The following is a 576,716-nucleotide window of genomic DNA, read 5'->3' on the forward strand; positions in this document are numbered from 1 at the left end:
TCGTGACCATAGTTAATCCATTAATGACGGAACATGAATGGCAAGGACTGGTGAAGATATGTGCTATGTTTAGTGATTAACATTTCATATAACATCCGGGTACCATGGTGGACAATAGGATAGTTCCATGAGAAAATTACACACAACCGCAAAGGTCCAAGGCATAGTGGCCAGCGCGGAGTACCTGGTTTCGTAAACACGAAGTGTTTGGAGTATAGGGTAACCCTATCCAGGGTTATGGTTTAAGTTTTAAGTTCAATAAACTTTGTTACTGTCAAAACTGTCCATTTAAATAACGTGATTATAGGAAAACAAATGTTGTTGTTCTCGTGCGTACAAACAGTAAATTTAAACGAATACCGAGAGCGATCTACATGACCGGCTTAAGGATTCGCTATCTTAGCGTCGTTACAGATCCACTTATAACAGTTGACAGACCGAATTCTGAAATCGTAACAGTTGATTGCTCCAGTCACCGAATTCAGGATCAGCGGTAAAAACAACGTTGAAACAAAACTCATGTGATAATATTTTTTGATTTATTTGATTGGTGCTTTAGGCTGTACTCAAGAATATTTCACATGAGCTTACGACGGCGGTCAGCATTATGGTGGGAGGAAATCGGGCAGAGCCCGGGGGAAACCCACGACCATCTGCAGGCTACTAGAAGACATTCCAACGTACGGCCGGAGAGGAAGCCAGCACGAGCAGACGCTGTGCTAGCGCGCAAACCAACTCAGCCACGGAGGCCCCCATATGATAATATTATTGAAAAGAGTAAAAGAAGCGTGAAAATTGTCTTCTGCGTTGTGTAAAAGCATTCAGTAGTTTTCAGTCAGTCGTGTCAGGAACTGATATGTAATCGAATGGGGTACCCTTTTCCGCTCAATAGCGTCTCGGGTCCAAGTTGTATTAACCATTGCTCCCTTGAAATGCATGAGTCATACGTTACGAGTTTGCCACATAATGTCATCTACAACAGTTGACTACACAGTTCGAACAACTGTAGACGGGATACTCTGTGGGTCACTATACAAACCACAATATAGTGTGATGTCGCTGATACTCGGTGGGTCACTATACAAACCACCATAGAGTGTGATGTCACTGATACTCTGTGGGTCACTATACAAACCACCATAGAGTGTGATGTCACTGATACTCTGTGGGTCACTATACAAACCACCATAGAGTGTGATGTCACTGATACTCTGTGGGTCACTATACAAACCACCATAGAGCGTGATGTCACTGATACTCTGTGGGTCACTATACAAAACCACCATGGAGTGTGATGTCGCTAATACTCTGTGGGTCACTATACAAATTTTTTTTTTTTGATTGGTGTTTTACGCCGTACTCAAGAATATTTCACTTATACGACGGCGGCCAGCATTATGGTGGGCGGAAACCGGGTAGAGCCCGGGGGAAACCCACGACCATCCGCAGGTTGTTGACAGACCTTCTCACATACGGCCGGAGAGGAAGCCAGCATGAGCTGGACTTGAACTCACAGCGACCGCATTGGTGAGAGACTCCTGGGTCATTACGCTGCGCTAGCGCGCTAACCAACTGAGCCACGGAGGCCCCGGGTCACTATACAAACCACCATAGAGCATCATTGTCGAAAGGTGGTTGAGGAAACTAGCAATAACCGCTACAGTGTTTATAAATGTGCCGACATTTCTGGTGAGAATTTCTTATTTATTACTTACTATTTCACTCACTTGAAAATAAATCTTCTTCCATGATAATGGGCATAACTCTAGCTAAACGGTCGCCACGCTATCATATGCTGCCGAGGTGACGTAAAAAGCCATAAGCACTGATTCTAGTGATTATCAAGGTAAATAATCCTTCCTCAGGTTTGTCATTCAAACACGGAGTGAGCCGCCGAGTTCCTTAATGAGGAAGCTCTAATTATATTGGGAATATACAGATTGCTCTTTTTGCCCCATTCTGCAATTTTCCCCTTCACTGTCTTGTTCAGTTCTCTTTTATGCTTCTATCTTGGCAAACCCTCTGGCTTCTTAGAAAATGTAAGTTAGGAATTACCCGACCGTGAAGGATGTTTAATCTGCTCAGTACAACGCCTGTGTGGTGAGCTTTTGAGCTACTTTATATCCCTCACTTTCATTTAATCTGCCTCGCGCTGGATAACGACCGCACGTGGTTGTCTGCGTCCACTTATCGTTGCAGAATTCAGTACACATGCAAAATGAACATGTGGGGAACGGGCTGTTCAGTGAACCGTGCACTGCCGATAATTGGCCGCAGGGTGCATATGTCACTTAAATTTGGCATCTCGGTCAATAACGTTATCATTAATGGAGGAAGTTCTTATTTCTTGACTGATTTCAATCAATGCTGGTGTCACTTTAGTCGGTTTCCGAAAGCACTATTGTTATAGTGCTGTCAACGAGGGGTCAGTAAGCTGGGCCTGCATATGGAATGGATTTGACTATGTAGTTCCTGTACCTGCTGCTAGCCCCTGCATATAGCCGGCTCCAGCACAAGCATTGCATCTGTATAAGTTTTGTCTACTGTTTTCGAGCACTTCTCTTGGAATAGCATAAGGGAATAATGTAAACCAATAGGCGCGTGTTTTAAAACGATTCCCGAAAGGCAAATGAATTATGTACTTTGATTACTGTTTTCCAGGTTTTATAAATTATTCACACATTCGCATCTGTTGTGACAGTTTACAATCCAACCCCACAACCATCACAGATATGACTAAATGTCTTATAATATGTCAAAATGTTGGACAAGGACATGACATCTTGGCAAGAGGATGCTTTCGTTGACAATGTATTTATTAACCTGTCCTGTCGATTTCTCCATCCATAAACCTGATCTGTGTCGTTTTCAAATGACATAATTAAAAAAAAACAGGCGTAAAAGATCATTTCATATAAATAAATGAATGATATGGAACATAAAAATGACATTTTACTGGTATAAGTTCGCATGCTCTAGATTATACAGTGAGATCAATATGGATGAAAATCACATAACCGGCTGCAATGCGATTTGTTGTATGCTTTTATTTTATTTCTTTTTTATTTATAGTTACGGAGAGAACTGAAATGGTAATGCGCATGCTTCAAAGCTGGGAAAGATTGTAGAATGTAATACGCCTATACGTGTTTGTGAATGTATGGGAGTGGAGGGGTCGAGGGGGAGGGGGCTAGCGGTTGATTACGGGCTTTTCACAATAGCATAGATTACCAAAAACAAAATAACAGCATCGTTTATTTATTTATTTATTTATTTGTCGTGGGTTTAAGCCATACTCTAGAATATTTCACTTAAAAACTGGGCAAAACTGGGCAGAGCCCGGGGAAATCCACGATCATCCGCAAGGTGGTTGGCAGGCCTTAACACGGAGAGGAAGGTAACATCATGGAATGTGGTGTGTTTTTAACTGGCGATATTTGACAATGAACAATGAACGAGAGGCCTCCCACGAAAAGTTATCTCTTCTTCAACATCCAGATGCGTGTTCTCATCTTTCTTACGTTATGTAAATATTCTTGTCTGTCTCTACTAACAGTAGTATCGTGTTAGTAAATATTCTTGTCTGTCCCCCCTAACTTTACCACGTTAGCAGATATTCTTGTCTGTATCCACTAGCTTTATCATGTTAGGTAAATATTCCTATCTGTATGAACTAAATTCATCATGTTAGGTCAATATTCTTGTCTGTTTAAACTAATTTTATCATGTTAGGTCAATATTCTTGTCTGTATCCACTAGCTTCATCATGTTAGGTCAATATTCTTGTCTGTATTCGCTAGCTTCATCATGTTAGGTCAATATTCTTGTCTGTATTCACTAGCTTCATCATGTTAGGTCAATATTCTTGTCTGTATCCACTAGCTTCATCATGTTAGGTCAATATGTTTGTCTGTATCCACTAGCTTCATCATGTTAGGTCAATATTCTTGTCCGTATCCACTAACTTCATGTTAGGTCAATATTCTTGTCTGTATTCGCTAGCTTCATCATATTAGGTCAATATTCTTGTCTGTATTCGCTAGCTTCATCATGTTAGGTCAATATTCTTGTCTGTATTCGCTAGCTTCATCATGTTAGGTCAATATCTTGTCTGTATTCACTAGCTTCATCATGTTAGGTCAATATTCTTGTCTGTATTCGCTAGCTTCATCATGTTAGGTCAATATTCTTGTCTGTATTCACTAGCTTCATCATGTTAGGTCAATATTCTTGTCTGTATCCACTAGCTTCATCATGTTAGGTCAATATTCTTGTCTGTATCACTAGCTTCATCATGTTAGGTCAATATTCTTGTCTGTATCCACTAACTTCATCATGTTAGGTCAATATTCTTGTCTGTATTCACTAGCTTCATCATGTTAGGTCAATATTCTTGTCTGTATCCACTAGCTTCATCATGTTAGGTCAATATTCTTGTCTGTATCCACTAGCTTCATCACGTTAGGTCAATATTCTTGTCTGTATCCACTAGCTTCATCATGTTAGGTCAATATTCTTGTCTGTATTCGCTAGCTTCATCATGTTAGGTCAATATTCTTGTCTGTATTCACTAGCTTCATCATGTTAGGTCAATATTATTGTCTGAATTCGCTAGCTTCATCATATTAGGTCAATATGTTTGTCTGCATCCACTAGCTTCATCATGTTAGGTAAATATTCTTGTCTGTATCCACTAGCTTTATCACGTTAGATCAATATTCTTGTCTGTATCTACTAGCTTCATCATGTTAGGTCAATATTCTTGTCTGCATCCACTAGCTTCATCATGTTAGATAAGTATTCTTTGTACATCAACTAACTTTCGTTATAGTCCTGTATGACGACTTACGACTGATCACCAGAGAAGAAGGCGACATAAAAATGAGGCACCATGTGGACTGTTATCACAAATCCATGAAATTTTCCTCTTCATTCATGCATTTATTTATTAGTTTATCACTTATATTTTTTGCACAACATATGGAGGTTGATTAGGTTTTCTTTAGTGTTTTTAATATTCCGTGTGTAACACGAAACCTTTATTTTTCTAACATCCTTCGACCTAAAAACATATGCTGATAATTGCTTACCCCAACAGAACATATGCTGACAATTGCTTACCCAACAGAACATATGCTGACACATGCTTACCCAATCATATGCTGACATATGCTTACGCCAGACATATGCTTACTCTAAACTTCTGCTTACTCCAAACATAAGCTGACATATGCTTACCCCCAGTTAACAAGAAAGAAAGCAAAAACACTGGCAATGTTACACTGAGATTATAGCCCTACATTTGGAAACCTAAACTGGCCAAACCATTCACAATTGATTCCTACTCTTTCCTGTAAATGTCGTCAAGGTAAGCGGAAAATTACCCGTCTGAATGAAGTCCATTAAAGCGATGTCCTTTTTATTCTCTTCGATATACGTCACTGTTTCTGTTTTGTTGTACTCGTAAAACAAATAAGTAGTACACAGTAACGTAACCGAGAGAACGGTGTGTTTTGAACAGCAGGGTGGAAGGCCGTTAGTTGGACTACGACCTGCCGCGAACTGGCCTGTCACGTACAAGTATGTGGTATTACATAGTGTGCGTGGATATCACATGTTTTCAGCAATGGCGGTGGTTTACTCATGTCACTTATCACACCCATAACAATTGGCCACCCTAATGTAAGTGAAGAAATCTGAATTTGTAATATTACTACTTAAAGGGCAGTTAAAAGACATACTCTTGTAACATTAGCATTGGTTCATAAAGGCTCTGAGAAAACACATTTGTAACATGGGTGCAGAGTAGTAATGATAAAAACATTTGTAGCATTTGTTATCAAAATGTAGTTCGAAAAAAAAATTTTAACACAAACGTGACATTCTGAGGGTAATGGGAAAACTTGCTCTTATAACTTTAACATTGCTGCATGCATAAGAGTCGTGAGAAAACAAACGCCTTTAACATTAATATTCCTTCATACAGGTAATGAGAAAACAGACTTCTATTAAACTTTAACATGGCAGCATGAGGGTAGTGAGAAAACAGATTTGTAACATAAACATGGCAGCATAAAGGCAGTGAGAAAACACATTTGTAACATAAACATGGCAACATAGCGGCAGTGAGAAAACACATTTACAACATAAACATGGCAACATAGCGGCAGTGAGAAAAACACATTGCAACATAAACATGGCAACATAGCGGCAGTGAAAAAATATCGCAACATTAACATTCTTACAGTAATTAGCAATCCCGATCTACACAGTATGTAACTGCCTGGTGCTGGAAGACGTTACCTTTGGAGAAGTCGTAAATTACGAACAAAAACAAAGTACGCCAGTGGGCTCAAGGCATTGCAATATATTGTTGATTCTTGGCATAAACAGCTATTTTTCGTTAAATTGGGTTGTCCCTTTGCTGGTCGTGCGGGTTCACGTATCAGGCTCAGAGAACTACCGGTACGGAACGTAGTAAAATTTACACATGGAATTAGCACTATACAGAAACACTTGGGCTCGTGAGAAACTCTAGTCGTCAGTTTATTCCGTATATTCCGGGTTTGCTTTCAACCTAATATAAATCCAATGCCAAATTAGTCAGTCGTCAATACGCTGTGTGCAAAAAATAAGCCTAAAAATAAAAAACAATTAATGGAGAATTGTACTGTTTATGCGTGGACAATTAACGTTCTCAAATGATGGTTTCATACTTAACGATGGCACTTGCTCTTTGCTAAGACGTTTTGCCTTCACGTACATAAGACGGCGTACATCTGCCATTATTACTGATAAGCCGATATATAGTAATTAAATGCCCAGGAGTGTTCCAACATTCAAGCAACATCCAGAATTAGATCATGCCCTTAGAACACATTGTATAATTAGCAAACTTATTAACATTATGACTTTATTGTCGATGGCCATATCAATGACCTTCCGTCATGCTCAGCGATCAAAGGTGCGGAGTAAGCAAGTTTGCTCGAGCGACCTATATGAACCACCATGTGGACAGGTACCGATTAACCCTGACTAATACAATCGTTTTATTATTCGCTATAATTGCTCAGTCACGAGTGGTCAATAGAAATACAATGCTGAACAGAAACAACAGATGAGCCTGCCAGGCGAGCAACTTTTACAGCAAAGTCGCAATCGTAAATCGCACCTACCTGCTAGGATACCAAGAACTAATCCAAATACCAAATTCTTCAGTGCCAGTTTCAAAACAGCTGTTTTGTACTTGATTTTATATTTTTTTACAATATATACACTCGGATGATTTACTAATATTCAAAACGCTTGGCGTTATCCCAATCCGACAAAGTCTTAAAACTTATTCAAATGGCCATTTTAAGACAACATCTGCAACCACAAATCCAGAACCGGCTCTCGATTTCTTAATGTCGAAGATCATTTCCATTTTCGACTGAGTCTTTTCTAACAATCGTTCAGGGGCAACGTTTACTTTGCATTAAGATAATCCATTTTCTGTTACTGTCATGCTTTTATTCTCAGCATACCATATCTGGAAACAACGCCTAAGGGATGGCGCATTGCGGAAGACGGGCAGTTAAAAAGATGCAAGTTTGATCACATGAGCCTTGTGTATTCCCCAGAGTCGGATCAATGCCTGCAGACATATTGACCCAGTGAAGAGCAAACTCACATCCGGGTGATCATGCAGGCGCGTGCTGGACTCTGTCGTGCCACTGCAGGTACCCAAGAAGTGGATCAATACAAGCACGGTCGACCAGTCAGCATGAAGAAAGCTACAATAAGCAATAACTCTGCGCCGATTCAGAACCCAAATGATGCCTACCAGAAGCCTCATTACCTGTGTATCTGTTTTCCTTTAAGTAGAATTCTATAGTTTATGTATCGATTGTGCCTGTAAAGCATTTGTTTACTTTGCTCCGTGCACTTTCTCCGCGGACAATAAAATTTATGGCCGTGGATATTGTAAGAAGAGATAAGATGTCTCCAAGTGACTGAAAACTGATGGCTCTGAGCGTACAGCTGTTCTTGAACAGTAAATACACAAGGTATTTTTACATGTAAAAACTAAGGACAATAAACAGGATATCTGTGAAAATCCGACTGAGCACAGGTACGCAAAATACACAGGCCACATGCCTGGGCTCTGGATGTGACATGACATCGCACCACTAATGTCGTGAGTCACGGTATTTGGCCAGTGCCTTCAGTCACGGTATGAAAAGAACATTTGATCTATCTCCTTAGTTACTGTTTATTTATTTATTTATTTATTTATTTATTTGAATGGTGTTTTACGTCGTACTCAAGAATATTTCACTTATACGACCTCGGCCTACATTACAGTGGAAGGAAACTGGGCAGAGCCCGGAGAAAACTACTTGATCATTGCTCCGCGCTGGCACGCTAACCAAATTGGCCATGGAGGCCCACAGTTACGGTTCTGGGTAACTGCCAAGAGGGGAAGTGTCGTGCTGAGTCTCAAGCGAGGAAATGTCATGCCGAAGGTCAAACGAGGAAATGTCATGCCGAGTGTCAAACGAGGAAATGTCATGCCGAGTGTCAAACGAGGAAATGTCATGCCGAGTGTCAAACGAGGAAATGTCATGCCGAGTGTCAAACGAGGAAATGTCATGCCGAGTGTCAAACGAGAAAGTGTTATACTTAGTGCCAGTTGAGGAATTGCGGTGCCGAGTGTCAAACGAGGAAGTGTCAGGCTGAGTGTGAAGCCACGAAGTGTTGTTCTGAGAGTCAAGGGAGGATGTATCGTGCCGAGTGTCAAAGTGTCGTGCAGAGTGACAAGCGAGAGAGTGTCGTGGTGAGTGTCACAAGAGAAAGTGTCGTGCTGAGTGTCAAAAGATAAAGTATCGTGCTGGGTGTCAAAATATGAAGTGTCGTGCTGAGTGTCAGGTTAGGAAGTGTCATGCTGAGTGACAAACGAGAAAGTATGCTGAGCGACAAGCGAGAAAGTGTCATACCGAGTGTCAAACGAGAAAGTGTGGTGCTGTGTGCTAAGTGAGAATGTGTCATGCTGAGTGTCAAGCGAGAAGAGATAAGATAGTATAATGTCTCAGTTTTCTTCATGTGACATTTGATGACTATCGCTCCATCTCGCATCGAACGATTGTTTTTGAATACTTCAAGAATGTTATCTCGTTTTCAGATATCTCAGACCTGAATTTGAATAGTGGGTGGGTGTTCGCATGAAGAGAAATTTAGCATTCCACTGTAGGGCCCAATTAAATGAATGAAGCCGTCGTCTCTAAAACATGTATGTGTTATGATGGAGATATTATGATTATGTAACACTATGAGTCAAATATTGTGGCTGTATGAAACACCCGTAACCTGATGGTATGTCTTGTTTTGAAATTTAAACTCATACCTCGTATTAGATGACTGGTTTAAATTTCAAGCGGTATATTAAATATGAAATTAAAACTGAGATTAGTGTGTATAATGATGTGATATCGTATGTGACCAGTGAAACATAGAGCATAGTGTCAGCTATATATATGTAAATTGTCTTTTTAAAATAGGTAGTCTTGGTACTTTTCAGTCTTTGCAGAGCATGGTTTGCAATTGGATATGATTTGGCTTCCTACTGTTATATTATTCGAAACATTGCCAGAGTCTACTGTGTCTTAAGTTGTTTACAATTAGTCACTTTGTGAAATTCAAATGTCAGGTCTAGTGTTGACGTATTTTTCTTCATTCGTTGGTCGTGAAGATACTCTAGAGTTATTTTTTATCGAATATTTGTAACACCATTTAACTCTTTTTGGTGAGTGCATGAATTGTATGTTTATGTATCTTTGACTTCATAATTCATAATATCGTATCGATTTATAATAACCATAGAATATAATCATTTTTGTCAGCCAATATTCAGTTCGGTTTTGTCCACAACGCAATCTCATAAGTTGGTCTAATTTATCTCCTTATTGTGACGTCATGCAGCAATAGCCTCGTTTTCATAACACAAATGTGCGTATTTCGCACAGAGTGCTTTGGTTGTTCGGTAAGCTCGAACATCTATACACCTGTCAGTCATTGCTGGCGACCACCTTGTGGGCTTTATAGGACAACACGTACGTTATTAACCTGGAAAACACATTTTGCTGACATAAATCCTTTAACTTAAGCTGTTGATATATTTTTAGATAGAATAGCTTATAACACAACTACATGTATATTAAAGGGTTATTGCTGATCAAACTTATAAGATATAGATATCCTCAGTTAGACGATGTTGTCAGTTACCAAGGTAACAAGATGTGAGTAAGACACACACCTGCGTAAATCGCCAAAGGGCTGCGTCTGTCACATGTTATGCACAGCCGGTACGGCATAGTACAAGTCAACAGATGGACAAATACATACTAAGCTGAATAGTATTAGACTGAATGAACTCCTGGGCTGAACAAATATTATCAAAATAAACAAATAACATACAGGTGTGGATAACTTCGTTATAACGAATGCCTCAATATACACAGCACATGCGTATACGTCCAGGCAGACAGCGCACGCGTATTCGTACATGATGACTCCCTGACGGCTCATTTGACACGTATAAGTGAGAAATTCGACTCCATTTTAGCTACACACTCAAATGGCACATGTAAGTAAAAAATCCGACTCCCTGTAGTTACACAGTCATTTGAGAATTCCGACTCACTATACCTACACAATCATGTGACCAGTCCCTGTAACTATACAGTCATTTGACCAATCCCTGTACCTACACAATCTTGTGACCGATCCCTAAAGGTAGACAATTATTTGACACATGTAAGTCAGAAATCCGACTCTTTTTTTTTCTTGCCTTAGTTTTACCCTGCCTGGTTTGATAGAAGTATTTTTCAGGCAACTTATCAATGTATTAGTTTAACACGTGAAGATTGTGTAGTACAGATTATTTGAATATGTACAATCAATACACTATCCTGTACCACGATGGGATGCAGTATATACATGTACGTAAGCTTTACGTCGTACTTAACAATTATTCAGTCATATAACGAACTGTGTTTTCTTGTGGAAGGGCGAGTACATGTCGCCAGTGCTGCCGCCACTAAAATATCATGCCGAAGACATGATAAGACACACCAGCTAGTCACATTACACCGACTCCGGGCCAACCAGTTTTGTGTTCTTGCTCTAACATCTCAGCGCTGAGGGCCAAGCGAGGCAGCAACAAATACCATTTTTAAAGTCTTTGGTACAACCCGACCCAGGTTTGATCTCAGATCTCCCGACTTCGAGGCTGAGGCTCTAAACATTAGGCTACGGAAACAAATGGGGTGCAAAATGTACATAATTATACCCAGAGATCTGAAAAAAGGATGAAAACTATTAACTGATGGGATGACGGGTTACCGTGTAGGACACTGGGATGTGGCATGTTATCGTGAGCGGTACAGGGATGCAATGTATGGAGTTATTATCGTGTAGGACACTGGAAAGCGACATGTTATCATGAGCGGTATAGGAATGCAATGTATGGAGTTATTACCATGTTGGACAATGAGATGCGACATGTTATCATGAGCGGTATAGGAATGCAATGTATGGAGTTATTACCGTGTTGGACAATGAGATGCGACATGTTATCATGAGCGGTATAGGAATGCAATGTATGGAGTTATTACCGTGTTGGACAATGAGATGCGACATGTTATCATGAGCGGTATAGGAATGCAATGTATGGATTTATTATCAGGTACGACACTGGGATGCAGTGCACGTTATAATCCTTTGTGATGCTGGGATGTTATTATCAAGTTATTATCCTGTTGGTCATCTGGATGCCGTATAACACGGTATTATCGGGTAGGACATTGGGATGCGATATATCAAGGTATTATCGTTTTGGACATTGGGGTGCGGTATATCAATGTGTTATCGTGTAGGACATTGGGGTGCGGTATTTCAAGGTATTATCGTGTGGGACATTGAGATGCAGCATATTAAGGTATTATCATGTATCACACTGAGATACAGTGCACGTTATAATCCTTTGTGACACTAGAATGTTATAATCAAGTTATTATCCTGTTCGCCATCGGGATACGGTATTATCATTGGAATGCGATATATCCAGGTATTATCATTGAGATACGGCATGTCAAGGTGTTGTCCTGTAGGACATTGAGATGTGGCATATCAAGGTATTATCCTGTAGGACATTGGGATGTGACATATCAAGGTATTATCCTGTAGGACATTGGGATGTGACATATCAAGGTATTATCCTGTAGAACATTGGGATGCGGCATATCAAGGTATTATCCTGTAGGACATTGGGATGTGACATGTCAAAGTATTTTCCTGTAGGATTTTGGTATGAGGCATATCAAGGTATTTTCCTGTAAAATATTGGGATGCAGCATATCAAGGTATTATCCTGTAGGACATTGGGATGTGACATATCAAGGTATTATCCTGTAGGACATTGGGATGCGGCATATCAAGGTATTATCCTGTAGGACATTGGGATGCGGCATATCAAGGTATTATCCTGTAGGACACTGGGATGTGACATATCAAGGTATTATCCTGTAGGACATTGGGATGTGACATATCAAGGCATTATCCTGTAGGACATTGGGATGTGATATATCAAGGTATTATCCTGTAGGACATTGGGATGTGACATATCAAGGTATTATCCTGTAGGACATTGGGATGTGACATATCAAGGTATTATCCTGTAGGACATTGGGATGCGGCATATCAAGGTATTATCCTGTAGGACATTGGGATGTGACATATCAAGGTATTATCCTGTAGGACATTGGGATGTGACATATCAAGGTGTTATCCTGTAGGACATTGGGATGTGACATATCAAGGTATTATCCTGTAGGACATTGGGATGCGGCATATCAAGGTATTATCCTGTAGGACATTGGGATGTGACATATCAAGGTATTATCCTGTAGGACACTGGGATGTGACATATCAAGGTATTATCCTGTAGAATATTGGGATGTGACATATCAAGGTATTATCCTGTAGGACATTGGGATGCGGCATATCAAGGTATTATTCTGTAGAACATTGGGATGCGGCATATCAAGGTATTATTCTGTAGAATAATGGCATGTGACATATCAAGGTATTATCCTGTAGAATATTGGGATGTGACATATCAGGGTATTATCCTGTGGGACACTGGGATGCGGCATATCAAGGTATTATCCTGTAGGACATTGGGATGCGGCATATCAAGGTATTATCCCGTAGGACATTGGGATGCGGCATATCAAGGTATTATCCTGAAGGACATTGGGATGTGACATATCAAGGTATTATCCTGTAGGGCACTGGGATGCGGCATATCAAGGTATTATCCTGTAGGACATTGGGATGTGACATATCAAGGTATTATCCTGTAGGACATTGGGATGCGGCATGTCAATGTATTATTCTGTAGGACATTGGGGTGGGGCATATCAAGGTGTTATTCTGCAGAGGATTGGCATTCCGATCAGAATTTTAAACATGTTGATACACTTTAAAAGGTAATCTCTCAAGTTTATCACAATATCATGTCTTTGAGCGGTGGTAGAATAAATCATCTTAGGGCAACATTATATCATGTTTTGGACAACTCATCATCAAAAGTAAAAATAAAAGAACATGTCTTTCATGTATAACCTAATAATCTGCCATCACTCAGAAAACATGGTATTATGCCATTTTAACAGACTGGGGCCACTTTCATAAAGCAGCCTACGACATTTAATTATCATACATTTGTCGTACGATATTTTGTACTTCACTATTAACGTACCATTGTCCTACATGATATCCCACGAGTATGACATCTTTGTGAAAGTTGCCCCAGGTTGCTACAGTGTGAGACTTTTCCCCTCAATCAGTGACACAGAAAGTATCGAATGTGAAGTAAGAGGTCAATAAAATAGCATGAACACATCATCTGCGTCCCAGTTTTTACAACGAGTCCCTTTAAAGGTGTTTCATTTTTAGAGCAACAAATACGTGTAAGGTCTTCGGTATTATGAATAGGCAGTGTTTGATTTTGTTTGAGTACCTGTGTTCTAAAGCACACATACAGAAAGAACAACCAGATTATCCGCGATATCATCACAGTGATCGACAAAGCACTTGCTTATATGTATACATTTCTATATGGAACTGTCTACCTGTCTGGACCCATGGTGACATTACGTCATTCTACCTGTAATTGATTTATTCATGGATAATTAGATGCTGAGGGCCTAGAAACGGCGGTTTGTTATCGTGAACAGAATGGAAGATATAATTAGTCTGTCTTGTGTTTAAATACGCGGGAAACCCGTAATGTTAACCGCCATCTCCTAAAGTTCTTACGATCCCATGGCAAAATTTTCAGTGAGTAACGAGCAAATTTTGTCGTCGTCGGCGATACCCCCGGTATGGACCCTCTTCCATGGTTCCTTCGTTGTATACTTGGGTTAGTTCAGTATACCGAGTACTTGGCCTCCAAGACAATATCACGTGTCTTATACAGGCAGTGAATGGATTGTTATAAAGATCTGGCTCTGTTGATCCCAAGTCGATCATTCAGTCAGTAAATGGTTAACAAACCCCATGACAACCCTTGTGGTCTTTTCTACCAGCAGACATGTTCTGTTGCCGCACACCTATTACGAGTGTGCAGACCAACTTTTGCAAAGTTACTGGTGTTTTACGACAGTCCGTATATATACGATCAGGTTACTGGTACCTTTGCCAGACACAACTGTGTGAGATTACAAATGTTCCGTGTGCGTAGCAAAGGTGAAACGTCTTAACGGTCACCAAAGTGGCAAGTAAAATCGTCAAAAATTAATGTTTACCAATCCTTATTACAGCCGTATCCAATGATCGTTTGGTGGTTAGCTGGTGTCCACTAAAATTTTCATGGTTACCCAGTTTTGCATTTTAAAGATTACCGCAGTTCATCGCCGTTGTGAGGTTTGCAGTACCCACACTAGGGTTCTTATTCCCGCGGTATCTTGTCATTTGATTCCTAACTCACTGGGTCTGCCGCTGTACACGCTCTTGTGACTGGTATAATGGGTGCCATTAACAGGTGTCTGTCACTGGTGTCCGTCATATGTGCCTGTCAGGTGTGTCTGTCACTGGTGTCCTTCACTGGGTTTGTCACTGGTGTCCGTCACGTGTGTCAGTTATTGGTGTCCGTCGCGTGTGTCCGTCGCGTGTGTCTGTCGCGTGTGTCTTTCGCGTGTGTTTGTCACTGGTGTCCATCACAAGTGTCTGTAACTGGTGTCCATCACGAGTGTCTTGTCATGTGTGTCTCTCACTGGTAATCGTCATGTGTGTCTGTCACGTGTCTCTGACACTGATGTCCGTCTCGTGTATCTATTATTGGCGTCCGTCACGGATAACCATCACAGCCACGGGCAGCTGAATTTGGCTGCAGACTTTCAGTGAAGCTTGTGACTGATGTTGATTGAGGACCCTTACCTGTATGTTTGGTGTAAATGAATGCAGGCATGGCCGCCTGTCACTATTATAAGTACCGGTAAATTAAATATAAGTAAGATCGGTTAATTATACAGTAGTTACCATGCCATGTAAATCATCCCCGAATGTAACTAAACTGGTGACCACTCCTATGAATATTTGACTATCGATGATACCATGATCGGCAGTTTATACAGTAGTTACGATATCATGTAAATCATCCCCGAATGTAACTAAGCCGGTGTGAACATCTATGAATATCTGACTACCGATGATACCATGATGGGCAGTTTATACACTAGTTACGATATCATGTGAATCATCCCCGAATGAAACCATGCAAGTGTCCATGCCTATAAATATCATATTAAAATGTTGAAAAAGTATGGCGACTGAATGACGTTTGTGACTGAATGAATAGCATAACATATTAACATACATATTTATGTAGTAAACGTGCACTAGTTTGTTTATTTGTTTATTTTGTGCGTCCCCCCAAATAAAAATTCTCTGCTAAAACGCGTATGTTGCTTAATGAATAGCATAACAAGTTAACTCACCTGCATATGTATGCTGCACGAGCACGATAGCCATTGCTTAATGCGTGCGGAGTTTTACGCTTTAGTTTAAACACATTCAGCACCAGTAAATTTCGCCTCCAAGTAGAGAAAGAACATGAGACAACGAAGCATCAACATATTTCCAGTTCTTGGGCTGTTCACTTAAAATGGCGCCACCCGTTACATTAACGAATGGCTGGTATTAATATACTGGATCACAGCATCCTGCCATTACGTATATAGGAAGTGGGTGTGGGAGGCATAAAAAAAGTAGAGTGTGGACTTCTCTATTCAGTGCTGTTTAGATTTCAAACCTATTGCGATCTACCCCACGGTGCATTTAGCCAGCTCGTGCCCATGTCACAGTGTGATTGCTCCGCCCGGGCACCTGTTCTATATCAATCCCCATACCTCATAGTCTCGTAGTACCTGACACACTTCAGATAGTGGGTCAGGTACTACCAGACTACAGGCCTCACTGCTGCAATCGCGGTTTCTCGATACCCCATTAGCTCCCACAATATAATCTCCATGTAAGGCAAAATCTCCCGCTTTAAGGGTTGACTTGAAACCGCCTCGGCACGCGAATGTATAAACACCATCACAGAGGCGGCCCGTTAACGTGAATATTGGAAAACGATTTACAGTGAGAGAATGCTATGCGTAAAGTAGCAAAGGCGCATTACTGAGTATTGCAGTCGAGTGGCGGGTTATGGAAGCAAGGTCTAGGGCATGCTTTACACCAACAACCAAATACAGCGTGGACGGGCCTGATTTGCCTGCTGAGGAGAAATTTCTATTTGTCCTTGAGATAAGCAATGTACCACAGAATAATATCTGTATAGGCCAGTTGTCAAACGTTAAGAAAACCCTTCCTTACACGTGCCAAAACAGAGAGCCAAGGAGAGCCAAGGAAACCAGAGGAAGCTTGGTCTAACACAGGAGGCCATCTAGTCCATGACCATCTGTGCCTGGCATAGTGCAAAGCCAAGAGAAACCCTCTTGTCCTATATGGCTGGAGAACCACATCATGTCCAGAGGTGGCCTTTAGAAGCAACGAGCTCCAGAGGCAGTGTCTAAGAGGAGAGCGCAACAACACTACTCCATCGTCATGTAGAGCGAAGGACTCCACAGCTTTTGGAGATGCACTACATCTTGTTTTCTATTAGCTTCTTTTTATTCCCACAACCAACGGAATATCAGTGTTTGGATACCGAGTGTTGTTTGTGATTCATATATACGACATATGACTTATGCGTGTGTTAAAACTTGGATGCCAGTCATGTCGTCCCGGTGTGGTTCTACAGCCTGGCATTGAGAACCCTGAATCCAAGGTTCCTTGACCATGTCCGAGATCTGGGAACCCCTGCTTTACGAAGCAGCGCTCAACCCGATGCCATCTCGCTAGCTGAGTAACCTGGTTTTACGCTAGTCCCATTGTTGAATGCTCGTACCATTTCTCTGGAATGCCTTGTTTGTATACATGTTTGCCCATCCTTTCGTCAACTCATCGATGTCAATGTGGAAATAATCACTGAGTCGACCTAATTATTTACAAGTAGTTAATGACTTGCTAATTGGGGCTTTGTTTCATGCTTCCGCTTTTTGACGATTAAGCGTTTGTCCTGGATTTGCCCGATATATGAACGCCCATTATAAAATAATAAGCAGATTGTTTGGAATATGCCATCCTAACTCGCTATACTCTCCCGTTAACATTGTATTAGTGCCGGCTGGGATTCGCAGACTGCAGCTGTAATCTGGTCTTTGGAGCTTCATATCTTGACCATGTATTTTTGGAACATACCCTCGGCACCCTCCTTAATTGGCACATGTTTCATCCTGTCAACGTTTTTTGGTAAGTGGATTTTATTGTCTTTCAAAGGCCGTTTTTCCGATGTTGTCTTTACATTGGCTAATCAGGCAATGCGAGATTGGGTGTTAGTCCACGCACGGAGATGCTGGGCCAGTGAGTGGGCTTAGAGTAAGTGAGTAGCCAGGCCATAGCTCCGTCCGCGGTCTCCAGTAATTAACAGCACTGCCAAGCAGAGACCAGAAAAAGCGGGATAACCCAGTTACACTCAGCCATATCGATGTAAACACTCTTCGATCCGTAGTCATGGCAACCCTGTTTCAGTTAAAGCATATTTGTTATTATTGAACTCGATGTCATTGCCGAATGAGGTAGAGTTGTGTGTGGCTCTATTTTTAAGCCGAACTTTTTTCTCTTTCTTTTCAACCACAGAACGGAAACGGAATTGCCAATTCACTCAATGGACCACCCGTTGGGTGTTTCTGATTAACCTGATTGTCGCCATTTTCATTCCGTGATCCTCGTACATAAATTAGTATATATGAGTATAATAGCTCTGACATTCTATTCTCGTACTTTATACTTACACCCAATACTTTTGTTTCTTTGATGTATCCATCCTGTAAAGTCTTCAATGCCTCACAGACTGATTGACTGAACGAGTCACTGATAAATCTCCTACACATAATTGTGATGCTCAAATGTAAGTTAAACATATCTACGTGATACCCTTGACATTTATTAATAACACAAAATGTAATATCGTCTTTGTGTTGCTTATTGATTCATCATGTCGTTATGCCGTCAAATAACTGAAATATTACTTGATACGCTGTAAACACAAGTCAAGAAAACATTTTAAAGTATCGATTAGTTATGCATTTAGTGTTTCTTTCTAGTACGTGTGTGCAACGTAGATTAATTGAGTAAGTAACGATCTTACTTAATGAGTGATCTCGATGATTACTTCTGTGCCATTGGACTCTTGCACCAAATATCGGCTACACCTATCTTGTGTCTTTTTCTTGCGCCGATTGACAACTAAATGTACTGTTTTCTTTTACCAAATGACGACTGCATATAATTTTTCTTGGGCCATATGACGACTACGTGTACATTTTCTCAAGTTGCGTGGGAAATGAATTTAGTACTTAAATTTCCAGTGCATGTAAGAGCGCATACTGCACAGTGGCAAATGAACTAGGTTAGATTAAAGAATTAATTTCACTAACGATCTTTCAGTCTCAGTTTGGTTTGTCAGAACTGTACAGAGACGTGGTGGACCGGTCAGAAGTCATTGGACATAAAGTGATGGTTGATCTAACAAACACCCCTTCGTTCAGATTTACTGAGATTTAGCAATGCATGAATGCACATAGAATGGTACAATGCATATATGCAGTCAATCAATCAATCAGCTCTGACCACCCAGGTTTAGCGCGTGACGAATGCCTCAGCCTGTGGTTAGTGTCAACACACCGTATGTTTACAGCCTGTGCACATTACCTTTGACCATTAATTGTCACTGGGATACATCTATCATTTATACTGCGAAATAGTTTGCCTCTGCTATAATGGCAGCATTTGCAGCGCACTGTGTATTGAACCCCTGTAAACTGTATACATCTGCTCGTGTCGTATTGCGGCTCACTTTATACATTAACCCCAGACAGGTGACCCTCTGTGGTGTCAATATGGTTTTCGGGGGCAACGTACGGTGTTCCGTATTGCCCCGTGTACAGATGGTCCGGATTTTACAAGACATAAGGCTGCTAGGTACGCTTTATTAAAGTTTACTTTATTTTGCATAAAATCGATGGAGCCCTAACAATGTGCCTGTTTTCCCTTGAGGCAAACTACCCTGGTGTAGGCTGGTATGGTCCCGGGACTCTCAATACGCTGTTGACTGACCCGCCACAGTTGGTCGCTATGAATGGACAGCCAGGTTATCTCAATATCACGATATAATTTCCCCGGTGTTAAGCTCGTCTCTGTATGTACAGACGATATGCTGAGGCTGATAGAGATTGAACGGATTGTGGTTTATAATGGAAAAAAAAACACTTCCCCACCATATACATTTTCAGGATATTCAATGCGTTATGCCTGCATGGGATAAGCTGTACGCTACCCCACAGTAGAGCACATCGTTAAAGAAAGTTTGTTAGGTACATCATCTCAATAACTCTGACAACGTTACTTATTGATGCATGGTTGAGCAAGGAGCGCAAATTTGAGATTTCCTGGGAACGTTTGGAAATTTTATGTTAAAATATATATGGGTTTTCAAATTTGATTTTTAAAAAAACGTTTGTGACATGAATTAGATGTATGCGTTTGTATTGTTCTTAAATACAAGATATTTTACCAGGCATTAGCAAAGTGGGTTAGCAACTTGATGTTAACGCCCTGGATAAGGCGTTAAGCCTTAGTCAGATGAATAAATAAATTAAAAGTGATTAAGTACACGCGAAAGATCCGCTTTTAACTACACAGTAAACATGAGTACATCCATAATATTTGATAGTAAATTTTTGATTGAAATATAACCCTAAGGAATTCTAAGGGAAGCTGACTTATTTTGAGGCCATATTGAAAGAAGTCATATCTTTTAATTGAAATGACAAACGTGTGATTGTGGTTGTAGTCTTGGGAATTCCATTAATTTACTCATAAACTAATCGGCCCCAGACCAATTTTCTGTAGTGTTACTGAGTGCGTGTGGGCACCGGGTGTTGTGTAACAGTCAATGATGTCATTGTCACAGCGCTACACTTCACGCGGGAACATAGGCTTGGCATAATTTCAGGGGGCAGCTCTGGAATGTCACCTATACCATAACGCTATTCATCATTAAAGATAAACGATACCACAGTTTATTAGTGATGAAACAGGAGGTTCTAGCACGACTGAGGTCAACGAGTACGATTGCCTAAATATCGACCCAGAGAATCTACCGCTAAAAGCATCTAAAAGCACATCAATTGTACAAGAGGCTAAGGTTGTTAAGTAATACTCTTGAGGGGCGTAATGGGCAAACATAGGAGGGAAGTTAATGGTAAATATGGGACCTGTGATTTAATACTCATGATGAGTGGGAAGTTAATGGCAAATATGGGACCTGTGATTTAATACTCATGATGAGTGGGAAGTTAATGGTAAATATGGGACCTGTGATTTAATACTCATGATGAGTGGGAAGTTAATGGTAAATATGGGACCTGTGATTTAATACTCATGATGAGTGGGAAGTTAATGGTAAATATGGGACGTGTGATTTTAATACTCATGATGAGTGGGAAGTTAATGTAAATATGGACCTGTGATTTAATACTCATGATGAGTGGAAAGTTAATGGTAAATATGGGACCTGTGATTTAATACTCATGATGAGTGGGAAGTTAATGGTAAATATGGGACCTGTGATTTAATACTCATGGTGAGTGGGAAGTTAATGGCAAATATGGGACCTGTGATTTAATGCTCATGATGAGTGGGAAGTTAATGGTAAATATGGGACCTGTGATTTAATACTCATGATGAGTGGAAAGTTAATGGTAAATATGGGACCTGTGATTTAATTACTCATGATGAGTGGAAAGTTAATGGTAAATATGGGACCTGGGATTTAATACTCATGATGAGTGGGAAGTTAATGGTAAACATAGGACTGAGTTGTACCCACAGACTGACGGTATTGTATGTTAGCATGAGCACGAACAGTTGTAAACATGAGATTGCAGGGTTAGTACCAAGAACGGATGGGACTTGAGCAGTGAACATGCCGGTACTATACCTACCACCAACTTACCACCAAACACCATGGCGAACATGCCGGTACTATATCTACCACCAAGTTACTACCACATACCATGTGAACATGCCTGTACGGTACTATACCGATCAACAACTCACCGCCAAATACCGTACCATATCTACCACCAACTTAAAGCCAAATACCATGCTGAACATGCCAGTAATACACTTATCACAAACTAACCACCAAATACCATGGTGAACATGCCGGTACTATAACCTACCACCAGCTTTACACCAAATACCATGGTGAACATGCCGGTACTATACCTACCACCAGCTTTACACCAAATACCATGGTGAACATGCCGGTACTATACCTACCACCAACTTACCACCAAATACCATGGTGAACATGCCGGGACTATACCTACCACCAGCTTTACACCAAATACCATGGTGAACATGCCGGTACTATACCTACCACCAGCTTTACACCAAATACCATGGTGAACATGCCGGTACTATACCTACCACCAGCTTTACACCAAATACCATGGTGAACATGCCGGTACTATACCTACCACCAGCTTTACACCAAATACATGGTGAACATGCCGGTACTATACCTACCACCAACTTACCACCAAATACCATGGTGAACATGCCGGTACTATACCTACCAAAAACTTACCGTCAAATACCGTGCTGAACATACCGGTACTATACCTACCACCAACTTACCACTAAATACTGTGGTGAACATGCCCGTAATATACCTACCACCAACTTTCCAAATACCATAGTGAACATGGCCGGCACTATACCTACCACCAGCTCACCCCAATTACCATGGTGAACATGCCGGTACTATACTACCACCAACTTACCACCAAATACCGTGGTGAACATGCCGGTACTATACCTACCACCAACTTACCACCAAATACCGTGGTGAACATGCCGGTACTATACCTACCACCAACTTACCACCAAATACCGTGGTGAACATGCCGGTACTATAAATACCACTAACTTACCACCAAATACCGTGGTGAACATACCGGTACTATACCTACCACCAACTTACCACCAAATACCATGGTGAACATGCCGGTACTATACCTACCACCAACTTACCCGCCAAATACCGTGGTGAGCATGCCGGTACTATACCTACCACCAGCTTACCACCAAATACCTTGGTGAACATGCCGGTACTATACCTACCACCAACTTTACACCAAATACCATGGTGAACATGCCGGTACTATACCTACACCAACTTACCACCAAATACCATGGTGAACATGCCGGTACTATACCTACCACCAACTTACCACCAAATACCATGGTGAACATACCGGTACTATACCTAACCACCAACTTACCACCAAATACCGTGGTGAACATGCCGGTACTATACCTACCACCAACTTACCACCAAATACCATGGTGAACATGCCGGTACTATACCTACCACCAACTTACCACCAAATACCGTGGTGAACATGCCGGTACTATAAATACCACCCAACTTACCACCAAAATACCGTGGTGAACATGCCCGTACTATAAATACCACCAACTTACCACCAAATACCGTGGTGAACATACCGGTACTATACCTACCACCAACTTACCACCAAATACCATGGTGAACATGCCGGTACTGTGGCTACCACTTACTTACCGCCAAATACCATGGTGAACATGCCGGTACTATAAATACCACTAACTTACCACCAAATACCTTGGTGAACATGACAGGCAGGCCTACTTGTGGGGACAGGGGCTGAGTAACAGTATATGCATACGTTTTAGGAATATCACACAAGGTTGAGTGGAATCAATAGAATATATGACATTAGCTAGGCTATTAAACAATGCAAGAGGCGATTGAATGTGATATTCACGGGATTAAGGGCGGAATGTATTGGTATACCTGGGATTTACAAAGGTTATTATGGGATAGGAGTGGAGTGTAAAAGTTAACATGGTGCTTTGTGGCTTTGATATAATAGGGGGCGGAATGTAAAATTTAACATGGTGTTTCGTGGCTATGATACAACAGGGGGCGGAATGTAAAAGTTAACATGGTGTTTCGCGGCTATGATACAGTATTGGACTGAATGTAAAAGTTAACGTGGTGTTTCGTGGCTATGACACACACTGGTGGGAGGGGGGGGGGGCAAATATAAAAGTTAATATGGTGTTTCGTGGCTATGATACAGTAGGGGGTGGAATGTAAAAGTAACATGGTGTTTCGTGGTTATAATACAATAATGTGCGGAATGTAAAAGCTAACATGGTGTGTTTTGGATGTGATACCATTAAGGGACGGAATGTGAGAATTAACAATGTTTTTCGTGGCTAGGTACAATAGGGGGCGGAATACAAAGTTAACATGGTGTTTCGTGGCTATGATACAACAGGGGACGGAATGTAAAAGTTAACATGGTGTTTTGTGGCTATGATACATTAGGGGACGGAAATGTAAGAGATAACAATAGTGCTTTGTGGCTATGATACAATAGGGGGGCGGAATGTCAAAGCTAACATGGTGTTTCACGGCTATGATACAATAGGATACCGAATGTAAAAGTTAACATGGTGTTTTGTGACTTTGATACAATAGGAGACGGAATGAAAAAGTTAACAATGGTGTTTCGTGGCTATGATACCATAGGGGCGGAATGTAAAGTTAACATGGTGTTTCGTGGCTATGATACAATAGGGAGGGAATATTAGAGTTAACTTCGTGTTTTGTTGCTATGAAACAATAGGGGATGGAATGTAAAAGTTAACATGATGCTTCGTGACTATGATGCAATAATGGGCCGGAATGTAAGAGTTCACAATGGTCGTACTTAGAGGGGGTGAAATGTAATAGTATGGGGGCCTCCGTGGCTCATTTGGTTAGCACGCTAGTGCTGTGTAATGACCCAGGAGCCTTTCACCAATGCGGTCACTGTGAGTTCAGTCCTCAGGCTGGCTTCCTCTCCAGCCGTAGGTCTTCTAGCAACCTGCGAATGGTTCTGGGTTTCCCCCCGGCACTGCCCATTTTCCGCCCACCATAATGCTGGCCGCCTTCGTATAAGTGAAATATTCTTGAGTATGGCGTAAAACACCAATCAAATAAATAAATAAATGTAATAGTATTACATTGTATTGTGGGGTTATAACACAAGAGCGGGTGGAATTTAAAATTATGCACTTTTTTAGGATATCATACGAGAGGGAATGGAAGTTATAGTATGCATTGTATTTTACGCTTGTAATATAAAATGGGCGGGAATGTAAAAGTGTACATTGAGAGTTATAATACAGTTGATGCAATTTATAATTGAGGCTTCGAAATGTATGTAAGGAACTCTATAGTGCTATAATATATAAGGTGTACATTCATGTAATCCCATGTAATCGTATACATGAGATTAGGATATCATAGAAAAAATATATCTTATGACACGTGAACGTGTGTGCAAACTGTTTGGCTATAGGCAATGAAAGGTGTAAACTATAGACACTTCTCAGAAAAAAATCAGCCATCCGTCAAAACACCGAGATTAAAAATATATTGTTTTAAACAGGCATGATTGAGAATGAAAAGAAAGAATTAATGTTTTCAAGAAGCAGGCCTTGTATAATGGGCGATTAGAGTTGCAGTAGTAAACATACGCTCAGTGTGTTTGCTAACATGTGAATAAACAGCAGACCTATGTAACAATGACGTGGACACAGACAAAGAGGGCAAATCGTTACGCAACCGGTGACCTTTACAGAGTACGTGCCCGTTATCTTCGTTCTTATATAGTCAGATACACGTGTTGACCCTCTCCAGTTTGTATAAGTACATACAGTATACACAGCCTCTTGTCAGGATGATTGATTGACAGGATTAGAGAGCAACATCTGCACAACACAAATAGGTGGCGGTTGAACAGTCGCAACCTGGCATGCATGATCTGCGAGAGGGCGGGACGCTTTAATGCCTTTGTCCCGCCTCCTGACACAATTAGCTGGATTTGGCGCACTTGCACCTGCGCTTATTTTCTGCATAGTCTATAGTGAAGATCAAATCTAGGCGCTTAAACCTCGGCGGAAACTAAACATATTATATCGTTTAATCAAGAAATGACTTATCCTTCGGAAAAACCGGGTCGTGTGTAGACATTAGTAATTGAATACAACAGATGTTCCTTTACCGAGTAAACAAGGCCGACAATAACATTGAATGTGAAGTACAACAGATCAATACTGTGTGCAGGATCTCAACCTCTCATACAGTGTAGAAAAATACAATATTTATTCAGACTTTTCTATAACCTGAAGATATATTCATATGTCAAACGCGACTCTTTGCAGATGTTTATATAATTCTTATTGGGGACTTATTGATACCACACAGGCTTTTGTCTCGCGTCCATAATTTATTACTTATCTTATGATTTACATATTGCGTAGAAGAAAAAAATCCAGCACATATGTGATCCCTGTAAACTCAATGTTTTGGTAGCCAATTAGAGAACTTTGGTGTCCTGGTACGAATAAAGACTAATAAATCAGTGCAAGTCTACCGCAAAGGTGTAAGGTTGCATTTTGATGCTCAGGTGTGTACGTGGAGGAAACCAGATTGTCGGAATAAACCGCAATCCTTCGCCCACAAACCTTCTGTCTTAACTACAGACAGAACTGGATTCTAACCTGCTTCTTTTAAAACATATATATATATATATATATATATATATATATATATATATATATATATATGAGAAAAAAAACAGCCTCTCTTTGGGGCCCCTTATAACGTGTGTTTTAATATTAAAAGCATTATACCGCTGATGTATAATAATGTATATACATACTGACAGAACTTTCGAACTCCCATGTTTGTGACGTTAATTTATGACAGGCATTTTGGCTTTCACTGTTGTTTTGTTATCTGTGACATTTACGAGGTCCATGTTTTTTTTTCCTTTTGCACATGTATCCGATCTTGTGATAATATATATAGGGCTCTATCATGTCAAGGTAATTATGCGTTCTTGGTACAATATGTGATGCCAAGGTGCGCCTGTATTTACGCAGAAATCAATCCCATTTTACAGGGGCTTTAGAAACGGACGACAAGACTTTACTCTAATACCTGGCCCCTAAATTACACCCCCAACCCGATATGCTTTTATAAAATGTGTTTTTTTTTGTGTTTTATGATAATATCTCTCCCGGCTATTTATTTCACATCAAGATTTAATCTGTCTACTGGTGAATTACCTATTTGATCAATAATACGCGCAGGACTAATCGTTTGAAGAACGTTCTCCTAAATGATACTGGACTGTTCCTGATTCATAACATAATAGTATCACTGAGCGTGGCATTTGCGGAAACATGCGTCGGATTACAATGTCCAACCTATAAAAACATGTATATGTGTATGATCACAGCTGGCCGAAGTCATTGCGAAGGCATCCGAAACTACCGATGTTTCCCGATCGCTGGCTTGTTTGATGCGGAGGGTTGCGTGAAGTGCCTGGAAGATTGTTGTAGTTGAATGAGATGGCTGTAGCTTATGATCGATTCACCTTCATCAAACTCCGACCAGACCTAGGCCGACCCTACTCGCTGAGGCGGACCTACCCGCAGGCCAATGCGGGGGAAGCCGATCTGCTGAAAGAAATTATTTTGACATTTTTCCATACATGCTATAACCTGCCTGTCCAAGGTGCAGCGAGGTAACGTATAAAATATAGTCAATAAACCCATATTACGAGCGTGTTTTTTGAGATTCTGCTTCTTTTATCCAACTGTGGTGCTGTTGTAGTAACTGTGTGATCGTGGGCCCTTGTGAACAGAGCACGATGCAAATGACGATGAATCCTGACTCGTGATGGCAATGTTAGTGACAACGCCATGGTGAACGAAACTCAAATATATTTGTTCCATTTTACAAAATTATTTAAAAACTGCTTTGCCGATTATGCATATCAGGATAGAAAAAAGAGATGTGGTATTCAGTATGAGCTGCAGGTTAAAACGTATGATATGTCCCCCACCCCCACCCCCTTCCTAGGAGGACTGAGCTGATATCACTGCCTGATATGTCTGCTGTTGGAGTGATGAATATGTCCAGTAATGCAGCACTACTGTACTGGTCAGAGCGGTAATATTACCTGCCACCTCTCAGCTATACATATACATATATAACGTTTAAATGGATAGTGTCAGTCTAACAAACCGTAAGCCAAACTATACTCAGCAGATATTGATGGAGTGCAAAATGATAACCGACATTTACTGTAAAGAAAAATGATTGCTTCGATTTTTTATGACTAAGAATTCTCATGGTTTGTCCGATCTGAATTCTATTAGCAGTGACTGTAATTTCTTTTTTGCTGACCTGTTTTGACATTAGGTTATTACACGAGTGTGTGGCGTCAGACTGGTTACATTCTGATCATACAGGTTGGAAGCTCCCACGGCAAATTGTTGATGCCTAGTTGCCATTCGAGTGAAAAAAGTTCAACACTACAGTTACTTGGGTTTTTGGTCTTTACGGGGATTAGCTGCTGTTGTGATATGTACTTTTATTTGACTGGATATTAACACCGTATTTTTGCTCTAATACTCTGCGGTTAGGTGTGTGCGTGGAGGAAACCAGATTGTCGGAATAAACCACTATCCTTCGCTCGACAAACCTCCTGTCTTAACTGCAGACAGAACTAGATTCTAACCTGAGTCTTTCAAAAAACATATATATATACATGAAAAAAATAAACAGCCTCTCTTTGGGGCCCCTTATAACGTGTGGGTGAGAAGGCTGCAAATGTTTTAATATTAAAAGCATTATACCGGTGATCTATAATAATGTATATACATACTGACAGAACTTTCGAACTTCACTGTTTGTGACGTTAATTTATGACAGGCATCTTGGCTTTCAATGTTGTTTTGTTATCTGTGACATTTACGAGGTCCATGTTTTTTTCCTTTTGTACATGTGTCTGATCTTGTGATATATGTAGGGCTCTATCTTGTCAAGGTGATTACGCGTTCCTGGTACAATACTGGGATCGCTTTGAATCCAAGGGCATTCTGAAATAGAATAATTTAAATGATTAATATGGAGCCACTCAAATTTGACATGGTCATCTGCTGTCCCTATTTACGGGTTCCCGAAAGAGTCACGTCATATGCTCAAAGGTTTGACATTCGAATCGCAAGAACCTTCATCTTATTGGTCAGGTCTGAAAAACTCAGATAGATTATCCACTGAAACACGCTGCATTTTCCGTGATCGTGGATTTTAATTTTTCTACAGCATGTTCAAATGAAGCTTTTCATGAATTTCTTGTCTAAGAATTTAAAAAAAAAGCCTACCTGCATAGGTTAAAGGGCCCTGGCGTTCCTACCACCATAACCGTGTGGAAACCTCACCAAAACAGTTTAGCTAAGCTATGCCTCGAAATGACCCAAAACCAGGCACATGGGTCGGAAATGAATGGAAGGATTTTATGAATACGTCACAATAATAAGCATGCGAAGCGAAACATTTACAGAACAAATTATAATTGTTCATAATCTGACCCTGCTATGTACCGCCAAATGCATTAACTTTCATACTGTTTTTTACTCAAAATGTTCTCACATGAAATGAAAAGGTACATGTAGACCTAAAACAGTTTGTTTCATTATTGTTTCATGTAAATTGAATTTACATTTTTCTGTCATGTTTATCTACAAAGACCTTGATTTGATGAAATGAGATATGATTATCTACATGGGTTATTATTTCTTTGCGGGCAAGCGTTGTGGAAATATATGACTTTATTAACGGCTGTAAAGTGTGAGAATATTCCCTGATATAAAGAATTCATATAAATCAACACATCCATCATGTAAACTGATTGCGCTGAAGATGACATGGATTTATGTATCGTATAAATTATGCATGTTTCTCATCTAGTTAAGATATATGTACCCAAGCGCGTGCGCTTCATCACAGTGGCGATTTTAGCGCGAACCTAACACGCTGGATCACCCAGCGCTGGTTTTCACAACTGTACCTCTGATATGTTTCGATCTGGTACAAGGCTTAATACGGAGCCCGTACCTCAGTACCGGCTGTAGCTGTGTTTGTACATTACCTGTCAGTCCGACTCGTCACTGGTCATGACGTAAGCCTGTCATCTTTATGATTCCGTTATTACAGCCCACACCGAGATTTATGACATGCCGCCTTGATGACATAACTCGCTGTGATAATCTCTACAGCTCTTGTCACTGTCGGGGCACGTAAATTGGTTTATTTGTCCATTAACTATATTTTTCTCCGTGACAAACCTGTAAAATTTCATTTACGGTCTCTCGGCGAGAATCAATAAGAAGTGACCTCATTTCAGCGATCAATACCCATATGATATAGTAGAAAAGCGACCACATAGGCTGGAATCTTGGCACTGAGCACAGCTTCCGGAGCGCGGGGCTCTACAATCTAAAACACAAATGCCGAAACTAGGCATTAGAAGCCAGATATATTCTTACTGATCGCGTGAATGTTAACTGCACATTAGACCTAGTATTAAAGCAGAATGTGTGATTTGTTCGGCGACATTCTATAGGCATTGGTGTTTAATTTAGGTTGGCCTACATTATGTTCTATCTGTCGGTGCAGAAACCATGGACCGGAAACCGGCTGAATTGGTGAATTGATCTTCCTTCTGCCTTGTCATTTCTTCGACTAATCCATTAGTATCCTCTGTCCAGGGTGCTCATGTTCCTCCGGTTGGTTTCCATGCCTGCGTTTCACTTTTGTCGTTACAGGTGTCAAAGATCAAAGCCGTGGTCAAACGGTCACTGATCACTTATTGGTGACCATTTTGTCCGCAGATGTTGAGCTCAGCGCAGCTCTTTCTGTCACATTCCGATTCCACGCCTCAGCCACTGGTGATGGCCATAAGAAGGACGTGTGAACATACACGTTTAGGCCAGGCCAGCATTCCTGGAGCACAATGCATTCATGTATAGATACTCATATGCACGTTCGCATTAACTGGACTTCGATTTGTTGTCACTTAGCCCGCGCGGAGATGTTACCATGGAAACGTAGTCGTAAAGGCATGAGCACGGCGTAGCTGGAGTGTCCAGAGAGAGAGAAAGGGAGAGAGAGAGGGGGGAGGGGCGGGGGGCAGCCATGTTTGGTAGACCACTTGCTCATTTTCTCCGCTGCCTGAATGCATCATTCTTTGGAAGAGCACAGAAATCTGGGATAGAAGCCCTACCCAACTACAGCCCAAAGAGACCACATCAATCACTTCACCTCTCCACCGGTCCTTCCCATCAGTTGATTAAACTTTCCCCCAAACCCATGTTTTTGTGGAGAGTCAAAAGGAAGGGTTCAAAAGATGCAAACTACAAGGATCATTTCAACGAGTGTAACGTCTGTGCAAATAGGATAGATGATTAAAACAAGATACAATCATGACGGTCATGGAGAGGTTTTGCTTTTCTCTGATATTGAATTGTACACAAAGACGATAGCTTTATCGACCAGTACAAACCTGGTGTAGTCACAAGCCCCGATAGCATCGTATGTGCTCCGCATGTGTAAGAGTTCTCAGATTGCCCTCGTGCTGTTGTGTGATATATTTTGGTCGTGATTGGTTTTGTTCCATTGTCATGTTTCCTTGGCTCTTAATTTTGATTTATTTATCTACGGCTTGTTTGACACGGTGCTGATTTTACAGATTGCTTAAATAAAATCCTGGCTGATTGTCGATGTTTATACTAACTTATACTGTTTTCACACTACACTGACTTTACAGATTGTTTGACACAATGCTGATTGTTTAAGCAAGTATTTTCAGATGGATAAATCTCCGGTAGTAAGTGGGAAGGTCTGCCAGCAACCTGCGGATGGTCGTGGGTTTCCCCCGGGCTGTGCCCGGTTTCCTCCCACCATAATGCTGGCTGTCGTCGTATAAGTGAAATATTCTTGAGTACGACGTGAAACACCAATCAAATAAAATAAATAAATCAAATGGATAAATGGCACAAATGTCCAAACTCTTCAGACGGACACGATATTCTGGAAGGCACTGGGATTTTTTTCAAGTAGTAGCTAGTATGTCTCACCGCATGTAAATTGATTGTTTTAGGTTTCCACAGGATCCGAATAGATGTTGTCGATTGCTTATAGCTCTTAACTGACTATGGAAAGTCTCTCACGTGTTTATCTCACGTTATATATATATACATATATATATATATATATATATATATATATATATATATATATATATATATATATATATATATATATATATATATATATATATATATATATTATTAAAATACATATGTATATGAATATATATGTAATGAATTTCAGTCAGGCTGTAACCAAACACAGCAACCTCACGCACAGTCACCACATAACTCTTTCTCTCGTCATGTCCCCTGTTACTCAGAGAGTGTATGTTAAATATTTATTGAACATAAATCGCTTTCCACGGGGTTATAATCTTCTTGGCTTCAGCGTAAATGACTGACCCCGCTGATTGGTTTGCTTTTCGAAATGCCACACACTAGCGATTGTTGCGCTGTACCAATTCTCAGCGGTACAACGGATTTTGCTCCATCCGCGATAACAATTAGTGTGGCGCAGAACTCTGCATTACATGCGTATGGAAAGTGTAGTGTGACGGACAAACTAGAATAAATTGACTTAAATTCATCATCAATTAAAGCACTGTGCAGCTTTATTCATCAACTGGTTGAGGTAATGTACTAGAAGATGCGATAGAACGAGTGATGTTCTTATTGTACGTATTTATTTATTTGATTGGTGTTTTATGCCGTACTCAAGAATATTTCACCTGTACGACGGCGGCCAGCATTATGGTGGGAGGAAACCGGGCACAGCCCGGGGGAAACCCACAACCATTCGCAGGTTGCTGGGGGACCTTCCCACTTACGGCCGGAGAGAAAGCCAGCATAAGCCGGACTTCAACTCACAGTGACATAGTAAGTCGCTTACATGTTTCCAGATTTAAATTCCACTTGTATATGTCTTCAAGCCTTGAGTTTTTTGTTTTGTTTTTGACGTATCACAAAGTTTTAACTTTGATTTGGTTAATAATTACATCTGATATTTAGTCTTTACACAGTTTTTTTAACACCTTCGTCTAACTACATTGTATTAAGCAGAAATGATACCTTGTTATATTTCATTAAAGTCCTGTAGAGTTTACACTCGCGGATAAGGCGAGAGCAGTTTCAGCCGCAAGACCAGAAACACTTTCGTGAGGAACCTGCGTGACAAACACCATGACCTAGATTCGAACCTTCGACCTCAGTTGAAATAAAACAAAACCAAGGCTTTAGTCAATTTGTGTACAGAATCGACATGTTCATATGTATTGAACTGAGTACTAACAACTGTGTATGTACATGTATATTAGGATCTGTTGAAGTAGAAATGGCGTGTATGTTAATATTTATGTTATGCAGTGCGCGAAATGGCTATATACTGTGCGCATCTATTCGACATATATGTAATCCCGTGCTGGCGTGTATATTATCTCTTCCCGCCATGGAGAGGCGTAGTACTCACATCCTGCAATTGTATGTCTGAATATCGACTGACGGGAAACCCTGCCATCCAATTGATAAAAATAGAATCCCAGTTGAAGAATGTTTTTTGTCAAGCCCAGTAATTGTATTGTCCACTAGATGAGAAGTCTACACACGAAACCCACGAGCATACTCTTGCTGTCATTTCTAGTCGACATTGGCAGTTCCGACATTTTTGACTTGGTATTGTTTTATGCCATTTTATTTTATTTTTATTTATTTGCTGAGGTTGCCGCAGGCTACATTTCTTGTTTCCACCATCTACATTAGACTCAAAGGTCATATCGTTGTGAACGATATAATATTTTTTTAGTTTCCTAGTGATCATGTAAAGGAGAGAAACCACCTATTCCCATGATGATAAAGTATTCCAATACCGAAGATAAGTTATTAATTTAATTGTATCCCCTTATTTCACTGGTATTCGACGTTGTATAATATTCTAGACAGAAAAAAGGTTAGTTGGCACTGGTATAGTTTCTGCTTTAGGGATTCAGCTTATTTTGACCTTCTCGTCAATAACTAATTTTTATGGCCACAGTGTTTTTGGTTCTCTGTTTCTTGAATTGTTCAGTACGACGTTAAACCCCAAGCACTCACTCACTCACTCTTGAATTGTTAAGTACGACGTTAAACCCCAAGCACTCACTCACTCACTCACTGTTTCTTAAAAGTTCAGATGATTAGTGTCGGCCTATTACTGTGTTTATCGTTTATGTTTTCGTTGGTTTAAGAAATTTCAGAACTACTATGCATCGTGCTATCGTGATTGTGACTTTTGCTTAACGCCATTCCCAAGAATTTTCGACGGTGGTAATTTTTATGGGTGGAGGAAACCGCATTGACCAAGGAAAAACGACCGACCCTTTGGCAAGTTACTGACGAACTATTCCGCATGTGACCTACAGGTACACACACAATATTGCTAGAAGATAGTCTTCAATTAGGGTTAGACTGGGCAAACGGGCACACGAGGGTCGAAGTCCGCTTGTAGTCTCCAAGGCCCCACGAACAATAAGGGCGGGATAATCTATACGTCCCTTGTCCATTTAAGACAGTGTTTGAACCAACATCTCGAATCTGCAAGGCAAGCGCTTTAACCACTATGCCAGTTCCATTCATCCTCGTATATATTTAACTTCAGAGTTGTTCCACAGAAACTTTGGTTTTAATTTATTTTACATATTTGACTGGTCTTTGATTCCCCTTTCTCAGGAGACATTACTTGTGTGTGTATATATATATATATATATATATATATATATATAGATATATATATATATATATATATATATATATATATATATATATATATATATATATATATATATTACCCTGATCAAGCTTGTGAGTGGAAGGAGCCGGACATTCAGAGCCCAGTGCGCATGACAAACCTTGGGACGTTATTGCCGCAATGTGTTCCAGCGTGGGTACAGTTAGGACGTGCCAGATTATTACCAGGGCTTTAAGGCGAGGGACGTCTTATATCATTGAGCCAACGAGAACCATAAAACCTTTTGACAATACAAGACTGATTACTGTTTATAAATACTTGGTGCTAACGGGCGATATGAAATATGGGAGCTGTGTGAAATTACCGCGAACAGCGTATCCAAACCTACAATATTCCATTACCCAGTAGATGTTGAAAATGATGGGAAATGTGGCTGTACAGAATCATGTGCTGGTGGATTAAAATAATATGACGAGAGGCCTGCGGCTAGGGCTTGTGTGTGTGTGTGTGGGGGGGGGGGGGGGGGGCGGGCGGTATCTTGATTTATTACCTGTCTTGATATGTATGTCTGTATACGAACGCATCCGTATTATGCCAACCTTAACATTTACTGCTATCTAACTGATACGAGCTTTTCCTGTTCAACATTTGATGGAGATTGATCACGGAGACATAAGCACTTGTACACGAGCAACTCAGATAATTTTTCGGTGTGCTTTGAATTCCTCGAAGTCTATGATAGAAAAATAAATGTGTCAGAGATTGCCATGTTTATGAGAGGTACAAACACTTGACCTGGTGCTGAATGTCGCTGACGGACACTCAGTCATAGCGAATGGTTGATATGACGGCTTTTTCAAACACAAGCTGTCATCCACAAGCCGCTTGTCAGGAAGTTAACCCTCGATAGCCATCATGCGTCGGTAGGAAACCGACTTTGGAAGCTTGGCATTGTACTGAAGCCTAGTTCGAGCATTTGTAAAGAGCAGACGACATCTAGAATGACTCGTCGACAAGTGGCTCCTATTGGCGCACGTGACGTTAACCACGCTGTCAGTACAAAATCACAATGCCAAGTTTGACCATTTCTCCTCGGCTTTGTACATTCACAAGGGCTCTGGATTGAATTCTTATGTTAGTGGAAGAAATGCGCCGCTAGCTGTTTGTTATTTGCTAACAAATCATTATCTCAGAACTTTGTATTGTAAATATTCCGCATGTATTACCCAACTGTATGTATAGACCTCTGTGTGCCTAGATGACATACACACTTTTGGATCAGTCGAATCTACATTATTTATTTGCTTAGAAACATTTTCCCTCACATGAACTGTTATACACGACTTTGGCTATTTACTATAAGTGTTGCTTATAGTTGCATAGTGGCCTTTCGGGGCTCAAGAACCATGTATAACGTACACATGTTCTAAGTTTCCAGATGTAAGCGGAATACTCCGAAGTTAATTATCAAGGCTGGTATGCCGTTCACTACCACCTGGTGTCAACGATTTAGTCTCTGTAACTAGATGCAAGATGTGTACTTCTGAGTCATTTAATTATGTAGATCTACATATTGGTTTTTGGTTGTCATTGTAAGTGACTATATACTCTTTTGACTCATTTAGTGTGAGGGAAAACAGTATGGAAAGTAGAACTAAAGCAACAGTAGCAGGTGAAACCCGGTCTCTTTTCTATATACCGTTAATATTGTTTAATCTATAATTGTTCATGTAAATGTTTCAATGATAGGAACTGCGCCACCCTACTATAGCACCATGACTAAAATCAGAATCAAATTAAAAACCTAAGAATTAGATAAAAAATGTAGTAGATTAATCGTAATATTACTGGTTTGACTTCCCGAATACTGTGATTTCCTCACTATCACTGAACAGTAACTTGAATACAATATTACTAGTCTAAAACTCCAAATGGTGTGGTTTCCTCGCATTTAATGAATAGTAACTTGAACACAATATTACTGGTCTAGAACTATTCAAATAGTGCGGTTTCCTCACATTTAATGGACAGTATCTTGAACAAAATATTATTGGTCTAGAACTACTCAAATAGTGTGGTTTCCTCACATTTAATGGACAGTATCCTGAACAGATAATATTACTGCTCTAGAACTACTCAAATACTATGGTTTCCTCGCATTTATTGAACAGGTATCGTGAAAACAATATTACTTGTCTAGAACTACTCAAATACCATGGTTTCCTCGCATTTATTGAACAGTATCGTGAACACAATATTACTGTCTAGAACTACTCAAATACTATGGTTCCTCGCATTTATTGAACAGTATCGTGAACACAATATTACTTGTCTAGAACTACTCAAATACCATGGTTTCCTCACATTTAATGAACAGTAACTTGAACACAATATTACTGGTCTAGAACTACTCAAATACCGTAGTTTCCTCACTTTTAATTAACTTGAACACAATATTACCGGTCTAGGTCTACTCAAATACCGCGTTTTCCTCAAATTTAATGAACAATAACGTGAACATAATATTACTCGTCTAGAACTACTCAAAGGCTGTGGTTTCCTCACATTTAATGAACACTAACATGAAACACAAAGTAAAGGGCCCAGGTCTCGGGGACTCATGGTCAGCCTGAATATTCTGATTGGCCCTTGCTTCGAAGAGCCGGGCAAACAGCCCTTGATGGTTACAGGCCTTCCAGTTGTTGATGAGTGAGTCTGGTTGTAAATGTGCTAAGTTTTAGGTAAGTGTAGTCTTGGTTGTTAATGTGCTAAGTTTTAGGTAAGTGAGTCTGGGTGTAAATTGTGCTAAGTTTTAGGTAAGGTGAGTCTGGGTTGTAAATGTGCTAAGACGAGGCGGAAGACCTTAATAAGTCTCACAAAGATGTGTCTTTTAGGCCTACGTGTAGTCATTGGGAGTAACATACGGAATATCCTTTTTGTTACCTAATTCTGCCTAAGCCATGATGCTTACTAGTGGGGTGGGGAGGAGGGGGTGTAAATTTGCTACTATTTAAGCATTTTACATGAACAGTTAGAAAAAATTTAGCTGAGGTAAACTGATAGTTACGTGTGATCATTTACAAACTACCACGCTGTTCTGGTCGTATTCTCAATACTGTAAGTGTTTTATACCCCTTAGGTTGTAGGTTGTACAATTACTTTGCCCAGTTTTTTCATCACTAAAAGGGCTCCTGTTTTGATCATGGTATTTATGAAGATGAAAAAACCGATGACCACAGACTATTGAGGTAATGGGTTCGAATCCAGGCTATGTTGGTCAGTTAGAAACCTGTTTAGGTACGGCGTCCCTTATGCTCTCCAACCAGAATGTTTATTCATTTTTTGGTTTGATTGGTGTTTTACGCTGTACTCAAGAATAGTTCACTTGTACCACGACCGCCAGCATGGGAGGAAACCGGGCAGAAAACCCGAGGCCTACGACCATCCGTAGGTAGCTGACAACTCTTCCAACATACGGCCGGAGAAGTCAAACCAGATTACACTTAATACGTAAAATATTCTTGCCTACGTCGTAGGGCTTAAAGCAGAAATCAAATAAATAAAATTCCAAGGTACATAAAAATAAGTGAACTAGTTCCTGTTTACAGCTCTGTTAAAGTATTCCAAAATCATCTCTGCTTTGTGACTGCATGTGGCTGATTGTACATTAATATTGATCAAACATATGGACGTTTTCCTGCAAATTATTAACATGGGAAGTGCGCGATCACCACTCCCGGAGGTATTTTCATATCCTGTTGAAACTTACATAATACCCCAAAGACTTGCACAAAACGCAAGCTCCGTGCCTTTGTGAATCAATGAATATTCTAGGCTATTGGGATTGGATCTTACACTGGTGGTATACAAAGATTTCTTGGTACAGTTCAGTACATCGAACTATTCCTTAGAGTAGTGGTTGAATAAGACAGATCAGCATTAATCTCACAGCTTGTCGACCCTGTTAGGGTACAGGAGAACATCAAATCAGGTTATTCCACAGTTTTTATTTTGTGTTTATGTTGGTTGAAAAGTCAGTTTCCATGGCAGTGACCGGTAATTGTGATGCCCTTTTTGCCGCGCGGAGAGTGGTTGAGGACACGAAAGCCTCATGCAGATTGCGGGCCAAAACGAATGTGCGTAGCTTACCATAAATAATTAATGAACAGAGGGTTAGGCACTTCCATCGATTCGCCAGTTTCATGTGCTGGCCTTTATCCTACACACAGAGCTGGGATCTGGCTGACCAGACCTTCCCATTCTGTGATAATTCCATTGCGTAAATCTACAGCTGACCTTTGTTTTCTTGCATCCCTTCTTCGCAAAGCCGATGCCTGCTCTAGACAGTACGTATAATAACTGATAGTGTTATAGTTCTTCAGTCGTGTTCGTGTTCTTGAACCATGGGCTTTTGATTGATAGGCGAAAACATGGATTCCGTGCCGGAAGTTTGTCATGTGCTGTATATATCCTCATTTTTTTTTTTTTGCGCGGCGACATGCCATACCACCATGTACATTCAGCTGGGACTTGAGCTCTACAACATGCCAAAAATAAACCCAGCATAACTGCTATTTTTGAGCTGCTGTGACTGGAAGTAAAGTTATTTTATCACCTTGGTAACCACCAAGGGAGTGGGTAGTAACCCGGGACAAAACTTTTTTACATGTAGTTCAGAAAATGTGGACAAAATTCTGATATATTTCAGGTGATATTGTGTTTTTTGGATATGTATTAACAACCTCTCATGCGTGTGTGACAGTTTTTTCATATCAAATCAGTGACCCAGCACTATTCAGGCCTGGAGGAAATCTTGGACCTCATTGCGTGAATTGCTCATTACAACATTAATGTGTCTTGTCTTGCCTTGAAATGTCTGTCCGAACGTCATAGTTCATTATAACATCATGCACACAGGTGAACGATTCCTTGTACGTATTCGTCAGGATATATTCAGTTAAAACTTTTTATGAGCATTTGTGGAATGCTGCATGGGAAGAGTATTGATTACAAACGCATTACCACTACAAAAGTTACAAACGAAATGCCATGTAGTATAACGGTTAGAGGCGTATCGCTAGTATAACAGACACAAACGTATTGCCAGTATAACAGTTACAGATGTATTACCAGTGTAGCTGTTAAAAACGCATTACTAGTATAACAGTCACAAATGTAAACTTACTCAAACGTATCACTTACCAGTACAACTGGATACAAATGTATCATCAGTATTACGTACAGTTACAAACGTATTACCAGTGACAATTACAAACGTATTACAAGTGACGGTTACAAATGTTTTACCAGTAACAATTACAAACGTATTTCCAGTATAACAGTTACAAACTTGTACACGTGGTCATAAAGCGATTACAGTCGCATTGTAGATCATGAATTCAGTGGGCCAGATGGTCAGGCCTTTCGCATTTGGAACGCGATATACACGGACAACCTCATTGAGAAAACTAAGGATCTGCCTATCAGACTTCATTAATGTTGTAGGAAGTACAGGCAGACAAGGTGTTATGTTGAATGATGGCAGTGTAATTACCCGGTTTGGATCACATGCGCAGTGTCTTGTATCCGGGGCATTCTCTGGCATCACTCTGACTCACACTGCCTAGACGAAAGTTTTAAGGAACAGACATCAGCTTCCTGAGTTCATGTTCACTCTCTAGTTCAGAGCTTAGCTGTATTTGATTGAGTTGTACACTGTACTAAGCAGTTTTTAAAGCGGTTGTAGCAGGTTGATGGGTGGAGGAAATCAGACAGACCTATACAAAGCCACCGCGCCCTGCTATACATCTGATATGTCTCCTGACTTAAGGTCACAAACCAAACCATCGACTGTTGGAACACTCGACCTCTTTTGGAAATAACAATAATAATTACGTTCTTGAATGGGTTTGGCAGTCAACTGTTGCTAAAATAATGACTTCCTGTCGATGGCTTTATGTAAACACTAAAAGAGACATGTTAAAAAATAGTCCTATACCATGTTGTAAAACGGCGACGTTATCTTGCGCTTGTTTTTTCTACTGATCTGAAATGTTACGGTCCATAGCCAAGGCCCCCAAATAATTTGCAGCAAACTTAAAAAATGGCGAACTTCACAATTAACGGCGTAGTGCTACACTGTTTCACAACTTAAGGATATTATGAAGAAAACAAACCACTCTTCGCATATGCCTACGTTGGTATGGCCAAAGTTACTTTACGCAAAATTTAGAGAAGGTAAGTGACATTCACTTTATGTCACTTGTCTTATGTGGCCAAATTAATTGGTAGGCCTATACTTACTTAGGCAGAAACTGCACTGAAATTCCACTGGAGTGAAAACAACAACACCGAAGGCTATACAAGGGGCTTTAGATCGAGTATTTATTAAACTTTTATGATTGCAAAAATACATCAACCTGTCATGAAACCAGATAGCATTCTTGCCACAGAGCCATTTTATTTGGCATTACGTATAGATGTTAGGAGAATCAGATCGTCAAACAATAAAACATTTGCAGTCAAAATTGGACCGTCCCAATCGTAATGTAGTGATTGTGCAGATCCGAGTGTTTTTAGAACAGCCTCTCAGCTGCTTACGTCACGTCATTTTCTCCGGCGTTAAATGGTGCGCGTTATGATTTGCCGTGACCACTGGCGTTATCACTCTCATGGGAGCTAGGCCATTGGCAGCAGCGCTGAATAAAACGGAACAACTGTGATTGTGTCATCAACGTGGAAATAATGGGACCCGTGACCCTGTGCTTACGGCACTCCTGGGAGTGAGTAAGATAGAGGGAAGGCACGGAATGCTGCCCAGAGATTTACCTAACACTATACGTATCGATCCATTACAATTGAGAACTAGACAGATTCCGAGATTTCACAAACATCAACTCAAATAAACATTTCCTTTCCTCGTTCTCTCCTTATACCTGAGATGCACAGATATTTCTTGCTGGTATCTGATCTGAGTTAGAAATCATAGGCTACACAAGTTGTTTTGGTGGCCTCATGCAGGGTCCGAGAAGTAAATATTTAGGCGAAGGTCGCCCGAGTTGAATCAAACAAATTTTACCTAACCTAAATTACCAAGGTGCAATAACCAATTGATTTCCAGTCTATCACAGCAGATTTATTTCACATACAAGAGACGTGATTTTGCTGTGCATGTGGCTGTGTAATGACTGCGCATAACCCGTTCATTCTTAATATTGTTCCACAAATCAATCTCATTAAAATCCCAACACTGTCGCTTATTGAACGCTATGGATTTTCTTGCATTTATACATTGTTCAGTATACCTGTGTATAAAATCTGACAAACATTGTTATTTTTCTTTTAATAGCATCTGCACTTTTGTGGTGTTTGCCCACACCATATCGGTCATTCACATGAATTATAAATTTGTCTGGGAAAAAACCCCTCAGCGATGTGTCTGAAGATTTGTTACCATGGTAACAGTTTTATGATTTATTTGACGATCAAGCTGTTTCATTTATGATAATCGTGATCTAGTGAATATTAAAACTGGTGACATATGTGTGACTACATGTACTTTCAGATTTCTGTATTTATACGACCAGTGGAATTGTGCAAATTTTACCGTATCTCTTTATATCTTTATCTTTATATCACACTTTTTACGTTCTATGATATAAGCACATTATTCCTTTCCTCAAACATGGCAACGCAGATGCGAGTTCTTTTGTCCTGATGCAGCATTATTCAAAGCGTTTCCTATGTCAGGAAATTAAAAATACGAATGCAACCTACTGTAATTTTTTAAAATTAATTTTGGTGTTAGGCCTACACATAGCCAAGCCAACCTTTTCTCAGAAATAAGTAATTTAATAGTGCAAAACAGAAAAGCAACTGGAATTTCCCATGGTACTGATTTAAAATTTTTCTCTTTGAACAAGCGTATTAAATGTATAAATATCTGTCTTTTGTTTTAGCTTCTACTTCGTGTTACCGGAGGGGAAGTGACCCCGAGGGTCCAGTTTTCGTGTACGAACCCCGCAGTTCTGTCATTTTTTCCAATTCCTCTGGCACGGCCATCTCGTGCACTGCGCATGGGCGCCCCGCTCCAATCATGGACTGGGTAAAGGATGACGGAACGCCAATACAGGAAGTTGACGACATACTCCATATCCTCCCCAATAACACATTGTATTTCCCGCCTTTTCCCGGGGACCGTTTTTCCAAGGACGTCCATACAGCCAAGTACAGGTGCACGGCTCAGAATACGGCGGGAAAGATCATCAGTCGATTGGTTCATGTATCAGCAGGTAAGTACTGTTTCCATTAGCCCTCGGCCAAAGCAGGTTTCATTATTCTCTTAACGATCAATGGTCGTGGACTCCAGGAATGTACTGTCACATGCCAAATGACATCCAGTGAGATTCAAATGGAAGTGCAATTTGCCTTTTACCTCATTCCATTAGGAGCTCTGTTATGTAGATAATAGACGCTTTCAACACTTTTATACTATTATATCATATTATATTAAAATGTTAATCATGCTTATTGTTATGTTTGATAGGTTTGGTAGAAAACTGACAGTTGTAACGATAAAAGACACTCATTAATTTTTATTTTAACGGAAATGGTACATGTAGCTCACATGAGCTAATTTTCCATTACCGTACATTTTGATGAAGTCCATTTTATGCATTTTATTGATGAATGTATGTTTAGCCCCTGAGAAACCCCTTGTCGAGCCCGACGGTAAAATGCCAGCGATTATACGGTTGTGTGTGGGTCCACAGCTAATAAATCAAAGAGACCGTTTGGTGTAATGCACGCTGTCTATTAACATTGGACATAGGTGACCCACAGGAACTGACAACTAGAAAACAGATGCTGTAACTCTGTGCACAATTGTACCAATGACGAATCATCTGTGCCACGCTACAGGCACGTATTTTGGTTGATCACCAGCGTGTCTCAATCTGGACTCTGCTTGTAGCGTCCGTGAAACCTGTTGAGTAACTTACAAGTGGTATTGATGAGGAAGTCGGGAGAACTTGACGAGTCTTTCCCTGGTCTCCCTCCTTAGAATCTGATGACTAGGTTGTTGATGCTAAATAGAACCGTAATGACACGGCTTGTTTAGGATTCCATTGATCTCAGACTAGTTCCAAGGCCTCTCAACTCTTTTCGTCCTGATCGAAGAAAAACTGCTTACGCATTCTAACTATTCATCTTTTTTATAAACTTTAACTGCGACTGATGAATAAATATAAAGAAATGACATAATTGCCCTGTAATAAGTCGCGATCCTTTTGGGAAAAAATGTCGATTAAAGAGAGGCAAGAGAATATGTCAGATACGACTGGAATGCATTGGTTGCGTAGATAATAAAGCTGCAGTGTTAGTGGGCTTTAATTGAAAGGCAAGAGCTCTTGTGGAATTCCTTATCTGTCAACTGAGCGGCTTCATTCACGTGATTATCACATGCACAGAACATTTCACTTTCAGACGGTTTACAGGATATTTAGAGAGGATTTCAGCTGGTTTAATTCCGGAGTCCTTCGGCGTATTTATTCTTCATCCATACCCCATGAGGTTGTAGGTGTTGGCGGTAGATCCAGGCTCAATTCTTGGTCGAGCCACACCTAAGACTTTAAAAGAGGAAGTTATAACTTCCTCGCTTGGCGTTCAGCATGAAAGGAATAGTGCAACGACTGGATGGCCGGTATCAGTATAATGGTTCGGGCGGTGCGCTTACTTTCCTTAGGTAAGTCGTCTCATTGAAGCAACACTAGATAAAAGAGCGGTGAAAATCCGTCCTGAAACAAGGAGGCACATTACATACCCCCTAAGGATTCCTTCATCGTCATATGACTGAAAAATTGTTGAGTACGACGTTAAACAGCAAGCACTCACTCACTCACTTACTTACATGTCGGACAGAATTATGATTACCTGTCCTTACCTGTTGGCAAAATATGTCGTTCTAAAGCAGAGTGTGTCCACTTGGTCTAAAACTCATTTAAATATCATCGATTCACGATGAAAAATATTTCGCTAAGTTTTCCATAATGTGAGATTTCAAAAGAACATGTCCTAGTCGCGGACTACTGATTTATTAAGCCTAGACAAAACACAGGAGGGCAACCATGAGCAAATGATCATTGCACCCTGCATCCGTTCTTTATTGATCCATGGCACCGAGTCTGTGCCAGAGATGACAATGTCGCTCGTTCTGTCTTTAGTTCAAAGATATTCTTTGCTGCTGGTGAAATCAGTGCATAGATAAGATCAGAAGACATTTTCTACGTTTAATAATTCCAATCAATAATTTCTAGAAAAAAAATTGTTTTTTTTTTTCTAAGCTCAGTCAATACCCTCTTTTACATAACTATCAATATGCTTGATTTATGTGGTGCACAGACAGCTTTTCTTGCTAAAGTAGTTCAGGTCCCTTCCCCTGAATCACAGCCTGTGAGCGCAGCACACAGGCCGCCATTCCCCTCACATCCGGACCACAAATCATTTTAATAGGCCACTGAAATGAGAAGTTCGGCGCCTAACTCCCGCTTACTTCTCCCCTGTGTATTTGTCCTCTTATTATGACGCACATCGCTTCCAGGTCATTTCTTAGTCCGATTTTCCAGTGAAATCCAGAGACTTTTAGTTGCACAAACGTCACCTGAGGAACAGTTTTATTAATGTTTTGGGGATTTAAGGCATTCGCGGCATTAGCCTTGGGCTGTCGCTGTTTTTGTATGGAAATGTGACAGCTTTGTATGGCGCGTTTGTAGATCACCCGTTCTCAGAAACAATGATTTTTTTAAATAACTGCTAAAATTGAAAACATTTAAAACAGTTCCTCCGATCCAATTCTTGTAAGGCTAGTTCTATATAAATAGAAAAATTACGATATTGCGAAGTTTTGCTTAGTTTTTGTTATATATTCTATAAGGGTTTTTGAAAATATTATGATAATTTTGTAATTATTGTTAAGAAACAAATTCCTAGATTAAGAAGAAAAGGCTTAGTATGTCCTAAATAACTCCGATTCATTCATCCCAGTCGAACGAAAACTACTAATCATGTTTAAACGGCTACCATAATCTCATTCATTTAAAACGCCCCCGACTTTAGATATCGGAGTGCATGGTTGGATGGAGTAAAGTCACCATAACAGTGAGCAAATAGTAGGCGATTGACTGCCAGTATCACGTTTCCACCGAATTTTAAAAGCCTAAGCTGTGTCTTAAGGACTCAAGGTTTCTGTGGTAGATTTATACACCTCTGTACATTGCGCTTATATGCATGAAAACACAATGTTCGGTCTACATACAAAATTTATTTACCGTTATTAGTAGAATATTCACATTAATTACATTTACATTAATTTATTGCATTTAACCACTATTCAAGTGTAAAAGGTTTGCAATTTGTCGTCTAATTTGTAAACTTTTTTGTGTTTACTTTTTGCCATCCTTCAGTGCTTTACTGAGGATTTCCCATATCAGATGTACTTTTCTGCCTAGTCATCTGTACTTAAGTGTCAGAAGTGTTCCTGCATGACAAAATGTCCAATTCCCAAGTCAAGGTCTGATTTGTAGCATTGCACGTTCATATATTCGTATAAGCACTATCTATTCAGTGAAGTTCCATAGAAAGAAGATATAGATGTTTCGCTGGGTCGGGTCGTTCCAAAGACAATAAAAATGGTACTTGTTGCTGCCTCGCTTGGTGTTCAGCACTGAGAAGTTAAGAGATAGAAAACAGGGCTGGTTGGCCCGGGTTCAGTATAATGTGACTGGGTGGGGTGTCATGTTTGGTGTCTTCGGCATGATATTTCAGTGGCGGCAGCACATTGACGGCTTGGACTCGCCCTGCCACAGGAAAACCTAGTATATGTGCACACACTTAATGACTCTTCGTCGTCACATGATTTTGTTAAATGAGACGTAAAACGCCAAATATACATTCATAAATATATAGATATTCCGGGATCTAAATTACAGCTTTAGGAGCTGAATTTTTCACGGACATTTACGAGCCCGTAAAGCCTATCATGGTAAAGATGAACCATGGTGAGAAAAAGTTGTTTTTTAGTTTGCTTTTGAATGTATATGTTTAAGAAAAATGTAAAGAAACCATTCTATTTCTTTATAGTATTATCAGTTCATGATTTATCTATCTATGTGCAGTTTTCTGAAATGGGATTTAAGATTCTTGATACTCGTCAATGAATTTGTGACCCGGGGAATGTTCAAGAGCGGAACATTAGCCCAGATTTATTATTTGTCTGATTCATTCTTAGTGGCTCTGTTAAGACATACCTTTGGGTGATCAGTACTCCGACAGTAAACGACACCAATTACATTGCCCATACTGTTGTAGCTATAATAAAGCCTCAGAGTACTTCTCCGGCATTGGAACCCACGGACTTCTTTAAATCCGGTCTAATTTAACAGTGGAATGGGGCCATAAAACATGTCATAAAGCATTGGAATGAAGGAATAATAGCATGGTGGTGATCCCAAACTCAGGCAACATCACTCCAATGATGCGATCAGTCTTCAAGCATTTTCAGGCGATCTAGACCCCATGTAGAAGGGCTGACAGGGTTGATGTGTTTATGGCTTGGTTATAGGCGGAATCTTTAGGCCAGGACGTATTACAAGGACTTGCTGACGTGCGGTTATGTCCGTGTAAAACCTCAATGTTAAATCAATGATTCAGTGGCTAGTACCATATGGTCAGCCAAGCTTTCCTTGGTTCTCTTCCCTACCCACTGGCAATACTTCTCTGAGCCGCACAAGATGGACTGTCCAATGTACCAGTCAGGCTTTCTCGGCGTCATAGATATCTCGTATCCCACTGCAGTTTTGCCTGTAAACTAGTATCATTTGACGTCACTTAATCAAACCTTTATCAATGTGCAAAGTCAGTTCAAACCGTACTAAAACGCTGCGATTGATAGTAAAGCAATATGTGATGAATTGAAATATGTTAAATTCTCATGCGCTTGTGCTTGTGGAACACAAACTGTTGCTGTATATTTACGACCCTGGAATTGGAGTTTCTGCCATCTCCCTCAAAACATCAATCAAAAGATCTAGCCCACTTATACATACTGACCACGATTACTAATTCAGTCGACCGCTGATCATAGTTTTCTTCCAGTTGTAACGTACTGGGAGCCGGCAGATGAGAAGCTACAATCTCCCGCCAGCCCTCTCCCAACGTTCCTGTTTAGCTTGTATTATCCTCCCGGGAGGAAAAAAATCGATTTCATCCGTTGCCGTGGTTTCGCGTGCATGTGGAGACAGCTTTGGAACTATTCTGACATAAAAATTGGTATTTTTGTGCTGAATTTAGAACGCTTCAAAAGAGAGATAGCACACATTTGACAAAGTTACCCATTCCATGCTGTGGATCGTAGCGTTGAGAGCTGCGATCTTTATCTCTCGGTTCTGATTAATATTGACGTTATATGATTTAGCTATTTATCCATACGCGAACTCTGATGACCCAGTTTAATACACTCACTGCACTATAAATAGCAGAATCTTCGTTTAAGAGTGTTGTATGGAGCAGATGCGTGCTCCCAAGATACTGATCTTTTTCCACAGTTGTCGATGTGACCGTTTGAGCCGGTCGATCTCTCCTCACGACTAGCCATTAGTGGAATATGGCCCTCTGAACGCCAGTGTCATCAATCGGAAGGAGTGCCTCTGCCAGCTCATCTAAAAATACGGTTTCAAAAGAAAACAATTGGATTCCAACAGAAAAGGTACATTGTGGCCAAATTGGATTGACTGGAAAAACGATGTGAACCAAACTAGGCGAACGAGAGAGTAATTCATTCCATCTTTGACATAAATCTTTGGTCATTTTTTTCCTGATTGCACAGTTAGATCAATGTTGATTGGATTTGAAATGTCTGAATCAATTGAAGTTGTCCAAGGAACTGTTGTGTACAAAGCTGAAGGAAGATCTTCCACAGAGCGGAAGTGACGACTCTTCCAAAACTGGGGATTCCAAGATAGCTTAATATGGACTCAAATTGCCGGTGTCATGTCCTTCACAGAAGCTGTGGGGTTATCTGTTGACTTCATTAAGAACTCTTTAGAACCGAGGATAAGAAGTCGGGTTGGCTTAGCCATAGAAAGATAAGACTTAGCCGTGAGCACACGTATGTATCAAATAAAGGCAGCTCCTCTGTTTCCAAAACTAATCAATTTCGCCCCATTTCCTTATTAGAAGTCAGCCCACAGGAGGCAGTGCAGTACGAGTCAGTGCGAGAGCGGTCCACAGCTATGTCAATGGTCTCTCTAGATTCGCCTCAAGTGGGAATCAGAAATAATTGCCAATGCCAAAATAACAATTGACTGTTGCACGGCGTACTTTCTTATCTGGATGCCGCGAGTTCACAAGTTTGTGTATGTGTGAAGAATGAGCGATGCGCTCCATGATGCATTATTTATATGACTCCTAGGCCCTCGTAAACAGAAATCGATCAGTGTTTTGAGGTTTTCTCCACTACTGTGTTATCACTACAGTACATCTTACGCTTTTTTCAGTGAATCTAGCTTTCACACAACGAGGAATAGTGTGGGTGCGGATGTGAAGACGGTCTTCCACCAAACAGATATATCATTTCCTCGTAATTTATGGTCTGTGGTTGGAAAAACAATAATAGGCTTAGACTACCAGCTCCTCGTGCTTGGATTGGCCATGTCAATTCCCTGGAGTAGCAATGCTGTGCTATAGCCTTTGACACATCAAACGCCATCCTGTGCATACAGCTCAGTTGTCTTAACATGCTAAACGATCCAACTTCGTCGTGTATACATTATAAATGCTCTAGCTGTCTATAAATAACAAGGCTGGCTAAATTGCTTGCTTTCCGCATTCCAATACAGACATTTCACACTGCGTTCTGCATAAATATGCATGTTTAGCCCCTTCCGTGGGAAGATCTGTAAGTAACCTGCAGATGATCGTGGGTTTCCCCCGGGTTCTGCCAGGTTTCCTCCCACCATAATGCTAGTTGCCGTCGTATAAGTGAAATATTCTTGAGTACGACGTAAAACGCCAATCAAATAAATAGATAAATTCAGCCCCTTTAACTGAAAAGACCAGGCACACACCACTTTCCCAATGAACCAGATGTTTAAATGTTTCTTGAAGCTAGGTGGGGGTAGTAAAACATACCTACAAAAAGAGTCAGTTCTTGCTAAATTCGTCAATCATTCCCTTGCTGACCTATATATATATATATATATATATATAATATATATATATATATATATATATATATATATATATATATATATACATGATATCTGGCTTATATATATATATACATGATATCTGGCTTATATCATGTATTAATGACATCTGATCGCCGAGAAGGAAAGTAATGGCGGTAACACTTGATCGTAAATTAGATACCATAATGCATGACCGAATGATAGGGACAAATATCAAGGAATCAAAGGGAAATGACATGTTACCTAAAGATGATAGGCTCGGTAAATCTGTTTTAAAGAAGTAGAATAGATGCCTCTTGTGAACCAATACACTGATTCTACGTCCCTGTTTTCTTGCTTGAAACAGCTTGTGTAAGCATATTCAAGGCTACCTTAATTGTTACTTCCAGATTCTCGTTCCTTCCGCAAGCCATTGAATTTGCCTATGCCACATATATAACGAGCAGTTTACTCATGGCCCGTAAACATAGCTAAAAGTATCTCAGTGTAAGTCATCAGACACTCTGAGAAAAAATTCAGAAATAGGTTAGGCTGTTTTTGTGTTGCACCCTATGCAGAAAGCTAAAATAGCTCGGTTCTCTGAGGACAACGTTTAATCTAGTTTTTGCCCGTGACAGAATGGAAATGACTCATCGCTTGCAACAAGACTCCGTGTAAATCAGTCGGCTCACGCCATCTTGAGAAGAAGGCAACATGCGCAGTGCGGGGATGCCACTACCAGCACGGAACACATGCTTATCTCACATATTCCAAAGGTCAAACCTTCAGTGTTAATTACTGTAAATAGACGATTCTCTGATTTATTTTACAGAATCACTGAACTACCATGTGGTTTCAAAATATATTATACAACGTCAGAAAAGATCTTTCCCCAAAACACTTTTCCTAAATTCACGAGTAATTCTTGACTTGTAGAATTGTGTTTGCTAACACGACTGACTATGTGGCAGCTGGATTTGACATGCATGCATTGTCTGAGTGAGGTAGAATAGGGGTCATACAGGCGAGAGAGTGATGTTTCCCTGAATGACTTTTACTGCATATGAAACCAAACCAAAACAGGTTGTTCATTATATTCATTGTGTTGAGAAAAAGTGGCTGTGAATAGAGTGTTGAACGATGAATAAAGGGTGGATATTTGGCCAGAAAATGTGGACTAGTTGGTGCGTCTAGTGAATATGTTGACAGAGACAGGAATGGAAAGGAACATAAACAACATCTTACAGAATGTGAGTTTGCACAACTTTGGGACAAGGATTTTGAAACTGTGAATATCAATTACCGGTACATTTGTTTTACAATAAAGCAAACAATATTGTAAGCAACACAATTAGTGGTTTTGGTTTTATGATTAATATATTCAGTCTATGTATGAGGAGGGTTCGTGGAGCTCATTAGCTGTTCAACGTGTTGTGGAGCTCATTAGCTGTTCAACGTGTTGTGGAGCTCATTAGCTGTTCAACGTGTTGTGGAGCTCATTAGCTGTTCAACGTGTTGTGGAGCCCATTAGCTGTTCTACGAGTTGTAACTAATGGATAATGGTAAGTCTCTAGACATTGTAGTCTGTTCATACTTGGAATATATTTATTTCACTTATACGACAGAGGCCAGCATTATGGTGGGAGGAAACTGGGCAGAGCGCGGGGAAAACCCACGATCATTCGCAGGTTGCTGGAAGACCTCCCCACGTACGGCCCGATAGGAAGCCAGCATGAGCTGGACTTGAACTCACATCGACCGCATTGGTGGGAGGCTCCTCGGTCATTGCGCTGTGCTGAGGTGCTAATTTCTTCGTCTACATTGCCCCCTTTGCCCTCCCCCTGGAATGTATATTTATGGACTATTGACAATGATGTCTGGTGGTACTGATTATGTTTTGTCTTCCAGCACTTTTCGGCCTTTCCATGTAAGAAATATCATTCCTCGTTTTTGTCTTTCAGTGCTCTCGGACCAGTCAAACTCGTACAGTGTTATCTTGAACGATGTATACGTGATGAGAGGCGGCACTGCCGTGTTCCGATGCGACATTTACCCCACCTACATCCGCTCGTACATCCGGGTGGTGCGGTGGACAAAGGGAACTAAATCTGTCAGCTCAGGTAAGGCTTAATGAGGAACGCATCGATAATTATGCGCAAAATAATTGTAATAAAATCCTGTGCAAACGTGGAACAATGTTGCTCGATCACATGGCTTTGTCGTTAAAAATAATGATCTTATTATAGACAATAGCATAATGCTCACATGACGTTCCATGGGTTGGATTGAGCTGTCATTGGCTGACACAGTTCGGGACTTATTACCATTCTGCAGCTTTGTGATTGAAACATTCCACGGAAATCGAACAATTTTCATCCTCATCAGGAGTCGATTTCGCCTGACCTGAGATATCTATTTATGGACTACTGACAGAATCGTGTCACAAATGTTAAATTTAGCCAATTGCAATGCAATAAATGTAACACGGAGCTAGTGATGAGTGTTAATACATGGCCCTCATCTGTCACACCCACCTACCCATCATTCAGAAGCCTCATTAGAACCTTGCTCTTCTAGGGCTTTAGCTTTGTGTATCTTCTCAACCTACCACAGTCCTGTGTTGAAGTAACAAAGCCTTTATAGAAAAACAGCACTTAAAAAGCAAGCCCCCATGCTCTTTTGTGTGGTTTTGTTAAGCCTATCACACGTTCGTAGTATACATGTGACAGCTGCACCAGAAATTAACTAGACCTCAGGAATTCCAATCTACCGTGCCACTTAGCAGTGTGTATTGAGCTTTTTTATGTGATGTAATAAGAGACAATGCTGTGAAACTGATCCACATCATCCTATATATATTTGCATGATCTTTATATTTGTTCCGAGATGTTTAACTTGTCAAATAACTGACCTTTCTATAATTTTTCTTGCTAAAACCTTCCTGTTAAATAAAGAGGAAGTTTTTATACCTAAAAGAATCCTTAACCACAATCTTCAGATGAAGGATGATGCGAAATTTTAGATGATGTTCCAGTCTGTTAAATTTGATATATTTTTAAACAACCGACCTTCTCTGACTATATAATAATTATAAAATAGTACGTTTCAGTGACCGAGGGGTGGGGGGGGGGGGGGGTTGGGGTAGCACGCCAGTGCAAAGCAATGACCCTGGAGCCTCTCACCAATGCGGTCGCTGTGAGTTCAAAGACAGCTTATGCTGGTGTCCTCTCCGGCCATACATGGGAAAGTCTGCCAGCACCCGGTTTCCTCCCATCACAATGTTGGCCGCCGTGGTATAATTGAAATATTCTTGAGTACGGCGTGAAACACCAATAAAATAAGTAAATAAATAAATAGTACGTTTCAGAAGATATTTCCCTATCATTTTTTTATCAGGAGGCCGATTCAGTATTTTGCAAAACGGAGAGTTTCACTTGCGAGATGTCCGAGATCTTGATGGCGACATGGGAACTTCCGGTGAATACGCCGCCTACCGGTGTGTCACAAGAAACATTCTGACCGGAGACGAGAGAACCAGCAAGTTTGCATACCTCCATGTTCATGGTAAGCTTCGACCATTAAATACATTTGTATACATCCTTGTTCATGATAAGATACTACTATTAAATGTGTTTAATTGTAAATTGTATACATCCATGTTCATGGTAATCTACTACATGTACTAGTTGTGTACCTCCCTTTTTCTGTTAAGTTACTTTAGTTAATGGGCCAGAAAAATATAAAGAACCGAGTGTCATTAGAAAAATATGTGTGTAATTTTTTTAGATTTGTTTTTACTGAGAGAAGTACAGCTACCATGATTATAAAGTGGGCTTTATTAGCCACATTTTGTTTTAAGATGTGAAGGCACTTTTGCACCCGAAATAACCTTTTACTGAAATCTGTTTACATAATTGTAATGTCTTGTACAGAAAACTTGAGACCTGTGAAACAGCTAATCTGGTATATACTATACACCGACACACAAAATAATCACAGTTTCAGGAAATATGACCGATAATTATCTGAACTTTTGACATGACTTTTGTCCGTCAAGAATTGTTTGGTTATTTCAACATACAGTTTTTCACGGTCTTCCCGATGAAGCTTTTTCATTGTTTTGTTTGTTCCTCTGTTAAATGCGTTACTGTGCCTATATATGTAAGATAGGTTCCTACACATTAATGCGATTGTATGCCTCCGTGTTCATGATAAGCTACTGTGGAAAAATACGTTCATGTAACCCCATGGTTATCGTTCGTTACTATCGTCCAGTAAACACCTTTGCATATCTTCATAGCGTATATCGGGTCCTCAGTTGCCGAGGTGGTTTAGCGTGCCAATGAGGCGCAATGACCCAAAAACCTCTCACCAATGCGGTCGCTGTTAGTGCAATTCCAGGTCATACTGGCTTTCTCTCCGACCATACGTAGAAAGGCCTGCAGCAACCTGCGGATTGTCGGGAGTTTCCCCCGTGCTCTGCCCGGTTTTCTCCAACCATAATGCTGGCCGACATCATAGACATGAGCACCTTAATCACTGGTTCTAATTCCTTAAACAATCAAGATAAGTTGTGGAAAGATCTCCAACATCAGTTCTAATTTGCCATGACAGATCCGCCGGCCGGAGGTTCCGCACCTGTTATCCAATCATCAGACAAGACAAGAAAAATTGAAGTCAGAGAACTGGAAACCAGTGAACTTCCCTGCGTGGCAGATGGCTATCCCTTCCCGACATACAACTGGAAAAAAGATGGCAGGCCTATCGTGATAGACAACTTCCGGTTGAGCCAAAATGGCGGCAATCTGATTATAAACCACACTGGAGTGAGCGATAGTGGACTGTATATTTGTACTGCCACAAACGACCACGGAAAAGTCAGCGCTTCCACAAATGTCACTGTCACAGGTTGGTTTTTGTCTCACTAATTTTAATATTTGTTGGAAAAATGGGGAATTTTCACTTAAGTTCACGCTGTAATCCGGAAGACGTGGGACTTTGCGACATCATGAGTTAATCCGTTGGGTTGTTAGTTTACTTTGACCCAGCTCTGAAGTTGTCTGGAATAAGTTTAAATTCTGAGATTATCATATTGCCAAATAAAAAAAATTTTATGAAGAATGCTAGCAAGAAATCTGCTGCATTACTTATCGTGATTGGTTTGTCTTACAGCTACACTTGCTGCCTCAATCCAACCCGATTTCCAAGTGGTGGACGCCGGTCACATCGCGGTCTTCAACTGTTCTGTGTTTGGTAACCCCGTCCAGGAAGTGAAATGGTATCACAATGGAGAATTGCTGGAACACAGCTCTAGGATATCCATCAAATCGGACGCTGTGTTACAAATAGGGGAAGTTAGCGGACCGGACGAGGGAATGTACCAATGTGAGGTTTCTAATGAGAAAGAAAGCGCTCAAGGCACATCTCAGCTGCTATTGGGAGGTAAGAGGTGCTTGTGTTGTACTACATTTGCTGAGAGTATAACCCCTTACTATAAGGATGCATTATCTAACATTTGAACAAGTGCTCCGGTTGTACTTTAGAAGGACTTGCAGCAAACTGCGGATGATCGTTGGCTTCCCCTGGGCTCTGTCCGTTTTCTTCCCACATAATGCTGGCCGCTGTCGTATAAGTGAAATATTGTTGAGTATGGTGTAAAACACCAATGAAATAAATTTATTTATCTCAACCTATGTAAATAAATAAATAGATAAACTTTGAGAAACTCTGGCCTATTTTAGAATCTTCTTTAAAGTTTGCCATTCTTTTCTTATGGATTGTATGGCGAGAGGGAGAGAGAGAGGGAGCATGGACACACAACCAGTTGTCAAAATAGATTTTCTCCATATTTTCTGTTCTGATTTAATTCAAGTCGCCAAACCATCCCTGTTGGAGACTTTCGACGATGTACGACTTCAACCCGGAAGTTTCGTGTCCATGAAATGTGTGGCATCTGGAAACCCTAAACCAGAAATCACGTGGTCACGTGACGGAGAAATCGTGATGAGCAGCGCGAGGTTATCGTTAAGCATTGACTACACAGGGGATGGGAATATCGTGAGTTACGTGAATGTAACGAATATCCGAGTCCAAGATGGCGGCGAATACCGATGTTCAGCAACTAACAGCGTAGGAGAAGCGGTTCACACAGGCCGCGTTGATGTGTTCGGTAAGTCGAAATAATGTGGACTACGAACTATCCTTTGTGTTCTTGTCGATTGTTTTGTTCTCGTCTCTTATGAGAAAGGTTCTCATCATATGTTCCCCCAGGAAGTTCAAATGTTGATCAGGTACGCAAAAACAACGTGATGCAATATGGCATTCTGAGTAAAGCCATGAAATTATATCTTATTACATTGGAAGGAGCACCTGGTGCATATTCCTTCTGACAGTCATTTATGTATTGAAAGAAAACTGGCCTGTGTGGAATGAATTGAACTGATATCGCTCGTGTGTCAAAGAAGAACTTGTTGCAGTTGATGAATCCGTGTAAAATGGCAATTGGAAATGTTACCAATAATCTTTGACATTAAATATGTTTTGATGAACATATAATCCAACACTTCTGGTAGGAGACTGCAGTTGTATTTACCATCCACATAAGTCTCGCATTTCCTTTGTTGTATTCGAATCTTGCAGTCAATACGGCATTATTCATTTTCAACCTTTACAGGGGCGCCTTTTATTCGACCAATGACGAATGTGACAGCTACAGCGAGTCGAAGTTTGACAATCAGGTGCTATGTGACTGGTTATCCAATACAATCTCTTATTTGGCTCAGAGGTGGGTAATAGAACGTCTGATTATCTCTGTGGTATCAGTGTGATATCCACAAAGTGCAAATTTCGATCGACTGTCTTACCAGGCTCATCTGTAAAATGAAATAAATATCATCTCAATTTCTTTTGTACATTTCCAGAATTACGTTTTCAATTGAATTTTTTTAGAACCTCATCTAATAGGCCAGTGTCATGCATTTTGTCTGAGATTATTTCCCATGTGGCGTGCGTATTTCTTATTTCAGAGGGAAGTGTGTTACCAATAAACCACAGACAGCAGGTGAAGAACGGAGAGCTAATTGTTCACAATGTCCAAAAGTGGGATGATAACGGGAAGTACACATGTCAGGCGCGGAACGCCGAGGGCAAATCCTACTCCAGGAGCGTCTTTGTCTATGTCATGGGTCAGTATAGCTTTGAACAGACTAATCAACACAAATGTGTAAAACCGTGTGAGATTATTCAAACTTCTTTTGAAGAAATACAGAAAGCAATTGACAACCAATTATGCAAAACGCCTTCTTAAAGCATTATGAGAATATGTATATTTGTAATGCACGCATACTAACAATAAACATACTGGAAATCTGCGCATAGTGACAATCTATAAATACTGGAAAACTATACATGTACATACTGGAAATCTTTGCATAATGACAATCTATATATGCATGTACATGAGACCTATACATAATGCAAACGGACAATACATGCATAAAGACAATATATACATACTTGATACCTATACATACTGAAAGTCCATGCCTTATGGTAGTCTATTCGTAATGGTATTTATTGTTTTGCTAATCTGGTAAGCTTTCAGAGTTCTAATTTCCATTTTGGAATTTGAAGGCGTTTTGCAGGGCACTTAAGATATTTTGCGTAAAAGTCGTGAGAATATCTGAATTTTCTGAACTACTTTGTGATTATCTGTGTTTAGAGTTTAGAAAGAAACCTGTATAATGGGACAAGATAGAAATGTTTGTTATACTGACTCACACCTGTGATCTGTTCTCAGAACCACCTGTCATAGATTCGTTCCACTTCTCCAAGCGGAAACAGGGCGATCGAGTGGTGGTGTCATGCGTAGTAAGCACCGGCGATCTACCCATTGAAATAACCTGGAAGAAAGACGGCAAGAGCATCCGGCAAGGGGAATCAGGCATCCGCATACAGGTATAGTCAAAGCACTTTACCTCGGTCCTTGGCCTCCCAACTGTGTTTTTTACTTCTTTTTTCTAGTGATGTCGTCTTTTGCTATCAAGAAGCCACACGATTCCAGGTAAGCTGCATTTTTCCGGCTTCCTCACACAAACAACTGTATTTCTTTGTTTTCTCAGAAAACGGGCCCCTATTCCAGTCAGCTGTCTATTAACGATGCCAGCCCAAGACACGATGGTAACTACACTTGTTACGCCAGTAACGATGCTGCCTCCAGTAACTATACGGCCAGCTTTCACGTGGATGGTAGGCTTCAACTTTATTTGAACTCGACCGTGAACATTTTTATATTGCTATATCACTAATGCCCAGAAAGATTTGACACATTCGATGATACTATATCAGTTTAGTTGATTTTTCAAAGTAATAAAAGTATTGCATTATATTGTTGATTGGGTGTTTACTCCACACATTTCCTTCTACATGTATTTCAAGTTGTCTTGAAGGCAGAGCGTTTCTTGGCTGATTCAACAAACGCACCGCTCTGAGACTGGCTATATCTAATACCACTGACAAATGGGGTCAGGTGGCAGAATCCCTGTCCCGCTAGTTTGAAGGTGAAGGGCGGTATTGTCACTAACGTTTGATTGTTTTTCTCCGTCCATAGAACATAACGACTTTGCTTTAGTTGAATAGTTTAAAAGTACAGCGGTAAATCCCAGTCAAATAAATAAAATAAATACAATGCATCTTGTCATCAGTACCACCCCGTTGCGCTCTGAAACCCGGAATTCCTTCACTGTCAGTTTGTTTGTGAATACAATGTCTCTTGCCCACAGTACCTCCCCGCTGGGTTCTGGAACCCCAGGACTCCTTTGTTGTCCTGGGAGATGCAGTGAAGATCGACTGTCAGACCACGGGAAAACCCGACCCTATGGAGGAATGGAAAAAAGCTACAGGTAATCAAGGACTTTCAACTAATGAGGACATATTCTCAGAGCTGTATATGTGTTAAGAAGAGCCATTTCATGTAGCTTGGCCCAGGATCGATCACACTTTCCATGTCTTTGGCTCAGCGACAACTTTTGTGTGGGCGGCATGCACGGTTTTGTAATTCAAAAGGGACCTGTCTGTTAAGGGGAAACTGTCGGCGTGAAACGATTTTCCGAAAGATCTGAAGCTTCGTAACGCATAACTTGTTCCGTTATTACGTGCTTGATTCACTTTCAAAGATGTTATCTAAATATCACAATATAATTTGATAATGATGGTTACTGTGGTTACCGGTTAAAGTGAGATTGTTAATTAATGTTTGTCTCATTTCCGATAACAATTAATTCTGTAAAGAGTAACGGCGAACAGACAAGGCCAGTGGAAGTCTGAACACAGACTGTCTAATGTTAATAAATGTTTGTCTCATTTCCGATAACAATTAATTCTGTAAAGAGTAAGGGCGAACAGACAAGGCCAGTGGAAGTCTGAACACAGACTGTCTAATGTTAATAAATGTTTGTCTCATTTCCGATAACAATTAATTCTGTAAAGAGTAAGGGCGAACAGACAAGGCCAGTGGAAGTCTGAACACAGACTGTCTGTTATCTGTACCAAGGTCTATGTAGACCTCGGTACTTAAATCTTGAAAACATTAAGGTACGATTGGTGCAGAATGCGCAGTTACGGCATACCACATGGAAACACTTGCACCAAGTACACAAGTGATGTGGGGTTGTAGATGCACTTCCTTCTAACGACATGCTTATGCTATAAACTGAAAGGTCACATTACCAGTGCATGCACTATGGACTTTGTTGTTGATTATAGTGCATATAGAATGGACCTGGCGCAAGCAAATTTACTGATCACCAAAGTTTAGCTTAAGCATAACTTGACGTTTTGTGTTTACAGGCAAAGAGCCAGGGAACTATCGCCCACTGAAATTTGACGAGGAAATCAGCCGAGGAGTTAAACGGGTGGAACAGTTCCCTAATGGCACTTTGGCAATCCGTCGAGCTAGAGAGCAGGATCATGGCTACTATTTGTGTCACTCCAGCAATCGAATTGGGGCTGGTCTCAGCAAAGTCATCTTCCTGAAAGTACACAGTAAGTGGTCTGCTCAATATTCTGTGAATCCAACGTTGAAGTTTTATATTTGTTACTAATCGTAGATTTTCCCCTCCCTTCTTCCCGTGTATAACACACAAGTCTCTGATATGTGGATAGGCTTACTGCATGCGATTGTACACTGATATCATATATATGTACATGAAATTCCATTAAGCTTGTGCTTTTTTGACCCACACTTATTTTAAACCCGGGTCATACTTTTATTATGTGTCAATGTTTGGAAGTATGTAGTTTAATGAATTTGTTCTGTTGTTATTTACTAGTTCCGGCTCATTTTGAAAACACAACCTTGAACCATACAGTTAAAAAAGGCAGCAATTTCACCATAGAGTGCAATGCAATCGGAGACAAGCCAATATCCATAGCCTGGAAGTTTGACGAGAAAGAGATTGACTTTGAATCTCACAGGTAGTAAATTAATTTAATAATTCACCTGTACTGTAGAAACCATAACTCTATCAGTATACAAGTTTCTGAAAACCCAGTAACATTGCTTTAATGTATTAACATTTATTCCTGGTTCACTTTATAGTCATGACGTATGTAAATGCTAGATTTCGTGGGACCCATACAAAAACAAACATGCTTAATTATTGTGTATTAAATCAGTAGCCGACAGATGTTTTATTAGCATAAAAGTGTAACCTTTGAAAGGACACGAAACCCTGCGTATTAAAACACAGAGTTTCATGTGCGAATGTATTTTGATGCTAGACTTCTTTTTGGGTTTGTGCGTGTTTAGGAAATCCTTGTCCCAGAGTAGTACAGACAGAGGGAAGGTTTCCAGACTGAACATATTCCCAGTGAGACGCTTTGATTCCGGTTTCTACGTCTGTAGTACCAAGAACCTGTTCGGCAACGGAGTCCTCACAATTCAGTTGTTTGTCATAGGTACCTGTTTCTGTTATTTATGTGTCTGGTTCATATATCTAGTGGATGTGATGACGAAATATGCATCTTAATTTCTGTTCTCATCCGGTACGAACTTGTTTCAAGTGGCAACCAGGATATTTGACATCACATACTCCATAACGTATTACTCCAGACAGTTGATATAGCTGTTCAGAGAGCTAAAAGGTAATGAAAATGACAATCTGAATAAAACCATAAAGCGAGTTGTTATTGCGTTGACAGAACCACCTGATGCACCGTTTGACATCCGCCTGGACAGGACGGGAAGCCGCAGTATCTCACTGGCTTGGAAGAAGCCTTACGACGGCAACAGTGAGATAACGAATTACCTGATCCAATATAAAAATACTACAGGTACAGTAAAACCTAACTGCTGATCAAACTGTCTTCACAGTGTCTCTCATGTTACATGTGCTAAAACTTCACTAGACTATCGGTTTATTACGCCATATAGTAACCTGTAATCTCCCTTCTCAGAGGAAATCAGTATAAAGAACGGTAAATAATTAGGTTCCGTCCACATAAAATATGCATTAAGTCATCCCCAGCCGACACAAATGGGACCTGGTCGAATGGCAGTTGTGAAGAAATGAAACGATGTTACATACACTTTAATGATTGGTAAATACTGTGTAATTTTCAAACTCAGTGCTGGTTTTCAAACGCCATTAAATACTGTGTAATTTTCAAACTCGATGCTGGTTTTCAAACTCCAGTACATACTGTGTAATTTTCAAACTCGATGCTGGTTTTCAAACTCCAGTACATACTGTGTAATTTTCAAACTCAATGCTGGTTTTCAAACTCCAGTAAATACTGTATAATTTTCAAACTCAATGCTGGTTTTCAAACTCCAGTAAATACTGTATAATTTTCAAACTCAATGCTGGTTTTCAAACTCCAGTAAATACTGTATAATTTTCAAACTCAATGCTGGTTTTCAAACTCCAGTAAATGCTATGTAAGTTTCATACTCCATGCTGGTTTCAGATTCGGATAACTGGCCGGAGGATTGCGCCAGTGTGATGGTTCCAGCAGACGATCTCTCAAGCACGATACCAGGCCTTCATCCGGACTTCTCCTATACTCTCCGGATCCGGGCTAACAACTCTGTAGGACTGAGTGAGCCCAGCGCTAAAATCATTGTCAACACTGATGAGGAAGGTAATCCTCTCAGCATAGGCCATCATTACAGAATTTGAACTTCACGTTGCTAAGTTATCACCACATTTATCACCACATATCAGTCAGTGACCTGAGTTTGTGGATTTTAACTGTGAAACCTAGAATATTTTACTGACATTTGTCTATAAACCGCTTGATTTACATTCGAGACCACATTGCACGGTTGACTTGGATAAAGACTGATAGGCATAAGGTTACCACGGCCTTATAGGCCTACCAGCACTCCAAGGTCCAATCTGCTACCGGGTTTTCCTATCCGTATCTCTGCCAGCTGGTGTCAGCAACAAATCTGTGGTACTATTGAAACGCTCGTAAATTGCCAGATAAGTCCCATTTGTCAACTAGAGACTTCGTATAAACGGAGATTTAAAGGGATTAGTTTGTTCAGATGACTACAGAAACGTTTACTTTATTGATTGAATGATTCCTTTTGCAGCACCTACTGGCCCGCCAACAAATGTGACTGTGGAAGCCATTGATTCCCAGGCTCTGAACATCTCGTGGCAGGTAAACCATTTTTGCACGTACCAAATTATGAGTACAGCACATTTAACCCTTGATTGTGAGTCTAATTTACCTGTGTTTACTGCCATCTCTACGTCATCTATACCAGACTGTCTCCATCTCTTGAGTTGACTTCAGTTCGACCTATAACACTAACACATATCTGTTACCTGTTATGTCCAAATCGATATCACTCAGACAACCAGATGTCGCATGTACAAAAGAAATAAAGTCACAGATTGTAGGATTTTAGTTTACGTCATTTCCACAGGTAACCTAGTCTTTGCTTTGTTATTTTATTTTAATTTTTTTTTTTACAACACCCTGGTCCAACTCATAAAGTTTCAACATGCTAAGTAAATCTAGCAGTCATGTGTCTTTTCTTCCATTGTGTGACAGATGCCTGCTCTGGGATACAGGAATGGCGATATTAAAGGTTACGTCATTGGTATAAAACAATTCAATACTTCCACGCCTTACAAAGAAATCAAGCGCAAAGTGGACACACACTTTAAGCCTGTCTACATTATCAGCGGGCTGGAGAAATTTACCAAATATTTGGTAAACATCCGGGCATACAACTCGAGGGGCGCTGGACCGACGTCAGAGGACGTCAGCGTCTTGACACTGGAGGACGGTAAGTCAGATTTGATTTCAATAGCACTGGTAATGATTCCACTGTCGAGTCTGCGGTGATCGCATAACCCTTAAGGCTGCTGTTTGTGATGACGTAACCTCGTGCCGTTCAGGTTGCTGTCGTTTTCTTTTCAATGTTGACGTAACCTCGTGCCGTTCAGGTTACTGTCGCTTTTTTTTTTCAATGTTGACGTAACCTCGTGCCGTTCAGGTTGCTGTCGTTTTTTTTTTTCAATGTTGACGTAACCTCGTGCCGTTCAGGTTGCTGTCGTTTTTTTTTTTGTCAATGTTGACGTAACCTCGTGCCGTTCAGGTTGCTGTCGTTTTTTTTTATGTAATATGTAACAACGTATTGCTTGAATATAAAGTCGCCAAGCTATAATCATGCGTGGGTAACATCACATGACACCCACGTATGACATATCTCACAATGTCACGTAATCAAGTTAGTGCGTGCGCACTTACAGTATTGTGTTTGTTTACAATAATCCTTCATGCATTCGTGTTTATGTCCCGGACGATAGTTCTGACAGACCTGAGTTGTTCCCCTTACAGTGCCCAGTCAACCTCCACAGAACGTCGTCGCAGAACCATCCAGTTCTCAGAGCATCACAGTGGTCTGGTCGCCTCCACCATTGTACACTTTGCATGGCATCCTCCAGGGTTACAAGATCCTCTACAAACCTGTCCGTCTGGACGAAGGTAAGCTTCATACTGAATCGCGATGGTTGGTTTCTGGGTACAGCAATCACCCAAAACCTCCACAAGCCTCTTTCATATTCGGTCATAAATCACTCCCGACCGCTGTATTCCTTGTCTCCGACATATGTAAATGAGATACCTTACTCAAACCTGTTTCCTGTCCCTATAGATGAGAGTGATGCGCAGTTCAAGGAAGTGATCGGCTTGGAGGTGACTATACACGGTCTGCAGAAGTACACGAACTACAGCATCCAGGTGCTAGCCTTCACACGGATGGGGGAGGGAGTACGCTGTGCCCCCATCTACGTCAGAACTAAGGAAGATGGTAAGGCACAGAATTCAGAAATTGCAGCCGTATAACGTCGTTTTATGTGCTTAGCAGATACCGTTAAGCTATGATTTTTTCCCGTTTTTTATTTTATAAAATACTCCTTTTGTCAATAGCTTATTTTAGACACTGTACAATTGATTGCACAGGACGAATGACATAAAAAGGAAGATGACAAAATGAAAAGAGAAAATTGTAATTGTAAAAGCTGAATTAAATCCGGATGTTCTCGACTTTCAGAAAATGGCAAGTACGGTAGGGTGCTATTGTATTCTAAAGCTAAATAAAACAAACAAGCCTGGGCACTCATCGGTTCTTGTAAAAGAGTTGAAAATGGTTGCCATTTTGTTCTTGCCTGTCCGTTCTATGAAGGTTATCACAAGACGCATATTCCAAAATATCTTTGGCAATGTCTAAGCCATGTTAACATCATCACTTTTCTAAGAAGTGAATCTCTCCTAATAATAAAGAATTTGTCAGTATATTTTTAAGAAGTCAGTGAAATTGCACAATGAAATACTGTTTAATTAGGCTTGAAATGAGTTCTGTTTCCACAAAATCCATTTCACCAACACTGGGAATCGTCTGGTTTGCTCATGAACCAAGTGTGTTTTTATTTTGTAAATAAAGTTATCATGATTCACATATGACTATATAATGGTAAATTTGGGTGTTACACAGTTCCCAGTAAGCCTGGAGAGTTGAAAGCCTTTCCGGAAAGTCGTACATCCGTGGCTGTGGCCTGGAGACAGCCAGTCCCTACCAACGGGAAGCTCACCAAGTACACAGTCTACTACAGGAAGCTTGGAGTCAGGGTGAGTCAACGCATGGACCATTCGAATCAGCGTGCGAAAAATAAATCATTTTCTGGATCACTTTACACATGATAACAGTTATGTCAGGTTTGATGAATTTGTAAAAGAATCAAAATTACTTTTTGAGTGGATCTTGATTTTACAAACCCATACTGGTGCCGTACACCTAGCAAATCTACTGGTGCTATATAGCTGTCTAACAAATATGCTAGTGTTATATACTAGTCTAACAAATCCGGTAGTGTTATATACCGGACTAACAAATCTGCTAATGTTATATATCTGTCTCGCATATCTACCAGTGCTCTCTGCCTGTCCAGCAAATCTACCAGTGATATTTACCTGTCTAGGAAATCTACCAGTGCTATATACCTAACAAGTCTACTGTCGCTATAGGCCTGTCTAACAAATCTACTAGTTCTATATGCCTGTCTAACAAATTTACCAGTGTTATATACCTGTCTTACAAATCTACCAGTGTTATATGCCTGTCTAATAAGTCTACTGGTGCTATATGCCTATATAACAATCTACTGACGGTATATGCCTATCTAACAAGTCTACTGGTGCTATGTGCCTGTATAACAATCTACTGGCGCTATATACCTGTATAGCAATCTACTGGTGCTATATGCCTGTCTAACAAACCTACTGGTGCTGTATGCCTGTCTAACAAATGTACTGGTGCTATATACCTGTCTAACAAATGTACTGGTGCTATATACCTGTCTAACAAATCTACTGGTGCGAAATGCCTGTATAATAATCTGCTGGCGCTATATGACTGTCTAACAAATCTACTGTTGCTACATCCCTATCTAACAAGTCTACTGGCGCTATTTGCCTGTGTAATAAGTCCACTGGTGCTGTATGCCTGTCTATCTCTTCTGTAGCAGCACGATACTCTACATGTGGATGTTCCTCCGACAAAGAACAGCTACATTTTATCTGGTCTGCACACAAACTACGAGTATGCATTTGCTGTCTCGGGGAGTACGAGTGTTGGCGAGGGAAACAGGACCGGGGAAGTGACAGCCTCACCAGACGGAACAGGTTCGCACCGATAACTACGATATTTACGCCTTTGTATATGTGACCGGGCTTGCCAGTCGGGGATTTGAATCAGCGACCTCTGGGTGTCCAGTTAACTCTTTTACCACGTCTAAATAGAAATTTTGGCTCGCCTGAACATAGAAAGTTCATTTTTACCCTTTCATATGCCTCGTATGTATCACGTCTGACCCTATATCTTGCACCATAGCACCGTAATGTTTTGACAACATGAAATATGCATGCCTTTAATCGTTAATATTACAGCCACTGCGTGTAGTAGCTTTTCTAACAGCCATCTTTTATTATTTTACATCAGCGCCAGCAAGAATTACAAATTTCCCTGTGGTCATGATTGTACCGTGGAAGCAGACAGTTCTCCTTCCCTGTGACACCGTGGGCAATATACCGATAAAGAGGAGTTGGAAATTTCGGTAAGAGGAAATGTCTTCACTACTACGTGCTAAATGTGAGATTTTTTATTTTGACCGTCTTGTTTATAGCTGCAACTGAATAACTCTTTAAATCCATGTGTCTGTCTCTGTCGGTCACATTTTAACATCCTGCCTTCAATAAGATCTTTCGTTCGCGTAATGAGAGGCCTGTGTGTAACACGACACGAAACCCCATATGGGGATGCCACGGCTGTTACGAATTTGTGCCTGTGGGAGTTTTAATAGAAAAAGGTATTACTGCCATCATTCTGGTGAATTTTACCTAGTTTGTGTCAGGATGTACAGAAATTAATCCGTGATTCTATCCTTGGTTTACAGCGATCACAGCGTGAGAGGGTCAGCTCGGGTGAGTGAGTTGCGCAATGGGTCGCTGTTAATTGACAGCGTGGAGGATAGTGATGACGGGAACTACACCTGCCGTGCGGAAAATAGATACGGTTCCGACGAGGTCGTGGTGGCTCTCAGAGTCAGAGGTCAGTCAAGGTCATATTCATTTACACTAATGATAAATAGATGCTTGACAGTTTGTATATGTGGGATTTCTCTTCCTGTAGAATACAATATTTATATTTTAATTCTGAACCATCGATCACCTTCGCTGTTAAATCGTGTATGTTATCCAGATGTTATTCGCGAACTGATTTCGGTGTTTTTGTATTCTCATATGATATTTTGTGATAAACCACAAATTACCATTTTATCAATGAATTCATATTAGTTTCTTATGTTTTCTTTCACAGTTCGTGCAGATATTCCAAGTAAGTTGAATTATTCTGTACTTTTAGATACATTTGTGAGATATATTTGTGAGAAGTGGCATTCTTCTGTTAAAACCTGATTCCATACTATAACTTCAATAGGCAAAATTTAAAAAAAAAAAAATTCTTCACAGTGTTGAGTTTGGTTTACATTCTACTAACTTCGGGGACATTTTTGTCTTTATATAATTGCGGCTCTTTAACTGTATATAGGCAGGATTGGTCTCTTTTTTTTTAATCAATTCCTTTCTACTGATATTATCACGCGCGAGAAATAGTTGGATATATCAATCGTGTAATGTCATTGTTTCTCCACTACAGCTGCACCGAAGTCTCCAGCCCTAACCCTAGCCGCTACCACATCGTCCACTGTCCAGGTGAACTGGCTGTCTGGCAGTAATGGCGGCAGCCCGATTAAAGGTAAAACGTTGGAGTTTGTATAAGCCATATAACTGCATGTTTCAAATAGCGCTTATACAGACTCATAGTGGGATAAACAAAAGCACATGGCCATTTATACTACAAAGTTTCTTGTTTGACAAGAGACACGGGTTCGGCAGCGTTTTCGACTTGGCGCTATGCTCGAGCCCATGTGCATGAAGTCGCAGGTTTCACAAGTGCTCACATGAAATGCACAAAATTTGCAGAATTGTGTTATACTGTCGAGGGCTACAAGGCTTTATCATAGCAATGGGGTTTTTTGTGTCTCAGAGACGAACTACGAGCGAGAGAAGGATAAAAGTGTACAATTTCTGCAAGCTGAAAATGAGGCGCAGTAAAGGAAGAATCGCACCCCCTTGGAAACCAGTGTTAACCAGTCATGCCGCTAACTATACCTTTGGCGGTTATTTCCAGGTTTCCTTCTCAGCTATCGAGGTGAACACTTCAACTGGGTCACCCAGAGACTGGGCTCTACGAACAGAACGTACACGGCCACCAGCTTACTGTGTGGAACAACTTACTGGTTCTATGTGGAGGCGTTCAACCATATCGGCACAAGCCAGAAGAGCAATTACATCAAGACTAAGACGAGAGGAGAGCGTGAGTATATCTTCCAGTGTTATCCTCTTAACAGACATGAGAGTTCTTCATCCTCTTAACACACACGAGCAATTATCAGATTCTTAACAGGCATGAGCACATATCAACCTCTTAACAGGCATAAGCGAGTGGCATCCTCTTAACAGACATGAGTGAGGACTGGCACCATCCTTGTACAGACATGAACGAGTTTTAGATTCTTAACAGACATGAAATAGTTTAAGAAACTGAACAGGCATGAGCTATTACCATCCTCTTAACAGACATGAGCGAGTACCATCCTCTTAACAGACACGAACGAATATTAGTTTCTTAATACATTCTAACAGTCCCCGTAACAAAGTGTGCCAACCTCTTAACTGGCATGTAATGAGCAAGTGGCACTGTCTAAGCAGATATACACAAGAACCATCTTCTTTTCAGCCGCGAGCGAGTATCATCATTTAATCAGACGTGTTCAAACCATTTTGATTCCTTACTTAATGAATCTTGTGTTGATCCGGCAATACATGCCAACATTTGACTCAAATTATGTTTTAGGTCCATCGGAGCCTCCAGAGAGCGCCTTGCTGGCCCACATCAATATTACCTTCATTGACCTCAATATGAAAGCCTGGTTAACCGGTGGCTGTTCCATCAACTACTTCGCTGTAAAATACCAGGTGTGGCGGGATGACAAATGGGTACAAGTATCTAACCACATTGAACCATCGACGGTGAGTAGCCAGCTGCACCTGGCTTATTGGAACATTTACAACTTATTTTAATTTACTGAACAGTAAATATCACCATCATGGAAGCGAAATTTGAGTGAGTGAGTGAGTGCTTGGGGTTTAACGTCGTACTCAACAATTTTTCAGTCATATGACGACGAAGGAATCATTAGGGTGCATGCACGTGTAATGTGCCTCCTTGTTGCAGGACGGATTTCCACCGCTCTTTTATTTAGTACTGCATCACTGAGACGACTTACCGAAGGCAAGTAAGCCGCCCCGCCCGAGCCATTATACTGATACGGGTCAACCAGTCGTTGCACTATCCCCTTCATGCTGAACGCCAAGCGAGGAAGTTACAACTTCCTCTTTTAAGCGAAACTTGAGTAATGAGAATGCACTGTACCTTATTAAATGGTTCTGACGTTTATTGTTTTTAGATGTGACGTTTGATATTCATTTGCTTTTATCATTGTAGGAAATGTACCGGGTTTATGACCTTCAACCTTCCACCTCGTACACAATGGAGGTCACAGCACACACTGATGCTGGATCAACAGCTAGTGTCCTCAGATTTGCTACATTAACATACACTGGAAGTAAGTTTGATAGATATTTAATCATTTAATAAGCCAGATCTTGTGTTGATATTCGGGCTCAAATTTACTACTTGTATTTTCAATGGATTTATGTATTTCCTGGTCCTAACATTCTAAGACTCAATGTGAGTATTGAATTTTAAAAGATACAGTTCTCATGTTATGATAAATAAAAAGGCCTACACTGACTTTCTCGAGTGTGTGCGCTTTGTTTAGGTACCATCCAACCATTTAACGTAGTGAGCGGGAAACCTCAGCCATTTTACCAGAAGATAAAAGTCATGGTTCCGCTGACGATCGGTGTGATCATCTTTTCTCTACTTTCCGTCATCTTTGTTCTATACTGCCGTGGCCGGCGGGAGAGGAAGCAATACAAAGGTAAGTGAATAATTACAATTAGACGAACACAGTATTTTGCATGGTCTCCAGATAAATTAGACTGACTGTTCTCATCTTTGTCATGACGACAGTCTCGGTGTTGTGGCTGCCCTCCGATTTCTGATCCGCTAGTTCGGACCTTATCTTTCAGTCTCGGTTTCAGACAACTCTTCTAACCTACGCCGTGACTTAACTGTAGAGACATCACTCATGAACGACCTGGACAAACGGAACGTGGACCTGGACGCCTTTGACGACAGCCCTGAGACGGTGACAAAGAGGAACGTGAACCTGCTCGTGTCCCTCCAGTCAGATGAGAGCATCCCGGACAACAGCCAATCGTGGCTCATACACGACACCAGCAAAACCACCAGTGATAACAGCGTAACAAGCCGCTCAGGTACGTGACCTTTAACCTTGCAATGAATTATCATGGCTTAACGGCATCGTATTTGCTATATCGTGACGACCTTTATATTTGGACACAATCTCTTCCGAATATCCAGGTCTTGAATGTTAAATATGATTGTAAAGCTTATTTTGGGCCCTATAAATTAAAATATTTATCACTTTGTCGAGATTATCTAAGGACAAATGTATCAAAATTTCAACTTCCAGTACGAAAAACTAAGCTTTAAATGTTGAATTAAGGTAGAAATGGCTTGTGGAATTCAGAAGTTCTGAACTTATGTTACATTATCATTTAAAAAAGAAGAGTTTTTAATTTTTACTATGTGTGATCAGCCGCTTCAGATCTCTGTAGACTTTGGGCAAATTATCTTTTGCTTCATTACTTCCATATATGGTAACAATATTCTGACAATGACCTTCAGACGAGGAGTCGAACCTACACCCGTATGCCAGCTATAACCTGGCCAATGAACTGGTCGAAGTCTTCAGCAATAACAACCCAGTGCAGACCCTGCCCAATCAGAATGATCCTAACCAACCAAACAATGAACAACAACAACAACAGCAACAACAGCAGCAACAACACGACGACTCTCCAGAAGAGGACATTGTAGCCATCGAGAAAGAACAAGCTCACAGAGAGGTGAGAAAGCAGAATTTACGTAATTTACGGTAATCGCTTGTACACAGTGGTTTGTTACATGTATCTTTTGGACGTTTTTTAAATACAAATGGATAAATATGTCCCATTTTTTCCACCAAAACGTGTAAGAATGTCTCCTTAGTAAACCAGTCGTCTGTAAATCCATGGTTTGTATCTATTGAAAACACTTCATCGTTCACCACACTTCAAGTAAAGAGTGGTACATATCCTGCTTCAAATAGTGACTTTTTGGGAGCATTGTATCTCTGCAAACTGGTAGAGCCAGTTCCATTAATATAATGCTGTTTTACCTCAGATGGTGATTGAGTCTCCTGCAGTTTACGGTCAAATCGTTTTCCCCAAACGAAATGATGACTACGTACAGATGCCGCTAATGCCGCCAGTCCCCACAAGACTGCCACCCCTGACGGAAGGGGAACCGTTACCCCCTAAACCTTTGTCCGACGGCAAGGAGGGCTATGAAAATCCATGTAAGACATCTTTATATGCACGTACTGCATGGCACCTATTCTGCGGAATGGGTTATACCGTTTCTCATTTTGACTTAATGTGTAAGGGTTGTGCTCCTATGTTTAAGCTTTTCTTACAAATAAATCAATACAAAAGACTACAGCATAGAGACTAAAACAGTGCAGTGATGACAGCCTGATGGTTGGCAAACGGGTATTACTGGTGAAATCTAGCATTTTGTCAATTTACCTTGGTCAGGGTTCTAGTTGCGATTAAGAGAGCAACGATTGCAAGTCAGATCACAATGTTACACCTGAGAAACGCCAGAGTTCAGATTTATATAAGCTACCCTAATTCTCATTTTGTCTTTGATTTAGCTGTCATCCTGAGCCCTAGGAAGTATGCCAGCGTTGATCAGATCCACGCTTTATTTACCACAAACCCCGCCCGTCCCCACAGCGCCTACAGCCGGGCCACCACCTGTAAATCGGCGTCCCGTGCCAGCGGTTCCAGTGACAAAGGTACATCAGGTACGAGCTTAGACTCGCCATTTTAGCTTCTCTTTTATTCATCCATGTGCATCCACTACGAATAGCTTCTGGCACCAGATTCACACAGGTCGTAAGGGACATATGCCGCTTTTAATTTTCACGACGGTTTCGATGTCAAACACTGGGATGACTTTGTAACTTTGTAACTTTGTACTTTGTCGTTCCATTTGAAAATTAAAAAAAAAACAATTTCTTATTGGAATTCCTTGCGAAAATTGCCAAGTAAACTGATTGGGTCCTTATCAGGACAAAAACGTCATATTTATATGTATAAGGATGATTCTCATCACGTCTCTCAATTTCCTTATTTAACACCTTAGCTGACTGCTGGTCTCTTTCTTCTTTCATCAGGTGGGACTGGTAGTCATGGACGTCACAGCGCCCTGTCCAGCGTGACAACGGTCTCCTCGAGCCGGGATGAGCTCCTGCAAGCCTATGAAAACGCCAAGATTCTGGCACAGCCTCCGAGCTCTGGCTCTCCGCTGCCTTACGAGGCCCTTCCCAGCTCTGGCAACTCCCAAGCCACTGATAACTCGGGAGCCACTGAGCCAGGGATTCGCAAATTTACCCAAAGTCCTCCACAGCCGAACGAACAGAGAGAGGCTGCCTGTGAAATTCCTGTCTATGAACGTATGTATACTGATGTGCACAACTGTGGGATTGTAGAGCATTGTGCGCGAAACCGTGCAAACCCACACCTGCCACAACATGCAACAACACATCAGTGCCGCTTTGTACTCGGTTCACACAACAATGCCGCTTTGTACATCTGTTCCAATTAAATTACCCCATCAACTTACTTTTCAAATATGATTACGTAAGTTTCATGATCTAAGTATTGTTTGTACTGATTTGTGCTTTGGAACGTCTTGTTATGTTGTACAGATAACAGACTTGTGTGGTTCAACTTGCCCCAAGGTGGGCTAATACCATTGCTGCTATTATTGCAGAAGTGTCATGGTGAATGAATTCTCAAGCTTAAAATCTTTGTGATTTCAGAGAAGAGACGTCACGAGATAGACGATGGGGAGAGTGACACGACAGAGTGTGAGTGGCGAGTCACTCAGCCTCGCTCTCCACCCAGACGATCTCGCGGTAAGCGCGGGAAACAGCGAGGTCACGTGAGCGGAAAGCGGCAGCTGTCACAGCAGACATATTCCAGGTAAGGCACAAAGAACAAGCTTTGTTATTCATCAACCACTGTTTGGAGTTTCACGCTGTGCCAGCAATAATTTCGCTTATAAATAAGCAATAGCTCACAAAATGATTTGAAATATTCTTCTATATTCGAAGAATATATTCTTCGAATATTTTTGTCACAAATGGTATTTGTTTTCAAACGACTGTTTTGAGAATGTCTCGTTAGTAAGGCTTGTTGCACGTTCTATCCAAATTGGCCACACTTAAGGCGGCTTACAATTTTTGGCACAGAGCTCCAAGTCGGACGAGTACGACCAGCTCGACAAGTGAAGAGGTGACGTACACATTCGGGGGCCGTCAGTCACCAAACCGCTGCACTAGCCCCTCTGAGGGTTATCTTTCTTATCCACACGACAGCCATGTTTTCACAGATTCAGACTTCGATGCTGTCGCTAATCATCCAACTGTGGTCAAGAAAAAAGGTAGCGTACTCTTCTTGAAAACATGTTTGTTTAAAGAGTAGCAGCATTGTTTGGTCAGACTAACTATTTGTAGCAAGGATATATATTCTTTGTAGTCATTTAGCTGTAAGTTTGAAAACTGCAACTGACATTCCCAACCTGTACGATGTATCAAGTCAATAGAAGATTGAGCTCACATAAAATATATTGATACCAGTTAATTTTTTATGGTATCAAGAACTACATATATGCAGAATCAGATATTTCAGTTCCCTTTTTTTCCATTCGGTTGTTACCTAGAGAAAATAATAGTTTGAAGTATGATGGAGGAGCAAGTGGGAAGGTCTGATAGCAACCTGCGGATTGTCGTGGGTTTCCCCTGGGCTCTGCCCGGTTTCCTCCCACCATAATGCTGGCCGCCGTCGTATAAGTGAAATATTCTTCACTTATAAAACACCAATCAAATAAATAAATAAATGATGGAGGAAGGGAAAAATAAATTATCATTTTGACAAAAGTTGAATCATGCAGTCATACATCTACATTTTTCGCCTTCTTCAGCCCGACGTTCGCCACGCTCTCCCCCGCAGTATGATATACTGTTACCCACAACTCCGGGGGCGGCCGCGGAGGAGGGCAAACCGTTAGTTGCCAGTGTTATTCAGCCTGGGATCAACAGCCCTCATCACATGGAGGAGGAAACGTCCGTTAGCCTTCTGGACAGGTGAGTGACGGCAAATGGCATCTGGCAAACATTTGAAAGCCGCAGTATATACGCGCTGAAATGTTGTGATTTAATTGGATTATATTCTGACAAAAGAAAGTACTTTCCAAAAGCACCCTGCTTTGACAAAGAACTGTATGGTTTAAATGTCAAAATTTACATGTATTTACGACTTGTTGTGGTCATATGTTTCACACCTGTGGTTTTATGCTCCTCATATTTACAGTTGGTGGGTTGATGTGTTTTGCAGATATTACAGGACAGTTCCACCAGAGACGGATGCTCAGTCAAAGCTTGGAGAACGGGACGAGGACAAAGGCTATTCCGACGACTACACGGTTGTTTAATTTGTGCCATAACACCGCAGTCTGACCACAAGCCTCCGACTGCAGAGGACACTGTAAATAGGAATAAATGTTTGTTGTGCGAGCCGTGGTTTGAAACAGTCCCAGGGCAAATTGATGTGGCGCGTCTCTTCAGTGGACTAGAGTGTTTCCGAGATACCATAGATACTGCGACAGGGAATCTAATTCGATGTTACGTGTGCGAAAAATGAGCGGTTGGAGCTTTCCTACAGATTGCATCAGTCGTTATTATTCTGATTTCTCACCCTTACCATACCATCCGCAGATCATTGTCGTACCACGAAATTGGGCGCATAGCTCTGCAGGGACATGGCTTCCACTTTCAGACGGTTCTTCTTCGCGGTTGAACCCAGATTTGCGTCACCCTCTCACATTTTCTGTCTTAGAAGATTTCATTGCTTCACGCTCTTGTCATGTGAGGAATTAATGGCAAGTGTTTGCCGGGACGGAACAAATGTATCTGGCTTGTAGAGTCTCTTAAAAGGGTGGGAGTGACTCTAAAGAAGTGCTTTATGAAGGGCAGCTAGGCTAAGTTTTCTATGTGCTTTTTGTTGTTTATACCACTGGTTTCAATCGTGATGAATCTCCCTGCTTGTTCAGACTACTGCTGTGTATGAGAGAGTCGTTGTCTGTCCAGACGTTGGTTTCCGAAGATTCAGACTGCAAATCTCGCGGGAACACGACAGACCTCAATGTTTGGTTTACGCATGCGTGAACCTTCGAACTAACGTCTTATTAGTGTGGAGAGCCCTTCCAAAGCCATGTTGGAATTGTTTCTGGTTATTTCAGGAGTTGTACTTTGTGGCCTATTCTCATTATGGAATTGACCGTTGTTAAAGGCTTGGATTTCGCTGTTTACGGTGTGTTGCGACGCAAAAAATGTCTGCCGCAAGCCGCGAATCTAGGATCTAGATCCTGTTGTTGCCGGTACATGGCCCAAAACTCTTGTTCAGTGTACGCCCTTGACGTTAAAGGGACACAACCTTGTGCTACTTGGAGAAATGCCTGTAACCTGTGTCGACGGTTTTTCATTTTCACCTACGGTACAACCTTACATGAAAAGTATACATTGACCGACAGTTATAGTATGTGCTTTTTTCACACGGCTAAACTTGCGCGATCAAGCTAATATGGACAACCTGGCTTTGGAGTGGTGACATACGTACAATATGCCAAATAATGCTTTTCACAAGGGTGACCGCCTCGATTTGCCAAAATGGACTGGTCTTTAGTATTAGCTCTCACCCTGACCGTGCCATCAGCTCAGCCCTTGGTGAAGAAGTGTATTTAGAACAAATCAAATCCAGAAGAACAAACAGTTATTCCACTTATTTGCCTTTCTTCAAGAAAACTCATGCATTGTTTTGATACAAAGGTTTTTGATAGGTATGAAGTAAACTGATGATTTTGTTGGAGAACAAAGACAGGAGAATTACAACCAGTTTTATGAATGGGGAGACTCAACACTGTAAGAAACGCCATCTACGATTGTCGAGACGTATAAAACGCTACGATTAATCAGTGCAATTATTGTACAGTGTATTGTCATCGTATCGTTTGTGCTAGGGTGTAGTGTGAATGTGTGACAATGTGTAGTAGTGTATTCTTACAATTGACAATGAGCTAGGCTCCAGACGTCAGCAAAGCTGTCACTCTTCACCATCATCCCTGCTTTTATTCGCTATTTGGGTAGGAAATTTCAGCCAAGCTGACCGGAAGTATTCTGCTTTTGTGCGCATGCTCACTTCCATCCCCAGTGTTTCTGGCGGGCGTCAGCTAGTATAGACTTGTTCACTAGTGTTACTGGTCGTTTTTTTCATAAACATTCCATAAAGGGAAACAAACGCAGGATATCTTCGGCAGCATCACAGTACAACACGCAGAACAGAGGAGTCGTTCTCTATGTCCTATAAAATGTAAATTTATATTATCCAATCCATAATAAAAGTCCAAGAATTTTTTATTTGTAATTTATTTATTTTAAAATGAAATCGTACATTTGAAGCATAACAATATGAAACGTGTTCTTTGTGCAATAACTGTGACGTTGATTATGTTGTTTTGAAATGGCTCGAGTGTGAGTAGTGTTCACAAAATCATATGGCTTGTATTACGGTATCATTCCCTAGACACATCATCGGCATACTGTTGTGAACCCTTCATTTATCCCCACTGTACATATGAGCACGCAGACGATCTGTGTTAAGCAGGATGTGAGACCCACATACTGCTTGAGAACTCGTTCATTGCCAACCAATGCAATGCCTTCTGAACACACCGAGTCGGCGTTATCATGCACATCGCCACTTTGGCTTGAAAAACTTACAGACATTTACATTACATTAACATTAGCCGTTCGGCGAATCTTTCTAGTAAGTGTTGACCATGCCGTCACATTGCGTCTTGTTTGATCATCTCACTCAACAGACTAACGATATCGCTATTGCCAATGATCTGGAAGTGCAGATCACGGGAGCACAGTTCATACCACAATAGGTAGCAGAAGAGTACATTCCGTGATTGTAATCAATTGTGATTAACGCATAGAGATGGTGTTGTTGTTGCATGAAGGTTTTATAGAGTCGGTTCAGTCCGAATCAAGTTACAACTCTATGGGAGTTTTTACTTTCATTTCGGTAACTTAATACTTTTGATTGAGTTCAATGATTTTAATACTATTCATTTGGAGAGAATACCACTTACGCTGTTTTGTTTTTTGTTTTTTTGTCGTTTTTTTCTTCTGTTTTCTTTTTTTTACACTTTTTTTAGTTATTTATTGAATTGTTCTATGCGCTAGGGCAGTGATGTGGACATAATGTCATGAAAGCAGAGGCGGGTAAACATTCCATCTGGCGGCTTATAAAAGTGTATTTCTCGGCTTCACAATCATAGCAGTGGAAACTTTTTATACAAATCTTCGAATTAATATTCATCTGACTGATTGAATGGTGCCAAAGCTTTCTTTTGCTTTGACAGGCATGAGTAATGGGGACATGCTCCATGTCTGAACATGGTGACAGATGTCCATTTGCATATCTCTAAGGTTGTGACTGTACGTCTGTATTATATATACACACGACCATTCCTGTATGTACTTGCTTCTGAGTTTACATAACATTTATCCATAATCGTCAAAGCTTTTTGGGTGTGAATTCAGCAGAGGCCTAAAGCACTCGTGTAGCAACATTCCAGTGACCGAGACTCATGTACATAGCGTTATATTCAGCCAAGGCCCCATGTAGTCTCCGCGCACATGGACATACTTGACATAAACGCCGCTTTCTTTAGTGCCAAATTCCAGAAGCACAAAAGCTCGCACTAGTCTTGAATGTTGAATAAAATAGCAAAGGCCTAACCCGCCCTTGAACCCTCTGAACATCTGTTCTGTTCAGATATCGGCCTTTCTACATGAGCTACCCTAATGCACGCACATCCAAAGCGACATCTGGTACATAATGACACTGTGTAAGTCACTTGCCTTACTTGTGCCGCCAGTGATAAACCATGTTCAGATGGGCCTATTTAAAAAGGCATCTGTCCAACCTTGGCCCAGACTTTTTTCGTCCGATATTTAGCCATAAGTTCTCTGTTATTGGATGTTAAAAGTTTGATCTTCACATAAAATGTTTCTAAGGTCATAGAAATCGTTACACAAAACCTAGCACACGTATCAAATTATAAAGTAAGGCCTACTTTCCCTTGGTGTAGTTCTTTCTGAACAAGAGTTTAGCAATAGAAAATTTAGTAACGTTCATAGTCGACTTGTGTTTCCTGGTGCAGTATTTGAAGCAGTTAAATTTAGTTCAGCAATCGTACGGCGATGAAATTTGTAAATATATGTTGAATGAACTGCATAACGTTGTTAGCTGATGAATTATCGGTAGGCTTACGTAGACATTGTTGTTTCTGTATTTTGTAGCAAATTTGTCAATGATATATCCAGTCAACCAATGAATTTGTTTGTTATTTTAGCGTTGTTGTTGCATTAGTTATGATGTGGACTGTTGTTGACAGGGAGGATCTCGTGCTATTGCCTCCTGATCGTGATCTGACGTCAAGACAGCCAGATATTTACGCTGGATTGTTCACATCATAGTTGCGCTTGTTATCTTCTTGTTATCTGTTTGTTGCGAATCTTGGTCTATGAGACTTGGACCTTGGTCCATCAAAACCTTTTGTCATTTCTGTCGCATCCTTTTCTACAATAAACTCAGTGTGAGCCAAGGAGCAGCATAGGACCTATTTTAAGACAAAATTGTCTTGTATAAAGAGCTTAATTAACCATCATATATACAAATTTAATTACAAAGCCCACATATTCATTACCTAGGGACATACGCATATATCCAGCATACATACACGCATGTGGGTAGTGGGACCCATACATATTACACACATAAACGCACTGACACACCAACTTGGGCGTCTAGAAACATTCATACATACATGTACATGATCAGCGAATCCTTCGGTGGAATATATGTTGCAGAAATCTGTCACTTGGCAAACACAAGTAGTGCTTTAAACTAGTGACACTTTATATGCCATAACCAAATACTGTGTTAAACAGGGTTGCCCAGATGCGTTGTCTCCCTTTCCTGTGATCCCAGGCGAAGAAGAATACCACAAAGTTTGAAGCTATTGTATGCGCCGTGTCAGCAACATAGCACAAAAGGACACCTATGACAATGTGACATAGCTCATGTTAAGACAATGTAGGATAATTGTTTTATAACACGAGGAAAAACAACACGCACGGAGTAAAGCGTCAGTTGTGTAAGGAAAACCGCGGGAGAGATCGCACGTATAGTTGATCTAGATAGGCTTATATAGTGGTTCTTTCATTATTGGTACCGGTAGCATTATACGCGAAGATTTATAAAGTGCCGTCAACGATGCTATGGCTTTGTTCCTAAGATTAGCTGCACTTGATAAGTTCCTTAAATACTTGGCAAATGATGTAAAGGCTCACATCAGCAAAGCTGATCCTGTTTTACTTTCTAGTACATTATTGCTCTGTTCTTGTTATATATTGGCATGACGTCGCGTTTTTGTATATTCGTACGAGATATTGTTAATATATTTGCTCAATTTACAAGTGGATATCTCTTTCTTTTATTTTGTCTGAGTAATATTCTGTTTTTCTTTTCTGTTTGTCTATGTATAGCTCTGTTTTATTGGTCACAGGATATGTCTGTGTAGTTTGTAACGACCATAGCCATTGGTTTACTATTGCGATGGGTTGACCTTTTGCTGTATATTCAAACTCTATTGGCTGAAACTGTATGTCACGTGGTTTTAGTCGATTACGTATCTTGTCATTGGTTCCATCATATCAGTGTCATTATCATCTAATAAAATATTACACAACATATCATCTGTGGTGTTTGTTTTCTGTCTGATAATATCATTGAAGATCATGTATGTAGATAGAGCAAGCAAATCAAAACACTCTATTCTAGATGTATTGTATTTATTTATTTGATTTGTACTGAAACTGGTCATCACGACATTATCTGATAGCGCGCTAATGTAACGGAGCGATGGGACGGGGACATGAAGCATCTCTATCGCTTTGTTCCAGCGTTCCATTGGATCATATCTTCGCCCGATAGCATCGTGACATCGTACCTGTAATAATGATGGAGGGTCAGTGATCGATAAACAAAGCTTGAGACTGTTGGCCATTACTGCAAGAACAGCTGTATTCTTGTGACGTCATGTGACGCCTTGTGATGTTACATCACTATGACATAGCCTATGTCAGACTAATAGAAATGACAACAGTATAACGTTACACCCGGAATGCTTACTGATGAAACTCTTTAAGGCAAAGAATATGTATTACTGTATCTTTACTCGTATGAATTACAGTCCACACATCCATATAAGTCACACTGAAAAGTCACGAAATCCCCTTGGGCGGCGAACAGGTCTCCCAGCAGCTGTGTGGTAGGTGTTGCCAGTATTGGACAATACGCTCATATTGGTTCATGCTCTGGTGCAGATGGTTCAACGTCATCATCAAGGTGTGGACCAATGATAGCTGGTGGGGGTTCCGATGTTTTCAATAGATCTCGCCGATTTCTCCTGTAGTTTCCTCTTTCTGGGATAGAAATAATGTATGATCTTGGAGTGTTGTGGGATGGAGTTACGACTGCAGGTTCCCACCGTTTTCCCACTCTAATTCTCGCGGTTTCATTGGACTGTAACGGAGGCAAATCGGTAGCGTGTCGGTCAAAATTGAACTTCAGGGTATCCTGTCTGGATCGGAGCTGGATCGGACATCCTTCTGCGTTTTAGGTTGTAGAAGTTTAGAGGTGACTGGCAACTTGTGACTTGGATTCAGGCATTCCAGAGATTGGAGTCTTACGGTAATCCAGTAAGGGGAAGAACGGATCATTTCCATCTTCTGTGGCTTTGCAAAGCTCTTCACAGTCTAAATGTGTCCCTCTGACATACTGTTGGACTGTGCGTTTATCGGGCTGGAAGTCGTAAACTTAAATCCACAGTCTGTAGCGAACTGTTAGAGTTCTCCGGAAGCAAATGGGACGTTGTCGGCTATGAGGTCGTCTGGTATAATACCAGGACGTTAGAACATAGATTTCAGATGGGTGATAACTGCTGAAGCTGTTTTGTTGTTCAGTAGGGCGATTTCAGGATATTTGCTGACGTAATCAGCAACTAGAAGATCTCTAGTTGGTTAAGGGTAAAAATGTCAGCACCAAGTCTACACCATGGGCGATCTGAGACAGGGTAAGGCATGAGAGGTTCTTCGGTGTTCTTAGGTTGGTAAGTCGCACATGTAGAACATTTGCATAGACATCTTGTCAGTTATTTCTATACACATACCTGACCAATAAAGGACTGTCCCGGCTTTCGTCTTGTATATAGACTGTAGTCTATTACAGTACCATCAGATGGTATCTTCTCCCCAACTTCGTGGCGACGTCTCATCTGGTCGTATCACAAACTTAAAAGCTCTTAGAAGGCATGGTTTTGAGTTGCATTTCTAAAATTTCTGTATGCATAGTCACACTGTCAGCATTAAAGTTTGAGATCAGAACCTTTAATGTTTTTCTAGATACGGCCCTGGGTATAATCACCATACTAATCAATGTTATACGCCGCCTTGATATCTGTGACACAAGTAAATCAGGGGAATATGGCACCTGGGTGACATCACTTCCCCATACACGGGCACGTTTTAACAGTAGAACGAATATACCATTATAGCCTAGTATGTCTTTGACGGCACAAGCAAGTATTTCTACATGTCATGATCTGAAAACTGAAGACTTTCAGTCTGTCTAGTATAGCTGGGCTTTGCAGTTCAATACTTGATATTGAACATATTTATTTATTTGATTTATTTATTTGATTGGTGTTTTACGCTCAAGAATATGTCACTTATACAGCAGCGGCCAGCATTATAGTGGGTGGAAACCGGGCAGAACCCGGGGGAAAACCACAACCATTCGCAGGTTGCTGGCAGACCTTCCCACGTACGGCCGTTGAACACATTCAAGAGGCGTTATTGACAAAAATTGCAACAAATGATGGTTACATTTTGTTATATTTTATTATTTTATTTTAAGGGAAGTGTGAAACTTAAAAGCTAATGCTATAATAGACTAAAAAAACATACGGGGATGGTCCTTTTATATGCACAGTCAAGCAAAATGTCTGTACATGATCTGCCATGGAAAAAAGTGTGAATGGTAAAATGATACTGATGACCGGCTACCAAACTGGCATCCCGACAAGCCCTATACAATGTCTGTGAACTGGCATCCCGACAAGCCCTATACAATGTCTGTGAACTGGTATCCCGACAAGCCCTATACAATGTCTGTGAACTGGTATCCCGACAAGCCCTATACAATGTCTGTGAACTGGTATCCCGACAAGCCCTATACAATATCTGTGAACCGGAATCCCAATAAGCCCTATACAATGTCTGTGAACTGGTATCCCGACAAGCCCTATACAATGTCTGTGAACTGGTATCCCGACAAGCCCTATGCAATGTCTGTGAACTGGTATCCCGACAAGCCCTATACAATGTCTGTGAACTGGTATCCCGACAAGCCCTATACAATATCTGTGAACCGGAATCCCAATAAGCCCTATACAATGTCTGTGAACTGGCATCCCGACAAGCCCTATACAATGTCTGTGAACTGGTATCCCGACAAGCCCTATACAATGTCTGTGAACTGGTATCCCGACAAGCCCTATACAATGTCTGTGAACTGGTATCCCGACAAGCCCTATACAATGTCTGTGAACTGGTATCCCGACAAGCCCTATACAATATCTGTGAACCGGAATCCCAATAAGCCCTATACAATGTCTGTGAACTGGCATCCCAACAAGCCCTATACAATGTCTGTGAACTGGTATCCCGACAAGCCCTATACAATGTCTGTGAACTGGTATCCCGACAAGCCCTATACAATGTCTGTGAACTGGTATCCCGACAAGCCCTATACAATATCTGTGAACCGGAATCCCAATAAGCCCTATGCAATGTCTGTGAACTGGCATCCCGACAAGCCCTATACAATGTCTGTGAACTGGTATCCCGACAAGCCCTATACAATGTCTGTGAACTGGTATCCCGACAAGCCCTATACAATGTCTGTGAACTGGTATCCCGACAAGCCCTATACAATATCTGTGAACCGGAATCCCAATAAGCCCTATACAATGTCTGTGAACTGGCATCCCGACAAGCCCTATACAATGTCTGTGAACTGGTATCCCGACAAGCCCTATACAATGTCTGTGAACTGGTATCCCGACAAGCCCTATACAATATCTGTGAACCGGAATCCCAATAAGCCCTATACTATACTTATAACCTGAATAACCTGAATAGTTGTTTGTTACTGCCTGTATTTATTTTAGTTATCTGATGGGTATTTTACGCCGTACTCAAAAATATTTCACTTATACGACGGCGGCCAGCATTCTGGTGGGTGGAAACCGGGCACAGCCCGGGGGAAACCCACGACCATCCGCAGGTTGCTGGCAGACCTTCCCACGTCCTGCCGGAGAGGAAGCCAGCATGAGCTGGACTTAAACTCACAGCGACCGCATTGGTGAGAGACTCCTGGGTCATTACGCTGCGCTAGCGCGCTAACCAACTGAGCCACGGAGGCCCCTACTCAATACTTAATTATTCATCCCTTTGTGGAGGTAAAATAAGAGTAAATAAGAGATAATCAACAATATGTCCAGAGCATAGATATGCATTCATTGGTGGTTTGGGCGAAAACTCAGTACAGTTTAAAGAAAGGAAAACAGATGGTACAACCAGAGTTATTTAGAGACGTGAAAATAGACCTATACACCACATGCTTGGTGCTTGGTAACTCTATACATTAAGTTTTAATTAGGAATTGATACGAGGCCATGGTGTGCGTCAAGATTACCTGAACAAGCTGAAAATATGGCACATTACTCGTAAGGAATCAGTCCCCTATTAGCACCATACTTCTTACAGCTCGTGCGTTCTCTACGTTCGCTTTACATTACTGTCACCACCAGTAAATTTTGTACAGAAATCTTGATCAACGCCGAGGTCAAACGGGTCGCTGTAATGAGGCAGTAAGTGATGCTGGAAAACACAAACAACCCGACTTGTGTCTAATAATACTTTATATACAGGAATTCTCTTTGTCTAAGTAAAAGCTGAAACAATTTTAGTGCTGAATGCTGATCAAACAGTTCCGTTCGAGGACGCAAATGGTGAGGCTAAGCCGAAACAAGCCTCTCACAAGCCCCTAAGGTCATGCTTATCTGGCGATGATGTAAAGCGAGCTTATAGAGCGCCACATGCGCCTAAGGAGTATGTTTTAGCACTTTCGTTTTTCAGAAATTATGAATGCAAGTCTGTGTATTTTAGTGTGCAAAGTCTTTTTCGCCGCCAGCCAGTCATTATTTGAGCATGCTTGGTATCAAAATAATGGAAATTGTCTGTGGATGCTGGATAACCATTCATCGTACCATTGTATCATCGGCGATGGCACGAAGCGATAGCAGGATGATGCCAAGCATTTTACCATCACTTCATGCCATCGTGTCATCGCTTCGTGCCAACATGCCATCGCTTCGTGCCAACGAGCCGTCGCTTCGTGCCATCGCCAACAATACTCACGTGACAAGAGCAGTGAACTGTTTTCTGTTTCCGACACTTGTCCAAAATTTTGCTAGATGGGTGGTATTGGAGATGGGAACCACTCTTCTATCCGTTTAAATTTTTACTCATAAAAGTTGTTTTCTTATTCTATGTTCAATTTGAAAACCGGATTAGGCCATAAGCGTGAACCGTCGTCCCTACGATGGCACAAAGCAATGGCACGATGATGCGAAGCGATCGCACGATGGCACGAAGTGATGGCACGATGGCACGAATCGATTACTCCATTGCAAGAAGCGATGAGACGATGTTACCATCAAACCACTGCTTCGTGCCATCTTGTCATTGCTTCGTATCATAGCTTCGCATCATCGTGCCATTGCTTTGTGCCATCGCCGGGAGATGGAACGATGGTACGGTGGTATAATGATGGCCTTATACCTTCCAGAGATATGAGTTTTAATGATGAAAGTATGGAATTCGGAGCGAGAGGACTCCAGATGTTGAAGGTTTCGAGTGACGTCCCCTTGGCGTTGCTAGGCACCCTCCTAGCTGCTGACATAAAAAAGGTCCAGATTTTGAGGGTCAACCTACGTCAAGATTTTTATGCCTGCCTCCTCACAGGCAGGGCAAATATGCACCAATGCTCATTGGAAATTAATAGGGATCTACGGCCGTAACTCACGCACATATGATTAAAAGGCAAAACAGGGTTCAGGTGACGTAAGCCGAAACAGCGGTGTCCTCGGCTTACAGTAATAACTCTGTGCTGATTGGTTAATTGATAACATGGCGGCGTTTTTGATTTTCTCAATGTGCGCGATTTTGCTTACTTTGGACTGCGATATATCGGTTAGTCAAAATCACAAAAATAAAATGATATGCTTTTGTAGCTTATTTAGTTGAATACTGTATCGATGCATTTGTAGATCTGGTCTAGGGTTGGCTTTCAACTTAGAGCAGTTTAGCAACTTCAATAAATAACACAAGCCGATACATGATTCAATGTTTTGGTCATAAACCATTTTTTAAACGGAAATATTCAATCATGTACCACCTTGCGTCATATGCTGCAGTGGACACAGTAATCTACACTGCAGGCCTTCTCAGTGGAAATGAAAACATCTCCTTTATCGATATTTGTAAAAATAACTTTGTCTAATCTGGAACTACTTTATGTTATAATAATGGGGATATAGAGATAGCCCACATCACAAAACGACAGCCAAGCGGATCAGCTTCATAATACACACCGTTTTGCAATAAACAATTCTTGCCAACGTCGGCTTCTTTGGCTGGGAAAATTTCGACATATAATGCATATCCCTATATAGGTGCCTGGATTCATGTCCGAGTGGTCATCTACGCATTAACACAATGACTGATGAGTCAATCACTGATGCGATCGCTGTGAGTTCAAAGCTTGAGTACAGCGTAAAGAACCAATCAAATAAATAAATAAATAAATATCCCTATATATGATAGGCCTCGGTGAGAATGTTTATATATTTATTTGATTGGTGTTTTACGCCGTACTCAAGAATATTTCACTTACACGACGGGGGCCAGCATTACGGTGGGAGGAAACAGGACAGAGCCGGAGGAAACCCACGACCATCCGCTGGATGCTGACAGACCTTCCCACTTACGGCCGGAGAGAAAGCCAGCATGAGCTGAACTCACAGCGACCACATTGGCGAGAGGCTCCTGGGTCATTACGCTGCGCTAGCGCGCTAACCAACTGATCTCGGTGCGAATAAGACGAAATATTATAACTAAGCTGCAAACTTCAGGGGGTTTTTTAACGTTTTAAAATGCTGTTAATCTCTGGTGGTTCGCTTCAGCCGGGGTTAGGGGCGGTATCTGAACAGTATAGCAATCAAAGCAACGGAGAAGGATATATTTTGTTAAACGACAACGTATAAACGTTGAGTATTGTGCGTTATTTGGATGCTAATATTTTCACCTGGGTAATCCCTTATCTTTCACAGCATCAGTGAAAGAAGTGCTTCCCTTTCTTAATGGATAACCATACGTCGTTATTTGGTACAGTTGTGTTAAAAATTTCTCAGGAAATTGGTCTTGCCAATATTGACTCGGAATGGTCATTGTTTATTAATTTGACTGCGTCTAGTTTAACGCCACACTCAAGAATTTTCCACTTATGCGACGTCAGTGAGTTTTATGGGTGGAGGAAAAAGGAGGCCGCGGCATAAACCACCTTTAACATCTAACTGACACACTCCCCACATGAGTCCTACAGATATGCGCATATTGATGGAAGACAAGTGATATTAACGAAGGTTACAAGCTGTGCGAAAGGCCACAACACATAATGGCCCAAGAGTTTGAGCGGGAAAATCTACAAATTACCCATTCAAAGCTGGCTTGTGAAGTTTGTGTGTCCTAGATTGAAACTTAGACAAAGCACCTGACCATTGGTATACGAATGTCTCACTTTCCCACTTTGCCCACTTTCTTGACATTCGTTCACAGACGAGATTACATGGTCAGAATCATGTTTTTACAACAGACGTAATATTTCGTCTGGTTAACACAATCATGCATGTGTTCATTTAACAAGTTCAATGTGCCGCGTCCAAACTCTGAGCCAAATGTATGAAGGTTTCCATTGGAGACAACCTGTTTATTGTTCCCTTTGATACTTATGGGGACTTGGGTTCGAGTCTGAGTGATCTCTTGTAACACATGAGTGTTACCTTACCAGTCTGCGCGCAGGACCTCACCTTAAACGCATGGATGAACAATACTGAGACTAGAGAGCATGAACTCTAATTACACAGGGCGGGAAAGATTAAGAAAACTACGTTTGAAAACAACCGACAAAGACATGGACAAAGGAATTGTTTCACAGTCAGTTTTTATTGTTGACGCGTGGTCACGTGATGATGTAAGTGACGTACTGTACAAAGATAGCCAACAACACGAGTCATTTAGCGAGGCTATAAGGAATGGTGGGCCATCTGAGAGAGGGAAGCGGCTAGGTGGTGCCGAGATCGCCCTGTGACACACTGCAAAGTGACAGTCACCTGGCAGCACAGCCTCTAACACACAATCCGCACCTAACAGTCCAGTAAGAAATGACGGCATGCGTATCTAATACAAATGTATGTAAAATGCTATAAAACCAGATGACAGCCTGGGTGATTGTGCACAGAAATGTAAACCTTAAACACATTCGCTCTTGGTTCTCTACTTATACTCAATAACTGTGATGATGGTTGTTGGGGTGCGATCTATTCTATCTGGCACAATGCAGTTCAGTTATAACGCACTTGAACGGCTTCTGGGGCAAAACAGAAATCGTTTGGTCTCTAGTTTAATAGCACCTTGTTTACGTCTAGATGGGAATAGCTGAAATCCTTCGCGATGCTCATTTAGTCAAATCAGACGAAAATTGCTGAACAACACGAAGTAAATAATATTAAACGCAAGTTTCTACAGCCAAAAACAAAGTGTAACAGATAAAAGCCATAAGAGGGTAACAATTAAGTCTTCTCTACGGTGCAATGCCATGGCTGTTGGAGGATGTTAGATCTATCAACAGAAATTCATCAGAAAGTAATATTTATTACTTAACAGAAATGTGACAAAACCGACATCTAGTCTTACTAAAAAGTTTTGAAACATGTGCGGAAGACAGAGACAATGCTAAAAATAAACTCTTGTGTCTAGCCACTGAGGACAGCAGTCACCTACTGGCAGACAGGAGTTACCAGCTGTTATATTTATGGCACTAAATACTGTTAAATACAAAGAACACAATACAAATGTCAAGTTAATTTCTTCTGCTATTTTGAACTTAAATGCCTTCTACTGGAACAGGTGAACTATGCAAACCCATTAAAAAAAAAACACACTTATAGGGACCCAATGCTTAGATTTTCATTGACTTAGACCTCGGACCAATAAGATGGTTTTGTGCCTCTTAATACAACCTATGAAAATATACAACTGACTATTCTGAAGACTGAGATCGCCCCTACAGGCCCAAATGGATTTGGTTGGTCTATATACATATGTTACTTTCAAATGAAACTAGGCCATAATGGACAATGCAAGCTGCTAAGAACTCTATCCAATGAAAATGATGAATCCACGACCCGAAATCTCACCTCCGAACATTCTAGCCCTATTTTTGTCACAAATAACTCTGCCTGATTCTAACCAAGACAATGCCAATTATGAGTAATGAAAAAAACAGATTTACATAAGTTTTGTAAATGAGGCTAAAAAAGCCTTGGTAGGTTGAACATGCAGATAAATGTAGCCTCTTTCAGAAAGCAAAGGGCTCTTATGAGACTGATCGACTGTAGTGGGGTGCTCAGTCACCTTATATACAGCTTACCACCAGCATTAAGTATTGCTTTCCCCGAGCTCCCACAAGGAGTGACTGTTGGGGGTTAAAGGTCGAGGTAGGGTATAGTGACCTAAGTGGTTTGTCCTGAACAGCTACACTGCAATTCGCCCATAAACTGGACATCTATCAAATTGGTCAACTAGATAAAAAGGAGATGTATGTTTGTCATTTATTACAAAGGTTTACTTTCGTTTGTACAAAAAAAGCCTGTAGTGGATAGGTAATATTAGGGCTGGATTTTTCCATTACCACCTTAGGTTCCATATGAGCAACACATCAGATCACCCTATCCATGACAGGGCACATAGGGTAACACAAAGCAGTTGATCAGCACAATTTGACAATATCATCACCATGGAAAATCAGTACAGACTTACTTCTCAGTTATTAAGGAATCTCTTGGCAACTGTAAGTCATTAGTCAACATAATAAATAGGAACACATAAAAAGCTTAAATCGATATTAGGTTGAATTTATACACACACGTACACTTATATGTACATTTTGAGAATGGCATAAATAATACTTCATGAGAACACACAAATAATATATATCCAGACCACTTGTAGAAGCTATCACTATGTACAGTAATATAATCTTGTAAGTCATACAATACAGTTCCAAGAATTGGGCTAAATTTATAGATATCTCTATATACATTATAGACACATGTTTCAGTCAACTGACTGGTCTCCAATAATGAAAATAATGGAGACCACATTCTGAATACAGAGTATCTGTCTGCACTACATCAAAACAAATCCACCAATAATATCTTATGTTCTTCAACATACATTGCAGTGTACACATTCAGAACATTCATCGGTTCCGGATAATCTCACAACTGGTCGCACAGTAGCACAAATGTCAATATACGATTAAGTCTGTTTATTTATGAAAGCAAACTGTTCGATGAACCAACTCATTCTTAATAAAGATGGATACTTGTGTTGTTTGTTGAAGAGAGTCTGCAGTTCCTAAATGCCTTGAAATGTCATCTAGGATATGATGGCCCTCTTCTCTGTGACAAGTGAAAACCAAGAATTGGTACAAATTGAGAATCAGTTTGGCCCAAATTGAACGCTAAAGTGAAACACATTTGTCTGCCGGGAATGAATACAGCCAACATAAAACAAGACACCACTGAACAACTGTAGCCGAACCGCAGCTGACTGGCCAGTAAGCTGTTATCACCTGGTAGTCCCTCAGCCAGTGCTAAGACAGAACTACATATATTTACGTTGTCCTTGTTTCTGTACACTGGAGACAAAAATGACTGTCTGTGTCAGGAATATGTATCAACTGTAGAAAACATAACGACAGCAAAGATATTGCAATGGGCAGAAAAAAGCTACTCAACTGACACACCTCTCATAGAGAATAGGTGAATAGCTGGGGAGAGACAGCAGGCCAGTCCACTGAACAGTGATCTTTGGTACCATCACGGTGTAGATCAAGAAATAAGCTTCACCTGCTACCAAACACTAGGCTGGCTAGTATATATATATATATATATGAGGAAAAAAAACAGTGATATGCTTTAGTCCAGTATACACTGTCGTGGCAGAGAACTGTCTCTGACAGCATTGATCGCCAGTCACTTTGTACAGGTAATATAGTGGTCCTCATAGATACATGTACATGTACTGTACATGTCAGCATATTTACACATGAAGAGATGAGCAGAGTAGTCACTGAGTCCTCGCACTTTGGAAATTCGTCAGATGAGTAATTCCCTTGTACAGTCCCTTGGGACACTAAACTGTCCAATGGGTCAGCTGTGAGGTTTGTCCTCAGTTCTTGCTTGTGTGCTAGACTGGATACAGACTGAACTCAGAGGTTGGGTAATGGCAAGCAGATATGGCAATCAGAATAACCAGTCAGCAATACTTCAGTTTCCTCCAGTATATGATTCCAGAGAATGGTTTCTTGTGCCTTCCACTGTTTCCTTGGACTATACATGTATTTCTACAGATTAGTTTCTCTCTCCTGGGGTTCCTTGGAGCTGTGTCCATGCCACCGTTTCACAGAGCAGTTTCTCCAATTTGGGGTTCCTCAAAGCTGTGACACACATGCAGTCCATCCAGACTATGGCTCTACAGAATGGTTTCTGTTTCCCAAGACTCCTTTGAGCTGTGTCCAACCTACGGTTCCACAGACCAGTCTTTCTAGGTCAAGGTTCTTTAAAGCTGATAACTTAAATGTAGCCATCCAGACTATGGTTCCACGGAATGGCTTCTCCAGCATTTGGTTCATTCAGAAACACTACACATAAGTACACATAAGTACAAGTATTCCCTTCAAACTGACAGAGTTCCAACTGTAACTTCATTCATGTACAGCCCTCTTTGTGGAGAATAAACAAACCTTCTCAAGAGGCAATGTGCCCAAGCATTTACACAGAGACTATGCTTGATGCAGTTGGAACCAAGGGCTGTAAGTCTATTTCCTCTTTCCTTCTGTGGATGTCTGTTTCGCTCCAGTGGTCCATCTGTGATTGGAAATCCATAACAAGTACCACCTCTATTTGGTGCTTACACTGCTGGGCTCTGAAAACACACAGAACAACAATCTTTAGATAGTAATTAACACCTTCAAACCACTTACCAGTAAGCATTTCCACAATTCTGATAAACGACATTTTTGAAAGTAAGGAAACTGACAAATTTTCCTTAGGTTCTTCCATACACCCAGTAGTTTTTCAATGTAAAGCATTGTATAATATACACCCAGTAGTTTTTCAATGTAAAGCATTGTATACTATACGCCCAGTAGTTTTTCAACGTAAAGCATTGTATAATCTACAAACTGCTGTCACCTCCAGAAACACCACACACACAGCAACTATCTACACGTCTGCACAATGCCATGTACTTAGCTGCATATTTGTGAATATCATAATTATTATTCTAATACCCTGCACAAAAGCAATGATTCATCATGCAAATTATCACAAGCATGCAGCTGTCTGCTTTCTCCACAACATCCAATACATCATGTATCATGGAAACCTGTTTACTAGCAGTGTGTTTGTTATCAGCCCATCAGGATGTAATACATGTCTGGCTGGCATCCCTTCTTCTGGATTAGTACTTACATGATTTTCCATTGTAAATGCTAGCGGATTAGCACAAATTTGAGCATCCATTTGTGGGAGGGTGTGAGCTCCATTAAGCAGTGAGGAGGAACACGGACTGAGGCCGCATTGTTTGCCTGTTGTGTTGGACATACCAGTCAAGCAGGATGAAGGCTGGTAGGGGGAAGGGAAATTGGGACGATGGTATGTGGGCAAGTCAGCAACTGTAAGTGAAGCAAGTATTAAAGCCATAAGCATGACACAAGCAAAGCATCAATGTACAGCATACTGCACAAAAAAAGCAAACAAGCAAAATAAAAAAGCAACACCATTTTGTTTAACATATTTTCTCAAAAGCACCTACTGTCAAACACTTAACAAACAGCATGGGTATGTATAATATTTAACAACATCACTTTGATTGGGAGACATCTGACGTTTTCTTTTGGTAAATCTCTATCCATGCAATATTATGTTGTGAAAATGAATTAGTTTTTTTTGTAAAGTTAACATGTACAAAAGAGACAAACCTATTCACTGTGGTGATGTACATGTATGCCTGTGTGTTTTGCCATGGACTGTGGATGTCACATGAGATCTGATACTGATCTGCTGAAGAACTGTGAACTAACATGCAGAGTTACTGCCCTTGGCTGAGCCTCACCTGTTGATGGCAGGAGTGTTGTTGGCTGTGACTGTGACTGAGAAGCTTGTGAATGAGCTTGCTGAGCACCTGCCTGGGGACGATGACTGCCTGACTGACGCCGGTTACCTGTTCAATAATGTGTTAACAGGTCTGTCAACTTGGGCACTTTACGCTGACTTTTTACACGCTAATAATAACTACAGAATCATATATGATATAATTTTTTTCCAAATTTTCATCTAGCAGAGAAGAGATTTGATGACTACCAATAATTAAAACCATTCAAAAAGAGAAAAATCACCTAATAAATGATCAGGGGGGAGCTGCAAGTAGCGCATTTACTGCTAAGTAGACTTTAGATAAGTGCACTTCATCTCTCACTACACACTGTCGTGGTTGTTGACATGACCCTGAGAAGATTCACTGAAATCATTCATACGCTATTTCAGTTGAATCTATATCGCTGAAAGTTAAAGCCTACCTTGTTCGAGCAACTGCTTTTTTCGTTGTGACTTTGGGTAAGGTTTATGTACCACAGCGCTGAAGTTACTATCGGTGCTGTATGGACTAGTGGGTCTGGGTGCCCTGTGACGCCGGTGATGGTGCCGTTTACCTGCATAACGAGGTGACAATCCAGGTACATCAAGGTAATCACACACCATTACATATTATCACAGAACAAAGATCATTTTGAAAACTGCAGACACAGGTACAAAAACCAGAAATTACTACATATGATTTGGTGTAGTTAACATAATTTTAGCATTGAGCAATGTAAAAGCTATTTTCTCTAGATGTGGAGAGAACTAGAGATTTGCTCATGAAAGCACTACAACAAGCAAGGGAAGCAACAGCCACAGAAATAACACAAATTAAATGATATGGCTTATGGAGACTCTGTAACTTGTTTTACCGACAAAGTTGGGATCATGCAGAGTTTATGAGACACCAAGATAACAAATGTATGAAGATGGGATCTGATTTGTATAACGGTAATCATTAGAGTGTTATATAAAACAGTACATCCGTGGCACCATGCTTGGAGAAGTGAATCAGCTGAAGAAATGGAGCCAAACCGAGACTGATATGGGAGTTCAAACAGAGTTGTGTCCCTTCACCCACCTGCTTTAGGATCAGACACAGTTGAGCCAACCACCGTCAAGCCAGACAACTCTGCTGCCTTAGCGACAGCACTAGCAAAGTCCGCCTCTGTGAGAAAAGAGCCATCACTTGAGCATGCACTGGAACGGACACTACTGCAGCTAGTGTTGCTGTTATCAGTGACACTGGCCCAGGTGGCTAACATAGAGCCTGCAATGGGATGACGAGAATGGTATGACATAGACGATGCAACAGTCAGTTCGTTCAGTCAGGAATGGAGGCAGAAACCTGGTGACTTAGTGACAATAAGGTTAATCATGCTGGTTAGTGCTGGTGCAGTAGGTGATTAATGAGTCAGATTTAAGAACGGTGAGGAAGTACATGTAGATTATTAAAAGTGTGTCAGTGAAAGCCATTACAACTGAGGTTGTCAGCAGTGGGAGTAAAATTGGTTATGTGGTCAGGGAGAGTCAGGTAACTGGTGAGCGGAGAGTGACAATGAAGTGACAGTTGAGTGACAGTGTGGTGAGTGGTAAGTGACAAGTGAGTGACAGTCTGGCAAGTGGTGAGTGACAATCTGGCGAGTGATGAGTGACAGTCTAGTGAGTGGTGAGTGACAAGCAGGTGAATGGTGACTTACAATCAGGTGACTGGTGGAGAGTTACAGTGAGGTGACTTGTGAGTGGAGTGACAATGAAGTGAGTGGTGAGTGACAGTCTGGTGACTGGTGAGTGACAAGCAGGGGATGGTGAGTGACAAGCAGATGAATGGTGAGTGACAAGCAGGTGAGTGGTGAGTGAGGCTATTGGTCATGCTGTTAGAGAGTGACTAAGTTCTACAATGTAATGGGTGAATGAGGCTATATGTAGGTGAGTCACACAATTAGTCAAGTGAGGACATCATAGTGACAGGTTAGTGAAGGAAGAGAATTAAGCCATGAAGAATGATAGTGATGACCTCAATAGTCTGGTTAGTCATTGACAGAAACCAAGTTATTTGAGAATTACTTTTAATACCAACCAATCTCCTTGATCCATGCAGCAATGGTCACGGTGCAAATCAATGGGAGATAGGATTTCAGGGGACAAAGACATATGTGACTGGCTGTAGGGGATATGATGGGGTGATAGCAGTAAGCAAGGCATGTGTCAAGTGCTGACGTTTAAATACTGGTCAGAACACAGTTACAAATGTAGAGAGAGAAGACGTTTAAGTTGGAAGTAATTCAGGGGACAGATGAGATATCAATTTAGACCTAGAGGACTTGGAATGACCCTGTTATAAGTAAGCTGGCCATTTTCCAAAGGAGTCTACATGTATTTGTATATGTCCGTCACATACATGTGATCACATGAATGATATTTAGTCATACAGTGAATTGTTAAATGCTTATATCCCTGGTCTCTTAAACAATTTCTAATAATATAAAATGTATTTACATTTCTTTTCCACACCAGCATCAGTTCACTTTAATAAAGCATACCACTTTACCATGTTTGTGGGGAAAGTTAAAAACGAGCTTGACAGTGAGGGAACTTTCCTGCCTGCCGTTATTAGGGTCCAAGCTGTCCAGTCTACTGTTCATTCCTGACTTTGCAATAATTTTTTACGGGCAAACTGGTAACTTAGTTATTATTCATGTAATACAATGGTCAATGGTCTGCTCAGATTGGACCTGAGTAGACATTGTACAGGGGAAGTCACAGTACTTGTGGCATATATAGTGTTATGTATGATAAGGTGTGACGAAATGATGACATCCTGTATCATGCTAATGCATTCTGGGCTGTACACTCACAGCAACAACAACACATGCTTTACTGTTTCACAGTTTACTTTTTGGATTGAGAACACAACAGACCCTGTATTAAGACATGATGGTCTCAGCTACATAAACACCACAAATACATTACATATGGAGCATGTCATGAATACTTCAAATATAATTCAAATCACATTTTTAACCAGATTAAACATATGATGATAAATATATTAAAAACAATTTAATTTAGACAATTTGTCTAGACATTTATACAATTGCATGTATAGACAATAAAGCTGGCACAGGCCACAGGCACCATTTTCAGGAAGCACAAAATAGCAGTACAAAGCACTCTCTAGGTCTCTCCATAAGCACCCCATCACCATTTCTCTGTTCCATATGCCATGCATATTCTCATTCACCATCTACATTTGTGTTGGTTCATAATGTATTACATTAATCAAATTTTACCAAGGGAGACAACTCTGTTAGCTGTGTTGCCCTATAGAGAATAACAGAATAATGTCCCTTCATAGACGGAAATGACATAAACTGCATACTACACCAAGAAGATTCAAAGAAATAAGGGATCCAAATACATTCTTGTTTTAAAATTTTAGTTTTATTTTACGTGTACTTTAGATTATTCAAGCTCATCTGAAAATCTTGACGGTTTAGTTTTGACATGAAGCAGCCATGATACTGATAGTCTACATAACCAGGTACGCATGGAGCAAATTGTTGTAGCAAACCCTGATCAAGCCACATGTTTTAGTGATTCTCCCAGAACCTGTATCTCCGTACATGTGCATGCACATCTTGATTATTTGTACCAGATTTCAATGATACAACTGCAAGTCTAACTCATCAGATGTCATCATCTTGGATAACACTGGTTTCAGAACAGAGAAATGGCTGCCAGCAAAACTCAGTCTACTATATGAAGAGTGGCATATGATCATGCTATGTTGGCTGAGCGAAAACAGTTTACCTGTGGCACTGCCCATCTCTCCTGGGGCGTCACTGCCGGACTCACCCGTGTAATCAGGTCCACATTCCGAGACAGGTGAGTCTGGACCCCGTGAGTAGTGGTCAAAGTCCACACTGAGCTGAGGACCCACTGACGTCATCTCTATCCTACAACATCAACAGTCATCATATAAACCTTACATTACATAACCTGTATCTTTTTTCACTTTTTCAACATACATTACCTTGAATACAGTTTCAAAAGAAACCTGGATGCCTAAAAACTTTAGATAACATTTTAACCAGAGAACAGTACATGTTCATGTTGAATAAAAATATTTTCTTTAAGACAGCAGCAAGACACATATAGGCATTTCCTTAGTTTAAATTAAAGAACAGCACTGAAAAATATATTAACTAAGTATCATTTATCCAAGAAATTCAAATCTTTTTTACGTGTATTAAGTGGGACAAGTGTGGAGTCAGGAGAGCAATTGGCCGAGCATAACAAATGCAATATTACAGCTTCTAATGCAGAGATAGTCTACAACATTTTAATCAAAAGATCCTTCATGATCACAGGCTTCTAGGAGCCAAAACAACAAATACATAAACAATCACCTTGGGTGACAGAATAAAAAACAAAAACAAAGGGAAGGAAAAGAACTTAAGAGGAATGCAGAAGAACAGAACAAAGAGAGACAGATGTGTCTGGAAACATACAGGCAGGCATTGCTCATCATACTGAGCGGTAAAAAGAGAATGATTCCAAATGCACAAAACAGTCAAATGTTCAAGAAACAATAAACACTTGTGGGTGGCAGGTCATAACGTGGAACAACTGTGAACCTACAGAAACTGTCTCTAGATATATGGATACAGTGTAGCCAACATCCACCTGAGAAACTAAAACAAGATTCCTCCAAGGTGAGACAAAATAAGGCAATTCCTTAACACAAAAGCCCAAGTGGGCAGGTGAGAACTGATAGGTGACAGGAACATGACAGGCAGATGAGGCAAATAAAAATATCTCATTCACATCTCGCTCGCTCTTTCTCTCTGGACAACGGGAGGCCACAGACTGAACAAAGGGACAACATCAAGCCTACCTAGCGGGTAAACAGGAGGAGTGGACGGTCTCCCCTGCCAAACTGGGTAGGGAGGACTGACAGGCACGGTCCATGAGAGGGCCGTCCTGAGAGCCTACCATACTGGAGCACTGTGACCTGATTGGGGGCGTCGGACCCCGCTCCGTGTCACTCATGTATCTATACTCTCCCTCAGGGAGTCCAAACTTAGTGCCCCTCATGGGCGGGGCAGGCCCTATCTGCCCCGGGTCACCCGGATAAAAGGCAGGGTAGCCCCGGTAATCCACACCTGGTCTTTGAGCTTGAGAATAGATAGCCTCCATAGCTTTGGGATTGAAGCCCCTCATATCCGGGCTGGGACGTAAAGGAGTCCTTCGGTCACATTGTAAAGTTTTGGGTGAAAAAGGTCGGGGGTCTTGAAAGCCCGGAGAGTAAGGGCGATACTCTGAATCCGAGTACGACATAGTCCTGGGCTGTATTTGCGACCAATCAACCATTTGTGGATAAGAGTGGAGAGATGATTTGGACACAGGAGACAGTGGACTGCGATTCATCACAGGTCGGTTCACACTTTGGCTGCGGGGTGACACACACCTCATCTGATGGCTAGGCGAGTCAGGGGGAGTTCCCATTTCACTTGGGGGCGGAGGATGCTCTGGGGGAGGGGGAAGAAGCTCCGCCCAATTCACAACTGGCTGTTTTAGACTCTGCTGCTTCATCCCTCGATGCATTTTTCTCCTTATAGGCATGCCATTTTCATCTGCAAAACAATTGTGTGGAATTGTAAAACATTTTCAAACAAATGTACTGCTACATGTGACTGACTTGTATTTATGTTGGTTTACTTTTTAACAGAATTTACAACTTTTCAAAAGCCATAAAAACCTCAGCTGGATATGTATGTAGTGATATAGTCATAGGTTTTTACTGTTAGCAGTAGAATAATAGATCACTACATGGAATGTTCAGACAGAGACATGTATAATTTGCTTATATTTGAGAGAGTTGAGGCCAAAGAGGAGTGAGTGAATGAAGATAGAGAAGAGAGGACAACACGTACACCCACTAGTACCTGTAGTATAGCCACTGCTGTCTCCTGCAGGGCTATGACACCCATCTGGACCCTCAACGGGGTACTCCGCTGAAACAAGACAGTCACATAATGAGTACATGCATGCTAAAAATACCATTCAACCATATAAATGTGATATCTGTAAATCCCTTTTCTGTAGTAGCAGTGAGTGTTAGTGACTAATGGGTCGGTATGGTTTCCTGACCCATGCAACTACACCATTATTTCATGCTGAAACTAAATGCATATGATTTAATGATATGGAAAGCAGAAAGAGCCAGCTACTTCACTCCACTTAAGTAGTATTAATCTGGATTGCTGAAACTATTGAAAAGAGGGTTACCTATTCATTGTATTATATCTGATAGCTGGTATACATGTTGCTATCAACACAAACTGGCACCTTTACCATTGCTGACACAATTTGTTTTTTTTTTTTACAGAAATTAAAATTTTCTATGGAACATTCTTTAACAGGCAAACACAATTGTATTTTGATATCCATCTGAAAAAGAACTTAGATGGTAACCTATTAAAACCAATAAAAGAAAATACAATAAAAAAATCTCAAAAGAGACTTAAGCCAAAAGGTTTATCTGTCTACAGGTGCTGTTCTACAGAGAGTATGAGAGAAAGTTAGTAAATGCCATGATGGTGACATGTTATGGCTTACCCAGGGAGTATATGGTGGTAATACCTGTGTTGGGTCGACTGTTGTCAGTGTTTGACCCACTACTGTTAATATCTGGCTTAATACAACTGTCACTGGAGCCACTGCCCTGGTGAATATAGCCCTGGTTGATTGGTCGGAATACGCTCTCACCCTAAAACAAACAGCAAATAGGAATGCTCAATCTGTGACAGTGACAGTTTGTTCTGAGTGACCAAACCCTTATGACCTTGAATATTCAATGTCAGAGTCCGTAAAATTTTTTGTATGAGATTAGTACTTTAGATTCTGTACAATTAGAGAAAACCAGAAAAAGGATGACATCATTTCTTTCTAGACATTCCCACGAAGTCCTTTCACAATGTTTGCTCAACCCGAGTTCATACTATTTTTTGAAGAAAAAAAACCTGTGGAAAAACAACAGATAGACGCACAAGCGAGTTTCTTAGTTATCAACTGAAATGATGCTAAATCTTGACAAATCTTTTAAAAGAGCCACAAAATTTTCTTGCTTTGTTTTTTGATCCATGTCTAATCCAGTCCCCGAGTTAAATACTCACAGGCAGTGGTTTTGGAAACTGTCCCCCAGTGTTGATAATTGTAGTGCTGGCATAAGGAGCCACAGGTATGGGAACTGTGTTAGGTTTGTTGTAGAATGTTTTCATATGAGGTAACAGGCCTGCTGTGTTGTAAACATTTTCCTCTTGAGCATCTTTGTCTAACAAGTTAGTAAGGTCAGGTGGCATAGAACCTACAACCAGAATCAATATATATCCATAACAAACATATTCACAACACCCATGAACAAATATTCATCAGTTGATAAACCATCAACACATATATGTTATGGCACCCCTCATTCACACATATTCATCAGTTGATAAACCATCAACACATATATGTTATGGCACCCCTCATTCACACATATTCATCAGTTGATAAACCATCAACACATATATATTATGGCACCACTCAATCCACACATATTCACCCCACATATCTTTATCTGAGGATTTCACCACTTTCTCACCCAAACATATTCATTACAAAATAACCGATCTATTCATTATAAAACAATCCAGTTATTCACTACAAGGTTCCCACTAGATTCATTGAAGGATAACCCACATATTCATTACTGGATCACTCGTATATTCATTACAGTAATCCCCAATATACATACCAGAATCACCCACATCTTCATTACAGGATCACACAATACTGTAGAGAAAAGTACTCATTAAATGATCCTTTATTGAAAAGATGTCCTTATTCCTCATATGTGTATGTAAGTTTAAGTTATACTACCTTGGAAATGGCCATCTTTTCTGTCATGGTAACCACTACTGGACATGCTGTTATCATTTCTGTGAAAAGAACAAATAATCTTCCTTTCAACAAAATGAGGTAGATTAGAAAAAACGATGTATACGCTGTTACAGCCTAGCACATCTGATTTTTTTTTAGTGTATTTTAATACAACTACATGTTTAAAACCATTTGATTCACAAAAAACTTGCAAACAACTTTGCAGACAATCGGTGATTGGAGGTGACCTAATAATTCCATAATTACATCATTGTTAGAGTGCTGCTATAACAGTGCTGCTATAACAGTGCTGCTATATCACTGTACCTGATATGCTCCTCTGGAGGTTTGTGGACTGGCACTGCAAGAAACAATACATACTCATTACACCACAGCTAAGAGAGGGGAAGAGAGAGAGTGACAGGCTTTTGTACACTTTCTACACAGGCATGCACATGTGCATGTATATAATTACAGTTTCTATAAAAGTAGCATGACAGACTTTCTTTTTCAAACTGGCTATATTTTCAGAGAAAACCATGTTGTTTAGAGTCAACTGTCCTGTGCAGCTAACCATTCTATAACAATCCAGCCTATCCCTGGACAGCCATCAAAGAAGTGGATTTATTGATCCATTCAACTCCTAAGAATGACAGCTTCTTCAGGAAATGTCAGCCATCTCTCTTTAAGTAGTCTCTGAATCAATTTTAGTATTTTCTGCAATCCATTTATTTCCAAGGAAAATCAAAGTGATACGAAAAAACCTATTGATTTTAACTCAGCCATTTATACAACACTTTTATGTCTCTTTTGAACACTTCTAGCTTTCCCGCATTCTGGTTACAAAAAAAAAAATGGAAATACGAACACAGAAGAATCTTAGCATGCTTGCAATGTAAGTGTTCCGAGTGGAACTGAATAAAGCATTAACCAAACAGCACAAATACGGGCAGGTTACAGCTAGGTTTGGATACAATACTCACCATTATACATGCTGTTTTGTACCAACTTCTTACGACTTTTGCGCTTTCTGCACAGCCAGATGCTGAAGATACACAGGGCCAGCCACAAGGTGCCCCCAATTGTGCCTATGAGCATGCCGATAAACCAAGGCTCCCTCATTATGCCTACTGCCTCTGGTTCTGTGGAGAAACAAACATGTACTCTACACTTGTAGGTCTTAATTTTCTACAGTCACATAAAATACATACACGAGTAACAGCAGGTACTTCTTGTGCTTGCTTTGAAAAGCTGATTACAGTATCCAAAGTTCATACACATCATGCATCAAAAAAGTAACTTAGTTTTGGAGAAAGAATGGTTTTGTCTACTTCAGCATTAATTCTGACTGGCCAAAACTTTCACCTGTTCTGAAGAAATTGAAAAACTATTCAACAAAATGAAATAAATACACTATCAAACTGTGAAAACCTGAAAAATACAAAGCACATCAGTAACAATGCCACCTATCAAGCAAAAATCACTTGAAGTTACCAGCAGCTAATAATAGTAATGTTAATATTAATATAAGCCTTCCAGCATTTTATAACATGTGTATGGTGATGCTTGCTGGAAGATATAAACTCAAATAAAACACCAACATAAAAAAGCACCAAATTTAAGCCTTCAAAAACTTTTCAAGACAACTGAAGATATCCCCTGGCAGATTCCTGAAAAGTAGTCTTAGTCACAGAGAGTTGTCACAGCCTGCATACAAGTCAGCTCACCCTTAGTCCCTCAGGCAATGTGCAGTCTGCCTCACAGCACAGCAGGCTTGCAGATGAAATTATCAAGTTTAACAGGCAAATACTGACTGGACTCAGACAAACAAAAGATTGAATGAAGGGCTATCAGAATTAGACAAGACACAGCAGTATGCAAGTGAGTCACCTGGGAGGCATGGTTCATTTTGATCATCCAGGCTGGGGGAGATGGGCAGGGAGGTGGGCAAGAAGAAAGGCAATCAATAATCAACAACATTTTCTTATTCTTGTACCTTATGGACTTCTGAATATGTCTTTCGAGTTGTGCTTATTGTATGTGCTGTCCGTGAATGCTTTACCAAAATCTGAGCACTTTTTAGCACTTCTGCTAATACCACCCACCCCTGGATGGTGCCTTTGCCAAGAGCCAGATTCCGTAAGACGATAACCAGCACAGCTGGGACAGAAGCATATTCCCAAGGGGACTCCACACCAGTATCACAGCTTCCTCCATGACAACACTCTCCCATGAATTTTCTATTTGATTTCCTGCAGTGGTAGTTAATATGTGCTAATCCTGGTCTTGTAGCGACCATCCAGTCTGTACAAAGGCTGCATTCTTCAAGCACCCCACCAATTCCATTGCAATCTTCAATTCAATGGTGTTCATGACTTGATGGGAGTGCAGCCAGAGACAGACAAAAGGTTAGATTGTGTCAAGCTTCATGATGCGTAAACTGTAATGGGAATCTTGTTGAAGAGTTGATACAAGAAGCCCCTTGTACAGATGTACATCCAGAAGACTTAATGTGCCTGTGTTAGCCAATGGGTCATAAAGCACTAAAGCCACAGTCAAGCATTATCAAATTATCTAAGAAAAGACAAACATAACTGATTAGTCACAGCCACCATTTTGAGCTGCTGAATATGTTCTTGAGTTGAATTCAATGTTCTATCACAAGGAATGATTGAAAACACTGAATGTCAGTCAAGCACTCTGTGATTGTTTGGAAGAAAATGGGGTGATTATTTTGCTAACATTTTAATATTAATTTGCTGATTATTATGCATTTGCATTTTAGTGTAAAGATATTCAATGATTTATTAATTTGGACCAATGAAACCAATACTTGCTTATATTTTTTAGATTTTATTGGTTTTTTCATCATTTTAAAAATTAACATATTGAATAAAATTCAAATTGAAAGGAACTTGTTCGAGAACAGAGCAAGATGCATGTAAGTCAAGCATTAGGGTATTTTAAAGCATCACAATCATATCTTCTCTATGAATAACAGTCACCACATGTGTCTCATGAAGTTGGAATCAGATAGGAGTAGTGTTATGTGATGTGAATTTCATTGTTACAGAGGCAAACTCTATGTGTTACCGGTGGTTTTAACTTGATTTGGTGACATTTTAGTTTGGGGGCTGCATCGATACGAGACAATACAAACAGCTTAGGGTGAGAGGAAAGCAGTGAGCCTGGGGAGGTGTGAAGTCAACAATAGCGGACCGTGGCAGTAATGGGCCTAGGACTTGGACCGTGGCTAATACAGATTTGATTACGACTATGACAGACAATTTCCAGGAGGACCCTGGAGAGGCGCTAGCGCAGAAATACCACCTTTAGATGCCAGGCGCCTCACTCTCATCAGACACGCTGTCGCCAGTGCCAGTAAGGCGAGTCATTCCATAGCATGAGTAACACCTCCGACAAGCATTCCCTTACACACGCCATTCCGCTTAGCTTGGGCTTGACACAGCAAAAACAGGTCTATCGCTCCAGCGTAAATCTCTGGACAATCAACCGACAGTCCAAATCACCATGGCGACAGCCTCAATTTGATATGCACATGCGATTATTCCCATGTCACCACAGCCATCAATATTCTTGTAGCAGTGTATCACTGCTCAGCGCTATCAATTCCGTCAACCTGCATGCATCCAGCACAGTGCCTTACACGAGCTAACCCTGATGCATGCAAGTATTGCAAAAACTGGGCCGTGTATTTAAATCTGACAATATTCAAACTTCATTTTCTCTGCATCTAAAAATTTGCCTTAATTGCCCAAGCTTTACATGAACAATACAAAGGTTAATTCCCAACATTGCTTAGATTTGTTGTGAGCATAAAAAAGTTGGTAGGACAGTAACAAGCACAGGAGTGGGTCTGATCTCCCATTAGCTGTCAGCTGAAGGAAAATGGAGTTGATTACCAGAAGATGAAAGCAGATCAGGGTAGCAAAGTGTCAGGCGGATATTTGAGGAATCTCAGGACCACGTATCGCTTGCGCCAGAATGGCGACAGCACAGGAAGCCCAGTATCCACTAGGAAAGGAAACTGTTCAGCTAAGTAGATCTATCATGCAAGCCTTGTGAACAGGGTAACCATAACAAATGAGAGGTGGGGACCCAAAGCTCCCTGCAGTCTGGTCAGGGTGAAGTAAACAGCTTTATGGTCTCCTTTAAGAAGATATCCCAACTATAAACCCATCACCGACTAAAATGCTCCTGGAACCATCATACACGTAACACCCCATAATGACTGTACATGTTGAAGTAAAATTCTGGTCACAGACGTTACAGTTCTGTATATCATACAACAAACTACAATCATGGGACAAATAAACTTTCACACCAAGACAGTGAGGAGCACCTCAGTCATTCTGATCTGCGGAGTTAATTGTAGGTTATGACGTTAGATAAGTCACAAATGCCAAGACTAGAGACAGAGCTGTTCTACCAGCACCTGGTAGCTATAACCTTCAGTGTCAGAGAGGATGTGGCTGATACAGTGGCAAGGGACACTATAGGAGAGAGCAGATATAAACACTATAGAACAGGGAGTCCAGAAACTGTCAACGACCACCCAGTCATAAACCATGGACAAATACCACAAATCTGCCTTCCTCAGAAACCCAGGAATTCGGAAGACCATGGCATGCCAAGGTAAACACGTCCACTGTCTCCAGGATGAATATAGCAAGGAGATCAAGTGCTTATATGTATAACACTGTTGATAACATAACCCTAATATCCAAACCCAAGTAGCCTACATGTAGAACACAAACAGGTCAACATGCAGATTAAGAAACAAACAGTGGACATGCAATAAAACAAAATATCACAAGCTGTGTATATTTTCCACAATGTTCCATGTGCAATGTACCTTATCTACGAACACAAAATCCCTCAAACCTAACACGACATGGTTTCGTTATGTTTACGAATAACAGACCACTTAACATGAAATGGTCTTGAAAACATCATGTCACATTTTTTCACCAAAAATATGTCAGCAGATTAGACTTACCAGCTCTGTAAAGTTTACTGGATACACCCAGGCCTATCTTTGTAAAAGCAGCCATCTTTATACTGTAATGCACCCCAGGATGGAGTTTGTCAATGTCCATTTCAAATGTTGTAGCATTGGTTGTTATATTTTGGTCATATTTACTCTCGTTTCCAAACAATGAAATCTGAAAATAAAGAAATAAGGATTTTTAGCTGAAAACTCTTCTTAATACAAGGCCTCATTAACAATGTTAAACAATCTACATTAATGAAAGTGAACTATGTAACACTGAAATTGATCCAAACCCTTCATACTGTTTATCTTTTTGCCATATTACTTCAAATGCTGAACTCATTTGTCTCTCGTATTCACTTAACAATGGTGAATAAAATATTTACACAAAAATATATAAATGATTTGATAAATGATGGAAAAATATATGTATGTACATGCCATGGAAAATATTACACTCTAATAATAATAATGACCAGGTAATAAGATATAAATGATCCGAAAAAATTAATATATATAAAATTAATACATACCATAAAATAAAATATTATTCTCCAATAATAATACTGACCAGGTATCCTGTGATGATGCCATTCTGGTCCTCGCGTAATGGTGGAGACCAGCGAACATGAATACGACTGTCACCATCTTTATGTACCAGGATATTACGTGGCGGTGCAGATGGAGCTAAAACGCAGAGACAAGTCATCGTAAGTCTACAATATTCCACTGCTGAAATGAGCTCTGATCCATATATCTGAAGAAACCAATCTGCATGTGCAGAATTTAGAATGACTGTAATCTTGATGTAAATTATAACATTTTTGCTAACAAAATCACACAAAATGTTCCCTGTAGAATTTAGTGAAATGTTTGCTGTGACATTACACAAATCTAGAAGAAACATACCAGTCTGTAAAATATTAGCATTTAGGAGTAAGATCAACCAAAAACTCAATATAAGTTTGGCATATAAACAAAACTTCAAACTGGCCTCTGATACCTACATGAACTACTTATTTATTCATTTATTCAGTCTGGAGTTGTCTCCCCTTCATTGTAATCAAAATGACATCTTGATCCAAGGCAAGAATGATTAGAACAAATCCAAAGTAATGTTTTCTAGTTTACAGACTCTATTTAGTATTTAACTCAAATGAGTGTGTTAAGACTAAGTCTGCAGTGCACAAGATAGCGTACAACAGTGTACAATGGCAAAGAATGACAATATGAGAAACAAAATAAGATCAATTCAGGAAAGTCATGGTACATAATGTGCTGAAGTATAAAAATGTCTCTTACTTCCTTCATAGGTCTGCACCCTGATTGGTTCGCTGAAGCGGGAGTTGACTGGTCCCGCAAATGCCTGGATGCGGATCTCGTACCAGGCGTAACTCTTCAGGTTCTTCAACACATGGAAGTTGACAGCTGGGTTGTTTACTTTGTCCACATTTGTCTTGCCATACTCAGGTAAGTTAGGGTTAATCACATAGGTATACCTGATATTAAAACCCTGGATGACATCATGGCCTTTCACAACCTGTAGGAAAGGACAACACCATGAAATGCAATCAGCTACTACCATCGGCAAAATCAGTTTGAATCATGCAAACGTACAATTAGAACAATTACCAATTAACAATCAACAATTAAGAATAATTGACTGAAATAGCAGCCTACACATGACACACTGTCTGACACCAATGGTATCCTATGCTCATTCACAATTAAGTATATATTATGCTAGTAGCAGGCTGTTCTTACAGTCTACAATTTCTTTCTAAACTAGGGGCCTCCGTGGCTCAGTCGGTTAGCGCGCTAGCGCAGCGCAGTGACCCAGAAGTCTCTCACCAATGCGGTCACTATGAGTTCAAGTCCAGCTCATGCTGGCTTCCTCTCCGGCCGTACGTGGGAAGGTCTCCCAGCAACCTGCGGATGGTCGTGGGTTTCCCTCAAGCTGTGCCCGGTTTCCTCCCACCATAATGCTGGCCGCCGTCGTATAAGTGAAATATTCTTGAGTACGGCGTAAAACACCAATCAAATAAATAAAATAAATCTTTCTAAACTAAAAAGTTCTGTCAATCCACTTCAAAATGTGTGCGCAGTCAACAGTATATTTGATACAAGTATCTTCACCATTACAGTAAATAACTCTACTCGTGTAATGGGACAGCAAAACCAGGGGAGATAATTACCCTCCATTGTATTCCGATCTCTGAGGAGTTCCTTGGGTCAGCTTTCGTCACCTCCACCACAGTTCCACTGAGTCGCTTCTCCAACTCTGGCCGACTCATCCCTTTGATGTTAGGTTTGGAGGCAATCCTGGTGTGGTCATAGCCATGACGGGAGTCTGGAATCACATATCATACATACACAGTCACAATCCACAGGTTGCAATGAAGCAGTGGCAAGGTGAAACGAGAACAGATTTGGGGTAAAACTGCTCCTAACCATATTTCTTAAATATAACTTCAAAGTACAAAAATGTCTAAAAACGACAAATGTCAGACTTACAGAAAAATTTGCTAACAGTAGGAATTTCGCCATTTCGTGCATTTTAGTCAAGAACTCACCTTTAGTGCGGATTTTGGCAGAGGGCTGTGAGGGTGGTCCCATCCCATGAGAGTTGATTGCACGCACCACAAATATGTAACTGGTGTCCGGTCGGAGGTGACGAACTATGAAGTTATCTCGTGTGATCATCCCAGGTATCACCAACCAGCCCTAAACACAGTGACACAAACAGGTACACGTCAACTTATGGAATGTCAGGTGGTCAATATTGCACGAGTCATATTCACTCAGATATTACCTGATATGGTTTCCAAAACTCTACATAGTGCTCAGTACCGTGTCCATTAAAGAGGAAATGAAACAGGAATAACATTCTAAAACGTTTTACTCCAAACATATATCACAAGTGTAACTAATCCATTTGAGTGTTCATGTAATAGCTAAACACAACATGGTAATGCCCATTACACTGTGGTAAAAGCTGCTGCTTACATTACAAAATACAGTAAAGCATGCTGGTGGTCTAGATGTTACTGGATGGTTATACCCCAGCACATGACTTACCTCCCCTGTTTCTGGACTGAAATACTCAATACGATAGCCCTTTATGGACGAGGCCCCCTCCCTACTGCTGCGTCTCCAGCTCAAGTGAACTGACCGCTCCGTCTGGTCATCTGCCATCGGTTTGGACGGAGCATTGGGAAATGAGCCAGGGTCGGGGATCCGATGGAACATTGTGGATGGGTTGGAGGGAACTGTGAATGTGAATGTAAATGTATGTTCATCATGTCAAAAATCAAAAGTGAAAAATTATGTCTTTCACATGGAATATTTCACTTTTACCTTGAGAGTAAACACATGGTCATGTTGGCAAAATAAAGGTTTTATTCACTTAATCATTCCCCTCATTGATTGCCATTTAAACCTAACACTTGAGGTAGATAAATAGCTCTCAAACTAACCAGCAACAACGAGAGATGCCTTCTGTAGAGCCTCTCCAGTCTCACTCATAGCTTTACAAGCATAAATCCCAGAGTCAGAAATTCTCAGATCTGTAAAGACAAAAATTAAAATAACCTGTATTATGTACTGATAATAAACATATTAACACATAAAATTAATCTGTTTTGAATTTATATGAATAAATACTAGTGTCTTGTACAAATAATAAAAAAGAAAATAACAGCAAATATTGTTCAATCTTGTTTTTATTTCAATAAAACACAGGTCAACGGTTTTATTTTAATAGAAGAAATTACTAGTAATTTGAATGAATAAAACTTCAAATATTTAAGAATTTCCTGTTTCATACCAGATATCTGAAGAGAGCCAGAGTCTAAAATAGTGATGCGAGGGTCAGTCAGTGCGATTGGTCGGCTGTCCTTGTACCAGCGTATGATTGGCTGAGGGTCTCCGCTGGCCTGGCATGGAATGAGAGCCAGGCTGTTAACTGGCAAAGTCTGGTTCTGAGGCCCATACTGTATCAGAGGTGGTGGGCGAGGATCGTGATCTGGAATTGAGGCAACCGAGTCTGCAAACGGAATGTCCGCGGAGGACAAAGGGAGAGAAGCCATGTCAATAAGCAGGCAGCATGCGTGGGGTGCCGCAATGATACAGGCAAATCAAGGTAACTACATGTACATGAGCAGACCTGGGGGTGGTGGGGGGAAACAAATAGGTGATGTATACGGTTACCAGTCACAGGGGTGGGGGGTGGGGTGGCAGCTTCAGACAGTACAGTCTACAGCTACATGTAGGCAATGGTACATTCAACTATAATAGGAAATAAACAGGGCCATTCCAAAATATATAACAGTCACATCTGAAACCAGAAAATCTGATACCAATGCACTGTATATTTATGGTTGTGCTTGATTTTCATTGATACTAAAATTGAATACCTTAATCGTATGTTTAATACTTTCTTCCATGATTGAAAACAATAAAATAAAATAACACCAAAATTGCATTAAATCATCCCACAATCCAAATAATTCTATACCTATCCCATAAGGATTTAAAAGATCTTTCTAGAAGAATGATAAATGTTAAACTGAAGACTTGCAGTAAAAAAAAAAAAACTGTCCAAAAGATGTCTTCATACAGATCACAGCATGCTTGATGTATGTTGAGGAACCATGCAGCCAGTTTAGGTTGCTGACGAAGTAAGTTAAAAATCAAGAGTTTGCTGACCCCCAACAAAACATGATGTAATGGCTAGACTAGTATATAGATTAGCTACAACTCAATGGATTGGAAAATAATATTGCCACATGCTGTCAGAGAAAATGCGCAAATCTAATGACAGGCTAAATGTTATTGGTGGCATGTCATGAGTTCACCCCTAGCACAGCAGTGGCAAGCTTTTGGAATTAGACGACTGCTCTAGTACCCTTAATTCACAGGGCATAAGAGTTACAGTAGTGGGCTGTGAATGTGGTGACTGGCCTCCCGTGGCTTACTACAACTTGGCCATTACCATTCCACAGGTGCACCATGAGCATACCACTGGCAGGCTAGGGGCGAAGCTACAGGAATCCATGTTGAGAATCTTTATGTTGCCTTGTACTGTATACACTAAACCTTCCAGATAAGTAAAGAAGAAGTAAAAGAATATTTTTTCCTTAGATGTACTCGGTTCTCATCACAATTTTTTCTTCAGTAAAATTTTGTGCGCTTGTCTGTCTGTATTTCCATCTCACCTCTGACTTCTATTTTAACAGTTGCCACAGCACTACCAGCCACACTGAGTGCCTGGCACTGGTATTCCCCAGCATCCTCATGCTGGATGTTCTCCACACGGAAAGTTCCATCATCTCCAACAGAGAATCTGCCATGGTCTTGTTTGGGGAACATCAACTCCTAAGGTAAGCGACCATTACAATGTATTAAATACAAGCGGCCAAATTGCAATCTTATATAGGAGATTAAATGCTCAGAAAATGGTCACACAGAAAACTTGGGCATGCCCTGTACATGGCTCAGATAAAAACACATCATCATCTTTACACTGTACTTCAGCTGACTCTAGGATAACCAACCCTACATATTATTCTGGTATTAACAATAGTAATTAGTCATAATTCACATCTATAGTACCATACCTGTCCAGTGCCCCGACTCCAGAAGACAGCCGGTGGGGGATTTCCCTCTACCTGGCACTGCAGGGTAAGAGTCCGCCCCACGCCCACCACTTTGTCTGACGGTGTCACCACAAAGGCTGGGTGGGCTGTAAACACCACAGAAAAACACATTTGTATCGTATAATCTACATAAATGAAGTGCAAACAATTAACAGTCTAATTCAGACCATAAATACACAATTTCAAAAAAGGGTAATTAAGTCAAAACAGCAATTTATTCAAATCACTGAAAAGCACAAATGCACTGTTTTCAGAATGGTTTATTTTTTTTTTTTTTTGCCTTTAAAAATACTTTCCTTGTCTTTAAAAAGTGATACATGTTTACATAATGCTGGTCATTTATATTAGTAGTAACACTTATTATTTTCTTATTTTGAATAACCTAGGGCATGTGTAGGTTAGCACAGTATTATGGTGGGGATGACTTACAGTGTACGCTGAGTCTAGCCACGGCTTCTGTGGACCCCACAGAGTTTTCAGCCTGGCAGATGTACAGGCCTTCATCTGAAACTTGGGCCTTCTCAATAAACAGACTCTTATCATCCAGCAAACGAGCTCTACAAAAAGCCATATCAGGTAATATGTACCAGGTGAATAATGCAAGGTGTGTGAGTTATGATTAAGAGGTAAAGCGACCCACAAATCAAGAGGAAGAGGAGATAGGTTAGAGAGTAGGTGGATTCTTCTTCAAGAGTACAGCTTACATGTACATGTAATAATATCCTCCAATAGAAAAATATGTAATTGATTAGCACAGCAAGATGGAAAGTCTGCTAGTTAGAGACCTGGTCGTGTCATATGGAAGGTAATGCATTAATGATTGCAATATTTGGGCTGATAAATGATACACGATCTGAATCCTCACTGAATTGATCAGAAACTTGAGCCTTGAGGCATGGCCGAGGTAGTGCAGACCTATAAATAGCTGTTATTATGGAGACTAATGAATCAAGCCATGTCACACCTGTGTAAGGTAGGACTTCATGTTAGCTAATGCTTACCTTCCGCTGGGGATTTGCCCCTCTTCTTTCCTCCATATGATCGTAGGTTGGGGATCACCCGTAGCCTTACAGTTAAACACAGCATCTTTGGTCTCATCTACCTGAACATCTTCTGGGGTTTTTACTATCTTAGGCCGTTCTGTGGATCAAACGCATTGGGTGCATGAACACCGATATTTCAGCACAGGAGCCTCAGTCAAATGATTTTCTTTGGACACCATAAAACCTTTCATGTAAATGATTGCCAACAGTTTTATAGGTCAGTCACTTAATCACAAGGAACGGTATAAATTTTCTAAACTGTTTTCCTTTTTCATTTAACTTGTACCTTCATCTTACCAGTCCCTCCTTAAGTAAATGGCCCTAGGCAGCTAAAAGACAGGACATGAAAATTCAAAAACAATCAAATGAGCGACTGATCAATTTATAGAGCTGCATCATTCCCCAATGGATAAATAAAGTGCAAGGTTGTTTGCTCTCGACTGACCAACTCGGAGGGAGGCTCTGCCAGGCAGGTAGTTTACCTGGCACATAACCATGTCTGATACCTGATTCACCTTTACTTTATTTGTCTGATTATGATTATAGGGTTTTATAGAGATTTGGTATGTTTACATATCTTTGCAGTGAGTCAGTAAATCCATACAGACAAAAAACAAGTCATAAATCACATATACAAAATGCTCCTAGCTCTAGCCAACAGAACTGTAATACAATACAGATCAAACTGCTGGCTGGTGAACCCATTGCTAATGAAAACAACAGAGGAGTATAGCTTTTCCTCTCTTCGTCAGACTAAACATTATCTCACAATCCATCCAGCCATCTATGGTCTGTGCCTCAAAAAATACCTTTGTCAACTTGATATCTGGAGTAACTGTGCTTAGATTCCCCTCACTCACTGCCCCTCCCCCTGAAGGAAAGGCTGACTCCCTGCCCTATCTCTAATGCACACTACATTCCAGGAGGTATGGCTGCCTGCATCATACAGACGTAATGGCAGACATCTAAATACAATCTTTCAGCATCTTGTCAATGGGCGAGTAACCTGAGGTTCCCCTCATCAGCAGAAATGTTGTGAAGCTGAGAATCTGTCAGAATCTCACAAACAGCTGCTACAAAAATAAACAGCCTCCAAAGCTCAACAGATACCCCTATTTTTTTCACAGACTATTCTATTACTCCTTTTGTTAATGCGAAGGAAAAAACAAAGATCATTCAAGTACATGTAAGTGCTCAAGCAGACAACAGTACGTGATGCAGCACCCTGAACTTCAATATTCAGGTACTCTGTTAACTGGGATATAGATCTGTATTTCATTCCACCTACTTCCTCAATTGTTGTGTCCTAGCATTGTGAACTCCTCGTTCCATTTACCGTCAAAACACCATTTACCATCTACAATCAAAACACCATTTACCATCTACCATCAAAACACCATTTCCCATCTACCATCAAAACACCATTTACCATCAACAGAAACACTTTCTGTGAAATCCACACACAGCCTTCTATAAATGATAGTTTAAAAGATGCTAGTTTAAGTTCATACCCCAGTTTCTAATTTTTTGAAAACCTTGTCCAACACTCTTTTATAGGTTGAAACCCTTCAGTGAAAAGAGAATTTTTAAAACTACAATACATGTCATTTTATTAACTCATTATGAACTATCCAGCTGACATCTTAAAAATAAAAAATTGACCTTAGATAGTCACATTAATTCTAACAACTGGCAACCTGTACACTGCAGATAAAAGAGGGAGAGGTCTCTGGTTCAGTAAGAGATCTGAGGTGTTTGAATGATCAGGACTCTGCTATTGTGCAGTTGTTGCAGAGGACTCATGTGTGACTTACCTAAAACTGACAGCTTGACAGGATTACTCTCTTTTTCTCCTGCCTTATTGTAGGCGATACATGTGTACATTCCTGTGTCTGATTTCTGTGTCTGAGCAAAGAGTAGGTCACCTTGTTCGGACACTGACACTCGGCTGCTTTGCGCCAGTTTCTCCCCATCTTTTACCCATCTGACATGGGCCTCTGGTTCCCCTTTGGGAGGACGGCATCTCAAGGTGGCTTTCTCATCAACAGCCACCATTGTGTTTTGTGGGGTTTCCCGGAAATCATCCCGTAGTACTGAAACACAACGAAGGCATACATACAATTCAGACACACTTATAAACATACTGATATGCTGTGTCAATGTTCAATACTATCCAATCAGCATCAGCACAAATCAACAAATGTATGTACAAGAGCACAGTTTTCTAATATGATAATTATCTGACCAAAGTCCCAATTTCCCAGACTTAAGACAACAGCATGTGTGGAAATTTATCATTTGTTAGAGGAGGGCGGGTGACCTCTAGCTGCCCAGTCTTAATCAATCACACAGAGGATCCGTAAAAACACCAAAGACAGCCATTCTCTGCTGCCAGCTAGCAATGAAACTGCAATTTTAATGGCATCTTTTGAAGCGGGTAACATTCAAAGTCCATTAGATACTTCAGTCTTATTGTCTGCATGACAATGACAAGATGGAACCCATGTGTCAGGATGGAACAGAACTCTCCTCTCTTGGAGGTCAATAAATGGGAGGTCAACCTCGACTCCAATATTCACTTTCAAATTGCGTCAAAACTTCTTGGGCTATTTTTTATGGTCTGTGGTCTTCGTTACCCAAACCTGTCTGCTATGAAAGAGATAAAAGATGGTGTAACAAAGCTGTCTATTGAAAGATGTGATGACTCATGTTAAAACGTTTTCAACTGAAGTGTACAGGAATGGAAAAACAGCCAGGAATTGTCATCAAGTTGGAATTCATAAAAAAAACTAGCTGGAACAATGTCGAAGTCATCCAGACAGCAGCCTCTGTTTTAGCTGTCAATTCCTGGCATCCAAACTGCAAAACTTCTACAGTGAGGTCAGACTATTTCAATGTCTGTCAAAAAAAACTCTGGGAACAACCTCCATTACCAGATCTGTGATAATTTTTTCCAATTAATAGCCCAGACAGTGAAGAAAAAGCTTGGCTGTCATTGCTTTCTAGCCCCCTTAGCAGTCAGTTGGACAGGACTATAATAGAAGCTGAAGTCGAATTCTTGAGCCAGGCCAACTGAGGTCATGCTAAATGTAGAGGATTTCTCTATGGTTAGAACATGATAACACAGGCATGAGGCCTTCATTGCATACAGGCTCCAGAAGAAAACAACCCTGCCACAACTTGTCAAAGAAGTCGAACTGTCACCTGAAATATCACCATGACAAACTGTGCTGCTAATACTCTCTTATTATTATTATAAAAAAAAATAATAAAAAATTACAATTAAAATACAATGTGGAATACATGTTACTGTATTTAACTTATTTATGTTTCTTCTCATTTATTTTGTGGAGTCTGAATTTAAGCTACATGTATTTGTGTTTCTTATTTTTACTTTACCTACATGTCATAAAACAGAAAAAATATGGAAGATTTTTTGTTCACAAAAATTTTAAAAGTGTTTTTAGAACATAGCAGATTACTATAATAAATGATGCAAGGTGTTATATGTTTTAGTGTATCTATTACACTTTAAACTATTTTAATACAAACAACGTAAATAAACCTGAATTATTTTATCAAACATTGCAATGAATCACTTTTTAAAACTGTGCCCTACTGTTCTACTTTGACAGAGTTATCACCTTAAACAGAAATGTGCTGTTCATGCCCTGTTTCTCTCAGCTTATGTAAGACGCCTTGTGGGGTATATAACAGAGCACCTGCCTCATTCTCACTCAGGTCAATAGACGACACATGCAGCGAGAAGAATATGAGAACTCCACAGCTCAGGTGTGTCTACCTGCCGGACGTGTGTCCCAATGCCACCAGCAGCCTTCACCAGGGGGCTCCCTGACAGACGTGACCCAATCAAAACCAACTACTGCTCGCTGAAATCATCATTCAATGCCTTATTCTATTCTGTGGAGATGATATCACAGACAGGTCACACAACTGTAGCTGTGAGTGGCCCTGGCTGTTATTACTTGTCACGAGCAATAGCTCACTCCAGTTTTCTCACCTAAAGTCTACTTTGGCAGATCTACGATGTAATTTTCTAGTTAATTAAAGAAACATACTGTTGCCAAGAAACAGCCAAAGACAAGGTAGTAGACACTTAGGGAATGATAGCTTCACCTTAACCAAATCTGTGAACCAAAAAATAAAAAGATGCCTTCTTAATATGAAAACCATACAGGTCACTGTTAAGCTATGGATATGTCAATCTTTTCATAACCAAAATCAATTTTTATTCTTCCAAATTAAAACCAAAACACAAAATTCAGTTGAAGCTCAAACATGTCAGGTTTGAGCATAAAACTTCAGTACCTTGACATAATGAGCTTAGTTTTCAACAAAATGTGAGAAAGCAATGCCCTATGGCCTGTACTCTCAGCACTCCTATAGAGTACAGATGGAGGTAAAATGAGAAGCTAATTAGATTGATTCTAAATAAGAAAGCTAAAAGATGCTAATAACTTTCAACAGAGTCTGCTGGAGGCAAAGGGAAGTAAAGATTTGCACAAGCATCTCACAGCAACATTGAAATCTTTATTGAAATCTTATTTCAAAGGATGAAAGTCTTCAGCTTTTGCAGTGATACATGCTGACAGCCTCAAGACTGCAACAGGGACTAATTCTGAAGTAAATTTCTTCAGTGTAGCCTTTAGGAACAGTTTCATCAAAGAGTTTATCCAGCTACCTCCTTCCTACGGCTGTAAACACACAAACATGTCCCAGGTGAACCATTTCATCTCTACCCATTACAGTAGTATCTTACCAATATGGCCACAACCAAACAAGATTATCCAGTGATTTCTTCAAAAGACTCACACCAAACAGTTTCTAGAAACCTTTAAACCAGTCTTAGAAAACAACCTTAACTGAAATGGGTTTTTGTAAATTAGGAGAAAATAGCTTGGGATTCTAAACCTCAGGGCAGGAGTCTTACAAAAATGTAATCTTTGTCGAATAGCAGATAAAATACACACAAAAAAACTGTGAGTACACATCAATCATTAAATGGCCTCTACAACTGATGGCTTCTAGGTGAGAAAAACAAAAACCTGCTTAAATCTTGACAAAATACAACAGCTGCTTAAACGTCAAACCCATTACAGACACCAGTCAGAGAGGTGAGGAATAACCACGGAAACATGCCAGGAAATGGCACATCAGGACAGAGAAGATAAAAAACACAGGATTGCCAAAACCAAATGATGGCACCTCTGCAAGATAATGTCATCTGTCGTTCCAGTCAATCCCATTACACACAATTGTTCAAATAACCATACCCTGAAAATGCTGAGAAACTATGCTCCATGGTAACTGATGCAAAAAACATATATTGCCGATGTGGTGTTAAACCATAATCATTTATTCATTCATTATATTACATACAGGGGTGATATTAAACTTCATGTACATAGGTGCAACTATCGGTGACACATCTTCGTCAAATGCAACATGTTCACTGGTTATACAATGAAGGTAAAGATAAGAATACTGTCTTCTACACACCTGTGAGGAATAAGGGCACTGGGTTATCTGCAACCATCAGTCACTCTGATTTGATTTGTGCCATAAAGAAAAGATCTCAATTAGCTTACATCTAATGGTCAAGGGCATATATTTCTAGGCAGGGAATTGTAAGTATATTATTTCTCCTGTAAGACAGACATTTTTGTCAATATCATGTTCACAAGGACTCAGAGCTTTTGGCACTTCTGAGGCTACATGTACATACCTGCTATCTCCAGTGTGGCATTTCTGCTGACCACAGACCCGTGGATATTGGTGGCCTTGCAGTAATAAACTCCAATGTCTGGTTTGTTGTTCTTGTTGTGGATGATCCGTAAGAAGAAGAGCTGATCATCCAACAGAAGTCTGTGAGAAGACGGGTCCTGTTCTGAGGTGACAACCTTGCGGCCATTGCGATACCACGTTACAACAGGCTTGGGATTTCCTTCTGCTTTACAGTTCAGTGTAGCTGGCTCATTCTTGGCTACGTAACCATCTTTGGGATGTTCAACAATTCTGGGATTGGGTAATGCACCTACAATCACAAAACCATACATCAGTATACTTAAATGCAGTTAAAGATTATATTTACCAGCTTTACATATACAGCAAATATCTTGGCTCAAATATGAAGTTGGTGTTTATTTCAGGTATTCTGGCATATCGAAGAGTAAGCATACACAACATTCTACCCTAGTACCATACTCTCACATTTCACCAGAGTTCACCAGAACTACAGGCAACCTATATAGCTCATGCTGCCTGACCTGGTTTCTTGTACATGTTCTTCTTAAAGAAGGTAACAGAAACAATTATTAAGCAAACCTGTACCTTGTTATTTAGCCAAGGGCTTTCCATTATTGCAAATAGAAGAATACACAAAATGTATTACCTCTACCAGTGACTGAAAATCTTGTAACTAAGTGCACTTAAGCAGTTCATTAACCGGCCCAGATTTAACAAGTAAAACCTGTGAAGGAAGGAAACTTTTGACAGGTAGTTTAATTGGGAACATAGAGACCACCTATGTTCATAGGGTGTGTATTACTTGTTGGTAGTGGTTCTCTTCACACAGGACCTCACACCAGCATGGGGATGCATGGCAAAGTGGCGAAGGTTTCATTGAGAAGCTTCGCGTATGTTGTATGTAGGGAGTCAAGACGCACATCAGTAATGTACCGTCTCATGGTTTAACAGGTCGGCCTATACACCTAGCTGTCTTAACCCACTCCTAACTTAACCTAAGCTGCTAATGGGAAACGTGGCAGCTCTCAAAACACTCCTATTTGGTATCTGGACACCAGCTAAGATCTCTTTTTACAGAACAAATAAAAGCAGAAGATGTAATTGAGGTTGCTTTCTACTGAGGATAAATAATTCTAAATTCAGCACAGAAAAGGAATATGTCAGTGACCCTTATGATCATTACCAGATTTACTCAACAGAAAATAATTGCTAATCCACCCATTCAAGGACATTCAATTATCCACTGCCATTTAAATTAAATCTCAGGACTTTAATGGTGTATTACTGCTAAGACAAAACAGGGAGTAATCAGGCTATCTAAATTGTTCCAGAGCCTGTTCCAGGATTTACTAGTAATGGAGTGAAATAACCAAAATGTTATTGGATTGCATAGATGAAGTGTTCAGTCAGACAGATGAGTTCGGGTCAGAGAGCAAAGCCCAGCAGTCAGTCGTCTTCCCCAACATGACTGAATCCTAAATAAAAATGGCTTTATGAAAAACCTGTCAGCTTGACAAATACATGACCTGGACCTGACTAGCACAGGGGAAAATCTCACCACATCATGGCCAAGTTACTCCACAGACCGAAATTTAAACTATAGCGCGCACTACCAGCCAAACACAAAAGCTCACCAGGCATCAAAATAGAGTATAAATGGATGAGATATAATGCCGCTGATACCATATGTCAGAGCACACATCATTTCACTGGACTGATCTCCGTCACTCTAATCGCATCGGACAGCCACTCCATCAGGCAACGACACAACTACATATGGCCAAAACCCTGGCTGGCAGATCTACCACTAAGTTGCCAGAAGAAAATATTGACAAGGCAATATTGACAAGATATTTCTTCTCTCAATCACATTCCGGCCAGCTGAAGTGGTGTGCTGTATCAGCAGATAGCCATCACTTCAGATATATCATCAGATCTCTTTCTCTCACGAAATAATCTACCATAAAGTATAATCCATTCCTTCCCAGGATAGTTTTGTAGTCCCAAGGTTCTGGTGAAACTTACAGGAAACAGTTTTCATCACTTTAATCTTTGCTGTGTCAGGTCATCTATTTTTTTCTTGTTCCGCAGAAAGTGTCAGTCTTGTTGGCTGGAACCGCTCATTTACGTCCTGCTTAGTACAGCACCAACGACCAAAAAGCCCATGTTGAGTAATACAGTCATTCTGTTTACCCTATCACCATACAGGATCAAACAACCCAAAATTAACTGTCATTCTCACTTTAAAAAGTCATATGAAAACTAACTGACTAGTTCCATTGAAATCAAGCAATGCTAGTAAATCTAGATTTCCTGTCAGAGGTTTTTCTACGTGCAGTGGTATTTCATATCTCAGCACCACGCCCATTTTCCTTCAGCTACATAAGAAACGTTGACATTTTTGTGTAATTTCTCAAGCTAAAATTTCAAAGCCTCATAACTTTCATATGATGCAGACTTCAAAGGGTTTTTCTGCCATAATTTTAAACTTCTGTCCTCTGTTTATTGCGACCAACTGTGGCAATTTGTTTGCATCTTGGGGAAGACTGCCATTGAAGCTGAAGTTCTCACTTTTTTCAGTTTACCATTTATTGGCCTAGCTTGCTTGAAGCATGTTTATTTGGGGGTATAATTGTGAAAAACAGACTTCACTTACAGCAAAGGCTTACACTACAAGCTGCTAGCAATTATACAAACCCATTTTACAGTACCACAAGGGCAAAAAGATACAGATACGACCAGCCCGGAATGATTAAAAATGAGCAATTGGCAGAGCAACTGTTTTCATAACCTTAAATAAAAATAGGGCATGTTGTAGCATCTACAGGGGATATATTTTTACGAGGAAAGAAATAGATTAAGTCTTGATATGCTCCATATGGAGGACAATGAGATGGAACGTTAGTGTGGTAAGTGGATACCAATCCAGCAGGGTTTCTATGGTCGGATCTCCTGACTCTCTACAGTACTGGACACCTTCTGTTCAGCTGAACCAGCCACTCATGTTGGTTTGTTATGCTGATGAGAGGGCCACCTGTACATACTACTCACTTCGTCAATCTATCAGGCTTCAATGTCTTCAAACACTCAAATGTTACCCCTGGTACTTAACAACAACCAGCTCCTGTAAGGGCTGACCTTGGCATAATTGTAAAATGACCATGATCATTTCCTTACACTGAGCCCCTTCACCTTTAAACCTTAAAGTGCTTTTCTCACACATTTTCTCTTTATCTGATTGAAATGTCCATTATAATGAAATTAATTACAAGATTTCAGATGTCACATGATGGGCGATAGTGCAACTCACACCCTTGGCTGCTGGTGAATCCATTCCAAAATAAACAAACGACCACTGAAAAAGGATATTGGGGGCTCAGACAAACCCCAACCACACGCAAAGTACACCGCCCTGGCAAATTCCCTGATAACATGAAGTAGTGGGTGCTTTGGTAATTCACATAAGGAGCTGTACACAGCAGCCGGGTGGAAACAATAGTGTTTATCTGTCAGTGCCGTCAAGACTTTTTTCTAGGCACTAGCGATCGCTTTCTGCTGTAGCTGGTGAGAAAAGCCAATTGCTGATTTGTGGCAGGTGTTGGGGGATCCCCTTCCCCCAAACCATCACAATGTTTACTTGTCTGAGTGGAGCAGTCACACTGTCCCATATGTGCTTAGTCCCCTTTTTTATACTCACCACTGTAGAAAAAATGCAGTTAACTAGAAAAGAAACGTTTGCACGTAGGTGTATCAGTCAAATTGTAATCTTTCCAATTCCCCAAAGTGGCTAGTTACTTGTAGTGGCTAGAAAATGTTTTATAAAGTATCAGATTCAAGTCATGAATGAAAGGCGTCAATTTTACAGTGATATACCTACAGATATACAGATATACAAATAAGATTTCAGATGTGGCCACCAAAATTTACATCAATCAATGGAAGCTAGACAAGCATTGCTATGAAGGGTTTTGCCCCGTTTTGTGGTGTTTCTGTGTGACTGGAGGAGCTGAACAAGTCCTCCCTGCCCTTGGGCTGTCCTGAACACAAACAAGCCCTCTATCCTACACCTCAAAGCCTGCTTGACAAGTTCAATTGCTAGCACTGGCTTTTCAATGACCATCAACAAAATAAGTTCCGAAGCTTAATTGACTATGAAAATTCTCTTCCTTGAAGGACATACTTCAAATGCCATGGAATTGCAAAACCATTACAAGTTAGACAAAGCAGAGGCAGGCTGCAAATATAAAACCTTTTTGAACACAAAGTCAGTAAATTTCACACCCGACTGGATTCCATTTCATGCTAATGGGCAGATCATGTTGGAGAAGATCTCCCATGGCCTTTAAACACAGCATTACCAAAGGCTCAATTAAAATTTGTCCATGTCTATTTTTCATTACAGTTCAGATGGCCTGACACCTGCTGATGTTGTCTAACTGTGAGCACCCACAGAGAACTGTAGACACTGCCTCTTGTGTAACATCAAAGACACAGCAGTCAGAGACATGCTTGTTAACAATAACAGCGTACAGGTGCTTTTGTCACGCTGCTTTTATCATAAAGTCAACAATTTGTGCAAAATCTGTGGAAAACTAGCAACCAATCCAAACAAAAAAGTGTTTGTTTTTTATCACCATGTTGACAATAAACTATGACCATTGAACACATTTATAATAACAATAATGTGCAACAATGACACACAACCATGTCGGGCCTTTTACATAACAGGTAATGGAAAATGAATATGTGCAGCTACTAGTAAGGATAGAAAATGGATAGAGATTCAAAAAATCTTAGCACATATGATCAATCAGCGAATATGAGTTTAACTTATGATATACACAATGTTTCACACATACATGAACCAGGATATCAAAGATACCCTATGATACCAGAAGTTGGAAAAAACCCTTACAGCTGCTTTTAACAAGGATGTAAAGTTGTTTAAGTGGTACCATACACAGTATGTTCAGGCCATTATCTACATGTACTGTACAAAGTAGTGAAACCATTCCCTGGGACAATTTGAAGTGCATATTTTTTCTGTTCCTGAACTAAGTAAAGCTGTTTAAGGTCAAGTGTGAGGGCAGGATATGAACAGGCTGTCACTTTCACCTGTGTATTGTCATACAGTGTGAGTTTTCTAGCTGGTCAGAACAGGGTACTAGTTCTCTGGACTCTCTGGTTACTTGTACAGATTCCTGCCTCAAAAAGCCACCAGAAATCCACGACAAAAGATGAAGGGTGTTGAGCTGATTTTTGTTCTCAACAGCACAGTTGAACATTGCCTGAGGGCAGGGCTCTACTGTGGAGAGCTGAGACCTTTCCCAGAAGGCTTCTTTACCAGTTTCTATGTAAGCTTATTTCCTCTCCAGCTTTCAGTAATGTGGCATCATCCCTGGGCAAGCTTTGTGCCATGATGCTGAATAAGCCAATGATGAAGATGCAAACCACTTTTCCCAGTTCTTCATCCTCTTTCACTCTACATTTGCTTACAGGCTAACAGCAGCTTTTTCCAGCAGTTCTCCACCGCTAACAAATTTGGGAGATGAGAGTGTGAGAGTCCTTCAGACGCCTGCATCCCCTAATACACGACACCCCAAATCAGTGATGATGCAAACAGTCAGTCAGGAAAAACCTTTACTCAGATTTAAATGCAGTGTATATCCATAAGGTCTTAGGAAAGATTGGCCTTGCCAACAGGGATATGATAAATCTAATGAGCTGTTCAGCAGGCCTGAGTAAACCTTGATCGAAGCTGTTTGCAAGCTTACTCTGCATGGACTGTAAAGGCTCTAAACTGTGCTTTAACCAACGGTCATGATGCCTGAGGCAGTCTGTAAATCCCACTCTAAGTCTCAATGCATACAATGGGTATGCAGTGTTGAGTGAACCTATAACATTATCTTGGAGATGAAAATTTGATAAGAATTGCAAGGGCCTTGTTCTGTGAGTATCTTAACATGCTTTGGACATTCATCCAGACAGTAATAACATTTGCATTCTCTGGCAGCAAAGTTGTCAGCTTGTGAAGCATTTACAATTTACATGAGATAACAATGCCTGCATGCTGTGGGCAACTGAGAGCCATTTCCCACATGGAATACCCAGCAAACTGAACTAGTTAGCACTGCAAATAAGCTGCAGAATTACACAAAATGTGTTTCTTTGCGCTATGTGTACCCAACACTGGTATTGTATAGATGTGTTGGAAAATCACAGTAATCCACAGCAATCACACACTTCCTGTAAAGCCGGATTCAGAATACTAACTCACTGTTTATTACCCAGAACACATTTACAACCAACTTCCACTGACAGAGACCGGTGATAAATCCCCTGACTTGATGCCCTCCTTTATTTCAGCAAAACCATTGAGTCAGAGACTGTTATCGGGCCAAAAGCAGAGGTGTGCTACAGTTGCCTAAACCAGAGACTTTTATATGGCTGCTAACACATGTACAATTGCTACAGCAGCAGAGTACACACAAAACTGCACCAAACCCAGTATACCCCGTTTTCTCCACACACTTTACTGCCATTTATCTGCAATGGTCCAGCACTAGCTCAGATAATTTGGCAAAAAAATGTAACCAGAGCCCCAAGATTTGGAATGGCCATGTGATGTATGAGTAGTTAACAGGATTGATGCGCACAGGTTGAATGAAGTTTACTTGAAACCAAGTGTCAGAGGATACCTGGGGAGACAGACTGGTTGAAGAAAGCCAAATGGAAAAGATGAGTTTTTATCAAGTGCATGACAGCTTAGGCCAGGTTACAGATACTTCAGATATGTCAGTTTTGCATAGTGAAGGCAAAAACATGTACACAAATGCTCAGAAATATTCTGCAGCTATATGGAAATACACACAAAATACACAAGTACACATATGAAGCTTTAATGAATAAGATATCAGGAAAAATAGAAAACAGAGTATATACACAACACAGATGCACATAACCCAGCTGCAAAAAAAATTTGTAAAGCGTGATTTTACCTGGTGAATCTCAGGGCTATGGAATGCTGGGTTAATGATGAGGGTGCAGTGAACTACTCTCGTGTGCAGTAAGAAACAAGATCATGGACTTACCCTCACCATGCCTGTCACAACCCCAAAATGCCCAGATTTGATTGGTTATACTCCCAAGAGTTAAAACAGGCTGCCATAGATAGCGGTAGGTTCAAAGGAAAAGCTAATTGCACCATAAGGTACTATTTTAACAGCAACAAATCTAATTTTTTTCAACCAGCTCACACATGTAGCTAATTGTCAGCTTGTACACACCATGCGTATTTTGAGGTGATATACAACCTAGCGTATATTTAGAGGTTGAAACAGGTAGAGGGTGCTGGAGAATGCCCATACATCAGTTGCCAGGCTATGTCAGCTGTAATGAAAGCCAGATCAGCACCAAAACCCTGTGAGGAAAATTCAGACCCTAGAATGCTGTGTGTCACAATATATCAGGAACTTAACAATAGAGAGACAAACACTGCATCTGCTTTACCTCATCGCACTCTGTATACTAGATCTTCTCATAAAGAACATGGCACATGGATACAAGTATGTTAATCATTCACTCTGACCTAGTCTGTATTCCCCCCAGAACACATGTACATAATTCCTTTTATCAGTAAAAACAAAATTTTATTCTGATTTCATTCTTGAATATAAAAACAGTTTGTTGTTACCTCCTTTGGAATTCATTAATACTATTGACATAAGACTTGATATGTGTGCTATTTTTTTTTCTCCTAGGAGTTTCTGTCAGATGTTCCACATCCTCTTTGTCTTGCATATAGGTACATCCAGTTAACAATACATCACCTTAAGCTCCATTTGTACTGAATCGTGTAGCAGTTTTATCACCACTAAGACAGATGGAGCACCTGGCATAAAACTATGTGGACATTCTCAAGCAAAAAGAGAACAATTCATATACTTCACTTAAAACTGAAAGGTTTTTGGACCATTCCTCAGTGTATGCCATCAATATTTGCCTCTGGTCACAAGGCGTTTCAATATATGTCGTTTTTCCAAAAGCATAAAAGCTCTTTAGATCCCAATAGATACATTTTTTTTTAAGAAATCAATGAATCAAAATTTATTTGTGTTCCACAATGTCTTGTGATAAATATAGAAGTTCCCTTAAGCTTTTAAAACAGTCTGGCTGCAGGCTGCCTGACACTAAACTTGACTACTTGGCACATTAGGTGACATGCAATATCCAGAAGAAACTTACTGCTTCCTGGCAAATCCCTTCCTAAAAGGGGATAATGTTACAAGATCACAGCTAGACTCAGCCTTTGACCCCAGCAGACATACATGTATTCATGCATGCCACACAACTTGTTCTCCTGTACCATAGGCTTCGTACAGGAGAACCTACTGAAATTACCTGTGCGTGTCAAACAACCTTTGGTGCCAATGGTATTAACCATAAAACAGAGAAGAAAAAGAATAAAACAATCGATATGGTTTAGATTTAAACACACACATCTTAGGTTGCCGACACTTGAAGCTGATGAGAACCATTAGCCCCTGTGTGAGTTGAAACTCTCAAGTTGAGGGATGTGTCACCCACCTTCCCTGCTGGTTACCAAAGTTCAATTCCCATTAGACCCCACTGCACTTCAGCCACATTTTTACCAACACTTCATACTAAACCTGAAACAATCCACTTGCTTCAAGGGTGGAAGAAAAAAACTTTTTTTCACTTCCAAACAACTTTTTTTAAGCAATCCTTTGACCAGAAACTTTAATGTGGGAACACTTAGGGGCTTATTCTACTTGTGAATCATTTGGAGCGCATGGAATAACTTGACATTTGCCTCCAATGTAATAATCTGATGCAGAATTAACCAGATATCTGATGTCAAACTTGTACCAAATGTAAGCAATAAAGCAACAGCTGACCTGAAATCAACTGTCACACAGCTGTGATATATTTGCATCATACCAGTCATGTTAAAGCACAGCACATCACTCATAAATTATCCTTCAAGTCACCTGTTTCCATGTCAACCAAGAAAAAGGCCATATGTGAGAGCTCCACAAAACAGTTTTTGTACAAGTTCTAAAAGTGCCCTATGAAGTCTACAGCCAGAAAAGATCCAGCTTCCAAGCTTTCATTGTTTAGTTGGATACTTTGAATCCATAGATCCCCTAGTCTCTATCTACATGTACCTACAGGTGATCAGCTCACGAAATAGAGCGGGTACTATCCCTGTAGCTATCAAAGCCCCATCTTCTGCCAGCCAGCAGGTGGAAGTGTCTGCATAACTCAAGGTAAGACCTCAGTAATCACTGTACTAATAAACCAGCGATACCGAGACAGAACAAACCTGGCCCACCTGGTCTTTCTGGGAGAGCAAAAGGAGATTTCCTTTAGATCTTCACACACTCTCCTGCTTACAGCCTTCTGATCCCAGTATGGGTGGTTATGCAACAACAGAACCAGGATGTGATAGTAACACATGTTTCCTGTTTTGAAGCCCTTTTAACCTTGCCTGCCCCAGAGCCGCCAAAGAGGGATCCTTCCCCAGTATTAACATATAATATAAATACCTTGTCCCCGACATCTGCTATTCCTTCAATCTGTCAGGAAGTCCCAGAGTTTCTAGTTACCAAATGTCATATTTCACAATATTATCACAGACTGGAGCTTTAAATAAAAAGGTAACACTATGACAAGGCTTGAAAAAGATGTATGGTTAATACAAAGTAAGTGAGCAAAAAAATACATTAGAATAATGTTTAGCAATATTATAAAGTGACAGAAAGTACAAGTACAAATGAAGCCCTGCATAATTCAACAAACACAAAAACTTGTTATATTAAATACTTTGAACAAATCATATATTTATTTGTTTACTTGATTGGTGTTTTACACCGTACTCAAGAATATTTCACTTATAACAAAACAAATATACTGGTAACGTTTTCAAATTATCTTCTTACACACAAAACACAAAAGACACTTAAGACTTCTTCCCGAGCGCCTCACAGACACACCCACAGTAGCCACAAACCCACCCAGCCCTCTAAACTCTATATATACACACAGAAGGCACTTCTCAGGTTTCCTCTGCCTTCAGGCATTTTTATGCAGTCTTTTAAATCAAAAGCAGATTTCTCAGATGCTCTATATATTTCAGTAAAAAAGTCCCTCTACATGTTCACTGGATGATAGTATGTGTGTGTAAGCCTCGGTACCACCAGGCCTCCGTAATGTCGATCATACAGTATCACTGTCACAGTGCTATGTGTCCTCCACAGCTAATCTCTTTTGAGAACTTCTGAGAAGTTGCGAGAGACACTAACATGGTCCTCAGTACTAATCACATTCTAGTTACAAGGAGAGAAGCATGTCGGGTATCCTGCCAATCTTTGGGATACAAGACAACCCATCTTGTAGTCCAATTAGATGTATCACAACATTAAAAGAAACCGTATAAAATTTATACATTTCTAGACCACAATTATAGGCATGTTAGAACAAATCAAAGATAGCTTTGACGAAGAAAAACATCACTACTTATCATACTGGATACAACATGCAATAGTTGATTAATATACAGTTGAAGAGAAATTACCTACATGTTCTAAAATCATTACCTAGTTTTACACATACATCAAAATGGTAGACAGAGGTATATTTTTCTTTAACATGAAGGCTTGTATTTATAGTAGGAAATGTTTCTGGTGCTCTGCGTGAGCTCAGCTGTCAATATGCTGCCGAGTCCTGATAAAACATGCCAGCAGATCGCCAACAGATAGACGGTATTGTGTCGCAGTCATCCCAGCAGGGCTGGTCACCAGTGCAAGGCTAATAGGGCAAGAATTTATGAGATGATGGCCCTGGAGACCATATAATATTCATCCAATCAGAATGCCATAAAATTGGCAGTGTCAAGTAGTTGCTGCTGATGACGAGAGTTTATTAGAAACTGGGTGTACACAGCAGGCCTTGGGCCAGATGGAGGAGCTGGTTGCAGATGGAAGGCAAAGTGTGGTCAAGGCTAAATTGACAGATCCACTGATTATAGGGTTATTTACATCTGCCTGCCTCAATAGCAGGCCCCAGCATGCAGCCTTATCTCTCTATTATTCACTGTAATAAATCAAAGGCTGCAATGATTTCACAGCCTTATTACAAAAGCAGGAGATACATGGTGTTGAGAAAACATTAACACCATGGTCCAGAACAGATAACTGTCCAGGATCAGACAGCATTGAAGAATCATTGGGGCCCAACATTAAATGCAAGATGTGAGATGGTAGAATTCTCTGTGTCCTGGCCCAGGTTACCAGCTCTGTCACAACGTAAGACCATGTGTCTGTGTTGGACAAGACGGTGGTCCACAATGCTCATCACTACAAGGGGCCACGACTCCATTGTTAATCCCCTTCGTTAGACTTTGCCTTCCAGCTGTACACGGCTGAAAGTATTAAATTAAGATATGCCTCCAGTGCTGAACAGCAAAACCTGTCAAGCACAGATAATGTAAAAATTGCTAGCCTGTGATTTTCCCAATTTTGTTGGTTTTTCACACTCTTCTCTCTTATTTGGATGGATCTCACAAAGCCGAGCAGAATGTCCAGAAGAGGGGAGGGGAATTAACCTCAGGCACTGCGAACACCAAGTCACATCCATAAGCCCTTCCATCAGGTCGTGTCACGCAGCATTATGTGTAGTTAACCGCGGCAGGCATTGTTCATACAACCCCCTGGTGAGCAACGCAGACATTACTCATAACCGTGGCGACACCAGTATATTCTGGCAGTATGTCATTCCAAAGTTTGTCTCAACACAATGTTCACACTGGGCAACCAATTTACACTCAGTGCTTTTCAGAACTTTACTCACAGTCCCCATGAAATACATCATTAATCCACCTCTGGTTGAGTGCAAATCTAATTTTTGTAAATACACACAAAAAGTCTTAAGAAAAGATTGCCCATCCGCCAAATACCTTTTGAACACCTAGACGACTAATGCAGCCATTCTCTTTGTTTTTATTTTCAGGCAGTACCCATTCATCATTTAGTGTGACAAGAAACTACTTTACTGAGAAAATTGGTTTGATCTGCTCGGGGCCTGGGATGAATCCAAGCCCTTGCCTGCCAGACAAACATCTCGTGATCGATTCATTTCCCACCGCAGCAAACCATGTATACCTAAATATACAGCTGCCATGCATAACATGAAGTAAACAAATCAGTGTTGGGTAACAATGGATAGGCATGTAGCCTTCATACAGAAAATGAAATATTTCTTCAAAATGGGATTGCACATTGCCTCGAGTCTACAATCTGATTACACAAGGTGCCATTCATCATATGCAGCTTGTCCTATCTAATCTTCTCCCATCTCAATCACAGATTACAACTACATGATCAGTACTCACAGAGACATGCTAGCTGCCAGACTGGCAGATGGAAATGGGGCAGCACACCAAAAGGCAGTCTGACATTCAAAATCATGCTGAAATATTTGGCAACAAGCAGGAAAAGCCTCAAGTGCCTATTCTTCAAAGCTACATGTTTCTTTTAACACCAGGTTTGGGCATGAGCAGTCCGCATAGGGTGTATAACAACACCAGAAAGCCGCCTTTAGACATTTACACAACACAGAGATCACAAGCCATGTATCACTAAAGTCTTATCTAGAGCCACCACCTTGGCTCTTCCCCCAGAACAGGCCTTCTCTAAACACTTCTAAAGACAGGAGGTTCTCATCAATTCCATAAAATACAGCAGCTCTGTTTCCAAACCTTGTAAGATCAGGGCAATTAATGGTCCACTTTCCTGTCTTATCATGGCCGGGCTTGTGTGGTCCAGCAGGAAGGGGGAGGAAAGATGCAGACACCAGGAAATACCTCCCCCACCATCTGGTGCTGGGTGCTCAGAAGGGATGGCACCTACTCACAGAGTACTGGATGACCTATGCCCTTTAGCAGGGGCAACTGTACCCCAAACTATCCAGCCATCTGTGTCAACAACTACACCAATATCATAACTTCACTTGTCACAGCAGAAGCTGGTCAGCCATTTGTCAGGGACATCAGTGAGCACCTAATTACAAGGAGGTCAGGGTATGGGGGTTGGTGCATTACACCCTCTGGCAGGTCAGAGGACATTGGGAGAATTTCTCACTCTGTCTAACCACTAAATAAGCCTGTCACAATGCCAAGGAACTGAAGAAACAGGACTGGTGAATTACCCAACACCCTGCCAAGGAGTACCCTTCAAAACATTCTAATTTCTGATGACAAATACCAAAGACTGCAAAAACGCTTGTTTGACAAATTCTCTAAATACCAGTATTGTGAAGAACAGGTCTACACCACACAGGATGGGGTCCTCGGTCCACTACTTGTGACAGCCCTCAATTCATCTTCATTCCTCCACCAGACACCAGTTGACAATTTTAGCATCTTGTTTCAAAGAGAAAATTCTGGGAATGCTCCCCCACTTCAACAGCTCAAATAGGTAAATATGATCAATGTCAGTTTCCCAAACTTAGCTTGAACCATTACAGGGTTGTAAATCACAGGGTCCACAGAGTGTCCATATAATCTGTTCACCAGATGAGTTTTAAGCATGATGCTCACAGCATTACATCAGGCTGACATAAACATTAACATACTGGTCTTGGATAAAACGGAAAAGAATATTCCTTTTTACTACTACACTATCGTTTTCCAGGGAAAGATCTGCCATTCCTGAATGATCAGATAATACATTCAAAGAAATGTGAACATGTAAGTGAATTTGTTGTAACATTGGGTGCTTTACAACATCAGACATAATTACATTGACAGTTCCATTTTTAATGTACCACCTTTCCAAGCTGACTTTGTTATGTTGCCAATTATAATGCCAACACATACTGCACATAACTCACTCGGTCAAAGATGGGAATATGACTCAGACCTTCAATTTTATAGCTAAAATGATATGGGCAACAATATGAAATTGTTGTGGAGTCAGCTGAGTGCAGCTATGCGGTGTGCAGGGTGATTTGCAGGACGCCTCTGGGGGGATATCCTTACCATACTCCCCATCAAAAATATTGCAATTTGATCTGAACTCCTCCCCATTCCAAATCCCAAACCACAAATCTAATAGCATCCTTGTTTCTTTATTCATCTCAGCACCCTGGTCCAGGCACCTTGGACTCTTCTAGGGGGACTGCCAATACCCTGGAGTCACACCAGAAGCCTCCCTGAGGGGACTAACATCACCTGAGGCCCAGCTTCACCTTTATTCAGTGGCTAAGGTTTCTTTCTGAGACCTCTGTTAGCAATGGCACAGAAAAATGCAATCTTTAATAAATTGACAGGCTATTTACACCTCAATTACTGTGACAAACATAAAGATGATGAGATGTCCCTTTTGGGGCCTGCATGGTGTCCTGGATGTCACCATCCAGGTCTGAAATGAGAGGCTCTGCTGGGGAGAATTTCTGGGAGGTGTGATTCTGTCACCGGTCACACACTTGTTAGAGCTGGGTTGAAATTACTACAAAACTTCCCAGACCATCAGGCCTAACTCATCAGCACCCCTGATTACAATTTTTTTGATTTTTTTTCTTAAATTCTTGGTTGGTTTCACATTCTAAGTTGTTACAAAAATTGAGGCCTTAAGCAAAATGAGAGTCTTTGACAGCCTTGGAGATTTACTGAGCTGCTTCTCTACTCAATAAACCCTCAGTCTCAGTGCCAACAAGTTTCAAATTTCTATCTCAAACAGGAAGCACTATATTCTACACATGGCTCATGCTGCGCAAACAGGCTCTCCCATAAGTGTTTACCCTCTTCTAAGAGATCACAAACAAATCAGTTGAATAGCCAAAGTGAACAGAAGAGTTCTCTATCAGGGACAATAACCCATGGGGACTACACTGTACAATGACGGATTATTTTACAACAGCTTAATTCACTAGATGATCTAGCCTTGTTGAGAAAGAGGACTCTTGGAGTAGCGTAATCTCAGTCCCCTTACCCCATCTGTCTGTTCTTACAAGGCCTCCCAAGGGGATTACAGGCTTAGACAAACACAGCACCAAGAGGACTCCATACAACATTATGTCCCAAGACTTGGTCAATCACCAATGCTCAGTGCCATTGGTAACAAGGTCAAGTATAAAGGTGAAAAAAAAAACTGAAGTAAAAAGGCACCAATTCACCAAAATGTGGATGTAATGGTTATATTTTAATCAAAAGCTCAGAGCTGACCATCTTAAAATTCTCAACATCACTGTTCCACTCTGTCTTTTTGGCAAACAAATTGTTACCCAGCTGCTAGAATGCTTTGAAAGTGCTCCGTCCTCCACACCATACCACCAGCCACTCTCTGGCATGCTCTGCACAATTTATGCCACACCCACCTCAATGCTTACCCCACCCACATGCCACCCATATGTCCAGTGCAGACTGGTCAAATCACAACAGCAGACCAATTAAGCCTGCATGGATTTTATTAGGTAGACAGGTCTGAAGTCTGGTCAACTCATCTTCAGTCATTAGCTTCAATGTAATGCTTAGCTTTCACCTTTCAAGTCTGTACTGGGACATGAAGGTCAAGATCCACACATAATATAGACCACAGCTTCTGATGAGGACAATTCCTCGATATTAAACTTATTCCCTACATGATACAGAATCTGGTCTACCCAAAACTGACCTAGCTCTCCCTTGTGCCTTGCCAATGTACTCATGATTTCCCTCCAGTGCACACAGTTTCCCTCTCAGTAGACAACACTCTGATGTCTACATGTATAATGCATGTTTAGCTCCCCAAATGACTCTCTCAGGGACTGGTTCAAACACAACACAGTTCTTCCATTCCTGTCTTGATGCTTGACATGACACAGATCAAACCATACAACAGAGACAATGCAAAAAGAAACCATATTTGTACCAATCCTTCAAAGAATCGCCATTACTCTACAGAACCTTGATCTTTTCTGACCTCAATTCCCTGAAGAGTTCCAACATACTCCAACTGCCACAGCTAGGGCAATGAATACAGTGGAATTCAGCTCATATATTTAAGCAAATATGGGCGAATTCTGTCAAGATGAGATGATTGAATTATGATTTATGAAGTCCAGATCAATGTGTGCCTGTGAAGCGAAAACAATTTCCATACATAGTTTCAAGAATGAATTAGGCTCCTGCACCAGCTTTCCGTCTGCCCACAAAGACAGTGAGCTGGCAAAGCAGTTGATTTGTGGCCAGAGTAGAAAGCAATCAAGACATTGCTAGTTCTTCTGACTGATGCTATCTGAACACATTTGTGTGCACAGTGGGTGGCAGAGCCTGGAGATAAAGCCTCAGACTTAAATTCCAGCACCTGATTTAAACTCACATGTTCATGTGGACAGACAAATGAGCTAAGTAGTATAATTGCTAAAACTGTGAAGGTATCATTAGGGAAAAAAGTCAAATTTACAAATTACATCTTCGGTTATAAATGTGTTATTTTCCAAGCTATGACAATATTATTAAGACATATAAGGGTTACGAAATATTTCAAGTATCTAAAACTGTTCCTACACAGACAGCTTTAAACGCAAGACCACAGTTTGATTAACCAGAAAATATTCCAGTATTTTAATCTCTTAACATATGAAGAAAAAACAACGAACCCTTTTTAAAAATATCAAAAAGTGGTATTTCTTTTAAAAGAAAATTAATATGGTTACTGTCCACTGACTCAGATATTGTATCAAGGTTCAAACACATCCAGTCCTCTGTATGTTAACCAAGAGGTGTGGCCAAGATAAAGATGTCAGTTTCATATTTGCTTTTGTAACAGTCATCTCCCCCCAAAAAACCCATTAACACAGTTTTTTCCTCATCAAACTCCTATCATCTTGTCACTATTAGAAGCACGTGGCATTTGAGACACAAAAATGAAATCACACACATGAAATCCTGTTACGCCTTATTACAGGGCTGATTTTACAAAGTAGAGTCAATAAATATTCTACCATGGTGGCATTAGACAAGGGGTCACCCTTTGCCTTTGGCTCTTTCATTTGGTTTGAAGTAAAAGGCTCTATCTGTGGTAACAAGATCAGTTATCACCAGTCTGATGGCCACTCTTTCAAGACTGCACCAGTTAGTGATTTCACAGGCGCTGCTAATGACATTCTTATCTGCCCTGATATTACAGACTACTGAGACCAGGCCACCCACCAGGGGCCACAAAACAGCCCCCTCTAACAGTTGTAGTCCTTGATTTGTGTGTTTTCCTGTCTAACCTGCAGTTATGTCAGTGACACATAACAATCCCAGGCCCTGTCAGGGACCATCTAACAACAGATTACCAACAAGACTCAAATTTCAGCTCCATATATTTAAATAAACCAAAGTAACTTTAACTTTGTAACAGTTCATGAAAGATCCTCAATGAACGATAGTTAATATCAGAAAAATATATATTAGATAACAACAATTTTTGCATCCATGGAAGTAATTTACATATACATGTAATCCATGTCAAATAATGAACCATCCTACATTAAAAGACTGAAAACGTAGCCTGAAAGAAATATGCATCAAACAGTCCTTTGCTTCAAATTTGCAGGTGCCAAATCATGGCAAAACCAGATCATCTTACTTTATGGTATAGACCAAATAGACGAGTAAGCTGAAGGTGATAAATAACATAAGTAAAGCAGACAACAAAGAGTCGAGTAAGCTGAAGGTGATAAATAACATAAGTAAAGCAGACAACAAAGAGTCGAGTAAACTGAAGGTGATAAATAACATAAGTAAAGCAGACAACAAAGAGTCGAGTACGCTGAAGGTGATAAATAACATAAGTAAAGCAGACAACAAAGAGTCGAGTAAGCTGAAGGTGATAAATAACATAAGTAAAGCAGACAACAAAGAGTCGAGTAAGCTGAAGGTGATAAATAACATAAGTAAAGCAGACAACAAAGAGTCGAGTAAGCTGAAGGTGATAAATAACATAAGTAAAGCAGACAACAAAGAGTTGAGTAAGCTGAAGGTGATAAATAACATAAGTAAAGCAGACAACAAAGAGTCGAGTAAGCTGAAGGTGATAAATAACATAAGTAAAGCAGACAACAAAGAGTCGAGTAAGCTGAAGGTGATAAATAACATAAATAAAGCAGACACTGCAAGCTATGCAAACCATACAACAATGGAGCAGAGTCAGTCATGTCATCTCACACTTGTGGAGCTTAGGTAACAGGTAAGATATTATACTACAGGTAGATCTGTAAGGTCTTGGGAAGGTTAAGCACCAGTACACAGCCCATCTCTTGTCACCAACATAACACCGTTTGCTGCTAACACTCAAGCAGTATCACAGATAGGGCTGTTCACACAGGATCTGGGTGGTCCTAGCAGACTGTCCTGTAACCATTCATATTTTCTTCAGCTCTGGTTTCTCATCAGCCTTGACTGAGGTTAGATCCTGCCTGATACATTATTACACAATTGACTTAAGAAGTTAAAAGATGTTTGATATGGTCACAAAAATGTTCTATCCACAGATTATACCAAGACCATTGGACATAGCCTAGTATCTTAGACTGAGGAAATTTTAAAATTTGTAAACATTATAAAAAATTTGGAAAGATAGAGCTAGATCCTATAGCAAATTCAGACTTTCCTTTGAAAATAAATGACAAATGCCTGCAAAATGGAAATGATTTTGAATCTGACCACAAGATTAATAAGTAACACATTTTATCTTTTGGTATTAAGGAAATTGATTTCACCTGTTAAGGAACGAGTAGGTATGACAAACAGTGGATATAAGAGAGTCCCAGCCGGCAAAAGACTTGAGAACACATGATTAAAGCCTGCAAGAGACTTGAGAACACATGATTAAACTTACATCTCCTGGCATTAACAGCTGATTAAAATAAACTGGCAGTTTCACCAGTGGTGTCATATAAACATTGTGTGCTAGTCCACACTGAAACCTGTAAATTATCTTGAAAAATCTTATCTAAACCAGCTCCCTTCAGTACAGTCAGCATACACTGAATCTTAGAGATTGTCAGACAAGCCAGGCTGTCAATCCCAGCTTCCCTTCTGAATTATCCCCACCTAATCTCCAAAATATCTTGAAAATCATCCAGAGCCTTTCCAAAAACACCCAGTAAAGGGATACACATGCATGAAAAGACTGCTGACAGCTTTGATTATAAACTAGTAAACATTAGAGTTTGTTAATTCTTTGCTAGTTGAGGGGAGTCAAGGAGCTTAGCTGTCGGCTTAGATTTAGGATAAGGAGAGATTTAACCCAATAACCCTGGGAGGTCACATTTAGGATCTGTTGAGAGAAGGAAGAAGCTGTTTTGAGGTCTGCCTGGGATACAGTATGTGCCCCAGTTAACCCACCAATAACCACTGCTTTAACAAGACTATACCACCTGAAACAAGGACAGGGTTACCACTGAGACCTGACACATTGCCTAACTACCCCCACAAGCTTTATGCCAGACTGAGTCACAGCCAGTTTAATACATAGGTTGCCCATGGACACACCCTCTTGAAAGTAGTAATGGTCATTAACTATTTTCTGCTCTTGGCAAGACAACAATGTCATGTGGCTGATGCTCTGAGCTGAGAAAAATTTAATATCATTCCTTGTCAACATAGAGCAATATCCTGACAATCACAAGTAGATTAAGTCTGTGAATTACCAAATATGTTTTCTGTGACAGACAAAAGGTTTGAAAGTTTGCCTGGAAGCTAGAGAAATAAGACAGAGAAGACAGATGTCTGGTTAGACTTGTAAAGACAGCAAACTCCAAAACATCATCTGCACAGCCTATGTTATGTATATCAACAGAGAATTGCTCATCTCACCAATAATGATCTCTCTGGCAAAGATCCAACATTGGAAGACTTCTCATTTTCTTCATTTCAGACGGTTTTGGGAAACGTCAATTGCTTACATAAGATAAATTTCATATTCTTAATGTACTTCTGTGAAAATGTACAAATGTAGGCTTAAGGCTTCATTAGTGAAGGTGAGATAATGTATCTCTTCATTAAAATGTCACACACAGCATTTTGTTCCAATCTGGCTTTGAGAAATCCATATAAACATTTATTCTTTGCTTTACATGTGTGTAGAAATGGGAATTTTGCTGTCTGGTAGTAAGTGGCACACAAATGGACACAAATTGTAACATTTACATTTTTCTGACACGCAGTAGGTTGTAAAACTGTACAATATATAGATATAATAAAAAAGATATCAATTTTTTATCGATAAAATGAGTATAAGCAAAAAGCAAGATAACTTAAATGCAAGAGTACAGTTTTTCAATATAGGCACCATATTGAATGTCTATAGATGTGAAGTATTAAAACACACATATATATATATATACTAGTATATGAACATATGTGTATATCTATCCTGCACATTCATAATGTACATTTATGCATAAGGTGAAGTCTTTAGATACCATATAGATGTACATGGCTGTATGTATATCTGCAAAGGAGTACATGCACAGAAAACTCATGTATCATGTGTGCATACTATGGTACACATACAGACATCATGATGTATGGTAGCCTAGGAGGCTCGGATGTTGGGATGCAATCAAGACTACAGGCCACAATCATAATAAAAAAGCTAATTGACTGTGACAGGGTAGCAATTTCTAAGGAATGGTTGAGACAAGTGTTCTGGACGGTTAGTGGAAGCCATGGCAGGGCCGGCTGTTCATATGGAACTGTCTGGGGTTATAACAAGGTGAAAGCTAAACAACTGGTAATGGAGACAGTGGAGCGCTGAGGATATATCACAGACAATTACGATCAACATGTGTGTTGTTCCTATACAATGACACTGGGGAAGTGGAATGAGCTCAGTAAATGTCAACAGCAAAACATATGGGGAGTCAGGAGAACACAGTTCAACATATAAAGAAACATAATCATACGAGAGTTTGAGGGACCAATGATACAAGCACAAGGCTGACTCCTGGCTGAAAGCTTATACAATAGACAAACTGCTTTACTGCCTCCTCCCATAACTGCCACTGCCTCACAGGTTAATAAACAGCGGTCTGGCAACACTGTTGCTCTACAGTCAAGAGATTGAATGACTGGACAAGATGGTAAACTCAGCGAGACTACTTGAGAGGAATATCAGTGAATCTTGTTACTGAGATGTTACACAATTGGGAGTGCTGATTTGACTGCTGATATGTAGAGAGCCCTACAGCCCCCCTCCTGTCACAAACTGATCAGAATTAAGATTCAACACATGGTATAACATTTATGTGGAAACGTCAAATCAAATCTTTCCACTGCGATATCATACAAAGCATATGAGCCTACTGGTAAATGCATTATTGTCATAGATACTTTGTATGATAAAGTTTTAGGAAAAAGTTCTCCAGGATCACCATATCTTTCTATTTCAACAGGCATAAAACTATCTAGAACTGTCACAGGGAATAAATTTTCAGTGAAATTCAAAAAGGACAGGGAAAACAAACAATCTTCTTCAAAACTACTTTACTCAGCAAGTAAACTGCCCTATAAAATTTGACAGAAAATGTACCTCACCTAGCTAGCTTCTTGAGAAGGCAACTATCTGTGATGTCACACAGCCCTACCTGTTCTCAACCCTCCCTCTCCCCCCCCCCCCCCCGCCTCTAACGCCATCTCCCTCTGCGCACGTAATATACTGATGCAAATCTTCACTGCAGATGATCTAATCTTGCACTAAATTCATCTGATTTCTAATGCAATAACATAAACAAAGGGGTAACATCTATACATACATGGCAGCTACAAATACCCAAGAAGAGGCCAGAAATGGCAACATCTTCTGTTACCAAATATCTAGAAATCAAACGCTTCAGTTTCTAAATTTACCTATTTTGAGATTTACCAGGGGAGACGAGTGTGGCAGACAAGGTTGGCCCTATAACACAAGGTATCAGGGGACTGGCAGGTCTGGGGATATAGCCTGCTGATTACCCCATACCACGTTCTGATATAACACAGCACACACACACGCACACACAGAGGATATAACACACATTTCTACCACTCCCTATACTGACTTATCTCGGTCCCTTGCAAATTGTAACATCCCCTGATATTGTATTGAACATGAGCAAATACACACCCAAAACAAGTAAATGTATCTCATTAAACACGTGAAGATTAAATTTTCATCATGGCCCCCCCCCAAAAAAGTACCAATTTTCTCACTCTTAATTTTATTACTTTATTTCATTGTTTACAAGACAAAAAAATCCATTAAAGAGAGTTTATCAATGACTTCTCTTCTAGTCACATCACGAAGATTGACTGACTTTTCCTTTATGACCTGTTCACAAAAGGATGATTAATCCCTTTCCAGGACAAACTAACCCAAGCACTTGTCAGATCAGAGTATGTCATGGTTTAATTCAATCCCTCAGGTGTTAAACCTTAAACTGTAAATGTAGATGTCATCAAGTGCTACCCCCCCCCCCCCCCCACCCCCCACCCCTGAATGAAACAAGAACAACTGTCAAGTATTGAGAACTGAGCTTAATAATGAACACAGACAAAAGACAGATTCAGGTGAACTGCTCAATGAATCAGAACACAGAAGACAACAAAGCCACTGCCTCCAGTTATATGTTAACATAGTGCAGGCTATGCTATTACATATGATGTGAGATATGTTTTATGGTGATTGAGGTTTAGGTGATGACAGCAGAGCTGGGGAATATCTCCTACTCAGAAAACATGGGCAGGCGGGGCGCTTTCTTATCATCCCCAGAGTCAAAGCAGTGTATGGATTAGACTCTGCACTCCATACATCTATAATATGCACATCTCCACTGATATAACGAAGGCACAATTGGCACCAGATTATAGTCTTCATTCTCACTCTTACAGACCTCCATGACTTGTGGATAGCTAATATACAGATGACAATTCATCACAATGGGAATGGAGGAGGATCTTATTCCTGAATTATTTGAAGATTCAACACTCGCTTATTATGCTGAGCTTACCAATAATTTCTGCAAAGTTCCATGATGCTGATGACGGTGTGGGAAGGTTAAGACTGACCTGGTTTCCACATTACCTTCATGGCTTTTTGCCTCCTCAGCAGGATCTCTAACCACTACGCCACGGTGGTGCGGCTAATTTACCGTGAATTGGTGATGACCTAAGCACATGCACTCCTTCAAACTTACATATAGGCCCCTACTTAGTAAACATACATGTACCATCAGCCAAGCCAACGAAAATAAGCAACTTTTCATAAATTAATACGGTGAGCCAAAACAGTTCACAAATTTATGTTCCTCTTCAATGTGTGGCAGCATCCCCAAACCAACTATGTAAATCACTTCCATAGACTTGACTGAAGCAATGGGATAAAAAACAAATTCAGAATGCTGGCAGTTTTTCAGGGTGATTATTTTTGCAGTAGAATGAAGCTTGGTTATTAAGGAGTTGTTTCTGTGAGTTAACCCAGTGTAAATCACTGGCTCATGTGATTGGACTTCCTAAGGGTAGTCAGTGTGAAATGAACCTCTCAGATTTTTGCTACAAGGACGCATCAGTTTAAAATTTCAACATATAAATCAGGCATGTAGAAATATCAGACAGCGTATCTGTGGGAAAAAGCCGACTCAAGGACCTCCAAAGAACTGAGGCAGGACTTACACCATATGAGATGCTAACTGGGTTTACATGTGCCAGCACATATCGGTCAGTCATCAAGGTTTGGGTCTGAGTAAAACCCATTTTGAATTTTGAACAGAAGGCAGTTGTGCATTTTCACTGAAATGTCTTTATTTCTACTACGTGTATTTGTTGCTGAAAGTATTGGGTATTTTGTAATATTAATCTACAAGAATTACAATGTTTAAACAAAAGCAAATAAATGCTTAAAATTTTGACATAGATTTTGTTAGACTTGATTATGTTTTATACTATTGTGTCGGTGTAGTTGGCAATTCATCTTGAAAACAACCAGGAAGAAGAGGACATGGCAGTGGGTTGAAGGCTCATTACCATGGAGACACAGACAGCCAGAATGAGCTTACCTTCTATAACAAGCTTAGATTTACTATATGTTAACACAAGTCAGCCAATACACTCAAACTTCAATCAGTAATGTGCCAGGCTTAGCGAGCCATACCTATAATTTCAGCTCGGCTCAGCTCTATAGACTCATTAAGGAAAGTTATTATGGAAGCAATGGAGTTTGCTGAGACATTACAACCAGCTCTAATGGGGAAGCTGATGGTTTTCCTGCCTCTTAGACATATCTATCGCATGTAGATATAATTGGCTGATCCCAGGCTTAGGCTACAGAAGCTAAAGCCTAGATTGATGGGATGATCCCTGAGGAAAGATTTCACTGTAGCAGTCAGTCCCCATCTCCCAAGCTGAGATTTAATAGGCTGCCATGTCAAGGGCTAATTTACCAGGGGACATAACTCTGGCCAAGGTAGTCATCTGATTCCGAGAGATGCCACAGGTACTCTAGTAATAGAATAACCTGTTTAATTTCACGCCCAGTGACAAAGATGTGGTCTCTTGATGGAGCTGTTAAACGAAACACTGTTGACAAGCAATAAAAACTTCCACAGGTCAAATAAACCACAAAGGTCAGTAAATGAATACCACAGCAGCAATATCGTCCTTCACAGCATATCAGTTTTGCTTCAGTAACAATGGCAAAACTTCTACAACCACTGATTAAAACCAGTTGAAATAACAAGATATTCATTTATAATAAAATGAAATATAGCTGATTCATCATGCCAGTACATAGTCACAGAAATTAAATCCAGTTATTGTTGGCTGGCTGAGCATGTACTGCGCTTGCAATAATAGGAAACAACGTGACATGACAACATGTAGATGAAGCCCCCTACTGGTCAGACTTGGCGAACAATGGAAGGTTGTGATGGTTACACCCTGGTGATCGGAGGCACTCCAATGGTGTACTGATATCAGCACTAGGAGGTGGAGGCCTACCCTATCCTGATCACCTATTGTTACTGAGTTAAGTGTAAACAGAGGGCAAACATTATGGCAAGACAAACCATTAAATACCCGCAGTGATACATTAAGTTCTTCCATCTGTAAACATACTCAGAGTTACATTCATAATGTGTGTTTCACACAAGCCATGAAGAAGTGTTAAATGCTGATTAACAGAACGGCATGTCCCGTTAGGGATATCCCGGCCTATATTGGGATTTATCCTGACTACTAAATAACACAGCCTTACAAAGAGTTCTGTGCCAAGTAAGAGATCTGGCATGCTGACAGTTAGCAAAACACAGTGGCTGACAAGAAACAAACTTAGCCTTTGCAAAACAAGAATTGATTTTTCAGGAACTATGACAGGTATTTGAGAAGCTAATTAGCCATGAGAGCGATGTCTCTGGTAGATTGCTGACCCATCCATTCACTCACATGGGCATAATTGGTCAAAAAATAAATTTGAGTTGCAGAGATATTTCAAGAACCTTCTGACTAATTACCACATTAAAGAAATAATAACAAGCTGATAAAACCAGTGTACGCGAGTAAAAAAAGAAGAACTCGACAGTTATTCCTTTGGAGATTCAAATATCAATACTTTGGTTCGCATAAAGACTGGCTTTCGCCTAACAAAACAACAAAAAAATTTAACAAAAAAAACAAACAAAAAACAGACAGAACAGAGAAAAACTGGCATCAGAATAAATTCTCTGCACATAAATGAGATTACAGGAGTTCATTATCGCCATAAAGCTGACGTGTGAGAACTGTTGAAGCTTCTCATAACTGACACTTTCAAATAATTCGAAAGACGTTCGAAGAATGTAGGCCTACTGATAAGAACATGAATTCCCTCTGCAAAGCTCCACAACCTTGCACACACACTTCTATACGTTTGTCTGCGACATGGCACTAAAAACATTTTTTTTTCAAATGTTATGTGTAATTGTTTTTACCTGCAGCATGATGCAAGTTTGGTGAAACATTCAGCTGCAGCATCTAAAATGCTCTTCACTTATCATAACTGATACACCCTAACAGGGACTGATGCATAAATCTAGATCGCATACCATTCATTTCAGATCATAAAAAGCCCGGAAAAGGTTGTGATATGTTATCAAAGTAGGTTAACATTAGCAGTGATGACAGGCAGGTAATACAGTGGTTTTAACGTTCATGACAGAATATCTATATGCTTGCTCGGTATGTGATGACAGCCTAACTTACAGGTGAAGGCCTGGATATAAAAATATCCCACAGGTACTAATGATTGCAAAAAACACTAACATGATGCCGTTAACTCAGCTGGTATCTGTTTATGTGTTACTAAATGTTGAATCTCACGCAGGTATAACCAGGAAAACTTGTGAAGGAAAATTAATTTACAGTAATTATTCTCATAAAATGACAGATATGCTGAAGGTAAACATCAAGTTTATTGCTTCTGGACACGTACCATTGTCAGAATTTGACAGGTAGGTGGATGTGTCTTTATAATGACCTTAAGTTCAACATCTAACAAGGACGCACAAGTGATCTTGAACTAAACAGAATTGCAAAACAATCCATCGTCTTCGAATTGTTTTCCAGCACAACTGTTCAAAGTGGACGGTATAAATATCACAGAGATGGTCGTATCTGTATTTCGGTCTAGCAACGGGTTACACATACTGTTTTCGCCATTGTTTGCAAGAAAGCTTTCAGCAAAACCATACCTCAGCTTCCATTTATAAAGGCTTTCAAGTCACTTAGAAAATGGGACCACAAAAATTTTTGCCAGTCCTGTCATAAATGATTTCCTTCCTGCATGTAAGTGGTGAAATGCCAAGGTACTTTGTCTTAGAGAGCCATAACCCCTCTTTGAAGACACGCTAATGAGCCTCAATATGAATTTCCACCTGAAGTTGAGGTTTAAAAGCTAAAAGCTCTGCTAAGATTTCTTAACATCCTAGGCTTCAGGCCAAATTACCCTCATTGTGGGAAAAACAGCCTAACAGTCATGCTCTACCTACACCTTACAGCCATACACACCTTTATCCTGGTCTTTCGCTTACTTTGTCCACAAAATTAGATACAGCAAGGCAGCTTGAGGCCAAATTTAGGATCGTGTGAAGACTTTTATCATGCCAGTGACAGTTAAGTGTACACACATGTTACAGGCTGGCACCAATCTGAAGGAGTGAAAGAAACGCACAAAACCCAAGAGCCCAGTGTGTAAAATATCCCAGGCAAAGCACTAAACCTAACACCGATGTTACAAACAAGTAGCCAACATTATACTGTATTGGTCAGTTATAGAATAGATATATTCATTATACATGGGTCATAATTGTTGGTTTATACGTTGAGTACAAGACATTGTACATAACTGAAAACCCACCTTAACACTGACTGCAACACAGAGGAAGATAAAAGAAATTCTGATATTGGAATCAAGAAAATAGATAGTGTACATTATCTACATGAGAATCACGGCCTGTCATATTGTGGTACACCACAGTAACTGTGTACATTAGAATCATGATCTGCCATATACTTCTGCAAATGTATACACAAGAATCACAATCTGCCTCATCCTGATAGTTAGTAATTTATTTGATTGGTGTACCATATACTTTAAATGAGTACACAAGAGCCACAATCTACAATATCATGATATACCATGTACTGTAAATGTGTGCACAAAAATCACAATCTGCCATACCATGATATAACATGTACTGTAAATGTGTGCACAAAAATCACAATCTGCCATACCATGATATAATATGTACTGTAAATGTGTACACAAGAATCACAATCTACCATATCGTGATATACCATGTACTGTAAATGTGTACTGAGACACCTGACCCTCCCGAGCCACAAAAGGAGAAAGCTTCAGATTCAAAAGTCTGGAGTTTTCAACAGGGTTATTTCTGGAGTAGTTATTGCAGAGCCCTTGAAGCAGAAGCTGGAATTGGTGTGAACATAAACATGGTTATCTTATTTGGACTTTGCTGGATAATTAGCCGAGCTCAAGCTGATCAGAGGAAATTGACATACAGCAGGCGGATTCCTCATGAGAGTGAAGAGAGCCTCAAGGAGACAGGAGAGATGACGACCTGTACGTTCAGGAGACAGAAAAAGAGGACTAGAGCCTGCTGGGTATTACAATCATCAGAGAAAAATGTCCAGCGATATATTTCACCCTTCCCACCTAATTATCTCCAGGCAGGAGGAAATTGAAAATATTGGTCAATACTGGTAACTAGTTTAGAGACCGCTGACGAGTTAAAACTGAGTATGGAGGCAGCAGGTTAAGCTCCACGGGCCGCCTTCGGGCCTTCTTCGGGCCTCCACTGGGCCAGACTGCTATAGGGCCAGGGTTCTATTGCTAACCAAATGGGGGATATTTATTCAAAGGGATAAAATTACAAGAAATTATCAAAGCAATTTTGAGAGAACTAATGAGTTGTCTGTGATAAGGCTGTCGAAGCAAACGGGCTGGATAGCCTCTGGTGATGTCCTTGAAGCAGTTACTCTCTATCTCTCTGACAAGAACGAAGGTGGTCACATCAAGGACTTGAAATGTCTTGGGCAGATGGCAAGGAACAATCACATTAGTTCCTTAATAGAAGTAATTTAGCTACAGCCCTGCCCTTTATTTTGTGATCTCTGTCCTTAAATCCTTTATTTCTTCACCAGTTCTACAAAGAAATGCTCACTTCCAAATACCGAAATTACCAAAATAAAAACAAAATACCAAAAATCTTTTCCATCAAAAGGGTATCTTTATAGCTGCCATCAGATACAGTCAACCATTTGGTTAATATAAACCTTATCAGTTTCATACCCCAATACCCTGCAGCTGCGAAACACAGACAGCGTTGCAAGTGTAGTTTGTGATAATTGAATTTGACAAGATAACAATCACTTCCAATGTTTCAGAGAACTCAAGAGGGAGAAACCTTAAAAGTATGCTACAAATACTATCAAGGCTGTGTGTTACTTGGTTACCGTGGAAATGTGCTTCCCAAATGCTGATCACTTGTTTGGCTTTGCAGCGCAGAAGAAAAGGTCAGTGACTGCTCCCACAAGGGGTTCTGATGCATGAAGGTATGAAAACCTTGTAGGGCTGAAGTGGAGATGTCAGAACAAGACAATAGTCTGGAACCTGCCCCTTGCACAGCTCACAGTAAACAGTAAGACACTTTTTTCTTGGCCAAATCCATGCTGATGAAGTCACATGCATCATGACCACATAGTGAAGACATGAATCCGTGTAAAAATAGTCACATTTTCACCTGTGTACGTCTAACACATACACGCATAAACGATCTCTGACAATTAATTGGTATCTGCCACCTGAACAATCTGAAGCAGATGGCTACAACAACTACTACCAATGTGTTGAACAGCAGCCTGCACAGTCCGTTTTTGTCCACTAGTCTGGGGATACAGGTGTTTTGTCACACTAATGAGGTGTTTACTCCAGTACGAAGGCAGATATCCAAACAGCGCATTGAACAGAGCACATCAATATTATTTAAAAGGTCACATTTCTGTCAGTTGGGATTTGGTTTAAATCACATCATTTAATACACATGGTTGAAGCCTATTTTATGGAGATTATCTAAACTGTTTGAGACTGGGTCATGAAGCATTATAAGATTGATTACCATAAACTGCCAGTCCCATAGATATCCCAGCCCAGGTAAGTTTTCTGGGTTGCCACTTCTCAACATACCCCAGGCGTTTGACTGTGTCATGTCGTTGTCATCATTTAACAGCCTCCTTCATAATGCATTAAACATCGCAGGAAATGCAATATGTTAATAAGTTCAAGATATTCATGTATACATATGCAATCACGATTCATTTTCTCGCAGTAATTCTGTGACAGGTGATAAGATCAGGAGAGGAGTTGATGTACAGATAGAATTGTATAAGATAGGAATGTTTAAATATTCTAACACAACTCTGCATACAAAACATGTGTAAGGTTACCTAGCTGTTATCTAGATGTCTATAGCACAGAGATAAGCCTGTATCTATAAACCTTGTGTTTTATGTTTTGACATAAAATAACTATGTTCAACACATCGATTTAATGCCTAAGGTAACTTCTAATCCATCATATTCTCTGGCATTAAGGCATATAAAAAATATTTACTTGCTCAAAAAGAAAGTACCGCAAGAAACAAAATTTTACATGTTTTTTTATGTAGAGTGTAATCTGATAAGATTTTAATTAGCGATAACAAGCACATACCCATTCACACACAAATACAGTAAATCTGCACACAGATTATGGCATATTTCATGTTGGTCCTGAAAAGATGCTGTGACAGCTTTTACCAGCAAGTTACATCCTCATTTTGAAAAGAAAAAAAAAAAGTCGAAAATTGGTCCAAGTTTGCCTTCAGCAATAACGAACAAATTAGTTTTCTCTGCCTGTCGTATCTCTGGTTAGAATCTTGCCTCAGGCCATCAGCGGAGTTACTGGCCCTGAGTTTGATTAGTTTTTGCCAATTATTTGCTTGGAATAGAATTCTAATAATCCTCTTACGTAAATGAAAAAAGTTTCTTCAAGAAAGCACACATAGGTAGCCAGTAGTATGATATTTCCACGTCCATGTAGCCGAATAATGAATCAAGCAGGTTGCAAGCCTAACACGCCATACATATATACATAGATATATCTATGTATAGGTCTAAATGCAGCTTATAACTATACACATGGTTTGCTGATAATTCAATGTAGAATTGATACAACATACAGTAGTTGTACACCTTGACAGGTACACATATTCTAACCTCCTATAAAACTTCTACTAGGAGAATAAGTTGACTGATGCTGTAAAGCTGATCTTACGGCTGAGCAAAGAGCTTACTTGGAGCTACACTTCACAGATGATCCATAGAAAGCTTAAATGCATTTTAAAGATAACACTTAGGAACAGAAAGTGGAAATACATGTTTCATGCAAAATACAGGTCAAGCATCAGTTGCAATTTTATTTACAGTTTCGACCACACATCAAGAAATCTTTCACCTGTACAGATACTTCATTCACACATATTTATACCTGTGTATATATACAGGTGTATATGGACAATATCACACAGGTCTCAATGTTACAACTTGACAGGTCCATTCAATGAGCAGTCTTACCACCACTGCCAAACTTGTTTCACCTGGCCAAACAAGTGGTAAAGTAGTGATAAATGAATATTGGTTATATTTATTAGGTGAGCTGTTGTATGTATCACATCGTGAAGGGTCTGGTTTTACCAGGACAGGGCTAGACAACAACCCAGCCTATGACATGAGCTTGGGACAAGGCCATACAGGTAGGGTCACCCCTACACCTGACAGCCTCAAGATACACACTTTTCTATCCCATCAGTTGGTCTGTCTCCAATACAAATCTTTACCACACTAGTAAGCCAACCACATCCCTGCTGTTCTAAAAGTCAGATATCAGAACACCTGTTGGTGGACTTATAAAGATGCCGTCTGTTACCCATGAAAATCCTGACAGAATCATGATCCCAAAGAGAGGAGAATTGAAAATTCAAGGAAAAACTCAGTTCTCAATGAAACATGATATGGGGTCAGCTTTGATAATTGAACTGATGTCATGGACTGACGCCCAGGACAGCAGCAGTTACTGTTTATAGAAACCTCCTATCCCAATTTCTAGCTCGTGTCTCAAAATGAAAAGATAACAGGTTGGCTTGACATTTCCCAAATGCTTTTTTATGTTGCATGATACAGCAAACAAAGCAAAGAAACTATCGCACAATGCAGAGGATCAAAAGGCAAATATTGGTTTAGGCTCCAGTGTCTTAAAGAAGTCAGTTTTTTTGTTGGACTGTTCAATCTGTGTAACAATTGCTGCAAGTCTTTCCTTATCTCTGCTGTATGTGAATGTTAACTTCTAGTTTTCTGGTTGGTGTACACAGAAATTACAAACAGTTACGTGTAGCCTAGTCCCAAGTTAACAAATAGTACATCTGAAAATACAGCAGTTTACATGTGTAGCCCATGGGGCAGGTTCCTTTCATTAGCCTTTTGTAAACAGACTTGGAAAGGCAGTGTAGGCTGGCAAAAATCTCCAGCCACAGCAATTATACATCTGATATTACAAATGTAAGCTGAAAAGTAAATATGGGAGCCAAGTCAGTTTGAGCTCCACCAGCTGTAGTATCCTCACGGAATACACACCCAACTTACTGACCCCACTATACATCATGTTTGACAGCTAAGTCACTCACACTGCCATACGCAAGTACATATAGCTCTAATGCAATCCCCAATAACAGCTGAATGAATGCTGTCCACACACTACATCTATACCTGTGCCTATCCGAAATACGTATTTATGTATGTATGTATGTATGTATGAGGATCGCTCTTTGGCTTGGGATCTTTTAATCCATGGCTAAAAGTTAATGCAGAGCTTATTGGGTAATGAGCAGTGTAGATCTATTGGGTAATGAGCAGTGTAGGCCTATTGGGTAATGAGCAGTGTAGGCCTATTGGGTAATGAGCAGTGTAGACCTATTGGGTAATGAGCACAGAGGGCCAACTGGGTAATGAGCAGTGTAGGCCAATTGCCTACAGAGCTGTGTAGGCCTATTGGGTAATGAGCAGTGTAGGCCTATTGGGTAATGAGCAGTGTAGACCTATTGGGTAATCAGCACAGAGGGCCAACTGGGTAATGAGCAGTGTAGGCCAATTGCCTACAGAGCTGTGTAGGCCTATTGGGTAATGAGCACAGAGGGCCAACTGGGTAATGAGCAGTGTAGGCCAATTGCCTACAGAGCAGTGTAGGCCTATTAGGTAATGAGCAGAGAAGGCCAAACGGGCAATGAGTAGTGTAGGCCTATTGGGTAATGAGCAGAGAAGGCCAACTGGGTAATGAGCAGTGTAGGCCAATTGCCTCCAGAGCAGTGTAGGCCTATTGGGTAATGAGCAGAAAGGGCCAATTGGGTAATGTGCAGTGTAGACCTATTGGGTAATGAGCAGAGAGGGCCAATTGGGTAATGTGCAGTGTAGGCCAATTTCCTATAGAGCAGTGTAGACCTATTGGGTAATGAGCAGAGAGGGCCAATTGGGTAATGTGCAGTGTAGGCCTACTGGATAATGAGCAGTGTAGGCCTGTTGGGTAATGAGGAAGTGGATCTTACCTTGGGTCAAGCCTGACAGGTGGCCCAGGAGTGCGGTCAAGGCAATCAGGACTCTCCACCAATGTGGCATCGACTGACCGCTACACATCATCCTTCACGTAAACATGAGGCTTCTGTATGTCCAATGTGCTCAGCTTCAACATCCAACTACATCCACATCTGAAACAACAACAAATACTGATAGTCACTTATCTTGTATTGGCAAAACATAAACTGATAAAACATTATGTAAACATAATGTTGTTTGCATAATCCTTCACCCGAGAGAATAACAATCACTGTGAAAACGTTTTCAGATTTCTAGCCAATGAATAACCTGAGTTTATACTTCATGTTCTAATACATTTGTGTTTTGTTGGTATATAAACCATACTACATAAAAATCGAAGAAAATAAATCCAAATTTCTTAGCGAATCTATCGAGAAAAAATCTTAAATTTTAGAATCAACTGTTAAGAAATTTAAGATCTACATGTACTTCAGCTTAACTAGAATAATAATTAGAATGAAAATTTTAAAATATAATACTGAGTAATACACAATAAGTAGAGGAGTATGCACATGTAACACAGTACAAAAGCATACACCCATGCAGTTTATGCTGGATTGATTAGATAGCAGCCAGTTCTATCCATCTCTGACAGTCTACAGGCATTTCAGCCCAGTATAGACTGATAAACTGGTCACATGGCTCACAAATGGACAGCACAGTGAGTTAAGAGCTCAACACACCACTGAGTCCACGGTGAGCATAACCACCAACCACCCAAAACTCAGCGCACAGAGACAATTCTCAGCCTGACAGTATCCTAACGACTTAGCTAGATAAATCGGTGTGTTTGTCTAATGTAGACTGGGAACGCTTCACTGATCAGCTCATGCTACCAGAGATACAGACCAACATGGATGCCATGACAACCTGCGGCTCAGTCCCCCCTCATTAGTACTCTGTGACCAGCTTACCTCTCCTCTATCTCCTACAAACCCAATCTCTTTAGGCAGCAGAGATTACTTCCTGCCCCAGCCCATCACTGCTTGCACCATTCTTAGTAAATGGTAGCGAGCATTCATGTCTTTCACAAATCAATCTAAAATTAAAATAGATATGCACCCGAACCTGGCCCAGCATAGTTTTGAAGATATCACAGGTAAAAACTGAGTAAAAAGAAAGAATGCTATCAGGTGTGGGATCTATCAATTAAGACACCTGTATTTAGTACAGGTGAGAGTGACAGGTTAACATGATGAATTACACTGATATTAATCAGGCCACAGGTAAATGGCTAAGGTTTTTAGCCTGTCCATTTAGCCAGCGGTACAGGTAGGTCTGATCATTTAGATATACAGGTAGACAGTGACACAGGTGTGAAAGCTAGGCACACCCTCACAAACACACTGTCCCAACACCCTAACACTGACAACTGATTATACACACTGTACCATATGCATAAACCTCTCTACATTTCTGCATGAATAAGCCTGAATGCTAGAATGATATATAAACTACACAGAATGCATAATAAAAAAAATTACTCAATGAAAATGTATCTTCATGACAAAACGATTACAAAAAAAATAGTGAACATTAATAAGGTTGTTAATTTGTCATCACGAAGAGATAAAACATCAAAATATCTAATCTAATTATCATTAAACTTCAAGTCAAATGCTTCCACTTTTCTGGGTTTTATTTTTTCCTTTTTTTTTAACACTAAAATATACCTGTATTATACATCACTGTCTACAGCATTCACTACTGTTACAAAATAGGACTGGACAAAGCCAAGAAGACTTTATATCAACACCATGTTTATAGTCTGGTTGTTTCCTTCGCTAGGCGATCGAGCATAATCACCAGGCTTGACAGATTCTGGAGAATTCTCGCAGCTAGTTGCTTGAGCAGACATATAACAAGCTGGAATTTTCACCTTCGAATTAAGACCAATGAGAAACTTAATTGTTTCCTCTTGGTAGTCAATTACCATGGCAACCAAGTACCTTTCCTGAAATATAGTTGCCATTAAGACTGGACGGTACAAATTAACACAGCACTACAATGAGGTTAAGGGCATGCCTGTTGTAATATAGCATTAGTATTGGTATCACAGTAGCCTCTGGGATATGTCGCTTGACATTCACACAATAGTCAAACACTCCATACATTAACTATTCAGTACAATTTTCCAGCATGTTTCTGCTCTATCAGTTAACGACTTTGAAATACCTGGGCAGAATATGATCCATGCATTTCCAGCCTATAAGTTACATCAAGCTTCTCTGATTCCCAAGGTGAGCATTTGTAGCTCAAATGCCAGGCCGTATCTCTGTTTTGTTAATACTATTCAATTTCCTTCTACCACGCTTGCAGGTGAGCATTATGATTCACCTGTGGCCATTCAGCTATGATAGGATCAAACTTTAGACCAGGTAAAAGTTTCATCATGCACAGATAAATCTTATCTCAGCTCAACTCGGGGCCCAAAGCCTGTCAAAGACACAGAGAAGACACAAGGATGGTAATGAGATTGCACTACCTATACTATACAACCTGGTGCCAAAGTGCATGGACATGCTATAAAAATACCCAGAATCACTGCCAGAGGCAGAGAAAATGGTTCTTTGCTGAAGCCTGTTAGCTATCATCCTGCGAGTGGTGAACAGTGCAGCCATCTGACATTGAAACCTACTCCAAATGCCAATGCTATCAGCAGCTAAAATCAGCCTGAGGCCTTTCTGTAAAAATCTTGATAGTAACTCCCTATTTTCCTTGCAGCTTGCTACCCTAGGTCATCCCTTTCACCAAAGAACTTCTTGCCCACAGTTTGTTGGTGCTTCCATGCAGAGTAAGGGTGAGACAGATCCGAATCTATCGCTAACCTCTATCTGTGAACGCAGTCGGCTAAAACACACAGCCTGGCTCTCTGGGTGAATTAGTGGGCTTGATGGCTCTTGGGGTTTGCCAAAGGTCTTGTGGTGGATGGGAGCAACACAAGATGTGATTGAGGGATATGATACTGCTGAACAATGGCAGATAAAACAACAGATAACATAACAAAGTGTTACTTTCAAAGCAAAAGTAAGGTAAGAGAGAGCTGGGCAGCAACCCTGGACAAACAGCCCCTGTGCCAACTCCCTGGGCAATCATACATCTGAGTCTTGACTCAAAACTAACTTTTATCCCTTATTTGATGCCTCCAGCTCTTCGGCCTCTGACTTGAAAAGAGTTTCATATTCGCATGTATCAAAGCTGATCAGATGTTAGGTACTTCCAGAAATGAAAGTCAAGTCAACAAGGTGTGTAAGAGTGGGTGCAGTAACCTGTACTCTTGATGGCAGATAGAAGCATAGCTAAGTACCCATCTTGACATTACAAAGGCTGCTTTAAGGGGGTAACTGAGGAAATAGTAGGTAGACACATACCATCTACCACCCTTAATATTAGCTCCCCTGGTAATGGTCATATACTTACCTCTCCAGATACCACAAATCACTCCAATGATCCATCCTGGAGCAAGTGATAGAAGCTTTAAGGGGGTAACTGAGGAAATAGTAGGTAGACACATACCATCTACCACCCTTAATATTAGCTCCCCTGGTAATGGTCATATACTTACCTCTCCAGATACCACAAATCACTCCAATGATCCATCCTGGAGCAAGTGATAGAAGAACCTAAACTTTGTAGTGGTGCATGCTGGGCAGTGTGTAAGCAAATACTGAAGACCACTAAACTGCACTGAGCATACCCAGAGCAGGTGCTAAGACTATAGTAGCTGGTATTTAGGCAATACATCAGGTTTCATTTCAACACTAAAACATGGGCCTTGGCCCATGGACAAAACATACAAAACTGTCTACCCTCTTTAGTTTTGATTTCTATACAGACATACTTATCAACTCAGAATTTGATTAATTTAGTAAGGAACTGGTGAGCATAAGACACTGTGCCAATAAAAGCACTATTAAATCAGAGTAATAAATAACAAGCATGCATTGCAGGACCTGTGCTTACATTCTTGTATGTGGACATACCATTCATGTGAAGCAACACATCGGTACAGCTAAGGTCTCTTTCTCCACCAGCCTTTTCATCTCTTCCACCATGCCACATAAACAGCAATTGGGCGCTGAGTATGTGTACACAGTTTACCTCTGCCAGTGGCTGTTTATGAGTGAGATGTCAGGGGCAGGGATCTCACACATAGGACATCTGCAATACTGGACTAGGCTTTACTCCAGATCAACCATACAACCGGGCTGTACAGAAGTTTGCCCCAGCCATTGCCTAACAGCCAAATAATGCCACAGCTAACAGAGTTCATAACTGCTAGGTAAGGAGCTATCCCACGTCAGCCAGTAACCGCAATATACATACCAGTCTACTATTGATCAGCAGATACGTTTTCTGAGTGGCTCTGCCAAATTTCCTCCCTTAGGGCTCCAAGGCATGCTGATCAAAGCCGGCCCAGTCAATGTAGCATTAACAAAATGGGAAGTTAAACAAACTAGGCAGCTATTTGGTGATCACTCATATGTGAATGACTGAGGGCGTTTAACAAGGCCAATACACTTTGCAAAATACAGACCTTCCAGTTTTTCCACATGTAAAAGCTCATAATTGAATTGGCATTCTTGAAGGGGAGTAAAATGAACTGCAGTTATTGCATTGGTTACATATGTTGCAGACATTCATATGATGTAAATGTGCATGATGGTAAATCAATCAATGTTGCCAGTGTAGCATGGCATATACATACATGAATATTGTACATTGTACGTACAAAATATCAGGTTTCACTCCGCAATCCAGACAGAACTTATTAAGGTAAATTAAGTTTGTCTAGACCATCTGGGTTCTAGGGTGAAGACAAATGTCTCTTACAAATTAACATCACAAATTACCCAATACCATTTCCATGAACAAGCATGGAAATTTATATTATTCAACACACCATAAGATAATTTAACACACCATAGGTGAAGTTAAATTATTAAGTTTCATTTAAAATATAGCTGTACCAAATAAAGGTAAAATTTGTCAGCTTGATATCTAAGCCTGAATCTCCAGTTGTCAATCTTAATAAGTTAGTTCATAACTCACAGGCATGTTATTTTCAAATCTAAATGTGTGTGAGATCATTATTCAGGTTTTAATATGTGTTAGTTACTTCAGGTATGGCTTAGTTCAGGGCACCATTGATACCTATACACTACAAACAAAACAGTTTAACAGATGATCCTGTGAACAGGTGAAGAGTTTCATGTTCTTTTCCAGCAGCTGCACGAATGCATCTGTTAGCTAAATCGGAGCATACCGAAAAAAAACTTGAAAAAACTGAGAAAACGATTCCATCCATAGACTAATTCATCATGTGTATGCTGGCAAAGAACAATTTATCTCCAAGTACACCGGCATCTATCTGCCTTGAGATGTTAATATATCTTGTAAACAAATAAACAACTGGGATATCGGTTAAGTGACCTACCCCAGGTAAGAGTGATTAGGGGCTTAGATCAGCATTCCTACCTAAAGAGAGGTCGGCTGGAATGATCAGCCAGCCTTTTGCTTCACAGCTCTGTTACATGTAATGCCTTCACCAACTGTGCCCCAGACTGTTCTGGTCCTAAGCTGTACTCTTAGACAAGCCTTACTGATTGGGGGGAAGGGGGGGGGGGGGTTGTATCTGCCTGAATGAGACTACAAGCGAATACATGAAATCTCTGAGAGGTGAACGATTAGTACAACAGCAAATAACACATCAGACTTATAACCAGAGCTAATCAGGCCAGCGCTGATGAAAGCCTTATTACCCCCCTGCAGCATATACAGAATCATTGACAGAGAACCCTGTGTAGACCTAGCTAAGAATTGGGCTACCCTGAACCACAATTCCATCATTTTGTTTCTGAACCTTCTCAGACTAATCCTGTCTGATGATGATGATGCTAATCTCGATCTGCTTTCTTCCAGCCTCAGTATGTGGTACCAATCAGAGGACCAGGCAGTGTTTGGATGAAAATCTCCTAAGACCTCAGCAACTGCTTGATTTTTTGCCCCCTAGGCTACAACAGTCTCCCTCCATCTGACTGTATGGTTCATTCTCTAAACCTCCAAAATGGCAAGCGACGTGTATACAAATACAAGGGAGATTACAAGATTGCCACCTTTTCTGGCCAAGGAAATGTATACGAATATTTGTTTATGATAGAAGGTTAACAGTGATTGTAGATCCATCCCTCCGATATGGAGATATGATCAGGGAAATTTAGCAGCTCCTGGACACCTTGCCTCCACTCATACACAATGTGCCTGTACATGCACACACCGATCAGCTAATCAGTCCCTGGGGCTGTATACAGCACTTCTCGTAAACATGTGCCAAACACTAACACAACTCCCTCCAGGAGTCCACCAGCACAAAAAGCTCCGTGGGTGTCAACTGTGTCAGAAACTGTTTCCAAGAACATTATTGCTTATTTCCGCAAATCCCCAATCTGGTCAGCAAAAAGACTATTACCTCTACAGGATTCGGTCATTAAAGAGAGCTGCGAGATTTAATGAGACCTTTAACTGTTATCGATCATTCATAATTTTTTCTTAGCCAGGCTCTTTCATTTTCCCCAGTGTCAAAGGTCACCTCTTAGTCGCTCAAGTTTCTAATCCAGCCTTCAGTGTAATGTTATCTCTGTAGGCCCTCCCTGCATTTGGCAAAACCATTATCCTAAATAACCACCAGATTATAGAGTGTTATATAGCCTTGTAAGTATCAAGTTTAATGGCTGCAGCCTCTATAAAAACATTCCTTTTAGCCAATCTCCTAACTTACAAAAACAGGAAATCTCGGCAGCCCTTCATTCTTCCATTATAGATACCTAAACAAATATACGGACTGGCTGGGAGTAAGTGCAAGTTCCTACAGCCAGATAAGACAGATTAAAAGTCAAATGTCACAGCATTGGCTAATAGTCTACAATTCAAACAAATTACATTCTCTCATTTCGGGAAGTGTTTAGAAAAGTTGCCCTGATCCTCTTAAGGGATTAAGGCATGTAACAACCCACAAGGGAATGTCCAATGGGAGCCCTGATGGCAGCTGTCAGCCACAGCACTACAGCCAAACAATCCCGTCCACGCTCTTTACTTACAGGATCTCAATGAAATATGCCTCATGTTGCATCAGGGCAAATAATTACAGGGTAAACCCTTTACCATCAGGGAGAGAATGGTGTGCAGAGTTCCAGTGTTACTGTGGTGGCCTGATTTAGATAACAAGCTCAGTGCTGTGGAACATCTAACAGGATTACAGTCACAATTCCTGATTCCACAATCACAGGAGCCCTCCCTCAACCATTAATCTCGCCAAATCTCTCTGCAAACAAATATGTGGTCTGTCAACTGGTCCTCAGTCACTTCCTTTCCCTGATTCCACAAAGCCATTTTTGACTTCATATGTCAAAGCTTAAAACCTCAATATATAATGTACAGTTTGCGGCCATAGGGTTTAACATTTTGATCTGTTAAGTCTTTCCAGTTATACACCAAATGGTCTAAAAGTAAACATTTAAATCACACTTCAAACGTTGACGTAAATCAAAACAGGTTAGGTGGACTAGTTACAATCTCACATGCTGTCTGAATGTTATGACGCAAGCAAATCAAAATTACTTGATTACTTAAGCTAGGCATTATTAGAGTAATTATTACAGTTTTCTTTCAAATCATAGTTTGATTGATAAGCAACTCAAACGTACTTCTGACCTCAGAAGAACTGTTGTGTGCCTGCCGAAATAAATCTGAGCTTGGTATGACCGAATGGCATGAATTAGAAAGGATGAACCATTACTTAATTGAACAAAAATTTGCTCGCCTTTTCGGTGATAGCATTTACATACTGACAGTAATCCAAGGCCTTAATCCAAAGTCTCACAATAGCACGAATACAAGTGACTACCATTCTCTACACACACAATCACGACATTCTAAAGTGAATGCTGCCATGCCAAGTATTCAAAGCCTATCATAGATCAGCGCCAGATGACAAATTATGGACAACTTCCAGTTTCAATTCTTTACAACAGGAAAAACTGGAGTCAGGGCAACCATCTTCAATCAAATAAAACTGACATATTTACAGGCCTGCTCAAATATTGAGCTTTTTAGGAGAGAGGTGGGAAGGAACTGAATAAAATCAATAGGAGAGGATAAAATGAAGATTCATTGGTCGTGGCAACCAGCTGCGTGTTCATCATCATTTATTGTGCGTGGCCAGTAACATGGGTGTTAGCATGGGCTAATTTACAACAGAGTTGGATGTCAACAAAAAGCAGGGCCACCGCAACTTTGTATGAAGTTCTCTAAACTAGATTACTGGCGCCCTCTGTTAGCATGGTAGCTCCTCACATCGGTAGGCTAGATCAAGAACTGTACCTAAAATAAACATTGATTCTCGCCTAGAATATCAGATAGAGGCAAGTAACCATGTATGTTCAAACAACGGCCAGGCTTTCCAGTTAATATGGAAATTCATTCCAAGATCAAGAGTTTTGTTGGCTGAGCGAAACCCTAAACAAATGGAACTCTAAACTGTTTCAATATCCAGACACTTACAATCAAATCACAAAAAAATCATGCTATGATTATACCTATAAACCTTTTTTCTGACATGAGGTTGTACAGATGAAATAATCAACAAGAGTTTTCGTGGCTAAAAGTTAACTTGTTGATTGCTTTCAGCTCATTCCTGAAAGCACAATTCTAATGCAACCCCATTTATTTATTTTTTCCATAAAATTTCAATTTTTTTTTAACTGACAAACTGAAATGTGAATATTTGTGCGCGACTAATCCCATGAGCTAATTCCCTTGCTGCTCTACTTCGCATCATGGGCATATTATCACGTTCACACTAAGAGGGAGAATGCAGAACTCATGAATACAGGCATCCCAAACCAGTTATGTACTGAACTAAGAACTATGCAAGCCCTGGTTTGTTTTACTAGACTCTTGAAATGGTGACAGTGTGCGTCACAGTGAGCTATGTGGTAACATTCCAGTACTGTTAACTGAATTACATCAGTTCACAAATTACAGCCAGGCTAGGGGAATTGAATCATCCCTGGTGCCCAGACCGGAATAAACGTCTGTGTGTTAAGCCCAAATGACAGTGAAAGTGAACAAACCTTCAAAATGAACCAGCTCACTGGTGCTTTCTGTTATATGTGTTCTGCATACAAAGATCACATTCCTCAAAAGTGGTCAAAACATTGGTAAAGTCAACTTACTGGACAGACTTCTTGTTTTACTCTCTTGAACTGTCCCGTCATAATCAATAAAACGGCAGATCAGCATTTGCTGAGATGATCAACACTAGAGAGTTTTTTTTCTTCTGACAATTGATTGGCTTTCAAGTCGACCAAGGTGATAGATTCTCCATTTTAAGGCTTTCACAGTTCTGTTACTGCCTAAGAGGCTGTTGAATAAAGCTCAGTTTTGACTCGACTGATTGTTGATTTTTCAGGGTTTGGTTTTAACCATTTCTCATTTGCTAACCTGGGCTGATTTAGGACATATTCTCCCTATCTCTGGCCCCTGGCAGCTTGGCTCCACCACATCAGCAGACCAGACAGCAACACCACTACTCCAACAAGGAAGAGCATGAGGAAACAGGCAGGCTGAAGGGCAAGAGGCTTATTTAACCTGGCCATCATATAATTGGTCTGATTAGCCGGAGCAGTTCAGGTATTTCTGGCTCCGGTCCTAGACTCTTCATGGCCAGTAGGCTAGACTGGGATGCCAGCCAGGCAGAGCAACAGGCCTGATGGTATGCAGAGAGATGGAAGAATTTCACCTCCTCACCAGAGATCACAGCACAACCAAACAGACAATGGTACCTAAATCCAACAGTAATACTGATCTCTACATCAGGACTAGTTCCCAATCAGTGCTATTGATTTAGGCAATCAGGACAACTGGGAGACATCTAATGCCACTAAGAGAGCATCTGGTGTTCAAGGCATCTATGGATAGATCAACTCTTATACACAAAGATGCAACAAAATGTGTGCACCTTTCACCATTCGGCAAAAAAGGTGCATGGTGCTTCAGTTACAAAGCTAGTGTCCACTGAAAATTTTGTCCACAAAACACTCAAAACATTTAGAGGTATTAAGTCTCAGGCTTAAGAGCACATAAAAGAGCAGCTCTTAATGTCGTAGGATATGTTCAATCCACCTGTTCCTTGGAGGCATATGGAAACCCTTCCAAGAAAATCCAAAAAAGCTTGAGTTTGTTGTTTCTACTTGTGGTTGAAAAACCCTTTTCCTAGTCTTAACCCTCACACAGATATCTGGCTTCAAAATAATCACCACATAAAGCTGCTCCAAGAATCAGTAAACCCAAAAGAAAGAAATACTCCAGAAACCAAATATTTTGAGCCTTGGTGGTCAGCTAAAGTCAGCTGCTGTTAATAAGTAGTAAAAATGACCGGAAAGGCAAACAACATGCTCTAAACTGAGGTGACCCGAGAAATAGCAATCTGCTTGGGGTTTTGAGTTTCAATGTGTGGCACATAAACTCCTGTCTGTTCCCATGTGAATACTGTAGCAGATGGAGAATGTCCACAGTTTAGAGCTATGGAATTTCTCCGGTTTTCCTGCAGACCAATGATCTCTGGGACCTGGGACCCACACCCTAAAGCTGGCCTTAGATGGACAGGAAGTAATGACCCAGGGTAATGCACAAAACAGACTGTAGAATAGATGTATCTTTGTAACAGTGTCCCACACTATATACACCAACAGTATAATGTCCACTTGTTTGGAGGAAGTTAACTCCTTTGCCAGATATTAACAAAGTTTTTCTTCACCAACACATGGCTTTGTTTTGGTAAATAAGATCTGTATATTTGCTAGGGAGGACATATATCACTTTGTGTCTGTCAGAAAGTCTCAACACCTTGTTACTTAATACACTTGTTGACAGTTGTGACACTTAAATCTCTCGCCTAGAACTTTCAAATAATATGTCTGGCCTTAAAGATAATGTGCTGCTATCATAACCCACCCTAATGGATCTTGGATGTTAGCCTTTGTCATCCTTTTGATGATGCAGTGATGGTAATGACAGTTTTATGTAGGCGACTGGGAGAACAGATAAATGTTATGTCAGTGTGTGTGAATATGATGTCCCATATTTACCTCAAAGTTAGCAAAGGTTTCCAGAGCAGCTAATAACCACTGGTTGGATATGTAAGAGGATAGGTGTTTGATCAGAACCAGTGACCAGCAGATTAGAGCTCTCCTACAAAAGGAGCTACATAATGCCATATCAGACTTGAAATTCCTGGGTACAAAGTGGGATCACTGTCACACAGGCTTTAACAAATTGAAACGGAAGCATCCAAGAGCAGCTAACAGACAAGTGAAAATGGCACAGAGCTGTTCAAGCTTTCAGGCAGATCAACAAAAACTGGATATCTTCATGGACATTTCTTTCAGAGATATAATCCCTATTGATTGCAGACACCATGTCTACAGGCATGGTAATCCGGGGTCTCGAGTACGCAGGCCATAAACACAAACACCTGCAGAGAAGCTTTCTCACGTAGGGACAACCTTAAACAACAAAGCTTCCTTAACACAAGGATGTCCAACAGTGGCCTGACATTTCATTTAGACTAAGCTGAGATCCATAGATAAGTTGAGTGAAGGACATCACATAAATCACATAAATACAGTATCAATTGATGTTGATACCTTCCTCTCACAACATTTCACTTCGAAGAAATAATCTTATATTTAGAAAATGGAAACCATCCCATGCCCAGAAAAAAGAAGTAGCAGACAAACTTGAATCAAATTTTAAAAAATTGTCTCAGAACAAAAGAGTATGTGTAATGCAGCATTCCAACTGGAAAGAACTTTCCCATTTTCCTTCATAAATATTTTGGAGAAATGTGTTTATGAAAAGTTGCATGCTCCAGAAGCTGACAGCGGAAATCCCATGGAGAGCCATTACCAATTCTCCCATCTCCAACATTCAAAGCATCTTGGCTGGCAGAAGATTACAGCGTAGTAAAACGATTCAGTCCTTGCCAATTGAAAGATTTTCATGAATTCATTTCTATCTCGAGAACTCCATTAATTCTCTGCCATCCATGCAGGCGCCAGTCAACTTTCAGATTGAGTAAAAACGTTTTTCCTTCTGCAAAACCTGAGATATGGAAACCGAGGTTCCATGCATTTGTGCGTGAAATACACAACCTTTTTCAATCTGCATTAATTTTCACAGCATGAAAAGAAGAAGATAAATTTGTGGTGTTCATCAAGTGAAAATAGCAATCTGTGGAAACGTAAGGGCTAATTTCTTTCAATACATTCACAAAGTGCTATGTCCATGTATAAAAGCCACTTAAGGACATCCTGTAAATATTGGCAAGTATGAAACTGTGACAGGATACTCCTCTCAAATTATGGCCGATCCATCTGAGTAAAAACAGGTGCAGTCATGGGTTACAACACCTCTTCAAACACCAATAAGGTGGACCCTTTGTTTGCACAAATTATTAGCTGGATTTACTTTACACTTTGCTCTCATCGATAGAAGCTCAGAATACTTCATAGCACTGCTAAAAGGAGTGAAATATCTAACCCAAACATGTATTTAATGTTAAATTAGTATGTGAAGGAGTCACTTTTTATATTTAAATAAATAAATAAATAAATAAATAAATAAATAAATATATACAGAATTATGTCAGTGGGCTGAACCCAACATAATATTAACACAATCTTTACAACCTGATTAACGCCGTTTTATTACAGAGACTTTTTTAATAAAACTATTAGATATGTAATTTCCTTTTACTTTGGATATAGAGTATATGTACATATGCTGATAAAATAATTAACCCTGCCTTCAGATATAAATCTTTACAGGTGAGCTGTGTATCAGAAAGAGAAGAAGAATATAACATCTCATATCTCGCTGGTGTTGTAGTAATCAATTAATGGACAGTGTCACAGGGTTCTCCCTCCACTTGCTTGTAACTGTCCCTCAGTGACTCAATCCTTGTATCCTCTTCCTGAACGCAGAGACCAAGACGCCAAGTGAAGCGTGGTAAGATCACAGATGCACAGCATTAACAATTTATAACCCGATATTAGCCAGTAAAGGAGTTCACAGCTTGACAGTGTTGACAGATAACCGGAGGCTTGAAGGTGAGAACCTCAAAATCCATACCTTCTTTACCATCACAATGACATTTCTCACATCAAGCTCAACTTCAAGACAAACCACATTAAATCTACATGTACTTGCCACATAAATAATTTCACATGAATATTAAAAATCATACAAGCATGTATCCAAACCCAACTTGTTAATGTTAAACAAGGGCATTTGGTAGTAATAATTTTATTCCCTCTGTGGTCTTCAGAAATATTAGAGCATCAATATAGACATTTTCATACTGCCACATACTAACACATTAATGTACACTACACATCAGGTCTACCACAGCTGGAAAGAATTGTCTTTGATAAATCCATTGTATATACACCTCTTCTGACCTTAAAGGCCAAAGTGGCTATCACATGACACAGCATGGGTAGGCCTGGGCTGATCACTCCACATTTGACCAGACATGTCAGTAAAACTGAATCTGCCCACATCTGGTTTCCTTTATTCCACTTGGTTATAAATCTAACCCAATCCGACCCCTGCTTCTCTTAACTTAGACAGCTCCAACAGAAGCTAACATTTTCCACAGTGTGACCCACTCAACACACAATGCCTTATATGCATACCTAGACAATGTTTAGGAGAGATCTGGCATCATAATGACAAGTTTCTACATGTACTTACCACAGGATGTCCTGACAATGAGTATACACACTACTTCAGGCCATATGCATCTAACACATGCGATAAGGGTTAATCACTCAACAATCATTTCTGCGGGAAAGCAAAAACATGTCCAAAGTCAAATATAGAAAGTGTTTTGTTCTTTAATAGTTACCTTCATATTTCAGACAAATTTGATTATGCCTTCTGAAGCAGTAATTTTACTACATGTATTATTATCTTGTTTTTTTTCCAACAGTTATCTAAGGAAATTCCCATACACGCAGTTGATGAATTTGCTAAAAACAGTTAACACGTATGCCGTCACATTTAAATTATAAATCATGACTCAACCATTGCTTGAAATGAAAATAACCCCAAGGTATTTACTTTGGTTGACAACAAGAAGATTTCCAAGAGTCTCCTCTGGGCATGGACTCCTATGAACACAAACATACTATTAACAATCTTCGTTTTTAATAGATATTTTTTCCTCCTTAAGCTAACAAATTTGAGGTCAAATGTCATAGTGAGACAGCTAGGAGTAAGCCAAAGCATTGGCAGATTGTGTTTTGATAACGTCACTGGCACCCCAGGTTCCTGGAGTAATTATACCATATTGCTGATAGCTCCAGGGGGGCCAGCAGTAAACTGGGGGTATGGCACTGTGAACCAGCTAAATATCCTCATCATAACCACATGGAGGTGTGGACTCAGCCAACATCCAGCCATAGCAAATAGAGCACAACACTGGGCAGAGCATCAAACCCTTCTTCACTTTAGAGTGATACACACTTCCAGATAGAACGAGTATTTGTTCATCTTCAGATAGATCAAAACTTTCTTCTTCTTAGCGACATACAATGCAGAATAGTGACAAAAATTCAATCTCACCTAGAACCATGCTACCGACAAATGACTACCAGGCACATAAAACTAAAACAGCAGAAAAAATTGAGCCAACACAATTATCTTCACATGCCTTGTTAGACATCTTTCTGACTAATGGCTGCAAAAAAGTTGTTTTGAGATAATCGTTTTTTGGACAATAACTGTTTATCTCTCCACAAGGAAATGAACAGGTATATGCATGAGATAAAAAAAACTTGCTTGTGAACAGAGTGTGTGATTTTCCCATGGTGTAGCCAGACCTGGATTCCCCTGACGCACACCCGCACAACGTATCCACCTCACCCCTCATGAATATGCAATAAACACATCTCAACACTATTACACTCCTCAACTAAATTTGGACCATTGTCTCCACCAATAGATCTCACCACGCACAACACCGCCAAGTGAATGTCATATATTCCAGCACTCAAACTGTGAGAAGTCTTCTGCCAGATTATAAATACTTAATACAGCAGTCCTAAATACAGACACAAACAGCACATAAATGTCCCCTGTTGATTTCATTGTTGACACGTAAATAGAAGTGCAATGTGATGAGGTCAAATAACATCAAAAATGCGATGTCTTCAAATGTACTAATTACTGATACACACTGAAATATGTTACAAATTACTGGGCAAACAGGCCCTGTCCAGCCAGAAACTCTTTACACTTATATGTCATATAGTAAGCTATATGAAATGAATCATTTCCAGATTGCATCAAGAGATTCATCAACATATATGTACGCCTACTCATATAGGGTTTTCTACCAAATTTCCTAGATAAAACTTAGATTTCCTCTCAAAGAATTCAGGCTAGCAGAAGTTATGCCTGAAGGTGCATACAGTCATACAAAGCCTGATTTCCTGTCTATAAGCTAAGTCAGAGAGGAGCCAATAGACCACATGGCATTGGTTAGGCTAGGACAATTTGATACCCCCATTCAAAGGCTTATGGAGGGACCATTCATTTCACGCTTTATCTGAAGGTATGCTGGAAATGGTCAGAGGATGGTGTGGTATCAACAACAATTGATTGATCTATGGCCACAGCCTCATATTTACTGTACATAACTGCCACCAACAGATGTAGACCTAGATCAGACAACTGCTGCTTTTTCAATCTACCCAAGAAACTCACATACTTCCTGACTTTGCACCATGCCAGACAAAATAATTCTGTCCCAAATGTCTATAAACAGATCATTAAACCATATGGGGATTCACCAGCATTGGGATTCTAATATCATCAAGGCATGCAAAACAACAAGCTAAATGTTTCATGCAGAACCACAATGATCTGGGTAGAGAAATACAAAACCATGGCAGTATATTCATATGGAATTGTAGCATATCACCGTACGGAGAATTTGGTTTTTGTTCCAGAAAATGTTTTCTTTAAGCAGAGTTCATGAAAATGATAGCTAGAGATAGATGAAACCACATGGACATAGCTGTTGTTAAGGTTTCACGCTTTCTTCTTTAGCTCCTTGGGGCCCAAGGCGACAATTTGAGCAGGCATGCCGTTTTCCGGAGCAAGCATTTACGCTTTCACTTGAGGAATTATAAAGCTTCCCTCAAGTAGAAGAAGCTGTTTAAATTCTGCTGACAAGATGCTTAATTCTCTCTTCTGTCCCTCAGGTTCTGTCTGGCGCAGCATAAAAACTCTTGGAAGCAATCGAGCTGCGGATCTTTGACGCCATTGCTTGCAGCTGCAGTATTACTAGTCTACCTGGCACATGCCGTCATACCAGCCCTACTCTATCCTCAGGCACTTGTTCTTTGTCACTGAATTCAAGAAAAAGGCCTCAGGCACACACAAAAAAATGGAAAATCCTTTCCACTTCATAACCCCAACCTGAGGGAATAACACGTAATTTAGAACAACATCTGGAGCTACCAAGCCATGAAAAAAAGAAAAAAGGACCAGGTGTTTGGTGACTATGACAGGGGGATTGGGGCTGGAATTGGGCCCTGTCAACATTACCCACGGCACTGGCATTGCAACTACATGTATATGAGAAAAACACTATACAGCAAGACATATCAAAATAACACAAAACTTTCTAAATGACAACATTTTTATCTTTCAAGTTTTAGTCTTGGAAGAAATCACACAGGTTTTGGGTGTTATAAAAATGCCAGAAGCATAGATTTAGTGCCCCTTCAGATGTACTCAGTACATGTAAGTACTTATAAATATGGATGTTAACATATTTATAGGCAGGTAGAAAGATGAGTGCGGCACATAGGACGTACAAGGGCTTTAATACCAGATCTTTCAATGTTAAAGAGACGAACACTGATATCAGCCAGATTTGGATCTTTACATGTACATTCATTTGTCATAACTCATCCATTGAGGAAACATACCTGTAGCAGAAAAGTCAATCCCTGGATGTAATAGATATTCAATTCAATGTGATCCAAGACTCAACTCTGACTGAGCACATGTAACTTTGTGAGTACTGGGCCTCTGACAGACTGTGTTGCCATACAAAGTTCTTCATCCTTCTTCACTTCACACAAACACAAACCATATGATCAGGCTACACTTAGCGGGACTCATTTACCCAAGGCTTTTTTGATTCCATATTTTTAACTCTGCTGAGTTTTGTGTTTGTAAGCTTGTGTCAGGAAAACAAGCATTCAAAACAACACTGTTATAACCATAGGAACTTCCTATTAACTGAGCCTGTAGATAAAGACAGAGTTAAACCACTCACCCTCATACATACACAACAGCTCTGACTACAACACACCCTGGTGTATACACAACACAACAGTTCTGTGGAAGTTTCATTCAGTAGGGACCTACACGTACTATTCCTATTGCTGACATGGAAATCTGATCAATCAGTATCGCTAAAGAAAACCAATGTGGAGGGCACATAAGGTCAGACAAAAAGCAACAAAAGGTAGCCTTAAGATAGTATTCAGAAACTAAACCAGATAATGGTAATTCATGTAATTGCAAACAATTTATTTCATATTTTTTTTACTTTGAAAAACAATCAACAGTACAAATGTACATTCCTCTTTCCTGTGGCCGGTTTTAAGAATAACTTCACTACTGTATAACAGAACATGGTTTGACAGTGATTTGAGCATCATAAGCATGTCTCAGATGGTTTGGTTTGGCAAGTGTACCACAGTCAAGAATATATAGTGGACACTGAACGGGGAAATTGTCCAGTGTCTTCAACTTCCTATACACATGCTATTTCCTGTATCTATGAAAAATAATATGCACACACTTGTTCAGAGATTTCATCCCTCATTACCAGATGACAAACTGAAAGTCAAGACTCCCATTCCCAATAAGTAACTGAGCCCACATGATAAACTCATATCCCAATAGCCAAACCCTGTAATCAAAGTTGAAGGAGCTGCTTAATTTGGTATAATGTTCCACTGATAAGATGAGCTTGTGGCAGAAGTGAAGGGTCGAGGAAAGAAGGTGCAGATAGCAGATAAGGGAGGGACAGAGTAAGAGAGAAGATAACACCCTCACGATGACTCCAGTGGAGGGACTGGCAGCCTCCAGGAGACTGGTGTAACATCAGCCCAGCGACTCTGCATGAAGCTGTCTCTCCTGGTACAGATACGCTGTAAAGAGGAAAGCAACAGTTCCAGTACCAGTACTAGACTAGATCTGCAGCCAACTGAACCAAGACTGTTTCCAATTTAAGACTCCTCAATCTAACTTCCTCCAATGTCTTATCTTTCAGACTTTAGCTGCGGTCAGAAAAAGTTCAAACAAATTGGAAACATTTAGCATATTACTTACCAGATAAGCAGCAGTCCTAGCCAATGTATTCCCAATCACCTGTGCCAGGAAGATAAACAAATGGCCAAATCCTAACACAGCAAGAGTTCACTGGGCGATGCACGGCTGTCAAATTAACATTTAACAGAAAGAGGGACAAAGTTCTGAAAATACTTTACCGTCAGGCAAGAATGGGGGAAAAAATCAATCACAGTCCCTACTTATCCACTGAAATCACCTTGACGGGAAAATATCTCATAACACTGGATGCTAAACAAAATGGAGAGTTTCTCTGGGGAAATAATTCTTGTCACTGGTGACAAGAATAATCCAACAACAATATACATGCAAGCTCACTGTCACAATCCTGTATCATAAGCCTTTATAGGGTGCAGTGCAATATACAAGAAAGGTATCACACAAGTCTTAGCCTTAAGATACGAGATGTGAAGATCACTTCCTGGCAGGTTCCTTCACTGGGCTTGTCTTAACACTCCAATACTGGTGGTACAAATGAGCCATTATTATAAGCTGTGGTAGATTGTGAAGAACAGAGAAGGTCTATGAGAGACAGAGGTGCGAGAGAGACCACCACAGTCTACCTTCACACCGCTCTGTGATGATCTATAGAACAGCACTGGTCCTACCACGCTGGCCTGCTAACTGCCCCAAGACTGACTGAGGTGTTACTGTGTGTGGCAGTCGATCTGGCTCCCCAGTCAGCCTGATCTGTCAGTCAGGTCTGCAAGCTGCCAAGCCCAGCTTGGCTACAGACTTCAGGGTACAGGCCCAGGCCACTCCGCTAGCAGCTGTTCCTTCCCTTGGCCCCTGTGGACAAGCAGTCAAACACATGGAGCCTTGCTTCCTAAGGGACCTCTTGACAAGATGCCTTCAGACAACTTACATATCAGCCCCAAGTCAATGACACACAGATGTGTTGTGGGCAGAGGAAACGCTCTGATACCTTCTCTCTGATACCTTCTCGGACTTCACTGAGAGCGAAACAAACTTAAAATTGTGTAAACTCTATGGATAGCCTTGGATTGCTCTGGGTACAGGGCCAAGTCAGAATCTCTGATTCAGTAGCCTAATCAATGAACAGATATATTACTGGACAGCTTGGCAGCAGTAACAAATACCATGGCTGCCACAGGTGATGACATAAGACCATGCACACAAAGACTTACAAAGACTTACAAAATATTATGTAATAAGCAAATGATAATCTGTGAGAAACAGATTATTACATCCCAGTGGGACACAATTCATACATGCTGCACTTCCACTCAAAGCTCTGGCATACACAGGAAATGAATTTCATAGAAAGGATATATAATTGTACCTGATTATCAATCAGAGATATTTCAAAACCAGCCATCATAGCCATGTTTGTCTTATCAAATTCAAATGATAAAAACATAATCAAATCATGATCTGACAACTAATGAAAGCTAGCTTTTTTTACACATACTTGTACTTGCACAGGCAATACTGCACATTGTTCAGCGCTGAAGTACCCTGCCAAAACCAACAACATTTTTTTTTTCTATTCAAATTGAGACTGACACTTTGGAGACAAAGCACACTGGTTCATATTTCAGTCTGCAAAGAAATATTCAGGATGTGCCGACCAGTGAGCACAATAGCTGTGTTAGATGCGGGAGTGGGGAGGGTGATCAAGTTTAGTCTCCTCATTAGGCCATCACGACATCCTTAAAACCTGGGGTCTTGTCTAGTGATTCAGAACATAGACAGCCCAGAGGAGGGGCACCATTGAGCTGTGTTACATCAGGGTCTCCTGAGGAGTTAGCGTGCTGCTTTATCCTCTACAGGATGCAGTCACTGCACAAATGCACCGCGGGTACGTGCAATGCTGCTCACCCTGACAATAACACAGTTTTTCCATGGTTTTCAACAAAATGGACATAATTCCATAAAAGAGAAGTGGGGTGCAAGGCATTTCATAACATCAGCATTGAATATGAGCTGACCTAGTTTACAACTGGGCGCATCAATTCTGAGAGAATCAAGGGATGAGCCCAGAGCCATTGATTGGTTCTCATCACCTACAGATTATGTAGGGTTATGAATGAGAGGATAAATCAATGAAGCATTACATGTCACATCAGCAGTCTACTAAACAGAGGTGGGGGTCCAGTGGGTCATGTCAGGCCTGACACTGACACATTATCCCTGGGTCAGACAGTCCGATCAAGAATACACAACCAGGACATGCATAGTGAGACTGACACTGACACAGAAAAACCAACATTCAAGCATTTCCCATGTACAATAACCATATTAACCACCTAACTGTACATGCAAATCTGATTTACTGCAGAAAGAAAAACTTATATTAGCCCAATTGGTCTTCAATTATCCTAAAAATTTCCATTAATTTACCACCAAAATTTGACACATTACAAAGAAAGAAATGCCTTGTGATTTCAGAAGAAATGGTTGATAATTCAACTATAAAATGCAAGAAAAATGGCAGTTGCAACTCAGAGCTTGGTGTTAGACACATTAGCAGCTGACATACACAGAGGAATTTATTGGTCCATTAGCCTGCTAATAAATACCAGAAATTTGAGCATCAAGACAAGCAGAACCTCATTCCACACCCACTCACACCTTCCTTGCTTGTCTCTCTGGAAGAGTCCCCCTCCCAGCTGGTGGCCATGCAAGTTCATTAATACCTCATTAGAGCCTTAATACATGTAAATTGTTGTGGGGCAACATGCCTAATGGGCACATGAAAAATGGGCAGGGCTTGCTGGAGAAAATTGGGGAATTTCTGAAACATAAAATAGGGCCAGGAGAGTAAGGTAACCTTGCAACAGCCCACTGACCATCTCTAATATCCATGCCTCTGGCCCTGACACACTGACACAGAGATAGCCTCTGTATGTCCAGTTCTGTAATTAACAGACCTCTGATCACAGACAAGGTCCCACTAATTACAGCCTTGCATCATTTGTACATGTCACTCCTGACTATACCATCATTTATAAAGAGAGATTGCTGTCTGACAGCTGTGAATACCTGCCAATAACACAACTCTTTAAAATAATGGTCCAGCTACCACACTTCCATTATTTTTGCCCTGAACCCATGCCCCCCCCCCCCCCCATCCTGGTGCATTCCAATAATTTATCTCCATTTTACAGAGGCTTTTAGGAGCTAACAATCAAGTGGCTTTTCTTGTCATGTTAATGAAATAACCCAGACATTGGGGTGTCTGAGGTAAACTGCCAGAATTCAGACTAAATAACAAAGACAAAAGCTGTGATAATGTCTTAAATATTCACCTTTGGTACAAACTGATTGGTATATATCATAGTAGTGAAACTAACAATCAAAATGCTTAAACTAGGTTACATGGGTCTTTAATAAATTGCAAAAAAATTTCAACAACGCAAAGCTGTGAGTTAATAGATGGAAAAGGATGTCACTTAAATGTACAGCAATCTCCAAACAAGCCTCTGAGGAGAGCTTTCACAGTTGTAGTATGTTTTTTCACATAGATATATCTCACCCAAGGGCAGTCAGTACCAAGAGGTCAGAATGAACATCCTATTTCTGACACTAAAGTAATCCTAAAGTGGCCAAGTCTGGTGTGGACCAACCTCCACTGGGCCAGCAGCCCTGGATTGGTCCTCCACCATATAAAAGCTAAAACCAGACTTTGTGTCATTCCATCGCCTATACTTATACAGATATCCCGTAGCTACCAGAAATGTTAGAAAGAACTGGTTGTTTTTTCAAGGGTATTTAGACAGTAGCACCGTGGCTAAACTGGTGAGTGCCCCCAGCTGATCTACATGTGTACCACTGGGCAGCTCTTGGTCAAGTTTGGTCACAGTTTCCAGACACAGTCAGAGGGGGACTCTTGACAAGACCAGTCCAGCCTATTACAAGTGTTTTTATAGTGGTTTACATTTCAAGCTGTGTCCCAGACAACAGGAGGCCTCCTCTTCAAATATTACATTTTTCCAGGCAATTCTGTTTTTAACTTCTTTGGTAAACATACTAAAAATGTAATCAGTTAACTGAGACATCCTCAAACACAAATCAAAATTGACAAATTGCATCTATTAAAAGGAAGTAATTATAAAATTGTCAACAATGAGCACGTGTTCAAATTAGACACATGTATGCATATTAGATCTGTGCACAGCAGGTAAATGAATTTGCAATGGATGTGATGCAGAAGTTGGGGGTGGAGGGTGAGGGTGGGGGTGGGGTGACAGTGGTGGTGAGGTGGATGGAAACAAATGCAGGAGCGCGCCATCAGATGTTTGCTGCCAGGCTCATTATGACTGTTTATGTAATGTTATTATCTGAGAATGAATTAAGCAATAACAGAATAAACAATTTTTATTCCTATTAGCTATAAATAAATTTTCCATGCATAATTTTTTTAAAATATTTTTGTTATAATCAGTAGATAAATTCTCCTGATTATTATATTTTAAAACATTACCTCTATTTTCATTCATTAATAAAGAGGAACTACCTGAGGGCTTCAACATTATATTGATGAATGCTGCCTTATCTGTTACAAGGGTTCTGCCTTATCTGTTACAAAGGTTCTGCCTTATCTGTTACAAGGGCTCTGCCTTAAAGATTAAATATTACTTACATGAATTCAGCCAGTTTATGTGCATAACACAAAATCTCCTTCATTTGTATTTAAAGGAGAAGAAAAAATTTTAAAAAATGACACCACAGGCTGAAGAGAGCACATTTTTTTTTTTCTATCTGGTGGTGCCTGATGCATAATTTTGCGATTTATACATGTAAAGTCGTGTCCTCCATCTTTAACACCCTGTAATTTATGCAGGGGGTGTTTTGCCTCTCTGCCAATGAGAAACTGCCGGCTTGTTCATGTAAACTCAGACCCTACACCCAACATTCTAGTTTCCCGATCGCCAAGTGGAAAACAAACTGTACTGTTCGCTACTTTTTGGGAAGAAGACCTCTACAGGAAAGGTATGAACTGCACTTCGCCGGTTTCCGACGGAATTTTCCTTCTAACACAGAAGACTTCAGGACTAGTTCTTAGGCAAAATGGAGTTGCCGGATTTTGGTACTGACTTTATTTACAATTTATCAACTTGAGGTACATATTAGATTTTTTTTTATGGCATGCACCTGAAAGGAAATGCATACTCTTTTCAATGGTATTTGTTTGATATTTAAATTTTCTTCTCCTTTAAACTTAGGACAAGGAAGTAACCCTTTTAAGAACAGCGTATTTTGAGGACTGCATATACATATAAATGAAAACATAATAGCCAAACAGGAAATCCTAAAGTTTGGCAACATGTGGTCTCCCTTACAACATCAGACAAAGTGTTTTGATTCTCCCCAGTGGCTTGGTAGCAATATAGAAAAGTACTTTTATGTTTCTTGTACGCAGCCAATACAACAACAGGAAGTGACGTGACTCCAATAAGAATATCAAATTGAGACCCCAAAGAGAAATGTGCACACAATCTTTGTACACTGATAGAGGCCTGACTAAACATTTGTGTACACTTTTGCCATTTGCCTTACATCGACAATCAATGCCAGATTTCACAACAAATTTACAACACATCTGAGCGACAGACTGGGCACTCTCATCCAGCTTCCACCCCCACCACCACTCTGGTCCCAGGGAAGATGAGTAACAAATGTGTTCCTTGCCTTATATAAACACATTACAACCATAGCCTGTGGGCCTATGTTCAATTAAAATGGGGAAAATTAAATGAAACACATGTCCAATCCACAAAGACATGATGCTTGTTAAATTAAGCATAATAATTATAGCAACATCCTGACTACAAGCAATATATTCTTTTTATGTAATTCTTCTTTAAAAAAGGTCACAAGTTTAGACCTCTTTTGTTGAGAAATTAATTAACCTTTTTTTTTTCACCACTACAAGATGATACAGGAGATAACGAACCAAGACATGAGGCACCTGTACAGTTATGCGCCCACACTGTTATCTGATAGCCTGATGTATATACAAGTGTGCAGATCTCTTCATATTCGGAAAATGTGAGGTGAATAAGATGAAAAACTCACCAGAAAGGGTCTATAATCCTAGGCACTCTCACAGTTGAGACCTGAAGGTTTGTTCCGCATTAAAATGTTGTTCTCAGGTCCAGACAGAACACATCAATTCTCCTGTAACAGAAATAAACCCAGAATTTAGCTGTAGTCTTTACTGTCTGACCTCAACAAAGGTTTCATGTTTTCTGTGAAAAACAGGGCTTAACTGTTAAAATAATGTAATCATTCAAGTGCCAGCAGTCATGCATGCCACAGGGTTAAGAGCCGCTACAGAAAACAGACCGATTTAAAACACACAAACCCAGGCTAAATTCCCCACGACCTTGTAAGGTTATAGAACACAAAAAATTATCCTGACTTAGCTTGCACAAAACGGTACTGCCAAAAGAAATTATCTATTACACTGTATATCATGCCATTAACCAAATCAGTTTGACTACTGTGATGAGAATTAACTGTCAAGATCTCAAAATAATACACTTAATGTATAGCCAACAACATACATGGGTATCACTTATGGTACACAAACAATGACAATTCTCTTTTACAATTTGTTTTCACTTTGAGGACTGGTACAACAACTTCTGTAAACTCCCAAGTCTTCAGGACCAGCAATTGACCAGGTAATACCCTGTATGCATAGATACCCCAATATTCGTACATCAAAGTGGTTCAGCAAATCATCTCATTCCACCACTAGGCTGTGATTTGTAACAAAGTGACAATGACATTGAAATATGGCAGAAACTTGATCAAGACAAAATGTCATGAGAGAGAAAAAAAATGAATTACAGAAGAAGAATAGCCGGCATTCCATCGGGCTGTAAAAACCTGTCTTAGGTAGCAGCTCCAGGGAGAATTTCACAGTGGAAAACATAAATGAGTAATACAGTCCTAGATTAGCTTGTCCATTATACCGCTGATGACATACAGTCCTAGATTAGCTGGTCCATTATACCGCTGGTGACATACAGTCATAGATTAGCTTGTCCATTATACCGCTGATGACATACAGTCCTAGATTAGCTTGTCCATTATACTGCTGGTGACATACAGTCATAGATTAGCTTGTCCATTATAAGGCTGGTGACATACAGTCCTAGATTAGCTTGTCCATTATACTGCTGGTGACATACAGTCCTAGATTAGCTTGTCCATTATACCGCTGATGACATACAGTCCTAGATTAGCTGGTCCATTATACCGCTGATGACATACAGTCCTAGATTAGCTTGTCCATTATACCGCTGATGACATACAGTTCTAGATTAGCTGGTCCATTATACCGCTGATGACATACAGTCCTAGATTAGCTTGTCCATTATACTGCTGGTGACATACAGTCATAGATTAGCTTGTCCATTATAAGGCTGGTGACATACAGTCCTAGATTAGCTTGTCCATTATACCGCTGATGACATACAGTCCTAGATTAGCTGGTCCATTATACCGCTGATGACATACAGTCCTAGATTAGCTTGTCCATTATACCGCTGATGACATACAGTCCTAGATTAGCTGGTCCATTATACCGCTGGTGACATACAGTCCTAGATTAGCTTGTCCATTATACTGCTGGTAACATACAGTCCTAGATTAGCTTGTCCATTATACTGCTGATGACATACAGTCCTAGATTAGCTTGTCCATTATACTGCTGGTGACATACAGTCCTAGATTAGCTTGTCCATTATACCGCTGATGACATACAGTCCTAGATTAGCTTGTCCATTATACCGCTGATGACATACAGTCCTAGATTAGCTTGTCCATTATACCGCTGATGACATACAGTCCTAGATTAGCTTGTCCATTATACCGCTGATGACATACAGTCCTAGATTAGCTTGTCCATTATACTGCTGGTGACATACAGTCATAGATTAGCTGGTCCATTATACTGCTGGTGACAAAGTCCTAGACTAGCTTGTCCATTATACTGCTGGTGACATACAGTCCTAGATTAGCTTGACCAGTATACTGTTGGTGACATACAGTCCTAGATTAGCTTGTCCATTATACTGCTGGCAACATACAGTCCTAGATTAGCTTGACCAGTATACTGCTGGTGACATACAGTCCTAGATTAGCGTGTCCATTATATTGCTGGTGACATACAGTCCTAGATTAGCTTGTCCATTATAAGGCTGTTGACTTACAGTCCTACATTAGCGTGTCCATTATACTGCTGGTGACATATAGTCCTAGATTAGCTTGTCCATTATACTGCTGGTGACATACAGTCCTAGATTAGCGTGTCCATTATACTGCTGGTGACATACAGTCCTAGATTAGCTTGTCCATTATACTGCTGGTGACATACAGTCCTAGATTAGCTTGACCAGTATACTGTTGGTGACATAAAGTCCTAGATTAGCTTGTCCATTATACTGCTGGTAACATACAGTCCTAGATTAGCTTGACCAGTATATTGCTGGTGACATACAGTCCTAGATTAGCGTGTCCATTATATTGCTGGTGACATACAGTCCTAGATTAGCTTGTCCATTATAAGGCTGGTGACATACAGTCCTAGATTAGTTTGTCCATTATACTGCTGGTGACATACTGTCCTAGATTAGCTTGTCCATTATACTGCTGGTAACATACAGTCCTAGATTAGCGTGTCCATTATACTGCTGGTGACATACAGTCCTAGATTAGCTTGTCCATTATACTGCTGGTGACATACAGTCCTAGATTAGCTTGTCCATTATACTGCTGGTGACATACAGTCCTAGATTAGCGTGTCCATTATACTGCTGGTAACATACAGTCCTAGATTAGCTTGTCCATTATACTGCTGGTGACATACAGTCCTAGATTAGCTTGTCCATTATACTGCTGGTGACATATAGTCCTAGATTAGCTGGTCCATTATACTGCTGGTGACATACAGTCCTAGATTAGCTGGTCCATAATACTGCTGGTGACATATAGTCCTAGATTAGCTGGTCCATTATACTGCTGGTGACATACAGTCCTAGATTAGCTGGTCCATAATACTGCTGGTGACATATAGTCCTAGATTAGCTTGTCCATTATACTGCTGGTGACATACAGTCCTAGATTAGCTTGTCCATTATACTGCTGGTGACATATAGTCCTAGATTAGCTGGTCCATTATACTGCTGGTGACATACAGTCCTAGATTAGCTGGTCCATAATACTGCTGGTGACATATAGTCCTAGATTAGCTGGTCCATTATACTGCTGGTGACATACAGTCCTAGATTAGCTGGTCCATTATACTGCTGGTGACATACAGTCCTAGATTAGCTGGTCCATAATACTGCTGGTGACATATAGTCCTAGATTAGCTGGTCCATTATACTGCTGGTGACATACAGTCCTAGATTAGCTGGTCCATAATACTGCTGGTGACATATAGTCCTAGATTAGCTGGTCCATTATATTGCTGGTGACATACAGTCCTAGATTAGCTGGTCCATTATACTGCTGGTGACATACTGTCCTAGATTAGCTGGTCCATAATACTGCTGGTGACATATAGTCCTAGATTAGCTGGTCCATTATACTGCTGGTGACATACTGTCCTACATTAGCTGGTCCATAATACTGCTGGTGACATATAGTCCTAGATTAGCATGTCCATTATACTGCTGGTGACATACAGTCCTAGATTAGCTGGTCCATTATACTGCTGGTGACATACAGTCCTAGATTAGCTGGTCCATTATACTGCTGGTGACATACAGTCCTAGATTAGCTGGTCCATAATATTGCTGGTGACATATAGTCCTAGATTAGCGTGTCCATTATACTGCTGGTAACATACAGTCCTAGATTAGCTTGTCCATTATACTGCTGGTGACATACAGTCCTAGATTAGCTGGTCCATTATACTGCTGGTGACATACAGTCCTAGATTAGCTGGTCCATAATACTGCTGGTGACATACAGTCCTACATTAGCTGGTCCATAATACTGCTGGTGACATATAGTCCTAGATTAGCATGTCCATTATACTGCTGGTGACATATAGTCCTAGATTAGCTGGTCCATTATACTGCTGGTGACATACAGTCCTAGATTAGCTGGTCCATAATACTGCTGGTGACATATAGTCCTAGATTAGCTGGTCCATTATATTGCTGGTGACATACAGTCCTAGATTAGCTGGTCCATTATACTGCTGGTGACATACTGTCCTAGATTAGCTGGTCCATAATACTGCTGGTGACATATAGTCCTAGATTAGCTGGTCCATTATACTGCTGGTGACATACTGTCCTACATTAGCTGGTCCATAATACTGCTGGTGACATATAGTCCTAGATTAGCATGTCCATTATACTGCTGGTGACATACAGTCCTAGATTAGCTGGTCCATTATACTGCTGGTGACATACAGTCCTAGATTAGCTGGTCCATTATACTGCTGGTGACATACAGTCCTAGATTAGCTGGTCCATTATACTGCTGGTGACATCCGTCAGAATTCATCAGACTCTTATACAGCACATGATAGGGGATGTGCACAGTAAGTTACTTCCTGGCAATAAAACCCAGGCAGTGCCAGAGAAACTTGTCTTCATCCAAGGCAAACACAAAAAAGAAATTCAAAAAACTTCTTGTTGAACCAAGGGACTAGTTGTGCAGAAGCCCAGTTAGAAGAGGTAGATCCTAATGTTGCACACCAATAAATGTAAACCAACTTCACTGTGATTATAAACATAATGTATGTCAAAATGGAATTTACATGTTTTATATTTATGAAATATAAAACATTATATTTATGAAATTTAAAGTATATGTAGAATCAATAAAAAAAAGACTTTCATAGGGGAATAAAAAACATATCAGTCCAAATAAAATTCTATCATCACATGTGGCTGATGGGGAGGCAGCAATATGGCACTAACATGCACAGTGCAGGAAAATGTACACAACACCTGGTCACAATGACATGGAGATTTTTTCCTTTAGCTATCATCATCTGAACAGATTTCAGAGATAGAAAAATAGTTGCCTGAACAAGTATGACATGGAAAATAAAACAAATGATGATGAAATACAACAATGACCTGTGGGTCTTGTTCACATGCTGTACAACCACATTACAACAGTAAAAAATTTCTCTCACTTTCATGTTTCCTGCATGGTGTCATGTACTGTTCACATCAATCAAAAGTCTCTACAGTTAGGTGAACAGACTACTGTCAATCATCACCAGGTGCTTTAACTACTGTGAAATTTGCTTAAAAAATGTTAGTGAGTGTAATAAACAACACCGGTTGAGTCATGCAGTAGACATAGCAATAAAGGCTTACAGGTAAGTTTTCTCTTATTTTATGTTTCTCTTAGATTATAAAGAGTTAGATTACCACGTTAACAAAGGCCTCTATTGTAGAATTGCTGACATTTTTTACTTCAGAGCCAGTCAGTGTAGAATGTGAAGCATTAACTAACATTTTTGTGTCCCTAATTGAAGTGGCACTCAATTGGCTAAATTAAGTACAGACACCACTATACATGTAATAGAAATAAACAGGTAGTATCATATCAGCAGCTAAATGTGTGAGAAAAGGAGATATGATTTTTTTTTCAATAAATTAGACCATTTAGCAATTGACAAATGATGACAGAAATGACAATTAATTAATGTTTATATATGCTTATCACACATCAAATCAAAAAGCCAGAGATACCATACTTGTCCAGTAAGTGCTACAGGTTGGTACAGTTTTATGTAGGTACAAGAAAAATGTGACCACTGCACTGCAAGAAAGCTACGTGCAATGTACCATAAGTCAATAAAATTGTCATGATTTTAATGATGAACTCATCAACCATAAATTCACCATATTCAGCTAATATTGTTGTTGATCAACAGCTGGAAATTTGTTTTACATGTATGATCCTGCTAAACCAGACAAATACATAAACAACCATAGCCACAGTGAAGGATGCTCAATGCATTTGTAAAGACATTCACTAATGCTAGTTACCTCCCCTTCTCTGCATCCATCAACAAGGATGCAACTGGAATGACAAATGTCTGAAGGAAATGAAAAATGGCATTAACCTTTTACTTATCTATACAAACTGATGGAAAGTATAATTGCTGTGGAAGAAGAGTTCCTCTCAATTAAAAGACCAATCAATAAAAATATATCTGTATAAAACAAGCCTTCAGGCTTGTTCAGTTCAGTGAGCAGGTATTGCAAAAATAACAGCATTGTATATAAACAAAGAACAGTCTGATTTATAAGTGTATGTAGAATGTATACAATGGAGAATTGTAGGACATGATCACCCAAAAAGTGTCTCTAGTGATGGCATGACACCTTCAGCAAGATGACATATTGTCTGTCTTCCTATACCTAATAAAAAACAATGCTTCAAGGACTTCAGCAAGACGTGTGATCGACGGAAAAACAACACAAATTACATTATTTTGGTCTTTTTCGAGGATTGGGAAAAGCAGTTAACACTATGTGAAGGAACTCTGCATTACTGTAGTGAGGATTTCAACAAGGAACAGGTTCTGTGAATCATCTACCGCAGTTTTTATCACAGATTTTTACTGGTAATGTCAGTGAGGATATTTACCACTCCCTACAGGCATAGATTTGTTGATATAAAGGATGAAATAACCACAGTGCACACCAATGAATGCTTTAATGGTAATGTCTATTTTCACTACAATAATTATTAACCTGCCACCTCAGTGTGATAAATATTAAATGACCATGTGGATAGAGCAGTTAATTTTCACTAATTCTGACATTAACACGGGGGTTTAAAAGCTTTACAGGACCTGAAAGTAAATGTGGCTATTATTGTAGGCTCTGGGTAGATCAAAAAGCCTAGCTGACCCCCTGACTATGATATATAGTCCTGCAGGTAGTGCCAAGTGACCTAGATTAGGCCAGGGAGACAAGAAGCTGATCTATCTCTGGCCATCTGCATATAGATGCAGTTTGTGCGGAGGCCAATTTAGCTCAAACTGCTCACAAATTCATTAAAGCAGTTCCAGAACTGCTGTCCTTCCAGTAGGGGGGAGAAAATAACTATACTTAGGCTGGGTGAGAAATGGCATTGATTTATCCAAGATATCCATGGAAAGCATGCGCACCTCCTTTGTCACTGAAATTAGTGTAGCACCAATATATACCAGCAGTGTTGCTATGGCGACAAGCCATGCATGGAAATGTGATGGAGGCATTGTGTGTTGACAGCAGCGTTTATAACCCCTGTATGCTGGCTGCCTCTGATGACAGATCTATGATTACCAGGTACAAAACAGTAGGTCTTGGATGAGAGCTCAAGGTAACCTCACCCTGCCCGCGGGAACAAAGCCATGCCCGTGGAGTCTTAATAAGGAGTACCTGTCACCATCACAATGTCTTTTGCCAGGTAACATGAATACTCCCCAGGCTTCTGAACCATTTCAAGCCTGCGGCGGCGCTATCCCAATGCAATTTGCTGTGAACAGTCGTACAGCCTGAACTACTGGACTTCATGGATAAGACCAGTCCAACCTCAGTCTCTACAACCAGTAACTCACCGTCTATATCAGATCAGCCAATCTCATTAATATTTCAACCCAATGAATTTGTCCAGTTCAGCCTTAATACCCATTGCTCACTGAATTGTTTCTTAACAGCTGGTTAATCACTACATACGTGTGAAAAGTATTGATTACCCTTCTGACAGTGTATGTACTAACCATTCAGCACAACCGTTGCACAAAAAAAAATAAAAAACAGAAAAAAATTATGCTACATCCATTCTTTTAATCCAATATTTACAATTGCTTCAGCAATTATTAACTCTTCATTTATTCTTATTCTACTCATGAGCATTCCATAATACACATATTCCAGCAAAGTTCCCACAACCGCTGAATAAAACTCATCCCATAAGCGAGTTAGGTCAGATTACTGCAAATTCATAGTTTCAAATATAGTAGCTTGCACTAGAGATACTTAAAGCTGTGGAAAATTCAAAGTAAAATAGACAATGATGGGTGTATCCAAGACATGTATTAATTCTTATATCCAGATGCTAGCTAGCATCCACATGGGCTGTTGATAAGAACAAACGCCTATACATATACATGGGACAGACTTAGATGGGTCTGGACATCAGAGTTTGAGAATCACCTTGTACAGATGTGAGCTGGTTAAACATCAAAGGTGAGACGAGGGACTGAAGAAAACCATCTGTCGGGAGCACCTGGTCATTGCTAGGTAATACAGTAGAGATTAACATCATAATCCCGGCTAAATCTGTACGCCATCTTAGATCAGAAGATCAAACACGAGTAGTATCCTCACCTTACAATACCTGCATGGCAGAGCTATATAATACCCTGCGGTCATTGATTCATTATAGATAAATATAAAGGGTAAGGCAAACTGGGAAGGGCGCTGAGGTTAAGCCCTCCCACAGATGGGGGTCTTCTCTCAGGGGGTGCCACATAAGACTCAGACACACACCTGGTAATTTTCATTTAGAACATCTAAAGACCTCTTACAACCTAGCCATGGTAATTCTTCAGTCAACAACCTTATAATCCTATTCTTCTGACCAACTTCAGTTAGCACACTGGGTTAGTTTGTCCTATAATAGTCGTGTTCAAACTCTACACTCGTGGGGCTGTGCTCTGAGAGCAGACATTGAATAAGTATCATATCAGCCATCAGAAAACAGCCTCCAGGGCAGATCTGACGGTTGCTATTGTGGAACGGTGGTTGTGTCCACAGACATCCCACTTTTGTTTGTGGCACGTTCGCATGTACATGTATGTAGCCACTGTTGCTGTCACGGATGTTCTGCACAAGGAAGGCTACTTGAACACAAATTATTAAAGGTGGAAGCTGACAAGTATAGAGGCTTGTGTACATCTCACCTCCAGACAACCCTCTGAGACTCAAGCCAGACACGCAGCAGAAAGCATACACAACAACCCCCACATCTGGATTCCTGTGTCAAAGCTTGATATTGTGTTCACTGAACAAATTGTAGGAGATCTTTTTTACAATTAAATTTACCATGATAGGTAATGTTTTATAGACATGGATGTTTCAGGGGAACTACATGTATAGACAACTGGCTTAACTTATCAGGATCTTGTATTAATTGGCCAAAAAGATAACACAAACAGAAACAGTGAATACATGACAGTCAGCTGCAAGTACTTGTACATTATTATAACCAGTCATTCTTTCATTTCTGGACTATATAAAGTTTAAAAATCTAGCTGTTGTATGCGTGTTAATTCACCAATAAGCTTAGCATAATACATAGACACTTCGAAAAAACTGAGAAGTCCCATCAAATGAACTCGCATTAGGCTGCTGTCCCGACATTTGTTCAGAAATTTGAGGTCGAAGCCTTCGTGAAACATCTGTAACTTTGCTTTGAAGGAAGCTTTGACCAGAAGCGTGTTGATCCACCAATAAGCTTAGTATAATGCAAAAGCATAGATGCTCCAGAGTATCACACGGTATCTTTAGAGAAAAGTTACAGACGTCTCATGAAGACTGACTGCGACCTCAAATTTCTTAAATGTCGGGACCACAGCCTAACGACAAAGTTCATTCGATGCGACTTCTCATTATTTTCGGAGTATCTTTGCTTTTGCATTAGCTGTTATATGTTCTGTTATTTATTATATCACTACTCTAGAAAATCTGACAAGAAATTAGACATTCAAACTATGAAAGCACATCAGTATATGTTTGTCAAAGGCCTCATGATAAAGGGACATGCGTTTACCCTCCAATCCTGACATCAACTAGGCCAATCTAAGCATGTCAATTGCATAATTACTCCTCAGATCCAATTTCTCTAGAAGGAGCCAAAACACACATCCAGTTCAGTTGTATCAGCAATGGCAAATGCCTTCATTGTCCCTCGCGGAAGTATGTGCCAAGCCTTGTTTGAACTTTGTTAAACCATTGTTTGTGCAGAATATGAGTAATCGAGACATTTATTTGAAGAATGCCATTAAATTGCACCACTGTGCTCATTGTCTCGCATCAAGTTGTTGGTAACGGGATCTCCACAGCAGGAGAGACAATGGCCGTCCAACTATCTGTCATTCAATCTAACATTCGTTTCCATGGCGTCTCGCCATCTGAACGTGCTTAACGGTAATAATGTGGCTGTCATTCTGCCCACACTCGTCTTCAATATCAGACAGCTTTTCAATGGAGGAAAACACGTCCCCAATCGGATGTTGGATGTCAGGGAATATGAACTGCAAACGTTCTCACTCTGTGTGTTTTCTCTGAGAATTACAGGTGTATCAAATGGAGTGATGAAAATCGACAAACTGTCCAGATCCAGCCTTCTCTGGAAGTAATCACTGCAAGTCGGCTAAGATGCCATCACGGTGATTTGAGGGGGAGAAGTCAGTGAGACCTTGTCATGGTTCTCCCCCACCAGAGGAGCTGTCAGTAGCACTGAGCCAACGGCTTCCTCCCTTCCTCTCCTATAACCTCTATCAGACAGTGAGAAATTGGGCCAGTGTCTGTAATTATGCCTCAGCATGCAACCTCACAGAAACAATACAACTACCGGTGCTAGCACACTGTGGCCACACAGAGCAGAGCCAACAGATCTTTCCAGGGACACAGAGTGGGTCATGGCTCCATGGTAAAGAGGCTTGGTGCATGTTCAATCCCTTTCATAGACAAGGACAATTCTATTTCCTCATTCTTAATGTTTGTGGGGCTTTGGTACCAGTAAGCAGATGACAATGCTCATGTGACTCTTTGTTTATAGTAACATTCACTGAAGATCATTTCACCGAAAAATTCTTGAGTAAGGCAAAAAAATCATCTTATTTAGTTGTTGCTTATTTAAATGCCACACTCAAGAATTTTTTAATAATATGATGGCAAGCTTGAGACAAACTAGATTGGTGGATCAGTTTTATGGGTGAGGAAAACCGGAGAGGGTCTGGAAAAGACCACAGACCTATGGCAAGTTACGCATGAAGTTTCCCATGTGTGGCATACAGATATGCACACCATACGGGTTAAAGGTCTGTAGTCTTCACGGAAAATTAGACTGCGTATACAACCACACAGGTGTAATCAACTGCCTATACAACCACACAGGTGTAATCAACTGCGTATACAACCACACAGGTGTAATCAACTGCGTATACAACCACACAGGTGTAATCAACTGCGTATACAACCACACAGGTGTAATCAACTGCATATACAACCACACAGGTGTAATCAACTGCATATACAACCACACAGGTGTAATCAACTGCTTATTCTCACCAAAGGATCCAAAACAGAGAGAGTGAGGGTGTATGGTGTTGAACAAAAATCACACAAATAAATTTATAGGAACAAACAAATTTCTCCACAACAAATTTCACAATCTGCTGCATTAAGATAGTTACTACATGTATAAGGCAGACATAAAACAGGTTTATCTTTCAAAAGTACCAAACATACACTTGCCCTTCCCAGAAGAGGTGAGAAGTTCCGGCCACAAATGACCTTACAGCCTTTGATGACAGTATTCAACGATGCATGTGACATTTTATTTCCCCTGCTACAAGTAACATATCGTCCAGGCTTTTTGTTCTAGCTACACCAGGCCACTAGTTTCATGTTCGCTGTGATATGACATAATAATAACACAGCCTTTTTCAAAAGGTTTCCAGAATATCATATCCGTTACAGATAGGGTGAACTTATGCCAATTCACATTTACTGTACACATTAAAGCTTTGGAAAATACATAAATCAGGGCTAGCTGTCACTTAAAGGTGTTTTCCTCCAATAATGTGTTCTAAAAGGACACAAAAAACCCATCCCAAAGCAGAGAAAGACAAAAACTCATGTCAAGCACAAAACACATATGAACATGGTAAATATAAACAGGTTTACTTTCCACATTTTAGGGCACCTTTGATGCATAGAAAACTAGCGTGTCGGAGGGCACGGTGAATGTCAGCAGTTTTTCCCCCCTTCTCTTTTCCTCCCCAGCTACAATACTCTGTATTGATTTAATCAAGCCTTGCTGGTGCGTACATGTGAGGATGAAAGAGCTGCCTTCACCCAGAGTTCTGTATCAAAATGGCAGAATCCTGTCCCCAACAGCACTCATTTCTTCTATTGATTCCAAACCCCATCACAAGCCCGCAAAATTAAACCACAACATGGAGCAAGGCATCTTAATCATTACTTTTGACATTATTTCGATTTTATGTCACCCTTGAATCAAATTGGGACTTCCATCGATGGAGGTTACTTTAAAAGACTTTGCAGAATGTCCCCACACAGATATCAGAAACAGAGACATGAAAGGTAGCTTTCCTCTCAAATACCCAATACCTCTAAGTGACTGGTATACTCTGTATTCTACGCTATGAATTGAGCCTAATGAATTTGCCATAATGGAGAGTTTAGGCCCAGGTGGAGTGATAGAGCCCAGTTACAGGCTAGTATAGCCATACCTGGGCATCATTGCTGGGCCATTACAGCCACACGGTAGGAACATGTGCTAGTTGACAAAACTCTGCAGGTAGAACCAACATCTGACGTGTTAATGCAGACAACCACGAACACCCTTAACACTGCAGAGCTGTATCAAACTCTATTGGAAGTCGATGCATGTCCTTTTATCAGCTGAGTTTGGCACTATTGACCATCAGGCTACACTTCACATTCAACATTGAGTGTTTGCCTAGGATTCCTTAAAGAAAACCAGTCACAACAATAGAGACGGGTGAGAATTGGCAATGAGGAGGAAAAAGGCCCCTTTCGGAGGCAGCTGTCTGGCAGTTAGCAGAGGGGGGGGGGAGGGAGCCCATTGTGGGATGTGCTCATTGAGATCCTCACGTGGAGAACCTGACAGCAGTTCACACTAACACGATACAATCAATGTCCCTGTACAGTCCATACCCACACTGGCCTCATCCACTAATGAGAAGACATATTAATTTAACAGATACGCTAGGCACTGCTTTATGGGAAGTCATATACGGTGATATTATCATTGCAATTTAATGCGCATTGATGTAGAATACAGAAAGCTAAGTATGCTGAAGGATGTCAAACAGACCTACCTATCACAAAATATCATCAGAATGGGTTTTCCTTGTTTAAAATTTGGGATATTTTCTAAGGCTCATTCCAAACATTAGCAATAAATGCTTGCAGAAATTTTAGTTTTCCAAAGGATTTCACAACATAGGCTGCCTTACTGACATCAACCTATATCTGATCACAATGTTACTTAAATTTGTTTTTAATGTCAATATGCCAAAAAAGACAACTTATAATAAACAATTTATGGTGAAAAAAAGCCACTTAGTCTGTACCAACAAGTTTTATGGAAAATTAACCCAGATATGTAATGCCAAAAACCCTGTTTAGCACAGTTTAAATGAATTAAAATTTGGCTCGATGTCTGACCCAAATGGAACATCAATTTTATTTAGACCAAACTACTGTAACGCAGTTAAACTGAATAATGCTAGGGCAGTTTTGTGCATTGGGTGTAAATCTAGATTACGGTTCTTTCCAGAACTTGCCTTAGGATACCAATAAATTGTGGCCACAGCAGCTTTGTACCAGTGGGCCATGATCATCCCCATTACTTACACCTTCATGATTCCATCCTTATTGTCAGGAATCAAGGACAAAATAGTACAGAAAGTTTCACCAGAGCAAGGAAGTGTGATAAGACAGACCCAACTCTAATTAGGTGTGTGTGTACAGACGGGAGCTGTCTGGGCACATAGACTTATGCTGGAGGCTAGACGTAGCAGGGTATTGTGTCTAGTGTGGGTAGACCTGGCCAGACATATGCTGCCAAGGTCTACCTATGTTTCTGGCTAATAAGTCATTACTGCTCCAGACTGGTGAGGAGAAGGAGGCTTTTTAGTCCTCACAGCTACATGTCCAATTTTCTGTGAGGATTCCAAGTCAGGCATCATGGCCGACAACTCTGAGAACTCATAATTAAGACCAAGAGCTTGGCTTGTAGGCCGAGTTGTTTTTCACACAGACAAGAGGCAAATATTTACCTTCACCTATAAATACACCAACACAGATATCTTGTCACAGTGTACAAAAGCTTAAGTGCAATAATTGCGACACTCATCATGTTAGTATCAAAATATATAGACTTGGGTGACAAAGACACATATGCAAGAAGAGATAACAAAACCCCAACACTGGACCTATAAAAACAAGATATTGAATATGTTAAATATATGGTAAAACGGTCTCCCAATTTGTATGTTCATTGTGGAAACCAAATGCAAATTAAATGAATAAATACAACCAATTTACAACCTTGAATACAAAATGACAAAAGCAACAGTGATTTCCATTATGCCATGCACAAGCATAATATTATTCTACACATGGGAATTTTAATGATTTATTGCCACAGCAAATGTTAATAGCACTGTCCCGTCAACATTCTCGGGCTCATGTCATTGTAAGCGGTATGTGAGCATTTACCTGTGACAGGCCTGGGAGAAGTCACGGATATAGACAACACTTTACATCAGCATCTGCTGTGACGGTGACTAATCAGGTCAAGTCATTCCACTTGAGAGGAATTATTCCTACATTGATGGCTAAGCTGTTTCTCTTGCTTGTCCCAAGGGAGCGCTTGCCAGAAACCAAGATGGTGGTTTGCTCATTCGACCACAATCCTTGGCTGGATCTAATCAAGCCTGTGATTCTCTGTGACAAACCCTGCATGTGAGGAATCTCTTAGACATGGAAATTAGCTTGTTGACTCACTCCACTGCAATAAATTACGCCTGAAAACCACTCGATTAATATTCTAAATATGACAGTGTAGTAACACAGGGCTATGTCAACTGAGCTGGTGGCAGCACGCATACGGCCATGTTGACTAGGACGGGAGTGTGCCCTGTCCACACTGTACCTTACACAATGGATCCACAGAAACCCCCTAATAACAACTGACACCAGATATTTGACCAAATTTGTTTTCACAACAAGACACTGATTGGAGAGTCACTTTGAACTATCCTGGGAGGACCACCAGCCACAGAACTGTCTCATATCTCATAATTTCATTTTCTGGTCTCACAGGACTGAATTCCTCCACCTTCAGCAGAGAGATGAATCAGCCTTCCACCTTACTCAACTTGCACTGCCTTCACCTTCTTTCTTAAATGAACTCGGCAACAACTGAAAAGTACTCAGCATAGCTATGGACAGCATCCAGTTGAATTACTTGTATAACCGTTTAAATCCTGATCTATGTACCAAGACACAAGGAAAACCAACGTTGCTAGCCATAACATGTATTTCTTATGGTACAAACTGTAAACAAGTTCTTTGTTGTAGTATCACATGCTTATAATGTAACAGCTACATTGTCATTGGCCACGGCTTTACAATTAACTACAGATGGAACACCTAGCCCCACAACAGTGCAAAAGCTGAAACTACCCCAGTTTTACTGCAATTTCAGCTGATTTTTTGCATTTCTTTAAAACCAAAACTTTATTAACAGAATTAGGGGAAGTACTCTCAACATAGGAAAAAATCAGTGCAAACATAAATGTAGCTGGAATAGGGACAGCTGACATACTACTACTGTCCAATCAGATATCCTAATTGTGGTCTGGCATTTACATGTACCTTGTACCGGTATGTCCATCAGCCAACACGTTAAGCCTGAATGTACATAAATGTTAGCCTGGACCATCATTAACCTGGCCACTACAGGTGGTGTCTCCACCTGTTACCTTTACGGCTCACCCACAGGTATAAGAGCATTTATCAGATCTCAAACTCCAAGCACTGCCTTGTGAGAGGTTTTTATCAAGAAGGCTTTACCTACAAGGGTATGAATGGGAACTGAGCCACAAATCCTCTACTGTAAACCAACTTCACACTTCTCCCTGATAAGAGACTGAATATTGTGGACCCCAGTGTTCTGCAGGCATTGAGCCAAACTGTCTGCAGGACATTCACAATCTGTCAGTTATGTCAAAATAGGTCATCAACCCAGACAGATCGCTCTTTACCAGGAAGGATGGTTTAAGACACAACAAGAAGGAGCATTTAAAAATTACCCCTCACACAAGTACTATGCTTCCAAGAAGGGCCTATATTTTAAACTTCACAACTGAAACTGAATCACCAAGAATTCCCTTTCTATACGAAATACCTTCCTGAAAAGCCAACAAGTCATAGTCAAATGGACAAGATTACACACAAGTACATATAAGATATATTCACATTTAATGATTCAGTGAGTTTATATTAGACATTGCCAGAAAACATTTAATGTATTGTCCTTCAAGAAATAGACAAAGAAAGTCTATTTGTCTTTTCCCATGAAAAAGAGATCAGAGTTTCCGCAAACACATGAACTTCTTGTCCAGTGTACAAGTTTTATGCGAAACTTCTCTGTCAGACTGCACTTCACAGGTGACACAGCTTAATTGAGCTAATATGAAAGGCAATAAAAATAGATCACCTTTTCCTACACAGCTTTGTCCACCATCACTCAGGCTGATCATCATGCAGAGTCTTCTGCATTAGGCCCGTGATTTTTTCACCGAAACAAATGTCAGTCTGTTTTCAAACAAGTTCTTCATGCAGGCAGGCTAGCAAAAAGAAAAAAACTATACTTGTAAGGCCAAAACACCTGTTGTTAATGACTTAAATTAGGTGTCAATCACTCAACCATATTTCATTGACGAGGAACTAGAACAAAGACCAAATCCATAAATTAATTGTAGTTTTGCAGCTTTTGTAGTCCATCAAAAACCTTGAACTCATGTTCCCTGGTGTGAAGTTGAATCAACACTTCTCTGAGCACATAAACTGAGGGTACATGTAGGGGAATCACATACATCTGCCAGATCAGACATCAAAAAACTTCCGTGGATATGGTTTATTCCAGTAATTCCAGAGGCTGACAATGGCTTGCAGAGGGTAATGTTAGCATAGCATTAGCTCTCAATATTTTCTCCTTTATACATGTATTTTAGCCATATATGATGATAGAGCATGATGTATCATATGACCGACCAGTCATTGCAGTATAGATATCTACGCATGTACATGTAGGTCATCAGGCTCGCGTCTCTGGTGAACGTTGTTTTAAATGACCACTACTACATTGTACACTATGCCATGCACTGGGCAATCTTCCCCCTATTGACCGCTGGCGTGACACATACCCAACACAAAAGTTATCCTATTTCCAGGTGACTGATAGTTCATATCACCAGGGTGGTTAAGAACCCTGTTACCTGTAGACCATTCTCACCTGTCGATTCTCATCTGTAATGTACTACACACAATATCCACCTTTCAAAACGACATCACGCAGACACTTCATTTACAGCTGTTTTCACAGTCTATGAATTTCTGACCCCTCGCAAGGCCTGGAGACAGTGGTAATCAATCACTGACCAGCCGGAGGAGAGGGTACCTTGTCACCCATACATTAACCTCAAAGCCTACGTCCTTATTTTGTGTGCACTCAGCTGACCGGCTAAATCATATACTCATCATACATACAGGCTTTGAAAGATATAAATCTTGCATTGAAATTCATTATGGCTCATCTGTAATGTACTTGTTTAGCTAACTTTTAATACACCTGAAAATAATTATCCAATATTTCTTACTTTGCTATTATGTGTTTTCGGTCCATAGCTCCCAGATTTTTAAGTTCAACTCAGTATATGTTTAGGAGTTAAGGTGACACACCTGTTACCAGTAGTGTGTCGTTATTGCACAGGCTACAGGTATTTTCCATCTGCGTATGCACATTAAACCTAGCAGCACTAGCACAAGCCAGGACAATCTATAACCCAAATATCTAGATAAATTGATTAGTACAATATATGTACATAATAAAATGTCTTTTCATGTATCTGTACAAGCTCACTTTGATAATAGAGTGAGAGTAAAACCAGATCCAAGACAAAGGCAAATGCTCTTTCAAGCATGGACTTGTTGGCTGGTAGATGATTAATGACATTTTGGTCGTTACTTGAATAAGAAATATCTACAGTGGCTCGGGTTGACGTACCTACATCTACATAAGGTCAGCACAGCCATACAGCTACCCGTCAAATCTTCGAGTGTTACGCGAGAAGTCTGGAGAAGCCCAAATCGAGAGTCAGTCTGGGAACTGATTTGTGAAAATGACAGCAGCAGATATATTGGCAATTTACACAGGAACAGAATTGGATTTAACGGGAGACTGGTGTAAATGAATACAAATGTGTATAGCTGATGGTGGTCAGAAATTGTGCATTGATTAAGGCACTGTACAGACTTCTACCAGCACCTGTCCTACCCCAGGCTTTTACCAGCAGTGTAGAGGTTGGGGGTGGGAAGTTAATGGGCACATGCATGACTGGACACTGGTTATAACCAAACTCACTGCTTCATTTCCTGGTAAAATGACCCATGTCCAGTGGAGCCCACATCCTGGTACCATACAAACACTAGCTATGATTCCATGTTACCCTGCCATACATAAATCAGACCCTTTTATTAGCTTCTCATACACCATAGTTGGAAGCAGCCATTAAAGCCACCATTATGGGACTAATGTGAAACCATGGTGTGGTCAAACAGAGTGAATGGCTACCCAGTCCAGACTAATTACCCTCAGCCAAACAGACACATGTATATTAATACCAGGGTCCCTACACTAGGTGACATTACAATTACTTTACCTAATGTACTTTATCATCTCATTTTCTCTGCCTTGGTTTTTCACGCTAATATCGTATCATATAACAACCAATATCTCCAAATTCAATACAAAGCGTAACCAGTAATCAACATAAAAGCTTTCCTAATGACTTGCAATCAAAATGAATACTGTATTCTCCGCTGATATGATATTAGTATTTCCCCTGTGCAAAGCGTTTCGTCATCGCTAACAACTCTCTTCATACTCACACACGGACAACATGTCAGGCCTAATAGTCATTACTCAGAAGTAAAATCTTAATTAAGGATTACACTATATCACTAGAGGTATGAAAATAGTCCCTAATGTAAGACTTGATGCATTTTCCTCAGGAACACACCCCAAGGGTATCATCTAAGAATCTTACCATTGGGCAATATATACAATGCATTTACATCCTCCTCACACTTCAGCCCATCCTTCATGATACTCAAAATCCTACAAAAACACTGTTATGGCCCAAACAAGCTCAAGCATATTGGATTCTGGTTTTAAGCACTTTAATACATAACTAATTCAAGGAAGCTTCAAACAAACGTTTTCCAGACTACATGCAAAACTTCCAGGCCAATACACACAGATACATATGCCACACAATATGCATTACATTGCAACTTTGAATAAAATCTGCCTATTGGAAATACTAGTACAATATGCTGAATCAGGGATCTCTTACAAACCAGTGCATATAAATACATGATTTTATGGTACTTGCTTGATAAAATGCAATAGTAAACGACTTCTTTTAACTGCTTGACTTTGCAAATTTGTCTCCCCCCTAAATCTGTATGAACTTGTGTGACTCCTGAAATGTTGACACAGCTTATTTTGTAGGAGAGTGTAAACAATTCAAGCAGCTGAAATTAAAATAAATATTGACAGTGCATTATGGCCTGACCATGTACATTCACAGCTCAATCCTAGCTCCATCAAACATATCATGATGTGTTCATAAGTGCAAGATTTTACAGCTAGCTATCCAACCAAAATTTATGCAAAAAATTTGTGTATGGAAACCGTTGGAAAAACTCAAGAACATTTCCTTTAACAAAATAGTCAATTCCAGTAGGTTACCATTTGCAAGGGAAGGCCTTAGCAATATGCTATGAGAAATTTCAAACTGAGATATAAATCTTTTTTACAGATGCACAAACAATACGATTCTACAATTGAATCTACACTAATGCTTTCCTGGAAAGCTGTTGGCTGAGTGTACATAGTAAACCACTAAAAACTTGATAATTTTGCAGCTCAATTTGAGCATGATGTTTAATGTGACATTGTCAAGGTGTGGCATATCTTGGCTTGCCAACTGATCACACTGGGTGTATATATTTGGTGTTGGAGATTGTAGACTGACCTGTATGACATACCTCATGTATGGAGACAACATGGTGTATATGTTTGGTGTTGGGGATTACAGACTAGCCTGTATGACATACCTCATGTATGGAGACACCATGGTGTAGATGTTTGGTATTGGGGATTACAGACTGGCCTGTATGACATACCTCATGTATGGAGACAACATGGTGTAGATGTTTGGTATTGGGGATTACAGACTGGCCTGTATGACATACCTCGTGTATGGACACACCATGGTGTAGATGTTTGGTGTTGGGGATTACAGACTGGCCTGTATGACATACCTCATGTATGGAGACAACATGGTGTAGATGTTTGGTGTTGGGGGTTACAGACTGGCCTGTATGACATACCTCATGTATGGAGACACCAAGGTGTAGATGTTTGGTGTTGGGGATTACAGACTGGCCTGTATGACATACCTCATGTATGGAGACACCATGGTGTAGATGTTTGGTATTGGGGATTACAGACTGGCCTGTATGACATACCTCATGTATGGAGACAACATGGTGTAGATGTTTGGTATTGGGGATTACAGACTGGCCTGTATGACATACCTCGTGTATGGACACACCATGGTGTAGATGTTTGGTGTTGGGGATTACAGACTGGCCTGTATGACATACCTCATGTATGGAGACAACATGGTGTAGATGTTTGGTGTTGGGGATTACACACTGGCCTGTATGACATACCTCATGTATGGACACAACATGGTGTATATGTTTGGTATTGGGGATTACAGACTGGCCTGTATGACATACCTCATGTATGGAGACAACATGGTGTAGATGTTTGGTGTTGGGGATTACAGACTGGCCTGTATGACATACCTCATGTATGGAGACACCAAGGTGTAGATGTTTGGTGTTGGGGATTACAGACTGGCCTGTATGACATACCTCATGTATGGAGATAACATGGTGTAGATGTTTGGTGTTGGGGATTACAGACTGGCCTGTATGACATACCTCATGTATGGACACAACATGGTGTATGTCTTTGGTGTCGGGGATTACGGACTGGCCTGTATGACATACCTCATGTATGGAGACAACATGGTGTAGATGTTTGGTGTTGGGGATTACAGACTGGCCTGTATGACATACCTCATGTATGGAGACAACATGGTGTAGATGTTTGGTGTTGGGGATTACAGACTGGCCTGTATGACATACCTCATGTATGGAGAAAACATGGTTTAAATGTTTGGTATTGGGGATTACAGACTGGCCTGTATGACATACCTCATGTATGGAGACACCATGGTGTATATGTTTGGTGTTGGGGATTACAGACTGGCCTGTGTGACATACCTCATGTATGGAGACACCATGGTGTAGATGTTTGGTGTTGGGGATTACATACTGGCCTGTATGACATACCTCATGTATGGAGACAACATGGTGTAGATGTTTGCTATTGGAGATTACAGACTGGCCTGTATGACATACCTCATGTATGGAGACAACATGGTGTAGATGTTTGGTATTGGGGATTACAGACTGGCCTGTATGACATACCTCATGTATGGAGACACCAAGGTGTAGATGTTTGGTGTTGGGGATTACAGACTGGCCTGTATGACATACCTCATGTATGGACACAACATGGTGTATGTCTTTGGTGTCGGGGATTACGGACTGGCCTGTATGACATACCTCATGTATGGAGACAACATGGTGTAGATGTTTGGTGTTGGGGATTACAGACTGGCCTGTATGACATACCTCATGTATGCACACAACATGGTGTATATGTTTGGTATTGGGGATTACGGACTGGCCTGTATGACATACCTCATGTATGGACACAGCATGGTGTATATGTTTGGTATTGGGGATTACAGACTGGCATGTATGACATACCTCATGTATGGACACAGCATGGTGTAGATGTTTGGTGTTGGGGATTACGGACTGGCCTGTATGACATACCTCATGTATGGACACAACATGGTGTAGATGTTTGGTGTTGGGGATTACGGACTGGCCTGTATTAGATTACCACTGGCCCTACTTGAGACTGATGAAGTGCCTGGATCACAGCCATTACTCAGATTAGTTCTGTCTGGCCCAGTAGGTACAATGACCAGGCAATCCTCTGTTAGTCCGCTCTATTACGTTGGCCAACAGTCACATTTAAACTTGAGTGCCATCATTTAATCTAGGGAGAGAACTGTGAGTGTCCAAGTCCTCAGGTAACAGTTAGCACAAACTCAGAACCATTTCTATCTCAATATCGTCCTGACAGAGAAACAAACCCTGACCATATTACAGCCACACTGAAGCCCATAAAGTATCCCAGATACACCAGTTAATACTGTTATTGCGAATTTGGACCTGATCCCAGCATTAACCCGAAAATCCATGCCGTTACTGTGAAAATGATCCACTGAATCCCACTAGCTGTTTAGGCCAGTCCTAGAAGGTATGAGGAGATCAGACAAACACCTACAGATATATAAGACACCTAAGATTTACTTTAACTTCATAAAATGCTTATATGCTAAACTTTAACATCATCTGATATCTTTATGTCCTGAATTATTAAAACAATTATTTCAACATTAATTTTTTTGGCATAAAAATCTATGCATTTCTATACAACCTGTCAATGAAAATGGACATTCCAGGTCAATAATCACAAGGTCAATTCCCAAAACAATGTTCAAGACAAACCACCAAAGAACTGAGAAAGTTATACTTACATTTACAAATCAAGCCAATAACTTGGAACAAGACCCACTAGTTAGACAAGCAAATAATACCTTAGCACACGTGAAATTGACTGCTGTTACTGTCATCGTGATATTAACTGGACTCTTCTTGAGCAAAGACACACCTTTGCCACAATCACATTACAACATTAGGGGGAGAAAATGGTTGGATTGTCTGAGAAGGAGAGAGGACAAAGAGCACACACATTGCCTGTTTGTCCAGTGTAGTCCAGTGTAAACGCGACCAGACTTCAGGACTCACATATGCCCTCTCCTAGCCACAGTGCCTGATTCCCCGAAACAAGAAGTGCAAACGAATCAATGCAATGTAAATTCAGCACTTCCGCTCAAGTGGTTTACCTTATTGACATCGGCCACTTCTGTAGTCCCTGCCTTGTCAAGGTCAGCAGGGGTCTGCGGGTAACCGTGTGCCTTCCACTGAAAAATCCTAAAAGTTTTTTGCACATTTTTGTTCACACCTTGACAAGAAGCTTTCTGCCTGCCAAGTCTGTGCCACATCAAAAGTGTTCATGGCAAGGTAGAGTGGCCTTTACCCTGGCAGGCTGTGTCACAAACAAACAGCCCGCTCAAGCCGTCAACATGTTTTACATATCGCAGAGGTGTGTGAAAACACTGCCATCCAACACTGTTTAAACCCAGCTGTAATTCTTCACTGGATTGCGTGCCAGTAACATCTCAGGACACAGTGTCTTCCCTACCAAAAAATGTAAGAAAAAAGAGAAACTTTGCGAAAAGGTGTCTATAATCATTAACAAAGAAAAAAAAATTTCTTTGGAACTTCACATAAAATTAGATTTTTTGTGAGTGGGAATCTTTGATGCATTTTTTTTGTCTTATTTTTTTTTCCCACTGTACAGTTGATTACCAATATTCTCACTGTGTCCCCAAGTGTATTATGGCAGTCTTGTCACCTCAGTGTGAGCCCAAAGGTCTCCAGTACCTCCTCAAACCAAACAGTCTGACCATATCCTCACCAAGTGAAACTTCCTGAAATCTCAGACGACCAATCTCCTCACAGATAATTATTTTCTTTCTTGTCTATTCAGGATTGAACAAAGCTGTGTGGTAAGGTGATACTCGGGCTGATGGTTTTCCTCCACGACCCTGATCAACCAGAAGAGAGTGCGGCCTGTGTCAGAATCCCTCAACTCCCCACGGACAGACCCCGAGGAAAAGTTCATGGCAAGCTCTCCAAATAATCCCTGGCGATTTCTTAAGACGGGCAACATCACAACAAGACTTGCCCCCTGTAGTTGTTGTTGTTCTAAAGCTGGTATCATGTGAACATGACGCCTGTTATCCTAAGATCTTTTGCTTGTTCTGCATCCACTAACATGTCTTCCTATAGGTCATCTCTATGCCTCCATACCATGCCCACACACTGTATTAACCCACAATCCCCAATGATACCACACCCCTGCAGCCATACACGATCTCCCCTAAAACTACTCATTCAAACTACCAGCATTAATCCTAAATATTCTGGATGTTGAATCAGATACACATTGAGCCAAAATTCAAAAGTTATTTCACTTGCCTACAACACATACCTGTGGATGTAAATTATAATAAACACATAAAACTAAATTTTACCAAAAATTGTTCAAAATGTTTATAATATTCAGGCATATAAAAATAAAATATATACTTGTTTTTAATGCATCCTTTAAATTTAATTCAGCATTTGATAAAATTATAGCTCATGATCTGCACTGACTTCTGAGATATAAAAAGTCATCTTCCTTCTGAATGAAATAAATTTTAATGTATACTAGATGCAGGAGCTATTGATCAAGGGAATTCAAAACAACTTTCCAATTTCATGCTTAAGGACATTTGTCTAACTTTTAATAACAGCTGGACAATGTTTTATTTAGTTATCCAGTTTAACTTGGCTATAGGGACTAGATTGCATACATCATCAATCCTTATGACAGGCCAATTATCGTCCCCCTCCCCATAGGATTGGGTTCAAGAAACTGAAGACCTGTATTCTGCCAACAGTTGAGAGAAATCACATCAGTTTAATAGAAGTTCAGCAATTTTCCCTCATCAATCCTTTCTACAGCCACACTATACACCAAAGCCCAGTGTTCATCGGGGCTGCTGTATACCGTGCATACACATGCATGCTAATACCACATTTTAACATGCCCATTTTCCCTCCATAACCATGTCGCTTCTAAAGAAGAATCTCATGTTAGGGTTAACACTCAACAGCACAACAACTTAGAGAGAATGACTCTTCTTGAGGGAGGGATGTGAAATGTGACAAGATGATTGGGGCATGTGAAATGTCATTTCTGTCATCTGAACCAGCTGGTGCAGTCAATGGCAGCTTGACAATGGCCAGGAAGGAATAGCAGAAAGGCCAAACTTCATTATCTCCTAAATACCCTCATGTGAAATTGTCACATTTGGATCTGCTGCCTCCACAAGACGTGTGGAATATCCTGCATAGCGGTCTGAGGCTGTTACAGTGTCAATATGAGGAACACCGCACAAGTTTTGCTGAGTTAACAACATTATATGCAGGGTGAACGTTCACAGAGCTGCACCTGCATGCACTGCACTGACCAGATTAGATCTGTACAGTGTAGGTTGCCAGAGCCAGATAGCAACAGGTAAACTGACCTGCACGTTCACACATCCTTGCACCTTTATATGTAGTTAGCACATTGTTGTATTAGCTAGAGTGTCTGTATTGGCCATGTGTGTGCTAGAGGGTTAATTCTGTTAGGGTAGAACAAACCACATCTTTCTCTCACCAGGGCACTGCTTTGTTGGGAGACCAGAGGGGCGGGAGTCTTGTGTACCTGCTATTCTATCAATCCTATCACATCATAGACACTGGTCACACTTACTAGGTCAGTAAGAATAGGCCTCATCACAAATCCAGCGAATAGCCCCATGAGGGTAATGGGAAATTCAAACAAGCTTTCTTGCCTCTTTCTGCAGTTCTATATGCAGTGGTTGTATGCAGTAACTGAAGACGCCTACCAGAGGCCCCATGAACACTATGCTAGCCATGCATGCACTCTCTATAAGACTACTCAGGTGTGACAATTAGATACAGGTAATCCAAGGCCCCTTTAACACTGGGACAGCCTAAATACACACCACATACAGACAGCCCAACAAAATCCCTGCCAAATCTAGAGGTTCCCAATTTGTAGAACCATTCACCTAACTACACACTTGGTAATACTACACACTGATTGTGTTACAATCTGTTGTCAGGAGGAGCACGTTCTCATTTTATAACTGATATTCCAGGAAATTCAGTCCTGCCTGTCAGCCTTTGGAAGACTTTTGTTTAAATATGCAAAATTTTATAACTAGAAAGTCAACAAAGAATCATAAAATGACATCAATCAAATAACTGGATTAACTTGCAGCCAGGGCCATAAACCACCATAAAATCTATTGTATTTCACCTAAAGTTTAGCAGTTTTCAAATTACATATTTTGCATGATTCTGAACAATTCATCCACTTTTTAGAGCCAGTTTCTTGTGAAACTTGATTAATTTCTCATCGGAAAATTGTACATTCCACAAACTGTAAGGCATCAAACTATCACATAATGGTCTAAATGTGTTTCTTAAAGTGCACATTTACCTGTAAAACTTTTGGCGAAATAAAGCATTACAGTACAAAGATAAATGTTACAAAAGTGTAACTCACCAGTGTGGCTGGAGCTGAACACCTTATACTGATATCCAAGACAGGTTTGCTATGGTTTCCAACCAAGTGCATGTAAATTCCAAAGAGTATAGTTTAGTCCAAGCAACAGACACACAATCACAACAATATCAGTTGAGCAAGTCAAATCCTGGCATGTCTATATAGTTCACAAAATAATCCATTTGAAGGTAAAAAATATGACAGACATCACAGCGTACGTTGATCAGCAACTGTAGAGTTAACGTTCGTCGAGCAGTCTGCAGCCAGTCAGTGCAGCTGCGTCATCCAAGACTGGCCCGGTCAGCGGTCAGCAACAAACACCTGCAAAAACAGACAACAAGCTATTAACACCAGCTATTCACCTGGAAGGAGTAGCCCCGTCCACTTATGCAAGCTACAGTGATTCTATTTAAGAGGTTACGAACTACAGAGCTGAAATCTGAGGGGAGTCCATCAGTTGACCGCTCCTAAGTGTGGGTGAGCAGCTCTGAGCCTCAGCCCACACACACCTGCCCATGGGTAATCCAGGCCGCTTGCCTGTTTACCTTTGTGCCTGATTATCTACACATCCAACATTCCCCCTCTGCACACACATCTTATCTAATGAACTACCATCCATCATCAGAACGACAGTGAAACAAAGTAATGGATTCCCAGAAATAATACACCACGCAATTTTTTTTGTATTCATGGGAGTAATGGAATTATACACTGACATATTACAGAGCGCTCAGGATTGACTTTTTATGTAATGCTGGGCCTCAAGGCTTTAGAGTAATATCACACTATTCAAATTTTGCAGAAATTAGACTTCCACAGTCAACTTACACGGCTTGGTTCCACAGTAAGAATGTCTGTTTCCTGGTACTATGTATATATAACTGACCACGTAGCACTTTTGTGTTCTACTGAGCCTCTCGCCTTAAATGACAAATGACTTCCACTGCTTCACACTTGTAAATCACCCTATATTCAAATTTTACACAACTAACACAGCTTGGTCACACATTCATTGCCCAGTCAATGAGTACCTGTTACCAATCATAAAGTAACTACATGTATACAGTGCAACTGTTGTCTGCAATAAGGCATGTGATTTGTGCTGTGACTACAGGTTATCCTGTCCTCTCACCAATATATGCAATAGGCAGTGTCAGGTGCATCAGTATGGCTTACCACTATGAGTAGATGTATATGTACAGATTACTATCTCAGAAGCCTGATGTGATCTGGCGAGTATAGATCTGGTCAATGGTATCTGAACCACACATGTTAACCTCCAGTCATTTTAATGATTAACTACCAATCTGTGTGAAGACAGGGCACCTGTCAGTGACGAGTCAGGTTTACCTGGTCTGTCAACGTACAAGAGACCATGCATGGTGAACGCAGTCAGGTTTGATAGTCTGTAACACCAAACGACACCAGACCTACTGTTTTGCCCCAAGCATCATTCCCCCTTAGGGAGCTATTATGTTCCCACCTCTATGAATGGTTCACAACTACCGTTCTCCCACTGGTTTACACTTGTGCACTATTTTTACCAACACTTGTATTCTTCTTACAACAAATCCCTTTAATTTAAGGAGAGAGTTAATACCCCTGACCTCAAGCTGAATAGGTCCATGGTCACACCCCCCCCCCCCCTTCCCCCCCCCGAAGTCAACCAGTTCTTTGACTGGCTACTCTGATTAGAGGGCTTAGCAGCTCAGGTAACTCAGTCATCTATTTACAGCACAAAGACTTAACTATAACACTGACCTACAGCTTTCAATTCCAAACCAGGAGTATCATCTACCAACCCAATGGTAAATAACATACTTCATTCTCTCTGACTTGAACTTTTTAATTCCAATTACCAATAGCACCTGCTTAGTTGATGTTAATTACAGGTGTTCTCAGGTAACTGCCTATCAGTGACAGATTAGTGTACAATGAATTACACCTGTGCCAGTGAATCCAGTCAACACCACATTAACCCGGATACATATACCTGGTATTTACAAACGTGTGATCACAACATTCAGATATCAGCCTGGGAAGCAGCTGTGTATATAGACTCAGGCAGAATATACACCTAGCCCATCTATCATAAACAGATTGCATAATGATACCCTGTCACTGGTCAACAATCGCTATTAACTCTTCTCTCGAGCATGATGTTAAATGAATTATATTTAACAGAAGTTTCCACATCTATCATCAAGACATGTTGGCAAACCTAGATGGAACCTTCCAGATCTGTCCACTTTCAATATCGAATGGATTCAGAAGACAAAGCACAGTTCATCATTTGAAAACCCTAACTCAGCACGATTCATCATTTGAAAACCCTAACTCAGCATGATTCGTCATCTGAAAACCGTAACTCAAAACAATTCATCATCTGAAAACCGTAACTCAACAATAGCTATAAACTCAGTGCAAAAGTTCTTGTAGAAATGCAAGCTTGCATATACAAAAAAATCTATTTCATTTGATACATGTAATGTAACCCAATACACAGATGTTTTTTAATAAACCCAGTATACCTCGGTTCATTTTCATTTTGATGTTTTTACTTTGAATTTACATGTTCACACATTTCAACTCAACCATAGATTTCCAGAATGACAGGCAATTTCTACAAGTCCATCGAGGGATGATTTAGTGCCTTTATTTGGTTTTAATTTCCATGAAAGCAATCAAGTTTTGTGGGTGCTGGTGTGAGCATGGCAGAGATCTGGCGCATTCAAGGCCCATTTACACTCAGGAAACTGTCCAGTAAGATACGTCTAATTTTCCACTTGTCAAGCCTTCTAGTTAACGATGCTAGCCGGATGGGTTAACACAAAAACAAGTCAATTGTCTCCCCTAGTGCAGGTGTGGCAACCTGAGCTGAGAGAAGCAGCATACCTGAGGGATAGTGCCTTGGGAAGATCAATACCCCCAGGGACATTAAAGCTTGGTGCTGGAGTCTTAGCTGGATATCAGAGGTACAGGGTATTCAAGGATGGGGCTTGACATTAACACTGCACGACCAGGGTCTGGAGTATCATGATAAATGATAAAAACCCCAACCTACACATTTAACAAAAGATGTGTATTTCTACCAGCACACACCTGTAGACGTACATGATTTGAATGTATATGTACAGTCTGTAGACCATATTCACTCTAAAAAATAAAAAATCTTGGCATATATAGCATGAAGTATGTATAAAACTATGTTTTAATTACTTTTTTGTTATATAATGAACATGATTCTAGCATGTATAGTACCAATCAAACCTTTTAAATGTATGTTTGTCTCAAAAGCAAATTCATTCCACATTTAAAAAAAAATCTTATTCAGAAAAATAACACACAGAATGTCTGTTGCTTTTCTGAGATGGAGCGAAACCTCATTTGAACAATGTTGTTGGGATACTGGGCATCTCCAGCATGTGCCAGAACCCTGACAATTAAAGCACAAGTACATGTAGTCATATAGCCCAGCATAATTGGGAGAAGGGTGATATAAGCCTTGAGAGTGTGACAAGCCAGCTGTGTCTGGAGTTGTGTTAAAACCTGTAACAGCACTTCACCCCACAGACAGCTTCTGGCTCCCTGCTCCATCTACACATATTTGAAGTTTTCCACTACATCATTAGGAGTGAGAGAGAGAGTGACAAACAAGGCAGTTCTAGGTCCTCTTTTACAGGCTCTTGAAAGGGCTCTTCAGCGGCCAGGGATGAGACACAGATGAGGCACTGGCCAGTCTCCCAACCCTGCCAGCCACCAGCGCTCTTCTTCACAGCTTCACACCGTTACAGCGCCCAGAATTTACCGCCTTTTTGGAGTGGCTGCTTTCATTAAAGCTCTAACTGATTCATCTCGGCCGCCAATGAATAAATGCAAATTGTGTGGCTGAAGATGGTGTGGCCTGCCTCCCGAAGCACAGCGATAAGACGAAGGACGCACAGACATTCCCGTCAGGTTATCTCTGCCTCAGCCCTTCACAAAGGCACCCGTCTGCCAACCTTGTGCCATTCAAGAAACCTCATTACATCCTCTTACCATATAGCTTTGTATTCCATACAAAAATATTACAAAAACATATATCAATGATTTTGGTACTTTCGCATTCAACTAAGGTAAACTTTGCCTTGATGAAAACACAGCAACCAATAACAACTGATCTGTGAGACAAATAACCAATAATGTTTTTACTTTTCACTGTAATAATGCTTTTCCGGATTCATTCAAGCTTGGAATACAAAATTGTTCCCAAACAAAAATTAAGTTGGACAAAATGTTTTCCCCTTTATACTTTTCATTGTGTGGCTGCGATCAAACATATCAATCTGGCTAACAAAGCCTCTGGCCTGGAAATAACAATGCTTTTGGAATAATAATGGCTTTGGGTTCTCCAAAGATCAAGCGAGATTATTTATAGGAATGAGCTGAATGTACCTTCACAAAGTGTTTATTTTACCATAAGAGAGGGTCTCTGACAAAGCTGCATTGATGAACGGCCAGTCAGCTATCACTCCATGGGTGACTGAAATTACAACAGGGAATTAAGTTTTAGGTACTGTTGGCTTTCACATGCAGCCATGTATCTTTTACTAGGTTTCCTGTGCATAAAGACACAAAGGTAGTTCTGGTCAATTTTCCCCCTCAGCTGCGCTGCAGTTCGCTTCATTACACAGCTCTCACATCGGAACACCGGTCAGTTTGACCAACACTAACCATCTCGCTATTAAAGGCTAAGTCTCTGGGGACATTGTGGACCAAACTGATCCATGACCATCTGTTGAAAATTCCCACCAAAACTGATGTCAGGAGGTACTGTATGACTCTCTAGTGTACCAAATGGCCACCAGTGGTATAATATTCCCAGCCAGTCCATACTCTTCATTTAGGTTAGCCCGAGCCTGCATCTTGTCACATTCATCTCCTATGACACCCCCTATTACATCTTCCCTTCTTTTCTATGCCAGAGACAGAACAAAATACTGACAACCAATTTTCCTGATTTTACGACTGAGTTATGATAGCTTAAACTGAACAGCCTAATCAGACTCTACTGCCTTCTGTAGCAAGTAATCACCAAGAACAGCATCCAAAAAAGATTAAAGGATATATTTACCTGAAGACCAAGTTAAAGGATATATAAGCATATAATGGTGGCAGGGTGTGTCAGGGACAGTAAATACACAGCTATAGGATTTCTAGTATGAAGGCATGAGAATAACCCTGTGATGTGCTCCTACCTTAGACATGTACCTCAGCTGCATGGTCAGGTATAATCGTGGGAGAGTGTGTCAGGGACAGTAAATACACAGCTACAGGGTTTCTAGTATGAAGGCATGAGAATAACCCTGTGATGTGCTCCTACCTTAGACATGTACCTCAGCTGCATGGTCAGGTATAATCATGGGAGAGTGTGTCAGGGACAGTAAATACACAGCTACAGGGTTTCTAGTATGAAGGCATGAGAATAACCCTGTGATGTGCTCCTACCTTAGACATGTACCTCAGCTATCATGGTCAGGTATAATCGTGGGAGGGTGTGTCAGGGACAGTAAATACACAGCTACAGGGTTTCTAGTATGAATGCCTGAGAATAACCCTGTGATGTGCTCCTACCTTAGACATGTACCTCAGCTATCATGGTCAGGTATAATCGTGGGAGGGTGTGTCAGGGACAGTAAATACACAGCTACAGGGTTTCTAGTATGAAGGCATGAGAATAACCCTGTGATGTGCTCCTACCTTAGACATGTACCTCTGCTATCATGGTCAGGTATAATCGTGGGAGGGTGTGTCAGGGACAGTAAATACACAGCTACAGGGTTTCTAGTATGAAGGCATGAGAATAACCCTGTGATGTGCTCCTACCTTAGACATGTACCTCAGCTGCATGGTCAGGTATAATCGTGGGAGGGTGTGTCAGGGACAGTAAATACACAGCTATAGGGTTTCTAGTATGAAGGCATGAGAATAACCCTGTGATGTGCTCCTACCTTAGACATGTACCTCAGCTGCATGGTCAGGTATAATCGTGGGAGAGTGTGTCAGGGACAGTAAATACACAGCTACAGGGTTTCTAGTATGAATGCCTGAGAATAACCCTGTGATGTGCTCCTACCTTAGACATGTACCTCAGCTATCATGGTCAGGTATAATCGTGGGAGGGTGTGTCAGGGACAGTAAATACACAGCTATAGGGTTTCTAGTATGAAGGCATGAGAATAACCCTGTGATGTGCTCCTACCTTAGACATGTACCTCAGCTGCATGGTCAGGTGTAATCGTGGGAGAGTGTGTCAGGGACAGTAAATACACAGCTACAGGGTTTCTAGTATGAAGGCATGAGAATAACCCTGTGATGTGCTCCTACCTTAGACATGTACCTCAGCTGCATGGTCAGGTATAATCGTGGGAGAGTGTGTCAGGGACAGTAAATACACAGCTATAGGGTTTCTAGTATGAAGGCATGAGAATAACCCTGTGATGTGCTCCTACCTTAGACATGTACCTCAGCTATCATGGTCAGGTATAATCGTGGGATGGTGTGTCAGGGACAGTAAATACACAGCTACAGGGTTTCTAGTATGAATGCCTGAGAATAACCCTGTGATGTGCTCCTACCTTAGACATGTACCTCAGCTATCATGGTCAGGTATAATCGCGGCAGGGTGTGTCAGGGACAGTAAATACACAGCTACAGGGTTTCTAGTATGAATGCCTGAGAATAACCCTGTGATGGGCTCCTACCTTAGTCCCCAGTTCTGAAATCCATCTCTCCTCTTCACACACAAACACATACAAAACATTCCCGTTTGTTTTTATGCTACTCAGCTCACCTAGCCGATACATCATTTTCCATGTTCTCAGATTTTTGTAGATGTATATATTGATGGATTTGAAAGAGAAAAGGGGTTCAGAGAGAGGTTAGAAAGAGTGGGGTGGGGGGGGGGTGATATTGGAGTGTCACCCAATCTCTCAGCCTTGCATTCTCCCCACCATTCTCAAGGCCTCTGGGAGGAATTACATCATATTCACAACACCCTGTTTTCAAATTTTTTTCATCTGCACTACATTATTTCTGAGTTCCCACAGAATGACTGACATGATAAATGAGTGTGCTGCATTATTCAGCCGTCTAAATTCCTAAGCTTGTGCAAGGCTGTTAGGGAGAGTCTCTAGACAGGGGGCTACCCTGACACACACATCATGCCTCCTAATGCTCCCAACATTATGACCATCTTAAATATCTATTCTGTCTGTCTTTGGCAAATTTAATTGACTGTCAAACTCCCCTGCCTCACTAACCCATGTATGACCAGCTTTAACAGAAACCACATGAGGTAACCATCCGTAATTAGTTTCTGTCTCTTGTAGCGGCTAGAATTTCAAAACATATGTATTAAACCTCTAGAACTACACATGTCGCACATTCAGTGACTCTTATAATACAGTACAACCATTTATATGCAAGTATGTAACTCATGGAAGGATCATCCAAAATCTAATGAATGCTAAGCTGAAAAACTTCAACCTGATTCAACCTACATTATTTCTTTTTTTTAACAATTACAAAAAGAGAAAGTCAAAACAAGAGGCAGCTATGTAGAAATCTAAATAAGGTCAGGTGTGCTTAATGAATACAAGCTTCTTCCATTCTACACACAGTAGAATACAGTTATACAGTATGTATCTACTAAGTATGTTATGAATATATTGGTTGTAACACGGGGCTACATAGGATAAATTAGAGGGGAACACAGGATGACACAGGGAAAGTAGTGAATAACATGCTGGTTACTAGCATATCTGAAATTGGGTTGTCTAAGGTAGGCCATAATGATAGTTATTATATTGATATTATGCTAGTATAACACTGCTTTCCACTAGATTGTAAAGTCTGAGTGGCAAAATCAATGTTTTGTAGAATTGGCAAGTAAGGTACAGATAATCAATTTTGACTTTTTCCAAAAAATGTTTATTCCAATGAATAATCTTCACAAGTTGAAATAATATGCAGCATGAAGCTATATGCAATTATACCAACCCAGACATATCAAATATCTGTTCCCAAGGCAACATATAGTTATTAAATTTCCCACAGCATCTATCACATATGTAGAATCAGATAAATGTGATCAGTGATCAGGTGCATTATGCCACTCTAGCCTTCAGGTCGGCTATACCTTAATCTTGATAAATCTTGTGGCATTAAATATTGAACACATAAAATACCAATAAGAAAGAAGAAACGGAAGAATTAAGGTTGTTTTACAAGGCAATATATTACCCAGGGATGCTTCACCCTACTCTGACAGCAGGTCACATGACCTGCTTCTCCGCCAGCCAGTGGTAGATCTGAACACCTTCTGGTGGGAATCCGCAATCAATACACTCTGCTTCATCCCACCTTGACACAAATGTCTATCAACCCACTTCTATCTTTTTATTATTTATCCTTTCTTTCTCCATCCCCATGCCCGTTCGAGAAGGTCTTTTTCTTGACGAGCGCACAGAATCCCACAGGATAAAGCAAATTACTGTCATAGGGGAGATGGGTTGGTGGTGGGCCTTGGATACACGGGCCTTTCTGGCTGGTTCAACACCCGCAAGACGAGAGGCTTGGTCCAGGAAGGTTCACCACTTTTCCGATTTCTAACTAATAGTGGGCTTATGGCCTTAAGATATATGCTCAGCCTTGTCACTTCAGACTTTTAATCAATGGAAACTCCAGCCCCCTAGACTGAGAATTCTTCTGTGCCCCGTGTAAAATGAATCCAAGCGACAAAGCGTAACTGCTAAGAGCGCAGAACACAGCGAGCATGCTGGGGTGTGCATTCATGTGATCTCAGTGCGAGTTCTTCAGGCTATCTGTATACAGCAATATACTGGATATTAAGCCTATCCATAAAGACACACTGCATCACACATATATCAACGAATGTGTGTACAGTTTAAGGTTCGCAAAAGTACACATAAAAATACATTCAATTTATGTCAATTCTTTTTTGTCACTTGACTAACCTCAGAAATGAATGTTTATAATTACAGCATACTGAGATATTCTGAACACATAAAACAACCCCCCCCCCCACCCAACAACAATCACTGTTTATGCAGCATCACCATTTGCATACCATTTCTGTGATGACACCAGTAATCTGACTTTCTACATGGATATGCAAGAATAATCGTCACCTTAACTGAAAGGTCAAAGGTAACTCAATAGGCTACTACATTCATATGCACCATAATACAAATATCTTAAACACACTTTCATAGCCATTTACAGAATCCTTGCCAACATTTTATGTGTGTAAAAATAATGAGTATGGTTGACAAGCAACCAAAACAAACAATCAACACAATTAAATAAAAAAGAAAATAAGTAAGATTTTGCTCTTACAGTGCCACTAAGTGGATGTCCACCATTGCAGAAGGCAGTTAAGGTCATGCTAATGCTCCTACCCAGTACTGGGGATACCCAGTAGTACCAGAAACCAAGGACAGTTCACTGCCAATCATGGTCAAGCTACCATGCATGTCACACATGTAGCAGATAATATGCACTGTATACATCAATCACTGAATCAGGGGAGTCCAAAATACATGGCCAGAGAAATCACTAAGGCAAGGAAAACATAGTAGCGCCTACAGAAGTAAGACAGATAGAAAACAAGCCACAGGGCTGTTTATCATAGGTCTCTAAGGATGGCGGACTACTACATTTGTTGGAATTCACTGGTTCCCTCTCTGGAGATCCAGAGCTGAATACTGTAATACACCTCGGGCTATTTATCATACCTGACTGGGACAGCTGAGCTCTCCTTTGCCTGAAGGTGGTAAAGGCACCCTGTCCAAGACTGAAACACGCACCCAGCTCACACAGCCTGCCAGATAATGGAACCATAGAGCACAAGCAACAGAGGTGGGTGGTGGTATGTAACACACCCGGCCAGTACACCCTTTCCTCAGCAACACTGTCCCTGTACACCAGTCCCAGCAGTTGGCAGGCCCTTCGCTACTGGTCCTAAAGCCATCTCTGGCACATCACATAGTAGAGCAAGAACACGAGCAACACTTCACAATAGCACTGTCCAGATCGCATCTCCAGCCTAGAGTGGAGAATACACTGTCATAGACAGCAGCCAGCCAGCAGCCAAGGAAACAGGCTGGCCCACTCCTAGTGTAGAGGGGTGTTGGGTGGCCTGCTATTGAATGATTGATACTGGGCATCAGTGGCGGGTCTGATGGAGTGGATGGTCCAGTGATCAGACAGGGGCCTTAACCACTCACCTCCACAAATGCTGTATTAACGCTTCACACAATACCAACCAGCCTAAAGCCAACATACAGCGGTATTATTGATATCATAGATAATTTTCCATCATGTTAAAATATTATTGCGATAAATTTGCTTCTTTATGCAGCAGTGTGGAAGAATTTTTATGGACAGTTGCCCAGATTTTATAATATTGTTTTTACATAAACCTCAGCATATCAGACTGTGAAACTAGCATTTGCATTCCAATTATGTTATAAATAACCAAGGAATTTTTGAAAGGCATAGCACTAATTGAGAACTGATTGTAGCAGATTTAATGGATTGAGGGAAACGTCATTTTGTTTTATCTGGGCTGGTTCAAGCCCAGTGTACAATAAAATAAATGCACTATCGAGTTTCTGTCAATAAAAAGCTTGGCAGCCATCACCATCCTTTACTTCCCCTGCATAGCCAATAAATATGCAGGGATTAACAGGGCAGCCCTACTGTGGGGCCTTTATCATACCATGCCTTAAGCCCAAACTCTGTCACAGCCAGTCAAGTCAGATCATCTAATATTCCAATAACTTGCCATCCCATGTTCTTCCATTCTCTTTTTTTTAAGGCATTTTCGAGCTGTTTTTCTGGCCTCATGTGACATCATTCATTAAAAATTTGATTTTGTTCCTGAAAGTCTTTGAGTTTCCCAAATGGCTCTGGAGCATACAGTCAATCGTTCTCTTTCCAAAGGGTCTCTTTTTTCCCTCCTTCTTGGTCAGAAGTTTTGTCTGACAGTCTCTCCTTTTACACTTCAATTTGATCAGTCTAGCTCAGCGCATGTTCATGGCTGGCTTCATGCCCCTCTTTACGTCGGTCACCCCTGTCAATCCCATCAGCCTCCTGGACCCACACTTTGGCTGCCAGCTCCTCCAGTCTGTTCGTGTAACCAGCCAAGCAGAATTAACTCAATTTTAGAGCGTGGACTTGGATGCTGCATGTTGATCAGCTCTTGTCTCTCCCCTGAACACTCATTTGTCTTTGATGTCCACTATGGTCTAGGCAAAGGCTGCTTATTCCTGGACAATCTTATCCTGCTTCTCCGATGACATTATCTCGCGAGCTTTGTGCAGCTCCATCTCTACCTATTACCTGTAATCAGTGAGCAGCCTTTAATTCCGCGACTAATCCAAGCTCTATTGAAACTCTCCAGGATGGTGGCCATTGGCTACCAGGGCAAACACTTGACACACAGGCACATTGTTACCACCACCATTCAGTATGGTACCTGTAAGATTGCTATGTATGCTCACCTGACCCTGGGGAGAACAGTGACCCACACAACTATTAATGTATAAAGATCACCAGTCCTTTTTATCTTCATGGAAGAGCATGATAAGGTCACGTGTCAGTCCATCAAAGACGACAAACCTGTATAAGCCTTCTTCACTATAAAATTGATTCCTGGGTCATGTCAAACATTTCTTACTTCTGTCATCTGATGAAATACAAAGTTTAGAATCACTGATAACAATACATGCATTCTCACCTGAATGTACTGCGTGGATGATTAATAAAACGATAACCAAATGGATTCCATAAAAGTGGAAAGAGCACAGGAAGATGTTCTGGCTTATACATGGCCCTAGCATGGTTAACCACGGTGATTACTGAAATATTAAAATAGTTGGCCTCCAGCAAGACAAACTTGCTCTGCTCAAAGCATCTTCCCATCTGTGCAAGCCGGACGACCACCCATCTGTCAGTCATTAATATAAACAGGACAAGGCTAGAGGCCCATTTCACCTGGCACCCTAATTTGTCTTCATTTGGCCTAGAGATAAGACTATTTAGTACTGGTAACTATGGTAAACACAGCTAGCAAGCAGGCCTTTGACTATGCTAAGCCCTCAGAGATAAACTCTGTCCAGGCGTTACATACCTCATTTCTCAGTATCATGCCACAACTATTACCTGTCCTGCTGCACATGCAGCCCAACAATGCAGCATGTAGCGTCTGCACCAGGAGTAAATGATAAGCTGGAATACCACCATTAACTCTCTCACACAACTAAAGCCAAACAATCTAATAATGACTGCAGGTTCAGAGTTTCTAATGTAAACATATTTTTATTTTTGTAATGAAACCTTTATGAACACCTACTTCATGTATATATTCTTGTTTGTGTGGGTAACACTTCCCCTAGGTTTCTATGGCAAACTTGAATCATTTCTTATTTAACATACTCCTGGTCTATTCTTGCTTCCTTGTCGTTTTTGTCAAGTGCATTATATCTTACAAAAAAGAAAAAACAATAAGGGTGTTCCCAATCACCTTTTGACCATGCAATGTTTTCACCATTGCCCTGAATCAAAGATGCTGGCTCTATACTCTTTGGCTGCCTGTAAATCCCACAACTAACAATAATGAATGTGGCACGTGTCTTCAGATAGTATAACTTATGGGTAGTTTAGTAACTTGGTTTCACTAACCAGTGCAATTCTATTCCCACAATGATCCCACCGCGGTATTATGGCTGATACACTATCAACGCCGCATCATACCCTAACCACTGTTTTTTTCTATAAAAGACTTCTCCACTGACAAAGTATTAAAGAGCTATAGTTCAAATTAAAACGATTAATCTATACATTATTTCAATCTCTTTTTGTGTTGACAACATATTTCTCTTGTGATAATCCAAAGGACACCAAAACTCACCTGTAAACTAAATGGGGAAATGTTTAAAATATGATCTCCTGTGTTGCCTTAATCCAAGAAACTGGCAAACAGCCCTTGTGTAATCATGGTATGATCCATTTACATAACGGTACACTTATTCCAATGCTTAAAGAAATGGTAGTTTGGCTAGCAGGTAACATTTGTTTGCCCCATTCTCTGTTATCCGACCAATTAATCTTCATCACTCAGTGACAATCATAGGTAACAAGAAGAGCCATCTGTCAGAAGCTAGCCAATGATACAGGGTTTGGTTGGGGTTTGTCTAGACTGGGGCTGTCTACAGATTATACATGTAAGGCACCACATGGCATATCTGCCTATGTTCTACAAGTTTCTGGGGCTGGCATCAGATAGAGATCGCAGATAGCACCAAACAGTTATAATCTGCAGGGAGAGCAATGTGTAATCCAGCTTCTTCTGCCTTCAATACAGCCTTACATCAGGTGATTTTTCAGGTTTTTGGATCGATTCCACAAAGCATTTAATAACAATAGCCTGATAAAACCTAAAGATTAAACATTATAACTGTATATGGTCCAAAATTCGAACAGTGACAAATTTCTCTTTCAGATAACTTTTATTAGGGCTTCTAGTTTCAACTCTCCAAGTCCAAAAATAATCATTTCAAACCCAGATTTTGTGTACAATGTGTAAATTAGACATGCAGAATATCAAATAAATAATAAAATGGTTCTTAACAAACTGTGTACAATTATGGCCTACGCTAGGATATTTATACTGCAGAGATGAATACTTCAACTGGTTTGGGCATGTTCAAGGCTCTGTAAATGACAGCTGATGTACATGTACACAGAACCGTAATAGCTGGCAACCATTTGTCAACTGTGCAATAGAGACTGCAACATGTCTTAATTTTTCCTTGAAGACTGTAAGCTATGGACAAGAAGACTGAAATCACCTGCTTCAACCAGAGCTAAGCATAGGAAAATTTTAGGTAAAACTACATTCAAAGAACAAAACAGAAAGAAGCAAACCATACACAAGCCAGTCATAGGTACCCAGTGGTTTTGTTTTCTTTACTATTATCTAAATCAGTAAAGATCAGTGAACAAAGGAAACAATGACAGGCTTTACCTATCATCCAAATATTAACCATCCACAGAACACTCTGGTGATTACATATCATGACATTCATCTCTCTCTGGTACTCTTGCATAGGGTGCTTTAAAGGTATTTGAAACTTATGATTGATTCGTGCAAATGGCACAGTTAAAGTTAAAACTTGAGAATATTTTTTCACTAAATATTTTGGCTTTTTATTTCCATATTTATCCTGTCGGAAAAAACAAATATGCGACATAGGCCCCTGATACCATTCTTCCTTTATCTCTTGAAATAATTTTGCAAAAAATTTCAATCGAAGTACATGCATGCATTCACATCTGGAGCAATACATCCATCTGTACCACTGAACATTCAATAACTACATGTATTCCCGGCGAAAAGAATTTCCATCGCCAAACTGTTCTAGAATCATGCAGTTTGTGCTTGTACATGAACATATATCTACTCACCATTCTTTTTCAGCTGTATCACATGTTTACATGGAACATATTAGGTCACGCATATTATGAAATATTATTATCTAATACTGGCTAAGGTAAATTTCTACAGCTAATGAGCTCCATCCAAAGTTGCCAAATCTTTACATGCAGAAAGGTTAAAGAACGAATTTTACCCATGAATGACTAAACTGCACATTTTGTCTGATCCTAAGCATTCTATACACAGTGTATCTCAAAAATCGGCTGTGGAAGACGGGATGATGTCTAGGACAGCTAACTTAGATCAATTATTAGAACAATGAAAATTTCAGCACCAAAAGTAATATTTTTTATCCCACTTATTTGATTTTAGGGTGAAATTTTGGGTTATGTACCAGTACTGTGCATTCACTGGTGAGCCTCACTGCCTGGCAATCACTCGCACTGATATAAAAGTACATGATGTATGCAAGAAACACACAACTCCATGTATCAGCGGATGACACAAATACATCAATTGTGCATGATATCTCAATTAATGTCCATTTAATATTTCACAGCCAGGTCTGAATAAATTAACCCAATTAAGGAATTAATGAAGTGTGGCAGTGGCACATGTTTGCTTTAGGTCAGAGAGATGTAATCTGACAACTACATCTCTGAAAGAGTGTACGTCACCTTATCATGAACTGTCAGAGTCCTGCTCTGCCTTCTGCCAACTCGCCTCCCCTACCATACTAATGCACTGGCCAGCCACACGGACTGCCCAGGGCTACCACAAACTGCACCCTAATTGGGCCGATTAGCAGAATTAGATCCACTCTGTCTAACCAATCAGACAGATTTATTATGCAAATTTGTCAAACACTATTCAATTAACAGAAATCATTAATGTCAGCTCTCACTGCATTGTCTATGCATCACTGAAAGTCTATATCATCGTTCCAGCGAAAAAAGCAGTCCAGACATGACATGTAGCTATTTTATATCAATACCTTAGGTGAAATTTCTGTAGGTATAGGTATAATGTGATCCATCAGTGTTACAGTCTAATCAAAGCAGCGCCAGTCGGACAGGCACCTCGCCACAACACAACCAACCTCCTACATGTATGTTATCCTTACAGCTTATGAACATTCCCCCAGTTGTTCTGACACTAAAGCATAAATAATCAAAATCTAGCTGTCTCTTAACCACATATATTTTGCTGCTCTGCACTCAAGCACTTAAAGATTTTTTTATCTGATTGTTGCTTAACTCCATACTCTGGAATTTTTCACTTATATGATGTGAGTCAGTTTCATGGGTGAAGGAAATCAGAGTGCCCAGCATAAACCACTGATCTTTGGCAAGTTACTCATGAACTTTCCCACACATGACAAACAGATCTGGACAGCATACTAATGGAAGACAACTGGTTAGACTGCAAAAGGCCCTACCAGTAAATTTGCTCTCCGCTGCCAGATTTGAAATGTAATTTCCAATAATAAGTCCTGAAATTTTCAGCTCTTGCATATAACTCTTGGCAATTCAGAAAATATGCAGTTCATTGCCTAAAGTGTACATCTGGACTTTCACCTAAAGCAAGGGCACAAACTCATCACTGCAATGGTTTTCATAGTAATTGTATCGTTTGACAATCTGTATAAATTCCACACCATTTCTGTCATGCCATGTACAGAGGCACACTTCATAAACTGCTGACCCCAGCAGTGGCCATTCAGGTCAATGAACACTCCACACCAACACAATACATACATTATGGCCATCACTTGGATGCTTTGTCAGAGCTTACATTGATCTGGTCCGACAACCTAAATCACAGCTGCAAGAGTTAACACTGAAGATATTGGGGTTGGGGTGTAAGGTGAAGGTGGGTAGGTTGGGGGTAGGGGGTGTTGGAGGGGTTGCTTCCTGGCTTTTTACCGTTCTCAGTCCTCTGGTCAGATCCACATGTGTCACCATTAAAGGCCACATTTATTTCACTTGCAGCACACCTCTATCCCTGATAATCACCACATAAAAACCAGCAATACACGCTTAAAGACTGAGTCTTACTACCTTACCCCATCATAAATCAACAACAGCTTTTATTCCTCAATTCTACAGTCAGTTTTATCTCTGTTCTTTGTTCATATCAATGATGATGTGTGTCAGTTCCTTGAATACTCACTATGTTCAAAGATTATAACTAAAGCTAATAAAAAATACCATAAATGGCGACATAGCACAGCAGACACACATTCATTACAACAGCTAAAACACTTAGACTGTTCCACACAAATTTTGGGAAGTTGAAGTTGTATTCACAGTCCCATACTTAGTCTATATATCACCTATTTGTCCCATACATGACTAAATAACAGTAACACCACTCAGTGTTTCCACAGGCTACATCATAATTCACATCAGATGACAAGATTACAAGCTTAGGGTCTAACAGGATATAGATGTGTAAGCCACAGTTTGCTTGTCCAATATAATTGTCATGTAAACTCAAAATAACCATTTTCCTGCATATTCAAATTACACTAATCTATAGCCCAGTATATCAGCAAGATAGTTGTCACCATCAGCTCAAAATGAGGGAATTTTTTCTTATACATATATCTGCATTATGGCACTGCATACGGCTAATGTCTACATGCAGATTTCTCAGAGCAAACATCATCCGAATCCAGTATATTGCCAACTTAAAAAATATAGCTCAAAGTATAATTTGTTCCCAAACGCTCACACACAGGAGTAGAAAACGTTACCTACATACACTGTTTGAAACACATCTTTAAATTGTTCAGATTTCATGTACTTATCTCAGCTAGAAATGAAAAAATAGATGCAGTTAATGGGAGGTCTGGAAATTGTCTGTACTCAAACATGATCCCCAAGACACTGATTTAATGCCATTTGGTGATATATTGTGGCCTGTTATTTGCAAAGACCTTGCTCACAAGTGGGCTAATTGTAGCACAAGACATTAATCATGTGACAACAAAATAGCCCAATCACAAGACCAATCAGAATGTCACGGGATCTAGTTACATTTAAACTTGGGTGGTCAAAGAGATTTACATGTACAGGCAGCCATATGTCATAATATGTGTGACAAGGTTCTGAGACATAACACAGCTACGGATTGTCACATTTCTCTTTTTTATTTCTCTCTCTCTCTATCAAAACCAGCCAGGTGACATGTAGATAACTAGACAATTCTTACTTAAATATATATGTATATATATATATATACATACATACATGTAATTGCAGCAGGAATTGGGAATTCACTGATTTTTTTTTCTCACAATGTTAGACCATCTAATGACCAACACACTCATATTTTTACTTTTCCAAAAGGCTGGTAAAGAAATGTAACATTCTACTTTCAACACTACTAATACCTGTCCCCAAAATCAGAAGAATTAGGTTCCCTCCACCTGTGCACACTGATATTTGTCCGTGTTCAACACTGTCAGGATTTCTGATCCATCCAGCGTAACTATATCCCCAATATTATGTAAGACGAGTTAGCGTGAACATTTCAGCTCACTTATTATCCACGGTGGCCAGTTTACGGTATTTAGTTCTGCCACATATAAGAGGCAATGGAGACGGGGGCATTGGGTAAACATCTACAGCTACCAGCCAGACCTCACGCAATCTATCAACAATCCTGATCAAGCAATGATCCCTTGCAAGATTGAAATTCATAGAGGCGTGAGTCTGGAGGTTTTCTATGGCGTATAATGTCTGACATGCCCTCAAGTGTTCCAGGTATTTCCATTCACACTCTAACAGCCTCAGTATCACTAACAACTCTTAGATTATGCATCCTCATGAACCAAAGGCTTGGTCATCAGCAAAAGAAACCTGAAATTCCGAGCAGAACAAAGGTATGGAACTTGACCCGTAAGACTGAGGTAAGACTTGGGTAAGGTTACCCACCCACTAAAAGCCTCAGTGCATACCTGAGATCTGGTCGCCTTCAGGTGAGTGACAGGTGAGGAGCTTTTGTCCACATCCCGCCAGGTGTGAAGTACCCATAAAATAAGGAGTCAAAGTACTTAACTTTGACCTTACTGTACCACATGTAAACACTTCATATCTCAACCCACTATCAGCATGGGTGGCCAAGAGGGTACTCCCCGGAGCAAATCAAATACAACGCCCTCCATATCTATATCATCACAACAGACTCACTCTCTCCTGAAGAACAACAATCCTTTTTAAGTACAAATTCTTGGTACAAGTTAATAATAATAACGAACTATCCATACAAACACTGCTAGAGGTATTAACAGACTTGACTTAACCCCCAAAATATTATGCAAATGTGTTACGTAAAAAAAAATTATACATTAGCTCAGAAAAATTTTGAAGATGCCTCTTATAATTGGCAATTCCTTTTTGGTAGAAAAAAACTTTTTCCCATTACCAGATGAAACAAAGTCATCGACAAAAAAAAGGCTAGGACGTGCAAAGAGCGCAAAGAAAAACTACATACTGTAATTCTTCAAGAATTTCATGTGTTGACAAGGTGTCTTAAATAACTATGTTTGGAGGGAATTAATCTGTCTAGACCGACGATAGACAATCAATTTTCTTTCACCTCAATAATTTCTATCTTGGGATGCATAAGCTCTATTTCATGTTGAACATTTAAATGACAAAAAGCCGAGGAAATAAGGTAATGTACAGAAATGAGTATTTTACAAAACTAATACTATTCACAAAAGAACAGACTTATTTAAAGCAATTTTTTACTTCTTTTCAACATAACGTAGAGTTAACATTATTATGATTAACACTGACAGATGAACTATTTGTCTATTTGTTATTTGCTTAGAATGCTCACAGAGTCAATATCAAGGAACAGGATAAAAGTCCTACATGTGTATATATATTCATTTATGAAAAACTCACAGCAATGGAAAGGCATCTTTGTGCTCAAAGAAATTTTGAGTCTATAACCTTTGGAATTTTTTTAAGATTTAATCTTTAAATCGTTATAAATTATTTCTCAAATCGTTTTTTCAGTGTAAAGTACATTGCCTTCAGCTAATATGATAAGAATGGCCATAAGATATTTTGCAATACTTGTACAAATATATGTACAAGGTATTATAAGGTCCACACTCTGCCTGCTGGAGACATGTTATTCACTTTGTATTATTTTTCATGAATTCCTTCTGCATTCTCTTTACGGCACCTTTCACACCCATGAATGAAATTGAAAGTGTGATAACTACACTGTGCCAAAACATAGATTAGCATTTTGACTACAGAATCATCATTCCAAATTTTACAACACGTGCATGTATCGCATAGAATTTAAAGGCTGTACAGAGACCATATTGACCATATATAGATTCATGTATCTTCCATGGCAATGATCCACTTATTATTAGTAGTTAACTGAATGAGACTTATATGTCTTCAGATTGGTTTTATGAACGTATCCACTGAGCGTCTAGAATTAAGCATCCTTTTGTACACCACTCTTGCAAAAGGTCTTTCAATGAGCTTCAGATATTCTCCAAGATCAAGCCATGTTTTGGAAAAATGGACTGGTCAGTTGGAATAAACACAATGTAATGGTTCAAAAATCACACACTTAAATATGTACTCTCGATCCACTTTCTATGTTCCATTTATGTTTTAAAACATTATAATCATTTTCAATGTCCTGAAATGATGAGGATGAATTTTATGAAAATTAACCAAGATATGTCTGGGCTGATGTAGAGAGAGTAAGTCTAATAAGGTAAGATGGGTGAGGGCATGGGCAGCTGTCATAGCATTGAGACAAGTGAGATATGAACTGTGTATGAATATTTAATGTTGGACACATCATAATATGATCAGAAGGCTATAGTCATTAGGATTTACAGCATGAAGAAAACAAATAAATCAGCCTTCACAGTGGCAATAGGAGACGTCGCTGAAAGAAACCTATTATCCTACAGAACCTCTCATTTATCTCACCTTCTGTCTCCTAGAACTGTCACCTTACCCTCCTCAGGTGTCAACACTGCCAGCATCTACATGTACCTGCCTCACCTATCTTAAAGCTCTTAAGCTTTGTCTCTCACATCTCATCAGCTAATACATAAATGCATTACTACGGCAAACATCACTCTAACCCAGCCATACATCAGCGGTTCTTCACAGTTCAAGTAAACAATTGAAACCTTTACCATCACATCTATTTGAAAAATGTCAAAGCCACTATCTAGAGCACATTTATTATTGCATGCCAGAATTTGAGTCGCATATATATCATTCCTAAAAGCATCAGGTAAATTGGGCGTAGCACCACAGATAGCTAAAATGAATTATCTTGATAATTCCCACATGTGTTGTTCCCTAATCTATTTCTGTTCTATAGTTTATCAACGGTGTGCAGTATTTGGGGCCGGCCTTTGTTGATAAATTCAATTACAGGTCCAGCAACCTGGCTCCGTACAATTGCTGGCCTTTCAACTGTTACAGGTGTGGTGCCAGTTCCCCTCACCCTGAACTCTGAGGGCCAGGTAAGCCTGTGAGTTCAGGTGAATCTGTCTAGACAGGTGAGATGGGCAGGGATGATAAGACCTACCAAGGCCTGATAAGATCACACCTGAGGCCTTCTTCACACCCAGGTACTAGTGTAATAGTACAACAACACAGAGCAAACATCAGCCCCATTGGTTTCTCTCTACTGCACCACTAACTGGATTAGTGAGATGACACACTGCCTGGCTTACACCTCATAAAACAGCAATGTGCCTTTGATCTAAAGATAGCTGTATCCAGAGCCGCTCCTCTGCCTCACCCAACACCATCTGTGTTATGACACTACTAGAACCTTGCCTGACAACAGCATCATCATGTTCACAGTCTTACCTGACAGTCCACTACTAGCACCCACTTACAGTGTACCTGGAGCAGGTGTGAAAACATGTGTCACAGCTACAGTGTAAGCATTACCACACGAAGAAACCCTAATAATTTAGCGCCATTTAAAGTGGACGCCTCCAAAGGCACCAAAGAAAACTTCTACACCTCGATCATGAACAGATTTTTCTCACACAGAGTAGTTGATATGGCCGTATTTAGCCAACCCACGTTATCTCCAAGTCTGACTTATTGTTTGAGTTATTCACAGAACCCTTGCTATCCATTAAACAGCAAAAGAAATCATTCCAGTCTATAGGCTTGAAAATGCATCTCCATTCCTCTATTTATAACCACCTTGGAAAACAGAACATGTACGTTTGTTTAAGAATGTTAAATATGTGTATATAATTAGTCTTGAAATAAAATACCCTGTTTGAGTCAGATCCAACACCTCCACTAAAAAGCCTGCATTCACCTAATCAGATCTATTTCAGATTCATCACTGTCCATAAAATATCATATACAAGCAAAAACTACATGCAGGCCTACATGCCAATGTATATGTAGCACGTAGGCTTCCAAGACCATTTATTTCTACAGCTCTGGCTTCAGGAGACATTAACCAAATCATCTTGAACACAGCAATCAATAACCACACAAATATGTGTATCTATGTTCACAGGTATGTGATTTGCCTAATCTAGCCACAAGTTTGAGGTCACCAATACAACTTGTACAGGATGTGCGAGAGATGCTATTACACTTTCAAACAGTCTTTATCCAGACTGGCAGTGAGCCAGAGGGTATGTGTGTGTGACAGTAAAACTGTATCCTGGTCACATAAGACCGTCTGGACACAGCCGACAGCCATTTCCGACAACCTTTAGTATTTACCAAGACAGTCTGGTTTAACAAAATGGATGAAATAACAAGCAGGCATGGGAGAATCAGTTCCACTGTGACAGACTTGATGCTAGGGTACCAGGTTATCTAGGGTGCTCACTGATACATGAACTGTGATACCACATACACAAGGACATGTTACACAATCTGTACCACACACTGCCAATGGCATAAGGGCTATTATAACATGTCCATATCACCCAAATCCTAAACTGACGTTGGCATTGCCATACCACTGATATAATTACCCATCGATACAAATCCACTGCTTCAAGAATTTTATATCACATTACCTATTGGTAGGTTAGCTATGTAATTTTATACATATACATCACACAAAACCCATATGGGAGTCATAGTCAAGCTCTTGTCACTCAAAGTGTGGGTTTCAACCCCGGCCTTGGAGAATTCTTGAGTGTGGTATTAATAAACAACACCAAATAAATAAATAAATATGTTTAACAATTAAGTGTGTACATTAGTTCTGACATATCATCCACATGATGTTTCTTCACAACACGTGAACACGTTAAGTTTGAGTAGCTTTCCTTAAAAATCAAGCAGCCTTGAGGAATTTAAGAATAACTTGTCAGACTTCTTGATTTTGTGCTATGTAACCTGGGAAAACAATACTAATGCGGAAACAGAACAAGTGTCCATGGCACTCTTTTGCTTTCTTATATCCTTTACATTCAATTAACTGCCCATTTTGAACGCACTCTGTATGTATTGTTTATACAGCACACAGCTTCATTCTCATCACAGATGTTGATTTCTTACCATTGTAAGTTTCCTCTCTTCAAAATCTGCTAAGAATAATTACTATACAATTATTGCATGTTTCAGAGTGGAACATCATGATTTGTCGGCTCGAGACAGATGATGCGCGCTCGTTGTACATCAGCTGTCGAGAGCCCACAAATCACTATAATTTTTTATTTTACCAGATAACCCATCATTCAAGACTTTCTTTACCTTTCCATACAAGAATGAGTTAGGTGACTGTCAAACCAGCGGCTCTCAAAGCAGACGGCAGGTGTGACATAATACAACATAAAGGGGAGACAACCTAAGAAACGACCAAAAACAAATGTGATGTAGCATGTTTAGCGTGCTACACTGCATTTGTTTCTTTAATGACATCACAGCATGCAGCATCAAAAATGCTGAACCCCATTTGACGTGATATTGTCCAATGGGAGAACGATAAATTTACGTGAGGTATAATAATAAAATTTATAGCATCGTACAATTAAACCTTTTTTACACTGTTATCCATGCTGGTTGACGGCCCTCTGGCTTGACTCATTGGGATAGATTTATGTTGTGTCAGTACACATAGACAACAAGTATAAATATGGCTATAAACCTTGAGAGCACATCTCAGCTACTCAGAGGCTGGATACTCAGAAGTAAAAAGTTTATCAAAGTAGCCTTGCTGACCAGCACGGAAAATGAGATGAATGTCTGAGTCTACCTGCTTGTTAGAGCCAGTTAGCTTACCTGTAAAGGTCTGAGTGATCCTCTAGTCAGCAGATGATCAGGTGTTCAAAGTAAGTTTCCCACCTCAGCTCACAGCAATGTGAACCTAAGGCTGCATACACACATATACATATATCAATCTATTTCACCTCACACAGTATTAACTAAATTTGCCAAAACAATTTGGTATTATGTGTTTTATTTGGTTAATTTAAAGTTATTGTTTATACATGGTGAATTTCCTTATCTGATAAAACTGTTATTTTTACTTGTTAGATATTACCGATTTTACTGACTGTTACATTTGATATTTCATACCCAGACGAAAAAGAAACATTTTGTTTCGTCTGTTATCATTTCCACCCCTCACTCGAACAGTATTTGCAGCATATCCTCTATTTATTCTTTATTGAAATCTGTTCTTCATATAAGTATTGATTTTATTTTTCTTCCTTTTTGCAACATTAGGTCTGCTGTTATCAACCTTTACAGCTCTTACACTGGTCGTGCACTTGCAATACTTAGGTGTTTTTGACATTAGATAAGTTTGTCCTCCTTTTTGAAACTAGAAAATGCTGTCTGAGCAAAGACAACAAAAAGAAAAAATATACATTTTGATTTAGATATATATTAATAACAATTCTAAAATTGAACCAGAACTGCCAGCTTCCAAGCAGCCTTCATTAATGGTTTTCAGCTTCTAATTCAGTGCATATCAGTTTAATCTAAGATACACAGTGAGTCATACAACTGTTGCCTGCTCGATGTCATTAATTTGGTCGATTTGAAGATACGCAATGTTTTCTGTTTCTCTTACCCACTGATATATCAATATAACAAAGGTTACAACATCTCTTCCATTCTAACCGCTGTGATCTTAAAACATAAAGTATCAAAAAAAAAAAAAAAAAATCTGGCTGAGATATATAAGCAATTCCTGCAGAGAACTGAATTCCTTCTCCACTGCCTGATGACAATGCTACATGCATATAAGATTTCCAGTCAGGTGGCATTCACAAATGCAAAAACTGCTTGATTTCAAAAGTTAATAACAATTTACACGAAAACTACACATCACAGGGAAATACAAAACCAGATTCATATTTATTACACCAAAGTACATGTAGCTGCATAATTTTTAGTTTAAAATTCAAAAATAGGTTGTGACATGACTTAATTGGCCTACGGATTTTAATACAAATATTCCAAACTTTAGAGCCCCACGGGTTATTAAATTTCAAGGCAAGCAGTTCTGGAGAATTTGTTTCTTAAATTATCTCAATATGTCTGCAGCCTGATGGCTAAGTGGGTCAGCGCCCTGTAAAAGTTTAATATAAAGGCACAGGTACTACTGACGATTTAGTAATGAGAACTGGAAGTGAATTTCAGCTGTGATTTGCACTTTTGTACAAAAAAAACGAACCTATTCAGCACTGTATAAAGCATGTGCAATACAAGTATCAGCCATTTTTTCTAATACTGAACCCTCATATGGTTAGGTCTTTACCGTCACCAAATTTCAGCTTCACAGTTGCAATGGGTTTGATCTCATGACCTTCCAAAAATGCATAATAACAGGCCTACTTGACAATACAGTGCAATTTACAGGAAAAATCATCATGGGAAATACTAACCAGATTTGTCTAAGCAGGCCTAACTACATTTAACTGGGTAATTTGTTTCAAGATTTAAAATCAGCTAGGATATCATAGTGATCATACAGTTTCCAGCTAATTAGAATAAATTTTTGAAACTATGTAGCCCAATTAGATGAGCAAATGTATATCAAATCTGAAGACAAATAGATAAGTGGTTCTAGGGAAAAGATTTTTTCAAGATTTTCTCATACATATACATGTATATATCCAAGATGGCAGCTAAGAAGGTCAGCAGACTGCAACATTCAACAGACCATCAAGAAGCCCAAGTGATCTGGTAATGAACATGGTAAGTCAACAGTTCTCATAATTTGCAGCTTTCCAGAAAATCTGCAAAAAAGCAATTTTCAGAACACAAAAATAACTACAGTATATGTAGACTTCCAGCTTTCAGCTTGGAAGGCTAATAACAATAGAGAAAAAAAATCTTGTCATCTTTTGCACATAGCACCAATGAAGTTTGAACAATAAAGGCTTTTAGTCAATCCTTGACACGCACCATTTCAACCTGAGCGCAAATATATACGCTTATACACATGTACATGTATAGTGCATGGACAGCAACATAGGGGAAGCCGAGGAAATGCTTAACGTATTGATTTACCATTAGTTAACTAATAGAAATGACCTGAATGGAACTGTTTCTTTACAGACAATAATGTTAAACTGCTGTCCATATTACTTTTCCTTTAAATCAGCATTCAACCATCTGCTGGGCTTTTGCTCCACAAAAACCCCCAAAGCAATTAAAAAACAAATGTCCGTAGAGAAGACCTCAAAGAAGAATACATTCTGATGTCGCCTTTCTTAACAAGATCAAGGTGGAAGAAGAATAGTTGAGCTCAAGCACAAAATTGAGAATAATGTCTCAGCTAATGTCAAGAAATGCAATTCCCGTCCACGATGGAGCCATGTGTAGCTAGGTCAGGACATTCACGAACATTTGCCTGGAAAATTGTGGCCAGTTGTGACGGCGTAATGACCGCTAATTGCACCTTTGGCTACCTATGTTTTCTGCTCTAACTCCCTCCACTTCTAAAGAATACCCTCACTGGCAAATCAATAGCAATAAAAAAAAACATGAAGACGCCTGTTGCGATATATCAGAGGGAAGGATTGAATCCGAGCTGATCAAACGTCTTCCCCGCAGAAATGGCACAGCATGCATCTTGTAAACAGCACATCTTCAGGACAACGTGAGCATACATCAATCCTGAGTAACAGCCTGAACAGATGTTACCTGCACACCTGACAGGTAAGCAGTCTTCAGCCTGTGTCAAACAACCCGTAATCCTAACTGTAACATGAATACCTGATGTAAGGCAGTGGGATGGTGTAGGAAAGCACAATACTGGGTCTGGTTATTTTAAGGGCACACAGTGTGTGGGTTCAATCCTGTCTTTGGGCAGCGAATTTGTGGTTTTCTGTCATTTTCACTGCTGGCTGGGTGTTAATGATAATGACCAGTCAATGATGATTTACACAATCTAACTTTCTTTGCTTTTCTCCAATGTGGCGGGCCTAGCTGTACTTGACACATCAGAAAGTTCATCAATAACTGCCAGAGTTTGGTGGTTCTCCCCAGGTCAGGATTTCTCCATCATGCTATCATATGTGTATAAGTGAAAATATTATTGAATACCGAGTTCAACATTAATCAAATAAACAAATAACTTTGGAACAATGCTGACGGAATAACATGTACATGTACCTTTTACATTAATGTAATAAGCACTGAAAAGAGAAGTTTAACACATTCAAATTTCGGCTGATATCATGGAACTGTTTCTCCCAAAGGTGACGCAGACGATCTGAACATTAAATCATACCACTACTATCAAACGGGTAGTATCACTTCTGGCTGATGAGTAAATACAATTGCAATGTGACACAATGAAATGTGCCAACATAAACAAAGACCATCTGCCAGAAAAGCGAATTGGAAAACTCAACTGAGAAGGAGCCACTTGAGCATGGCAGGCACCATGTTTAAACTGGATGAAACAGTGATGTCTCAGATCTCCCAATGAATGGTTCCAAAATGGTCATCTGAGTTGGAAAACTCAACTGAGAAGGAGCCACTTGAGCATGGCAGGCACAATGTTTAAACTGGATGAAACAATGATGTCTCAGATCTCCCAATGAATGGTTCCAAAATGGCCATCTGAGTTGGAAAACTCAACTGAGAAGGAGCCACTTGAGCATGGCAGGCACCATGTTTAAACTGGATGAAACAATGATCTCTCAGATCTCCAAATGCATGGTTCCAAAATCATGACAACTCAGTCAATACTCAAATGAAAGCCATATCAGTTTGGATACACAGATTCAAGTTCAAAACAATGTTGAACAAGATATGGGATTGGCAATACCAGGCACATACCACATTTAAAATGAGTACATGCAGTCCATACCATTCAATACATGCAAGAAGCAAAAATGTACGTGTGCCAAAGATTGGACCTTAGTGTAACAATAAAAAAAAATGGTTTGAGGCATGGATAATGTCTCAATTGTTCCTCACAAAGTCTGCTATGAAAAAGTGATGCTGACATTGTAACAAAAGCTAGCTAAATAAACAACAGAGCTAAAGTCTGAGTGGCTGTCTCCATTACTTTCAGGGAAAAAACATTTGGGGGGAAAAACAAAATCCTTGTTTGTTTGAAAGCATCGTTGAACAAATCCCATTTGTAGTTTGCGTGGAAATTGTCTGACCCAGTATTGCATGATGTGCTGAGTTTATTTAAGACAAATAGCTATTTAGAGGCATGGGGTGCGGGATGTCACAGAAGAACAGATGGCGCTGGGTTGCCCCGTCACCACGCTGCTCTCTCAGGAATCACAGTTAGTATCCTCTTACACACCAACAACCCAACTCATTATACAGCATATGGGACTGTGCAACATGAGGGCTATTTACATCATGACAAAGAGTTAAAATCATATCAAGGAAGTGCACACAATGTCTGATCATAATACAAGTACATTCAAAACAATAGGAAGAACTATCACTTTGGAATAATTCTTTTAACTAAAATGTCATCTTGGGCCATTTTGATGAATTTACAACTTTCTTGTCATTCTATTCATGGCTGAGTTTATTGTCAATAGGATGTAAAAAGCTTAACCATTTCTTCACTCATTCAATCTTATTTATTCTCTTTTTTTAAAAATAGATATCAATTTTACTCTTTCCTTCCCAGCAAATAAAATAATTCATATCTGCTATCTGCCTCTGAACATCTAACTTAAAGCAATGATGTCGGGTCATCAAATCAGACTTCAAAGCTGACCATTAGTTACTATGACAGCCTGTACCTGAGTAGTGCTGATGGAGGTATCTATTACAGATAGAAGTGAGAAGTTGTCCTAAGCTCGCCCTGTAACCGGAGATCTTCATCGATCTCACATAAATACTACTATACATTATTGATGGCCTTTCTGACCTCTAATAGCTGCTTCGATTTGCCATACTCAAACTCCCATTCACTTTTATGACGCAGGCAGATCTTCGTGGTAAAAACTGAAGCAAAAAAAGAACCAGCCAATAGGATGACACCATTAAAATGCAAAGGTGTTTAAAATAAAACTTTTCTGCGCTCCTCATGTTTTTGACACCTTGGTACCTGAATGTTGAAATTACCAAAAAACCAGAGTGTGTGTGAGTGGTTTGGAAAGCTGGGCGTAGCTTGTAGCCTAGGTCAACAGGTTTACTGGTGGAACACTGCTATTGGTGGAAAAAGCATATTGCAGCCTAGTTACAGGACTAACGAAGCAAGAATGAATAACTATACCTCATACAACGTTACATAACTGTTCATCATACAACGTTACATAACTGTTCCTTACACAATATTGATTTTAATCTCAAAACTGAAATGAGCAGCCACCACAGGAAGAACGAGTTGCTGCCTGCAGCTAAAAGCTCAAATAAAGCTAAACAATTTTGGCAACTTAGAATTACTTAATGAGACCTAGCACATGAATGCTGGGACAAAATCAACAAAAATTGCTGAATGACTCATTTTCTTAACTGTATCTATTAAAAGACTCATTTAAATGTCATTTCAACAGATCCTATTTATATAAAGTTTTATTCCGATAGGTGATACACGGACCCAGAAAGCAAACGACTGTTCGTGTGGCTATAAAAACAGTTTGATAGGATCGTACACTGGCTGAAAAACATATGTCTTACAAACAAAAACGAATAGATTTAGGGGCCAAAAAATGACGGTTAAGAATACTCAGATGAAATATTACGGAACTGACTTCATTATAACGATGCTTATGTATGGATGTGGATTGTGGATGTCTTGCCTTAACTCAAGGCAAAAGGTTGGCATGTTCCTCAACCCATAAAACTGCAGGATTTCCATCGCATAAGTAAAAAAATTTCAAGTATAGTGTTAAGCTTTAATACTAGCTGACAATACAATGGTAACACTGATCCAACTAAATCTGTACAATGTAGACGTGAAAATAGGCAGCATTTCTTCCTGGGCCTCCGTGGCTCAGTTGGTTAGTGCGCCAGCGACCCAGGAGTCTCTCACCAATGTGGTCGCTATGAGCTCAATGACCCAGGAGTCTCTCACCAATGTGGTCGCTATGAGTTCAAGTCCAGCTCATGCTGGCTTCCTCTCCGGCCGTACGTGGGAAGGTCTGTCAGCAACCTACGGAAGGTCATGGGTTTCCCCCAGGCTGTGCCCGGTTTCCACCCACCATAATGCTGGCCGTCGTCGTATAAGTGAAATATTCTTGAGTACGGCGTAAAACACCAATCAAATAAAAAAAATAAATAAGTAAAGAAATGGTTTCAAATGTCTCCCAGTGACACTTAAATATTAAAACATATCATTTCAACAGGCTTAAATATTAGTTAGTGTGCCAATACATCTGTTCCATACACACTTCATATGTGAGTGAGTGCGTGCTTGGGGTTCAACGTCGTACTCAACAATTTTTCAGTCATATGACGATGAATATAATGTGATGTAATGTGCCTCCTTGTTGCAGGACGGATTTCCACTCCTCTTTCATCTAGTTCTGATTCACTGAGAGGTCTTACCGAAGCCAAGTAAGCCATCTCGCCCGAGCCATTATACTGATACGAGTCAACCAGTTATTGCACTCCTTCATGCTGAACGCCAAGCAAGGAAGTTACAACTTCATTTTTTAGGCTCTTGGGTGTGACTCGACCCAGGATTGACCCTGGATCTACCGCTCCCGAAGCAGACGCTCTACCAACTGTGCTGCTATTCACATCATATGTGTATATGATATATATAAACATGCAACATCACCAAATCTAGCGCCATCCACCCATCAATTGTTTGCTGAAATCATAAAAACCCATTCCACCATAACGATAACCTCTATCCCAAAAGCAAGTTTGATAGAATGGCTAATCATTGTTCACCCACCTCCTTAATACCTCTATGAATGTATCTTATAGTACTCCTGTCCACTGGCAGTACAAATAAACTCAAATATATGAAACACTATGAAGTTATTTTATCTATTTGCTTCATGCATGTCTGCCATAAAGCAAACTACATCCTAAATGCTGAAATCATGCACACTTGTCCGATGTTGTCAGCTGTTCCAGGAAAACTCCACATCCTTTCTGTACTTCCTGGCACAGACACACTCAGGTCACAATATGTCTGCTTTTTTCCATCTTAAACTAAAAGAATAATTATGAACCATGGTGCATTACCTCATGCCAGAGCTTATGCAAGGCGTTGCCTCGTTACTCAGTGAGCTAATTAGCAATCATACCATTACAGCCACATCTCCACCGTATGATTTCATTATACCCAGAAATTAACATCTGTCTCTCTAAGCTGTAGCTGTCTTTAGACGAGCCCACACCGTCAAACATTAACAGCCATAAACATCATTTCACCGGAGGATAATTAAACGGGGATTCTCCAGCGTGGGGCAATTTCCAGAAGACTCCGTTCCCAGGGTTCCCTCTCTGCTCCACAGGCATATCCATCATATTTTGACAGTTTATTACACTATTTCCAATCGGGGGACAAGCCAAACTTGGATTCTTTCTGTCCCATCTTCTCTGCGACATTGACATGATATTATCTGATGGCACAAAAAATGACCTCATCCTCTCGCTTGTATCTGCAGGCTAGAGGCGGAAAAAACGTCATAAAAAATGTCTGATGGGGCACAAAGAGCTCTGAGACCATAGCCCTAGGCAAGAACAGACTTCCAATTTGGCCAGCCCAATTGCACAACTTTCTTCTCCTAAAGTATATTTACATGGAGAATCAAGGCTAATCCAGGCAGCTCCAAATGATTAATCTCACAAAACAGGAGGCTTTGGGGCCAGAATTTGCGTAATCTCGGATATTTGTCAACAACAGTCCTCCTCCACAAAAAATCTTGTCCTGTGAAACCAATCCCCAAAAGAATTACGGATTAGAATTTAACTTGAAATTTCTGCACATGTTATAATGAAACCTTGAAGGTAATGTCAATAGAGTGTAACCAAGGCCCAGAAGGGCTGACTGTGACAAGCAGATATTAGGGTTAGAAGCTTCTGCCTAATTTATCAATTCCGTCTTCAATAATCTAACATTACATGTCCCCCCTTCAGTGACTCACTCCAAGCCTCTGGCTACATGTTAATGAAAAAAACTGAACGGGAATATTTTGTTATAGCGCCTGCTCAATTAAATTAATCCAATTAAACTGCCCTATTACTTTTGTCTGCAGCCGAGTTGAAATTTTAAGAGCGCACACAAACTCTGGAGATTTGAGACAGTGACAAGCACTGTATCCACCAGCATTATGTCACCATTTGTAGTCAAGTCACTTGCGCATCGTAATATAAGACAGTTGACTTGTAACCAGGACTTGAGTCTCCCGGGAAAGTTGAATGTCACCAGATCAGCCCTAGTCTGCTTCCATACTACAGCCCTTCACAGATCCTTGCCATTCTCCGTCTATGACACAGATGTCTTACAGTTTCATCCTGGAATATCTGTTAATCCAATACAATATCTTCACAGAAACCTGAGAAGCTGTAAATACTGCCAAATCCTTAAATAAGATTTGAATGTATTCAGGCTTAAACAGCCATCTGCACAATAACAGATCTGTGCTAGGGAAAAAAGAACTGCACAAGAGCTGAACGAGAGGAAAGACAGACTATTTAATGAGTATATGTTTATTCATTCATTGATGCTGCCATCTTCACCAAGAAAACACATAGTAAGACATCCTGCATTTCAAAACTAAAAGAATGGCATTTTTTGTACCACATACAGTTTGTAATCAGTTCTTGTACGTACACCTTTCAGCAATGACATAGTTGTCATGATTTATTATTGGTTTGTAGGTACAGACTTGATTGTAATGCTGAGCATAACCTCTCAGTTACACATAACTTGCAAATGTACTGTCAGCAGGGGCTGAAGAGATCCAAAGATTCTCCCACCTCAAAAGGGACATAATTCCTTCCCACCCAAAACATGACCAAAAAAACAAAGCGATGAATCACTTTCAGTGGACTTTTAGGAGACAATTCTGACACGAGTGGCTCTTGGCCTTCTACAGTATGTAAGGTTTCACTGTTCACAAGTGTTCTGCCAACAGACAGAAGGACATTAAAGACGCGACAGCTACCCCAAGGCCAGTATCTGATGATGTAGGGGAAAAAGGTGCATATGAGTTTGACAGTACAGCATGTGACTTGTCAGCATGCATAATACAATTTAATGATAATAAAAAATCAAAGGCATTCCTGTCCATAGGCATGACTGATTGGTTAACAAGCACTTTAATCCTATCAGCATTAACCAAGGCCGCCTGCCAGACCTTGTAATATGAAAGATAGCCAGACCCTATACGTGCTTGAAAACTTTGAGGGTATACTTACTACTTAATAATCAGACATAAATCAACATTTAATACAAATATTGTCCAATATTTAAGGATGATGTTTTATAAGTAACTCTGGACAACATGGTGACACAATCTAAGTACACCATACCATGACCATTAGTATTTCTCACATGCTTACACACTAATCCATTTGCTCATCATTAATTAATGTACTGTGACAAGTCGTATGCCAAAATAATGAACAATTAGTATTTTTCTGCCAATAACTGCATGTAGAAACTCACAATTAGTTTATCTATAAACACAAGGCAACACAGTGTAGACAATTTAAAACATGCATGATGATTTCGCTTACCTGTCAAACCAGCAAGTGAAGTTTACCATTCCATCAGCCAACAAAATTATTCATCCAATAAATCAAGCCTCATGTTAAGTTGCATGCATTTTATTTTCAACCTACAACAATAAAAATAGCAATACAAAAAAGTACATGAAGTGGATGAATATTACTTAAACCACTAAACATCATGTCTTCTTAATCAGACAACTGATATACATTGTGCATGCATGTATTCTTTGTATCCAGAAAATACTGTCACTGACACTGTTGATGGCTAAAGATAGAACACTTCAGATTGAACGAGGTGATATATATGTGCCATCTACCACTGTGGACAGAAATCAGTCATGGACAGGTGGTCCGATTTTGGTTGATATACCAAGCTCAATGAAACTCAGAATGAGCTCCAATCTAGGACTACATACATGTACTGTTTCATTTTCAATGCTTTTTAAGACTTTGCCACACAGTGTCATTTTAAAACAGTTATATATATATGTAAAAATTAGAGACTTCTGTCTTGTATATCACTAGAAATGGAATATATATGTACTCCAGTGGGAGGAATATAATTAGAACAGTCAATGAATGCATTGTCATACATGAGATAAAAACTCTTTTGACTTTTAAAGTAAACTTTAAAACATTCTTTTGTTTTCTGATTTTTCCCAATTCTGACATTAACCTGCACTCACAACATACCATGCACTGTCAGAGAGCCAAACACTGGAAACACAAAGAAAACATTTTTTAAAAGTAACTGTCAGAAAAAAAATGCCTGACTTTTAGACCCCTAACTATAAAAATGTTCATTGGGAAGAGAACTGTCGGGTTGGAGGAGCAGAGCAAAGATTGTCTGGATAACAAATGATGATTTTGGAGTGAATGAATCATCGGGCGAACTTCTATTGTCAAGAATAACTTGGCTCTCTCGCCTTCTCCTTACAGCAGGATATTATGTGTCGGACTATTTGCTCCCTGCCCAAGGAAACAATGGCAAGGTTTGGCGGAGTCTTTGACTAAGGGGTGCTACTGGGGATTTACAGGGAATTACATTAGGCCTTAGCTTGGTGTGCAAATGGGGCCTGACTAAAGATGCTCCCATTGCCTCGCCTAAAGTCTCTAACTTCACATCCCCATTGACTTGTTTGACGGAATCACAAAAAAGCAAACAGTGGACTCTGTATGACAATGTGCCCAAAATCTGCCATATGCTTGAGCATAATCCTTTGGCCACAGGGAACACACTCTACTCCTGGTTGAGTGCCATATTGTCTGGGGAACTGGCACATGTAGCCCGTTTTGCCATGACCAAAAAGAAATCCTCAAAAAGATTTCCAGCCTTTATTTGTGATAATTCATCAACATAAATTGTGTTTTTGTTGGTCTGTTCCCTGCAGGTTTCCTCTGGCCTGACAGATAGCTGTCTGTGACGGATCTGAATAATTCATTCCTTGGTTAGCTGGCCATGTGACAAGGCCAGTCACATTATTGCGCCTGTTCATAATTCCTTCACAAAACAAAATCACATTACAACACACTAATATCATCAAATTCCATAGGTTGCCTTGGGTATAAAAATGTAGCTGCTACAAAAAAATCTGATCTTCCTGCATCTCAGTTTTGTCTTTCTGACTCCAGTTCATGACTTGCATGACTTGTCCCCACAAGAGATCAGAAGACAATTCATCTGCACTGCCAACAAAAGCCATTTAACAGATAGGCCTCTGAAGTGGAACTGCAACCAAAGTGTCATTAAGTTATGGAAACTTTTTCTTTCATGCTTGTTCAAATTCTGTTGTAAGGATGAATTATTTTGTGCTGGTCCTTTTTCATGAAAAAAAAATGAATGAAAGCTAACAAAGTCATTCCACAAACCACAAGTCAGAAGGCTTGGAAATAGCAATACTAAAACAGTTAAGACCTGCTGGTCTGCTGTGCCATAAAAGTGGTCTAACAAAGTTCAGGCAAGATATAACCACAAAAGTAAATCTGGTAAAATAGATGAAAGAAAACATTCTTGTTCAACTTAATTCCAACCCAAATTTGCATAAGGAAAATAAAGAATCACCAACAAAGTGAACCGATAAGAAACTAGCCTAACATACAGTATTCAAATTATCGCCAGATATGATAACTACCCTAAAATACAGTATGCAAATACTCCCCCCAACTGATAACAACTAACCTAATACACGGTAGACAAATACTCGCCAGAACTAATAACAACTGACCTAAAATAGGGTACACAAATACTCGCCAGAACTGATAACAACTAACTTAAAATACGGTACCGGTATGCAAATACTCGCGAGAACTGATAACAACTAACATAAAAAATGTTTAGGAAATGTGCAAATTCTCAACACTCAGTCGTTTCTGTCTCTAACTTCTTCCCTTGACAATGGTCAAGGGAATAGTTGTGTCTAGAACAATGTGTCATCCCTTTGTCCATACCCTGAACCCTGTGATCAGTTTTGTTTTATCACAATGTCAACCTCAGCTTATTATGTTTCAGCTCTTGGAATTTAGGGTTTCTGATGGAAGACTTGCCTTCTGAGCTGTGCACACTTCGAAGAAAGTTAGAAATGAACGGAAAACGAAACCATTACTGATTGCATGACATTGGCTAGCTTTACTACAATGGGTCCAATAAAAGGTCCTTTTTCACGTCACACATCTCTGCATGTCCACCGTAATTTTCACTAACGACATTTGTGTCATTGATCATAAATGTCATTTCTTTAATTACAGCAAGAACTGAGGAGTCTCTCGTCTTTCTGTGACAATATTGGCCTGCCCAACGCCCAGAAACTCTCCGGTTACGCTAGGCTAGTTTCGGTTCCCTTCCTTCAGGCACGCGTGCTCATAGCGCGCACGTGTCGGCTGCTTGTCATGTCAAGTGGCGGCGTTCGCCGATCCATAACCAAGCGGTTGACAGTGGTGAACTGATGGGGAGTGACGTGCTAGAGTTATAGCCGGTGGTCAGGGGAACCCCGCAGGTACTACCGCCCTTCTAAACCATGGATGGGAAGTCAGGCATCAAGTCCGGAACAACACAGCTTGTCCACAACACAAAGGTGTCGTATTGGATGCAGGCCAGTGGCTACTTTTACAAACTTTACTAGGAGATTTTCAGTCTCAGTTTGTGCTGACGTATGAAACTTCAGTAGTGGTTGTGTTTATTTGGGGAGAAAAAGACTCCTTGGGGAGCTTTTTGAAAATGGTCATTCGCCCGTCAAAACACAGCTAACGTACATCAAAACCAACAGTAAACTTTTTCAGCAACGTTTTAAAGTGAAAAAATTTTACAGATGTGTCATCAAGATCCTTGATATTCCCGTAAAATGTTCGGCTCTGAGATAGAATTCCCTCGATGGGTATTAATTAAGAGACAGGAAATATTTCTGAAGCCAAATATCCGTTTTAGCAGAATAGCTAGAAAACATTCGACGCACGTGTATGTCAGCTAAATCCCCGGCACGAGCGGAACACCGGGGTTAGAAAGAACATTAATTGTATTAGGGTAATACTGGGCGTCTCGGAAGAGATGAACAATGCAAGGGAGCAGGCAGCAGGAAGCGCGCTCATGCAGGCGTGGAACATTCGATGTGGAATTCAAAAACACTTGTAGGCGACAGACAAATAATCATATTCTTTGACAACCACCCCAGATCTCTTATCCAAAAACTAACCGGCATCAGCTTCTGGGCTGCTGTTTTGTGGTCTCAGGCTGCACATGGGGTTCTAAAAAGACCATAATCCGCTTAGTTTGTCGTCAGTGTCTGGGGGTTTTATTAATAGTTACTGACCGGAATGTCATCAATAATTACTACTGTTCAAATGACAACAGAGACAACAAATAACTCGACAGCACTGATCAGATTGGTCAAAGAAACACTGATGAAAGGAAACGTCATTTTCTGTCCATTTTCTGTCCACTGTCTTCGCGACGGTGTCGATGTAATCGAAGTGTAACTTAATGCCCGCAAGATATTCTTCTATTCCCATCTTGTGTAGGCCTCTTCTAGAACACAGAGACCCCCTCAACATCAAGGCACCATCAACACCAAGGAAACAAAGATTAGAAATCGCTACGATCCTAAAGATACATTAAATGGCTTTGTTCGCTTTTGTATTTCTGTTTTCCATTGGACGTTCGAATTTCTTTTTCTTTTTATGAAAATTCCATAGAGAGACACCTTATTATTTTGAAAAAAAAGTTACTTCAAAGACATTCATTTGGCCTTATTTCAGGCCCAGGTCCAATCCAATTGTGCTAACACTTGCCTTGATGTATTAGAGGCAAGAAAGATAGCTACACAAAGCCTGTTTACGGCCCTTTCCGCCTTGACGAATAGCCCCTTGTTAACGTTTCGCGGAGAAAGATATTTGCAAATAATTTGATTTTCACCACCATTAATACTTGCCTTAGACGGCTGCTGAGATGGAACGGAAAAGCCAGTCTCGACTGAGGCTAATTCAATCGAGCGCAAAAGCGACCGTGTGTCTGTGAAATACGAATGAGGTGGTGTGAAAGACAGGAATAGTCAAACAGACAGTAGACATTTCATTCTTCAAATGTCTCCCTTAAAATAGCTTAAACAATGCCACGATTCGATCATCAGCCCACCAGGTGACAGAGAACGGCTGGTTATTAAAGACTTAGAAACTGAAGTTGTGAGTAATACATTGCTAATTTTTGCAATTCGGTCTTCATCTGTATACGCGAGAAACCTGTAGGTTATACATTTGTGTTAAGTTCTGCTATGTTGTATTTTGATTCATGTGCACGTGGTGTCTTTTTAAAGAAAATTACGAAACTTGCACAGTATAAAATCAGTACAGGAAACGAAATTGTCAACTGTTCTTGCACCTCATTTGTCCTACGTATGGCAAAGAAACTCGATGTTTGTAATCTCGCTTCTTTCTCACAGCGCAAACATTGACTTTTCCAGAGAGCAGTTCAATAATAGTTTTAGGGAAATTCCGCGAAAGGATATTGCTGCGAGAAAAATGAAACAGATAAAGACTGATCTGATGGACGGTTTCCAGTGTGACGTGGTGACAGGCTGAATGTAGATAGATATGACGTATGAGTTTTCAGTTGTGGAGAGGGTCAAACGACCATAGCGTCCAGTCATTTCGCCCTGTTTATATGACACGAAATGAAATATCTCTCTCACTTATTGATCATTTCCACCCCAGGTTATGAATATTTTAGCGGGAATCGCGGCGATTCCGGAGACAAAGAAATTGGAAGAAGAGAAATGGTTGGAATTCCGATGTAGTCGGAGTGTAGCCAGCATCACTCAACTACTGACGATTGCCTTGTCACCAACAGGACCTCTACAACTATATTACATTTCCTGCTTATGCCACGTGGCCGGGCTAATCAAATTAGAGGCCGCGTCTTACTCATGCTAACATTATGCAAGAATTTCATTTCGATCCCGCCGGTGGATGATCAATTGTGATATCATTCAAGAGTTCTTCTGCTTCTTGACGGACAGATTATGTATGGGCAATTAACAACACACAATATTGGGGTTTGTTTTTCCAACACGTACACAACAAGAAACAAAGAGGGATGCCAATGAGCTATTGGGACTATCAAAGCGAGAATTTGTCGAGGGCATTCAGTCATCTACTGCCGGAAATCAATCATTTCCCCATCTCCCACACAGCCTGGCGATCAGTCATGCCGCTGAAACAAGAACACAGAGAAATAGGTCCCTATAATACAGACACCAACCATACTCCACTCAGATGGGCGTACTAGAGCATGCTCTCCAGACGGACTCCTGCTGGGGCAAAGGCTGGCAACAGTTAACCTTAAATCTACATCTCACCAATGGTCTTTATAGGCTCCACCCTGTTATTGCATTTATCAGATATATATTGTCTTATTTCTTTCAAGAACTGATGCTGGTACAACTTCGCTTAAACGGCAGCCAAAAGACTCCCTCATATAATATTGGGCGTGTACACCTGTGGTCGTGGGTGGATTGTCTTACATAATAGAGCGTCTGACCACTATCCTTAGTGTATATCGCTGTAAATAAAGCATCTCCCTAATAACAGTAAACTTTACTTTTTATTTGTCGACTATGTCCTGACCATGAAGTAAAAAGACCACGAACAAATAGTCTCATATCTAAAAGCAATGCACATTTGTAGCTTACTGGAATTTTACGAAAGACTCTTGTTGCCTCAGTGTCAGCGTACATTTTTTAAAACAAATCTCCCTCTTTTGCTTCTAGACATTTTTGTCAGCAGTGAGATTTAAGAGTGCTACGACTGTCATTAAAACCCACCAGCTATCATGCCTAAACGGCAATATTTCTCAAACTGAATTATTCCAAGGACACCCTTGTACCGTTTCCTCCCAATAACATTGGTGATAGCTTTGATCTCCCACGATACTCGCCCTCAATTCTATGGCTAAATTTTGCAATGGTGCTTTACACAAAAATTGTTCAGTCAATTTCGTGAGAAGAGGAAGTCGGAGTTTCCACAGTAAACCGCCTTCCAGATTTTAACTCACACAGCCAGCTCAATGTATACACCATATTGCCAGTGTAAGACAAGTGATGCCCAACGAGCGTACGGCAAAACGACTTTAACGGTTTTACGACCGTCGACTGCGTCTTGACGTGCATGTCGAGGGATCTGGTTAATTTGCCATCCGAGGGTGGGGCTAATACAACACCTTGTGTGTCCTATCGATGGAAAGCCAAAACATCTGAACCACTCCCACAGTCACAATTTGTGTTCAACGGTGCTGTGGCAAGAAACAATCATTTGTTCAAATGCTGATTCTTTCGGAGCTTTAGGCCCACCGACAATAATCATCTCAAATAATTAGCAGTCGTTCGTATAGCGTATCAAGAGCTGAAATTTGACTGCATTTATATCGCTTGATATATGTTCTTCTTTTCGAAAATTGTTGATGTAGAGATAGCTGTAACATTTTTCCTCTTGTGTTATCATTTGGGATGGGGCGGTGGCAATTACTAGCGGTGCGGTGATGCTATATATATAATGATTTAGCCAACCATCGTCGAATCTACATCGCTTTATGGAACCTGTTCGGCAATAAATGGGTAAAGCAGTGATGTGACCAATCAAAATCGACGACGAATTAACAAACCAAACAAAGTAGACGTCAAACTTGACGATAAATGACATGCATATGACTGCTTAGCACAGAAATGAATAATGTTCTACCTTATTTACTTTATATATAGTTATGTTGTCATTAAATACACGATTTGTTTGGTTATCAAGTGTCATCGCAAAAGTGTAATTTCTGATACAGAAATGTTTACTATTCTTTATTGCCGAGTATGTTTTCCAATCAGCTAAATATGGGTTAATCCAGGCACCCATTCATACAAACAAACTGTCACTGAAACATGGATAAATATACTAGCATTTTAAGCGTTCCATCGACTCAACTATTACACTTTTACAAATTTCAGTCGTACTAAAGCCATATAGGAACATCATCATGTGGAGGTCAATATTAAAATATAAACTGAAACTATACATACAGTATGAAAATCACGCCCCCTACATTATTTCTGCTGGTTGTAGTAAAAATGGCAAATGGATATCAAACCGGTTTCGTTGAGAGGAACACATGTTTCAAACGAGTTGGAAGAAATAAAATAAAATGCCAAGAATAAGTGCAAAAGCAGCATTAACAGACTTTCGCTAAGAGGCTTTCTCGATACAAGATTGAATATGGGGGTATAGGAAACCAATCTCTGAGAAAAACGCTTGCCAATTCCCTCGCACGGAAACAGATTGCGAAGCGGCCAGTTACTCACTTTATTAGCCCGCTAACAGTTACTTAACTGGAAGCTTCTATTTGGCTTTTGTACGCCAAGCACTCCCCCAGCCTACATTAGCGGCGTTGAGCCCAAACTGGCCTATACACCGTGCGTGACGGACTCTTGACGCTCTTGTGCCTTACCTCTAAATCTACCAGCTTTCACTCAATAAAAAGCCCCATTCGCAGGGCGGAATTAAGACACGGTCCTTTGTAAGCTAGTTTTTATGTTTTACAAATTACCCGCTTTGCAAGAAATCAATTAGTCGGAGTTGAGACTGAGGGTTACCCATTTTACACAGCTCCAATGGCCAGTACGAGACAGCAGGTCGATTCCACTCTTTATTTAATTGAAAAATCAAAGCCAGCCAAATCATACCTCAAGGAAATAATGGGACCAAATCTGGTGACGGCCTCAAGGCGAAATTAAACAGCGGACAACCAATGGCACTAAACTGGACACTTGGGCACTCACGGACATTTTCTTGAGGCGCCGGCAAACAGACAAGTCCGGCGACAGCACCGGGCTGAGGAAACACTTCTTTCAGAGACAGGTTCTCTAACTGAGCAGTTGCAACGCCTGAAGTGCTAAAAGGAGACGTTGAACTGCTGGTAGTGGAGACATCTTCAGGTCAGTCACTGATGACTGATGGGTCATCATTACACGGTAGTCCCGTGTCCTCTGATCAACTCCTCACGAACTCCCTGACGAAGGCATAGAACTCGTCTCACGGCTACCCTAGCTCTATTGCACTGCCCTTTGTTGTATCTGAGTCTTAACTGGAGAAGCTGGAGTTACCCTGGGTCATGATTCAATACTGTTTTACCCGTTATCACCACCTTCAGATCAAGGAACCAACTGCCTAGTAACAAAAGAAAACAGCAAGTGACGTCATGAATAAACAGTTGTTTGTACTTCAACTAGTGACCCGTTTCACCAGGCAGCCACAAGGCTGCGTCAAACACGTTAGCACAGGTGGCATGTGTCTTCACTGCACGTTATCACCTTTTTCTTTAATCTACGCAATTCATCATCATATATAAGAACCACTCCAGGAACTATACTGTAAGGCGCGCTTTGTTAAAGTACAACCAAAGTTAAGTTGCGTATCCTGCTATCAAAAAGGTTTCTGTGAATTAATGCGTGATCAATAGATCTTTTGTATTGTTGACAAGCTTCTTGCATCTTATTGACTGTTTTGATGTGTTTATGACACCAGCGTAAGCCTTTAGCGCCTGATGGTCACCTATCTGTCACCTAGTGGCCAATACAAGCCTGAGTATCTAAACTACAGGAAACGTAACTGTATTATTGTTCAAAAACATATTTCTGTCTGAAGAGCGCCAAACGGGCCAAGTGAAGCTGAGTGTGCGTTAGTGTATCAACATGTCGGATGTCCCCTGAGACACCCGCTTTCATTGTTTTCCCCTTCACATGGCCAGCTGTCGTCTCCTTTCTCTCGCCTAAAGGTCCCAGAAACCCTGATAAGAAGGAAGAGAGACCGTCAAGAGGCTACAGGGCATATAGATAAAGTGCAGGCGTCAATTAAGTGACGAATTTTTAGTTTATCTTAAGCACTCGACAATAAACACAGATAATTTAGTCATTACGGTTGGCAATGATAGCATAGCGCGTGGGGTCAGGGATACAAAGGTTTACCAAAACTATAATTCAACCCCAAACTGAACAGTAAATCACGATTACGATGCTCTGTGTTCCGTGCACCACTCCAGTTCGAATACGTAACAGATTAGAGAGAAGCTTCCACACAGACACCAGTGGCTTCCAGCGGTTTTACGTTAGTTAACCCGCGTCTCAAAACTGATTCGATTGCCTGATCTAGTAAAGATTCATCGTCGTTCCATGTCTCCACCTGGATTGAGGTAGGATCATAATTTGCTAACTTTGCTGAGGTACTTTGGAGTGATGGAATGTTAAAACCGGATCAGTGTCGCAAACATGATCAAGAATGTCTTCACAACCTCTATAAATATGCCAGACGGAATGGTTAAGAACACCGGGTCCCCTAACACAGGCAGACATTATAGACAGTATACGGCATGATTATTAAATCTCCTTGAAGACCGAAGGCACAAGCGAATGATAAAAGTCAGTGGGTATGACAAACAGTGAATAGAGAGTGAGATTTAGAAGCATGGGGATATTGACGGCAGTCTCACTAACATGGTTAGCCCAGATCACCATGGTTATTAGGAGAGAATAATGCTTGGAAAATGACAGACAACGTTGATTTATGGCACAAACTAGAAGGTCTGGTGCAACACCAGCTACACTGAAATGGAAAATCGTAACAAAGGAAGGGTTAACACTACTGACCAGTAATGTAAGGCTGGTGAATTTGGGGTGGGTGCCCTATTGAGAGAGGATGGAAAATGTAGCCTCATGATGTAGCCCAACCCTACGCTGGACAAAGAAGACTGTCCATGGCTCATCAGCAAAGTGCTAATTGCAGAACTTGCATCTCTGAGTCACTCAAATATTTGTGTATGGTCGTGTGTCAATTTGTGATAGTTTATTGCGAAAAAAAATCCCTGAACACTGAGGGGGTATAAGTAGGGGATATTGTATAGCCACATAAGGGCATAAGATGGGAAACCCCCCAGAGCCCCCCCCCCCCCCACCGGGGTTGTCATTAGCCTGGTGACAGAAGCCAGATAAGGACCCAGTGTCTTCCCATACAAATATATGCAGGGAAGTCGAGAATAATGCAACTGTCCGAATTTTCTTGCAACTGAAGCCATTGAAAGCTTGCAGAAAAATGTGATTTTTTTTTTCATCAAAATTGCCTGTCCATGTCAGGAAGCTGAGAGAAACCCGTCAGATCAGAGTGTGTCACCCTCGGGAAGGCCAACCGGGGCCATGACGATCCATATTCATAAGAGAAGTGTTGGCCTTATCGCAGACTATCAGCAGTCCCCACGACCGCCACCCAGTGGACACAGGACACATTTATCACCTCGGCCTTAGCCCCAGATCAGCTGAGCCAAATTGGCCAGCAGTATTTGTACATGACCTGTCCCACAACGCTGGAATGGAATTGTCACCAAACTTCCCAATGACATGAATTAAAGGCAAAAGACGATTTCGTTAATTTACAATTAGCCCCGAAGGACGACACATTCCTGAGGACAAAGCCCAGAAAGACAGTCCATCCCAGAGTCATGTACGCTTACAAATGGGACAAACGGATGCCAATGAGATGAGACACACAATAATAAATGACTTGAGATCTTCCGAGTGATAAATAACTGTGATTATTCAACTTTAAAACAACGGCTGACCCCAGAGCTGTGGAAATGGGCAATTCAAAATTCGCATCAACAAGACCAACTAAACAATGCGCTCGTGAAACTTTAACCCGAAGACAATGGCCATAATGTCTAAAAGAATATAAATGCAATCCATTTATAGTTCTCAAGCAGGAAAGCAAACAGAAAAGCACATGCAAAAAGATCACTAAGTACTTCCCTTTTAGTATCAAGGTTCAGTGTATTTTCAGTATGGGAAGGAGTTTGCATATCTGTCCATGTAGGTGTATTATTAAAGTTTCTTGTAAATTTTGTTTTTCCTTCATTTTCCGATTTTGTCTCGAACCCTTTATTTCACTGACCATGACAACACCTCAGATTGCACTAAAATATACTAACAGCAGTGGTACAAAATCTGTTGTTTGATTTTAACAATTTAGATTCATTTAAATATTTTCTTTGCACAAATCTGACATCTTTTTCAAGGTCAAACATCTGAATCCAGTTTCATCAGTCACATTGTACATTGTGTATCTAATTAAATTCACTACATCTGTCTAATATGTGTATAAATGTATTTACACAGGAGTTCATGATTCAGTTTATTTGATGGAAGATTATCGGTTTCGGTTTACATGTAAAAATTCTGTCTTTATTTGTGCAAAGAAAGATTCCACACTCTTGTATGCACCAATGAACGTTTTCTTCACAGTTTCAAACCTATATTGTTATCTCACAATCTATCATTCCAAAATGTCACGCATATTTGATTCATTCAATATAAAAACGTTTATGTGACAAGACTTCAGACAGAGTCAGCTTCATCAGTTTCATTCTTCCTTCAACTTACTCAGCAATTGAATAAAGATATGTTAAACCACAGTCACAGTCTGTCTGCAGCTCCTTATCTTTTGCAAGATTCATTCCAGATTTAAGGACCAGACGGGCTCGGAATTTCAAGATTCACTATTCATTCAAACAAGTAGTCTGGCCACATTCACTCACCATGCCAAGACCTGTTTCTCGATATCGCCTCCCATTATCCCAGACAAATTACCATATCAAGTGCTTCTTCTTATTTTATTCAGTATTTCCAGATTTAGAAGCCCTTAAAAACTGTGAGTCTGGGAGGAAACCGGTGATGTAACCCAGGGTATGGGGCAGGCTGTTCTAGCCGTCCTGCTACCGTAACAGGATCATGGAGAATGGCTGTGGCAAGCGCCAGACAGGGGCTGGATTGGCTTCCATCAGGAAATTGGTCAGCCAGTCAAGGTTCACTTGCTCTCCATGTAGGACTTTGGTTCACTTCCCTTCTAATGCTATTAAATGGAGCTGATGGAGGTAGCTAGCCAACATATCCAGTGTCTATAATCTGATTGAAATACACGGTGCAGTTTCAGTTAAAGAGCTCCATCATGTGAGGGAATAATTCGCATATGATCTGCCGTGACTGATTACCCTTGGTAATTGGCACTAGGCATGATTCAGGGTCCAGTCTATCAGCTAGATATCTTCATTTATCTCGAGATCTTCACTCAGCCATGGGACACAATAACATCTTTACAATGGTATTCACAAAATCAATTATTTTACAAGCGTATTCCCAGTGACGGATGTCATTAGACAAAGATTTGATTGCAATGAAAATAAACCGAAATACCCTTGTGTGATATGATGAAGAGTAGAGATGCATTTACCTAAAATGTTTTACTTATTCAGATAAGCAATTAGTCTCTATTATTAATTCATCACTTAAAATTTGATTTAAGAAAAACCTCCAAGCCAATACTCAAAGCTCCTTTCTAATGGAGGAAACAAGTTCTGACAGACATAATGCTGATTTATAGTAGCAAAAAGGGCAGTTTCAAATTTTAGATAGCAGATATATTTATCATATTTGGAAAGCTATTACACTGGTTTCCCGCAAGCTATGGGAATATTAAAGACACTGTGATATAGCCAAGGAAGAACCTTTTTTTTTAGGCTTCATGCTTTCGGGCTCTTTTCTTAGTTATTTCTAGTATTATGAACGCATCTGTAGTATTTGACACGAAATATACGGAATGGAATTTCCTTCAAACAATTCACGAGCAGCGTGGTTTTCGTTTACACTTAAGGCATCCTTTAAAAACTTGCAGAAATAGTTTGTTTTTTCATCAGCATGCCATGTCTGTCATTGATAGAGCTGGATTGTATTTTTGAGGCTATGAGCTATTAAAGCACAGTGCGTAGTGTGAGGCCATGATACAGCAAGTCAGTTACCTGTGGCTGGCACTGGAACTCCATTAGAGAGGGTCTGACGGACTGACGGATGGGTAAAGCCGGCCAGGTCAGTGCAGATGTGTCCCCAAACATCAAACGCTCATTATAGCCCCATCATTAAAAGTCAGCAGGGTGCGCAAAAAGAGTCAAAACCTCCTATAAATATAGACATCAATCTTAGGCACGCTGGCAGAATTCCATAAAAACAGTCTCACCTGGGTATGTAGGAGCACAGCACACCCGAGAGACATGGCTATCTCAAATGAAATCAGTAATCTCCAAATCAGAGCCATGACATAACCAATCTGCAGGCTTTCAGCCATTACGGGTGTGAGAAGTTAACCAGTGTCCTCAACATTTCAAGGTTTGGCCATTCCCCATGCTCTCCAAGGTACCATGAGGGAAGCACATCACAACCTAGTACTCTGGTGAACACATACGTGCTATAGACGCAGAAGTTTCTGTTCCACCCCCTACAGATAAGCATTGTCTCAAGTCTTATATGGTTTGTAATGCAGGTTTCATGATGTTTAAAACCAATGAGTAATATGTACAAGAGAGAAAGAGAAAATAAATCATATTTAACACTACAGGATACTTATCATATATCCAATTTGAACTCTGAAGAAGAGCTCCAGGGAAGGATTTTATGTTGCAGTTAGGAATCTTGTCTTGCTTCTTGATTATGGGGTGCTGTTTTTAAAAATGTGTCTCAGCTTATGAGTGTATATTAGTCTTGTCTGTTAAAAGAAAAAACAAGCTTATGATATTAACTAAAAAAAATGTTTTCAGTGTATGGGCCACACCATTGATTGTTTTATGGCCAGAATGAAACCTTTTTTCAATGTCTAAGGAGGGTAAATCATATTACACATTAAGATCAGAGAAAATAAAAAGATGAATTTTCAGTTCTAGTTTTATTCCATTTCTGGATTTTTTGCCTTCAGTTTGCCTGTAAAAACACAAAATAAAATTGGTGTGGCCTATATCACTAAATACAAATGCATTACATGAAGAACAGAATACACTGCAGACACAGATATTTCCTCACCACATAATAAATGAAGTACATGTAAGTGTTTGATCACTGATTATTTCATTGTTTACAGGAGAGTGGCTTCAGCTCTACAACAAATTACATTGATCTCAATGTTAATATCTCAAAAAATGAAGTCCACAGGGTTGAAACTTTGTACTGGTACAGCTTTTTGTATAACAAAAAAATTGTAAGTTTTAGAAATGGGCATGTTATGCAATCTAGAGAAAAAGCAGTTCAAGATATGTGCATGGATAAAAGTCATTTCCATTATCCAACATCAAAGTGCTGAGTTTAACTGCACGCTAAGGAAATGTCACCTGGGAACTGAAGGTTGGGGGCTCAAAGAGGCTGTATAGTTGTCACTTTCTCACAAGAACCATGTGGTAATATTTGGCCACAAACCATAAATATGGTTCCAGGCTACACAAATAGCTGGTAAAAAACCAACCTTAAGAGGAGTAACAAAATAGCTTAGTTAGCACTGGACTCTATTGATCCTGCTTTTCAAAGGTAGGGTATGCTTTGTGCTTTCTACTGGAACAAGCCACACACAAAAACCTCTCATTTTGGCCTCTCCAAAGGAAATTATCTGCCGTGATTTTAATGAAGGCATAGCAAAGGAAATTGCTGCAACGAGAATGAACCCAAGTCTTTCTTTTAGGAGAGTTCTTGTAGGACTGACATTGACTGTGGCTCATTCTGTAGTGCCTGAGGCCATCACCAAAGAACGAATGGAGACTCTCAAAAAATAACATCTCCAGTCTGCCAGACTTGTCATAACTCACAACTCCAATTAATTTGCAGTAATTTTCCAAAAGAAAATACTGAAAAAGGAAACATAGCTCAATATCTTGGCAAGTTTCATTTTTTACCTTTGAAATCACAAACATCCAACTTACTTGTAAAGAGAGCCTTCTAATATTCAATACTGAGCAAGCAAAACTCCATGCAATGACGCAGCTTTAAATTTCTAGCAAACGGTGACTAGGGAATGCCAATTAAATGGACAGTCTGTGATGTTAATGGTCATTATTTCCAGCTGGCATTCTCCTCTCTTTTATTTCTACAGCTTCCAATATCAATAACTGCTGTAGACCACCATACAAATTCCTACTGATTCCAACAATTTGTATGACAAATGTCAGGAGGCAAGTTGAGACCCCTCCCGTAATGTATCAATGATCAATTGTCACCATGTAAAGGTTAATATAGCCATGGCACTTAAACTGTCATGTCGCGCACAGTGATATAAAGGAAAGGTGTGCAGTGATGGATGTACCAGCATGGTTTAATTGTCACCTGTTAAGCAACCCGCAGCCCCCATCAGCCATGAAGGTGTGGCTCCCCATACAGCCCAGAGATTGGACACACCTGAGAGATCAAAAGCTGGATAATTGCCTGACCAGGTATCAACTACTGATACATCTGTTAGTTGAGACAATCAGTGTTCTGTGAAAGGTCATAAGATCGTCAAAACACAGCAGACACAAGATTTCTCTGTTTACTGGTAACCACAAATCACAGTCTAAGTCTCAAGTAAGTTTGTCACGAAAGATTGATAAAACAATGATGATTATTAAGATCAACTATGAACAGGTAACGTAGATAAAAAAATTTGTTTAATAGTGTTTAATATTCATGTGTTTTACAAACACAATTAAAATTACAATAGTATATAAAAGCAGCAATATCCTGATAGGATCTGTGGACAATTGTGGCAGTGTATTCATACACTGGTTAATAGGATCAGAAAACTTTCATATTGCTCTATTGCTCTTTCATATCACCACTAGTATTCAACACGTGCCAGCCAACAGCTCTGGTCATAAATTTGAAATCGACTACAGCAATGGTCAGCATAAACAATTATCCTGCATGTGCTGATCTTGATCTTGGAAGCCCTGAGGCTACTTTACCAAATGAACAAGCCACCCCGGGGAAGCTCCTGCTGGTCATCTGATCATTTACAGCCAGCTGTTCTGTGATGACCAGCACTGTCCACTACATCCAGAATTCTACAGTTGACCACCTTTACATGGTTCATAGTACACAGTAGCTGATTCTAATTGCTGACTAAAAGGGCATGATCTAAACCCATATCCATGTGACAAACGACCAGATAGTAATCAGGAAATTCAATTATGATAATTGATCTGCTGTTTGATTCTCATTTATCATGCTTTCTCAAAGTACATAGATCACCTTATCTAAACAATTAACATCAATGAAGAAAAAAGGTGCATTACTTTAATAAAAAGATAACCATGCAGCGTATGGAAATGAAGGTATGTTAAATATTCTCTAAAGATGCAGATGTAATCCAAGAGCAGAAGAAAACAATGGATTTCTATTTAGTGCATATTAAAACCTTGCTAGACAATTTTTTCAATACAATGAAAATGTATATTGTGACAATGAATGCACATACATACTGTACATAAAATGGACAAAATGCAAAATTTGAAATCTTAAAGGCATGCAGAAAAGCTACATGTAGTTATCAATACACAAATGTCATACAATTAACATGTAACATGTACAAATGTTGTACAATTAACACGTAACAGGTACAAATACAGACTTTGATTTATGTCATGGTATTTAACACAATCGCACAAATATCCCATACCCCAAGAAACAGTTCAAACAGAAGCTGATATACTTGAGATAAATGATTTCCACTTCTCCCAACCTCAATATCACGTGCAATAGAATTCTGTGTGTTAAATGTTATCCCTGGCTCTGGATTCTTGTCACGCTTGTTTGGTTACTGGCCCTTACCAGGCACTGCACTGACGTTAACCACCTTCCTGGACCAATTGTCTGGCAACTCTTTAGACAGATGGTCTGTGAATTAAAGCACAGGGGCCCAATAACATTTCCCTATTCCCAATAATCTCGCCTATTGTGAATCTTCAATGGGGCACAATTTAACTTAAGTGACCACTGTAGTCCATAGAATACAACTAATGTGTTGTAAGCTTTGACTTCAAACTTAATTTACGCAGGACTACATGTAAATTGAACAGGCTATAGCTGAAACAGTTTACAGACTAGACCAGGGATTAATAAAACTAGATTAGGTTAGAACAGTTTTTCTCTGGAACCCGCAGTAAGGTCTTTGTTAATTTAGGAGCTTGGATGGTGTTCTACACGGAGTAACATGGGTAAAAGTACCATTCAATAGCATTTGTACATCCAACATGTACATGTATAGTGTACATGTATAGTGTACATGTATGGTGTACATGTATAGTGTACATGTATAGCGTTACATGTAACATAAGTTATTTCTGTGACAGTTGCTGCACATACATGTACATACACTGCAACAATGAATCCACACATGATATATAGACAAAATGCCAAAATTTGGATGATGTGTACTTCATGTGTACATATCATCAGAGCTTGCCATGTTGTGAAAACTAATCGATGCATGTAGAAATAAGTACTTACTCTATCTGTGATGAACATTTGGTGAACCCTTAATGTGATGTATTCTATGTATGAGATAACTTGTATGTTGTATATGTATCCTGGGCATGATGTGCATGTATCCTATCTGACTTATCCTCTACATATCTCAGATGAGACATATCTCAAGTGATGCATTTCATGAGTGAAATATCTTGTATGTTGTATATGTATCCTGGGCAAGATACATGTGCCTGGTCTGATGTTTCCTCTATATAATATACATGTATCTCAGATGTTGTGTATCTCATATGTGATGTATCCTACATTGTTTGTGAGATATCTTGTATGTTGTATATGTATCCTGTGCATGATGCATGTGCCCTGTCTGATGTATTCTCTATATAATATACATGTATCTCAGATGTTGTGCATCTCATATGTGATGTATCCTACATTGTTTGTGTGAGATATCTTGTATGTTATATATGTATCCTGTGCATGATGCATGTGCCCTGTCTGATGTATTCTCTATATAATATACATGTATCTCAGATGTTGTGTATCTCATATGTGATGTATCCTACATTGTTTGTGAGATATCTTGTATGTTATATATGTATCCTGTGCATGATGCATGTGCCCTGTCTGATGTATTCTCTATATAATATACATGTATCTCAGATGTTGTGTATCTCATATGTGATGTATCCTACATTGTTTGTGAGATATCTTGTATGTTATATATGTATCCTGTGCATGATACATGTGCCCTGTCTGATGTATTCTCTACATAATATACATGTATCTCAGATGTTGTGTATCTCATATGTGATGTATCCTACATTGTATGTGTGAGACATCTTGTATGTTATATATGTATCCTGTGCATGATGCATGTGCCCTGCCTGATGTATTCTCTATATAATATACATGTATCTCAGATGTTGTGTATCTCATATGTGATGTATCCTACATTGTTTGTGAGATATCTTGTATGTTATATATGTATCCTGTGCATGATGCATGTGCCCTGTCTAATGTATTCTCTATATAATATACATGTATCTCAGATGTTGTGTATCTCATATGTGATGTATCCTACATTGTTTGTGTGAGATATCTTGTATGTTGTATATGTATCCTGTGCATGATGCATGTGCCCTGTCTGATGTATTCTCTATATAATATACATGTATCTCAGATGTTGTGTATCTCATATGTGATGTATCCTACATTGTTTGTGTGAGATATCTTGTATGTTATATATGTATCCTGTGCATGATGCATGTGCCCTGTCTGATGTATTCTCTATATAATATACATGTATCTCAGATGTTGTGTATCTCATATGTGATGCATCCTCCATTGTTTGTGTGAGATATCTTGTATGTTATATATGTATCCTGTGCATGATACATGTGCCCTGTCTGATGTATTCTCTATACAATATACATGTATCTCAGATGTTGTGTATCTCATATGTGATGCATCCTACTCTACATATCCCACACCCTTTACACAACTTATTTGTAGGTTTTTCAAGTAAGAGTGTGATGTATGCTGTACATCATGGCGTGTCTTATGTGTTATGTCCCTATATGTAATGTATGCTTGAAATGTCTGTCACTAACTTGGTCTCTCAACAGTTTGGTCACAAAGGATCTGCTGATCATTTGCAAACCATCTGTAGGGGAACTTCAGGAGATAATGAAGTAGTTAACAATTTGCTGACCTGATTTGTATGAAGTATCTGCAGATAACCTGCCTTGGATCTACCTATACCACAGTGGAAAATTCCTGTCTACGTATGTGACATACCAGGTGAACTGAGTGGATAAGACGCCTGCCATCAATAGTTAATAAGGAAACAGACAGGTCCTGACAGGAATGGTCAAGACGGCCCTTGGATCAAATCAAGACAGGACTGACCATTGCTCAGAATTAGTAAATTCCACACCCATGGACAATAGAGTATGGGATGTGACATCTATTTGCATTTCCTATCTGTCTCTTGTGAATTAAGCCATCTAGCATCCTGGTCCTTCGGTAGACGTTGTACTTACTGTGTTTAAGGAGGTCCAGGTGAGAGTTAGCCTTTGTTAACAAGACTGTCTGGTAGAAGATGATGACGGTCACATCAGGGGCGCAGATTACAGCCAACAGCCAGGTCACTTAGATCAGCTACCCAAGCCTTTCAGACACTCACCAACAGGGCTCTTCGGCTTGACAACTAAGTAAAAGTAGAAAAGGCGGATAAAGACAAGGATGGAAATGTCTTACACAGCGGCTCTCATCATGTTCACACTCCATTAAGTCATGGAATATGTAACCTTTGCCTCAGTCACTTAGTACAAATAACAAGGCTGAAATCATATGCAGATAAATGTAAGAATAAAGTCTGACATTAGTGAATCACTAGTTAGCCATAAAGGGCATTCAAAGTCGATAACCACAAGATCAATTTCCAAACAAGAAGAAACACCAGTTCCCAAAGTAATATGTAAGAAATAATACACAAATAGTAAATAAAGCTGGTAACATGTAAGAGAGAAGGAGTACTTCGTTTCCATGTATACCACAGATCTCCCAGTCGTGAAATACACCTACACACAACATTCTGGGTCTTATGGCACAAAACCGTAACCAATCAAATAGTAAATAAAGCCTGTAACATGTAAGAGAGAAGGAGTACTTCGTTTCCATGTATACCACAGATCTCTCAGTCGTGAAATACACATACACACAATATTCTGGGTCTTATGGCACAAAACCGTAACCAATCAAATAGTAAATAAAGCTGGTAACATGTAAGAGAGAAGGAGTACTTCGTTTCCATGTATACCACAGATCTCCCAGTCGTGAAATACACCTACACACAACATTCTGGGTCTTATGGCACAAAACCGTAACCAATCAAATAGTAAATAAAGCCTGTAACATGTAAGAGAGAAGGAGTACTTCGTTTCCATGTATACCACAGATCTCCCAGTCGTGAAATATACCTACACACAATATTCTGGGTCTTATGGCACAAAACCGTAACCAATCAAATAGTAAATAAAGCCTGTAACATGTAAGAGAGAAGGAGTACTTCGTTTCCATGTATACCACAGATCTCTCAGTCGTGAAATACACATACACACAATATTCTGGGTCTTATGGCACAAAACCGTAACCAATCAAATAGTAAATAAAGCTGGTAACATGTAAGAGAGAAGGAGTACTTCGTTTCCATGTATACCACAGATCTCCCAGTCGTGAAATACACCTACACACAACATTCTGGGTCTTATGGCACAAAACCGTAACCAATCAAATAGTAAATAAAGCCTGTAACATGTAAGAGAGAAGGAGTATTTCGTTTCCATGTATACCACAGATCTCCCAGTCGTGAAATACACCTACACACAATATTCTGGGTCTTAAGGCACAAAACCGTAACCAATCAAACAGTAAATAAAGCCTGTAACATGTAAGAGAGAAGGAGTACTTCGTTTCCATGTATACCACAGATCTCCCAGTCGTGAAATACACCTACACACAATATTCTGGGTCTTATGGCACAAAACCGTAACCAATCCATGCAGCTAACGTAAGCTCACTATTATATGTACTCATGACCCAGCTACTTATATTTTGTCTTGCTTAATTGTACTTGTATATGACTGTATTCCAAGAGACTTTTAAAATCTGTGCTTTGTGTATGTATCCAATGATATAAATGGTCACACATAACGTGTGAAATGTGGCCTATTGAGTTATGATTTTATTCTAACTGTTCATGTAAATGCTTAAATAATAGCAAATTATGCCCCCCCCCTCCACTCCCAGCACTCCCAGCACCATGGCTTAAGCATAATTAAATGTAGGTATAAACAAAATGCACTGATGTTAATTGCAACATAGCTGACATCAATGGTCTAGACCTATGTGTACATGTACTCAAATGCTGTGTTGTCACCACATTTAACATACAATAACATTTAAACCATGCACAGGGACCAGGCCAAATAGATGCTTAGTACACATGCAGAAGCCTGGTTTATACAGGAATACAACAGGCAGAGGTTTTGAGAGACAGCTGCAACAACAGAAATCAAAATACATGTACACTCAAGAATAAAAATTCAGTGAGTTTATGAAAATGTGAAAATGGTATTCCAAAGTAGGAAAAGTGATTTTAGAAAGAGTGATTACATGTAGGTGTCAATGCTTTCAAGTTCAGCTTGTGTCTCACACCAATTTTTCACCCTTCACCTAGCTGGTACCAATACACAGCATGGCTTCTTCGTATGGAAGATAGAAGATGATATATTTCTTAATGCAAGCTATACCAACTTTCTCCAGGGCTTCAAACTTGGCAGCTTGCAGGGACAATGACAGAAAAGGTTGATCACATCGCAGGCCAGATCTGATACCACAACAACCTGGCAGTCTACATCTAGTGACAGATAGCACCAGACTTGTTGCATGAGAAAGCAGGCCTTTCTTTCCATGAACAGGTATGAATTGCCACAATCAGCAAAGAAAACTGCAGTTTTACATCCATATGCAGATTCTGATGATCAGAAGGTACCAAATACTACAGGGTGTAAGGAGAGGAGGGTACATGGGTGTTAGAGCTAAATTATGACCAAGCAGTGAGTGGCGAAAGGTGCGAGGAAGCCTTATATGCCAAGAACAGCACAGAGACATGGATACTGGTGGTACCAGAGGAGAAAGGCACATGGGTCAGACCCGTTATCACTACATCGTCTCTCATCCGTAACAGGCCTGCGGAACTTGCAAAATGAAGGATTTTGGCGTCAAATTGTCTGTCCGCCATCAGTGGTGATATACAGAGTGGAAGGCGTCGCATCCACATCGCACAGTCACACGGCACCACTCTCACGGGACACTGGGGTAAGCACACAATTTAGTGGCACTCTTACAACCACTAGCTCCTCCCTGACAAATTGAGGCACAAAAGTCATCATTTATTATTTGCCTAAAACTGTCCCAGCTGAATGCCACCAATTCAGCCATTAACAAGTCTGGCGACAATGTGACGAACACGTAGACGGATTTAGTGAAAACAATCCCCCTCAAGCTGCCTACTGATCACTCACAGCATAAACCCACCTATCCACTACCACATTAGCTACCGTGTTTAGGCAGTGCTAAATAATTAAACCTATGTCACTTGGATTGATAATTCTAAAATATATAGAACACAATTCATTCTTTAAGGTGTGATCCGAAGCTAAGCGGCTTACAGAGATTAACACTGGAGGTCACAGTGTGGATAATGATGCACCATATGGTAGCTACTACATACCACCATAATCCGAACATGTTAAAGTACTAAGTGCATGGATTAAAACACAAATACCTGGCATGAGCCAGATGACAAGAGACATCCTCATACAAAACTTAAATCAGGTCTGTGATTCATCAAATATGCATTCAATTTCAGTCATATATGTGTATAATTCAAAACTGCATCATAATTATGATTGATAAACAAAAAATTTAAATTAATTGAATCATGTCGATAAAATTTTAATTCAACAGATTTGTGTCTTTAATTAATGTTAATCTCTTAGTCTTTATCAAATAGGAGGAAATAAAAGTTGTTGAGCATGAAACCGCGTTCAGTGACAAGTATACAGAACACATAATGTCTCCTATAACTGCTGTATAATACAAGGTCTATTTTTATACAGATGTACTGTACCTAAAATATATATTCCAGCAAATCCTCTTCTTGTGACTCCTTAGATACTTTGTGCACTTGCATGTATCTGAAGGAGACAAAGAAATTACAAGTAGTACAAAAAAAGGACGGGATGTACTTCTTTTTAGTTATTAGATCTTTTCAGAGAATCAATACATTGTATCATTACTGTAAACATTAAAAGCTAAAAAGGCCTGTTTCAACTTATCATTACAAACATATATAAATCTCATAGCCTCATGTTTTTCTTTTTCTGGAATAATATTTACATGTATATTTGTGGGCAATTTACATTTCTGTACAAAATTCAAGTATTTTTATAAATGGACATGTGATCAAATTAGAATTTTTTTTAAATTTCCACTATTCTAGATTGCATGTAATTTTCTATGCTGAAATGTCCAGTGTGAAATATGTACAAAAGCAACTAGAAATGACAAATCATTTGTGATCAATGACCCCCTTATTAGAACAGACCCACAAGAGTGTAAAAACCCCACCTATGCCCACTTCTTTCCGTTTCCCAAGGGGATAGAAGTAATGAGCCTTCCCCTCAACCCTAACCTTTGTGCCCTTTTTCTAAATCCACTGTATTGCCCACTTAGGGTTATTATCACATAGGGGAACCCACAGTACAGAGACAATGCTTTTAGCATGAAATCATTGACACCTTGGTAATATATTTATCAAACATTTCAAGATGTCCACCGTATTAACATAATTAAAAAGGAGCCTAGACATATTCTGATAAGACTTAGCAATGGTAGAATGGAATATCCTTGTCTGTCTTATTATACTGGACATGTGAATAACAAAGAGCTCAGACACTAATCCTTCCTCCACAGCTGAAATACTGAAGAGTTCTATCAACGGACCAAGGGCATCTCTATCAGTTTTGTCAGACTGAGGGATGAAAAGGCGGGGTCAATCTCCGAACGGACACACCAACAAAAACCACAGGATTAATGGCGTCTGACACAGGAATGTGTGTAACAGCATCTAATACAAATGCACACGGTCAGATCACTGAGTAAATTATAACTTTAATTTCCGCAACTGGACTTCTCCGTCTTGGTCTCGAGGTCACTTGTTGTCTGCCTTAATTAAAGGTCACTGTCTTGACCGTGTTCATCTCCCGTCATCCCCATGGCAGGACACAATAGTCAGTTAAGCCAGGCATTGTTCTATTGACCATCTGTCCAGGGGACAATTGTTGACCATCTTCATGTTATCAATGTCTTGTGACAGCCATGGACAAACACTCCAGCTAAAACCTCCTATCTAAAGTCCAATCAATTCAGTGTATTAGATCAGGGAGACAAAGACCTGGCCATATGAATAACAAATTCACTAAATCATTGCCTGTTAAAATGTTATTTGGCAAGTTGATACAAAACTGACTCCGATCCTCTGGGAGAATCCTTCAGTTTTACACCAGTTTAAGAAAAACAACAGTACATAAAGATGGAATAATGAACACCATTTTACTGCCCACCACAGAGTAATTTTGCACGCTTGTTATCATCAGTGTCATAGTGAGACCTCATACACACGTCCTAAGCTGACACATAAAAACTGTTTTTCATTGGAATGACTTTTTGGACATGACGGTTGTCCCTTTTCAACTCCGAATCTTTTCACTTTGGCTCTGAGTTCACAGAATGCTTAAGGAGAATGTTCTTAGAAGTGGTTTAGATGTGTGCATACTTTCAGTATTAAAAAGTGATGGAAATTTTCCTGAGCATATTGTAGGTAACTGTTTCTGAAGTGTTTCTGGGCAAAACCATGTCTGCTCAAAATGTGATGGCAGGCACATGGTCAATCAATGCTGTCACATGATAATGGGGAAGCTATCATAGGCAAGTTACTAGAGAAAATGGCTAAAGAGAAATACCATAAGTGGTATAGCACTCCATAATAACCATTACAATGACACGACTAAACAAATCAATATTTATTGAAAGCCTGGTGTCAAAGCAAATGCACTGGTGCCAAGAGCGAGCAGAGACCATCATCTCAGGCCAAAGTGAATTTGCCGCATTAAGGTAAAGAATGGACTGACCTTTGTCCATGGTGGGTCACCAACAACGTAAAGCCAGTGGCTTTCACCATTAACACGAATGGTCAATAAGTCGTGGTCATCTGCGCACCAGTGACGCCACTTTTAAATCTCACTTTGTGCCTTGGTATCACCACACACAGAACTGCACAACTGAATCACACTGCAACGGAAAACTCTATTCCTTAATGAGTTTGGTGATGCACTTTGTTCATGTCCTAAATTGATTTAATACAAGGGCAAATCATGTTAAGATCAGAGCAGACAAAATCTGCCAGCACTATCATGTTCTATCTTTTCTCAGCTTGGACATAGACCTATAGAAGAAGCAAAATATTTTTTAATCTTTTCACACTGTGAAGCACTGCCTTGGGTATGTTTCAACAAACACTGACAAAGTTGTGTTAAGACTGTAATACATAAGGAAATGTCAACATGCATGAATGCCAAAATGTGGCAAATAATACATTTAACATCTAATATGTGGAGCGGGTTCTACTTCTGTATTAAGAGTTATACCAGAATTTTGTCAGCTATGTCTTTTTATTACTCATGTGATATTTATTTTATGTAAATGGTGCTACTTATTTATATACTATAATTGGAATTGTGTTTCATAAATAAATAATACAGTGTTTAGATGAGCCACACAAAAGGAATAACTGTAACGTGTTACAAAATTAATTCATTGTTTCAACTATAATGGATTCATAGAAGCCATTAATGATCATGTCTCAAGATATTTACACTGATCAAATAACTGACAGTTTTGAAAATTTTACAGTTAATCAACCACTAGATTTTCTTACTATACTTGTAAGAAGCAGTCCTCAATTGAGAAATCCATTGGATTTTTGGTCTAGCAAGAGGAAAGCTTCTTAAATCAACAATGCAGATGATCACCAGAACTTTTCTCAAATGACATGTCACCCTTGATTTTACTCAGGGAATTTACAGGGAATTAAACTTGGGCAAAATCAAGTTAAACTGCAGTAATTTGCTGGGCAAACAGAGAGTTTTTAAAGATAGAGACAGCTGACTGAGTCGCCCAGTTTAAGATGTTGATGGACAAGGACAGGAATTGTCGCTATGGCGACTGGACAGGACAGCAGATGGTAGCAGCCATGATGGAGCCCTCTTGAAGGATAGCCCTTCTTCAAACAACATCAATCGAAAACAATAGCAAAGAAATTTTATGCATGTCTGCATTAACACATGATGAAAATTCATGTCAGTCAAGGTGAAGTTTCCATTGTGTGTCCTGAAAGGGAAGGAGTATGGCCACAATGTGGAAACAAAACCTGGCCTAACAGAGCAGTGAAGATGGGAGGCGTTCACCCAATCCCCTAGGACAGCACATTTCTGACAGCTCGTTACCTTCAAACAATGTCTCCTCATTCCTTTCCAGCCAACACAATAACATCATAAACAGGGGGACAAGCCCAAAGTAAACCAGAACCATGGACATTTTTACATAGCTATAACCATAAACGGTAGTGAAAAGTGGCACTAAGGGCGACCAGATTTGTCATATCTCATGACACTTTTATCCACAAGTCTGCTCCAATAGCCAGCCATACAATCAGCTTTCGGCTGTAAATGAGATTTGATCCAGCCAACTGAAAATTCAATCCAGACAGGCAGAAAATATTATCAGACAAACAAAAGCTGGCATCGTAAGAAATAAATCAAAGACAAAGCCAGTTGGTGGAAAAGGCAAGTAAAGGGGACAATTAAAGGCTATAGTGGATACCCTGGGGACAAAGACAACAATGGTGCAAGGAATAAAGACGATAAGAGAGGGACAAAGGCAGACACCTCATAATAAACCATCAAGTGCCATCGACAAAGAAATCTTACCCATCTTTAAGGGCAGCTTGGAAACGGCAGCAATAACCTTAAGCTAAAAAATCTGATGAATTCTGGTGCAGTAAATGACTCAGCCCTTAAAAGTGATCCCTGTCTAATCCCAACAGTAATATTCTGTGCCAAAGATACAGCCGCCAGAGATTTATCTGACAAAATCTACACATTTACAACATGAATTTCACATTAAATTTATCTACCCTCTATCTTTATAACATAACAGTGTTTTCAGACATTAAAAAGAAAACTAAATATAAACTAATCTTGAACTACATGTACCTGTGCTAAAAAGAATCATTTTTTGATTTAGATGTAAATTTTTCTTTCCAAACAAATGCTTTCATCTTATCGAGCAAAGAGTCTGGGGTTCTTTATAGATCTGGATCAAATGCATGGCAATGTCATGTGGTTGTGTCAGTTTTCTCTGTGGCTGTTTTCTCTGTCACTTGCAGCTGCACAAGTCTCACTGCGCAGCAGGCGTTTCTCCACCCAGCCACATGTCATATGGTTAATACCCCCACAGGGCATTCTGCCCAATTCTAAGGATGAAGGCTGCTTAGTTGACAGGTCTTATCCTCGACTTTCCCGTCATCGCAATCAGAATGATAACTCCACACAAATGCAGTAAGACCCTCTCCCACAAATAACCTACAAACTCTGTTTGACCAGCGTTCCCCAAAGAGTAATTTTTTTAAATAACAAAAGCACTAATGGCAGTTTAATTAGCAGAAAACTTGAAACTTGCCTCGGGTCAAACAGAAGTTCCGAAAACTGTTAATAATCCCCAGATTACATTTGACTTTCACTTCCCACCAGTTTGCTTCCACCTCTAAAGCACATGACAATGGATTGAAATAGACACGGTTTTTCTCGGGTCATGATTCTGGAAATATGGATTCAGTTTATATTCAAAAGTTCATTTATAAGTTCTGATCAGCATGGCCCATGAACAACCACTATTCAAGTGTAAAACTTACTCTGACTCCATGATTTATCTGGCTGATTTTTTTCCAAAAGGGGTTCCACACTTCTCCACATCACAATCAAAACATCAAGACATTTTGACATGCATACAATATGTATTCACATATGCAATAGGTAGGTAATTCGAAGGAAAGTGTAAAACAATTTTGGTATAATTTCAGCTTAAATCTTGACCTCAAGTATTCCTGTCTCTTCTTCCAAGCCACAGATTCTCAAGAGAACAAAGAGAGGCCTTAAGCTGAAGTCAGCCACATGCAGCAGTTAAACTGTCTTTATTGCTTTTCCTTCAACTCATTGTGCTTTTCTAGGCCTGCTTCATTTCAAGGGTCATTAATATTTTAATTATTGGAATCGAGTGAGAGACAAACGACAGTCTGAAAAACTACAAGCACATGGGGCAGGCATGTGAATTATATCTTAAATAATAGCTAATTTATAAGCATTGTTGTAATTAAAATGTTAATGAGAAGAAATGGGGCTTTCCACTGCAGATTGCCAATTAATTACCACAAGAGATGAAAAAAAGTATTCCACTTGTCATCAAAGCCAATCAAATTTTTCTGTGAAATGATGAAAACCAGAGAAGCACATGGGGAATGGCTAGTTGCAGAGGATTCATTGGGAAATCAAACACTAGAAATGGATGGTGTTTTACTCCATCGGTTAATTACTTTACATTGTAAGACAGTAAGTTGAATTTACAAGCTTTTTAGCAGTCACAGGACTCCTCAAGAATTCATGCCAGAACTAACGGACCTTTACATATACATATATGCAATTTAATAGCTGAAATCCCATTTTCACAAAGTACCACTTCACTGACTGGCCTCGCATGGTGGCTGTTTAAATTTTTTTCTTCAGACATTTTCTGGACGAAGTTGGGGAATCCAAAGAGCCATACCCCTGCAGCCTTGGACTTATCCAGAGCACACAGTGTAACTTTGAAGGGTAGGAGCAGCACAATTCTTGGTTCCTTCACTAGTAGTGGAGTAAATTTGCACAGATTCTGCTAGTCCCTGAGATACTGATTCAACTTACACCAAGATGTGCAGCATGTACCTGTGCTAACACCAATATACATGTATCACCATATACCTTAAAGGATCATCTTTAAGAGCTGACAAGGTCTTTCAACTGATTTATTTATTTATTTATTTGATTGGTGTTTTACGCCCCACTCAAGAATATTTCACTTACCCGACGACGGCCAGCATTATGGTGGGAGGAAACCGGGCAGAGCCCGGGGGAAACCCACGACCATCCGCAGGTTGCTGGCAAACTTTCCCACATACGGCCGGAGAGGAAGCCAGCATGAGCTGGACTTGAACTCACAGCGACCGCATTGGTGAGAGACTCTTGGGTCATTACGCTGCGCTGGCGCGCTAACCAACTGAGCCATGGAGTCCCCTCTTTCAACTGAACTGTGGTCTGTAAAGTGTTTTCCCAACAAATGCACAGTATCACCTTTCATGAACATGCAAGAAATGAAACCAAAAACCAAAGAAAGTCAAAGTCCCTCAAACAATCCTTATGTTGTACAACTAGAGTTAATGTGCTGGTGAGAGGGTATTACACAGCCAAACACCAGAAAGACATCCACAATACATGTGTTTAAATACATAATGATTGTGAAAAATATTTAAATTAGGTTAGTTCTGTTTCTGTTTTTTGTTTTTTTTTTTGTTCATTTGAGGTTTAACATCCATCACTTTCAATATTACCATATATCATATTGTCACTTTGTAGAAGACCACTTTCATTATTCCACTATTATTATAACATACGCCACACAATTCCAGTCACTCGATATACTGACAACACGATGATTAGTACTGTCTACCAGTATATCACCATGCGCTAAATGCAATATGAGAAAGTACCAAATCTAACTATATTATTAAATTAAAATAGTTAAAGTCATAAGCATGTCTGATCTCCGGATTGAACCTCAAATCTCTGGCTTTAGATGAGTTGGCTGCTCTAACCAGCTGGCCAAATCCATGTAGCTACAGATATGTGCACAAAACAATGTCACCTACATTCTGGTTCATCAACCAAAGTCACTTAATTCAATCCACAGTTGAGCACCAGCCCGATGTTATAGTGTCTGAGCAGCAGAAGCGCCATATGCCCCTCTCCCCCCTTCCCCTTACTGTTGTATGATTACATGCAAGTAACTGGGTCACCAATCACAACACAGCCATTATTAGAAATGCATAGTAAAAATCTGAAATGGTAGCTGAGGAGCCATGTACAGATGCATGACAAAAATAGTGCATGTAAATGCAGCATACCGATCAAAAAGTGCATGTACATGCAGCATGTTGATCAAAAAGTGCATGTATTTCTGAGGTCATGATCATGAATGTGCCTCTCTGAATGGTAACATTTGGGAATCCTCACCAATTGCTGGGAAAATATCACCAGTTATTAACCTTTAAACCAGACAACACTCCAGTGCACCACAGAAAAAAATTCCAGATCATTATGTAGGTTTTGCTGGTCATAATACGATGGAGGGTAGGTAATTACTTATGTAATTATAGCTAGATCAAACAGCCTATAAAGCTCCCCAAATGACTTCTTCGTTAGAGCAGTCGCCACCAGGCTAATGGTTAATTACATATAGTGTTTGGAGAGTTTATAATTCAGGCAAATAACTGCTCAAAATGCTACAATAAGTGGCCTGTAACAATTACACTGTATGTGCTGCATATTACTTGGTGCCCTATACATACACAAAAGTAAATTATGATTTCACACATTTATGTGTCAACAGGCTTTTTGATTTAACCCCTATGTTTAGCCAATTATGCCTACTCACTAAAAAGAATGAACAATTTCAATGGTAATTCGGGGCCTCAGTGGCTCAGTCGGTTAAAGCGCTAGCGCAGCGTAATGACCCAGGAGTCTCTCACCAATGCGGTCGCTGTGAGTTCAAGTCCAGCTCATGCTGGCGGCCGTACGTGAGAAGGTTTGCAAGCAACCTGCGGATGGTCGTGGGTTTCCCCCGGGCTCTGCCCGGTTTCCACCCACCATAATGCTGGCCGCCGTCGTATAAGTGAAATATTCTTGAGTACGGCGTAAAACACCAATCAAAAAAAAAAAAAAAAAAAAAAAAAAAATCAATGGTAATTCAAATTACCACCAATGATTATGTCATCTCACAGCCACCATTACCCAGAAGGAACAACAACCAAACAGGCAGACAAGGTCCAATGTTTCTTTATGAGGTTACAAATTTTTACTGACTGCAGAAGACATAGTTCTGATGTCTGGTGGGTGGTGAAGAGCAGAGAAAATGGCTGGCAGATGATTTCTCCAGGGTATTGGTGGGCAGTGAATACACCAGCCCTTCAGACAGACCATAACCTATACTCATCTCTACCTGCCACAAAGTCCACCACAGTAAAAAAACCTTTGACATTTCAGCATGGATATTAAAAGATGATTGCCTATTGATCGAATTAGGATGCAATTTATGAGGAAGCAGTCTTACTTTGCTGAGACAGCCAGTGTGGCGTCAAACAGGGCCTAGTGAGGATCTGGACAAGACTCAACACAATGCTGTATTAGGTGGAAGATGGACAATCCCACATGTAAGCCGCCTAGAGACATATGCAACAGGACAAATAAAGACACAGTCAGAATCTGACGGTTCCCAATTGCACCATCCATAAAATGGAGGTTGCAAGTAGAGGTACCCACAATCAACACTACCATCACATATATACATGCTGTGGTGCACATATACAAAGATTTACATGCAGCTTAAATGAACAGACATATTTTACTTACATGTATCAACAACTTCTTTATTGTATGAAGGTTGCTTTGAAGTGAGCGATTGTTGTTTACAAAGTTGTTTTTCAGTTTTCACTGAAAGTAAAAACACCCTTGTCCATTTCAACTTCATCATCAATTTTCATACATAAGAGAAAGAATTTCTTGAGATATGGTGTAGTGATGGCGTCTCATCAGCCATCACATCTACATGTACATGTATGACCACATCTGTAACTTTAGATCTAGCAAAATATTATTATACCTTGAAAACCCTGAAATTCAACTTTGATATACAATATTCTACCTTTTTTCTGTTGTCTGGGAAGATAAAATGTCTTTGATACATTTGAAAAAAAAAAAAGTTCCCTGAAGTTCCAGTTCTAAAGTTTCCAACATCTTTTATGATTCCTGATTTTGAACATTTGTTTGTCACCATGTATGTTTATATGCATCACACTGTAATATCATTACCGTTAATCCATGTATATACTCTATTATATATGTCACAATGTAATATCATTACCATTAATCCATGTATATACTCTATTATATATGTCACAATGTAATATCATTACCATTAATCCATGTATATACTCAATTATATATGTCACACTACAATATCATTACCATTAATCCATGTATATAGTCTATTACATAACATTCTACTTTTCATGGGATAGAACAAGTTCTTGTGAGTTTTATACAAGTATTTCATAGTTCAGCATGCCTCAAACACGGGACAATCTCCTTGGATCAATGTAACCTTTCTAACTTCATCTAAGTGATCCCACGTAGAGTTACTATGTCACCATAGCCTTAATGTCAACCAACATACTTTGGTATAATTAATAGTGATTAAAGTTACATTCAAATAAATATGAGTGAAAAACAAGCACTGTGCTTTGGAAACAATAGTCAAACATTCATGGACATACACTTTGGCAATATGTTGTGCACCATTCACCAAAACATAAACCCTCACACTGAGCTAGATACAGGTAGTCCTTATTATCCAACATATTTGGTGCCTGTTTTATGTAGCATCATCATCAAGAAATACACTTTGGGAATAAGTTGATGAATTTTAAGTTGACAATTTCAAATTTGCAGCTAAATAAGATCTTCTTCCAATAGCTGTTCTCACAAAGAAAAAGTCCTAGCAAATGAAAGAACTGACAAGTATATTAAATTGCCATTAACTTGAAAGAAACAGTGTGATGTCAAAGCACAGAGTTATAGAGAAGAATTAAGATTGAACACACAAACAAGGTGAGTGAATTAGCATCTTGGTGGATGGGACACTTGGGGATTTCTAGCCTGGCTCACATCTAGCCCAGCTGTCAACACACACTTTGTTTCATCAGACAGGGGATTTCCCTAATTAACCTTGGATTAAAAAACTCCCCAACTCAAGCTTGATTTATCAGAGGGTTCATTAAACACAGATTTCCAAAACTGCTGGAATTATCTCCTGAGACAGGCCACATCGTAAATCAAATGGACACTGTATTGAAAAACTTAACTTAAGGTAATAAGAAGTTGACATCTTTATAGCTGGTAAAGTCGAATGAGTCGCTTTTATTCACAGGGTTGCAAGGAAAAACTAATTGATGTGTTGAGATCTGGTCATCATCAGGACAACACTCCAGTGAATACGCATGTAGATAATCATAACAATCTTCTGTAGCCTGGCTGTGTATAGATAACTGGTTAACCCAATCTTCTTTTTAGCTGCACTAAAGTCTTCAGATTATTTCATATACCCTAATTCTTCTATTGTTTTTTTTTTTTTATTTGTCTTTGGGGGGGGGGGGTTTTGACATCTTTTAAACCAATATGCATGTAATTATAACAGTAAACAGTGTCTCTTTTCTCACATTGTTAGCATTTCATGAGCACCATAACGATATCTTTACTTTTCAAAAAAAAACCAGGAAAGAAATTTTTAGCTTTCAATACCACTGATACCTGTCCTAACAAAAAAGAAGAATCTACAGTACTGTAATTGTTCAACCTTTTCGCACGTTTTCAAGATATTTATTCAAGCATACTCTGAGGGAATTGTCCTGTGCAGACTTCAAAAACTATACTTTTCGCAAGCCCTGAAATTGACGATCCTAACAAATGGAATTTTGTCTACAAAAATTAGAAAGGTGCATAAATGCACTGAAAATTGCTCTTTCATATGTGAAAAGGTTGAGGAATTAGGTAACGGTAATCATGTTTGCTAAAGTTATGTTTCATACAAACATAGTTTGTTGTTGAACAGTGCAATTCCAGTATTCCTTTAGAAAATATATTTGTACTTTCATTAAATATCAATATTTCAAGACCCAGTTTAGAAATCATTTAAGATAAGTTCACATACACAGAACTACATGTTCTTCATGTAGAAACTTTCCACTGCTCACCAGCTACTGCTTGTCAATATCTTCTGCCTGTTGCCTTCTGTTTAGGGCTTCATAGTCATCCAATCCAAGAGAAAAATACATGTATCTGAACCAAGAAAAGAACGTGTTCTGCATTTAAATACATCAACACCAACTCTCAGAGTACAGCACACACTATTGACTGATATATATAGGGAAAAGTAATCGCGGATGGAGTTTCTTTCAGGGTGTCTAGAAAAGCCTTTTAGATGCACATATCTCTTTAAAACTTAGGTTTTAGTTTTCTACATTTTTCTTTGTGGTTGTAGCAACAGATCAGATCATAAAAATCCACTGATCTCCTGATGTTTTCAGGGAAGAGGTGCTTTGATCGTTGGTCTGTGGTCTGCGGCAGTTGAAAGATTCCTGACAACATAAGATACTTCCCCCATTCAGATGTTTAATCTGTGGCAGCTTGGGCTGCCAGCAGAGATGTCACCTACATTCTCATAAAGCACAGATTTGTCATTTTCCACCTCTGACCAATGAGATTATGTGGAACATGACAACCAGCCAATTGTGCATCTGAACAGGAGATGCAGATGTCTGTAGCTCAGTAGGATTCCACTCATCTCATTAGCGCCGCAAGCTTCCAGTTCCAAAACCTGACACAACAATTATGAGAAAACAACATTTCACAAGATCTGCAATCTGAACAGAAAAAAAAAATACCCTTCAAACTGAAAAAATCATTAGTTTAATGGGCAGCTTCTAATGAACCTGTTAACACTGACCCTAAGGTGACAGCAGATAATTGCAACAATTTTAACACACTGACTAATCCTTAACTAGCGATTTTCAGAAAAGATTTCTCTGTTGTGCATTTCCAGATTTTTTCTATGACAATTGAATGTGATGTGAGACATTAGCTATCTGCCTGTGTCAATCTGACCATGAAGAGTATTGGACATTGAGAAAGAGAAACTAGCTCATTCCCAAAGTGGTAATCCTGTCTGCAATGAGCTGCCATCGTGACCAGGTTAACGATCCACCAAACTGGTAACTTATCTAACCAGGCTGTTTTAAGCCACTGTAAGAAAGGCTGGAATCAAAGATCTTAATGTCCAATTTTAAACTAATCAACCCTTGTGATGAGTGTTGTGTATTAACTCCACTATAAACAACTTTAAAAAATTCCTCTTTTGGCAAACAAATTTCATCTTCATATCAGGTGGGCATAAAAAATGGGCCGTACTTTGATGCTGCATTGCTCCATTATCCTTAGTTCAAACCCTTTCAAACTTTAGACGTTCAAATGGCACGATTTTGTTAATGTACTGACCAATTTTCAAGGTCATAGCTTGAGTATTCTGTACACTGGGTTAAAATGAAAACATAGCCTCAAAAACACATGTTCCAGAGACCCACATTGCATCACCTGTCAGGTGTCATGAGTAGAGCTCAGGCTGCACCTGTGTGACACGCATCAAGGGCTGCTGGAAAAAAATTACTCCTAAGGAGATTCGGGACTTAATCAGTTCATGGAAGAAACATTTGTGCGTCGTCTACCGAGAAGATGGAGGACCAATTGATCGCCTTTTCAAGTAAAACACGGTCAAACATCATTTTGAAATGTCTGGAACATGCGTTTTTGACTCTATTTTGGTCCCATGAACACAAATCTTAAAGGATGACATTGAAATTTGGTCTGTATACTTCAGGCATAATGGCTTTTGAGTGTGTAAATTTTTAGAGGCTGACGTAAGACGGTTTCAGAGATATTGAGTGTCAAAATCCTGCCCATTTTTTTCTGCCCACCTGATATACTGTATGACCTTCAATGAAGACAATGACAGATAACACTACAAAGAATAATACATTTATCAAGCATCTTAAGAATTATGTCAAAAATTCAAACACAGATACATTTAAAACGTTTAAAATTTGTACAGCAATGCACCAGCCACAGTTTGAGTCCTTTTCCTGTTGTGAGTGTGGCTTTTTAAGCACTTGCAGTTGATGACCTGAGTTTGAAAAAAATTGTTCGGATGTGTTTAGCATGCATAGTTCTAGAGAGATGTTACATGAAGTCAGATACATGTAATTACTAAAACAACATAAAAACAAACAAAACATTGTCTCCACAGAGATTTGTAAGGTGCTTTTGCGTGGTTTTATTGGAGTATTACGCCATACCCATCCAGAGGTTGCGGCCAGACCATCCCATGTACATTGGTGAGAGGTTCCCAGGTCATTGTGCAGGTACATGTATGCCTATTGACCTACCAGGGAAATATCATAAAAGTACATGTAATGACCAATAATATAGTAATCACCAAAAAATATATGCTGTTAATGTATTGGCATACCTGTCAAATCTTGATCTTGCACTAAAAATTTCTCCTTAGCTGTGATAATGTATTTAGGTCAAGATTGACAGAGTAAAGATGAAGTCTATGATTCTAATCTTTGTGATGCACACATCAATTTTTGTGGTAGAAAAGCTCTACACAAAGAACTTCTATGTAATGTTGTCCTCGAGCGCTCCCTAAATGGATCGCTGTTCATGTGAATTATGTGGAAATGAGCTGAAATAATTAAGCGTGAATTTTCAGCAAGAAGTTGATGCTGGCGTAAAAATCAGTTCAAAAATTCAATGAAGGGGCAGAATGCAAAATGTCACTGTAATTATTGACAGTTGAGAGGAAAGGAACAAAGACTTGAGGCAAAGACTGGGGAGCCTAGTTAAGAAGCACAGAGCTGATTTTGGCATTCAGGCATTCACCAGCAGAGTTTACGGCCACCAGAACACAGCTGTGTCAGGAGCCTGTACAGAAAGAGGATATGGAGGCAAGGGCTGTACTATATACAACAGGGCCGGAAGAATATATCGAGTGAAGGGTTTCCCTGCCTATAGTCACATGTGGCTCCAAAGCTTTGAAGTGAGCAGTGACAAAGGTTGTAAAAGGACAGCGCCGATCAATGCTATTGACCATCACTGACAGTCCAAGTCTGCAAATTGAAAATAATATGAATATCAATCTACTTCTGATTTGTAAGGCCGTAAAACAGAGAGGAAGCTAGCTTCAGCAGACTTCAAAAGGAAGGAAATTACTACATATTGAATGGAAGGCACACTGCCTCATTGTATATACTGTACCTGTCTAGTCCATCATGTGATGTTGGCAATATACATGGACATGCAGATAGCGAAGAGGCTAACTGCAGTGCTGAATCAAAAGAGTAAAGCCTAATTCGATGCAGAAATATCAACAAAACGGACATGTGTGTACATCTATTCAAATAACCAGACTTTTAGACTTAATACCAGGAATGTAAACACATGCTCCTGTTTCTACCAACATGTACATGTCTGGCATCACAGAAAAGCAATTAGTATTATATGTAGGTTTGCAAGCCTATGGTGCAGACTGTTTCCAAATCAGCCAAGAAAATGCCTACATAAATTATATACATGCATTCTAACCTTATCGTTTACCATCACATTTACATACATGTACACAAAAGGGTAAATAAAAATTCTGATTCAGCCTTGAACACTGTCAAAACATGTGCAATATAAATTCCTGAAGGTCTGACAAAGTCTACATCTTAAGAAACATTTTTCTCCAGAAAGGAATCTTCTTTGAAGTCCTAAGCCCTTGAGCAATTCTACTACATGCATCTAACTAATGTTCTTATCCAAATTAATACAAGCAGATGATCAGAAGAAGAAGCTTGGTTACATCACTGACTTTGATGGAATCTTCCAGGAAAACTGGACAAAAGCCAATCTCTTCAGTTCCAATCCTCAATTGCCTTCATCTAATGCAAACCTCACATCTTAGCTCCATAACATGCTGTTTGGCTTATCCTAAATTATCAATTAATACTGTGTGATTTTCCACCCAGATGCATCCTTTATGTACCCCTAACGGTTCATTCAACAATTACCCCACCATTATTGTAGGAAATATGCCTCTAATGATATCTGCAGTATGGTGACAAAGATCAAAGCCAGATGCTAGCTAATCACAGTGACAATATCCTGGTTGAGCTGTTGGGGATTAGCTGCCTCCATTAACACATTCACCACGCTTCTGGATTCACAGGTATTTTTTGACCAACCGCTGTGATTCCAACACATAAGCACAGCTAATTCTCAGAGTCAATACTTAAAGGTGAACTGCTAAGGTTTGTGATCTTAAACTGCAAGTTATAAACCGCACAAACCTGGATCCTTATGCCAAATTGGCCCTGGTTGATCAACTCAGAACCACAATCACACAAATACCACAATTATACAAGTACCACAATTATACAAGTACGACAATCATACAAGTACCACAATCACACAAGTACCACAATCACACAAGTACCACAATCACACAAGCACCACAATCACACAAGTGCCATAATAACACAAAGACAGGTACCACTACAACACAGTTCATTCTAAAAAAAAAAAAGACACAGATATTCTAGGTGACGGCCATTTTCTGCGCATTACTCAGGACAATTGTAAAGATTTATATTCAAATAAATAAATTATTTTCAAAAACAAAAAAACTTCCTCATTCCTACATGTATGCAATAACAGAAGTCTGTTGACATGCACTGTAATTTTTTGTAAAAATTTTAAAACGCAGCTCACCTTTAAAATATATTCACAGTTTCAAGAGGAAAGCTTCCCACAAAAAATCTTACTGGTTAATGTTCTCAATTAATTTATTAACATATTATGTTTAAATACTAGCAGAACAAATATCTAATGCTTTTTAATGAAACAAAGGATGATTGTTTATTCAGAGTTTCCTCCACTGACTCGCAAACCTGGCAATTGTTAGAGAAATGAAAAATTCTTGAGTGCAGTGTAAAACATCAACAAAATACTGTTTTATATAGGGAAGTCATAACTTGTCATACCAAAAACAAACAAAAAAACTTTTAATATATGTCATGTATTTAGTTAAAACCTGAAAATGAAAATATGTCTGTATGTTTATTTAATTATGGCTCAACCACAGGTGTAATATGTGTTTTCTGCATGAAGGAATGATGACTGACATATTGGCTGACAAGGTGCATTTGATAATTAACAGTCAAGGCAACAATCAATTAACCAATTTATCACTTGCTTATACACCTTTAAGAGTAAGAAGTATAGATTTACTGATTGATTATACACCAGGAATTGTTTTCACCAGGCAGGCAATTCATTTCCACATTCATCAACCAATGGCGATGTAACCACGGAGGCTCAGCATTATCATTGGCTATCAGAACCACCAGCATATCTCCAGAAACAATAGGATCCTATCAAATAAATATACATCACCTATACATCTGACAGGCCTGAAGGACAAATCTTATCAAGTGACAAAACCACTTTTTCAAATGTTGCCAACAGAAATAATTAAAAATGGGTTATTAACCTCTCTTTTATTTCTGCAATGCGAGCTGTCCAGTAGTTAAAACAGTGCTGTAATTTGTGCTATGGGATGAGTTATCTTACAAACCTGTTTGCTAAGTATGCAATTTTCTTGTCATTGATTTCAAATATCCTGTGCATGTGTTATATTACACAAAGCACAAGGCACTCTCATCTTAGGGCGATAAACGCTTTTCTCTGCAGGCTTCTGGTGACAAAGGAAGTCTTGTCAATGTGATAACCTTGCAGCTCTGGGATGGGAAATTCAAACAAAGCCATTTACAGAAACAGCTGAAACCAGAACCCTCTCTATTAAACGATATTTGATACCTTCCTATCTACGGAGTATTTGGAGAAATCACTGGTCAGGATGGGTTGAGGTCTGATTTATGAAGTCTCTATGTGATTCTTTAGCTGTGAAGTCAGCCGATGCTGCACAACTGCAAGTATTGCACTAGGTGCAATAAAGCACAGAGGCTGCAGTTTGTTCACCACTACACAGACAGCACACTAACGAGAGTAAAGCCTGGGAAAACATCCATGAAGTTTTTAGAGGAATTCACATGTAAAATTTTCATTTCAATACTTTACACATTCAATCCTTACACTACGTGCAAAATTCTTATTTCTTATATAAGAAATATTAATTTCATTTTGTCATTTTTCTATAAATTCACTGATGTTTGAGTTACAAAATCTACATGTACATATGTAACCACATCATGATACATGTGATTTACACGTACATCTGCATGCATGCATATATTTTCTAATCTACTTATTTTCAACATCAAATTAATGTGTTTCACTGACCATGAACTGATCTACAACACAATGCCACATTCATTGCATGTACCCACTATTAAAGGCTGAAACCCAGGGACGAACAAAGTGACATATAAGCCAACAATTAAAATGAGAACAAGGATCTTGGCTACACTTCTGGTTCTCTGTACCACCTGACTGAGATCTTATATACCAGCCAAATGTAATGTGAACACAAGACACTCTGCTCGTTGGCTAGGACCAAGGGGCACAACTCTGGACACTGTACCCTTCTACTCGTGCTACACTGCTTTTCAGATAACCAGCATAGAAATAAGAATATGTGTACAGCAATCAAATTTACCAACTGATCTAAAAACAAATCAACTATAATACTGGAAGGTTATATATATTTCAGCACTCTCAGAGTAATGCAACATGAAGGACTCAAGGTGTGCAAATCAATAGCTGGTGTTGGCCTAGAATGAAACTGGTAGTCTCTCATAGATGCAACATATCCCCCACCAAAGTCCAGTACCAATTGATTTTACACGTCAATTTTATGCCGAAGGATTAAAAAAAAAAACTGATGGCACAATTAAAGCTCCTTAAGAGGAGCATATTGTTGGCAATAGGTGGCGCTAGCTGTTAGCGCAGAGCGCGCTGTCGTTATCACGGTCTGACTGATGGAGCTAACCACCTACAGCTTCCTTCTTTACTTTGACACCCCAGGCACTTTTTCCAAAGACAGGGCATTCAAAGCTACAGAGATTGATTGGACCTGGATATATCCAATTAAAACCTATATCATGAGGAAGACCAGCTCGAGGAAAGGGGCGAAATTACTGTCAGCAGGGCAGCCAATCAATACGTAGAACAGTTTATAGGGGAACTAGCGAGGCGAGTAAATGGAGCGTCGGCCCCTTTAATCATAGCACACATCTGAGACGCCATTGTCCACAGTCAATGACTTTCACTCTATATTGCCTCTCGTCTTCGTGGACAGTTAATGTTAGCAATGAAGCTATACATCACTTGACTAGAACTTCTGGAACTGTTACAATGTCTGACATCAGCTTACAGACTCCTTGCAGGCATGTGATGTCCAGACATAGGTACAAGACCAACCAAATCTAAAACTGTAAGCTATATCCCATTAATTAAACACTACCTATCTTACTCAGGACCAGTTCTATGGAATGCTTTTAGTAAAGATATTTAATGTTCTTACTCAGTTCAATGTTTTAAGATCCGATATTTTCAAGGGATTATATACTGAAAATGATACTTCATTTTTGAGAATGCCATCACAGCACTCATGAGCTCATGTGCAGATGAGAAGGGGGTGGGAAAGGGCCATCAGCCACTCACTCGTTCTGTGCTTTGAACATGTGTATCATGAGGTTCCAACTTGTGGAGGGGATAGGATGGGGTAGGTAATGGGCTGTCTCCCACTCACTCGTTCTGTGCTCTGAACATGTGTATCATGAGGTTCCAACTTGTGGAGGGGATAGGATGTGGTAGGTAATGGGGTGTCTCCCACTCACTCGTTCTGTGCTCTGAACATGTGTATCATGAGGTTCCAACTTGTGGAGGGGATAGGATGTGGTAGGTAATGGGGTGTCTCCAACTAACCTATCTCTTCCATTGGTTGGAATAGTTTATGGTGGCAAAACTCACACTTGCTTTTATTATTATGCCACTGTGTAAGTATTTTGTGTTGATTTAATTTGCCACTGTATATCTATATATATTTTGTTTTCAAAATCTTGTTGCAAGTGGTTTACACGATTCAAATTACCATGTTTTCCAACGTATATGCAATATAGGCTAATATATTGTTTCAAATTTGTTTGTGTCTGAGGGTCTCAGGGTAGATCAAGCCAGTGTTGACTGAGTATACACACTGTATTTCACCCTCTTGAAATAAAGCCATTATTATTATTATTACCATTCCAAGGTGATGGCAACATCTATACACCACAAACCCATGAATAAAGCTTGGTGGTTTTGCAGTGGGCCTATTACATGTATGTTCATAACTGGGACAAGGCATGCTCTGAGCTACAACTGGTTTATATACATGCATAGGCAATCTCAAGGTACATGTATACTATATATCAGCATGGACCTTAATAAATAAACATTAACTTCGGAAATGGCTGAAAGTGCTTATTCATATACAGGCATATACCTTCTTTTCAATAAAGATGCGAGTTGATCTCTTATTCAAGAATTTTTAGCAGAAATATGACACATTTTAAATGTGCTGGACTTCCAGACATAATAATAATATGAACATGTACTCCGGTGAAAGCCTATGGTTCAAGAAATCGATGTCCTCATGGCTAACACCATCAAACTACCTGTTGTTTCATTTCACTGGTGATACATTGATACAGCTTTTCATACAAAAATATACAGTATTTAACAAACTGGACAGAAATCAATAAGAAAATGCATCAGTACTTCTACACAAATTTGAAGATGATCATTCAAATCATCATCACACAGGTACAGCCATCAAAATCAGTTCTTCTCTTTTTGAAAAAAGAATCTCTGCTCAGTACACATGTATACATGTTCAATCTCTTAACCCATCAAATAATATTCATCTAGCAGCAAAGAGAAGGAAATAAATGTTAACTGTGCTGACCCCACTTCCTCTTGACCTCTTGGAAAGGGAATGAAGTTTGTGTTGAATATACCTCCTCCTGATCCTTAATAAACTATTGATCTAAGAAGAAGTGAAAGAGATTAGAAGCTGTGTTGAACATACCAACCTACCCTTGACTCCCTAAGAAATCTACTAATCCAAACTTTCGGGGAAGGGTACGAAGGTTGTGTAGGATATAGATATACTCACCTCTTCTTTAGCCTCATAGTAAACCACTGATCTGATCATATTCCTTACAGCACATGTACTCGTCTCTGCGCTCGCTTTACATCACTGCCAGCAGTAGGCAAGCTTGATCTTTAAAGCCTGTGTGACACACATAGGTTTAGCCTTATCACTGGTGTTCTCGTGCGAAACTATTTAATCAACATGTCTACAAAAATGGTTTAGGTATTGGTTAGAATTGTGATTGTGATTACTTTAGATAAAGAGAATGCATGTGTATATTGTATTTAATTTAGTGGTTTCTGATATGACTTCCTGCTTCATCACCGTCACCCAAGTACCTTCAGCATTGTTCCAGATTTCTAAACAAAATTTGCCGGTGGTGACAGTGATGTAAAGTGAACGTACAGAGTGTGACGCATGCGCTGTAAGGATTGTGACCTAACAAGAATGAATGAATGCTTGGGATTTTACGTCGTCATTAGGTGTGTGTACATATAATGTGTCTTCCTGTGGCAGGGCAAGTCCTTGCCGCCACTGAAGTATCATGCCAAAGACACCATACATGACATCTGACCCAGTCACATTATACTGACACTGAGCCAACCATTCCTGTTTCCTTGCTCTAACCTCTCAGTGCTGAGCACCAAGCGAGGCAGTAACAAATACCATTTTTAAAGTCTTTGGTATGACCCGACCAAGGTTAGATCCCAGATCTCCAAACTTGGAGGCAGATGCTCTAATTATTAGGCCACCAAAGTGGTCGATCTACCAAAACGGTGAAGGGAATGGGTGCTGTGTTGAATATACCCACCTACTCGTGACCCTCTTAACAAACTACTGATCTAACATGATGGTGATTGGAATGGGTGCTGTGTTGAATATACCCACCTACTCATGACCCTCTTAACAAACTACTGATCTAACAAGATGGTGATTGGGATGGGTGCTGTGTTGAATATACCCACCTACTCGTGACCCTCTTAACAAACTACTAATCTAACAAGATGGTAATTGGAATGGGTGCTGTGTTGAATATACCCACCTACTCGTGACCCTCTCAACAAACTACTGATCTAACAAGATGGTGATTGGAATGGGTGCTGTGTTGAATATACCCACCTACTCGTGACCCTCTCAACAAACTACTGATCTAACAAGATGGTGATTGGAATGGGTGCTGTGTTGAATATACCCACCTACTCGTGACCCTCTCAACAAACTACTGATCTAACAAGATGGTGATTGGAATGGGTGCTGTGTTGAATATACCCACCTACTCGTGACCCTCTCAACAAACTACTGATCTAACATGATGGTGATTGGGATGGGTGCTGTGTTGAATATACCCACCTACTCGTGACCCTCTCAACAAACTACTGATCTAACATGATGGTGATTGGAATGGGTGCTGTGTTGAATATACCCACCTACTCGTGACCCTCTCAACAAACTACTGATCTAACATGATGGTGATTGGAATGGGTGCTGTGTTGAATATACCCACCTACTCGTGACCCTCTCAACAAACTACTGATCTAACAAGATGGTGACTGGAATGGGTGCTGTGTTGAATATACCCACCTACTCGTGACCCTCTTAACAAACTACTGATCTAACAAGATGGTGATTGGAATGGGTGCTGTGTTGAATATACCCACCTACTCGTGACCCTCTTAACAAACTACTGATCTAACAAGATGGTGACTGGAATGAGTGCTGTGTTGAATATACCCACCTACTCGTGACCCTCTCAACAAACTACTGATCTAACAAGATGGTGATTGGAATGGGTGCTGTGTTGAATATACCCACCTACTCGTGGCCCTCTTAACAAACTACTGATCTAACAAGATGGTGATTGGAATGGGTGCTGTGTTGAATATACCCACCTACTCGTGACCCTCTCAACAAACTACTGATCTAACATGATGGTGATTGGGATGGGTGCTGTGTTGAATATACCCACCTACTCATGACCCTCTTAACAAACTACTGATCTAACAAGATGGTGATTGGAATGGGTGCTGTGTTGAATATACCCACCTACTCGTGACCCTCTTAACAAACTACTGATCTAACAAGATGGTGATTGGAATGGATGCTGTGTTGAATATACTCACCTCCTCTTGAGCTGCTAGACACACGTTGATTCTAACTAGGTCCAGCCAAGTATTGATCTGCAAATCAATACCAACCATCTTCCACGACAAATGAGTCAAATTAAATGTATATAAAAACTTACCACTTACAAATTGATAAGTGAAGGAAGACATTACTGACAAAATTAAAATCAATGCTGGACTGGATGTGTTACTAAAGACTGATGAGAAACTGCACGGCAAAGCGGGCTGGGAAAGTTGGGTGGAGAGTGGTTGGGCAATGCGGGCTGGGAAAGTTAGGGGGAGAGTGGTTGGGCAATGCGGGCTGGGAAAGTTGGGGGAGAGTGGTTGGGCAAAGCGGGCTGGGAAAGTTGGGGGGAGAGTGGTTGGGCAATGCGGGCTGGGAAAGTTAGGGGGAGAGTGGTTGGGCAAAGCGGGCTGGGAAAGTTGGGGGGAGAGTGGTTGGGCAAAGCGGGCTGGGAAAGTTGGGGGGAGAGTGGTTGGGCAAAGCGGGCTGAGAAAGCGACGCAGAACACGTATCCTTGAGCTCTGAACAGAATTACCCATGTCTGTCAAAAGCTGTCTTACCTGAAAAAACTAGCCACTTTAGCTATCAATAAAGCCTATGCCGAGGAATCACAGCAACCAGTTTATTTCCACTAATTTATATAGATTGAACACTGATCATGACTCATTCCTCATTTTCAATTCCTTCAGACAATTTTTTTTTTATCTGATTTTTTTAAGAGGTAGTTCGTACCCACACTTATGGAATCAAGGTTTTCTGTACACACTGGTTTGTACATGTATGTACGAATACCGTTTGGTGAATGTACAACAGAATCTGCAACTACTCCTAGAAAGGTTTCCAAAGGATCAGGCCAAAGGAAAGACACCTCAAAAGGCTAATGCAGATCTTACCATGTTATTTTAGTTAATCACAAACCATAGCTAAAAGCTCTAAAAGCACTATTTAAAGCTGCTCAGCAAATGATACAGGCTACCCGAACTGCCAACGCGACAGAAAAGGGATGCAACTCTTGTCATTATTGATTTCCATTCCATGGGTGCCTAACCTTTTTGAAATGTAAAGATGTAAAACATCACTTCTGTCTGCATTTAGAGTCTCTATAGAGCAGTTTGTGTAGCTGTTGATCTAAACAAATGCTAAGGTAAGGTGAATCAAACCTTGTCCAAACACACATCTCCCTATAATCAATAGCATAAACCCAACACATACAGCATAATATTGATCCATTCCCAAGACACACTAAAACTTCATCAGTTTTTGTAGAGCACCATTCTGCACTCATATACCCCATAAAATAACAAACATAAATCAATAACATCATTTTTTCAATGAAAGCAACTGGTACCACTCAAACTATCAAAACATCCCATTTCACAAAAATACTCCTTTGTCTTTTGTTTCAGTAAAAAGACTATGCCCATTTGTTGTACTTTAACCGATATTAAAGAGGAACAGCAATTAGGTAAATCCATCTTCCAATCTTTTCCATGAAATGCAGTAAATGATGGTCAAGATGTCACCAATGGCAATCAAGATCAGATATGGAACTGAAAGGTACGTCACTGCATGTTGATTCCATTGGCTGTGGATGTGACACAAACACTTTGTTTATCTCAATACTCAGTGTTACCTGGCAGGCTAACAGCAGACTGTACAAATAGACTAATTGAATTAATTAGCAGGTACATGTAGGCTGAGGTGTTCGATCGTACTCTAATTACTTAGCGCAGGAGGTTTGAGACATGGCACAGCGATTGCCATCAGAATCAATACAGGAAGACATGTTACCAATGCCACAATGACACATCCCAGCCAAGCTAAGCAACCTTTTCAGCAACTGTTGTCAAACCAAATATTGAAATTTCATAGGAGAAGATTGGTGGTGGTAGGAAGTGTTGGTTCAGCAGACCCTCTCACAATGCTGCCTTGTTTACACACAGCCCCAGGATTGCCCCTTCACTGCCAGGTAACCACTAACCTTACCCTAAAAAACCCAACATCCTCACATTCAATTAATTTCATTCAACTCCAAAAGGCATGAAGTCTTTTGCAGGAATTACACAACACAGAAAAATTTCATCAAACCTGATCAAACGTTTATGATTGTTGGCAGAAATAATGTAATTCTTTCATGCAAAATTGTAGCCAAGTTAGCTCTGAAAATTACATCTTCTTCCAATATCTAGATAACTTCCAACAGTGTATTCTCTACACAGAAATGAGCTAACAGTCATGGTGAAGGAATACGATCGTCCCCAAAAAGGTCATTTCCATGAGTCAAAGACACACATGTACAATATCTGTTACAAAACACGAGTTCTCAAAAAACTGAGACCCTAGAAAAATAAGCATTAAACCTGTGGATGAAGTACAAGCGATCATGAAATCACTAATAATATGCTTCAAATATGCTTTGGATAAAAAAACGTTTTTTGGTAACATTCATTCAAAAATACCTCACTTTTGCTTTAATCAGATGTTGACAGGTTTCTTCAGTTTTATCTGGTGCAGGGACTCATTTGTTCAGATTTTTTGTTATTTAGATTTTTTGATGGATGCACTTTTGTTTCTTCCCCACACTAAAATCTGATTGGTTTTAAATCCTTTTTGCCACAAAAACAATTGACGAGAAAGAGGCTGACTATGGGTTGACAAAGAGCAGGGTCAGTGTCTGTCTGCAAACCCTCAGATTTCTGCACAAGAAACCCAATCTAGGACAATGATGTGACTTTAAGATGAAGAAAAGGATGTGAGGGATGATGGATGGATGTGATGTCCTCTATCTGGCACAGATCATGATTTGATGACAATATTCTAGAGCTACCCCAGGCCTCGACAAGCAGCATGCAATGTCAAATGAACAATTTTTATCTGCCGTGCCAGATTGGCAAAGCAATGCTCTGGATGATTCACTATGTCAGCTCTGAGCTCTTTTCTTGATAAAATTTGATATCACTGATTTATATCAATGGGAAAAACATTTGGAGGGGTTACGCTGTCAGTAGATGGGTCGATGAATATGAAGCTGGACAGGTTTAATGTGGGATGTGGGCTGTAAATATGGTAGAGGAGCGATGTATCTAGCCTTGTAAAACAGGGAGCCAAACAAAAGTGATCAAAACCATGAGACAAAACCAAACATGACCACCTAAATCCAGAAAGCTAGAAACAAGCAAGAATCAAATCACGCCTTCAAAAACAAATCACAAATTCACAAATTCAAATTATTTTCATCAACGATCGAGGCTTTACGAGAGATTTCTGGCAAAAGAAAATCCATATTTGCTAATCAAATCAAATATTTACCAGGAATAGCTCAAGTCATTGTTTTACAGTATTAAAATATCACACCCATAAATATACTATTTATAGTGTTAAATGATTCTAAATTTTGGGAAAGTTAATGTGAATAATATGACATGAAACATAAATTTTACAAACTTTACCACTTATTTCGAACAGTAAAATGTACACAGACAAGGCTGTTGTTTTATGAAAGTCAATTACTTACGTTACTCTAAAATAATAGCAAAAATTTGATTGGATCTGCACTGATCGATTTTGGCCAAAAATCCTTGGAAACGCCCATAAAGTAAAATAGACATCAGCAAGTCATGCCTCCAACCTAAGAAACTGTTTTAAACAAAATGGACACACCACTGAATGACTTCAGACACCATTAAATAACCAAAACAGACACTGTCAGTAATAAGAACCCTTCAGTCGAAGAAAACTGAATAATTCTAATCCAAGTGTAGAGTCACCTTGAGACAATGTCAACAATCACACACCTATAACCCTGGAAAATGATCAGGTAACCATGAGACAATGTCAACAATCACACTTCTATAACCCTGGAAAATTATCAGGTAACCATGAGACAATGTCAACAATCACACTTCTATAACCCTGGAAAATGATCAAATCACCATGAGACAATGTCAACAATCACACTCCTATAATGCTGGAAAATGATCAAATCACCATGAGACAATGTCAACAATCACACTCCTATAATGCTGCAAAATGATCAAATCACCATGAGACAATGTCAACAATCACACTCCTATAACCCAGGAAAATGATCAAATCAACATGAGACAATGTCAACAATCACACTCCAATAACCCAGGAAAATGATCAAATCAACATGAGACAATGTCAACAATCACACTCCTATAACCCAGGAAAATGATCAAATCAACATGAGACAATGTCAACAATGAGGCAATTTTGCATTCTTTGTGAAAAATTCTTTTCACCTCACTTCCTTACATTTTCTTTGCCTATATATTTTTACAGACAGATGATAATCAGGGCAGTATGTGGGTCTCTTACATCTTGCGATCATCCCCTGCATCTTAAAATCTTCAATCAAAAAGTTCTGTTTATTTAATGCGTATGTACATGTACACATTTTAAGCTTGTGTAATGAACGTGCGTCATTTCACACACATCATCAAGCACTATGCCTGGAGCTGTGAAGAGACCCCATAGATGTAAGGAAATAGCATGGCTCCACGTGGGTTAAGTATGATTGAACAATGAGCCAGGTTTTAGCGTGATAATCCTGGCCTCACAAGTGTTGTTATAGGCTGAGAGCAAATGATTGTAGCTCCCCATGGCACTGGTGACAATTAGACTCTGGAGTCGTAATGTGTCATCCGCTGCCAGACAGAGTGCCTGGCCGTAATATCATGGTAAGAAATTTGATCTGTTTGCATTTATCCCAATTCCAACTTTCCAGCCCAAAAGGCATTTTATATGAGAGTGATAATTGAGGAGGTAATTAGTGGGTGAAATAGCTGAAGAGGTTGATGAGACCCAGTTGGGTAAGTCTGATTCGCAAGGGAGTCCGCAACAGGCCTAGAAATTCTATCCCTTCAATTGACAGTGATAACAGAATTTATTAACCCTACCTCATCCATTATATACTAAGGTAAGGAAAGGCCTGTCTACCAACACAATAAAAACACACTCATCACCCAATGTGGACAATATCATACATTTCTCAAAAATGTAATCACTAAAACACATCATTAATGCATGGCTGCTTTTGATAGCTGTCTGTGTATTGTACACTGATGAATGATTAGTTACCAGAAACCCCCTAAAAGTTCCTACCAAAGCAGTTCTGCTGATGTAACATTGGGCAAACACAGACAGTTATAGATTGATCAACACAGGCAAGGTAGTTCAACAGATAAAAGCAAGCTGACATAGTTATCTTGATGGAAGGTCTTCTGAGCACTGCAAGACCCATGTATACACTGTCAAATAGCACAAGATCAAGCACCCATGTAAATAATCTCTTTGTCTAGTCTCACAAGAATTTGCAACATAAATATGTAGTTGTTTACGTGAACAGAAACATAGTTCAAAATTCAGGTCTGCCCTACACAAGAATCGTCTACAAAATATTCAGAAAGGGCATATCTTACAACTAAACCCAAATGGTCCCTTGCAAACAGAACTCAAGGATAAAACTGCTTCATTTGCAGAACAATGTACATGCCATATCAGCAAAGGATCCTTTCCTTAACTCCTAACACGTACTCAATCTAACTGGAAACCTGTTCATCTTCAGGTAGACCAATGAATCCATTGATCCGAATGCATAAGACATTCAGAGAGCATCATGCTAACTAAGACATAACTGAATGTCTACATGTATGTATACAATCAATCATAATTATTCAAGTTTCAACTTTTTATCAACTGATTTTTAATGTAGTAATTATATTCCCATTTTAGTTTAATTTGTCATTACTTCAGAAACAAACCTTGTCCGTAATAACATAGAGTCAATTCAGTACAATACTCACCAGTATAAAATTGTGTCCCAACTTGAAAGGCTACTATTGTTACATAGTATGATAGCAAGGCTGCTGCACGCTCTGTTCCCCAATATGCACCATACTTTATGTCCCAGAATCATGGCACAACCAGCACTTGTGCAGTCTCTACACCACTGAGCCCTGTAAGCCTGTAATCTGAAATTTGATACCACTGACATTTTGTCGAATGTGACAACAGCTTTTTCTGACTTGGTCGTAATCCCGCTAATGGTGGATGTAGCTGGAGCAGAATTATATCAATGGGTGTCATCAAATGCTATATTTTAGATTTGATGAACAGATGGAGGTAACCAATATGTACACTGCCAAGACCCACTCAATTCGTATTCCTCTATGTCCTGGGTACAAGTTAATCTGATCCATTACTTCAAACGCATTGCCTGGGCATATCACAAAGATGAAACAAGATTGTGCATGTCTAACGTATCACCCAAGTGTTTCTCTTGAAAATCCGCCAAAAACTGATAAAGTACTTATTAAGGAAACACCCACTTATTCTCGCCCTAGCCCAGCCCATCCCAAGCCACCCACCCAAACAAACATATAGCTCCTCCATGTGGATATACATTGTATCATACATCCAAGACTGTTTAGAAATACATTTCTCCTTAAATTCTAATGAGTACATTAGAAAAATCATCTGCTCACTACTTACAGATGCATGAATTTTTAGTATTGTGATGTTGTTTATAAATTATGAAAAAAGAATCAAAGAGTGCACATAGCCAGTGATTCCATCTTTATGTTACATGTAGTATATTAATGGTTAATCAAACATTTGACTGATTTAAAATTCATGCATATCTCACTGACAATATGACTGGTCAATCTCCATCGAATATAAATTGATCTACTTTACAAACAGCGGAGATTACTCATATCACTGTAAATTTGCGGAACTTCACGTCATATTCAAAAGTTGTGTATTAAAGACATGATACACTACTTACATGATCAAGACGAAAAATTTCCATCAAATTCAGTCATATCTCAGCGCATAAAATGACTGGATTATCCGCAAAAAATGTAAGAGCTTCAATTCATTTAGTTACAGCTAGGTCTCGTGTAGATTGGTGGACAATTGACGAACTAATACGTCATGCACTGGTCTGGATTTCAATCATTTAACTTGAAGAATTCAATGAAAAGAGCTCTTGCTAGTCAAAACGAGATTGAAAATTCCAATATTTTACACTGGCCTTGTACACAAGCGTTTCAGTCCAAAGCCTCTGGAAAAGTAATCCTATTTCCCATTTCAAAGGTTTAGAAGAATCTTTTTGGCCTGAAACCTAGAGGCACATGTTGAGTGGTTTGTAGGAAATCAAGATGGATCCCGCCATAAAAAGAAATTTTCATGAGTGGTTGAAAGCTACCACGAATAGTTACTTGATCCTGGCAGTTTTTTTTGTTCTTTAAGGACGACACTTCTAGATAACTACACAGGAAGCCATATACAGAAAACTGCGTCTGAGAACTTGTGAGGGGGCTTTGGCTGAAAGAATGCTCTTACTTCATTAGGCCGCATTTTAGTTAAGCACTGACCAATAAAATCTCTAAAACCTGAACTACAGATGCACAACACTGGCCATATTAACCGTACACATACAACTGTAAAAGAAATACAAAGAAACGTTTTTCTTGTATTTTTCTTTTTAAGTTTTCTTCTCAGGGTTTTCAAAATACAGGCTTTACCAGCAAAATAGATTTAGAAATTAAAACACCAGTATCTCATGCGGGAAAAAATTAGAATTTCATATGATACTGTTTAAAAAAAACTAAAATGCTTCAATGTTACATACTTTCTAGGCAATCTTTCAGAAAGGCTATATATGAAGCAAGCAGATTGCACTGTACGGCATACAATGTATCTTTTCCTGAATTTACCTCACTGCATTTCTGTGGCACTCCTATGAATTTACACCTAATGAGCAGCATGCCAAACATACCTCAACCTGCATATTTGCATTTACATACATAAGCATCCAAATTAAGGGATTTAAATATGCATGAACCTAAATGGCACTCTTGTCTCCAGTTGTGACCAAACTGGTAATTACAGGTACCAAAATCTTAAAAATGACTCATTTTTTTTAATGTTTCTGGTTTAAGTGTATTGGTTTGCTGCACATATAAAAACATAAACTGGTGTTTCAGAAAACAGCTCAGTTGTCAGATTGAGTAATACAGAACATTGGGATCTTTTGGATTATCTCTTCAGAGAATCATTAAGTGGGCTTCTATCAGGAAATGGTAGACATAGGCGCCCTACAGATAATGTTCCAAATAAAACCGATCCTGTCTCCTGCCATAATTACTCCAGTGACTGATGGTTGTAATAAAGTAGGATAAACTCTTTCTAGCAGAAGCGTACTTGATGGGTTAATACCTGGAGGAGCTTAGCAGCATGACCTACACTGTCACATCCTCCCTGGCTCCACGATTCTTTGACCGCAGAAAACCTTGTCCCAGCAGTAAAGGTAGGTTCAGCCAAGTCAAAGCTAGATTAGGCTGTTAGAAAGAGTCCCTGATGAGAAGTTAGTTGTAACTGTGGTCTGCCAACTGAGCATCTGACGCCTCTAGGCTGATAGCCGCACTTAATCGCCTCTCCTGTTGCTAGCTAGAGAGAGAAGTTTCAATTTGGGAAGCTTTATTCATTCGTTTGTGTCACCTGGCTCAGCTTTATCAACTGAACTGATGGCATAGAGTAGAAGGCTTGGCCAGACCCTCTTCGCTGAGTGCTCAGACCTCCCAGCTCTGCAGGCCATGTTCTGGTAAAATTGCTTTGGCAGAGGCTCCAGGATGAGTTAGGATTATAGCCGAGTAATCAGTCGACAAACCTTGACAATGGTATCCTGGCTCATGCCAATGAAGCGTTAGGTTTAATGGCAGGACTAGCCTATAACAAACATACCTAATATATCTATGTATACTCGGGTTAATCAGGCCTACCAGTTGAGGCAGGATGAAAATACTTCCAGATCGCCAAATTCTAGATATATGAGTTCTGGAGATAGGAAATCTGAACAAACATGGCCATGGTCAACGAGGCATTAAGACACAATTACCTGTGAACATGCAACTGTGAAAGCTGGCACGATTACAGCCACCTCCTAGCCAACAATGTAGGCCATCTCCAAACTACAGGACTGTACCCTAAATATCTTTGTTACTGCCAATGGACTGAACACAAAAATTTGTGTATTCCATTACATGTAGGTTCAAAAAGTATCACTTTATCCCGTTCTTTAATGGCAAAATATGCATAAACATGTAAAATTCTGACAGGCAAAATCCACATGACATCTTTCCTATCAGAACATTTCATGTACATTTATCAGTTATTTTCACTGTGCATGTACACATGCATTCATGACGGAATATGTTAAAATAAAACACTGGTTGGGACTTTTGAAGATCCTCTGCAGCATTTGATAAAACAAGAATCAGGATGTCCAAAATACCTTTCTTCCACCCCTCAACATTTCCAAGAATAAAAGAGAATTAAAATAAAAATGATAATCAGCCTGTCTCTATATTATTAAGCATATACATGTTTAGATAATATAAAAGATATGCACAAAGTTTCTGGGAAACTGGTGCAATACTTCAGCAGGAGTCGGACGGACAAAATCAGTGTACGTGGCATGTACATGTTTAGATGTATGACAATGAAGTTTCATGGAAATAAGTTCAGCACTTCAGGAAAAGTTGTAATACTTTTGGAAGAAAACATCATTACCTTGGCCCTTTGATGTTTTTATGCAGCATTTGATACATCACTGGCTTCGCCCGTTTATGATTCTCCGAGGTATTTGATAAAACAACATTTAGCTGACCTTTTTGGTGATTTATTGCAGTAATTATTTGATAAAACAAGACTGACATGCCCTTTTGATGATCCTCTGCAGTACATGTATTTGATAAAATATCAATGACATGGCCTATTGATGATTCATTGCAGTATTTCATAAAACAACACTAACTTACCTTGTAAATGGTTCGTAAATGTTTCAACAAATCCTTGTATTTAAATACGCCAGGTTATCCATAAATGTAGTTTCAGTCATTTCTAATCAAATTTCATATCAAATTTCTAAAATGCACAAATTGTTATTACTTCTGGACATCCTATATCTACTGACATATACATGTACCTCCTGTCTTGAACACAGACTTTTCACTTAACAAGGGGCCTGAGTCTCAGACATAAAGAAATCCTATATTGTGGATGATATTGTCAATTTATGCTTTATATTCTCCTCCAGTTTTAGACTTTTGGGGACAAAATTAAATACTCTCAAATTCTTAAATTATATTATGGGCTTTACAGACAATACTACGAATGCTGAATGAAAGTGATGTTTTTATACTTAATTTTTTCGCCTTATTATTCACATTTGGAAGGAATTGATTAGTGTAATGGTTATACCCATGAACCTAAATCAGTTATCCCAAAACTAAGTTAGTCCATAAAGGCCACCTGTCATTTCACACATTTGACTGCATTTTATTCAATCAGAAAAAAAAAAATTTGGAATTATAATCTGTATCAGATAAATAAATTTGTATTTTACCAATCAATAATATATTGAACAAGTTGTATAAGCCTTAGAACATAAAGTCTTTATTGTTATTATGATTTAGAGTATGATAAGAAACTTAAAAATGTTGAAAAATGACATCAGTTACAAAATAAAAAGTATGAAAACATGATTGAGGAGATATTTGTTGAATAAAAATAAAAGCGGAAGATAATTCATTTTTTTTGGAGAGGGGGGGGGGAATGCTATTAGACAATTTGTCATATTTTGCGACAAAACCAATGGATGTATCAGGTGGTGTGAGTACAGTCATCTTGTAACACTCTCCACAATTCTTGTTCAAATACTTCAGCCCTGGCCTCCTGTTTCCCCACAAACGTGATGACAACACACATTTTTATCCCCACTTTTACAAATAGCCTTCCATTCATTGTAGTTGGTTTACCAGATTTAATGCATTCCCTCGATTCTCTCTGTTTCTGAGTAAACTGTTATTACAATGGCCAACAATACCTAAAACGCCATCTTTATCACTCCATTACATCGCTCCCTAACTCTGGTTGCCACAGAAACACCAATGTGGACACTATCTCACTACACTTTAACCTCACATACATTCAAAGTCTCGGCTTTATTGCAAACTGTATTTGTTCTGTTCCTCCCTGAAAACAGCAAAGTGTATATACGAAAGGCAATTGAACTCAACTTAAGCATTCATTGTACCTTATTCATCCACCAGAAATTAATGAAATAGTACTTGTAATAACTCTAGCAGAATGATTCCAGAGCTTTTCAGTGAGAAGCAGGAAGCATAGTACATGTGTTTTTAGAACAATTGTGTGAAGAATTATCTAACTTTATAATTAAAACCAGGCTCCTGAATAGATATACCACTAACACTGTAGGTTTCTGACAACAATTGTCCCTCATGACAAAGCACCCTCTGGGATCTTACCTTTTATTACAGTGACAAGTGCAATATTTTGTAATTTTTTATTTACCTCTCATTATTACAGCCATGGGTGCAAATGCTTTATTTACCACTGTCTACCAGTTACCAGTTCGTCTTAACTGCTTTACTTAGCCTGCCTGAGCATAATGCGCTAAGAGGTTTATTGGATGGTATATTTTAGCAGCAGAAGAGCAGTGTCAAACAAAGTGGTGACTGCACGAGAGTCTGTCTTCGGGGTGTAGGTAAAGTGGCAGAGACGTATGGGAACATGAGACGAGGTAATTGTGCTACAGAGAAAACACTGACACGCTCATTACTCTTCCTAGCCATTTGATTACCACTGGACATGCGATTCTCCCCTGCCTTAAAATCGCACACATCATAGAGCTGTTAGCCAAGGTCTCCTCCACTCTTCCAAACACTGAAACTCCATCAGGGAGAGATGGCCTCCTGCGCTTGCTGTCTCCCCGTTATGTTGTTATTGTCCTTGGACCGGATATCTCAGCCAGGGAGGTGCACAGCCATAACCTTACCTCACACTTCACAATATCCACACACACCCAGCATCATAGCCAGACAACTACTCTCACACACTCAGCAGAATAAAACTTCAGGCTTTTATTTTTTTCCCATAACCAAACTTGAGTGCCGCTAACTTGAAAATGCACAGATCATTATTAAAGCAAAACAAAAAAATATCCACTCAGTGAAAGTAGCTAACCTAGATAAGCTTCTCTTCATGTACTGATGTAGTTCTCACAGAGATATGACAATTCTTACTCACATCAACATTGCCATTTGCATTTCCAACACTTTAAAGTAAATTTATGATTGCATGTAATCAGCCATATTACAGTTATTAGCCACAGGCTGTAATATACAGGGGTAATTCACATGAAGACAACATATCTTCATCTACAAACAAGATCTCTCAGGCCTCAAACACAACCCCAATTATTGCGGACACCATGTCAGACACACAAAATTAACTGGGTACTGAAGTATGAAGGCCGATTGGTAGAGAAGCCATCCACAAAGCCGAAGACCTGAATTTGCAACATGAGACAGGTCCTGGCCCATTGGTAGAGCATCCACCCACAAAGTAGGAAACCTGAATGTTCAACACATTCGGGTCATGGCCCAGTGCTAGAGCATCCACCCACAAAGAAGGGCACCTGAATGTTCAACACATTCGGGTCATGGCCCAGTGCTGAATGTTCAACACATTCAGGTCATGGCCCAGTGCTAGAGCATCCACCCTCAGAGGAGGAGACCTGAATGTTCAACACATTCGGGTCATGGCCCAGTGCTAGAGCATCCACCCACAAAGGAGGGGACCTGAATGTTCAACACATTCGGGTTATGGCCCATTGCTAGAACATCTACCTACAAAGGAGGGGACCTGAGTGTTCAACACACTCGGGTCATGGCCCTGTGCTAGAGCATCTACCTGCAAAGGAGGGGACCTGAATGTTCAACACATTCGGGTCATGGCCCAGTGCTAGAACACCTACCTACAAAGGCGGTGACCTGAATGTTCAACACACTCGGGTCATGGCCCAGTGCTAGAGCATCTACCTGCAAAGGAGGGGACCTGAATGTTCAACACATTCGGGTCATGGCCCAGTGCTAGAACATCTACCTACAAAGGAGGGGACCTGAGTGTTCAACACACTCGGCTCATGGCCCAGTGCTAGAACATCTACCTACAAAGGAGGGGACCTGAATGTTCAACACATTCGGGTCATGACCCAGTGCTAGAGCATCCGCCCACAAAGGAGGGGACCGGAATGTTTAACACATTCAGGTCATGGCCCTGTGCTAGAGCATCTACCTACAAAGGAGGGGACCTAAATGTTCAACACATTCATGTCATGGCCCTGTGCTAGAGCATCTACCTACAAAGGAGGGGACCTGAATGTTCAACACATTGGTAATGTTCAACACATTCAGGTCATGGTCCAGTGCTAGAGCATCACCCACAGAGGAGGGGACCTGAATGTTCAACACATTCGGGTCATGGCCCCGTGCTAGAGCATCTGCCCACAAAGGAGGAGACCTGAATGTTCCACATCCTTGTGTCATGGCCCAGTGCTAGAGCAAAGTAGGAAACCTGAATGTTGAACACAGTCTGTTCATGGCCTAGTGGTAGAATATCCACCCACAAAGCAGGAGACCTGAGTGACCAACACAGTGGGGTTATGGCCCAGTGGTAGAGCATCCACCCACAAAGTACGAGACCTGAATGATCAACAGTCAAGCAAATTGCCAAGTGGTTAATTAGCATTCAAGCACAAGAGGTGAATGTTTAATTTTGTCTGGTCATTCCGAGCATCTACCAGCAAGACAGAGGGCCTGAGTATGCCACTCAAGAAATGGGTTCTATCTTAGCCTTTCAAAATAGGAAATTTTGGCTCTTCCATGGCTTGTGACTCACCTTAATGGAATAGGCCAATTGCTGCATGGGCACTATGGCATGTGACTGAGTGAGGCGACATAACTGGTGTCTTCAGCATGGCATTCTAGTGATGCAGCGTCATAAATACAGAACACAAATATCTAAACGTAGGGCCTTGAGACCATTGGATATTCTTGGAATACTTTTACATCTAGCTGTGTAAAAAGAATACTGTCAATGATCTGCAGTTATTGGAATGGGACATGATTGGAAATGATGTCAGAAAAGTGACACATTGGTGCATTAAATGCACAACTACAAAAAAGTGAGTGGCATATGAATGTTGATACATGTATAACTGTTAATTTCTAGCTGTTACCAAAAAAAGATGGCCAAGAACCAGGGTTAAGACTATCTATTTCATATTCCATCTTTCAATCAACTCTAAATGACACCAAACATTTCTAGCAGCTATAGTTTCCTCATAATAGAACATAAGCGTAAAACTAGCCGTAATTATCAAATTGTGGGCGTAGGATTCAGTAACATGATGTGACAAATGCATGCTATCAACATAACCATCAACCGCATTGATTCCCTGGTAAAATATATGATATAATTCATTATAAATGATTTTGTTTTCCTTTTACTGATGGTGCTCAAACAGCTGCTGCAAAAATAGTTCATTCTTGTATGCTAAAGATCAGCTTTATTCTTGATACAAAAAAGCATCTTTGGGTGAACCTATATTTATACAACATGACACTGGAACTTTTGAGTTTACCCAACATCTTAAATTAGCGTAGTTAAGTTTGTGTTCAGCGCAATGAGAGGGGAAAAAATGCTGGGTCCATTAAGCAAATTGCTGTTGGTATGAGCTGGAGAAGTTGAAGAAGCTCTTGTGATATAAGGTCTCATTGGAGGTGATAAATCTAGCTTTATCAGTGAGAGGAGAGTTTTTCTTATGAAGTCCTACAGCAAAGATAATCCATTACAAAGCCATTCCTGAGAGCCCATGCTTACCCTGAGCTCTTCTCTATTAAAGCATTGGATAATTGGATAAGGAAGTTAGCCAGTTGCAAAAACTGGTTGTTCCTGAACGGCTGAGGGAATTATGGATGCCTGCACCTGTGATTAGCACCATTGGTTAACATACAGGATGTCATATAGCTGCTGATCTCAACAGCTGCCCAACTCGATCAGCTCTACTCTGACAACAGCACCACCTACACAACTGATCTCCTATTGCTATGACAAGGACAAGCTTGTCTCAAAAATCTTATTTAAAATATTCAATTAGCCCACAGCATCCTAACATTATGACTGGGTACCGATCTGACAGAATTTCAGCTGGATATGTATAGTGCATCTCCAATAAAGTGAAAGCTTTGGCATGTGTAGACATTTACATTGATCTTGACATACTTAAACACTCTCACCTATACAACCACCCAACTTCAACCTTTGGCAAGTTACTAATGAACTTTCCCATGCATAACATACAGAGTTGAATGACATATTGGTGGAAGACTAGTGGTCTTCAGTGTGTGTAAGTCTAAGAAAACAGGCTTTTTGAGCACCGTTAACTGCTTCTTAGTAACATGTTCCCTATGAGCAGTGAGGACAGTTGAACAAACAAAAAAAATCAAATAAAAATAGTCCCCATCCAAGGTCAGGATTGAACCCACACTGTGTGTCTCATGGTTAGGATTGAAAGCTACAGCCGTTACATTACAGTAATACAAATGAATATTACATAAACCTTATGAAAGTGTATACATAAATCAAAAGCTGGAATTGATTTTGTGAGAGCTTCCAGCACAGATGTATGATAAGCATAGATCTAAAGACCACAGAAACAATAATTTCTCAAACATTACATACCCACAAAAAAAATACCATTCACTATTTAGTGTTCACACTAGAACATTTAACAGGCAATAATGTTATGTACAACATAACATTATTGTGGATTCTTGACGTGTCCTGGCCTTTATTCAAATGAGCAATCACCCATACATCCATGCATCAAGTTACGTGCAGTTTAATGTGGAAATGTCATAGCTGTTCTCCTGAGCTCTGCACCAATCAAATAAATAAATAAATAATCATGTCCTGTTTCACTGTGTTATTAATAAAAACAGCTTACACAAGTTGAATGAAACTTTTACAGGTGAAATGTGTGTCCAAGATCACCGTAACTCATTCTCTGAGATAAAAGCGAAGCCCGTTTCAGACTCTGGCTGTCCTAGCAAATCTATGGTAATTACTTCCTTCTCTAGCAGAGAATGAGACAAACCAAGATAAAGACAAGATCTAATTCCATTCAAATCACACAATAGGGTGTAAGCCTTCGTCTAGCCATTGGGAGGAACCGCATGAGCAAATCCTCCAGATTGCAGCCACACCTGGCTGTTGGAGTGTTTCACTGGACAGATCAAAGAGTCTGATTGAATATCTCATCAAGCAGACAGACAAAACCTCTATCCCTCCATGCTACAGCTTTTTCTTTGGGTAAGCTAAGATGCTTCATGTGGAAAATGACTTCATTCTTAGGGAGCAGGAAGGCAGAAGAATAGTTGGCTGTAAAAGATGGTACCTCGGGTGAGGATAAGATAAGGGCTGAGATAAGCTCCTCGGGTGAGGATAAGATAAAGGCTGAGATAAGCTCCTCGGGTGAGGATAAGAAAAGGGCTGAGATAAGCTCCTCAGACACAGGTAAAGCAGATCAGTAGCTACAAGCTCTCGGCACATCTGATCTGGTTTCAGCACTGCACATCCGCCGAGTTTGGTTGGGTTCACGGGGGCTCAGCAGCTGCCAATACACAAGAGTAGTCATGAGATCTCCAGAAAACATAATGAAGGAGTTATGTGTTGGAATCTGCGCCAGGTTTGGTGAATCAATAGCCAGGACAATAGCTGGAGTAACGGCAAGGATTAGCCTGGTCACCAACACGAAGACTGCTTCTTCTACAACAGCATGCTTGATTGACAAGACATTAGAGAAATGTACGCATGATTGATCAGCTGCCACTTCATGATTAGATTGATTGGGAGATTGATTACACTTAGATTACTTCCGATTGATTCTATTAAGCAAAAATGTGATTTAATATTGGCAAACTCAGATTTATACAAGACTGTGTCCTCGATTGAGCTATATAAATTTACATGCAAAGATCTGCTCATTCTAATTGCATAATTTCCAGAGTGATTGATCTTAAATTGATTACTTCCAACTGAGTTATCCCCATGAAGTTTGTACCATTGTTTATCCGGGTTAAAAGGTAAATTGTTGAAAAATGGGCAAGGTGAGAATTTGTCATTAATCAACAAAAATCCAATTTAAAGAGCAAATTGTTTTGATTAATTGGAAACAAATGGAAACAAGATGCATTCCTTATTAAATTGTTCCACTGTAAACTCTGCCGTCTGGACAGGCCGAATAGGAAAATCATTTAGCGGTCAGCTCTGTTACCATGGAAACTGCATCGTGGTCAGATAAGCTAATCTAGGAAGTCGACCTATATTAACATGTAGAGCAAAGGTGCCATCTCGAAGCTATCGTTTGACCATCAGAATATCCACAATCATATATTGGCAAAAGAAAACTCCTTGGCGCTGACCATGGCTGGCAGCTAAAGTCAGCAGACCACACCAATATGAGTATCATAAATCAGTCAGCTATGTGACCAACGATACAAAACCTCAGCCACCTGTGTCAGCATCTTATCTGTCTATATGGCCTATGTACCTGCTAAAAATTGCATAACCGAATGTCTTCATGTTTTAAAAATACAGTTGTATATACTGGTACTGTACCTACTTCTTCATGTATTTATTGTTACAAAGTGCTTCTGGGAAGAGCAAAAGAGTCACCCTCTTTAAATAAAGGTTTCACCCATTAATTCATTCTGATCTGAATTAAAAGAGATTTTAAAAGAGTTTAAAAGTTTTAAACATATACCTACATGAACAAGCACTTTTCTGCAATCATAATTTCTACTGTTAATAAACTTTGTACCTCTTGGAGAGAATACTAATCTTCTAACTGTCACAAAATCAAAAAGTCAACAGAAAAAGACAACACTTTTCTTAAATCTGTTAATATTCAGTTTGTACAAAAATGTTCATTGATCTTAGAAGATAAACAGAAACACTGTACTGCCAAACAAACAGATATATCATATTTAATGCTTCTTTTGATACACAAAATGGTCTAAAGACTTGTAACATCTGAGATAACAGAAGCCCTTTATTTTCTGAGGATTTATTTTTATCCAGAAAAAGGCCACCATAAAAAAACAGGTTTACTATTAAATAGAGAGATGCAGGGGATTAGAGGGAGAAAAATCAATACGATGTTAAAAGTAAAAGCTGGTAACCAGTTGGCAGTGCTAGCAGCACTGGAAGCCCAGCTTGGAGACATCAACAGTTTTCCAGTCACCATTGTCAGCTTCACTTTACACATACATGTACTCTCTGATACATTTGCTTTGATAGGACTTGATGATGTGTGAAGGCAACGGAATGAGGGAGAGGAGTTTTGAGGCTTGACACAGGGTGAAACACTCACCACTAGAATCTAACCTATAATCCAACACTTGTCAACATGGTCACGAAACTGCTTACATGATTTACATCTAAGAGGCAAGAAAAAAAAATTTTCAATTCCAGTTTTGTGTCCAAGACTTATTTGCAAGTATATGGAAGCAAAGCCATTGGGGCTGATAAAAAGTGTGTGCTGTGCATCCATTCTTACCACAGGAATCATGTAAACCCACACTTTGAATTGTTAGAACAGCCATAAAGTTCAGGAAATAAAACAGTCCCCTATTCCTTAGGAGTCTAAATCAATTGGACTTTTAGTAGGAATTACCACAAAAGTCATCATCATCTGGTCTCTCTGTGATAACTGTGTCCTGTTTTACCCTGATGTTACAGCGATTCCTTGTCTCTACTGAACCATTTCCACATTGGTATGTGAACAACGAATACAGGATGATGTAAAAGTATACTTTATTAGTCTGCAGAAATGATCCTTGGGAGTCTGGAATGATGTCTCAACCTTCTACCAACATTGTAAGGATGTAAATACCGGTGTGTGCAGGGACAGGCAAAAAGCCAGGCCCTAGTCCAGAACAAATCCTTAATCTGCAGATCCACGATCCGCTAACTCAATTCATAGGCCAATATAACCTCTACGATTCCCATCTGACATTAGATATTAATTTGTACACTGAGACCTCAGGCTAGTTTACTACCTTGAGTTAGATGAGCATAATGGCCAGCCAATAACTGACATACAGATACATGTCAAGTCTTCACACTCGGAAGCTATATGGCCGAAAAGTCAACCATGCCAGCAGAACTGCCATAACCAATAATACATTCAATACATGTGCGTAATGGATATTCTCAAAATGGAGATATCAGACATATCATTAATTCAGTGTATTACGACAATTACTGACAAACTGGTTCCTGTGCATTCAAGAATCACGCTGACAGTGTTGATCTGCTTGGTTTAACTGCTGGCTTATATACAGTCATCGGAAAAGTTACACTGAAAAAGTGGCGTAAAAAAAATTCTGAATGCGTAATAAATAATCAACTATGTTGTAAACGTGCAGCGCATACAGTCATTGGACTAAGCGTTTCAGAAAAAAACGTCTTTATTCATTTTAAATATCTGTCCGTACATGTGCAGGTTACATGTCAGATATAGCCTACACAATGTATGTAACAGTGGTGTTGTTTTAGATGTGCTCTGGTTTCCATGTCCGTAATAATTAATACATTAATACACCATGGTATATTGAAGTGCTCTTGGGTACAGTGTCAAACAATCTTGTCCAGCATATCCCAGCAAAAGGTAGCATTACAGTGAAGTCAAACATCACCATGCTCAGGACATTTCATACATTTCTTTAGATTAGGCCGGAACTCACTTCATACACATTTAGCCACTGGATTACACAATGTTTGAGATCCAGAGTTAAGACAACGTGATGTCCCTTTACAATCTGAGGTTGTCGCTTTACCACATGACGGAGTCAATCTGCCAGTTTTAACATGGAATAGTATATATAGCATTTACAAAACTAGTAAAACAAGATTACAGCAATCTTTTAACTTTACGGATGGATTTGCGAGTAAGATGTTAGAAGAATAAAGATACTGTTTCAGTATTTTTATCTAAACACAAACACTATGATGTAGAAAGATAGGTAAGTAGCCCTACAATTACATTAAGCTGACATTTTGCACTGGGATGTCACTCTTATCAGTCATTACAGCATAACTGAGCACTATGTATTTCTGATAAATCATCAACTGGGGTAGATAACTTTGATGTTCACTGTGAACAATTGTATGAATCCATAAGGACTACCAGCATTGCCATTAAAGGATACGAAACCAACCTGATACCAAGTTATGCACTGCAACTGTTTTCACAAAGACACGGAAATGCAGCGAAGTATAAGGAACATGCTGATCACTCCATGTACAAAAAACAAGAGAAAGCAAAAAGCAAAATATTTCATGTGAATGAGCACTGAACACCACAAAAATCGACAAAAATTTAATCTGAGGATTTTTAACAAAATAAGGACAATATCCCTTGACATTACGATAGGCACCTGATAAAAATATGGATTTCTGATTGGATGATGACTTCAAAAAAAAGCTGGAGTAATTTAAGCAATGGTCCCTATGTTGTCAATCAGCTACCTGCATTATTTATGAGTGAAGGTCCCTCTGTTACCGGTAGCTTTAGTATAGAAAGCTGCCAGATGAATCATCAACCTGTAATACATGTGAGTGAGAGCTAGGCTGAATCATACACGTATGCCTTATAGGGAAGAGGACAAGTAGGAGTGTGAGGTAACACTGTCAGCAGAAGCTAACACAGGGCAATGAACCAGTCTGGTCACTCTGAGGTTTACAGTGACAGTCACACAGGGCAATGAACTAGTCTGGTCACTCTGAGGTTTACACTGACAGTCACACTGGGCAATGAACCAGTCTCAAAAAGAGTCCGCTCACTCTGAGATTTACACTGTCAACAGGGTCGGTAACACAAAGCAATGAACTAGTCTAGAAGAGTCTGGTCACTCTGAGGTTTACACTGACAGTCACACAGGATAATGGACCAGTCTAGAACAGTCTGGTCACTCTGAGGTTTACACTGTCAACAGGGTCAGTCACACAGGGCAATGGACCAGTCTAGAACAGTCTGCTCACTCTGAGGTTTATACTGTCAACAGGGTTGGTAACACATGGCAATGGACTAGTCTAGAACAGTCAGGTCACTCTGAGGTTTACACTGTCAACAGGGTCAGTCACACAAGGCAATAGACCAGTCTAGAACAGTCTGGTCACTCTGAGGTTTACACTGTCAACAGGGTCGGTCACACAGGGCAATGGACCAGTCTAGAACAGTCTGGTCACTCTGAGGTTTACACTGTCAACAGGGTCAGTCACACAAGGCAATGGACCAGTCTAGAACAGTCCGCTCACTCTGAGGTTTACACTGTCAACAGGGTCGGTCACACAGGGCAATGGACCAGTCTAAAACAGTCGTCTCACTCTGAGGTTTAAATTGTCAACAGGGTCAGTCACACAAGGCAATGAACCGGTCTAGAACAGTCTGCTCACTCAGGTTTACACTGTCAACAGGGTCAGTCACACAAGGCAATAGACCAGTCTAGAACAGTCTGGTCACTCTGAGGTTTACACTGTCAACAGGGTCAGTCACACAAGGCAATGGACCAGTCTAGAACAGTCCGCTCACTCTGAGGTTTACACTGTCAACAGGGTCGGTCACACAGGGCAATGGACCAGTCTAGAACAGTCTGCTCACTCTGAGGTTTACACTGTCAACAGGGTCGGTCACACAGGGCAATGAACCAGTCTAAAACAGTCGTCTCACTCTGAGGTTTACACTGTCAACGAGGTCAGTCACACAGGGATAGTCTGACCCATCATCCCTCTCCAGGTCAAATGAGCAAATTAATTTTCCTTTGTATTTATGCAGTAATTTGTCAACTTCAATCCCTAAAATATATATATCCCTAACATCTCATATGAAGCTGTTTTATCCTGAAATTAATCTACTAAAAAAATAGAAATTTTCTGTTTGGTTTTAAAAATTTTTTTAAAAGAAGTGAATGCAGTTCAAAAGTGGATAAGGTACATGCAACAAATACAAGATAGAAGCCATCTCAAATGGAGCATTGTATCAGTTAAGAAAAGGCATTTTGTGCATCGATCTCCATAAGTGCATATCAATCCCATTCTACCACAAAGATTTATGTGAAAAATGAGCAAAAAATCAAACAGTTTAGAATCCCACAAGGAAACAGCAAACACACATATTCTGAAATATTTGACTTTGCTTGGATTTATGAAGACAGTGTTTGGAAGTTTACCAAGAGACGTTTTTCTATTCTGACAGCAAAATGCTATAAATAAGCAGCAACCCACTGAGTCTGGTTTGATGAAAGCCAAGCTTTGAAGTGAGAATTGGTTGTTTCAATGTTCCAAAAACTGGTGGTATGCAACACCATGGGAATCTCATAAAACTCCCTGCCACCTGTACTAAGATGGTCCAAAGCTGTGAACTCATTTGTTCTGTCCTTCATTACATCACAATTACCAGTGCATATGTGCTCATAAAACATATATATGAAGTAAACACACACTGCGACATCACAGAAGAAAATAATGTGTTCTACTGTCATTTGGACCATCTCTGCAGCTCGTCTTCGTGCCTCCTGTTCAATCTCATTCTCGGACAAAATCTTATCAAGCATGTTAATCTACTTTTCCATCAGTTTAGTCAAATTCAGCCTTGACAGTTTGAAATTCATCTCTACAAAATATGTCACCATTCAGATACTAGATATATGGGCATATTTTGATGTTGATAAATAAGTTAAATAAGATGTGGATAACTGTGCCTGCATTTTAACACAGGTAGCAGCAGCTACATACATGTTAGTCACAGACCTGTAACTACATGCCACATTTGCAAATGCTCCTAATAACTGAAGTACCAGTATATACATGTACATGTGCAGACTATATCTACATAATACTAGTAAGCCTCAGATTAAATGATAAATGCACGTTTAAAAATAATAAAATCCACAGATTCCCCTAATAAGTACACATGGGGTCACAGGAAGATTTAGTTACACGGTTCATCTTCCCCTGGCACTACCCAGTTTCCTTTCACCATAATGCTGACCACGTTTTCGAATAAGTATTCCTAAATATGGCATAAAATACCAATCAAATAAATAAAAAGATAAATAAATAAATTTAGTTATGCAGTTTATATTCCATTTATAGGATATGAAAAAATATGGTTAAATGCAGTAATACAGAGTAAAAGTCACATAAATGTACAATGGGTCTGGAAAATAGAATCATCACAGTTTAATACCTGTTATTACAGGAACCAAAATTATGTATTTAAAGCTTGGAAAATACAAGTTATGTACTGGTAACGGCCTAATGAGAGAGTACATGTATGACATAGACTCCTGTTAGAACTGAACATGTAACTCATCACCGGTATTGGAAACAGAAAGTAAAAGAATGTATGCATAAGGCTTGGAGAGCATGCCATAGGCTAATAACTACAGGTAGTGGAACCAGAAGATTAAAGTACAAGTATGGCCTATAAGCTATTATGTGAAGACAAGTGACACAGTCAAACTCGAACCAGAAGACTAGAATATAAGGATCAGACTGATATATCTACAGGTACAAGTCACCCATCATAAATCAAGATCACAGTCCACTCTGGACCCAGGGCCAATCACCATCAGAGACAAATAAAGCCCCTGACAAATCAGAAGCAATGTTAGATTAGTGCCCTGGATAAGCAGAACTTCAACAAGTTACTCAGATGTTGACAGCAATAGGTATGCTTTGAGAAGGGATGTGTTTTGTGTTTTATATACAGCCTCTATACTCCAGGGATCCATGGCAACAGCTATATAAATGGTCACAGTGGAGTTGGACCAGGCTGTGAAGAGAGAGGTTAACCCATAGTTGATACTGATTAAAGCAGCTTATTGTTAACAGCCATTTGTTTTAATATGTGTCAAACAAAACACTATAGCTACAGAGACATGATGGAGTAACCTGTCAGGGGTAGACAATACTGGCTGGGTGAGGGAAAACAGCTCTGCCACCAGGGAAATCTGAGTGAACTATCACAACAGCTGACCAATAGATACAACATCAGGGTACAATAGATCAAAGACAACTGCCTGGTCAATGCAAGCTAGCTGGGTCCCAGCCAAGGAAGAATCAGTGGGTGTATGCTTACCTCTGAGCACAGCAGTGCCAGTCACTCAGCTCAGCTGTCCAGACACCTACATCAACCACACCATCAGGAGTCTTCCCTCACAGACGACAACTTCATTGAACGCCAAATCCATTGGGCAAGGTCAGGCACAGCCAGCAAATCTATCGTTGCACACAATTATGAAGTTTCCACGTGAACTGTTGTCAATGTCATGTTACCTCCCATCCTCCAATACAGCCACAATCAATACTCTTCACGGGGGGCTCCTGAGGAGGGGATTAACCATTACCAGCAAACACTGGACCAATTTAGACCCGCTCCAAGTCTCCAAGCAATAACTATTGTTCGCTTTTCTAACAAAACTTCATGCTTAAATTTTTATGTAAAGGACATGGATTTCAAAATGAAGCAATTTGAAGTAAGCAGTCAATCTGAGCAGTAATTTGCCAACAAATTTTCAGTACTGGTTGGCAAACATACAGAAAGCAATGAAGTGCTATAAAAGCAGGGGTAATCATAGTTTAGACAATCTCCCAATTACCTGAAGTGATAAAAACTCACTGAAAAATGGTCTATAATCTGATTAGGTGATTGAACAATCACGAACTGTTTGTATGACTGACTTGATCACACATTGCTTCTATATTATCTGTTGATTAACAGATTACAGAGCAGTCCAATGTACACTTAAAGAATTATTACTGACAATGATGATGAACCATGATACATTTTACATACCATCAATACACATGAATTTGTATGTAGACATTAACATTTCAGACAAAAACTGTCGCCAAAAATTGTACATTATACATACATATCAACACATCACTATTCCTTTAAAACTGAAAATTTCACTGTAACTTACCTACATATTTTCTTAATTGTTTTGCGTATTAAGGTCACATATCTGATTTTGCCTCCATATCACAACCTCATATTACCCTGTCTGTTACACTGGAACAATATTGAGACATCTAACTTGGTTTTTCTGGACAATCACCCAACCTTTCACACTTGGGATATCTTGACACTGGATCACACATATGTACTGGATCACACATATGTACTGGATCATACATATAACTCAATTTGTCCATACAATCTTTCTTGAGTGGTTGCTTCATGTACGTAACATTTTTGTTGGCAAAGTGATGAAGTTATCCTGATGATTTTGTAAATCCTCAAGGTTTTCTGAAATATAACATGTATCGATGGAGACAGATACATGCTACCAGCATCTTAAAGTGATCCAAAACCCAAAAGAATTAGAGAACTGTCAATAATCCTACCAAAATATTTCCACTCATGTAAAAACTTACTCCTGCATTAACATGTATAATTCATGAGCCATTTGTTGAAACTATTTTTACATTATGCTCCATGAAAAATAACTATTACATTATGTTGTTGCGGCTTGTTATTCATGATTTATGTATGATGAAATGCAAGTATTTCCTGTCTTCACACAGATTACGATATTTCTCACATTAACATCTTAAAGCAACCATGTCAATCACAGCTTATTTCAACAATGGACTGTCACAATACATGATAAAAAATACATATTGAATGTATTTCCATCAGAAAACTCAGTTTTCTTTAATAATAATAAGACTCTGAAGATTTAATTTGGAACATTAAACTATCCATATCCCTCCATAGAAATGTGGTATTGTTCCATTCTCAAACTTTGTTTTCTATGCTCATTTGCACTTATATTTGAATTTCCTTTGAATTCACCCAGATATTTAGATTTGTTCCTACATCCAGATACATAGATCCCTATACAGGCATTAGGATTTGACCCTTTATCCTCAGATTGAAACCTGAATTTGTTCACTGTTCCCACAATGTCATTTGGACTTGTTCTTGGCCTCCCATAGCAACATGATCATTTGCATTTGTCTCACCATCTTCCTATGAATTGATCCTTAATTTGCCCTCACACACGAATTACATTTGCTCTTTCTCAGGTAAATGTGTATGTAGAAAGAAAGACTGACTAATCTGCATGGTGCCACATATGGTACTGTATCTCTATCACCTAAAGTTTAGTATTTCTCGAAGTTTAGTTTGTATTTGTCCTTGTCACAATACAGTAGTTTATATTTGTCCTTGTCACAATGCAATAGTTTGTATTTGTCCTTGTCACAATACAACACTTTGTATTTGCCCTTGTCACAATACAGTAGTTTATATTTGTCCTTGTCATAATGCAATTGTTTGAATTTGTCCTTGTCACAATGCAATAGTTTGTATTTGTCCTTGTCACAAATGATCCCTGCTAATCTCGGATCCTATGTACATGTTCCAGGATCTGGTGTCAATTCCACAAAGACACTTCTCACTTACCCTAAATGACCTCAAATTTCAGCTATGATGAAGTTGTTCATTCTTCCAGATTCTGGGAGTTCAACTGATTTTGGAAAGGTGATCTGATAGGTGTTTGGAGGGTAGAATGACATCGTACTGGGAAATATAAATGTTAGCACCAGAAGTAATATCTCATGACATTTATTTGCCTTCAAGAATGCTCCTTTATGCTTTATTTTTGGGCACCTCATAAATGTGATCTTTACATGAATCAGTAAACCTTTCAACTTCCAGTACCTAACACTCAAAACATAATTGTGATGAAGCTTATTATATTTACTGAAGTCAGAAATGGCTAGTAATGTAACATCTGTTAGGTTCAGTGTTTGTGTTGACTTTATTATTCTGTGTCTGTAATCACCATCAAAACATAACTGTGTCAAGGATGTCTGATTTATCAGATCCACATGTACATTGTACACCTTCTTGGTGCGTGGGCAATCATGGATTACTAGTACTGCATTAAGGAGGAACATGTGACAATACAAACTGGTTGATGAAATTATGAAGTAGCATGGGAGCGAGGGAGACTCATAAGATTTTGGACAACAGACAGCTAAGATGGGTTGGAGTATGACACATATAGGGACTCAGCACCACTTGATATGTTTCATATAGGCCCACACCATGTACTTTTTTGGCAAGGTACCAAACCTGTCATTTGCAATCCACACAACATGGAAAAAAAATTGTTCCGAAAAGTTCAGTTGAAAAAGTGAACTATACTCATTTGCCTTTGTCTTTGTATTGCAGGTTTACATTATGAGAATCACATGACCAAATGTTCGCAGATTTACCGTTACTTTTGAATAATGTAAGCCATCACTTTTTTGTTAAACATATATTAAATAACTTGCACTTTCCAGCTGTGTTCCTTTGGTTGTTATATGAGAAGATGCTATATTAACCAATGAAAAATGTGGTAAAATCCGTGCATGACCACAGTTGTTGCCAATATTGCTCATAAACTTTATACATGTAGTGGCTTGAAATGAAAACATACATATATGACAATTATAAGTTTTTGGTTAAGTTTTGTGTTTCATTTTCTGCAAAAATATAAAGTACCAGTACACTAGGTAGTGTGAATTGCAAAAACTGCTATATGTACATATATCTAGTGTCAATACACAAGTACTCAAGACAGATGTTAACTGAAGTGCATGTTCGTAGATGAATTCTAAGAGAAGAGGACCACACTGTTACTTCTCTTTGAGGAACTATACTGATGTTCATGTACATGTGTTAATTTGTAGGGCTAAGAGAGGCACAGCCAAGAGGGTGACAGGCCGAGGTATTCAGATTGGATGGTTCAGGGTTATGAGCAGTGTTACAGACAAGGCCACAGGCCTCAACCTTGTGGATATCTTACTATAAAGGTGCTTTGGAGAGGAACATCAGGCTTTTATTTCCCTTTATTGTCATGTCAGAGACTTTCAGATCCTTGAATGTATCTCTATGTAACTAAGAAGACAGAAACTGCTGATAATTGAAACATTCTGACAGTTATTTTGTTAAAATGTCAAGGGTATCTGTGACTAAAATAAGGGTAGGGCAAATGGCTGATAAATCTCTGACCCGGTCGGTCATGGGCAATTTTGGATCTAACTACATAAAAAGTGGCTTTATGGACATATAGTATGTGACTGGGAAAAGTAAAACAGAATGATAATTCCTATTTTCTCGTGTATATGAGAATAAAATAAAGTGTGTGACCAGACGATCCAGTAGCGGAAGGAGGGAGGGGGAGGTAGAACTTTTGGGTGTGTGAACATGGTCTGCACTGTGAGAGTGGTATAGGGCCAGCAGGCTGATAATTCTCTTCAATAGGCTCTAGGATATCTTTTGATCACTAGCCTAGCATAGTTTGTGGCCAAGGCATTGTGTTAACAGGCCAATGTTCTGTGTAACCCATGTGACCTGAAGGGGGTATACAGCAGGGAAGGAAGGAGGGGCAGAAACTGATAATTCTCTGACCCTCTTGCATGTTTCGTAAACTGGGGATGTACCTCCACATCATGACCCTACAGTGTTTCATGTGAATATCTACACAGATGGTTAGCCTTGCAGAAAAAGATGGGTTGAGATTGCAGTGCTACTGAATCTGTTCCAAGCTTACAAAATTAATTCTTGGACAGACATGATACAGCTGTATTATGTAACATGTGTCTCCATTAACAAGGTCACACTTGCCCATGTGAGAGTAAAAGCAGACAAATCATCAAGAAGTAATTTTAGACTTTAGGTTACTTAGCTAAGTTTATACCCCAGTGGAGTGCAAAGTGAACAAGCAATTGTCTGGTGACATTTAACAGTGATGTAACTCGGCACATAATCCATCGCACACAGACAATATCATTCTATCACCATATTTATACATTTATTGACCAGTGCTGGTTTAAGCTGGTGCTGGTTTAGCATTCAATATGCAATACAATTTCCTGGAATAACAAATCATAACCAGAACACTGATGCTTTTGCAGAAAAAAAACTTTCAATACACCATGCAGGCAAAATGCTAAACATATAGACACTACCTGAGTAAGTAAGGTCAAAGCTTTGAGCATAAGAACAGAAAGCCTACTGGTCAACATCATATATTACATCACCACCTGTACTACCTGTTGAAAATTTTAAATTAGTTTTATCGCTGATGATGACATGCACATGTGCTGTAAGCTAATATACCTTTAAATCCGTTGTAAACTGAAAGCATCGCTTAAAAAAAAAAAATTAATTTTTTTTCTTTTTTCAAATTCTTTGTTACAAGTTTAAGTACACATATATCTATCTGACACTTGATCAGTCGTACATCAACCCCCTCCTTTAGAACCCCCCCACTTGGTTGATCAGTACAGGTCCACGGCATCTTTAAGGGCTCAATTCCCGCACATTCCGTCTCATCGTAATACCCCATTCGAGCAGCCCGCAGCAGTTTTATCTAATATGATATTGAACGGGGAGCAAAACACACAAGACCTGGGGCTTAATTAACCAGCGTGTTAAAACCATGGATTTCTGGAAGGAGTGCCCTGTTGCTGCAGCACAGCCACATTCTGCCACATTAGCCCAGATCACAAAGAGGCTGGGGATGAAAAGCCGTGTTAAGGAATGCCGCGTGGCTAAGTGGCCACCAGAGACGCAGCCACAGTGTGTGACATTTACATGTGCGGGTAAATATTGTATGAGTCTTATATTAAAGACCTTCAAGTGACAATTCTCCAGATAACAGTAAATCCGTTGCTATATCGCCTCCAGTGGCCACACACATTCCTTCAAAGCTTTAGAGAATGGAGGACAATTACTGCCTGACATGATAAAAACACCACCATTAATAACAGGATTTTAATCGGGTTGTCATTTCTAAAGGATTACTTGAAAACTAGAAAAAAAATATTTTCAAAAGTAACAATAAAATTTCTGACAGAAACAATCTTCTACCCATTATGAAAATTGCTTTGCACATGCACAAAACAAGAAAAAATACAATATCCTTTTTTTCTTTATGCCTGACAATGAATAACTTAATACATGCACTTTTGCACATGTTTCTATCGCACAGAGTGAAATTCCAAGATGTCACACACACACCTAGTGTACAACACTTGTTCAACAAAACATTCACCAAACAAGTATTTTAAACTCATTTTTGACATGCTAAAGAAACAGTATGACAAAGTGCCAACAGAAATATTATGGCTAGTTATTAAATAATGACACTATTAATAAATAGATGGAAGTGTTTCATATGGACTTGGCCTGTAGTTAAACAATAAGAGATGGCCATCCACAGGACTGTCCTCAGTTGGTGGATACTAAATCTGTTGATGTCACCTTAAAAATTATACATCAACAACATACAAATGATTCACATGTATGTATATATATATATATGTATATGTAAAACAAACTGAGTTACATTATTGCTGAATTTTGACTGGCACATTCACTTCAGTATAAATGAGTACACATCACTTGCCAATCAATCTGACTCACAACCATTAAATATTTTCAACAAATGTCCCAATAAAATAACTACAGCATTGTGATATACGTATATCAGCAATGTGTCTGATTGATTCTGCTGTCAATGTTGCAGATTTCTTACATCTGCCAAAACTTTTAGCATATTGCGAACACATTAAATATAGATTTGTGAACAGATTACATCTGTTTACAAAAGTTATCTCACATTTACTACTTCCATAAGATACTTATTCATACAGCATGGTCAGAAAGCGTTGCGTAAAAACGCACATCGCCGGATAAAGTAACAATCCATTCTCTGCATATGTTGAATGTGAAAGTGTAAGTAAGATGATCAGACAGAAATCCAAACTTGTACCCAATGCACTGATGAGGGCAACAAGTTTCCATCAGACAGAGACTTGTTGCCAGTCACATTGCCAATAAAGCTGTCTGTCCAACAGATACTTGTTGCCCCCATAAGTGCATATGAGACAGAAATGGAATTCTATCCAATGGTTTGGTGTTATAAAGGGTCCTTCTAACTGGGCTGTTGAGAGTCTCAGTAGTGAAGAGAATTACCACAGCTTGGTATTGACAGACTGGCCAGCTAAGCACTGCTGTTCCAAAGGCACAGTCTGACAGCTTCTACCAGACATTCAAAGCTGCTTCAGGCAACACGGCTATCAAAAGAGCTGAAATTGAGACCATCACCAAGGAAGAGAGAAAAAGTTTCTTGAACCTTTACAAATTAATACCCGCCATAAACTAGGGAAGAGAAATAAACTCCGAATTGAGTTTGATTGAGAGCGTGCGCTCAATGGGATCACCTGAACAGGAAGATAAGAGAGGTAAATGATGGGGCCGAGGGAGAGTGATTCACCGCTGCTGTCAGCACCAGCGCCTTTAGTTTACACTACTCCATACTAAACTGGACTATGGCCTGCTATTGGCACGGAGAGCGCTGAAAAGCAGGGCCAATTTCCGTTTAGAAACAGAGCCATGAGGTGACATTGATTGGAAGATATGTGCAAATTCTAATCAAATTCATGTTGGCCCCCAGTCCGCGAATAAAGATGTATTGATTTCAGTAACAACTCGTCTAAAGGATGGCAGGCTAGACTCACGGCAGCTACCAACAGAATGGTCACCATGGACCCCGAATCAATTTAAGATTAAGCCATCCATTGTGGATGTTTGTCATCTGCAAAGAGGGACTTAGGCCCAAATAATGCAGAGGAAAAAATTAAACTAATTTCAAAATGTGCAGTCCAATAGATTTCAATAACTAAGCGCCTTTCAACAGCCAAGGGTATAGAAAGGTGTCTATGAGTCATAGCAACCACTCAACAATACCTGCCCATTATAGAAATGAGCTCTCAAACAGACAGACAAGGTATTCAAGTCACTTCACCAATTTCGAAGAGCATGCAAAACATTCCAAGGAATCTGTTGCATGCAAATTACTTCTCCCAAAAGAAATTGATTATCAATTTATACGACAGGCATTTTTATATTTTGAACACAATGAGTAGCTGCCAACAAACTTAAAGAACATGCCTCCAGCATATGAAAGGGATGGGATCCAGTGGTGTTGGCATAGAAATCTTACATACAGCTGTCAGCCAGTACTAAGTAAAAGCAAGGCTGTTGAGACAAGCATACATGTACAGCAAAGCTTCAATCACTTACAGTACTGTACAAGGACTATTATACCATAGGATGTACTGCGTTACACATTCAATGTGATACTGTAATTTGCAATATGTACTCAAGCAACTACCGGTAATTAAAATGAACATGCAACCAATTAATGACACACAGTAAAAAACAACAAGAAATTAGGAAATTAATAACATTTACGAAATAATATGGATGAGTATTTAGGTTATTGTCAAATGATGTTTACACTCTATTAATATGGTCAATGTTTCTACTATCAAGTGGTTGCGATGTCAAGGGCTGTTTTGCCAAGGAATTGTGTCTAAAGCTACTATGGTAATTGTGCCTGTTGGATAGGCTTATTTGAGACTTTTTCCAGCACATCTTCAAATTCAGTGTTTGAACTGAAAGGTGGTCAGAAACTGAAAATATTATGAGGATAACACTTAGTTACATGTAGCCTAGTTCAAGGATCTTGATTTGATTCACTTTATCCAAATAATTAAATTTTTGCAGGACGAAATTTTATTGTCTGTATGGAATGTCACCCATCTGTTATTTGCTTTATCAGGAACAATAAATAGGCAACATTTCAACCTGTAGCGTGGTAGGCCAAGGTCTAAACGTAAAGAGAGTCACATCTCCCGATGAGTAGATTTATCAAGGCTGGTATTTCATCAAAACACAGTATAGTGTGGGATGTATATAACCAGTTATATTAATCACAGATACACTACGGTACATGTATCAAATCTGGGAAGGTCCACGTGACTTTCTTTAAAAACGAAGGATTGTGACAATGATGTAAGTGTTACAAACGCCCACTTACACTTGTGCCCTCGCTATCGACAACAACAACCTGTTGGATCATAATAGCAAACGTGCACAGAGACACTGTTAGCGTAATTTAAAGTAACTGCGCAATATGTTATACACAAGTCATTTGCAACCTTCCTTATCAATGAGCAACCATACATATTTTCATTATGTTAACACCAGATCAAAGAAATCTGTCATCACCCTACCGTAGGTGGCCTGCCATCCGCCCTCGTGAATCATTGAACGCACCTTGACCGCTAGGTGGCGTCGTGGCGGTGCAGTTCTTGTGAGACATATCGTGATCACAACTCTCGGGTGGGATAATCTGTCGGGTGGGATAATCTGCCAGGTGGGATAATGGCATTAATTCAATACATTAGGCTTGTCTACATGTCCACCTTGCCAAATTTTGTAAAACTTAGTTTCTGCGTATGGCATGTTGACATGTATAGGGCTGGTGATCTGATGCCTGACACTGAGGCCGCTGGTTCGAAACGGATTTCAGCCAATTTTCAGCACTAGAATATGTGCTTTATCATTGTGAACTAATGTAGGCTATAGGCTACGCGGTACAAAGCTAGAGTTAATGGTATGGAAAGCAATTTTACTTAATAAAGTGGGACACAAGGCTAAGCGATACAAATGAGGAAGTTCCAGGATATAGTTTAAGCAGGTATCCAGAATACTGTTGATGAGGTATCCCGACCCAGCCTCTGGCCGATGTTGGTTATGTCGAATGCAGACAACCAGTAAGACTGGGAAGGAAAAGTCAACGTAAAATTTTGTATATGCGGCATTTTTCTTCAGTAGCTTCCGTATCTACGTAATGTTCCACATATCTGGATGTGTTCATTTAGTAAAGGATTGCTCTGGATTGTGATAGCATGTGTATGGCAACACTGTAAAGGGCTATTGTGGAAAATGCAAGCTTATAATGTCTTATCAGGGTAAAGTGGGACACCATAGGTGGGGCAAAGTGGGACAGTATGTATTTATTTATTTATATGGTGCAGAGCCTATAACGGTTTAAGGAGTGTGCATGTACATGTACATTATATAATCTAACTCAAATCCTTGTGTAAAGTCTCTGTACTTAGAAAAAGTGACCAAATCACAGCATGCCCTCTACTGTCCCGGTACAACAGGGACTATATTGTATGTTAACATATCTCCCCTGTAAGTCCATTAGTCTGTCCGTTTCGATCGGTTACTCAAGCATCAGTTTTCCAGACCTTTTCTTCAAACCCATTCTTTACGTTGGCATGAAATATGGTACATGTTGTATCTTAACCATTACAAGTTACAGATCAAGCTCGAGTTCAACTTGAAGTTGTCAATTTTCGGCAAAGCCATATATATACATGTAACTGTTTTGGTTACTTTGAATTGAGCTTAATTGTACTTAATTTAATTCACCGAAACAAATTATGTACATACCAAGTTCGAGTCTTGAACTGTGTCATCTATTTACAATAAAATTATGACCATTTTTGTATTTTTTATATGGACTATCATATACAGCGGTCATTGACGGCTGTAACTGGTATATGGTGCCTCCTTCCTGAATGTATGTTTCCCAGATATATGAAGGTATTGCAGATGTGGCGTGACGGATATCGAACAGATACTTCCGATTCCATCCGTTATTGGTGGCACGGTAGTTGTTTGAAGGCTTTGATTTTTATCGGATACTATTGACTGTTATTAATTAGAATTAATTAATAAATAATTGCTCTTTATTCAGCAAATTATCAGATGTCTTACTGTTTTTATCAGCTCATTTATTTCAGCACTTCCAAGAGCGGAAGCAGGAAGTATCATTTGATTTTTCTTTGGTATGGCTCGGCGCAGGTCTACCAGCCATAAGGTGTTGGCTTAGAGCAAGGAAACAAGACTGGCTGGCCGGTGTCAGTATAATGTGACTGGTTTGTGGGGGGGGGGGGGGGTCATGTCTGGTGTCTTTGGCATTATGCTGAAGTGGCGGCAGCACTTTCGCTGCATTGACTCGTCCAGCCACAAGAAGACACTGTGTATATGTGCAATCACCTAATGACTCCTCGTCGTCATTTCACTGAAAAAAATGACGTAAAATCCATACACAAAAAGCATACATACACAAAATACTCAAGAATGTTTTAACATAAGACGCCGGTCACGGCATGTACATGTAACTGTGTAGGTTAGGGTTGATGAAACTCGTGTGCCCATAGTGAACCACCTGCCTTTGGCTGGTAAATGATGAACCATATTGGTGGAAGGCAATGGTTTCCACTGAACGAGATGTATATTAACTAGGCCTATAGAAACATTCCTATACCAGCCACCAACCATATGGACGTTCCTGTCTAATAACCGCATAACCAATTTCCAAAACTATGTTTCACAAATCTGCAAAGAAGTAGGAAAGTAAACCTAAATAAGGTAAGAATTTGGGGGGATTCACACAAAGAGAAGCAGTTAACATACTCTAGGCGAATGAATTAAATCGGTATACAAGGTCATGTACCATGCTGTAGTTCATGAGTTGTCTTTAATCAAACTATGTATCTCGGATGCAACTGTCAATATACATGTGTATATCCAACGTGGTGATTTTGTTCAGCACGATTAACATGCGACCACTATAATCACTGGCAAATCGCTATCAGGCATCATTTATGAAGCAGAGTGTCAAAGCAATGTACGCGTAATTCAAATGCTTATGTAGGGATACACACTATGACACGAGAAATACAGAAGTGTGCCGAACAAGCAAGAAATATATGATTGTGACACATGCCAACGCGAAGTAAGCTTCCGTTTACAAGCATCAGACAGAAAAGGTGAGGCTTCCCATTTGAAATTTCTTGGGGATTTAAGAGATAATTATAACATATATGCACGCAATTTGTGAGCTGAAGTATAATCTACTTGTCAAATGAAACAAAGTGGGTAATTTTATGACTCGCCGTTATAATTTAATTGAAAACTAGGACAAGGTGGAACTTTAAAAAAAATCATATATAAAATTCAAAATGTGAAAGTGCTGTATGACTACATGATCACAGGGTTATCCAATTACTCTATAATCATTTGAAAGATTTAGGAGAAAGAATTCCATGGTGTTTGTGTAGCAACACTCCCACGCATGTAGGCCTTGGTTTATATTTAAGTTGATGGTACAGTTTTGGAACATGTCGATTGCAACGTCGTCAAGAGTATACGTTTAACAATGAGAGGGCTGTATACATAGGCCTATATACGTGTGTAACTACCAAGATAAACTAAACATTATTCCTGTATGCATATCATAAAATTTACTGATTGCAAATGACCTAAGTTCGAATTCGGTTCAATGTGCGTCTTTCAATTTACAAAACACTGACAAAAATTAAACTTAAGGAATTCCGTGTTGTCTGTATACGAAGTGCTTTTGACGAAACGCAGATGGACGCTAAAGAAAGAGAACATGCACGCTGTACACTGTAGTAAGTGAAACAAAGCAAAATATTATCATCTTGGCCTGATCGTTGTTGTTTAACGTAATGACCTTCATCAGATACATGACAAACCCACTGCCTTGAAGCCGTAGAGGAAACAGCAAGAGCCGAGTTTGAACACGCGACCTCATTGACCATGGGCCATATGGTCGCAGCAAGCCAGCGCTTTAACCATCAGCAGACAGAAGAGATTTGCATATATTTAAGGGAATTCTATTATTGATTCAGAAACACTAGAAATCATCATATAGTCCTGGGCTTGGAAATACTGCGTTATAACAAGTGAAACGTATACAAACACCGTACACATATCTGTACTTCACACGAGTAAAGTTCGCCAGTGACTTGCCAAAGGTTGGTGTTTTACCTCACGCATCCATAAAAATGACCGCCGTCGAATAAGTGAGAAATTCTTGAGTATATGGTGTTATAATCAATAATGTACCAAATCCCTATGTCATGATATTGGACTCTTTGGGCCGCGTGAAACAACTCATATAAAGGATTATACAGCGCCATATGCTTGTATATTGAAAGGTTCGTAGGCCTGTACTGGCGCTTACTGCCTCTCAAAGGCATACCGCGTTGTTTTGTGGTATACTTGAAGCCATTAGCTGTTCTTGATCCAGGAAGAGCCAAACCCCGTAAAAGTCGTCTGGAAATAGTGTATATGGCATTAGGGTCCTGGGCTTAGCCCGGGGAATGTACATGGCTTAAGATCCCGGGAATGAGGATATGCGTTAATCCTACATAAAGCCTCGCACCGACCCTCCGATGTCATCGAGGATCAACAAGTTAATGGTATACCAGAGATCGAACGTCCCAGGGGAGCTTTTTCAACAGGTCTGCCTGACGCCTCTAACACGAATAGACAAGTGTACTTTCTCAGTTAGCCAATTAATGCGTCAGGAATTCATGCTAAATTAATCATTATACCTCCTGTAGTTGAATGGTAGGTTATTCCTAGGAGCGGAAAGGGTTGGGAAATGGAGCTCACAGGTTTTGCGATTATGAATATTGTATGGGAAATAAATATTTCAAGAAAAAACGGTTTAGATAGCGAAGTTTTGTTCACCAGGTAGAACAGCAGTATAGAGGGAGATGCCACGATCTTATGCTGAAAGCCCCATGTAAAGCACTTTTGACTAGATATTCGCCAGGGAACTCTGACACTAGCGTGACACAGCTTTGTGAGGCTTACAGCAATCTGCCCAACCTGGGGCTTACATTAACAAACGTAACTCACGATACCTGAAAGTCCCTTCAGCCTTAACTTTTAACCATTCACAGTGCCGAAACATCTCATCGTGTGAGTGGCCAGTCGGTCTACATGCCCATGCACATGTCTTTGATTCTCTGCCCTGACCTAAAGCCATATAGACGATATGTTCGAATCAATCTTTTGGCCAAGAGACAACGGTTTTACGTCAAGAGTATTGTCAAGTACCTGGCGAGTTCCGGTAATTCCTTTAAGTGAGATATTTTTAAAACTAAACAGGTAAAAACAAATGGTGAACGTATATATTTGGGCTGCATGCATAAATAATAACCACTACTATTACACAATTTGGAATTCACAAAATTGCATCGTTGTTTAAGTATTAATGTAATTTCGCTGCATGGATTCAGTCTTCTATGTGTGGATCTTCAGGATTGTACATACAACGGCCAGAGCAGGCTTGAATGTCTATACCCCTTGATCAGGGAAATTTCTATAGATTCCCTGCTCTGTGTTCATACATGGGTCTTGGTTACTGAAAGCGGTCGACGGCACTTGTGAGGCTTTTAATACCCTGTGGTCTTACGTTCATGGATGACCACTTCCCTTCCAGCAACAGATCGTGCAAGTCTGTACGTCACACTTAGGGAAGTTTGTCATAGGCCAACAGTAACTTATAATAAATGTCCGTGGCTTATCAGGGGAAATCTTGTGCCCCCACCCATGTAAAGACCACCATCGTATAAGTGTGTAATAATGTCACTGAGTATGTCGTTATAAGCAACGATCAAATGACAAAATAAGTCTCTGCCCTTCATATATGTATAATTGCTTACAAACGATGTACTTGTTTGCAGTTTAAAGTCTGCAGGTTGCAGGAATAATTTTTTCAAGCCTTTCAAGCAGCCTTATCTATTCAGGGTCAACCATTTCTAGAATGCACAGCAGTGTGTTATCACGGCAAAACGTCATTATAAATCGGTGTATTCTTCTCGAGAGTCTGACTGAATTAAAACCGCCCGCGCTTCCCTCTGTGCAACCATATATGACTTCAACTGATTTAGTAGCATGCATATTAGCAAAGTACCAGCATACTTCATTGTATGTGCATGTTAAACTCGGCTATAATTCACATGGTGCAACTTTTAGAACGCCCACGCCTACCAGACTGACGGATACTTTTTGTACAAGACATCCAATTTCTTAAAAGTATTTTTTAAAAATTGACATCAGTGGATTGTGTAAGAAGGCTATGTCGTGTAAGTGGTGTAGTTGCCGTGTTGTAGCAGTCTAGTCTTCTAACAGCTCGATCACTCTGTCTCTTGCCATAGGCTGATAAGAAATCAATCTGCAGGCATAAGCTGACTAGTTTGTAGGGAACAATCAAATTGCGTGCAACGCTCGAAACAAAAAGTGTAAAATGGCCGTCATTAAAAGAGTATTGGCAAGATCTGTTAGCACAAGACAGCGTGTGATGCCATGGGAACTAATGGCGTGCAATTGTTAAATTCCACTTCCGATGTCTAAAATAATTTTGAGCAGCTATTGATTCTTCTTCGAAACTGAAGAACAACACTAAAAAATTAAGACATTTGCTTAACAAATATAATAAGAATATTCCCAGAGAGAGAGTGTGTTAGGACAAACATAGAAATCAGTGATGTGTAAGGGCCACTTGGAACCGTGTCTTTAAAGGCTATATCGTTTGGGATGTCTACATCGACTGAAATTTCTTGTGAACTTCTTAAACTGACTACGAATACTCACAATAGATCAATTACACTGAGATTTGGCGTATACGTCCATCAAGTATATCATTTAGTGTTCAAATTCATGGTAAACGGGAAAAGCGTGTTCTGCACATCCACGCCATATAAATACATTTATTTATCTAGAAGTGGGCTCAAGCCCATCTCATGGGAAGGTCTTCAAGAAGCTTAAGGATGGTCGTGTGTTCTCACTGACTCTGTCAGGTTTCTTTTCATCATAATGCTGGCCGGTGTCGTATAAGTGAAATATTACAGAGTACGGCGTAAAATATCTCCAGAGTGAAGTGACAGTACTCGTAGGGTAGACGGTGTGCTCATTTCGCTGCAGCCGTGATGTAAAGGGAAATTTAGATACGGAATAAACAGCGTCTGGCTTGAGGGGCGCTGAGAAAATCTGTGCCTTCTTGGCGGGAAAGAACTGAGCCGGTAGTACAAAGTATAGCTGAGATGGTCATCGCATATGTGGCGGAAAGGGACTGCAGACGTGGATTAGGCGTAAAGGTCCAGTCGACTGAGACAGTACGCATCTGATTGGCGGGAACGTACTATAGTTGGGGAGTAGACAGTGTAATTGGCTGAGACGGTAACCGTCTGCTTGGCGGGAATGGACTGTAGTCGTGAAAAGAAAAGTGTAGTCGGCTGAGACGGTCACTGAAGGACGTCTTTTAACTCTAAGCCAAATCATATCGAAGACTTGTAGCTTCTGCGCTTGGAGCTGAGCGAAAACTAATACAACGACCTCTCTGTCTTTCTGGTATCAGTATACTGTGATTGAATTGGGAGACTGTGTGGAGCACAAATATACAAACATATATCCTTGTCCACGGATTTTGACATGCACGTCAGTCCAGACGTTGCCTCGGGTTTTTCTTTCCTTTTTCCCCCCTTTTTGTATCACGTGGTCAGTGTGAGCCAGTCACCCGTAGACAGTTCGATGGTTAGCCAATGGCGTGCGGGCAGACAATCAAGACCAGGTATAGAGAATGATCAATTACACCGTAATTATCAGTTAACAAGGTACGGCCACCGATCGAGGACCGCGCTGGGACATTCTGACACACATCACTATAAATATCGGTCTCCGAACCCTAAACACCTACTATATTCACGGAATTCAGCGCGACGTTATGCAATTACTGAGGCAATTTCCGATAGGCAGGCGCTGGGGCAATGCCATTGATTGAATTACGGCATTTACCTAGTACCGCTCCGGCTGGTACGTTGACTTCAGAAATGAGATCAGTGTTTTCTTCAGGCCCTGCTATTTTGATACGAATGTCAAGTAAAGCTTATTCTAAATGGAGATACTTGAAACAAATGTGCGTATAGCGACATCTATTTCGATCCATACAGTCTATATCATGCCTATAGCATGGGCTAACCCCTAAAACACATATAGATGTAGCCCTCAGGTACATTCTTTCTGACAACCAGACTCTATGTGCTGAGCGGCTGAGCTTTCAAAAAATAGTGCTTTCTCTCCCCGAGGCTGCACAAGAAACGTGTATACAGATGGCACACTGGTCGATGTTATATCATATCATGTGACAAAACTGCACACCTGAGGGTTGGTAGCCCTATACAAATGGTATAACTATGGTCAAAAATACTTGCACCAAGTTTTACCCACATACGCATATATTCATATGAAAATGCATAAGCAAAAATGGAGAATCATCTTACTTGTTAAAATTATGCCCAGTCTATTGTTAATATTAAGTTATATTGTGCTGAGTATCTCATTTGGAGTCACACACAAACACACACTTTAACGACAACTCCACAATGGACATGTTTTTGTACTTTAAACAAAACCAGTCCGCGTTTGGCGATTTACTAACGAGCGACGTACATATATGCACACCATATTCGTGCACAAACGGGAAACGAGCATCGTCGACCGCTTATTATCAGTAGGGGACCTAGGAACACTAGGAGCGGAAAATTTACAGATCCCCTGTCCATGACCGGTTTTGAACCGACATCCGTGTGTTCTAGCGATTGAAAGGCGAGACCGCTCTCAAAATGTACAAAAAATTCAAGGCAAATGTTTACAGGCGTAACGTTATACATTTAATTGTAACAAGTGCATGCCTATAGCAAGGGTGCCCACTTGTTTCGAACCCATCTAAGAAGTCACAAATGTCAAAATATAAACAGATATATTTAATAACCCAATTATACAGTTAAACAACTCACCAAACCAGATGGATCCTTCTGATGCTCAACTGCATGAGCCAACATGCAGAATGTCTGATAGCGGACAATGTCAGATGTAAATGTACGTTGACCATCATATATCATAAAAAATGTTATATCCAATAACGCGCCACACCTTTTACCATACTATCCACCCATATATAGATGTATATAGGCCAGTGGGCATTAAATGTTCATGACGAGGTCTTCGAAAAACGTAAACCCGAATACCAAAATTATACCATCATCACTGAGTTTAACCAGCTGACATCACAGATTTATGACGACATTTTATACTTCTATAGACAAAGATTTTGACCAAGCAAAATAAATGCACAACAGAAAGTGTACTGCAAAAACTGCATGTTTTTTTTTTTTTTTTTTGTTCTTTCTTGTATCTGAAACTTCGATGGCCCCGATGAATATGTCCGTAGAAAGCACGTTAATCTTACATTTGGCACCTATGAACCCCAGCGCAAGGACTCTTCCGCTGCATTGTGTGCCAGTAATTGGTCGCTCTTTGCAAAGGTGACAAACAAGACTATTATGGATAGCAATTTTCACATTTATCAAGTGATAACTTTCTCCCTTCTATTCAAGTCACCATGGCGAGAGGTGGTCACGATTAACACAGCTCGGGCCGACTGAATGGGCGAGGTAACAGTGATTAACTGTCTTAACTAAGAGGCCAAGGCGAGACTGGAATCCAGTTAGCGGTAGCAATTGGACGCTGCCAACAGGACACTCACGGGGCGAATTGTTGAGGATCCATGCGTAGTCACGGGTCAGAGCACGGGCTGATGTGTGCCCCTGTTGGTCATCGGTTGCCGAGTGTAAAGCCAACTCTGATCAGTATACATTTACCAATCGATCCGATCAATCGTGCCTTTAGTAGTAGCTATTAGATTTTGCATGGGACATACAGCAGCCAGAAAGCTGCCAAACCTAGAGTGTCCCCGGTAAACAGACAAGAACGTTCGCAGATTGATTGCAGGGAACCCCCGGACTGTTTGCTCCCAATCTCACCTCGAGAATATATAGAACCAGATGAAATGCCAGGAAGCACGTTTGGTGCCAAAATAATGAGTTTTTCACATGGTTTTCACACAGAATAGTATATTAAATTTATGCCAAGAAACGGTATTCTCAGGATAAGATGGTTTCAGTATAAGTGCGTCTAACGTGATAGGTGTACACAGCTATAAGGCATCTCAGCCTGACGTTCTCTGTCGGACAATGGTCGCGAGGAGGTGCAGAGAATGGACCTTTCAAAGCAGGGTACTTTATAAAATCACTTTTCACCTTCCTGTCAACAGCTGGACATCACCGCTGGACAACCTTATAGCTTCGCTGCCAAAGGAGATGATGGCATTATAAACCCCATTTTGTAAAGTAAACATTTTAAAGCGGCCATCTCCTGCGCTGGAATTGACCGTTATTTTTTTCTTTAGAGTAAACCGCATGAAAGATCGAAAATTAGTAAATATAGCCTTATACCCTTTTAACAGCTTTCTCTCTAAAACTTGTGTGAAACCGCCTGATCCTTTCATGTGTTTTGTCACCATCCTGGACAACAAAGGTTGTGTAATGGTTTCCGGGACAATTGGGAAGGCAAACCGGGGAATCCTCTTATACGTCGAGGAAACAGTTGTGGGCATAGTAAAACTTGACAAAATCTGATCATAAATGAAGCGTATGTCAAATCGATGAATGTTTACAGTCATTATGCTGGTTATCTTTGAAGTCAAGCATGCATGATGACCTTGCTCATGCGGTGGAGGGTTTGCCATGCAAGTGTGCCACAGGGAACGTTTCGGCCCCACCATGTGTACATACACTACACCCAACCTTCAACTTCGTCTATAAAACATTGACAATATATACTTACTACTTGCGGTGCAGGATTAAGGGCAATGCTCTGAACTTAAAGTTAATTGCATGTGTGCCTTTGTGTGTTCGGAATGTTTACAGATTTTACAGAAGGGCACTGTCGTACGATATAAGTTTGAGGAAATGTTAATGATAGCAGGTGATCCAGTTGTATGCAACGCACCTTCATTTTACCGAACTTACATGTAACAGCTCTCAGCTGAATTCGTTGGCTTTAATTCCTGTATTAGCACAAGTTTACTAATGAGATGCAGAACCGGCCATTTACCTTTACACATAAGATTTTATTATTGATAAAAATCAAGCCTGTTAAATCGACCGTGTGGAGCAACTCGGTCGAGAAGTCGTTTGTTATATATTTGTCGTTCAATGGAGCGATCAAAAGTTTGACATCTAATCATTTAGCATGGGCAGAATGACATCCACGTTTTGCGGGATGTCGTGTCTATTGCAAATTTGAGCTCATGTAGATGTAAGAGGCAAGTTTAATACACAATTTACTCTCGTTGCATCAGTGCAACAAGTCGCTCATCTGTCTTTATGTCGGTTTGGGCGATTTTTGATTTCCTGCCATTTCACATTGTATAACGAGAGACTGCAGTGTAAGACAACGCGAAACAGTCAGCAGTGGACATTTTGCGGAATTTCTTAGCTATTGAGGATTTGTGCTTGTTTCACAGCGATGCAAGAGGTATTGTAATGCCTTAATATAGGCATCCACTTCTAGACAGGGTTATGTTTTAGAAATGTAAAGCGTTATGGATCAGATTTGTATGTCTATGGTCCAATAGCCAGAAGCAATGCTGCACAGCAACAGTTTAGATTGCCCCATAATACATACACCTAGGTACAAAGTCAAAAAGGGAAACAAAACTTTTTAGTACAGTTTTCTGCAGCCTGCCAGTGCCATCGAACCCTTTCAATGGAACGCCTTTCACCGTACAGGAGGCTTTCTAGTCACTTTTGACGTTGATTGAATTCGTCACACAACACGCAGGATCTAACAAATGCTATAAGGCGAGATACGTACACGCCATGTGCAGGACCCTTGTGAAGATGATCAAAAAGCTTGAAGTTCAACCCGATCGTGAAACTGAAAATATCCACACCGATCCTCGATGATCCGTCCTAATCAGCCTTTCTACAGAGATGAAAAGGCTTGAGATCCAATAGGATTGTATATCAAAGAGATGGAAAGCCAGGTAAAACATGATCGTAAACAGATGATCAAGTTTGAGGTCTGTACCAAAACCTAGAACTGACTGGTTCATGTAACGCACGAAAACCGTTGTGAACAGATCATTATGGATTTGCTGTGACACTTCAAAACATTGTAAGTGTAATCAGTCAATTTTTTAAACTGTTATATTCTTCAAACCTAACTAGTTTCCGCGCTGCTTGACCTCTTGTGTGTTGTTCTTCATATTGTTCGTCCGTTAGAGGAGTGAAGGTGGACAGCCTGGATGACGTGCTCTTAACACTCCCAGGATGATTTAAAGCCACCAGTCCGTGTGCCTAGGATAAAAAAAAAAACTGCTGTGAACCAATCATTTGCCAGCCAAAAACCCCTGCAAAAGAACACCAGAATTGAATGTATGATAAATACCAGCCTGTGTAACACCGTGCATGTGCTTAGTGCCTGTTCCGTTTGGCAAACCCTACATAGCGTATGTACAACTCGATACACTCAGTGTTAAAGTGTAAAGTCAGCTCATTCTGATCCAGTATCATGTTTTCAGCTCTTTGACTCAAAATTTCAGTTTGTGGAAACACTGAATGAATGATTATGCCTTAACGCCCCATCGGCAATATTTCAATCATTAAAATTCAATATTTCTTTCAGTGAAGGATGCATACATGTTAACTCGGTCGCAGTTTCTAAATATACATGATAGACATACATTCTCTTTATCTTACGTATGCCTAACATGATTCTAACCAACACTTGAAACAATTTTATTGGTGAGTGAGAATTAAATAATTCCTCGCGATGACACCAATAGTGAAGCTAAGCCTAAGTAAGCCTACGTACGTCGTCCGTAAGCGCTGGCAGTTATGTAAAGCAAGCGTAGAGAGCGGCACATGCGCTGTAAGGAGTATGTCACATTCATTTGGTCGTATTTTCCATTTCTCTACCCCAGTCCATGGGAGACAACTCTTCCTTGACATTCTGGAGCGGATGATGAGTTAAAATCAAATATTGACGTGATCTCAACTCACTGATGACGACTGCAGAAGGTGACCATTAAACTTCTGCAAAAATTCACTGTCGTGTTAATTCACTGATGATCAAATGATTCAAGGGATTCAATATTCAATATTCAATACTCGTTATAGCAGGACGAGTCCATGCTGCCTAAGTGCTGCCTCCACCGAAGAACCGGTATCAAGCCTTATCACCAGACATCACACCTCGACCAAGTAACATTTTACGGACACCAGCCCTCTCAGTACAGGCTGAGGGTCAAGAGAAGCAGCACAAACCATTAGGTCACCAAAATTCAACTAGATAAGTGATGAACGCGCTCCTGTTTTTACTGGTGAGTTACATCATTGTTTATGGTCTCGGTTTAAAGGAAGTGTGAATATGTAACTGTTGACATGTACCAATTCCTGAATATGGATCCGTTCCTGATACCACTGTTAACTCCTTCCATAAATAATTCAAACCAAAAGTCAAATATGCTTCTCAAAGACTCTGGTTGAGACTTGTCACCATGTCACCATGGTAACACAGTAGGAGAATCATGGCATGCTGACAAGAAGTGTTTTGAGCCAGCAGTTGCTTTGTCCATGTGACCAATGAGACACAAAACACAATCAGTTTTACACTACAAGTGACTTTAGTCCAACAAGTGCCCTGTTCAGAACAGTACATCGGTCACTCTCCTCGCCTGTTTCAGCTTCCCTTCCCCTGGTACATGTAAGACAAAACCAAGTCAACACAGTGATTACATAGCTGGACAATATTTATTACATATTTTATGTTTTGAAAACAAATGGCCCTCAAGAGAGGCGAGTTGAGAGATGAGCATAGCTATGTACAGCCTAGCCGCCTTAACAAATATTTGGTAATTGGAGCCCCCTTTCAACTGACTCCAGGGGGGGCAACCATGGTGTAAATCTCCCATACCACGTTGGCCCCTTACCCCAGGGCTCTGTAACCAATAGTAACAGAACCCTACACATCACAGGAAAGTTAATAAATTAATACAACAAGTTTTGTGAACATTTTATAATTATACAAGCACCACTCACAATTCACGCACTCCTGACATCAAAGGGGAGGTCATTCCACTCAAATTAGGTAATCCAACAATCATAGACAAAGCAAGAGCCCTGTCTCATTAACACACACCTTGAAGTTTTAAATGTCGACCAGTAATCCTGTACAAGCGGTTACTGTCAAATGCTAGGAGCCTCTGGTGTGAACTGAGGTATACCTGAGGTTACATGCAACTCTAATACATGCTCAACTTTTGATTTTTTTTTTTTTGAAGAACATGTTATGCATATCAAAGTTGACAGATGTTAAATTGTTACGGTACTCAAAAGAAATCATCAATATAAATACAGAAATGATCTACCTTAAAGTTAATGGGTTATTCTTCACTAACACACTGGTATTCAGAACACCCAGTACTAATAAACACTGGAAAACATCCTTATCTGGAAAGTGTTAAATTCCTAGTTGGCACTTTTTATTCACATTTAATTACTTTAAATGTATAAATGTTTCCATTAGCACTCAACCATTAAACTTCTGGGCAAGAAGTTTGTCCGCTTTAAACATCCATCAGAGCAATGTCCCTTTATAGTTACAAATAATTCACATATTTTCAATTTACAGAAAACAAACATCCATATGGGACTAGAACAGCATACATTTTGTTATTTTGAAACATAAGATGAAAACGACATGAATGTTCACATATTATGTATACTAGGATTTTAAAAACTTGTAAATATATGATGTGAGAGTTACATATAAAACAATGTTATGTAAAGGTATAAAAATTAGCTGGCATGAACAAGCAGAAAACGCACACTACATCCCAACACATGCCGCTAGGCAGGAGAGGCAATACTTGTAACAATCTCAACACTGGTCAAATGCATGTAACATGTGGTATGCATTCCCGAGCATTCTGATATTCACAAGATGAAAAATAAACATTAAAAACGTCACAGAGTAAACAGATGCCGATGAAGGGAAAGAAGGGGAGGCGAGAGGTGGGGGTAAAATGAGGAAAAGTTATGAGCATGAGGATTGTAGCCTTGGTTGACTCAAGAGAAGGATGTGGTGGTGTGTTGGGTGATATGCATCGTCAAGGAGAGCTGATTAAAATAGATTTCACTGACCATGCAGTGAATTCAGAATCAGCTTACAGCCACAGATGCTTCAATCTTCAATATGCCTAGCACTAAAATTGGTGGACTGCACAAAAAAGCTGCATGTTCCCTGTATTTACCCTCTTTATCCGTTAACCTTAGACCTTGGATACCTTGTGTATACGTCAACCAGCTGATGGAATTTCTCAACATTCCTGGACAACAAAAAACAAAAACACAACAGGCCAACAGGCTCAATGAAAGACACCTGTAGCGGATTATCACCCACTGGCAATAGGGTGCATCAGCTATGTATAAAGAGAATTAAATCATGTATGTCATGAAACAGCAGTGCGATCTACCAAATTTAACGACAATACCAGAGATTTCAAGAACAATACAAGTGATCAGTAATAACACAGCTGGTACTGTTGTTCAAATAGACAAAAGCCACTGTTGTTACATGAGTTACAATGCTTGCTTGCATCTGCTGAGGGCTGGTGAGCCCTATCTAACTGCTATTGGTTGGAATGAACTGTTCAAAAGTGCCATAGACGCAGCCCATGATATGAAAGTATACAACTACTGAAGTGTAAGAAAATGCAATGCCCATTAGAGTTTACTAACTTAAATATAAACCATAATTAACACTCAACAAAATAAAGCTATAGGTTTCCAATTTAAATGTGGACACAAGGATTTTGTTTGTGATGGTCCAATAGTTTGTCCTGTAATTTACTTCACTACAGAGGCTTGGCTAATCTTAACTGTCTCTTAATACACTTCTTGCTACACAGTACATAAAACCCTTTATATCAGCTGAAATTCTCCGACAATCTCAACAAAGAGTAACAAAACACAGCAACTACATGTGCACTTACCGGTGTAAACACTGATTAAAAGTTGGATAGGATTATTAATATTGCCTTTTCTGACTTCACAATCCACAATACCACTTTCTCAAACTCGGTATGTCTTAAAACAACTCATTATGACATCCAAATTGCATAAAGAAAACACCAGATTAAAAAGATTCATGTATATATGGACATGTACAGTAACATGTATGTATACAGTACTGTATCATTGCTAGATCCACACCTACACTGTAGCAGGTGCTTGAAATTGTTATTCTAGAGTTTCATATAAGCACATGAAAGTGGCCAGATTAAAATACCTTTGTACACATATTGTAGAGGTACCCTGAAGGTAACCATCAGAGAAGATATCTGTTTTTAAATACATCAGGGTGCCATCAGAAAGTCAAGCTTGTGCTAATTCATACAACAGAAAGAAAAGTAGAAATCCCACTCAATTAGATAAACTTGTATTCATGTCTGAGCCAATCAAATGCAGGATCTTTGGATTTAATTTTCAAACTATTACAGGGCTCACTTGTTTCGGAAAACAATATGGCCGTGTGAAATGTTAAAGTTGATGTCTTAACAAAAGTTTTAGGGTGGACACTATTTTAGGGTGACCATCACTGATCACAGCTTTTACTCTGGGCTGCTATCCTACTCCTCTTCTTCACCAGATCTATCATCATCTTCAACAAAATCTATATGCACATGACTTTTCAGGCTATTGCTTTCAAAACTAAGCAGTGAACTATGGAGTAAGATTGTTAACACATGACTTTTCAACTAAACCGTAATACAACTGCCACACATGCAACACATACATACACAACAAAACAAGTCGTAGTGATCACCATTTCTGTTTGTACGAGTATTGCAAAAAACAATTATACAACTACTAGCTTTATACTGTGTACATACAGGTAAGAACTTGAAAGTTGTGCTTATTGCATACCTTATTTTGACCTACCTGTACATGCACATTACGTGAAGCACTCAGATTCCTTCGATAAATCTAACTAAAGTAAAGAATGTGGAAGAGCCTTGTGTAACCACCCTACTACAGTCCATTGTAAATGCACTTGCTGATGGGATCATTATAGCTTAGGAGACCACTGTCAGGTCATGCAAGCAATGTGATGGAAAAAAATTGTTTTAAGTGTTTTACACTGTACTCCAGAATATACATGTATCAATCATACAACCACCAGCAGCAATATGGTAGGAAGGAAACCCACAACCACCTACAGGTTGCTAGAAGACCACCAGCAGCAATATGGTAGGAAGGAAACCCACAACCATCTACAGGTTGCTAGCAGACCACCAGCAGCATTATGGTAGGAAGGAAACCCACAACCATCTACAGGTTGCTAGCAGACCACCAGAAGCATTATGGTAGGAAGGAAACCCACAACCATCTACAGGTTGCTAGCAGACCACCAGCAGCATTATGGTAGGAAGGAAACCCACCACCATATACAGGTTGCTAGCAGACCACCAGCAGCATTATGGTAGGAAGGAAACCCACAACCATCTACAGGTTGCTAGCAGACCTTCCCACCTACATGTACAATCACAGAGGAAGTCAGCAAGGGCTTGACTTCAACTCACAGTGATTGTGCTGGTGTTGGGGGGGGGGGGAATAAAACTTTAAATACTACAAACATGTAACAGACAGTATTCTGACCTTCAACAAACTTCAAACGGATATTTTCCTTCATCCATAGATGTTCAAGTGACAGGTGAAGTGGCATTATTTGTAGGGAAATTTCTGTCATGAAAGTTTGAGAAAGTTGACCATACTGAAACATCACACTACTAACTCTAAAGGAATTAAGTAGGACCTGCAGATAATAGGAAATGAAGATACTTCTACTAGGCCAGATGTACAGGTAGAATCAACATGATAGCTCACATTCACATCTACATGTGGGTCTGAAATAACACCAGTGTTCACAAAATATTGCAGCCCTTCATATCCTTCATGAAATGTTCACTGACATGGTCTATGGAATGCGAATGGGTTTAGAGTGTTTAAAATGAGTGAGGTGAAGTACTGAGGGATAGGAGAGGGTAACATTTATAAGCTGATGGCGACAGAAACACTGTCAGCAAGCTGCACACAGGAGTATTTCTTACCACAACATCTGAGAAGTCTTAAATATGAAGCAAGTACTAGAGTGCAAGTTTTCTCAAAAAAAAAAAAATAAATAAAAAATAAAAAAAACTTCCAGACATTTCAAAAACAGTGGGTTACCAGTTAAAGCTATAACCACAAAACAAACAATTATTTTCTTTGGTCAATAAACATCAAGGTACAAAGCCTCTAAACAAATGATACTGCTGTTTATCTCACTGTCGGCAATCATCAACAAAACAAGCATACATGTATATTACACACATTATTGATTGTTTTATAAATATATTCCAGCTTTCAGAAGATCCTGTTGCACTTGACAGTCCTCAATCACTGCCTGTGAGCAAGTTTTAGGGAAATGTAGTTTGTTAAGTGAGTGGTGTGTTATTTCCCTTTGAATCTCAGAGATAGAGGGCACCACTGCCAAGCACCTGACAAAGCATCCTGGTTCAGAGCAGCACTGCACTCTCAGGATGGGGCGATGGACAACTAGAAGTATAACCAAAATTACACGTACATCTTACGACCTTAAAAGGATTCTAAGAGAGCCATACATTCAAATGTATGGAGGTAAGATATTAAAAGCTGTGATTAAAAAAACTTCTGTGGTAATTAGGCATGAGGGTCGGAACAATATGATTAAAAAATAAAAAGCAATACATTAACACATAGAATCTCTACTCAATTACTCACATACCCTTATGATTTACCACCACTGATAAAGTGTGCTGTGAGTCCCCTCTTTTGAAAATATACGCTGTACACTTCCTTAGAAATTGATATACTTTTATGTACACTTATATACAAAATCTGAACACAGACATATGAATAATGGCACATATCTTTCCCAGGCCAGCCGTTTATGTGGTTGCCACAGTCAGTGTATGTAGAGCCTACTGAATTAAAGCCCAAGGTACAAAGTGGCCCCATGGAGGGGTATACCCAACGCCACATGTACATTATGTATACGTGATCACCATATGCAGTGTACCCCCAGCTTGACGACCTAATCAATGGCAGCCTCAGGTGGCCTCCATCTCACGGTCCTAGAGGCATTATGTAGCGTTGTATCCGTCACATGTCATGTGGCAACACACGATCCTGACCCCCTACTGACTTCCACGTACACCAATCACACAGTGAGGGGCAAAAGTACTCATATACACAGTTTACATCACAACTGGATACCAGCTAGGAGCTCGGAGCAGAGTTTGCCATACTGGAGGGAGTCCCCCGATATTCTCCTGACCTGAAGCCCGTTCACAGGGCCGCCTTCCCGCACCTCCATTTCCATCTGAACAGCCGAGTTCTCAAGGCGGAACAAGTTCTGGGAATGCTGGTAGACAAGCTCAGAGCCCTTACCATCCAGGGCTCGCTTTACTTCAGAGAGAAGTTCGGGGACATTACGCGTGGAGGTCAAGTTGATGAAGGATGGGATCTTGTTAGAGTCAGCCAATGGCTGGATGTCTAGAGATGACGAAGGTGTGACTGAATGGGGGGACATGCTATATGCCCCAGGCCACATATAATTATTAATCTTATTTAAGGCTTCCTGAAGCTCTAACTCTGTCGTGCCACCAGACTGAGTATTTTGAGTGGGGCCATAACTCCCGCTCTGAAGCTTTCTGTGGAAGTCACTTGCAGAGACAGCCCGCACGGAGTGAGTTTGTTGGAGGGCTTCATTAGAATTGTTTAATATTTGCTGTCTGGGCTGGCTGACCTGATTAACACGATGTAACCGGTTAGACACGGTCGTGTTTAGCTGAATCCCAAACATCCCCAGGGGGGAGAGGCCTGCTTTGCTTAGGTACGGTCCATAAAAAGGCCCCTCAACGATGGGGTCGTCGTTGTTTCTCCGTGGAATGGGTCCAATGTTTGTAAGATTTGTGCCAATATAATGTGGAAATGTGTACAAGTGTGGGTAGTGCTGAGTGATCTGCTGAGGCACTGCGGGGGCAAACTGAGAATCACTGGAATGCTGGAATGTAACGTGGGTCCCTGCCGAAGTGGAAGTGGTCGGATTGGGGGTGGAGGACTTGGGCGGGTCAGACTGCGGCACCACCGACATCTCAGGCTCAGTCTCCGTGTCTGATGTTGACACATCTGTCACGTGACCCTGTGTGTCGGTGATACTGATCTGCGGGTTTCGCGCAAACTGCCGCTGTCTCTGTTCCTGCTCATCCTGGGACAGCGTTGTCGTCGTTTTCCTCACAGGCCCGTCATCGTCCTGTTCCTCCATACTACTGTCCAACATGTCCGCAGCATCCTCACGAATCATGTGCAGGTTCTGGAAGTTGGGCGGGGAGCTGCTGCGCTGGTGCTGCTGTGAAAGGTTCTGTAGCATCTGGGAGAAGCTCTGGGTGGGCGAGTCTGCCCGTGGGTGGCTCAGCAGTGTGTTGAAGGCAGGGGTGGGGGAGCTGGTGTACGTGGGAGGTGTAGAGGTCTGTAGCTGCTGTAGATGTAGCCTCTGCAGGTGGTGATGAAGGCTGCCCGAATGTGTATCACTGTTAACTGGGGGTGGGGCAGACGTTGGCTGAGGCGAGTAGCCTGGGGAGGAGGGCAGGGGTGGGGAGGGAATCGGAGACCGTGACAGGGGCTGAAATACACAGACAAAAACTTACATCACAACAAATTCTTAAAATATTTTTCAGTAATTTGTTAAAATTTTGTGACTTAAAGAATGGTATGATTTTAAAAAATCACAGAAAGTGTTTTTTCTTAAAATGAAAATTCTAGAGCTTGTAATAACAGCCTACACCTACTTCCTGAATCAGGCACCAAATCTCCAACAACATGTTACCTGTGTACACCACCTAGACAATGTGCCATTTTACCAATTAGTTTTAATTACTTCAAAACTTCACAAAAATCTACTTTTTTATGACATTTAAACATCAAAAATATCTATGACTTCATATTACAGCAAGACTTACCATGTATCTTAATTATTCAGACCTGTGCATATGATAGGTATATGCAAATTAACCACTGGTGTAAAGGTAGTGTATTCAAAAAAACTTACTTGATATGACTGTTGGAATCTATGATACACATGTTGTTGTTGAAGCTCTGCCTGTTTATCTGCATCTCGCCCACACACTTTTTTCTGGGAGAGGAAGAAGAAAAAGACGTCAAAAAATATTTCAGCAAAAACATGCCAGCAAATCTATCCTAAAATGCAATCATTATGTCCAAACATGCATTTTTCAAGCTTATTATACCTTTTATATCACAATATCAATGATATGGCTGGATCAATTAAGAGGCCATACTTCCTGTTTTAAATATACACAGCTGCTATTCAAACAATATTACATAAATTTTACAACCAGAAGATTTTTTTCAGCCTCACCTACATGCAGCAATCCGTATTTTGATGAACAATTTTATCGTTAAAGGGTAAAGCCAGCCAAAAGTTGTAAAGTCTGCAAGTCATTAACCGACAACAATTGACAAACAGCTGCACATCAATCTCTCCCAATATGATCAGACTGTATAAAGGGAGATAACCAACCTGAAGTTCCTGGCACTCTTGTTGTAGCTGTTTAAGGCTGTTCTGTCGTGTGGGCGACTGCTGTAAGCTGACTGTCTGATTGTAAAGCTTCTCTAAATGTGCCTGGTATTTGTGGATGCTGGTAAGCCCATCACTGGCTCTTCTCACAGGAGAATACCGCTCACTTGGTAAATGCAACGAATGAGAGTCTTTAAAACTATCCCGAGCTGAATAAAAATAAATAAAAGATTTTATATATTTATTTATTTGATTGGTGTTTTACGCCATACTCAAGAATATATCACTTATATGACAGCAGCCGACATTATGATGGTAGGACACGGCTCATTATAATGACTGATCAGTATGGATTGGTATCAAATTAATTAAACACAATTTAGAATTGGCAAACATAAGAAATCATTTTATCCCAATTTTGTCATTGGGGTAAATGTAGACAAGTTACATACATAACGTATATAATTAGTGTTCTAAATGAAATCAAGGGGTCTAATATTTGAAGTTTTTCTATGGTTGACTGGTGTGAGAAGGATGCAAAATACATACCTCTATCTGCTGACCCAGTTATCAAAGAACGCCGTGATCTGATTGGCTGCAGTGACAACTTTCTTTGTAACTCTTCTGGTATTTCATTCATTGGATTGGCTAATGCTAATGTATGACGTTTCCCATGACCTCTGTTTAATAAGTACCTAAAAAAATGAAATATTGACACGGTGGGTGAAAATAAAGAAATATTGAATCTTTCTTCACCTTTAAAAATAAAGCAATATGAAATCATACGCTACGATTACTGCACATTGCACACATTTTGGTTCAGTGGTGTCTTACACCTTGCTGAAGAATACATTGCGTGTGCCAAGAATTTAGCTAAACCAACATGAAGACTTGCATCCCATACACAACAGCCAGCCAGCCAGATTACTGAGCTTTCCAATTGACAGCATGTCTTTTAGCTGAAATGTATAGTATAACTGTGCCAAACAAGTACAAGGGCTTTCTCTAACTGTACTGACAGATAGTCAAATCCTAAATCCAATGAATACACTGTTGATTTTAGTTTTGTAATGGCAAGCTTTTTACAGCAGAACTAAACTAATAACAAATACACAGAAAGAAAAGTTGAGTCTCGTGAGTGAAAAGAAAAAACATCTACAATAATATTTACAGTACAAAAGAAATGTCATCGAAATTTTTTCCCTTAAATTCATTGTCAGTCAAGGCACTTGCTGGCCCACTTGTCTAATGCGTTCTCACCACAGTTAACTGGTCTATAACCAATGAAGTTGCAGGCTGGATACAGCTAGTTTTGCATTGTCTTGAAGTGAGGATGTTATCATGTACCTGATGAAGTACAGTGGTTTGCTCTGAACACTCTGGATTCTCCCTTCATAAATCTTATCACATCAAACAAATGAGAAGTCTTGAGCGTGCAGGTGCAATTCAGTGCAGGTTGAGTGAGACAAAGCTGTACAAATACCTTACCTGGCCACAGCCTCGGAGTCTGGTTCCTGGTCTGATCCATCCTCAGCCTCCTCCACTGTGATTGATCTCTGTAATGGTTGGGAAGGAAGAGGTAATCCTGATGGAGACAAAGGGCCCTGCATGCAACAACAACACCACCACCAGTCAGAATAAATCACACCAACTAAACAACTACAGGCAGTACCAGTAGGCTAATTTGTTCCACTACAGTAATAACAGAGTAGAAAACAGAATAGAAGTAGTGGAATTCAGGTGGTTTATCAGGAGCAATACAAGTATATGTACATGTAACTAACAAAGGACTAAACTGACCACAGTTAACGCATCGTTCGAAAGAAAAATATTCGAAAGATATTGAAAAATATCCACAACAATATGAAAGAAAATAACTATGCTTTTAAAACTTTTCAATGCATACGTCAAGTTCAAATTAAATCTCCAGACCTTCATTAACTTTAAAATTGCAAATATTTCTGTATATTAAAGTCAGTTACACCTGTCTTGCATTATAACCACTTCATCACAACCCCGGCATGATTCAGTGTAACACGGTCACAAATGTGTCCCTAAAATCTTTCACTGAGTTGTTTTTTGCACACATCTGTATATACTTCAAAAGTTTCAGTGAAGACAACCTTCAGATTCTGTATCATTCAGCAGAGGTCTGGTTATCATATAATTATTCATTAATAGCCATGGCACTATGCTAATTCTGCTTACAATTAATTTCTAACATTAAACTGTGTCATTCCCATATTTTCACAGACTATTAGTGGTCAAAGAGGTTCAATAATGCACTTAACTTATAACACTGTGTGCAGATTTGTCCCCCAACAACTACACTGTTATTTAAGGTATACAATCCTAAAGCTCTATGTACACCTTTAAGTCCACTTTGGGCAGTAGAGTTACTACAAGAAGGGAGGTAACTCTTACCCCTGAGATATCCTCCTGGCTTACTAGCTGATTTCCCATGCTGTACACATGGCGCTGGAAATGTTGAGTAAAAAGTTGAATGTTGGCTCCCCCATCTGATGCTCTCCTTCCCAGGTGTGCCTGAGCCCCGCTGGGTACCGGAGGCCGTAGTAAGTAGTTAGGGTCGTTGATATATAAACTAGGTGGGGTATCGCCCTGGTCTAGGGGCACATTCTGAGGCAGGTTTGTGTTGGGCACATACCCCAGAGGCATGAAGAGGTTAGGCTGAGGGAGGGCTATGATTGGCTGATGTTGGGCAAGCTTGACACGAGCATCCTCTGGAACTTCGTGCCGCGAGTCACCCACCCCAACCGTGTGTCGCCTCATGGCCAGGTAACGAGCTAAAGCTTCAGGTGAGGGCTCCTCGTTATCTGACTCCGACTGATAACCATCTTCAGGCTGCAAATCAAAACCAGTGGTTACATTACTTTACAGAGTAAAGTTTTCTTTAATAACTATAAAACCATGTGCATAATATCCCAGACATCAACCATCAGCTATCACATCTAGAGAATTTTCACTGTTACAAAACTGAAATGAACAATAATAAAAAAAAACTGTGCTACAGTAAAGACATCTGAATGTGAGCGACTGTTAACTTGTATACTTTTGCCCTTTTTCTTAATGAAACTGAACAACTGTAGTTGTTGTAGTGGGAGTAATAGTTCTGGAGTTTTATCCCAATCCCTGAATATTTACCTGACTGTTTTCATTATAGAACTGTACATGTGGTATTCCAAGAGCAGGATTAAGCAAATGTTGTGAGTGACTGTCAGGTACACCAACTGGAATATTAGCCACACCCACATGGAGATCAGCCACACCCACTGTCACATCAGGAACACCTACAGGAACCTCCACATGTTCAACTGAAAACAATAAATACACAAGTATTTGAGATGTTCACCTGAGTGCAAAATGCAGGTTTACAAACAAGGAAAATTCTTTGCATGAAATATAAGCTAAATCAAAGCCCAATACCCAAAAAGTCAATTCTGCATGTTACAAATTTCAATACACTGCTTACTTCTAAGTGGTAAATTCAGGCAAGTTGGCTAATATTGTTAACTTCACAGTATTTCCACAGAGTAATCTCTCTTGACTTGAGGCCAGTGGTTCACTGGCCTACTCACCTACACCTGTGGTAATGCTAGAGCGCCGCTCCGTCCGTGTGAGCACCGGTAATGTAGGTGGAATGATAGAGCTAGGAGGGGTTTTACTGTTACCAGACTTCTGGTGCCGCCTTAATTTATCTTGTAAAAGATTATAGATGGCACTGTGATGATCATAGCAATGTTCCTTCACCGACTGAAACACAAAAAAGACACCATAGATTTATTTAGGAAAAGAATTTGTGCATTATGACATACGTTATTACCATAAAATTAAGCTGTCCATTTATCTCTCACCTGTTTTCAGGTAACTACTGTTCCTTTAACCCAATTTCAGGTAACTACTCTCCTGTTTGACATTCTCAGGTACATGTAACTACTGTCTCAATCACCTTTCTCAGATAACTATGACCCATTTTCACATAATTACTATGCCTCTCACCTGTTCTGTCCTCTCACGACTGATGCCCAGATTCTCCATGTGAAGAAGCACCCGTTCATTGAGATCTGTCATCGAGTCAAACTCTTCGACTCGGTTATACTCCTCGATAACCCTCTCAAACTCACTGTCAGACCCTTCCATCTTCATCCATTTGTGGCTGAGGATTTGGTCCACTGACAGCCTCCTTTCTGGCTCTACCACCAGCATGTGACGCACCAAGTCTTCACATTCTAACCACAAATGATACACAGTTTAGTATCAGATCTGCTATACAAATCACAACTTTGACTTAACACACAGCCACAGTGCTGACAAAATATACATGCCTGAAATACTGAATTACAATGAAGCTGTCTCTTCATGGATTGTTGATACCTCCTTGGATGATTCAGTGACTAACCATTATTCAGTTTCTCTTCGCCCTTTATATCACCATGATGCATCTAAAACTTCTTGGGACCTAGAAACCTGGCAGAAGAATTTTCTTATTTATCTATGTATTAGATTGGTGTTTTACCCCATACTCAAGAATATTTTACTTACGCTACGGCAGCAAGCATTATGGTGGGAGGAAACTGTGTAGAGCCCAGATGAAACCCATGACCATCTGCAAGTTGCTGATCCACATTCCCTATATATGAACCCAGATACAATTTACTAAATGTTTATAAAATCTGATTCTGTTGCCTTCACATCACCTGCTTATTGAAATGGCTTACCTGTTGACATGAAAAATGGAATTCTGAACTTTCCAGAGAGGACACGAGATCTGAGCGACTGTAATGTACTGCCATCAAAGGGAAGAGCACCGCAGACAAGAACATAGAGGACCACGCCCAGGCTCTGCAATACAACCAAACAGGACCCAGTTTGTTAACCACAAAGGGCACAGTTCGTTAATCACAGAGGGCACAGTTTGTTAACACAGTGCTATCAGCCTAGATATCATTGTGATAATTATTTACAATGGTGACCAGCTTATGTAACCTTTTGCAAAATTTGTAGGTTGCTCACATAAAAGCTGCAGTTAACTGCAATCATTGTCAGGGAATATATCAAATAGGCAGGATTTCACACCCTAATAAAATTAACTTTCTACACACTGAATTACCTCTTCAAGTGCAGCACAAGATGAATTGCTGTGTGTGTTCCTGAAAATCATTCACAAACTATATTTATTTATCTGATTGGTGTTTTACGCCGTACTCAAGTATATTTCACTTATATGACGGCGGACAGCATTATGGTTGGAGGAAAACGGGCAGAGCCTGGAGGAAACCCACAACCATCCGCAGGTTGCTGGCAGAGCTTCCCACGCAGAGCATAAGCTGGACTTGAACTCACAGAGACACCATTGGTGAGAGGCTCCCAGGCCATTATCCTGTGCTAGCGTGCTAACCATCTGAGCCACGGTGGCCCCTTCACAAACTATAACAGTAAGCTGTTCCTCTCGGGCTTGATACACAGTTGGTACAACAATGGGGCTAAGAGACCTGAAGTAATGAGTTCAAGTTTCTCTCAAGCAAGAGCTTATGCTGGTTTGGATTTTTCAGTGTAGAAAATCTGTCAAATGCTGCAGTATTTTGAACTCAGGATCTGTTCCTGGTTAAGTTGTCAGAAGGCAACAGTGCTCTTATCTGATAATCTACTTCACGCACTTATCCATGTAATGTGCCTATAAAGGAAACTAATATCCCCATGGGTAAGGTAGAGCAGTGAGTCAATAGCACAAACAGGAAATTAGAAGTTATGCCCCAGTCACAGATGGAGGGATGGAACAGCAATGGAGTTGGAAGTATATATGAGATGATTCACTCACTACTTGTACATTATCAAAGTTTATCATTCATCCTTATCTATGATTAATTTACACGTAATTATGTTTTGTGAATTTTAATGTGGTTTAAATCAAACTTTTGGTTTATCTGAGGCTATCTCACACCTCTGTCTTGACCTCGGGCGCCAATTTACTTTATTACCATTCAATTTTATCAACAGCCAAATCAAATTTAAGAAAAAAAAAACACTACACTTATTAAGGTTAATACATAGCAAACAAACAATGTGTGCACAACAAATTTGCTTCTATGCACAAAAAAAGAGACAATGAAACAAATGAGCACATTCATACCTGAAAACAGACATGGACTTTGAAGTCATTTGACAAGGCGAAGTGCCATAAAATGAATCAATTCTAATTTGGTTACAAAAATGGATCTTATGGAATTCGAAAGGAGACAAAAGCATAAATTTATGAAGCCAGGAAAGATTTCTGTATATAAGTATCAGCTGGTGCATAGCAACAGCACAAGATGGACAAACTTCAGACACAAGTGCCTTTATCCACTCAAGCTTTCACCTGATATTTACATTAAAGGATACATGAAAAGGGACTATAAAATAAAGATTATGTTTCCATGCCAAATGATAAAAATTATGCCTCGGAAATTTTATTTATACACCTGTTAATTAAACCACTATATTATGCATATTTTCCGTCAACAGTCAGATTTTTCCATAAATTACGTCATTGTTGATCTTGCTCGCGTGGAACATCCCCAAAGTGCCCCAAGCCGGATGAACCGTGTCGCTACAGTGTGGGCAAGGCGACCTGCCCTCTGCGCCCCTACACCAGCCCCAATTCGTTCTGTTCCTCACACCCCTATCCCCATTCGGCCAGAACTGATCGCTGGAGCCTTAAGAAAACTGTACGCTGAAGCCATCTTTTTGAAAAATTTGTTTGCACTGTTATGTGTTATTACTCATGCCACATTAAGAAATAAAACCTAAATGTTTCATGCATCCTTTAATTCTCCTCCTGAACAGAGAGAAGCCCATGGTGTATGAGGTAAGGACTTACCCACACATCTACCCTAGGGGCATCATATTCCTTGCCTTCAAACAGCTCTGGGGCAGCATATGGGGGACTGCCGCACCATGTCTTGAGGGCCTCACCGGGTGTGAAATAATTACTAAAACCAAAATCTGCAGGAAGAAGGACAATATTTTAAATACATGTAATTTTCTTCTAAGATATGTACATATACTTGTAATATAATAAAATGCAGGAATAATACATGTGCCTTTCAATTAAATACCTAGCTAAACATGGAAACACTGACTTGTTTGCTTGTGAAAGCTGATGTCACTTTTGGCAGGTAAACCCAGAAACTAAAAACAAGAATTGTATTCATACAAAATTTCTAATTTAGCCTTATTCTGAGAGTTGTATTCATCTGTGAAAGATGTTTTAAGGTTTGTTTAGAAGGCTGACTGATATCCTACTAGGAACATAGTAGTTTCAGAACCTAAAGCAATATTTTATTATACTTATTTGTTCTAAAACTGCATTTTTTCAAGCAAGTATTAGAGCTAATGCACTAAACAGTAAAGGAGAAGAAATACAGAAAAAAACTCCACCAATTGTGTTAAAAAAAGAAGACCACAACTAGATTATAAGGTTGAAATTTAGTGAAATTTAACATGTCTACTGTATCTACATGCCTATCATGTACATGTCTTGCTTCAAGAGAATTGTCACAGGAGGCACTGTGCACTGTAAAAAAAACACTGAGAGCCAAAAGGCTGTAACATAAACCACTTTATACTGCATGTCTACTCAACTGTACCCATGTTTCACATACTACTTAGTCAGATTTCTTTCCCTCAAGTCATTATACTTGATGACCCCTGTCTGCTTTATCTGGGTCAGGTGCATTTGTCAAGATAAACATATGCATAGTCAATGAGGATGTCAGGAGCTAACACCATTATTTCCTCTGCCTTCAGGTTTAATGTTACAACTGCAAAGCTTTTCTCACTGCAACAACTGCACAGCTTTTCTCAGTGCCACAACTGCCCAGATGTTCTCTGTTACAACCACCCAGCTGTTCTTTGTTTACACGTATTTAATTATTGACTTAACTGGTGTTTAACGACATGCCGAAGAATTGTGCATTTATTTAACAGCAGTCAGTTTTAAGGGATGAGGAAAACAGAATGTCCAGAGCACACCACTAGACTTCCCACCATTAACTGACAAAAATCCTGATTTCAAGTTACAGCTGGATTTGAACACACAATCTCAGTGGTCAAGAGCCTGATATTAATTGATCTTTCCATTCTCCACAACATGTATAAAGAGGGTGCATGGGTATAGAGACATAAAATGTGCTCTGTCATCCCTCCAACAGTACTTCTGCTGGTTCAGACATTGTGGAACTTTCATCACATACATGCAACTGTAGAGTGGCCTATGTAAGCTATTGGCAACAACTTAAGTAACTATTATGTCACAGTTATATAAATATGAGCAGTGCAAGGTTTCAACCTGCAATGCACAGAGTAATGAGGTAATTCCCAGTTTACAACCATTAAAGCGTGGCAGAGATAGGAATGAAGACAAATTAACTTCCTTACTAGTTGCTAGGAGGCTTTCTTATCTTTTAACATGAGGCTGAGTCACCTTGTCTCATACTTATACATGGTGCCTGGATAGTACAGGTGCACATGTCCTGAATAAGCTATCGTATTAACCCATACAGATCCTCCTCCAAAGTTTGAATCTTGTGAGCAGAAAGTGTGAACAGGTGTTTACACAAAAATGGTAATAACCATTAAAGCAGTCAACACCAAAAAGTAAATTTGACACAAAGTTTTTCTGTGGGTACATGTAGATGTATGAGTGCAGACTTTTGTTCACTTTAACAGACACTGACACTGTCCAGAATGGCTACACTTCTCTATTCAACAAGGGAGGCGGTGATCTTCTTACATTCCAATACCCAGGCTACATAAATATGAAAAATGCACAAGATATGATGTGTAGAGGTAGATTGGGATTACACTCGGCTGGAGACTTACCCGCTATTTTAATGTTGAGATTAGCATCTAAGAGCAGGTTTTCTGCCTTAAGGTCCCTGTGAACAACGCGGCGGCTGTGACAATAGGACACTGCTGCCACTATTTGTTTAAACTTCCTCCGTGCTTCTTTTTCATTCATACGCCCATGAGCTACTAAATGATCTGCAAAAAGATAAGAGCAAAGTGTGAATATGCAAGATGAATCATTTAACATGGTGTTTGTTGCTTCAAATACAAAATTACTGAAGTATCCAGCCACTAAAAATAGATTTCATCAAATTGTAATGTGTCTTGCTCAAACTAAATCATAAAGCATGTCAAACATAAAACCTGCAATGCTCCAAGTAAAGCTGTAAACTGTTATTAAGTTTTTGCACTTGGATTAATTCTGATGAACATAAATCAGGCGCATGTACAAGTACACAGTGTAGAAAAACTTAATACAAAAAAGCAAAGAAAAAAAAAACACAAAAAAAAACAACAAAAACGACTGTATCATTGTTTTTTCTGGTACAGATGAGAGCCATACCAGTTTAATGATAGCATCTACACATTTAGACTTTCCTTCATGAATGCCATTTATTGTAACACAAAGAACAATCAGGGTAGGACAACACCAACTGAGGAGAGCTTGTCCGACCATGTACATGTAAAATGTACATGTCCTATGCAGTCTGCCTATAAGGAAGGTATTAAAGCTGAAGTCCACCTTATAGCTTAGATCTCCTCCACATAACCTTAAGCTCTCTGTTATTAAGGTCAATCAGGACTGTATCTGGGTCACAACACTCAGCTTCAGGGACAAAAACACAGTAACAAATACCTTGTCCCACAACATGTTAATGTGATTTCCTAGTTTCACAAAGATTTACATGGTCCAGATGTGTCTTTGAAGGTAATGGTTCTACTGGACAACCATTCATACATACACATTACTGGATGTTTGCATTACAATTTAGCCCGTAAACAAGTACATGTATGTACATCAGAGCAAATAACATCAAGGGTCCTCGTCTTCAAGATTTGCAAATTACAGTCCCACCATCTGCACAGTGCTTGTATTTACAGGGATGAAAAAGAATGTGTTTACGAATCCGGTCTTTGCCAACATTGTATGTGTACATGTATTGTCACCCATCTTAATATACACAAACCCAGTTCTCAATAAGCAGGTTTACAGTTGTGTCTATTTACCCAAAGTAACACCTTTCCTCATACATAATCAAGGACAATACGATAGACAACAACAGCTATACATGTACCTGCTCTATAGCCTGCTACAACGTGTCAGTAACTGGGCTGTATTAATCATATTGCTCTCATTATTTGCACCTGTGAAATCTTATAATAAGAGTCCCTGTCTTTATTACCTGACCTACATTTTATCATTAGCTCCACCATAATCAAGTGTTCATGTACAGGTACTCTGTGTACTCCCTTCAGAGATGAGACAATATTTGTTTCTTTTTAATACAGCAAAAATTAGGAGTGGATATTAATGGATTTAAGTGTACATGTAGATCTTTATTTATTTATTTATTTGAAGATCCTTTTCTGACATTTGTTGCAATTATAACTGCAAACATGCACATGTATTGAATGGCTAGTGGTGTGTTACATTAGGCATAATGGTTACAAAAATGCTCCATTTCTGAGGGCTTATACTGTTACTAACTGTTTTAAATGACATGGGCTGTGCATGTAAATGCATGCTGAATAGTACCTTGTAAAAAGTACAAAGCTTTGGCAATGGAGCACAAATTTTCTTGTTATTGCAGTGTCTTCATTAATATTCATGTCTAACAAAAATGTAAACTGTCAAACACTCAATATGAAAAAGAAGACATCTCCCATCAAGAGGAGCCAATTGTTTGGGGAAAATTAGGGTGTAACACTTCCACACATATCAAAATAGCATCTACCTGACATTCTTACAGCAAATGATCCTTTTGCAATTTGACGGGCCAGGAAAGGAAATCGCCGTGCTTGTCAACAGAAACCTGCACGATAACAGCAATCTGTCATGGCTTACCGTCAATATTTATTTCTTTGATAGTTGTTTCATACCATACCTAAGAATTTCTCACATATGAAGACAATCAGGTTTAGAGTCATGGAAATTGAGTGCCAGGGTTAAACCAACAACCTTTGGAAAGTTACTGATGAACTGTCCCTAATATGATGTACAGACAGATGTATGCACAATGTACTGGTGGAAAACAAGTGGTCATATGCACAAGTATTGTTGGCCCACAAGCAATGAGAGGGATGGAATGTACAAATCCTCTGCTCAAGGCCGGTTTTGAACCTTCATCTTGTGTGACCTGACGATTGAAACGCAAAACACCTAACCACTATACAACGGTCATCTCCCAAAAGCTCAGATTCTTATAAAACAGTGGTTTACCATCAAAAGATAGTATGGTTGTTTTCAATGGTCAGCCTGAATTGTATTTATTGAGCTATCTCTATGGTTTTATGGTTTTATTCTACAGAGGGTAAGCAAGTAGGCTTTAATATGCAGGCAGAGAAATCTGAAACACTTCTAATCTTTGGAAATACAATAGACATTTACACCAACATATACAGTTTGCAATATCCCTGTTATGTCTCCTGGTCCCTTGAATCTTGACAGTATCAAGGTACTGGTACCAACATGCTTGCTACCAAATACATCAGAATAATGTTACCTTCTCACAAGTATATTTACCAGTATTGCTTAATCAGCAAATGTTGACAGACTCACACTGAAATAATCCATCCAGACATGCAGATCCACGTTTTGAAATTCAACTTTCAAAATTTCAGCACAATGCTTCACTCATCTCATCCATGATAACACACAAGAAGTTAAAGGTGTTTATAGGTCTGTAGAAAAGTCAAGGTGCAGCTGTTGAGCGAAAGCTAGCGTACAATATAATAGCACAAGGCTTCAACAAACATATGTGTCCACATACATGTAACATAATGTTTCTAACATTGTCAGCTAGAAGTGAAGCCTTCAGTTACATTTCTGGCAAACACTTAATCATGTGCATGCAAATCTTCATAACAACTGATTAATTTACATAAAATATATATGTGCATGTTAACATTTTGACTGCAGTAATCATGTCAAACTACAAAATGACTTGTTATTTCATGAAAACAATAAATGATACACAGATGCATTTATTCATTTATTTATTTATTTTATTGTTGTGAATGCCATACTCAAAAAACATGTATTTATGATTGCTACATAATAATTAGAGGAGGTGTACTGCATTGAATTCATAACTACAGAGTTAGAGATGTTTGGAAATGGGGATTTAAATTTTTCCTCTTTATTTTCCTTACTTTACCATGTTCATTTTCATATTAAGATCTCTTAAAGAAACTGAGACATCCACACTGGATAATCCTAGTTTATAATTGAGTTACCCTTGTTTCTTAAATGTCAACAGGACAATTCTAAATTGCATTTGATTTGTAGACATACAGAATATATACTTCTAAGATGTGCACTGTAAGTCAAGACGGGTTTTAAATGAAACTCCATTAAAACTTCAAATATAAAGGTATATGTAGCAGGTAAATTAACAGTTGCAAAAAACGGCATCCTTCTGGAGAGTGGAACTAGGACAAGTTAGCTGTCAATCATGATCTGGACAGAACTGACAGAAGAATTTGCCAGAGCTCACCCTGATGTAGTTGGTCAGGGTGGGGAAATTTGCAGAGGAGGGGGAGGGGATTTGCAGAGAGGGGAGAAGGTGACACTCCCAGGGAAATCTCCCTAGCAGAGCTGTTAACACAGCTACCATCGCATCCTTCTATTGTGTGCTAACAACAACTGCCCATAACGGATAACGGCTTTCAGCCGATCAAGTAGCCGCCATTGACGTAATATTGACGTCAGTAACCTCGCTCAGGGAGACCCATGAGTAGTCCAGAAAAAAAAAGACGACTAAGGAAATATCACCGGAGCTGGGGAAAGTCCACTGTGCTTAAAACCTAGGAATGGCCAAGGACAGGTTTACAGTTGATCGTCCAGACTTCACCCTTCATCTAGCATGCAATGTAATGGCCTAATTCTAAAACCTAGCACAAAAAAGGTCTACAAGGTCAGAACAAATTATCAATCAGGCACCCATATTCTCTCTACAGTTAAACACCATCAATAATTAAAACTGATTGGTCTGAGCCTGAAAAGGCAAGTTATACTTGGTGTTCTGCTCAAACTGGTGACAAACTGACAACGTCAGTGGTTTGGACGTTGGATTTGGTGAAAGGAAACTAAATGATTCTCACTCAAGATCAACTGCCACTGACTTCAAAAAGCTTGTTCATCAATACCAGTGGCATACTTTCATATATGGACTGTGCCATTTTTTAAGTTCACACAAGGCCGATCATTATTCTCTGGCAGTCTTAAGGTTGTGTATTGAGGTTGCGAACCAGGTGGATTATCTGACTTGCACATCAGAGCACCACAAAGACAACCCACTTTGTCTTGTACCTTGTCACTTTATCACATCACTGCAAACAATGACATGTCTGCTGACGCAACTGCACTTGATAAAGCTCAGCTAGTACAGCTTTCTGAATACATGAGAAAACCTTGGTTTACATAAGTGTATTTTTTAACAACCAACAATTACACGTGTGTTCAATAGGGCTAATATTTTCTTACTTTCTTTAGTGTTTAGTGATTTATAAGGTCTCAGCTAACTTACAGCACATGGGTTTCGGGGCATCAGAATAGGTGAAAAAGTATCAAAAGGACAGATGGTTTCAAAGCATTCACCTGTGATGTTAGGCAGAAAATTTATCTCAATGGTGAGATGCATAAAACGAGTGGGAAAAAACCAGAAGAGGAAAAACAAAAAACAAACTAAAGAAAATTTCACACATAAATCAATATTTGCTCAAAGGATTCAAGCCTCCAGAATAACCTACACAAACAAATTCACATCTTAACCTCAATCTGATAAAGAACCGTGCATTAAGGCAGAAGTTTGTAATATACTTTAGGGTGTACTGAAGTGAGCATTGCCATGACAACACAGATAATTCTATAATGGCAGTCAGATGTTTCGGTTCTGACCAAAGACAATAAGTGTTACTTTGAAAATAGTTAATGGAATTCGGATTAAGTCAACAAGCAAGTACATGGAGTGCTATTGTGCAAGTTGCTTAGGGGAGTTTGGATAAATACATGTACATTAATAACAGCCAAGTGCAGGAAGTTCTACTGTAAAAGTAGCTTAGGAGTTTGGTTAATTTATTTATTAATTTATTCGTTTATTTGACGCCCTACTCAAGAATATTTCACTTATACGACGGCGGCCAACATTATGGTGGGATGAAACCGTGCAGCGCCCACGCGAAATCCACAATCCTCAACCATGTCTTACACAGTTTGGTTAAAGTATACAACAACGTACAGGAGGTAGTACTGCACCTGTACATGTAGTCTGGGGCAGTTTGAAGGTTAAGCCAACAACCAAGCTAGTACAGGAAGTGCTACTGTACAAGTAATTTTGGAAGTTTGGATTTGAAGTCAGCAACCAAATAGACTATAGGTAGATCTACTGGTCAAGCTTAAGGAGTTTGGATATGAAGTCAACAATCAAGAATATTAAGTGCTACTGTGCAAGACTGAAGTCTTTTAGAGAGTTTGGATTAAGATAAGAACTAAATTATATAGTCCATGAATCTCAATGAAGTCAGCCACTAAGACCAAAAAGTACCCTAAAAAGTACTAGTATGCTTGTCCCATTTAACAGAGAATTTTATTTATTAAGACAACAACCAAGAACACGAACTCTGATGATGACCAGAACCAGGGGTGAGTTGTTCAAAAGTGCTTCAGGACATAAGTCTGGTATTAACTTCACATGTGTCATTTCAGTGTCACCATGAGCATGGTGTTAAGATTTAAGCCAGATTTAACTTTAATACTTTTTGGCCAGGTACATTAAGTGCTGCTGTGCAAGTAGCTTTAATACAGGGTACTAGGGAGCTGGGATAAAGTCAACAGCCGAGTACAGGAAGGGCTTCTGCACAAGTACATAAAGTTTCAGCTGTTTGATAATGGCATCCAAGCACAGGAAGTGCCACTGTATAAGTAGTTGTATAGCAAATATGGATAAGATGTAGAACTAAGTAAATCAAGTGTTGTTTGTGCAAGTACCAATACCCTAATTCCTCAATCATTTCAAAAAAGAGCAAATTTTAGAGCAATTTATGCACATTTTTAAATTGATTTTGAAGATAGAGACATACGTTCAGATTACTGTTTTATTTTTTAGATCATGCAGTAACATGATAGAACTTACCTGTGCCTTCCTTAGCAGAACCCCAGCCAGTCTAGAAATCCCAAAGAAATCTCTCTATCAGCCCCAAAAATCCATCAGCAATTGTTACAACTTACATGTACTGTACAACAACAACTTTACACTAGGCTTAAATTCACTTCAGCAAAGTGGACAAAATGACCTCTTTTGTAACTTTCAATGGATACCGTGACAACAAAATCTGTTGCTCATATTCTCCAGATGTAACAGCATTAAGTTGAATATCCACTGCCGCAAAATTATGACCAAAATAGAACACTGTCATTTTACATTTATAGCTGTGTCCTGATTTCCAGCAGTTCTTATCTCAATTTCATTTTTTATTTTTTTTATTTTACCTGTCAGACTTGTATGCTGATACAGATTTACTAAGATTGGATAAATTCTTTGGTGGGCTATATAGTAGTCTACTCGGTTCCTCGTGAAAACTAAGTGTTAACAGAGGATTTCACATATCAGTATAGTCTATGTGTAGCCCTACCGTGCTTGAAATCAGCTGACACTTTAGCGTTCTGAAATATCTCAAATACCGCTTTGTTCATCGGTAATATCACTATTCTGTGCGTTTTACAGGCAGATTTCTGTGAAATATGTCCATACATTATACGTAAATTTCAAAAATTTGAACCATTCTTTCAAAAATTAAGATCTTTTGTGTTACATTTTGGCGCCGCATTGCACACTGTTGACACTATGGTCATGTTACAGCCAAATTATCTCTGATCGTAGGGCTGCTCATAGAAATAAATTTGTTATCCCTGCTTGTTTGATACTGAATTTTACCGTTTAGTGGCGAATGTCACACTCCCGCTTGGCGTGTGGCATTTTCACCAGGAAGCAGGATAAAAGTCAGTATCAAACTCAGAGGGACAGAGTCAGTTATAATGTATATGTACCTATATACATATATCCATCCATGAATGTGGTACTCCACTACTCAGTCTACACAAACACGTGGTAAACATTGCTGGTATAGTTCAAATGTATAGAAACTGCTGTGGTTTCCATGTTGTACATGTGTACATTTGTCCTGACTCCAGCATGTTTAGTCTGCATTTTGTGTTTGTGCTCTGAAATCTACTAAAGAAGAATAAATATACATGCACAGTATGCAGTATACATAGTATATGTACACGGATTTAAAATGCTCCCCAGTTTTAGTCTTGAGACTTACATGTACTTGTAGGGCCTACATTTACTGTATGTTTTTCTCTTGAGCTGCATAGAATAAGTTTGTGTATATAAAGTACCAGAATTCAGTGTATATCAAATACCATAATTCAGTGTATATATTGAATACCACAATTCAGTGTACATCCAATACCAGAATTCAGTGTATATCCAATACCACAATTCAGTGTATATCCAATACCACAATTCAGTGTGTATTGTATACCATTATTCAGTGTATATCCAATACAATACTTCAGTGTATATCCAATACAATACTTCAGTGTATATCCAATACAATACTTCAGTGTATATCCAATACCAAAATTCAGTGTGTATTGTATACCATTATTCAGTGTATATCCAATACCATAATTCAGCGTTTATTGTATACCATTTATATTAAAAGTATATGTATTGAATATCACAACTCAGTGTAATATTCACTACGTCTTTGGGCCTAACTCTACTTGAAGACCTAGATTAACTTCCATAAACGTTGTACAGTTATATTCCCTAGTAAATGATGTTGCCTTACAAAGAACAAAATTTTCTGAGGCCTGAGATTTGAAAGTATATACACACACTTGCTGAAGTATAGTATATATGAAGGCATCAGGTAGATACGAAGGCATCAGGTGGATATTGCCTCCTCCACAAGTCACCAATGTACAATCAGTGGTTAGGGGCAATAATGTATACAATTGATCAGACAATGCATGTAAACCACCTGAACACAGTTTGTGCTTGTTCCCTGCAAGGCCAGTTTTAATGATGAGATATTAAGCTCAGTTGTTTACAATGATTCTATCTGCCACTTCCCTAACGCCACCTGTCAGATGGCTTTTTAAGGTAAGCTGAGGTCAGGAAACAAGAACTCCTGAAGCACATGCTACACCTGTTAAGGCCATAATGAGAGCACAGGGAAAAATACATTATGAGACAGTGTTGTGAGAACAGCCTGATGTGATAACTCCATGTATCTCAAATACACCACCACAACAGGCCCACAGAACAAATTCTACTGGAATCTGTCAAATCTGACACCACATGCAAATCAGTTTTAGGAGACGGATGCCCCTGGGTAGACTCTAATCGCTCCACAAAAGGAGCTGAAGAATGTGTTAATTCATGAGCAGTGTAGAGATGCAGATAACAGCCAGGACAGAGCCTCTAGGATATTCACATTCACATACGATGGAGCAGTTCTACAATACCAATACATGCATACATGTGTCTGATCACCATTCAAAGAGTTATCATCAGTAACCCATAGATTCAATTACATGTAAGCTACTAATGTCCGGCTAATGTCTGCTTGGGGTTTATGACTAATTACAGTTCTAAGCCCAGATAAACTGGCTTTAGTACATACATACGTACAAATAACACATATACATACATACATACTATGCATGAACCACGCTGAATTCATTATGCATATAGTCCAGGATGCAAATCATTCTAAATGAAAATGGCTACACCTCTTTTATCACTTCAGTAAATGAGGCCATCCGATTGTTATTAATTATCTTCAATTCAGAAACAGGTATTTGAGTCCTATGTCACAGCCAGATTCATAACCCTAGCTGCAGGGGATCAATTAAACCACCACTTACATCATTTACATGTACCTGCTGAGGTCCAGGTAAACCTATGAGCTACTTATCAATTACAGGGGTGCAGTCTATACCTTCCCAGATACAGATGTGCACGAACATGTCAGAGGTACACACAAATACCTGTATATTTGCACACTGGTGACAAAGGGGAGTTATAGTGTGCTTACAGCGTACACTGTAGGTAACATATCCTGACTGTTGCTCAGGATGTTTCAGCTCATATTAATTAGTCTTTTGGTTACTAATGTTCCTGACATATCTCACCCCCTTTGCCTCACTACCACAGGAAGCACAAGTCGCCTGGAATAACACTTCATTTAATAAGCCCATCCGGAAGCCTGCTGAGCCCTGTTTTTGAGCTTAAACTGCACCGTCATTCTCTTTCTAATTAGTACAGATTAGGGACTACCTGTGACTATACATGTATATGTCAGCAAGGTTACAGTGGGGGGTCACTGTGTTAGATAAGGGGGGCAGTGCTTAAGGTTATTACACTAGCTACCTGTATAATATAACAGTGGGAATGGAACTATGCATCATATGCATGTAGCTAAATGGACCATTATCAAGTTTCTGGACACCACATGTAGGTACCCAACTTTATGTTCATATAACCTTTACTAAATTCAACCAAACTTTATGAACACTCAAGACTAAAAAAAAAATATAAATAAAATAAATATATATATATATTATATATATATATATATAAGATACTTTTTTTACGGTAGAGAAAAAATATGCTAACATAGGTCATTGCCCTGAAATATTCTACCACAATAATGAAAAATGACCATTTCTCAGAGTGTGCTGTGGTACAGGTCCGTGTCATTTATTGACCACCACAGATCTGAAATCAGTGGATTTACAAGCTGTGTAATGTTCCTGACAGTAGTAAAAATTGTGTCAGATAGTAGCATGCTGTCTCTGCCCAAAGTGCATTCATTTTCCCAACAGGCCATACTTAGTCATGCCCTTCAAAATATACAAATACATATATTATTGATCATTTTAGTGTTTGGTATGCGCAGTTTGTAAATAATAAATATCAGTGAAAAATTCCTTATGACTGCTTTACAAGAATGAGAAGACATCTCCTCGTGTAACATTTGAAATTCAGGCTTTGATGTAACAGTCTATTTTTCTATCACAACTAAAGAATTTTAATTTGGCTGATTTGTTATTTTTGCAGACCAGGGCTGTTTCTGCATCTACTTTAATTTCATAAAATGCAGTCAAATCTTCAAACACGGTGTTGTAGCCAAGGTGCTTTCTCTGACATCCACGATAATCAGGTCAGCAAGAAAGCTGGGCATAGAAGCCACCATTATGCATAAAATGGGAGTTGACCCATAAAAAACACCATGCAGTTGGATCTCTCTCACATTATTTTAGTGGTAATTTGTACACAGCTGTATGGCTAAGTTGTGTTGTATTTATTTCTTTATTTGACTGGTGTTTTAGGAATATTTCACTTGTATGACGCGACCACCATCCGCAGGTTGTTGGCAGGCCGGCTAAGTTGTAAGAAGAATGTCAAATACCATAACATATGGTTTATAATTGTATTCAAATGGGACAAAAAAACATGTATATTTTGCACCAGAACCCAGTCACAAAACTTTATTTAAAAGCGACACTGTTGACAATAAAAGACAACAAACCAGCTACAGTTCAATGCATAGGTCATTAACCGTAGTTTATTTATTTATTTCATTGGTGTTTTCGCCATACTCAAGAACATTTCACTTATATGATGGCAGCCAGTGCTAAGGTTGGAGGAAATTGGACTCAGTCTAGGGCAAACCCACGGCCATTCTCAGGTTGCTGACAGGCCTTCCCATGTATTCATGAGCGCAAGTTGGGCTTAGATTAACAACCATTACGGCACGAAGTCACCACCACAACCCTTTCGAAGGCTTCAACCTGAACCAGGAGTCCCAAGACATCTGCTGGCGATCTGAAGAAGGCTACAAGGGAAGCTAACCAGCAGGTACAACTCTTTTGCAGTGGCCGTACATTGGAATCGAGGAACGCCTGTGGCAAATTCGCAGATACTGAGCTGATGTTCTTTATGGTAGCAGGCCTACTGTATGAACAGTTAAAGCAGTGGGGAAAATAATAGGCCTATTATTCCAATGAGTCTAATTTCAAGGAAAGCATCTCTTATCGACTGATCTCTTCGACTTTCATCGCCAATGTCCACAACTTTTTTTTTCCATAGGCTACTGTTTGGTCTATTCATAAATACAGAAAATATCTTTGATGTTAAGGAGCAAGAGTACACACAATGTCACATTGCTCTCTATACATCCCGCAGCTGTATCAAGGTCAAGGATATTTTGAAAAGTAGTTTTTCAGTGAACATAAACATTAACAATGTGCTGTCCTATACTATAAGACAGAATACGGTATCTTACTTAAAACTGGCAATCTAAGTATATTTTTTTTGCTAAATGGTCAGCATAAATTGGAGAGACAATATGCTAGTTGGGCCAGTGTACATACAAGTACATGTATACTGCAATGTGTTGGGCTGGGTGGTGTATATGCTGCTTGGTATCCTTAGCATGTTGTTCCAGTGTGGCAGCACTATAAACACCATTTTTATACGGCCCCAATGGGACCATGCTACTACATGTGTATGGAAGTGTGATGGAATACATGTTACGATGTCATAAGTTTGCAGGCAAACAAATTTAAGGTAATGAACTCAATGATTCTACAAAAGCTCCAGAATAATTGTGATGATAAAGGAGACTTACCAAATATTTCCCCTCCACTTGCATACTCTGTGACTAAATATAACATTCTCTCAGTCTCCATGACCTGCAACAGTAACATGAAAAGGACATAACAACATGGCAATGATTACAAAATCTCAAAAAATGTTTACAATACTAGTAAAAGACTACACAAAGACTATGAAAGACTACAACAGTGTGATAGTTGGCAACTGGTCGTAAGTAACTGGTGAAAATATGGCCTCTTGGCAATTCATCTCAGTTACATGTCCACAAATGAATTTGAAACAGTTATGCTATCAATGAATGGAATACATCTCAAAGCTGGATACTGTAAAGACTTTATATAAATGTCATTTTCTACAGAAAATCACTCACAAGTACAAACATGCATGTGTGAATTAATATAATAAGCCATCCTGAAATCCAAAGGAGATTACACTAAATGTGATTCATGCCAAAAAATGAGAGATTAGAACCAAGTGAACATCCACATTTCCAATGGAAAATCACAAACACCAACCAAAGGACAATTTTTCCTGCCACTACTTGCTTTGGAATGATAGTAACATTCTACATATGCTGACTAAAAATCGTTTGGAAATACAAAGCATACATGTGGTTAGAAAGAAATACAAAGTTTTCATATGGTGTTTTGAAGCTTGTATTTGAAATGTCTATGTAGGAGTACATGTATGTAAATGTGTACAATGTTTTGAGGCTAGCTGCCTGGAACCATTCATGATGGAGTTCACATGACGCACCGAAGATAACAGTGGACTCATTCAAGAAATGCCTTTGTCTACAATATGCTGAGCCTAGCAGTACTGTGGATATGTTCACACAGAAATTTGCATGCAATGTTTTATGGAATGTAGTGCACATGTTCATGCAGCAGTTACTATACACAAGCTCTGGTCATGCTGGATTTGGGGTATTACTAAACAACTGTATGTGTCAAGATCAGCTGTGACCATGTTCTGTATAGAATTTGGCAAACCTGTACTACATGAAGGTGTTTAGGATACACATGCAGTGAACTTTTATGTAGGAGTTTGCAAACTATGGGTTGGGGCTAACAGTAAACATGTTTATGTAAGGGTTTACACACTACAGGTTGGGGCTAACAGTGAACATGTTTATGTAAGGGTTTGCACACCATGGGTTGGGGCATGTAGTGAACATGTTAATGTAAGGGTTTGCACACTACAGGTTGGGGCCAGCAGTGAACATGTTTATGTAGGGGTTTGCACACTACAGGTTGGGGCTGGCAGTGAAAATGTTTATTAGCAAGTTTGCACATAATGAGTTGCTGCTAGCAATGGACATGTTTATGTAGTGGTTTGCACACCATGGGTTGGGGTTAGCAATGGACATTTTATGTAGCGAGTTTGCACACTATGGATTGAGGCTAGCAGTGGACATGTTTATGTAGGAGTTTGCACACCATGGGTTGGGTGTAGCATTGACCATGTTTATGTAGGGGTCTGCACACTATGGATTGAGGCTAGCATTGAACATGTTTATGTAGGGGTTTGCACACCATGGGTTGGGGTTAGCAGTGGGCATGTTTATGTAGGGGATTGCACACCATGGGTTGGGGTTAGCAATGGACATGTTTATGTAGGGGTTTGCACACCATGGGTTGGGGTTAGCAATGGACATTTTATGTCAGGGTTTGCACACTATGAGTTGCTGCTAGCAGTGGACATGTTTGTGTAGGGGTTTGCACACTATGAGTTGTTGCTAGCAATGGGTATGTTTATATAGGGGTCAGCACACTATGAGTGGCTGCTAGCAATGGGACATTTTATGTCAGGGTTTGCACACTATGAGTTGCTGTTAGCAATGGACATTTTATGTCAATGGTTTGCACACTACGACCTGCTGTTGGCATTGGACATGCTTATGTAGGAATTTGCACACCATGGAGTTGAGCTTAGCAGTGAACATGTTCATGTAGGGTTTACACACTATAGGTTGAAGCTAGCAGTGAAATGTTTATTAGCAAGTTTGCATACTATGGGTCAGGGCTAGCAGTGGACATGTTTATGTAGCGAGTTTTGCACACTATGGATTGAGGCTAGCAGTGGACATGTTTATGTAGGAGTTTGCACACCATGGGTTGGGCGTAGCATTGACCATGTTTATGTAGGGGTCTGCACACTATGGATTGAGGCTAGCATTGAACATGTTTATGTAGGGGTTTGCACACCATGGGTTGGGGTTAGCAGTGGACATGTTTATGTAGGGGTCTTCACACTATGGATTGAGGCTAGCATTGAACATGTTTATGTAGGTGTTTGCACACCAAGGGGTGGGGTTAGCAATGGACATGTTTATGTAGGGGTTTGCACACCATGGGTTGGGGTTAGCAGTGGGCATGTGTATGTAGGGTTTGCACACCATGGGTTGGGGTTAGCAATGGGCATGTTTATGTAGGGGTTTGCACATCATGGGTTGGGGTTAGCAGTGGACATGTTTATGTAGGGGTATGCACACCATGGGTTGGGGGTAGCAATGGACATGCTTATGTAGGAGTTTGAATCCAATGGGTTGGGGGTAGCAATGAACATGTTTATGTAGGAGTTTGCATCCCATGGGTTGGGGGTAGCAATGGACATGTTTATGTAGGGGTTTGCACACCATGGGTTGGGGTTAGCATTGAACATGTTTATGTAGGGGTTTGCACACCATGGGTTGGGGTTAGCAGTGGACATGTTTATGTAAGGGTATGCACACCATGGGTTGGGGTTAGCAGTGGGGATGTTTATGTAGGGGTTTGCACACCATGGGTTGGGCGTAGCATTGACCATGTTTATGTAGGGGTCTGCACACTATGGATTGAGGCTAGCATTGAACATGTTTATGTAGGGGTTTGCACACCATGGGTTGGGGTTAGCAGTGGGCATGTTTATGTAGGGGATTGCACACCATGGGTTGGGGTTAGCAATGGACATGTTTATGTAGGGGTTTGCACATCATGGGTTGGGGTTAGCAGTGGGCATGTTTATGTAGGGGTTTGCACACCATGGGTTGGGGTTAGCAATGGACATGTTCATGTAGGGGTTTGCACACCATGGGTTGGGGTTAGCAGTGACCATGTTTATGTAGGGGTCTGCACACTATGGATTGAGGCTAGCATTGAACAGGTTTATGTAGGGGTTTGCACACCATGGGTTGGGGTTAGCAGTGGACATGTTTATGTAGGGGTCTTCACACTATGGATTGAGGCTAGCATTGAACATGTTTATGTAGGGGTTTGCACACCATGGGTTGGGGTTAGCAGTGGACATGTTTATGTAGGAGTTTGCACACCATGGGTTGGGGTTAGCAGTGGACATGTTTATATAGGAGTTTGCATCCCATGGGTTGGGGGTAGCAATGGACATGTTTATGTAGGAGTTTGCACACCATGGGTTGGGCGTAGCAATGGACATGTTTATGTAGGAGTTTGCATCCCATGGGTTGGGGGTAGCAATGGACATGTTTACGTAGGAGTTTGCACACCATGGGTTGGGGTTAGCATTGAACATGTTTATGTAGGAGTTTGCACATCATGGGTTGGGGTTAGCAGTGGACATGTTTATGTAGGAGTTTGAATCCAATGGGTTGGGGGTAGCAGTGGACATGTTTATGTAGGAGTTTGAATCCAATGGGTTGGGGGTAGCAGTGGACATGTTTATGTAGGAGTTTGCATCCCATGGGTTGGGGGTAGCAATGGATAAGTTTACATAGGAGTTTGCATCCCATGGACTTTGGGTACTAGTGAACATGTTTATTTAGGGGATTTGCATACTATAGCTTTGCTTGTATACACTAAAAAATATTTTAGCTGTTGTCTGAAATAGTGCTTACACTGAGCATCTCCCAAAAAAGCATTTTTCTTTCAGCAGAGGTGTTTCAGGTAAAACACCTCTGAAATTGCCGTAAGTGTGGGCCAAATGTTCAGTGGATATGCCAGTGTGGTAGTCAGTGCACACACAGAGCCTGTGGGTTTCTGGGCAGAAACCATGCAGTGAAAACAAATCTGCTGTTAGATGACCCATATATGTGGAGCAATCCAGTAAGCTTTTGGGGTTAAACTGAAGGGAAAACTGAAAACTTAGCAGTGCCAATGGGGGAGATTACAGAGCCATGTACACACAGTGCCCACTCCTCACATCAACCTACAGCAATTGTCAGGTTCTTGGAGAAGTCCTATGTGTCACGCTGACCACTCTCACTTCATTAGTAAGATTGAGTCCTGAAGTCTTGAGATTTGGAACAGATTAGTGGTCATCTGAGCTGGCTGCCAGTTGTTGAGGTAAACAAGCTGGGTGACCATGCTGAAGGTCAGTGTGTCAGTAGGTAACCCAGCTCAGCTAATAGATGTCTCTCTTACAATACTGGTATTGATTCAGATTTGCCTCAAGGCGCAGCTATGCAGACCACTCTCCTCGTTGACAACAGCAGATTCAGTTCTAAGACATAACCAAATCATCTTCAGCCCGTAGAGGATTCCTACATTAATTTTACATCATACCAATAGACAAAATAATTACACCTCTTGATGATTTGTTGAATACTGCTGCTGCATAAAAACCAAATGTAACTCCCTGAGTAGACCAAGATTCAAATCTGCATCGAACTGTTCTACAAACGAAAACATCAAACTGAGTAATGAGGCATTAAAATTCAAATATGAATCTTATTCATGTGGAAATGCACTGTAATAAAGAAATTAAGCACTTAATGTATTCCAATCTACAGTTCACACAAACACTACTCTTCTTAAAGTGTATGAACACCTAGTGTTGGAAAAAAAACCAGACATATAAAAGAAACAAAAAGGGACCCAATAACACAGTGTATGTACTTAAAACTCAAAACCACAGCATGGTAGTGCGTTTCCCCATCTCCTCCACCATAATGCTGGCTGCCGACATGTAAGTGAAATATTCTTGAGTACGGTGTTGATGTTGGAGAAGCAGGAACTATCAGAAAAAATGAAGGGAAAACAAAGCAAATGCTGAAGAGAGATGCTTCTGTGTGGGCTGGTTGGTCATGTAGATTTGCAAACAGAAGACTGGAGATTGGACGCTGCATGCCTTACAGCACGGGAATCAGATTCCCAGCAAGGCCAAGCAAATGACATGTTTTCAGGTGGTGGTGTCAAACCACAGGTAATACGAGGACATTCAAAAAGGTATCAAAAATGTGTTAAGTCACTTCAAGAGACCTATGTGTGTATACAATGACATTTTGACGTACTTGTACACACACACCTATACAGGCTGAAAGAATGCTCTGTCAACCAGTGCACATGGTATTGTGACATGTCAATTAGACTAGAGCTGGATGTCTCCAGTAATCTGGGCACAAGGACATGCCTGGGGGGGAGATACACTGTAGCTTGTCTCTGGCAAGATATTAGGCCAAAATTTAAAAGTTTTTAGATTTTAGTATTTAGTTATATATATTAGTAGTGTTCAACGCCGTATTCAAGAATATTTCAGTTTCACCTACATACATGTACATGATGCTAGCCAACATTATAGTGGGAGAAAACTGGGCTTTGGGAGAAAGTGACAGACCTCTGAACGTCTGAGGAGTGGGATTAATAACCTCAATTTATTAATTCTGGATAAGTACCTGTAGGTAGGTTAGATCTTTTTTTTAAATGTAGGAGGGCTTTTATGGGTATGTGTGAAAGTCATTCTAAATATCATTTATGAAAGAATATCCATCTGAAGGCCTGAATAAACTTGATTTTTTTAAGTTATTTAATAAAGATTTATATTTAATACTTGTAAAATAATTTCATAACTGCAGCTCAAAGTGACAAAATATTAACAAGATATGAGGAAAAAAAACATTTCAGAAGTTAAAATGCTGATTTTAGTACAAAACAAAAAACTTTTGGGCAGAATATGTTTTCAGTGCGTGCACGAACATATAGACCTGTACAACTTTGGCATGCAAGAAATCTGCATACCATATCCCTGTGAGCTCCATAACAAGGTTGCACAGGTAAAATCAAACAAGTATGCACAGCACTTTTAATCTGATGAGCCAGATAAACTTACATGTGCAGGTCCAACAAGCAGTTGACATACTCAGAAACTTTTGATAAATTTCAGCAAATAAGTCACATTTTGGGACGTGCACAATAACACAAATTTAAAAACTTCCACAAAATTCTTGATTTATCAGTGTGTGTAACTGTTACTGTTGTACCCTGAGGTGAGCAAGGTTTTCCCCATATCAATAACTTCTTAATTTATGCGTTATGTATCACGCCAACTACAGTTTATACATGGGTTACAAACTTCACAGAATAATTGTTAACTAGGTGATTTGACCTTGTAACTACTTCCAGGGCAGGGTCATGTCACATACATGAAGTAGCTATACATGTACATATATCACAGGGAGGTGACCTGGGCCAGTCAGGCCAGTAACAGAAAACACAAACAGATGTGAAACCACACATGCTTGGCATAAGCTGAAGAAAACAGATCTGCCAATACACAACAATAAACAATATTTCAATCTGATAATCACACACTGCACTTCTTCAGCCTGAGGAGCAATCAAAGCCGTACTGAGGAGCAATCAAAACTGTACTGCATGAATCAGCAAGCAATTAAAACAGTATCAGACATGTATACAAATTCACAGATTGTTAATATAAATAAAAGCGCATGCAGTGCCTGAAAGAAGTCTGTTGTTGGCATGTGTGATACATGCAACAAAGAAAAACAAACCAGTTACATAAAGCTTGTTTACTAAAGCATTAAGAATGATAGAAACTGACCCAAAAAAATGCAGATTAAAAACAGATTTCAATGGTCCAATGTGAATTAACATTCTGCAACATCACGTTCAGCAGATCAGCAACATTGCCTTCGTGACGTTGGCAACACTGCCTTCGTGACGTCGGCAACATTGCCTTCATGATGTCAGCAACATTGCCTTCATGATGTCAGCAACATTGCCTTCATGGCATCAGTAACGTTGCATTTGTTACGTCACAATTCAAACAGGATAAGGCTGTATCTTCAAACTGTAGATGTACATGTTATTTGCATACATTAATGACATCATATGTCAGATCTGCACAAAACCTATTATGAGTCAACAAAGGAAATTATCACTGAATAAACACACCATGCTGCTTGAATCCTGACATATACAGCTGAGTATAAAATGTATATTCTTTGGTAATGTTGACTTAAAAATGCACATACTACTGTAGCAACTTCCAAAACAAAGAAACAAAACTGTGAGCTGATGATCTTGGAGATTCCCTATAAACGTGCAGTTCAGCATACCAAATTCACAAAATTGAGTAAATTAGCTTTTTGTAGTTTTCCTCATAAACCACATCAAGATAAGATGCTATAATCTATAGACAAAGTCATTTACCAAAAAGCGAGGAGAAATGTGATGTACAAAGTAGGGTATTGTGAAAGTGGCCCCAGGAGCCAAATAATTCTCCACCAGCAAGTTTAATATTTCAGAAGAAAAAGGCTCAAAGTACATGTCACATGAAGCCTTTAACCATAGATTTTTACACGAAGCACCTGTTTCTTAGAAATCGGTTATAATATGGATATTTCCACGCATATGTTGGTGTTGTAAGCTACTGAATCATTAGGATGTACAACTCTTTTGAAAATGGAGGTAAAATAAGTTTAATACCCTACGGTACATTTCCCATTTATACAAATCACCATTATGTACGAGTCAGATTTAGCATACGTCATGATCGTAACTCAAAGAAGTTACAATCATTTCACAATTCCTTTATGCAAGCGGCTTAATTTATTTATTAAATCAAGCATAAAGTTGTAGTTTGCAGGTTTGCAATTAATTGTAGATGTAGCTAAGATCTCTTTGGCAAGTACATGTAGACTGAGGAACACACAAAGTACTTACTGCAATGTCACACATTAAAAACAGTAGAAGACTTACCTGATATAACCTAATGATATGTGGGTGCTTCAAAAGCTTCATTATCTGAATTTCTCGGAATATTTTACGAAGATTGTCCTCATCTAATTGTGTCTTGTCTATAATTTTTATGGCAACCTGAAAATCAGAAATCACAGAATTACATATGCATACAGGTATAAAAATTACACTACATGGTCATCAACAAAGAGAATATTGTAATAATATATACATACATATGCCCCAGATGGAGAAGATTTATGGTATTCATTGTAATGGTGTAGAGAAGGACGGGGGAGGGGAAATTACATGTATAATGGTTCACAATTTATTTATTTATTTCATTGGCGTTTTACGCCGTAATCAAGAATATTTCACTTAAACGACAGCGGCCAGAACTGTGGTGGGAGAAAACCGGGCACAGCCTTAGGGAAACCATTTTGATCCACATTTTATTTCTTAAAGGGGTAAAAAAAGTAACACTAAATTGCAGATCATGAAGGGAAATAAAAAAAGATTGTGCCAAATTTTTAAATTTATTTTCATATTTGAATTACCCCTATGTTTCTTGCAAATTTTCCATGAATGGTTGAAAATTTTCAGAAAATGGAGTCTATGGTGAGTGAGTGAGTGCTTGGGGTTTAACGTTGTATTCAACAATTTTTCAGTCACATGACGACGCAGGAATCCTTAGAGTGCATGTAATGTGTCTCCTTGTTGCAGGACGGAATTTATCTGGTGCTGCTTCACTAAGACAACTTACCGAAGGCAAGCAAGTTGCCCCGCCCAAGCCATCATACTGATACAGGTCAACCAGTCGTTGCACTATCCCCTTCATGCTGAACGCCAAGCGAGGAAGTTACAACTTCCTCTTTTAAGGTCTTAGGTGTGACTCGACCCAGGATTGACCCTGGATCTTCGCTCCCGAAGTGGACGCTATACCAATTGTGCTATCGGGGCCAGTGATGTCTATGGTGAATCTACCTTATTAGCGGGACCTGCTTTGCACCCATCATTCAGACCTTACCCCATAGCGCTGTTTTGACTACAGGCTTCTTCATGTTATATACAGACTGACCCATGGGGCCTATAGGAAAACTGTAATTTAAAGCCATTTTACCCAACCCCCAAACAAAACAAGGCTGAAAATTTTTTATGTACCATAAACTATATTCCAGTGACTATAGGACATCACCATCATCATCCATGCCACTGTCAGCAGCTGGTTGTCTCAGCTTGATGCATTTGTATTAAGTAAGAGTGCAAATGGCTAGCAAAAACAGTCCTTCAGTTGTCTTGTATAAAGGCTGATTTAATACCGTTCAAAGTGACTGGCTGCACACTGAAGTAATGTTATTTGACAGATCAACTGATAGTCACTTGGCAGTGTTAAGTTATCTGGGCTAATCTATATTGATTTTTATAGGGCAGTTCCTCAGATCCCTGCAACCAGTCAGCACTGCCCGGTCCCAGTGGTCACTAAGCACATCATGCACAGACAATGGCCAGTCCTAGCTATAGTACCTTATAAAGTGACCAGGTCAGACGTCATGTATGTTAGGTTTCCATTATTGGACTATTAATTGACCATCAAGTTACTCTGAAGGATGAAATATGCAAATGTAATGTGCATGTGAATATGGCTATCCTAAACCACTCACTTATGTGGATTATAGTATAACTGGGAAGATGAGAATTACAATCAACACATCTTAAACTCATATCCTAGAAATTATTGTGCAACTACATGTTAACGCCATCATTAAAAATATGCTTGCTGAGCGTAACCTGTCTGACACTCCCCAAAAGTACCTCAGCCCAAGGTATTTCTTGCAATTTGGATATTATTTCCCTTTCCATGTTAATTTCTTTAAAATACCTACCTTTTCCTATAGCCAGAATAAAAAAAGGTAAGAATTCCCCATGAATACACCTTACATTTTCTAATAGCTGAACAGGGACAGGTAAACCAAACAAATTAATTTTTTAAGGATTGCCTTTCAATTCTAAATACAATCTGAAAACAAGTCAATATATTATGAAATGCAGCAGCATGGATATATAATTAAGCCATACATTTACATATATGTCCATAGTCTGAGTGAGAGCACCATAAGCATGCATGCAAAGTATATTCCAAAAGATAAATGTGACACCTGCACAATCTCACATTAATCCAACTCCATCATCAGTCTTCTGACCAAAACTCCTTATAACAGACCAGATAACTAAAAGGGCTATTGCTACATGATTGTATAAGCCTGGCTTTCAATTCAAAATGTACAGGCTTGCAGATTCTATAAATCCACCAGACAAAACTCCAAACTAAAGACTAGCGCACGTACACTACATGTACAGTAGGTGTATACATGTACTTTCACATTCCTTGAATCTCACCTATGCATTAACACCTAAAGGGCGTAAGCCTGCAGTAAATGAGCATGGTCATCATTGGGGATGTACCTGCAAGCCTGTGCAATCTAAATGCCACACACACTTGTACATTACAGCACTCATGAAATGCCTCCCAGTATGTCCATCAATAACATCATCTTGAAAAAACTGCTGATGAACAATATACGCAAAATAGAGGTGCTATTAAGAAATATAAGTAAATATAACTTCTGCACCTGTCATAAAGGCTCTCTGTGTACAGCACACGACAGTATGATGGGCACTGGGAGTAAATCATTGAGTGAACACCTGTACATTTAGGCTCTCTATGCATATCACATGACAGTCTGGTGGGCACTGGGAGTAAAATCTTGTCAACACCTGTATATTTTTAGGCTATATGTGCATAGCACATGACAGTATGGTGAGCACAGGGTGTAAAATCTTGTGTCAACTTCTATACATCCAGGCTCTCTGTGCACAGAACATGACAGTATGGTGGGCACTGGGAGTAAAATCTTGTATCAACTTGTATACATTCAGGCTCTCTGTGCACAGAACGTGACAGTATGGTGGGCACTGAGAGTAAAATCTTATGCCACCACCTGTATATTTTTAGGCTATATGTGCACAGCACATGACAGTATGGTGAGCACAGGGTGTAAAATCTTGTGTCAACTCCTATACATCCAGGCTCTCTGTGCACAGAACATGACAGTATGATGGGCACTGGAAGTAAAATCTTATTCCATCACCTGTATATTTTTAGGCTATATGTGCACAGCACATGACAGTACGGTGAGCACAGGGTGTAAAATCTTGTGTCATCTCCTATACATTCAGGCTCTCTGTGCACAGAACATGACAGTATGGTGGGCACTGAGAGTAAAATCTTGTGTCAACTCCTATACATTCAGGCTCTCCGTGCCCAGAACATGACAGTATGGTGAGCACAGGGTGTAAAATCCTGTGTCAACTCCTATACATTCAGGCTCTCCGTGCCCAGAACATGACAGTATGGTGGGCACAGGGTGTAAAATCTTGTGTCAACTCCTATACATTCAGGCTCTCCGTGCCCAGAACATGACAGTATGGTGAGCACAGGGTGTAAAATCTTGTGTCAACTCCTATACATTCTGGCTCTCCGTGCCCAGAACATGACAGTATGGTGGGCACAGGGTGTAAAATCTTGTGTCAACTCCTATACATTCAGGCTCTCCGTGCCCAGAACATGACAGTATGGTGGGCACTGGGAGTAAAATCTTGTGTCAACACCTGTACATTGAGCTTCTCTGAATATCAAACATTTATCAGTGAATAAAATTATATCTCTTTTTCTACTATGGAAGTGTTCTTGCCCTGTGATGTTCAAATGTTAAAATCATCACAGCCAAGATTTTTTGGCTAGTCTTAGTAAAAATCAACTTCAGATATATATTTATTGTTGTTTACTTACAAAAACCGGTGTGTTACCAGCACAATTTAACGTGGACCAGTAAAATGTAAGACAGCAGGAAAAATATGTGTACACCAGCTGAGGTAAATTAAATAAATGAATGTTAATATTCAGTTTGAAACTTGCTGTAAATTTTGTAAAAGTAGACAAATATGTATTCTGTGTTAAATCTTGTATGTGAAAAAGTTTTCATAACAATCAGATGACATTTTGAATGCCTAGGGTTTAATGCCATATTTAACAGTTTTTCAGTCATAAACGATTGCCAAGTAAATTTATAATGTATTCATCTAAGCAGAAAGGGCTAACAAACTTGTTTAAACTTTTCGTGAGAGAGGAAGAGTGCTTTAGGTGGCACAAGTAATCTTGTTGACAGATTCCTGATTAGCAAACAAATTAAATGATGGAGGTTGACAAAGAAGTTAGCAAACCTTGTGTTACTGATAAACATGCATGCCATTGGAAACAAAAACTTACATATGTGTTAACACATCAGAATAAATAAATAACATAACAAAGTATGCTTTAAATTCAGTTTTATTTATTCTCTTTTTCCAGTTATACGTGATCTATTTGAATGGGACTGGGATTTTGAGTTAGTGCCAGTTGTATTGGTGAACAGAAACAAAGATGTTATTTTCACATGCTATGTATAAAATTAGGTCTGTGTGGGTTACATGTAAGAAGTGTCTAATTTTTTACAGAAACTTTAGGGCATACAAAATTAGACAGACATATATGTGTTTTATGCGCTGTGATGTGTCACAATTAATTAGTTTCATGTTCTGCAGTGTGCTCCAGGCTCCCATCATCGCCATGGCAATGTCTCTCAGTCCCATAACTGGCCTGAAGTTCTCATGTTCATGCTGTCTACCATGGTGTCCAGTATTTCAGAGGAGCAGATGATTCCTGCCATTTCCACACTGTGACCCCCTACCTCTCCAAATTATCCTTTTCCCAGCTCTCAGGTGAGCTTACAATGCCAGAGGAACACCTCTGATCGAGTGCTTCGCACCAGGACTTATCAGGGCACCTGGATCCTACTGCAACTCTGATCCGGTCTCCAGCTAACAAGCCCCTCAAGGGCTGTGCCTCTGGAATACACCTTCAGGCTGCTCTTGTGTGGCTGGGCAAAGTGACACAGCAGACACAGGGAGGGCCCAAGGAGACTCGGTATGACTGCACCTGCTGCGGCGAAGTCTCCATGACACAAGCACCTTCAAACACGGCGACCCAAGTGAAGACTACGATCAGAACCTGACGATGCTGTGGCCGAGGTTTTATCAGGTATGTTATCACTGGTATGTTTGAGTGGCTGGTTTTCACATGGGGCCATCCGTCAAGAACAATGCTACCAGTCAAACAACACACTCACGTGTCCTAACCCTCACCTCACCTGCACCTGTCCAATCCAGCATCTAAACCTGGGTGCATGGGCTATTTTTGGCAGCGAGATTAACCAAATAGGACAAAATTCACAGAAACAAGCTAAAAATATAAAGTAGAACAGATAACTGATGAAGGTGCATGGAACTGATATCACAACCTGTTTGTTGTCATCTCAAAGTTCACAAACTAGACCCTCACACATGATAACAAACGAGGTCTACAAATTATGCAAAAACTGATTATAATTTAATGAAATTGCACCCTTGTTCAGAGTCACTTAGATATGAAGTACAAATATTCATGTTCATGCCGAATGACAGAATAAATTGCAGATCTACACAAGTAACACCCTTGTATAGAAACTCCATTAGTTGTAGTTCTAAAGTTCTTCAAGGCATGCCAAGTGGTACATGCTGAGCGGTACATGTATGTATCATTGACGTCACTTTGTCCTCAGTCCAGTCTACACATGAACACTGATATAGCGACCTTCTGTCAGCAGTTTATACGGTACCGTATGGAGCCAAGGCAGAGAAACATGTCAATTAGACTTGCCTCAGAGATTTGCTGCCTCTATAACGTGCATTATGCTAGCGAACCATGTCCTCTGAACAAGGTTGTCTTGCCAAGGACACACGTCATCTCTTATATCGGTTGTCAGCATGATTTTCCTATTCAATATTTTCCAGTGTAGTGACATTAAGAATTTACTATTGCGCTACTTTTCAGAAAGAGCACAAGAATTAAACGAGCACAGTTATGGAGAAAACAATGAAAAGTGTAGGTATATTTACTTGCAATCAACGTCTGTAATCAATAATGCTGGACACATAATGATATATTTTATCATATATTTAAGTTTTTTCTTTTACATTTGAACAGTGATTAGAATGTACACAGATAGGTCAAGTTCCAACAAGCAAACCTGTTATACACAACTTGGAACATGTGTTTCTATAACAATGTGGGCATAATACTTTATGGTTCTTTCATAACAAATGTACCTGCTTGGCAGCTTTAGGTTTATTGCGGATTCATCACTATGTGGTCACATCTGGCAACAATTCACCAATGCCTGTTTGAAATTATTCAGTGTGGTCATCTCTGGCAACAATTCATCAATGCCTGTTTGAAATTACTGAGTGCCACTGTCACAATACCCTCACAATACCTTGCCTTACTTTGTAAAGCAAGCTCAAAACTACTGTAAATCTCCAACCTTTTCAACCACTACAGCACTTGAAATTTATGAATACATTAATTCTGACAATGAAAATAAAAATGATCCGTTTGTGTCGCTAAAGATGCAAGCTTCATAAAACTGTGTTAATTATTTCTCAACACTCCATAGTTCTCTCACAATGTGTTTCATAATATTGAATGTACATGCGGTTGAAAAGGGTAAAGAATTCGGGTAGTTCAGTACATTTCCATCACTTATCCTAAGCTGCATCATTCTCAGTGCCCGAGATACACATTTTCTTGTAACAGTACAGTTCCCTTTCCAAATTTTAACAAAGGGATACTGGATACACAGAGAAAATCATTTATAATAAGCTATAAGCCATGCACCAAATTAAGCTCGCTTTAAAATGAAAGAAGGTATACCAAATAAATGAGAAAAAAATGTTCCTGTTGGATGTCTTTCACCAAAATATACATTAACAGGGTCTAGATGTGTTATGTAGGCCTACAAATTCCATGTAAATCTAGTTGTAATTGAAACATTTGGCGGGATTAAAACCTCTACTAAAGGGATTGCGTTATCCAGTAATTCTACAGTCTGAGAAAGTTGTGACGACCATGCCGCATGTGAAAGGATAAATTTTTCTGCGAAAAAAGCCTTGATTTTTCTCCTTGTGCCAACTTGACTCCTTGCCAACAATCTTTTACCATGGACAAAATGAGAACAGCCAAACAGAAGTCAATGTTTGATATTGCTTAAAAAGAAAGACGTGACCAGTACTGGAAGAAAAGCATGTATAATAAAAAAATTCCGAAGTGCAGAAGTAAATTCATACTGCTCAGAGAAGTCATAGAAGCAAAAGATAATAAGTACCATATATGAAAACGGTGCTAAAAAAATTATTTGTCCCCTAAAATATTTGGTATTAGGGGCCAATGGCTCGCAGAGAAAAAAAACATTTCAAGCCTTGTTTCTTTTTTTCCATACAATTTTTACAAAATAATATTTCACCTGACTTTCACTGCTGTCATGCCCATCTTAAATAAGAAGCCAACGATAACTCTTCAGCTGCTACACTTACAAGTGTATGTCGTGTCTCTCAGCACCTTTTTGTTGACTTCATATCTTTAGATTTAACAATAACAGCGTCAAGAAGCCTTTCGATTTGTGAAAGGACTATACTTCTCGATCTAATTTTTGATTTAGAAAAATTTTCCACGGAAAGTCCGCCATGATTGCATTTCGAATCAGAGTAGTTACAATTTGCACAATTTTACTTATACACAGTTATCTCCCATACTTGGCTTGGGAGTGACTGGGCCTATCAACACGAAATAATATGAACGCATACATTTAGAAACTAATGCATAACAAAATTTTTCTTAGCGTATTTTGTAGACCTATTTTTTAACTTACATGCACATTGGGCACACGGACACCTGAAAGTATTAGGCTCACCTAAAGTTAAAGGATACAAGCGCTTTTTTATTTTTTCTTAATATGGAGTTAAGGATGTGACCTAACAGAATAAAACACAAAAGCGTCCTCATTCATTTGGTATATCTTTCTTAGTGCTCCTTAAAACCATTCTCTTCATTTCGTAGTACGTTTTCATGTATCCGTGAAGTGTAGGCCTACTGGGGGTTAGTGGAGAGAACCCTACAAGTTTATATAAACTCTACGGTAGCATTCTACTCCTTATCCCTGCTGATTTTATGTCATGACACACCTTTATAAATATTACTAATTGGTACATGTACGTCTACTTGATGTGGGAATGTTCAATGCCATGCTTTTGTCAGCACCATATGAATCCAATCAAACATACAATGTATGACTTAAACCATGTAACACTGAAAGGGAAACATGTTTTGCTTGTTGAGAGATGGCGGGAATTGCCCATGGTATACACTGTAGGTGCATTAGTGTATTAAAGATAGAGATGACTTAAATGTCATGGGAACAAGATGAGCTAAACTCATCCTTATTTGATGTCTTTCAGCAGACAGTAACTTCTTACTCATTATGACCTCTGCAACCAACCAACACCAAGGGCTTTCCAGTCACCTTACTGGAGATGGGTTATCCAGGAGGAAGACAAGCAGGGGTGATATTCAAGCTGGAAGAAGCTGACTTAGCTCTTTTATGTGGTGCAGCAAATGGAAGGCTGACCTTCAATGTTTATCTTAACATTCAATTTCAATTGTTCCCTGTTGAATATGAATCTATTAGGGAATTAAAGGATGCATAAAAGATTAAAAGAATGGTATTACAAACGGCGATCTCCTTGACACATGACACAGTTGATTTAATCCATTAGTCAAACATACAGACCAAAAGGTTAGCTGTATGTGCAATCAGTTTGTCGATAACTGTTGAAATCACAATTTTTAGTCCCACAAATCTCACCAAAACTAATCAAATAGGCTTTCCCCATTCAACAGTGAACTGATTGTAGCTAGTCATTTGCAAACTAAGTTAAATCCATCTCAAACCAACATCAAAAGTCTTCTAAACTCGCTTCAAGTGTCCAACTTCATCCTGTATCATACTCCGTATTCCACCAACATGTATCTGTGCATACCGTGCGTTCACAAGAAAAAATCTCAAGTCAAGTTCAATCCACATTAATTCCAACAAAAAGTTCCACCCAATGCTAAACCACACTCCATTTCAGAACACAGTCAATATCTTTTCTCATGCATGTATGCCTTTTTTACCTTCATCCTAATGTTGAAGATAAATTGTTAGAACTTAATTTGGTAGCATTTCCAAATTTCATCTTACACGCTGGAAAGCAAAATCTCAGGGTGGAAAAGCTTGAGCATAGTAGAAGAGACAGTAGAGAACAGGTCTTGTTACATGGAGTACAATACATCAGATAACAAAGGGGAGGGAAACAGAAGCCCTTGACTCACGCCCTATTACATGTGTAGACTACTGAATAGTCACCACAGGCCAACACAGGACAACCTCAATGATCACAGCTCATTCAGCAGGAATGTCTAAGATCAGCTTTTATCCTTAAGCTACTCGCCCAACCGTGACCCTATCAACTTGACAGAAAAAAACCCCCAAAATTGCACACAGATCTGTGAAATCACTAAAGATCTATCTCACATCAGAAAAACAAACTACAGGTAGCTCATGCCAGTGAGCAAATCTACAGCTTATGCTTGAGCCAATGATTTTACCAGTCACCAAGACTTCCTGGCACAACATGTATGTGAGTGTACAACAGAACACAGTCATTCTATACTCGCATAAGAAATTGTAGGCCAGACAAAATACAACAGCAGGAAATTCAGTTCACTGAATACACCTCTACAGCCACCTATGAAGATGCCTTCATCTATATGTACTGTTGGCTGTTGTTCAGATAGGCCAAGTATGATAATGTTGATGGTCTTTTAATGAAAATAATGAGGAAAACAGTTCAGATGGTCTTGTGAAACAACAACCTGTGATTAGAGCCAGGTGCATGACATTTCAGGTGCTTTCTAGAACACAACCCGGTATCATCGTGAAGAATCACAATTCAGACGGGCTTATAAAACGATCTGTGATCTGAGCGAGGCTTTCAATAAAATACTTACATGTATCATAAAAAGATAACACAGACCACTTGGCTCACAAAACCACCAACCTTACAAAACCACCAACCTTACAAAACAACCTTAAAAAACAACCAACCCTACAACACAACCACAAATTTTGTCCATTACTAACTTGTCCATTTTTCCTGGTTCTGAGAGTTCTATTGAGCTTGGAAAGGTGTTTGGAGGTTGCTTTGGAAAATGGGATGATATTTCACTTGAAAATTGTAAGTTTTAGCACCAAAAATAATATTTTGTGACATCTATTTGCCTCTAAAAATGCACTTTTGAGGGCATAATTTGAGGTCATTTAGGGTAGTTAAGACTGACTGTTCAGATGGGCTTATAAAACAATTACATGTAATCCTTGGATAACACTCCAGGTAACCGTATCCATTAATGATCACGGCAATGTACATACATTATAAATCAGTTGATTTTACACAAAACCCCAGAAAATAATCAGGTTAGACAATCTAAGCATTCTTGCAAAGAAGACACGGAAGTCTTTTCTCTTTTTTTTTTTAGAGAGAGGTCTTGGCTAGGTTTGACCTTATGTCTGGTCCCTGGTCAGCCCTGGGGTCACATTAGGTGACTACTGTCACACCTGGACAATGTCAGTCTGTCTGTGGCCCATCAGCTTGACCTCAGTCGGGACAATGGGTGCATGCAGGTATGAGCTTTATAAGGACATTGTACACAGCCAATCAACTATTACCAGTCCTCTAAACACACATACCTGTACAACTCTCCAGTCAGCTGTGACCATTTATCCCCATGTTTGCAACCATGTACACTCCACAAAATACAAGCTCAAAAAGCATACTTGTACTGCAAGGGGTCAGATGAACCAAATTTAATTACAGGTAAAAAATGACAAAATAGTATAAAAGCCTTGAAAGTCATCACTAATGTGTTCTCTTGTGAAAAGATTGAACTATTAACTCTTTGTGAATAAACATTTTAACATTGTACATTCACATGTACCACTGTGCTAGTTTTTGTGGGGGTTTTTGACTGCTTTCTTATGCCATTTTTCATAAGAATTTTCCACTAACAAACAAACAACCATTCAAATTATTTGTATTTGTGGACAACACCAGCATCCACCTATCCACTGCACTTCTGCTTAGCCTTTAAGGCACATACTAACACAACCATGGATAAATATTATTTCATTTGTGAGGACTTTCAAATAAAAGACATGTTTACTGTCAAAACTTTCATGTGCAAACAAATGTGTACAATGGCTCCATTTGAGTACATGTAAAGAAAAGGTAATCACTTCAACAAAAAACATAAGAACCTACACAAGTACTTTCTATGAGATAATAAAGGCACTAAGGAATTCACAAGTAATAATAGTATTAAATTCCTTGATTTCCAGTCACCAATACATAAAGCTGTCAACACATATAAGTTGGAATTTTATTGAATTTTTCTCATAGCTTTCACATACAAAATACACAAGAAGGAAGACCAAGCATGTACTGCATTGCTGACATGAGCACTGTCATGAGATTCAACTACAAATGGAAGGTGGCGTTAAAGAGCAGACGATGATAGGTCAGAGAATTCTTCATTTATGCAGAAAATATGCACCACATGTAGCAGATGGTCAGTGCTGCAAACTGTAATAACATGTACATATAGTCATAATCTTACATATCACCATAGCAACAGCTAATGCTATCAAGTCTGATTCAGCAAAGGCTTCTTTTTATCTTTAATTTTCACCACTTATAGCCACTTTCTTCCAAATTTTGGAATTCATGATAAAGTACATCTTTAACATCAATAAAACCACTAACAAGAAATCCACAGAAGAAAAAGACAAATCATCATCACCTGCATGCTGAATAACAACAAAACTGTATGTTGAGTATGAAACTTTTGAGCATGTACACCTGTATGAATACAACTGAGCAGACTCAAAGAAAATGGTAACTGTCACACAGAGTTGTCTTTATAAGACAGCTCAGACTGAGACAACTTATGAATAGGCTGTCATTTCTTCATCCTTGCCGCAGTGGGTAATCCCCGTGGCCCTATAGCTAGTTTACCTGCTAGTCCTACAGCCCACACTGAATAAACAGTTAATTACACAGGGCTAGCTCAGATGGGGCATTTAGTGACCTATTCTAATTGGAGCAGACTGACCAACAGATTGATGTCGTTTAGCCTGTATGCTCACCTGGAAGTTAACAGACCCCCTGTCAAGTTCTGGCTTCGGTCAAACTGCTAGATCTAAGTCTGATGGGTGTTTACCAGGAAATCTGTTGGATAGCTACAGTTACAATGCACATGCACAATGGCAATGAGAGGGAGCAGAAGCAGCCAGTAACAATCGTTTCATTCAGTTCCAGGCTGGACCTGCTGACACAGGGTACATGTATTGACTGTGGTACTGTACTTCTCCCAAACCAGTGTCAGAAGTATTAACCTGATATTACAGACTAGACCCGACTAAACCCCTTCATGGAAACAACACATTACCAATTAAGACGGAAAAGTCTTTATTTCTTTACAGTGACTTCCCCTACAGTAATGTTATAGTGTGATTGAGTCCACAGAACAGTGTCAACTATCACAGTTGGGGTTAAAACTGCGGCGTTATTGTGGATTGAAACCAGGATGAAGGGAAAGCCACGACTATTTGCAGGCAGCTGTCAAACCGTCTCACGCATGACAGGAGAGGAATCCAGCAAGAGCTGCACTTGAACTCACACCGGCCACATTGATGGAATTGACAGCCAAGGAAATAACACTGAAAGTTCTTTTATTAATGTGTGTAGCTGCCACTCCACAAACTAATAAATTATTTTCAGGCTTGCACTATCATTCTGTGAATGTATGTAGTACAGTACATTATATATGCTCTTTGAATTTTGAAGTTACTTAGGAATTCAGAAACAAAGAAAATACTTATCAGCTGTGAGAAGCAGCTCTGTAAGTTGGTAGGTATGTGAGTTTTAAATATTCATAGGCTACATTATAAACATATACCTTTACACACAGATACTGGTTCCACAGGAAAGTGAGTAGTATTATGAACATTATTACTGACAGCTTGGCACTGCATTCCAGTATACTGTCTGATGTACAAACAAGCTCTGTTATAAACCAAAATGAATTAAAAACTGCCAGGCCAGGTCAACACCTTACTATACATGATTTGTGCACTGTAAGCGTCCTGTACATGTGATCCTATCTCACTTCCTACAGTGTGTATAACAAGCAAAGTTTTGCAATGCACAAGTCAATATCCAATTGTATATCCCACCATACACATGAACATGTATGAAACCTTACCCACTTATTCCTGGAAAATCTACACACAGCACTTAACTTATATATGTGTATATATACTGTACGCATATGGAACTCCTTTTAAACACAATACTTCAACTGAGCAGGATCATGCTGGTAACTACGGAAAACCAATACTGACTGCGTTTAAAGCGATAAATTCTTAATGGCTTGACGTCAATGGCTTGACAATTCTACTTTTGGATTTCTGCACGGCTAGAATATTAAATATATGCTGAGAAACAGCGTCAAAACAGAGTACATCAAGGCTAATGGGGGCCCCTTGTTCAAGTGTCACTTGCCAAATTCAATTTCAGCAATGACAGATGACATGCACAAAATGAACACAATATTTTTCTCCATCTCACAAGTGAATGTCAATATGTCTACAAAAAGTTTTGCTGTAATATACTTTTTGGCTGATCCCGTAAAACATCATATGTGTACCCCCATGTTCAGGCTTTCGCCCTGCAGCTGTACTGTTAGTCTGTTACCTTGCGAGCGTAAGGGCAGTAACCCAGTAACACTGAACTCCGCTTCCCATGACTTGAATTACAAATTACAAAGCGTCCTTTGATTAAGCGGACAGAACCTCCTTTTTGGAGGCATGGGACACGATTACATGTTCTGATGGAGCTGGGAAAGACAGCTGTGTTAAGCAGGTCATATCAGTTTACCACGAGCAGCAGTTCAGCACTGGTCATAACAAACTCGCACGCTCTTCCGCCTTCGTAGACACGCTGTATACGCTGAGGCATTTGACGGGAGCGTATGAGTTCGGACTGCATACGACAAAAGTACACTTACCTTCGTTCTAGTAACAATGTGGGAGGCCAGCTTAACAACGGCAAAGTTTCCCTTGCCAATCGTTCTCTCCATTTCGTAATATCCCACCCGAACTGGCCCCCCACCAGCGGCAGGAGGCTTCCCTCCCAGCTTCACCGCCGCCATTTTCTTAACCTAATGCCATTGCGCAGGAACTTGCGTAGCCTCGAAACAAAGTGTAGCTATACTCTATGTCAGATAAGTGAGTAGCGCACTGTTATGGGATTTTTAAAAAATCAGAATTCACAATCAGATATAAAGAGTAGTTTGCATTGGCATCTCATACACCAACCATTGGATATTTACACTCACTTGAGAATTAATAGTAAAGGGCGTACCTAAGCCCGCAAAAATCCATACCAGATTTAGGTTTTCAGTCAATAGTCACTGTTTTCAACTACCATATACCTGGGACTAATGTAAGTTATATTAGTCCCAGTGTATACAGATGGCCACATGTATACATATGAGTTTCAAGCGCAACTGATATCGCTTATTTTGTGTTACAATATTTGGAATTTACCTTGACTTGAAAATTAATGAACTAACGAAAGACAGACAAGTTGAAGCTATCTTCAAGAAACAAGTTCACAGACGGAGTATATTTACATTGGTACACATAACGAAAAATATGCATATAGCCTTATACTGTGTAATCACAGGAGAGAGTTCAAATCTCTGACACGTTGAACTTTAATATTCGAAAATCATGGTCACGTTCTCTACACAGCCATTGATCTGACAGCTTTTAATGGACAGCCACGTGTCTGACGCGCAAACGCCCCGTGAATGATGCAACCATGTACTGTACGTTGCAAGCGTCTTAATTCCCACATATATTGCGGCACACGCGCAGCGCTTCATTTCATTGTGTACATGGGGATGTATGCTTATGTAAAGTTATCATAAATTGCGTTAAGTTTAATTACCGCACCTCTCGTTGTCCACTAACAGTTATATGTACAATAAAACCCTCGACAGTGAAAAAAATTATTATGAGAGGCCTCAGATTGAAAATGTGTTGGTGTACCGCTGGTGCCTAGGGCGATGCATGGACCACATATACGTCATTGTCAATACAATATATTCACAGGCGATGTATGACGTATATTTATACGGAACGGTAATTACGATAAATGGTGCGGCCCGTACATTTGACGAAGAAACCCCACGCAATCACCACATTCATATATATGCATGGTCAGTTTTGACGGTGGGTGTATCTAGAGGAACTATCACTTTTAAAAGCTATGTACTGGTCCTACTAGAAGGAGTTTTCTTAATTTAACCAGTATACCTGATAAAAAGGAAAGCACAAGGCGGTCAAGCGGGAGAAAACCATTCAACTCCCTAAAAGTTTGAAACAATTCAACAAAGACAGAGAAGAAAAACTGAAATAAAAGGAGTTGTTCCTGTTAATAAGCCGCAAAAGCCTCTTGTTTACATCTCTACACAAAAAGGTCTAATTGTAGTCGAACAAGAATTCGAACAGTGGCCCCCTCATCATTTGGAGATGCTGGTGAGTTTTTACCTGTAACTGTTTAGACGTATTCAAAGCTATAGGTCTGTACAGGCATACTTTCTTTGAGTGACCCTACGTGTTTATAAAAAAAAAATCGTTGTTATAAATTTATTCACTCATTGAATTGCTTACCTACAAACTATTTACCAACTACTGTTTTGAAATAGAATATAGAGTTCATCTCGACTTTATCTCTCGGTTAAGCGTCACAGCTGAGGTCTTGTCTGTTGTCAACTCGGAGTTATAGACTTATACCCTTTTCCACCGGTTCTATAATCCTGACATACGCGTACAAAATCAGCGCTCTGAGAAAAACCTTCCACATCATTTCCTAATACCAATTACATCCGGCGGTTGGACTTTATCCCCATGAACCTGCGTCCACATGTATCTACCTACCCTTAACTGTTTGATCATCAGACCACTTAATAGACAATACCATAAGATAAATAAGAAAATAAGTAAATAAATAAATAAATATGCAAGTATAGTACACGTGATTATGTCAGCTTTACTTGTCTAGGTGTGAACAAGCAATCGAAGCTGTAAATTATACCATGTAAAGATCATAATTCGGACATGGAAGCATTAGTAGTTGACTTAAAAAGACTTTAAAAGCCAGTGGTCAAATGATAAAACATCAAATGAGCAAACTAGAAGACAGTACGACTTTAACTTCCACCACGGCCAAATATACAAATCCCTATAATTGGCATACACTGAAACAATACCGAGTCTGCATTTGTGCCGTATCTCGCAAGGGTGAAGAATCGTTTGAACAAAACTAGTGGATGTGGATGGCCACCAACATGTCACAGTGCTTAACAGTGCCATGATCAAATTGTGCACAAAGCTTTATCAAAACATGTGGATAACATTTTTTCTGTAGAGTTGCTGAAAGAGAGAAAGGCAAAATATTCTGAAAAATCGTTTATAAAATTTCTGGATCCGGATTAGCACCAGGATTTGAAATCATTCAAATGTCTATTATGCCATGTCTTTTGACGCGAAATTATTCTCTGTAAGCTTGTTAAGTGTTAATCTTAAAGTTGAATATACGCAAATCGGAACATACATATGTAAGCAAATTTATAGATCTTGTATCCTATGTAAAATTTTGCTCATGTATATATACATGCATATATTATATAGTCTGGAACTGTATATACTCCAGTGCACAACAAACCACTCTATGTTCATAATCACCACCGTTTGGGTGTAAAATTCTAGAAGTTAAAACATGACGAGTGTTTCTATGATATAAAATGGTATGAAATGGTGCGGCAATCACGTAGCAGCTTGATGGTATCGTCATTTTGCAAGGGAAATACTTAATATCTATACTGTATTTTAGATGGCGCCAACTTTGAAGTGCTGATCAGCAAAGAGACATTCCACAGGAGAGCTGACAAGAAACTGACCGAAGTCAAGATTAGCCTCTCCCTGATGTCTTCCAGTCAACCGTCAGTGTACATCAGCGGGCCGACACAGGCCGGTTGACCCGAATAGATTCAATGTATAGAGCGTGAGTCGTTTAATATTATACTCTGCATATAGGTATGGAGAACAGAAAATGGACCCAGCAATGATGAAAGTCAACTTTATGGGGTTAAGATACGAGCCGATTATATCGGTTCTATTCTCACGAGGAAAAATGAGAAAAATATAATTAAACATTAAATATGGAGAAAATTATTGGACATCTTGTCCACCCTGACCCAGTTACCGTTATAACGCTGACGCATTTCAGACTTACATTCTGTGTGGTCGCGTGTTCGAATCCCGCCCCTGGTGCATCGCTTTGTGCCTTTCAGTAAATATCAACGAGATTTCCAAGAACAAGGGACAAGACAGGTAATTTTCTAGATTCCCTGCTCCAACAATTTCTCAGGCCCAGGGATCACGAAACGATTTTTAACTTTTAATCGTTAAATTTGGTATTTTCTTTTCCGTTATTTTAGCTGAAATTTGTTGTGCAATAACATACCCAGAATTTACGTTGTCAGGCAATATTTTGACCTTGTTAAATTAGAAATAAAAATTTTAAAGTGATTTGAAATTTTGACTGAAGTGTAAGCGCTTCGTGAACTAGGCCTGGGCATTAAAGACACTATACTCCATCGACATCGCTCCAATCTATATAACTGTTCATTTAGTCATACACGAAGTTCAGTGTAGATAAATTGCCTTCCATCAATATGACACTCACGCACTCGGTGTCCTAGCGGAGTTCAGTGCGTCACACGTCAGATGGTTTGTTACCTGAAGGTGACGTCATCCTCAAGTGATCGTTGTTGTGTAAGTTAATTATTCCTGAGAACGGGCCAAACACCTGACAATCAATCAGTTTTTAGGTACGGCATACTTCTTAAATACAAATTTATTTATTTATTTTATTGATGTTTTACTCCATACTCAAGAATATTTCACTTATGTGAAGGCGACTAGTATTATGGTGGGAGGAAACGCACAGGGCCCGAGGAGAACACGCGATGATTCGAAATCCAAATTTAATATAACTGGTAAATGAGACTAAAAATATCGAGAATACACCAAGAAGTGTGAAGTATATGTAAACTCACATAAACCAATACTGTTTAACTAAATAGAAGTAAATCTAGTCTTATACAGTGGCTCAAGTACAATCTGTAAAATTTGATAGAACAGTGCTCAGCCTTCTGGGAAAACACAATTATACTCATCATCTCATAACAAACAAAACAAAGTGATAATAAAGGAGCACAAGTTTTTTATTTTATTTTATTTTTTTTTTTTTTTGTGTGTGTGTGTTTTGAGCTGAAGATGCCTGTGCCAGCCGAAAGTTTGATTGATCACGGTTTTCTACTTAAGTTGTGACCCGACCTCCAGTAGAATTGCATACTTGAAATAACAGCGTGAAGATTAATGATAGTTGACATTATGCAAACCTCAGGCCATGCTGAAACAGAGCTGTTCTGAACACGGACTGGAAATCGCACTCGGCTGAGTAGTAATTAAAACTTCATTTGTTTCACTAAGAGCGGGTTTATGTCATGTCTACACGGATAGCATTGCAGTCACGCTCCACGTTACGTCTGATGTCACGTCTCTGTGTCTCGTCAAATGGTATTGCCGGGATCACATTATCATCTCAATAGGCGTCCTGTAATATGGAGTCACGCACTATGTTACGTGGGCTCCATGCTACGCTACACAGTATCATGTCAACAGACGTTCTGTCACAGGGAGTCCCGGCCCATGCTACACTACACAGTTTCATCTCAACAGGCGTTCTGTCACATGGAGTCACGCTCCATGCTACACCACACAGTATCGTCTCAACAGACGTTCTGTCATATGGAGTCTCTCTCCATGTTATGGCTGCTGCGACCTGTCTTTGTATAGTCATATGGTATAATGCGTTCTGTCATAGAGCCCTATTGAGCGTTTTTCTAAATGATCGTCGCTGTTATGTTTATAGCCGTGCTGTCATACAGCATCATAGTATTGGAGTCACACGCCATCAAATATGTGTACTGCCAGGTAAACCATATCGTTACGTTTACGTGCACCGTAATATAGTAGTGCTGAGATGACATTGTGATGTTTAGAGGCGCTCTGTCATACTGCGCCGTTGTACTAGAGTCACACTCCATCAAATATCTATGTTGCCAGGTAATAATGTTGTTACTTCTAAGTGTACCGTCATACAATCGTGCCGAGGTGACACTTTTATAGTTATACAGCAGTACTGGAGTCACACTCCATCCAGTCTCTAGGCTGCCCGGTAACAATACGAGTGACCAAAACAAATTTTGAAATTTCTCCAAGCGCAGTTACGACATACTAGGTGCTCTCCCAGTTACACCTACAACAGTATACCTATATATTATGCACATGTAATGACGGGATCACATAGTCGCCACCCATGAACAGCACTACATACAGGGATGGCTCTATAAGATCTGTGCGCCTGCCCAAGCATATTAGATCCTGTTTTACAATGCGATATAAGCGCTAAAATCACACTTTTGATAAACCTTTCCTAACTGGGATTAAGCTGATCTTAGCGTTGTGAAATAAAGCCCAGTCTTTACGCTTAGCCATACCGAGAACATTGGCCTGACACGACCAACCGCCAGTCTTAAGGAGGTTTACCTGAAAAAAAGTGAAGTGCTTTGGGATATGCAACTGGGGAGCCTGAAAATCTGACTGTTTCCATCGCGCTTTCATATGTGTTTGCATTGAATAATACAAAATGGGCAGACAGTCATAAGACAGCCATAGATACAGAAGCAAGGATGCAACAAAACATTGAGCCTGTGATGCATGTATCACACAGAAAAAACACTGACTAGCCTTCGTGATTTGGGCTCCATGTGAAAAAATAACCCAAAAAGATTCAACTGCATTATCAACGGTTTTGCTGGAAGCGGTAACATTTTTCTTAGATAAAAACGGTGGTCATTCAACGAACTATACATGTGCTGTGCTTCCTTGTTACTATTGCCCCCAACAAAGCTTTCATCCCGCGAGAGGGTTTTTTTCTGCTAATACATATACATGTATAGTGAGACATGACATTCCTCTTTTTTACTCTATACAGGATACAAAACACATGTACCTTCGGATATATAGCATACTTCTATAGAATGGTTCCTTGCATGAAAGTCGGTATATTATTTTGGAACAAATTTTGTTTTCAAAACTTTTATACACTGCAGATCGTCGTGCAAGAACAGCTCCAATTTTAAATTACTTCAGCTTGGTGCTTCTTTCATTTTATCCATTATGTATACAATAGACCTTTCCCTTCATATATCATTGACATCGTTTTTCACACTATGGAGTACACTGAAATAGTTCTGCTCAGGTTCTTCCTACACAGACTCGTCCTTGCATTTGCATGTATTTTGAAGTGGAATAGCTTTTCATATAAATCTGTTCCAAAATGTAGAAAAACAAGTAAGGCAAGTAATACCGAAGGCAAGTAAGCCGCCCCGCCAGAGCCATTATACTGGTACGGGTCAACCAGTGGTTGCACTATCCCCTTAAATGCTGAACGCCAAGCGAGGAAGTTACAACTTCCTCTTTTAAAGTCTTAAGTGTGACTCGATCAAAGATTGATCCTGGATCTACCGGTCCCAGAGCGGACGCTTTACCAACTGTGCTATCCGGGCCGGTAAACAAGCCAGGATATCAAAATTAACAAAAACACAATCAGTGTACGTATTGCCAGAATGTGTTGTCAAAACCTTGTAATGTATTGTCGCGATGGTTATCTGAGAAGTTTTGAGTTAGATTTTTGGATTGTAACAAGTATACAATTAGGGATGCTCTGGTTTCCATTGATAAGGTAACACAGGGAGATGAATTTACATCCTTTACTACACAAGATATTCAGAGTGTCCACCAAAAAGCTGTGCATTGTTTAATACAGAAATGACATCAAGAACCCCAATTGCACATATCTTGCTTTTTACCTTTCTGAGTTTCGCCCAAACCAGTAGTGCTGCTCTTCCTTTCACATGTCTGTGCTGAACTTTATATAAGTATGATCTGTTTTCATACGATGGAAACAAATTTTGTACAATTCCAATGCAATAAATACACGCTAACTTTGTTTTGAAGATTTTATCGAATAATTCATTTTAAGTCAGCTTCTGTGCAAACAGATTATATAATGAAGTTTCTCAACTTTGGAAAAGATTAGCCAGTTTTATATTAAATGCTATTTCGTTTATTTATCTATTTATTTATTTCTGTTTTACGCCGTGCTCAAGAATATTTCATTTATGTGACGGCGGCCAGCATTATGGTGGGAGGAAACAGGGCAGAGCGCTTGAGAAACCCACGACAATGTTATTTCGTGGTCCTGAAGCCAGTTGATATGCTTATATATGTGGATAGGTATGTGAGGTAAAGATATTAATTTGAGATTATTTGTTTATTGGTTTACAGCGATATTAGGGTCATTTCAGAATGATTTCTCCTTGTAATAGGTCGGACCATATGCCCATTTGTTCATAGACGTGTCATGACACCCCACCCATGCAGTCATGGAGTCATGACACTCCACCCGTGCAGTCATGGGTGGAGTGTCCATTCGTGTGTAGTGCTGCATAACAGGAACACCATAGTCATGGGCGGAGTGTCCGTTTGTTTATTGTTGTGCCTCTCAGGAACACCATGGAGTCATGACACCTCACCCATGCAGTGAAGGCATATTGACACCGGGTCTATATCAGAATTTGGTCTTCTCCTCTAGGCTGAGCCATAAAAACACAGTACCAACCTTGCCAATTTAATGGTGGTATGGAATCATTGTTACAAATCATTCTTACAATGGCTTCGCATAACCACATGTAAGAGAAAAATGTAGGAAGATGTCCTTGGCATTTTCATAGGCATTGTTTTCACCATCGTAAATCTGGCAAAGAGTATCGAATTTCAAAGCTTTGTTAATATACATATAGTCCATAGGCCAGACCAGATATTGGTACAACCTAAGGTGGCCAAACCTAATTGGTACTAACATGTATATAGGGCCAGTACAAGTAAATTAAGACATGATAGCTATTCTGCAATGGTAGCTTTATCACACATTTTGATAAAATGAAAAATCACCTTGTGATACGTTGCGCAAATTACAAAAAGCAAGAGAAACGTCAATATATCGTGGACTCTCCGTTACATGTAGGTTTTCAGCTGGGCTGATAACAGTTTATCAACAGATTATATGCCCAGCCGTGTACTTGTTTTATCTACGCCCATTATTACGGTGAGTTCAGGTAGATTGTCCTCAGGTAAGTAAATGTCATTTATCTGCATGTCTGAAAACTACAATGTCAGAGCAATCTGTGATCAGATTTTTTGACTTTCCATCAAGAATACTGGTAATTGAAACTCTTAGCAGAGTGTAAATGTTTACTTTGAAGACAAAAAACCCCACACTATTATGAAGTGTATATCAGACGAAATATATATTTATTCAAATTTTTACAACGTAGTAATTGCTTTTAAAACATTGGATACCTGCCTCTTGTGGCCATATTGTGAACTGTGACGTTAAATTTCTAAAATTTGGGACAGATATTAGCGGTGTTGAAAGTAAAATATTAAATTTCTTTAAAAGCCTGTTGGAAAAGTAAAGATATGAGTATGGTCTTGTTCATTAGATGGTCTAACCATGTGCTAGCGATATATATATATATATATATATATATATATATATATATATATATATATATATATATATATATATATATATATATATATATATATATATATATATATATATTGCCTAAAATGAGGAGAACCAGGTGTCCCAAATTTTAGAAGAAATAGGGTAATGCAGACTGCTAAACAACTACAATAAAATGCACAGACATACTTGCATTGAGCCATAAGCCGGTGGACATCAGGCAACAGGACTTTAACATGGACAAATTTCCAAAATGTAACATGACTGTTATATCGTTCAGTAGCATTTTCACCGTGACAAAGGCTTGACTGTACTTTGCAAAGGTGCTTGTGATTAACCTGTACCTATCACTTGTTGAAGATTTTCTAGGGATACACCAACTACATCCAGAGCCTTCCATCCAAAAAGTTATTTGAATCTTTGCCCTACACAGGACGGACCTCGATGCTGCAGTCGTGTATCAGAGGCTGTAGATCGTACACAAAGAAGAGACGTCCTCCTGAAATAGTGGTGTTAGGTCATAATCATTCATTCATACCTCTAGAAGTAGTGCAGGGGAGGAACAGACTATAGGGGTTAATGAGAACGTACAGTTAAAAACCCCGAAAAACATTTTTCATCAGGAATGTTTTTTTTTTAAATAAAAAAATACTGCGCTTAACAGATTTAAAATCAAAGTCAAAATGTCCACAAACAATCATGTTGCAGACTGAGTTGGATTACCCATTTTACTTTCAAGTTGTTTTTCGAATGAGAAATCTTCTCCTCTATCCAATTACTTGCCCTTACAACGACCCGATGACTGCCAACACCCAGGTTTCCGTAATTAAAGCCGCCATGCAACTATCACATTCAGGAGCAAGATGTGTGTTAAACATCCTTGGCACCTGCTGACAGATCAATATGAGGGTGAATGTTCCTCTAGAAGGATCAAAAGTCTTGCGATTTCCTTAGGTGTTTGGAATCATGGAAAGATCCCTACGGTGTGCCAATTGGAATTTACCAGAGACCGTTCAACTTCAAGTCAACAGTTAATTGTTAACGTAACCACGATAGACTGCCCTAAAATGTTACAAAACATAAACTTCATGCCTCCTATCGTTTTCTGGCTGCAAAGAAAATACAGTCCTTAGGTACAACATTGGCCTGGAGCAATTGACCTGCCTGTGCTCGCCACGTCTGCCACTTGTGTCATCAGAAATCAACACCTATGCAGGGTTAATGGGTTTGTTATGTTTGTTAGGTTTGTTATAAAGATATACGCTGAATAACAAACAAAATGAAACAGCGTTCTTACATGTTAGCAGCATTTTCGGATATGGCATTGGTATTCCAGACCACTTTTGCTCCAAAGAAATCAACAATGTCTTAAGCAAAGTCTACGAAAATCTTCGAAAAGATCTGTACTAAACAAACATAATAGAATTTGAAAAAAAAATTTAAAAAGAAACACAAAACAAATAAAACGGTAGAAAAAAGTAGGCGATAAGTGTCTTTTTAAGTACATATAGTCTTACATGCTTAATTATATTGTTTCTGGAAATTTTGTGAGTGTACTAATTACACTAGTCGTTTACAGGATGCATCGCCTAAGGGGTGCAGTGACGTGGTAAGAGCCACGAGGAATATCCTTCATCGATCTTCACCAGCGCCCCCCTTTCATTCACCTCACTCTGTAAATTCTTACGTCATACTACCACCCACATACATGTATCGGCCAATGGTGAAGTAAGGGCGTGGTGATAGGCTTGTGTGGCTGAGAGTCTCACATGTTTGCTCAAGGTGCTACTGCAGGTTGTGTGGGTGGACAAGTAAACATTTCAGGTGAAAATTGACCCGACAGAACTCTAACAAAATCAATCAAATTCAAGTAAAATTTGAGTACATGTGTAAATGAAGTTAGATCTATCTCTCCTATTCCTCAAACCCATGAACTCAATATGTGCGTCACACTCATTTAATCTTGGTGGAGAGCAAAATTCACTTAATTGGCTAAGAGTATGCAGTTTTTTACAGTAAATAATCATCCGCATGTAGACAAGTTTATAAGGCCCTCCAAATATTTCCATAGATAAATCATTAGTCTTTGTACCCTGGCGACAAGGTTGAAATAGAAAAGGAGGTAGTTATGATACACTGTTGAAACCAAACCAAAATAAATTGGCAATAGAACCTGTAATTGTTGGTAAAATGTTCTCACATTTTTTGCTCATTGGGCAAGCCTTATGGAGTATAGGCATTGCTTGTTGGTGGTCTGTATAACATCGATTTCTCACCAAGATAGCCCGCATTGTATGGCCGTATCAGTCGAGGCTGCATGGAATCACTCTCAGAACCATGGTCAATAAACTCATCCAGCAGATCGGTCTCAGTGAAAATATTTGACAAAATGAACTGGACGTTGTAACGATGGAACACTGTATCAATTCGTCGCGCTTAAAGTCTTGTTCAAATTAGGCCTTGGCTGAAATCCACAGTTTCACATAAACGCAGATACTTATTTCACTGAAGAACATTTATCCAGACCTGTGTCGCGCGCCAGGTGCGTCATCATTGACGTCACCAGTGACGTTATTCGTAGGGGAGACCATCTTTTGATCAATGTTCAGCTGATTCAGCTCATCGTGTGTTACACGGTCCAGACAAGGCCCTGAGTGCTCACAGTCTCTATCGAAGACATCTAGCCGAGGCGCAATGTCAATTTCTGTGGAATCCATTACCGTATTATCGTGTCCGACAGTGGCAACTTACGGAAAAAAGCTGTCCGCGTAAATATAGCCGTGCTGTCGCCGAGGGCAACAGTAAAATACCATTGCATCAATATTCAATATTTTAATAAATCAGAAGCCAGCTATATACCGTGGTGGCTTAACTCCTACCACTTAGCGCAGCCGTTAAACCTGAGCCTCTCTGCCGCTTATGTGGCAGTGACCCATCGCTTTTTAGGGGGATTTTTTTTATTGAAACGGTTTACGCTGAAAGTACACCATCGATTTTAGAGCGGTAAGTAAAAACGTATCTGGTAAAACATATTGTACGCATTTCATCACGTTTTAGCAGACGACACTTTTATCATCTGATATGTTTAAAAGAATACTATGTTTCATTTGTAAGCAAGAAGTCATAAAATGAAACAAATGAAGGAGCAAACAAGCAACAGAAGAAATCAAACCTTGCTTACATCAATCATTACTTAAATCAAACATTGCTTACATTAATCATTACTTAAATCAAACATTGCTTACATCAATCATTACTTAAATCAAACATTGCTTACATTGACTGTCATTACCTCACCTCAACTGCCTCTCTCCTTGTTGAACTAAACTGGCTGTCTATTCCTGACCATATCACTCACCAAATAGCCTCTTTCATGTATAGAATAATGCACTCCCTCTCTCCACAGTACCTTACGTCTCTCTTCAAACCCATAACTGATGTAACATCAAGACAACTACGCTCAACAATGAATGCTTATCTTTTCATTCCTAAACCAAAAACGAACTATCTCAGCCAAAGCCTTAGCTATACGGGCCCCAAAATATGGAATGCTCTTGGAGCTAATCTAAGAAATTCACCATCTGTTTCCTCTTTCCGCTCGATTCACAAAAAAATGTTGCTTAACTCTCAACTTCTGCCACAAAACTGAAATGTGTGTAAATCTAATTTTGATGCTGTAAATTTATCTTTTATGTTTGGTATATATTTTGTGATACATGTACCTTCAAACATATTATGCTAAATTGATGTCCACGCTTTTCTAGTAAATATTGTCATCTTTGTTTGTATTATTGTATTATAAACTGTGATTCTATCACCAAACGACTGTAAATTTATTTGTTGTGCTTTCATTTGTATCTAATTATTTGATGATCTCTTTAATATTATGTTACATGTAAGTCGGCGTGTCTGTTCTCTGCTGTAAATATTGTAAGATAATGTATTATATAGAGGGTCTCTGGGAAGAACAGTTCTTAAAGAACTGACAGAGCTATGCGTACATTTGAATCATAATTACCCTAATTCATAATTATGTAAGTTATACAACTCCTCCCACCACCACTCCACCCCCAAATCATGTGACTGGTTGCTATTACACGCAAAAGATAGTCTCTTCATGTGGTTTGGCAACCGTATTTTAATTTGATATCATTCAAACTAACATGTTTCTAGGGAATTCAATTATTTTCTCAAAAACCGAAAACATTTAAACTTTTTTGGTATATGTCTATAGTTTTCCAGTTTATTGAGAAATGTCGGTGGTCAGTGTGCTTTATGCCGAAATCTCGCTGATGGCCATATATTGGCTGCCGATACTCATGTATATCAAGGAACATGGACATGACTGCATTAAACTGCAAGCATATTAACCGTAACATGGTATACCTGTCAGCGAATTGGCAGAGGCTATACGCAATCGAATGAACGGGCGGTTATCCAGATGATCAGTCGTCCGATCAGTGTACGAGGTACGTTTACACACCCAAGCTGAACTCGCTCAACACTAAATAGCTTTACCAAATTTGATCGCAAAAATCGATTTCTACCAACATTCCACGCATTTTTTCTAGAAGGTTTCTGAAATGTTCTTAACATGCATGTGCCTGCCTTTTTTTTCTTCTTTTTTTTTGTTTGATGTCGGTAGATGACGTCACGGTAACGTTACATACGAAACGCAAAATGAAGAGTTACAGCATAAAGAGGAGATAAGGATGTTATCAGAAGGCTAAAAGAGCAGTAAATCCATCGATCCCTCGCCGCTTAATCAATCTCCGCTTTTCTCAGTCTGATCAGCTGTCCAAACTTCTAAAACGCCTTCATGCTTAAGTCCACGCAGAGGAAAAATGCCTCTCTTGTACTAAATCAGCAAGCTTGTGGTATTCTTCAAATGTAATATCGATATGATCTCGATATCGATATGGAGAGGAAGCCAGCATGAGCTAGACTTTGAACTCACAACGACTGCATTGATGTGAATAGATTTAAGAAAGTTTAAAATTACCTAGGTATATCAGTAACGATTAACAAAACTGATAATGAAAACCTGTCTCGTTGCCATCACTCGCAAAGTGATGACATAGAGCAATCGTAGTCCGTATTTGAAAATGTACAGGTCACCATGACAGTTCACTCTACATATACTGTCCTGTTACAGACATAAAACCACGCATACTTTGGCTAACGGGAAAAAAATAATGTTGACTATATAAAATGCAGAATAATTTTTGTTTTGCATTTATATTTGTTTTCATTTTACATGTTTGTTATCCTCTGTTCTTCTTCTATTCGCATTTAAGTTTTGGACAAAACGGATGTTTCCTCTTCGTAACATGTATGCCTGAAGGCGTGCTGACCACGCAACCTTTCCAATGTATTTAAAATTGCGACATCTTAGGATTTAGCATAATTTGACAGCTGGCGGTGAAAATCACTTTACTGACCTTTACGTCAAGTGAAACTCTAAAAGTCCATGGCGGTTTATGACATTTATGTGCTCGATACCAAAATGTACTCATATATATGTGATAAAAACAGCTCTTACATATAAGGTCAGTTTTCACTTAATTATTGCATGTAACTATTTACTTATTTAATTGATCGATGTTTAACGAATGCACGTAACCAAAGAAATTACGCAAATTCTTGCATTTACATAAATGCACTTTACAAAATGGCGGCAAGTGCGTAGATCCAGACGAGCAAGCACATTCCATGTAAGCAACCCGTCAAATTATGACCAGCAGCTTTATCAGTTTACTTATGGACAACATTTGCCGTCTTTGTTTTAACCAATCTGTAAAATCGAAAAGGTAACGTCCGCCACAGGTCACACATACACGATTCCTCGAGTTGCAGACAGCTTTGACAAACTCTTTCAAACGGTGGATCGACATGATTTCAAAGGTACAGGCCATTAGCTGTCGTTACCACAAGAGGCAAGTCTATGCAGGGTTTTACGCACAGGCCTTTAGCCATGCTCAAGACAGCATTCACCAGAAGGCTTGTTTACTTGACACACTAACCTTTTCCCCTGAAACCTGCCTCTGCAGATGAACGTGTACAAAGAAATATGCATTGGTTTTTTTTTTACATTGTTCCAAATAACTAGGCATAGATTAAACAACATAGAACGATTACCGAATACAACATGATCTGCTGATGTGGGCAGCAAACAATATAATGATATAAGTCATATCTTGCACATATAAGGTGGTATGCACAAAATAAAATGTATAGCCTGAACAAAATTTAATTAACCCAGTTGTGCCTTGTAACTTCTTTGACAAGTCTATGTTTCATAATGCACAGAGTGGTATTTTCACGAATTCGTGCCGCTGCTTTCGTATATAAGATTTCTCGCAAGTTCACGTGGAGATAGCCAATGCAACACTCGCGCAATCCTGTCAGTTTCGTATTCAAAAGTTTTGCACTGTCGTCCACCGCAGGGCATATTCTAGTGCCAAAGGTCGACCGTCTGTAAGCGCCCTTGTCGGCCCAGTTGCGCTTGTACTGGCCGTTGGTGCCTGGTGTTCATGCCTTCCCAAGTAAAACATAACATAAATCAAAAAATCGATCGTGGCCAAAAGATAATGCCAAATAATTACTGTTAGCTTTTCTATTATTTATGATCGGAAATTCTTTTGGCAGATGTTATTATGCTACATGGGGCTAGTGTGTGAATACGCCTGGATTGACGTCACGCCTTACGTCATCTGGTGTCCAACAAGCACCTCGAGCCCGAGAACCTGACACCGTTCTTTGTTTTTTACGTGCAATGTGAGAAACGCGCTGCTTCGGCAAAACATCGGCAATAAAGAAAAATGACATTCTATTACATGCAGAAATAAAAGACCGATTGAATCCCGTATTTAGAATTTATTGGACACTTAAAGCGAGATCTGCGCCATATTATAGAGTAACCGGTTGATTTGTATAGATGGTTGCATGGAACAAGAGAATTGCGTTATGTACGTGAACAGTGGCACGCAGATCTCAATCATTAGCAGAATAGGCTTCGATACAGAAGCTATAGACTCCAACGTTTGATGTCAAGTGGTGCTGTGATTAACCGCTGAGATTGGACCTACCAATTACAGCCCATAGAGCTCCCGACGTCACCAGCATAGTATATATATATATATATATATATATATATATATATATATATATATATATATATATATATATATATATATATATATATATATATATATATATATATTCAGATGAACACCTGACCGTACCTGTTTATATGGTCACTAACTTTAGAGTTATATTGTCCACATCACATAAAAAAAACTTGATTATACATAAATAACACCTGTGTTGAAATCTAACACAACAGCTTGTGTTGCTTTTATTGAACACAGACATGTGTTACCCAACACAAACATGTGAAGTACACAATAATAAAACACAAACTTGTGTTGAACCAAAATAAGGTCATTTATGCATATCATGTGCTCTTATGTATAATATCCAACAGATCTTGTGCTCAATTCTTTCAACTCAAGACTTTGTTTTACTTCAACACAAGATACACAAGAGTTGTTCAAATATGTCACAAGACTTTTGTTGGAAAGAACACAAGTTTGTGTTCATACAACACAAATATCTTTCTTTTCTGTGTGTATACAGGAGACGGCGTAAAACACCAATCAAATAAATAAACAAATGTATAGAGGAGTGATAGTAGTTATCACTACTATACATAAGAGTCTATCACACGTCTTTTCATTGAGAAGAACTGACAAAATGGTATTCTTCGAGATTATTCTTCATTGTAACGTGTATTTTGAAATGCGCATGCGTCGTACTTTCGCACTGGGCTATTTTTTCTTGTTTTCCTTTGTATGTGTTTTGTTAAATCCAGTTCAGTGTGTTTTTTTCTTTCTTTAGATTTCATCTTTTTCCAGTCGTCCCATTGTTTGGTTCTCTCCCCAGTCTGCACTGCCTAACTTATTTTGCATATCTAGAACAAATACCGAGGTTCAAGCCAAAGTCCATGGTCAGTCCCAAAGCGTTGATTATTGCAATACAGCTTCCACCTCGGATACAGGTTCAAGACATTGTCGTGGTTCGAGCTCAAAACTTCGGTAATTATTGGAGGTGCTCCATCTGGAGATATACGCCATGTAGTCTATCCGACGTAATATGTCTGAAATTATGATGAAAATGAGATTAAACCATAGCCAAGAGACAAAGACGAAAACTGTAAATCCCCATTTACTTTATAGCTTTCCATTTGTCTTTGTTTATCACCATACAATTGTAAATGTTGCAGGCGACAGTTCCAAGTGTCGTCTGCTCACATCCAATTTTATTCCATTTCAGTCAATATGCAATGTCTTCAAGTTAATTATTCTTGTCAGGTAATTGCCGAAAATCGGTGGTTTTACTCCTGCTACTCCGGTTCCCTCCACCTACATACACGACCTCTGTCATATTGTGAACAATTCTAGAGCACGACGTTTAACATGAATCAATCAATCAATCAATCAATCAATCCTTTTCCATCCAGTTTCAGGCACTTTATTCTCTTTTTTGGTTTCTTGGAACTTTGTTTGTCTCAGTTGTGTCATCGATTCCCATTCACTCTCGTTGTCACCATGACATATTGCATGATACCCGACAGATTGCCGATCCCTAATCATACCTTCCCTATACATAAAAAATGAACATTAATCTCTTGTTATTTTGACACAATATCTCCACATCCTCGGAAATGAATTAAACGAGAACCTGTCAATCAACTGACGTTGCCAGGATGGAATTTTTGATCATTTTGAACCGTGTTATCATGACCTTTACCGCAAACGTTCGGATAAAGACTTGTGGGAAATGTACTTTGATAAAGGTAATCAGGTTCGTTTCAAACCAATTAACTAACTAGATTCTCTGACAGGCATCCTTGATTTTTCTCATCCCACTTTTTGTAGCCAGGATTGCGGATCGATGGGCCTGCACTGACGACAGCCTCCTCCTCACAACAACTCCTCGCACGTCACCATCGTCCACTGTGTTGGGTATTTCCAATTTTCACCCACAACAAATTAATCTGTCTGTATATGAATGGCGATAGTGTGGAGTATGTCCTTCACAAGTGGATTCATCTGGGCTATACTGGGTATAAATGGTACAGCCAAGAAGTGCAAGCAGTTGACTGACTGACTGACTGACTGACTGACTGACTGATCGGCTGCATGACTGACTGACTAGCTGCATAACTGACTGGCTGCATGACTGACTGGCTGCATGACTGACTGACTGACTGGCTGACTGCGACTGACTGACTGGCTGCATGACTGACTCACTGCATGACTGACTTCATGACTGACTGGCTGCATGACTGACTGGCTGACTGCATGACTGGCTGCATAACTGACTGGCTGCATGACTGACTCACTGCATGACTGACTTCATGACTGACTGGCTGCATGACTGACTGGCTGACTACATGACTGGCTACATCACCGACAGGCTGTATGGCCGACTGACTGACTGGCTGAAAGGCTGACTGCATGACTGATTGCATGTCTGACTGTATGACTGACAGATCGATTGCATGGCTGACTGCATAACTGACTGCACGACAGACTGATCGGTTAGCAGCATGATTGATTCACTAATTGACTGTTTGACTGACTGACTACACGACTGACGGAATCCATTTTCGGCTAATGCGTATGCGGCATTATTTCCCTCGGAACTGGATCTGGAGAAAGACTATTTCACTTCCCAATAAAACCGACACATTCTCAGTATGGTGGTATATGGGTGAAAATATATTCCCAGTATAGCGGTACATAGGTGAAAAAAAACACACATTTACCATCAACTTCCATCCGGCTGAGTTTGCATAATTTTGCTGATGGGTCAATATTTGGTAATGTTGAGTTTCCAAAGGGGCAAACGTGTTTTTTTTTTCAACTTCATATTTGACGGGTATTTTTAGTTATATGATCAATGCACAGCACAGAACTACATGATTTCAATAGTGTACGCAAATTACTCACATAACCTTAATTAAATTTTCCACTTTTAGCACTACTAATTAGCATACAATGTCATTTCCGTCACGAAATGGATACACATATTGCAGTCGTCTGAAATCCAAATATCTTTGCTCTACATTTTATAGATCTTTGCAATTTTATCTTTAGTTTCACGGTGAAAGCTTGAACATCAAATCTGGCTTTAAAAGTCAAAAAGTCAAATTTAGCGATATCTTCTGATGAACAAGCTCTAGAATAATCCACTTGACAACCGACTGTCACTCCAGAAATGTGCAATGATCAACCTTATGTTTAATTTACAAAAGCTTGGTGACAAGTCCATCTGAAATAGGTTAGATGTTGCCTTATTTACAGAGCACAGTTATTAAATCAAGCAAAACCTGTTGCGTGATGCAGGTGGCATGCTGAGACGGAGATGACAAACTGTGACATAGATAACAGTTTATAACAAAAGGCAGTCTCATTAGTTATTTGAACTGATTTTAATGCTTTGAGATGAGATTAAGTAGGAACAACGACGATGGTATGTATTTTCACTCACTCTCAACAACAGAGGGGTTATTCGCTGATCGCTGTTATTAGACAATAAAATTAACATGTGAAATGAAGTAAAATATCCTTGAGTAGGCCTACGGAGTAAAACACCAATCAAATAAGTAAATAAATAAATAACATGTCAAATGAAAGGCCGTACATGTGCTTTGTATAATCTCGTCAACCAATATGAGTTCAAGTGAGGAGTCATAAAGAAGAATTGCACAATATTCTTTTTTGTTGTTGTTTTGTCTTTGGGGTCTGGAAGCGAAGCGATCCAGTGAGGTCATACGAGGTCATTTCTGAGGTGGTGAAAATTGTCACCGACTTTACGATGTAGTTCCAATGTTCTGTCGCGGTGTGTTTTAGCACCCCCTAGAAGGGGTTTCTTCTATTTGAGCGTGTAAACCCCCTAGAGCATCGTTATTGTGAAGCACAATACTTAGTTCATAAAATGCTGGTCAAATTATGTCTGCATTATACAAAATAGTTGCATTTCCAGTGATTCGACCAGGCCATGATTTTAAAAAAAAATATTGTTGCGGGTAAGGTGACTTGATTCGCAAAGTTCGGACCGACTCAAGTTTTCCCAGGAAATATGAGAATTTCTTTCTTCGGGAACAAACATTGCCTAACAGGAACCACTGCTCTGCTTTTATTTACAGACATTAGGTTCAGCAGTATAAGTTTGCTCACAGGAGTCAGAAGTAATTCATTTCCTTCTGCTACGTTACAGCACATTCTTCTTCACACCATGAATGTAGGTCCCATACATCTAACAATGGCATCGTTTAAACCTAATGTTTTGCACTCAAAAAGTCACAGATCCATTGGACCTGTACCGTTTAATACCACTAGTTAGTAAGATCAGTTGACCTACATTCCTGCGGCTGATACCTTATAATCCCGCACTTTCACTGCACAATAATCGGACCCTTATCAAAAGGAGGGGTTATAGGTTTTTAAGTTGTTGCCTTTCGCAAAACAAAGTTTCTTACAAAACTTGCTTTGAGATTTGATTAAGACATGTCTAGTTTAAAGAGGTATACCGAAGATTTTTGGCAAAAATCCATTTCGCTGAAAATTAAAATCAAATCAATTTTTATCCATTTAGCAAGTATAGTGCAAATTATTGCTTTTCAGTAAGTATCAAACTTGTACCTGTACTATTTATAGTGTTGAAATGACTTTGAATTTTGAAAAAGTTAGCAATCATCACGCTTTATAAATGTTAAGCACTTTAATATTACCACTTTGGAACGGTAACATATAACATGTAAGGCGAGATTGACATTTTATGCAAGGTAATTATTTAGGCTACAGGTATTCTCATCGAAAGTTATAATTCAATAAGATTTTCGCTGAAAATTTTTTCCGAAAATTTTACGTATGGTTTGAATTCAACATACAGTGTTGTATGTACATATATCTTCGTGCGCAGCAACATATGTGTGGGCGTCTGTGTCGGTCTGTCTTAACAGACGAGCCATCATATAACAGAAGTTGTCGTCTCTGTAACGGGATTGTCATTTACGTCACGCATTTACGACGCAGATGGCAGAAATATATGTTACTGGTTTGTGTGAGTCTGATTGATGCCGTAGCAGACAACACTGTTACGTGTTACTATAGAGCTCAACTTATTTTGTCACATAGCAGTTAAAATTTTGAATCAGCATTGAATAATTACATGCCTTTGGGCGTTCGTAGATGACAAAGAATGTGAAAAAAAGAACCTACATCTGGGAAGAGAAGTAGAAATTTTTATAACAAGCTTTGGAGAGACTTTAACCTTCCAATTGCTTTCAAAAATATAGAGCTGCTGTCAACTGTTGAGCCCCACGTGGTCAGTCACTGCCTTTTCTGAACTATAGTCAGGCAGATCCGCTATCCGTGACACAGAAGACCGAAAATTTAGGGACACCAAATTTTAAAAACAAAAGGGAAATTTTATTCAAAAGTAATTACTGACTTTTCGGTATAGAAATAAAGTTTTATCACAGTTCAGTCTTACAAGCACATTTTTTGTAATGAAATGAGCGTAATCAGAATTAAATGAGTGCGCCATTTTTTTTGGAGTAGGTCTATATGCTATTTTGACAAAACGAGTGACTTTCAAGGCATAAGAAAAGAATAATTACACTGATATTCCAACGTGTAAGTATGTATTTAGTCTTATAACGGTATTAGCTTCTTAATCAAGATAAAAAAAAATAGTTCACATCTGACAAAATCAAAATAAATGTGATATCAAAACTGAAGGACATGAGGACATAGCCGAATGTTGACCCTTATATCACGATTTAAATTCATCTTTCCTGTAGCTCTTTTTTGTGTTCATCATAAAGTAATTATTGATCAGTATAAGGGTAATGACCACTCATTATTGTTTAAAATGTAGTCATCAGTATTAGAGATAACAAGTACGCGTTTGAATGTCTTCTGGATAGTATCTGAGACATGCATCTTTGTGTTCTATATGTAGCAAAATGGAACCAATGGGCCTGCATGTTAGATATATCGAGATCGGTGTCGTCACCGGTAAGTCTTTATATCAAGGGAAAAAACTCTAGCTAACAAGTCAAGATTTGACGGAGTTGCCTCCCCATGGCCTAAAGTCCATCTGCTGCTGTCAGAGTTAAAAGCGCAAACTGGGTCGATTTCCTCAGCGTAACAGTCCTGGCCTTCATTTCCACCTGATCAGGGTAAGTTCATAACAGCAGGCAAACATCAGTTACATTCGCCAACGCCAATCACTTCATCTCAGAGACAGCTGGAATTGTACACACAGATTATGTGAACTGTGACTTTAAATTGGATTAGACCGCTACAGAATGGCGCTTTTGACAACTGCGTGGCAACGTCACGGAACGTGCTCACTTGTTCCATAAAATCTCATACGTAGATTTTTCTTTGAAATACAGTACACGCTGGTTTGTAATGTTGCACCATCGGGATACTTGCATAAAAGTTTGGCAAAATGGCAACAAACCGCGGATAAAATGAATATTTCAGGATTCTGTCATCTTTGATCTATTTACCTGATTCGTGTTTTACACCCTAGTCAAGAATATTTTACTTGTGTGACGGCGAACAATATTATTGTGGGAGGAAACCAGTCCCGGAGGAAACCAACGGCCATCCCACTGACGACGTGAGAGGAAACCAGCAAGGGTTGGACTTGCACTCACAGCTCTTGCATTGGTGAGAGGTTCCTAAAGATATTGATGCGCTGGCCACTCGGCCACGGAGGCCCCTCTATCATCTTTAAGACGTTATTCCGGTATAACAAATCACCAGTTGAGGTTTTGCCATGTAAATTGGCGGCGCTGAGAGGACTGATAAGGACAGGCCAAGTCATTAGGCTGTAATTGTAACGAATTATAGCAGACGTACAAGATCGATCCGCATGAGGTCAAAAACAAACAAAAAAAAAAGCAAAAAAGAAAAGCAAAATTTTCAAAGTTATTAATATGAGGTTGATGCCTAATTTACACCTAATTACACTAAATTAATGTCTAAAATGATTTAAACTGTTGTGTGAAAATTTGGCTGAAAATATATTAATTTTCTATACCTCCAAATAATAGACATGATACACTGTAAATAGTACCGATGTGAATTAACAGTAAAATTTGCGGGCAATTTTCGGACCAGCGAATTTTACTGCATTTTTACAGCACCACAGTAAAGAATTCTGTAAAAACTACAGATGTAAATTTACAGTATGTGTTGTGGTTTAACAAATTCGAAAATCATAAACCAAACAGAAATGTAGACCTATATATATGCAAACTGAACTTCATATCGGTCTAGATAAACAACCAGATAGATGAATCATACACGACATAATGCACGAAAGAATAAGGAGGTTTTGACAAAATTAAGTAATCTTTTTGGAATCACTAACATGTCGAATGTTAAAAGTGTTTACCTCCATTTGTTTTTATTAAGGCTAATTTATCAGGAATGCAAATCAACCGGCTGTTCGATAGCGTGCGCGAAGCTTTATATCTGTATATTTATTTATGTATTATTTACCATGAAGTTGGATTGATTGAGCCATCGTGACGTAAAGTATGTTTGTAGTATGCATAATTACCATGGTTATAAAAGTCAACTAGAACAAAAATAACCTTGTGATTGAGCTTAAACCTTGCCCAGCAACATTCCCGTAATACTTGAGGTATAGAAGTCGGTGCCCGAGCTGTAACCTGTAGATAACTTCACTGGAACAGCACAGCACGTACCCTCCGACACTGGGCTGGAAGACTTGGATTTTCCCTCACGCTCGTGGCTACTCCTGACGCGGCATTACGCTACAAGACCTTTCAAGGTTTTAGCCACTGAGGTAAAAATGATTCAGGTATTGGACAATATGAGGTTTAAACGGCCATGTTTATTTATTTATTTATTTATTTATTTGATCGGTGATCGGTATACAGCTCAAGATATTATTTCACTCATACGACTGCTGCCTGTATCACATGTAGGTTTACATTATGAGAGCACGCCAGGAAGAGTCCGAGTGAAACCCAGGACCATCCACAGGTTGTTGCAAGATCTCACCACGTTCGACGGGAAAGGAAACCAGTATGAACTCAGATCGGGCGCATATGTGATTGGACGACGCGATCGAGGTTCCTGGCATATTCTGTTATTTCATTCCACCTTTAATTTTGATGTAAGCAATGCAGTAACATTTACTGAATTCATCGCGTAGGCATGGTCTATCCACATGCTTGGTCAAAGAAAAACCACAGCGAGTGTCCTGGTCGTAATTGAAACGTTCTTTGATGTTTGCCGCCGTGGCCTAGTTTAGGTGTAAAGCAGATTTATTATACAGACTCGGTATAATATTGTCAGTTTCGGGAAAACTGTTAATGTCGTAATATATATGCAGAGAGGAACACAGTGACAATCTGGTATATGTAGTGTTTTAATGTTCAGTGTATCAGTCTAGCTGAAATTTGTCTACTGCATCTCATTCTTTTGTAGCTCAGTGAATGTCTGATAGGAGCTATTGCCATAAATGCAATGATTTAAACTTTTTTATGGAGATCGAATTCCCCTGTCTATGGTAGCTGATAGCGGCCCTTTTCACGGCGCCCTCGGCGCCCTCCTGTTAATTTCTGCACGTGCGTATTGGTCTGACAGTTTCCTACACGGCTTAGTAAAAGACATAGTCAGACGGTTATTTGTTGTCGTCGCGGAAGGCACGCAGGGCGCGGTTCGGCTCCCTCTACGTGTTCTAGCATTGTGCGACTTGCCTTGGCAGAGAAGGTAATACATTCCACCTAGTCCAGAAACTCCACATTTCTTGCTTTCTTTATGCGCGACATCTTCATATATCGTCTAAGACAAACATTAAGTCATGGGGTCTGATAAAGTGATGATAGCTCATAAGGGATTCCCTGCAACCTTCATCCATAAATATCTGACCTGTTTGTTTACTAACACGTGTGAGAAAATGGCTTGTGCAGTTGTGGCAGCAATATGGACTTGACCCTATATGATAATCAGGTCAAGCGCCTGCACTAACATTCAAAATGTGACGAGGCTAGAAAGAGTTCCAATGCAGGCGAGCGCCGCTCAGTTTGGAGGATGTTATCTATAGGCCCGTATGTTAAATTATGGCGTGTGTCGTCCAGTACTGTACTTTGCAAGCCAGGTATTGGCTAAGTTATTGGAACTACTTCGATTCCCCGGTTTAGTGTTTTGCTTTCGGTTCCTGGTGTGTATACAGGTTTGTTCAACTGAACCGTGCCAATCGACGCAGAAAGGATACAGGCTAAATGCGAGTGAGTAGTAAGGTCTACCATATACTTTACGGCAAGTGAGAGAAAACAGTGACTGCTATTCCGTTGAACTTAGTACTTAATCCAAAGTCGGGTATAATGGTTTGGCATAGTTTGGATTTACACTTACTTTCTATATGCAAACAAAGATTTTTTAGTTATTGCTTTGCGTGCATGCTATCAGGTCATGTTTTACAAATCAGTCAGTAATGCACAACGTGTCAGAATATATACAAACTACGATGGGCCAATGATCAAAATCCAGCAAGCTGCCATTAGAATCTAAACAATGCACTTTCTGTTTTATTTCAAATAGTCAAGTTCTTTTCTGGTATATATGTCTCAAATACGTCAACTTAAAGTTAATGTGTTAATTTGCATTTGGCATATTAACTTGCCACTTGTCATTTTTTCATTCGGCTAGTGTTTTATGTTGCCTGTTTATGTAAATGGTTAAACTGTGCATGTATCGGGTTAACTGTAATGCCATTATATAATATGCCCATTTGTAAATTATATGCAAACACTAATTAGACTTTTCCTGAAGGGGCGGGTCTATATGGCACATACACGACTGGCTGTTTGACCATCCGACAGAGAAGAGTTAACCACGCCCACAAGATCGTTTGAACAAGGTCGGGCACAAGGCTATATTATTTCAGCGTCAGTTTTCGCCACGTTCTCATCCACAAGTATGGAAACAATGACATTGATACCGGTACACAGGAGTTTCGTTTCCTGATCAAGCTTTTATGTGAAAACCTCAGCAGAACTGACCTAATAGGCTACAAGCACACAAACTGGTGTTTGTTTCTTCTCTGCGTATTCTCGCTGATCACAGATGTTCTTATGCACCTGTAGGCCGAGTCCAATCTGATGTTTTCTCATCACACATCATATATGCGATGAGAGACCAGATCTAACTACGGGTAAATAAGAGCTCCTGTGTTGTTGATGTCAATTCAGTTTGGGGCGTCAGTCCAACCGTATTTAAGCATTTGTCCACACCTGCTAGGAGACTGGAACCAAAGGTCCTAATCTCTAAATTAACATACCGGAAAGCGACCATAGCGATTAAATCTTCCACTTTCGAGAAGTGTTATGTCTGACGGACAAAATAGCAGATCAGTTGGTCGAGGCTAATTTTAACATGCTTCCCTACTGGATGAATATAATTTAAAGGCGTAGCGTGTAGGCCTATAGCAGCATTTATTACTAAGCGTTTTCTTTTTCAGAACAATACCCGTAATTGACAAGAAGAGGGAGTCCAGGAATGCAGACTACAGACGTGTGATGGACGGCCCGTTCTGGAAAAACAATCCGGCGTGGCTGGCGTACGGCTGTCAGTGCCGACGCTGTCAGCAGCCCATCGTCTTTCTGAGAGCTAAGTGTGCGGACGAGAGCGGACAGCGAATAGAACTCCTACGCTGCTGCCAACTACACGTCCACAAATTGACCAGGCCCGAGTTCGCCATGCACACCTGTAACTTATGCCTCACTCGCCATATCATGCCTCTCCAGCCCTACCCTACCTGCTGCACAGACAAGGTAGAACTGCGCAAACAGATGTTTGGACGGCTCTGTCCGTGGAGAGTGTGATTGCATGAGTGTTCGTGTATCCTCCGTGATAGCTGACACGAAATTGGCTAAGGTCTGCCAAGTGCTCATCACCACACCGACTTAAGACATATGTATATAAAGGTACCGTTCTTTTTACCACCTGATTTGTCAAACTCGTAATTTAAAGGAAAAATATTGGATCAGCTGAAAATGCATAATTTATGCATGATGATCTCACTTGCGTTAGAAGTTAAACAGTTTCAGTTCTATTGAGCAGAGGACGTGGAGTGGGGACAATCAGGTGACACGGGCTGGTACATCATTTTGTCACACATACTGCCCTTTTTTATACATTTTCTTTAAGAAACCACTTTCCCTGAGGCGACAGTTGGATTTATTGTGTTAAAAATCTGTTTATATTTTAATAATGATATATATACCTTGTCCTATAAATGTGAACATTTCGGTAATTTAACCTTCCAAAGCTGACACAATGTGTTGTTAATGTGTTTGTTATATGAGCTAACTAATTTCATTATTGCTGTCATGCTCAAAGTATTTTCTTCGGCGTCATGATAAGTGTTTTGGACAAAGTTGGTCCTGATTTTAATGCGCACTCTCAGTATGGACGTTTGATATATTATCTTTTTAATAATTTTTAAATATTATCTTTGTTTTATTATAAAGGACATGTTGTGGACAGTCCTCAAGTGCATGTTGACACACTGGTTTCTGTGTTCCATTCATTCGGCTGGAAAAGCGAATACTATTCTCTTTCTACATATTTGTTCTCATTGCTTAAATCTCTTAGTTATATAATTCTTTTCTTTGTAATTTTTTTTAAAACTTGGATATGTAACTGTAGCCGCAGCTGGGTTTTGATTTCCTGCCTCGCATCTTTTGTGGTACAACAAACAGGTTTGTGAAAGAAACGCATTGTTGAGATATGACTTAATTGAAATTGTTCGAAAAAAATATTCATTGAAAACTTTGGGTAAAGAACATCGAAGCCGAACGAAGAGATTGTAATTATATACGTCTTTTATTTTCTCATGTGATTATATATATATGTATATATATATATAATGTTTTCCTCGTGAGTAAGGCCTATGCAAGTTGTGTAAGTAATGTAACATGACATAATAAACACAACGATGGCTCTGACATTCAGGCAGCTTGTAAAATTGTGTTATTATCCAGTGTTATTATCCAGTGTTATTATCCAGCCCATTCATTACTTTAAACATGATCATCGAAATTGACGGCAAAGAGCTGTCATTGCTTTCTCTGACCAAGTAAATGTGATGGCGCGTGATCAATGATGTTGCATGTTCAAATCTGGCTTTCTGTTTTTTGAACACGGCCCTATGTTAGAAAATGTATCATTCCCTTGTACAGTTTCAGTACCTTCACTGCATGGGGTCAGTCCGGGTTCCTTCACTTATCTAAACCTGACTACTGCCGTGTAAGTGCAGCTGGCTATTTATTTATTTATTTATTTGAATGTTGTTTAAAATTATACTCAAGAATTTTAACCTACACGATGGGGGCCAGTTTCATGGGTGGAGGAAACCGAAGTGCCCGGCGTAAACCATCGACCTTTGGCAAGATGCTGGCGAACTTATTCAGATGTGACGTACAGATATGCACACCATGAAAGATAAATGATCTTCAATGAATATGCAAATAACCACATGAGCGTTGTGGACCGCTTGCTGTCACATATGCCCCACAAGCAGTCTAAGGGGAGAAATCTACAAATTCTCGTATCAAAGGGCGGGTATTGAACCAGCACCTCGTGTGTCCAGTCCATTGATGTCAGTTAAAGTCCGTCGTATTTGTAAAGATGAAAACTGGAGTGCTTAGGGTAAGCCACTGACCTCTGACTGGCGAAGTTTTCCATGCGTGAAAACACCCATATTTTCACATGCAAAACGAGCAGATCTGTTGATCATCCAACAAAATTGATGTAAGAGCACTTTGGACATATTGTATTATCATTAATCTCCGAAACTGGGACTGAACCAAGAATTGTTTGTAGAAAGACCTCTACCTAAGCGCGATGTCACAGGTTATACTTCTGTATGTGGATATGTTCTATCCTTTCGTGTGATGGGCTTTGCATCTTGCCCAACAAGATGACTTCTTCGCGACAAGTCCCTTCAACACTTCGTAAATCATCACCATTCCTACCATGAAAAAGGCTGTCTAGGGATACAGTTCATGTAATGCTAAATCCAGCTTCTCAAGGTAAATTTAATTCAAAAGCACGTTCCTGGCACTTACGTGACTAATACACCGCTGTCTGTGCCTCTTGTAATAATATAACAATGTTGCAGAGAACATAATAGGTTAAAAGCAGCGTGCTTACAGTCTAAGAAGCCGTTGTAAATCCAATCCTATTTCTAAAGAGAAACTAAGCATCCATTAATGAAAGATGGTGAAGTAAACTTCTCGGTTACAGGCACTGAACTCCATGTACCTCTAAATATACGTCTTCTCTATGCATGGCTCGTTTCCGTATTCAAGAATATGGATTGATTTTGAGAGTCTCCGATACACTAACACTAGATTGAAAACAATGGCAGCGGACAGAATATGCTTTCTCATGGAAAATGTCGTAAATTATGGCGAACACTCCTTGAATATCTCTATATATATAGATCAGACCTGTTAGATTTATTTATTTATTTGATTGATTGGTGTTTTTCCCCGTACTCAAGAATATTTCACTTATACGACTGTGGCCAGCACTATGGTGGGAGGAAACCGGGCACAGAGCCCGGGGGAAACCCACGACCATCCGCGGGATGCTGGAAGACCTTTTAGATGATACATTTACTTTAATCAGGTTCCCGAGCTGAAAGCCCCTCATCGATGGCCTAATGGTCCGGCGTCGAAGTCGGGGGAATCCTGGATCAAACTCGGGTCGGCTCATATCAAAGACTGTAAAAATGGTACTTGTTCTTGATTCGCTTGGAGCTCAGCGGTTGAAAGGCGTGTTATATATATGGTGTCTTCGGCATGATACCTCAGCGGCAGCAGCACTTTGGCGGCATAGTCTGGCCCTGCTACAAGAAAGACACAATCTAAGTACATACATGATTCCTCGTTGTGCTTTGACTGACCGGATGGACGTGGTTTTCCCCCGGGCTCTGTTCGCTTTCCTCCCACCACAATGCTGGCGGCCGTCGTGTAAGTGAAATATTCCTGAGTACGGCGTAAAACACCAATCAAATAAATGAATAAATCATAAAACTGACAAATTGTTAAGTCCGACGGCAAACCCAAAGCCTACACGCGTACATTCCAAGCTGAAAGCTGGAAGCCTATTGTTCTTGTTTGGACGGTTGAAAAAATTGTTCTTTGCAGGCACTTTTTACTGATGTACTGAAAAACTGCTAGTGAATAGTCTTGTGCCAATATACTATCTAACCGTACTATGTCGCCTTAAACAGTCTTCTCTACGATGTGTTGTTCCGTTATAATTCGCAATTAAAATCTGAAAGGGTGTTTTTTTTCTTGGCAAAATTACCGGAGCGGCTGCTCTACTACTGAGAATTAGTTTAGTAATTACTTCTCTACGGGGGACAGTTTTGGCGTGAACTACGTTTGAAAACTTTATATTCGGTAACAGTGACAGCAAGTGGTTATGACGACAGACTACCTGTAACCATGTTGCACCCCATTCCACGCCTCAATGCACGACGGTAATGATTAGAGTCGTATTGTTGTAACTCGTGTTATATAGCAATAGGTAGCAGAAAGATGAATTCACCAGCTCAACCAAATGCCATCAAGCTGGCAACACTTACAGTTAAACAACCGCATTGAATTTCCTTACTATTTATGTAGTATAAATTTGCCAACTTCAACCTCAAATATATATATCCACTAACTTTGGCGTGGTACCATGTCATACCACCACATGCAGCTTGCATATCTCTCTACAAAATATCAAAAATCAACCCAGCATGACCATCATTTTTTTTTCTTTCTGAGCTGTTGTTGCTTGAAGTGAAGTCATAGCATTTTGTTACTTTGGTAACCCCAGGTGGCGTAGGAAGCAACTCTAGCGAAAAAGTTTTTAATCCTATCCAGAACACAAAATTCTGATATATTTCAACTAGGTGCAAACTAGCAGAGCAGAAATTTATGGTGCATCAACTTTTCTCCCACCATAATGCTGGCCGCCGTTGTATAAGTGAAATATTCTTGAGTGCGGCGTAAAACACCTATCAACTAAATTAATAAATATAGTGTATCAATAACGTAAAATGTCTTTGTGGCAGTATTACCAATTCACACCTCAGATCGGAGGGCAAATCTTGGACCTAATTGCCTGAATTCCGCATGTGTAATTAAACCTATAGGGTTGTCTTTCTCAACATGCCAACAACGCTGTACTGCTTATCGACAGCTACATATCCTGAAACAGAGTTCTTCAGTAAGCACATGTAGACGCTAAACACGTGTGTACAAACCGATAACAAACCGTAAATCGGTTTGTACATCCAGTTCTAGTTGATTTTATTGGTGTTTAATATAGACGTCACATTAGACATTCGTTAGCCATAACTGACGCCCCAGTAGGTATAAACATATAATGTTTGGACATGCCATATTCATAGCTGCTCAACCTCGGCAGGATGAGCAGGTATGAGTATGGTGTGTCCAAATATTCCTCCATCAACAGTCAGTGTAATCCGATAAGCATTAATATATAAGTACCTGGTAAACCCCATAACTTGGAAACTCAACAATTGCGGTATCTAGATTCGAACCTGCTACCTCATTGGTCGGGGGGAGATCACGTTCGGCCATATTAAAGCTTTAGGCGACTGAGTCAGTATAGGTTAACAGACAAATACGATAATAAACAAGAACAAATACGGAGTATAAGGGATGTATGATTTAATACGGCACTTTTCTGTACAGTTTTGTGTTTGATTTCCGGCACAACACATATGTGGAATTTTATGGATAGCAAATGGCGGATTTCATATATCTTTGCTTTATATACAATACAGGCAATGAATGATATCAATTACTTATGTGTACATGCAGTATACACAGTTTCCATGTTAGAACACTGCAACAACACAGTAGTGTCCCTTTGTACCGAGTATTTACAGTGGGCAAAGGCAATAATAACCAGGAATACACGATCAACAATTTCACTGGATATATATATATATATATATATATATATATATGAACTTGTAACAAGGAAAAGCGAAAGAAACATTTTACATAATGTTGTGAAATAAAATCCTCATAGCTGCATGGTTTAGATAAAATAAATACAATAAAACGATAACTGTGATGATGATAAATAAGAGTAAGAAAAGCCCACAGTGTCATATTTTGCATGTGGTGTGCGTACTTAAAGGCAGATAATAAAATAATTTTACTCAATTCCGGTTTAATATCTTATGTTTTTCCTCTCAGGCAGCATTTCCCCACCTTTGTTAAATGCATATAATATTGGAACTTGTATACAACTTGCATGCAATATCCAGGAACTATACAGCAGGCATGTTACCAACAGTATGCAGTTGTGAATTGCATTTCCTTCAGACATCAGACTGCAACCAAACCACTTTCAAAAGAGTCGATCATTTTAGCAATGTCTGTGTGTCCGCAAAGTTTCGCTACATAGGACGGAGTGCGGCCATAGAAGGTCGCCAAGCGTGGATCTGCACCTCTGTGGAGGAGAAGCGAGGCAATATCACCTCTGCCACACAAAGCGGACACGTAAAGAGATGACCAGCCACAAACGTTTGTGTCGTTCACATTGGCTGCGTAATCCAAGAGCCAGACGACTTGACTTAGCTGACCAGTCCTCGCAGCTCGGAGGAGGGCGGCCACTGGGGAATCGTCTTGTTCCACAAGGAGAGACAGCAGATCGAACTCAGGACGGCCAGGCGAGCTGTATTCATCCATAGACCGTGCACCCCAGGACTGCAGAAGCGGAATAAGGTCCCAGTGTTCGCATAGCGCTGCAGCGTACATAGGGGTGCTACCATAGATGGTGCTGATGTTTGGATCAGCTCCAGCTAACAGAAGCAGCCGAACGATTTGTGTATATCCACACAACACGGACACATAGAGAGGGGTCCACCCAGCGTTCTCCTGTACATTCGGATCAAATCCCTGTTTCAGGAGATAGTCTACAATGTTTGCTTGACCTCCATTGGCAGCAGAGTGAAGGACGGTGACACCGTCTTCGTCCCTCAGAGACACTGCATCCGCTTTCAGACGCGTCATCAGAAACTTCACCATACGCAGTAAGCCTTTACGAGCAGCACAATGAAGAATAGTGCGCTGCCAGCGACGACCTGTCGAAAACAAGAAATCGTCGACATTGGCTTCGGATAAAACATATCTTTCCCAAATCTCGTAAAATTCGTCCTCCAGCCACGACTGGTTGGAAAAGGTCATGTCCAAATGTCCCCGAAGAAGTTCTTGAGTGAGAACAGCGGCAAATTGTGGATAGAGGTCTCTCTTAATCTCAATCATGCTTGCTGAATCTCTGGTCAGCGATCGGCATGTCTGAATGGTCTGAACCAGAAGCTGCGGATGCGCATGCTTTAGGAGTACTTCCGGACAGATCTGACCGAGTTCTAGTGCGACTGCGAACAGAAGACTTTCGTGTGTGAAACAGAAACCATCATCCGTCTTTTGCAGAAATGTTCCGTTGAGATTCTCCAAGGTGTGCCGCACCTGAGCTGCTGAAGGTAGGCCATTGTTGGTACCCAGACCACAGACTTGCAGAATGTCTCTGGACTTGATACTTAGATTTGCAGACAGAGGCTGAAGGGGATCCAGTTCACGTAGACTGCAAAAGCCATCGTTTAACATAAGCAACGCAAGAGCAGAATATAGTTGGGGCCTGTTTGCTGTTAGACGTCGAAGTTCTGTTCGAATGAATCCTAGAGGTTGTTCAAAGAAGGAAACGATGCCTCGTAAAAGGTCGTCTTGTTCACTTGCCAGTTTGCAGCAGAGAGGAAACCCAAAAGGGCTGGGGATGTTTGCAATTCTTGCGATCTTCCACTTCCACTGCCAGCTGCTGATGTCGATGTTCTTTGCTAATAACCACTTCCTGAGGATAGCCTTGCGATCTTGTGTTGTCAGTCGAATCGAGGACATATCTACAACATTGTCAAACGGTTGGCACTGTTTGAAGTCAAATTTACATTCTTCCCAAATCTGGGTTCGAGTAGTGATTATTATTTTCACATTGCCAGTACTGATGAATTTATCCAGCTGGCTAAATCTGATTACCCAGTCTTTTACAAAATCCCAGTAAACTCGATAGGCACCAAATGGGTCGTCAACTAAGAAGAGTAGCTTTTTGTCAGATTCGTAAAGCTCTTTAATATCTTGAACACTGCGCGCTTCCATGGGAAGAAAGCCTCTGGTACGGTAGAGTTCCCATGCCAAAGCCTTCACGGCGGTTGTTTTCCCGTCCCCGGTGTTTCCAATCACTGTTACGCCGATAGTAGCCTCTTGCAATACGCGACATCGTAATTCCTCATAAACCGAGGTTTTCGCAAACTCTCTGTGAACGTTTGAACACGAGGTCAGTAAAAGGCGGATTTCCTCTGAAAAAAATAACAATAATGATCTTGAGTGCTGAGGAATGGTCGAATTGAAATTTTCTTCCTTCACGGAAATTTCATAGTCATTCTCAAACAGTTGTAATTCTGTAAAACCCAATCATATTGTTGGGTAATATAATAGTCATGTAATAAACATAAAATGAAGAAAATCTCGGTTTTAAAAGATGTAGCCTGAATTTGGCGGATGACAGTTTTTGAAGGTTTGTTGGTGAATTTGAAAAGATGTCTATAAGTTTCCGACCTTGAGAAATGCCTGACTAAAATAAATTAACCTCAGCATTTCCGCGAAGTTTTTTATCCAGATATTACTACATGTAGTGAGTGCATTCTACAATACTCGTAAATAAACTTGACATAAGTGGGTCAGCAATGGTCATTAAATTAAGAAAAAAGTCCGTGTTTATTTATTTAAGGTTTTACAACATGACTTCCATACAAAATATACGTAACTGCCGGGGTCAATCAGTCCGCCGAGTCATCCATAAATATGTGTCTCATGAGAAGGAAGAGAACATGCTGATTATGTACAAAACCTCTTCGTTTAGAGTTCCTCACCTCTGAAATTTGTCAGGCTCTCCTCCATATACTCGTCTTCTAGCAGACTCTGGTCCTCGTTCTCCACCGCGTGTCTCTCCTCTTGCCCGCATTCATCTGACATCCCGTACACATCAACCAAGGTGCTCAAGGCATTGCCCATATCTGCGGATGCTCTTGTCTGTTTTACTCTTGCAACATTTCTAATATATATTCTCAGGTATATTCTCTAAAACAAGAAAGATGGACAGCATAACTGGGAGAAAAACAAGCTCTCGGTTCAGCACGCAGGCACCTATGATTTAGACGTGGCCTTACGACGACCTGTGTGATATCTATCCGATTTACTTCCTTATATGGGAGAAGTTACCCCACTTCGAAGCGTCGTAGACCTACTTTATTTTCTAATCGGACCAGTGTGGTGGGGGCATGTACAAGTAGTCGCAAACTTCAAACTTCATGCTTTAGCATGTCTTTTTTCATCCAGTTTCACAAATTTAAACAGACTATTCAGTGAGAATATAACCCAAAACACACGCATCTGAACAATGAATCCACCATCAACCAGTCTAATGGGTTACGCCAAAACACAAACAACTTATATGCGAAGAGCTACAGAGGTATATTGTAAGTGTATACCGCATTCTTGTACCACTCATTATAAACAGAATAACAGAAAAATGGATAATTCATGCATTGAACAAAGTGGACATAACAGTATTGAGGACGTGTGACTATATAGATGTGACTATGACTAAAAAAGCTGTGACCCCACTGAGGACTAAAACTTGATTTCTTCACCTGAAACAGTTTCAGAGTTTTTGTCTCGATTCCTGCCCCGATCCCTACCCGTTATTGACTGCTTGGAGCATTTGGACATGGTGATAAATAGGGCCTATGCATGTTTTTGGCACGTATCCAACAGGATTTACAGTACCCCTCAAGTGTCACTAGAGCATAGAAACTGTAAAATCATAAATCATCAGGTATCAGGTAGCGACATTATCGGTGGCAAGAATTCAGGGGTCATGCCACGAAAACTAGGTTATAGCGGGTACAACTAAAATAAGAGTTTACATAGCAGACAACAATAAGCGTACACAAAGCGGAATTTGGCTGAAATCAAATGAAATATCTTCTCTGGACAAAATCCATGTGGCTGTCAAGGTCAACGACGTATTGCGTTTCAGCTCTTTGGTACAAAGCAGAAAACTTTACCAATTTATCTACTTTATGAATTTTAAAAGCTGGACAAATAAAACAAAACTTCGCAATAGCCACGCTTATAAACTAACATTTCGGAAAAAAATGCAGATAGCTTTTCTCCATTTTTATTAATTTTTTGAAACGGTTATCTGTACTTTCAGATTACAAAGACACGCACCGGTATAACCCCGGATACAATAGCTCTATGAAGGGGTACATAGAATATTCTGTAACGGCTATCTGAGTAATAGAGTGCAATCAGCTTTAGGTTTTTTTCACAATGAGTTAATGATCAAGCTATACGGATTCAGGATTTATTTATTAGCCATATGATAGACTACAAACATTTAAACATTAGCTCAAGAGTTATTAAATGGATATATTTTAAAAACAAAGTAACACAAAAAATCATAAAATCATAGAACGCAGATAAAGACAATCAATTCATAAAGTACGAAAAGTTATAAAAAAAATGCGAAGATGTCACCGTTTTTTTTTTCATAAGACATTGCACATACATTATTATCACAGGTAATAAATAAGGTGACACATTTAACATTTGAATGTTGGTTCTTGTCATTTTTGGATAAGTATTTTTAGATGCAGGAAATTTTTCGCTTATCTGAAGTTTGCCTTCAAAGTAGGTTAAGGCCGGGCGTTTTGCCCATATCATTTAGTTTTAAACATTTCCTGTCCACCTCATAAACGCCTGTTTGATATCCGTCCAGTGGAGAGCCATCATACACAAATAGGACTGCCTATATACCGACCAGATATAAATTTCTAAAGCTATTTGCCTAATTAATGAAAAGGCGATGTTAAAATCATTTGAAAACAAACGGAGGATCTCAGGATTGGTCTTGTTAGCTGAAGCCATTGTGCAAAAATAGTGCAGTGAGTAGTGTACTGAGCGTAGTATCCGCTCTCATTCCTTGTCTGGCCTTGGGAACAATACACGAGTCTTACACTTGTTGAAGGCAACCTGTCTCTCACATATATAGTATGCACACCTGTACAACACGTGGGGAAGTTCATCAGTAGGTTGCCAAAGATTTGTGGTTTAATCCTACCATAAAACTGAACGCCATCGTAAAGGGGGAAAATTCTTGAGTACGCCGTTAAGCCACAATCAGCTAAACATGAAATAAAATAAATCAGGGTGTAGTGGCCAATGTCTCTTTTCTTAATTCAGTGTAAATCAAATAAAGCCTTTCTACATTTAGATGCACATTTACGTACTATATTGTAGGTCTTTACTTGATCACATGAGTCTACCTCTGACACATTATTACAATTTCATGGAAAATACCATATTTGGGTCAGGTTCTTATAGCGAAAACCCGATTAAAACTAATGACTCGCTAATTCATAAGAGAGTGCGCAGGCGTATTTCGTTTAGCAAAGTAAACAAACACAGCACCGAAAATATCGTATTCGGTATTGGCCATATATGGTCTAGTGATATGAAATATTTGCCAGGTTATTATATGCATCAGTCATTTCTCTTTTTAGTTATCAGCCGGCTTCGAAAATGATTTCGGACGGCTGCAAATTTACTTTTAATTAAACCTCATATTTTACATATACACTTTCTTTTCATTTACGATCTCTGTATCCACAAAGCAAAATAAATAAGCAAAAATAATGTTCTACTGTTGTATGGGACGTTCCAGACACGGACTGCTGGCGCTGGCTCTCTACAATTATCCGGCTCTTGGTCGATGAGGTTATAAGTGAGGGTGTTGATGAGGTATCAAATAAAAAAAAATGAAAATACAAGCGCTGTAACTATATCTGTACTATCTGATGCTGTAGATTAACCACGTCGCAGTCACAGGAAATCAAACGCTATGGACACGATTTAATATTTCTTTGATTCAGGTAAATTTAACAAGTTAGTTTAACCGTTATTCAGTTTGACAATATCGATACAGTTTGACAGTATCGATACAGTTTGACAGTATCGATACAGTCTGACAATATCGATACAGTCTGACAATATCGATACAGGATAAAGACGACTACCAGAACCTTACCTGTATGTTTAGAGCCGACCGCTGATATAATGATCTGATTACAGCTACCAATATAGTGTCGTTCTAAAGCTTAAACTCGATGTGAGAACCTGTTTACTCCAACTGTTTCCGGTTGTCTCTTATGGCGTGTAATGTTATATATATGTGTGCACGTATAACGATATTTCTGTCATAGATAAACACCCCCACCCCCATGGCCATACTTAGTCATACACAAGCTCCCTAGTAGGACGTAAAGAGATAACCTTCCAAGCTGAACCTTGACCAAAGTTTGTGTGTTTTTTTTACACTGAATACTGGATGAGATAACAGCTTTTCAATCCGCAAACTACGTCATGTTTTCTTAGCTTACGCGTGAAACAGTTTTATAAAGTATTTGTTCATTTTAGTCATACATGGGGCATAAAATAAATCCAGGTTAAATCTTTGTTGTAATATAAAAATATCCATATTTGTTTACTGTTGAAGTTTACATAAGACATTGCTTCCGAGACTCAACCCACCACGAGAAAACGCTATTGAGGTTTTATGTTGAGGCAGAAAAACGTTGCTATGAGGGACTAAATTGCAACCTTCATCAACCTTCAAATTTTATTATAAACACAATTATACACAGTATTTTCACAACTGATACTAATACATTCAACATAAGAGCGGAAAATTACGAAAAGATACCAGTGTGATAAACTTTTATATAACTGGGTTGTTATTTATTTTAGCTAAACCTATGTAGGTCACGCGATTGTGTACACAAGTCATCAGATTCAACAGTGTTTTGATAAAAAAAGAATTGGGTACAGCCACTTAGGTATTCTAAATCTGGCTTCTTCCTGCTGTATGGCCTGCCTCCCCGGAGTTTTGACTATGTGAAGGTCAACACACATCAAAAAAAATATTTTCAACATAGAACTCGTGTTTCATAAAACACAATATGTAACTCATCGCTCCTGCCTAGCACCTTGGCATAATTGTATATCAAACCATGTACACTGTGTAAGATCCATACCATTTACATTGGGTAACCGTCATGTCAGATACACTTTCAATCGTGATGTCATATACACTGGGTAACCGTCATGTCAGATACACTGGGTAATCGTCATGTTAGATACAGTGGGTAGCCGCCATATCATATACACTGAGTAACCGTCATGTCATACACACTGGGTAACCGTCATGTCATATACCCAGGGAAATTGTCATGTCAGATATGCTGGGTAACCGTCATGTCAGATACACTGGGTAACCGTCATGTCAGATACACTGGGTAACCGTCGTGTCAGATACACTGGGTAACTGTCATGTCAGATACACTGGGTAATCGTCATATCAGATACACTGTATGACATCCATATCATATGCACTGGGTAACCGTCATGTCAGATATACTGGGTAACCGTCATGTCATATACATTGGGTAACCGTCATCTTAGAGACACTGGGTAACAACCATGTCAAATACACTGGGTAACCTTCATGTCAGATACGCTGGGTAACCGCCCTGTCAGATACACTGGGTAACCGTCATGTCAGATACACTGGGTAACCGTCATGTCATTTACACTGGGTAATCGTCATGTTAGATACACTGGGTAACCGTCATGTCAGATACACTGGGTAACCGTCATGCCATATACACTCATGACCCAGAGGCCTCTCACCAATGCGGTCGCTGTGAGTTCAAGTCCAGCTCAGGCTGCCATCCTCTCCGGCCGTAAGTGGGAATGTTTTCCAGACCATCTGCGGCTGGTCGTGGGTTTTCCTCGGGTTCTGCCCGGTTTCCTCCCACCACAATGTTGGCCGCCGTCGTATAAGTGAAATATTCTTGAGTACGGCGTAAAAATCGATCAAATAAACAAATAAATAAATCATATACACCGAGTAACCGTCATGTCAGATATACTGGGTAACCGTCATGTCATATACATTGGGTAACCGTCATCTTAGACACACTGGGTAACAACCATGTCAAATACACTGGGTAACCTTCATGTCAGATACGCTGGGTAACCGTCGTACACTGTCAGATACACTGGGTAACGGTCACGTCAAATACAATGGGTAACCTTCATGTCATACACACTGGGTAGCCGTCATGTCATATACACTGGGTAGTCCTCATGTCAGATACACTGGGTAACCTTTATGTCTTACACACTGGGTAGCCGTTATGTCAGATACACTGGGTAGTCCTCATGTCAGATACACTGGGTAACCGTCATGTCAGATACACTGGGTAACTGTCATGTCAGATACACTGGGTACCGGTCACGTCAGATACAATGCGTAATATCCGTACCATACACACTGTGTAAACTTCATGCCATATACATCGGACATGTCAGGTGACTTTGTCAGGTGTATTTTTAGTACTTTAAAGCCGACTTTGTACACATAATGCGAAGAAAATGTAAGATTCTGTTTACGATTACGGATGAACTTAACAATTTCTTTATGAAAAACTATTAAACAAAATATATTTGTTTTAATTATTTTATTGTTATTTATTTATAAAGCTACACTCACCCCTAATTTAATGCCGTGCTTTTTCTCCTCGTCGCTCATAATTATTGAGCCTTCGTCATTGTGTATAGGAGACTGGTGTTCAAACAACAACCCCGTACTACCTAACGGATTGATCCAAATCAGTTGAACCTGTGAAATCGGCTAACTGTGGCAGAATCAGCCGGCATTAAGATTCTTGTACAGTGGAACTGTTTGTGGCTCGTGTGTCTTGGATTGACTGTGACTGAACGTTGGCCACAAAAATCTGACAGATTTTCCCTGGAAGGAACCGTTCCCTGTATTATCCTTATACGTGAACTGTGACCTGGAACATTTGGGTGTTTCAGCTGTAGGAAAACAACGTTCAGAAAGTTACAGATAAGTGTAGGTTATATAGAACTTGAAATCTACATGATATTGGCTTGAACATATATATATATATATATATATATATATATATATATATATATATATATATATATATATATATATATATATATATATATATATATATATATATGTGTGTGTCATGCAATATTTAGTCTTTAAAAGTACAGGTATGTTATTTGGCTGTTTCTATACAGTTACTGCATAATGATTTACTGACTGATACTTCAGTACGTTTGTCACTGAAAGGTGATTTTGTTGCTATAGTGATAACGTTTCTTTTGGATGCTGGTACTTGGATTTAAAAACATAGTTTTTATCACAGTTTTAATGATCCTGTTTAATAGGATATGGTTGTTAACAAGTAATGTGTTATATGCACAAAGTTTGTGTAGATATCTACAGGTAGCTACTCCTGTAAACTCTGCTAAAGTGCTACTCACGCTTGTAGTTTACCTAGTGCAATGTGTAAAGCATATGTGAGTGTTTCATTGTGTTTAGTGGTATGTCTTTATCGCCATGTGTTAAAGAAATAACAGATGTATTTAAGGACATAGGGGCTGTTAAAAGGAATGTATTATTGAAAGATGGTGATAATTCATTTATTGGACAAGCATTTGTAGTTTTCATCAGCGTAGAAGAAAAGACTAAAGCTCTGAACCGAGAGAAAGTACAACTTGTTATTGAGGTGGTTGAGATTTCCAAACCACTGAGTGAAAATCAGGAGCTGCTTCACCAGCTTGTGAACTCTGACATTATTTCTGGATTTAACGTGCTGTATTCAAACTTAGATTCTGAAATGAAAAGGACGGTAACTGATGTATTGCATGTTCAAAGCTGTAAACAGCGTGAAGTAACAATGACTAACTGCGAGGTTGTTAACCCAAATTTGGACCTCGCGGCTAGAAATCAACAGCAGTGTATCTGAAGTGTCTGGTTATAAAAGCCGTAGACTCAGATTTTTCTCTGGTAAGGAACCTACAAACAATGGGGAAAGGGATTTCGAAACATGGCGTCTGTTGACACAACCAATCGTGTCACACGGCATCATCCCCGCAGTGGAAAAGAAGCGAATAACTCTTCAGAGTTTGCTCAAACCAGGCTTGGATGCTGTTGAAGAACAGGCCAGGTCTCCAAGATCCATTGTTGTAGATATATTGGATATGTTGAAAAAACTGTAATGAACTGTGGCTAATGGGGTATGAGTTGATGGTTAAGTTTTATGTACCTATCAAGAAGACAAAGAGAGTCCCTCGGACTACTTGCAAAAGCTGTATCTGTTGGTGATGGCGGTTGCAGAGCGTACAGGGCTGGCACTCCGGGATGTCCCAGAGTAACTCTTGCGTCAGTTTCTAAGACTCTGTCCAGATAAACCACTGATAGAAAGCTTAGGACTGGAAAACGAAATAGACCGTCCTCCAAACTTCCCAGATTTAGGAAGTTTTGCATAGGAAGAAAAAGGAGCAATCATCCATTCAGTGAATATCACTGACTTAAAAGCAGAGCCAGACTGGAAAACTACAACCATGCGGCTGCAAAGACAACTAACAGAGTTGAAAAATCAGATACAGGATGAAAATTCCAGCAGCAAACCCCATTGTGAACAGAAGGCTGACGAAAGCTCCAACTCCAGGCAGAAGTGCAGGAACAACAAAAAGAAACGGTTTTTCTGTTACCAGTCTGGTGAGGACGGGCACCCGGCCAATAAATGTACAAATGTGTTGAATCCACAGATGGTCCAAGCAATACTTCTGAGTTCAACTAAACTGACGGACAAACAGCTTGTAGTGGCAACAAGAGAGACGCCACCGGAAGCCTGCAGTGAAGAAGTCCGGCTGTGATAATCTGGTGGTGCTAGCGAATGGATTGTCGTGTCACGCACTGTTGGACACAGGCTCCATCGTCACTACATTATCAGAGACATTTTGGGGTCAAAGACTGAGTTGTGAACTGAAAAGTTTGAAAGTTCTGCTCAAAGTGCAGAGTGCTGGTGGACATATTCTACCTTACCTGGGATATACTGAACTTGAACTACAAATACCTGTGAACTCTTTGATGTGGACAGTTGTCGCGCTAGTGTTAGTTGTTCCTGAAACTCAGCATAACAACAGGGTAACATTGTTGACAGGTACCAACGTGCTTCGTGTCATTTTGAAGCAGTTGAACTGTGAATACGGAGACTTGTTCTTGGAATAACCTATGGTTATGGCCTTTCAAGTGATACAAGTGAGGAAATGTCATAGGAATACCATACCATATACCAGGTTACATCCATACCATATAGAGCAGGTAACATCCATACCATATACACCATGTAACACCCATACCATATATACCGGGTAATCTTCTTTCCAGAATCCACAAAGTAACACCCATACCATACACACTGGATACAGTTCAGTCCATACACATTGGGTAATGATCAAGCCCCGTAACCTTCATATCATATACTTCAAATTATATACACGGGGTGGGAGGGGGTGGTGGTTGGCAATGACCCAGGAGCCTCTCACCAATACGGTCGCTAAGAGATCAAGTCATGTGGGAAGGTCTGCAGCAACCTGCGTATGGTCGTGGTCTTCCCCCGGACTCTGCCCCGTTCACTGCCACCATAATGCTGGCCGCCGTCGTATAAGTTATTCTTGAGCACGACGTAAAACATAAATCAAATCTAATAAATAAATAAATAAATAAATAAATAGATAAATAAATAAATACTCCGGGTAACCGTCATAGAATGTATACCGTTTAACCTTTGTACCATATATACCGGGTAAGATCCATAGCATATACACTGGAAAAATCTTCTTGTCATGTGTACAAGGAAAACCACGTAATCTTCATACCATATATACCGGGCAACATCCATACCATATACCGGGTAATCTTTATAGCCTTCACACTGGATAATCTTCATGTATACAAGGAAGCCGTCCCAATATATATACCGGGTAACTTTCATACCATATATACCGGGTAACTTTCATACCATAAACACTGGGTAGCCTTCATACCCCATACACTGGATACTTTTCATGCTATATACACAAGGAAACCCTCACACCATATATACCGGGTAACTTTCATACCATGTACACCAGGTAACCTTCATACCCTATAAACTGGATAATCTTCATACCACATATACAAGGAAACCGTCACTCCATACATACCAAGTAACCTTCATACTATATATACCGAGTAACCTTCATAGCATTGAGACCGGCCCGGATAGCACAGTTGGTAGAGCGTCCGCTTCGGTAGATCCAGGATCAATCCTTGATCGAGTCACACCTAAGACTTTAAAAGAGGAAGTTGTAACTTCCTCGCTTGGCGCTCAGCATGAAGGGGATAGTGCAACGACTGGTTGACCCGTATCAGTATAATGGCTCGGGCGGGGCAGTGAAGCAGCACTAAATAAAAGAGCGGTGGAAATCCGTCCTGCAACAAGGAGGCACATTACACGTGCATGCACCCTAATGATTCCTTCGTCGTCATATGACTGAAAAATTGTTGAGTACGACGTTAAACCCCAAGCACTCACTCACTCATAGCATTGGGTAACCGTCATACCCTATACACTGGGTAACCTTCATGCCACATACATTGGGTAATACACTCCGGGTAATCTTCATACTACACCGGTAACCTTCATACTACACCGGTAACCTTCATGACATATACACAGGATAACCTTCATGGCAAATAAACTTGGTAAGATTCATGTCATACACGCTGTTCAAACTTCATGACATATATACACGGAGTAACCTTCATACCATGTACAGTGGGTATACTTCAAATGCTAAACTGGGTAACCTTTATAGTATGCACAAATGGTTAACATTCATACCATATAACCTGGGTATCATTCATACCATACACACTGGGTAACCTTCATACCACTTAGAAGTACATTTGATAACTTTCATGCCGTAATGAAATAGCTCACCAATCTTACACCACACCAGAGGGACTTCCAACCATACCTAAATAACCTTCGTACAGAACGCAACTGAAAACTTCAATACCATACACACTAAAACAATCTTATACAGATTAAAAGTAATCTTTTTTTCACACTTGAGTAATCTTCATACCACTCACACCAGAGGAACTTCATACCACGTACTGCAGAATCTTCATGCCATATATCATGTATACCTTCATACCACGTACTGGAGAATCTTAATGCCATATATCATGTATACCTTTATACCACGTACTGCAGAATCTTAATGCCATATATCATGTACACCTTCATACCACGTACTGCAGAATCTTCATTCCATATATCATGTATACCTTCATACCACGTACTGGAGAATCTTCATGCCATATGTCATATACACCTTTATACCACGTACTGGAGAATCTTCATGCCATATATCATGTACACCTTCATACCACGTACTGCAGAATCTTCATTCCATATATCATGTATACCTTCATACCACGTACTGCAGAATCTTCATGCCATATATCATGTATACCTTTATACCACGTACTGCAGAATCTTCATGCCATATATCATATACACCTTTATACCACGTACTGGAGAATCTTCATGCCATATGTCATATACACCTTTATACCACGTACTGCAGAATCCTCATGCCATATATCATATACACCTTTATACCACGTACTGCAGAATCTTCATGCCACATATCATATACACATTTATACCACGTACTGGAGAATCTTCATGCCATATATCATGTACACCTTCATACCACGTACTGAAGAATCTTCATGCCATATGTCATATACACCTTTATACCACGTACTGCAGAATCTTCATGCCATATATCATATACACCTTTATACCACGTACTGCAGAATCTTCATGCCACATATCATATACACATTTATACCACGTACTGGAGAATCTTCATGCCATATATCATGTACACCTTCATACCACGTACTGAAGAATCTTCATGCCATATGTCATATACACCTTCATACCACGTACTGCAGAATCTTCATGCCATATGTCATATACACCTTCATACCACGTACTGAAGAATCTTCATGCCATATGTCATATACACCTTCATACCACACACACTATAGCGGAACCTTCATATGATGCTCACCCTAGCATTCACACTGCAGGAGCCTTTATGCAACACTACAAGAACCTAGGTACAACACACACAAGAGGAATGTGGAATCTTTCCATCCCATACACTGAGGAACCTTCACACTTCCAAAACATGTACAATGTCTATACTGTACATTGGTCGAACCTCATACAACACACTTCGGAACCTTCATACGGCACAATGGAAAACCTTCACACTACACACACTGATGAATATTCCCAAGATGGACAATCTTCATACTGCACACTGCCGGAACCTTCATAACACACATAATTTACAAACTTCATACCACACACTGAGCTACCTTTACACTAGAGAACCTAAATACCACACACTGAGGAATCTTCCCAAGCTGGGCAACCTTCATACTGCACACTGCCGGAACCTTCATAACACACATAATTTACAAACTTCATACCACACACTGAGCTACCTTTACACTAAATACCTAAATACCACACACTGAGGAATCTTCCCAAGCTGGACAACCTTCATACTGCACACACTGAGGAATCTTCCCAAGCTGGACAACCTTCATACTGCACACACTGAGGAATCTTCCCAAGCTGGACAACCTTCATACTGCACACACTGAGGAATCTTCCCAAGCTGGACAACCTTCATACTGCACACACTGAGGAATCTTCCCAAGCTGGACAACCTTCATACTGCACACACTGAGGAATCTTCCCAAGCTGGACAACCTTCATACTGCACACTGGCGTAAATACTGGGATAGTTGTTCATCAAAACAGAAGCCAAAATATTATAATTGCAGGAGACTTTAACGAAAGCCGGTTTGATCATGAATTGCACCTCAAAGATTTAACATTACGACTTGGTTTCAGTCACGTTAATAGCGACGTGACAAGAACTGTTTCTGAGTCATGGCTTGATCCAATAATATGTTCTTATCGTACAGACTGGTGTACTTCCAAACTGCTGTAAGGACCGTTGCCCGACGTATATGACGATTAAATCCAGTGGCTAGAAAGAGAAAGGTGGTAAATGATGGATGTGAAATTATGACAGAACTAACTGGGACGTATTTAGAGAAGCTTATAACTATCTGAGTGGGGTACCATGGATAATATCACTAAAATAACTGACTACTGTCAAATCATGTGTACATATATTATAACCTGTGCAAGGTTTACAATACCTGACAAAGAGGTGTATGATAAAAATATTGTGATAAAATTTGTATAACCTCGGTGACCAATAGGGAAAAAAGATCATATGGAAGTTATGGATCCATTATTCAATAAAGAAAGTCAAAAAAAACCCTAAAATATTAATGCAATTTAAGAAACAGCCAATAACCCAATCCAACAAGTTAAAGGGCGATATTTGGTGAGGAATGAAAAACATATTGCTACATTTAGCTCTAAAACAGTGGATAAATAGCGGTGGTAGAGAGCGAAATAAATTTTCAAAAATGAATCTAATTATTACCAGTTGTGTCCTCCTATAATGAACAACTGTACAAAACAGTAGCCAAAGCAAACGTCCGTAACAAATAATTTTCTTCTACATGGATTGTGAAATACAAACACTTCCACTTGTTGAGACCACCAACCCAGCAGTTTTCGCTTATCACACAGTCAGCGGGTAGGAAGTTAATGACGTACTTGACATCTTAGACATAAACACTTCTATTTCTTCAGACACCAACCGAGGAGTTTTCACTTATCGTACAGTCAGCGGGTAGAAAGTTTATGGCGTACTTGACAACTAAGTTTGGTCCTTGCGGTATTAGCCCGTGTATCTTACCACAAGGCAAAGCTAGTTTTTGTCCATTTAATCAGCCGATAACTATAGGGCTATATTTCCGTCCTAATGGAAGATTTAACATCCATGACCTTAGACATAACAGACCCATCCCACTGTTGTCTTGTCCTAAGCAAAGTCTTGTCTCCAAACGTCTATACAGACGTTTCTTCTCAATATGTCTCTTCACAGCACTATGGCTTCTTCTGTCTACCGTCTGACAATTATTGGATTTTGACATTGCCCAACCTTGATAATGGCCATGACTTATTTTTCCTTTGACCCAAGGGACTTTTAAATAAAACAACAGAATATTGTTATTTAGTGTTTAAAGTCAGAAAAACGCCTGATGTTTGTCATTCAAATAATAAAAAATGAGTCTGACAAATGACAAATGGCTGGTTATAACTTCGAAAAAGTTTTCGCCAATACAAACTAATCCTTCCATTGTAAACCATGTCTTCAAAGTTAGGCCTAGCCTGGAATATTCATGTGTTGTTGTATATGTTGTTGAGACAGTCTGACAGATATACAAATTGAGTATCGTGTAAGGATTCAAATGGGAGTGAGTGCTTAACGTTGTGCTTAAGAATTTTTCAGTCATATGACAACGGAAAAATCCTTAGGACATATGTAACGTACCTCCTTGTTGCAGGACGGATTTCCTGCCGCTCTTTTATCTAGTGCTGCTTCACTCAGACGACTTACCGCCTCGCCCAAGACATTACACTGGTAAGGCAAGCGAGGAAGTTACAACTTACAACTCGACACAGAATTGATCCCGGATCTACCGCTCCCGAAGTGGGCGTTGTACGAACTGTGCTATCAGGACCGGTAGGTTCAAATGGGCATGTTTCCGTACAATAACAGGACGCGAAATGGTACGATTTACTTACCCTCCCTGACCGTTTTCACGACATCAAACAAATTATACCATATCCATACATTTTATTAATAAAAACCATGGTAATTGATAGGGCTAAACACTGGAACTATTTACTTATCAAAGAAGCTTAAGTTAATAAAACGTAACACGCCACAATTAAATCATGGTATCAAAGTTTCTAAAGGTTTGTATACTTTAAAATAATATATGCAGAGTTTTGGCTTCAACTCCATTTTCCTCAGTTTTTCATACAATGCCGCTAATACCAGAATACTATTGTTGTAATTAACCTGCGGATGGGTTTCCCCTGGGCTCTGCTCGATTTCCTCCTACCTTAATGCTGGTTGTCGTTGTATAAGTGAAGTATTCCTGAGTGTAAAGATTACTGAAATAATGTTCACAAAATTCTTTCCTTCTGGTCAACATCAGGAAAAAAGGTGATGTGACGTCAGAGTTCCTAGACACCTTCACTCATAAAGACACCACAGAATTCAAAACTCTTTAAAAAATTAAAAGTATTTTACACAGTTTTCAGTTTTCTGTATGATGAACCGTACTTCATATTTTAGCTTTCTGTTACTTTAATAGAGACTTTTAGTTAGAAGTTACAGGTTGTAGGCCTACCTTCAAATTTGAATTAGTTGACCTATTCTAGTTTGAAGTTACAAGTTTAACTTTTAAATTCTAACTAATGGCTTCTAGATCCGAGACTTATTCTCGCATTCCCAGTGTACCCTTCCATTCAGATATAATACCAGTGAATTATTCTGACATAAAATGATGAACGTGCATATTTTTTAAAGCCTTGTGATTGCTGAGACCAGGTAATTATAATGGAAATAACTGTACCCAGAATTAAATACTTTAATATATTAAAATCTGGAAGATGCGGGATATACCCAACGCACGCCCACCTTATAAGTTATGAGCTGTTTTATGACATTTACCTCTGGCCTGTGTAAATACCGCGATGTTCACCTTAGATCTCACGTGACCTGCACTTGATGCATCAAACTCGGGACCCAAAAAATTTCCCCGTGCGATGAGTGGACACGCAAGTATTATGGGTCGGAGAAAAACATAGGGTAAATAACTATCTTACACGTAAATGTAGTTTTAAATTCCTTGCTATAATAAACAAATAGCTACCATAGTTTTGGATATATGTAAACCTATTTTTCTACAATTTTCTACAATTAATGTTTGTCTTCAGAGAGTATTTGAACGTTTACATCGTTATTATTCTGTATCTTGTTTCCTTTTTAAACTTGTTCTTCTTTTTCTTTCCCTATCTATATGATACTACAGAGAAAGTTAATACTTATATTCTTGTCAATTGAAATAGCCGTGTTATCTTATGTTTCACAAAACAGAGGTCTATACTGTATGTTATATTTTTCACACTCACTAGTACGGTTGTCCAACGCCAACGGAAAACAGCGAAGAATGTCGACATTGTTTCCTTCGCAACAAAAAATTGGTTGTGAGAGAATTAATTTTCATGAAAATGCCATGGATTCATTATGACCTTCATCACGTATAAACACGCAAATTATCACGTGTTTCCTTTTTTCTAGACTTACTACACCATGTCATTCAGTCAGGATAAAACTTTACTTTTCATGTCGTTAAAATTTTTAGTAAAGTTAATAAGAATTTTTATGTTTTCTTTAAAAAAACATGCTTTATATACTTATACATGTAGTAAAAATCAATCAATACGGTAATAAATTTGTATGATTATTGACTGGCAACGTCGTCAACAGAACAAAGGATTCATAAGAGTGCAACAAAAGGTGACATTCAGTCCACGCGAGGATACAAAGAAAGTTTTAGAATAAACAACATCAATTGTCACCTTTTACAACCAGTGTACGGTAAATGAGGAATGTATGCAGATAATTAATAGTTTATTAAAATTAAGATTAATAAAAGTAATAGTTTATTGTAGTGTCCCAGCAAAATTGTTACTTTATCAACTATTCTGTCGATTCTTTTTCAACGTTACGTTGTTAACTGCTGTATAAATTTCGTCTGCATAAAACACTGGTTGACATTTCGCGATTGAAGAGGTGGATTTGTTATAGGTGCATCACCAGCTATTATGACCCTAGATACCGAGACAAGATCTGACAGTCAGCCTAAACATTACTGCGTACTATCAGGTCTTAGAAATATATTTCACACATTGAAAATAACATAAACAAAAGAACGATAGTAACGTCTTTTGCAATCACTGACAAGTTAAACCTATCCACATATGGATAAACCACTTGACCTAGGTGACACCCCACCCCAATTGCACCCGACACCAGACCTGCTCACACCTGTACCCACACCTGTTGACTCAGGTGTCATCTTCCACATATCAATTTCATTGGTTTCACCTTTGTTCGTGCTGACCAGTAACGTGTTCACATATAACTTTGAGTGGTTTGTATCATTCAGGTTCACCGGCCTTGGACAGACAATTTGTACTTTCTCACGTATTACTGCTTGTGGGATCTTGTTGACAACATGCAGTCGACGACGCCAGCGTGGCCTTTCGCGCCGTCTAACGTTCGATGAATCCCACTTGTTGTTTTTCACCAACGTGCTGTGCATATCTGCATCTGTTCGTCAGAAACTTGCCAAAGGGCGATGGTTTAGGCCGGGCACTCCGGTTTACTCCATCCACAAACCGACTACTGTCCGAAAAGTAAACAACAATCTTGAATATGGCTTTAAACAACTATCAAATAAATAAAATAATTAATTAATAAATCAATAAATAAAAAAAATAAACGTCATGATACATTTAGTTCACTATTGGTATACCACTGCCTATTTCCATGCCTTGATTCAGCAGTAAAATAGTTCACTGTACTTCAAGACGATAAAATACTATAATCAAATTTATATATCTGAATATATTATTAAATATGCCACAGTGCATTCTAATAACCTCTTCGATTTTTTTTTATACTTCCAGACAATCTTTCGTTGTGCATAACATAATGGAACTATTAAAAGCTGAGAAACCTGTCATTAAATTTCCAGGTAAGAAGTTAAAACATGAAGAAGATAAACGAAAATCTGTCTTTAAATGGTAACAAGTTCATATGCTCACCATTTCAGATTATGCGGCAATTCATCACTAAGTGCGTGGAGCAGAATAAATATCAATTCTCTCTTTGTCATGTTACCTTATGTAACATTTAAAAACCAAAAGCATTCTGATTCAGCGTTCACTATGGTAGACTAAGCATCAAGTGACAACCTATGAACGCGGCTTGTCGTCTTGGTGATATTTCTCACCACTGATCTCAATTCTTGTGTGACTGTGGCGGTCATCAGTACGTCTGTATTACTATTCTTGAGCCTGACATAATATTAATTGATGCGTAGAATCCTTTTCGTGGCTGGTTGACCTTTATCACTCATCTCTTTTATACTTCAGTTTTCAGAACTTCCAAACTTTCTGAAATTTTCTGACATTTGTCTGTATTTATTTTCGTTTTATAAGCAAATTCTTTGGGCGAAATCCCTTTTTTTGTTTTTGAGACCAATCTGAAAGTAAAACATACTTTTTTATCATTGGTGTAGACGAAATTAGTATAACGTGTGAAAGTCTCCACAATAACTTTTTGCTGTTCATCAGAAATTTACCTGATGATCATTCACAGATAAACTGATCAAACTAGTGATTATTGATTTTTTTTTCTCAAATTAAATTAATAACGAAACAGAAAATGAACAACGAAAAAGAAAGGTTTAGGTGATGATGGTAGGCATTCTGTTACATCAATAACACAGCGTAAACTTTGCCATCTTCACTTTCAGATGGCTGAACATCAGCGAGATTTGAATGATAGTGACCATCAACTCGGGGCAAAGCCAGGAACCATCAAACCAGGCACAACACGGTCAATAGTCATACTACAAACAACACACACTGACAAGTCAACGAAAATAGGGATTTCCACGGCTTCACAAGCTACCGTCTTTAAAGCCTCAAGTACTGAACCACGATTAACATCACAAAAGACAAGTTTGACAGTGTGAACTACAGGCGCTGAACTACAAACACGAACCACAAAAGCTCCGATTACGCCTATAATATCTTAAGCAGCAAACTCTGAATACACAATTTACAACGTCGCGGGCATCAACAACTGAAACCCCAATTTCCCCGTCAACGTCTCACATAGCAAGCACTCAGTTGTCTCGACGTCTCACATAGCAAGCACTCAGTTGTCTCACATACCAGCCAATGAAACCACAATTACACAAAGCCCAACTAGCCCAGGATCTTCTCAAAGAGTTATTCCAGGATATTCTCAGATAGCTACCCCAGGATCATCTCAGGCAGGTACTCCAGGATTATATCAGACAGTTACTCTAGGATCATCTCAATCAGTTACGCCAGAATCATCTCAGAAGCTACCCAGGATTACCTCACACAACTACTCCAGGGTCATGTCAGACAACTACTCCAGGATCATCTCAAACAACTGTCCCAGGATCATCTCAGACATTGACTCCAGGATCATCTCAAACAACTACTTCAGGATCGTCTCAAAGGGCTACTCCAGGATCTTCTCAGATAGGTACTCGGGGATTGTCTCGGGCAGTACTCCAGGATTATCTCTGAGTGTTACTCAAGGATCTTCTCAGACAGTTACTCCACGATCCTCTCAGGCAGTTACTCCAGGGTCATCTCAACCAGTTACTCCAGGATTAGCTCCGTGCAATGACCTTATCACCTACATCGACCACGGATTCTACGACATCTTCAACTGGAGCCCCTGTAATGGATAAATTGCAATAAGACAGTGCAGTGCGAAAATGAGTGTAGACCAAAATGCGTGATGGATCACAGTGTGACTGTGTACCGTGAGCACGGATTTAGACAAGAATCAAAGGTTAATTACCAGTCCTGCTGTGTACCTTTAATACATTTGTCATGAGAAAAATCTTGACGGATCGAGATGTGACAATGTACTATGGTCATTTATCTAGGCCAGTATAAAGGGATAGCTAACAGTTTCACAGTGCACCTTCAACACATGTCAAGAAAAATCCTGCGAATATATTATTAAAAGGTAAATACAGCACTGATACAAATGTCAACCAAATCTTGGAGATAGATCACAATACGAAAAGGCATCATTAATGCAAATGTCCACCAGTTTTTGGAGATAAATAACAGCACGACTGCATATACTAGTATGTACTATAAATGCGACATGTCAAACAAAAGATGGCACGACAGGACATCATTGAAACGAAGGTATAAATAACCCAGGTAGCTTTATATCATCACCAATATAATTTATTTATTTATTTATTTGATTGGTGTTTTACGCCGTACTCAAGAATATTTCACTTATACGACGGCGGCCAGCATTATGGTGGGAGGAAACCGGCCAGAACCCGGGGGAAACCCACGACCATCCGCAGGTTGCTACCAATAAAATTAAACAAATTCTGTTTCATTACCTGGGTGAATCTGATCGAGTTGTCCATGTCTGTGGAACACAGCTACCCAAACCTATTTCGTCCACAACCAACAGAGTTCATTTCATCTTCACAACCTTCAGCACTTGAGACTAAAAAGAATTTCGACTGACTTTCGTTGCCTCAGGTGAATTTGTTTAATGCAAGGGCACAGTTTAGTATGACTGATTGACGTTGTTATGAAGATGTTTCAGTAAGACTGAATTTTGAACTTCGAACCAGCCGTCTCAGGTACTTAGTCAAGAGTTGCTGTGCGTGTGTAGTCAATTCGGGCAAGGGACTTTCCACAAACTACGGCCATATTTAGTGTGTGCCAGTTAAATAATTTCCTTGGGGACTAGAATGACTGCCCCGTGATGCCACATTTTACAGTTTAGGCCCACCTTCTAAATATCACAAACGTCATTTACGAATGATGATTATTTGCCCTGATCCGTTAGTATTCCGAGAATGCTGAAGCAGAAAGAAGTCGTCACGCAATTCATTGAAAATCTACTCTTACTGTTTGCTTCAATATATTACTTGCGGAGAAGAGATCAATCAGAGCAAAATTACCATGCCAAAATTAGCAATTGTGAAGATGAAGATACTTAAATAAGATAGCTGGCGGCTCTATGAAATCATCTTCGACCTCTGCAAGGACACTGGCTAATCTCTCATAAGGTACAAACTAGCAAATATTTTAACAGATCGGATTTTATTGCGACTTTTAATCGCTACGTGAGTCAGGCCATCCAATGTATAGGGCATATACTTACATTATTTGACTACAAAACTTGCTTTGTGAGCAGTACAACCGTGCCTTACATTTTTGACAGACCAAAGAAAAAAAATAGTTATGTCGCTGTGATAATGTTTGTTGAGGAGTGAGTGGCGTAAACTTCAGGCTGTTTTTTTTTTTTTTTTGTCGACCATACTTTACAGGTATTTGTCGTGGAAAACGACATGCCTTCTCGACACCAACAAATATTACATCGCCTAATAACCTAGGTTCCGACAACAACAAAGAAGACTGTATGTGAACGATAGACGCCCTGTCCGACAAAAGGTTACAGTCGACCATCAACTACATGGACATAGACGTTGAGCCAAACAGCGTCCACCATTACTTCGAATTGAAAGAAATTGTCTTAGTAAATGTTACATCTGTAATATATTATCCAATGAAACCAAGTACATATGTCCACAAACGTCCTCACAACATGCCACAATGTTGGACTTCAATATTGTAAAGCATTAGGCCTTTTATCTTTTGTTCACTTTTGTAATCTATGCAATGTTCAAAACGAATAATTCAGTAGATATAACATATTACAATGTATAGGTGTTTCATTCATGTTTTTCAAGAATGATTTTAACATATATGTTTCCAGTGTCGATCATCTTGTTCAGTGTGCTTGCTCCAGTGTGTTTTGCTTAGCATGGAGACGCCGACAGGGTTTCACACAGCTTCCTCCACAATTCCTGTCCACAACCATTGCAGTCCATCTGAAGTTTTCAGCCGATGGAGGCGCAGCCGGCACACGGTTTCAGCTTACGTTCATGACCACAGGTAAAATTTTATTTGTGAATATCCAAAAGAATGCATTTACTGTCCCGCCGTAAGTGGAAGCGGGTTGGGCGTGGGGTGGTGGGTGGGGGTGGTTGTCTTCGTCCCTTATTTACATGAAAGGATTACACATGTGCTATTCATTTGCCATCAATGGCTGATCTCCTGATTGCATGAAAGTCTACAATATAGTAATGAGGCATATCTATGAAATAATGGAACAATATCTTAAATGTCTAAATTGTCTCTCGGCCAATCGGTCATTTTCCAATTTTGTCTATTTACAGATTCGGACATTCACCGAAGTGTGGAGTTCGTCAGAACTGACCAATCAGCTTCCGAGCTGTTCTTGAGGGGACGTATGGCAATTAATGGTAAACTGATGTCTCAAACTAGCATTCCATTTTCGTGTAGGCCATTATTACAAATCCTACTATGCCAAAATGAAACAATGGCAAGGAGAGTTAACCATTATGGACAGTAATGTGACGTCACCTTCACTCTAATGTCAAAGGTATTTAACGTATAATAGTCTAAGCAGTAGCCTATGGCAGATAAAAGCTGTGGGCTTCGGCGATCAAGGTCCAAGAGATAGATAGCTTTCTGGGAAACTGGACATACTGAAAGAATATTTCTTCCACTACTTGAACTGTTGATACAGTAGGCCTACTATATCATTTACAAGGAACTCCAGCGAGTCTGTTTAAATAGCCTGCAGATGCACGGCCGGGATATTCCTGGTTCAGGTCATAGCGGCTGGAGAGGTTGCGCTTGTGAATTTGGCCTTTATTAAATGTTTACAAAATTACCATATGATTGTTGTACAACTAGACTCATGATCAATTCTAAAACAAATCTAAGCACTACTGAGGCTGAATTGGGCATCGACTCTCGCTGGATTTTATGCTTCAGGTTTGTAGTGGTGGATTCTAAGATGAGAGCAGACCTAGTTATGGCGGACCTAGTAATGGCGGACATCAGACAAAGCATCTCGGATTGGACACATCGTTTTAATAATTTTACTGTATTTTATAAAAGGAAACAGAAATAAAACATCCCTTGTATGCGAGAAAGACGAAGAAGCAAAATTTAAATTGTTCAGTGGTAATAAATTTAGTCCAAAAAATTATATCGTTACGATTTAATTTATTTTATCGTAAGATTTACTTAATTTTAAGGGTTGTCAAGTGAGTTGCCGTCTTCTCATTCCCATAAACCTTCGGCGTCCCCAATGAATTTTGTTATTTAGAAACTGCTGACTAAACGCTAAAATTAACGACAAAAATATATTTGCGTAATATTTGTATAATTTGAACAGAGCGACTAATTAGGCCTATAGATCCTATTTAGGGAGATGAATGCGGTTTGGGCCGAGACGGTATGCTATTATCTGACATAATTTGGCGTCGTTGAATATTGCACGGCTTGTAAATCAACTTCCTTTACGTCCACTGTGGTGGTCCAAGAACGATACAGACAACACTGCGTGAAATGGCCTTTCGGCTACACGTAACTAAATCGTTGTAAACGATGTCAAATGCAAATGTTTATTTGTGGTTGCGTTGTTTCATTTAAACTACATGTTTATAAGTTATTCTAATAATTCACATCCAACTTGTCACGTCATGCACTAGTAAAGGCTACCATCACTTGTCACGTCATGTACTAGTAAAGGCTCCCATCACTTGTCACGTAATGCATTGCTAAAGGATATCACCACTTGTCACGTCATGCACTGGTAAAGGGCACCATCACTTGTAATGTCATGCACTGGTAAAGGGCACCATCACTTGTCACGTCATGCACTGGTAAAGGGCACCATCACTTGTCACGTTATGCAGTGGTAAAGGCTACTATTAGTTGCCACGTAATGCACTGGTAAAGGCTGCCGTCACTTGTCAAGTCATGCACTGGTGAAGGCTACCATTAGTTGCCACGTCATGCACTGGTAAAGGCTACCATCACTTGTCACGTCTTGCACTGGTAAAGGCTACCATCACTTGTCACGTCATGCACTGGTAAAGGTTACCATCACTTATAGGTGAAACCAATATATCATATATGTGGATATAAAGGGGTGGGCTCGAACGGTGCGTTAAAAGCAGTAGGCCTACATACCTGCATGTGACGTCATCGTCGCTTAATTAGCATACGAAGAATATAACTCTTCGAATTTCGACACTGAACTTCCTGGAGTCCTCAGCTATAACACAGCAAGTGTGAAGACAATCGGATGAATGGCTGTGGAGAAAATCGAAGGACAGATTCAGATCTTTAGAGGTCATTCTCAAACGTTACCGTATTTCTTCTAGAATTTCGGACACTCTAGAATTTTGGACACTCAAATATCCCCACCCAAAACGCCCAGGTATTTAAACTTCTGAGAACGCCGCCGAAGGGGGTTGCAGATGGGTGTTTACACAAACTAAGCGGAGTATAGCTCCCTTACTCAACCTATCACCTGTATAACTGTGCCTGCTACCCGTCACGCACGATTGCCCACTGGGCTAGCTTATTCCCCTCTAATATCAATCACTGATCAATGTCTGCTGAAGTACCATTGCGACAAAAAACAATTCATGAAATAACAACAACTGGACGAAAGAGCTGACTTTCAGGAGATCAAAGATGTTCATTGAGTATAGCCGAGTATAGCTGCCGCTTTAACTCTACTAAAACGTTTTCACAAAGAACTTTATTCCATAGCGGTGCGGACCTTTTCGTTCAGTCTTTATCACAAATACTTACTGTACCTGAACAGCCTCAGGAAAGGAGTCTGGCCAATTTCATCAAAATCCATAGCGAGTATAATCCTGGCAAGTTCTCTGTAATACTTTATACATAACTACCGATCTAGTACTGGAATTGTAAACAAAGTGCCCAGCCCCGCAGGTATCCTGATGGGAAAGTTCAATGAATCAAAATGTATTCCATAAAATCGTACGCTAGTACCGATACCCACTCATCGAGTGTGACAAGCTGTAATCCCAACATAATGAACTCAAACGTGTGGATTATCGGGACTCAGGTGCCTAATATATCTTGTCGACTTTGGCTTATTTGATGCTCGATTTCCTCTCCCCCAGCAACACATCATCCTTGTCAAACCACCATGTGATCTGAACACCCACGTGGTGTGACTGTGGTTGATCAAAGAAAACTCCGCCCCTTAATCCAGCTGGGATGAAGCGGGTACCAATGGATTAAACAATGTACCACCTTCAACAACCAGTCCTGTCTAAATATCCACAATATTGTTATTAAAATCGTCTCAATTCCTGTTAATCCGCTGCTGTGTTTTCCATTTGCATTACTTATGTACCGTGTCCAAAGAAAATTTAAGTGTGAAATGATTTTTTTTAAGGTACAATTTTTATTGCGGGTAAGCATGCAGAACCCCAGTGTTTTGGTAGCAGTCAAAAACGGTGGGAAATAAGAAGGCTTCAAGCCTGTGTGTGATGTTACCTTACACGGAAACTAAAATCGGTTTGTCAGAAACAATCAACGTTTTATAAAGACATTTACCTACATGTACCTACACAACAGTGTGAGGCGTGTGATTATACTGAAACAATGTTGAATATGATTGTAAATTGCATTTCAAGTCAACTTTACAATCCTGCCATGTTTACCAAGTTCCCAAGACATGTGGAATGCTGAATGGCTCCAAGTGACCCTATAGGGGATATGTAATTTCCGTCATCATGTAAGAGTGCTCCGACGGATGTCAGTACACGGATTATACCTAGCATGTCCTTTCACACACAGTCCTGAGCTGGTGATTGGTGTCGCTTGATTAGTGGCCCATCTCCGCCGAAACACAAAACGAGCCCCTTAGCTATATTAGACTTCATGTAGGCTTACGGTTGGGATGTTAATCTGCATCACGTGGCGAGTGTGAGGTTTGAAGATTCCCGACCAGTCACACCTTTATTTTATTGATGAATTAGAATGAAGAAAGTATCGAGCGACAGTTGTAACAAACCTGTAAATTCCAAACTGTCTCAAATCATTGATCCTGTTCAAACAGGCAAGCTAATGAGAGCTTCACTGATTGTCTAAATTTATTAGCCACACTGCATCGGCGAATGCGTTATAGGGAAAACAGTGTTGTCCGTTTTACAGACCCGGAAATAGATTAAATACCCGGAAACAATCAAATCATTAAATGCTCTTCAGTGATAAAGATCTGATTGACAAGAATCTGTCAAGTTCCCTTAAAATGCAGTGAACTGTTTTGCAAGCCTCACGCACGTGTTGTTTCGTAACAAGATAGTCCAGACCGTTTCAGTTTTCGTTTCCATAAAATGACTAAATGACTAGAGACTAAATGTGTAAGGTGTGAACATATATGTATGTTCTGATGCAAACAGAGTGAAAATGGGTTTTCTTATGACAGCAAAACTTAATTTCGATAAGTCACATCAGTTCAGTCTTCATATTATGTAGGCCTATTTGATTTTCTTTTCTGATTGGTGTTTTACGCCGTACTCAAGAATATTTCACTTATACGACGGCGGCCAGCATGATGGTGGGAGGAAACCGCGCAGAACTCGGGGTAAACCCACGACCATCCGCAGGTTGCTGGAGACCTTCCCACGTACGGCCGGAGAGGAAACCCGCATGAGCTGGACTTGAACTCACAGCGACCGCATTAGTGAAAGACTCCTGGCTCATGACGTTGCGCTAGCGCGCTAACCGACTGTGCCACGGAGGCCCGTGTTCATATTAGACAATGTCATGTACAACCTACTGAAATGTAAAAACCAACTTTTTCATGATCCCACCTAAAGACGCCCCCTCCCGTCTCCCTTCCTGGTCACCCTCTTACAAAACTCTGCCCAGGCGTACCCAGCTGTGTTTTAGGCGACACGTTAAAATCGTTAGTAAAGACCAAATAGGTATCTTTCAAATTATGATCTTTTGTTTCTCTTTTTGTGAGCCAGAACAAATGAGATCTATACAGGGGCCTCAGCGGTCTGTTGAAAATTGCTTTAGATTGACTTTTTATTAGTGTTTCTACTGTAAAGGGCTGTAAGTTATCTGATGTGTTAAGACTACGGGTATTTGATTTGTTACTAAAGCCCTGGCGCCCCCAGCTGCGCATAGCTCTGCCCTAGTCGAGTGTCATGTTCCTACATGTGGAGGCGAGGCTTCGATGTTGAGTTAGCCCTGAAAACGATTACCCGTTCCCCAATTTCACACCCCCAACGCTCATGGGACCCTCTAACCGTGCGGTCATTCTGATACTTGGACTCGTACGTTGTAAATAAACTGGACTTTTCACGTGTAACATCAACGTCTGGTGTTCGTTTGGAAAATGTAGATGTTGTCGATACGACATGGGCATAGACAAGAAAACAGTATGGGCCATCTTATCCCATCGGTTGGCAACATTCCTAGCCCTTCTTCCACAATAACCACTCAGAATGGTTAAATTCACTTACCTGGAACTCGATCCTGCCGCCAGTGATATCCTCAAAGTTGTACGCGATGAAGACAGGGTTTTAGTGTTCTTAAAGTCATTTGAAATTCATATCACCTTATTAGGCAAGAAAAAACAGTATCATAGCGTCGCAACTGACACAGATGTACATGAGAGTTCAAATATACATCTCTGATAGAAGCTAGTACGAGCGTCCTTATTACATGGGTTTGGCGTGTTATTCTGACTGCTTCATTGTCTATAAGAACAGCGTGAGAATTGGAGGTGCACCATACTAGAATCATGGTACCATGGCACATCTGGACCTTTTACACGATGGTAAACAATATACAAATGTTTACCCGATAAAACCGGATGTTCACCGAATATTTATTACTAACGCTAACTACGTAAATCAATAAACCAGACAAAATTGGCATTACCGTGTTGTTAAAAGTGCCTGGAATCAAATTTAATCTATAAAATTTATAAATTCTGGAGACAATGGATAACTACTAATTACTACTGCTAACAATCGATAAAAGTAATTCAAAAAAAACTTCGCTCAAATCTTTCTGCATGAAATGATGGTAAAATGAGTTTACATATATATTTATATATATCACGCGATATGCTGTACCCAATGAAACCCTTCAAGTCTGTTCGCGGTGTAATAAAGATTTCTCTCTATTTATCTTACACCATAGTTTGTAAATGTTTAACTTATTTATGACATTGACTATGCTTACACGTATACAGGAAAACAGAGAAGAGAGCGGGCAAAATTCGCTCATTTTTGACGTGTCAGCGGGAGACGGATTCTAAACGGTGACTTCAGGCGTCAAAAGCTTGTGGTCTGAATTGAGACAGCCTTGTCCGGTGTAAATAGGAGGCGGTTAAAGTCAAAAGAAAGTATAGAAAGGCCACTAAGCCCTTTACACAGTTAACGAATATCACACGATATGTGCGACCAGCCCACGTGAAAGGGTAGCCCTGGTCAAAGGTGGAAATCTGTTTATATATCATACGTGTAGTGCAATATGTAAATGACAAAGATACACCTCTGAATCTGGCTACATCTTAAAAACATGAAGCAAGTAAAATGAACTCGCCCAAAATACTCACGTGAATTTTCGAGAACTACCTACAGATAAGGACGTGTAACAAGCTCTTGGAAATCTCAACTATAACACAAAATGTACAAGTATGGTAAGTATTAGTATAATGTTTTTTCCACATTACACATTTAGGATGGAAATCTTTTCAAAGATTCACAGAAAAGGTAGTAAATGTGCCGTCCAATAAAATCAATTGAATTTCTAGTTTTCCCGCATGTGATAACCGTATTAAGTTCTCCATATCCCTCATGATAACTGCCGTAGTAGTCATGAGTCTCTGTTCTTGAAATAGAATAATAATATATACTTTACCTTTATCTAAGTTGTGAATTATACCGTTCCTCGTATATATATATATACATACTTTCTTATCGTTTCCATTACAAATTGACAACGGGGAACGGTAAAATTCACAACTTGGTGAGGAGAATTTACATAGGAAAAAAAGGAAAATAGGAAGATGCCTATTATACATATATAAGATGACCAGCTTTTGCAGTACAATTAATTGTGCGTCAGAAAAAATTGCGGGAATATTTACTGCCATTTATGAATCAGGTAATCACATATCCCACACTAAAATACTATAGCGCAGCGCGGTAATTCAGGCTGGCTTCCCCTCCCGTCATGGTCTATGATGGTGGGTTTCTTTCACACTTTGCCTGGTTTCCCTTTAACTATTATGGTTGGCCGCTGTCGTATAAGTCAAATATTGTTCAGTATGGCTTAAAACATTAAAATAGATAAATGAATAAATATATAAAGAAAATAATTTCCTGTTCAGTGGATATTTGTTGCATAAAAATGACTTCGTACATACAAACTAATCTAACCCACCGCCACAGCATCTTCAGTCATACCACCCCGCTCCCATTAGGTTACTCTAATTTGACATAGGTTGTTGTCGTGTCATCATCTTATAAGTGAAAAAAAATTAACCATAGTAGTAAATAAGTAATCAGGATCATTTTATCAGCATCATTTTCTTGCCACTTCCATCTAGACCATTTTCAGATCATTTTAGCTAAACCATCCCCCCCACACCAAATTCATCTCACGACCTTCAGATCATGTTTGTCAGTACCCTCCCACCGCAATCAAGTTCATCTTTACCACTGTATCACCAGGTTTATCTGCACAACTATACCACCTTCCGATTATGCTCGTCTATACCACCCAACCACTTGTCTTTTCACAAATATGGCGTTGATGTCGGTGCGTCACACGTGGTAAAGATGGTCAGTAGCTCGCCAAAGACCGGTGGTTTACCCTGGATACTCCGGTTACTCACGCGGAGGAAAAATACACCTACTTGAAACAAAAATGACATCACCCCTCAATTTACCTGAGTTGATTGATGGTTCCTTTCATCTCCCCAATCTTTTCAAACAATGACCTTTCCAGTGCAACATTATCCATCACGATATGAACACATGTGATATGAAATATCACGAACACTTAGCATTCGCAAGAGCTTACATATGCATGTATGAGAGGCGTTGCAGGTGTTCTGTTCTACATCAGCCCTCACCTTTGAATCTGTGACCTTTGAACATCCATCTAGCTCGCGGCTAACTGTCTCCTCTCCAGGAGTACTCTATAGAAACGACTGTGTACAAATTTGCGCATCCACAATGATGTATCAGTGGTACATAATTTGTGTACTTTTAAAAATGAAATATAATTTGTTTCTTTTCAGTCATGTCTCTGTCAGAGGAATTGATTTTTTCATCTCACTGTCAAATTAATTCAGTTTCATTCAGAGATGAACATTTAATTGGCAAAAAGTTTTTTGCATGTTTCTTCCACTAGTTAAACGCAGGGTGTATCTTTTGAAATTCCTATCTACCACTTATATGGACTTATAACCACTTAAACAAAGACCTTCCCTTTATAACAGTAGCAGAAGCAATTTCTAAAATGTACCTCCGTGGCTCACTTGGTTAGCGCGCTAAAGCAGCGTGTTGACTTAGGAGCCTCTCACGCGCGCACCGGCCCTGATAGAACAGTTGGTAGAGCGCCCGCTTTGGGAGCGGTAGATCCAGGGTCAATCCTGGGTCGAGTCACACCTAAGACTTTAAAAGAGGAAGTTGTTCTCTTGGCGTTCAGCATGAAGGGGATAGTGCAAAAATCAGTATAATGGCTCGGGCGGGGCAGCTTACTTGCCTTCCGTAAGTCCTCTCCGCGAAGCAGCACTAGATAAAAGAGCGGTGGAAATTTGTCCGGCAACAAGGAGGCACATGACATACACTCGAAGGACTCCTTCGTCGTCGCATGACTTAAAAATTGTTAAGTACAACGTTAAACCCCAAGCACTCACTGCCGGAGTTCAAGTCCGGCACATGCTGGCTTCCTTTACGGTCGTACGTGGAAAGGTTTGCTAGCATGGTCATGCAAGTAAAATATTTTTAGTACGGCGTAAAGCACCAAAGAAATAAATAAATAATTGACTTACCACTACTTTTGCTTGTAGTGTTGGTCAGAAACTGATGAAAAACACACAAATTATGAATAAAATTAAATTTTTAAGCGTGCTCTAGGAAACATTACTTCCCATTAATGGCATTAAAACGGCGGCCATTAAGACCGCAATCTTAGTGGCACCACGGACGGCGCAGTTTGAACAAAACCGTGACTTTGTGTCGGGGAGGGGGGAGGTTACAGACCAAGCGGTTTTAATTAAAACACAACCTCGCAACCCACAGCCGACACCGTGCCCTTCTCTCCCTTGCCCTTTCTACCCGGTATGTTGTAAACCTTTATTGAAAAAGCTCCAGCTGGGCTGCACCGATTTTTGTAAAGGTTTACTTATGTTAAAGTACAGGTAATCTTTAAACCATATGAAGTAAATTTGTACTCAATATCAAGTAAAACTGGGCGTATCGAGACCGACGTTAATTGTATATGCATGGAGGTAGATTACATAATTCTACCTCCGTGGTATAGGTAACGCATTGCTTTGCATCCATATATCGCTAAATTAAGACGTGCTCTTATAAACATTTGTCACTCAGAATATTTCAAACAGGTAATGTTACATCCAAAAGACAATTCATATGGGTCTTGGGATAAATAGTTTTCCTTTATGTATAATGGGACCACAGGGTAAATGGCATTCAGATAAGATATGTACCTGTCCGATCTGACAACAACTTAACGAAAGCAAAGGACACTACGCAATTCAGAAGGGAGAAAAGGGTTGAAGATTTGGTTTTAACCCGTCCTAGCCTTTGCACTTGTACGACACAGCGTCAGCTACTGTACACAATGAATATTTTGGAACTTTCTTGAAAGTGCGCGCCCTTTATGATGAATATCGGCACTCAATAAAAGTAAAAGAAAACTCACAGATCAGTTAAACTGGAAATAACAGACAATACAAGAAATAAAAAAAACATCACACAGCGCCCTCTTGGTGTTAACATTTGACCGGAGCCGCGGAGAGCGGGGTGAATACTGAAAGCTAAGAAAGGCTACACAGTATTACCTCCACACAGGAAGAACTCAGAGCGAAACAGGCCAAACATAGTGCATGGCACCAGTTATCTGTATTTCTGCATCTGGCGTGTCGTTATTCACCGACAAAGAAATTCGGGGGAAAAAAGCATAAATACGATCAATAAAAACCTTAAAATTTGTTTTAGAACAAACATCGTTTTCTCGGGATAAGAATATTGATGGCCCCAGTTCGAAGCACACATAACTCGGTCTACATGTCCCGGGCAAAAGTTTTGAATGTAACCCCATCTGTTTCAGATTTTACGGTCGTGGAACCGAAGACCAAAAATGGTGTGTACATGGATGAATCATTTTACGATGACCCAAGGCGGCGGATCTTTTTCCGGAAAAAGCAGTTAGTAGTGATAGCGTTGGTTGTATTATGTGTTGTCGGGGCTATAATCGGCATTTCACTTGGAGTTGTTTGTAAGTATTAGCTGATGCTTTAAGACATCACAGTTTACCAGAAAGAACCATGTTATCAATAAGAATAGTTAACTCTTGTACGCTGACATCAGAATGATCTCCCCTCTGTCCTTCGGTCTCTGTTTGAGTCTCAAGTATTCCTCGTCCAATGCAAGTTTAAACCGTTGACTTAAATCTATACAAGGATGTGTCTTCATTCAGACTGATTCAGTTCTTTTTATGATCATTTGTTTATGATCTTCATTGGTTTGGCTGAGTTTGACAGTGTTTTTACAAGTACACTTACGGCACACTACAATGTGTCAATAACTGGCGTACATTCCTCATTTTACAGCTGGACAAGAATCTCAAGACCGATCCGCGAGTGGTGCGCAGAATAAGGAAAAGGAAGCAGGAACTACAACACAGAAGTTACAAACAAAGTTTGAGAGGACAACCGGGTCATCAAAACATTCTTCCGCCAAAACCACCAAAGCCGAAACAACCCCATCACAACAGCAATCTGCTTCAGAATTAACAGTTTCTGAAACTCAGACCACTTTACAAACAATGTTTTCCTCCACGCCATCAACAATACAAGATCAGGAACAAACTAGCTCACCACTAACGTCAGTTACTGCAGAACATGTCACCACAGAAACATCAAGGATATTTACTACCTTAAGTAAGGAACAGACAAGTACGTCTGGGCAAACAACTGGAATATCTTCTCCCAAAAGTTCAACCATCAGTGTTGATGTACCAGTGGCCACAGCATTATCAACCTACACACCAGTGTTGACAACACCATCAACCACAAGCACAACACCAACAATCACAAGCACAACACCATCAACCACAAGAACAACACCATCAACCACAAGCATAACACCAACAACCACAAGCACAACACCATCAACTACAAGCACAACACTAACAACCACAAGCACAACACCATCAACCACAAGCACAACACCATCAACTACAAGCACAACATCAACAACCACAAGCACAATACCATCAACCACAAGCACAACACCATCAACCACAAGAACAACACCATCAACCACAAGCATAACACCAACAACCACAAGCACAACACCATCAACTACAAGCACAACACCAACAACCACAAGCACAACACCATCAACAACAAGCACAACACCATCAACTACAAGCACAACACCAACAACCACAAGCACAACACCATCAACCACAATCACAACACCAACAACCACAAGCATAACACCATCAACCACAAGCACAACGCCATCAGTGTTAACTTCTTCAAATACAATGAATACAGTCCCAGCAATAACATCAGTCAGTGTAACAACAACATCATCTGGTGAGTTCATGATTTTTTGTGGTATTGTGGTATCCCCAACAAAAGGCCTTTTGTTGCATTTACCACAATACTCTATTTTGCGAAGCTTTTCAGCGCAAATGGAATAACTATTTGATCTAGCTTCATCAAAACTAACGGTATTTATGAGAGAAAAAATGATATGAGTTGACCATGCTCTTCTGACTCAAATAATGCAGCCACCTAGGTGCAAAAATTATTACTTGTTTTCTCTTGTCAACTACTCCGAAAAATTACAAAATATCAAATTACAAAACTTTATTATGACAAATACCTTTTGTTTTCAAACTTTCACGTATTGACAAGGGTTGGATCAAAATTGTGCACTCACACTGTATTGTTGATTACCAGGTACTTGCGGTGGGAATCGCGTAGCCTCGTCTATGGATGCCAACATTACATCTCCTCTATACCCCAATATATACCGACCCAACCAGGTGTGTATTTGGACGATAGAGGCACCAGTCGGCCAGAGAGTACAGATCACGGTCAACGACATGAACATCGAGCCTGGGCCAAACTGCCGATACGATTACCTGGAATTCAAAGACTCCATCAGCGTAAGAACCTATATAAACTATGTCAGACCACTACTGGAGATTTAAGTGACAACGACATGAGTCAGTGTAAAAACCTAGGCACTCCGCCAGACCACTACTGGAGATTTTAGTGACAACTACATCAATCAGCGTACGAATCTAGGCACTCCGTCAGACCACTACTGGAGATTTTAGCGACAACTGCATCAATCAGTGTAAAAACCTAGGCACTCTGTCAGACCACTACTGGCGATTTTAGTGACAACTACATCAATCAGTGTAAGAACCTAGTCACTCCGTCAGGCCACTACTGGAGATTTTAGTGACAACTACATCAATCAGCGTAAGAATCTAGAAACTCTGTCAGACCACTACTGGAGATTTTAGCGACAACTGCATCAATCCGTGTAAAAACCTAGGCACTCTGTCAGACCACTACTGGAGATTTTAGTGACAACTACATCAATCAGTGTAAGAACCTAGTCACTCCGTCAGGCCACTACTGGAGATTTTAGTGACAACTACATCAGTCAGCGTAAGAACCTAGAAACTCTGTCAGACCACTACTGGAGATTTTAGTGACAACTACATCAATCAGTGTAAGAACCTAGTCACTCCATCAGACCACTACTGGAGATTTTAGTGACAACTACATCAATCAGTGTAAGAACCTAGTCACTCCATCAGACCACTACTGGAGATTTTAGTGACAACTACATCAATCAGCGTAAGAACCTAGAAACCTTGTCAGACCACTACTGGCGATTTAGTGACAACTACATCAGTCAGCGTAAGAACCTAGAAACCTTGTCAGACCAATACTGGCGATTTAGTGACAACTACATCAATCAGTGTAAGAACCTAGTCACTCCATCAGACCACTACTGGAGATTTTAGTGACAACTACATCAATCAGCGTAAGAACCTAGAAACTCTGTCAGACCACTACTGGCGATTTAGTGACAACTATATCAGTCAGCGTAAGAACCTAGAAACTCTGTCAGACCACTACTGGAGATTTTAGTGACAACTACATCAGTCAGCGTAAGAACCTAGGCACTCCGTCAGACCACTACTGGCGATTTAGTGACAACTACATCAGTCAGCGTAAGAACCTAGAAACTCTGTCAGACCACTACTGGAGATTTTAGTGACAACTACATCAGTCAGCGTAAGAACCTAGGCACTCCGTCAGACCACTACTGGCGATTTAGTGACAACTACATCAGTCAGCGTAAGAACCTAGAAACTCTGTCAGACCACTACTGGCGATTTAGTGACAACTACATCAGTCAGCGTAAGAACCTAGAAACTCTGTCAGACCACTACTGGAGATTTTAGTGACAACTACATCAGTCAGCGTAAGAACCTAGGCACTCCGTCAGACCACTACTGGCGATTTAGTGACAACTACATCAGTCAGCGCAAGAACCTAGAAACTCTGTCAGACCACTACTGGAGATTTTAGTGACAATTACATCAATCAGCGTAAGAACCTAGAAACCTTGTTAGACCACTACTGGAGATTTTAGTGACAACTACATCAGTCAGCGTAAGAACCTAGAAACTCCGTCAGACCACTACTGGCGATTTAGTGACAACTACATCAGTCAGCGTAAGAACCTAGAAACTCTGTCAGACCACTACTGGAGATTTTAGTGACAACTACATCAATCAGTGTAAGAACCTAGTCACTCCATCAGACCACTACTGGCGATTTAGTGACAACTACATCAGTCAGCATAAGAACCTAGAAACCTTGTCAGACCACTACTGGCGATTTAGTGACAACTACATCAGTCAGCGTAAGAACCTAGAAACCTTGTCAGACCACTACTGGAGATTTTAGTGACAACTACATCAGTCAGCGTAAGAACCTAGAAACGCTGTCAGACCACTACTGGCGATTTAGTGACAACTACATCAGTCAGCGTAAGAACCTAGAAACTCTGTCAGACCACTACTGGAGATTTTAGTGACAACTACATCAATCAGCGTAAGAACCTAGAAACTCTGTCAGACCACTACTGGCGATTTAGTGACAACTACATCAATCAGTGTAAGAACCTAGAAACTCTGTCAGACCACTACTGGCGATTTAGTGACAACTACATCAATCAGTGTAAGAACCTAGAAACTCTGTCAGACCACTACTGGAGATTTTAGTGACAACTACATCAATCAGTGTAAGAACCTAGAAACTGTCAGACCACTACTGGCGATTTAGTGACAACTACATCAATCAGTGTAAGAACCTAGAAACTCTGTCAGACCAATACTGGAGATTTTAGTGACAACTACATCAATCAGCGTAAGAACCTAGAAACCTTGTCAGACCACTGCTGGCGATTTAGTGACAACTACATCAGTCAGTGTAAGAACCTAGAAACTCTGTCAGACCACTACTGGAGATTTTAGTGATCACAATAACTACAATTATTTACAATCTTAACTCCATAAAACTTCACAGGATTCTACCCGGCGTGATTCTACGTCTTTCGCTGCAAGAATCTCGCAGTAAATTATTTACTGATCCTGAGTCTTTTTCCTTAACCAGACTCTTGTGAGAAATCGACCTAAACTGTCAAAATATGTCTTAAATGCCAAAAACTACGCCTAAAATTTAATTGCCGTGATTCCTAACCGTAATTAACCCTATAATTTTTGAAAGAATCACCCATGATTTGAATCTCAAGTGATGAGAACACATTTTCAGTAATTTTAGACTATTGACGTCTAATTAGTTGCAGCTATCACCTTGGCTATGATGACCTATTTCTGCTTAAACCGTTGTCTTAGTGGGTGTGTACGTTGCTACGTTTTGGGCATATACATGAGCAGTTAGAATGAAATTGACAAGTGGCCGGACATCACCCCTATTAAATACACGTGTGACCATTTGCCAAGAATCACAGTCGACGCTGCTCTGAAGTCACGCTGCTCTAAAGTAAGACTTTCAATACATTGACAGGATGAGTCTAGCCCTGCTGTTCGTGTCTGTGGAACACAACTGCCTGAACCGTTCCTGTCCACAACCAACACCGCCCAGGTCACATTCAAATCTGACGGAATCGTCAACAAAAAGGGATTTCATCTCACCTTTGTGGCTACAGGTAATTTAATCTGTACAATCTGTATGTTTTAATACAGACCTATGCTTCATTTTATTCAATTTCCTGTCCCACGTTGGACTTATGAAATAGTAGCTATATTTTCGGTTTGTTATATGTTACTCATTTTTTTTAAAGATTTTTTCGCTGATTTAATATAAATTTGAGCGTTATTTTCATATTTTACATTTACTCAGCCGGTACTCAGTCACCAGCTCCTGGAGAACTAACGTCTCAACAGACGTATTCAATGACCACCACAACGATGACACAGGTACCGAATGTTACACTGTCAACTGTGGCTCCCTCATCTTCAACCACAACGTCATCAGGTACATTTTTGACAATATAAGCTTTCTGTTCGAATTTTGCTCAGTTAATTTATTTATTTATTTGATTGGCGTTTTACACTGTAATCAAGAATATTTCACTACACGACGGCGGTAGGCATTGCGATGGGAGGAAACCGGACATAGACCTGTGGAGACCCACGACCATCCGCATATTGGTTGCTGCCGTTTTGCTATTCTAAGGTATTTTGCTATACATTTGCTTTCTGGTAAATCCATAATTCATGTAAATAATGTTTTCTTTGACAAGATGGTCACGCAGGAAGTTTTGCTGTGAGAAAGCCTTTGTAGCATGCACACTATCCTCTGAACGGAGTCGGGCCATACCTTAAATTTATGAAACTTCTTGTCGTGTAATTGTACTTCCACTAAGCTCATAAGGGGAGGTATGTACTCTCCTGGTCGTCTCGAAATCAGTGTACCGAGACTTCTGGAGTCTTCGGCATGGCGTTCCTATTACCCAACTTTGTAAGGCCCCAGATCACTATTAATTTTTCACAAGCGACAGTGCAAACGTTTAGTGCTGTAGCCCAAAACATTCCGTTATCAATAAGCAATGGTGACTACCTTGCCAAGTCCGTAAGAAAGCAACCATAAAAACCTTAATATACGTTGACCGTCAAAACCTGGCCCTTCCAGCATCGGCAGTTTAGAGGTACGCCAATGGGACGTCACTCGCAACCTCATCGCTACCTGACCTCTCAGTGTGTTCTCTCGCCAATAATTTTAAACTTTCATCAAAAAAACATACAGCTGCCCAAGTTTAGACAATTTCCATTATTTTCATATCAAACATGCACCTCTATACAAAAAACAACATGCTGGCAGAGAAAAAAAGAGCTTATACTAATATACACAGAAATATATTCCCGAAAACGGATGTGATGACAGGGTCCTGGTTTCATGCATGCTGAAAATCGGACCGGCCTTCGGGTTGTTCACAACTGGTTTAAGACTTATTACCGGATTAAACTGTAAGCTAATACTTCATATTTGTACTTAGCCTAAAACAAATTGTGTAACATTAAAAATGAACTAAAAACTGCAACTGTTATACTTGGATTTTTGAGAACTGCATTAGCGGCTTAGTATTGCTAAAATTTCAATTAATAATTAATACTTAATTAAGTAAGACTTAATACCAGTCTTACCTATTAAACTTTGGAACAACTGGGCCGTTGTATCAAAATTATGAGACGGTAAAATGATAAAAAGAAAATTCAACACATGTTTACATGCAAAACTGTATCAATGAGCCCGTGAAAATATTTTGTCACAAATGCTATTTGATTTAGTGTTCGAAATAAAGCAATATCCTTGTATCTACCCTAAGACTTACTTACTACATTTTCTCTCTGGCGTTAAAATGAATCCTTTCTCTTAAGACACCTGTGGCGGTACCCGTCAGGCCTCTCCGGTGGGAGCCAACCTGACATCCCCTGGATATCCAGGCTTCTACCCCCACAACCAGATGTGCATCTGGACAATAGAGGCACCTGTTGGTCAGAGGCTGCTACTCATCATCAACGACATCAACATAGAACCCCATCCACAATGTCAATACGATTATTTGGAATTCACAGAATCTAGGGCAGTAAGTTCACAGTGCTATATTTCAATTAATCATTAAAATCAATTTAAAAAATAATCACGCCGATTTCTAATTGTATATGTATATGTGTCTAGCTGGAGCTCAAAAACAGTTTCTGCTTCTGTGCATCCGACCGGATATTTTTAATCAAAGACATCCAAAATATCCTAGAACACCTGCAGTGGAAGACAAACAGATCAGCCGATTAATGTGCTAAACATGAGGTTGACTGGTACATCCGAGAGCATATGTTTGCATCACACTTAGTGGTGTTTGTTACTCAGGGTGATTTAAGTCATCAGCTCTATCCACGTTATACAGGTGTGTAATGCTGCGACCTGTTCGCCACGGATACAATATCACCCCCTCCCCCACCCCCACCGTCTCACACTAAAATGTTCATAGTTATTGGACTTCTCTTGTAATTAGAAGATTTCCCTCATTAGTATTTCTACGTTAACATGACAGACAAGACCACGGAGGTTTGTTAGTACTGCGGATAACTTCCCCCCCAAACGAATTCTTCCTAATGACTACAAAAATTACTATAATTACGAGAACAATTCGAGAAATAATGGTATTGCATCCATAACATTAACTGGCGTCCGCGATTCATCAATTGTGTAATGTAATAGTTATTATTTTCTTTTGACCAGGGAGCCCCTGACCGAGATGTCCGTCTGTGCGGTACACAAATACCAGCGCCTTTTGTCTCCACAACCAGATCTATTCAAGTGACATTTAAATCCGACTTCAGCGGAACCCGAGAAGGCTTCCATCTGACTTTCACCTGTAATAGATTTTCTTAGTTCTTACCTAATTTGTAGAGGCGGGTCACTAACGTAAGAAGAAACTCCAAATCCATTTTATAAAAAGTTCAAGAGTCACAATTAATCCACACGCAAGTTTTACAGAGTAGAAGTAAACCTAGATGATACATACACATGTTTGTAGGTAGTTCATAAAGACGAGCGTGAATTAGTAAGCGTATTCACGAAAAACAGAACATAAGGTTAGCATAAGGAGAAATAGCTTGACCAAGGTGGATCACTATTTCCACAATCAAACCACTTTTTCCTGGTGTAATAATAATAAAAAGTGTGAATACAACAAATATGTGGTAATACATTATGCAAAAGAATACCATGTTTTCTTAGTGATGACTGTTTATCTGTCAGGAACACTGTTATGCTCCAGTTCCAGATTATGTAATTATGACACGTTCATGCGTTCCAATTTGCACTTTGTACTCGTTGACTTCGTATAGCCTCGTTTTTCACAACATTTAATAATTTCAAATTTATCTGCCTTCATTCTGAACATTATTTTATACTCTTGTCATTTGCTTACAATACTCCAATGCTCCTGTTCATACGATGACCCACAAGTAGCTCTGTAGGGCTGTTATTACGTATGCTATTACAGCCCTGTCTTGTTCCATAAGCTTACCTTGAACACCTCTGTTCTTCCGTTGCTGGCTTCAGTATACTACTGCTGGGCATCAAATAATTTGTCTCTCCGTAGTAAGGGTCATATCAGCTATCAATTCCAGGTAGGTGTTCCCATGTGTCATCACTGCAGACAGAGAAATTATTTGTTACCCAGCAGTAGTATACTGAAGCCAGTAAGGGAAGTACAGAGGTATTCAAGGTAAGCTTATGGAACAAGACAGTGCCGTGATTGTATACGTAATCAAAGCCGTACAGAGTTAAGCCACAAGCTGCTATATTATATTTCAGTGACACTACCACCAACCCAGACATCAACGCTTTCTTCATCAACAAGCAGACTTCAGACTTCGATCCGAACAGCATCATCGGCATTACCTCAGTCAGCACAGACCACCACAGTGTCAACGTCAGCCAGTAAGTGTACTACAGCTTTAATCGATAGTACAGGGTCAACTTCACCTGATAAGCCTAGTGCAAACTCTTTGTCACCTAATAACCAAAGAACACCCTCAATATCACCTGTTATGTGTAGTCCAGCCTCATCTTCACTCAGTAAGTATGAAATAGACTCATCACCGTCTAGTAAGCGTAGAACAGTTTAATTTTCACCTATTAGGCGTGGCAGAGCCTAATTATCACCTATTAGGCGTGGTACAGCCTAATTATCACTTATTAAGCGTAGTACAGCCTAATAGTCATCGAATAGGCGTAGCAGAGAGTAGTAAGAGTGGTACAACTTAATTCTAACCTGGTAAACGTAGTATCCTTATCATTCAGTACGTGTAATACAGCCTCATCATCCAGCATGTGTATTACAGCCCCATCACCCAGTAGGTGTAGACGTATTACAGCCTCGTTGTCTAGTAGCTGTAGCAGAGCCTGACCATCCAGTAAGTATACTACAACTCTGTTGTCCCGTATGTGTAGTGGAGCAGTAAGTTTAGTAGAGCCTGATCTTCCAGTATTTGTAGTGGAGCCTGACCATCCATTTAGTATACTGGCGCTTGATCATCCAGTAAGTGTAGTAGAGCCTGATCATCCAATATGTGTAGTGGAGTCCGATCATTCGGTAAGGGTAGTGTAGCCTGACCATCCAGTAAGTGTACTGGAGCCTGATTATCCAGTAAGTGTAGTGGAGCCCTATCATTCAGTAAGTGTAGTCGTGCCTGATCATTTAATAAGTGTAGTGGAGCCTGATTATCCAGTAAGTGTAGTAAAGCCTGATCATCCAGTAAGTGTAGTGGAGACTGATCATCCAGTAAGTGTAGTGGCGTCTGATCATTCGGTAAGTGTACTGGAGCCTGATCATCCAGTAAGTGTGGTGGAGCCTGATCATCCAGTAAGTGTGGTGGAGCCTGATCATCCAGTAAGTGTAGTGGATTCTGATCATCCAGTAAGTGTACTGGAGCCTGATCATCCAGTAAGTTTAGTGGAGCCTGATCATCAGGGAGGTGTAGTGGAGCTAATCATCTAATAGGTGTAGTACAGCTACATCAGCCAGTAGATTTAGTACACCTCCATCATCCAGTAGGTTAAGTACAGCTTCATCATCCGGTAGGTGTAGTACAGCTTCATCATCCAGTAGGTGTAGTACAGCTTCATCATCCACTAAGGTGTAGTACAGCTTCGTCATCCTGTACGTGTAGTACAGCTTCGTCATCCTGTAGGTGTAGTACAGCTTCGTCATCCTGTAGGTGTAGTACAGCTTCGTCATCCTGTAGGTTTAGTACAGCTTCGTCATCCTGTACGTGTAGTGCAGCTTCGTCATCCTGTAGGTTTAATACAGCTTCGTCATCCTGTAGGTGTAGTACAGCTTCGTCATCCTGTAGGTGTAGTACAGCTTCGTCATCCTGTAGGTGTAGTACAGCTTCATCATCCGGTAGGTGTAGTACAGCTTCATCATCCGGTAGGTGTAGTACAGCTTCATCATCCAGTAGGTGTAGTACAGCTTCATCATCCACTAAGGTGTAGTACAGCTTCGTCATCCTGTACGTGTAGTACAGCTTCGTCATCCTGTAGGTGTAGTACAGCTTCGTCATCCTGTAGGTGTAGTACAGCTTCGTCATCCTGTAGGTTTAGTACAGCTTCGTCATCCTGTACGTGTAGTGCAGCTTCGTCATCCTGTAGGTTTAATACAGCTTCGTCATCCTGTAGGTGTAGTACAGCTTCGTCATCCTGTAGGTGTAGTACAGCTTCGTCATCCTGTAGGTGTAGTACAGCTTCGTCATCCTGTAGGTGTAGTACAGCTTCGTCATCCTGTACGTGTAGTACAGCTTCGTCATCCTGTAGGTGTAGTACAGCTTCGTCATCCTGTAGGTTTAGTACAGCTTCGTCATCCTGTACGTGTAGTACAGCTTCGTCATCCTTTACGTGTAGAACAGCTTCGTCATCCTGTAGGTATAGTACAGCTTCATCATCCTGTAGGTGTAGTACAGCTTCGTCATCCTGTACGTGTAGTACAGCTTCGTCATCCTGTAGGTTTAGTACAGCTTCGTCATCCTGTAGGTTTAGTACAGCTTCGTCATCTTGTACGTGTAGTACAGCTTCGTCATCCTGTAGGTGTAGTACAGCTTCATCATCCTGTACGTGTAGTACAGCTTCGTCATCCTGTAGGTGTAGTACAGCTTCGTCATCCTGTAGGTGTAGTATAGTCTCGTGTAAAGTTGGTAGAACCTCATCACCATTTAATAGTAGTAGAACCTCCTCAACATTCTTTAACACATCCTACTTCTGGGTCCATTCTTAAAGTAAAGAAAGAAAGGTATTAGTTCCAGGCAAATCTCATTTTTATTGAACACTTACACTTGTCGGTAACATAACTGAATTCTGATTGTTTAAAATACAATATTCCAGTGACAGCGCCAATAACATCTCAGACATATACGTCGACTTCTAGTTCATCAACAATGTCACCCATGCTCGCGCCCCCTTTAACCACTCCAGCAACAACGTCTGGTACGTTTCCTACTAATTTTCCACCATTTCTTCCATGATCATTGAAGACGATTAGTTTGAAATTGACTGCGAAACATTCTTCAGCTACATACGGTTTGGTAAACGGTGGCTGATAGCACCCATCTAAACTGTGAAATTTGTGTCACGGCGAACGGCGCGATTTGAATAAAACAGAAATACCCCACACCCCGTGGAGATCATGGATCTACGTCTTCCGCGCTCCAAGTGATGGCGTGGTTCCGCGAGAGCGCGATTTCGCGAGGGCGCATTGTTAAACATATATTGTTAAACATATATTTTGATATATATATATATATAGAATGAGGTGTCAGTTGTAGTCATTTATGCTGAAAACAGCAAGGAATAAACGAAAATTAGACCACCTCTTAACCTTTGTTCTAACTACTATCCACGACAACATTAATTTTATATTGAATGGGATGAGAATGTATCATTCGCGCAAAATACAGAACGTGTTACGCTTTACAGAGCCGACGCCAGGTACACCTTCGGCAACAACACCTACCACGGCAATCCCAACCACGTCCAGCATTTCATCAACGCCGTATGCATCAACAAACCATATAACAAGAACGGCTACAATGTCAACACGGCAGGCGACAACAAATCCTACGACTGCGTCAACAACCACAACTGCTGGTAAACCAAAGAGCTAAATTGTTTGATCCATTTTGCTACCATTGTCTGACTAATTCACGTAAACTACACGGGATATCTCACAGTTGTGTCCTAACGAGCCGCTAGCGTGTCTTACATTATCTTCTGTGACTGCCTCAACTTATATTTGTTGTCAGTTTTCAAAACCAGTTGAGGAGTTATCATAACTCTTTTTATGTCGAGGTGTTATGTTGTGTACGGACCGTCCTGCTTTGCTGAAGTTATCTTACCTGGTTTCAAAATTATTAAAGGATAATTTCAAATCAATTTGTTTAACTATTTCGTTCAGGATGTGTTTCTTTTTTATTTGATTTTAACACAATGTACGAAACAATGTAATATCCACGTATCTGCCCTAAGGCTTGCGTAAATACATATCTATCTGGCGCTAATCCTTTGTCTTAAGACACCTGTGGCGGTACCCGTCAGGCCTCTCCGGTGGGAGCCAACCTGACATCCCCTGGATATCCAGGCTTCTACCCCCACAACCAGATGTGTGCCTGGACAATAGAGGCACCTGTTGGTCAGAGGCTGCTACTCACCATCAACGACATCAACATAGAATTCCATTCTGAATGTCAGTTTGATTACTTGGAATTTACAGAATCTACGGCTGTAAGTTCACAGTGCTATATTTCAATTATAAGATAAGCACGCCCATTTCTAATTGTCTATGTATATGGATTTCAAACTAGATGGATTTTTCTATGTATTTGGAGTTCAAAAACAGTTTCTGCTCCCGTGCCTAGTTTCGGATATTTAATCAAATGAATTAAATATGATAAAATTGAATTACCTATGTAAGATCAAATGTGGTTAACATTAAGAAGATCGGTACACCAGAGACTATATTTCCATCACTCTTGGTAGCGTTTGTTACACTGTCACTTATGACAGTTCAATTGACGTTATACAGGTGCGCTACGCTGCGACCTGTTTGTCACAGATACAGCATCAAACATCCCCCGACTTTATTTTGTAAACTTGAAAACAAGAGCAACATTATTATTGTACGGTTTATTGGATAAACTTTTATCCAAGCCGGTATGTGTCACTGATGAAGAAAAATCTCCCCCTCCTCAATTCTCATAATTGTTGTATTTTATTGTTGTAATTACCAGATTTCATTCATTGGTATTTTTCGTATTAACACGAAAGGCAAAATCACAGAGGTCGGTTATTATCTTGGATAATTTTTTCCTTAAAACAAAGTCTTTCTAATTACGAAAAAAATCCCATAAATAGGAGAACAATTCGAGCAAGCGCACAAGTTTTATCCATGACGATAATCGGATTCCGTAATTAGTCGATTGTGTAATGTAAAAGTTACTGTTTTCTTTTGACCAGGGAGCCCCTGACCGAGATGTCCGTCTGTGCGGTACACAAATACCGGCGCCTTTTGTCTCCACAACCAGATCTATTCAAGTGACATTTAAATCCGACTTCAGCGGAACCCGAGAAGGCTTCCATCTGACTTTCACCAGTAACAGATTTTCTTAGTTCTTATTTTATTTGTAGATTCGGATGACTGTACTAAATAGAAATCCCTCAATCCATTTTTTTTTAACAAAACCACATCAGCAGGAACAAAATGTTAAGAGACGCAACCAATCTACACACAAGCTTTACACTGTAGAAAGGAAACGTCAACTGTATTGCGCATGTACACGCAGGGAGTTCACAGAGACCAATGTGAATCTGTATTTACAGCAAACAGAGTGTACGGTTAGCAAAACGGTAAACAGTTTGACCAAGGTTAATCCATATAACTTTTTCCTAGTGTTTAGGTAATTAGGTTTATTAAATAATAAAAAGGTAAGAATACAATAAATATGTGGTGATGTATTATGCGAAGAACACCTTGTTTTCTTAGTTATAACTGTTTGTCTTTTATGATCATTGTCACACACCATTTCCGGATAATGTAATTATGTCAGGTTCATTTGGTGCAATTTTGTGCAAATCTTCTCGTCGATTTCGTTTAGACTCGGTTTTCACAACATTTAATAATTCAAAATTTAACTGCCTGCATTCTGAATCTTATGAAGTTTACACTCTCTGCCATTTGCTCACGATCCTCCAGTGCACCTATTCATACGATGACTCACAAGCCGCTATATTCTGTTTTAGCGACACTACCACCAGCCCAGACATCAACGCGTTCTCCATCAACGGGTAGACTTCAGACTTCAAAGAGAACAGCATCATCGGCATTACCTCAGTCCGTGTCAACCACCACAGTGTCAGCGTCATCCAGTAAGTGTACTACAACTTCAACATCACCTGATATCACCTAGTATGTGACATCATCAACATCGCCCGGTACGCGTAGTACAGCCTGTGCATCACCTAATAAGCGTAGTACAGCCGCATTATTGCCTAGTACAAAGCGTGGTCCGGCCTCAGTATCACGTAGTGTGTATAGTAGAAGCCCACTACACTCTGAGTATCGCCTAATAAGTGTTGCACAGCATCTATATCACTTAGGAAGCATAGTAGTAGTTAAAACCCAAGCACTCACTGACTCCAGTAGGTGATGTACAGCTTCACCGTACAGTTGTTGTAGTGCAGCCCAATAATCCAGTAGGTTTAATACAACCTCATAATCCACGGAGGTATTGTGCAAGCTCATCAACAGTTACAAAGTTTAGAAGAAAGGCCCCGCTGATGTGTCCATTCTCAAAGAAAGGTGATAATTCCAGAGAAATGCCATTTTGAATGAACACCTACACTTGTTGGTAACAAAACGGAATTCAGATTGTTTTAAAATCCAATATTCCAGTGACAGCGCCAATAACTTCTCAGACAAACACGTCGACTTCTGGCTCATCACAGACGTCACCCCCACTCCGGCCCTCTTCAACCACTCCTGCAGCGACCACGGATGGTACGTTTCTTCCTAATTTTCCATTCTTCATTTCTTCCAATACCGTTGGAGACGATTAGCTTAAAATTGAGGTCTAATCACCATGTACGACCTTCACTTACATACGCTTTCATGCAATCTAACCAACAACTGAAACGATGACAATTTCTACCCTTTATACCAAACCATCACTCCGACGTTAAAAACGGATGCAAGTAAAAACAAGTATTGATTTTATTTATTTATTTGATTGGTTTTTTACGCCGTACTCAAGAAAATTTCATTTGTACGACGGCGGCCAGCATTATGGTGGAATGAAACTGGGCAAAAAAAAACCGTAAAGGTAGTGCTTCATTTAATAACAAATAATATTACACGCACGTTACACTAATCTTCTTTGAACTTCGTAATATCCGTTTGTCTAATAGCAGATCTCTCTACGTTGCAGCGGTGTGTGGTGGTTCTATTCAGGCTGGGGGGTCGCCTGTGAACATCACATCCCCTAATTACCCAGACACGTACCCGATCAGCATAGAGTGTGTTTGGATAGTCCAAGCACCTGTTGGCAAGATCATAAGGGTCATCTTTAACGACGTTGACATAGAAGATCATCATTCCTGTAATTATGACTTTCTGCAGGTCTCGGAAACAAGGAACGTAAGTTACGCCTAAAGCCAATGTTTTAAATTTCTTAAATAGGTCTATAACGATGGTAACAAAAAAAGTATTATGCCATAGTACAACATAGTGTAATTTCTCATCCATACAAATCTAGACAAAATCTAACTTAACAATGCAACATTTTGGCAGCACTGTGTTCCTTGATTTCCGTAACAGAAACGCGCCATTTCAAAAAAAAAGGAATTGTAATGCAATGTGATGTAATGGAAGGTTGTTCTGCACCTGACTGTCAATCCGACATACAACTTTTGAGTTACCCCACTACACAACTATCATGTCGCTTTACTGTCCAACGAAACCGAGAGCAGAAAAGTTGGGCACTAAAAAATGTGTTACCTTTATAAACACATCGCTGTTACACTTAATACACGCACCCCGTGTTCATTCATCAAAACTATGTTTAGATTTATTTATTTATTTGATTTGTGTTTTACGCCATACTCAAGAATATTTCACTTATACGACGACGGCCAGCATTATGGTGGATGGAAACCGGGCAGAGCCGGGGGAAACCCACGACCATCCGCAGGCCTTGCTGGCAGACGTACGGCCGGAGAGGAAGCCAGCATGAAACTATGTTTAGAAATTATCATCATCATATTAAATATGGTTAATGTGGTGGATGTTTTCAATACAATTGTATGCAATTGCCATATATTTGTTAAGTACTTATGTGTAAAGCAATACCCAAAAAGACACATTTTATAACTAAAATGTGAATGAAAAGCCAGAGAAGTACGACAATCAACCTTATCCGACATTCAGGCATCCATAATGAGGCGGAGTGATGTCGGCTCCATACCTGTAAGATGCACATCGTATACAGACGTTATCAATGTAATTGATCTTACATGCACAGGGTGAGACGCTGAAGAGCGTAAAGACGTGCGATACAAATATCCCTGAACCCTTCTACACGTCTGGCCAGTCCGTTCGTATCTTCTTCTTTGCTGATTACGCCTTTTCTAGGAATGGATTCCATCTGACAGTTCAGAGTGTGGGTGAGTTTGTATACAGTTATACTCAAATCTTGACAACGTTCGTATTTTTCCAGATCGTAAGAAAATATCCGTCCTTTTCTTCGTCTGTCTCTCCGTTTGTTGGTCGTTTTGTCTTGTCATTGCCACTTCTCCTACAGTCCTGTGCTTGTCTGTAGTACTTTCTGTAACTTTTTCGATTCAGATCCCGATGAGCCTCGGATTACTACAACAGCTGATCCAGGTAAAGACACAGAAACTCACCACTGAAGCAAGCAAGACAATTAGTATGGGTGGCCAGGTGTTTTGTCGTGCTCCTAGTCCAATTCTCCCCATACATTCCTCTAAATCCTAGCTTAATGTCATCTCAGAACTCATATTGAAAAACAAAAAAAGAATTGTGATAATTCTCGTCCTCCTGCCGAGACCACAGTGTGGGTTTGAAATGCGTTTTGTCGTTGTTGCAGCTCTTTTCGGTTCCCCGCCACCATGATACTGGCCATTGTCGTATAAGTGAAATATTGTTGAGTAGGTCGTAAAACGCCAATCGGAATACATAAATAAATATCGTTGAAAATATAAAATGAAATGAAAACAGAATCTACAGCGGTTTACAAACTGTTTGTAATGGAAATGAATTTCTTGCTTCCTGATTTGGCGAGGGCGCATTGTTAAACATATATTTTGATATATATATATATAGAATGAGTTGTCAGTTGTAGTCACTTATGCTGAAAACAGCAAGGAATAAACGAAAATTAGGCCACCTCTTAACCTTTGCTCTAACTACTATCCACGACAACATTAATTTTATATTGAATGGGATGAGAATGTATCATTCGCGCAAAATACAGAACGTGTTACGCTTTACAGAGCCGACGCCAGGTACACCTTCGGCAACAACACCTACCACGGCAATCCCAACCACGTCCAGCATTTCATCAACGCCGTATGCATCAACAAACCATATAACAAGAACGGCTACAATGTCAACACGGCAGGCGACAACAAATCCTACGACTGCGTCAACAACCACAACTGCTGGTAAACCAAAGAGCTAAATTGTTTGATCCATTTTGCTACCATTGTCTGACTAATTCATGTAAACTACGCGGGATATCTCACAGTTGTGTCCTAACGAGCCGCTAGCGTGTCTTACATTATCTTCTGTGACTGCCTCAACTTATATTTGTTGTCAGTTTTCAAAACCAGTTGAGGAGTTATCATAACTCTTTTTATGTCGAGGTGTTATGTTGTGTACGGACCGTCCTGCTTTGTTGAAGTAATGTTAACCTGGTTTCAAAATTATTAAAGGATAATTTCAAATCAATTTGTTTAACTATTTCGTTCAGGATGTGTTTCTTTTTTATTTGATTTTAACACAATGTACGAAACAATGTAATATCCACGTATCTGCCCTAAGGCTTGCGTAAATACATATCTATCTGGCGCTAATCCTTTGTCTTAAGACACATGTGGCGGTACACGTCAGGCCTCTCCGGTGGGAGCCAACCTGACATCCCCTGGATATCCAGGCTTCTACCCCCACAACCAGATGTGTGTCTGGACAATAGAGGCACCTGTTGGTCAGAGGCTGCTACTCACCATCAACGACATCAACATAGAATTCCATTCTGAATGTCAGTTTGATTACTTGGAATTTACAGAATCTACGGCTGTAAGTTCACAGTGCTATATTTCAATTATAAGATAAGCACGCCCATTTCTAATTGTCTATGTATATGGATTTCAAACTAGATGGATTTTTCTATGTATTTGGAGTTCAAAAACAGTTTCTGCTCCCGTGCCTAGTTTCGGATATTTAATCAAATGAATTAAATATGATAAAATTGAATTACCTATGTAAGGTCAAATGTGGTTAACATTAAGAAGATCGGTACAGCAGAGACTATATTTCCATCACTCTTGGTAGCGTTTGTTACACTGTCACTTATGACAGTTCAGTTGACGTTATACAGGTGCGCTACACTGCGACCTGTTTGTCACAGATTCAGCATCAAACATCCCCCGACTTTATTTTGTAAATTTGAAAACAAGAGCAACATTATTATTGTACGGTTTATTGGATAAACTTTTATCCAAGCCGGTATGTGTCACTGATGAAGAAAAATCTCCCCCTCCTCAATTCTCATAATTGTTGTATTTTATTGTTGTAATTACCAGATTTCATTCATTGGTATTTTTCGTATTAACACGAAAGGCAAAATCACAGAGGTCGGCTATTATCTTGGATAATTTTTTCCTTAAAACAAAGTCTTTCTAATTACGAAAAAAATCCCATAAATAGGAGAACAATTCGAGCAAGCGCACAAGTTTTATTCATGACGATAATCGGATTCCTTAATTAGTCGATTGTGTAATGTAAAAATTACTGTTTTCTTTTGACCAGGGAGCCCCTGACCGAGATGTCCGTCTGTGCGGTACACAAATACCAGCGCCTTTTGTCTCCACAACCAGATCTATTCAAGTGACATTTAAATCCGACTTCAGCGGAACCCGAGAAGGCTTCCATCTGACTTTCACCAGTAACAGATTTTTTTAGTTCTTATTTCATTTGTAGATACGGATGACTGTACTAAACAGAAATCCCTCAATCCATGTTTTTTTAACAAAACCACATCAGCAGGAACAAAATGTCAAGAGACGCAACCAGTCTACACACAAGCTTTACACTGTAGAAAGGAAACGTCAACTGTATTGCGCATGTACACGCAGGGAGTTCACAGAGACCAATGTGAATCTGTATTTACAGCAAACAGAGTGTACGGTTAGCAAAACGGTAAACAGTTTGACCAAGGTTAATCCATATAACCTTTTCCTAGTGTTTAGGTAATTAGGTTTATTAAATAATAAAAAGGTAAGAATACAATAAATATGTGGTGATGTATTATGCGAAGAACACCTTGTTTTCTTAGTTATAGCTGTTTGTCTTTTATGATCATTGTCACACACCATTTCCAGATAATGGAATTATGTCAGGTTCATTTGGTGCAATTTTGTGCAAATCTTCTCGTCGATTTCGTTTAGACTCGGTTTTCACAACATTTAATAATTCAAAATTTAACTGCCTGCATTCTGAATCTTATGAAGTTTACACTCTCTGCCATTTGCTCACGATGCTCCAGTGCACCTATTCATACGATGACTCACAAGTTGCTATATTCTGTTTTAGCGACACTACCACCAGCCCAGACATCAACGCGTTCTCCATCAACGGGTAGACTTCAGACTTCAAAGAGAACAGCATCATCGGCATTACCTCAGTCCGTGTCAACCACCACAGTGTCAGCGTCATCCAGTAAGTGTACTACAACTTCAACATCACCTGATATCACCTAGTATGTGACATCATCAACATCGCCCGGTACGCGTAGTACAGCCTCTGCATCACCTAATAAGCGTAGTACAGCCGCATTATTGCCTAGTACAAAGCGTGGTCCGGCCTCAGTATCACGTAGTGTGTATAGTAGAAGCGCACTACACTCTGAGTATCGCCTAGTAAGTGTAGCACAGCATCTATATCACTTAGGAAGCATAGTAGTATCAAGTAGTAAGCGTACTGCAGTCTCAGTGTTATGTAGTACGTATGTATGTATGTCGTGCTTGACAAGTTTTACTGCCAAATGACGAAGAGTCATTATGTGTGTCTACTGTGCCTTCACTTGACCGGGCGAGTCCAGGCTGCAATTTGCTGCAGCCGCTAAAGTATTATGTCGAAGACACCAATCATGACACCCCACCCAAACACATTATTCTCACAACTCGTCAACGAGTAATCTTTCCTTGCCCTAACCTCTCAGTGCTAGGCGATCAGAGATACTCATCATCTGTAGGCGCAGTGCAGCCTTATCATCCAGTAGGTGAGGTACAGCTTCAGCGTTCAGGTGTTGTAGTGTTGCCTCGTCATCCAGCAGGTTTAGCACAGCCTCATCATCCAGTAGGATGGGGTACAGGTTCACCGTTCAGTTGTTGTAGTGCAGCCTTATCATCCAGTAGGTGAGACCGACCGATAGCACACTTGGTAGAGCGCCGCTTCGGGAGCTTCAATCCTGGGTCGAGTCACACCTAAGGCCTTAAAAGAGGAAGTTGTAACTTCCTCGCTTGACGTTCAACTTGAAGGGAAAAGTGCAAAGACTGGTTGACCCGTATCAGCATAATGGCTCGGGTGGGGCGGCTTCCTTGCCTTCGGTTAGCCGTGTCAGTGAATTAGCACTAGATAAAAAAAAAAGCAGTGGAAATCCGTCCTGCAACAAGGAGGCACATTACATGCACTCTAAGGATTCCTTCGTCGTCATATGACTGAAAAGTAAGACGTTAAAACCCAAGCACTCACTGACTCCAGTAGGTGATGTACAGCTTCACCGTACAGTTGTTGTAGTGCAGCCCCATAATCTAGTAGGTTTAATACAACCTCATCATCCACGGAGGTATTGTGCAAGCTCATCAACAGTTACAAAGTTTAGAAGAAAGACCCCGCTGCTGTGTCCATTCTCAAAGAAAGGTGATAATTCCAGAGAAATGCCATTTTGAATGAACACCTACACTTGTTGGTAACAAAACGGAATTCAGATTGTTTTAAAATCCAATCAATATTCCAGTGACAGCGCCAATAACTTCTCAGACAAACACGTCGACTTCTGGCTCATCACAGACGCCACCCCCACTCCGGCCCTCTTCAACCAGTCCTGCAGCGACAACGGATGGTACGTTTCTTCCTAATTTTCCATTCTTCATTTCTTCCAATACCGTTGGAGACGATTAGCTTAAAATTGAGGTCTAAACACCATGTACGACCTTCACTTACATACGCTTTCATGCAATCTAACCAACAACTGAAACGATGACAATTTCTACCCTTTATACCAAACCATCACTCCGACGTTAAAAACGGATGCAAGTAAAAACAAGTATTGATTTTATTTATTTATTTGATTGGTGTTTTACGCCGTACTCAAGAAAATTTCATTTGTACGACGGCGGCCAGCATTATGGTGGAATGAAACCGCAAAAAAACCGTAAAGGTAGTGCTTCATTTAATAACAAATAATATTACACGTACGTTACACTAATCTTCTTTGAACTTCGTAATATCCGTTTGTCTAATAGCAGATCTCTCTACGTTGCAGCGGTGTGTGGTGGTTCTATTCAGGCTGGGGGGTCGCCTGTGAACATCACATCCCCTAATTACCCAGACACGTACCCGATCAGCATAGAGTGTGTTTGGATAGTCCAAGCACCTGTTGGCAAGATCATCCGGGTCATCTTTAACGACGTTGACATAGAAGATCATCATTCCTGTAATTATGACTTTCTGCAGGTCTCGGAAACAAGGAACGTAAGTTACGCCTAAAGCCAATGTTTTAAATTTCTTAAATAGGTCTATAACGATGGTAACAAAAAAAGTATTATGCCATAGTATAACATAGTGTAATTTCTCATCCATACAAATATAGACAAAATCTAACTTAAGAATGCAACATTTTGGTAGCACTGTGTTCCTTGATTTCCGTAACAGAAACGCGCCATTTAAAAAACAAGGAATTGTAATGTAATGTAATGAAAGGTTGTTCTGCACCTGTCCGTCAATCCGACATACAACTTTTGAGTTACCCCACTACACAACTATCATGTTGCTTTGCTGTCCTACGAAACCGAGAGAAGAAAAGTTGCGCACTAAAAAAATGTGTTTCCTTTATCAACACATCGCTGTTACACTTAATACACGCACCCCGTGTTCATTCATCAAAACTATGTTTAAATTTATTTATTTATTTATTTGATTGGTGTTTTACGCCGTACTCAAGAATATTTCACTTATACGACGGCAGCCAGCATTATGGTGGATGGAAACCGGGCAGAGCCCGGGGGAAACCCACGACCATCCGCAAGCCTTGCTGGCAGACGTACAGCCGGAGAGGAAGCCAGCATGAAACTATGTTTAGAAATTATCATCATCATATTAAATATGGTTAATGTGGTGGATGTTTTCAATACAATTGTATGCAATTGCCATATATTTGTTAAATACTAATGTGTAAAGCAATACCCAAAAAGACACATTTTATAACTAAAATGTGAATGAAAAGCCAGAGAAGTACGACAATCAACCTTATCCGACATTCAGGCATCCATAATGAGGCGGAGTGATATCGGCTCCATACCTGTAAGATGCACATCGTATACAGACGTTATCAATGTAATTGATCTTACATGCACAGGGTGAGACGCTGAAGAGCGTAAAGACGTGCGATACAAATATCCCTGAACCCTTCTACACGTCTGGCCAGTCCGTTCGTATCTTCTTCTTTGCTGATTACGCCTTTTCTAGGAATGGATTCCATCTGACAGTTCAGAGTGTGGGTGAGTTTGTATACAGTTATACTCAGATCTTGACAACGTTCATATTTTTCCAGACCGTAAGAAAATATCCGTCCTTTTCTTCGTCTGTCTCTCCGTTTGTTGGTCGTTTTGTCTTGTCATTGCCACTTCTCCTACGGTCCTTTGCTTGTCTGTAGTACTTTCTGTAACTTTTTCGATTCAGATCCCGATGAGCCTCGGATTACTACAACAGCTGATCCAGGTAAAGACACAGAAACTCACCACTGAAGCAAGCAAGACAATTAGTATGGGTGGCCAGGTGTTTTGTCGTGCTCCTAGTCCAATTCTCCCCATACATTCCCTTAAATCCTAGCTTAATGTCATCTCAGAACTCATATTGAAAAACAAAAAAAGAATTGTGATAATTCTCGTCCTCCTGCCGAGACCACAGTGTGGGTTTGAAATGCGTTTTGTCGTTGTTGCAGCTCTTTTCGGTTCCCCGCCACCATGATACTGGCCGTTGTCGTATAAGTGAAATATTGTTGAGTAGGTCGTAAAACGCCAATCGGAATACATAAATAAATATCGTTGAAAATATAAAATGAAATGAAAACAGAATCTACAGCGGTCTACAAACTGTTTGTAATGGAAATGAATTTCTTGCTTCCTGATATCGTCCAGAATGAATCTATGTTTTTTATATATATATAGTCGTAAGAGTCACCAAGAATTCTGTAGTTCTGATGTTTTGGCTCTCGGACAGGGAGGTGTGGCGGAGTTCGACAGGCAGAGTTGTACCCTGTGAACATAACCTCACCCAATTACCCGGAACTCTACCCAGGAGACCTGAACTGCACCTGGACCATTGTGGCACCCGTCAATCAGCGTGTCATCATCACCTTCAATGATATGAACATAGAGTACGATCGCACTTGCAGATATGACTTCTTGGAAATTAAGGAAAATACACCGGTAAGCAGCGTGAATCTCTACGAAAAAAACAAAACAAATAATTTTCATCATTTTGTTATTACTATAGTCAGGGGTTAAGATAAACGGAAGAACATGATACTCTATTCTTCTGGATCAGCCATGCAAGTGTTGTGTTCAGCGATTTGCAGTCAGTATACTTTGATAACAATGCGCTTTACCAGTGACCTACAACTTGGCGAAGATTTTCAGATATTAGTATATTCTCTTTACCGAATTCACAACGTAACAAAGGTATAAGTTATTTATTTATTTATTTGATTGGGGGTTTACGCCGTACGCAAGAATATTTCACTTATACGACGGCGGCCAGCATTACGGTGGGAGGAAACCGGTCACAGCACGTGGGAAACCCACAACCATTCATAGCAACCACATCGGTGAGAGGCTTCTGGGTCATTAGGCTGCGCAAGCGCGCTAACCGACTGAGCCACGGAGGCCCTGTATAATTTATTGCAATTCACTCGGAAATGTTTCCATAGTGTGGTAAACAGCGAGGGCAATATATATGGCGTTACCTTGGTTTGTGATTATGCCTGGTTGCCAAAGATATTTGGTCGTACAATCGTTAAAAAGTGTTCATATAATAACTTTATTTTGGTATAATGATTTCTGCTGCATATTTTTCTCAGCGGATGAATTAAGACAAAAATGGAAGTATCATCACTAACTACTTGCACTTCCATTGAGGTAAAGTTTGAAACAGACCGAAACGTCGTCCATGATTCACTTGATACCGTCATGTATAATTCATGAGGATTATTTGCATTTTTATTTTAATTATGATGTCGTTATCTTCAGTAAAAACTTCGTGTCCTTTCGCCTGGTCGGATTATACCCAAGTCTTTAAAACTGGTACTTGTTGCTGCCTGCCTTGGCGCTCAGCACTGAGACGTTCGAGCAAGAAAACAGAACTGGTTTGCAATCTGTCAGAATAATTTCACTGGTTAGGGTGTCATGCCTGGTGTCCTCGGCATGATACTTCAGTGGCGGCAGCACTTTGTCAGCGTGGACTGGCCCTGTCGCAAGAAGATAGAGTATATGTATACACAACTAATGACTCAGCAAGACGTAAAAACCCCAGCATACATACATTCGTGTCCAGTCGTCTGTCTTAATCCCAGATTCAGCACAGGGAGGTTCATATGGTTTTGCACTGGATGCTGTGTGTGTCAAACTGTGAATGTCCCGTTATTTACTTTGTCCACCAATTTCAAGTTAAAAGTTTGCATCTGTAACCTGCATGCCGCACTGCGAAGTTATTAGTTGTTTTCGTTGGTTTTTAAAATGGATTTTTTATGTTTCTTTTTGATGTCAGTTTGTGGAATTTACTAGTATTCGTCTTCCAAAGCTGGCAACAACTCTCGCCACTTTTAATGGAGTTTCAGGGGAAAGGCACTGGTCAGTGTCATCAAAAAATCTAATCTGCTAAACATCTAACATTTTTTACCATGATATCTGTATAGTCAGCTAAGTACTATGTTACAGGGTGAAACCCAAAGGAAGGAAGTGTACTGTGGAACGAATCTTCCACAACCCTTTGAGTCCCGCACCAGTACGGTGTATTTGGTGTTCCGAACTGGACGTATCTACCACAGACCTGGCTTCCACCTTAGTTTTCAAATAAGTGGTAAGTGATATTTAACAACAAGCAATGTATTTGACCTAGACTGTAGTAAGTTTCTTGCCCACATCTGAATGAAACGTTACTATAGGTATAAGTACAGCTGACACTTGAGAAAACCACGATTATACGACCTTGAGCACAGCGGTATATAATACCCTTTCCCTTTTAAAAATATATTGTCAGGCCTTGAAAAGGCATAACATTGAAGTTGGTTATTTTTTTATATAATTCAGGCCAAAATTAAAAATTGAGACAATTTTTGCGACAGGCAAAGACGTATTTTTAATACGTTGCCATAGCAGTATTCTTTTTGTGGTGTGTCGACCGACAATTCTCTTTTCGTTTAATACTAAACACCTTTCATTTCCAATTATTGTTTGATAGTTATGCGTTGTTTCAGTATATTTTCGCTTTTCTTAGCCTGTAGATTTTAAGATTTAGGAAGGAAATACGTCATGGGTCTATGCAGGCCCTCAACGGACATTGTTTTATATTTATGTCAAAGAAAATTGCCATTACAATAATACCGGCTATTTTCATTCGAACTATTTTAGTGACATCTTGACAAAGAAATAGTTTGATTATTTATAGTAACTAAAACTTTTTAATCAAATGGCAAGAAAAAAATTATCAAGCTATTTCAGTGGAACATGCGAAGCCAGAAGGAAAATATAAATAGTCGTGTGCAGTAGGTGAATTTCGAGTTCGAACTCTTTTATCGATAAAGGTAAAAAAAAAGTTCAACTATTTTTGATTACATATACTATAACTTGGGCGTCTGAAAAAGAATCCGTATGATGGAGAAAACTGAGATGTCGAACGTTTGTGAACTAGAGAAGTTTCCAAAGGAAAGAAAGCGTCATTTGTGCTCCTGGAACAGGGTGATACTGATGATCGGTTAATTAATGTCAACGAAGGTTGCCTGACATTTCTCTCAAGTCACATGACACAGTAGCACAGTTTTTACCTTTGACGACAAAGGCGTTCCAGCTCGAAAGGAAATGGGAAGGAAGTCCGAGCAGAAACTATAGTTCCTTAAACCTTACGGGAGTGCGTATGTCCCATAAACGGAAGACCAAAGTACTATGAAAAGTACCTCAGAGGAACATTTTGCAGTAGTCATCATATACACAATGTTTCTCTTTCTAGCTGTTGACTATAGCCGTACTGTGGTTTTCCTGAGGGCTAACGAGTCATTTGGAGATTTCTTCTTGAGAGGAGGTGTAAGCAGTAACGGTGAGGCTAGTGTTACGAGTCAGTCATTGACTTTCGTACCATTCTAATTAGCACATCTAAGGTCAAAGCTTGCGGGTCTACATGTACAACGTTAAATCAATGACCACAATATAGTTTCCCAGAAACAATTTGAGAAAAAAAGTTTTATGTGATTTGTGCTCCTTGTGAAGACATTTGTTCTTTCTTTGTTAATTTTTGTTGTTGTTGTCTTTTTATATGTTGTTTATTTTTCTCAGGGAACGTGAGTATCGAATACTGGGAAATAGGTAATTCCCCTCTACTGACAAGTTATGTGACTTGGTCCCAGGGTGACACAAGCTTAGACTGGACGGGCAGGGAATCTGGTCAGGACGAAGCTTTTGGCGACAAACTGGCGTTAGGTTCACCAATGATTCGCACCACCAACAACGACTCTGACACCAACGTTCTCTACACACCGATAAACATGTAAGTATAGTTCACAGACTTTTATTTTACTTGATTAATGTTTCACGTTTCATTTATACGACGGTGACCAGCACTTTTCCATCTCAAATCTTTTACAGACATTTCCGGTCGTAAGTGGGAAGGTCTGCCAGCACCTGTGGATGGTCGTGCTCTGCCCGTTTTCCCTACACCATAATGCCGGCCGCCGTCGTATAAGTGAAATATTCTTGAGTACGGCGTAAAACACCAAACAAATGAACAAAGAAATTTACAGACATTTCCAGAAACACTGTTATCTACTGTACATACTGTGTCGTTTTCAGGTATGGGCCTAACTACTGGATGTGGGATGTACTGATGGACTGCTCTGATACTGAGGACGGCTGGTTTAGTTTACAGGTGGTGTACAGGGATTCTGATGACACTCTGGTGACGGAGATGTTCAATACGACTCAGACACTGTGTTTTGGACAGCCAGGGGGGGTAACTCCTTCAGCTGCTCCCTCTGTACACCGCGCTCAATGTGGTTTTGTTAACGTGTTTTACTTAAACAAGAATTATTGCCGTATAACTGACATATCATAGACAATATATACTACACATTTTCTTGGGATCTGGTAAACGTTATTTAATTAGAATACAAAAGAATATAATATACACCTTGCGTCTAAACCTTTCCCTGCAGTAGTTTAAATAATTTCCGGCTTTCCATGCTGTTCCATGGTGTTTAAAAAAGGTCATATACATGTCATTGCATATTCAGAAATAAAACAGCAAGATTGCGCATGTTTTACATACGGTTATGCATATGTATAATTCCTTGGTAATAACTGTATCAGCCCTAACCCTTTCGTATGACTGGGGTTCAATCCCGCATGAAGTCATGCCCATAAGACTTCAAGATAGATAATCGAAATATTAATTTTCTTCGCGCTCAGAATAAGAGGAATAGGCCAAGTAATGACCGGCCAGTTTCAGAATGCTGGAGCGGGTGTCGTGTATGGTGTCTGCAGCATGGCATTCCACCGGGGCAGCACTAAAAATATGTCAGCATTGAAGTCCGCTGCAAGGACGGCGTCGTGAAATTACCGAAATAATGTTGAAAGCGTCCATTGATTAAAACAGGCAAACAAAGATTACGTATGATGTCCTCCATAAGGTCATGCATATGTAATTGCATACTCAGAAACAAAAATAAAAAAACATCACGTCTGGCATAAGGAGAAGTAAGGAGAGCCAAAAAGAGAGCCAAGCGATGGCCACACAGAACGTTATAATCTTGGGTGCCCCAAGATTAAGAGACTTTCTTACTTCTCCAGAATACACGGGTGTAGTTGCTCGTACCTTTATTTACATTAGTCGATTCACTGATTGAGTGAATAAGGGATATTAAACGATGTACTTCAGAACATTTCACTTCTAAAACAGAAATCAGTCCGCATATACGATATATTTATTTGATAAGGGTATTACGCCGTAGTCGAGAAGAATCATTTATACGACGGCGGTCGCGGGCACTGGCCGGGGACACCAACGATTACCACCGGATTCCCACGTACGACCGGAGAAGAGGCCAGCATGAGCTGGAACTCACAGTAACCGCACAGGTGGGAGGCTCCTTAGTCTGTGCCGTGCTAGCATGTTCACCACTCTGCCAAGGAGGCCAGCCGACAGGTTCGAGGAAAGTGATCCCTAACAAACTCCATGTAAGGCGACATGAACGCTCCTTTGAAGGCTCTGGACCGCTTATTACATTATCAGCAGAGGAAGCTTGGCCGGGCCCCGGGATAATAACCCCTTTTCATCATACGTATTAGCTTTATTCCCATACCCTGTAGAAGTACGGTTTATACCTCATTCGCTAAAGATCCGCTATGCCCCGAGTTCTACATTTGTATCCGTAATGTGGATAAGCTTATTCATAGTCTACGAGTATCTGAAAATAACCCCCAGTTTTCAACCTCCCAAGACGTCTTTGTCCTATAAGAACATCGTCATTTATTCTACGGATAACACGCATCTGATTCAAAAAAGCTTGAACATCTATATTTCAGTGCAAGATGATACAAGGCCTTGTAACTGATTGATATTTAACTTGAAATTTTCTTTTTAACTGGTGAGAAAATTTTTACCTGATGTAGAGTATATCTACATTGACAGGTCAGCGGAATATTTATTCTGAACTATATGATAGGCGTACAAAATGGCTTTTCCCTTTAATCAGAAAAGACTCGGTTGTCTTCGGAAGATGGAACACATCTCTTTTCACAAACAAAATTGAGCATTAATGACAGAAGGTGCTGTAAAATGAAGGAGACACAAAAATATGAGAAAACATACTATTTCACTTCATACCCGCTTTAAAAATTGCCCACTGTGACAAACAGTTGCCAAACATCACCAATGGTTCACATTCATGCAAATTCACGCACTATTGTCGACATAAAAATGTTTCTTCTAGCCATGTCACTCAACGCCATTTTATCAATGTCAGTTCTTAAGTATGGCATTAAAAATGATAAAATAAATACACCCCTCTAAATAAAATGCACAAAATTGTCTACAAAATACAGTCGTAACGAATGTGTACCACGTGATACGTGATACTTCAGGATTGATTACTGTATCTGTCAGTCATACTCTGATACGTGATACTTCAGGATTGATTACTGTATCTGTCAATCATACTCTAATAAGTGATACTTCAGGATAGATTACTGTATCTGTCAGTCATACTGTTTACTCACATCTGTCATCGCCGTGTCCTCTGATAATAAAAGAATGGAGAGATTGACGAAATTAACACCAACGAAGTATATTATACTTGTTTATGAAAGATGAATTTCGTCTATTCCCAATGTGACTTTACTGTGTGAAGTTTATCACTGCTTTTTGGAAGGACTTAACCTCAGCCGCATACATGTACCAGATCACAACAGATCTACAGAAGACTGTAATGGGGCTAAACATAGCGCACAACTGTTGGCCTTTCAGAGAGAAACCTGCATCCATCCCGAGTCATTACCTTGCAGAGTCTGTAGCCTAAATATCCCCGGATGGGAGTGAAACATTCGCAGGAATCGATAACTTTAAAAGTTCAGTAGAAACCAAGCTCTGAACCTAATACTTTCGAAACGGTACAGTGGGTGTGGTGATTACTGGTTTAATTTCATTTCAACCATATGTTAATAACATGGTGGCGGTCATTTTGACTGGTGGAGGAAATGTGAGTGCCTGGATTAAACCAATGGTCTCTGGCAAGTAAGTGATGAAAGTTATGTGTCCAAGCGATTGGAAAGGACAACCATCTTTACCGCACAGTAATAACAGGCTCTCACACTGAGAAATAGGAGTAAAAGATAGAACACCAAAATTAACTTATTAAGAGAACATGACGGAATAAACAGATTAGCAACAACTCTTGGTGGGTTGAAGGCAGAGTGTTCGAGTCCAGCTTTCGTTGGTTAGACTGTGGATTAAAATCAGTGTGTTTGTCAGATACCTGGCGAAGTGTGGTAGTTTCTTCCTAGCTGTGCACAGTTTCCATTACGTCAAATCTTCATCGCATTCATTTAAATGAAATGTTCTTGTGTAAGGCGTAAAGCATTAATCAAATGAATAAATACAGTACAATTTTTGTGATATTTTGGGACATTCTACCTCATTTTAGCTCCTGCCTGTTAACATCATTTGCCTGTAGCGGGCCATTATTCAGATTACACTGTCCGCCTAAACATCAATGCACAGTGATGTGCAAACAAAAGTGTTCTGGTAAAACGTTGAGATAATTTTCGACCCTCGCTAGTCTTCTTGTGTCCACCCGTCCGTCGCACCATGTTGATGGCGTTAATTCTTCACTGTAAAGTCCACTCTTTATTGTTGATGATTTATGGGTTGGCACCAGAGATTTCCTCCTCCAATCACTTGATTAGAATATTTACTTTAGGCAGGACAATGGAGATAACTTGAGCATATATAGGTGTTAATGAGATTGCTACGTTCATGTATAGATTTTCATAAATGTGAGGTTGCGTATGTGCACCACAGGGAAATTAATAAGATACAAAACTTCATCAAAGTAAAAGACAGTTTATACAAATACATGCACACTAAACTTTCACAAGTGTAAGAAACTGTAAGAGCTACGCAGTGTCTTGCACAAGCATACACGATTATTCTTACTGGTATATGCCGTTCAGTCTAGCCAATTATCCACTCTTCCATAACTGTTCCATCAACTGTTAACAAGTTTTCAATCATTTAATGTCCTTCTTATCCAATGCCTTCATCCCCGTAACAACAGAATTTAGTTCTGGTCTCTTTATGGATTTCTGTAACTTTCATTAACATGCGTGGAGATATTTATTGGGGTGTTTCACAAAGTACACTGATAAAAAACATCAATCAATTCGTTTCAATTTCAAATAAATACTTACCAAACTTTTCGTAGAAGAAAAAGGAGAAACAAGTGTGATGTGAAAATATAATTACATTTTTTTTTTCTCAGTTTATTTATTTACTGCTTGGTGTTTAATGCTGTGATGAGCCGTTTTACTTATAGGACATTTTTATGGATGGAGGAAACCTCCCAAAGCTCTTGTCCGGCGAGAGTTTGATTCTGACACACGATCTCACTGGTGAAGAGCCTGAGTTTATAGCGTGCTAGAGCTGTATATATTCAAACCTGCAAGGCTTCTCTTGCAATAAAAGTTTTGTTTCACATCGGAGACTCTGAAACGCATAAAATACACAGATGTGTATACCAATCCCAGTTTGAATGAGCAATGGGGATCTAATTCAGCGTAGTTACCTGGAGTCGGATATTGGTGAACTTTTTGAAGTTTCTCTGGAGTCTTGCCAACAGGCTTCCAGATTAATCCACCGCAGATGTATACGGCGACATGTCTGATCCTGGTGATAGATCTGAATGATGAGTTTTGACATGGATGCGGCTTGAATCCCAGCGGCCATTGTTAACTGGCCATGTACTAGGTTACAATGTGTGTAAGAAGACCTCTTGTACTTGAGGGCGTGCAGCAGGTATTGGAGAGAACGGCCACCCATAAACGTGACAAGCATGTAACGGGATATCAGCAACCACCCATCACCTATCCAAGATCAACAGGATTAGATTCAACACCTAACAAAGCTTCACAAATATGTTTACACATCTTTAACGTGATCTGTATCAGAATCTCCCATATTGGATAACTAAATCTGACCACCTTATTTACCTAAATAATATAAATGTAGGTCAAGTATTTTGTCTTCCATTTGTTTTGATGGTAGCCATGTCAACTGGGAAGCATGCGCAAAGTAAACCGAATTGTTGTTTATATTTCTAGTCACTTCTCACAATTTCAATCTCTACCACTTGGCTTAAGTCATCTAAGATTATCACAGCTAATTGAAGATGCACAGTGGCAAAGTCAGCCCTGTCGGTGGTAAATATCATTTTCTTACTATTGTATAATCGATCATGTATAACATTTTTCAAGAAGAGTGATCTGTCTTGACATCCAAATTCAAATTTAATTAAATATTAAATGGTGTTAGCTCATTTAAATTAAAAATCAAATTAACATTGAATTTATGTAGACTGAAGTTGAATTACCGTCTTTAACCTCTTAAGAGCAAGAGGGATGTTATCTGACGTTACGTTGAACTTTATTGACCCTAGCCGTTTCTTGGAGCTAGCACGTTACGTTCTTGGAGCCTATCAGACCCCAGGTATGTAGCTGTTTTAAATGTCACTTATAATAATATTTTCTTTAAACTTGATCAAAGTGTGTGCGTAGAAAAGATTTCTGAAAACTGGAAATTTATTTCCCTCAGTGAATTACATATAATGGTATCTCTGAACCAATCTTTGTTTACTGATTTGTTGAACTGAGCCTGCTTTCAACGGAATTAGTCAGAAAGTAACAAGCAAAATGGACACAAACATTCATTTTCAGGTAATTTCTGGTAGAGATGGGATACCTCCTCTAGTTAATATTTAGAATAAATAACAAATACCTAGAAAATTAATTTCAAAGATGATTGCATCGGATGTCGCCGGTTTGAATATATCTTTATTTGATTGTGGTTTAACATCAAGACACACTTAAGAGCTATTCACTTGTATGATGGCGGTCAGTTTTATAGGTTGAGAAAATCGGAGTGCTTGGTGAAAACCACCAACCATTTGCAAGGTACTAACGAACATGTGACGTACAGATATGAACATCATATTGCATGGTATAGAAGACAAGTGGTCTTCAACAAATGTTAGACTGCACAAACAACGCGATTGGCCGCTGAGAGAGAAGAGCTGACGCTGGTTTGGATAAACAGAAATATGTTCTTATTTAACAAGGCCTCCGACACAAGAGACCTGGCCGGAAATATACGTATTTCAGAAATAATGACACCATCGCAAGCGAGGGGTCTCCGTGGTTCAGTTTTTAGCGCGATAGAGCAGCGTAATGACCCAGGGGCCTCTCACCAATGCGGTCGCTGTGAGTTCAATTCCAGTTCATGCTGACTTCCTCCTCGGCCGTAAGTGGGAAGGTCTTCCAGCAAACTGCGGATGGTCGTGAGTTTCCTCCTGGCTCTTCCTGGTTTCCTCCCACCATAATGCTGCGCCACACCGTTGAAAAAGTGAAATATTCTTGAGTATGGCGTAAAATACCAAACAAATAAATAAATAAATCATAACAAGCGACAGTCTCTTAAAACAATGTTATGATCGGATACTGAACGTTCAAGCGGTATTATCCGGTTTTTGTTTTTAGGGCTTTTTTGAGGAAAAAATCAGACACTAATTGTGGTATTTTTCACAAATTGATTTAGCAACGAGGTTTGTCTATCATGGCGATTACAACTAGTAATATGCTTGACAGTTAGCTTTTGAGTGCAAGCTAGAGCGCTCTAATCATATTCATTTCCAGGACATATCTTGGTTGCACCGGATGGAATATACAAAAGACATATCTTCATTCTTATTATTATATATGTAGTTTTGTGTGCAGTTTTAACATTTTTTTCATGTTCAAACATGAGAGAATGCTTTCTTTTTATTGCCTTACATGTTTGCAAAATCTCACAATTCTGTGATTTGCGGTACCGCCTTCTATACTAAAACAAGTGCTTTGCAACGCGAAGCTGAGAAGACAAAGCAATATTCTGATTGTGTATTTTTGATCTGAAATTAGATAGTTCAGAAGTTAAAATGGAATCCCTTTAAGCGTACATGTAATGAAGCTATATAAAGATGTAACTTGTTGTACCCAACTTTCCCAAAACCTTCCTGTACCTAATTGTTTAAAATTGCATTCATTTCCAACCGTGAAAGATGTAGCCCTAAAGCATGTTGATAACTTCAGAGTAGCCTTAATTTGTAAGTACTTGTTAGGGTATGTGAAAGACATAAAACATTTTATTTATTTATTTATTTATTTATTTATTTATTTGATTGGCAGAGCCCGCGGGAAACCCACGACCATACGCAGGTTGCTGGCAGACCTAAGACTTTTTAGGGACCAGTTATGCACACTAATGCCCATTTCTGCTCCTCAGTTTTAATAATTTGCCTGTTTTGTTTCAGAGTGCATGGCAGTGGAAGCAAACACCGAAAATGAACCATCTATAGACGAAACTGTTGGACATGAACCCAGGCGACAGTTTTTTCTCCGGAAAAAACGGTTAATTGCCATTGCGTTGGGTGTGGTACTCCTTCTTTTTATCATCATCGGCGTTTCAGTTGGCGTTGCGAGTAAGTACTATGCCCTGTCTTGTGTAGACAAGTTGCCTAAACGACCGTTATAAATTTCCAGGACCGTATAGTCTGTAGTACAAAACACGGGTGTTTGTTGCCGAGTCTTCACTCAAAAATTACCCTGTTAATTTTAACAGAAAGTCTGTTTTCTGAGTGATGCTATAATGTATTCCGTTAATATAACATAATACCATGTCATATTCAACATGATATTCTATTAGTCTAAGAGAATCTTTATGTTGAATGAATAGAATATGTGTGTTATATTTAACAGAATAATCTTTTGTAACAGAAGAATACGTTCTAGCATCATTTAGACTTTCTGTTGAAATTAACAGATTAATTTTTTAAGTGTAATTGTGGTCCTAAGATTGTTTCTTACGGTTGTCTGTGAGATAGTACACTTCCTTCTTTCCACTGGATAGATTAAACCATAGAAACATACACACTGAAACATTCCATTTGAAGTCTAACCCCGCGGCTTTGCTTTCACTGATATTTACCATTAATTTTGAGTTTTGGCGAATGTGTCTCAGTCAGATTTGAAATCAGACAACACTACTGCTGTATTGTTTGTAATGGAATAATTCACTGATTAAACAGACGGACGAAGAGTTCAACAAAGTTCCGCAAGTGGAGCACAGAAAGTAACGGAGAGTACAGACAATGGTGTGAACGAGACAACGATGAGTACAACAGATGAACCTGATCCCAACATAACCAGCAGCACCGAAACACAGCCATCTGCAAGTCCATCCAATGTACACACGAGCTCCTTCGCAGGGCAATCCACTTTACTACCAGCGTCGTCGCCATTTACTCTTAAGAGAAGTTCGGAAGAGTACTCCACTTTCCAAGAGTCATCCACAAAGTTTTCTGACACTACATCCACATCGAAAAAAACAGATGCTGAAACCGCAGATAATACCTCACGAACTACAGCCACTGGGATTCCCACCACAGGACGAACCACGATTACCGAAACCCCAGCTACTACTACTCCACCGGCGCAAGAATCACAAACATCGACATCGCAACCAGTAACAACGCCATCAGCCACAGGCACAACAGAACCACCGACAACATCATCAACTACAATCACAACAGGGCCAACGGGAACACAACCACCAACGTCAACGTTATCAACTACCACTACAACTGAACCAACGACAACTCCACCAACTACAACGCCAACAGAACCAACTACAACTCAATCAACTACAACGACAACCCCACTAACTACAACACCACCAACTACAACAACAACAGAACCAACGACAACTCCACCAACAACAACGACAACACAACCAACTACAACGACAACACAAGCAACGACTACGACATCAACTACTACAACAACAACTACAACAACAACAACCACACCTGCACCCACGCCCCCACCCGGTAAGTCCAGCATTCTGAAATGCCCTGTTTCTTGTGGCCACATAACAATAGATACATATACGTATATAAAGCATACTGCTTTACGACAGAACTAGAAAGACGCACTTCCTGTTTGAGTTCTTGAATGACGTATAGGCCTACTACAAGCAAAATAGTGTCGAAAATTAGGTTCTATGTTTACTTTTTTCAACAACCTTGAATACCACGGCAACAAAACTTAATTTTTTTTTACTTTTTAAGGTTTATTTTTGGTCAAATGCCTATTGCATTCATACATTTCGTTTGTATCAATAGTAAAGCCAATCCAATCAACTTTAAAAAGTTGGAAACGTGTAAGTGATAGGCCATATATCTAGTAGTTAAACACTTCAAAACCACTTAGACTTTGGAGGAAACCCCTTTTCCATGTCAAATCCCAATTTTCAGATACTTGCGGTGGGAATCGACTTGCCTCATCGATTGGCACCACTATTACTTCATCTAACTATCCGAACAACTACGCCAACAACTTGAATTGTGTGTGGACGATTCAAGCACCTGCGGGCGAAAGGGTGCAGCTGACGGTGACTGACATGGACATAGAGGCCAACAGACAGTGTTCATTTGATTTCGTGGAATTCAAGGATAATTCGGTATTACATCTACCTGATGCGTGTTTTAGTTTAACGAATGTGTAATAAAGCTGAAAGTCTTTAAATTTCTTTAAAATTAAAGTTTTAAAGCTAACTGACCAGTAAGATACACAATACCCGATGAGAATCACATGCAAATGCTTGATCGCGTTGTCTTATCTGTGCCTCTGTGTTTCTTTTTGTATACACGTTTAACGAAAGACGCCCTCATGCATGACCATATCCAGATTTAGGACCCCAATCGCAAAGAGCTTTCAAGTTTGTCTATGAAAGCTTAACGTTTTTATTAATAAACCATCATGTTTTGTTTAATTTACTTGTTAGTTTTAATACAGCTTGTATAGTTTAGGCGGCCAAGAGTTTGGGGGCCAAAACGTTTTCCAGAACTGAAGTGACTCTAGATATGCCCTGTTATGGTAATGTCACTATTGTTGTACAATGATTTGTATCAGTATTTCCTGCTTATCAAGTGAATGACATAATATGTAATGGACTGTTTCCTCTTTCACAGGGATCCCCTGTCCGCGTATGTGGTACGCAGGTACCACAACCTTACGTCTCCTCAAGCAATTCGGTCCAAATCACATTTAAAACCGACAGCTCCCAGACCAGGAAAGGCTTTCGTCTTACTTTCAGGGCCATAGGTATGCAATTGAGTTTACTTTCTACTTGATTTGATTTTATTTGTAAATTTACGCCCGGGAAGAATAAAGCATTCAGAATCCAGAGATACCACAGTATTTCGCCAGTAAGAGAATAGCTACATGGCACATAGCCGCGTCCGAGCAAGGTGAAGATCCATTCCCGCACAGCACCGTAATGCAGTTTTATTACAAAACAAGTTAACATGCATAAATGAGTCTTTACGTTGTATCCCGAAACGGAGATCATTGCTGATATCATAAGTTAACATAAGGCTTGGGTTGGATTGGAAATTGTTTACATTTGAATGCCTAAGTCTATAAGAACCAAATGGTACTAATGGCTGACCGGATGGACTGATGAATGAAAGAATGATAAGATGGCTGACTCGAAGATTGAGTTGATGAAATGTTCAGTTGATGCGATAGGATTCGACAGCCAACAAGAAATTGGCACACACATGTAGTTTGAATCGACAGAATTGAAATAAAAAGAACTGAGATGAGTAGGATTGTGTGAGGTTGATTCGATTCACTTGAACCAACAGATAATATTATTTTACCAAGCTGTCTAAAGTTCACTTCGGTGCATATGTGAACAATGCGTGTGTGAACAGATTCGCATATCTGTCAACTCCCTGTTGTTGATTTCAAAGCATAATTGGTAAAGTATTCTTTGGAATTCTACATTACTAGTATTTCGGACATACGAATGCTCTTTATGATCTCCATTATACAGTCCTATATAGTGAATGCCCGCAAAATCAAGATTCTGATGGTGGACCACGAATCTCCGAGGCAATGTTTTCATATGATTGCCCAAATTGATGACAACACAGCAGTTTGAGTAATAGTAGACCAGTGACGTCTATAATTAAACATCACTGCATTTTTACCCAACTCTACTTAAGCCATTGTGCTAGGGACGTTATTAATTTCGAATATAAAACTTGCCTTCCTGTTTCTTAATGTGTGACTTTTACATCTTCCGAAATAAAAGTAATTTTACGCCTTGGGTTTTTGGGATGAGGCTGTGTGAATCCAACACTGTTTTGGGGGGAAATGACAAGTTAAATGTACCATAAAGTAAGTGGGTGTAAACCTACATGAAGGAATAAAAATAATTTCCGAGCTTTGTTATAATCCAACTAACGGTTGTTGTTTATGTACCATTTTTCGCGTCAGCCAACCAGCGGTCCCTCGGTGAATGGAATGACCATGTCCTTCACGTTATGGAAACTACCATTGGTTGGAGCAGGTTGAAGTCCGAGTAACTCGCACATCAGAGGGTACAAATTTACTGTTTCAAACGGCGTCACCTGGTAATGGCGTTTGAAATTCGGTCCCCTGGCTAGGAAAAACGGATGCATAGATTGATACCTGTTATCGTACCCATGGTTACCATGTTCCTCGCGCAGATTTGATTGATTCTGTAAAATGAAGTACAAAGAGGATAAATTATGTTGGCAAACAAAGAATACTGATTAAGATGAGATATGGGTATAGTGGAACTTTCTAAAATGTTTTGAAAAATGTTTTCCGTGATAAACTCTGGTGCTAAAACTACGCATACTGATTAAGATAAGATATGGGTGTAGTGAAACATTCTATAATGTTATCAAAATCTTTTCAACCTTTCTTCATAAACATGCCATTTTTGAAAAGCGAAAAAAATTCTTAATCAAATGTGCAGAAACTTTTTTAAAGAACTCTGCTCAAGTGTAATAAGCAATTTCGAGGCAGTCCTTGTCGAAATTATTTACGGGTTTCATTAAGGGCGGGTTACTTGTGTATTACTTCTGACTATATGACTATAAGATGAAATCTGTGGTCATGTCAATCTGTATGTCTCTAATATAACAGAACCGGATTCAGGAACCAGGAACTCACTAGATAACGCCACTAAAACATTACATAAGCTGTTGTTCTGAAAAAAGCACAGGACGCCATAGATAACATCTTTGTTAAGGCATACAGCTGCCATATTCCTAACTACGTGTCCAAAACGTACTCTAGTAATGGTCCAGCCCTCATCTGCCACGGCGAAAACGTCCATCACCCGGCGGTTGTTCTTGTAGTGATAAAACTCAGGGATATCTTCCTTTAGGTACACTGTCATGTTTGGGTGGGCGTGTCTCAGACGATTGTAGAGGTCTTGAGCTCTTCCCGGAGACGGCCGAATATTAGCGATTGGACCAGAATCCACGAGGTAGAACCAATCAGCGGGTACGTAATCTAAGAGGTCGATGACCATAGTTTCCGTGTTGATCTCGGCCATCCCATGGTCGCTGGTCAGAATCACATTGACTTCGTTCAGGAGACCAGCCTGGGACAGCTGGTCGTAGATGTGTCCTGCCACAAGGTCCATTTCCATGATTTTCTGCCGTATCTCTGGAGAGTTTGGCCCGTACGTGTGGCCCGTGTGATCCGGCTCATGAAAATACAGAGTGGAAAAGTTAATGTCTAGAGCTTTAAACCAGTCCACCACAGCCTCGGTGCGCACATCAAATGGCGTCTTCTCCAAATAAGGCATCCAGATATCGGGGCGAACGCCTTTCAACTTGGCCTCGCTGCCCGGCCAGAAGTAGGAAGCGCTCTTCAGACCCTGAAGCTTGGCCGTAATCCAGATCGGCTCCCCTCCATCCCACCACTTTGAGTCCGTCGTGCCGAAGGAGAAAGATTCGTTAAATACCGGATCATACATGTGGTTACTGATGATACCGTGGGACTCCTCATACAAACCTGTACAGAAATTAGGGCAAAGACACACATGTGGTTACTGATGATACCGTGGGACTCCTCATACAGACCTGTACAGGAATTAGGCACAGACAAACATGAGGTTACTGATGATACCGTGGGACTCCTCATACAGACCTGTACAGAAATTAGGGCAAAGACACACATGTGGCTACTGACGATACCGTGGGACTCCTCATACAGACCTGTACAGGAATTAGGATACAGACACACATGAAGTTACTGATGATACCGTGGGACTCCTCATACAGACCTGTACAGGAATTAGGCACAGACAAACATGAGGTTACTGATGATACCGTGGGACTCCTCATACAGACCTGTACAGAAATTAGGGCAAAGACACACATGTGGCTACTGACGATACCGTGGGACTCCTCATACAGACCTGTACAGGAATTAGGATACAGACACACATGAGGTTACTGATGATACCGTGGGACTCCTCATACAGGCCTGTACAGGAATTAGGGCAAAGACACACATGTGGTTACTGATGATACCGTGGGACTCCTCATACAGACCTGTACAGGAATTAGGACAAAGAAACACATGTGGCTACTGACAATACTGTGGGACTCCTCATACAGACCTGTACAGGAATTAAGACACAGACACACATGAGGTTACTGATGATACCGTAGGACTCCTCACACAGACCTGTACAGGAATTAGGACACAGACACACATGAGGTTACTGATGATACTGTGGGACTCCTCATACAGACCTGTACAGGAATTCGGACACAGACACACATGTGGTTACTGATGATACTGTGGGACTCCTCATACAGGCCTGTACAGAAATTAGGACACAGACACACATGTGGTTACTGATGATACCGTGGGACTCCTCATACAGACCTGTACAGGAATTAGGCACAGACACACATGAGGTTACTGATGATACTGTGGGACTCCCCATACAGACCTGTACAGGAAATAGGACACAGACACACATGAGGTTACTGATGATACCGTGGGACTCCTCACACAGACCTGTACAGGAATTAGGACACAGACACACATGAGGTTACTGATGATACCGTGGGACTCCTCATACAGACCTGTACAGAAATTAGGGCAAAGACACACATGTGGCTACTGACGATACCGTGGGACTCCTCACACAGAGCTGTACAGGAATTAGGGCACAGACACACATGAGGTTACTGATGATACCGTGGGACTCCTCATACAGATCTGTACAGAAATTAGGACACAGACACACATGTGGTTACTGATGATACCGTGGGACTCCTCATACAGACCTGTACAGGAATTAGGGCAAAGAAACACATGTGGCTACTGACAATACTGTGGGACTCCTCATACAGACCTGTACAGGAATTAGGACACAGACACACATGTGGTTACTCATGATACCGTGGGACTCCTCATACAGACCTGTACAGGAATTAAGACGCAGACACACATGAGGTTACTGATGATACCGTAGGACTCCTCACACAGACCTGTACAGGAATTAGGACACAGACACACATGAGGTTACTGATGATACTGTGGGACTCCTCATACAGACCTGTACAGGAATTAGGACACAGACACACATGTGGTTACTGATGATACTGTGGGACTCCTCATACAGGCCTGTACAGAAATTAGGACACAGACACACATGTGGTTACTGATGATACCGTGGGACTCCTCATACAGACCTGTACAGGAATTAGGCACAGACACACATGAGGTTACTGATGATACCGTGGGACTCCCCATACAGACCTGTACAGGAATTAGGACACAGACACACATGAGGTTACTGATGATACCGTGGGACTCCTCACACAGGCCTGTACAGGAATTAGGACACAGACACACATGAGGTTACTGATGATACCGTGGGACTCCTCACACAGACCTGTACAGGAATTAGGCACAGACACATATGTGGTTACTGATGATACCGTGGGACTCCTCATACAGACCTGTACAGGAATTAGGACACAGACACACATGAGGTTACTGATGATACTGTGGGACTCCTCATACAGACCTGTACAGGAATTAGGACACAGACACACATGTCGTTACTGATGATCCCGTGGGACTCCTCACACAGACCTGTACAGGAATTAGGACACAGACACACATGTGGTTACTGATGATACCGTGGGACTCCTCATACAGACCTGTACAGGAATTAAGACGCAGACACACATGAGGTTACTGACGATACCGTGGGACTCCTCATACAGACATGTACAAATATAGAGAGACAGACGTATATAAATAGTTAGTTTGAATAAGGAAATTTTGTGGGAAACGTCTGTAATAGAGGATTAACTGCTAATCAAGCAGTTACGGACAAACCCAGAAAGACTTCACACAAATATCAGGGAAAGCTGACAGGACTAGGTTTACATTGCACAAAATGACGGGCTAACAGTGTGAGGTTGTAGATCTTAATCTTCCCGGTTAATGCACAATTTACTAAGGGTATCAAATAACTGATAATAAGAGAATACAACTCTTCACTACATATTAATTTATCCATGTGGCGACATAAACACTCAAAAACAGAATCCAAGAGGTGAACTATTTAGTTTCTTTCTCTTGCATACGTCTCAATTTTTACATAGATGTATTCATAAAGTATAAGAGATAATTCAAAACCACTGCAGCGTGATAGCAGAGACTGGTGAGTTTTTACACAGTTGGGATTGGACTTTAGGTGGGAAATGGTATCCATTGTGAGAGGTATTTAAACACACGTTAGCGCCTCCGTGGGTAAGTAGTTTATGTGCTAGCGCAGCACAATGCCTCAGGTGTCTCTCACCAGTGCCGTAGCTGAGAGTTCAAATCCAATTCACCTTGCTTCGTCTCCGGTTGTGCCCGAGGTCTGTCAGCTGCCCACGGATGGCGGAGGCCGTCGTATAAATGAAACATTGTTGAGTGCGGCGTAAAACACTAATCAAATAAATTAATAAATGACTGTCTAAATGATTAACATACACTAAGAAACAGAGAAGTGCAGGTAAAACTGACCGGTAGCCATGGTGTAATGGCAGGGAAATGTCTTGGTCACCATCGAGTTGATCAGTCCCCTGGGTGCTCGAACACCCTCCCTGGCAAAGCGATCAAGGTTGGGGGTAGGGACCATGTCCATGTAGTCCCACCTGAAACCATCCATAGAGATAAGCAGCAGTTTGTCGCTGTACTTCTTGGTGGTTTCGTCCGCCAGTATAACGCCAACCAGCAGGGCACACGTAAGCATAGCGACAGGGGAAGCCATTTTTTACGGATACACAATCCAACAACACAGGAGCTGAACTCTGTCTTTTCATACGAGTGGCGAAAAGTATATCAGCTCTTCTGTGTCCGGGACGTGTGTTTTCTAACACCTGATTTCCCATAATCTTATCGAAATATGATTGTCATGTTTCTCAGTACATCTGTATTTGTGTTGAAGTTCTATGAGTACCGTTATCTTTCATCTGGACTACATCGTACACGCCCGATACCATCTGGCATACACGATGGGCAGACTATACTTAAATACAATCTGTAACTTCCTCGCTTGGAGTTCAGCATGAAGGGGATAGTTCAACGACTTGTTGACCATATCAGTATAATGGCTCGGGCGGGGCAGCTTACTTGCCTTCGGTAAGGCGTCTCAGCGAAGCGATATAAGATCGGTGGAAATCCGTCCTGCAACAAGGAGGCACATTACATGCACTCTAAGGATTCTTTCGTCGTCGTATGACTGGAAAATTGTAAGTTTGACGTTAAAACCCCAATCACTCACTCACTCACTAAATGCAATCACAATTACACACACAATTCTTCATTACTTACGTACTGATGTAATCAGATGTCAAAATATATCAAATCCAAATATGTTTACTGCACTTGCAACTGCCTGAGGGCGTGAAACGCTTCATTTTACCTTAATGTACATTGTCTTACAGCCGGTGCATATAAGGGCATACAATTTCAAACATTTGATGGAAAGGAAAACATTTATTAATTTATTAAATTTATTAATTTATTTATTTATTTGATTGGTGTTTTACGATTGTATGTATTTTGGTGGGAGGAAAATCGGGCAGAGCTCCAGGGAAACCAACAATCATCGGCTGGTTGTTGCCAGACCTTCCCAGGAACGGCCGGAGAGAAAGCCCACATGCACTGGACTTGAACTCATCGTGAACTCATTGGTGAGAGGCTCCTGGGTCATTGCGCCTTGCTGGAACTCTAACCATGCAACTTTGACCACGCGAAAAAAAACATGTTATTTATACTAATATATATGATGCCCAAGAAATTGCTTACTTCTTAAGTAACGATAATTGTTATATACGTTCCACTTTTGCATATCCTTTAACGTTGTGACGATCGTGCCGCATATTTTTCGTATTGCACGTCGGCATTAGCAACGTTCATACTGCACCTCGGCATTGGCAACATTCATACTGCACCTCGGCATTGGCAACGTTCATACTGCACGTCGGCATTGGCAATGTTCATATTGCACATCGGCATTAGCAACGTGATGTTACATCATTAATTGACACGGCGTCTTCTGTCTTTGTACAGATTCTTGTACCATTCTTAAAAAATACCACTACGAGTCTTGGTATCTTACATTTTGTGTCAATTTTCATTTTCAAAATTTACATTTTGGTGTATAATAAGTTATTGAATGAATACCGGCTGTATGTGGAATCGTTTTATTGTTGCGTGGCGGAAACTCGCAAGCTCTTTCCGCTTCGGCGGGATAACCTATAAATATATAGGGAGGAAAGACTGCGAAGGGAAAATATCCACCTTCCTACATTTAAAGAAAAACACATTCGATCTGTCCGGATGAGACCTATTAGTTGTATATTTGTACAAAGACGACAACGGCTTCCTGTTACGTCCCCTTCCACCAAGAGACAGTTTCAGTTTTGACATTGTTAATTATCTTCATCAGGATAACAATATAGCATTGAAGGTTCCGACAATATGCCGTGTAAAATTCTAGCCTTATATGACATGTCAAATGCCCTTGATCAATCATGACCTAAGTCAGGGCCTAAGGTATCAATTTATTTACTTGGTGTTTTATGCCATTCTCAATAATATTTCACTTACACGACGGCGGCCAGCATTATGGGGGGGATTGACGGTATCAAGTCATAAAGTGTGTCCCCCATTTAAGGTAGGAATTTTTCCGTTTCTCCAATGTACGAAGACAACATGTCATGTGTATAGAAATATAGCTGTATGCTTTATTTTCTTGCAATCGTTATAAAATGTTTGGTTTGAATCGTTAAATCTACCACTGCATCTACTATGACATAATTAATCTGTAATCAAGTTCCGCCTGCTGGATACATCTGCTGTACACCTCCTGTAGCGATTATAATCCACGGATATGATTATACACATGCATAATACTGTATCACAATGCATGATGCAAATCGGGGTCAGTTGTTCCAAAGTGTGTTAGCTAGTACTGGTGTTAAGTCAAATTTTAAATCTAGAATTTTAGCCAAACTCAGCAGCAGATGCAGTTGTTCAAAGTCAAAGTATAACAGCAGCAGTTTTAGTTTAATATACTGTTGCGTAATTATTTTAGGGAAAAGTACAAACTTGGCTTACAGGTAATTCTGGTGTTAAGTCTTAAAACACTTCTGAACAACCGGCCATGTAGGTTATATCTCATTATAGATAAATTAAACGACTATATCTGTCAATATAGACAAATTAAATGACTGTATCTCATAGCGGTAAACTAAAACTGAAGTCTAGATATAACCCTTCCTAGAAGCCCTAGCTAACTCCTTCATGTAAAAGTGCATCGCAAAATTTTTATTTCAAAATACCACTGGTATATGAGGGACCTTTTCAATAAAATTTAGGCATGACCTACTAAGTGTGTGCGTGCTCTCTGCGTTCGACCAGAAAACGACATACAAATAAGAAAAGTCTGAGGTCTCCGTGGCTTGGAGCAAGAGTTGTTCTGTACGGACTACATACAAACACACACACATACAATGCTTTACCTATACACGACCTATACTGTTGGGAGGTCATAAGAAATAAATAACACATACATGGCCCCTAACTCTATACACGCAGCAATTCATGCCCAACACGTTTACATTTCAATTACTGTGCTAACAGTTGCAGCGAACTTGCACAATAATTCTTGGTAGTATTCCAATACACCATTACAATAAAAACGTTCTACGAAAAATGATATATACAAAATCTAACTACTTGTTATACTACGCAGAGCTCAAATCTGACTCAACATATGAAACATGTTGGTAAAATTAGGCCTACATGCACTATCACAGAGAAATCGACATGAAATAAACGATACAATGCATAGGTCTGAAAAACACGGTAGGATCACAGAATGGGGAATTTACAGATGTGTTGGATGAAGGATGACATGGTTATGGGAAGATGTGATATGACTGTCACATACAGTGTTAAACACTCACTGCATAGCTTACAACAATTGTTATCACAGAACAGTGAATATAGGTCTACTGAGGAAAACACACGGCAACCTTAGGTTCTAAGGTACACAAACTGCAGTAATACTTATGAATAACAGTAAAAGCCTGAAAACAATACCTAAAACCTTCCCCAGGCGTGAGAGTCCCTACATAATTTCCATATTCTGTCGAATCATAGCTACGTTCTGTTTGTCCCGCTCATGGCGGTCGTGCAGTTTCTGCAGGTCTATGACGTCAATGGTTTTGGTGGGTGAGTTAGTATTTGAGGACGGGCGTGGGGAACCACCGGATGACTTGAGCGGTTTGCGTGGAGCAATGGGAGACATCTGCGCAGAGGCTTGGTATGAGTTGTACTGGTCCTCCTTCGGTCGAATTTTTGGCTTTGGAACATTTTTGGCATATTCTCGGGCCTTAAAAGGAATAAACCAAAAATACGTGTGAGTACAACGTCACAAACACTTGTTTTATCCTGTAATGATTGACACTTTTGAAACATTTATGCCCAAATTCAATTGATAATGCATAATGGAGACCTCTTCTCATTTAGACAGCTTTGCGGCTTCCATCTTTGATGGAGACGCTTGTTGGACACTTTGGTATAGAAATTAAAAACCAATTAATCTTCTACTCACAAGTGCTATCGACATCTAACTGCCAATCCAAGTTTATAATTCTCTTGTCAGCACCTATATTTCTGCAAACCACACAGCCATAACAGCTATCGTAAGGAATAGATTCCCCTGCTTTCACTGTTAGTGGGACAATAATGGCGGACGACGCTCGTACGTCCATTTGCGCATTCTAGCCTTCATTAAAGACTACTTCTCTTCCGCCAACCAACAATGAAATAAATAAATAACCCTTCCATTTGCAATAAAAAATACCATGCTATACCGATTGCATTTTCACAACAAATAATGCTATAGTTTGAAACTAATCCCGTCTTCGTGAATCTGTTACGATCCCCACTCATCTGTATACAGTATACTTGTATCTCGTTTATCACTTTAATAGTTTATCATTTGATTATCTCTCTGTGCACTTGTGAAATCCGTTACACTTGTAAGAACATTCAGAATTAAGCAACGCGGGTAAATGACATGGAGCTAAGATTCCAACCAGGTAAGTTAACGTTCAACTTGGGTAAGTATATCAAGCAAAACCTTGTTGGCTAACTACACGAAGTGTGCTAATCAAAACCCCATAGTTTTGTAGCTCACAACAATATGGGAACAAAATCACAAAAATCGGGTAGATCATTTTTCAGCATGCAGTTCTTCAGACACTGTGTTCACAAGATCAAAATGTGAACTTACACCCTAAGCAGGTGGGTCAAACGTCATTGGTGCTGACAACAACACGTTATAGGGACCAACCAGCGGATAAGAGCTTTGAAAGATATAATGGTTACAAGACAAATATTAACTCTGGTCTGAAAAAACAGCTCAAAGATCATAGCGTTAAAAATCCATTTATGAACTTTTACTGAATTTTGCTCGGTTGTGCTCGAGCAAAATATGAATTCTGATTTTAAAAAGTAGGTCAAAGGTCAGATGGTGCTGACCAGAATGTTTCCCTGTCTAAGGACTAATGTCTCTAGTTTAACTGAATAGGGCTTGATACTCCTGAAGATACAATGCCAGCAACCAAATATGAGTTCGAAGGTCAATAAAGTAGGTCAAAGGTCCATAAAGATAGGTAGGGAATCCTGCAAGGGACATAGTTATTCTCTTTTTTGTATTCTCTCTTTAAGAACTTATTTCCTATAAAACAATTTCACGGGAGGAATTATTTTCCCCCGACATAGCCAACCTTCTTATTGGCTACTAAGTCAAGGGAAATTCTGATTTTTGTTTTAGTATAGTAAATAAATTCCCTTTCTTTCCAGCAGACAAAAAGACACCAAACTAACTAAATCCCGACACTGAGAAACTGTTGTTTTAAATATTACCACTTTGATCGGTTGGCTAAGTTTGGGGAAAATAATTTCTCCCACGTTAGCAGAATAATCTTTTTATTCTCTTTTTTTTTAATGGACAAAAACCAAAAACAAACACATGGTCCCCGGTCCGCAGATATGCTTTTTTATTGGAGCAGAGATTTAAGGAAGCTCACCAAATGTCATGATGATACTCAAATCAGCTCTCAAAATATTTTGGTAACAGAATGACGTATAAATGACAATACCTTTTGGCCAAATTTGGCCAAAAAGTAGAATGTGTTCCAGATAAACAACGAAATACGTATGTTGTTAGCGCTAAAACAGACGCAACACCACAAACATTACTGAAGCGCATTACATTGGGTGATATTTATTTAGAGCGTGCATTCACTTTCTATAGCTATAAGCCGTGAATAGAGGAATTGAACATACCACTAGGGACTTTGGCAAGATGTCATCCGTCTCCTTCATCCGGGGATAACTGGGAGGCTTAGACTTCGGGATATGTTGTTTGTTTCTCATCATAACCTCACGCGCGTAATTCTCCTGGCGGACTTTCTTCCCAGCCTGTAGCATAAAAACAGTCAATATATAATAGCACTACAACATGTACGTAAGAGATGAAGATTATGACACCAACTCAGCATTTACATGTACATCAAGACAATCTAAACCTACAAATTTCATCTTAGACTCTCGTCTGCTAAATAAATTCACTTCCAACTAAATACGCAATACACTGACATAAAATGTGTACTACGACGTCAAATACTTTAACGCTCTTTCTTAGGAATTTTTTAGTGAGGGCAAGTCAGGAACAACAGGTTAAACCGTGCCTTAATTCTCTTTAATACTGCTACTGACAAGTAAAGACATTTACCTGCTTCAAACAATCATACAAAAGCTCGTTACAATGACACATTTGGGATCTTTGGACGCGACTCAACTCAACTGGTGGTACAGAGTAGGTCCCAGTCTCCGATGGCCACAGGACTTTAGGAGTGAACTTGCGTACACCTAATGACTAGAGTCCAACTGCGGTTGAGTAACGTCGTCGTTATGCATATACGAGCATTAACGACCCCGCAAGCGCTGGGCAGGGTTGAACTGAGTTGGGTCTTCATCTCCAGTGTATGCCAAACTTAATCTGACTGTCATATTACCTTGTCTTTGTAGGATTCGTTGTCTAAATCAGGTCCCAATCCGCCTAGACGAACCTCCTTCTGCATCTTTCGGTAATCGTCGATCGTGTACACCTTGTAGTCCGGTTTCCGCTGTTCCTTTATCTTTTTTTCGTAGAACTGGTTCACATATCCTTGGGGTGATTCTTTCGGCTGTGTATATTTTTTTCGGTTTGGGCTGGTTACTATCGGGGGTATCCTGTTATAGGGGTTCACGTCCGCAGTCGTGCCTGGGTAGGGTGAATCCATAACCGGAGCGTCTGTCTGGTCCCGCGGACTAAGGTAGTCACCATCATACATCTCCTGTCCATAAGTCTGTTACAAACAAATGCAGATTTATAGAAGTCAGAATATAACACAGAATACCTACATCACTAGAAGTTCTCTACCAAATGAAGTGTTGTTGAGAGACAGATATTTGAGTACATTTGATACACCCATGTAGGAAACGACGCCAGTATATGTGGAAATTTATCTTACCAAAAGCTCTTTCCCTGAAAAAATGTAACATCTGGACATAAATCCGATAAAAGTTATTTACCTTTTGATAGGTAGCACCTTTCACTCTCCGTTTCCCACCTTTCATCAGGTCCAAAACAGGCAAACTATCAACCCGTTGAAGTAAATGACTTAGCAAATTGCCCATGCTACTAACACTGAGTACGAGGACTGGTCTACTGATTAATTTACGTGATTTCAGTCTTCTGCACAGACGTATACAGGCATATACAGGTCTAACTGACAGATCTTGCTTATAAATAGCATAACAATAAGCAAGGCTAGATGACATAAGGCAGGAGCTCAGGAACAATAACAAAACACAGCAGCCTTAATTCCTCACACTATTAACCTGCTTAGACAAGAGCCGCTTAACAACAGGGGGGCGCTTTTATAAAACTGCACGCAAGAACTTTTGACTGTAAATAATATATAATCAACTTGCACATAGAATCTGTATGAAAGCATGTAATTTACGGGGAATACGTTCATTATATAAGTAAATGCAATTGTTTTCAAATCTACAGGTGAATGAATAAATCATGAACGCCTAATTTGAAATCCATTTGCAGATGTATGTCATGAATGCTGAGTAAATCTGTCACAGCATTCTTGCTGATGAAGTCATTGATATTTTACAACAAAAAAAAGAATATGTTTCAAAAACATGTCACGTTATATATGAAGTGATCATGTCATACATGAAGTACATCTACATGGTTTGACATGGCTGCGTTAATTTTGTTCTATTTCTCGGTACTGAAACTGGACGGAAACTGAACAGCGCGAGTCAGTGGTTAACAACCATACCCATGGTACATATTTACAATACATACCTTAATTAATATGCACAAAAAATAAGGAAAATTATGAAAGTTTGTTTCAGTTCAGTCCCACTGTTCAAATAGCACAATGATTTTGAACAAATACTAGAAAATGCTTCACAAAATGGTAGAGATGGCATGACATTGTACACTTCAAACATATGACCATAAATGCATCGCAAACCAATTTCAAACCTGGGCAAGGAGCAACGTGTAACTACAAAATGACGATTGAATGTGATAAATATCCGAGGAACCACAAGATGTATTTTATTAATTATTAATCATCTTTATGCGACATTTGGGTTTATCCCCGAAAAGATTGCAGTCGGTTTAACTGGTTTAACAGCCACTTGATAAAATTTTGGGCAATTTCAATGTCCGGTGACGAAAGTAAATATTTAAAATGCAAAACGTACCTGGTGGTAAGCTTGGTTTTCATCCATTACTTGTTCTTGGAGCTGGAGCTGCTGGAGCTGCTGTTGCAGCTGGTGCTTTTTGGCAAGTTGTTGTTGATAGATTTGTTGCTGAACCAGTTGTTGCTGTTCAGTATTGTGTTGATGTTTCCTGAATTTATCAAAGTCAGATTTAACAGGATGGTGCTGTGGTGGTCCATCAGAATGGTAAACAGCGTGTGGTACAGTTGTCTCATAATTCCCATGAACCTGTTCTCTGGCAACCTGCCTATGTGGTGAAATCTGACGATAACCCACCTGGCCTTGATGAAATTGCGACACGTGTCGTGACCCTTGCTGCCAGTCAGCTGGAGGGGCCCGAGCCGAGTACATGACTTGGGCATTAGGGTCATGTTCACCAGGCACAATGGGGCCTAACGGGTGTTGCCTGGCCATAAAAGGTGGGGAACCATGTGTAGGAGGTGGGCTCATTAACTTAAGGTTGATGTCAACACTAATTCGTTGACCATCTTCAGTCCAAACTTCTTGGGTGATCGGCTTCAACATGAGCGGTCTCCGTGACGGGGAGAGATCTCCTGTTGATAAGGCCCCACGTTCTTCCTGTGCGCGATTGTCAGGAAAATCTTTCTGTTCGTACCCACGTGTGCCACTTTTTGAAGGCAGAAATCCACTGTCTGTTGGGTATTTCTGTAGTTTTCCGACTTTTTTACCTTTCCCCTTCACTTGCTTCTGTTGAGCCAGAGAGGCTGATCTGTTCTTCCATGTTGCCTCAGGATTTGTACTCTCCTGAACAACACTGTCCGTATCACTGTCCGTCTGTTGTTCTCTTCTCTTCACGGCGTTCCCAATTTTCTGAACATTCCGCAAGACCGGTTTTTCAATCTTTTGTTGCTCAAGCTCAAACTTCTTTTGCTTCATCTCACCATAAGATCTTCCTTGTTTGCTTTTAAAGACGTTTTGCTTGTTCCTCTCTATATAATCTACAACAGGTCTCCGTGGACTCCTGGAGTGTTGATTCATCTGACTCTGCGGCAATTCAATAAAATACTCAGCCTCTGTTTGCGTTGGGTATCGAGCCAGGCTGTCTTGTGGTTGCTGTTGATGCGGGTGGTACTGTTGATCCTGAACAAAGCCTTCATTTGGGTCAGACTGAGATTGGTAATGCATCTGTCCTTGATGGATATACATGGCTTGGTTATAACCTTGATGTGGAGCCTCTACCTGTTCCAAAGGATATCCAGGCATCTGCTGATGACCAGGATGAGTGTTTTCATACTGACTGGAATCAGTCTGATATGTGCCGTAATGATGTCTTGGTTGTTGAGCGTTCTGATATTGGTAGGGGTTCGCGGGAGGATTGACCCACTCGCCATTATCCTGTACAGCATATTCGTCATCCGTCCTCTCCGTGTCTCTGTAGGTATCGTCATCGTCATAATCAAGAGAATCCCTGACATACTCCACACTTTCGTCTGGCAGATTTAGTCTTGGTATAAGTATATCAGCGTCAGTAAGAACTTGTTGTGCCAGTCTCTCTTGTAAGTGTTTTTGGTAGCTTCGCTCTCGTATTAGTTCCGAGTCTTCGGTGCTCGTCTCCAAACTATCTGCCACAAACGGTACTGGAGTTCCTCGGGAAAAACGTGCTTTACGTTCGGGCACATTGCTCGGAACCCTTGTGTTAGAGGCGGAATTGGGTTTCTGTGACGAAGGTCTCATTACGTACTGCTTTGGAGACGGCTTTCTTGGTATGTAAACTGGCTCTTGTGTCAACTCCCTGTCATCGTTTAGTTGCGTATCAACATCTTTGTCCCCTTTCAGGGCATTGCGGTCTAACTCACGGTAAGTGGCATTATCTCTGAATTCATCATGGTCATCCAGACGACTCTGGACAAACCTATACTCTTCTTCTTCTTGTGGAGTGAATGTTGGCGATTCAACATACATCCGTTTGGGATTTGCGTGTTCCGCGTTCTCCATGTTTATGTCAGGATTGTCAACTGTTCTGTCTTGATATTCTTCGTTTGGCAATACTGCATATGTGTGTGAAGTGTTAGCGCGTGTTTCACCAGCATTTAAAGGATCACCGTGATACGCAGGTTTTGCATCATCATCTGCATTCAGCAAATCCCGTATCGGTGCAGTGTCATTTGTACTGAAGTGATATGATTCTTTATCCTCATTCTGAACATTGGTTTTGTGTGGGGAGGACGAAGGCGGCAGATCTGACGTGTTACGTACTGGAAGCAATATCCTCTGACTGCTGTCTCGCCCTTTTAGTCTTTTGGAAGAATAGGAACTCGTGGAATCTGCTTCAACAGGCGCAAACACTTCCTGTACCGTCCTGCTGGATGGTCGAGCCAGGTCCGTGGAAGACTGCACGGGGTTTGGTGGAGGATAGTGTAGGGAGTGGCGATCACTTGAGCTGTGTCTCTTGGTTTTAGCATTAGGATAGCCTGTATCAGTCTCTCTACCTATTTCCAAACTGTCTACCAGCTGCTCACTTTTCCTAACCTGATCAAGACTATCGATAAGTGAATATCTAGAAGACGGATGGTCATTTGTTACAGGTGACTCTTCTGTAGTAGTAAGCGCCCTTGATCGCGAGGGAGACCCGAAACTCTGCTCAGGGGCATCTTCCCGGAATGGACTTTGAATTGTGACATGTTTACTCCCTTCTCCATGACTCTGCTGGTCAAATGTTTCATTGTTCACCTGCCTTTCTGGCTCGTCTTCTTTAGCTTTGTCAGCCGTACTCTGAGTAGAATCGTCACCTTTACGAAAAGCGTTTTGAGAATTCTCACTCAATAGAGCTAAAAGTTCTGGATTTTGTGTAGTTATTTTCCCCTGATTATTCACAGCAGGGGAAGGCTTCTCCCGTTCACTGCTCATTTCATGGACCCATCTGAATCTATGTGTGAAGCATGTAATACCAGAACACTAAGTTGATTCTTTGGTAGACAGCCAAAGGTTATCACTGGCTTAATACTGTTACTGCGCAGTTTTACTACAGTCCTGGTGTTTGGCCAACAAAAAGCAATACGCCACCTACAAACAACAATAAAATAATCTCATTAAATGATTTTTCTATTTTTGATTCACTGTTCAGTCTTGGGGCACACAATAGCACCCTGAGTCATGATGTTGCACACAGTCATGTACCCCAAAAAACACCTTGAATGCCAGAACTTTACTTCAGCATATTAATTTACATACATACATGACTGGCACAAACATATTTACTAATTTATTGATTATATAATGTCATACTTAAGAATGTTCCTGTTACACAACCGCATTTAGTTGTATAGGTGGAGGTAAATGCCAGCAACTTTATTCCAGTGTATCACAAATACGACACAGACATGTATAAATCATACATATATCACATTTTAAGCCTTTATTTATTTATTTTATTGTTGATTAAAAATTGAAGAATTTCCCTCTAATATAATGAGTGTCAGTTTCATGGGAAAAGTAAAGGGCTACAGGGAATATCAAAGGTAAAATAGCGAACTTGGACAAGTTACTGAAGAATTTTCCAATGTGTGACCTACAAGCTTCCACCCTATATTTGAGGAAGAGGCATGTTTTCTCTTTCCTTCAACAAACACAAGACTGCAAACACCACCACAAAAATTGTTTTGAAAATAATGAAATACATATCCCACCATCATCATTTTAAGATGTGAACATGTAAAGTTATATGGTTTAAATGACCTAATTTAAAAAGAGTATATGGTACCAAAATGTTAGTGGTAGTATTCATTCATACTGTGAAAAAAAAAACCAAAAAAAAACCATAATTATCTACTTTTTTCCAGTTTCCCACCTATCAAATATCTCTGTTCAGACTTTTGGAAAATATAACACAGAATGTTTAAAGGCTAAAAACAATCTGAATATGACAGTCTGTTCAATATGGCCCCAAAGTATACAATAGAACTTTTTTCTGTACATTTTACCCACTGTAACTTTTTTCAAAAAAGATTCATAAATACTACATTTGGACTCATACATGTGTGCCACAGCGCCTTTTTATGTACAATTGTTTTGTGGGGGGTAAACTTTTTTGTGCAAGATTTTCTTACACTGAGTGCCTCTTTTGTTTTACACCATATATTTTACATGTAATTACTAAATTACTATGTGGATGGTCCTCTATACAAATATATACTCCCATTGAATGAAATTCTCTACATTTATAACTAACAATAATTATAAACAACCTCATACACTACATGAAGTCAAAAGTGCCTCAAACAAAAAGGTGATAGCAAACCTTATACATGTATTTAATTCCAAAATCAACTACTGTAATTCTTCAACCTTTTCGAATATAAACATATTCTGAAGGCATTAATGTGCGTAGACTGATAAAATTATAGTTTTTGTCAGTGTCATTGTCAGTTTATAGTGTAGTTTGCGCTGAAAGTTGCACTTTTATATAAGAAAAGGTTTAGGAATTAGGGTATTTTTAAAGGCAAGTTTTGAGATCATACTTTCCAAAGGTTTTTCGCCTTATTTTAGGTGGTTAAAAAACCATTAAAAATTAGTATTATTAAAATAATCCTGAGGAGGTTCATCAGATATGATTTTACATAAAACAAATACTGGTATTTTTAAAATGTTCCACTTTACAGACAATAAATTTTCAAATTCTAAAAATAAATGAATAAATAAATAAATATAGTTTTGAGTAGAGATTTCCAATGTCACGTGACGTCTTAACCATTCACTTTAAGTCAGTTACGTTAACATCAGCATGGTTTTATGCCCTTTTTCCATGCTAAGCAACAATACTCTGTTATATCTTGACACGATTATACTTTGCCTCTGCGTAATTATTATGGCAATGATTCGGACTGACCCATCATTACTCATTCAGTTAGGTGCATATTTAATCAAAACAGGAAAGTAAATCACGTCCACTCGGAACGAAAACTGGACATTAAATAATCCTGCATGGAACTTTAACACGTTAAGTTGCCATTTGTACACATACTTCACAAAATGTGTAAAGCAATACTAATAATAGGTCAAACTTTAATTACTTTACCTTCCAGTCTCACCGTTAGTATCCTCCTACCATCATTGTGGACATAAAAGGAAGCCAAAAATTTAACAGTCCGGTACATCGTCCCCCGAAAAATGGCTGATATCTATCCCGGCATGCCACATCTATTGACGCGTAGCCATGGTTACATCAGCCAGCTACTGTCAGGTTGTAAACAGTGTGGTGTTAATATGTTTGTGGCGCATGCAGTGAAGTGAAGGGCCAACAGTAGATAACCGAAGAAGCATTGATCAGTAAAGGCTAGCGTTCGTTATTTGAACTGAAATGAATTTCATGGGAGTTGATGCCTCTATCCACGGGTACACAAGCGGTAGGCCAAGGCTAAGGCAAAAATTTCGGGAGGCGGAATTGTTTTAAGAACTTAAGTGGGCGACGGCATAAGGCGCCAGATTCTGCTTAATTTAAACTGCGATATTTTGGTTATGCAACATCACGAAAATAAAAAGTTATGTTTGGGATATTTGTTCTATACATGTATAGGGCCTACATAATTTGGTCTAGTGTTTTTTGAACTTTTCTTTTAATTTAAATCCGTTAAGTATAAGTCTAGGCCTATTTATAGGCCTAAAGTACTGCATCAGTGTGTTACACGTTTAATGCTCTTTACAGGTAGTTCCCCGCATTGTCACTGTCATTTTGTACGTATATCCTGTATTATATAAACTAAGAAATGTCGTTGATGCATTTTATTTCGTATGCATAGGCCTGTGCTTGGGGGTTTCAAGGGAACTAACTCTGCGAGTCTTGTGAAAAAAAAATCCATTTTTACAATAAATAGTATAACTGCTTGGAAAAGTTTGAAGTTGTTTGCCTGTTAATGGTTCCGTACATTCCGGGAGGAAATACTCTCCTGTCATTTTGCTTTTAAAGACCAGCGTTCTTTCTGGATAAGTAAGCACAACGAAACTTCCAATTTGATTCGTCCATTATATTAAAAGTATACGAGTGACATCTTTCTTTATCTCTTGAAACGTTTCAACGCTATATTTCAGTACAGCAATGTATGTATGCTTGTGGTTTTATGTCGTACTTAACTAATGTTCATTCATATGACAACGAGCAGTCATTCGGTGTGTGTATATTCATTGTGTATTCTTGTGCCTAGGCGAGTCCATGTTGCCAAATTCTCTATACCCCATGACAATTGTGAACTAATATGATTTAGGTTAACCTCAGTTTCAAGCACGTTAAGCGTAAAGATATACGCACTGTGGACGTAGTCGTGTATTGTATATTGTGGAAGTATCTTTATCTTTGTGCATTGTAGAAGTGTCCTATCATATCGTTGTGCATTGTGGAAGTGTCCTATCATACCGTTGTGCATTGTGGAAGTACCCTATCATACCGTTGTGCATTGTGGAAGTGTCCTATCATACAGTTGTGCATTGTGGAAGTATCCTATCATACCGTTGTGCATTGTGGAAGTATCCTATCATACCGTTGTGCATCGTGGAAGAGTCCTATCATACCGTTGTGCATTGTGGAAATATCCATATCTTTGTGCAATGTTGAAATAAACATATTTTTTTTGTATTATGGAAGCATCCATACTTTTGTGCATTGTGAAAGTATGTCCACGTATATCTTTGTGCATTGAGCAGGTTGTTGCCGAGTGCTTAAGTACTTAATCGCTAGGATAACCACGATTATGGACAAGGAATTTGTGCATCCCCCTCCTTTGCTTTTCGTGGGGCTTGGTTGCACGAAGCACTTAGCGACCTTCACGGGGCTGTTTAGTCTGCGTAATGTTCATTGGAGACCACCTGTTTTCCGCCATGAAGGTTTAGTATGCATAATGGTCAGTGTGAAAGTAATTTTTGTACTCTGGTTACAAATTCCTGCTCTTACGTCAGCTCAGCATCCAAACCACAGTTCAGCGATGTTATTACATGTGCACGAATCTAAATGCTGGGATTTACCGTCCGTGCGCTTAACCGCCTAATTTGTCACTATATTTTCACTCTAACTTATTATGGATTTCTGGCAAGCATGCATGGACTGAACTAACTGATACGTTTTACAAAATAACTTTTATGTAAATTTTGGCTTCATGTGATAAACTAACATCAATTAAAATATATACATTAAATGTGTTATCTAAATCATCACATTATATAATGCTAAATATAATGTAATTGCTTTGAAGACGTTGGACTTTGTCCCAAAGACACGCGATATGTCCTCACGCAGGTCAAAACACGTGGCCCTCTGGTTTTAAGGTCAGATTTGAACCTGTGGGAACATTTGTTCCCAGTCACGAAGTTTAAATTTTACCTGCAAACAAGTTTAAAGGACATTTGGCTTAAGGTTAACTTTGATCAAACAGTCGATTAAGGGGTTTAAAGATGAAGTCAAATAAAACGAGTGTAGGAAATTCCCATAGTGTGAATGAACTATCGGAACCTACTCGGTAGTCTGCTGGATCTCAGGTCAGGTAGAATTAAGTCGGCTAAAATTCTCGTGGGTCGTGGATTACCTTATGTGAGGGTGGTGGTGTCTACAAATATTTACAGCATGAAAGATACAGACGGTGGCAACCCAGAAGAGATCAGGCCTATGCGACAGTCCAGTATATAGACACCAGACCAAAGCAACTGATACAGTCGTTATATTTACATATGTGTGTGTGGACTGTTGCGAAATTGAAAGATATGCTAAAGGTGTATGCTGGAATGCTGGTACGTATTTGTGCTGACTAAGTTGCGTAATTGGGGATGGGATACAATATGACATATGATGTATATCCAGACTGAAGCGTATATACACACCACCGCCATAATAGAATGTCAATGTTTATAAACATGTATATACGTGCGCGAAATTAAAGTTAACAAACTATATGGGACATCTTCGTATACAAGTTCAGACTCAAATGTGAAATTAAAATTGTCAAAGCTATGTAAGCATTGACATTTTCATGTCCTTACACGTGCTCAATCGGGAGGTTTGTCAGGTACTTGCCACAAGTCGGTGGTTTACTGCAGGCACGGGTTTGCTGCATGAACCTGGCCGTGGTCTTGTTTAAGTGATACATACAAGAGCATGGCGGTAAACTTCAGTCAAATAAATCCCCGATATGAACACAGTATGTATTCATTGGTGCAAATATCTATTTTAAAAAACAAATTACCGCAATAACCTCCTCAAACTATTGTTGTCACGCCTTCAAAGTTGTACATAAATTCGCACAGGTTTTGTTTCAGGAAAAGAGCTGAAGCTGTCAAGCCGGATGTTGCTTAGCTTTAATAACTAAAGTATGCTCGTGTGGTTATTTAGCTGTCTACTTCATCAATCTACTCAACAGTGATTAGATATATTTATGTATTTAAACGAATTAATGCTGAAGCGACCTTGTCAAAATGGGATTTTCACTCAGCGAACTGGCGCCAGGACGACTCGTCGCTGTTCACATCGTGTCTGCGTGTATGGGAGAAATCAGTGAAAACACAGGAAAGAATATAGGCTACAGTATAAGGATGCTTCTGTGCGTAAGTCTAAAGGCTTGAGGAGATATAGGCCTGACCGCTAAAAACAAGACAGGTCGTGATGGTAATCTTGCTGATGCATCATGCTCTGTGGTCATGCATTTTTGGGAGGCAAGATTGAGAGAAGGGAGCGACGTTGGTGAGTACGGAAAACTCCTCCTCTCCTAACGCACAGTGGCCTTTGTCGTCCGTGGCGGGATAAGGCAGCTTATGTACGGTAACGAATAGTTGTAAAAACACCGAATGATATATTATATAGACACAACTCTACCGCTCTGCATGTTTTCATACTGACCATCCATGTAAATGCATCGGATCAAATCAGGATGTAATCATGATATAATGTAAAGTATTGCGTTTGAAAACCAAAATCTGAAAGCCTATATGCATACATCCTTTCTTATCCCAAATCTCACTTGTATTTCCATGACACCATAAAGTATTATATTGTTTTAAGCATACACAATGTTTGTACGTGGCACCTTTTTATGTGGTTTGTACATCTTAGCTGAAGGTCATAGTTTTTAGTGTATACACTGGAATTCATTAGTGTTTTCCGGCATTGTGTTGGTATTTGTATAAGGCTGTAGCATTTACAAGAAATGATACGACACGAAGACCTACATCTAATTTGTATCAAATGAAACGATAATCAATAGGTTGCTGATTTGATCCAGATAGATCACATATTTCTATACCTTGTATTACGACATCGTTATTACTGGTGTGCATCCTGTAAGGTGTACAAAATCTCTGTGAATGTATGAGAATACAATGAGCAATAAAAACCGTAAATCTTTATACGGTTGCCAGGTATAGTTGTGCCAACTGAATATATAAGCTGAGAAAATCCGCGTGCATTACAATGGATGTAAGCACTGGTTTGTTCCAGGTGCAAGGTCGTAGCACGAGCAGTAAATCTGGTAAACACAGGGAGCCGTCAATAACAGGATAAGAAAAAGTGCAGTCAGCCATAGTGAAGGGTAATGATATAAGTCTGAGATAAAAAACACAAAATAAAAGCTAGCAATTCCTTGAAGGGGAGAATCGCAGACAAGGGTCACAATAGATATACCTGAATAACAACAGGTTAGCAGTACTGCCGTATTCAAAGTGCCCTGATCTTTGCTCTGTCGATACATCAATATCGTATTAAGTACAGTAGTTTACAGTCAGTGAATTGACACAGAGCTCAAGGAAAGTCACACTCTCTTAGTATATTGCTTATCTGTAAATGGATACACAAATGCTTTATATCTGGTATGCAACGAGTCGTTAAGCACGCCAATATACGCTATACACGTTTTTATTATGTGGTATAAAATTCCTTATACATGTAGATATCAAGTTAGCGATAATATAGACCCCCTGTGTTCTCTGAAGAATTTCTAGTGTATATAATATGTGATATTCATCTACAGGCGTATTAAATACTAGTAATTTTCATTCTCGCTCCTCATGAAGATTTCAACATTGTCTGGCTGGTCCTTACTGTTGCAAAATATTATTTTAATATGTAACCAGGGCACACCGACTGTGTGCCCTGGTTACATATTAAAATACTTGTTCATTTTTGTGTGGGGTGGGGTGAGGGTGGGTGTCAGTGGAATGTTTTAACTCGTCTATAATGTTGTTTTATTAATTTGGGTAATACTACTATACACCTGACTGTTTTATGCGTGAGGTAGAGCGGGCTTCCTGGGTAAACTTGCGGACGTGCTTGAAGCACATCGACTGAAGGTCTGCCTGAGGCAGGAAATAAGTTCTTGTAGATGCATTAATTCATGTATCAGATATGATTCAGAGTGAAAATCCAAGTTTTCTTGAGTATTTTGACAAATAATAATCAAAATAGATTCTGTTTTTTTTCTATGCGTAATCTTATTATAATTTTATTTGAATTATGTCAATTTGTACATAGCTTTCGACTTAGCCATCAATTTGATGGTGTTGTCACTCCCAGTTATTAAAAATTTAGTTCATTGATTGAATTGGTCGAAATGTCAACTTCTCGAGTTTGAGAGTTATTTACATTCATAGATAGATAGATATACTTTATTTGTCATTGGTTTATACTCAACAAATAAACATTAGCTAGCAGTGGCGCTATTGTCACCGACCCTACAGATATGAAAACATACACACACATATCAACTTCACGGACAACAACACATTAAGAAGAAAAATATAAGTATTGAGGATATGTTGCCATGCGCAAAGAATATTTAAACATTCTTTAAATATCTATGAAATCACTGATGAGCGCATGCAGCATGAAATATGTGCAGATAAATTTAACCATCACGTATACCCGCTTGTATTTAATGCTAAGGATATAATTGATTGGGTTTTACAAATGTATACTCTTTTTGTTCATTGGTATTTGGTAGAAAAAAAATAAGCAGATTGGAAGTATTGAAACTGTTGTCTGTGAACAAATAGGGTTGGTATACTTTGACGACTGCAGTGAGATCCTGGTAGGACGAACTTTGGTCACTTGTAAACAAATCGTAGGCTTCGTTCCTGGATTTTTTGCTAACTTATCAGAATTTGTCTTCATAGAATTATGCAGATAAGAAAGCGTGCAGTCAGTGAAACTTGAATGGATACTAGAACTGGGGACTAACATTTTATCTTTGGTATATATTGTTTACAGTTTTGCGTGATCGTAACATATAACGCATGTGGAGAACATTTTTATTGCAATAAAATCCCACGTTTATAGTATAATCCTGTGTAAGTGTGTACAGCATAACACAACCAAACGAGCCTTTCAGGACCCTGAACTCGCTGGTTAATCCCGCTTTGTAGCCTACCATTCCCTTGGCCAATTAGGTAACAGTCTCATTTATGCATCTTCCTACCAGCAAGGTTGATACTGCGCTACAGGCTGTCGGACATCGCTAGCTTGATCAAGTGAAGATGCATTTACGTAGCGAAGAGTGGTGGTATACTCCAGGCACAAATCTGACCGCGCGTCGTGTGAATGAAATATCCTTGAAAATGGCAAAGAGTTAAACACCATCAAATAAATAAAATAAACAAATTAATGAATGTCACTGTATAAATCCTAAGATGGACGGGGTGTTTACATGGCATCATGATAGAAGGTCTACATAGAACGCATTGTTTTTTCTTCTTTTATAAATGCAAATATTTCCCGAAATTCGTTTTGACAAGAACATAGATGCGAAAGATCAATAAGGAAGAGATAATGAATGTATGTATGTTTACCAACTGTAGCGCGTGTGTTCTTTAACAGATGGTATATTGCATCGACATTATGTCTGTCTGTGTGTGGAAATATACTTGGTGGGATGGGGCGCGGATGTATCCCCCCCTCCCCCCCATGGACAATTCCCCCAATGGACATTTTCCCTATCGGACAATTCGCCCTAACATATACAACTATAACCAGTAAAAAACACCTACATTTTTGTTCTAATTTGACACAATTAATTTATGTCTACCACTGACTATTTCACGCATGACATTTTTGCACAACAATTTAACATTCATGGCAAAAACAGAGAGTCAAAACAGTTTAATATGTGTAAGATAGAAATATAGTGTAAATGTCATTACTGGTGACGGCCCCGATAGCTCAGCTGATAGAGCGTACGCTTCGGAAGCGGTAGATTCAGGGTCAATCCTGGGTCGAGTCACTTAAACACCTTGAAAGTGTTCGCTTGGTGTTCAGCATTAAGGAGATAGTGCAACGACTGGTAGATCAGTATAATGGCTCAAGCGGGGCAGCTTACTTCCCTGTGGTAAGTCGTCTCGTTGAAGCAGCATTAGATAAAAGAGCGATGAAAATCTGTCCTGCAACAAGGAGGTACATTACTCGTACTATGTGCACTCTAAGGAATCCTTCGTCGTCATATGACTGAAAAATTGTTAAGTGCGACGTTGAAACCCAAGCACTCACTCACTCATAACTGGTAGTGCGGCATGCGGTGATAATGAAGGAAGTCATTTTTAATCCTCAATCCTGGTGTCGAATGGTAGTCGGCATATGGCCACAAACAGAGAGATAGCATCTAGCTTGGCGTTGACTGTGTGTATGTTAGCATATGCCCACAATGGTATTTACTGGTATCATCTGGTATTTGCTGTGTTGACTTATATTTGTATATGGTCACAAACAGAAAGAGCATCGGCATTGTGCACGCATAATGCATGCCCACAAACAGAGAGAGCGTCGACACTATGTTGGCATATTGTATGTCCACAAACAGAGAGAGCGTCGACACTATGTTGGCATATTGTATGTCCACAAACAGAGAGAGCGTCTACACTGTGTTGGCATATTGTATGTCCAAAAAACGGAAAGAGCGTCTACACTATGTTGGCATATTGTATGTCCACAAACAGAGAGAGCGTCGACACTATGTTGGCATATTGTATGTCCTCAAACAGAGAGGGCGTCTACACTATGTTGGCATATTGTATGTCCAAAAAACGGAAAGAGCGTCTACACTATGTTGGCATATTGTATGTCCACAAACAGAGAGAGCGTCGACACTATGTTGGCATATTGTATGTCCACAAACAGAGAGAGCGTCGACACTATGTTGGCATATTGTATGTCCAAAAAACGGAAAGAGCGTCTACACTATGTTGGCATATTGTGTGTCCACAAACAGAGAGAGCGTTGACATTATGTTGGCATATTGTATGTCCACAAACAGAGAGAGCATCTACACTATGTTGGCATATTGTATGTCCACAAACAGAAAGAGCGTCGACACTATGTTGGCATAATGTATGTCCACAAACAGAAAGAGCGTCTACACTATGTTGGCATATTGTATGTCCACAACCAGAAAGAGCGTCTACACTATGTTGGCATATTGTATGTCCACAAACAGAAAGAGCATCAACACTTTGTAGCATATTGTATGTCCACAAACAGAAAGAGCGTCGACACTATGTTGGCATATTGTATGTCCACAACCAGAAAGAGCGTCTACACTATGTTGGCATATAGTATGTCCACAACCAGAAAGAGCTTCTACACTATGTTGGCATATTGTATGTCCACAAACAGAAAGAGCGTCTACACTATGTTGGCATATTGTATGTTCACAACCAGAAAGAGCATCTACACTATGTTGGCATATTGTATGTCCACAAACAGAAAGAGCGTCGACACTGTGTTGGCATATTGTATGTCCACAAACAGAAAGAGCGTCTACACTATGTTGGCATATTGTATGTCCACAACCAGAAAGAGCGTCTGGTATTGTATTGACATTGTGCTTGTCCGTTTATATAGCTGCAAACATCTACACAGACAAATCTTAAGCTGTATTACATGACACTGCGTCTGTGCATAGCTGTATATGACCACAAACTGGGAGAGATCACTTTGCGTGCATGGAAACGCTTCGGCAGACAGGCGTATTTTATTGGAGATTGGCCCACAAAAAATAAATATCAATTCAGCTTCGTGATCCCACATATTGGGTAACTCAGTAACTTCAACTGCGCGTATAAAAAAAATCCACATGCAGAGCGTTGAACCAGTTTAACTATATACCGATGGCTTGATTTGCGTGTTTCTGGAATGCAAGTTGTAATATGCAATCATGCAAGCTGATTCGGTTTGTCCCTGAGTAGAGGTCATTTCAGTTGTTTAGCTTTGAAGATCCGCGGGTATGTGATTGTATCACCAGTTTAGAAGTATAGTAAGGCACTTGCCCGGAAGACACATTGAAATTAAAGCTCCAACAAAACATGACTATTATCTGATACAGTTTCCTTCAACGTCACTAATAAATCTTTTTACCCTATAGATATGTATCCCGTTTATGCACACCACGCAATCCAGAAATAAGCCTTAATATACCCGGTTAGTGTAATTCCACAGATACGCCACAGAATCAAACACCATGCATGTATACGACACAATATACGGCCAAAATATGGGTTCGTTATACATGCATATAGATAACTTGTAGACACCTCAAACTCCGTTGGTCCATATGTAACATACAGCAGATCATAATTTAGAATAACACAAGTACCATCCAGTCCTAAGCGTGTGCTCTATGCCTCCAGATATGTATAAATGTTTCTGGTCCCCGTATATAGTTTTTATTTCCATATATCTTTTTGCATGGTTACTGTTCATTCACATCACACAGAACATTTTACTGTTCATTCACATCACACAGAACATTTCATTCATGTCACTGAAATCAGAATTATGGTAGCGAGGATTTACAGAGCAAAGAGGGTGAGGGTGGTGCGGATAGGAGGGGAGAGGGGTATGGGTCAGCTATAGCAGGACACTTAGTTAGGTATCTACCAAAGATACTATCTTGGATTTCCTGTCGAGTCAGAGGGAGCTGCATGGATTCGATCTCACGATCCCATTGTCAAAGATTCTTGCTGTACAGCTTGGCTTCTCGGTTACTTACAAATTAGCTGTATATATACCAGTAATACCTTTCAGTAAAACACGAGTCCAATCCAAGACACACAGTCATAGGAGGTTTGGGTTACCTGTATATCCAGATTGCATAATATGATAAATTTCTTTATGCCAGTCAAATCCCACATGATGTTGAGGCCATTTCCAGCCATACAGAGTAGTGCCATTATCCGTAACACTGAGATTGTAATACCTATATGCAACGTAGAATCCACAATTTTTAGTAGTTTATTTCATTATTGCTTTACGCCGCATGTTACAATTTTCCACTTCTACCACATGTTGCGGTTAGTTTTGACGAGTGATATACTGACGAACCTTTTCACATACGACATTCAAACTTACACTGGTGGGAGATAAGTGGTCTTCACTTACGAATGTACAAGACTGCATAAATTGTTACAATGCATGTCTACCTTGTTCCTATATATGTTTTATAAATCAAACGTACACATACTTGACATGGTTATCCCATGCGAGGGTTAAACATTGTCCAAAACGGGAATCACTCAGGTATGTGTGTTTTATCTGTGCACTTTGAAGTTATCATTCACAAATGTATATATCCCGACCCACTGTAACAGCCATGCAACTGGCTATGTGTAATCTTTGCTGGCCTCACACTTACGTGCCCATTCCGGTTGGGTTTTATTACACTGTGTCTTGGGCAATTACCAAATATTCCACCTGGACACCTGACCGTGACTGTGCGTATAATCCGGTTAACGGACAGGTGCGCCTGAAGCGCCCTATGTACAGGATATATGTCGGGATAATTATCATCAGAGGTCTAATGTCCAGGGCTTTGTTTACGGAGGGCTCTTCAGACTGTATCACCTGTAACAGAGAGACACAAAAGCTTCTAACATCCCAGGTACAATTGTCCATTCATTTACTGATATTCGCCCACTGTTTGCAAAGAAGATAACGTACATGCTGGAGATAAAGAGATATAAATGTAGCGCATGTCCTCGTTCCCAAGCAGCTTTAAAGCAAACAGATGGATTGGACTTTAATGACAAGAAAACCAAATTAGCAGTATCTTGGTATGATTATATTTACATATATACATTGGCCGATAAACTTCAAAAGCCGTTCCTTTGTGCCCTCTATACCTTTTTTCTCATTACCTTACATAAATTTCCGGTGTAAACTCTTTACAAGCATTGAACCTATTAGCAAGACACGCCTGAGTTACTCATCGATTGGTTGCTAGGTTGATTGACTGATTAATTATATAAGCACGTGGGAAACTTCGATATATTTATGTATTTGTATACGATCCATATACTTTCCCCTGTACAATTTATATACAACCATGTAGGATTGGCCATAATTGGCAAAACAGATTTTGAAATTGATATATACAATTTATTAATTTTATTCCATTTATTTGATAGACGTTCAACGAACGATGGTGGCCAATCGAGTTTTATGCATGGTTGGAGCAAACCAGAGCACTCTGGGTAAACAACCAAACTGTGGAAAGCTATATACGGACAACTGATATGCACAAATATATTCAAGTCCAGCGCATGCTGGCTTCCTCTCCGGTCGTACGTGGGAAGGTCTTTCAGCAACCTGCAGATGGTCGAGGGTTTCCGCCGGGCTCTGCCCGGTTTCCTCCGACCATGATGATGGCCGCCGTCGTATAAGTGAAATATTCTTGAGTACGACGTTAAACAACAATCAAATAAACATACAACTATACAACAGGTATATTACAGAACAGCTAGATATGTATGAATGAAAGATGTCATGCAGTTGTAAGTTTACCCATGGAACAGCTTCAGGCCACTTGGTGGATGCTTTACTTCCTGCACGAAACACTTTGGGTTGGATGTGTATATTACTAGTACATGTAAATTGTATAAATTACCATTTTTGTATTCTTTAAAACTACTCCAAATTCCCTTAAATAAATCGTGGAAATGAACGATAACAAATGTATTATACACATATACAAACGAATCATACAGATTCTATATCAGTTAACTCAAGCGGCAAAACTATCTACCAAGATATACTCAAGGGTTATATCTTTGATATTTGTCCCACATAACCAGATAACTCAATCATATCTGATTGAGCAAGTCTTCACAGTGACATATATATATATATATATATATATATATATATATATATATATATATATATATATATATATATATATATATGTATATATATATATGTATGTTCTGTATTTTCCCCTCCTTCTGTGGTCCCTCCTCTATTATCCATACTCAAAGTGGATCTTAATAATTAAAATATTTAAACATTTACAAACTGGAAAGTTTTGGCAAATTTGCAGCAGTTTTTTTTTTTCACGCGTGTCGTTCAGTTCAATTAAATCAACACTTTGTAAGACAATCAGTCGATACACCGTAGGTTTTATATGGGAAACGGTCAGTAGACAAAAGAAACGTAAAGCTTATTCATGATAAATACATGTTTTATTATTTGCAGCAACAGGCAGGAGATTACTGTCTCTGAAGGGTAAACCAGCTATGCCATCTGAATTTTATGCATATATGAAAATAACAAACCGACTGTTTTGACCCCTTGACAGGCTATAGAGGCCTTAATATCTTCACCATATGAAGACAAATACCTGAATTTTGGGAACATGCAAAAAAAAATTGCTTATATTGACCCCTAGGGCTATTCATTACAAGACACCTCACATAGAGTGAGTGAGTGCTTGGGGTTTAACGTCGTACTCAACAATTTTTCAGTCATATGACGACGAAGGAATCATTAGGGTGCATGTACGTGTAATGTGCCTCCTTGTAGCAGGACGGATTTCCACCGCTCTTTTATTTAGTGCTGCTTCACTGAGACGACTTACCGAAGGCAAGTAAGCCGCCCCGCCCGAGCCATTATACTGATACGGGCCAACCAGTCGTTGCACTATCCCTTTCATGCTGAACGCCAAGCGAGGAAGTTACAACTTCCTCTTTTAAAGTCTTAGGTGTGACTCCCGGATCTACCGGTCCCGAAGTAGACGCTCTACCAACTGTGCTACCCGGGCCGGTCCCTCACATAGAAGATCATATTCATATTTCCCACTGATCATATATACATGTACATATATAGGGAGGGGAAATGTCCGGGAGGGGAAAATGTCCGGGAGGGGAAAATGTCCAGAGGGGAAAGTGTCTGTGGGGAAAATGTCCGGAGGGGGGAAAAGTTCGGGAAAAGTGGGGGGGTGAAATGTCATACATTCCTTTTGTATACACCAGTGTTTATTTAATATATAACTAGGCCCTGTCAGCGCTTTGTATTGTTGTCTAGATCCATACACTACTGTCTGCAAGCATGTACAGGGACACGATATAACTATATAATGTTGGGTAAAATATTTCCATACATATACATGCTGAATATTTTAACATTTTCAAAAGGGTTTTGTCTATATATATTCCGTTTTAATTTTTACAGTTATATATTTAACGGGTTTATACCATGCCATGTAAAGGAAGTACAATTGTGATGTATTGAGTACTTGAACATAGATATAGAAAATCGATTTTCTCAAAATGTTTACAATAAACGCAAATTCACAGACTGGGCACATATACTAAGATACAGCATTATACAAATTCAATGCTACCAAATTGGTGAAGGGAATGCGACCTTGTCTATTATCCATGGAAAAACATATATGCATGCGAGCGAGTCCTGTATGCCATTACAGTCTGGCCACGTGAAGTTTAGTAGTGCCTGATGAACATGCCTACAGCAAGTGCATGGTTGCAATTCTCAATATACTTTATTCCGCCCGTAAATACATGAATATGCTCAAATATTTATGTCGTCAACAATATCACCATAAACAACTCAGGTACTCCACACCACACTGTTAGACACAAATTATCAATCATTTCACCCAAAACAATATGTTTGAGATCGACAGCCGTTTTCAAAAGCAACTTATTGGACGAGTGTATAAGCTGGTTCGAGCTTTATAGAATTAAAAACGTTTATGTTTCGTTAACACTTACAAAAAGTGGAGCATTGAAGTAACCGAACTGAATCTGCGGACCTCGGTGAAGACTGTTTATATGCATACACACGTGGACAAATAAGACGAGGCATCTTGTTTAGAACCATTAACGTTTGACAGAGTTCAGGCGTGTCGTGGAGTTGGGTGTAGAGCGTATCATTGGTGTGACTGGCCATTAGTACGATCATAAAACTGTCCAGATCAAGAGGCTTGTAAACGGTACAGAAGAGGCAGCGTGTTAACGGCTTCATCTATATAAGTCTTCACACTTCAATACAATACACAATGTACAATTTGTATACGCATGCATGCAGAATAACACGTTCTGTCAATAAAGTTTTGGATTAGCAAAGCCGGTCAGTTAAAATACAGAATTAAGAGACTCTATTATTTCCAAAATAAAAAAACAATATGCAGACAGCTACAGGGAATGGTTTGTATATATGAGGTACACGACAGGCTCATCATATAGTGATAGTTAGATCAAGCTTATCCGCACACCGAGAAAATGGTAGACGACATTTTGAAACAATCATCTCCATTTTTCCTTGATGAGATGTACATACCATTGCTTAATCTGTTGTATAAACAATCTTGATTCAACGTCCGCGTAAGATCAAACTTTTCTTCTCTTTTTCCAGATTTCTTAATTCTTCATACATTATAGAATGTCGGTTAACTACACGTATATATCCAATATGCTTATGGTGGATAATTTTTGTTTAAAACGATGTATAGGCCCAGTTTCTCGCACATGTGCTGATATGCACGTTCAGCCGTGCAGAATTTAGAGACAGGTGTATACATGACTGTATATACTGTTCATGAAGATAACATGATATATGTTTTGCACACTCACATATATTGTAGATGATGTATACGACGAGCTCAACCTGTAATTTAAACCGGTCGGGTGATATTAATTAAGTAAATTAGTAATTTACGATGTAAAGAAGATAATGTACATATCCGTCTTGTCAACTCATTAATCTTTAGCTGCATCTGGTTGGTTGGAAATCTACCTTACTATGAACAGTGTCACCCCTCAACCCGGAGGGTTTACCTTAATTGTATAGTTACGGGTATTATAGCAGTGTATATCCTCGGTCGTGCTGTCTTAGGACTACAACAGCTAAGGTAAGATAACTGCCTTTCACAGTTACATGCGGATAGGCTTACATTCGTGATCAAATTATCTCTGAACAAGTGTTAAGTATATATATATATGGTCAACACTAAAGCTTGAATTTATAATAGCAAATCTGCGACATTAATTTTCGAGGAGTATGCAAAGTTTACGTCATTTGATAAAATAACTGTATAAAGATTAATTTAAACTGCCAGCGCTTGGTAATCACTGCAAATATATGGACGCGGCAATTTTTTCTGGATGTATTTGATTGGTGTTTAACGCCATACTCAAGAATATTTCACTTATACGACGGCGGACAGTATTAAGGTGGGAGGAAACCGGGCAGAGACCATCGACCATCCACAGCTTGCTGGAAGACCTTCCTACTCACGGCCGGAGAGGAGTCCAGCATGAGCTAGACTTGAACTTACATCGACCACATTGGTGAGAGGCTGGGTCGTTGCGTTTTCCGACTGAGCCACGGAGGCCCCTTCCTGGTTGTACAGAATTCAGTTATATGTATATGCGCAGGTCTATATAAGGTATAGCCTAGATGCTCTCGACTGCATCCTATTCAGTGATCCCGTGGAATAGTGTCGCATTTATTCACCTGTACTGTATGGCTGTTGTACTATAACTGTAGGCCTAACTGTTGTTTGCATTAAAGAATGCAAAATAAATTTATATATTCACTTTTTTCAATGTTGTTTTTCTATATGTGGCGAATGCTCTGAAGACGGTATGAGCCATTTCCATCTTTAATAAAAGTGTTATTTCCTGTGTAGAACAACGCTGACCTATCTAAGCCATCACCAAGCCACGCTGCTATTGTGTTGAAAATTTTATTACATTTCAAGCTTTCTTTATGACAATATGCACAAATAGGATTTGGAGAAAGACCCGCTTTGTGTATATACAAACGAGTTAAAGTTTGTATTATGCCACGAGAAAAGATAATCCCGACACTATGCCTTCGCTACATACGATAATTCTATTGAGGGCGGGACAACTGTCAAATCCTTTGATGTATTACCTGAGATATGTACCTTGGGGACAGCACACGGTCACGTGACAACGCTGTCTGTCTCAAAATGGCGTCACCAGTGGCTAACACGGGCTGTGCCGAAATGGGACGATCAAACTGTAACTGCATCGTGACACGTTTTGACTGAACGTCTGAGACATCCCAGTGTTTTGCCTCCTAAAGATAGATGCTGTGGGCAGGACTGTAAACGTGTCTGTCTGTTGTGTTTAGTGTGCGAATCCTGACTTGGAACCGTGGGTTGTGTTTTGGCCGCGGAGTGTGGTACTGCCGCACGCAGGCTTCCCCTACACAACCTGGCTGTCACAGCGTCACCGCTCACTCAGAGACTCAGGTAAGTTCTGACTTGTCACCGCGGCCGACGGCGGTCAACATTATTCTACGATGGGCTACAGCAGCCATATTTAAATGAGTGATGCATAGGACTTATCAGTATTGTTTTCGGAGAAATTTGCAAACTGAGCTGATGTACGTAGCAACCGTAACACGTATATATTGGATTCCATCCCCATTGCCAGTTGTTCGGAGTAAGATCGTGGATGAGAAAAAAATGTAGGTAGAAGACGAAGTTATTTGAATTATGTAGACCGTGACTTACTCAGTTTTATTTTCTTACCATAGAGTTAATTTATGGGGCTTAATTTCGATTCACACAGGTTAGGTGTTTTTAGCTTGATGGATTTAACTCTTTTCTTATTGAAGATGAGTTTGTCCTTTAGGTGATTGCTTCTCTCTGGCTTGGTAATTCATATATAAAATATCACTTTTTATTTAGCATGTAACATTTAATGCCACGTGTATCTATACGAAGTATGGCATTTTTGTGTGTATGTAAAGCCTACTGCAATACTTATGACAGGATGTATTCAGCAAAAAGATACAATAGAGATGTTTTTAGAACATTTTCTACTTTTGTTCTATGCACCTTGTTTATCTACAGTATGATGGTATATATATATACATATATATATATATATATATATATATATATATATATATATAAATATACCTGATGAACATGTAATATTAATATCATTTAATACAGTGAAGTGGAAATGTGTCAGGCTGTTCTTATGTAACACTCTTTTAACCCCTACCTGTATGGAGGAACCGATATATCTCCCTTTACCTTAGTGGACACACCTACCTCCCTAAAACAATCTCTGAAGTAACAAGTAGCATTCACTTATACAGTGGGCAGCATTTCCCACTGTGAGGAGTTTAGAAGTGTGGGTGAGAATAGCAGTTGTATATAATACCCAAAAAAAGAAGGAAAACTTAACGCAAGGTGTACAGTGGTCATCCATATTGATAAGTACGGAAAATTATTTGAAGGACTTTGAAGGGGCATAAGCATGACAGGGGAAAGGTATTCATTCATCAAGTGGCATTTTTTGTTAAAACTGTTCATGATTTCTGACTTTCAAAACTTTAATACAATACTGTTTATGGATTAAAGGTGTCTAGGATAATTTCAAAAATAGAAATTAAATATTAGACAAACATCAAATTTCATAGTCTGCATTACATCAAGAAGTAAGTCAGCATAAATCTGAAGAACAGTTGTCAATATGAAAGTACATGTAGCTATAATCACATAGTTAATAATACAAAATCTTTTAGTTTAATTACATATATGTGTAGATCTTATTTTTCAAGTTGTTCAGGCATTGTCTTTATACTCTGATGTAATAGAGAAACAATAACCTGACTATCTCTCATACAAAGTGTGTAGTTATTTGTTATACCTGTAAATGCCATGTTATAAGGAAGTTATGGATTTTTGTCAGAGTGCCAGATGTAGACTTATTGTTAGCCTGACTGTGTCCATGATATAGACTTGTATATGTGGCTATGTCAGATCAGCTTTTTAGCCTTTTGTAGTTTCACAAAATGTCTTTTTGTCCTTGGGTGTGTACAAGCTGTGTTGCTGTCCTCAGAGATTTGAAAACACATTGGGTTGATTTTATCAAAATGATCTCAGATAAAGAGAGAGCAGATTTAACAAAAGCACAACAAACAGAGCGGTACTAGCTTCTCAGTGAATACATAGATAAGATACCCTGTGTAGTTGGATGCTACTCAAAATCTTAACTTAACAATATCTTACCTGTCAAAAACTGGTAATCAGCAGATTTTATCGACTTTTTTTCAGTGTAACACCTCTGTGAACAACATCTGCATGTATTTGTCATAAACCATTGGCTGCAGCATTGTGCATGAGGGACAGCTCTAGTTATGCTGTTACCAAAAGGCTACCTGGGTATTTAGTAGACCTACAGTTAACATAGTCCTGTCCATTAAAGTGGACCATTTATGAAAGAAATATAACCATGTAGATTTTTTATCATAATATGACAAAGTAATTCATATCAGTGTTTTCTAGAACAGCTTTTGCATTGTGAAACAAGTTGTTTTAAGCTTATTTCTTCTCACTTCTTTCATACATGGATGATTATCACAATTATTCCACTAATCAGAAGAAGCGTAAATCTATTCTGAAGAACCAAGTTGAAATTAATGAGGTTTACAAGGAACTTTGAAAGTGATATCCAATAACAAGAGTTCATATTGTAATGAAGAACTGAGAGCCTATATTGATTACTTATAGGAGAATTCCCTGGTAGTCCATCATGTGCGGTCCAGTGGTCCATTGTGGAAACAATGACTTTTGGAACTGTAGTACATGCCTGGCGTCTAATTGATTATTAACATTTCTGACATTGCAAATTACTCATGAGTTTATGGACAGTGCATGTGTTTATATTTGACAGACAGACAGACAGACAGACAGATATAATATTATTGGCATTCCATTCATTGGAATGCTTTATGCCAAAGCAATACAACAGCATCAATTACAGATCATGGCAAAACAAAAAAAAGGTAGGCAGAGATAAACAGTTTATAACAACAGCACACAAACGCAAATGGACTCAACCAGAAACATGCAGATTGGAGTTCTGATCATGCAGAGCAATAACCAAACACACCAATATACACAAGCAGCATTTCATGCACAAAAGAAATCTAAACAAGATTACAGCTCATGATACAATGCACAGATAGGTTAAACCAGAAACATGCAGAGAGGAGTTATGGTCCTGTGACAGAACACCACAAAAAAAAAAAATTAAAACCTATGGCAACTGTGCTTATATTTGATGTATTTTACAGGTTATGTGATGAAGGATACATGAAACTTTCTTTTCTTTCCTTAACACCGTCATTTTAGAATTCCTTTTCATGAATCCTTTCAGTAATGATGTAAAGTGTATAGTGATGTTTTTGCACAGAGTGAACAGGACAGTGCTGTGGTAGTGTTGATATTTGATGGGGTAACCAGGCTTGTAGCATACTGGTATTCAGTGTATGGAATATAGTCAGTACATTGTCCATTCCTGATATTTAGCATGCTGACTAGTATAATTTGTGTTTCTGCTGTAGGGTAGGATTCTTAAATTAAATTTTCTTGAACCTTTACAGAATCACATTTTGCATCTTAACATGCTTTTTAATGCATGTTTACAGTAAAGTGTAGAATTGTAAGATTAAGAATTAGTGGTTTTGAATCTTGATGCATAAAAATCTGTTTTGGGAATTTAACACATTTTAAGCCTGATTGAATCGCCAAAACATTCCTTCACCAATTATCAGTGCAGTATTGTGCAATTATTACAGGCACTCCCCATACGAATTTATTACAACAAATTACATAGTGTATTGTCAGTACACAGGGCATTGACAATTTGAATTTATTTATTTACTTATTCCGGATCCAGAGATAAGCTACAACTTCTTAGTTAAAAGGCATTTGTTTGTAATAGGTACCTGTGGTTGAGCCTGTCATTGTTGGATCACAGGTTTGATTTTGTTGGGACTAAAATGGTGATGTATATGCTCAATGTATAAAAATATTTTTCTTAAAAAAAATAACTGAATATTCAAAAAGATCACTTCATGTATTGGAAAATCCTGTGTGCATAATTACAGGTTTACTGAATCTCGAGTATTGCATGATTTTGATAGAATTCTTATACTGGATAATTGGGAGATACCAACAGACAAGGTTAATTTATTACATGGGTTGATCATTCATTATGCGGGTAAGGGTCTCAGGCTGTAAGGTGATTGGGTGGTTCAGGAAGCAAACATTGACCAAATGGCTGTGTTGGGCATAGTCTAACTGGTCATCGCTGAATTAATGGATCACCCTCAGGCCATGTATAGTTATGAGGTCCCTCAGTGCAGATTTAAGGATTGTTTTATAGTTTCCACCCAAGATCAGTCACCTCCAGGTTCTGTATGTGCCCATAAAAATACATATACATCAGCTATTGAGGAAAAGGGTTTCAGGCTAGCATTGTTTATCAAATTAAATTGGTTTTTGCTCAGCTGAAAAATGTAGCCTTTGGAACTTTTGAATATCCATGTGGAATGTTGAGGTTTGGAATAAGTCTCTTGTGTATGTGAGCTTGTCAATTCTCTGCACCTGTATGACCTTTCACCAGTAGAATCTAGATTTTATCATACCTGGACAGTGTAACTGTACCAGTGTTTGGACAGAGGCTCAGCGAGAGGTGTGGGCACACTGATCTTATCATTATAGAATCTGTTAAAAGTACACTGATACTGTTTTGGAAAGCTTAATTGGGCAGGAATGATTTAGCACACAGCAGCACTGAAAGTACACTGAGAAGCCCTGTAAAAGTGAACTGAAACTCCTGACTTCTCAGACAGGTGATATATTCAGATGTTTAATACTGCTGATCATTTCTTTCAACCCTGAGCCAATTTAATTTAAATTTTAATTTTCTGAAAATGATGTGACCGGAACTTCAGATGAATTTTATTTTGTTTTTGTGTAAAAAAATTATGAAACAGACATTTTGGCTTATTGAATTATTTCATTGCGTGACAGTAATTGTTTAAAAAGTTCTGACAGGTGATTTTGGTTGTCCAGGAAACAGGGATTTTCAGGTGTGTAGCTGAGAGGTTGTGTAATGGTAGGCTCCCTATAAACGTGCAGTGTGTATGTAGAGGTGAGCTACGTACAGGACCTACGTACCTGAGTATGTTTTAAGGTGGTTATACATCGTGAGTTTTGTGTATACATCCTCATCAGATTTAGAACCGATGAGCCATCTAACATATGTACTTGTAAGACAAAACATGCACAGGTAAAAAACACAACAGAGAGGGTATTCTGGAGAGGACAGCCTAATCATTTTAGCTATTCGCATCAGGTAAGTGGTAAGCTAGATTTGTGATTTCAATCTGAACAGTAATCCACGAATTCTGGCTTTTAACAGATGAAATGTCGCCACCAAGTCTGGCCACGTTATGGCCGCAGGCAAATTCCGCGCGGGCGATCAGCAGAGTACAAAGCGTCTTATAAAGTGACAGCCAGTTTCTGTAATGTGGGAGGCGAGGGGAAAAAGATGTGCACTAAATTAGCCAGCATTATGCTTTCTGATATGAATGTCTGGGGTAACTGCACGGGGCGCAATTTGTACTGCACATCCTGTTTAGATAACACTCAGCAGGTTGTCAGCTGGCCCACTTACTTAAGAGTGTTCAGTTTACATCAGGACTTCATGATGACTTGACTTCTAGGGTACTTGTCACATGTTAGCAACAACATCACCTGTATAAAAACTCTCGTACCTGTGATATATGATTTATGTCTTTGTTCTATACCACATAAACTAATTAATGGAACGTATCATTTACTTCTAATATTTATATTATAAACCTATTTCCGAAGTTTTTTACCTGTTTGATTTATGAAACTGACTTCGTGAATGAATCGTGGCCACTGAGGAGAGAAGATTAGCTGTTTGTGTAATGAAGCAAGCTGTAGACGTGTTTTTGCCCCAACCAGTAGCATTGAGAAAGTTCTAGGTAAATTGAGAGCTGACAACACAGATTGCAGTTGGCTTTGCTGAAATGTCAGTGTGTGCTGATAATGATTGTATGACCCAACAGGTAACTGCCTTCATAAACTCAGGTATGTTAGTTTTAATTATCTCTGTGTCCTGTATAAATTACACAACCCTGTTCTGGTTTTCTCTATAGCTAAAACAACTGCAGGCTTTCTTATGGTGCTGGCTGTTTGTTGAATGAATATGTGTTAGCATGCTCTCTGGTTTTTACTGGCGTCTAAAGTTAATGATGCTTGCTTAACATGTACAGCTTAACAGTTCAATGCTGAATAAATGGGCTAGGCCTATGGACTGTCAACTTTAGCTAAATAATCCTAATTAAATTATAATTGCAAGTAAGATGAATTTTATGAGCAAAGGGGTATACTTTGTGATTTAGTTTTGATTGAAGCTGGAGCTAAGTACAACCTCCCCAGGTATTACAAGAAACAAGCCATTTTTGTGAAAGTGTTTTTCTGGTGATAGGGATACTTGTTTTAATGTGAGCTGACATGACAGAATTTTTATATCAGGTTTACAAATATATTTTATATATATTATATATATATATATATATATATATATATATATATATATATGTTTTTTACCAGCTTTATAAATAAAGTTTTATTTCCCAATGACCAGTGAGTGTGAATGTTCCGTGAAAATGACATCCCTGCTCAGGAATGATCTGTGGATTAGTGTAATCCATGAAAACAGCTTGTTACCTTGATCCATTGGTAACACTTCATACAAATAAACACACAAGGGTTACAGTCTAGTTGTCAAAACCACAGCAGGGTTTTAATCCCCAGTGGAAATTCTCTTATGTCCAATCAAAACAAAAAAGTGCCCTTGTTATATTCTTTATTTTCAAAGTTATTAAACATCTGTTTTGTCTAAAACCAGCAAGCTTTTAATGGTTAACAGCTAAACCAAAAGAACACTAAGTGGCTACTGTTTGTGGCTGACAACTTGTCTTTGATCAAAAGATTAAATTGAAGTCAACCTGCAATAAACACTTGGGAAGTGTGGATCAATTTTCACCTGGGGGACAGAGAATAGTTTAATTAAAGAGTCTAGTCAGGGCCTGTGGTGTGGTGGTAAGAGTATCAAAGGACTGAGGGTGGCTCACAGATTGCTCTGCCCAGCTGGACAATAGAGCAGTGAACCTCCTGGGGAGCTGATCTGGACATGGCCACTCTTTATGGGGCCTGGGGCCATTAAGAAGAGCCTTTATTAGAGGGGGGCTCCCACTGAGACCCCCTCGGTAATACACCATGGTCTGGGGTAAACATTAACACCCAGTCACTAAAGCTGTAAGCCAGGGGTGATGGTACTAAGAGGATTACAGACACAGGGCATAGAGTGATTGACCACTCAATGGTCAGAGCAGATTTGGTCTGATACATTCACAGGACAAGCTGATGAAGTGTGGACATTTGTACTAGTCATTGAAAGGAAGTAGCAGGAGAGGGTGGTAACATTAGCAGATAGGTGAATGTGGACATAGCATGTTATTTCTTGTCTCGAGGGAGAAACTGAAAAGACAGGTAGGTTAATAGAAGCATGTCTGAAACTTGTTAGTTTGTGATCTGTAGATCATCGCAGTACAATAGTCTAGTTTGTCCTGTCTGTGAGGTAAGACGTACTCATGGTGACAATGATCTGAAAGGAAAACTCATGCTATATGAAGTTACATGTAGATCAGCATGATTTTTTTGTACCAAGATTAATCGACCTTCTGTGCTAGTTATACTTCGTAAAGCAGGCTGTGTGAGTGGTTGATGACAATTCCATGGAATTAAACAATGATTCACAATAATTAAAATCTGTATAGCATAGCTTAGTTTTACCCTTTTTCCATACCCTTTGAAATTTCTGATTACAGAAACTAATACTAATATTAGATACTAATATCCTCTCTTGAATCTTTAGACATTTTTTACACATATGTCAGAGTGATGCACAGTATTGTCCCTGTAAGAGTTTCACATCCACCTTCTGTCAAAAACCATGGTAAAACCTAGGCATGGAGATAGGTGTACCTCTTCCAGGGTCACTTGCTGGCAAGTTTTCATACCCTTAACAGTCGCCCAAATTAGAGACAAAAGTCAAGAAAAGCACAAATAAAGAGAAAAGATTAATTTAAAGTTAAATGTTATTTTTGTATCAATTAATATATTATTGAAAATGTGAGATTTAGAATTAAACTGCTTCTCATTTGAACAAATTTCATGTCGCATATTTATCTTAATAAGGACTCACTTTCATAAAATATAATAGAACCAAAGAGCATTGACACTTGAGTCGTTGTTTCCCATCATAAAATTTTGGAATATTTGAGCAAATTACATTTTCATTATTTTGACTATCTACTATGAGATTTACCTACTTTTGTGACGATGCCGGCAAAAAATGAAATAATGAGTTCAGATCAGGAGGGTGAAATGGATGTGAAGATGGCGAGGGGAAACTAGGAATCTACTGTGATTGGCATGATAGGGTGCCTAAATTAAGAGGCTGTATTTGCAACTTCTCTCCCTCACTTCTGATCTGTACTGACTAGCCCAGACTGTTACGACAGGGGCACTAAACTGCACCAGATGGCCTGCAGTCATGCACAAAGTGACCAGCGGTCCAGTCGCCTTGGTACTTGTGATGCATCACTAATATATGCTAATTCAGCTGACCTTTCTCCCATACCGGTACAACCAAACCCCAAGGTGTCATGTAGAAGGTATTTCCCTGTATACATGCATGTATGACGGCCGATATGGTGAAAGCAGTGAGGCATCTCTAACTGGGAACTCCTCAGTCGTGCGGACAGAAATTTGCCGGCAGGTTAAACCTTACCTGTAGAGACTGACGCTCGTCATGCTTGGCTTCATTAAGCTGTCTTTAGTGTGTATGAATGTGTAGTCCTTTAGCTTAATATTTTTATTTCTCAGGGTATTATCCATATTAAGATCATATGAAGCGGGCAGATTGGGTTATAAAGGTTGAGTGTTTTAATCCAGGTATCAGACATGCAGTCACCAGATTGACTGGTCTCTGTCTGCTCACACAATAGAAATAGACACATTTAATTTACCTGCAGCCACCACATTCGGCAGGCTGCTCAGCTTCAGGCAGGTTAACATCAAGTCTCCGTTCTAGTCATGGAATCTATCATACATCTTTTGACATGAGATGATGTTTTACAAGACGGGTAAATATACCCTTTTGAGTTTCAAGCATTGCTTTTGTTAAAGTGAAAGAATTTTAAATGTGGCTGATATACCTACAATAGGCATGTGAAACCTTCAACCATGACACTGGAGAAGTCAGAAAACTCTAGCCAGACCCCGATATTTTATGGCTCCTACCATCTGTAGCCTGTTGCGGTGTTAGTGTAATGAAGATTATGTTTGTATCAATTGGTTATGGAATTCCATCAGGTGTTGTGATAGAGAGGAGAACTAATTAAGTGTATTGGTAATTTCTGTTGTACATGTCTTCTTAAGCCTTGTTTGTTCAGTTGAGTTATACTTGAGGATTTCTGGTGTGGTAATAAATATTTTGAGAACTTTGATAGAGTCCACAGACAGATGTTGATTTGTTTAAATAATATGCTAATTAAGGGAAAGTGATTGATGAGGTTAGGCTACTTTTCATTAATTAGACCACAGATACACAGGTTTTGTTTAATATTGAGGGAATTCTCACCACCTTTTGTTCAGTCATCTTTGCAAAGGTATGTTGTTTTGTTAGAGGTTGATCTCTGAAGGAATGACCTATGAACTGTTACCTGATATTTACATAGCAATAGATCAGAATCTCATCTGTGACCCGAGTCCCTAAAGTTAGCCTGTTTTGCTATATTTATGTCCATATAGATAATGAAAGCTTTCTGTCATTCCATCACGGAACATATTTTAATCTTTCCAGTCTCTCTCATCAGCCATTAAAGTACCCTCCCTGATAAACATATTAAAGCAATAAAAAATGTCATTGCCGTATAGGCTGTACATTTTTTTGGCATAAGATTTTCACTTGAACCACACCTATAGCTGAATGAAAGCCCTAGAAGGCAAGTTATATCTAAATTAAGATTTAAAGGTACACAACAAAAGGCTTTTGGTCACATTTTTGTGATGGGGACTGTGGATTATTTTCTACAGATTATTTTGTGAATCTCTGTCTTCAGTGATATGTCCATGGCTCCCAGCTTCACAAGGTCAGAGCTATTGAAAAAGTGTGTTTTTTTTTGTAGAATTGGATCTTGTGTAGATGATGGGATGCATGGTTATTAGCCTGGCTGTTGTGTAGGTGATGGGATGCATGGTTATTAGCCTGGATGTTGTGTAGGTGATGGGATGTATGGTTATTAGCCTGGCTGTTGTGTAGATGCTGGGATGCATGGTTATTAGCCTGGCTGTTGTGTAGGTGATGGGATGCATGGTTATTGGCCTGGCTGTTGTGTAGGTGATGGGATGCATGGTTATTGGCCTGGCTGTTGTGTAGGTGATGGGATGCATGGTTATTAGCCTGGATGTTGTGTAGGTGATGGGATGCATTGTTATTGACCAGGCTGTTGTGTAGGTGATGGGATGCATGGTTATTAGTCTGGATGTTGTGTAGGTGATGGGATGCATGGTTATTAGCCTGGCTGTTGTGTAGGTGATGGGATGCATGGTTATTAGCCTGGATGTTGTGTAGGTGATGGGATGCATGGTTATTAGCCTGGCTGTTGTGTAGGTGATGGGATGCATGGTTATTAGCCTGGATGTTGTGTAGGTGATGGGATGCATGGTTATTAGCCTGGCTGTTGTGTAGGTGATGGGATGCATGGTTATTAGCCTGGATGTTGTGTAGGTGATGGGATGCATGGTTATTAGCCTGGCTGTTGTGTAGGTGATGGGATGCATGGTTATTAGCCTGGATGTTGTGTAGGTGATGGGATGCATGGTTATTAGCCTGGCTGTTGTGTAGGTGATGGGATGCATGGTTATTAGCCTGGATGTTGTGTAGGTGATGGGATGCATGGTTATTAACCTGGCTGTTGTGGCATTCCTAATGAGTAGGTTTATTGATTTTCTTGCCTGGATGGTGCAATTTATTAAAACTGATATGTGTATAAAGAAGTTCTGTCTCCTCTTTTGGCATGCATGCATGTGTATGTGAGATGGGGAGGGGTGTGATACATTTGTGGTTAATTTTCTCATCTAACTCATGACAGAAAATTTAGCAGAAGAGATCAGTATTTGTGATACAAAGTAGGATTGCATGCCAGACTAATATTGCAAGACCAATTGAGATCTAGCTTGAGATATTAATTACTAATATTTCATAAAGGAAAAACAACTGTTCTCAAGTAAACTCTGGGCTTTATAAAATCATGATGTTGACATTTTCCCATGCTAGTGGAAGAGTGAGTGAAGGAGCAAGCTTTGTACCCTGATAGATGTGTATGGGGATGTTAGAGCCCTGATCTCCCTTTGATCTGGCTGTGTGTAAACAGAGCCAGCGAACAAGGCTCTTGTCTTCACACAGGGACCTGGGTGCTCAGGGAGGTCTGTGCTGGGTCAACAGCTGGACAAAGCTCCAGAATATGCCCCGACCCTCTCCCAGGTTAATGTCTCTGTTCAGAAATATGAATGTTCTAGACATTATGCTGGTAAGACATGCCATGGTGTTTATAAACCTAGCAGTGGGATGTGACAGCTAGCATATTGTAAGGCAATTATCTGGTGGTGTTTGCCTTTAACACATCACTGTCAAGATACTGCTGACATTTGGACATCTTATCCAGGAGCTGCTATAGCTTAACCATCCTGATGGCCTCCACCTTTATTAAGCCTGTCAGTCTGGCAGGAGCATGTTTAACTTCTGTGGGTGAGGACCTAATGTAAGTCAGTTTGGTTTAGGAGTGATCTGTACCATTGGGTGGCCAGGTAGGTCTGCCCTACACAGTATTGTGGCCAGTGTATTTGATTTATACACAAGGATGTATTAATTTGTGTAAACTCCATTTTTGTTTGCTTCATTTCGCATGGTCATTTGTCATTGATATTATCACCATGGGTAAAGTAATTAATATGCTAAGCACCTTAATAACATTCAGTGCTCGGGGTTTTGCCTAATTCCCATAGCCTGCCTACATACCTGAGTTCTCTCTATCCCCCTGGACAGGTAAACACCGCTATATGTGAGACTGTCAGTCTCTTAGAGATACTCTTCACATTGTGGCACTCAGCAGATGACGCGGATTAGCAAATTATACCCGAGGTGTATTGTAAGTGTTTTTTTATGGTTGTAATAAAATTAACAGTAGTTGGAGCTCTTTGACATCAGCAGATAGTAAAACAATACAAGGCATTATTATCTGAGTTTTTTTAGGCTTCACTGAGTAATATAATATGGTCAGTGTTGTATGGACGTTTACAGATCTCTACGGGAGACTACTGTAAACCAGTTCCACTATAAGTTCTATAGCAAGTTTAATACCTGTAGACAAACTCACAATCCTCTCAGGATAGAAAGTCAGGTGTGGAAGACCATGTCAACAAAGGTGATATCTCATTAGTGTGTGTTCAGGTATGTGTTATTCATGTATACGTAATACTGACAGTGTTCATGGCTGCCTATCTGTTATATGGTTATATGTATACTGCCCTGTCTCACCTCGGTGTTCTCGTGGAGCTCACTTACTGTATACGCCTTCAGTTTATGCAGGTAGGGTAATATCTGTGTCATGTTGACATCCGGACCCTGTATAAAACCGAATGTTGTAAATCTTTAGCAGGACTGACTGCTGGTAATTCTACACCCTCTTCAACATTTTTATTCATTACGATGGTGTCGTTGTACTCCTGCCAATCGATAGAGCTCACAGGTACACTGCTTCAGACTTGGGTGGTTCTCTGCCAATTTAATAGCCACATAAAAAGAGAAGGAAAACTCTTTAAACAGAATTTGCTTTTGTTCTTTATTGACCTTATTCAGGGTTATGAAGGTATATGTACAGGTATTGTACAGGTTTTGCTGGGGATTCTCATACAGGTTTGTGAAGACAGGGGTCAGACACAGTGTCATATTTGAGGTGGTTTGTTTAACTATAATTACTTGAGTTAACTGCACTTCTATCAGGTAGTTCTCAGCATGATTAGGGCTGGTAGTAGTGCTAACTCTGTCTCTGCTGACATTAGGTGCTTTTGTTTCACAAACAAAGCACTTTATGTGACACAGAAAGGAACCAGACTTTTACTAGGTCATCAGCTTTTAGTTTACTGTATATTAGTAATATATAATGGAACTTTACTCACAAGATTTAGTAAGATGTCACAGGAGTTGTTTTTAGCATTTGTCTAATAATAGACAGAGAAGTTAGATCATTGCCTTTTAGATTGTCTTAAGATTTAGCTTTCAGATGTCTTTAAAAACACTTTCTTCACGAGATTGTGTTTTGTGAGATTGGATTACTGCCAAATAATATATCATTGAAACTTACTTTTTGAATACAAACAAGCTAGCATGATAAGAACATACATGTAAGAAAGGGCTTACAGTATGCAGGTTAATAGTCGCATAATGACCAGAATCTTCCTACACTTAAACTGATGACACACAGGTGCTTCTTTTTTCATTGCATTTTAATTGTGGAAATTGAATGACATGGTTCTACCTTGAGGTATGCATTGCAGTCACCACATGAGGTTAGACAGTAACACAATGCTACCAATATACACAAGTACTGCAGATTTAGTTGAGAACATGGAAGTAGTGCCAGCCACAAGACGAATAGTGCAGGGGTCACTTGTTGATGCTTTGGACATAGTACCAGTAATGATTCGGAAAGTGGTGATGTCTCTAGTTGGTGCTTTGGACATAGTACCAGCAATGATTCAGAAAGTGCTGATGTCTCTAGTTGGTGCTGAGGACAAAGTGCCAGCAATGATTCAAAAAGTGCTGATGTCTCTAGTTGGTGCTGTGGACAAAGTGCTAGTAGTGAGATGAAAAGTGCAGACATCACTAATAAATGCCTTGGACATTGTGCTACAATTGGACAATGGTGCAGATATTACTAGTAGATGCTTTGAACATTGTGCTACAATAGGGTAGTGGTGCAGATTTCACTAGTAGATGCCTTGGACATTGTGCTACAATGGGACAACGGTGCAGATATCACAAGTAGATGCCATGGACATTGTGCTACAATGGGGCAGTGGTGCAGATGTGATTAGTAGATGTCATTAGTAGATGCTTTGGACATTGTGCTACAGTGGGGCAGTGGTGCAGATGTCATTAGTAGATGCTTTGGACATTGTGCTGCAATGGGACAATGGTGCAGATAATACTAGTAGATGCCTCGGACATTGTGCTACAATGGGACAGTGGTGCAGATTTCATAAGTAGATGCCTTGGACATTGTGCTACCCGTGGGGCAGTGGTGCAGATGTCATTAGTAGATGCTTTGGACTTTGTGCTAGAATGGGACAATGGCGTAGATTTCACAAGTAGATGCCTCGGACATTGTGCTACAATGGGGCAGTGGTGCAGATGTGATTAGTAGATGCTTAGGACATTGTGCTACAATGGGGCAATGGTGGATTTTACTAGTAGATGCCTTTGACATTGAGCTACAATGGGGCAATGGTGCAGATATCACTACTAGATGCTTTGGACATTGTGCTACAATGGGACAGTGGTGTAGATATCACTAGTAGATGCCATGAACATTGTTCTACAATGGGGCAAAGGTACAGATAGTAGTTGCTTCCACATTGTCTTACCAACAGGCAAAATCTACGACATCACTAGTTGATGCCATGGACATGCCAATAGGTAGGCATTGCAGTTATATAGCTACTGTATATGATGGAGTGGACATTGTGCTACCATGTAGAATGTAATGCAGATATCCCTTTTTACTGCCGTAAACATGGTGGTATAATTGAACATCCATTGTTTATATCAATACTGATATCGATACTGATTCCACTATCATATCACTTGACATCACTTATTGATTCCATGAGCATATCACTTGATATCACTTATTGATTCTATGAGCATATCGCTTGATATCACCTATTGGTGCTATGAGGCAAACTTTACTTGTTGATGATAATGTAATGTGTAACTTTTGGAAAAATATGGAGTCATAGGGACTAATGATTTGAGGCAGCTTAAATCTTAAAGAACAGAAAAATATATGGTAAATATTCATTTGAATTTGATTTAGTGCCATTCTTGTTCGTTTTTCTTTTTATTAACTTGAATATTGGACAGGTTTACATTCACATTTTGCCATACAGTGTATTAGTCTGATGTGCACAGGTACAGTGGGTTAGCCCTCTGTGTCAAAGGTCTGTCCCACTTCTGACTTTTCTGCAGTTATATTTGATTCTACTTTGACCTCAAAGCTAGGAGTTTTATATTAGCTTTTGGATTAGCCCATTTCAGGTAGCTGTCACTTTGAAACGAAGTCAACAAGTTTGTTCATTGTGAAAGTGTGTGCTGGTCAAAATGGGACAAGTGAACTGTGTGTGGAAATGTCACTGTATATTGACAGTCAAAAGTTATTGTCTGTTCATGTTTTATGCCATGACACATTTCAACCATCACAGGGAAATATGTGCTTATGGAAAAAGACAATACCACAATTCTTTAACACTCCTAAACATCGTACAGATTTTTCTGTTGTGTTAGTTTCGTGTAAAGCTGTTTATATTTGTAACTGTGTAGTGTAAGCATAAAGATGGGACCCAGGATTGCCCTAGTATAACCTGTAAAGGATTTTAACTGATAGTTTACCAAGATTACATACTTTGGTGATTATACATTTGGTCTTTTTGCTGTTAGGCAATTCCAGGTTTAATTGTTGTTTTGTGCGCAGAATAAATTTTTTTCTATGTCAGAGGAGGGTATAAAGATCAAAATAAAACTTGAAAATTATCTAATTTGTGTAAAATATACACTATCTGAGCAATTTTTCCTGTCGAAAGACAGAGGATTAACTTAATCGGAGAGCCTTGAAAAACAGGAAAATCACAAAAGCATTAATATGGGACAAAATAAAATAGTCCATTTTCAGTTTTATTTTTTGTTCTGTTTTTGGATTTTTATTAGTGTTGACTCACCTGTATAAAACAAAATAAACTTGTCGTCAGTTCACCTATCCAGTAAGCCCTTTTAATGACATTTCTCTTGATAAGTGACCCCAGTAAACCTCCACATCTATTACAATTGTACTATTTCATATTAGCATTGTTTCTTATGTAGGATGACCTAAACATGTTGTCTAAGCTATAAACCTGGGTATTTTCTGAACTATGAACAGTTCTTATGCTTGTTATAGTACCATTAGGGCCAAACATCTGTTTATCACAAGTGGAATTCCTGACCAGGTGGTTACTATTGTGTGTGATTGGACATTGTGAGATAGATGAGGGCTAGACTCATGGACATATTACACTGTTAGTCATGGTAGCTTTTGTTCACCATGGCTGAAACCTTAATTTAATTCCCCATGCATAAGAGCACCTGCTCACCCACCCTCTGAAGGAGTTGTTCTCTTGAGACAGGCTTCATGCATTTCCTGCCCAGAGGTGGAGACAGCTAGCTTAGATCCCTCTCCCTGGGGTGGGATGTGCAGGGACTGACCCTTGGCAGCTTATCAGGCACATTAAGCTGCTGCTTACCAGGTACAGTGGTATCAGTCTCAGTGTCTGTTAATAACTTGTGAGCGATCATTAAAGTAACTGCAGATTTCCTATAGAGGTTGCATGCGTAACTGAAGAGTAAGACTATGTTTTATTTTGTGAAGTTGTCATGTGTGGCACATTTAACAAGGGAAAATTCCATGAAGAGTTCAGAAAAACTGAGGCTTTTAGGCTTTGAAATCAAGTTCTGTTGAAATAAGGTTCTTGAGTTTTGTCATTCAGAACGGCTGAGTTTACGTGAGAAAAAGTGAGAAATCAGACTCCATGTATATAGTGCCAAACTCAGATTAATTAGACATTTTTGCAATATTTATTTATCTGATTGATGTTTTACACCGTACTCAAGAATATTTCACTTACACAATGGCAGCCAGCATTATGGCGGTGAAACCCACGACCATCCCTGGGTTGCTCACAGACCTTCCCACATCAGCTGGAGCGGAAGTCAGCATGCGTTTGTGCAATAAGAGCATTATATATATAAACATGTAAAACAATAGTTTTGCTGCTTGAAGAAATTCGCGGGTGGTATACACAGGTGTTCCTACAATGTGAAGATTGTTGTTATAGACATGAATGGACAAGTAGTATACAGATTTTCGCCATATGTCTCTTTGATGTGTTTTATGTCTTCTGATGCACATGAGGAGTAAACTTGGCCTGGTGGTGTGATGGGATGATTGTTCTGTGTTCTAGACAAGGCTGTTGTCCTGGGGTCCACAGGGAGTGTGCCCAGGTTTGCTCTCCAAACACACACACCTCTCTCTGATTTTCTCTTTCTCTACACAGATCTGTTTTCACAGCATCTTCCTCTATAATACCCTCATTACCTTAATCACCTGTAACCAGTCAGACTACTCTCTGACTTTCTGAGGCTCTGAAAAGCACCAAATTAAATGTGGACACATGCACAGGGTGATAAAGTATATATTGACCAATGGAGTTAAGACTGTAAATAGAGAAGATGAGATTAAGGGAAAAATGTTTTACTTGCAAATTTGCTCAAGGCTTTCTGACGTTGGCGATTGGAGGAATTGCCTTTGTGCTTTTTGTGAGAAGCCTTGGCAAGAAGAACGGATTTTTGTTGAGGTTACTGCCACATCGTGCCCTCCATAATCCATCCTGCACACAAATAGTTGAAATAATTGCTGCACCAATTGTTTGCTCCCTCAATAAGATAGGCCTGTGTTCTCCCTAAGTGTTGGCTGGTCAGGTTCCAAGGCCTCTTCTACATAACCATCTCTTACAGACAACACATGCTCTGATTATCCAGTCACAATAGAATCTGATAAAGTATTACACCTCAGCGATTTCTAACTGCCTGGCATAACAATATTCTGCCTGTGTCACCCAGGTGTTAAATTCTAATGCAAAATCAATCTTTGGGCTGTGACAATATCTATTGCATCGTCTGCATTTTCTATCCAGCTGCTTCTTAGGACCATCCCTTGTTACCATTTCTGTTAGAGATTCGTGTAATTTGGACTCACACTGTGCTGTGACAGTTTTGAGGTGACTTACATGTTCACCTGTGCTTTGTAAATTTGTTTCCTGGTGAAAGGTTTAAAATGGAATGAATCATGAATCGTTGATATTGTACCAGGGAGTTCTTTCCCTGAGCGTGGTTAAGCAGACCTAATGTGTGTAGAGCCGGTGGAGGATAGGTTAAGTCCTCGTAAAAGCTAAGTGGAGGACAGGTTAAGTCTTTGTCAAAGGAACTGCCGAGGTAATGGTGAATAATGAGCCAAACAGAGCGTCTGTGACAGTCCCCAGTCCAGTTACCGCCAACACTCCTGACCTTATGTCACTGTTGTAGAATCCAAAGATTGTTAATGGGCAGGGGATTACTGTACCTGATTGGTTTGTTTTGTTGCAGGAAAACTTCTGAAGCTGCTGTACTTGGATTCTCTTAATTGTAACGTGTTGTTTTGGGCGTTGTCAGATCACCTGTAGTAAGACATCAAAGTTCAGGAGGAGTGGGATGGGTGCACAGTGGGCATTAATGTCAAGTAATCTAGTACTGATTGAATCTGGCAATTCCATGTAGCTCTGTACTCAGGTACTGGCTTAGAGCTTATGGCATGAAACCCAGTCAGGTTATTTTTCATACTCTCAAAAATGGATCAAAGTTCATTTCACTTGTACAATATAAAGTGAGATGAACATCTGATTTCGCCCCTTTTTGCTCTGAAAAGGAGCAGTTTTGTTCCTAAAAGTGCAGATTTGTCTTTCCATTTGCAGACTTGAATGTTAATATTTGTTGTTGTTGTGTGTTTCAGATGTAGTGTCCACTGCTGAAGATGTCCCCAGAGAGTCAGAAGGGGGTTCTCTGGTGGCTGAGGGTCCTGCTGTTACAACTTAGTCTGCTGGCCCCAGTGTCCAGCTGTCCAGGAAAATGCCACTGTATGCAGGACTACTATGTCTACTGCGATGCCAAAAACATCACCCATGCTCACCTGTATGATCTCATTCGCTCCATGCCAAAGGAGGCGCGGTACCTGGATCTGAGTCATAACCACCTGGACATAGTGCCTGGTCTTATCTTCCAGCGATTACCCAGTCTAGTTCAGCTCAACCTCGCCCACAATGTCATCGCTAACCTCAGCATCGGCTCCTTCGAAGGACTCGACAATTTGCATCGCTTGGACTTACAGGCCAATCAGATAGGCAGGGTGTCGCGCAATACCCTAGCCAGCCTGGGCAACCTTGAGGAACTGCATCTGGAGAGTAACGGTATTCGCACCATTTCAGAAAGTGCGCTGTCTAACCTGGTGAATCTGAAAACACTGTACCTTCAGAATAACAGCCTGCGGGAGCTGTGCCATGGAGCGTTCACACAGCTCAAGGCCATTGAGGTGCTAGATTTGTCAGGTAACAGCATATCTTGTCTGGGAGAGTTGACGTTCTCCGGGCTGACTAGGCTGCGTCAGTTAAAACTCGGGCATAATAGCATTGGTCGTGTTGCACCAATGACCTTCTCAGGGCTTGTCTCCCTACAAGTTGTGGAGTTGGATGCTAACAACATTGAACACATCACTGCTCAGTCTTTTGACAAATCCAAAGAACTTCTGGAATTGTCACTGAAAAATAACAAAATCATATCTTTATCTCAAGAAAACTTTGCCGGCATGGGTCGGTTGAGGAAGCTGTACCTGGACTCCAACCAGATAGGGCTGATTGGGTCGGGCACATTTTCTGACTTACTAGAACTGAGGAATCTCTCGTTATCAGGGAACAAACTGTCCCAGCTGAAGAGGTCCACATTTGCTGGGGCCTATCAGCTGTCACAACTTCATCTTCAGAACAATGAGATCTCTGGCATATCCACGGGGTCATTTGATCCATTCCGGGAAGCTCTCTATGTTCTCAGTTTAACTGGGAATTTGCTGAGAAGCATTAAGCTTGGAATGTTCAGACGGATGAGGTATCTGCAATATCTAAACTTAGCTCAAAATTCCATTGCCAGCATTGACCAAAAGTCATTAGACGAACTTCCAAGTCTATTAGAACTTGACCTCTCACAAAACAATCTAACTTCATTTGACGTTGGAATCATAAAAAGACTTTCTTCATTAGAGCAGCTCCGTCTTCATGGGAACCCGTTAAGTGAATTAAGGGGTCTCAAATTTGACAAGTTTGCTAGTTTAGAGTATGTGACCCTGAACCTGACGGTGTCAAATATCACAGAAACGAGTGCAGCAGTGTCCTGGCCGTACACTGAAGGTGACCAGATCTACTGGTCACTTAGTGTCCAGTGTCTGCAAGAACCTCTCTCAGGCTGTCCGTACAGTCAGCAGCCAGAGTACCTTGCGCCATATAAAACTGAGGTGAACATTGAAAACTTAAGTCCGTCCTCATCTTACTATGTGTGTGTCATTCCTTCATTTGTGTTTTCTCGTGCGGATGTACAGCAGTGTTCAGAAGTAAGGACTAAAGCATCCTACAGTGCCACGAAGAAGAGCGGTAGTGCCCTACCCTCCTCGTCTGCCTCTCAGTGCTCACCCCTCATCTCCCATACCTTATCCCTCTGGACACTGTTCTGTGTGAGCTACCACTGGAGGGATTACCTCCCCTGATGTAGCTTCATCTACATCTATCATTTAATGTTATAAGCCTGTTGTGATACACACATATTATATCAGAAATCATGCAGTGATCTTTCATAGTTTTATGCCGAGTTAAAGCATATATATCTTGTACATACATGTGTATGTAAATGTTTAATTTCCTACATATATGTTTACTTGCATATACCTGTACATTGCTTCGCTGTTATTTGAGTATTGTTATTCATTATTGGATGTAAAATTCTGCACATCACAGTGATGTGCACAACTAAAATAGGCAGAAAAGAAGACTGTGTATTACACTGTTGCAAATCTTTTCAGGGAGTGAAATCCCACTGTCTTTGGAGATGATTTAACTAATGTTTTTCCCTGAGGGCAATGTGTTACACATCACACAGAACTGTAGAACGATTCATTTGCTTAAAGTGGATAAACTGTATGAATGGGCCAGGTTTGACAGTCAGCTGTGCTGGACGTGTTCAAAGGGAGGCAACTCTCATAGTTTTCTTCCTGGGTCTTGCAGAGTTTATATATTCAGCTTTTTGTTGTCACTGAGAAATGGGTGTTGTCTCCAGTCTACAGTAACACTTAGGGCTGATGTCTGTTGGTCAATACGTGTATGTGGGATATGAGTATTGAAGCTTTACTAAATGATCTGATGGAATCTCACAAGGTACAAGAAGGAAAGCAAATGTCTGATTTTGCTGATTTTCAGAACAGGCCTGTTATTATGATTTAATTTTCTTATTATGATTTCAATTTTTTTTAAATACTGGTACAGTTGACATAATGATGTGTATCAAGTAAAACTGAACATGTTTGTTAACTGTGGCATTCAACTATGCATGGCAGTGATTATCATGGGTTAGACACTCTGAATCACATGTAGGCTTTGCCCACAAGAAAACACCTTCACATTTCTACAGTTTAACTTGTTATCCCTTTGAGCTTCCTGATGTCTTCCGATATTTCTCCATTTATAAGGCAAAGCTAACAATGTGTGCTTGCCACCTAAAACTGTGTAGGATCATTTCAGGTTGGCAAAAATTATTTCTGGAAAGCAAGATTATTTCATCAAAATCAAACATTTGTATGTAGTGTAGTGAATGGCATTCTTCTTATTTTCCATACATATAAATATGGTGCATTAGGTTTAACCAGTATTAAGTTTGTGAGGGTCAGTTGCAGGCACGGCTTAAAATCTGTCGCAGTAACCATCATCTAGGGCTGATAAGTACAATGAAACAATATTGTCAACAGACTACTAGTGCATCCCCCACCCTGAAATATGGCTGCCATCCCATAAGTCAGACATTCTTGGGCATTGTTCAGTGCATTAGCACCAATCAGGCAGTCAGTGAAGATTGACGGTATGATCGCACTTACAGATTGGGTAGAGAGCAGTGGTGCACAGGTATGTAGAAAGGTTGTTATAAGGGAGGTAACTGTGAACACTAATGAAGCGGTATGATCTCTCTGTGTGACGTCTATGCATTAAAACATACCATTACCACTGTGCTGCTTGTCCTAAGTTAACTTCTTCATGGATGGGTTTAGCATGCTCTGTGTCTTTCCTGAATAATAAATTAATAACCTGAAACATTCATTAATAATTAAACACATAAATGCATGTTTATTGTGCATGGTTTCATTGATGAAAATCCGCACTGTAAATAAATTGAATTTTATTGCCTCGTGATATAGTCATTGAATATCAGTGATAAATGTCACAGTTGTTGAGGGTTTACACATACTGGTCTTAATATGCTTGTTGAAAAATGTAATGTAAAAAGCTATGGTTGTGAATGATTGATGTAAATTAGACTTTATGCAAAATGATGTGATCATTTTTGTTACCATAATTTTATGAAATGTAAAACAGATTCTCAAACAATTGCTTTGTTCAGTGTTTATTGAAGCAGTTGTGTGAAGTTTATTTTTCTATCAACCTGATTGTTTGAAGTGAAGCAATTTACAAGTCAAATAAATCAGTTAAGTTTTTCTAATGTCCAAATATAAAATTATGATGAAATATATGTCTTCAACAGAAACCCTTAAACAAGTTCCTTTAGCCTAACTAGACTAATGGGATGTTTTCGAGTTCAAACCCGTGGAAGGGCAGACTATTTGACTGTTTGAGGTGCTTATCTATGAACAATCAGACATACAAAGTGCTGGTACAATCCCAGTCTAGCTAGGATGAAGAACCACTCAAGGTTCCTTTGTCTTCACAGTGCTTCAAGGGCCATGTCAGTGGTCTTCCAGGAAATCCTGTTCCATATCATGTACCTTCCGCCAGTATCTGTCTGTCACAGGGAAAAGTTTGTCAGTTTTACTCAAGGTTCTGAATGTCATCTTGTGAGTGAAATATTTTTTGGCATGGCATTAAAGACAAGTCAGATTGGTAAATGTACTATCTTCAAATATGCCTTCTAAGATCAAGCTTTAAAGTAAACTGCTGTAGAATTTTAGAAGCAATGTTGGAAAGTTTCCACAATATCCTGTTTACTTGTGTCACTTTTCTTAAGCAGTGGGAAAGATTCTTTAAGGAGTCATTCTGGAGAATTCATAACATGAATGTCAGAGGATCTTTATAAAATGCTTACTGTGGCAATGTTTCCTAAGCCAATGTTGGAAAATACCAACCACAGGATTTCCCGGAAGCAGTATGGTAGAACAATCCAAAAGGTTAGAAGTAAAGTACATGTACATATAGAATGTACACACCACACACATATACAGATATATATAGTAGAGTAAAAACGTATATTTATTCACTTATTTGTTTTTTGATGTTTTACGACATACTCAAGAATATTTCACTTTTACAATGGTAGCCGTCTTATGGTGAGAGGAAACCGAACAGAGCTCATTTAGCAGTCATGCAATGAAATGTACGCACATATATATATATATATATATATATATATATATATATGTACACGTGCTTACATAAACACACAGAAATGAGCAAACAGGACCACAAAATATATACAATTTAACTTGCTTGAGGAACAAAGCAGTAAAATTACATAAATATGAGAATCGGGTATGCTTGGGCATGGTATTCGGCAAGGATTCAGGACAATTGTATGGACATTAGACCAAACTTGTAGGATTCTGGAGAATGCAAGGTTTCATCAATTGTTTAAAGAGGAGACTATGATTTAGTTGGTTTAACATAAGTTCTAGTGTATATGATGATCATTCGCAAACAGGAAAAAACTTGTGAAATGAACAAGTATGAAAATAAACGTTTTGCAAACAATTTTAATTCAGGGAAGAGAATAGCTCTCGTGTGGCCAAGTCTGATCATGTAGACTTACTCTTATCTTTTGTTCCATTTGTAACCAGTAAAGATAAGTAGGGTACTCCATCACTTTTACCAAATACAAGAGATGGGGATATTAAGGCAAAGTAAAGACGATGAAGTATTTTGACAGTGATAAAACCTCATTGCGAGTTTTCCAGATAAATCTGATGATTAAATATTCACATAGAAACTTACAGTCATCTACTTACCCTAATTCCTCAACCTTTTTGCATATGAAAGAGCGACTTTTAGTGCAATTTAGGCATGTTTTTAATTTGATTTTGGGGACAAAACTATATTGGTTGTATTGGTCAAGGCCTCACGAAAAGACTAATTTTATCAGTTCACACAGAATAACACCCTCAGAATTCGCTTCAATAAACACCTTGTAAACATGCGATACGGATTACAGTACACTACGCATAGATCTGAGGGATATTTTCCAACTTTGCATCGCTTTAAGGACTTCGTACACATACATGTTTTTTATGGTATTAACTGATAATTTGTTGCACGTGAATGAACCAGTGAAACGACTTTTCGTATCAAATATTGCAGTTCGTATCAAATAATACACCCGTCTCTCTAATATAGTTACAGACATGTCATGAACAATGAGCACAAGTTTTAAGATATGATTAACGGAATTCCTCGTTTATGTAGACCTGTTTTACAAGGCTGTCGCTACTCTACGGCAAACTTTATAATATCCAATACACTTTAATAGAGATATCCAGAAATATAATTTAGTAATGTTTTTTGTCTCTTGCTGCCGTCTAACCCATCATAAGACGGAAAGGACTGTCGGGAAAGTTAAATGGATTGCACCAAGTGCACACTGATTTGAGTAAATTAGACACAATGCACTTTAATAAATTTTGTCTGTAGTCAATCGTTCTATGATTTTGCTAAAACCGATATGGCTGTCCAATTTTCAAATACATTTTTTTTTATCCAATTTTGATGTAGCGGAGAAAATCGCCATTGAGAAAGTTATTGACGAAATTTCCCAAAGTGACAATCAGATCTAGCCACCATACAGGTCTTCCGTAGAAGAAACCCTTTATATCTTGAGTCTGGGTGGGAAACCTTAGAAAATAGAAGGCAATTAGTAAAGCTAAAATTTGTGTACCGATTAACAATGGTGAAGCTGGGTTCAAGAGTCTTGAACCGAACAACGAAAGGGTATGTTATGTATAGGAAAGGATTAAATATATTTCGAAATTCGTTTCCCCTCAGTAATACGTGAATGGAATAACCTTGAATTAGATGTTAGGAAAAAGAAAACTATCGTGAATTTTATTCACTCTGTATCAAGCCGAATTACTAAACCAAAAGTATTTATAGGAAATAGAAAATTAAGCATAATTATTACTCAAATGAGACATAAATGTAGTCTTTTAAGTGTTCGCCCAGTCCAAAGGCATCTCACCACCGACCCAACGTCAAAACCAGAAGCATTTCTCTATGCTGTGCTCATAACCTCTCTTATGTTATCTAATGTACTCTGCTTCAAGGGAAAATGATCATGTCACGGGTTTATTAAAAACTCTGAAAAACAATATAAATAACACGCACAGCACTGAGAGAAAAACCAGAGCAGCAGTGACAATCTGATAGTTGGCAAATGGTCACACCTAACAAGAACGCTGAGAATTTTAGCTTCAATCATTAAACTACTCACTGTTTGAAAAAGAGAAACACTGAAAAGCGAGATGCACGACATCGGGTTCAGATTATTGAATAAACATTTCCTTTCACCTTTCATTTTATGTCAAATTTTTTCTCGTATTATTGATTTCTTAGCTTTTCTCATCACGTGATTTAACCTTTTCCCATAGATTTTGTTATTGCCAATGCTAATGTATAGCCGGATCTCTGCCTTTCTATCTCAGACGAAATAGCGTCTTCTGGCGAACTGATGTCAACATAGCGAATGTTATCCACGCTTTTCCGATGTGCCATTGTGTGCATGTTATGAGTTGGGAGCATTTATATAACCAGGACTGATGCGATCTCTCACTGAACCGCAGGCTTTACTAGTTACCATGATCCACAATGTTGTGCAGTCTGTCGTAAACTGAAACTATCGTGAGTCATATTTCTACTGCCATGTCAGGATCGACGGTTTCAGCTATTACATTCCCCCAATTAACATTTTCTAATCCTCCTTGAAGCGTCATTTTTGAAAAGTTATTAGACGATATTTGTAGATGTTAGAGGATATCTTTAGTGTCATTTCAGTTTTGTAGACTTTAAACAATGAAAAATGATCTTTCACTTCTGAAAGCAAAATACCAGACAGAACGGCATGTTCATTAGTATTTTCTTTTTTGATTTAGACAAAGCAGAACGTCAATAGCCCTATATTTCATAAAAAGTGTTTAATAGAAGGATCAAGACAACTTTCTGATATCCCTATTAGTGTACTGTAAAACAAAGTGACACTGGAATATAGGCGAACGGATTTCGTAACTTTCTTGTTTAAACTGCGAGCTTTGAAGCGGATGATTGGAAAGAAAGATGAGTAATTTTTAAAGGCACACAAAAGACTAAAATGAAGTGTGACATGGTTTAAAACCATCAGAATCTGATGTGGTATGTAGTGACCAAGAGGGTATCAGTGACGTCACATACATATTTTTTACTTGAAATAGTTTGTTTCAAGGTCCATTCGGTAATTGCATTCAGGATTTCCCTGAGCCTGTGCTGGAGAATATCCATCAGATGCTTCTTTGGGGGGATTTCCCTGAGCCAGTGCTGGAGAATATCCATCAGATCCTTCTTTGGGGGATTTCCCTGAGCCAGTGCTGGAGAATATCCATCAGATACTTCTTTGGGGGATTTCCCTGAGCCTGTGCTGGAGAATATCCATCAGATACTTCTTTGGGGGATTTCCCTGAGCCAGTGCTGGAGTATGTAAATCGGTTGCTTCTTTGGAGGGTTTCCCTAAGCCTGTGCTGGAGAATATCCATCAGATGCTTCTTTGGGGGATTTCCCTGAGCCTGTGCTGGAGAATATCCATCAGATACTTCTTTGGGGGATTTCCCTGAGCCAGTGCTGGAGTATGTAAATCGGTTGCTTCTTTGGAGGGTTTCCCTGAGCCTGTGCTGGAGTATGTAAATCATATGCTACGTGGCGGGATTTCCCTAGGCCAGTGGTGGAGATTACCCGTGTGATGCTGCCTGGGGGATGTACCTGAGCCAGCACCGGAGTATGTAAATAAGATGCTACGTGGCGGGGTTTCCCTTGGCCAGTGCTGGAGAATACCCATGTAATGCTTCCTGGGGGATTTCCCTGAGCCAGCACCGGAGTATGTAAATAAGATGCTACGTGGCGGGATTTCCCTTGGCCAGTGCTGAAGATGCTTCCTGGGGAATTTCTCTGAGCCTGTACTGGAGAGTACCCATCAGAGACTTTCTCTGAGTACTGGAGAATACCCATCAGATGCGTCTTGGCGAGATTTCCCTGATCCAGTGCGGCAGAGTAAACATTTGATGCTTCTTGGCCAGATTTCCCTGAGTTAGTGCTGGGATGTACCAATGAGATACTTCTTGGCCAGATTTCCCTGAGTCATTGCTGGGGTGTACCCAACAGATACTTCTTGGCCAGATTTCCCTAAGTTAGTGCTGGGGTGAAACCATCAGATACGTCTTGGCCAGATTTCCCTGAGTTAGTGCTGCGGTGTACCCATCAGATACTTCTTGGCCAGATTTCCTTGAGTCATTGCTGGGATGTACCAATGAGATACTTCTTGGCCAGATTTCCCTACGTCATTGCTGGGGTGTACCCATCAGATACTTCTTGGCCAGATTTCCCTGAGTCATTGCTGGGGTGTACCCATCAGATACTTCTTGGCGAGATTTCCTTGAGTTAGCGCTGGGATGTACCAATGAGATACTTCTTGGCCAGATTTCCCTGAGTAATTGCTGGGGTTGTACCCATCAGATGCGTCTTGGCCAGATTTCCCTGAGTCAGTGCCGGGAGGTACCCATGAGATACTTCTTGGACAGATTTCCCTGAGTTAGTGCTGGGGTGTACCCATCAAATACTTCTTGACCATATTTCCCTGAGTCATTGCTAGGGTGTACCCATCAGATACTTTTTTGGCCAGATTTCCCTGAGTCATTGCTGCGGTGTACCCATCAGATACTTCTTGGCCAGATTTCCCTGAGTTAGTGCTGGGGTGTACCCATCAGATACTTCTTGGCCAGATTTCCCTGAGTCATTGCTGCGGTGTACCATCAGATACTTCTTGGCCAGATTTCCCTGAGTCATTGCCTTGATGTACCCATCAGATACTTCTTGGCCAGATTTCCCTGAGTCATTGCTAGGGTGTACCCATCAGATACTTCTTGGCCAGATTTCCCTACGTCATTGCTGGGGTGTACCCATCAGATACTTCTTTGCCAGATTTCCCTGAGTCATTGCTGGGGTGTACCCATCAGATACTTCTTGGCCAGATTTCCCTGAGTTAGTGCTGGGGTGTACCCATCAGATGCGTTTTGGCGAGATTTCCCTGAGCCATTGCTGGGGTGTATCCATCGCATACTTCTTGGCCAGATTTCCCTGAGTTAGTGCTGGGGTGTACCCATCAGATGCTTCTTGGCCAGATTTCCCTGAGCCAGTGGTGGGGTGTACCCATCAAATACTTCTTGGCCAGATTTCCCTGAGTCAGTGCTGGGGTGTACCCATGAGATACTTCTTGGCCAGATTTCCCTGAGTCACTGCTGGGGTGTACCTATCAGATACTTCTTGGACAGATTTCCCTGAGTCATTGCTGCAGATTAAACATTTGATGCTTCTTGTCGAGATTTTCCTGAGCCAGTGCTGTGGTGTACCTATCAGATACTTTTTGGCGAGATTTCCCTGAGCCAGTGCGGCAGAGTAAACATTTGATGCGTTTTGGCGAGATTTCCCTGAGCCAGTGCTGGGGTGTACCTATCAGATACTTTTTGGTGAGATTTCCCTGAGCCATTGCTAGGGTGTACCCATCAGATACTTCTTGGCCAGATTTCCCTTCGTCATTGCTGGGGTGTACCCATCAGATGCTTCTTGGCCAGATTTCCCTGAGTCATTGCTAGGGTGTACCCATCAGATACTTCTTGGCCAGATTTCCCTACGTCATTGCTGGGGTGTACCCATCAGATACTTTTTTGGCCAAATTTCCCTGAGCCAGTGCTGGCGTGTACCTATCAGATACTTTTTGGCGAGATTTCCCTGAGCCAGTGCTGGAGAGTACTCATCAGATGCATCTTGGCGAGTTTCCCTGGAGCAGCGCAGCTTAATATCCGTCAGATGCTTCTCTGGGAGAGTTCCATGAACAGTGTCCGTCAGATGCGTCTTGGGGGAAGTTCTCTTCACAATATCCGCCAGATGCGTCTTTGGGGGAGTTCCCTGAACAATATTCGTCAGATGCTTTTTTGTGGGAGTTCCCTGAACAATGTCCGTCACATGCCTCTTTGGGAGAGTTCCCTGGAGTTCCCTGAACAATGTCCGTCAAATGCTTCTTTGGGAGAGTTCCCTGAACAATGTACGTCAGATGCTTCTTTGGGGGAGTTCCCTGAACAATGTCCGTCAGATGCTTCCCTGAACAAAGTCTGAACATTTGCTGAAGAATGTACCATCAGTACTGAGATCACTCCCCACTAACGACAAACAGAAAGAGCACTGATGGCGCCAGTAGAATCATCACTGACAAACACGAATTAGTGGAGACGGAATCATCAGCAACAACCAAATAATACTTAGTGCAGAGAGCATTAACCATCAGTGCAATAGAATCTGATGTCGAACGCGCATTCATTGATAAGAAAACGATATTAAGATCTACAGCACAGAGAGTAAAACTAGGGCAGCGACGACAATGTGATAGTTGGCAAATGGTGAGTTGTAAGCGGTGAAATCCGGCCTCTTGTCAGTTAACTTCTGTTAGGGATTTATTCTATCCTCTCATGTATAAGCTTAACAAGTAGTAAAGTCGCCCCCCTCCCCCTCCCTCCCCAAGCACCATGGCTGAAGCAGAATTAGGTAACACAAATGCAGGGATGTTTTTTGTTATCAGACGTTACTGGTCTAGCATTAGTAAAAATGATGCGTGGCCATCACCTTTAATAAACTGTAACATGAAAACAAAGACCTGTTCTCAGTTCACGATCAATGACCACAAAAATAGGTTAGTGTTGAAGCGTGTTTAGTGACAACTAAAAAGGACTTAAGCCCCAAAACACAGTCGGTGGCAATAAATCAAGATTTGGTGCCGAAAGCATCATTAGCGTAAAAAAAAAAAACAGAACAGGACTGAAAAGCACCGCAAGTGGTAACAAAACGGGATTTAGTGCTGAAAACATCCCCATTGACAAGAAGGCGAAGCCGAGTTCCAAAAGGTCAAATTGCACTCGAAGTATCGCTTGTCAATACTGTGCCGAAGTATTTACATTGACACATGTTGGAAAGGAAATCGGATTCTTCTGTGAGGGACTGTATGCTATGTTGAAATAGAGGTTTGAATTGTTACATTTCTTTGATGGGTAGTTGTGAGATATTGATATCAGTGAATATGTATTTGCTTTTTTCCTCAAGATAGGTACCAGCAGTTGCAAAGATACTGGTTTTAAGTATGAGAGACAAGAGGGAATTATCTATGTTTTCAAAAACGCTGTAAGTTATAGCATTACTTACCTGATATTGAACAAATATAATGATTTCTTCACCCGAGACAAGTTGCATGTGGTGTTTCAACCAATTCCAAATACACACGCCTTTGTTGTTCAGTTGTTTGACGAAGGTAGAGAAAGGCCAGCAGATAGCGGTCATATGATGACCATATGCTGAGAATCCCTTTCGAGTACCGATGAGCTTGAAGTATTGACAAAGGCGTCAGTAAATATTAATGTGAAGTGATACAGTGCGAAGATCGGTTAAGGATCAGCAAATATTAACCCTTTCCAGATAGATTGGCATCTGGATGTCTAACAGCAAGGACTCTTTACATCCTCACAGCTATAACATTGTTTATGATAAGACATACTATTTGAACACGGCGCAGAATATATACTCACAGCGACAGATGTTACAACTAACGCACTTTCCGTACCGTTATAAGGCTGGTATATAAGAGCTTGTCCAGTTTCAAGACAGACCAGTCCATAGCTTGACCGTGTCATGACCATGAGAACCCTGGGTTTTGTTCTGGCTGTCTTGCTTGTTGTCTGTCTCACCAACACGGATGGAGCACTTTGGGGTAAAACCCAGACCTTCTTCAAGTCATTGAAACACATACTGGGTCACCAGATTGAAAAAGGTACGTATTAGCTGAGTAAGGCATGATTACTGTGGCCATTGACTTCCTGAAAGTCCTCCTTAGATCGGCATTATGTTCTCAAATTATTCGACCCTCTTTAAAGCTTGTAACAACTGTCGATCTTCATGGGAGAAGGCGAGATTCAGTACACCAGTAGTTCGTGCTCTTTTTAACATTTTGCTATCTCCGGAATTTTTGTGTATGTACATCTTAGTGTAATATGAAAAAATAATGCCTCACACTTTCTGTTTAATTCAAGTCCTAAAACTCCACTTTACTACTCATCGTTCATAGTCGTTCATATACATTTTAGGAAAATAGTGCATTTGAACTTAGGTAAATGGAATGATTTCAGGAAGCAAACCACACCTAATCCTTCCTCTTTCTTTCTATTCGTTGAATCCCTCTTTGAAAACATATTATCGTAATACCCGAGTCTAACTGAATTACCAGATGGTAGTTGCGGGAAAAGCAGACCGAGACTGTTACGATGGTGGAGAACCCGTATGAAGGATGGAAATGTGGATGGTGTGCCAGAGAACGCTGACAACGAGGCTTACCTGGGCGCTCTTAAATGCCGGATCTGGCTCTCAGTTTGTAACCTGGAAACAAACCCCGATAGTAAGTGTCTCAGTGTCTTCGCAGAGTTAACCCCCTTAGCACCCAGTCTTCAGGTGAGCTTTTTTTGAGAAATGTTGCCCGCTGGAACTTATACTATGATACAACCACAAACAATGATTGTTCAGTGAGAAAGGCCGTACAAAGTTTCAGGCTTGAAAATATCTTTCCAATTTTCAACGGATGATTGACATTTTGAAAGGAGATAGTAGACTTTATTTTCCACTTACCCAGCATCCCATAATCAATAGTACCAGGAATGCAAAATCACTGAGTTTTATTCATCACAAAGGAGTTCAGACGAATATGCAATGTATAAGATGTAGAATGATCCATCATGTATAAAGGGTGCAATAACGAAATATAAGGCTATTTTACTTGGCTCAGACTCTAGATATAAAGGCAAGGTTACGTTAGTAATTAGATGGACTTTCCCACATTCAACCCAGGGGGTGGGGTGGGGTTGGGGGTATGGTGGGGTATGGTGGGTGGGTGGGTTTAGGTAGCGGTCCCTCAAAGGGTTGGGTGTTTAGTGAAGGTCTGTTAAGAGGTTTGGAAAGGAAGGATGACCATATCCAGCAAGTATAGGCCTATCTACCCTACTAAAGCGAATAAGTCAAGTGGTATAAAACTACACAATGTATTTTTAATTACTAATGTATAATAAGTCAATGTCTGACGATACCTCATAAAATTCGTTTGGAAGCGGGTCGTGATGGAGTGCTCAGGACGCCTGTCTTTCAGCCGAAAGTCTCACAAAGTGTGGGTTCAGTTTCGGCTTTGGAAAGGAAAATTGTAGTTCTATTCACTGTCAATGTTTATCGGGGGGAGGGGCAGTAGGTAATCGATGGTGTTCGTTTGAGCAGTCAATGAGAACCACTTGTCTTTCACTAATATGATTTACATATCTTTATCTGGGGAAAAGTTCGTCATTAAATTTCCAGAAGTCGGTGGTTTATAACGCACATACTCTGATTTCATCTACTCATAAAACTGACCCTAATGGTATAAGTGACAAATTCAGAGCATTTATGGTGTTCAACAACAACACCCACATGAATAATATAATAAATGAAATTAATTTCATTTTAGATGGAAACCCATGGCGACAAATCAAACGTCAGCTTTGGTCATTAAAACGATTGATTTGGAAATCAGGTAGGGTTCACATCCAATATGATCAGCATGTCAGTTAATCATACCGTTATGTTCTCTTGGGAATTTATATGTAATAGTATAGCCTACACCTTTGTAAAAGGTCTGTACACCTTATACAGACTTTGTAAACTTAATTAAGAATTATTTTTGGTTTCTTGGTTGAATTTATAACGTTTATATGCAGCTTCATATCACCCTTTTATGCCTGTGTGCTTTTCACCAAAGAGCATCAAAACCTTTGATGAAACGATGAAAGCAAACCATATATGATCAATCAATGCTGATATCAGTTTTGCTAACTGATATGACAAAGTCATACTCCTCACAGCGCATGCGCCACTGTCTAACATTCGCTTTACATCACTAACACCGCTAGCAAATTCACTGGTCACTGGGATCACGGTGATGAGACAAGAGGTCAAAAATCACAAAAAGCTCTGTCTCAAACTGTGTTTCTCATAATACTTCATACACATGCGTTCTGTTAATCTAAAATATCCATAATGTGATTTCAGCCAACACGTAAATAATTTGATTGATGAATGCTGATTAAGTAGATCCGCACGTGGATCAAGCGACTGTACAGAGCTGACGTGCGCTGTAAGGAATATGTGGTAAAGGCCATTTTATTTCTGTAAAACTGAATGATATAATAATATGCATATACTGGATTTAAACATTTTGTCGTGCAGATCGAGTGAATATAGCAGGCGGAAGACGCAACTGGGCGCGCTGGTGGTTGGCCACCTACCGGGATACTCGAGCCGCTGCCAAGGCGGACCTGGCCGGAAAATGCGCCGAGTGGAGAGAGAAGTGTAACGCAGAAGACGGGGATCCTACAGACCCAGGCCCAGATGATGGTGACTCAGAGGAAGAGATGAGTGATGGTATATACAATGTTTTTTTATTATTATTATTATGGGTGAGATCATGTGGACATGTGGACTGTTTGGCCAGAAGGGGCCCTGGAAGCTAGATCTAACCAAGGCTAAGTAAGTAAGTATGGAAAGTATGGATAGTATTTATTTATTTTATTGAAGTTTTACGACATTCTGAAGAGTATTTCACTTATACGACGGCGGCCAGCATTATGGTGGGAGAAAACATAGCAGAAGCCGAGGGAAACCCACGGCGGCCAGCGTTATGGTGGGGGGATACATAGCAGAGCTCGGGGAAAACCCACGGCGGCCAGCGTTATGGTGGGGGGATACATAGCAGAGCTCGGGGGAAACCCACGGCGACTAGCGTTATGGTGGGGGGATACATAGCAGAGCTCGGGGGAAACCCACGGCGACCAGCGTTATGGTGTGAGGAGACCGGTTGTAAGGGATTCAAGCAAGTCCAGTTCTCTCTCAGAGCTCCGTCAAACACACTTTGTTTTGGATCAAGCAAAAAACTGAAGAAATATATTTCCACTGTCACCATTTCGAAACTTTTGTTGAAAACTACACGACTCATGCATGCTGTAAGCCAACTGCGTGGTTGTGAAGGTGTAGACCCTAAGAAACGGCACTATGACAGCTCTAGAAACATGTCATAGAGTCCTGGTGAAAATATACATTTAGCAAAGTTTGAAACTCCATGAATATCTAAAGAAATTTTCGGTATAAGCATGTATCGACTTACATGACTCGCTTAAATTAAATGTCCCGACGGTTTTTGAACCTGGTTAGGCCAATATGAATTTGTTGTTGCACTTGGTTTTTCAGAGGTGACTGACAATACAAGTCCGACTGTGCCTACAAGTCCTTCTGCCTTGACTGACGTAAATGTAGACCGACTGCATGAAGAATGAAGTGTCCACGGTCGTTATACTATTTTCCTTTAAACACTGATTTTATCGAAAATAAACCGGAGATCGTAACTTGTATAGCCTTATATCAGTTTCTTGTCAGTGTATATCTTTCGATTATATATATATAATTACACAATGTAATACAAACATGGGGACAGAATGTACTACAGATGTGAGGATACAATGTTAAACATATATAGGGGAACAGAGTAATCCGAATATTGTGGCACAGTGTAATACAAATACCTGAACACAGTAATACAAATACCTGAACACAGTAATACAAATACCTGAACACAGTAATACAAATACCTGAACACAGGGTAATACAAACATTGTGTCACAGCGCAGTACAAATATTGGGATACAGCGTAATACAAACATTGTGTCACAGCGCAGTACAAATATTGGGATACAGCGTAATACAAACATTGTGTCACAGCGCAGTACAAATATTGGGATACAGCGTAATACAAACATTGTGTCACAGCGCAGTACAAATATTGGGATACAGCGTAATACAAACATTGTGTCACAGCGCAGTACAAATATTAGGATACAGTGCTCTACAAATATATTGAGACCCAGTGTAATACAAATCGTCGTGATATTAAGTGTAATATCTACAGGTTTGCTATACTGCATGTGAGTCATCAAGGTGGAAACTATACTGATTTGAGTCACTTACAGACGAGAGTAAAACTGGGTCTATTTACACATGTATAACACTTACAAACTTACAATGGTCAATGACTTAAGGGCCAATGACTTACTTGATAAAAACGGGCCCACAACTCATATTTATTAAGTAGCTTAAAGCTCAAGTCATAGAATGCAAACTCTTAACAATCCAAACTCAGAACATGTAAGAACTCAAGCTGCTGTTGGCATATTGTTCTTTTACACATCCTAGAACAAAGCATTTTGTTTACTGCTGTTTGTAGTTTGAATTTAAATCTGAAGACGATTAATGCATATGCGCCTCAGTGAATTGGAGTCTAGTACTTACGAATTAAAATCGTCATCGGATTTTTAGGTATACTTACATACTTCTACTGATGGGTGAATTTGAGCTCAAAACTTAAAAGTCGGAATGGAATTTACGCTTTCGTTTATAGCTTAGAGAATCAGTGGATTCTAGTCTAAAAACCTACCAACCATGATGGATTTTAGAATTACGCCCATAAACCTTTATGGATTTTAGAGCTACACAAACCAGAATGGCTTTTAGGGTTACACTTACAAACCAGTATGGATTTTAGGGTGACACCTACAAACCAGCATAGATTTTGGAGTTACACTTACAATCCAGTATGGATTTTAGGGTGACACCTACAAACCATCGTAGATTTTGGAGTTACACTTACAAACCAGAATGGATTGTAGAGTTACACTCACAATCCAGTATGGATTTTAGGGTGACACCTACAAACCAGCGTAGATTTTAGAGTTACACTTACAAACCGGGTTGATTTTAGGGTTACACCTACAAACCAGGCGGATTTTAGGGTTACACCTACAAACCAGGCGGATTTTAGAGTTATACCTACAAATCAGGTTGGATTTTAAAGTTACACTGACAAACCAGGTGGATTTTAGAGTTACACCTACAAACCAGTATGGATTTTAGGGTGACACCTAAGAACCAGCATAGATTTTGGAGTTACACTTACAATCCAGTATGGATTTTAGGGTGACACCTACAAACCATCGTAGATTTTGGAGTTACACTTACAAACCAGAATGGATTGTAGAGTTACACTCACAATCCAGTATGGATTTTAGGGTGACACCTACAAACCAGCGTAGATTTTAGAGTTACACTTACAAACCGGGTGGATTTTAGGGTTACACCTACAAACCAGGCGGATTTTAGGGTTACACCTACAAACCAGGCGGATTTTAGAGTTATACCTACAAATCAGGTTGGATTTTAAAGTTACACTGACAAACCAGGTGGATTTTAGAGTTACACTTACAAACCAAGTGGATTTTAGAGTTTTACCTACAAATCAGGGTGGATTTTAAAGTTACACTGATAAACCATTGTGAATTTCAGAGTTACACTTACAAACCAGAATGGATTTTAGAGTTACACTTACAAACCAGAATGGATTTTAGATTTACACTTACAATCCAGTATGGATTTTAGGGTGACACCTACAAACCATCGTAGATTTTGGAGTTACACTTACAAACCAGAATGGATTGTAGAGTTACACTCACAATCCAGTATGGATTTTAGGGTGACACCTACAAACCAGCGTAGATTTTAGAGTTACACTTACAAACCGGGTGGATTTTAGGGTTACACCTACAAACCAGGCGGATTTTAGAGTTATACCTACAAATCAGGTTGGATTTTAAAGTTACACTGACAAACCAGGTGGATTTCAGAGTTACTCTTACAAACCAAGTGGATTTTAGAGTTATACCTACAAATCAGGTTGGATTTTAAAGTTACACTGTCAAAACAGGTGGATTTCAGAGTTACACATACAAACCAGGGATGAATTTAGAGTTACAAACCACATTGGATTTTAGAGTTACACCTACAAACAAGCATGGATGTTTGAGTTACACCTACAAACCAGCTTTTAGGCTTAGACTTTAAACACAGAGACCTAGTGGATTTCATCCATATACTTTCAACACAGAGAATTGGTGGATTTCATCCATATACTTTCAACACAGAGAATTAGTGGATTTCAGCCATACACTTACAACACAGAGAATTAGTGGATTTCAGCCATACACTTACAACACAGAGAATTAGTGGATTTCAGCCATACACTTACAACACAGAGAATTAGTGGATTTCAGCCATACACTTACAACACAGAGAATTAGTGGATTTCACCCATATACTTTCAAAACAGAGAATTAGTGGATTTCAGCCATATACTTACAAAACAGGCCTGGTGGATTTCAGCCATATACTGACAAACTAAAATTTATTTTAGACTGTGCTGATGGATTTTAGCAAACGATTACAAACCAGAATGGACCTTTGGCTTTGACTTATACATCTGAAACTGTACCACTTTTTACCATTTATAAACCATAATAAAGTGTAATCTCTGGTTTATAGTACACTTACAAACCAAAACGTATCTGAGTGTAACACCTACAAACCAGAATCAACATTAGGCTTTCTAATCTAAAACTAGAGCCTCTGTGTTTTATTTAACACTAACAAACTAAAAAGTATTTTAAGCCTGCATTTCATTGGGGTTTTTTTATTTTACAAACCAGAACAGATTTTAGATTACTTGTAAACCACAGATTATGTGAATTTGATCCTAACACTTACATATTCAAACCGAAATTAGGCTCATTAAGAGAGTAAGAACCTGAAACATATAAACCAGAATGGATTTTAGACGACACTTACAGAACGAAGATTGGATTAAAACACTTACAAACCAAAAGGGATCTTAGATTACACTTACAGACCGGAGAGTGGCTGGATTAGATTCTAACACTTACAAACCAAAAGGGATCTTAGATTACACTTACAGACCGGAGAGTGGCTGGATTAGATTCTAACACTTACAAACCAAAAGGGATCTTAGATTACACTTTCAGACCGGAGAGTGGCTGGATTAGATTCTAACACTTACAAACCAAAAGGGATCTTAGATTACACTTACAGACCGGAGAGTGGCTGGATTAGATTCTAACACTTACAAACCAAAAGGGATCTTAGATTACACTTACAGACCGGAGAGTGGCTGGATTAGATTCTAACACTTACAAACCAAAAGGGATCTTAGATTACACTTACAGACCGGAGAGTGGCTGGATTAGATTCTAACACTTACAAACCAAAAGGGATCTTAGATTACACTTACAGACCGGAGAGTGGCTGGATTAGAATCCAACACTTACAGACCAGAAAGGAAATTAGTCTTAGTGTTTTAGAGTCTAATACTTATAAACCAGAATGGAAATTAGGCTCAGTATTTGAGTCTAATATTTATAAACCAGAATGGAAATTGTAAACTTAATGTGTTGGAGTCTAACAATTATAAACCAGAATGGAAATTAGGCTGAGTAACACTTATAAACCAGAATGGAAATTAGGCTGAGTAACACTTATAAACCAGAATGGAAATTAGGCTGAGTAACACTTATAAACCAGAATGGAAATTTGTTTCAGTAACACTTACAAACCAGAATGGAAATTAGGCTTACAGCCTGTCCGAGTCAACCACTTATATACCTGAATGGAAAATAGGCTTATGGCCTGTCCGAGTCAACCACTTATATAACTGAATGGAAATTAGGCTTATGGCTTGTCCGAGTCAACCACTTATAAACCAGAATGGATATTAGGCTAATAGCGTGTTCGAGTCAACCACTTATAAACCAGAATGGAAATTAGGCTTATAGCCTGTTCTAGTGAACCACTTATATACCAGAATGGAAATTAGGCTTATAGCCTGTTCGAGTCAACCACTTATATACCAGAATGGAAATTAGGCTTATAGCCTATTCGAGTCAACCACTTATAAACCAGAATGGAAATTAGGCTTATAGCCTGTTCGAGTCAACCACTTATAAACCAGAATGAAAATTAGGCTTACAGCCTGTCCGCGTGAACCACTTATAAACCAGAATGAAAATTAGGCTTATAGCTTGTCCGAGTCAACCACTTATATACCACAATGGAAATTAGGCTTATGGCTTGTCCGAGTCAAACACTTATATACCAGAATGGAAATTAGGCTTATAGCTTGTCCGAGTCAACCACTTATATACCAGAATGGAAATTAGGCTTATAGCCTGTCCGAGTGAACCACTTATAAACCAGAATGGAAATTAGGCTTATAGCCTGTCCGCGTGAACCACTTATAAACCAGAATGAAAATTAGGCTTATAGCTTGTCCGAGTCAACCACTTATATACCACAATGGAAATTAGGCTTATAGCCTGTCCGAGTCAACCACTTATAAACCAGAATGAAAATTAGGCTTATAGCTTGTCCGAGTCAACCACTTATATACCACAATGGAAATTAGGCTTATGGCTTGTCCGAGTCAACCACTTATATAACTGAATGGAAATTAGGCTTATGGCTTGTCCGAGTCAACCACTTATAAACCAGAATGGATATTAGGCTAATAGCGTGTTCGAGTCAACCACTTATAAACCAGAATGGAAATTAGGCTTATAGCCTGTTCGAGTCAACCACTTATATACTAGAATGGAAATTAGGCTTATAGCCTGTTCGAGTGAACCACTTATAAACCAGAATGAAAATTAGGCTTATAGCCTGTCCGCGTGAACCACTTATAAACCAGAATGAAAATTAGGCTTATAGCTTGTCCGAGTCAACCACTTATAAACCAGAATGAAAATTAGGCTTATAGCTTGTCCGAGTCAACCACTTATATACCACAATGGAAATTAGGCTTATGGCTTGTCCGAGTCAAACACTTATATACCTGAATGGAAATTAGGCTTATAGCCTGTCCGAGTCAAACACTTGCAAACCAGAATGGAAATTAAGCTTATAGCTTGTCCGAGTCAAACACTTATATACCAGAATGGAAATTAGGCTTATAGCTTGTCCGAGTCAACCACTTATAAACCAGAATGGAAATTAGGCTTATAGCCTGTCCGAGTCAAACACTTATATACCACAATGGAAATTAGGCTTATGGCTTGTCCGAGTCAAACACTTATATACCAGAATGGAAATTAGGCTTATAGCCTGTCCGAGTCAAACACTTGCAAACCAGAATGGAAATTAGGCTTATAGCTTGTCCGAGTCAACCACTTATATACCAGAATGGAAATTAGGCTCAGTAACACTGATAAACCAGGATGTAAATAGGCTTATTGCGTGTTTGAGTCAAACACTGACAAACCAGAATGGATATTAGACAACACTAACAGGTCAGCGACTGGGATTATACTAGTCCGACACTAGTATAAGTCTATAAGTCTGGCTATTATCTTTCTGTCCGAGATTCCTGCCGTCAAAACTCCATGTCCCCAACCTCATCTTTTAACAGTCAGTGTAATATCTACAACACGCGCAGTCAGTCGGCGAAGGTGGAATATATAGGCCAAACTCTTACCTGATACCGAACAAACAGGTAGATTTGAGTTCTTCAGTTATATATGGGTACTAGCGACAGCTATGGTGATTGTCGTGCGCATTATGTCGGTCAAATTCATGTTTGCACCACTTACAGTTGTTCATTGAGAGTACTTTAGGTAGCATGTATGGTAGGCCCCTACATGTGAGGCTAACCCTTAACAAAAACATAAAATGTTACAATACATTACATAAACCACACTGGACAAACCTTACTGTAAATAAAAATATCCGATGTGAGCTCCGTTACTAAAAACAACAGCGTATTTACTTATTACACATATTACATATTACATACCATACATCGCTGATTTAAATTTGACAAGATATTTAAAATAAGACTTGTTTTTGTAAGTGTATTGAACTACATAAACGCTCAGGTCAGAGAGCTCAAAGGCTGGGGTGTCATGTCTGGCGGCATGGACCACAGTATATGCACACACACCTAATGACTCCTTGTCGTGTTGGCACGGTTATATAATGTGTCTGACTGGGGTGTCATATCTGGCGGCATGGACCACAGTATATGTACACACGCCTAATGATTCCTCGTCGTGTTGGCACGGTTATATAATGTGTCTGGCTGGGGTGTCATGTCTGGCGGCATGGACCACAGTATATGTACACACACCTAATAACTCTCTCGTCGTGTTGGCACGGTTATATAATGTGTCTGGCTGGGATGTCATATCTGGCGGCATGGACCACAGTATATGCACACACACCTAATGATTCCTCGTCGAGTTGGCACGGTTATATAATGTGTCTGGCTGGGGTGTCATGTCTGGCGGCATGGACCACAGTATATGTACACACACCTAATGACTCCTTGTCGTGTTGGCACGGTTATATAATGTGTCTGGCTGGGGTGTCATGTCTGGCGGCATGGACCACAGTATATGTACACACACTTAATGATTCTTCGTCGTGTTGGTACGGTTATATAATGTGTCTGGGTGGGATGTCATGTCTGGCGGCATGGACCACAGTATATGTACACACACCTAATGATTCCTCGTCGAGTTGGCACGGTTATATAATGTGACTGGCTGGGGTGTCATGTCTGGCGGCATGGACCACAGTATATGTACACACACCTAATGACTCCTCGTCGAGTTGGTACGGTTATATAATGTGACTGGCTGGGGTGTCATGTCTGGCGGCATGGGCCACAGTAAATGTACACACGCCTAATGACTCCTTGTCGTGTTGGCACGGTTATATAATGTGACTGGCTGGGGTGTCATGTCTGGCGGCATGGGCCACAGTATATGTACAAACGCCTAATGACTCCTTGTCGTGTTGGCACGGTTATATAATGTGACTGGCTGGGGTGTCATGTCTGGCGGCATGGACCACAGTATATGCACACACACCTAATGACTCCTTGTCGTGTTGGCACGGTTATATAATCTGTCTGGCTGGGGTGTCATGTCTGGCGGCATGGACCACAGTATATGTACACACACCTAATGATTCCTCGTCGTCTTATCACTGAAAAAATGTTAAGAGACACGTAAACCCCAAGCACCTTTTTAATGTTTGACTCTGAAACACAGTTCATGACAAAATAGTATTAATAGCGGGATGGGTGTTAAAGAGTTAGTAACCAGTGATCTCCTAGTGATTGATTCATATTTGCCACCTGGCTATCAAAACAATTGAACACATCTTATAGCCCCTTCGAAAAGCGAAAAGAGACGCGAAGAGCATGTTAACTTATTTACTTCAACGTGCACGATTCTCTGGACTCAAAGCTCCTCCATGCGTGAATCTGTTGTATGAATCGTGAATCATGTCTCCTCAGGTATAGGGTTTACGCTCAGTAGGCTACCTGTAACAGACTGGTACAAAAACTGGTACAAAAATTCAACTGTTATTATACTTCAAGGCTCGGAAATCATAAAAGCGTAACATAGCATTATCAGTTAGGTATATAGGCCAGCTCTTTTCAGAACCACAACAATTGCACATACCGTGGTCAGTTTGAGCCACAAGTCACAGGAGTTCAGTCCACACGACTAAATTTCTGATTAGACAAAGGGACACGAATTGGCTGATTTTCGAGATATCGTTTCCTGAGTTAAAGCCTACAGCCTAAAATGTGCCATGCCTAAAATTTAGCTTGTGGTAAGCAAAGCTCTCTCATGCCTATCTCTCATACCATGCAGCCAATCAGCGACGATTGAGTATACCTCAGAATTCAGAAGCAGTCAGAATTTAAACCTCGTCAGAATAGATAGTTTTTGGTATAATTTCTAGGGCCGAAATACCCGGTTTTAAATCGAGTTTCAAATCTGAACTTATTTTAAAACTCTAAAGCAATTTCTTCACTGGAATTTATGCACAGTTATTCTTAAAATGACGCTAAAATGATTTGTTCGTGACACTAAAGCGCATGCGAGCTGTGCAAATTGTTTCTTTACTTCGTGGAGTCGGTTCCGTGTCTTGCAAAAAGGCCTAAAACTAAGAGACATATATATAAGCCTGTTTCGTACATTTTCAGGTTTTGCTAGGTCCATGGCGTCGATCTGAAAAACTAATCGGACTACCCAACTTTTTGTGTGACTTCCAGCGTTGAGTTAAGTATCCTACATTTGTATGTCCTAGTTTTACATGATTCTTCCTGGATCTACTTTCTTACCATTCAGTGTCCTGCTGGGTGAAGAGAGAAATGTTCCATACAAGCCACCTTCAATTTGTTGTTCCGTTTAAGGCTATACGGAATAAGGGGTTATTACACAAACATTCTTATTTCTTGAGGGCCATGGCCGGACTAACAAGTTTGCTGTTCATCCTCGCTGTCTGTGGTACTGAGGCTCTAAGTTGGGATATAGGTGGGTTTACAGTTTACGCTATCAAACTACAGAACTTCTACAGAACTCATGAGCTCTGAACTAAAAGTAATGTATAGATCGGCATAACCGATGAGAATGCACGACAAGATATATTCATATTCATATTCCCATCATTAAATCAAAACAAACGTTAAATGTTTCGTTTTGCATTTATATCATGTCGTTCATTATATATGAGGTCTGAAGTGTGAAATGAAGGTGTATTTATACAGGCGTGCGATATAATTGTTTTTATAGGGCGGTCTTTTCATAGTTCTGTATAAAGTATATTGCATCGTATGTATACGTAGGCCTAGCACTGTGAGGGCCTATATACGCTCACGATTGCATGTGTAAGCGTAGTAAGTTTCATATACAAATGTATTGAGATCTAGATGTAAATAACGTTAGTTAAAAAAAATAATATGCCATCATTATCATTTTTAAGTGTATAATAACGTTTTTATCTTCTCGGTGACATATGTGGGGGCCGAGGAGCTTAGCACGCCAGCGCGGAGCAATGACCCAATGCGGTCGCTATCCAGCTCATTCTGGTTTCCACTTCGGTCGTACTGGGGAAGGTCTTTCAACACTCTGCAGATGGTCGTGGGTTTTCTCCGGGCTATGTCCGGTTTCCTCCCACCATAATGCTAGTTGTCGTGGTATAAGTGAAATATTCTTGAATACGGTGTAAAACACCAATCAAATAGATAAATAAGTAAACAAACATATGTTGGGCCTTAACAGTGTTACGAAATCGCCGTGCACCATACGCTTCACACTGGCCGAGTCAGAGTATCTATTTTTAGCTGGCCAGCGAACCTGCCGGCAAGACGAGTCCACTATGAGAGGTAACTTTGCTTCACTAGACTGTGCTGCCGTGCTGGGCCAGACGCGCCCAAGTGACTGGGTCACCCCCGTCGCCACCCTATATAAACAGGCGTAGCGCAGTAGAATTGGGAAGTGGCGTGCATCATCTCTTTTCAGGGGTGGAAAATGCCAAATTTATAATTTCACTCACTTTCACTAGAATTTGGGAGAGTGACACGAGGACAGAGAACAGAAGACGCAGACGGCTGGTAGCAGCACAGCCGTCAACCTAGCGACCATCTCACGCTTGGGACCGGTAGGACGTTTGCGTCATACCAGTGGTTATGCGTAAGAAGCACGTCAAGGGCCGTGAACATAGCGCCGGGGCGTGGCTATTATTTTGACTGTTTCCTTGAGGTGCGGATAACCGTTACGGCCGACTGGAGCTGGGCGAGAACTTGACGAGAAAGCCGCAGATAGCCACGGACTGAACCACCAAAAGGGGAAGTCAGGGTTAGTGAAGGGCTTGGAGCCAGCGGCCTGTCTGCCCGTGATCACTTCGAGCAGCAATACTCGGCCGAGATGGATAGGGGTGGATGGCTGGACGAAGATCACGATGACCTGAGACCAGACCGCGGCCGTGCCGATTGGGGACCAGACCGCGGCCGGGCCGGAGATGATACCGTGGCCGATCTAGTGGGAGTCGTATCTGCCCTTGCTGAGGCAACTAAAAACCTTCAGCTGCAAATGACAACTTATATTGGGTCCGACCAAGGAGATGTTAAACCGACTACTTGGCAGGTGCTGCGCAGGGGGACCGAACATATGCGGTCAGGCCGGGGGCTGAGGTCCATGAAGGGCCGCGAACCCGCTGTACCACTGAAGACCTCTGTGGGGCCGCGGCCAGTTCCATGGCCGTGACACGGCCTTTCCAGAGGCCGTATATGACACCAGCTACGTACGATGGTGCTACCCCGTGGAGAGAGTACACAGTCTACTTCGAACACTGTGCAGCTTTAAATGGTTGGAATGCTCAGCATAAGAGACAACACCTAGCCGTCTCCCTCAGAGGAACAGCCCAACAGGTTCTTGCAAATCAAAGGTCTGGCCCTGAAGCGATAAGCTACCTGAGTCTGAGTCTACAGGCTGTGGAGAGAAGTTTGCTCCACCGAATCAGACGGATATCTACACATCACAGCTTAAAACTCGGCTAAGACAAAGAGAAGAACCACTCCCTGAGCTGGCACAGGCGCTCATTAGGCTCACTCACCTGGCATACACGGATACTCATGAACAACTTCACGACACACAGGCTAAAGACCAGTTCTTAGAGGCTTTAGTGGATAATTTGAAGTTTCAGGTTTGACAAACCCATCCGAATACGCTGGACGAGGCACTATATTCGGCCGTCGAGACTGACGCATGTCAGTCAGCACAGCGCTGACGTCTACGACAGACAGTAAGAGCCGCAACTGGGAGGAGAGTGTAAACCAAGAATCGGCTACCGATGATGAGGCCACTGAAGCTAAACGACGCAAGGAGATAATAGAAGTTATCCAGGAGGTGGTAAAGGAGACACCTATTCTTCCCCGACCGAGGCGTAGGCAAAAGAGAAGGAAGAATGGCTGCTGGACCTATGGTGACCAGGGACACTTCAGACGAGTTGTCCTCGGGAGAGAGGGACTGCTACATCAAGTTCCAAACCACAACCGTTACTGGGAGCGCGACCTTCCGAAGCTGGACTGTACCTTAGATGTAGCGTTGGACCAATATGGATGGATTGTTGTCTGGACACCGGGGCCTCGGTGTCATTGTTGAATAAGAAGGTTTATGACAGTCTACTAGAAAGTGCGAAGCCTGCTCTGATGGACGTCGATGTTAGGTCCATATCCATAGCAGATGGCTCGAGTCTTCAATAGGCTTGGCGGACTTCAAGTTGACGATTCATGGCCAGGCGATAAAGCAAAGAATGATCGTGGCTGAACTTTACTTGGATGCCATTTTGGGGTATAATTTCCAGGCAAATTACCAAATATAAAAGAAGTCAAGCATGTCAAGAAGAACGGAACTGCCTGTCCCCAGCATTTGAGGAGTCTGGTGGTGAAGACTAGAAGGTAGTTAACACCAGAGCGCTGACGCGGCACCAGGAACTCTTTGCCCAAGACGATGATGACCTGGCTCACACGACACTGTCGCAACACCACATCAAAACTGGTAACTCACCACCTGTACGCATTCCCCCTACACGACCTCCAATCCATGCCCGGGATGAAATTGATCGACAGGTTGAAGAAATGCTCAAGCGTGGGGTGGTCGAGCCTGGGACCAGGCCTTGGTCGGCGCCAGTTGCTCTTGTAAAGAAGAAGGACGGGAAGCTCAGGTTTTGCGTTGACTACCGGGAAATTAACAAGGTGACTGAGCGTGATGCAAACCCATTGCCACGCATTGACGACTCACTAGACGCTCTCACTGGAGCAGGCTGGTGGAGTACCCTTGATTTGATGTCGGGGTACTAGCAAGTGGGACCTGCTTCGGAAGACAAACCAAAAGTGCGTTCGCTACACGGAAGGGGTTATACCAGTTCCGTGTTATGCCATTCGGATTATGTGACGCTCCGGGAACGTTCGAGCGACTCATTGAGGCTGTACTCGCCGGACTACATTGCAAGACTTGTCTCGTGCATCTCGATGACATCGTCGTATTCAGGAGGACATTCCCAGAGATGCTGACCAGGCTGGAAGAAGTCTTCAACAGGCTTAAGGCGTATGACCTGACGTTAAAACCTTCCGAGTGTACGATCGGAACACGAGGTGTGGCTTACTTAGGTCATGTCATTTCTGAATCTGGCGTGGAGACCGACCGGCAGAACACAGAAGCGGTGCGAGAGTGGCCCACACCAGTGAACAACACGGATGTACGCATTTTTCTAGGGCTGTGTAGTTACTACAGGCGGTTCTTCAAGAATTTCGCTGAGATCGCAGCCCCACTCCACACACTAACCCAGAAGGGGAAAACATTCATTTGGGATTAAGTCGCAGAAGAAGCGTTTCAAATCTTGAAGCGAAAGTTATCAACTGCTCCTGTTCTGTCCATGCCTGATCACCAACACCCGTTTATACTGGACACTGGCGCCTGTTCCTTTGGCACCGAGGATGGGGAAAGAGCAATTGCCTATGCGAGTCGATCAAAGACGGAAAGAGCGTATTGTGTTAATCGTCGTGAGTTGCTGGCGGTCGTTTACTTGGCGAAGTACCTACGACATTACTTGTACGGAAGGAAGTTCCTGTTGAGAACGGACAATGTCTCCATGCGCTGGATGATGCAGTTTCGAGAACTAGAAGGGCAGCTGGCACGATGGATCCAAACCCTTTCTGCGTATGAATTTGACGTTGAGCACAGGCATGGGTGAAAGCATGGCAATGCTGACGCTCTCAGCCGAAAACCTTGCAGGCAATGCGGACGGTATGACACAGTGAACCTGCATGTCGATACCGAACGTTTGATTGGTGCCCATTCAGGTAATATGGAGTTTGCACAGGCGCAGAAAGATTGGGTAGCTGCTGGAATAAACCCTGAGTGGGATGAGGTCGGCTCCAAATCCCGAAATGCGAAATCTTTGTGGGCCGCTTTCCAGAACTTAGAAATCCACGAGTCGCAACTTTTACGTCGCTGGGTTGATGTTTTCTGGCAGTGTGTTACGTCGACTACTCGTTGTACCATTGGCACTGAAGAAGAAAGTCCTGCGTGAGCGCCATGACAGCCCGTCAGGTGGACATCTTGATGTCAAAAAGATGATGTGATGTGACAACAAGTGTGACTGGTTGTCCAGGTGAGCGCATTGCTATAGATCTGTTGGGGCCGTTATTGTCACGACCCGTGGTAACAGCTATGTCCTCGTGATCGGAGACTACTTCACACGATGGATGGAAGCTGTGGCCCTCCCCAACCAGGAGGCAGAAACTGTGGCACAAGCAATGGTTGAGTAGTATGTGTCCCGATTTGGAGTACCGTTACTGATCCACTCGGACCAATGGCGCCAGTTCGAGAGTGAACTGTTTCAAGGGATGTGCCGCGCCATCGGCATGAAAAAGACAAGAATGACGGCATACCATCCTCAGTCTTATGGCCTTATCGAAAGATTTTACCGTACACTCGTGGAAATGCTCAACGCGAGCATAGGCAGAAACCCTACTGACTGGGATCTACACCTTCGACTGGTCCTGATTTCTTACCGTGCAACGGCTCACGAATCAACCGGCTACTCACCGAACAAAATGATGCTTGGCCGGTAAGTGACTTTGCCGCCACATCTGATACTTGGGACCCCGCCGCATCAAACAACTGATCCTGTTAAGTGGATTGGCTTGCTTTGTGATAACCTAGCTTCCATTCACCGAGATGCCAGGGAAGCCACGGGACGTGAGTTAGAACGGAATAAGCGAACCTATGTCGTGCGAGCCAATCAACGCCTGCTCCCTGTGGGATCCCATGTATTCCTACACTCGTCGGTGACAGCGAAGGGCCAAAACTGCAAGTTCCAAGACCATTGGACGGGCCCCTTCACTGTAAAAAAAGCCGTGACGGACGTCACTTACTGTATCGAAGATGCGAATGCGTGTGAACAAATGGTTCATCTAGACAGACTGAAGCCCTGCTATTTACGTGATGTAACCAATGACGAATCTTCCTCAGGGGAGGAAGGCGACCTCAAATATGGTTGGGAATCTGAGCAGCCGTGTCCTTTCCCGCTGATACAGGCGACTCCAAGGCTGGTCAAGGCCGCAGGCGTCATTCTGGTAGTGGCGGAACATACCCGAAGTCGAATAGTTCGCAAGATCAGGCGTTTCGAGGACTATGTTTTACCAAGGTGTTATCTGCAGGACCCACGGAGACCGACTTATCAGATGCTGGAACAGCTCCTGTTCTTGAGCTTGACAGCCCACAGGGTACTTTTCTACCAGATGTGGCAACCAACAATGAGAGTACCGAGCGCCTGCACAGACAACTGCGCAGACGCAGACGGATTCCCCTTGCACTGACTTGAGCCGCGAGGGCTGCCGAGGCGACCGGAGACCGCCGGAGGGGCGCGGCTCTCTGACGACCTTAGGACGACCAGCTGGGCCGCGATACTTAAGGTTCGTGACGCCGAGGCCGGGGACCGTGAAACTGGAGGGAGTGTGTGTCGGATTATCCGTCCGCCCAAGGACGTGGTGGTTACCAGGCCTGCGCGTTTTACCATTTCATCTTTTTTTTTTTCACTTTTCATGTACACTGTTAATACATGCATTGCACTTGGTTCATCTGTTTCTTCTTTATTGCTTCTCTCCACCTCCTGATCCAGCATGGTGACGGGTTGTACCGGGAAAGCCACTAGCCATTTCCAGTACCGCCTGATTGATTGATCGTGACTGATTGGCATTGACACGTTCGCAAGACTACTTGGAGACTTTATGTTGTAGCCAAACCGTTACACGAGACTTTTTAAAGGTTTCAGTCACTGTTTCATTCCTATCAGAAGTGTGTTTATATCGGGTGAGATTATTGAAAATGTTTCAAAAGTAAGACTTTCACACACCATCTCTAATTGGTGTTATACATCTTTCATGAAATTTTTAACACTAAAACAGCAGCAGCAAATTTAAAAGCCTGATTTTAAAATACCAATTTCCGTACACTTGATGACATTCTTTTATATATCGCACATTTCAGGCGAGAAATTTTGTGTTTGTTGTAGTTTTAGTACCGGTACTATTTCACCCGGTATGTGTGAAATATTGGGTATGTGTGAAGTACAGGTATTACGTTTCAAACATATTGAATAAGCTAATTTCGATTTTAAGTGGGTGATCGTTTTTTATGGCCCATCCGATATATTCTGTGATATGTGTTCATATGCTCTATAAAAAAATGTTCATATATTATGCGATATATTTCTATGTATATTCTATGATGTATGTTTACATTCAGAAGCCGTCTATTTTCAGGTGACCCTTGTCACTTTAACAATCATAGTTGGATCTTCGACCCGTATGGGTATCGTGCACCAGGGCGATACTACAATGTTACCCTGTGTGATGCCACTTTACGATATCAATGGTACCGTGTGAAGAGTTCAGCGGGTGACCTGATGGCGAGGCAGTGCGTGAAGCGAGGCGAGTGCGGAACTACCAACCCAGTCTGGCTTGCCGGTACGTACTTGTCCGCCTGACTATCTGTCTGTCTGCAATATTATGGGTAGATTCTGAATCAAGGCGAAGCGCAAATCCACTGCATTTTGGTGATAAGATTTGATGATCTGCATGGGTGCGGATCAAGAATCGATTCTTCACCGTGGACAAGTAGGACATGATTGTGTATTTTACCTCGTAATAGTGTCTATAGTAGAGCTTGTTGGAACTTCACGTGCAGTTTTGTACATGTGGTGGAGATTTGCGCTGTTGGAGGTGCTGCTTGAGTTTATTATTATTATTATATTATTTTACTTGTTTTGTCATTATTATTATTATTATTACCGTACCAAAATTATGAGTAGAGATTTCACACATGACCGTAAGAATATAGGTTGATAAATCATAAATTTTTTCCTTAGTTCAATTCCGAGTGGTGACAGATTGCAGTTTCGTCGATCTAATGAATTTGTCCCGTTCGTGATAATTAATTGATCCTTTCAAAATAACGAATCAGTCCATAATCAAGAACAAATTAATCCGTTAGACCTAAGAAAATGCAATCCGTAACCACGCAGGGAACGAATATGACGGAATTTTTTATGGCAATAGCGTTGTATAATTTGTAGAAGGTATACATATACAAGTCTTCATTACAAAGCTGTAGTAGTACATGTATATGATTTGCTATCTCCATACAGGAAGCCTTCCTCTACCGCATGAAGGTATCGTGTCACGTAATGTCTGTTTGACCTTCGCCGGTCTCTGTTGTTACCAAAGAAAGCAAATCCAAATACGGAATTGCGGACAGTACATGCTGTATAAGTTGTCTCCCACCGGGTTCTGTGCCAGCGCTTATTGCTTCCGTAAGTGTCTATGTTAACAACTAAACAGTTTTCCCCCATATTACGCACGTCTACCTTAAACTAGTTATACTTGTTGATGGTTCCCTTTGGATGATACATTACATGTACAGAGAACTAGTCTAATGGCCCACAATTGCAGTGACGTGTTAATTGTTTCACGTGCTCTAATGGAGGGTGAGATGTGCAGCTGATCAAGCATCAGTTGCTTCCAGAATACACGTGCAAATTTCGCGGCAAACATGCTTTATAGAGGAGGAGAAATGGGATATTTATTCACTTATTTATTGATTGTTACATAACGTAATACTCAACAATTTGGCAACAATTAACAATCATGCGGTGGCGGTCAGATTACTGAGTGGAGAAAACCGGAGTGACCGGCGTAAACCACTCACCTTTGGCAAGTTACTGACAAACTTTTTCACATGTGACGTACAGACATGCAAACCACAATGCTAGAAGACAAGTTTTCTTCAACGAATTTCAGATCGCACAAACGACCATGTGATCTTTCTCAACAGTTTGGAGTCACCGAGATTCTGCTATTTATCAAGAGAAACAGAAGAATCTGCAAATTTCCCCTCCACTGGGTTTGAACACGTACGTCTTGTGTCCTAGCGACTGGAAGGAAGGCGCCTCTAACCACTAGACCAAGTCCCACTCCTTAGAAATCAGAAAGAATGATTATTGAAGAATGATTTAAAATGTATTGTGGACTTCGTGCCACTTTATTATTGCATTGATGTGAAATATGTTTTTTGGTTGTGAAGCTTTTTTACTCAAAACATAATTCATTTTATTTACCGGGATTTAGCCGTTGACTGAGGGAAACGTGTGTTTTTCAAACGAGAAGGGATTCTAATTTACATTTTACATCAATAGGGGGCTCATTACCGACACCCGAAGCGCGTGGAAATGCCACCGAGCCTCACTCGGATCTACAAAACACCACCCAGCCCTGGATGTGGAGAAACGCCACGGCGCCTCACTGGGGTCGACAAAACACCACCCAGCCCTGGGTGTGGAGAAATACCACGAGGTTTTCATGGGATCGACAAAACACCACAATGCCCTGGACGTGGAGAAACGCCACAGCGCCTCACTGGGTTCGACAAAACACCACCCAGCCATGGGGTCGACGAAACATCAGCCAGCCCTGGATGTGGAGAAACACCACAAAGCCTCATTGGGGTGGACCAAACAGCGAACCTCGGACGTTCCCATTGGGTGGACGAAGCAGCGAGCCTCCAATGTGGCGAACCACCAAAACGTTCCCATGGGGTGGACGAAGCAGCGAGCCTCCAATGTGGAGAACCACCAAAACGTTCCCATGGGGTCGACGAAACATCACTGTACCTCGCGGAAGTCCGCCGGCTAGCACCGCTAAGCCTTTCACTGACCAGCCCATCATATCTGATGTTAACCCAGACCTCGTGAAGCTGACTGATGAACTGAAGAGCATACAGGCGTGGGTTGCTGTGGGGACGATATGTTTTGTCTTACTGGTGGCATCGCTCGTCGGAGTGATCCTGTGGCAACGTCGCGGCAGGTAAGCCCTCCTCATAAATACAAGTAATGTACGTCATGGCTATGTCTCTGCTACGTTCACGAGCGCCGGGGATATCCATCCATAAAAATGGTGAAATGTTCTCAAGCTGTTGAAAACTGGAGACACGATTTAGCCAATAATAGGTATCAAAATTTCTACTTTGTGTGGTAAAGCTTAAAATGGCTACACTGCAAGCTGTGACCACCACAACAGCCCCAAAATGGTCCCATGGGAAACATTTTGAGAGACTTCATTGTGCGCAGAACAAACTTATTGGAATCCATTTTGTACATCTGAACTGAGACTGTATTATACAAAGATCCGGCATGGGATACCCAGCTCAAAGGCTTCGATGCCTTGTTTCTAAAAGATAATAATATCTATTAACTGATAACGATTTTTGTACTTTGATAGTTTGCACATGTTCAGGATGGCAATCTCCATATTATTTTCTTATGCACAGGCCTATGAGCGACATTCCTGGGAAATATTCAACTTTTAAACAGTGATTAATTCCTTGAGGCCTCTTGTTGATTGTTTCCGAAATATCAGCATCACTTGACCATGGGTTGACGAGGAAGCATACGAGGTTAAGCAAACAGCTGACCAAACAACGCCGCATCATCAACGCTGTTCATCACTAACGTAACAGTTTTCACTACTCAACTTGGTGTAGTGCGACAGTTAAATTGTCATGTATATAACACTTAGTTTCTGTTTTCGCGCACTTTTGTTTTCCTTTGCGATGTATTGTGATGTAGCGGGCATTGCATCTGAATCTTATCGCTTCTATCACCTTTTTGGAGGAGTGGAGGTTGGGGGAGGGGTCTATAAAAGTTTAATATTTAAGTTTAAATTATTTTTAATTATTCTTTGATCTCTATGTTTTGTTAAGAATACGGATAAGACTTTCTATCGTCATTTTTATATCGATGTTTACTTTCTTATTATACAGTAGTATTGTAAACTTACGCCAATAAAGTAAGCAATATTATTTGTGAGTGTTCATTTCAACTTTGCACAATGGTGTGTGGAGTCCCCGTTCTGACTACAGACACGTTTATCGGTCCAATTTGGCTATTTCATGCACGTTTCACGCCGTACCAGCCCAGGAATATTTAATTTTGAGGATGGCGTTAGGTTTCACAATGAATTAAAGCTGACAGGGTAAGCCCAGAGCTAACGTGCTGATCTTTACAAGAGAGTAAAATACGTTTGTATCTCCCCTGGCACTAGACACAACTGTCTCGCACTGAGCCAGGTCATTAGCCAGGTCTGACGATCCACGAAATAAATGGGAACATTTTGTTAGACCTGAGAGGATCAATGGCATACGAGTAACGTATCTGAACATGTACTCAAGAATATTTCACTTACACAGCAGTTGTCTGGTTCATCGTGGTGTAACAGGGATATAAATACAAACATGAAATGTTCAATTCCAGACGGCACACTTCAACTTCAAAGATCTTTTTTTTACTTATTTATTTATTTGATTGGTGTTATACGCTTTACTCAAGAATATTTCACTTATACGACAGCGGCGAGCATTATGGTGGGAGGAAACTGAGCAAAGCCCAAGGGAACCCACAATCATCTGCAGGTTGCTGCCAGACCTTCCCACATACGACTGGAGAGAAAGCCAGCATGAGCAGGACATTTGACATTTTACTGCATTTGACTACAGTTTAGTCACCGTGCTAAATTACAAAACTGGGCCTTACACCACTTTTGGTTCACCAATATCTTTGTTTATGTGAAGAATTCCAAACGTAGTAGATTGCATACCTCAATAAAGAAACAAAAGCACAATTCCAAACTAGTTTCAGTATATTGACAAAGTTTATTTCGTCCTTTGCAAAAGTACTTCCTTCTCTGTGGATTTAGCACTAACACATCTGGGTATAGGAATGATGGCATATGGAGTAGTTTTGACATGAACTGACCTCATTCCTGCTACCATAACAAATTAACAAAAAAAAAACCCCCAAACACAAAGAAAACTTGGAAAGCTGCCAACCTGTGACAAGTGTACACACAGTTACCTGGTATGAACAACATCCTGATTGGCTGAGAGCCAAAGATTATCACACTGTACAAAGTTTCAGTTCCTGTATCACAGTAGAGCAAGGCAAATCTGGTTATTTAGATTGGACAGTTCTAACAAGGCTAAGAGCTGAGCATATATAAACTTGTTTGAACAATAACTCTACACTTACACACTACACATTACACCACTATCCCAGTAAGACTGAGGTCACATGTTCAGGTATAGAACCGTTGTGGATTTGGCCAGTGTTGGGCAACTCTGGTGACCCCATCACCCCACCCACATCTCTCCCTTCATAACCAATCAACAACACAATATACATGAAAAATATAACTGATAAAAACATTACAATAGAAGAAGGACATGTTAGAATTGTGAAAAGTCTTTGAACCATGATAATACAACAGACATAGTTTCCATGTCATTCCTTCATTTTTCTCACACAACCTAAAACAAGATTTGAGCTCCACTGGACAACCACTGGGCTTTGTGTTTGGCCATGTGTCTTATTTTTTTTCCTTAAGTCAAAGCTTATTTAGTTTTATTTCTGTGAAAAAACTACTGACATCTCTATGATGCCTATGAAAAACTGCTTTCTGCGCATTCTTAGGACCTATCAAAGTTTGTGTAATGTGATACCTCACACCACATTTGCTGGACTTAGCTACATGTAGCTGAACACTACTCGTGCACATGTGAATGTATACTCATGCACATGTGAATGTACACCCATACACAGAAGTCTCACCTTATTTCCACACTACACTGCAGCTTTAAACAATGATCTCATTATGTTCTATGGGACAACCTCACCACATCCTTTAGACATACAAATGCATCAAAACTCAATAAAACCATAATCTACAATCTGATCATTCCCTTTCCACTTTCTTTCAAAAAAAGTTTCTGCTAATTAACATATTAACTAAAACGCACTTATCCCAAAAGAGTTGTAACCCTTAATGCACTCCTAGGAACACTTAACTGATGTTTAGGCCTGAAAGTAAGGACATCAACAAAGTTAACTACCCATGTATACAAATGATCACAAATTTACCAGGCAAGATTTTGTATAAATTTGCAGCTGAGAAGATCAGCTGGTTACCATGACAACAACTCCTTCCGCACAGGACTAATAAAGTGTAGAACCACAGATCAATCCACAGTACGTTCCCAGTGAAACAACGGTACCATGCTTTGTAATGCTAATGTCTGATACCGGCCTTAGTAAAACAATGAATTTAGTCAGCCTTACTGTGAATAAATCTCATATATACAGGTAAAATAGGAAACCAGAATGTTGCCCAACTCAATAACATAATTATGAATCAACATATAAAAGGGGTAACAATATGCAAATTGATAATTTATATAAAACATTTTTGAATAACAAAATGATAAGCTTTCGAGGAGTATTCCCCAACACTGTATACACACAATCCCTGGTGTCTGTATAAAATTCCCCCACACCCTTGATCTCCTATCATGCACTTCCTGTATCATAGTCAACACTTCATGAGCATTTTACATCCTGCCTTAGACATACAGTGCAGTGTTCAATCAGTTTGGACTTTTGATAAGAATCAGCTGCTTAAAAAGGGATTCTACATAAACACTGTTGAATAAAATATATTGCTATAAAAATAAACCCCATGATACAAATTCCTTTTGTTTTTTTGGGTGTTTTTTTGAAAATTGTGCTCTGTAAAATTAAAAGGAACTGTTCACCACGGCCAAAATTTTTTTTTCACTATTTACATTATTTCGGGGCAATCATTTTGTCATCTCTAAAATAATTTGTAGTACACCATTTGTTTGATTAATATTTCAAGACCATTTACACTTGAAAACGAGCGAGATCACATGACACAAACTGTACTTTATTCACCAAACAATATACAGTATATACAGCCCATCAAGCCTTGTGGCAATGGAATCCCATGTAAGGGGAGTAACTCTTTCAGACGACAAAATACCACCAATCAAGACACATATATCCTTAAACCGGAACAAAAAATGAAAAATGTCAACGCAAGATAATATAGCAAAGCGATTATGAACATCTATATGTCTTCCCAACCTTTGAATAATCACACTAAAGGCGAAACAAACTGATTCAAACCTCAAAAATACAAGCACAGAAACAAAACAAAGGAGGCAGATCATGTGAGCAGTGTGGAAGAGATTTCTTTTCTACTCCAAGCGTGACACTATTGTTAACGCTGGTGAGCTACATACAAAAATACACCTCTGGCACATAACAGATGACAAGCAAGCATACAACAGCAGAATAAAAATCAAAGAATACAAGTAAACTTATGGAATGTAAAAATGATTCAGTTAACAACTCAGCTGATTTCAGATCTGCATGGAGAGAATTTATACAAATGTATCCTGTGTAAAAACTGGTGTGCTGTGTGCAGTTAAGCCAGCACCAGTGGTTCATCATCTGAGAAGCCTGTGATCATCGGTGAGTCTTCGTCCTCACCTGAAAACCAGACAAATTAAACATGCTCAGTAAACACATGTACATGTGATACAGACGATCAATGAGTAAACATACATCATTCCAAACCATTTCTTATTTATTTATTCAATTGCTGTTTTAAGCTTGGTGTAGGTCACCTATTGTAAGCAACTGGGTCCAACCAGGCAAAGTTTACCTATGTCAACACACTGCGACTGTCAGTTACCGTAACCAAAATGAATACAGTTAGAGTCACAGAGTCACAGGCAGCTCCAAGCAACTTCTGAGTCAAGATCACAACCCTGCGCGAAGACCAATGCCCCACTGGATACTCCCCGTGGCTTTCAGTAGCCAAAAACCCAGCTGCACCTAGTCAACATGTCCGATTTAATTTTGAAATGAAGAATTTTTCAACTGCTATCATTTCTTCCTGCAGTCTGCTCCTATCAGACATATCATGCAAAGCCTGAAACACATATTATGGGTAGTTTCACAAGAACTGTGAGAAATACAGTCCGTAGGTCTTACATGTGTGTGATAAGCATGCAAGATCATTCTGGAAGCTTTGTGAAACCAAAAGCAAGTAATGCAATACAGTTAGTGTGGTTTGACCTTTACAGTCACACATGTAAAACATAAAAATACATAAATATATAATAGTCTGTCAAGGCTCACCCAGGTCATCCGAGGTGAAGGTGGTGGTTCCGGAGCGCGTGTCGTAGTGGCTTCTGGCAAAGGAGAGGAAGCT

The 576,716-nt window shown here is 39.9% G+C and overlaps 11 protein-coding genes across 13 annotated transcripts in view; 5 read left to right on the plus strand and 6 right to left on the minus strand.

Moving 5' to 3' along the window:
- The first annotated feature begins 17,799 nt into the window (after nucleotides 1-17,799).
- Nucleotides 17,800-77,184, plus strand: LOC135464930 (cell adhesion molecule Dscam1-like). Its single transcript, XM_064742513.1, has 41 exons — nucleotides 17,800-17,898; nucleotides 42,439-42,771; nucleotides 51,663-51,821; nucleotides 53,098-53,265; nucleotides 54,316-54,609; nucleotides 54,874-55,143; nucleotides 55,574-55,870; nucleotides 56,375-56,485; nucleotides 56,727-56,885; nucleotides 57,500-57,657; nucleotides 57,822-57,948; nucleotides 58,482-58,601; nucleotides 59,548-59,742; nucleotides 60,030-60,174; nucleotides 60,509-60,657; nucleotides 60,901-61,032; nucleotides 61,669-61,842; nucleotides 62,300-62,370; nucleotides 62,767-63,004; nucleotides 63,559-63,705; nucleotides 63,875-64,030; nucleotides 64,715-64,848; nucleotides 65,745-65,901; nucleotides 66,218-66,332; nucleotides 66,672-66,826; nucleotides 67,094-67,111; nucleotides 67,433-67,531; nucleotides 67,967-68,152; nucleotides 68,693-68,868; nucleotides 69,344-69,464; nucleotides 69,681-69,842; nucleotides 70,006-70,242; nucleotides 70,676-70,734; nucleotides 70,819-70,896; nucleotides 71,213-71,387; nucleotides 71,745-71,864; nucleotides 72,270-72,548; nucleotides 72,918-73,080; nucleotides 73,350-73,540; nucleotides 74,081-74,243; nucleotides 74,494-77,184. Exons 1-41 carry the CDS (start codon nucleotides 17,829-17,831, stop codon nucleotides 74,588-74,590), a joined length of 6,558 nt encoding a protein of 2,185 aa, XP_064598583.1. The 5' UTR covers nucleotides 17,800-17,828; the 3' UTR covers nucleotides 74,591-77,184.
- Nucleotides 77,185-82,384: 5,200 nt separating this feature from the next.
- LOC135464936 (sporozoite surface protein 2-like) lies at nucleotides 82,385-83,479 on the plus strand. The gene has a single exon (XM_064742527.1). It carries the CDS (start codon nucleotides 82,385-82,387, stop codon nucleotides 83,477-83,479), a length of 1,095 nt encoding a protein of 364 aa, XP_064598597.1.
- A 7,219-nt stretch (nucleotides 83,480-90,698) lies between these two features.
- Nucleotides 90,699-315,163, minus strand: LOC135461920 (roundabout homolog 1-like). Of its 2 annotated transcripts, none has more exons than XM_064739205.1 (35): nucleotides 315,130-315,163; nucleotides 259,790-259,856; nucleotides 256,137-256,303; nucleotides 249,615-249,770; nucleotides 236,261-236,361; nucleotides 202,619-202,939; nucleotides 176,111-176,212; nucleotides 151,522-151,680; nucleotides 118,289-118,597; nucleotides 114,357-114,635; nucleotides 112,501-112,639; nucleotides 111,929-112,056; nucleotides 111,461-111,585; nucleotides 111,059-111,218; nucleotides 109,669-109,887; nucleotides 109,319-109,408; nucleotides 108,921-109,111; nucleotides 108,416-108,566; nucleotides 108,038-108,192; nucleotides 107,145-107,382; nucleotides 106,414-106,529; nucleotides 105,849-106,014; nucleotides 101,812-101,970; nucleotides 101,156-101,189; nucleotides 100,829-100,887; nucleotides 100,081-100,271; nucleotides 99,524-99,674; nucleotides 98,851-98,919; nucleotides 97,800-98,538; nucleotides 96,758-96,858; nucleotides 93,981-94,169; nucleotides 93,340-93,471; nucleotides 92,877-92,984; nucleotides 92,234-92,436; nucleotides 90,699-91,685 (listed from the first exon to the last, which is right to left on the minus strand). In XM_064739205.1, exons 8-35 carry the CDS (start codon nucleotides 151,610-151,612, stop codon nucleotides 91,671-91,673), a joined length of 4,707 nt encoding a protein of 1,568 aa, XP_064595275.1. In that variant the 5' UTR covers nucleotides 151,613-151,680; nucleotides 176,111-176,212; nucleotides 202,619-202,939; nucleotides 236,261-236,361; nucleotides 249,615-249,770; nucleotides 256,137-256,303; nucleotides 259,790-259,856; nucleotides 315,130-315,163; the 3' UTR covers nucleotides 90,699-91,670. The 2 variants fall into 2 exon arrangements, with proteins under 2 accessions (XP_064595275.1, XP_064595276.1); XM_064739206.1 differs by having other exon boundaries at nucleotides 98,373-98,538; nucleotides 98,839-98,919.
- Nucleotides 315,164-332,709: 17,546 nt separating this feature from the next.
- On the minus strand, nucleotides 332,710-379,292 carry LOC135461921 (serine/threonine-protein kinase SIK3-like). Its single transcript, XM_064739207.1, has 15 exons — nucleotides 379,149-379,292; nucleotides 365,033-365,149; nucleotides 357,095-357,158; nucleotides 345,200-345,361; nucleotides 343,197-343,321; nucleotides 341,056-341,179; nucleotides 340,337-340,566; nucleotides 339,916-340,090; nucleotides 339,482-339,651; nucleotides 338,744-339,181; nucleotides 337,808-337,923; nucleotides 336,869-337,014; nucleotides 336,323-336,528; nucleotides 335,831-335,914; nucleotides 332,710-335,404 (listed from the first exon to the last, which is right to left on the minus strand). Exons 1-15 carry the CDS (start codon nucleotides 379,290-379,292, stop codon nucleotides 333,983-333,985), a joined length of 3,723 nt encoding a protein of 1,240 aa, XP_064595277.1. The 3' UTR covers nucleotides 332,710-333,982.
- A 31,685-nt stretch (nucleotides 379,293-410,977) lies between these two features.
- Nucleotides 410,978-417,297, minus strand: LOC135478470 (uncharacterized). Of its 2 annotated transcripts, XM_064758625.1 has the most exons (3): nucleotides 417,181-417,297; nucleotides 413,960-414,167; nucleotides 410,978-413,386 (listed from the first exon to the last, which is right to left on the minus strand). In XM_064758625.1, the coding sequence occupies exons 2-3, from the start codon at nucleotides 414,099-414,101 to the stop codon at nucleotides 411,363-411,365; spliced, it is 2,166 nt and encodes a 721-aa protein (XP_064614695.1). In that variant the 5' UTR covers nucleotides 414,102-414,167; nucleotides 417,181-417,297; the 3' UTR covers nucleotides 410,978-411,362. The 2 variants fall into 2 exon arrangements, with proteins under 2 accessions (XP_064614695.1, XP_064614696.1); XM_064758626.1 differs by lacking the exon at nucleotides 417,181-417,297 and having other exon boundaries at nucleotides 413,960-417,129.
- Nucleotides 417,298-483,884: 66,587 nt separating this feature from the next.
- Nucleotides 483,885-489,006, minus strand: LOC135461715 (ectonucleotide pyrophosphatase/phosphodiesterase family member 5-like). The gene is made up of 3 exons (XM_064738915.1): nucleotides 488,721-489,006; nucleotides 484,963-485,693; nucleotides 483,885-484,381 (listed from the first exon to the last, which is right to left on the minus strand). The coding sequence occupies exons 1-3, from the start codon at nucleotides 488,965-488,967 to the stop codon at nucleotides 484,133-484,135; spliced, it is 1,227 nt and encodes a 408-aa protein (XP_064594985.1). The 5' UTR covers nucleotides 488,968-489,006; the 3' UTR covers nucleotides 483,885-484,132.
- Nucleotides 489,007-490,958: 1,952 nt separating this feature from the next.
- On the minus strand, nucleotides 490,959-502,209 carry LOC135478565 (jhy protein-like). Its single transcript, XM_064758632.1, has 5 exons — nucleotides 502,108-502,209; nucleotides 497,055-500,096; nucleotides 495,296-495,628; nucleotides 494,565-494,699; nucleotides 490,959-492,600 (listed from the first exon to the last, which is right to left on the minus strand). The coding sequence occupies exons 2-5, from the start codon at nucleotides 499,938-499,940 to the stop codon at nucleotides 492,337-492,339; spliced, it is 3,618 nt and encodes a 1,205-aa protein (XP_064614702.1). The 5' UTR covers nucleotides 499,941-500,096; nucleotides 502,108-502,209; the 3' UTR covers nucleotides 490,959-492,336.
- A 16,167-nt stretch (nucleotides 502,210-518,376) lies between these two features.
- Nucleotides 518,377-540,893, plus strand: LOC135481757 (insulin-like growth factor-binding protein complex acid labile subunit). Its single transcript, XM_064761436.1, has 2 exons — nucleotides 518,377-518,563; nucleotides 537,139-540,893. The coding sequence occupies exon 2, from the start codon at nucleotides 537,160-537,162 to the stop codon at nucleotides 538,933-538,935; it is 1,776 nt and encodes a 591-aa protein (XP_064617506.1). The 5' UTR covers nucleotides 518,377-518,563; nucleotides 537,139-537,159; the 3' UTR covers nucleotides 538,936-540,893.
- A 9,058-nt stretch (nucleotides 540,894-549,951) lies between these two features.
- Nucleotides 549,952-553,113, plus strand: LOC135464946 (uncharacterized). The gene is made up of 4 exons (XM_064742539.1): nucleotides 549,952-550,163; nucleotides 551,253-551,318; nucleotides 552,011-552,205; nucleotides 553,028-553,113. The coding sequence occupies exons 1-4, from the start codon at nucleotides 550,049-550,051 to the stop codon at nucleotides 553,111-553,113; spliced, it is 462 nt and encodes a 153-aa protein (XP_064598609.1). The 5' UTR covers nucleotides 549,952-550,048.
- Nucleotides 553,114-561,952: 8,839 nt separating this feature from the next.
- On the plus strand, nucleotides 561,953-572,432 carry LOC135461346 (uncharacterized). Its single transcript, XM_064738387.1, has 5 exons — nucleotides 561,953-562,059; nucleotides 568,854-569,057; nucleotides 569,738-569,902; nucleotides 570,785-571,451; nucleotides 571,915-572,432. The coding sequence occupies exons 1-5, from the start codon at nucleotides 561,990-561,992 to the stop codon at nucleotides 571,958-571,960; spliced, it is 1,152 nt and encodes a 383-aa protein (XP_064594457.1). The 5' UTR covers nucleotides 561,953-561,989; the 3' UTR covers nucleotides 571,961-572,432.
- A 756-nt stretch (nucleotides 572,433-573,188) lies between these two features.
- LOC135461929 (sortilin-related receptor-like) overlaps nucleotides 573,189-576,716 on the minus strand; it is a 40,111-nt gene continuing 36,583 nt past the window's right edge. Inside the window, exons 25-26 of the mRNA XM_064739217.1 lie at nucleotides 576,644-576,716; nucleotides 573,189-575,989 (exon numbers count right to left, since the gene is read on the minus strand). The exon at nucleotides 576,644-576,716 is cut by the window's right edge and continues 104 nt beyond it. Coding sequence (XP_064595287.1) covers nucleotides 575,925-575,989; nucleotides 576,644-576,716 — 138 coding nt within the window. The 3' untranslated portion in view covers nucleotides 573,189-575,924. The remainder of the gene's footprint in view (nucleotides 575,990-576,643) is intronic.

This window comes from Liolophura sinensis, chromosome 1 (genome assembly GCF_032854445.1).
Source record: "Liolophura sinensis isolate JHLJ2023 chromosome 1, CUHK_Ljap_v2, whole genome shotgun sequence".
NCBI classification, from domain to species: domain Eukaryota; kingdom Metazoa; phylum Mollusca; class Polyplacophora; order Chitonida; family Chitonidae; genus Liolophura; species Liolophura sinensis.

Bases quoted from the DNA above. Each gene is read 5' to 3' on its own strand.
- LOC135478470 (XM_064758625.1), bottom strand. From the start codon at position 414,101: ATGGGCAATGCCTTGAGCACCTTGGTTGATGTGTACGGGATGTCAGAT. The intron at 413,387-413,959 runs GTGAGGAACTCT...TATTTTTTTCAG, and splicing joins GAGCCTGACAAATTTCAGAG to AGGAAATCCGCCTTTTACTG.
- LOC135464930 (XM_064742513.1), top strand. From the start codon at position 17,829: ATGTATTTTTGGAACATACCCTCGGCACCCTCCTTAATTGGCACATGT. The intron at 65,902-66,217 runs GTTCGCACCGAT...ATTTTACATCAG, and splicing joins AGCCTCACCAGACGGAACAG to CGCCAGCAAGAATTACAAAT. The intron at 70,897-71,212 runs GTGAGAAAGCAG...GTTTTACCTCAG, and splicing joins AAGAACAAGCTCACAGAGAG to ATGGTGATTGAGTCTCCTGC.
- LOC135481757 (XM_064761436.1), top strand. From the start codon at position 537,160: ATGTCCCCAGAGAGTCAGAAGGGGGTTCTCTGGTGGCTGAGGGTCCTG.
- LOC135461921 (XM_064739207.1), bottom strand. From the start codon at position 379,292: ATGGCGGCGGTGAAGCTGGGAGGGAAGCCTCCTGCCGCTGGTGGGGGG. The intron at 341,180-343,196 runs GTAAGTCCTTAC...GTTGTATTGCAG, and splicing joins CCCCTAGGGTAGATGTGTGG to AGCCTGGGCGTGGTCCTCTA. The intron at 339,182-339,481 runs GTAAATATTCAG...TTTGATTTGCAG, and splicing joins TCTATAATGAAAACAGTCAG to CCTGAAGATGGTTATCAGTC.
- LOC135461346 (XM_064738387.1), top strand. From the start codon at position 561,990: ATGGCCGGACTAACAAGTTTGCTGTTCATCCTCGCTGTCTGTGGTACT. The intron at 569,903-570,784 runs GTAAGTGTCTAT...TTACATCAATAG, and splicing joins TGCCAGCGCTTATTGCTTCC to GGGGCTCATTACCGACACCC. The intron at 571,452-571,914 runs GTAAGCCCTCCT...TCTTATGCACAG, and splicing joins CTGTGGCAACGTCGCGGCAG to GCCTATGAGCGACATTCCTG.
- LOC135464946 (XM_064742539.1), top strand. From the start codon at position 550,049: ATGAAGGATGGAAATGTGGATGGTGTGCCAGAGAACGCTGACAACGAG. The intron at 550,164-551,252 runs GTAAGTGTCTCA...ATTTCATTTTAG, and splicing joins CCTGGAAACAAACCCCGATA to ATGGAAACCCATGGCGACAA. The intron at 552,206-553,027 runs GTATATACAATG...TTGGTTTTTCAG, and splicing joins AGAGGAAGAGATGAGTGATG to AGGTGACTGACAATACAAGT.
- LOC135478565 (XM_064758632.1), bottom strand. From the start codon at position 499,940: ATGAGCAGTGAACGGGAGAAGCCTTCCCCTGCTGTGAATAATCAGGGG. The intron at 495,629-497,054 runs GTACGTTTTGCA...TGTTTGTAACAG, and splicing joins AAAACCAAGCTTACCACCAG to ACTTATGGACAGGAGATGTA. The intron at 494,700-495,295 runs GTAATATGACAG...TTTATGCTACAG, and splicing joins ACGAATCCTACAAAGACAAG to GCTGGGAAGAAAGTCCGCCA.
- LOC135461715 (XM_064738915.1), bottom strand. From the start codon at position 488,967: ATGGCTTCCCCTGTCGCTATGCTTACGTGTGCCCTGCTGGTTGGCGTT. The intron at 485,694-488,720 runs GTCAGTTTTACC...ATTTCTGTACAG, and splicing joins CCATTACACCATGGCTACCG to GTTTGTATGAGGAGTCCCAC. The intron at 484,382-484,962 runs GTACGTTTTGGA...TTCATTTTACAG, and splicing joins AGGGCTGGACCATTACTAGA to AATCAATCAAATCTGCGCGA.
- LOC135461920 (XM_064739205.1), bottom strand. From the start codon at position 151,612: ATGATGTGTAGCGGTCAGTCGATGCCACATTGGTGGAGAGTCCTGATT. The intron at 111,586-111,928 runs GTAAGTCATCCC...TGGTGTTTACAG, and splicing joins GGCTAGACTCAGCGTACACT to CCCACCCAGCCTTTGTGGTG. The intron at 101,971-105,848 runs GTAAGTCTAATC...GTTTCTCCACAG, and splicing joins CAGTAAACTTTACAGAGCTG to AACCAGAGGCAGTAGGCATA.
- LOC135464936 (XM_064742527.1), top strand. From the start codon at position 82,385: ATGTCTGTGAACTGGCATCCCGACAAGCCCTATACAATGTCTGTGAAC.